Source organism: Colletes latitarsis, chromosome 7 (assembly GCF_051014445.1).
Source record: "Colletes latitarsis isolate SP2378_abdomen chromosome 7, iyColLati1, whole genome shotgun sequence".
Classification (NCBI taxonomy): domain Eukaryota; kingdom Metazoa; phylum Arthropoda; class Insecta; order Hymenoptera; family Colletidae; genus Colletes; species Colletes latitarsis.
Genome location: NC_135140.1, coordinates 14097263 through 14606183, shown reverse-complemented (window position 1 = coordinate 14606183; position 508921 = coordinate 14097263). Strand labels below are relative to the sequence as shown.

The 508921-nt window shown below is 37.3% G+C and overlaps 47 protein-coding genes, 4 long non-coding RNA genes and 1 other non-coding gene across 108 annotated transcripts; 25 read left to right on the top strand and 27 right to left on the bottom strand.

The window, feature by feature from the left end:
- Nucleotides 1-7015: 7015 nt before the first annotated feature.
- Nucleotides 7016-8054, top strand: LOC143343323 (uncharacterized). The gene is made up of 2 exons (XM_076768112.1): nt 7016-7243; nt 7915-8054. The coding sequence occupies exons 1-2, from the start codon at nt 7027-7029 to the stop codon at nt 8007-8009; spliced, it is 312 nt and encodes a 103-aa protein (XP_076624227.1). The 5' UTR covers nt 7016-7026; the 3' UTR covers nt 8010-8054.
- Nucleotides 8035-12758, bottom strand: LOC143343322 (uncharacterized). Of its 2 annotated transcripts, none has more exons than XM_076768110.1 (3): nt 12386-12758; nt 12217-12300; nt 8035-8174 (listed from the first exon to the last, which is right to left on the bottom strand). In XM_076768110.1, the coding sequence occupies exons 1-3, from the start codon at nt 12624-12626 to the stop codon at nt 8080-8082; spliced, it is 420 nt and encodes a 139-aa protein (XP_076624225.1). In that variant the 5' UTR covers nt 12627-12758; the 3' UTR covers nt 8035-8079. The 2 variants fall into 2 exon arrangements, with proteins under 2 accessions (XP_076624225.1, XP_076624226.1); XM_076768111.1 differs by lacking the exon at nt 8035-8174 and adding an exon at nt 10332-11138.
- A 607-nt stretch (nt 12759-13365) lies between these two features.
- Nucleotides 13366-30456, bottom strand: LOC143343184 (segmentation protein paired). 2 transcript variants are annotated; one of them, XR_013079931.1, is made up of 6 exons: nt 30037-30456; nt 22790-22928; nt 22169-22458; nt 16694-17107; nt 15249-16178; nt 13366-15174 (listed from the first exon to the last, which is right to left on the bottom strand). XR_013079931.1 is itself a non-coding variant. In XM_076767797.1 (5 exons), the coding sequence occupies exons 1-5, from the start codon at nt 30095-30097 to the stop codon at nt 15595-15597; spliced, it is 1488 nt and encodes a 495-aa protein (XP_076623912.1). In that variant the 5' UTR covers nt 30098-30456; the 3' UTR covers nt 13366-15594. The 2 variants fall into 2 exon arrangements, 1 of the variants encoding a protein (XP_076623912.1); XM_076767797.1 differs by having other exon boundaries at nt 13366-16178.
- Nucleotides 30457-81657: 51201 nt separating this feature from the next.
- On the bottom strand, nt 81658-82809 carry LOC143343310 (ciliary microtubule-associated protein 2). Its single transcript, XM_076768091.1, has 4 exons — nt 82700-82809; nt 82407-82489; nt 82211-82349; nt 81658-81967 (listed from the first exon to the last, which is right to left on the bottom strand). Exons 1-4 carry the CDS (start codon nt 82807-82809, stop codon nt 81658-81660), a joined length of 642 nt encoding a protein of 213 aa, XP_076624206.1.
- A 212-nt stretch (nt 82810-83021) lies between these two features.
- On the bottom strand, nt 83022-83861 carry LOC143343528 (uncharacterized). The gene is made up of 2 exons (XM_076768505.1): nt 83632-83861; nt 83022-83265 (listed from the first exon to the last, which is right to left on the bottom strand). Exons 1-2 carry the CDS (start codon nt 83859-83861, stop codon nt 83022-83024), a joined length of 474 nt encoding a protein of 157 aa, XP_076624620.1.
- A 17775-nt stretch (nt 83862-101636) lies between these two features.
- Nucleotides 101637-105779, top strand: LOC143343524 (uncharacterized). Its single transcript, XM_076768502.1, has 3 exons — nt 101637-101668; nt 103466-103796; nt 105561-105779. The coding sequence occupies exons 1-3, from the start codon at nt 101637-101639 to the stop codon at nt 105777-105779; spliced, it is 582 nt and encodes a 193-aa protein (XP_076624617.1).
- Nucleotides 105780-106078: 299 nt separating this feature from the next.
- On the bottom strand, nt 106079-164432 carry LOC143343512 (pyroglutamylated RF-amide peptide receptor). Of its 10 annotated transcripts, none has more exons than XR_013079982.1 (11): nt 164273-164432; nt 149475-149885; nt 147301-147431; nt 129414-129535; nt 124839-124962; nt 122858-123063; nt 119853-119976; nt 118437-118597; nt 117440-117601; nt 112781-113295; nt 106079-112195 (listed from the first exon to the last, which is right to left on the bottom strand). XR_013079982.1 is itself a non-coding variant. In XM_076768486.1 (11 exons), the coding sequence occupies exons 2-10, from the start codon at nt 149605-149607 to the stop codon at nt 112825-112827; spliced, it is 1173 nt and encodes a 390-aa protein (XP_076624601.1). In that variant the 5' UTR covers nt 149608-149885; nt 164273-164432; the 3' UTR covers nt 106079-112195; nt 112781-112824. The 10 variants fall into 10 exon arrangements, 8 of the variants coding, with proteins under 8 accessions (XP_076624601.1, XP_076624600.1, XP_076624596.1 ...); XM_076768486.1 differs by having other exon boundaries at nt 112781-112834; XM_076768481.1 differs by lacking the exon at nt 106079-112195 and adding an exon at nt 163719-163800 and having other exon boundaries at nt 112211-113295.
- A 472-nt stretch (nt 164433-164904) lies between these two features.
- On the top strand, nt 164905-167416 carry LOC143343189 (protein LSM12). The gene is made up of 3 exons (XM_076767810.1): nt 164905-165044; nt 165574-165950; nt 166198-167416. The coding sequence occupies exons 1-3, from the start codon at nt 164924-164926 to the stop codon at nt 166294-166296; spliced, it is 597 nt and encodes a 198-aa protein (XP_076623925.1). The 5' UTR covers nt 164905-164923; the 3' UTR covers nt 166297-167416.
- Nucleotides 167417-167470: 54 nt separating this feature from the next.
- LOC143344211 (NACHT and WD repeat domain-containing protein 2) lies at nt 167471-177077 on the bottom strand. The gene is given in 25 exon segments (XM_076770057.1): nt 167471-167617; nt 168702-168891; nt 168952-169110; nt 169382-169551; nt 169637-169836; nt 169900-170324; nt 170400-170618; nt 170693-171046; nt 171103-171226; nt 171294-171495; nt 171563-171775; nt 171835-172054; nt 172200-172372; nt 172429-172534; nt 172623-173225; nt 174210-174349; nt 174404-174601; nt 174664-174906; nt 175026-175224; nt 175327-175552; nt 175619-175763; nt 175830-176033; nt 176287-176403; nt 176728-176816; nt 176975-177077. Coding segments are annotated over 25 exon segments (5169 nt in total).
- Nucleotides 168112-190383, top strand: Nipped-a (Transcription-associated protein Nipped-A). Its single transcript, XM_076770056.1, has 11 exons — nt 168112-168211; nt 177779-177958; nt 178038-178337; nt 178425-178619; nt 178698-186464; nt 186538-187896; nt 188001-188175; nt 188250-188481; nt 188552-189194; nt 189276-189489; nt 189561-190383. Exons 2-11 carry the CDS (start codon nt 177833-177835, stop codon nt 189902-189904), a joined length of 11355 nt encoding a protein of 3784 aa, XP_076626171.1. The 5' UTR covers nt 168112-168211; nt 177779-177832; the 3' UTR covers nt 189905-190383.
- An 85-nt stretch (nt 190384-190468) lies between these two features.
- Nucleotides 190469-195635, bottom strand: Med24 (mediator complex subunit 24). 2 transcript variants are annotated; one of them, XM_076770059.1, is made up of 12 exons: nt 195028-195635; nt 194761-194912; nt 194478-194603; nt 194077-194413; nt 193578-194000; nt 192887-193070; nt 192443-192815; nt 191850-192298; nt 191696-191788; nt 191333-191623; nt 190804-191251; nt 190469-190729 (listed from the first exon to the last, which is right to left on the bottom strand). In XM_076770059.1, exons 2-12 carry the CDS (start codon nt 194887-194889, stop codon nt 190583-190585), a joined length of 3000 nt encoding a protein of 999 aa, XP_076626174.1. In that variant the 5' UTR covers nt 194890-194912; nt 195028-195635; the 3' UTR covers nt 190469-190582. The 2 variants fall into 2 exon arrangements, with proteins under 2 accessions (XP_076626174.1, XP_076626173.1); XM_076770058.1 differs by having other exon boundaries at nt 195129-195635.
- Nucleotides 195260-196102, top strand: LOC143344213 (uncharacterized). The gene is made up of 3 exons (XR_013080082.1): nt 195260-195304; nt 195626-195774; nt 195984-196102. It is a non-coding gene; the product is annotated as an uncharacterized LOC143344213 (long non-coding RNA).
- Nucleotides 196103-196927: 825 nt separating this feature from the next.
- LOC143343337 (uncharacterized) lies at nt 196928-212427 on the top strand. 4 transcript variants are annotated; one of them, XM_076768138.1, is made up of 6 exons: nt 196932-197217; nt 197362-197629; nt 203066-203516; nt 205903-206165; nt 206550-207087; nt 209885-212427. In XM_076768138.1, the coding sequence occupies exons 2-6, from the start codon at nt 197510-197512 to the stop codon at nt 210286-210288; spliced, it is 1776 nt and encodes a 591-aa protein (XP_076624253.1). In that variant the 5' UTR covers nt 196932-197217; nt 197362-197509; the 3' UTR covers nt 210289-212427. The 4 variants fall into 4 exon arrangements, with proteins under 4 accessions (XP_076624254.1, XP_076624253.1, XP_076624252.1 ...); XM_076768137.1 differs by having other exon boundaries at nt 197288-197629; XM_076768139.1 differs by having other exon boundaries at nt 196928-197629; nt 205903-206048.
- LOC143343338 (uncharacterized) lies at nt 200645-203142 on the bottom strand. The gene is made up of 3 exons (XR_013079950.1): nt 203047-203142; nt 200922-201240; nt 200645-200828 (listed from the first exon to the last, which is right to left on the bottom strand). It is a non-coding gene; the product is annotated as an uncharacterized LOC143343338 (long non-coding RNA).
- Nucleotides 212428-212677: 250 nt separating the features above from the next.
- Nucleotides 212678-214482, top strand: Dnapol-alpha50 (DNA primase small subunit). The gene is made up of 7 exons (XM_076768197.1): nt 212678-212870; nt 212968-213118; nt 213187-213362; nt 213426-213624; nt 213704-213914; nt 213992-214385; nt 214451-214482. The coding sequence occupies exons 1-7, from the start codon at nt 212774-212776 to the stop codon at nt 214468-214470; spliced, it is 1248 nt and encodes a 415-aa protein (XP_076624312.1). The 5' UTR covers nt 212678-212773; the 3' UTR covers nt 214471-214482.
- A 20292-nt stretch (nt 214483-234774) lies between these two features.
- On the top strand, nt 234775-252088 carry LOC143343410 (uncharacterized). Its single transcript, XM_076768300.1, has 2 exons — nt 234775-234934; nt 249860-252088. The coding sequence occupies exon 2, from the start codon at nt 249865-249867 to the stop codon at nt 250783-250785; it is 921 nt and encodes a 306-aa protein (XP_076624415.1). The 5' UTR covers nt 234775-234934; nt 249860-249864; the 3' UTR covers nt 250786-252088.
- Nucleotides 252089-253262: 1174 nt separating this feature from the next.
- Nucleotides 253263-291868, bottom strand: LOC143343209 (uncharacterized). Its single transcript, XM_076767855.1, has 2 exons — nt 291732-291868; nt 253263-255814 (listed from the first exon to the last, which is right to left on the bottom strand). Exons 1-2 carry the CDS (start codon nt 291746-291748, stop codon nt 254845-254847), a joined length of 987 nt encoding a protein of 328 aa, XP_076623970.1. The 5' UTR covers nt 291749-291868; the 3' UTR covers nt 253263-254844.
- A 9455-nt stretch (nt 291869-301323) lies between these two features.
- Nucleotides 301324-304782, top strand: LOC143343523 (uncharacterized). The gene is made up of 5 exons (XM_076768501.1): nt 301324-301439; nt 302137-302400; nt 303716-303892; nt 304131-304261; nt 304706-304782. The coding sequence occupies exons 1-5, from the start codon at nt 301324-301326 to the stop codon at nt 304780-304782; spliced, it is 765 nt and encodes a 254-aa protein (XP_076624616.1).
- A 397-nt stretch (nt 304783-305179) lies between these two features.
- LOC143344221 (5S ribosomal RNA) lies at nt 305180-305301 on the top strand. The gene has a single exon (XR_013080083.1). It is a non-coding gene; the product is annotated as a 5S ribosomal RNA (ribosomal RNA).
- A 1978-nt stretch (nt 305302-307279) lies between these two features.
- On the bottom strand, nt 307280-309927 carry Sce (E3 ubiquitin-protein ligase Sce). Its single transcript, XM_076768403.1, has 4 exons — nt 309604-309927; nt 308635-309070; nt 308257-308559; nt 307280-308175 (listed from the first exon to the last, which is right to left on the bottom strand). Exons 1-4 carry the CDS (start codon nt 309907-309909, stop codon nt 307958-307960), a joined length of 1263 nt encoding a protein of 420 aa, XP_076624518.1. The 5' UTR covers nt 309910-309927; the 3' UTR covers nt 307280-307957.
- A 507-nt stretch (nt 309928-310434) lies between these two features.
- On the bottom strand, nt 310435-314019 carry Borcs5 (BLOC-1 related complex subunit 5). 3 transcript variants are annotated; one of them, XM_076768411.1, is made up of 4 exons: nt 313775-314019; nt 313107-313704; nt 312529-313026; nt 310435-310569 (listed from the first exon to the last, which is right to left on the bottom strand). In XM_076768411.1, exons 2-3 carry the CDS (start codon nt 313418-313420, stop codon nt 312531-312533), a joined length of 810 nt encoding a protein of 269 aa, XP_076624526.1. In that variant the 5' UTR covers nt 313421-313704; nt 313775-314019; the 3' UTR covers nt 310435-310569; nt 312529-312530. The 3 variants fall into 3 exon arrangements, with proteins under 3 accessions (XP_076624526.1, XP_076624524.1, XP_076624527.1); XM_076768409.1 differs by lacking the exon at nt 310435-310569 and having other exon boundaries at nt 312143-313026; nt 313775-314018; XM_076768412.1 differs by lacking the exon at nt 310435-310569 and having other exon boundaries at nt 312143-313026; nt 313107-313695; nt 313775-314018.
- LOC143343471 (coiled-coil domain-containing protein 137) lies at nt 310525-312989 on the top strand. Of its 5 annotated transcripts, none has more exons than XM_076768405.1 (5): nt 310525-310769; nt 311019-311139; nt 311208-311847; nt 311925-312135; nt 312858-312989. In XM_076768405.1, exons 2-4 carry the CDS (start codon nt 311063-311065, stop codon nt 312132-312134), a joined length of 927 nt encoding a protein of 308 aa, XP_076624520.1. In that variant the 5' UTR covers nt 310525-310769; nt 311019-311062; the 3' UTR covers nt 312135; nt 312858-312989. The 5 variants fall into 5 exon arrangements, with proteins under 5 accessions (XP_076624520.1, XP_076624521.1, XP_076624522.1 ...); XM_076768406.1 differs by having other exon boundaries at nt 311016-311139; XM_076768407.1 differs by having other exon boundaries at nt 310551-310647; nt 311016-311139.
- A 4665-nt stretch (nt 314020-318684) lies between the features above and the next one.
- Nucleotides 318685-329939, bottom strand: Machr-a (muscarinic Acetylcholine Receptor, A-type). 2 transcript variants are annotated; one of them, XM_076769700.1, is made up of 7 exons: nt 328763-329939; nt 325912-326158; nt 323173-324631; nt 322123-322402; nt 321927-322017; nt 321515-321856; nt 318685-321116 (listed from the first exon to the last, which is right to left on the bottom strand). In XM_076769700.1, exons 3-7 carry the CDS (start codon nt 323639-323641, stop codon nt 320490-320492), a joined length of 1809 nt encoding a protein of 602 aa, XP_076625815.1. In that variant the 5' UTR covers nt 323642-324631; nt 325912-326158; nt 328763-329939; the 3' UTR covers nt 318685-320489. The 2 variants fall into 2 exon arrangements, with proteins under 2 accessions (XP_076625815.1, XP_076625814.1); XM_076769699.1 differs by having other exon boundaries at nt 321927-322044; nt 328763-329938.
- Nucleotides 329940-331706: 1767 nt separating this feature from the next.
- LOC143344080 (rRNA methyltransferase 3, mitochondrial) lies at nt 331707-333783 on the top strand. 2 transcript variants are annotated; one of them, XM_076769706.1, is made up of 5 exons: nt 331911-332085; nt 332145-332252; nt 332567-332805; nt 332874-333026; nt 333209-333783. In XM_076769706.1, exons 1-5 carry the CDS (start codon nt 332054-332056, stop codon nt 333772-333774), a joined length of 1098 nt encoding a protein of 365 aa, XP_076625821.1. In that variant the 5' UTR covers nt 331911-332053; the 3' UTR covers nt 333775-333783. The 2 variants fall into 2 exon arrangements, with proteins under 2 accessions (XP_076625820.1, XP_076625821.1); XM_076769705.1 differs by having other exon boundaries at nt 331707-332252.
- On the bottom strand, nt 333597-337582 carry LOC143344077 (MAM and LDL-receptor class A domain-containing protein 1). The gene is made up of 11 exons (XM_076769698.1): nt 337172-337582; nt 336864-337061; nt 336441-336798; nt 336158-336334; nt 335652-336078; nt 335197-335541; nt 334761-334982; nt 334150-334538; nt 333909-334074; nt 333798-333839; nt 333597-333728 (listed from the first exon to the last, which is right to left on the bottom strand). The coding sequence occupies exons 1-10, from the start codon at nt 337567-337569 to the stop codon at nt 333799-333801; spliced, it is 2721 nt and encodes a 906-aa protein (XP_076625813.1). The 5' UTR covers nt 337570-337582; the 3' UTR covers nt 333597-333728; nt 333798.
- Nucleotides 337583-338261: 679 nt separating this feature from the next.
- On the bottom strand, nt 338262-341836 carry LOC143344081 (serine/threonine-protein kinase Nek5). The gene is made up of 6 exons (XM_076769707.1): nt 341070-341836; nt 340918-341011; nt 339104-339271; nt 338867-339027; nt 338632-338788; nt 338262-338545 (listed from the first exon to the last, which is right to left on the bottom strand). The coding sequence occupies exons 1-6, from the start codon at nt 341165-341167 to the stop codon at nt 338264-338266; spliced, it is 960 nt and encodes a 319-aa protein (XP_076625822.1). The 5' UTR covers nt 341168-341836; the 3' UTR covers nt 338262-338263.
- Nucleotides 341837-341982: 146 nt separating this feature from the next.
- Nucleotides 341983-346788, bottom strand: Duba (Deubiquitinating enzyme A). Of its 3 annotated transcripts, none has more exons than XM_076769702.1 (12): nt 346289-346788; nt 346096-346188; nt 345672-345763; nt 345360-345493; nt 345052-345194; nt 344800-344955; nt 344567-344723; nt 344265-344476; nt 344080-344199; nt 343618-343773; nt 343366-343552; nt 341983-343234 (listed from the first exon to the last, which is right to left on the bottom strand). In XM_076769702.1, exons 1-12 carry the CDS (start codon nt 346424-346426, stop codon nt 343089-343091), a joined length of 1734 nt encoding a protein of 577 aa, XP_076625817.1. In that variant the 5' UTR covers nt 346427-346788; the 3' UTR covers nt 341983-343088. The 3 variants fall into 3 exon arrangements, with proteins under 3 accessions (XP_076625817.1, XP_076625818.1, XP_076625819.1); XM_076769703.1 differs by having other exon boundaries at nt 345052-345188; XM_076769704.1 differs by lacking the exon at nt 343618-343773.
- Nucleotides 346789-347577: 789 nt separating this feature from the next.
- Nucleotides 347578-351536, top strand: D12 (YEATS domain containing 2 homolog D12). The gene is made up of 4 exons (XM_076769539.1): nt 347578-348049; nt 348239-350922; nt 350991-351064; nt 351214-351536. Exons 1-4 carry the CDS (start codon nt 347965-347967, stop codon nt 351329-351331), a joined length of 2961 nt encoding a protein of 986 aa, XP_076625654.1. The 5' UTR covers nt 347578-347964; the 3' UTR covers nt 351332-351536.
- LOC143344014 (uncharacterized) lies at nt 351377-353727 on the bottom strand. 2 transcript variants are annotated; one of them, XM_076769545.1, is made up of 4 exons: nt 352883-353356; nt 352110-352779; nt 351784-352011; nt 351377-351494 (listed from the first exon to the last, which is right to left on the bottom strand). In XM_076769545.1, exons 1-3 carry the CDS (start codon nt 353352-353354, stop codon nt 351801-351803), a joined length of 1353 nt encoding a protein of 450 aa, XP_076625660.1. In that variant the 5' UTR covers nt 353355-353356; the 3' UTR covers nt 351377-351494; nt 351784-351800. The 2 variants fall into 2 exon arrangements, with proteins under 2 accessions (XP_076625660.1, XP_076625659.1); XM_076769544.1 differs by lacking the exon at nt 351377-351494 and adding an exon at nt 353589-353727 and having other exon boundaries at nt 351501-352011; nt 352883-353368.
- Nucleotides 353728-354078: 351 nt separating this feature from the next.
- Nucleotides 354079-365084, bottom strand: Ir76b (Ionotropic receptor 76b). The gene is made up of 13 exons (XM_076769541.1): nt 364958-365084; nt 358732-358918; nt 358562-358637; nt 357931-358226; nt 357732-357845; nt 357056-357129; nt 356783-356959; nt 356392-356618; nt 356206-356315; nt 355830-356023; nt 355642-355747; nt 354920-355109; nt 354079-354696 (listed from the first exon to the last, which is right to left on the bottom strand). Exons 5-13 carry the CDS (start codon nt 357805-357807, stop codon nt 354210-354212), a joined length of 1641 nt encoding a protein of 546 aa, XP_076625656.1. The 5' UTR covers nt 357808-357845; nt 357931-358226; nt 358562-358637; nt 358732-358918; nt 364958-365084; the 3' UTR covers nt 354079-354209.
- On the top strand, nt 358895-362464 carry LOC143344012 (uncharacterized). 2 transcript variants are annotated; one of them, XM_076769542.1, is made up of 6 exons: nt 358895-359014; nt 359122-359280; nt 359442-359542; nt 359705-360688; nt 360809-360934; nt 361068-362464. In XM_076769542.1, exons 2-6 carry the CDS (start codon nt 359179-359181, stop codon nt 361354-361356), a joined length of 1602 nt encoding a protein of 533 aa, XP_076625657.1. In that variant the 5' UTR covers nt 358895-359014; nt 359122-359178; the 3' UTR covers nt 361357-362464. The 2 variants fall into 2 exon arrangements, with proteins under 2 accessions (XP_076625657.1, XP_076625658.1); XM_076769543.1 differs by having other exon boundaries at nt 359079-359280.
- LOC143344008 (uncharacterized) lies at nt 362516-378921 on the bottom strand. Of its 4 annotated transcripts, XM_076769536.1 has the most exons (19): nt 378556-378921; nt 375862-378423; nt 372314-372606; nt 372086-372189; nt 371849-371994; nt 371543-371776; nt 371041-371257; nt 370534-370949; nt 369584-369882; nt 369195-369489; nt 368745-369019; nt 368342-368498; nt 367901-368248; nt 367534-367834; nt 367260-367457; nt 366974-367093; nt 366743-366913; nt 365635-365726; nt 362516-365122 (listed from the first exon to the last, which is right to left on the bottom strand). In XM_076769536.1, the coding sequence occupies exons 1-18, from the start codon at nt 378570-378572 to the stop codon at nt 365679-365681; spliced, it is 6201 nt and encodes a 2066-aa protein (XP_076625651.1). In that variant the 5' UTR covers nt 378573-378921; the 3' UTR covers nt 362516-365122; nt 365635-365678. The 4 variants fall into 4 exon arrangements, with proteins under 4 accessions (XP_076625651.1, XP_076625650.1, XP_076625653.1 ...); XM_076769535.1 differs by lacking the exon at nt 362516-365122 and having other exon boundaries at nt 365384-365726; XM_076769538.1 differs by lacking the exon at nt 362516-365122 and having other exon boundaries at nt 365384-365726; nt 375862-378411.
- Ids (iduronate 2-sulfatase) lies at nt 362963-365307 on the top strand. Its single transcript, XM_076769540.1, has 8 exons — nt 362963-363148; nt 363229-363406; nt 363467-363597; nt 363690-363861; nt 363961-364110; nt 364173-364310; nt 364438-364811; nt 364960-365307. Exons 1-8 carry the CDS (start codon nt 362963-362965, stop codon nt 365302-365304), a joined length of 1674 nt encoding a protein of 557 aa, XP_076625655.1. The 3' UTR covers nt 365305-365307.
- A 553-nt stretch (nt 378922-379474) lies between the features above and the next one.
- On the bottom strand, nt 379475-383390 carry LOC143343318 (uncharacterized). Of its 2 annotated transcripts, none has more exons than XM_076768104.1 (4): nt 383279-383390; nt 382699-383082; nt 381130-382051; nt 379475-381058 (listed from the first exon to the last, which is right to left on the bottom strand). In XM_076768104.1, exons 2-4 carry the CDS (start codon nt 382816-382818, stop codon nt 380013-380015), a joined length of 2088 nt encoding a protein of 695 aa, XP_076624219.1. In that variant the 5' UTR covers nt 382819-383082; nt 383279-383390; the 3' UTR covers nt 379475-380012. The 2 variants fall into 2 exon arrangements, with proteins under 2 accessions (XP_076624219.1, XP_076624221.1); XM_076768106.1 differs by having other exon boundaries at nt 379477-379791; nt 380007-381058; nt 382699-383388.
- A 315-nt stretch (nt 383391-383705) lies between these two features.
- On the bottom strand, nt 383706-386533 carry Ilp-2 (insulin-like peptide 2). Of its 2 annotated transcripts, XM_076768107.1 has the most exons (4): nt 386140-386533; nt 385478-385707; nt 384099-384315; nt 383706-383893 (listed from the first exon to the last, which is right to left on the bottom strand). In XM_076768107.1, the coding sequence occupies exons 3-4, from the start codon at nt 384313-384315 to the stop codon at nt 383727-383729; spliced, it is 384 nt and encodes a 127-aa protein (XP_076624222.1). In that variant the 5' UTR covers nt 385478-385707; nt 386140-386533; the 3' UTR covers nt 383706-383726. The 2 variants fall into 2 exon arrangements, with proteins under 2 accessions (XP_076624222.1, XP_076624223.1); XM_076768108.1 differs by lacking the exon at nt 385478-385707.
- Nucleotides 386534-387604: 1071 nt separating this feature from the next.
- Nucleotides 387605-393159, bottom strand: LOC143343317 (protein O-mannosyl-transferase Tmtc3). The gene is made up of 13 exons (XM_076768103.1): nt 392445-393159; nt 391690-391826; nt 391388-391469; nt 391065-391164; nt 390847-390962; nt 390582-390754; nt 390231-390486; nt 389998-390146; nt 389597-389909; nt 389220-389510; nt 388970-389152; nt 388610-388894; nt 387605-388526 (listed from the first exon to the last, which is right to left on the bottom strand). The coding sequence occupies exons 1-13, from the start codon at nt 392634-392636 to the stop codon at nt 387777-387779; spliced, it is 3027 nt and encodes a 1008-aa protein (XP_076624218.1). The 5' UTR covers nt 392637-393159; the 3' UTR covers nt 387605-387776.
- Nucleotides 389987-391695, top strand: LOC143343320 (uncharacterized). Its single transcript, XR_013079948.1, has 4 exons — nt 389987-390115; nt 390263-390428; nt 390578-390774; nt 391211-391695. It is a non-coding gene; the product is annotated as an uncharacterized LOC143343320 (long non-coding RNA).
- A 607-nt stretch (nt 393160-393766) lies between the features above and the next one.
- Nucleotides 393767-401136, top strand: Nrt (Neurotactin). 3 transcript variants are annotated; one of them, XM_076768985.1, is made up of 7 exons: nt 393767-393984; nt 394466-394564; nt 395722-395943; nt 396968-397162; nt 397614-397827; nt 397912-398407; nt 398517-401136. In XM_076768985.1, the coding sequence occupies exons 3-7, from the start codon at nt 395731-395733 to the stop codon at nt 399571-399573; spliced, it is 2175 nt and encodes a 724-aa protein (XP_076625100.1). In that variant the 5' UTR covers nt 393767-393984; nt 394466-394564; nt 395722-395730; the 3' UTR covers nt 399574-401136. The 3 variants fall into 3 exon arrangements, with proteins under 3 accessions (XP_076625100.1, XP_076625099.1, XP_076625101.1); XM_076768984.1 differs by lacking the exon at nt 394466-394564; XM_076768986.1 differs by lacking the exons at nt 394466-394564; nt 396968-397162.
- Nucleotides 401137-402283: 1147 nt separating this feature from the next.
- On the top strand, nt 402284-408104 carry LOC143343693 (uncharacterized). 3 transcript variants are annotated; one of them, XM_076768849.1, is made up of 10 exons: nt 402284-402420; nt 403561-403853; nt 403932-404135; nt 404239-404796; nt 404863-405038; nt 405120-405198; nt 405302-405628; nt 405720-406225; nt 406544-406776; nt 407338-408104. In XM_076768849.1, the coding sequence occupies exons 2-10, from the start codon at nt 403647-403649 to the stop codon at nt 407622-407624; spliced, it is 2577 nt and encodes an 858-aa protein (XP_076624964.1). In that variant the 5' UTR covers nt 402284-402420; nt 403561-403646; the 3' UTR covers nt 407625-408104. The 3 variants fall into 3 exon arrangements, with proteins under 3 accessions (XP_076624964.1, XP_076624962.1, XP_076624963.1); XM_076768847.1 differs by lacking the exon at nt 402284-402420 and adding an exon at nt 402482-402838; XM_076768848.1 differs by lacking the exon at nt 402284-402420 and adding an exon at nt 403249-403439.
- A 141-nt stretch (nt 408105-408245) lies between these two features.
- Nucleotides 408246-410798, bottom strand: Gmppa (GDP-mannose pyrophosphorylase A). The gene is made up of 5 exons (XM_076768850.1): nt 410400-410798; nt 409681-410257; nt 409336-409612; nt 409002-409266; nt 408246-408928 (listed from the first exon to the last, which is right to left on the bottom strand). The coding sequence occupies exons 1-5, from the start codon at nt 410440-410442 to the stop codon at nt 408828-408830; spliced, it is 1263 nt and encodes a 420-aa protein (XP_076624965.1). The 5' UTR covers nt 410443-410798; the 3' UTR covers nt 408246-408827.
- Nucleotides 410799-411319: 521 nt separating this feature from the next.
- On the bottom strand, nt 411320-417819 carry Colt (carnitine/acylcarnitine carrier protein colt, mitochondrial). 3 transcript variants are annotated; one of them, XM_076769928.1, is made up of 6 exons: nt 416923-417076; nt 416348-416438; nt 415692-415806; nt 415174-415488; nt 412017-412190; nt 411320-411935 (listed from the first exon to the last, which is right to left on the bottom strand). In XM_076769928.1, exons 3-6 carry the CDS (start codon nt 415789-415791, stop codon nt 411748-411750), a joined length of 777 nt encoding a protein of 258 aa, XP_076626043.1. In that variant the 5' UTR covers nt 415792-415806; nt 416348-416438; nt 416923-417076; the 3' UTR covers nt 411320-411747. The 3 variants fall into 3 exon arrangements, with proteins under 3 accessions (XP_076626043.1, XP_076626042.1, XP_076626044.1); XM_076769927.1 differs by lacking the exon at nt 416348-416438 and having other exon boundaries at nt 416923-417819; XM_076769929.1 differs by lacking the exons at nt 416348-416438; nt 416923-417076 and adding an exon at nt 417084-417819.
- On the top strand, nt 412452-415141 carry LOC143344155 (uncharacterized). 2 transcript variants are annotated; one of them, XM_076769917.1, is made up of 6 exons: nt 412452-412550; nt 412769-412900; nt 412957-413094; nt 413176-413987; nt 414051-414600; nt 414691-415141. In XM_076769917.1, exons 1-6 carry the CDS (start codon nt 412512-412514, stop codon nt 414865-414867), a joined length of 1848 nt encoding a protein of 615 aa, XP_076626032.1. In that variant the 5' UTR covers nt 412452-412511; the 3' UTR covers nt 414868-415141. The 2 variants fall into 2 exon arrangements, with proteins under 2 accessions (XP_076626032.1, XP_076626033.1); XM_076769918.1 differs by having other exon boundaries at nt 412456-412550; nt 412676-412900; nt 414691-415140.
- A 92-nt stretch (nt 417820-417911) lies between the features above and the next one.
- On the top strand, nt 417912-421478 carry Ampkalpha (AMP-activated protein kinase alpha subunit). Of its 7 annotated transcripts, none has more exons than XM_076769925.1 (10): nt 417912-417930; nt 418601-418714; nt 418847-418988; nt 419056-419294; nt 419547-419753; nt 419827-419932; nt 420027-420361; nt 420469-420632; nt 420798-420960; nt 421107-421478. In XM_076769925.1, exons 2-10 carry the CDS (start codon nt 418612-418614, stop codon nt 421196-421198), a joined length of 1551 nt encoding a protein of 516 aa, XP_076626040.1. In that variant the 5' UTR covers nt 417912-417930; nt 418601-418611; the 3' UTR covers nt 421199-421478. The 7 variants fall into 7 exon arrangements, with proteins under 7 accessions (XP_076626040.1, XP_076626037.1, XP_076626035.1 ...); XM_076769922.1 differs by lacking the exon at nt 417912-417930 and adding an exon at nt 417967-418102; XM_076769920.1 differs by lacking the exon at nt 417912-417930 and adding an exon at nt 417987-418102 and having other exon boundaries at nt 418584-418714.
- Nucleotides 421479-422102: 624 nt separating this feature from the next.
- Nucleotides 422103-427342, top strand: Crk (Crk proto-oncogene, adaptor protein). Of its 5 annotated transcripts, none has more exons than XM_076769932.1 (4): nt 422103-422216; nt 422586-422858; nt 423227-423582; nt 424504-427342. In XM_076769932.1, exons 2-4 carry the CDS (start codon nt 422824-422826, stop codon nt 424974-424976), a joined length of 864 nt encoding a protein of 287 aa, XP_076626047.1. In that variant the 5' UTR covers nt 422103-422216; nt 422586-422823; the 3' UTR covers nt 424977-427342. The 5 variants fall into 5 exon arrangements, 4 of the variants coding, with proteins under 4 accessions (XP_076626047.1, XP_076626048.1, XP_076626046.1 ...); XM_076769933.1 differs by having other exon boundaries at nt 422104-422228; XR_013080071.1 differs by having other exon boundaries at nt 422116-422858; nt 424504-425352; nt 425402-427342.
- Nucleotides 427343-427582: 240 nt separating this feature from the next.
- Uhrf1 (ubiquitin-like with PHD and ring finger domains 1) lies at nt 427583-431421 on the top strand. Its single transcript, XM_076769915.1, has 8 exons — nt 427583-427865; nt 428117-428787; nt 428926-429280; nt 429352-429531; nt 429602-429758; nt 429820-430018; nt 430384-430794; nt 430860-431421. The coding sequence occupies exons 1-8, from the start codon at nt 427782-427784 to the stop codon at nt 431077-431079; spliced, it is 2277 nt and encodes a 758-aa protein (XP_076626030.1). The 5' UTR covers nt 427583-427781; the 3' UTR covers nt 431080-431421.
- Cuta (cutA divalent cation tolerance homolog) lies at nt 431409-432786 on the bottom strand. Its single transcript, XM_076769934.1, has 6 exons — nt 432533-432786; nt 432404-432463; nt 432169-432214; nt 432042-432091; nt 431863-431905; nt 431409-431796 (listed from the first exon to the last, which is right to left on the bottom strand). Exons 1-6 carry the CDS (start codon nt 432694-432696, stop codon nt 431713-431715), a joined length of 447 nt encoding a protein of 148 aa, XP_076626049.1. The 5' UTR covers nt 432697-432786; the 3' UTR covers nt 431409-431712.
- Nucleotides 432787-432880: 94 nt separating this feature from the next.
- On the bottom strand, nt 432881-437295 carry LOC143343382 (protein Fer3). 3 transcript variants are annotated; one of them, XR_013079955.1, is made up of 5 exons: nt 436742-437295; nt 435936-436090; nt 434348-434507; nt 433714-433963; nt 432881-433518 (listed from the first exon to the last, which is right to left on the bottom strand). XR_013079955.1 is itself a non-coding variant. In XM_076768232.1 (4 exons), the coding sequence occupies exons 1-4, from the start codon at nt 436787-436789 to the stop codon at nt 433811-433813; spliced, it is 516 nt and encodes a 171-aa protein (XP_076624347.1). In that variant the 5' UTR covers nt 436790-437295; the 3' UTR covers nt 432881-433810. The 3 variants fall into 3 exon arrangements, 2 of the variants coding, with proteins under 2 accessions (XP_076624347.1, XP_076624348.1); XM_076768232.1 differs by having other exon boundaries at nt 432881-433963; XM_076768233.1 differs by having other exon boundaries at nt 432881-433963; nt 435936-436080.
- A 7900-nt stretch (nt 437296-445195) lies between these two features.
- Nucleotides 445196-463643, bottom strand: LOC143343510 (uncharacterized). Its single transcript, XM_076768479.1, has 3 exons — nt 463419-463643; nt 445692-445951; nt 445196-445462 (listed from the first exon to the last, which is right to left on the bottom strand). Exons 1-3 carry the CDS (start codon nt 463516-463518, stop codon nt 445409-445411), a joined length of 414 nt encoding a protein of 137 aa, XP_076624594.1. The 5' UTR covers nt 463519-463643; the 3' UTR covers nt 445196-445408.
- Nucleotides 445891-451111, top strand: LOC143343511 (uncharacterized). Its single transcript, XR_013079981.1, has 2 exons — nt 445891-446025; nt 450359-451111. It is a non-coding gene; the product is annotated as an uncharacterized LOC143343511 (long non-coding RNA).
- A 6781-nt stretch (nt 463644-470424) lies between the features above and the next one.
- LOC143343719 (uncharacterized) lies at nt 470425-472313 on the top strand. The gene is made up of 2 exons (XM_076768899.1): nt 470425-471721; nt 471903-472313. Exons 1-2 carry the CDS (start codon nt 470663-470665, stop codon nt 472206-472208), a joined length of 1365 nt encoding a protein of 454 aa, XP_076625014.1. The 5' UTR covers nt 470425-470662; the 3' UTR covers nt 472209-472313.
- Nucleotides 472314-472554: 241 nt separating this feature from the next.
- LOC143343718 (coiled-coil domain-containing protein 22 homolog) lies at nt 472555-475745 on the bottom strand. 3 transcript variants are annotated; one of them, XM_076768896.1, is made up of 8 exons: nt 475595-475745; nt 474859-475030; nt 474473-474773; nt 474126-474370; nt 473529-473942; nt 473003-473443; nt 472787-472902; nt 472555-472670 (listed from the first exon to the last, which is right to left on the bottom strand). In XM_076768896.1, exons 1-8 carry the CDS (start codon nt 475645-475647, stop codon nt 472610-472612), a joined length of 1803 nt encoding a protein of 600 aa, XP_076625011.1. In that variant the 5' UTR covers nt 475648-475745; the 3' UTR covers nt 472555-472609. The 3 variants fall into 3 exon arrangements, with proteins under 3 accessions (XP_076625011.1, XP_076625013.1, XP_076625012.1); XM_076768898.1 differs by lacking the exon at nt 475595-475745 and having other exon boundaries at nt 474473-474766; nt 474859-474986; XM_076768897.1 differs by lacking the exon at nt 472555-472670 and having other exon boundaries at nt 472766-472902.
- Nucleotides 475746-476210: 465 nt separating this feature from the next.
- Nucleotides 476211-507962, top strand: Pns (DENN domain containing pinstripe). Of its 4 annotated transcripts, none has more exons than XM_076768131.1 (20): nt 476211-476495; nt 498274-498383; nt 499024-499244; nt 499873-500067; nt 500291-500762; nt 500871-501007; nt 501083-501270; nt 501352-501527; nt 501608-501819; nt 501909-502115; nt 502813-502987; nt 503078-503342; nt 504046-504153; nt 505180-505441; nt 505722-505989; nt 506176-506488; nt 506570-506746; nt 506814-507024; nt 507093-507310; nt 507391-507962. In XM_076768131.1, exons 1-19 carry the CDS (start codon nt 476378-476380, stop codon nt 507280-507282), a joined length of 4005 nt encoding a protein of 1334 aa, XP_076624246.1. In that variant the 5' UTR covers nt 476211-476377; the 3' UTR covers nt 507283-507310; nt 507391-507962. The 4 variants fall into 4 exon arrangements, with proteins under 4 accessions (XP_076624246.1, XP_076624245.1, XP_076624247.1 ...); XM_076768130.1 differs by having other exon boundaries at nt 501909-502121; XM_076768132.1 differs by lacking the exon at nt 504046-504153 and adding an exon at nt 503446-503481 and having other exon boundaries at nt 501909-502121.
- Nucleotides 507963-508921: the final 959 nt, after the last annotated feature.

The following is a 508921-nucleotide window of genomic DNA, read 5'->3' as shown; positions in this document are numbered from 1 at the left end:
CCTTCACGTGCAAAGGTAAACGTTGAATTTTAGCGGAAGATCAATAGAAGTGCCCGGAAGAAGCTGTGCCCGTTCCAAACTTTCTATTTCTTGCGCGAATTGTGCATTTAATCATCGCGTATTTACGCAACGAAATTATTAAACGATCCCTTTACGGATTTCCCGGCCAATCCCGAACGTTAATCTTCGGATATCCCAGAGAATACAACGAAATTTTTATTATTTCGCTTCCCTTTATATATTAATACGTGTAGAAGTTTGTTGAAAAATCTTAAGAATTCTCGAGACGGGTTTCTCGAGCACAATCGTTACGCAAGAACGCGCTTCGAATCCAGTTTCCCATATTTTCTTCGTACATTTCATACATTTTCTAATGTTTTAATTATTTTTATTTTCCATGTACGTTTTTAATTATTTTTAATACGATGGCGCATAGTTTTCTTTTTGTAAATCGCGTATACCCCCGTTTGCCAAGTAAGAAACTCATCGAGAAGCTACGAAAGCACGTCGCGGTTCGAAGAAGTAATCGTTATTTATCTACAATGGAGGGACACGATTCGAATCAATTGTCCGCTGCAATTTTCAAAGACACGGTAACGTACGGCGCCGTTTCCGCCAAAGTGAATTCTAGAGAGACCCTGTATTTGCAAATGTAAACCAAATTTGTTCCCCAATACGGCAATCAAAATGTAGTCGCAATCAGTGTGCATTCATAAAGCATCCTGTGTTCGGGAAGACTCTGTTTTTCATGTTTTTATGACTTGTGTCGTCCGGTATATTGCGGAAAATAGACGCGTATCAATTTAAATTTCTCGTTCCCCGTGGTAATTACTGTTTCTTTACGTACTTGCGTTTCTCGTTTATGAGGAATTATATTATTCCAATATTAATTTCAAAGTAATAGTTTTTCAAGATGATGATTCTTCTGGACTGCGAATGCATTTGGATAATTCGCGTAACGAACGATAAGTTTCGAGTAATTCATGGTAAATTGCAAATTGCACGAGTTTTAAGTGACCCATGGACGAACTTAGAGTGACCCATCGCGAGCTTCGAATGGCCCACTGTGAGTTTTAAGTGGCCCACCGCGAGCTTTGGGTGACCCACTCTGAGTTTAAAGTGACCCATCGTGAATTTTGAGTGACCCACTCTGAGTTTAAAGTGACCCATCGCGAATTTTGAGTGACCCACCGTGAATTTGAGATGACCAATGTATTTTATTTCTATTTCCCGGATGCACATTTAGAGAGATTGAACATAGAGGAATATTCGGGGCTACGTATGTACCTCAGTTATAAATTGTAACATCCAAACTGACTAAAATATGTGACACAATGCCGTTCGTAATTTTTGTGGTCAAAGCTGATCCCTTTTTTCTCTGTAGTAGCGACAATTCAGTGAATCAAGTATAAAAATTTCTCTGATTGGGATTCGAGAAGCAAGCAATACGGCGAGCCTTTGTTCCCCAAGATTACACATTCGTCTACAGAGGAAATTCGAGCTGTCAGGAAACAGACGTCCTGGCCGGGACGTCTAACGTCATAGGCAAACCCGAGATCGCGTAATTAACAGGATATATCCTTCCCAATCCTCCCGTGTGTCGGTGCCACCGGGTTCCCTCCATCCCTCCGTCAAGCAAAGGGGGATTGAGATCGTGTTACGGTACTGTCGGTTACAGGAACCGCTCGCTAAACCCAGCTAAGACGACTACTAAGACTAATTGGGGATCTCGACTTGCATACGTCTCTTTAGCCACTGAGAGGATTGTTTTTGAACTGTAATCCCTTTGATACGCTGGATACGGCCGCGTGCTCGATCTCGAAACGAGATTTACCAACATTCGATCGACGTGGCGGGGTTAGCGTCTCGAAGGAGAATTGAACATCTTTTTACCCCAAAAATTACCTTCGATTGGAGTCTCCAAGCGACACGTGTTATTGTTACGTTCAATGTATCGTTTACGGTCGAATGTTAACGATAATTCGAAACAGTTTTTAAAATGTAAGACGAGGAATAAATCTTGTCAAGCGTTATTTCGATGGACGATTTTTAAAATGACAAGAAGCAGAGGTAATTAAAACGCGTTGAAACTGTATATTAAACGCGTCCGAAGAAACTGTACGGAATAATTAATGGCGGCACCTTGTTCCGGCGGAAGTTATTATTTGCACGTGTCTATGCGCGACGTCGCGTGTGAAATTATAGCGAAATTGCCGGGGATCAAAGTTCCCGTGATTTTCGAAGGACTAACGAGTACGAGGGACGGAGATTCCGCTCTCGAGTCTTCCTCAATTTTCGAAAAGTTTTCGGTGTAGCATCGCGCGGAAACTTGCGAACTTTCAACCGGGGTGGAGTTATCTCGACCGGAAGTGCTCTTCGAAATTGTTGCTAAAACCCTTCGAACGCGTCGACCAGGTCGAAATAAGTACTTTGCGTTTACGTTGCCAGCGCGAAATTGTACGAGCTTGTACTCTGCTATTGGGCGTCTGATCATTGCTCGACCTTATCTCCTTAACTTTCACACTAATCGCGACGCGCACTAGCATAGGAGTAACCATATTTTACGTTTAAACATTTCTGCTGGAAAATAGCGTGGATATTTATGTCGAAACAATTTGATCGTGGAAATACAGTGATTTACGATTTAATATATTTTACAGGTAAAATAAAAACGCATGCAATTCGTGAATTACAGAGGGTATGCGTATTTGATTAACGAAACAACTGTAAAATTCTAAAAAATCGTTAGGCATTTGACTATTTTACAATATTTTACTATATCGATTCCTCTTTACCAGAACTTTGCAATCTTATTAATGCTCTTTTATCGACATTATAAATTTTTGTCGCTTTGCTTAAAGCTGTCCAACTGTAATTATTTTTACGATTGTCAGAACAGTCGTTTACATTTTCAATTTAAAATTATATAGATGGTTTCATAGGAAGTAGCATTTCATATAAAAATTAAACAGTACAATATACGTACAGTAATTAGTTTCTGTGATTTTAGTAATATCAATTGAATCGAATATTATTGAAAAGGAATATTAATTTTGGACTGTTTCAATATAAAATTTCAGTTCATGAGTTACTCGTGCCAACACTGCAATTAATTGATTGATTTTCATCAAAGTTCGTTACATTCTGTGTAGGAAATTCGATAAAATGGGAACGAAACATAATAATAAAACAGTTATAATGAAAGAAAAAATGAATACACATTTCTCGTTAAAGTGATCGAAATAACAAAGTTGATTTAGGGAAACGGATCAACGTTAATATTTTTCTCAGCGAAAGTAAGCTCATTGCGAAACTGGAACAGTGAAATAATTGCGTGGGACATATTTTGAGGATCTCTGAGAATTTTGATCGTTAACAGAACTTGTTTACCCGTGGAAACTCCAGGGACAGTTCAAACAGATTTGGGAGCTGAAAACTTTCAATCTGACGACACTTTTTCATCTGACTAGGACACCACGCCGTGCACAAACCTTTTCCAATAGTAGCCAGACGATGAAACTGATAAAAGAATTAGTAAATGGAACGGTCGATTGATCGCTTAAAAATTAATATTCGAAAATGAAGAACTTGGTTCAAATAGAACGCGTTATTTTTAGTAATATCCTTACCTTGCTGAAATAATTTAGCGCAGAAATCAAACTAAATGTAGACGAAAACTGAAGTGTGCAGATTTGTAAATTTATTCTATAACGTAATGTTATTATATACTTGATTTTAATTAAAATTGACGTACGAGCATGAAACAGAAATAGTTTTCATCTATATTGTATCTTGCTTACAAAATACTGTTCACACATTTAATATTCTACTTATTTACCAGAATCCTTATTAATCTTTCATTCTACTCCATAGATATACATATCACTTGATCCAAACTATAATTATCTGTCCCAGTTCACCAAGAATTCAAGTTTACATCACTCTTTTTTTATACAGTTGCATACTAATTTCTAACATCATCCCTGGCTTTATTGATGCCACTTTCTTTTGCTTGTTTAACAACTGGGAAAAATTTTAATGGGGGATTCTGGAGACGAATATAAGACGAAAATCAAGAATACCAATTTGTTGATGGAGGCTTCGTTAAAAAGTTATTAACAATTAAATTCAAAAATTTCAAATCGTTCTGGAAAAATTATTTTCGGTTGCGGGAGTCAATTACAATAATTTTTGATGAACACACATACCTCCAAAATCCTATCCACTTTCGAGAAAAAAATTCGAGTAGCAGATATTTTTCGGCGAAAAAAAAATTTTTCAAATCATTCTAAAAAAATTATTTTCGATTGCGGAGGTTAATTACAATCATTTTTGGTCATTACACATACCCCCGAAATCCTACGCACTTTCGAGAAAAAAATTCTTTTCCGAAAATGTAATGTCTGACCATACCATCGATATGTTTCACTGAATTTTCATGCGAATCTTTAAAACGTCGTAACTTCTGAACGGATTGGACGATTTTAATGTTTAAAAAAGCAAACTACGCGTATTTTGACGGAGAATATGTAGAAATCGCAAAAATATTCGAAAAGTTGGTTCTTGACTCCGCAAAATGAGAAAAACCCCATAAAAATGGTCCAATTTTCAAACAGCCACAACTCCTACAATTGTGAATATATTTCAATGAAACTTTTTTCTGAAGCAGAGCTCATGGGTACCTACAATAAAGTATTAGACAACTTTTCTGTAGAGCGTCAAATAAAATTATTATAAATCAAAAACGAATTTTTAAGAAAAATCGACAGGGGGTAGGTACCTAAAATTTTCGGCGAATAAAAAAAATTTCAAATCGTTCTAAAAAAATTATTTCCAGGCTCTGGATAGATGCCCAGTCATCACCTGCTGAGAATGTTCGAGCTGTAAATGTTTGAGCACGTCGCGAATGTTACATGTCAAATAGAACACTTCTGTACAGCTATATTTGCATTTATATAAATTTCTATCTTGTTCGTTAACTGTGTCTAAGTTTATTATTTCGTATCCAGACCTCATCAACACATTTAACACTAGATTTACGGAAGCCGTCAATTTGACGGATGTCAGATTCCACATTTAAAATTGCAGAACACGTAAATATTATTTTTTAACAACTTATGTTGAATTTGATTGATGCAATGACACGAATACGTATTCTAATTAAAAGAAAAATCGTATTTTATGGTAATCGTCAACATGAAAGATATCGATAAATATACGTGATATCAATGCCCGTAAATCTAGCGTTAAATGATTTAAAACAAAGAAGGCTTTCTATTTGCCAAAAAGGGTAAGCTTCTCAACTCCATCTGAACTAGTCTAAAGTGTCAGCGACGATAATGATTTGCAGGAGATCGAGATACTAAAAATCTTATTCCGTGGTCACTTCACCTTCGGGGCTGTTGGCTGTAGGACGTTGAATCGAATTGTTGTTCGTTTTACGAGGGTGAGTTTTCTTCTGGGTGGACAGAAATCTCTATCTCTATCGGTCTAGACACAAAGGGAGACGCACCGCGAGTCGGCGAAAATAGAAGAAAGTGGAAAGTTTCTCGTCCAGTTTGGAATGGCGAGAAGAAAGTCGAGAACGTCGTCGAAGATCACAAAGGGGCGCGCGTTAAGGGTTGATTTATAGCCAGATGCGAAAAACCTGCGGACCAATACGCCTGGACAAATATTGTTTACCCACCTCTTCGATATCTTTTCCCCCCAAGTTTCCCGTGGTTCCTGTTTGACGATTCAATTTCTTAGGACGCCATGGCGAGGATTGACAAATATATTTACATATTTTAAAATTTATTCTTCTTTCTTTATTTTGCACAAATTATAATATTATTACAAAAACTGTAATATCATTATGTAATGAGTCAATTACAACGTACATCTCATTTTGTAGATAATGATAATACTTATTATACTTATAATTACCTTCAGTCATTTGTTCCCGAGTTATGAGGACTTTTGTCAAAAGAATGCTAATTTCGTCACTTTTTATTATTTATAACCGCTGTTATTACTTTATGGAAAATCGATGCCTCATTAGTTTTGAAAACCTTCTTAATGATACTCGATAAATTTTCAGCTATAACTTTTTTTCGACTTTGAGTGCTTGAACATCCAATTAATATAGTTAGGAGAATATCTAGCAGATAACTCTTAAGTGGATGTGAAAACACGGAAATATAACAGATATCTGCCAGTTATAGATATTTCCAATCGATTTAGAGTAATTTTATCATTCGGATTTCCGGTCTTAACGGTAAGCTAAGGTCAAAATTCTGCAAAACTACAATTTAATTATTTCAGGAATTATGATTCAATTGCATTATATTATTTATAATTCAAATACTTGCAGAAAACTGGCGTTGTGTATTAATTTCGAATACCCCGTGCGTGTAAGTTTTCTTCTGCCCACATATGAGCATGACGTGTATTAATCGTACCTCCTCGATTAAAGGTTGCTTTGTATGCATTCGTTGAATTTGATTTTCGTTTCATACGCGATGTCAGAGCGTGCAAACTGTGTATTGATTACGGATACAATATGATGGATGATATTTAACCGAGCTTCTTCTTTCGCCTCAGAAATACGCGATATTACTATCTCATAGTCGTGAATTGTACGTTCGATGCGTTCTATGCACTTTGTAGAATCGTCGACGAAGGTTGGACACAGCTAAGAGCTTTCGAAGTTAGGGGATATTGAATTCTCAATTGCAATAAATCAAATATTCATGGAGACGTATCTTGTGTTAAGCAATAATGCAATCTGTTGTGAAAGTCAGTTCCGAATTTTTGAAAAGATTTCAAACATTATTGCGTTCTACTATTCCTTGATTTACGAATATTTTCTTACCTTGTTTCGAATATTATAATAAGTTCTACTGATTCATTGTTCTGGAAACTTGCTATCCAACCACTGAAAAATTTTTTATTTTATTAAACGTCCTTGTAAGATGAAATTCGATGAAAGTTTATCTTGTAGTTAGAATTGTTATATCTTTTCAATTTTTTTTTTTACAGTTGACAATGATAATCACGATTTCTGTCCCATCAAACTCGACGTCGCAGTTATCGTTGCAGCAACACCGAAAAGCGACGGAAAATAGCAACGGCTTAAATGGCATGGAAAAGGAATCCGACAAGAACATGGATAAACACGCCGTTCCGTGCATGTGCGAGCCTTTTATCCCCCAACGAGGGACGTTAAAGGCATTCTCGATGGAGTGCAGAAAACGCCCTTCAGGTACTCTTATGTGTATATTTGTGCACCACGCTACGTGACCGCGTGTCTTCGTCGACCAGGCCACTCGCGACACTTAGCTTTTCTACCACCTTTCTGATCTTCGTTCTGCTGCTTTTCGAAGAACGACTTTATTCGATTTGTCTTTAAGGAGGTACTCCAGCCTAGAGTTTCATTTTATTAGCTTTCTTAAGGACTTTATCTTTTACAAAAAACATGTAAGTCTGATAATCTTGACATTTTGCACACGTATCTATTTACATATGATCCAGGAATGTTCGCGATTTCAAGTGAAAATAATCGACACTGAATAATATCAATTCTTTCGTTCACGTTTAGCAAACTAAACAAATAATAAGGAAAATTCGTCTTCTTTATAATTTTTATTACAATCACAGTTATACAAACTTTTACAATTTAAATGTTAAATTTTTGGAGATCTTACAAGCTATCGTTTACCTTTTCTGTTCTTAAAGTAACTCTTGATTTCTATTTTGGAAATTGCTCATTTCTTGCCAGTTGTTTGGCAGAACTAAATTAGGAGATCGAAGGAACTTCCCTTTATCTAATGAATTTAGTAATCTAAGAATGTGAAAGGGCGATCGATGGCTTGGCCAGGGTGAAGAGTAGTAGGTACCCTTTTGCTGGTAAACTCCATTATCTTCTTGGTCTAGGTCAGCATCGAAGCTCGGCCAGAATGAGTGGTGGCAGGCACCTTTGCCTACGTAAATGGAACTTCGAATTTTACTGTCAAACGATAGACGCCTAAAAGAACTTGTTGCTCTTCTTCGTCGAACTTCATCGCCATACCGACGAAACCCATCGAAGCACGTATGCAGCTACAGCAGGCAAGTCGCCCCTACATTATCGACCATCGATCTTGAGCAATTCTTATCGACAGCAGATCCGAGACACATGCATTTACCGACCAGACCTAAAACACCGACATATCGACAACTTCCTTAATACAACTACATTACCAACTCCAGAGCAACGCAACAGCGCCATTTCAGACGGTATGCTTGCTTTTTAAATAGAATAATACATATCAGCTTTTACGTATATTTTGATAAAGCTTTCCGTCACATATATAATGACTTATAAATAAATATCATTCCAAAATCACTTGTACATTTAAATTATATGTCTACATTGCTCGTTGGTATCTTGTTGATATCGATCTTTTAATCGTTCAAGCGTATTTACTGAATGTTAACAAACACCGAATCACGCATAGCATTATCTGGACGTACTACTTAATTTCAATTTATCGATTGTTAAAAGTACATGCTTGCGATATGCATTACACGAAAGTGGTAATTCAATATGGTTTTTATCCTTTTGCAGGCCCCTGTTTGCTTCTGTTTGCCTCCACTGGCCTCTGCCGAACGCTACTGACCACTGCAGGTATTTCTGATAATGTATAACGATTAATACTTACTACTGCATGCCCCTACAAGTCTCTGCTTGCCTTTGCAGGTTTCTGCTTGCCTGTGCATGCCTTTGCTGCCCTCTGCTGAACACTGTTGACCACCCCTGATGCTTCTGACATCGTATAACAATTACTACATGCTACTGTTCGCCCCTGCTGATCTCTGCTTGCCATTGCATGCCTCTGCTCGTCTCTGCTGACCACTGCTGACCACCTCTGATGCTTCTGACAACATATAACGCTTACTACTTGCTACTATTCGCCCCTGGTGATCTCTGCTTGCCACTGCTGGCCTCTGCTGACCACCGCTTATATTTCTGGCAACGTACAACGATTACTACGACTCCTGCCTTCCTCTGTTAACCTCTGCCAGCGTCCCCTGGCCTAAGCTGGCCTCTGCTGACCACTCCTGTTACTTCTGACAACGTATAACGATTACGACTGGCTACTGTTAGCCTCTCCCAGCCTCTGCTGGCCTCTGCTGACCACCGCTTATATTTCTGACAACGTATAACGATTACTACTGACTTCTGCCTGCCTCCGCTGGACTCTGCTGACCGCTACTGACCATTTCTGATACTTCTGACAACGTGTAACGATTACAACTTGCTACTGCCTGCCCCTGCTGGACTCTACTTGCCTCTGCATGCCTCTGCTGATCGCTGCTGACCACTGCTGGCCACTGCTTATATTTCTGGCAACGTACAACGATTACTACTGGCTACTGGCAGCCTCTGCTGACCCCTGCCAGCATCTCCCGACCTAAGCTGGCCTCTGCCAACATCTCCCGACGTCAGCTGACCATCGCTGACCACTGCTGACCGTTGCTGACAACTTGTGACATGATGTAATATAATATAATATGTTTATATGTATTAAAGTTTTGTATAATGTAAATCTATGACAATAAATGATATAATTTTAAAGTATTCTATGTGTTCTCATCATTTTTTACCGTCCTTTCCCTCTCCAAATCATTCTCTTACCTATAAGATGCGTACCACCTTCTTCGCAAGTTCACCAGCATTTTAGAAATGTTCCGGGAACTTTGGAAATCCGAATTTGACCTTGACCTTGGCCCAGTTTCGAAAGTGGGTCAAGGCCATTCGAATCTTAGAAAAATTCCGGCCGCTTTGGAAATCCGGATGGCCTTGACCCAATTTCGAAAGTAGGTCAAGGCCATCGAATCTCAGAAAAATTTCGGGCGCTTTGAGAATCCGGATTTGGCCTTGACCCAATTTCGAAAGTAGGTCAAGGCCATTCGAAATTTTAGAAATCCTCGGGCCAACTTGGAAATCCGGATGGCCTTGACCCAATTTCGAAAGTGGGTCAAGGCCATTCGAAATTTCAGAAATCCTCGGGCCGACTTGGAAATCCGGATGGCCTTGACCCAATTTCGAAAGTAGGTCAAGGCCATTCGAATCTTAGAAAAATTCCGGGCGCTTTGGGAATCGGGATTTGGCCTTGACCCAGTTTCGAAAGTGGGTCAAGGTCACCGGCATTTCAGAAAACGCTCCGGACACTTTGGAATTCCAGTTTTAAGTAGAGAAACGGTTTCTTATCACTAAGGGAATAATGGGGAGAAGAAAAGAAAGGTAAAAGTGACGAGAACACATAGAATTCTTTGCAATTATATTATTTATTGCCATAGATTTACATTATACAAAGCTTTGATACATATACATCGTGTCAGGAGTTGTCAACAAAGGTCAGCAGTGGTCAACAGGGGCCAGCAGAGGTGTGCAGAGGAAGGCAGGAGTCGTAGTAATCGTTGTACGTTGTCAGAAATATAAGCGGTGGTCAGCAGAGGCCAGCAGTGGCAAGCAGAGATCACCAGGGGCGAATAGTAGCAAGTAGTAAGCGTTATATGTTGTCGGAAGCATCAGAGGTGGTCAGCAGCGGTCAGCAGAGGCCAGCGGAGGCTGGCAGATGTCAGTAATAATCGTTGTACGTTGTCAGAAATATAAGCGGTGGTCAGCAGAGGCCAGCAGAGGCTAGGAGAGGCCAACAGTAGCCAGTCGTGATCGTTATACGTTGTCAGAAGTAACAGGTGTGGTCAGTAGCGGTCAGCAGAGTCCAGCGGAGGCAGGCCGAGGTCAGTAGTAGTCGTTATACGTTGTCAGAAATATAAGCGGTGGTCAGCAGAGATTGGGAGAAGCTGGCAGTAGCCAGTCGTAATCGTTATACGTTGTCAGAAGTATCGGGAAGGGTCAGTAGTGGTCAGCTGAGGCCAGCAGAGGCATGCAGAGACCAGCAGGGGCAAGCAGTAATACGTAGTAATCGTCATACGTTGTCAGAAGTATTAGGAATGGTAAGCAGTGGTCAGCAGAAGCAAGTAGAGGCCAGCAGAGGCAAGCACAGACCAACACATGCAGGCAGAGATCAGCAGAGGCTTGGCAGCAGTCAGTAGCAATCATTATATATTGTCAAAAGTATCAGGAGCGGTCAGCAATGGTCAGCAGAGGCCTGTACGAAAATTCAGAAGTACATGTTACTTTATTATGGATTATACCGCTGTCAAGGGCCAGAATGCCCAAGCTTGTCGGGAAACACGTGCCAAATATAATGGATTGAAAAATTGTTAATTTAACTTTTTCGTATGATTGATATGTACATTACGAAAAGGCAAATGTGAGCCTTTCTCTCTCGACTCCCACGAGACGGTGCGAAATTACTTTGGGCAGCTTCGGAGAATCGAGAAAAAGGGCATGTGTCAGTTTGCCTTTGTCGACTCTCTGAAACTCTACGAGCTCACGTACGCGTGATCTGACAGAGTGTGAAAAAGTGGAATTAAGGTGTCTCCGGTCCACCCGGGGCTCCGTCTGGCATCTCTGCATATGAATAACGAAGGAAGAAACACGTAATCGGAGCGTGCATGTGACCAATAGAAGCATGACGTCAAGACCGCGAATTTTAAACTCTGTCTAACAACAGTAGACCATCATGTCAATGCAAGACAGCTTGAATGTGAGAGTGATGTTAGTCAATGTAGAATTTCGCGAATACTACAAATTTCAACCCTATCATATATCACTGCATCAAAAGTAACATGGTAATGACTTTGAAAACTCTGCCTAATTCTAAAAATGCAACCAAGGTAAAACTATACATAGAATTCCATATATTAGTAGGAATAACTTTTTGCAAATATCTTGGAAAGTAAAACAGAGTGACAGTTATATGTAAAAATTACTCAAAATATTGAGTTCTACAACATATTAAAAAATCGTGAAAATCAATAAAATATGACTTCTTGTAAATGATTACCAAAAATATGGTGTATTATTACATTACAAGTTATACAATTTAATATTATAAACACTATGGTTCTCATTATTGAGGTTTTTAGGTTTACCGGATACTATTAACAGCATGCTTGTGAAACATTAAAATACTTTCAAACAAACATAGATTAAACATAAAAGCCTCAATATTAAGAAGTGAACAATGCTAGCACACAAATGCCTAAAAAATCATTAAACACTATGAATTTTATTTTATTAACATGTGTATTCTATAGGTATATATTTCCATATTTACTTACCAGTATGTACTTCTGTATTCATAACTACCACTGTCTCTGTTGTTTCAATTGTTCTCTGTTGTAAAATGTTCAAATCTCTGTATTCTGTAAATGTATAATTCATCCACAAGTTATTACAATTTATCTGCCAATGCATAATTTATTACAAGTCTTTTATATGTATACATACCTGGTAAATGAAGAGTAGGTACAGCAGATTTGCTTAAATGGCTTTGTAATTTAAAGCGATTTTCGAAATGCTCGTCACAAATTTTCTTGTCCTTATATACATTCTTGCACAACAATTCTGGATTGCCGCATGCCTCTATCCACTTTAAACATCGTTCCCTTTCTGTTACGATGTTAGGAAATGCTCGAAGCCTCGTGCTCTCCAACGTACATCCTATAACTTCACATTTCTTACGTCCCATGGTGTTTGCAATTTATTTCTTATTTGACGAGAACGATCGTGTAAAATCTCGAATATAAGTAAATTAAAAACAGCGTTCGATGCCACATCAACGTACTAGAGTCGACTGTGCCAACAATGTCAATCCGACTCGTCCTATCCTACGCCAGATGGCGTTAGTCAATGGTTTAGCGTGTGAGCGCCATTTTAAATTCACTAGCCGAAACTCCCTGCACTCAGTTTTACCAAATCAGTGTGGCCAAATTTGGTATAATTGAGCGTATGAACACAATTTACGGGATTAATGGGATTCATATTTAATATTATAGAAGCTAGATTCACTATTAAAGATTAAGGACTATAAAGAAACTTGTCCTATCAATCGCGTGACATCCCTCAAATGTCTTCAGTACCACCACGTTTCGTCGTTTGAAAATCACTTTTATGGGGTTTTTTTCACTTTATAACAGCTTCAAACGAAATTCATCATTGATTGTTAAATAAGAAAAGACTTATTGCGATGTCGCGCGAATTCAATTAATCGGCACTTTGTAATACGATTACATACTTATTTTTTTTCTCAAAACTTTATTCATAGATCGTGCGCATTCCTAAGAATATTTAATACGACATGTATTCGTTGAAATATCATAATAATATACAGTAAAATTTTTTAAAAGTCGAAATTAAAAATTTACAATTGAGCAGACAATGTTTCTCATGATTCATAATTTATTAATTCCCATTGACTCGTATTTAACCCTCGGTAGACGAACCTGTGTCACTTTTTAACCGATACTTAACATTGTTTCTGATGGGCGTTGACCAGTTACGATAAAACAAGCGAGTTTTCTATAGAAAGCAAATTTTCAGAGATATTCGAAATCACCGAATAATTAGAGAACTAAAATCAATCGCAACGTTGAAGATTCACTGAATAATGGGATAACAATGTGCAAAGATATTTTGAAATGCACCGTCTATACGCAAAATAAAAATTCTATGTAATAAATGAGACAATTATAATAAATATTATTAGTTTATAAATTGTAAATATATTTCCTTGTTCTTCCCATCTTACAAAATTTGTATGGGACTTTAGTATGGGTCTGTTACGACCCAGGTTTATCGTCCGAGAATTAAACCAACGATTTACTAATTTCAATTTAATAGCATCTTCGATAACTAAACATTGGCTCGCAATTAATTATATGTTCGAATTATCGATTATCAGTTTATTATTAATCGAGTCGATCAATTGATTATTTTAGTTGCTCTATAAGAAAATTATCGCTAAACGTTCAAAATAAAATTCTTAATCAAAATTGCAAACCTAAGAACTATCTACTATTTACACTTTTAATAAATTTTTGGTCGCACTGTATTACACACCAGAACATAATAGTAGAACATTACGAAGGAGAACCCGAAAACCGAGAATAAAGAAAGTAAATATGTACACTGTACAATTAACTACCTACAGTATTAATTTAAGCTACATAAAGTAAGGAAATGTACAATTTTTACAAGTGACAAATTCTCGCGTTACTTTCGTGACAGTTGCCTGCAAACTGTCTTCAAACATGGACAGTGTTTGCCAATTTTAACTTTAATACTTACATTTTTCGACTGTAAATATAAATACAATCACTGGACCCGTTCGTCCCCAAGACAAGGAAGATTTTTATAAGATAATTATTCTAACTTTTATACAACGATATTACATTATTGACCTACATTCAAAACTTAAATACTAAATGGATTTATTGGCCTAGTTTACACCAGTTCTTCGAAGCAATTGTTTCTCTCAGCTGGAAATAAACTGTCATTTAAATTCTGTTTCTTTTGTATAAAACATTCTTTTCTTTTATGATTCCAATTTTAATACTATCGTATAAGATTCTATACGAAAAGTTGAAGTATATGGCTACTAAAAAAATGTTGTAATTGACAATTTTCTTTACATTTTACCTTTACCAAAATGTAAATATGATTTCTTTTTAATTCTTTCTTCTCAATCTTCTCCATTTGTTTTTTGCTTAATTTTTCTCGTGAAAGATTAAAATAAATATAGTTAAACATACTTCGATTACAACCTATAATAACTTACATTGTTCAGTCCTTTGCTCATACATTCGATACGACACACAGAATATCATTTTCATTCTCAATTGTTGCCTCTCGTAAAATATTTAAATAAATAACTACATCTACAGACTGCCTATTATCTACAACAGAGGGCCATGTTTGCTAAAAACATAGTCGAATACAATTCAAATATTCGTAAATATAGTAGAACACCAATGACAGTGATATTGGTTCTCCGAATTTCCAATACACAGATACGTAATCAGAACTATAATCAAATATTTTACAGATATCACCGATTTATCGAACTACCTTAACTGTTATTCTACTGTAGATCGATTCATTCAAACCTTATATCCACAAATATGTATTTATTATCAATAACTATACGCCTGTGCTTACTTTGGTGGTTCCTTTAACCCCCAATTGGTAGAATAAGATTCTTATTTAACTAAATAGGTAATTATGTTTGTATCAATACTCTTCTCAGGAACATCTGTATATCTGTATACAGTATGTACGATATACATCTGTATATCATAATTCGATTTATTACCTTTTAAATGACTCTCTCTTCTACAATAGCAGATTTGTACTTTGCATGTAAATTAATTATCTGCCTCGATGTTCTGCAGTTTCGTACTTTTATGTATGCCAGTTCATTTTCTAATATTGTCAAAATTTATTGCAGTGGAACTCGTTTCGATTACATTCTATCAATTGAGGGTTTAAATACGAGTGCTCAGAACTCTGAATGCATAAGAAAAAAAAAACGACACTGTTCGAACCGTTTCGAACCAAGTCAGTTGGCAGAGTTGCGTTACAAAATATTCCACCACTATTTCGATTTTGGATGAAGCCGGTTAACCAAGGTTCCACTGTATTCCAACGTACACGTCATCTCAGTACCAACTATAAAAAGGTTGGTGAGGTGCTGGTCTAGGGGGTTGCTGAAAACTCTGAGCGCTATAATGGCTCGCGAATGCCTGATGGGGATGAGTGGGGTGCACGTGGGGTTGTTGCAGGCTCGAGGGTGGACTGGGCAGTCCGATTCTACTACCGCTGGAGATTGGAAGGTTCCATGAGGGCGATGTGTTACCTTGGCTAGTTTGTTGTTGCTGTTGCTGTTGCTGCACCGGCGACACCGAGCTTATCGGAAGATCCGACGAAGTCAACTGATCGGACGATGGGTTCGAGTTGCCTGAATTTGGTCCCATCATAGTAACCAACGAGTTAGGAGTCGGTGGTAGCTGATGGCTGCTGGGTTGCTGATAAGCCGACGAAGATGCAGGTGCCACAGGTGATCCCTGGTGGGTCATATGGCTCATACTGGTCGAGGACGTCGCAGGTAAAAGCGAGCTTGGGTAAGTTACCGATGGTGGCAAGCCATAACTCGGAGTAGAACCGACGGAAGAAGATAAACGAGCCGAATCCGGCGTCAGTTGATGAGACATCGTGCTGTGATGCGAGGAGTATAGCTCTGGAACTGAGAGAAACTTCAATTAATCGGGATATTCTTCGAGCAACAGTAACAAAGCGTCACAACGTTTCGTCAGAAAGTCAGACGTGCAGCCATCTACTAGTTTTGCTGATAATATTTACAAAATAATTCTGAAAGTATCTCTTTTACCTAACGCCAAGAAAAGAGAATCGACACGAGAGCAAGAAAATGTGAAAGTAAACAAAAGAAAGAGAACAAAAAATACAGGAAAACCAGATCATTCAAACTACGAGAATGAAACTTGGAAACCATTTGTGTGGTTTGTTTAGAAAGCAACAAAGAAGACTGGATTCGGCGTTGTAGCTGTGAAAGACACCTAATGATCTGCTCAAATTCTCTACCAAAGTTTAACCAAAGTTTCAGTCAACTGTTATAATAATATTACTTGTCTTGTTGCTTTATATTGATAAATTATTTCCCCCTACTGGTGAAACGTTGTAAACGCTCTTATGGCATAGCTTGCACTTAGAAGTCTCGTTCAACGATAATAATTTTCTCACCTTGACTGGACGAGAACGTAGTGTCTGGCAGAGACTGTCCATGAGGATGAGGGTGCGGATGACTTGGAGGAACCGTAGCTGCAGCGTGAGGATGAGGCGCTCCTGGGGGATGGAGAACGTAGGAAGCCGTGGGATAAGCTACCGAACTAACGTAACCGCCAGACGTGGTCGACGACAATTGTTTCCTGAGTCTCGCTCTTCTATTGCTAAACCAAACTTGGATCCTGGCCTCCGTCAACTTGGTTCTCTGCGCTAGTTCTTCCCTAGTGTATATGTCCGGGTACTGGGTCCTCTCGAAAGCTCTTTCGAGCTCGTCCAGTTGGTGAGCAGTGAAGGTCGTTCTGCTTCTACGCTGCTTCCTTTTTAAAGGGATTCCTGGCTCACTCTCGCAATCGGATCCGGAACTAGTTTTGCCTGGAAGCAGAACGAACCTTCGATGTTTATTTTTAATAATAGCGCAACTAGGATAAACGTTTCATCGGTTTCTTTAGCGGAGGGTCAAATACTTCCCAATCTCTTATTATGTGAGATCTAGTTAACAAGGATTAGGAAGGAGATGCCCCATTTTTCTGAATGAGACAAATTTTAACGATAGAAGTACCATCGAGTGTATTTACTTCTAACAGAGACATTTTTCAATATCGACAGATAGAAGAATTAATTAAGGCTTCCAGAATCGTTTGAACGTATAGAACGTATACTTTGTAATAAAGTTTGGTTGCATTTCGATGTTTCTCTGTTTCATGGCGGTTCAACTTCTCGTAGCAGCGTCTTAATGAGGCAGGAAAGAGCGATTCACAACGCTAAATTTCCTGCCTGTTTTGCGTTAACATCTCGCTGGTTATCGGAGCCGCGGAACGTAGCAACAAAATAACAGAAAGTCGAGAAATAACGGGGTGTCAATACACGGATAAGGCGGACCAAATTACGAGATCGTGTCTAACGACTATTAATTTCCCCATGCTCGTGTCACCTGCCTAACCCCGTCTCACCGGGCGAACGCACGTCCTCGTTTATGGTTTGTTTTGCCGTGCCAGAGTTCAAAAGGAACCGTCTCCGACTCGCGTCGCATTGGTTATTTCACACTCGATTCGTTTGCAAGGCTCTTTTTTCCTGAGTCATTCCCTCTCTGTATTGTTTTCGAAACGCGATGCAATCGTTACTTTGATTAAAAAATGGTTATCGTAGCGTAAATATAACGTTTATGTACAGGGGCGTATCGTGATTTTTACACGTTCAGGCGGCGAATTCAACCGAGTCGATCACTTATCCAGACAAACAGAGACTCCTGTTTCGACGAGACTAAAAAATGAATTCCTGGACACGCGACTGTTTCTATTATTTTCCCTCTCGTGACAGCGTTTCTCCTCGTTCGCGCGAGGAATTCGAAAGAGGGTGAAACGCAAAAAGCCGCAGACCGGTCACATTTTTAGATTATCGTAGATTCATCATCGCGGCCGCAAATGCAGAGACGGACGACACACGCGCGTAAAAAAAAAAAAAGAACGAAGCCTGTTTCTTCCGCCGATGGCCTCGGTGCGTCTTGAAATTGTCGAGTGGCTTTACACGGGCCGCGACTAATCGGCCGACGACGCCTGACGCCGGGACGCCCCGCGTTGATGCCCATTCGACACGGACTCTATTCCCGGACGGACCGTTTCTTCCTTTTCCTTTCTTGCATCGGCTCGTTTCGGTCGTTTCGCGAGCTTCCGCGCTTCCCAACACCTTCTTCCTTTTCTTAATTACTATTATTGTTATCAACGCCCCAACAGCGACCAAACATTTACATGGATATTTCAGAATTGCAAATTCATAGATTTTGTTGACAAAATTTCAATAAATGAATTTGAATCCTCTGTTATAAACTTGGTTCAAGATATTAAAAAAGAATGGAAAATTATAATATAATTGATGCCAATAACGCAGTGAAATTTCCTGTTTTGTTATTGTGGTATTTAAATCTAATTGAGCATGCATGGAATGTGAGTTGCATAAACGTTTAAAGAAACTATTACTAATGAAACTCAACTAGTAGAGACCTCAAAAAGACACTAGAAGGCTAATAATAAATTATTATTTTGTTATTTATTTTGTACCAGTTTAGGGCGTTTAAAATAAACATTGATCATATTTTTATTCTGAATATTATCCTGTGGGAATACTTTTGTCAGTATGTATAGAACAGTAACCCCTTAATTAATTTCTCTAGTTGGGAATTGTGAAATATCGTTCTTTCGGTGAAGTTTTGTTCCGTTTAAATGGTTTGCAGAAGACGAACGCGGTAAATTCATAAAATCACGACAAAAATTATATCTTTCATGGGACTAACCGGCCGCTACCGGCTAGTAATTACCAAACTTTCGAACCCCGACATTACCGCCAGGGGTTGAGAGATTACTAGGTTGCTCGTTCGACGCAACTCTACAACATGTATCGGAAGACATCGATGAAGACACGACACGTGTGGTTTTTTCTTTTAACCCCTTATCGCTCATCGGTGATCAATTATTTTTTTGCGTTATATTTTCATTTTCAGTCGCGTAGAAAGCTCTTAAATTCGATCGATTTCGACAACTGGAAAAACGAGAACAAGCGTCGCTTAAAAATTTCGGTAAAGATTTAATATTCCAAAGGATAAGCATTTGTTTGCAATTTTTAGAAGTTCATTTCTCCCCGCGAATGAAAGGGCAACGTAAGAACTGTATTTTCTCGGTGGTTTGACAACTAAAAGCGTTCAATGGTCGGTGGGCCTTTTTAAGTTTCTCACCCCTCCGTTGTTTTTGCCCTCCTCTTTTTGTTTTGAAAGGGCGGCCGACCATCGGGCTGATCGACTTACAAATCTACAGGGCAGTTTCTTCTCGTTTTGCTCTTTCATCTTCGCCGACGAGAATTTTCGAACGATCCCACAGCAAACCACTGCCATCGGTACAAGTTTCATTTGTCTTGTCGTTAAGGGGGTGGAAACGAAACCGAATCGTGAGAAACTCCACGTTTGTTGCACTTTCGAAACAAACAATTAGATTCATGATAATAAAATGATAATTTTAACAACTAACTATATTTTAAATAGCAGGATTTCGTTTGTGATGGTTTATATCACATATCTTTCGAAACATATTTCCTTCTATTTACCATAATTACTATATATTTTAGTTTAGTTTAATTTGTTCCAAAGAGAAAAACCGTCCCATTTTACACCTTCTTTCTATCTAATTCGACTCGAAGCATTATATCTTTTATAAAAATTATTATCGAATGCATAAATATTGCAATATTGCGACAACATTGACAGAGCATCGGTTTTCGAAAAAAAACAAACAATAATTTGGCATTCGTCAAGTTAATTTTGAATTATAACAACGAATTTTCTAGTGCAGAATTTTCTTTTATTCCGTTTCGTTTCCCCATTAGTTGCGTTACGCGATACAGGATTAAATTAAATTGCAATAAATGGAGCAGGACCGTTCTACCAAAGGATTTCCAGATCCTTTCGTGAATCTCGACACCACCTATCGAACATTCGGTCGTGTGCACGTGGGCATGTACCGGGCGGCGAGAAAATTACAGAGCCGGCGCCGGCTACCGACTGTTCGCCGCGGCGAACGAGAACCGGTAATTTCCAAGATCGAGAAACGCGAGGCTGATTAATGCGCGAGCATTTAATTTATTCATTCATCGTTTTTTCAGATCCTGCTCGAATCCTTGGTGGTCTAACGGCCAGCTGATGGGGCGTGTCATCGTGGCGATCGTGCGCGCGAGCTTGCTCGCTACTAAGTCCGACTTCTCAATTTTCCTATTCCGGATCGGTCGCGGCTATTACGTTGTACATTGAGCTATGCACCAAGGGAGGAGGGCGAATCGACTTGACAAAAAGCAAAAATTCCTACACACGAGTCGAGATACAGTATACGCGACACGTGAATGGAGCAAATCTTTTTAAATCCTTTCGAGCTAGTTTGCTTCGATAATCAATCCGCCATTGAATCACCGTCAATTTATTTCAATTTCCATATTCTGCATTATCGTGTATCACAAAATAATACGCCGAGTTACGAGAAGCCCGTGTTTCGTGACAGTGAACAATTCTCTTTACCAAAGTGGAGACTTTAAACGTGTCCAGAACAGTTCTTGATCGATAGCGAGACGTAACTGTAGCCCCAGGTAAATGATACAAGAGAAATAACATTGTAAGCTTGGAACTTTGTGAACGGCCCTGTTAGCGTTTTATCGCCGCAATTTCGAACGCAAAATCTTTCCCGATCGAATTGCTCCCGGAACTTTATATCGCGAAGTTGAGTTAAAGTTGGAAATAAATTAGGGGGAAGTTGGTATACGGTAACTAAGGAACACTTTTTCGAATCCTCCGCGATGATTAAAGAGCCACGGAGCAAAGTTTCAGCTTCGAGTAGCGAATTAACTGCGAACTACTTCGCTAAGCTCCACTTTTGATCTGCCTCGTAATTCCCAGCGTTATAATTTTCCTTGGGATCGAGTATTACCCGCGCAGGATGCTGTTTTACTCTAATAGTCGCTTTTATCGCGGACATGCTTTTTGTCGATGAATTTTTCGAACGAGTCGTGCAACGCGCGCAACTCGATTTCGAAAATTCGAACACCAACGTCGCTTTGAGGATCCAGAGATCCTCTCGCACGATTTGAAAATTTATTTACGAAACGAAATTATCCCGTGTCTCGATGATACGTCGAATGCACGTACGATGTACAAAGTTTGGACGTTAACAATAGGAACCGTAAATCAAATCACTTGTATAAACACGATGAACAAAACTCTGGTCGAAGAAAATTAGGTGGCGCAAAAAAGATGGCCGATTCAATTTGGAGGGACCTCGCGTAACGAGAGCCTCGAGGACGAAATTACGAGCCGGTGTGTTGTTATAATCTAATTTTGCACGATGGCGCTGCCACGGGAATATTTGCGAGAGGCTGATTCACTGATTCAGGTGGATCATCAATCTTGGTCAGAGCGGCCGAGAAAAGACACGAGCCCAGCGTGCTCTCGATCGAAGAAGTTTTTGTCAAAGCGTTCGCGAAAACATCGCAGCATTTTAATATGCAATTTTGCGACCACAGACTTGAATTTCAAAAGGCGAAAGTCTAAATGGAAATGCGTGGATTTTTGCAAGTCGACCCGGACCGATTAAAATAATTCCAATTTCAATATTAATGAAGGAAGTTTTATTTGGCTGGATCATGTTCGTCTTTTTAAAAATTGTGTTTAGTCCAAGATGTACCAGCGACCATTGCTAGAGATGATTACATCGCAAAAACTGTTCCTCCCGGAGGTCTTACTAAATATAAAAATAATAAAGCGAGCTCGTATTAATATCTATAAATCGTTTGATAATATTTAAATTGAGTTTCTAATGGGGGCATAAAATGAATAAATTAACGTTTCGAATCGGGCACCGAGATTTCGAATGAAAATGAAATGTGATTATTGAAAGTAAAATTTACCATCGCCGAGTTTCGTCTCGTCTTCGGGATCGCGGCCTCTGAGAAGCCTGGAGATCGCAGAAACGCTCGGTGCGCTGGTCCTGTCGCAGATTCCTTCCTTGATCAATCTGTCTCGAATTTCCCAGGAGAAAATACCCGGATTGTCGCGTTTATATTCCTCGATTCTGGCCTCGACTTCCGGCGTGGCTACTCTCGGCTTGCTACCGCCGATCACCCCCGGCCTGATGCTTCCTGTTTCCTGGTATCGATTTAGAATTTTCGAGACGCAACCGTGCGACACCCTCAATTGCCTGTTCAAGTGGAAAATAACAATTAAGTCTAAATTCTTTGCACGAACAACAGAACCGGAAACGAGAAATATACAGTGGTTCGATGCATCGCAGATTTACAGCACTCGTTAGGGTAAATAATAAGCGAAATAACGTATGCAAATAATATACGATATTCGATGATACTAATTATAATAATAGAACAAGCATGAATAAAGGTATATAAAAAAATTGTGTATTGAAATAGAAATGCAAGACGTTCTTATTTATCGAGTACTGCAAGCTTAAAATGTTTCGAGCCACTTTTCAATGATATTTTGATATATTCCACGTTCGAATATTGCTTGTTTACCTTGAAATAACGCAAGGCCTGACACCCGCAGCAGCCATCTCGACGATTTTCAGACGAATGTGATTCGGTAGCGGGCGTCCATTTATAAAGACGCCGCCGAGCTGATTGACGCGCCCCTGACCTGGTATCGATCCCAAATCTGCGTCAGAAATTAGTCGAAATCAGAACAGGATTCATTTACCAGCCGTAAAAACGTTTACCGATTAGAGTTTCGAACTTTGGATTTATCGATCGTTTTTAAAAGAATAACGAACTGAATGTAACGATTAAAACGGTCCAAAGAATTTTCACTGAGGAACTAAAAAATATTAACTCTATGAGAAATTGTGTGCTCGTTTCCAATTGTCAAACCTGCTTCAGAAAATTTAATTTAAAAACGTGGACACGAGTTGAACTACCATTTTCAGACGACAGAAAGCGTCAGGGGTAAAAATAAGGAAGTAGCCATTGAAATTGTAAATAAATATCAAGAACGAAATTTACCAATTGAATTTTTCTTTATTCGAATCGAAGCAATTTATCCTCGAAAAGATTGACTCGTGTTTTAATAGCAGAAATCGATTAAGGAATTTATTCTCCTGTTCCAACCCCTTGCTTCGAACGATTTCGAAAGGATCCGCTGTTTTTCCGAGCGAGCACACGGACTCGTCGATCGAAGGCTACTTACGAAATCGCGGATCCTTTTGTTTCCGCGCGCGAACGAGGCGAGAGAACAGTTACTCGATGGAGAATAAAGAGAAACCTGGATTTATCGTTCCACCTTCACCTCGACGTGTTTCCTGCTTGTCGAGGGGAAACAGGACGAAAGGGGAAAGGAGGAAGAAAGAGAGGCAGCCGAGAAGGAAAGAGTTATTGGCTGGCACATGGTCCCATAAATAACGATAAGACCAATGAATCTAAGGGTTTACGACGTACACAACACTGATAGCGTATAATTTGCCTGGCTGACTGCGATCTGCGTCATGCGATTATGATCGGAACGAACTATTTGCCTTGCAATTTTCTATTCTTCCTTTTTAATTCAAACTTCTGCCCCGGTATTTCCGCTTAAGTACACGCCTTTAGGCAAAAGGGAGCTTACGACGATGTAAACATCGACGAATATTACGACAATTAAGATTTCTTCTTAACCCTTACGGGAATCGACAGATTTTTATATTCGAGTAATCACTGAAATTGTGAAGAAATATTCATAATTAAAGGACAATTTTTACCTTGACTAGCAACGAATGGTTTGTATCGGATATGTTTCCATGTAAATAATTGAATAGTTCTCTGGGGAATACTGCTTAATGTATACGAAAATCGAATTCGAAGCAACTATGCAATACGATTTATTCATCGTGTATTCTATCGCCGGTTGTCTCTGTCCGTGCTACTCGGATAGTTCGATGTCTGACACAGGTCGTAATTTATCAGACTGCGTAACAGTTCGTTTCGTTTCATTTGTTGCGAATTATCAAGTTATGGCACGGTATTCTAATCGAGAGTATGTTGAGTATGTTACTCGCTTTGGAAGTTTGTGGAGGTAACGCTTCTGCTGCAAGTACAGTAGTCCCTCGTTAATGTTCGCTACTTTTCCCTCGATATTGTTCGCGGAGTCATCTCCACCAATTCCTTGAACTGCGTCGACGAGGTGAACGTTCCAAGCCTGGTCATTAAACGTTCATACATAAGACTAGCCATACTTTCTCGAAAACATGGAAAACGAAGTTTAAAAATAAGGAAGGATAAACACGCGAGGACCAGATGTTGCGATGCAATTATAAAATACATTGATGCTTGATGGTGAATTATTAACTAATCAGCCTTCGCTATTTTCAAGTTAAGTTGATTTATAAAGAAGCTAGATATGTACTTTCTTAGTGTTTTTCAACAGCTAGCAATTAGCAACTCGATAACATTCACGATCGATGTATCTGGCTGGCAGTGAAAATTTCATTTTCTTTGGGATAACTATTCTTTAATTCTTCGACTACTATAATTTGTTAATGCCCCAGAATTTAAGTTCTCAGGACCCAACTTTTGAATGGCGAGTTTTTCGTTTTCCTCGAAAGTCTTGAAACGAAATCAGAAACACGAGCGTTAATTCGAACGTAACAGCGCTGTTCTTTCCTCGGTCGCGTGAAACGGCGAACTTCTAACTAAATAGTCGTGACAAATATTACGGTAACTGGATCGATCGCGATCGAACGCGCAAAAACTCTGATACGCGTGTGACTCATTTTTGTAACGCAGTAATGAAAGGAAAAACGGAGTCTCCCAACGACGATCGAGCACAAACTCCGATCGTCGATGCGAAACGTTACGAAAACGAAAAAAAAGAATAAAGAATTATTATTACTAATTGTTCGATACCGTACCGATACCTGTACCAGATCCACTCGCTTCGCAATAATCAATCGCGAGTTACCGGGATTAAAAAAAAATATTCACACGGTCGAGTTGACTTCTAGCAATTGAAATTTTTTCGCGATCTTCGCAACGAAGTTGCGGTTTTCCTTGTTTTTCTACCAGCGACTGATTTTTATCAAATACCGTTTAACGTACGTTTCACAATTTAAGTTTCAAAGAAATCTATATTATATACGACTCTGAATAAATTCGAAAGAAATAGACGCGAATGACGAACAACGAAGGTGTTATGCTTGTCACGAGGAAAACATTCGTTATGAAACGTTGGTTATTGCAAGAAATTAATTGCACCCGCTACAGGCCATTTTCAGAAGGAATAAATTGTAATGATTTATAGAATATATTTGTTTCTTCTTTGGATATTGAAGCGCATGTTGGATACAACGGCGCTATTAGTTTCAACGATGAATTGTATGTATGAAAAATTTCCAAGATTCAACGATAAAAATGAAAACGATATTTTCACGATTAATGTACTAGATCTCCAATTATTCAAGTATATTTTTACATGTGTTGTCTTTGATACCTCATCTTATTGTTAAGACTTTTCCTATTCTTGTTCTTACGCTTTATCGAAGTAAAGAAATTTCTTTTGATAAAAATCTAGAAAAATTGCTAAATACTTGTTGCAATTAAAATGCAATACTATCCGTTGAGGGCAAGTGTTTTTTGGCGCATTCCTCGAAGTCGGAACGATAAATTCAACAGAAAAAACTGTGCAGCATTATTGCAGAACATTCACGGTATTAATTTGGAACAAATCAAATTTTCTCGCTTTTAATAGTAAAAGTTGCTGACAGAAAATTTCAAAATTTCATGGGAAAAAGGATGAGAATTCGGTTTTGTTTTTATAATTCATTGTGCACGATTCCTATTCCTCTAAAAATTGTAATTTTTTTTGCACGATTCAACGTCATTTAGTTGTTCGATAGTTTTGAATGTGTTGATTCGTAGTGTCCAAGTCTGAGTCGGTTTATTATTGTTCGACCTTTTCTTTGATTGTTTGCAGTTTGGTTTTCCAAACGACGGTTCCATTGTTGTTTAACATTGTTGCTGGTTAGAAACTGATCGGTTTCCCACGGTGATCTGCGAGAAATCGTATCACCTTGACGCGGGAAGAAGAACGAACGAAAGAACGAACCGAACAGCGAGTCGTTCACGTAACGAAAATGAAAAGAAAAAAAAGTAGGCGAGAGCGACGGATAAAAATAAATAAGCGAAACGGTGATTTCAATTGCGCAGAATCCGTGCTCGATTGCATAACCAGAGTTATGCACCGGCTCGGGTGCACCCGACGCGACGGCCCGAAAAACCCACAACGGAACGCGATAATGGTCGCGGTTTTTTTTTTCGAAAACCTTTCGTACTCGAAAGAACTGCTGCTAATTGTTTCGCTAATTCGCTCGACTTTTTTCGCGTCACGAGTTTTCTAACTAGGCATGCGTGACATAAGTTACATTTAACGCATGTTCTCAAGACATACATTTTAAAAAAGTAGGCACATTGTAAAATAGATTTCCTACGAGAATATAAATTCAAGTGTAGGTGGAAATATAGTACATGGCTATATAGATGTTATTATCAGTTAGTAATATTATCAACTAAACCTAGCAAATTTAGATATGGTCATTTTTAAGTTACACTATTTTTATATTTGCCAAAAACTATTAACTTATATATATATTCCAGCCACTCTAATATGTATTATTGTACGTCCAATTGCAAGAAATTTTCCTTTCAAATTCACATATCTTTTCGAGTCAATTTTCTTTTGTTATTTTATAGATTATCAAGTCGTTTTGAAAATTACTCAAAATAAGACTGCCAAATTGTGTTCCTAATGCATTAAAAGATACGAGGAACAAGTTCGATTAATTCTGGCTCAGCAAATTCTTTTAGAGTTGTAAAGTTCTAGCTTTTAATGAATAACTATAGGAATATTAATACTAAGCGAGCTTGTAGAATTAACAACGCTAAGAAATAAAGAATTTACAAATACTAAATCCTTGTATTGGAATGCGAAATAATGAAATTCAGATTCGGTTCAAAATGGACGTGGAGTCCGCCATGCATTATTTGATATCTTACGTAGAAATTGTGTCACGACGTCTGTAATTTTCTAATCGTAAAATACTAACTCAATGTTATTCGGTACGGCCAAAGCGTTCGTGCAAATTGCAGAGACGCGTTAGCTGTAATTTTCTTTAATACTACGTTCAGAAGCAGATACGTGGGGGAGGGAGTTACAAGGGCTTAAACCCCCTCTTCACTTAATCAAAAAAATCTATTATCTGAATTTCAATCGAAGCGATATTAAAAATTGGACTTCTCAAATTTTGTTGGGAATTTTTTTTTAGTCTCTGAGTTTTTCTAAATTTACCATTTAATTATTTGATTATTATTATTAGTGAAAAATAGGTGTTTGTTATTCGTGAATAAAATTTGCCCAACTCTACCGCCAGGGTACTGCACACGCTACGGATCAGAGCAGCGCCATTTTCTTTTCTCGCGTTTAACATATACATAAAGGACTTTATCTTGAAGCTTATTGTCTGTTTTATTTATAGTAGAAGATTAATTTCGATCGGGTATATAGTATCGTTAATAGAGAAGTGAAAAGTGTACCCTTTGTTTTGTCTTAAAGAGGCGTACCAGCTCTTTCATTTTTATTAAATATTTAAAAGAAAATATCATTTTGTTATATTTGAAACACTCTCGGTAAGTTTCATTAATTGAAATCAGTACAAATTGAAATTGATACTGACCTATGACATATATCAGTCTTATAAACGACGATGTCATGTTTCACAGCTGGAAAATTTAATTATACACATTTATTCGTAATTTTAGTGATTATTTCCATGCACAATATACGCATAATTACTTAAAAACTAAGCGCACGCGCATCTAAACAGTGTTTCTACAGGAATTAAATAACGAACGTTTGTAATTGCTGCTATAATTCTAAATACGGTGATTATCGTCGTAATTACATTCTTCGGCCGTTCCTGTAACATCGCTTATCGCGTTGCCGCGAAATTTGAAATTTAATTAACGTTAACATCGTAGGAAACTGGTAATCGTCACGCCCGTGGAAGATAATTAAGAAAATGATTCGAAAGCTCGGACTCGAGCCATCTTTGCAATTAACGGTCGATAAAGGAAAGCAACTTCCGAGAAGTTAATCGAGATTTTCCCTCCTGCTTCTCACGTCTTAACGTTTCAACATGTAGTAAAATAATTAACGATACCCGATGCAGAGTGCAACGCGCGTAATTGCGAGAAACGCGCCCGCAACATTATTAATCTTCCAGGAATATTTAATTACACGTTCCCGGAGCGTTAAACGCTTCCATTTTGCATACAAGTCGCACAAACGATTCGTTGACTAATTGTCGGCTGCAATTAAACTCGCGCGCTCGACGCGTAATGCTGGACAGTGACAAATGATGATCCATGAAGCGCATAAGCAACAAATGTAAATGGAAAATTCAGATACGGAGTACCCATTTGCATTAGAATTGCTTCTAACTTCGTTTCCAATCTGTCTAATTATCGTCCCTTATTGCTTGAAATGCAATTCCTCCGGGACTGTTTACTATTATTTACTACGGTAATTATTTAGATTGGCACGAACATTCTCTGGAATTCTTTACGATTTCGATACACTGTTACTTGATTTTCTTTAATTAACGCGACTCGAGAACAATGTAAATGAAACCAATACGAGTAACACGGATATTAGGATATTTTAACCGATAATCTGTCGTTCAAAGTACGGTTCTAATGTGACGTTCAATTAAATAATTTTCAACGGACTCGAGGTCGTCGCGATCAAGCGGGCATGTTGGAAAGTCGACTTCACGGAAGAATATTGAAATTTACGAGGTAATAAACGAGGGTCACGAAGTCTATTCTTGAAACTTTCGTGGAGAGTTGCTCGGTGAAGTCGGCATCGGACATTTGCCGGCCACGGGAACCGACAATACCGAACAAACTCAACGATTACTCGGTCGATTTTCGATTTCCGGATAGTCTGTGAAAAAAAACTCTGCAGGGGGAATCGCGAGAATGCGGGATTTTCTAATTGCCTCGTTTGCCATTAGAATTAAAACTGAAAACGGAGCGGCAGAATCGATAAGAAAATTTCAATGATGCGTAACTATATTTTACTATTGACACTACTAACTGGAAACGATGATTAATGAAGTATTCAAATCGACAGTACAAACATTACACCATGCAAAAGTTCTCTTTGCCTTCAAAGTAATTTTAAAAGTTAAGTCGAGGGGGGGGGGGGGTTTGCAGGCCACAGATTTTTTACCTCGACGAAAAAAACTGTCGAAACGAGCACGCCTTCAAGATTTCCGAAAGCGACGGCAAAACTCGAAAAATTTCATTATTTATGGTGGTCATTAATGGTAATGTTCCGGTCTTCTGGGGTCAGGTAAGGTTATATATCAATGCCCCGTTTAAAATCTTAAGGATATCCTGTCGGTCGAGTCTGAAGGATCTTCCTGCCACCAGGTCGGTTGTAAAATTCTGATCTCTGAATGGTCCTCGACGGAATATTGCACAATGATAAAGCAACCTACTACCCCTCCCAACTTTTTCACGAGATTTCTCCGTTCACAGATTTTTTTTAATCAGAAATTTATTTAACCAAGAACCTTCATTCAGCTCTAACTTCGCTGATTGCTCAAGAAGATCCTCAGATTTAATTCTCTAAACAAAACGTTTACCGTCTGTTTGGAAAATCCTTGTTCCAGAGATGAGATTTTTAACATCTGTAAAACGAGAAGTAGGAACTTTGAGTCCAACGCAATCCTCACCTTGAAAGGGGTATCCAGTGAAGCAGGGTCGCATCATCGAAAAGTTAGTGGTCACCGTCATCTCAGCGCGTCAGCGCTACCAGGTTTCCGCTCACAAAACGCAACAAACGCTGTCACAGCACTGTGTCCCTCCCTTACGAGAATCGCGTTCACCAAAACGAGTAAATCACCAGACCGAGAGACACTGATCGAAACAGTTCTGGAGACCGAACGGACGGAAGGATCGAAGGGAGAACGCGATCTCTGGTCTCAGGATCGCGGCAACGAGAGTAACTGTCACTCGACGCCTCCAGGATTGGTCACTTGTTCGCACCACGCTGTTCAGGATCGATCTGCACGCGATCCAGTTCCGTCGCGAGACTCCTGTCCTTGGATCGCGGCCAGACACCTGTGTCCTCGAAACCCGAAGTCCTTCGACAACTTGGCTGAACCTCGACAGTCGGCTTCCTGATCCTGACTAGCCTCCTCTACCTCTCGGCACCGAGGTAACTAACGCTTGGCCACTCCCATCGCGTGCTTCCTGAGACCAGCCGATGGCGGGGGAAGCTGGTCGAGATGTTAGTCCAAGCTGGCCTGAGTTAGCTGGCGAGGATAACGTGCTCCAGCCGCTTTCGTACCTGTTTCATCGGCTTGGTCAGCCAATCCATGCACCGAAAGGCTCCCCTTGTCGCGCCCCTAAAGGCACGCCCAGCCGCGCATGAGTGGAAGCCTGCGGGGGAGGCCCGCGGAGACCATGCTGTCGTTGGGACGAATGCTCCTTTTTCTGGATACACTTTGGTAGGGGATACCCCGACGATTTTCGCGCGCTATTTTGCCAACCGAGACCAGGGCGGGATCCAGCTTGGACGGGGATGGGCGGAGAGTAAAAATATAATTTTCTATTATGTGGAAATTTTTTTTCACGATTCGTTGGCTGATATTGTAATTAGTTCTTTGTACGAGCAGAGGAGCACCGAGAGCAGGCTGTATAGTTTTCAACTATGTTAATATTTTAATTATTTGTTTATACAAGTAGAGAAGGATTACGAGATAGGGTGGAAATATGAGGCGGTAAGATTTTGTCACGAAAGTGTTCAGACACCCTTAAGTGGACTCACAATCTCAACTGGGTTATTTTACTTAATGTTAATTTTTATTGAAGTGGTAAATGGTAATCAACTTTCCTTTGAAGCATTTAAAATAATAAAACTTGCAGAGGCCCCAATAATCCACTTAAGGGTTGAAGAAAGTAAATAACAATTTTGTATAATATTATGTTTCTCGATCAATATGCGCGATATTATTCAATAACCTACGTAAAAATGTAGGGAATGACGAAAAATGGATCCTGTGTAAAAACTTTGAACCTGTGATTAGTAATTAGACTAATTAGTAAAACCAAACGTTCACGTCAACAATGTTTTCCCGCGTATCCGGTGGAATACGAAAGGTGTGCTCCGTTTCGAGCTCTTAGAACCGGAAGAAACAGTCAATGCTGACCGCTACTGTGAACAATTAAATCGTTTGACCAACGAAATCGAAGAGAAAAAACCCTCTCTCGATCAAGGAAATTGGAAAGCCGTTCTGCTGCACTAATAGCTCAACAAACTATCCGTAACACGTTGATTGCTATACTAATTTTCTATGTCTAATGATTTTCTCGATATTTGTTTAAATTATCACTGCTCGCTGCATTACTAAATTTCATAAATTCCTATATCTCCGTTAAATATGCTATTTTATTTCTTTTCCATATCCGATAATGCTACTTTTTCTTTTTACTCTTATACTTAACGGAATATTTTCGTTTATTTATGTTCAAGATAGAGTATAAATAAGGATTTAGTTGGCTGAGGTTGTAAAACAGTCTCGTTTGTTGAGCCTCGCTAAAAATTATTAAATACTGCTAACATATTCTTCTTGGTGCAGTCATGTCGTTGATTCAGGTTTCTGAACGATTTCTAAACGTATCTCTCGATAATTTATCAAATACTAATTCCCATGTTATTCAAAAGTATTTCAGACATTTCGATTGGTTCGGTGTCTTTTTTATAAGACTCATTCCTGTCAGTAAGTGACATTGCTTTCCAAGCATTCAAATTCAATTAATTTCTATGCTCCATTTTATACACACAGTATTGGTCATAATTTCAAAGTGGTTCATTCGAGGGAAATTTTTATAACGAAAGAATAACGTAATATTTTCCTTTTTTACCAAAACCAAACAGAAACGTTACAACGGTTTGAACTATGTACCCCAGCTCATTTTTCGCGCACAGGCATCCACAATCTAATAATAACTTTTATTAATTCGTAGTCGAGAGATGCAAAACTAAATTCCCGAATCCGTCGTGGGAGTTGATCAACGTAGTGAAGCGGCAACGAGTTAAGCAAGCGACGATCACAAGTAACACAACTCGTTTCGAACCGTCCACCAACTAGTGGGTGTCGGTCATTAATGCATGATCACAGTCCATCGACTTCCAGCTTTCGCTTCTCAGGCCCACCGTACCTTTTTCCTATCGAGGAAATGACAATGCTTAGTTTCAAACAGGACGTGACGCCCGATATTGACGTAAAAAGTCTAATCGAATCAGAAGACCCGACGAGTTACGCTTTTTTCATTTTCTTGCCGTTTGAAATGTCCGAGTTCACGTTAGGATAACTTTCGGGTAAACGGCGGTTAAATATGGAAGTTTCTTATTATCTTCCGCGACAGAGGCGAGAGAATTTTACTCGCGAACAACGAATTAACTTTCTTTCCCATTTTATTTGCAAATTCACTGGTAAATTGGAATTCATTGGTCGATTAGACGTCGCGGTCCCCGTTTAGGGATCCCAAAACAACCGAGACAATTCAAGCGATAAAGTTAGGTGAATCGCTCGTCAAAGATCAGCCATTTTAGATGTTCCATTCGAGCACTGTATTTTATTGTTTCCATCGAGTACCAACGCTTCTGTGACGTACGTGTTTCGTTTGTTAAAAACAATACATCTTCATATAGGCTAATAACATATGAAATGTTTGCTTTCTTCAAAATGTACGAAGATACGTTTCCACACTTTGATCGTGACGTTTATTACATTATACGTTAACAAAGAACGTATCGACAATTATCGATTATTCCCCGTACGAAATTCGTATCTAGATAATAATGTTGGTTATCCCTACCGTCGAAGAGGAAGTAAATCGATTCGAGTCGCAACTAGGCCCGTGCAAGCTCGTCCCCCGCGTCAGCTTATTTCCGAATGATGGTTGCAAGGACCCCCTTCGATTTCCAGGAGCGTAGGTCGTCAGGGCGTTGATTCGTTCCATGAAAAATCAGCGTCGGGGGAAAGCCCGGTAGGGAAAAAAGCTCGAAGAGCCGGGGGTGGACATTGTTCCACCGACGGAGGAACCGCGCGGGGTCGCTGATGCTCCATCAATGTTTATTATCGGTCTGTTTGTGCGCTCCGTAGCGCGAGAATGGCCAAACAGAAGGCTGCTGTAGAGAGGACGCGCATTGACACGCGGAAGGTGGCGGAAAAGCGGAAGGAAACTGGCGATGGACCACCCGCTGGGCCTTCCTGGCGAAGTAATACGGCGTTACTTTTAACGGGGCTGCCCCGGTCGACGGTGTCCCGCGGCGAGGACAAAACAAACTCCCTAATGTCTTCATGCTACTCATCTCGGACCATCTACGAGGGCCAGACAGAGAAAAAGGGAGAGGGAAAGAGATCTTAGCCAGTTGGTAGCTCCCGAGGATTACCGCACAGAGCCACTTCTTCAAGGTCGCGTCGAGATCGTCACGGTATCGTCACAATATCGCTGATTGTCGAGCGTGAAGCGGAGAATTCGGGGGAGGAGAGACGAGGACGTAATTGATTTACGGGAATGCCTCCATTATTGGGAAAGGGACCCGTTTGTATGTTTGTTTTCGGCGTGTCGTTTGCTCGAACGTTACCCTCCGTAGGGGAGGACCGGGGTCAATAGTAACACTTTGACTTTGGAATACGACAACTCAAAAGGCATTGCACTTGGAATAAAAATTTTTATACAAAATTGTTACCTGATTATCTGACGGTATTTGCTCGCAGTTACTTTATTCTAAAGTAATATTTAAGTTATTAGTAAAAAATCGAAGACAGAGAAAATATTACAACCCTCCTTAAAATATCGGAAACATATTAGTTGGTGAAAATTGTATAATGAATACATTTTTAATGTGTAATAATTTTTAATGTATAATATAATATATGTTTTTTAACGTAAGATGAACTTACACTTTGTTTAGTGACAAACAAAAGTTTCGTCATTTCTCGGCAGAGTATAAACTTACGAGTAAATCGATTTTGATAATAAATTTGAAGAATTTGGACTTGCACCACCAACAAAGGGCAATTTTAATGTTCTTCGAAATGCTTAATGTTCTAAAATGACTTCTTGGAATGGAAAGGGTTAGTTTGAGACGCGATCCAAGTAGAATCGAATCGATAATACGGAATTTGAATAATTTCCAGGCGTTGTTTCGACCGACGAAAAAAGCGGTGGACTCTGACACGAGGTAACTGATCCCGATATAATATCGAGGGCAAAAAACAACGGCTCCGGCCAACGTAAGTGTGAAACAGCGGAGGCGATACGTATCTGGTCTCATGGGGAGCCATGAAAGGGGGCGTTCTCAGGCACCCGCAAATAAATGCAAATTGCTTCAGACGTCCGATCCGCCTACCTGACAACGAAGACAACAGCCCCCGGAAGACCGTTACGCCGTAAATAATCCACCCCCTTCGAACATCTAACCCCTTCTTCGTCTCGTTCTCGTGCTGGTTGCGTTCCCCGTTTCTCCATTTGCCGCGGAGGGCTCGATGTGTAAATAAGAGATCGTAAATATCCAAGCGGCCGTATAATGGATCCGCATAAAGATGCGGTCTCAATGCCTAACCGTAAATCATCGGTTTCCGTGGTTTTCAAGAATCAGCTACCGAACGATCTGAGAAACTGCGGTTTCAGGACGCTCAGTGGCTGTGGTCGAGACGCCCATTGTTCCCGGAACTTGATTTTGTTGTCTCTGTTCGACAACGCTGAACTCGTCCGGCGCATACCTCGATCAACGATAAAAACAGTGGCGACATTGACATCAATTTTCTAGATTTCCGTGCTATAAGCAGATTTTCTTTTATCCATGGACTAAACGTTTCGTTCTGTTCGGTTTTTGCAGTATGACAAATAAAGGCAACAGTAGTCTGCCGTAGCAAGAAATTATTGGCCGTGTCGCGTAAGAGTAAGCTGATAATAACGCCAGACTGTACAATACGTTCTACTTTCCTTATATCTTGTTCGGATAATGATCTAACAGAACGAATTTCACAAACAATAAACTTTTCATCTTACCATGAATCGTTGATTTCAGGCCCATAAACTAAATCCTTGGAACTCGTGGCAACCTCTCTAACAGTTTATCCAATCTGCGGGATGTTCTAGTTTCTTTTGTTGCATTGTACGTTCGAAGCTACGCTTTTGATATATGATGATCATCTTCCGTAGACATTCGGATCCGCAGATGTACGCGTAAAACTGCAAACGTACATTGCAATTGCAAATGCTGATCTCTCGTTGTACGTATCTTTTCGAGATATTTTCCGAATTGAATTATTCAAACTCTTATTATTATTTTGGCGGAAGTAATACGTCGCAATAACAATCCTGAATTTAAGTCTTCAACGGTTGATGACCAATTGAAATTAATAATATACAAATAATCTTTAAAACTAAATGTAGAGTTAATATAATTACAACAAACTTTCTTTCAAGTCGATACCGTAGTTAATTCCAGAGAAAACAATTATTTACGAAAAAATGGCATAGTAATTACGCAGACACCCTGTATACAAATTTAAATTCATGTTCAATTAAATAAACAATTTATGATCCAGTATTATCGCGTACCAGTCGTGTGATCAATAGGAAGTGCTGAAACTTCTTTGGGTGCATAGTGTCAAAGTAAATTTAAAAATAAACATAGAAGACAGCATAAATTATAGTAGTTGGTGTAGTCGTTGGATAGGGGATGAAATGCCCTTTAAAATGAGCGTTTGTACGAGTCGATAGCTCAATTAGTTCCGGAGATATGAGGATTTTAATTTCAAGTCGATGCGGTGGCTAGTTTCGGAGATATGAGGATCCGAAGCTTTGTTTACGTTTGAATGAACTCGCGCGCGCGACAATAGTAAACAGTGCGTAGTAAATTCTTGGAAATACTACGCCCCGAAACTAGGTCACGCACGACAGTCACGAGTCACGTACGAAAAAGAGAGGTCCGGCGCGACGCGTCAGACGGAGACAGCGATAGTCAAATTAAGAAAAATACCCTTTTACATAAATTACGATATCTCGAAAACGGAAAGTCCGATCGTCAAAAACCAAAAACCATTTTAAAGGGGAGACCTTACCGCTTCTAACAGTGGCTCAATTTTGGATAAAGTACTAGTAGTTTCAGAATTGCACGAGTCTAAAGTTTTAGTATTTTTAATACGCGTGAATAGGCTATCATACGCGAGCCGGACAGTGGGACAGTCGAATTAAGAAAAATTATCTTTTACATAAATTACGATATCTCGAAAACGAGAAGTCGGATCGTCAAAAACCAAAAACCACTTTAAAGGGGAGACGTTGCCGCTTCCAACAGTGGCTCAATTTTGGATAAAGCACTAGTAGTTTCAGAATTACACGAATCTAAAGTTTTAGTATTTTTAATACGCGTGAATAGGCTATTATACGCGAGCCGGACAGTGGGACAGTCGAATTAAGAAAAATTACCTTTTACATAAATTACGATATCTCGAAAACGGAAAGTCCGATCGTCAAAAACGAAAAACCACTTTAAAGGGGAGACGTTGCCGCTTCCAACAGTGGCTCAATTTTGGATAAAGCACTAGTAGTTTCAGAATTGTACGGGTGTAAAGTTTAACTATTTTTAATATGCGTTGTTAGACTGTTCTAAGGCAGTGGAAACTGGAGATCCTCTCCTTTCGTCTTTGCTATACATATATTTCCTATTTACATCGGAAGCTAACCAGAATTTGGTACCTTTTGTCCAGTTTTTTACAAAAAAATATACATAGAAAACAATAAGAATAGAAGTGAATATTGTAAAATTCATTGCACGTATACTATAAGAAAAGTCGTAAAGTTAAATGGAGTTAAAATAATATTGTGTGTTAGAAATTCTAAACGAAATTTTATAAATGGTCATTTGACCGGTCGCGGTAGGTTTAGTGTTAAGTTACTTCAGTATAAATTTTTAAAAAATCTTTGGATCAATCTTGAAACCTTTGTCTCAAGTTCACGTTAGTTGATTCGTGAGTTTAAACAAGTTTAACAACAATTTTGTATAAAAGCAGTTTATTTTCGTTGTTTAAAAAGACCGTAAAGTCAACCGTGCACCGACTTGAAGTGGAGGACGAAGAAGAGCCAATGAAAAAGCTATAAAAGGCTTGGTACTTTGTTCGACTAACGGAAGAATCGCTGAAAGGGGATTCAAAGGAGCATAATCGAAGGTAAGAAGCTAGACTGGCCAGCAGAGCTACCTCGTTCCTTTGACCAGCCTGCTCTTTGCTATCGAAATTTTTCACGGGACACGATGAGATCGATCTCGACACGGAGGGCAACGAAATGGCTTCCAGAGAGTTGATTTTTTGCCAGCAAACAACCCGGTTGCCGAGGGCTCTTTGTCGGTCCACAAGAAGGGATTTCAATGCGACTTTGACGAGGATGTTGACAGATTCGCAGCAGCAAGACCGTAGGGGGTTACCGAGTATAGTGTCTCGATGTTGTCGGTAGCAGATCTGTGTAGCTTCCGAGAGAAAGAGAATTTTGACGCCGACCTTGCCTTCGCGAGCAAAATATCACATCGAATAAGCAACATGTAAAAAAACGTTGCTGAGCTGAATCTCCGAAGGCGATCGGGCCCCTTTCATCGCGAGATTGCCGATCTTTTTACCACGAGAAATTTGATCGAACAATCACCAAGAACGTTGCACATTTTATATACAACTTCGTAGAACGTTTCCTTTCCTACGTCGAGGAGAATATTTCCGTTTATTTAATATTCTAATTTCGAAACGAGATCCACGAATATCCGAATCGCGTTTCGTTCTATTTATTTTCGAATTATCGTATTTCGTAACGACGATAGAAAAGATTAAAAGATCAAGAATGATTCTTTGCTCCCGACGGCAAGAAACAAGAGTCGTGTCAACATCGCAGCAGCAGCCCTTCTTTTTTTTTCCACCCTTGGCCCCCGCCAGGACAGGTTGAAAGCAACCCCGTCAAGGATGTTGACGGCTGACCAGCAGGACGCCCTGTAAACCAGAAAACTTCCATCCTCGTAAGATGGAAATGCTCCTGGAAGTTTGCAAGTTCGAGGCAGAGGGTAGTCCCGACCGCGTTAAAGCCTAACTTTTGACCACTTCTCGTCACGGACCGCTGTAGTTGTCGCGAAGTAAATTATTCAAGCCTCCTTTCATCCGACAGTGGCGTAACAGAATCACTTGGCGAGCTTTGCAAAACGGCGGAAAATAAATTTCGCTTAGACACAATAGACACTGGAACCTCTGGCTCTCTTTCTATACCGCTGCGACATTATGCGTTCCTCGAATCCAACGAGACGTAAAACAGTCTTTTCTTGCATCTCCTCGCGGAAAATTGATACGTCTTCTTATTGGATTAGGAAATACGTATGTCTATAAGACTGGAGTAAAAAAATATTGGTGAGATCGTCTATTGTTTCGTACGCCTGCAAATGTAAGCAAAAATATACGAAAAATAAACGACTCGAATCGTTTTCTCGGTTTTCAATTGTATCCTCCCGACGCCAATGGACCCCACAGAGGTTCCACGACATCCTAATTGTGAAAGAAGGAAGGAAGGAAGCGCTGGCACTTCATAAACGTTTCTCGGGTCGGTTCCAGGTCCGATCGTAAATCTGACGCAGCTCGAATCGGTTGTCATTGTGCGACAACATTCCGTAAGAGGAAGGACGAAGGAAGGCATGATGGCTATACGAGGATGGCTGTAAACTCATCATTCCTGATATACGACTTCAGGATCGGCCGATCATGCCAGCTCGAGATCCACGACAACTTTTAACGCGTTATTACCACGCTATTACGAGGAGCTCGCCTCGTTTTCGGCCAAAGCGCTAGCGATTTATGGAATTGTACTCGAAACGTTCCCCGATAGTAGAAATTTTTCAGTGGAAGTCGGTGCTAACACGATATTCAATTCTTTCTTATTTTTCAATTCTTCTGGCGCGAAATTGGGTGGAGAATTTTAGGTGACGATGCGTATAAAGAAATTCTAGTGTAGCACCACTCGCTAAGAAACATTTGAAATCCATCGATTTGTCGGATTTGATTCGCGCCGTCGATTCGGTGAAATCTTCTCACCGGAGTTGCCAATTGGCCCGAAAAATCGGCAAGAACGACTCCGGTCTTCCGGTTTCTGCAAACCCCGCAATGTTGGACCTACTTAGTTAATCGCGATTTCCACGACGAACTTTTTTGCCTATCGGTTTTTTGGGGTCGCGGAACGAAGCGAGCAACCGAACTTGCAAATCAAATAACGGCAGACCTAATTAATAAATGACCGTCGCCAAATCGATGAGACGTACATTTTTCACAGATATCGTCGATCGCGCCGGGAGAAACAGGTGTCGAATGTTTTTATCGCGACGATTTCGCTTCGGTGTTAAAAACGACTCGGCGAATTTTCGAGGCAAAAGTACAGTCGAATCCACGTTATCCAAATCGATAAGAGGGATATAAAATAATTCTTGTTACTTTGTCGCAACTGACTTGACTCTGTAGCTTCTGCCAAACGATTTTCTAGGTAAAGGAACTGCTGACAGAGGGGAAAAGATGCTCCGGATGCGACCACGTGACGGGCGTCCGGCCAGGACTTTGTCTCTTCGAAACGGGATGGCGTCCTTCGCGTGTAGGCGGTAAAATCTCGAGTCGTAAACTCATCAGATCGTAAACTCATAAATAATCGTCATCATCGCTCATAATCCGCATTGTTACCGAATGAACTGGGCCCGGTTCAGGGGTGAAAAAAAGGGGCCCAGCCCTTTTCGAGCGGGGCAGAAAAATTCGCTCGTCCGTCCTAAGTGCGACTGGAACGCGAAGAAAAAATCGACGTTACCTGATCTCCCTGTCTCTCGCCCTCTCTCTCTCTTCCACGCCTTTTTGAAATTTACGATTCTGATTTTTTGCTCGCGTGCTCGACTCCCGCCTCGTGAAACGTCGACGACGCTTCGTGCTCTTGCGATTATTTTTCAGCCGCTTTGTGTCTACGAACCCTTTCAGGACTCGTTGGAAAGAAAAATCCTGTTCCAGGACGAAATTTGGCTGTTTCTTGTATAAACAGAATTCCTTTGTAACATTGCAATTTAATTCTAAATTTCAATTTTAAAATTAGTCACAATTATTGGGCAAACTTTTTAAATTAATCACTCAAGTTATAAATAATGTTTTCGAAATATTTCGACTATAACTTTTCGAACAGACACTGTACAAGTTTCGCTGCAACTGTAAGTTTTTCCGGACGCAATAGAGAGACAAACGAAGGGTTTCGCGAAAATTATTCCTTTGTCACGCACGTAACGAGATACCGTGATTGAAAGTCGCCAGTCTCCTCGATAACAAAATGATCGTTCTCACGCTGTTTTGCTAGCCAATTAACCAGAAGGAGGATGATTCTCGACGGTGGATTTCGCGGAAAACCGAGAACGACGGATCGACGCCTACGATCTGACCCGAGGCGAAGCAGCCGATTCATGCAACCTTGATATTCTACTTAACGATCGGCAAAAGACGCGATATTGTCGAAGACAAAAAGCCTCCACTCTCGATCGTGAACAGATTTTCTCGATCGTGGCTGCCGACTTTATCGCCTCGACTTCTACCGATAATCCGGCCTTTGGACGAATATTGCCTCTTCCTTTCACAGTGATCGTCCTATTCTCGATCGCGGTCGATTATCCTCGGGAAGAGCCAGGAATAACAAAAACGTAGAAGTGATTGCTGATTAACGAGCTGCGATAACGAAACGGAGCGACAGGAGTCGTGATAAAAGGAATTAAACAAATCTACGGCCAACGTAACTAAATTGCGTCTCATAGTTGCGTGAAATCGATCGTTAAAAGATAAGTGCGTATGTGTTTAGCGGATGAAACGTTCGATAGCCCCTACAAAGGAAAATACAATAGCGGGATGAGCAAGCAGTCGGTTGTAGACAGAGATAGGAAAAATTCTTATTTAGGAAAAAAATATCGAAATAAAACGACCGTTTGCCCGTTACCTCGGGTCTCGTCGAATGTACACGGTGTTTCGAAACGACAGTACAAGCCGAAACGTACAAATTCGGACAGAGTGGACGTTAATCGAAAATTAATATCACCGGCGCAAAGCAAATTCAGCGACAAAACACACCGTCTACCATCGGGCACCCTTTCGACGATTAAACATTATTATAGCGGATAACGTAGCAATTACCGTTTTTGCCCGAACTCCGGATATTTTCTGACGTGCCCGTCGTAACGCGTGTCCAGATATTGACGCAATAAAGCGTTTCTTGCGTCGGAGAAAACGGCGATCGCTAAAAGTTTAATTAATATATAGATAATTCAGAAATAAATTCTTAACTTTTCCAAAATTTACGTGGAAGATAGTTGTTACACATTTAAAACGACCAGACGTCCCGAATTGAAGTTAATTAAATTTGTAAGAATTTTTATTATACTATTATTATTATTTGTTTGCCTCACTTTGGACTTTTTTTCGTTATAATTAGTACGACACGATGCAATCGTAAAAAAGATCTGTCGAGGACAATTCTACGGGCAGAGTTTGGACGAATCTCGACCGATCCAGAGACGTAGAATCACACTGTGGTGGTCGTGAGATACAAGATTGGGACACCCTGTACACTCAGCAGGTGTAAATATTGTTGGTTAACGGAGGATAAGTTCTCGCGGCTGGCTACGCTTGGGAATGTGGAGCACGGGAAATTAGCGACTGTGGGAATTTTCTTTGCCCAGAGGCGGTAGACTGCTGACGACAAAATGGTGATTGTGTTTTACCTAGAGCTTATTTAAGTGTGTATCCAATGCCATATTTCCTTTTGTTACACCCGTAGACAGACAATATCGTGTCTCCTCCTTCCCTTGTAGCAAAAAGAAATATTGTAAATTGGAAAAAAGTTATTTTAAAGAAATACCACTACGTATATTTATATTACTACAAATTGAAAGAAGTACGTGGTAATTTTCTTGTAGTTTTTGCATTGCTGAATTCAAATTCTTGGTTCTCAGCTAGGACCTACTGCTTTGCTAATATAATTTTGATTAAATTACTAAAATTGACCTAAAATACTAGAACAATTTTGTAACCCAATTTGGATCAGCATAGCAAATCTACAAGGCATGGGTTTCGTTTAGGTTCTTAAAAAGAACTCAATTGTGTTATTAAATTCGTATAATAACAGTAACTATTGTGAATTTCATTAAGTCGAGGATCATTTCGAAACTTACACGATATTTATCTTTCGGACGGACCCATCGCTAGATCCTTTGCTTCCATTCTAATCTTGACACCGTTTAGTCACGCGTCTCCCTTTTTCACCCTCCGAGATCGTCGCGTTTCTATCTACCGCTCTTTCGACGCTGTCAACGCGGCCTGTCCATTTCTTTTTATTTCTATTTCACGAATTCCATCCAGAATATCTCAACCACGCGCGCAGAGAAATTATTTTGAAAAGTCTGATCAAGTGTACCACAGCTGTACATTCTTCCAAATATATTCCTTATTCGATCAGCATTGAAAAATTATTCCTTCCCGAAACCATTCTTACAAAGTAGAAACCCATTTTGTTTTCTTTGTCTTTCGATTAATTTTCTTCTAAACTCATTATAAAATCTCGTTAGTGAAAGCAAAATTTACTTCTTTTCGTATCCTTGACATTTCGTAACACCAATTACGTCACTTTTCAAATGGCAATACTACTTTTTCATTTCTACTTTGCCACAGTCTTCTACAATTTGAAATAACCGTTTTCACGATAGCGTAATTAATAATCCAATATTCATTTGCTTTGAAGATGCAAAGAAGATCTTGCAATCCTAGGAAAAAATCATGATATATCGAAAATGCTTAATAACGCGTGGGAAACTTTTATTGCAACACAAAGCGGATGAGTAAACACAGGCAAAATTAAAGACTCGAAAAAGTGGTATCTAATATGGAACATTTTGAGAATTTATAAAAGAAACTAAAAAAAAATTTTAGTCTTGTTATTAAATTTACTTTATATCGTATAATGTTTCTATGACTTCAGACTACTTATTGCAATTGAGATAAAGATTTTAATAATAATAATTTTTCCTCTACCTTTTGGTTTAAAAATCGGTCACGTTTTCTTTTGTCTTGTCGCATTCTCTGATCTTAATCGGATTTAATTAAGTTTTACCACACTGTTTGAAATATCCTTTCTGTGTGCGACGCCACGTCGCGACGCGACGCGTCTAGGAAGTTCACGGACCATCGTCGAGCGTCGTGACTTTGATCCAGATTCTGCTCGTAAACTTCTCGACTTCGACGTTGAGTAATCGCGTTACGTCACTCGACGCGATCGATCTTGCTGATCGCTGGCAACACCGCGATCATCGGACAGCGGAATATAAAGTCATTAGTCGAGTACGTGTGCGAACGCATGATGAAACACCGAGTCCTTTCCTTCTGATGTAAAAACAGGTGATTAAAGGAAACTTCTATCGACGATTGTACAGAAGTTTCACTCTAACGTGTTTCACATCTTACTTGTCAGATAGTTTCCTTCGATTTTAATCTTCTAACGCTGGAATTTTATTTTACTTTTTCAAAAATAAGAAACAAACAATTATTCCTTGAACGTTCATGGATTGATTTACACTCGAACTAATATGCGGCTGATCCTGTAGAGTTGTTAAATAAATCTATAAGAAAGAGTCTGAAATTTTTATTCGCTATTCGTGAATAAGATTTGCCCAACTCTGATGGGTCACTCACTCCGCTTGATCCCCTCCAAGAATCCCTCGCCTTTAGATTCTTAGCGATCATACTGACTCGATGTTTCTTCTTCGTGACCTTCGTCACGCAATATGCTTGCGGATGTAATCGACTTAGCCAATAATGACAATCCGTGTGACTGAAGGTAGTACAGCTAATTTGATTCGTCGGCAACTTACGATCTCTGCACACTACCAGGGATGTTCCTGGCGGGGGTGCAAAAGGTGCCACCTGGGCGACTGCAAACTGTTTACCGAATTCGATAATATGTAATATTTGTAACACTATTCGTACGTGGGAATAAACTATCTTTATGAACAGCTCAAAATAGCGTATGATATTTAGCTATATTAATGGAATTAAATTCGTACAAGTATATTACAAAAGAAATATATTTAGCCAATTTAGTATTTATCGATAAATGTTTTACTCCTGAATAAAGTTTCGTTGGTGCAAAGTGAAATTACATTTCATTTTGTAAAAACAAGCATGAAAAAATATTTCTTTTCGCGATAAAGGTGCTACGAAAATAATAGACTTTTTCAATGTGACGCAGTTTGGGGATATCATCGTTCGACGTAGAACCTAATATTTCCTATTTTTCTTCGCGAACACGTTAGACAGATTGGTCATACGCGATCAAATCTTCGTTAGAACCATGATAAATAGGTACAACAGAACGCTAAAAAGACCCCGTAATTCGTGTACAGTTACAAGTTGTGTATCTCTGATATCTGAAGTTACTGTGCGTTAAGTATCGGTTTGAAGAAGAAGACGAAGAAGGAGAAATAAAATAGATTTCAAATACCGATATAACTTTGTAGCTCGGGGTGCCACTTTTGCCGTCCCTGATGACTCGAATTACACGTCGCCGCGGAAGCACCTGCCATCTCAAAGGACAGATCATCTCATTTTTACTTCGTTTCTGGTGTTATTACGATACGAACGTTTCGCGAGGAACGCATTTCGCTTCTTTCGCATTGTTTTTCACCGAAACGAAGATTCCCGCGGTATCAGCTAGACGAAGTCCACATTTTGAGACCGCCGGTAGCCGATGACACGATTCATCGGCTATTTCTGTATACTTACGGCTGCTACGGCGTTGCGGAAAAAAGTATTTTGCATATTTTTTCACTTAGGCGACTTCATCAACGACGGTCATTAAGCGGTGCAATTTTACCGCCTGGCGGGAGACGCATGCAACGCGACACACGAGAAGACACGCCACATGGGAAACCACAGTGTTTGAATTAATCAACCACTCGCGCGATAATGCGCCGCTCCATTTTACCCAATATGGAAAATCAATATCGCCTGCGAGGCCAATTTAAGAAGAATCGGCACAAACAACCTGAAACCATGTTCCTTCCAGCGAACTGCATCGACTGTTCGCTTAAATCTTTCCTTGAATAAAATAACGAAGAGTGGTCCCAACAAGGGCTACTTTTTTATCATTAGAATTACGAGTGATTACTGAAAGATAAAATAAATTTAAATGAACTCTCTAACAATAAAACATATTTCTATCCAAGTTGCTTCACCTGTTCTTTCCTAAAAACAATTTTCATCCGCAGTCTAGTTATAATTAATACTCGTTCTCACGATTTACCTAGCCAAATTCTAACACGTTCGTCTTTGAAATAGTTTTCTTTGAAAAGAATCGCGACTGAAACGAACGAATCGGAGGTGTAATTCTGACTGCAAGGAGACAGAATCCTTGGCGAACCATTACCATCGAGAATGTGAAACACTGGGACGCTAATATATGACATCCGGATCACAATGACGCCTCCCATCGCGGAATGCTCTTCATCATGTCGGCTCTCACCGCGGGTTATCACGGTAGCCACGACTTCATTCAGGTACCAGATCGAGGAATTCTTTTCAGCAGGATAGGCCGTGCCGGCAGGATCTATCAGGCCTTAATAAGATCAAGAAAACCTATAGAAAGAGACCGAGAGGCGAGATGTAATTTTGTTCGCGTATTGTCGAGCCGGACGATGCAGGCCTTCGTTCATCTTTTTTTTTTTCTTTTCGCCATCGCATCGGCTAAACGACCTGGCTTCCGTTTTCTGGAATCGTTTCAGGCGATCCTCGCGGGTCTCGATCCACCGGTACGGTTCATCGAAGAACTTAAACAATTCCGAAAAAATAATTTCGTAACGATAACTGGAATATTCGGATCTACTTTCATTATTTTGGAACATATCGTTTCGTTGCCTTTCTGTATCTTATATTGCAGACGTCTAATTTCGATTTTAAGTCGTTTGATAAGATTCAGTTGTCTTCTAATCTTTTGGTGTTCTGGGTTTGTTGATTTTTGTTTAAATTGGATAAAAATGTCGAACGATGAACTGATTGCTTATGAATGATATTAGTGTTTTGAAGTATCTGTTATCATCTGTTTGCGTTATGATACGTGGCGACGATGTTTGTATTGGTGGTGCGAGTGGATGATTGCAACACTGTTGACGACGTTGGCGGTGGTTTTTGTGTGTCTGCGTTCATCTGTGCATCTTGGATTCTTGCTACTTCTCCTTTGATGTTTTATAGTTCTTGTAGCAGGGCTCTATTGTTTGTTATTATGATACGGAGTCATGGACCCGGTGTTGTTCTTGTTAATTCATAGACTTGGCCAGAAAAAAAACGTTCTTACAGGCAATTGTACTTGGAGTCGATGAGTTGTTCGAGTATTCATCCTCGGTGATATGTAAAGTGTCATGGCCTTTGGTGTGGCTTTCTTTGATCCATTAGTTCTGTTCTGTGACGTTTGTCAGGTGTATCCTGTTCAAATAGTTTCCAGTTTGCTTGTTATGAAGTAGCAACGCATGGCATTTCATAATAGAGACTGCTATTATCGCCTACAATCACCATCATCTCGCATGTTGTCATAGATCCTTTTCAGCGATGAGATCCGTTTAGCAACGGTCACGAAAAGGGCTCAATTTGTAAGGCGAAAATCACGAGCGTTAATAGATATTGTATCAGAAACAAAATACGAACGCAAAACAATACCAGGATGCGATAGAAACTCCTGCCCTTTTACGATTCTCTGAGATCAAAATGGAGCACCGTGAAAATGTCTCGTTTATTCAACACCGAATACCAAAATAGTCTAGTTGAAAACAAAAATTACAGATGATACGGTACGATAACGAATAAATAAAGAACATGGTAAACCAATGTACACAAAGTACGTCCCAAAGAATAGCAGCAAAGGGTAAAAGTAGTTGGAAAAACTTATTTATAAGATTTATAAGATTCGACGACAAGTGAGTAGCCTCGTAATTGTGAAACTTGACGTCAAGAGCTTGCGACAAGGGGTTAATCTTACCAAAAGCACGAAGAGTCTTGAAAATTTTGGTCGTAATTCGACGGGCCAGGTATTCAGTGGTGAATCGCCGTTTCTGCTCGAGGAGCCCAGTGAGTTTTCGCGTTCGTACGGAAAGTGATGTCGAGAGAGGCGTAAGACGGTAGCCGCGCGTGCGTTTCACCGTGACGGCCGCCATTGTACGGGTCCCACACGTGAAACCGGCTCGTGTTTTCCTGTGGTGTGTTGCGTGCACGCACGCACCCGCGCACACACGGCGGTCAGGTGAGCACTGACTGTCGTAGCTAGCTGCTGGATGGAAAAAGAGAGCCAATATTTGTCTCTTTCTTTATTTGCGAGCGCGTGTGTGTGCGTCGAGGCAGGCGGCCGCATGATAAATGCATCCGAGGCGGCCAACGTGCAGCAAATGAGGGGCATATTCGTCGTGTCGTACACGCGTGCACCGTTCGTGAGCGCGTTAAAAGATCCGCCGACGGCCACGGAATTATAATGACAGTGCGTGCCTCACGGCCAGGAATCGATCTTTCTTCCATCGACTGTCATCGACTTCTCCCATCGACCGGTGTGAATCTTCGGTTATTCGTACGCCGCCAGTGGATCATTATATTGTGGTGTTGCGCGTTCAGTGTGGGGAATTACCGCCTTAAACGGCTTGTTCTCGATCGACTCCTCCCGGGGCAAAGAAGCCACTTCCTGGTTCGATTGCATTTACAGAGGCAACCGATCGGTAATGAAGTTTCGATCGTATTCCCGTTACCGTTTTCCTCCCTTAGCTCTTAACCATTTAAGGGGGGAAATTACAGTGATGGATTGAAAAAATCGAAAGATTTTTATCTCTTCTCGATGTTTGAGGGTTTAAGAATGACCCCCTAAAATATTAAAGTAAAATTCACAAAAATGACAAAGCTACGGAAGATTTAGTAGATGTAGAAAATGTAAACTAACTGCTCCTTATTTCGGGACATTCATTTGTAACTCTTTTATTATTTCTGCTGTGGTAAAGGTTTCATATGAATCAAGAATATTTAATCTAGAGCTATAAGTGGTGTGAGTGAAATGTACCGATACACGACTAAAAATTGTTCGAATCAAGAATTCATTAAAAACGAGGTCGGTGATTACAGTAAAATGACGTCGTACATATTTGGAAATTCCAAATTACGATAGCGTCAAAAACGGGAGGACAAAGTAACGCAACAATAACTAGCAAAAGTTAGTTTATGTATCAATTTTAAATTGTTATTCCTTTATTCGGTTATTATATTTTCCGATGAAACCTACAACCGAGAAACAATTCAAATTCAGACTTCCATGCTGCTTTCCCTTCTCTTCTAACTCCAATTCCGAGAATTGAAACTTTGAACTACAACTATACACTCGCGTGCTAACAAAGAACCGCCTTCGCTAGATAATTGTGGAGCGTATCCAATTTGAATTATGCATCGCAGGTTGACACTTACGCTGTTCCGTAACTACACCCTCAGACGTCTTCCATTTTCAGAAATTGTAATAACTATATACAGCTTCTAGAAGTTATGTAATTTGAATATAAATACAATTGATACCGACGTTATAAAATACTTTTACGTATGTTTAAAAACGAAAGAAATTATTGAATTTATGTAGAAATATATTGCAATGTTTTTGCTGGGCATATCATCTATAAAAACTGTATTAATGATATAGAATGTAAATTGTTCTGAATGGATCACAATCAGTAATATAAATATTTTACATCATTATTATGTGGTTTAAAAAAATCTTCCCTTCAACGTATCTACTACTTATTATAAATCAATGTATTCTAATACTACTATACTTCTAATATGAAGGTGTAACGATTGATGCTGGTATAACTGAAAAAAGGCCTTATTAATATACGAAATATCGTTGACCGTTGTAAACTGATTCTTCGTTCGTAATCCTAAATAGACTCCTGGCCAAAATGAAATTCCCTGACCTATTTGTCCAATTATTTGATTTAAACGACGTGACACCTGTTGTTTCGAGTAATAGAAAATTGCGGCCGATTGTCGGGCCAAAATCGTTGATCGAGGCGCGAATTTGCGCCAGCAAGAAACGCCGTGAGAGGGGAAGATTCGAGCGAAAGAATCGCGAGAAAGAAAAGTGGAGGGAGAGAACGACACAGAGAGGGGTTGATTTTTCTCATTGGCCGGGGGCGTGGGACGCCGCGGACGCTGTGTACGAGCCAAGACCGAGCCGGCTTCTTCAAGTTTTTACCGACAACCAGAGTGACTCAGCGGCTATTTCTCATTACCAGACCGATATTTTTGTAAAATTGGATTTTCGTGTGAGAAAGCCCGCGACCCTCCTCCTCTGCGCCGACCATCTTTGAACGCCGCGCTTCGAGCCGATGCTCGTTTAACTGTGAACAGGAATTCGTTTGCAGGATTCTCCAACCATACTTTCAATTATATACACTGGCGTGCGAAAGTTTCCAGCCAGATTGTTTTTCCACTCTTGTTCCCCCGAAAGCAAAACTTAACGGAATTTATATTACCGTTGGGTATAAGGGCGCATAGTGTAGAAAACATACTGCAAATAAGACGAATGCTATTTACTTTTCCCATATGTGTCAAAGAACTATTTAACTGACACTTAAAAGTTTTTGGGCATTTTGTTTCACCAAACAAACGATGTTAGTTATTCATAACAATTTTATGATTTATGACAATTATGACAATTTTCTCTATACTACAGTCAAATCTTTCAATTTCATCTCGTTCTTCAAAGAGCTCGAACGTTGCAGATTTTGTTTTACATAAACTATATTTCTTTCTACCCTCTTCGATTCAACACCTATTATTTACTTTCATGTTCCCACATCTAAAGCCGTTAATTCCTGATCATCCTTCCTCTGTTTATCAAGACACTGCGGAGTCAAATCACACCTTACTATGTATTCCACCTATTATACCTTGTCCTTTCTATCCTATTCTACATATTACATTTGCATTTGTGTCTCCTTATTCTTAGTTACTGTTTGACATGTAACATTGTTTCCAGCATCGATTGGAAGTCTGTTCTTGGCAAAAGTTATTATTCAAACGGATGAAAAGCATTTCACGTGCATCGATCCAACTATATATTTACGGTGCTTGGATCGAAGTTCAGTTTAGCGTCTTTTACAAGAATTTTACGGTTTCCAGTTACAGTGTACGTCAGAGAATCCGGATTCGGAATCGAGCGGAACGTCTGTCGCATCCTGACGCAATTCGGTCTTTTCCTTTTCTCTTTATTATTGGCCTCGTCGCAGGGAATCGCTAGCGTGCCGCGAAATTTCGCGATGCAAATGGCTTGTAACTGACCCACCGCAGTGTCAGACCAATTTAAGGGATCATTTCCCGGCCCGGCCATACTTCACATCAGAGCGTTGCGACGAGGAGTGAGCCTCGTGATGAATTGGGGGACCACACACATTTTCTGCGGTGCTTCTGCATCCTGAGGCCTGCGGTTTCGGATCGGTCTCAGGACTCACTTTCGATCACCAGGTTTTCGAAATCGACCCTCCAAAATTATCATATATACACGGGTTCGTTCGTATATATCAACGAAATCATTCAGGAAATATATACGTATACCCAACTATTACCCATAAAAAGAAAAATAATAAAACTTTTCATCGAATTCAACAGATCCAAAACACCTTTCTCGATTTTTATAATTTAATTTCGTTACTTCGTTACACTTCGAGCTAACATTCGAGACATCCAACTACGCGACATCCAGATAACTACTGTTACTACTGTAATCTGGAATGTTCCAGAAGAACGATACCTCGTAGAACCGTAACGACTCGCGTTCGCTTGAAAAGCCACCGGCGCGGCGTGAAGACCAGACGCGTGTATTAAAGTATTAAACTAGTAAAAGTCCACCGTGTACAAAATCCTTTTTCTCCGCTTAAACAACAGAGACCAAGAAGGTAACAAATACCTGTATGTAAATCATTCAAATTCTCGCTCTCTCCTACCTGTTTCTCATTTTAAGTTATACTTACGAGTTTAGATAGTTTTCGTATTTTATTCCGCGATATTGCGTCGCAAAGTCGCCACGACCAACAAATTACACGGTCTATCGGGTTAATGCGTATTCTTTAGGGGTCGTTGCGTAATTGCTGACGTTTCCACTGTGGTCGAACGTGCGTGATTTCGCTGCGAGAACGCGTTCGATCTTTCAGCGAAGAATGCAGAAGGCACGCGCGGACATTCCGATGCAACCTCATCTCGTTTCTTGATGCACGTCGCCACGGCCCATTGAGCTCGCAGCGAGTGCACGCACGCAATGCACGTGCAGGTGCGCGTACTATGCTGCGCAGAGAAATCGTTTGAATTCCCCGGAGAGAAAGAGAAGACTACAATGTTGCGAGTGTCGCGAAGCTCGTCCCGTCGCGGAGCTTCCGCGTTTACAAAACCGCTCGCGTCTCGTCGGGACCGCGAATTAATCGAGCCATTAGCGCTCTGAAACATTGTTGCTCCCGCGGTGCAATTTGTTTAAGACGCCCGCGACGATACATATTCCGCGTCGGCTATTCAGAATTTCCGTCCAACTCGTAGATGAAAAACGCGCAAAAACGCACGGGAGCGACTCCAGCTGGGCGCAAACGAGCCCCGCTGATTAACTCCGCCGAAGACTATTATCCGAGAATAGTCCCGGCGAGCGGCGTAACTCGAAATCACCAGGATCATGATCCGAAAGCTCCGGATTCACGCCGACGGGTGTTCACCGATGGACCAAAGTAAACGAAAACGGAAGTCTACGTTTTACGAATTCTTGAAATAGTGATAAGGGAACGTAGATTTTAACAATATTTCCTATTGAAAGCTTATGGAACGATATACAGGGTGGTTCTCACTCAACATGAGAGATTTGTGAGTCAAAACCACTAGCTGTTCGCAGCTGTTTTGATTCTCGGCTTATTTTGGCCTCTAGAATCTCCATATGAAGTGATAAAAACGAGGAATATAATCACAGATCTCTGGTCACACACTATATTTGCAGTAAAGAATTTTTTTCTCAAAAGTGCGTAGGATTTCAGGGATATATGTATTCACCAAAAATGATTATAATTGACCCCCGCAGCTAAAAATAATTTTTTCAGAACGATTTGAGATTTTATTTTTTCGCATGAATTTTCAGGGGAATCGGAATTTCAGGGTCAGACATTGTATTTCCAGTAAAGAATTTTTTTCTCGAAACTGAGTAGGATTTCGGGGGTATGTCTATTCACCAAAAATGATTGTAATCGACTCCCGCAACTAAAAATAATTTTTTTAAAACGATTTGAAATTTTTTAATTTCGTCGAAAAATTTGTCCGTCTTCCTGAATTTTTTTCTCGAAACTGAGTAGGATTTCGGAGGTATGTCTATTCACCGAAAATGATTGTAATCGATCCCCGCAACCAAAAATAATTTTTTTAAAACGATTTGAAATTTTTTTTTTCCGTCGAAAAATTTAGGCACCTACTCGAATTTTTTTCTCGAAACTGAGTAGGATTTCGGGGGTATATCTATTCACCAAAAATGATTGTAATCGACTCCCGCAACCAAAAATAATTTTTTTAAAACGATTTGAAATTTTTTTTTTTCGTCAAAAAATTTAGGTACCACTCCCCTGTCGATTTTTCTTAAGAATGAGTTTTTCGTTTTTGTTACATTTGGTGGGCGCTGTACAGAAAAGTTGTCCAATACTTTTTTGTAGGTACCTATGGGCTCTACCTCAGAAAAAAGTTTCATTGAAATATATTCACTATTGTAGGAGTTATGGCTGTTTGAAAATTGGACCATTTTTATGAGGTTTTTCTCATTTTAGGGGGTCAAGGAACAACTTTTCGAATATTTTTAGAATTTCTACATATTCTACACTAAAATACGCGGCGTTTGGCTTTTTGAACATTAAAATCGTCCAATCCGTTCAGGAGTTATGACATTTTAAAGATTCGCATAAAATTCCAGGTTAGCATTTCTGGCCTCACATTAGATTTTCGGTAAGAAATTTTTTTCTCGAAAGTGCGTTGAAATTCGGGGGTATGTTTATTCACCAAAAATGATTGTAATCGACCCCTGCAACTAAAAATAATTTTTTTAAAACGATTTGAAATTTTTTAATTTCGTCGAAAAATTTGTCCGCCTTCCTGAATTTTTTTCTCGAAACTGAGTAGGATTTCGGGGGTATGTCTATTCACCGAAAATGATTGTAATGGACCCCTGCAACTAAAAATAATTTTTTTAAAACGATTTGAAATTTTTTAATTTCGTCGAAAAATTTGTCCACCTTCTGTTATAGTCATTCGGATAACCGGATGCCGGATTTTGATTTTATGGAGATCGATAGACGACGTAACGCGTTGGTCGTTGTCCTGTCGACCACAGTCGCGGAAAGTGGACAAAGTGGAACTAGTAACGGATATCTGCTCGATTCCCACGAGTTCTGCCGTCTGGCAAAAAGTCGTCTCGCCGACAGTGTTCGAGGACAATCCCCCTAGTTGGTCTTACGAGACGGGGTACGTGCCCGTCGATTTACAGTTTCTACTTGGCCGAATCATTATCCGGTGTAGACAGCCGACCGGAGGATGGTTACCATGTCAGATCGACGGAATTTCTCGTTGATTTTTCGTCACGGTCGATGTATACCCACCGTGTGCTTCTTTCTATTCCCATTGGGTTCATTTTGCAGTTCCCTGATGATCAGAAACGGCTAATAAATTTTATAAAACTCAGGAAACTATTACTTATAAAAAGTACCGCCTGAGAGCGAAACGAAAAATTAAATTTTAGTTCCAAGCAACGCTGCTTAATTTAAGGGAGTAATCTGGTCTTTCATTCTTTTAACAAGAAAAGTACAAGTTTCTTAATTTCGACATTTTGCATTACGTATTTATGTATGTTCCACGAATGTTCACAATTTTTTTCCTGTGGAAATAATCAAAACTGACTGAATTGTCATCCCTCGAATAACATAATCTTTACTCCAAGTATCGTTGCACGTAAGGACAGTTTGTTTCTTTCTGGTCCGTGTCTATATTATTCCAGCAACTCATCCACAGACTAGACCCGGAATTAGAGCTGATCAGCCGGAATCAGGCGCCCACGTGGCTTCGTCATATTCGTGACAAAGTGAAATTTTCAATTGCAGGATACGCCCAGTTGTACGAACCGCGGCTAATCCCATAAATCGACCGTGGAAGGCCCGGCCTCATGAGGGTGTTGAAGAAGCGGCCGCGGTATAAAAATTAATCATCCTCGCGTTAATTGACGCGCATGATTAAGCTTCCGTAAGTCAGGCCCCTGTAACTTGTATTTCCACCACGACGCGGGACAACAACGTAACAAACTTCGATAATTAATGTAGTTCCCCCTTAATACAATATTACAAGTTCAGGTTTATTTACATATATTTCCTAAATGATTTTGTTGATATACAACAAAATATGTTTCGGTACATATTTTTATAACCTTGTTAAAATTCACGAATCCTATCCTGTATGTCCTACGATGTCTGATTTTTCTAGTTTTATTGTTGTAAATCGTGTCACTGAGTAATTTGCGTCAAGCGTTTGAATCATTTATTGTCGTTAAATATACGTGTTCTGCGGTTGCTTCGAACCACCCTCGTCCGACTCCCTCTTTCCAACTTGCAGTCCTGGAAGCAACAGGGTCCCCTTGTTTGGAGGTTATGTAAACACTAAATCCCATTACTTCGCAATCTCCATTTCATACCGGACGCAGGACTTTCGAGTCGTCCCCAACCACGGGGGGTTGTGACTGGGAGAACGAAGGGAGGGGACGTGTTTCGCAGCTCTCGCGTTACAAACGAAGCCGACACCCACCTGTGTCCGTCATTCGCACCCCTGTTCCCTTCATTTTTTTTTTACCTGTCCCCCTACTTCGTCAGGCTTAGAAACTCTGTTTTTTTCGCTTTTATTTTGATTTCTTTGATCCTTCGCGCGTGCTCCTCGAAGACGGATGCGAAAGAAATTGGAACGAGTGTGGCCACATTCACGTGTTCCTGCTTCGAAGGAAAGTCACTTCAACGTTTATACTAGTTTTCTAATAAACGAATAATAATCAACACTGTGAAAAATCCAATAAATAAGTATTTCGTACACTTTTTTGATTACCGCTTGCCTTTAATGGTTTTCTTGCGTTTACTTATGTACTTAGTTGTTTAGATTAATTATTTTACGAGAATTTAAAGCATTAATCGATGGTTTGTAAACACGCTTCGTTAACGGGGTAAAGGGAATAATAAAACCTGTAGGATCGATCTTCTCTTCCGAATTCCGAAGAATTTCTTAAATTCAGGGAAACCACGCGAAGCCAGAGATTTCGTAGATCCATTCAGCGTGCAGTTAGAGCAATATTGCGCGGTTTTTTGTGAGATGCAATGGCGTTGCATCGGGAGCATTAAGGTGAACGTGTACACGAGTTAGGCTGGGCATTTGAAGGCAAAATTACTGATTTTGTACGCCCCGGGGCATTCATTCCACTCTAATGTCTCGCTTCCTCGTCTGTTTACACTAGGCTTCTGTTGCTCCATCGCGGACGAAAGTGGAATAACGGAAGGAAAAAAGGAAACGCGTATTACACACGCGTTTGCTCGTGCGCCTCCAGAAGAACGCCGTCTTATTTCCTCGCCTCTTGTTTCCTGGGATCGCAAAAAATTATCGCGTGTCATCTGTGGCCTCTGCGTTTCTTTCATTTTCCGTAGCGAAAGTATTGGGTTCGAACGTAGAAAATGCCTGTTTCTTTCCAGTCGAACGGAAACAATTCCATTAAACGTTCGTGATTTGAATCGAACCACTTTTGGATTTATTCGCCATAACGAAATTCGCGATGAAATATTCAACGAGTTACTCTGCCCAATTTTAATTTCAATTATTCGAATACGTCTCCTATGGATCAAACGATAAACATTCGAGATATTTATCGTTCTGTTAGTCTTTTAAAAACAGAATTCTTGCAATACCGCGAGGACCAATCATCTGGAAAATAAAGGTAAGAGTTTGGCATGGCTGCAGTGGATAATGTTCTAGAAAGCGTTCTAAAACGCCTAGGCTAACTTACGATCCAGATTGATTCGGTTCAGGGGGAAAAAATAACGAAAGAAATTGATTTGCTGTCGATAAAGTCAAAAAGAATCTCCTCTGGGTATCCTATTATTGTTTCCCATGCGATACGAGTTGAAAATAATTCTAGACTTCGACGCAACGGAGTGCATTATTTTTCGAAACGATTTTAGCTGAGAATTCGAGGTCTAACTAATCGATATTCGTTTCTCGCGGCGTATTAACACGTGTCGATCATGTTCGTTCGTCGGCGCGGCATTATGCGCGAAAATGAGAGCCGAGTTTCGGCACGCCACGGGCGCGTAGCCTTGTTGCACGGTAAAACTAATCAAGCTCCTGGAATTAGCTCGTCGACGGAGAAGGTGGGAGAGAAAAAAAAAAAAAAGAGAATTGAAAGAATATGAAATTTTCCCCGGGGGCACAGCGGGTTGTCGAAAAAACTGAGGGTCCACAATGCGCCCCAATTTTTATTCGAGCCTCTCTCGTTGCTCGTTTCGCCGGCTCCACCGACTTTGTTCCTTTTTGCCCGAGACGCGAGCACTCCGGAATTCTTCGGGGCATGAATGAACCAGGACTCCGGCATCATTAATTAAACTTTCGGGCTACCGGGCTAGCGGTACTCAACTCGTTTTTTCTGACTCGTGGATCGTATCACCTAAGGTCGCTTCGACGACCTTAAATTCCGATTACAACCTCAATTATCGCGGGTCTTCGAGCTTGGAAATTATTGCGAGAATCTTAGGGTAAGATACAAAACGTGATGTGAACACTAAAATAGTAGCGGAACGTGAAAAGACATAGGATTTTGCTAGATGTTTAAGTGGACCTTAAACTATAAGAAACTGAAATACGGTGTTAGTGATATTCCTCAAATATACTTCTGATCCTGGAGCTATTTTTACGTCTGATTTCAACGATAATTTGGTACTTGGTGGATCAAATAATTGCAAAGTCGGAATTTGTAATGAAACGTGATATCGAACGATGCTGTAATAGCGATAAAATTGTACGGAATGTGTGAAGAAGAAAGAAAGGAGCGACTTCCTTGGGAAACCTGTTGCTCATTGTCAGCGTTCCAGCCAAAAATGGTCCCCACCTCGGGATAGAGACCGTTACCGTTAGAAAGGACACCGTCGAACCTCGATGAAAAAAAAGAGAAGAAGCGAGAGTAGCCCGAGAAAAGGAAGACGTGGAAGAAGACGAAGAAGAAGAACAAGAGGTGGAGAAGTATCCGCGTCGGCTCGATCAAGCGTCGATGACTGGACAACTTTCCGCGGATGGGTATCTCGGTAGGGCCCAGAAATGGCGTCCGAGGCGACAGCCTCTCCCGCCCACCCTCTCCCGTTCCACGGCTGGAAACCGTCGGGCAAATTAGGTAAAAACAAAAACACCTCACCCTCCACCGACGGCGCGGCGGATCGAACGAGGCGAAAAGAGGTGTTGCGGGGCCCGAAGGCCCTCATTGTCAGCGATAATGGGCCTTGCGAGTAATTAACACCGCTTCCCAATAAGCTCGACCTTTCCAGTAGCGATCTAAGCACCAAAACTTTCTTTCTACGTTGCACGGTAGCCAATTTTTATTCATTTATTTGCAAACGGGTAGAAAACTCATTAGGGCGCTACGAAGAAGAGTACAGTGGTCCCTCGCTAACGTTCGCCACCCTTTCCCTCGATATTGTTCGCAGAGTCATCCACACCAATCCCTAGAACGTGTTACAAGACGTAACGTTATTAGCAGACTGCGAATCTTTATGCTAGAATTTGTCCTTCGAAGAATAATGTTTAATACAAGTTCAACAATCTGTGGAAGTTTTTGCCCAGAATCGCCTCGGTGTATTTTAAAAATCTTCCATCATTGGTCTTACTAAATTGGTAGATTCTGTTAGAGGTAAGCTCAGAGACTTCCGGTAACATGTGTTGCATAAAAAATGTCTGCTGTTTGATTTAGGCATTATGCAATAAAGTGGACTAACTTCGCATCGAGAAAATGTTTCTTAAATCATTATGTTGCCATGTCATGTACCATTTATTAAATTGTTGTTCGGATGGATGGCGAATACAACCCTCTCCATCATCCGAAAACAAATTATTGTCCTTTCGTTCGACCAAAGTAGTTCGTTCCGATTTTTGATGCTTCAATCCAGCCGTTCTCGAGCAAAAACAAGTCGCTCGACGACGTTTTGCACCAAAAACGGTGACTTCTTAGCAAAGCTTTTGTCAGAAGAATCGTAGATTTTGTGAAGTTTGCTGCACTCGCTGGGTTTGCTATTTTACACAAATAAAATTATCAACGAACGTTCCTGCTGACGCTGGATCACCCAAGGACGCGTGGATTCGATCTCCTGGATGGATCTTCTTACCTCCAATTTCTGGTTTTCTTCGAGTTTTTAGCTCCTTCTCGTTTCTCTTCGTTCGCGAGAAGTTGCACCCGAAGTCTACAATTTGCGGTGTCTGAAACGACTTCGTCGATTTACTTTCTGCTTCTTTCCATGGTACTGTTCTTGTACAGATGATGGCTCTATCCATGTAGAGTTCACTTTTTATTTTCTTTCCTCGAGATTATACAGGGCTGACAAGTGATACCATATCTCTTCTTAAGGGTAGACATTGGCACATACAGAGATTCGTATTATTTTCAACACATTTTAAAAACTGTAGCATCGTGACAATTTATATTTTTGTGATCGTAAGAAAATATTCAAAGTGCACCAATTTGTGTAGTTCATTTGCACTGCACGATGATGCGTAGTGTACATCGAAATGCCTGCACAAGATTTATATTGAATCAGATACGTAGAAGACACAGATCTTCGCAACGACTGGACCGTGCAATTTGACTTCTTCCCAGTTCAACGCTCTCAATCTTTGTCGAACGAATGGACCGAATCGTTGCCGAATCTGTCTTCCCTGTCTTCCCCTCGCTCGTCCGAGATTTCTTCATATGTTAAATCCGGTAGCTGATTGCGATCCGACACGGCGCGATCGTAACGGCCAGATAACTCTCCGTGCACGATCGCTAAACAAATGATCCCGATCTCTCCGAGCGATCGTTTTAATTAACCACCGGCACGATGACGTGGGCCCATTACCGGTTTACTCGGAGAGACGTCGTCGCGTTTGCTGTTAAATCGTCGCTTCTCTTTTTTTTTTACCAGGAATAAAGCAATTCGTACCGATAAAGGGAAAACAAAATAGAGAATTACACTTTGGAAACGGGAAAACTACACTCTTCGAAAGCTAAAAGGCGATTGATTCCAAGGTAAAGTGATCACGTGTAACTTAAAAATAATCATTCGGCAAAATGACTAATTTCACATTACACTGCCAGGTGTATTAAACTAATTATTAAGTTTAATACACCTGACTTTGGTTCGTGCTTTTAAACGGCAAATAACGACGACGGTTCGAATTAAGATGAGGATACGATAGGCTACCTGAACTGTCACGCGCGCGTATAGTTCCCTCGTGGGGTTCTCGAGTTGATGAACCATCGAGAAAACAATGAACGCCGAACCAGCTCGTTCCCGAGTGGCTTGATTAGTTATTATCTGGATAGGTGGTGCATCATCCTGATCCTCTGCTGCCCGTGTTACCAGCGACGCGGCGAGACCGCGCCGGACGGCCATTGTTGTGCCAGGAAAAACTCGAATCTACCGGCCGGGGATAAAAGAAAAAAACCGGAGAAAGACGGGGAAAAAAGAGGTGGGACGGAGAGAGGAGAAAAAGGAGAGACCGGAGAGCACTCGTTTGAGGTAGCCGCCGGCTCATTCACGTTTCGAAATGAGATCGTCGTCTTTCCTCCTCTTTTGATCCAGCTTCTCACTTCGTTACTCGACGTGGCGTTCTTTTTTCTCTCGAGTCTCCTCGCCGCTGCTCCCGGTATCACTATCCTGCCCTTCTCTTTGCATATTAGAACGGATTCCGGGCTCTTTCGCTCCGAAAAACTGATTTCACGTTACTGTTACGTCACGTTGTTATTAACTCTGGTGCCCTCCTTGATTCAATTGTACGTTCAAGGTCATTGGGACAAAAATGTATCAGTTTTTTTATCATAATGTTTCGTACAAGCAAATTTGGTGCATATACGACATCTTGAGTCCACCTTTACTGCTGTTTTCGAATAAATAACGTTCACCCTTCTTTTCAGGGCTAGAGATTGGATAAAAATGAATTTAAAAAAAAATGGTGCACCAGGAGAAAAATGTCCAAACAACTTACGATCTCGATGGTCGATTCTAGTTACAGGACGCCTACGGTGCTCGAAGAAGCTTGTTTAGATTTGAAAGCGAAGGCACGTAAGTTGTAAGTTGCTGTGCAACTTGATTTTTATTGCTTTTATTGAACGTTTTTATCGCGCGCAGCTAAGGGTACCTACGAATATACATGCGTACCCTACCATCCACGAGCAGGTATCTGGACACCTGGTGAAATATACGCGCGTCGGTCAATAAGTAAGTCACTCGCCTATAGCAACTTCCGTTCTAAAAGAAACATGTACACTCCTGCTCACAAGTCATCGGTTGTAGTTTTTGATAAAAGTCTAGTATTTCGTGCAGATTATGAACCTTCGACTACAATGAATATCCATGTCACTTTTTTCTTAGACTTTCATACTTTTCTACAAGACTGTAATACAATCTTGGATTTTGAATGTTTCTCAAAACCCAATACGCTGTTTTATCAAAATTATAACAGATTATATTGAAAATGATTGCGACAAAGGTAACGTTTTTTGAAAATTTGCATTAATCTGATAGCGAAATTAACCCATTTTTGTACATCGAGCAATCCCACCCACGAAGTACGCGTTAATAAAACTCGAAATATTACGATTGATCGTCGAAGATTGTACATTGTATTGTTTGGCACGATTCCTCGGTATTGTAGAGTCGGAGGCTAGCTCATACGAGAAGAACCAAATCAAACCGAGTTAATGCTACAGGAACAAAGACGGGGAACCCCGTTGGCTCACCCGGTAGCACGTAATGGCGTCATTTCCTTGTCAGGCATTTCCGGTGCAAATTAATTTATCAACAGAGCGAGCCACTCCTGGCCAGGACCATTTCGTCGTCGGGGCTCGTCGTTAGCCTGGACCAGCCTCGAAATTACGTCGCTTTTTTGTTCGACGCCATCCTTAAATTAGGAGCCAATTGGTCCGCGCGATCGGCGCCCCGCTGATCTCGCTATTCGCCGCCGAAGAAAATTGGATTTCGTGCCTGGATGTCCGGCTCGGGGACGAAATCGCGGCAAGATTGATGACCGCCGCCATAGGTACCTCCGAGTAAATTTTTTCAAATCGTTTCACAGGATTAACGCAAACCTCTACGATGCTTTCTCGGAGCATCGCGTGAGTTCTTCGGAAACGAAAACGCATCTTCCTCGTTCGTACGATATCTTTCTTTTGAAATTCGTTAATAAATTATTTTTTCAAATTCAATTTCTGTATTTAAAAATCATACGCAATGTGAAACTTTTTAAAAATTTTGTAAGCAACAAATAAAAAGAATTAAATAGACATTTACCTAATGCAATGAACGCATACTTTGAACCATTCGATTGCAAACAGAATGTGTACGATATTCGCAAGATACATTTTGCCCATCTCTGACAGAGGGGGCTGGGTCTATCGTGATTCGAAAGTTATGGCACAAAGAAAATTGGATTTATTATAATACATTACATTTACGCCATGGGTGGCTAGGGGCTCCGCCCTCAGAGCTCCTAAAAAATCTAACCTAAGCTAATCATACTCTGCCACTATTAAGACCGCGATTCTACACAAATGCATTTGCAACTTCACTTTATATTGGGGCAAATGTAACGCTATATTTAGAATTTTCTTTTCCTAGTAAATATTGAATTAATTCTCAGACTGGTCGTATAGTTTAACTCATCAGAGAATACGACGAAAAGTTGACTTTCTTTTACAAGTGCTGTTATATATAAAAGGCATATTTTATGCGCCAGTTTAGTCGCTTCTTTAATGTAGGTTATTCTTGAAATTAAGAAGAACTGGAAAAATTAATTCTCAAGTTGAGACGTTGAATTTCAGCAAGGTTACAAAAATAAGTACCAAAAGAAACGTTAGACTACGTAGTTTACAATGGTCTAAAATCAAAATTAGCGTTAAATGAGAATGTTTAATTTAGTTAAAAAAATAATTTCACGCTGAGAATATAAAATATACGAATGAAAACGGGAAGAAAGAAACGAAGCGTGCACCGGTGAAGACTAGATCCAACAGAAATGTCTCAATTCGCGGGTTTTCGGGCCTCGACGGATGTTCCGCCATTTACACGGATGCCATCAGGTGTAAAGACAGATCAGTGACTATAAATAAGCAAAACCACGTGTCAGCGACGTCGCGGGGCGCACCTATTATTAGTGGCAATTAATGAGATACGGTTTCCGTGGGGAATGTATCCGTGGTAACGCGCGTTCGCCTCGCCTATCTTGCCGTGGAAACTTCCTACCAGCCTAATTGCAACCGCTTATGCTCGTCAAAGTATTCTCGACCTCGCGTGGCCGTTTGTCGCCTCCGAAGCTTGCACTTTCAACCCTTTTCCATGTTCCGTTGGGAGACTAAGGCAACGCGCAGCGAGCCAGATTTGAAATTTAGAGGATCGAATTAATTTAAAAGAAACCAATCGAAATATTATATAAATGATATTTTATACGTATAAAAGAAATATGTACATTTTATACATCCTACATATAGCGTATAACATAAAAATATACAAATTAAAAGTACTGGTAAACCTCGTGCCACGAGGAATTGAAAAGGGAAATAAAATATTGTATAGCATATAAAAATGTTTATTCTTAAACGATTGAGCTTACGACGTAAAGGGTGGGTGGAAAGTCTATGTAGAATTCTATCTTTTCGAAAAAATCGAGTTGACTCAGCTACGCATTGCGTATTTATTGATGTATAAAATCTAGAATGTATTTCTTTAATACGCACAAGATATATAAGCAATCGAAGCATCTTATATTTTCCTGATGTAGACAGTGGACATCACCGGAAATGGAAGTCCACCAGGAAATATTGCTCAGCATCGTAAGAAGAGATGTTGCACGCCGTAAGCCTAATCCTGTTGTTACCAAAACATTTGCACAGGTCGTCGACGCGATCTCTAAAGTCGAACGACAGCTTTAACCCGATTAACTCGAAAGTTTAGCCAATTCGCAGCGCGAACCGAGTGCCAACAGTCCGCCTAATCCTGTATTAATAAGGGAACGTTTGAAAGCAATGGGCTGTCCCGGTTCTCGTGGTTAATCCCATAATCCCTCTTGTCTGTCATGTGACCGCACACTGTCCATTAACCGGTCCCACGGGGCCAATAGCTCGATGAATGACCGCTAGGGAACGAGTTGGACAGTCGTCCTCAGGAAATTTTCTTTAACTTTCGACTGTTCGCGGTATCGTAAAATGGCGGTCCCAGCGTCGGCCAATACACGCAACGCGCAGCTAATTTAGTATGCTCGTTGTAAATTCGTCAAAATGCCCCCTCGTCGAAAGGACCACCACGCCCATCGAACGATGCTAATTCCTTTTCGACGATTTTCCAAATCCTGCGAATCATTGTCCGTTGTTTTGCGGTCGCCCCTGGCATTCGCTGACTCTACGACCTTCCTACGCCTCCAAAACGGCAATTTAGACGCGAAAAGGCCAATCTTCGACTCCAATCATTTTACTTTAGGTGTCATTAAGTTTGCAAATACTTTTTTAACGATTTAAAAAGTACTAGGGTAAACCTGCCAAAGATCGGTACTGACGTACTCCTTGCGAGAAACAGAAGTTCCAAGATATTTCGAATACCAGTTTAAGATTAATAAAAACTTAGTTTATTTACTTCACTATCCGACTTCGTGTAACCCATCGGTGGTGTAAAAATGTTTACCAATCCCTGTACAACAGCCATCCTATTGTTCCCCAATTTGGACCTAGACTAGTTGGAACAGAGTGCAATGTAATAATTTTCCGAAAGGTACGACGAACCTATTCGATCTCAATTACAGAAAGAGAACATCCTTCGAGAAGGGTTGCCGAGTTATCCTCCGATGCACCAGTCGTAACTGAGCATTAAACGAGGAACTGATACGCACTGTGTTCGACAATTAGTTGTAATTCACGGTAAAATCGGGGGTCCGGGGCGCTAATAATCAGCTCCAGTTTCTGGTTTGCCTGCGACCGGTCGTATAACCATTACTTCTTAAACGATTTTACGGACGCGATCGCCACGGAGGCCTTGGTCGCCGCACGCGGACCAGCCATCGTAAATTTCCGGCCACTTGATTTCCGGAAGACCCTCGGGGAAACTGCCGCCATCACGCGTTTACGACTCCAGTTTATGCATTTATTGGTATATCCCGGGACACGATGAGTTTTACGATCATCCCCGTTAGCGTGCCTGCCAGAGTTTTCACGTTTTTAACACGGCACGCGTGCTCGGCTATCGTAAAACTATTCAAACTGTAATTCCTCCCACGCTTTATTACAGAAACATCGCCAGATAGTATTTACAGCCAGATATTATTTTTTCTCGATGAACTGGTTTCACAATGTACCCGCCGCAAATGCAATTTTCTTACACTTTTCTGCTTCCGTGGAAACGATGTAACGGCGCAGCAGAAGTCACTGGTCCCCGCGGGTAAAACGTTTCTGCGACTACCTACGCGCGAGTGCGACGTTTCTTACGATCGGTCAGCCTGCCCCGGTCCTCCCCTACTTAATTTAATACAGGTGGCGACGATAAATTGTCGACGCGCTCGCAGCGAAGTTCGCCCCGAGCGAACCGTGAAAATTCGGGTCCCGTGATTAAGGAGACGCCAACGAACCGTGAATCGGTTAATTAATTTCGAAATTTATCGAACGCGCGACACGGTACGATTTAAAAACGTCGACAAAATACGCGAGGAGCCGAAACGAAAAGCGAAAGGGCCGCGTATTTGTCTGGATCGATCCCATCGACGCCGATTTCTTGCGGAAACGAGTAAAGGAGGATTCTATTCGCTGACATTTATCCCCCACTTTTTCATCTAAACTCGACACCCCACCACGGACCTGCCGTCTCGATCGCAATGAAGTGTGGGCGGTACGGAGGCCGGCCGACCGATCCCACCACCCGGCCAGCCCTCTACGTGGGTGTTTCGGTTCCTTGGAAATATACCTTTTGTCCCGAAACCCGGCTCTTCCCTGGGAGGCGCTCCGCTCCCTTTCTTTCTTTGAAAATCTGCCGCAAAAATGTTTTAAAAGTCGGCGCACCGGCGATCAAAAGGCCGTGATTCAGAGAATTTTTTCGACCGTCGCCTGTATTCGAAGATCTTCGTTGCTCGACAATTTTTCCCGTCGCTGTTCGACTTTACCTCATCGACCGGATACGGTGGATCGTACAATTCGTCACACGCACAAATATTGACGTTATAATCGGTTATCCCGCGAGCTCGAACAAAATATATTCATCATTTCCCTTGTATTTTTAATTGGACTAAAGTAATGTCACGGTTAGTTCGTTTTACAACAATTTTTTTTTATGATACCACTTTAGGGAAACGCGAAACGTGGAGAGTCTAAAACGAAGGTCAGTTTGAAGTGCCTTTTGATTTATCGATTCGATAAACGTGTCGCGCGCAACGCACGGAAAATCTCACGATTTATCGTTCCACGCAATTACGATCTTTGCCCTGGAAGGCTCGCGTCACCATGAAGGCTTTTTTTCCCTTCTCGTTCCCTTCTCCGCGTCGTCCCGATCGGTCCACGCTCGGTAAAACCGAACCGAATAAGACGAAGAAACGAGGAAGTCGTATTTCGTTCCTTTGAGGGTGCCGCGATCGTACGACGCGTTTGATCTCGGCTCCAATGACGTCTGCGCGACGCGTAGGGGAGGCCAACGCTGAAAGTTTCGATTTTGGGATAAAAAAGCGGCGAGAAAATAATATACTTATCCCCTAAATTACTTGCTTATTCGTTGTTAAATTTATTCTATTTAAAACTCCATTTAGAGGACCTTTGTGAGTCTACCTATTTTTAAAAATGAATTACACGACTTGAAGAATTCCTTAATTTTCAATTAGTGAGCCAATTTAGTTGCTATTTTTATAAACGTACGTTGAATAACGAAACTACAGTGTAAGCCGCGTCAAAGTCGCGTTGAATTTGTACTGTGTTCATTATTTAATAAATTATTGAACACTATCTTATTTACGCGAGTGCAAAATATTGTTCAAAACCTATTTTTAAGGAAAATCGACAGGGGGTAGGTGCTGAAATTTTTCGACGAAATTAAAAAATTTTAAATCGTTCTACAAAAATTATTTTTAGTTGCAGGGGTCAATTACAATTATTTTTGATCATTACACATATCCCCGAAATCCTAACCATTTTCGAGAAAAAAATTCGTTACCGAAAATCTAATTTCTGGCCAGAAATGTCTACCCGAATTTTCATGCGAATCTTTAAAATGTCATAACTTCTGAACGGATTGGACGATTTTAATGTTTAAAAAAGCAAACTACGCGTATTTTGGTGGAGAATATGTGCAAATCGCAAAAATATTCGAAAAGTTGATCCTTCAGTCCGCAAAATGAGAAAACCCCCATAAAAATGGTCCAATTTTCAAACAGTCGTAACTCCTACAATTGTGAATATATTTCAATGAAACTTTTTTCTGAAGCAGAGCTCATGGGTACCTACAAAAAAGTATTAGACAACTTTTCTGTAGGGTGTCAAACAAAATTACTAAAAATGAAAAAGGAGTTTTTAAGAAAAATCGACAGGGGAGTTGCCTAAATTTTTCGATGAAAATAAAAAATTTCAAATCGTTCTAAAAAAATTATTTCTGATTGGAGGGGTCTATAACAATCAGATTTGGTCAATAGACGTACCCTCGAAATCCTACACAGTTTCCAGAAAAAAATTCGAGAAAGTGCCTAAACTTTTCGACGAAAATAAAAAATTTCAAATCATTCTAAAATATTATTTCTGATTGGAGGGGTCTATAACAATCAGTTTTGGTCAATAGATATACCCTCGAAATCCTATGTACTTTCGAGAAAAAAATTCTTTTCCAAAAATATAATGTGGGGCCAGAAATTTTGTTCAATTGGACAATTTTGCATTTTTTAAGAAGGATTTTAGTTCATATGACACTTAGTACTATCATGAACAAAATGTCTTTGATTTTTTGTTTTAAATCAGAGGAAAAAAATGCTCGACTGCACTACACTGCATAACATTTATTATTTCATTCAAAATCCATAAAATATAACGAAAAAAAAATATTTGTATCTTGAAATATTCAAGAATATATGTGGAAAGTGACGAAAAATTTCATCAAACACTTATTAAAAAAAATTATCAAATATTATGTATAATACTTCACACAGTAGTCTCTCGATAGTGTTTGCTACTTTCTCCCTCGATATTGTTCGCGAATTCATCCCCCCTTAATTCCTAGAACTGCATCGACCCCTTTCCATATTCCACCACAATTTGTAAAATTAATTTCTTACGATACGCGTTATAGTTGTGGAATTTTTTAAATGTTACGAAGCAGTTTTCTTTCAATCCTTTGTTCTTGCAGAAAAATTTCCAGTTCTTGCCTGCAACTTGCGAAGCCATTGGCGTTCCAAAGAGCAGTTCTTATGGCATTAACCGTTATAGAACTAGTTCGGCTATGCCCGTTAAGAACACGAGAATTACATACTGTTTTAACTTCTTAAACGTTGACTTCGATCGGCGAAGAAACTTTGAGAACTGTCTTGCAACGCGTCAGCGAATGATTCAGAGGGTTTATTGGTACGAAGATTCGGGTTCTATCGGTTTATGTTAATTGTTCTTATCGAATCGTTATCTGCTATGTCGGATTGGGCTATTAACGTTACTGCGTGCCATCGGGGGCCGGTTTATGTGAGCTGGTTTGTTTCTAATTTTTTGTCTTTGTAGACCGAGCATCCTCTGTAATTTGCCGGATGACTTCCATCACATACGGCACATTTTGCAGGAGTATCTCTTGTTTTTGTCCACCTCGCGGAATTGCGATTGCCGGTACACTTCGTACAAGAGAAGGGTCTATTGCAACGTTTTAGTAAATTCTTCGGCATCTGGTGCATTATGATATTATTTTACTTTTTCCTCGTCATACAATATTAATTTTCACGTTCACTAGGTATTTCAGGTACCTAGATATTCCTTCTTCTGTTGCATCAAAGTATTTGACAGTACATATTATTTCAGGTGTTTTTAATTTCTTGTTCTATTAGATGTTAGGTATGTTAAGAATAATCGATAAGGTAGTACGCGATCTACGTACGAAATAAACAGACGCGTGACATCTATTGTCCAAATATATCTACCATGTATGTATAAAGTAAACCATGAGCCATTGTAACAGTAACAAAGTAATTTGCTTGTCGTAAAAAATAATAAAAACGAAAGATAAACTTAACAAGGTATCCAATCTTTTATTTACCCCAGTGGCCATATTACCTAGCTTTACCTTAAATTTTCTGTACGAAACTTGGATTTTGTTAAAAATTGTAAACTCCGATTGAAGCACAAAAAGAACGAAAATTCCGTTAGAAGAAAAGCGAGCAAGTCGCGCGCGTCCAGGTCGGGAAAAATCGTTCCTGGTTCGACCTTTCGTCGAAGATCTTTGGCTCTTCGCGTGCACATTATTATAGATCGTAATTTACGAGGTCGCCGGTACGGGGATGCAAGCGAAAATCAACTTTTACAAGTTGATGAGTTTATGGGGGTACCCGATGGTGGCCGGCGTGTGGCCGTCGTCCGACCATAGGAAATCGTCGTGGATTCCACGATTTCCTCTCGTCGAAGGGCTTCAGCCTTCGTCTCCCTTCGAGGCCATACGACCTTCAGTTTTCTGATTTATTGTCGAGTCTCCCAGTCTCTTTGCTCGCTGCGATGAATCGAGATTTCGGTGCCTCCTTTGCAACGTCGAGCTGTCTTTTTGCGTTTCAAAAATAATTCGATGAAAGCATATTATCATTTACTAACGCATCATCGATAAGACAGACCTATCTTCTATGTTACTACCCTAATCTGGAATGTTCCTTTTATTATTAAAATTAGTAAAAATCTTTTCAACCTTTTACTGTTTTTTACTGTTTTGCTAAATGTAAAACAAATCATTTTGCTAGGAAACGAAAAAGGGAATGCAGCGAGGCTGGAATTGCGAAAGTGAAGCAGATGCTAAAAGCACCGAGAGAACAAAGGACCAGGCCCCGGAGCCTCGAAGGACGTGTAATGGGACTTTACGATCGTATTTATGACCAATTTTATAGCTAAGTCCCGTGAAATGTCCTTTGTCCGTCCTCGTCTTTTCGCTTTCGAGGACGACGGTTCCGAAAGAAACGCGAGCTTTCCAAAATTCTTTGCGGAACGTACTTGTTGGAAAACCTGCGCCCCCTGAATGCACCCCATTTCGACAATAACCCACTCGTTGACGCTTCTTACCCTTTGCCTTACTTAATATATCACTGTAACCACGATTATTATAAATGAAACTCGCGTAGTTCGGTTTTTACTAAACTTTCCAATCTGAATATTTTGGCGAATGTAGTTCGTCAAAATTGAATGATCGATGTTTCCAAAATCCCCGTTCAAATTCTAATATCAACGATTTCGAATATTTTGGGAGCAATTAGAAAATTATGTTGCATTCGCTTTTTCGTTTTTGTTTTCACATTATATAAACAAGTTTGAATGTAGGAATACAATATGCACGATATTTTTGAGAGAACGAGACAGAAAAGGTGAATGGAAATTGTCAGCGAATAAGAACTGGTCTCTGCTAAAATTAAGAAACAAAACCAGAAGTTTCGTTCCCGCCTGAGAATCTGTTACGCCACTAATGGAAAACACCGTAATCATTCAGAGTATCTGCAAATGCCGATCACGTTTCTAGTCGAAGAATCGAGCAGAATATTACAATCTTTCCCGATGATACTAATTACACAAAAAAGCCTAATAGTCGCTACCGGTGTTTCGGCATCCTCTAATTTCCCCTTCGTCGTTTTCTGAATCATGATACGGCAGGTTTCTAACTACGTAGCTAGAGAACTAATAATCTACTCTGGGTTGTACCATTATTTACAACGATGCACGAACACAACGATATTTCAAAATCACAATAATCTACAATATTTAGAAATAAAACTCGAATAATAGTAACCTAATAGTCTAAACCTGAAACGTGTTCAAAATTTTTTGTAGAGCCGTTTAAACGCCGACGATTCGCTAGAACGACGTGTTTTACACGGAAGCGATCGGGTTAGCCGAATCTCGATTTTCCGTTCGCCTCAGGCGGCAATAAAACGTGAAATTTCGTTGTCTAGGCTGGCCACGAGACGCGGCTACTGTACGGCCGTTTTCACGAAAAAAAAAAACCAAAGGCTTCCGTGTGCCAATAAAATTTACGAGACCTTGCGGTGCCCCCGCTCTGGCCTTTCGGCTGGAAGAAGCCCTTGCTGACCTACTGCGGACCTCATTGTCTCGTACAGCGAGCCACCATTTGCAAAGGCGACTTTTATCCCTGACGGGGTGACCTTCGAAAATTTCTCCTTGGCAATGTGGGTTACCGGGACATCATAATCTTGATACCTAAGGTCGTATATCTACGGGTGGTCTACGAAAAAAAAAATTTCCCTACGCCACTGAGATTTTTACTTTCGGGTTCGGCTGAACGGACCAGGAACGATACATGGACGAACCACGATAGAACGTTAGAAACGAACTTTAAGAACACCTGCTACGCAGAAATCGTAACAATTCGAATCTCGAGGGAGGAGTTACTAAAATCTTCGAGTTAGAGGTTTCGACCAAGAGAGGCTTGTGATAAAAACTGAACTGTATTATACTCTTCTTTTTCACACGTTACATTCCTAGACACATCTGTATTGCACGTCGGAGCAAGAAGGTCGAAGATCACTGCATGTTACAGGATTCACGACTCATTGTTTGCGTATGATTGACAGTATCGAAATGCAGTGATAATAACCATGCATGGGTGACAGGATTCTCCACTATGGAATTGGAAAAATGAATTCTGAAGTTGGGACGACGAGGACGAGCACTCGTGCACTCGTCAATTAATAATTTCGCAGAGAACGCTCGACGCCGCTTTCACCGAGAATAAACAGCCACGATGGTCGGCGAGAAGACAGGGAGGAGTCGAGAGGGGATCTTCCAATTTCGTCCGCAGTTTTCTGGACGGCTCGTATTGAAATTTGTCGCGGCGTTCACGGCTATCATTCTTTCCGTACAGCTGTTTAACCAGCTGTAACGCATCACACCTTCCCTCGTGTCGGCGCTACGCGGACCCGTGCCGTCGTTGCCCACCGTCTACGCGCCGAAATTTTTTCACAAAAGGCACGCGTGCATCGATAATACGCTGGGTGTTGCGTGACCGTCGTTTCCGTCCATTAACGGACGCTGGATTTTTGTTCCGAAGGTTGGAGAAAGTCGAAATACACGACGATGAAAACACTTAGAGCGTACGGGGACATGGATCATCCCCATCGTCCTAATCGCCGAATCGATTATTAAAAAATGTCTAATTTTTAAACAACCTTTTCCTATGTGTTGTATTTTTGGTTTATTATAAAGGAATTTATTTAACACAGTTTAGACTGTACACAAAGACTCGCTGTTGCGTTTACAACTCGACTGACGAGTCACGTGACACATTAGATAGAGTTTACATTCATTACTAAGAGATTAGTGTGATTTACAACAGATAGACATCGAAATATCTAGGAAAATATGCTTTTTATCCCGAATGGGGATGAACCATAAAGCTAGTAGAAATTCTCGTCCAACTCATTGCGCCCCTGTGGCTCTTTCGCCCGTAAGCGAATATTTCGTCCTTGAAATATTCAGGTCACGAAGTTCGACTGTCGAAGAACGAGCATCGGGGAAAATTTATGCGTTTATAACCCGTACGAACACCGGTAGCAATCGCAGCCACGCGGTTCATTCCCAGGCAATTCGTGGCGGGACGCCGCCATTGTCCAGCCGGGGTTAGACAAGCCGTAAAAGTGGAAAGTCTCGAAGAAAGCCTCTCTCGTTGGCACAGTTTTCACAAATTTAGGGCCACTGGGTCTTTGGGCCAGACTCTCGGTTTCGGGAAAGAGCAAGAAAGACTCGCGAAGAAACGAAATCAGCCTACGGAGCCCGAGAACAAAGCTTCCCAGAGAATTTTCACCGAGATCCGTGCTTTTCTCCGAACGAAGAGGTGGCGAACGCGTTCCACCCCCGTTACGGGGCTGATTTACGACCAGCCATCCCGAAAAACAGCCGACCGACTTCTGTTTGGCCACGCGACCCTCCGTGAGAGCTGGAAAGGGAGATCTAGCTCGCCTCCCCCCCCCCCCTTTAAGACGCTTGACAAATAGCCTTTCGAGAGAGCGACTAGCCCACCCGTGGTCCACTCGCGACGAGATTGAGATGTTTTCAAAATGTTTAGAACTGTTTGACAGGGGACGCGTGCCGTGTCGCGCACTAGCCTCTTCTCGAAAGTCCTGAAACACCCTGGGGGATAGCGACGGGACTTCAAACACCTCGAATCGATTCGAATTTATATATTATGGACTCTTAGTTATCAGACTTTAAGGGAGGAAACCACTGTGATTTTCAAGAATTTTTTGGACGCAACTATGAAACTTTCTCTAATAAATGTTTCATGTTTTCGAAAGTACATTTCTTGAACTACCTCTTGTAAAAATTTCGTATGAAAATATTAATTATTATAGCCATGATAGGAACCAGCGTGAGAGGCCTCCAAAAATTTCTTAGAAATCATGCAATTTTCTTCAACTATAAGATTGTAGCTTCAGTTAAACGTACGGATTTTTAATAATAATTGTTTATTATTAAATGATGAACGCGTCTGGCTTTGCAAGTGAACGCGAAGTTTTCATTAAAGTTTTTGCAATGGGTCGCAAAAAACTGGGTCAATTTGGGTCGAGTTTCGAAAACGTTGAGACACGTTAATTTATTGTATTTCTTTTGTTCGCCTATACTGGAACACAGCCGATACAATCGGACGCGATCATTTGTACCTGACGAGTCGTTGAAAACGAGGTGTCGAGAACAGTAAATTTGAAAGTTATTAGCTTCCAATTGGACCTCGATTAATTCGACCTGGCAAATAATGTGCGGGCCTTGCGTGGCAGCCGTGTTACGTGGCCTTCGTCTATGGGAATATCTATACGGGTGTCAGTTGCTCCGTGAAATTCTCCATCAATCTACGAAATTGTCCGACATATGGCCGCTAGAGGAACACCTAAATTTTTTCTACGCATAGCTTCCGGCCTACCATTTGAATATAAAATCGAAAACGGGTCCTAAACACAGCGACTAACGAAAGTATTCGAACGCTTAGATCAATACACAGTTTTTAGTTCCCATTTCCTGGAATATCAATGGTCTTTTTAATAAAAAACAGTAACATTAACTGTTTCTCCTGATTCTAGAAGCTCCTTTCAAGTTTCACTGGCTCCAAAGGGGATCGAAACGCAGAACGTACGAATCACTGATATCGTAATGCAATTTTCTCGAAAACGAAGTCACAGAATCTCTCTGATCCTGTTTATATCGCTGATTTTTGGGTACCCTGTATATCCTACACCTCTCTGGTAATTGATACCTTGGCCACCTTTGCCCGGTAGTGATTTCCATCGTGCGTTCCCGAGATGCAGAAGCGCGAAAGGATCGAGAGCCCTTTGGACGAAGGGATACCCCGTGACAGGCGTACGAGATGTGTGTGGGCACGAACAAAAGGGGTCAGCCGCGTTGGAGATCGTTCTTAAAAAGAAACACGGCAATTACTAATCCCCCTGACGCCGGTTCAAAGTTCGTAGCACACGTATGAATTATGAATTCGGTGCAGCCGGAGTAATCGTTCGAGTCCGGTGCATCATTATCTTTGAGCGTTTCTGTTACGATTCCATCTGGCGCGAGATACCACACGGCTTTCACGGAGCCCCGTTGACGGGGAAAAAGGTGTAATGCGAAGTCTACCGCGCGAGCTAATTGAGAGGATGAATCGTTACGATCTTACCGGGCTCTGGATCGGTCTGATCGTCAGCTGCGCGAATTTCTGCGTTCCTTCGGCGAAAAAAATTATCTCTGTTTGCTCAAGAATCCGACGAAGCACACTTGAAACGGAAAATGTGGAAGAATCACAAAGAGAAATCTCAACAAGTAGTAACAAAGAATGATTAAAGATCCTACTTGAAAATAGCAAAATTTTGAATTTAGAATTGTTCGTATAGAAGTTGAGAATGACATAATCAACGTAAGTATACAAAAATTTTAATAGGGGATTCTAGAGACCAAAATAAGACGAAAATCAAGAAAACCAATTTGTTGATGGAGGCTTCGTTAAGAAGTTATTAACAATTAAATTAAAAAATTTCAAATCGTTTTAAAAAAATTATTTTTAGTTGCAGGGGTCCATTACAATCATTTTCGGTGAATAGACATACCCCCGAAATCCTACTCAGTTTCGAGAAAAAAATTCAGGAAGGCGGACAAATTTTTCGACGAAATTAAAAAATTTCAAATCGTTTTAAAAAAATTATTTTTAGTTGCAGGGGTCGATTACAATCATTTTTGGTGAATAAACATACCCCCGAATTTCAACACACTTTCGAGAAAAAAATTTCTTACCGAAAATCTAATGTGAGGCCAGAAATGCTAACCTGGAATTTTATGCGAATCTTTAAAATGTCATAACTCCTGAACGGATTGGACGATTTTAATGTTCAAAAAGCCAAACGCCGCGTATTTTAGTGTAGAATATGTAGAAATTCTAAAAATATTCGAAAAGTTGTTCCTTGACTCCCTAAAATGAGAAAAACCTCATAAAAATGGTCCAATTTTCAAACAGCCATAACTCCTACAATAGTGAATATATTTCAATGAAACTTTTTTCTGAGGTAGAGCCCATAGGTACCTACAAAAAAGTATTGGACAACTTTTCTGTACAGCGCCCACCAAATGTAGCAAAAACGAAAAACTCATTTTTAAGAAAAATCGACAGGGGGGGGGGGGTAGGTGCCTAAATTTTTCGACGAAAAAAAAAATTTCAAATCGTTCTAAAAAAATTATTTCTAGCTAGGGAGGTCAATTACAATCATTTTTGTTCAAGACGTACCCCTGAAAACCTACCCCTTTTCGAGAAAAAAATTCAGTACGAGCGGAACTTTAAACGTTAATAACTTTTTAACGAAGCCTCCATCAACAAATTGGTATTCTCGATTTTCGTCTTATTTTTGCCTCTAGAATCCCCCATTAAAATTTTTCCCAGGGTTGACCGAACCCCCTGTGTAATTTAAATAGTACACTTGACTCGTAGATACAGGAATTAACTACAAAAGTTAATTTTTGACTTTGAGTTCTACTTTGGATCCTAGGGGCAACTTCAAATCATTTGATATCGAAAAGATATGATTTTGACGGTTCCGAATTTTGATAGGGATATTAGAACAGTGAAAAATGCCCAACTTTATGGAAAAGGTGAATTTAACTTCTGGAAATAGTACACGTATTTATCGAAACATTTTTATTTACAGGCTCGTTGTAACGTTTTCGACGAAAAGACTGCAGCAAGACTCGAAAGGGAGAGGAAACAAACTGCAATAGGTAAAATTTCTACTTTATAAAGACTGAGAAAAATCAATTAACGTTTGTTAACGACACGAGGTCTGTTGGCGTTGAGAGCTCGCGAAATAACTCGCAAGGAAGCTTCAGACTTGCCGCGAGAAGAACAAAATAATGGAGAGGTTAGACATCACCGAAAGTTATGATTTTATTTCATGGAATCTCCATTATTTTATTAATTTAGATACTTTTGGAAATTAACGAAGAAGTGGCAAAGGATATTCAAGCTGCAAAACAAAATGATGAACGTGAGTGTAAAATGCTATATGAATTACTTGATCGTTAATAAATTATCGGAAGATCTCTGTTCGATGTAGGTTATAAATTTACAAAATTGTGGAAATTAAAAACACGTCGCAAGGAGAACGAGAAACAGTGGAGAGAAGCGTGTTTGGACCAATATAAAAGATGGAAGTTTTTCGATACGTTAACTAAACTAAAGGTAAAACAAATCCAAGATAAGGTAATCGATAAATAATTCGATGGTATTTTTAGACTACTTTGTTGAACCAAGAATGGAACCACACCTGCCATTCGAAAGAGAGAGCAATCATACGTGAAAATCGTCGTTTTGAAAATAATACGAGGTATTTTGTAGACCCCTACAATTTTTAATATTGTTGTACGAAAAAAGTTTTGGTTCAAACTGAATAAAAAAAATTTCTAAAAAACCATTCAAGAAGTCTAAACGGAAACACCCCCACCGCGATAAAATTATTCGCTAACAAGAAGTAATTCGTCCCATTCTTTGCAGAATAAGATGGAAATACAAGATCGACGAAAATCTATCACCCGATTCTGTAGTTTTCGATAAAGTTAGTTTCTACTTCAGCAAATAATACTTGGTACATAATTAACGCAATCCTTATCGTGGTTGAAATTTAAAAAATAGATTACGAAGTATAAACGCGAGAGAAGGAAACAGATGAAACTTCGGAAGCAAAGAATGGTAGAAATCGTCCGAAAGATTGCTTGGGAAATGAAACCGAAAAAGCAGGAGTCTTTAAAGAAAGTCGTGCTTGAAGGAATTAAGAAAGGGAGTTTTGTGAAAATGTCCATAGAAGCTCTGAGCTCTGAGCAGGATTCGGAAAATCGATCGAAGATCGTCGATGTGGATTTCACGACTACTTTAAACAAGGTTTCAACAAAACATTGATGGTTAAGTAAAATGATACATAAACGATTTCCAGGATGCATTAAGGGATGAGGAACCTTCTGTAAAACTGGAGATCGAGGAATCGAAAGAGAAATTTGACAAAGTAGTGGACAATGATAGCGATATTGAAAAGGAAGGAAAGGTTTCTTCGGATGGCAATCGTGTCTCTGGCGACGCCATATTTACTGGAGAATCCAAGTCATCGACGACTGAAATTTTTCAGAATGACACCTGCTTTATCGCTAATCCAAGTGTTGTTGCTTTCGATGTACGTCTAGAAACATAAACCAGATAAAAAAAACAATATGATTTAACGCATCCCAGCTTGAAAATTGGCAAATTTTCATTGTTCAATTGGAAAGTTTCCTTATTTAAGTTACACTTGAATTTAATTAGGAATTCATAGTTGGCGATAAATACATCCGGAGAGTGACCATCACGAACAAGACTACAAAATGGGCGTATCTGCGATTCAACAAAATATGCACCGAAATCTGGGAGCCAGTTATCGAGGTTTCTAAATCATTTAACGATTGGTCTTTCGAAAGGAAACGTCAGCCATTGAGCATTTTGAAATCAGATCGACACTATGGATGCTGCGAGAATCAAACCTGGCCTGCACGTAACGATCAACGTGAAATTTTCACCTGTTCACGACGCGAAAGTAACAGCGGACATTTCTTTCTTAACGTTAAATCCTGACAACCCAAAGACTTTCCACGAGCTTCGTGTTCCTGTCCTCTGCACTCCGGCGAGTCCTAAGCCTGTTTTGAATCCTAGAGAAATTAGGTAGGCTAACGAGGCAAGAACGATATAGATAATTAAGAATTGTAAGGGGAATGAAACACTAACGGTCGATAAAAACTTTGCCTCATGTTTTGCAACATGTAAAGATAATAAAACTTACGTTCAAATTAAAAACAATTTTACCTATATTTCTTCCTTCATTTGAAACTCTATTATCATACTCACATACTACGTGCAAGTCTCTGACGCGTTGAAGTGGGGCACGGTCCGGAAAAGGTCGGAAAAAACACTGACCCGGACTAAAATATGCAAGAGTGGAATAAAGATGACGGTGATATTTTGCTAGGTTTCCTACAGCCCCGATATGGAAATTCAACGACGCAAAGTACACGGACAGGACTCTTACTATTTCGAACGAAGGTCGGAAATCATTTTCCGTTCTCATCGGGGAGAGAAACGAACATAGCGATTGTTTCGTTTGGTACTTCGACGACGCGGAAGCGCAGAGCGTAAAGTCGTTCGCGGGTTAGCATTTTTTCTACGTAACGAATAGTTTACAAGAAAATTTATCCATGGAAAATCAATTTACGTTCAAGATGAAAATGAAAATGAAGAAAGTCGTGCGGGAAATAGCTACGAAAATGACGACGAGCCTCGAAAAATGTTCCAAATCGAAGTCCCTCCGAAGTTAAAATGTCGTTTAAGGATCTCGTTTCGTCCACGACGCATCGGTTTGCATCACGAGATCATCAAAATCCGTTTCTCCGATGACGAAAGAATATTTGGCGAACAGGTTCCTTTTAAATAATATTTTCTACAAATTTTTCCTAAAGATCGTTTTCTAAATAGGATGTCCCAATTTGGACCGAAGTTACCGGATCCCAGATTCATTTAGATCCACCCTGCGTCGATCTCGGCGTCGCGATGATCGATTCGGACGTCTGCCAGCGAACTTTTAACGTCGTTAACACCGGTACGGTTCAAAATTTATGTTCACGTCAATTAAAAGTAATGTAAGCGTTTCTAACGCGTGTCGTAGGACGTTCCAGTGTTCAAATTTCCATAAAGACACCGAAATTTTTGGGAAATCAAGTGGAGGTTCATCCAAGATCGACGATCGTCCAACCTGAAACATTTTCTACGGTCAGCGTGAGACTGATACCCGAATCTGCTATTTTGCATCTGTCCAAACGGTAAGAATTATTTTTTTTTGCATTTTAATGGAAGAAACAATAACATCTTGTCATCGATTGAGGGAAAAGCAATTTTCTAGAATTTTTTTAAAGCGAATGCTACGTCTAACTTCGTGACTCTTTTTTGGAATTTTAAAATGTGAACTACAGATACTTCTGGGACCACCCTCGTAACTGATTATTCTTTCGTAAGGATAATAAGGACATATTTTCAGGTTTTACGACCCAACATCGAGCATGCTGGAATTTTCGATTCGCGTGCAAACGGTGACCCAGGATGCAGAAAAGCCACCACCGATAATTTTAAAAGTTCTTGCCAGTTTAACTACTTGTCGCGGCTTGGTATTAGGTCGAACGCAATTTTTCAATAACTGCAACGAAGCACAATTACTTAAACTTGTTTAGTTTATGTTCATTTCACACAGAACCAGCGTTCGTTGATCTCGGTAACGTTCACACGCACGAATCCGTTTACACGGAATTAACGTTGACGAACAATTCTTTGTTGCTACAAGAATACGGTTTTCTAAACTTGTCACCGTTCATGGAGGTGCAACCAAATCATGGTTTCGGTACTATTCTACCCGCGGAAACTGTCAAACTTCGTCTCGTGTACTCTGGATGTTTAACCGATATTCCTGGAAACGCGATTGGATCGAATGGTCTGTCCGGTGAACGCAGGTTATTAAATCTTTATTGACGTCGTAAAAATTTCTACAACAAAGTATAGGAACTCTTCTTTGCATAAGGGCACTTGACCTTACTGTTTCTAATTTAAAAAAATTTTTTTACTCGTTAGATTTAAGGTGCGCGTAGTAACAATGGCAGAGCTCGCTGGAAACAAGAAGCAGATACAAACGAACGAACTAAGAAATCTGTACGAAGCGCGATCGACAATTCAACGAAGAGGTCTGCTTCCAGCTATAAAGATACCAGAAACTATGGTTACGAACGATCGAGACGAGAGAGATTCTAACGACTCTGCCAATAGTGAATTTTTTGAAGATAAGAATAGTCCAGTCACAATGAATTATCTTGAACTGTACAATTAACTTTCTTTCGTATGTCTAGCGTCAAGTATCGAAGAACTTATGAACACGTCGGTGAAAAGAGTTCATCCCAATGAGAAAAGAAAGGAGAAGAACGCGATTGATATTTTCGTACACATCGTGGACACGTTTTGCGAATTTAGCGAACAAATCATCGAGTTCCCCGTGACACCTTGCGGCTCCTTTTCCATAGTAAACGAATTTCGTATTCAAATATTATGATAGCCACAATGTTTCGGAATTGTGGTTTGTAGTAACTTGAAATTGGAATATTAATGTTAATGGAATCGTATTTTACGTAAATAAATTCAGGTCTCCGTTCACCTGAGAGGATTCAACATGGCCTCCTATCCTCACTGCACTTGCGGAATCGTGAAGAATCAAGAGAAAGAGTTCACGGCTCGTTTCAAATTCAAGTGTCTCTCCGATGAAGTCAAGGTTGCCCCACAGCGTGGTCTTTTACATAGCAAACAACTCGTCAAGGCCAACTTCATCTTCGAACCGAGGTTACTGAAAACCGAAGGGACCGTAGAATCAAACCTGAACACCGAGGAACAAGAACGACAGGAGAAGAGCGATAAATCGAAAAGAAAAGGTGTACGAGAGACACTTTGCACCTTCGTTCGACATAAATCACAATTCACGCGACTACGTAACTAGTTCGCGCAATTTTTTCTAACGACGATTACGCGTTCGCCAAAAGGAAGAACGAGAAAAGGAGAGAAGATGAAGCCAGCGGATGAGAAATCAGAAATTTCCAACGAAAAATCGCCCGACGAGATCGGTTTACTGGAAACGTTCGAGCCGCGTGTTTCCATAATTATCGTCGCCTGTGCGATCGACTTGGAAACGAAAAACGGTGACAGACGAAAGGAACTACTGTTCGCGAAATTAATTTGCCCCGTAACGAAACCGGAAATTGCGATACTGAACGAGAACCGCGAAATAGAGTTTGGACCAACGGCGATCGGTACTTCCTCGAGAAAGTTTCTACTGGTCAAAAATATTTCCAACAAGTAAATTTCAGTGAACGATTACGACGATAGGGAATGTAACTTTCTAATAATTTTCATAATTTTAACTAGGAGCGTGAAGATAGATTCGAGTCTGTTGGATCCTTTCGGACCATTCTACATGCCTCCCGGAAAGACCATCGAAACTGGCTCCATTTTGAATATTCCAGTCACTTATCGACCGATTCAAGGCCACGATGAAGAAGTAAGCACTCGTTGAATTTTTAAATTACGATTGCACGGACAATTGTGAACGACTCAAATTTATTAGAGTGGACGTTTCAGTAGGAGCATATTAGAAACTATTGTACGTAGGTATAAATATGAAGTCCGTTCGTGGCGCTTTACTCTTGAAAACAAAGGTCCATCCATGCCCTTTTACGCTACCAGTTTCTTTAATTTTGTATCTTCCTGGACCAGGACGAATTTCTAACGACGGGCCTGGTCTCACGTGTTCAATATTACTGTCAAACGGATACTGCTTCGCGTTCTTTGGTTTTCTGGGTAATTTTGGATTATAGTGTCCGGGTCCTGGATGCTTAGGGTCCTTGTAACACAACGCGAGATCTTGCAACATTAATCTCACGCCTGATATCTTTGGGAATCTGTCAGAAAACAGACCGAATTGCCTTTCGTATTTAAATCGAGTTACGAACTGTTTCGAATGTAAACAGATTAATTTATAAATTTAAATATAGGTTAAACTTTTTGTAGTTTGTTCCTCACGATGTTATGTAATTTTACTTGTTCCCATGTTTTCAGTTAATTTTTTATTCGTCATAAACAAACTGTTACTCCAAATACTTTTTCTAAAAATATCTTAAATGACGTATGTTTAGTTAGAGTACCTTGGACAAGTGGTCCAACGTCCTTTAAAATAGTTCGACTTGCAGAATATCTCGCTCGGTAGCGATTTAGGCCAGTCGCCATAATCAATCAATTTCGCGACTTTCTGGTAACCAATGAGCGTACTATCGTCTCTTGGCCCTGGATGAAATGATAAATATAAGCCGTCGAATATTATTTATTTGTAATTCGGGTAACCTGTAAATAAATCGTAGGGGCCCCTTTTCCCAGTGACTTTCCTCAGAGTTGCTTCGAGACTATCTGGATGCCTCACGTCGTATCTAACCAAATTCAATTTTTACGTACGTAAATATCTTAATATTACATCAATTTCAAAATTTCGTTCGATTGTTTTCAACTTATTTTCATTTTCAAAGATTACAAAATTAAACATTATATTGATTGCTTTCTTGGCAAAAAATTTATATTCATCATTATAATGATCTCTGCAAATGAATCTTTTAAAGTATATAAGATATATAAATAGGTACAAATTGCAAGGCAGACTCCAGGGTTTTGAGATCGTTTGAAACCTAGGTTGCAGGCCATCGTATTCAAAAGTGGGTACACACGAAGAACCAACACGTTTTCTTTCATCCATGTAATAGTAAGGACACTTTCGCGTATATCCTAAAATATACACAGGTATGAGTGACGTTTCTCGTATGTCTGACAATTAGAAATTCGAAATTACTAAATGAGAAACTTCGATCAGTTAGAACGAGTTCCTTCAATCAGAGGCATTCGAATAACTACTAAGATCGTTTGTTTATATTCGTAAATTTATACAAAATTCAAGTAGTTCCACTTTAATTACGATCTACCTGGTCCAGGATTAGTACACACCGGAGCAGGTTTGAAAAGGGGAACAGTTCCAAATCCAACGTCCCTTTGAATAGTTTTGCAAGCCTTGTGCAAAACATTCTCAGGCCACTGCAATATTTCGTGTGTTCCAGGCCCTAATCCCGTCTTCATCAGACTCCTCTCTATGGCGTATTTTTCTAACAGACCTCCCATTGTCGCCGAGAACTCTTTAGTTTCCAACTCCCTTTTCCAACTGATTTTTTTCACAGAAAGTTTTCATTAAACGCGTAACGTCGTGCAAAATTAATTCGTGAATAGTAACATACGAGACTTATTTCAATCAACGTTTTGGTCTTTGATGCATGGTTCTTTCCGGGGGTGCAAAAATATAATATCGATGCAAATTCATGTTCGTAAATAAAGTTATTGGAATACACGTGTCGCGACATAAGTAATTGAAATTATGGAGTTTTATGGGGGATTATGGAGTTCTACTGTATTCTCTGAACACTCGTAGGCGTTTACCGTACGCAGTCAACTGATCGACCGAGCACCAATGGAGGCCAACTCGAAAGGATGAAGTATTTGTAGCTCGTGAACAATTTAGCTTGAAATGTACCTCGCGGTAGTGGATTTTCTCTCGATGGATCGGGGATCGTACAATCCTACAGGCGGGGAATCGACATTGACGGTGTTAAATTTTGGGTGCATTCCGACGATCGCGTCGCGTTTCGATCCACTGCCAAAAGGCGGTCCGGGTTTTTTCTCTCGGGGAATCAAACACCGACATCGCCATTTGCAGACGCATCGACAAATTTTGAACGATTTCGTCTTAGATCCGCAAGGCATCGTGATTCTACTGCCGTTCGGAAATTTTGAGAGCTGAAATATTTATTTCTGTACTGCTCGTTTATTCGGACGTATTTGCAAAATTTTAAAAAGAAGGAGGTTAGCGAATGCGGTAACACGCGTTTTCGAATTCACATCACGATCGTTCGATGTGTACTCGATATAGATTCGATAGATATCGATCGATCTTGTATCGTTAAAATAAAATCGAGATTTACTTCAACGAATATTAACCCCTTACCTTGCCATTTAGCTCGACGAAATCTGGGCCCAAATGATAGACGTCGACACGCTGTAAACAGACCAGACTGACGCTAAACTACTTTGTAACAGAGGTTGTAAGAATCGTGACCGACTCTTGTGACGTACTGATAGGAACTAAAACTCAATCGCGATCGTGATTTGCTGTCCGCGAGCCTGGCTCGCGATGTTTACGTTTGGTTACAAAATCGTCATCACAAGTCAGACTCGTTAAAGTACGGGAAGGGGTTAACGAAATTCTGAAGAGATTCGATTATTTTATCGAAGACGCATAATATGATTTGTTTATTCTAAACGAATTTAGGAATCGTTCGAAGTATCGAGCTACGGAACGAGGACAAAATGGCGTGTGAAAGTCTCAGGACGCGGAGTGGTGCCATCTTACCTTATCAGACCTCGATTTCGAGTTGCTTATTTCGAAGTTATCGACAACAGGCCAGTGGAATTGAAAATAACCGTAAGTTCTCGATCCTTGTAATTAATATTTTTAGAATTCGAGGCAACCAAGGCTGGCTTTCTTTGCGATACTAAAAGAAATATATTATGTACCGACTTGTAACATTACCAACAGGCTGTAGAAAACGATCATAGCGCTTATTATGGTAGGAAATGAAATTACAGGAATACTTTTGTTTTTTAACCGAATAAAAGTTGTACGATCCAAAGTTCGATATCAATCGATTATCGTATATACTTGAAAACTTAGTCATCAAAATTAAATTACGATTAATAATTAGAAACAACCAACCCAGGCTGCGGAGAATCACGGTTGATACTGGACACTACTCTGAAACGTGAACGCGAAAAAATAATCGCAACACTAAAAACAATCGCGATCAAATTCATATTATTATATTTACAACGCGAGTAATATTTATATTGCCCAATGCAGCTACAAACCACGATTAGTATTTACACGCAACTCTACCCTGGAAAAGCAAACGCGAAAAATATTCATCGTTCGCAGCTCTAAAATTAATCATGTTAGTCGCGACACTATCCTAGAAGCAGACGCGGTTATTCTTATTTCGCAACACTAATGCAAACCGCGATTTGTCCAAAAAAGATGATCGTGTGGTACAAGTACCATCTGAAATACTACAACTACAGACGAATATAGCGACACGGTAGAACCAAATAATGATTCTCCATTCTCATCCGAAGATGAAGATGAAGAACCATTCGTTGCAGCCCACTCTTGAGACAGTTTGTCAGGGCCTCTTCGACTCATCGAGTCTCTTCTTTCTTCGGCGGTCCTGCCAAAGCCTGAAACTTAATACTAGGCACAAGCACTCCGTGCAATATGCGAACTTCCAACAATTCTGCGAATTGTTATCGGAACACGTGTGAAGTAACTTGAGCGGGACGAGCGTTTCGAGGGGGCCTAATCGCGACCGCGAACGCGAAGAACGACTTTAAAGTCGCAGCGATTTCAAGAATCGAAAGTAAGACCAAAACAAACGGTAAAAATCGTTTGGAATGGCTAATTTTTCAACTCTGAAAATCGTACCTACAGGTACAGGACTGCCACGCGGAAAAGTGCCTACCCGAATGACTAATGTGGACAGTCCTGCCCTGACCCTACCTACTTAAATCTAACACAAGCACACCCAAAGTTCAGTGACCTACCTACCTAATCCTATATTTAAAAAATAATAAAACACATTCTCGCCAAAACAGACACTCCACGGTTCTCATACATAATGTTCAGGCGCGGCCTAAACTAGGGGGGACGCCCCGGGGTTCCCCCGACACCCGAACATTGCAAACATTCACACTCTAAAGGTACGTACCATTTGCTGAAATCGGCTGACAAAAACTAGCGTTCATTGCGTATGTCTATTATATGTACATTATACAGGGTGTTAGGCCAACCCTAGGAAAAATTTTAATGAAAGATTCTAGAGGCAAAAATAAGACGAAAATCAAGAATACCAATTTATTGGTGGAGGCTTCGTTAAGAAGTTATTAATGTTTAAAATTCCGCCTGTACAGAATTTTTTTTCTAGAAAATGGGTAGGATTTCGGGGGTATGTCTGTTCACCAAAAATGATTGTAACTGACCCCCGTAGATGAAAATAATTTTTACAGAATGATTTGAAATTTTTTAATTTTGTCGAAAAATTTCAATACCTACCCGAATTTTTTTCTAGAAAATGGGTAGGATTTCGGGGGTACGCCTGTTCACCAAAAATGATTGTAACTGACCCCCGTAGATGAAAATAATTTTTACAGAATGATTTGAAATTTTTTAATTTTGTCGAAAAATTTCAATACCTACCCGAATTTTTTTCTAGAAAATGGGTAGGATTTCGGGGGTATGTCTGTTCACCAAAAATGATTGTAACTAACCCCCGTAGATGAAAATAATTTTTACAGAATGATTTGAAATTTTTTAATTTTGTCGAAAAATTTCAATACCTACCCGAATTTTTTTCTAGAAAATGGGTAGGATTTCGGGGGTATGTCTGTTCACCAAAAATGATTGTAACTGACCCCCGTAGATGAAAATAATTTTTACAGAATGATTTGAAATTTTTTAATTTTGTCGAAAAATTTCAATACCTACCCGAATTTTTTTCTAGAAAATGGATAGGATTTCGGGGGTACGCCCGTTCACCAAAAATGATTGTAACTGACCCCCGTAGATGAAAATAATTTTTACAGAATGATTTGAAATTTTTTAATTTTGTCGAAAAATTTCAATACCTACCCGAATTTTTTTCTAGAAAATGGGTAGGATTTCGGGGGTATGTCTGTTCACCAAAAATGATTGTAATTGACCCCCGCAGACGAAAATAATTTTTACAGAATGATTTGAAATTTTTTAATTTTGTCGAAAAATTTCAATACCTACCCGAATTTTTTTCTAGAAAATGGGTAGGATTTCGGGGGTATATCTATTCACCAAAAATGATTGTAATTAACCCCTGCAGACGAAAATAATTTTTACAGAATGATTTGAAATTTTTTAATTTAATTGTTAATAACTTTTTAACGAAGCCTCAGTCAAGAAATTGATATTCTTGATTTTCGTCTTATTTTGGTCTCTAGTATCATCCATTAAAATTTTTCCTAGGTGTGGTTGAACACTCTGTATTATATTTGAATATATGTAATATAGTTTGTAATAAAATATAATATATGTAAAATGAGAAGTTAATCTATTAAACATTGTATGATATTACTATCGTGTATGTAATATCAACTATTGTCAAATAAATGGTGAATAGAAATTTGAAATTATTATTGTAATTAATAAGAATCTAGTGTTACAAAATTTTGAACTACGAAATAATTAACTTTTGAAACGACGCACTTCCACAGCCTAACCACACACACACACACACATGTGGAAATACGTCGCGCACGATACACTAGCATTGTCAGCCGCACACATATTGATTATTATTACAAATCTTACAGTTTAAATCATCGTGCCCATTGCCATTGCTCACCCACGTAGCACCTGGGCACGTGAATGAGTTCAGGCAACAAACACGGAAAATTATGCTGAAAATCCTAAACTAATAGAAAGACTGATTAGTAAATAATAACGAGATCATATAACTTTTTTTCGTATTTTATTCTCAATTGCAATGAATGGACTTTTTATTTGCAATAAATGAAGAGCCAAAATTTGGTATATATTAATATTGAAAAAAATTTCTATAATCAAAATTTAGTTATTTAGAAGAAAAGACTTTAAAACAAAGTAAATTACTTTGGAAATTTAAGATAATTCTTTGAAGTGAATTTATTGAATTATTAATTAAAATATTTAACTACCCTTGGGTAGATTTCGTTGTCAAAGTGATTTATTTAAAAGATGAGAGTAGTAAACAATGCATGTTACTTCAACTTGGAAATCTACCCGCCGCGAAATGCCTTCATGTACATGAAATGCAACATCATATTTTTAAACTACTAACAAAAGACTGTAATGTCTTCCATAGACACTCATCAAATTATATTTTAACATGAAATAAGAAAAATATAAGAAACGATCAGTATTCAATACTTGTATTGATATAATAATATCAATACTATCATCATTCTATAGTAAATGTAATAAAAAGTGAAAACATATAATTTCTTTATAATTACTATTCATATTTTAATATTACTGAATTATATGCACATACTAAAACACGCGGGATACATGAAGGCCCTAACCTGGACTAAGAAATAAAAAAGTACAAGTCACTATATTCGTCAAAGATAACACGTATACAACTGGTCACCCGCGTCGATTCGGACCTTTATATCCTACGACGTGATTGGGGACCAGAGGAATAAAAATTTGCATGCAACTCACCAATTGTAGAATGCAAGCACCCGCACGACGAGGTTGACTAGTAGGAGTCATCACTGCAGTCATCCAAAAGGTTCTCTGGATTCCTAAGCACGTACGTCGACGGGATGTCAGGATCCTGTAAAAAGAAACAGCAAACATAACACCCCATTCGTTAAATTATAGATTTTAATTTTAATACAAAAATATGAAGATACTTTACCTGTAGGCATCGCCAAATACTCCCGTTTAGCGATGCACTGACTCTACTATCGCGATTCATAAAGCAAAGAGAGCCCCGGTGCTCGGAACAAAATTTAAGAGAACGCAATACTCACTGACTCGAACTCCGCGTGCCCCTAAAATCGAAACGATAATCTACTGGAAGCCCTGTGCTTCCAAAAACAAGTCTAAACGACACAATCACTGAATTTACTGACCGCATTGCGCGCGGTCAACAAAATTTCTGAAAGAGAAAAAGGAAAATGGGGTTAGAAATAAAAAATAATTCGGTAAATACATAGATCTGTCTATTTATCGATTTAGTATTAAATTTCATCGATAAAAACATAATAATTGATAAACATATATAGGTACATACTCACTTGTAATAACGAAGTTGAGTGTACCAATATTCAATTTCGTATTCCCTCCATTTGCGTTTCCCAAGCATTAATGGCGTCCATCCATTGCACGCCGGTAGCGTCCCTTTCAGCCGAATTGCAGCAAAGTCTGCAACAGAAATAAAACAAAAATTACGATCCACACCTTAATTAAAGTTCGACTAAACCCGAAATACGATCTATGAATTGACAATTACGTTTACATATGTCATAATTAATGTCGATTAGACACGTAAGAAAACACACGAAACTGACTCGACTTTTTTCGCGATTCCGGCAGAATTTCTAATAGATACGCGTTAATATTACATGAAAACACCAACAAAGAGTAATGGAGAGTATTGAGCGCAATTCGAGACATTCAGATGACAATAATTAAAAATTACGTACCTCATTAGACGCGAAGCATGTCATCGCAGCATTTTTCAAAGAACGAGTGACGACTGACGAGCAGAATAGCCGTTGACCGTTACGAAGGAACGAGTGGGGGGTGGAGTGGGGTGGTCCACCGTCTCGACGTGCGATGTTTCTTTCCGAAAGAAAGATTAAGCTTTATATTTCGAATAACATTCATTATATACATATTTAGGATTTGTGGCTGTAAAATAAATACAAATAGATATCAGAGAAACAATTAATTAGTCAATGATGTATTACCGTTACATTCTTGTGTCGTCATAATGCAAGGTTCTCATTGGCTCTGCTTCCACGTTGCATATCGATCTGTTATTGGATGCAGAAGTAACTAGATCGATTGAAATATATTAATTCTAATCATAGAAACAAATAATGTGCCAATATTAATTTTCAATCTACATTTCAGTTTCTTATAGAAATGTTCCTTTTGTCTATAGCATATCTCCCAAATTTATTTATTTCAATTTTCACTAGATCTACGTAAAAGCCTATCGTGATTCTGTGACGGTACCATTGGGTAATCTGTTGTGCAGACAGATGTCAGCAGCAATAATTTTTTCGTGACACACGGATTAACGACACAGACAATGCATCGTGTGGACGTGTAAAAAACACAGTTTCCCGTGCCACGCGACCAAGGAATTCACGAGCTCAGTTCCAAGGTGAAGTCGGGAGGCCGGCGACCAGAGATATAAAAACGGACAGATCGAGTTTCCAAAGTGTCTCGAATTTCTGACCCTGGCTTACGAATGCTGACAATGGTAAGAATAAAATTACTTTTAAGAAATATTTTAGAATATACAAGAAATGGGTACAGATGAGTAATAGACTAGAACAGTCATTTAGTTAATCATTGCGAATATTAATATATTTGTGTATTCTATACATGAACTACAAAATTCATATGAAAAGCATTGATTAATTTTTCGATCAAACAATATATATACATGTCGATATGTAATTTTTAAGAGACACTATCGAATTTATCGAATGTATCGATGTTCAAGCAGAGCCAATGAGAAGCTTGCATTATGACGTCACAAGAATATAACGATAATACATCATTAAGTAATTAATTGTTTCTCTGACATCTATTTGTATTTATTTTACAGCCACAAATCCTAAATATGTATATCATCAATGTTATTCGAAATATAAGGCTTAATCTTTCCTTTGGAAAGAAATACTGAAAGTCGAGACGGTGGGCCACCCCACCCCACCCTCCACTCGTTCCTTCGTAACGGTCAACGGCTATTCTGCTCGGCAGTCGCCATTGGTTCTTCGAAAAATGATGCGATGACAAGCTTCGCGTCTAATGAGGTACGTAATTTTTAATTATTATCATCTAAATGTCTCGAATTGCTCTCAGTACTCTCCCTTACTCTTTATTGGTGCTTTCATATAATATTAAGGCGTATCTATTAGAAATTCTGCCGGAATCGCGAAAAAAGTCGAGTCAGTTTCGTGCGTTTTCTAACATGTCTAATCGACATTAATTATGACATCTGTAAACGTAATTGTCAATTCATAGATCGTATTTAGGGTTTAGTCGAACTTTAATTACGGCGTGGATCGTAATTTTTGTTTTATTTCTGTTGCAGACTTTGCTGCAATTCGGCTGAAAGGGACGCTACCGGCGTGCAATGGATGGACGCCATTAATGCTTGGGAAACGCAAATGGAGGGAATACTAAATTGAATATCGGTACACTCAACTTCGTTATTACAAGTGAGTATGTACATATATATGTTTACCAATTTTTGTGTTTTTATCGATAAAATTTAATACTAAATCGATAAATATACAGATCTATGTATTTACCGAATTATTTTTTATTTCTAACCCCTATTTTCCTTTTTCTCTTTCAGAAATTTTGTTGACCGCGCGCAATGCGGTCTGTAAATTCAGTGATTGTGTCGTTTAGACTTGTTTTTGGAAGCACAGTGGCTTCTAGTAGATTATCGTTTCGATTTTAGGGGCACGCGGAGTTCGAGTCAGTGTGTATTGCGTTCTCTTAAATTTTGTTCCGAGCACCGGGGCTCTCTTTGCTTTATTAATCGCGACAGTAGAGTCAGTGCATCGCTAAACGGGAGTATTTGGCAATGCCTACAGGTAAAGTATCTTCATATTTTTGTATTAAAATTAAAATCTATAATTTAACGAATGGGGTATTATGTTTGCTGTTTCTTTTTACAGGATCCTGACATTCCATTGACGAACGTGCTTAGGAATCCAGAGAACCTTTTAAATGACTTCAGTGATGACTCCTACTAGTCAACCTCGTCGTGCGGGTGCTTGCATTCTACAGTGGGTGAGTTGCATGCAAATTTTTATTCCTCTGGTCCCCAATCACGTCGTAGGACAAAAAGGTCTCAATCGACGTGGGTGACCAGTTGTATACGTATTATCTTTGACAAATACAGCGACTTGTACTTTTTTATTACTTAGTTCATGGTAGGTAATATTGGTAAACTCAGCTTCGTTATAACAAGTGAGTTTGTACATATATAAAACAAAAGTATTCCTGTAATTTCATTTTCTACTATAATATATACATTGGGTGAAAGATCTACTCATATACTTCGTCTCTGACGATACTTTAAAATCTTTGATGAATCAATGAGAATCAAAACTAACCTAGCGAAGAAGCTCTATATTTATGATGACCTATGCAAAGCGGATCGCAGCCAATTTGCTAATATTATTTAGTTTTTAATTAATAATTGCATTACTCAGCTAAGAGTGATACGATTATTAATTAAACGTTAAATAATATTACCCAGGTCTCACCACGAGGAGGTTGCTGCGAGTGGAGACCCGAAGGGAGATGGATGGAATCCAAGTTCCATCGATCTCCCTTTTACATCCTTAGAAACTAGATTAGTCATGTCAAGTAATTATTTTGTTTAAAAGAGGGACGAAGCTAAATCGTGGGTGACGCGACGCGACACGACGCGATGCACCATGCAATAGTGCAAGGAACGAGAGACGCGAACCGAATAGCGAGGTCAAAAGGGTCAGTTCGTTGCCTCTTGGCAAGTCCGATCGAAGGGGAAGGGAATCGACGCACCCGACACAGGTTCCCCATTTCCCCCAAGCAGCCTGTTGGGAGCCAAATGGACCCAACTCGGGATGTCTGACAGAGAGAGGGATCCTGAGTCGGGGCTACCGTAGACAGGAACAGTCCCTGATCCCCTCTAAGGCCGAAATACCCTTTCCCTTGGATCGTCTCGCTAGAGGACGGCAACTGACCCTTCGGACCAGCTAATCGGCCGATCACTTGCTTTCTACATGGAAGCAGTGGTGATCGGAAGCGACGAGAGACGAGTGAAAGGGAAGCTACTTGTTACATAATTACTTGGCAGGACACGCGGCTACACTAGGGGCTTAAGTCTAAATACCAAGTAATTATTTTGTTTAAAAAGGGATGAAGCTAAATTATGGGAGACGCGACGCGACGCGATGCTGAACCGTGCAGCAGATCTTCGGATCGAATCAACACTACCCTTGGTAGATTGATTTCTATTTCTAGAAATCGATCTATCATTGGCAGGCGACTAGATCTTTCGGACAAACTGGCCGGCCGATCACATGTTTCGTTCGACGAAACAGTGGTGACCGAAGCAAGAAACGAGAGAACGAGTCGAGAGAAGCTACTTGTTAAATAATTACTTGGCATACGCAGATACACTAGAGACTTAAAATTAACGTCGAAGCTCAAGTCTAGTCAAGTTGAAGCTAAAATTCGGACGATAGAAGGAAACAAAGTTCCTTGTACCAAGCAATTATGTGGTTAAAAAGAGGGATGAAGCTAAATCGTGGGATACGCGACGCGACGCGACGCGATGCTGTACCGTGCAGCGGATCCGAGGATCGAACCTACTGCCCTTGCTAACTCGATCTCAACAAGAAAACAGAGAACTGCAACTCCGAATCGAGGTCTCCATTTCTCCAACGCAACCCGCCGGGAGCCCGAAGGACCCGACTTAGGCTGTCTGACAAAGAGAGAGTACCTGAGACAGAGTCGACTTCCGCTGGAAGGTATGCGTTTCCGCAGAATACGGAAACTCCACACCTTCCAGCGAAGTGCCGTTTTCCCTCAATCAAGCTTACCAAGGGAAGGCGATTAGATCTTTCGGACCAGATACACGGCCGATCACATGTTTCAATCGATGAAACAGCGGTGACCGAAGCTAGGAACGAGGGAACGAGCGAGAGAAGCTACTTATTGAATAATTGCTTGGTAGGACGCGGAGATACATATAATAAAGAAATCTTCGACGTTAATTTTAAGATTCGCGACGAAGCTTAAATCTAATCGACTTAGAATTAAAAGTCCCTCGGCGGTTGTGGCGTCTTCGATGTCCCTGCGAATAATCTGAAACTAAAATTGATACCTATATTAGTGACATACGAAAGGAAATTTAATAAACACCATGCAAACTAGACAAAGCGATGGAATAATTTGTCGTACTGATGTATCGAAGAGTGAGAATCTATAAGATTCTCGATGTTAGACCTACCGAAGGAAACATACAAAATTTACACATGACACAAACAAAGCATCCTGCCTATACTTGCGTAACGAGAAATAAAAATTCATGGAATAATGTCGAAGTAAAATAGCAAATGATTACAAAAATTATCTGAAGAACCATACCAATGAAGAGGAACAGAAACAAAGATGAAACAGAATTGAAAATCCAACGATGAAATCAAAGAATGAAAATATCCAAGAATTAAACAAAATGTCTGAGCGAAATAGGACAAGAATAAAAATCCTATTCTAATTAGTGACATTAAAACCCATAAAATAGTATACAAACAAAAATGGTATATGATTCGACACAATCATGCCAATTCAGAAAATAAGGCAGTAGTAGAAATAGAGGAGGAATTAGAGTAGAGGAGGAAACATAATAATTAGCTAGAACCGGACAATCAAAGAACATTGAATTATGACCAAACAAATAAAATAAACTGGTCAATTTTGTGATAATAATATAAATAAGTAAAGTGGGCTTACTACTTGTTGAGCATTAGTTACCATTACCAAGGAAGTACCAAAGGTCCAGCTGTAACATAAGAAACGATTCGTAATTTAGCAAAAGCGATAGATAGTTCCATAACGTTCAATTGGTATCAAACGACAAAATAGAAGTGGGGAGAGCAATTTTAAATAGTTCTTACCAGTGGTCATCACGGTCCGGCACTGGTCAGTAGTGGTCAGTAGTGGTCAGTCGTCGGATCTCCACTGGTCAGTACTGGTCAGTAGTGGTCAGTTCTGGTCAGTCCTGGTCAGTCCTGGTCAGCCCTGGTCAGTCCTGGTCCCCCCAGTGGTCACCGCTCCACGAATGGCCTGACTTCGGCCCGCGAGACCCGATCCCCCTGGATGCTCCAGGGGTACTGAAGAATTTGTCTAGCGGTTGTCTTCGAGTGGGGAAGTCGAAGAGTGGGGAGACAATGTCAACGTGAAGAGTTAAGAACCGCTTGGTCTAAAGAACAACGGTATTTCGATTGGTCCCACCTCTTGACCATTTCTGGATCTTCACTGGACTGCTGACCTTGATGGTGGTCAACCTCACAGTTGACCACCAGTGACCATAAGCTAGTCATTGTTGATCATCGACCCATTAAAACCATTACGAAGATTAAAGCTTTCTTACGAGTATCCCCTTACAAGTTGATGCATGATCTTTTTAACATTTTGTTCCACTTTGGAAGAGTGTATCTCATGTTATAAGACGGTGAAAATGTTAATGCGGATCTAGAGCCTCAGAAAAATGGGCCGAAAAAATACATTGGATGAAAGGTCTACTCGTATACCTCGTCTGTGGTAAAAATGAGAAAGTATCTTTACATGATAAAATGATACCTTTCTAACCCACTGTCGATCGTTCATTTTGAGTGGACCTTACATCCAATGTATTTTTCCGGGCCAATTTTTCTAGGGCTCTAGAGCCCCATTAATATGCACTGTTTGCATTTTGAAACATTAAAATATTTCAATTGGTCCAGAAGTTATGCTTTTAAAACATTTCTAACCACACAGTGGATAGGAATTTGGAGATATGTTTATTCACCAAAAATGATTGTAATTGATCCCTGCGACTAAAAATAATTTGTTTAAAACGTTTTGAAATTTTTTAATTTCATCGAAAAAGTTTCCGGTCGGTATGGCAGTCAGATTGGTCCACGAAAATCGATAGGCTGTAAGGTCTTGTATACCTCGTCTGTGATTTGATTCTTCTAAATAATATTGTGTCTAGAAATGCACCGACAAAAGTAATTCGAATTTTAAATGTGCATACTGTCTATTTAAATACGTAGAATTTAATTAGAAGTGATTGATTACATGCAAATTTTATACAGAAGTAATATCACGTTCACTGTTGGTTTAGTTTAATCGTGAAGATGCAGACGTGATATGGGGTGATTGCAATTAACCATGCAAACATACGAAACCGTTGTCAGAAGATTAATTCGTGGACATTGGAGTAGACATTAATTGCACGCAATAACGTCAGATTGCCACGAATTAATTAATGACAACCTATTATCATTGTATCTCATCTTGTCGATGAATAATCACAGGTGCATGTTATTAGCAATATACAACATGATTATTTTACTTGTGGTTGAGAACAATTTTAAACAAAGATAGCGCTAAATAAAGTATAAAAAATCGCCAATGTAATTCAAGAAGCGTGTGGAAGTTCAAGGAAAAGGTCAGGCGAAACAAAATGAATCATAATTACGCGGACTCTAACGAAACAAGCACGTGGTTAATTGGGTTATAATACTCTGCCGAGTTATATAGTGCGAAAGAGCTGAGAATAAATAAAACGAATATATTTGTAACAATATAATTAATAAGTAATTGTAACTAGAGCATTGCAATCATAGTTTTGCGAGATACAGTTTCCTTTATTTTAAGGTTATTCCATAACGTACAGAATAAACTAAACTTCGCTCTGATATTTGGTAAAATAACTTTCTCAAACAAACGTTCCATCTAAACGACTCGTTCTTATCTTTCAAAATAAAAATGTGAAAATCGTAAAGAAACAGCACAAAGGGGCCGAGTACGATATTAAGTGCATAAATCTTTGCGTGAAAGAGCGTAGATAATATTTTATTTACGGGGCACTGGCCATCGAGAGATATTGTTGTAAATCGAAAAGCTAGTCGCCCAAGGCGACATCCACGTATTCAAAGGAAAATAGAGCGTGAAGTGACGACGGGTACCGATAACTTCGACTGTGTCCCTCGGGGCGACCTAAAGACCAGCACGCAAAACAGGTTGTCCTGCTCGAAGGATGTCGAAGGATCGCCCACGTATTTTAGTATATGAGACAGACGCGACGAGAAACACAATTTCATCTTCGTCGACGATATCGGGAAATTACGCGACGAACTATCACCGAGGGTCTACGACGATGCTTGCGGAATCTCGAGAGCACCAAGATCAATCTCGTTCCTGTTTGACGAATTTCCGTGGCTCGATTCCAAGGCAAACTACTTCTCGACGATCGTCGAACATTCGCCCAAAACAGTGCGATACGATATCACAATTTAAACCAAAAACGATATTGAAATTGCTAAAATCAATCCTGAAATTTTACACGATACACTCCATATATGGAGTGTTCGGCCAACCCTGGGAAAAATTTTAATGGGAGATTCTGGAGGCCAAAATAAGACGAAAATGAAGAATACCAATTTGTTGATCGAGGCTTCGTTAAAAAGTTATTAACGTTTAAAGTTCCCCCTGTAGCACACGCAGCTGTTCGCAGATTGCCGTCCTACAGGCGCATCTATAAACGTTAATAACTTTTTAACGAAGCCTCCATCAACAAATTTGTATTCTTGATTTTCGTCTTATTTTTACCCCTAGAATCTCCCATTAAAATTTTTCCCAGGGGTGGCCGAATACCCTGTATGTGTATGAAAATTAACCGTGCTTTTAAAGCTACGAGACTCTGGTCCCGTGTTTCTCTCAGTTATTCAAGATTTGATACTCGTTAACTTGTATGAAACGAACAGATGCCAAGCAAATCTCGTAAAATGATGTTTATTGAAGCTAACTTAGATTCGTAAGCACATATTGGATTTGATCTCAGCACTAGTTGGCGGGGTCCTCCGTCAGCTTTGAAGAGAACACCCTTCTGAAGACAGTATGGCATACTTTCGCGTGTAAAAGTAACTCGAAAAGGAGAAAAAGCAGCGCGTGTGAGAACGTGAGCAGGAGTGCAATAGAGAATGCAAAGGGAAACAGGGGTGAAAAAGGTTCCACGGGTGTAAACTTGCCCAAGTCTTTTATCTAGCCGACAAAGTTGTCCCTTGCCGACGATGCCCTCTTTCCTGAAACGGATATTTCGAAGCACGTGGCACTCTGCAACGGGAAACATTGTACATAATGACTGTCGGAGAGTGTGAGAGCGAGTGACGGGACGAAACAGGGTGGAAAAATAGGAAGAAAAGAACATAGGATGGAAACAGACGGGCAATATAGGGCAATACCCATGAGTTGGATCGTAACCTCATTCGAACTATGTACTTTTAATTACACAGTGTGTTCGGCCACACTTGGGAAAAATTTTAATGGGAAATTCTAGAGACCAAAATAAGACGAAAATCAAGAATATCAATTTTTTGATTGAGACTTCGTTGAAAAGTTATTAAAAAATAAAATTAAAAAATTTCAAATCATTCTGAAATAATTATTGTTGGTTGCGGGGGTCAATTACAATCATTTTTGGTCATTACACATACCCCCGAAATCCTACGCACTTTCGAGAAAAAAATTCCTTACCGAAAATACAATGTCTGACCCTGACTTTCCGATTCCCCTGAAATTTCGACGACAAAAAAAAATTTCAAATCCTTCTGGAAAAATTATTTTCGGTTGTGGGGGTCAATTACAATCATTTTTGGTCATTACACATACCCCCGAAATCCTACCCACTTTCGAAAAAAAAATTCGAGAAGGTGTGAAATTTGTTGACAAAATTAAAAAATTTGAAATCGTTCTGGAAAAATTATTTTCGGTTGCAGGAGTCAATTGCAATCATTTTTTGGTCAATAGACACACCCCCGAAATCCTACTCAGTTTCGAGAAAAAAATTCTTTACCGAAAATATACTGTGTGGCTAGAAATGTTTCTGCAACTTTTTAACGAAGCCTCGTTCAAGAAATTAATAGTCTTGATTTTTGGCCTCTAGAATCTCGCATTAAAATTTTTCCCAGTAGAAAAAAAATCATAATGTTTTAAAATTCTATTACTTACATTTGCTTACATTGTTCACCAATGGATTATATTTATACTCTCCGGATTTAACTTAGAATTAATGGGATCTGACTAGTGCTAGTACTTCCTCTCGACCCAGGAAAGTTTAATGTAGAAGGAAGTAGATTATACTATAACCAATCAGAGAGGTATAACATTTCACTGCTACACAGTAGGTCAAACGTAATCCATAATGAAATTTACTTGATACTACGTATCGTGGAAGGAAGTTTGATATTGAATTTTACATTTACATTATTACAGTATTAACTGTTTTCTTTTTCTAAATTTATTTTTTCTTGCTTCTTCGAAGCTTCACATTTAATTTTGTAGTACAAAAGGAAAACTTAAAATGAGAATTAATGAAAATGAAAGAATATAATTTCTTCTATATGGATAACTTGAACATCTCTAGGAATATCTGCATTTTTCTAGTGTCATTTCAAAGAAATAGAAATTACATCGCTCAAGGCGAATCAATTCTACTGAGCAAGATCCAGTTAGACAAAGTACGTCAATTTTCTTTCTTCTTGATTTTTAATTTCCGTCTGAAGATTCTGAACTTTCGGTATCAGTATAATTTCATCTACGACTGCAATTTCGCAGATGCACGACTAGATAGAAGACTTGATCTTCGATCGTGTTTTTACGATTCAGAACGACTCGGTGTCCGTCTTTATTAGTTCCACGCTAGTTTCTTCCCGTTCCAAGTTCTGTAAGTGGCAATGTAGCACAGTTTCTTCAAGAGGATCTTCTGTGTTCGAGTTTTAGGGGCGGAGCATTTTCGCGTTTCCAAACGGCGTCATCTGACGCTCGATATCTACGCGACTGCAAGTCGCCAGCTATCTGCGACTCTTGAAGGAGAGCAGTCAGTTTACCTTTGTCGATTTTCCGAAACACTACAAGCTCACGTACATACACGTGGTCTGTCATCTCTGGTATAAACCAGAGATGCCAGACGAAGCGCCGAATGCACCGTGGACACGTCCCATGGGAGTTAAGAGTGGCAGGCTCACATTTGCTTTCTCGTTCTTGAACAACTGAAATCCGACCTCAGGTCAACGGCATACGATTCGGAATCTCGACTGCCCAGGTATTTTTACTTGCCTCTCCTAGAGTTCATTACTGAACTCTGCAAATTACTCCTGGTTTCTATTTGCCTCTGATGACCTCCGATGACCAGTGCTGACAAAAGTACAGAACTCCCGACAACTTTTGACACCATACAGCGACTGTTACTGACTGCTCCTGATTACTGCTTGCCTCTGCTGGACTCTGCTGACCATCGCTTATATTTCTGACAACCTATAACGATTACTACTGACTTCTGCTAATCTCTGTTGGACTTTGCTGATCTCTGTCAGCGTGTGCTTGTCTCTGCTGAACTTTCCTGGACTCTGCCGAACGCTACTGACCACTGCAGGTATTTCTGATAATGTATAACGATTAATACTTACTACTGCATGCCCCTACAAGTCTCTGCTGGCCTTTGCAGGTTTCTACTTGCCTGTGCATGCCTTTGCTGGCCTCTGCTGAACACTGCTGACCACCCCTGATGCTTCTGACATCGTATAACAATTACTACATGCTACTGTTCGCCCCTGCTGATCTCTGCTTGCCACTGCATGCCTCTGCACGTCTCTGCTGACCGCTGCTGACCACCTCTGATGCTTCTGACAACATATAACGCTTACTACTTGCTACTATTCGCCCCTGGTGATCTCTGCTTGCCACTGCTGGCCTCTGCTGACCACCGCTTATATTTCTGGCAACGTACAACGATTACTACGACTCCTGCCTTCCTCTGTTAACCTCTGCTAGCGTCCCCGGGCCTTAGCTGGCCTCTGCTGACCGCTACTGACCATCGCTGACCACTGCTGACCGTTGCTGACAAATTGTGACACGATTTAATATAATATAATATGTTTATATGTATTAAAGTGTTGTATAATGTAAATCTATGGCAATAAATGATATAATTTCAAAGAATTCTATGTGTTCCCATCATTTTTACCCTTCTTTTCCTATCGAAATCATTCCCTTAGTTATAAGACACTCCGAATCTTTTAAAATTTTCTAAATTCCCCGGAAAGATTTCAAATTTCCCGCCGCCAGGAATTTCTGCGAATTCCTGGAAATGACGTCATTTCCAAGAATTCCTGAAATTACGTAATATTACGTAATATTACGTAATATTACGTAATATTACGTAATTTTTGCCGAAAAATTTCGGCCGCGAGAAATTTCGAAGAGCTATTACGTAATATTACGTAATATTACATAATGTTACGTAATATTACGTAATTTTGCCGAAAAATTCCGGCCGCGAGAAATTTCGAAGAGCTATTACGTAATATTACGTAATATTACATAATGTTACGTAATATTACGTAATTTTGCCGAAAAATTCCGTCCGCGCGAAATTTTGAAGAGCTATTACGTAATGTTACGTAATATTATATAATATTACATAATAGCTTTTTAAATTTTTCGCCGAAAAATTCAGGCCGGAGTTTTAGCCGCTGCCTGAAACTTCTTGGAAATTTCAGGGATTCCGAGAAGTTTCAGGGATGCCGGTAAGTTTCAGGGATCCGAGAATTTTCAGAAATTCTTAGAAATGACGTCATTTCCAGGAATTCGCAGAATTTCCTGGCGGCGGGAAATTTTAAAAGATTCGGAGTGTCTTATAACTAAGGGAATGATTTCGATAGGAAAAGAAGGGTAAAAATGATGAGAACACATAGAATTCTTTGAAATTATATCATTTATTGTCATAGATTTACATTATACAACACTTTAATACATATAAACATATTATATTATATTAAATCGTGTCACAATTTGTCAGCAACGGTCAGCAGTGATCAGCGATGGTCAGCTGACGTCGGGAGATGCTGGCAGAGGTCAGCAGAGGCATACAGAGGTAAGTAGAGTCCAGCAGGGGCAAGCAGTAACAAGTAGTAATCGTTATACGTTGTCAGAAGTATCAGGACTGGTCAGTAGCGGTCAGCAGAGTCCAGCGGAGGCAGGCAGAAGTCAGTAGTAATCGTTATACGTTGTCAGAAATATAAGCGGTGGTCAGCAGAGGCCAGCAGAGGCTGGGAGAGGCTAACAGTAGCCAGTCGTAATCGTTATACGTTGTCAGAAGTAACAGGAGTGGTCAGCAGCGGTCAGCAGAGTCCAGCGGAGGCAGGCAGACGTCAGTAGTAATCGTTATACGTTGTCAGAAATTCCAGGAGTGGTCAGCAGCGGTCAGCAGAGGCTGGGAGAGACTAATAGTAGCCAGTCGTAATCGTTATACGTTGTCAGAAATTCCAGGAGTGGTCAGCAGCGGTCAGCAGAGGCCAGTGGAGACCTTTTGACAGGAGGATCGGTTATTAGTTGTTCAAGAGCGAGAAGGGAAGTGTGAGCCTTTCTCTCTCGACTCCTACGAGACGGTCCGAACTTACTTTGGGCATCTTTGGTGAATCGAGAAAAAGGGCATGCGTCAGTTTGCTTTTGGCGACTTTCCGAAACTCTATGAGCTCACGTACGCGTGATCTGACATAGTGTGAGAGAGCACCTTCGGTGGCTTTCTGGCATCTCTGAGCTATCAGTGTCCACTCATGAGGATGCTTGCGTCAAGGATTTATTTATTCCTTTATCCAGTCGTCGATGCTCAAAAATAACATTTTCAAAATTTATTCTCACGAGTATCGTGGACGTTCGTAAATCATGAATAAATATGTACGAAAAATGTCGAAATTAAGAACCTTGTACCTTTTTTGTAGAAAAGATCAAAAGAATGAAACTGTAGACTAGAATATCCCCTTAAGGAAGATGAGAAGCCAGGATCATCCCTTAATCACAATTAATTAATCAGATTCCTCAGCCGTGTCGCGTGATAACGGCTTATTTACCTTAAGGAATCATAGTAATCGAGTAGGGTCGACCTTAATCGTTCTGGGGCGTTCATCCTTGAAATCAAGACCGGTGCATTTCCTGCTGTCTGGGTTGGTTATCATCGTCGTTTTCCAACGTTTAACTCCAGCGCATTCCCGATCCGATCTGTTTAAGCGACATCAACTTCCGGCCGTTTTACAGCCTCAAAGTAAGAGCCACTTTCAGCCGAGAACAATTTCCGGTCGCGGTTACGTGGCGCGTGTTATCTACTTGGAAACGAGCGTACTCTTATAAAGATTACCAGGAAAGGTGTTACAAGGTAAAAACAGCAACGTCAGAGGTGCAGCCATCGGGAAAATCAAATCGCTTCCAATTACCATTCGACAATAGCCGCTATTGTAATTGCAAATTGCAACTGCGAATTTTCCACGGGTTACCAAGGGAACAGGGATTTTGATGAGCTCGGGTCTCGCCTCTCCGATGAAAAATCTAGCGAAATCGGTGAATAAATTTTCCACGTGAAACGTTCTAACGGGGTCAGTGGAACGTACCACGCAATCATATGGGGTGTCCAAGTATTGCTGCTGAAATCTAGAAGAAGATGATTCTACGCGGGAAAAAATCGGAAGGGTGGAATAAATTTCGTTCTGCTCGAGTTCACGGGAATCCATTTCACCCCGGTTTGCTGGTTTTTTCACTCTGAAAACGTTTCATTAGCGACAACCTAGAGTCGTCTCGAGACTGCGTCTCGATTAAATTTCATTTTAAACTCCTCGCGAGTCGGCGACGCGTCGCTCGAGCGATTTGCCAATCTCGTTGCACGTTCACCGTTTCACAGCTTCCTCGACGGGGACATTTTCCAGGTACAAAACACTGGAATCTGCCCGTTGACTTTTCGACTTCGCGTAATCGACGCGTTCCGAGGCAATATTCCGCAAATAAGCGCGCCAGAGAAATCTCCGGAGGGACCGGGCAAAAGGAAAACGAGGGGGAAGATCAACGACGAAAAAAGAAGGAATACACCGAGAATGCCGGAACTCAGGAACGTTCTGGGACGAAACGAGGAACAAGCGATATTTGGCGGGGAATTGGAACGATCGGCGGATCGATGTTTTTCATTTTCGAATCTCGACGAGAATATGCAGCTATCGGTGCCGGAAAAAAAAAAGGTATTTTCGTTTCGGGGGAAAATCACCTTAAACGATATATTTCCTCCGCGTGAAAATGAAATCTCTGACTATGGAACATTGCAAGCATTTGTAAATTTATTATATATCGCAAATATAATATATTTTATATTTTGTTGAACCAAGGCAACTGTAAGTACGTAGTAACGATGTTCGAGTAACGTTTTGTAATAATATTGCAAATTATAATTTGAATGTCACTTTAATTTAAACTGAAGTGGTTTTGATATTAAATCAAAAAGTTTGATTTATGTGACAAAGACAAAGCGAAACTCTACTGGTATCGCTATATCGGTAGAAGGTCTTTTATAAAAGCTTTTATATTGCATTGGAGTATATTGCATTTTTTTTTTCTATAAAAATGTATCATATTGCGTCGAAGCGATAGAAACAGAAGCAATCGAGGCAGACAAGAAATCGTGTTGTCAATGAATACTATACTAAAAAAGTATGGGAACTCGAAAGGAATTAAGATTTAATAAACAAATTTATTAATGTCAACTAGAACACTTTCATAAACTACGAAAGTTTTTACTATGGAATTTTTTGAACTCACTGTAGAGTCAATTGCAAAAATGATACAAGCTTTAATTTCTTATGTTGCGCACAAAAAATTTGATTGCATTAATCAATACACAGCAGAGTTTGGCAAATTTTTTCCACTGGTTTTTACGGTTTTTATGGTTTTCTTTTTTCGTGACTGCCATGATTGATTGATTAAACAGTTGTGTATGCATCGTTAAAAATGCTTACACGAAAGGCTGCGATCCTCGACTGATTTAGCAACGGAAAAAAATATTTTCGACGCCATTTATTATTTTTGCGCTGTTTAAATAAATTGTTCGTACTAAAATCTTCGTAAAGTAGCTCAATTTCAGATTCGACGTTTTCGTACTAAAGATTCTTGTGTTTTCGTATTGACTCAGACTTCCGTCTGCTTTTTCTCTTTGCATACGCCTTGCAAATGAATTTGGTTGCCCGAAGTCATCAAAAGCTGATCGCGTGGGTCGATAGTTCCAGTTTTATGACACGTTCCAGCTGTTCGATGCGAGGATCGTGACTTTCTAGCTAATTGCGCTGCTCAAGGAAAGTTCAGAGAGTTTAGAAAATGAATTATTTAGACGTCAATCGTGACAAATGTCTCTTTTTATTTCTATCTTTATGTTAAAATCATAAATGTGTATGTTAGACAAATGATACGTGAATGAAACGTTAGTTCACGAATGATTTTGAAGTTTCTATTTGTTAGTGGTGAATGAAATTTGCTAAACTCTGCTCTATTATCTAATAGTAGTTTATAAATCTGACAAAACGTTCGTAAAACACGTCTATCATTAAAATTAACACAGAAATGGTCAGTAAAACTGTTTCAAAGATAGGAATAGTATCATTGAAGCTGCTATGAATTTAGTATGCTTGCGTGAATATAACAAGATCAATCGAGCATGTGGGTACCTGAAACAGATCCCACTGTGGCTGTTAATCTTTCGATGCTTTAACTAAAATTTGGAACGTTATAGCTCCGATGAGATCTACTTGACCCCAAAAGTAACTTTAGCTGTACCCAAACGATGCAGATCCATTTGTTTACGTAATACAATTTTGGGATTAATGCATGTTCTTATTTCCTGTAAAAATATCGAATTCAAAGATACGAAATGTCATCTGATATCTTGATAAACCCTACGAGAACAAATCAATATTGAAAAAATAGTTTTTAATAAGAATAGACTCCCGTATTTACAGATGGAATTCGGTATACATTTCCATCGACCGAGCATGGACGGTGATTCCACGAAAGAAAAAGTCGCAGAAACGACTACGAAAGGGAAAAAGAAGAGAAAGGAACCGTCGAAAAGGGATGATTCTGAGAAATTGAACTACTGTTACGTGCTGGTGTTGGAATTAACTTTGGGGAGCTCGGTGTTCGTGCAGGACTTTGTAATAATATGTTCGTTGAAATAGAGAATTGCGGTTTGATTCCAATTTCCATTCTAATCTTGATAAGATTTATTCGCCGGATAATTATATTTTCGCTACTTTTTTCTTCTGTGGGGACTCGTGAGAATCGTAAGAGGGCAGAAAAAAGGACAAGAGGGGGCTCGTTTCGACTGGGTCTCAAAGGATTGGAATATTGGGGGTCGTTTGAGCGCTTGTGAGAGCGCGACCCCTCTGGTGGCGAGCATAGGAAGCAACGCCACACTTCGAAAGTAGTAAAATTCGTCAAGCGTCAAATTACTTATTACGCAATTAAAATTTTTTCTCGATTTATTTTACTATTTACACGCAACGTTCGCGTAAAAAATTGATACACTGCCATTGTAAAAATAAATACACAGTTGAGAATCATATCACATCGTCGCGGATACGAGCGACGCGATGCCAAACAAAAGAATACGGAACAATATTAATTCGTTACAGCTGTGAAAACGAAACGACTAGTCTGACAATATTTCTCCACGCAGATAAACCAGTATCTCCGTATAGGTATTGTGCACGCACGCATACACGCAGACACACAGTTTTCGTAATCACACACAAATTATATACAGATATACCACGAATTTATAATTAACGCGAACGGAAGCTTGCCCGTCATTTGTTTCTTTAATTAGACAAGTAATTGAGCCATCACGTTGGAGACGAATATTTTACAAATGTTCGATCGATTCCTCTGTCCAAGAATTCGAGGAATGGAGATCGACGTATCTAAAATATACCAAATCTCTAAAGTTTGACTGCTCCGTGTCAGTGTATCAACAATGTCAACTTTAAAAAGTAATCAGGTCTACCGGAAAATAGGAGGAAGCGATAAGTTTGCTGCATTTTTCAAAAACTAAGAAAGAAGAAAGAATGTATGCTTACATTTAAAAAGAAACTTTGCTCGAGTAATACTGTTGCAATGAATGATGGAACGTGCAGGACGTTCGAAGTAGCAGTCGCTACGAGACGAGCGTAAATTGCCTGCGGCGGCTTTAGTCTCGACAAAGTTTGTAAATGGTATAAAAAAACAAAAGCAACTGTTTCGAAACGCAAGATGAAATCAGTGTCGAAACTAAAAACTTTTCACGACGAAAGAAACTTGATCTGTGTACAGAAACACACGGACCATAACAATTATTTTAGGTCATCTTTATGAAAGGAAATGTTATAAATTTCAATGGTGGGAATACAAAATCAAATTTTAATAGCCTTGGAATTCGAAAAAATTAAACATTAAGAGAGTTGGTATATTTATGACACGCTTTATATTTTGACACTGATCGACCGAACGTGTTTCGTTTGTCTTGTCTAACAAGTACAAGCACAATAAATTTAAAAAATACATCTACGCTCGAGGTCCTTAAAAAATTAGTTCAGGGCCAAGAAATTTCTGCGTACGCCTTTATAGTGACGATACTTGAAAAAGGGTTGGGACTATTTGAATATTTCATCGACACTCGAATGCTACAAATAAAGAACTATTTATATTTGAATAGAGTAACGTCTGAGTATAGAACAGCAAAAATGAAAATACGTCGTGTTATGTATAACGTATCGTTTTCCCATTAGTTTAGCATCGTATTAGAATTCTTGGCAAAAGAATATGTAACGTGGATATTGGTGATACGTTTCAATATTACGTCTTTGTATTGATCGATCATCGAGTCGCGTGTACGAATGAGCCGATGTCGTAACTAAAATCAACGATACTTTCAAGATGATCAATAATCTGCATGTACGTAAACACGTACGAACACAGTTGTACATAGACGTGCACAAATACAAGCAGCTCGTAACGGTAGCATATCTTACGATACTGTACGATAGCGTATAATATCGCGTTTGATAGCTTGTCACGATCTATCCACTGCACTATCCATAATTTAATACCAAATGTGATAGCAGTAGGGTAAGGCTGCCTCACGATAGAGATTATCGAACCCGGAAATTCCAAAACTCTTGGTGCCTGGTCTGAGCTTGGAATTATTTAACACTAATAAAAAAAACCAATTTTCTTGCCGCTGAGAAATATTTTAAGAGGGTGAGATACCACCGCTCGAAGAAACTAAACTTACCCCCTTTCACGGAATAACTTTAGAACGATAAGAAATGTAAAAAAAAAAGTTGCACAAATTTATTTTGATTCGTTTTATACAGAATAAAAACGATATTTTTGATTCTTCGAATAAAGTTTCTAATAACATATTTGAAACGTATAAAAGATTTCAGTAAAATTAAAGAAATAATACATCGATGCTAGAAATTAATAAATACAAAGGTTCGTTTAAATATTATTTAAATACATACTGTTTACGGAAGCGTTAAATTATTCGACAACTAGTCCCAATCCTATTTTCACGATGAAAGCTATTTGTACAAATGTCTTGGGGCGTTCTAGTTTAATCGAATAAGTTGATTAGTTCAAACACGATTAACGAGATACGTAAACGTCTTACGTATTTCTTTTCTTTTATCGGTTAGCGATTCGTTTCCCCATTTTATTTCGATAATCAACGAAGATTCCTGTTACACAAATATTATATACTTAATTCGAATAGACGATTATAGACTTAAGGACGCGACTAGGCGTCCCTGAAGCATAGCGATTGCTTCGAATGATATGAAGAGAAAAATCTTTTTCGTTTCTCCCTGTATTTTTGATTTCGTAGAACTTTACCAGAATTTCTCTATCCTACGTGTGATCGATAGGATTTCAAGCACGTCAACGCTCCTCGCGAATTAATTTCTATGCCCTTACGCGTACAAATAAATAAGCGAGTACGCTACGTTATAGTGTTTTATTACATCGAGTAAGCGCGGAGAGAATAATGTCGCAATGAAAAATGGACGCATGGTCTGTGGGCGAATTCGTTTCGATCGCCGCGAGAAACAGTTCTTGGTAGTCCATCCTGCAGTCTCCAACAGTCGTACTCCGTTTTTAATAAATATAGCGTTAGAAATGTGTCAAGGACAATTGAAAATAGGAATGGGTACCCGAACGTATCACGAGAACTATTTAGGATCAAGTTAAATTATTTCTAAAACGATGTTTCGCTCATAATGTTTGTATCCTTTGCGATATTTTATAATATTATTTTTTAAATACTTCGAGTGGTTCGGATAAGTGAATTTTTCAATTTGGAAACAATTTTTGTCTTGACATTGTGTGTAACTTTATTCTAAATAGTTTTCCCTGACATCCACGCGCAACAGACACATTCGGTTTAAATTGGGCCACTTTGTACACGCACCGTTCCGAAAGTTTACTCGTTAAAAACCAACGAACGACCTGCATTGTCCCATGAGTAATTTAAAATGTTGTTCCACTTCCAGATCGATGTACAGCCGTTCGTCAAACGTTGCAACCGCGTTCGTTGCATTTTTTTTCACCCGCGAGACGTTCAATCCTCGTCGATTCTAAATCGCTTCCGTCGAGTTACCGGATGGATGGTCCGCTTTGGTCCAGAGTTGTCGGGTACCCGCGCATAGTTAATACTTACTGGTAAAAATAATACAAGTGTCTCCGTACTACAGTATCTCCCGTTTATGAAAAACCAAATCGGGACTGTTCGTTTTCACGTGCCCGGGGAAGGTAGCCATTACAGGTATAAAGATTTTTACATCCAGTCGAGGTCAAATCACGTACTGTTTGTCGAGAATTCCGGCTCAATTGTTTACTCTCAATTATACGTTCACCGCTGAACAAATTTTTGTGCTTTTCATATTTTCGTGCGAGTATTGCCAATGGATCGCCGCCATCTGCAAGATGGAAATGAATCCCAACACGACTTCGTCTGGATTATGTTCAATTATGCGAGTTTATGTATTTTATTTAGTAGAAAATATTGACTCTTGCGAGTATTTCATTTCTTAAAGGATTTTCATATTTTAACATTTGAATTAGATTCTCCTTATAATTTGTAAATCACGAGTTCATAATTGTTGGCCTACTATCACAATTTTTATAGAAAAAGTACGATCTCTAAACGTAAATAACTATACAGGGTGTTCGGGCACTGGAATAAATTTTAATGGGGGATTCTAGAGGCCAAAATAAGACGAAAATCAAGAATATCAATTTCTTGATTGAGACTTCGTTGAAAAGTTATTAAAAAATAAAATTAAAAAATTTCAAATCATTCTGAAATAATTATTGTTGGTTGCGGGGGTCAATTACAATCATTTTTGGTCATTAGACATACCCCCGAAATCCTACGCACTTTCGAGAAAAAAATTCCTTACCGAAAATGTAATATCTGGCCAGAAATGTCTGCCCGAATTTTCATGTGAACCTTTAAAACGTCATAACTCCTGAACGGATTGGACGATTTTAATGTTTAAAAAAGCAAACTACGCGTATTCTGATGGAGAATATGTACACATCGCAAAAATATTGGAAAAATTGGTCCCTTGACCCTGCAAAATGAGAAAAACACCATAAAAATGGTCCAATTTTCAAACAGCCATAACTCCTACAATAGTGAATATATTTCAATGAAACTTTTTTCTGAAGTAGAGCTCATGAGTACCTACAAAAAAGTATTAGATAACTTTTCTGTAGAGCATCAAACAAAATTACTAAAAATGAAAAAGGAATTTTTAAGAAAAATCGACTGGGGGTAGGTGCCTAAATTTTTCGGCGAAAAAAAAAATTTCAAATCGTTCTGAAAAAATTATTTCTAGATTCTGGGGTCAAGTACAACCATTTTTGGTGAATAGACATACCCCCGAAATCCTGCCCATTTTCGAGGAAAAAATTCGAGTAGATACTGAAATTTTTAGACGAAAAAAAAAAATTTCAAATCGTTCTAAAAAAATTATTTCTAGATTCTGGGGTCAAGTACAACCATTTCTGGTTAATAAACATACCCTGAAAATCTTAACCAGTTTCGAGAAAAAAATTCGAGAAGATGTGAAATTTTTCGACGAAAAAAAAAATTTCAAATCGTTTTGGAAAAATTATTTTCGGTTGTGGGGGTCAATTACAATCATTTTTGATGAATAGATATACCTTCTAAATCTTGCGCATTTTCGAGAAAAAAATTCAGTACGCGCGGAACTTTAAACGTTAATAACTTTTTAACGAAGCCTCCATCAACAAATTGGTACTCTTTATTTTCGTCTTATTTTGGTCTCTAGAATCCCCCATTATAATGGGGCCGAACACCCTGTATACTTTTTATTTCTATATATTAATTTCAGTCCATGTTGTAAATTGTCAAGCTAAATGAAATAAAAAATTCTGTAAAGTAAAAGTCAACATTAGAAATCGAAAATCTATGACCATCCTGATCATAAAACTGATATTGATATATGCACAGTGAGTTATTTCAAAGTTATGCTTGTGCATCAGATGTCATTTACTGATATAAAGCAATATTTATCGACAGTAGTTTGTCATGCTCCATCAAACTACTCTCTAGGGTTTAGTATCAAGTCATTTAGGCTACGTAATAAACAGAACTGTTGGGCATTTCGTACAAAGTAGGGGTCCTCTGGAAAAACTGCTGAGTTACCAAGGGTATCGTAAAAAAGTTGCTGAGCCACCAAGTACATCGTAAAAAAAAAGTTCCAGAATCTCCACCATGCATGAATTTCTTCTTTATCGAGATGTTAAAAAAGTTTTGCAACAATTATTTCCTTTACTTACAACTGCCTGAATATTTAATTCCAGTTGTAATTCAATGAAGAATAAAAGTTCCAAAAGTATTGTTACAAGTGTTGCAAGACCAATTCAAACTTGCACTCGTGTGTGATTAAAAATCGTTCGATCGAGGTCGTGTTGGGACTCATTTTCTCTGAGAAGCTCCAGTTAATCTATTGGCAATAATAATAAAATGTAAAACTGTACTTTCTGATTGGGAGTTACTGCATTCATAAAATACAATTTGTAAATATTTCAGAAAGTCTTAGGAGGAGGGGAGCTTGTTGAGTTGATTCAAATCTTAAAAACAATTCTCACAATATTTCCAAATAAATTTTTGGTTGTCGTCTATGTATCTAAGATTGACGTTTAGTAATCAATTTTGGTTTATTCAAGATATTATTAAACAAAACAAAAATAAATCAATATATTCACGTATAAACTTCTCAGAACCCTTGAAATTTTGAATTATGTACATCTTATTCAAACAGAAACAATATAATAATATATTACGTTTATTTGTTTGATTTTTACGGACTTAACTGATAATGTGGGTTATTTCGAACGACCAAAATTACTTTGTTTCTAATTAATATTGTGATTAGATTGTTTTGTAACATATTGTGCTGTTATATTAAAAAAAAAAGGAAATAACAAGTGGTTACTTAAACATTTTTATTTTGTTTAAAATAAAAATATTTTACCATCTGCTTCGTCCTCTGCAAACTTCCCTCAATGGACAAAACTTCGATTCCTGAAAGCAGAAATTCCGTTAAACAGCACTCGATTAAATTTTTACTAAAAAGACGGAAATAGGTTATAAGCTCGAGCGGAAACTTCATTATCGAAGATATTTCCCGCCATGAAAGAATTACTTTCCGTTTGCATATTACAACTTAATATATTACCACTCGAGCAGAGTTAGGCAAACTTTATTCGCGAATAACGAATACAAATTTTAAATCGATACGTAAAAGAAACTTTTATATACGTTTCATTCATAAATCTGTTTATGAAGAATCTATTAATGAACTTTTTAAACCAATATTCGGACGAGCAAAGGGGTAGAAGCTGATTTACGATCGAATCAAACGTTTTTACTCGTTATTCGAGAATCAAAGCCCAACTTCGAATAAATAAAATCCTCCTGGTACTCAAAGTGCTAGGTGTAGCACGTGTTTTAGTTTTTTCTCGGTAATTCGCGGAGATGTCCTGGAGACAATGGACTCGAAGTCCTGGGTACAGCCGTGTCCTCTCGTCGAGCATCGGAAAACAGTCTTCTCAGCGAGCTTTCCTCGTTCTCGCGCTCCCTCTTTTATGTATTCTTTATTTTATTTACCTGTGAACGGGCTGCCTCGACGTGGGCCGGGCACGACGAAAGAATCAAGTCCATCTGAAAGCAGACGCGATGGAAACGGACGAATGTAGAACGAAAAGCGGTTCGATGCTCGCGAAATTTCAAATTTCGACCGACCACCGACGCAACGAGCCAACGTCGAGACCAAAATCGATCGAACAAAGACGACGGATAAGCTATTACTCTTCGTGAACCAGCTCAGTACATTGCATTCTATTCAAATCGTCGATAAAAATTATACAACCTTTATTAATACGGAGGAGTACAAAGAGTTTCTATTTTCTTTCTTCCTCGAAGGAATCGATTTTATAAATATTTCATTCGGATACGCTGAGCCTTCGATGATCTTAATTTAGCATGACTAATGGATTAATGGAACGTTACTACGCGTTTCCCGCTGTTCCGAATGGTACGAGGAAAGGTTAATTTTGCGATAATAAACTAGGAACAAAAATGGTATCCAATCTCCGGGGTGTGCACCTGAAAACAAACACAAGCTGCAACAAAAATTCAAAAGGAACATTAAAAAAAAAAAAAGAAGCAAAAGAAACGGACAGTCGTTGCACTTCGACGCGTGCATATTGTAAAAACGCGTTGCAATTTATTCAACGAAAACGTCGACGAGTTCAAGCAAACGAATCTACGCCAATTTTAACTCGAACTTTATTGGATTTCGCGACCACAAATATTCGGATATCTGTTCGAAATAACAGGCGATTTTCCATTTTCTAGTTCACGAGCGCGAAAACATTACAGCCAAAGGCTTGCAGTTGTATTACTCGGAATAGAACGACCAGCACTGTTATTCAAAGAGTAATTCAGTCCTTTGAGACTGAAATAAAATGGGAAAAGGTAGAAACTCCTTGAATGTTTTCATCGAGTTCCACGATGAAGAGAAAGATCAGAATTTGTACGTTACGGAAATCCCTTAGCGCCATTCGACCCTCTTATAAAGAGACTTCTCTGGATGAAAGTTTGATCTTTTATAAGAAAAGACCGTGAACTTGGAGCCTTCGATTTTATCGAAACTTTTGGAACATGTAGTGGACGTCTTCCTTTTACAGGGTGCTCAGCCAGCCCAGTGAAAAATTTTAATGGTGGATTCTAGAGGCCAAAATAAGACGAAAATTAAGAATATCAATTTATTGATTGAGGCTTCGTTAAAAAGTTATTAATTTTTTTCTCGAAAATGCACAAGATTTCGGGGGTATGTCTATTCACCAAAAATTATTGTAATTGATCCCCACAAACGAAAATAATTTTTTTAGAACGATTTGAAAAATTTTTTTTTCGTCGTAGAATTTCACATCTTCTCGAATTTTTTTCTAGAAAGTGGGTAGGATTTCGGGGGTATGTCTATTCACCAAAAATTATTGTAATTGATCCCCGCAAACGAAAATAATTTTTTTAGAACGATTTGAAATTTTTTATTTTCGTCGAAATTCCAGGGGAATCGGAATGTCAGGGTCAGACATTGTATTTTCGATAAGGAATTTTTTTCTCGAAAGTGCTTAGGATTTTGGGGGTATGTGTAATGACCAAAAATGATTGTTATTAACCTCCCCAACTGAAAATAATTTTTCTAGAAGGATTTGAAATTGTTTAATTTAATTGTTAATAACTTTTTAACGAGGCGTCAGTCAAGAAATTGATATTCTTGATTTTCGTCTTATTTTGGCCTCTAGAATCTCTTAAAATTTTTCCTAGGGGTGGCCGAACAACCTGTATAAATCGTCCACCCTTATGGGGACAGGAACTCGAAACTTTTAGAGTTATTTGTTTTTGAAGTCTTTCATAAGCCGTTAAATGCTGGTTATACGGTTATGCAATGCGTAAACATCGTAGAATATCAGTCGAGAGTCACAGACACTCCCAAACGTTGTCATTCTTCCCCCTTCCATATTCGATATCAACGAACAAGAATCCTAAGAAGAACTATAAAAATTATAGCGAGGAAGCTATTATAAAAGCATTAGATCAAAAAATTTGAAGTACTCTAGAGAAGAAAATTCTTTTTGTAGTCACGTTTGAAACGCGGGGAGAATATTATTAACTAAAACTCGGGGAAAACACTTACGGACAAAAATTAAGAAATTCTGAATTCATACGTTAGCGTCAATGCACTTTGACGATATTTTGATGTTAAATAGTTTGACACTATTAAGTCCGACCGCTGAACGATGGCTGGAAATTTGTCGAATAGTTGGTTGTTAGATGATATTGTTTGTGAAATGTAAGGGTTTAGAAGGATGACCGCCATCGTTCTACTAAAGAATGCGATCTTGCTCCCAAAGGATCTGACCACAGCGTGGGGAAGGCTGGAATGTTTTCTGGTAAAAGGACTATGAGAAACCACGTAGGGCACGTAGACAACAATTTTTTAAATCGAGACGCGTACTCTACCAAATGATAAAAATTTTAACAATTTTATTTCTATGCAGGTTATTTCCTTTATTCTGCACATCTTAATATCCTCGTTATTTTTGCTGATAAAAAAAATATCTCGGAACAAATCAGCAAAAATAACGAAAATATTAGGACGTGCAAGATAAAAGAAACAATCTGTACATATGCGATAGTTCAGATTGTTCTTAAAATTTCGTTAGTCCGAAAAAAGTTGGATCAGGGGAACACAAAGAAAACCTCTTCAGGAATATATGTATTTGCTAACAGATGATACAAATAAAATAGTAAAGTACAAAAGAGTAAAATTGTCGTAAATGTACAAAATAACTTAGGAGTATATAACCAAATAAAAAGGTTAAAAGGACTTACATGCAAATCTTAAATGGCAGAGACATAGCGTGGTCACATGATACCGGTACAAAAAGTTAATTATGTAAAAGAAGAAAGCCATAATCGAAACAAATCCGTGACCGTCCATAACCTAAAAATAGAAAAGTAAATTAATGAAATTGTGTTCGAAGAAAATTAAAATAATACCTAAGAGACCTGATAGTGTGTTTTCAAAAAACAAAGTTAGTTTCTTAACTTTTGTCCGTAAGTGTAATTATTACGAGATCAGTTATTGCACAGTTGCGATTGCATCCTTTTTTTCAACGGAAAACTTGGTCTACATACGAAATAAATATTTCTTTTATCGCCGGAACTAAGGAAAATGCGATATCTCAAAACTACGTCAAAATTTCTACAAATTTCTACAGATTACTTCAAAATGCTGTCGTTTCGTCTATTTTTAATATTTGCAATTTCTTCTAGTTCCGGCTATAATCACACTCCTATAATTTAATAACTTCTTTTGTTTCTTCGAATTCGGTGCACTAAAAACAAGTCTTCTATATCTTTAAAATATTATAGTCTGTAGTTTAATTAAGTTAAAAACTGATATCATAAACAGATATTCTTTTATAAAATTTAAAAACTGTCGTCATTTTTCCGTGTTTAGATTAGACTGCCCCTTTAATCGTCCGACGAGTGGGACAGTTATCCAACCTGTTTTTTGTTGAATGAACAGAGGATGCAAATGTAACCCCTACTCTTTCGTATCGACCACTGCATAATAATTCTCAATTTGACACCGCGGATCGAAAGTTTCTCGCGTAACCAAATTTCTCGACGTTCCGTTTTCACGACCAAGTTCCTTAAAACCAATACGTTTAAGACCCCCGTTCTCATTTCCTCAATTCGTAAAACATACTCGTAAATGCCGGCGGCGCGCGTAAAATCATTTTACGGTTTGCACACGCGTTGATACTGTCGCGATACAATTTACGGACGACAGATTTATCCTCTTGTATCGGGCTGTTTCGATACCCGTAACAGTAAACACAGAATATATATCGGGTTACTGTTTACTGTTAATGTATTTCAAATAGCCGGATGTTGAAAGAAGGTACAAATCGCGAGCATGAAAAAAAACGAACGATCATGTCGAATGTCGTACGCGAAATTTGGTCGATCTAGGGATTGCAAAATCAACTTTCACGTGTAATCTGATCGAACGTTCAATCAACATACCGGTAGTTCATCGCTATTATTTTCCACAGATCTATCAATAACAAACAGTCGATATTAGCGAGAGATATTTTGTTTCATGCAATCGTGCAATTTTATTCTAGATACAAATATAAAAAAAAAGTAAACAATATATGGTTCATCGGTTCTTTCTAAAAAAAAATACATATCCAACGAACGTCAAATTATGTTTGGCTTCCGAGAAATATTGTACGACGAATTGTCTGGTTAAAACATTTCGAGAAATCGTTCGGTATTTACCGGCGAATAAATCTTATATCCGCCGTTTGCCGATAAACCGGTTTACTGGTATTGCAATCCCCCGCTTAAGACGTTAAACCCGATCGTGAAGAAAATTACAGACCATTCACGCTGCGCGTCCACGCGAGCCAACGTGGCGACCAGAGAAACGTCTTTCGAGTTGTAAATATCATAATTAAACACGGGGCGCACGTATTACTCTAAGGGTTGCACGATTCGACTGCGTGCAGTGTCTACCGCCTCAGGGTATCATACATATTTATCCATACCAATCTGAAATTCAAAACAGTGATATCTTCGACTGAGCCTGTGTTGTGTGTTCTCGTTATTTTAAAGAGGATAGGTACGAAAGGCAGAAAGAGACCGCGATAGTGAAACGTGTGCGCGTTTATGGTAGCTGCGTACCTGACGCTGGTGGTCCTGGTCTGGCTGAGGCTGGGATGCCTCTTCACCGGCGCTCTGTAGCCTCTTCTGGGACAGCAGATCCACCAGCCGCCGCATGCCGCGGACAGGAAGCTCTCCCTGAAGTGCTTCGACATGAATCCGTAAACGATCGGATTTATGCAGCTGGAAGTATAACGAATTCGAAAAATATACCGGACGGGCGCCTTTAGTATCGCGCCAGACTTCGACACCGTTTTAAACGAGAATCTACAGTCACGGTAAAAATGTCTCGTTGAAAAGTTCGGGGATAATTTGGAAACGGGGATTCAAAGTGTTCCACGTAACATAAATATATTCCAACGACTTCTTCTAGCGACGACGAAGAACGTGAAACGAATGGCGGCACCGTGAGGCGTATACCGTAAACGTTAACTATTATTAGTTCGATTGAGCGCAATTAGTCCATAGTATTGATTCTTCCATAGGCGTATCATTAAGTTAAAAAGGGGTCATTACGTCGATGAGAGCAATCGCACCTCAACGACGATTATTAACGTCGTCAGACTACATCACGAATGGAAATAAATGAAACGGGAATCGATAGCGCCTCGAAGGGGGTGTTCAAGAATGGCACGAGGAAATGCAACGTTTCGTCGAGCATTAATTGAATGTCTTTGCACCTGCGACGATCCTATGGAAAACAACCCACGTACAATTCTGTCGCTATTTGCGTCGACTGTTCTCCCTTTCTCTATAAAATTGCACCCACGGCGAGGAAAGCGTCAGTTTTCTTGCAACAACTTCGTTAGAAAATAAAAGAGAGTAAAAATGAAGAAATGTGCAATTCGTTTGCAAGGTTTCGTTCTATCAAAATAAGAAGTCCCGATAGAACGTGATTCCTCGCAACCCGAGTACCTGTTCAGGGGAATAAGAATAAGAATAACGCCAATGGATGCAATAGCTTCCCGTTCAATGTCGCGCCAGGATATCGTCTCGAAATGATTGTAGTCGTGCGTACCTGTTGAAATAAGCCATCAGCTGAAAGATCGTATTAACGTGTTTGATTGTTCCTGTTTTGGTGCGTGGCAAGAAACCGTAGGCGGTGAGCACGTTGTTCACGAGGATCGGACCCCAACAGATGGCGAACAATACCACGACAGCCACCAGCATTTTCACCACCTACGACAAAAAACAATTCCAGACTGTTAACCCATTAAAACTTTCCTATACGATGATTTTAATGACATAGAATTCCTTCCTCGTGCCGAGTGAGAACCACTGTCGCGCGCACGCAGCTGTACGCAGGTTGCCTATCTACAGGCGCAACTCTAAATAACTTTTTAACGAATTTAAATAACAAATTGGTATTCTTGATTTTCGTCTTATTTTGGCCCCTACAATCTCCCATTACAATTTTTCTCAGGGATGGTCAAACACCCAGTATATGGATAATAGAATTTTTTTCTTGTGTTGGAGAAATTACTAAAAAAACATACATTTGTCGTAAAACGAGAATACTCGTTTCCCGTTGGTAATGTGTTAAGCTACGAGTCCCCCTCCCAATGTTACATTTCGAATAAACTTTCGCAGTTTTGTCTCTTATGTTATTTTCTTGGCTACGTTAATCCGGAACGGAGTTTGCCTTCGAGGAAGATCTGTCTCTGTTTGGGTATGAAAGTTTGCCCTATATTCAAGCTCCTCCCGTCGCTTTTTTACGACAGTTGATACTGTAAAACTTTATCGGTTGATACAGCTTGTTACTTATTTCAACCGCCGTGCTCGCCTCGTTCCTTTATCGGAAAAGTAATAAATGTTTTCTAAAAGCCTTCTCGCGGAGGGAAACAAAGCTAATAGTAATACCATTAGCACGCACGAAAGCCTTGCATCTTATTTACCCTAAAGTGCTGCTTGAAATGCACAATAATTACCATTCAAATGAAGGTGCCAGGCGGTTTGCTTAGGCGAACGGTATCAGACTTTTATGGATTTCAACGACGCCCGAGACTTTCCAACGTCTCTGTTCAAACACTTTTAACCGAGTGACGTTGACGAAACCACAATTAACGTTTAACACACTGGCGACTGGTAACGATCATTTACGCCGTTAATAAAAATCGACTTTCATATATAAAATATCGTTGAACTTTCGTATTTTATGCGCTCAAGTCAAAGTCAAGAACAGTCAATGTTCTTTTTAATAACTTTCAGGTTAATGACAGATTTATGTATCTTTGGGACCTAAAAAAACGATCGTCAATATTTTAACGTACTCCTTTTATCTACTTGTCTCTCGAGTTGTCGCACGATCGTCACCGAGCTGTAAGAACTTGAGAGACGATATCGCGTTAGTTCGCGACGACTGAAACTGAAGATCAGGTATCTGTTGAAAGTTGAAAAGTTTCTATCAACTGCCTGCAACTATTTCAAATCTAACCTGTTTCATGGTTCGAGATTCCTCCTCTGTTTGCCCGTCCTCCCGATAGGAACGACGTCCGTTCCGCGCATTCTGCCTTTGTGTCATGGGTATCGATTCAGTGTCGGTATTAGTCGGATTCAATCTGCAATACATCGAAGCATTTGATTAAACGTCGATCGCGTAGAGAAACAAAACGGATTTAACTTTTAAATTAACTCAGAGGGAAACTGCATGCCAGATCCCTGAAAAGGCGACGATAACGTACTAGCAGACTGGAGTGTTATTACAGTGAAGCTATTTTTAAATAGCTATTCGAAAAATAAACTGTCCTATCCGATCAGAAATTATTCATAAATAATTAGATCCTCCAAGTTATTTGATGAACCAAACGTTTGATAAATTTCCTTATATACGAGATCTACTGTGTCAGGTTCTATAGTTCGCGTTTCATACTGTCAGTTGTAGAGACTCTGTATCAGTTAACAGTGACAGAGCAAAGAAATATCTTTCATGATACAGCAGTGTTTGGACAACAGTGAGTCACTTTCGATCGGATAAGTGAAGGGTAGTCATCCCTACTACTGAGAGGAGACACCCCTTGACACACTAAGAAAGCTCAACGTCAAGCGATAACCTGATCTGGGCTCGAATTTCAGTGAAACATTCATATACTAATGCAAAGATGAAATATTTTTGTTTTTGTCTTTTTTTTTAAGGAAACTTTTATCAGTGTATTTGTGAGCGTTTTCTGATTAAAATAAGACCAAACACGATATACTTTGTTTTTAATCTCCTTCCGATAGAGTACAAAATAGTGTTAAATACGATTAAATACGCACTCGTTAAATACTCAAATATGCTCAAATACTCAAATATGCTAGAAAAATCTCAAAAATATACTAGTAAAGGTAAGATTGTTCGATCTGTATGCACCTTTACACAGATGTCCAAGACTAGAAAACTACAATGGTTTCCGCGGTTTTATCGCGAAATTACATAAAATAAACGTAACTCCCTCGTAGATAGAATGATATTGCAGTATTTTAAGAGAAATTTCATCGCTAAAAGTTGCAACGAAAACTGGACCGCGGCGAATTCGTTGTGTACGGTCAGCCTGTAGATCTCGTTCTTCCAAACTTTTTAACAAGCACGATAAACAACGACGCATCCGTGTAAAGATGCTGGTCCCTAGTCCGCGATCGATAAGGAGATATCGGTGCCAAGCTCGGTATCAAAAGTTTTCGTTCGGCTCGAAAACCAAACTCCCCCCCAATACGTCCGAGGAGTTTATCGAGTTTGCGGTCTCGTGGATCGACGAAACAACGAGGTCATACAGTACAGAAAACCGCGTGACATTTACGAAACAACTGCTATTCGATTATCGACACGTTTTTTAAAACATCCCCCTTTAAAGCCGGACACGTTCCCTCGAAATTCACCCGAGTCGTTCGTAAAACTGTTTCAAATTCCCTTCCAATCTAACTTTAATTTTTGTGCGATTCTCTTAAGACTTTTCCTCGAGGGTTTGGAGGTCCCTTTTACTGTCGTCTCCACAGCCCTCGAGTTTCGTGGAAACGGCTGCCACTCGGAACTTTCAGCGATTCTTTTCCCTGTAACGCGATAATTCCGTTCGTTGAAGCGCCACGGTAAAATACGCGTCGTAGTCTAAAATTTATTACCACCGTTCAGAATAATTTTGTACGCGTTTTGGTAATAATGCTGAAATAAATTTTACTAGGTATTTAAAATGTAAAGTAATTGCAGTCGCGTGGGTCGGAATTCATGATTGAGCGCGTACAAAATGGCCACGGTAATTAAACTGCAAATGGAAAGAATGAACTAAGAGTACTGTATTTTCTCTGACATGTTTCGCCATTTTACGCGTGGTCTTATTATTTTAAATGCATAATGCGTGTACGAGCGAAAACATTGCATCGAAGAACTTAACGGCACGAGGGAACTAAACAGTTTTTAGGTACTAAAAGTTCAATGGTTTAAGAAACGCTCGAAGGGACGAATATTATATACGAGAGGGTTCGAGGGTTACTTCAAGTGTACATTAGCAGATAAGGGATGAAATATTAGATCTTACCGGTACATTAGTTCGGCCAACCCTGGAAAAAATTTTAATGGGAGATTCTAGAGGCGAAAATAAGACGAAAATCAAGAATATCGATTCGTTGATTGAGGCTTCGTTAAAAAGTTATTAAAAAATTAAATTGAAAAATTTCAAATCGTTCTAAAAAAATTATTATTGGTTACAGGGGTCAATTACAATCATTTTTGGTCAATAGACATACCCTCGAAATCCTACGCAGTTTCGAGAAAAAAATTCATTACCGAAAATTTCACGTCTGACCATACCGTTGATATGTTCCACTGAAATTTCATGCGTATGTTTGAAACATCATAACTTCTGAACGGACTGGAGGATTTTAATGTTTAAACAGGCAAATAACGCGTATTTTAGTGGAGAATATGTAGGAATTCCAAAAATATTCGAAAAGTTGTTCCTTGACCCCGTAAAATGAGAAAAACCCCCTAAAAATGGTCCAATTTTCAGACGGCCATAGCTCCTACAATAGTGAATACATTTCAATGAAACTTTTTTCTAAAGTAGAGCTAATAGATATCTACAAAACAGTATTAGACAAAATTATTAAAAATGAAAAACGGATTTTTAAGAAAAATCGACAGGGGGTAGGTGCCTATATTTTTCGACGAAAATAAAAAATTTCAAATCGTCCTAAAAAAATTATTTTTGATTGGAGGGGTCTATAACAATCAAATTTGGTCAATAGGCATACCCTCGAAATCCTACACACTTTCGAGAAAAAAATTCTTTACCGAAAATATACTGTGTGGCTAGAAATGTTTCTGTAACTTTTTAACGAAGCCTCAATCAACAAATTAGTATCCTTGATTTTCGTCTTATTTTGGCCTCTAGAATCTATTAAAATGTTTCCTAGGGGTGGTCGAACACCCTGTATATAGTTTGTAGGAAAGAAATTTCACAGACTTACGCGTGTCGAGACGTCATATGGTATCGACGTTTCATGACGCGCCAAATCTCCCAACAAATGGCCGTGTAGCAAAATGCCATAACTATCAGGGGTAACACGAGAACCAGCACGAGCATGTAGACCTCGTGTGCACGCCAAAGAAGCCCAGCTTCCGAATCACGGACGCACCAGTAGGCAATCACTCTCAGTCCCACCACTTTGTGTGTCTGAAACAAAGAAACTATCAATGTCAGAAGTTTTTTCATCCAACAATCCCAATTGCAGTAATCGACGAGAAAGACTTAGCTTTTGTTAAATTCTCAGACTCCTAAAGCGAATCAGTTTTATTCTGTGTTATCATTATTTCCAAAACTATTACATCAGTTTTATTTTCCCTCGAATGATTTTGACAAGTTAATTTTCAATTTCGAAATCGAATTGTTTATCGAAAGCTTTCAAAGCCTCTAAATTGAAACAACGCAGCCCTTAGCGACATTCGATAAAACATTGTTGGAAAATAATTGAAAACGCTATTACAAAAAAAGCTCACTACAAAACTGAATGAAAGAAAAATATTTGTATTAATTCAATTATTGAAATTTAATACACAGTTTATGCTTATGGAAAAACAATTGGAGTAGCAATTAACTTAAGAGTTTTATAATCGTTGAAAATGTGACACGAAGTAGATTCGTGGAATAAATGGAAAAATAAATTTCAATTTAAAAATTAAGAGAATACAGTTTACCCTGATTATTTTTTTATTCATTTTTAAATTAGTTGTGATAGGAGATGATTTTGTAAATCTTTATTAGAAGAATTTTATTTTATTATTAACAGCAAGAAACTTAATAATGACTAGAATCTTCTCGTAGAAAGAAATAGTAATGAAACTCGGCCAACGCGACTAATAAATGAAGGTGATTAAAAACGAAACTCGATACAGCTTTCCACTCCCACGCTTTCTTATGATTTGAAGTACTTCACGAAAATTAACTCGTACCGAAGAGAACGATTTCAATAGATCGTAGAAGCAATCTTAATTGAAAGTAATCACGATATTTCAGAAGCACTTTTTCAACAACCACAAGTTTTACGATTCCATATAAAAGTGTTTATTAAAATGTTCGGAGTACGTGTGTGTACACACAAAGTTTCTCTACGACCATATAAGGGAGTTTTATCGTCATATTCACGCCATTTACTTTACGAGATACATAAAACCACGGTTCCCTACATGTTTCATTAATTCTTTCATCCTCCTACCCCACAAGAATGTCCTCGTTTTTTCGTGGAAAGAACAAAGGGAAGTATTTCTCGCGTTGCAACGCAATTCACAGACTCCTGATTTTGATTAAAAGTCGTGCAAAGCAATTGACAAGAAAGAACCAGAAAATAATCACATACTTTATTCTCGCGATCGGTACACAGTGAAAACAGTGACGTTAGTAGGATCGATCTCTTCCTAAAAACGCGACGAAATTCTGGGTTAACGAGGATCGTGTTCTCATCGTATCGTAGAAATAAAATGCCTAGAAACTCGGCATAATCCTGACGACTTGCACGAGAAACTATCCGAACGTGAAAACCGTTGGAAAATACCTGGAAAATATTTGGCGAGGGAAGGAAATCGAGATGAAAGCTAATGTAAAGGACGATTTCGTCTCGATTTTCCGCCTGCAGAAAAACAGACGTTCTCTGCCGTCGTGAAACGAACAGATGGACGTCAATTTTTCGTGCATTGCACATTTTTCTGTGAATATTTTCAACGGCCATTTAAAAGGAGTAGCGGAAATCGAAATCGTAAGATTACACATGTCGAATCACGCTGTGACATTTACTTTCACGAAAAACGGGACGTTAACTTTGAAAATAAACTTTCTACGCAAAAAATAAAGGTATTTAACGCGTTGCAATATTAGCTATAATGAAGCTTAATGGTAAATACGAATGGTAAACATTTAAAATTAATTTAAAATAAAACACAAAGTTGGTTGTTCACCTGTGTGAAGATCATTGGGATGCCAAGCAGGAAGGACGCAACCCAAGTTATAATCACGATCTTGCGAGCCTGGCTTATCGTGCACGTGTACTGCGCCCTCATTGGATGAACGATCGCATAATACCTGAAACACAAACGAAGTTTCCAGTTAGTTCGATATCGATAACTAGGAACTGACACGTTTCTAACGAGACATCTTGTATAGTTTATATCATGTCGCTTAATCGATACGACTTTATACGAGCGAATCGCTGGATCACGGTGTAGCATAACAAGTGAAATTCTCGACGTTGTTTGACAAGGATTAAAAGTTTTCCAACAATTCTTAAATTTAAAACAGTCAGTTCCGGAACGAGAGAGATAAAAGAAAAAAGAGATAAAGGAAAATATATTATGCAAAATGAACTAGGGTAATGACGCGAGAAATCTCCGTGAATGCTTTTCGCATAAATCATAAATAATGCTACTGGGGTCAATAGTAACACTTTGAATTTAGAGTATCGTGATTCTAAAATCATTACAATTAGAACAAAACTCTTTTAACGTGTACACATGCGCGAGAGACTTTCAAAAAACAATCTACGGTCACCTTACGGTTACAGACAACGTCCGCGAATGGAACAAAGGAACGAGTTAGCTTTTTCACGGAACGAATAACGGAGAAACGACTTTTATACAGGATTAATAATGTTTCCATTTTCCGTGACACTGGCAGCTGTTTACGAACGCGGTCGGTTATTTAACAATCAGACGCAGCGTTCGTATTCTCCGAAACAAATTTCAAACAGAAACAGACTCGAACGTCGCCGGTAATATTAAAACGAAAAAACGTTCTCTCCGTACCATACATTCAAGATACGTATGTTGAATAATCTGAACTTTATTTAAACTATTCTACCCTTTTCTATCGCCAAAAATAGACGAGACATTTAAGATGCACGAGTCGAGTGGAACACTCTGTATTTGATGGATCGATTGCATCGTTCTCTTCGATGCACGCCCCCACCTTACGGCTACCCAGATAGAATTTTTCAACCCAACTTCCCACGCGAGCAACAACAAAAAAACAGGACAATCTGTAAGATTTATCAGTTTCATTTCGCGCAGACATCTCGCTATGAACGATAGATGGTGGTGTCGATTCAACGAGCTTGAAAAGGGTGGTTCGATTCCTCCCTGAAATAAAATAAATTTTAAGTATGATCGGGTCGGGGGGAAAAAAGCTGTCTGATCACGCGTTTGAGGCTTCGTGGGGCCATCTTTTATCGGTTCTCTATTAAAGCGAAACGTGAGCGGCAAGCTGGAATCACGAGCTCTCGAGAAAAAAATCATAAATCCATCGACCTAATGCCATCCCAGGTTTTCTAATTATTACAGACGATTTCGTCGGAATGACTCTAACCAGTTAACTTCGTTCGACCTGTATACACGTCAATCCAAAGCTCTATTGCGGTGTGGTAAAATAAAAATTTACTTTCTAAAATGGCTACGTACGTACTTTAATTTTTTTACTATTTCACTCTCAGTGATTCTTATTTTTGTCCGACAATACAACAGTACATAGTAATAGATAACTGTACTTTGTAAACTCACAATTCCCTTCGAATGCTAAAGGTCCACGAATTCGCTGGAATTGCGTCTGAGGGCGTAAACTTCGAGATGAATTTACCGCGTCTCTCTTTAAGGCTGAGTGCTATTCTTCGAGGGAAATTGAAACGGAGATGCTTGAATGCGATGAGAAGAATCTTGGAATGATTTTTATGTTGATTCGAAAGGGAGCGTACGCTGATTTAAGTTAGATTTTCTCCGTTGATTTCGCGGAATAAAATTAATCGAACACAAACAGGACATTTGTAATTATCTCGAGTATTGTGAATCTTTTTACCGAAATCACTGTATAATGAAAGTATATTTCTACAGAAATGTGCTTTCGTCGCTGCACGTGTCACTTAAAATAGTGTAATCGCGTTTCAGGAAGCTCTTTCGTAGGATCATAAATAATATTTAGGTGTTCTGTGCACTACACGGTACGACTCTGTAGCCGAAGGAATCGATATACGAAAATGAAAGCTTCGTCTGATATAGCATTTGAGCACATGCATTATGCAGTGGGGCATAGTTCGCCGAAGAATGCACGCGTGAAAGATGCAACACTCGAGATTGACTTTTCACTTTAAAATTTACTGAATTTTGTACCTTACTTTTCTTCGTAAAATACCGTGGAAAATAACAATGTTAAATTCTGTACATTGAAAAGATGAACTCCTTTGGTCCGTTTAGCTACAAAAAAGAAAATTACGTCCTCGTAGGTTTTTGGGAAAATAATTTCGCATGATAGATTCGCGAGGAACAGCAAAGTTTTGAAGTCCAGCTTTCTACGTATTCCAAGTTTATTTCGCAAAAAAACTCGACAACTTTCCACTACTTTCGCGCAGTGTTTCCTCGTTCATCAAAGTTTGTCACGACGTTCGCGGCGTTATTGTAACGGGACGTTCGATCATGGTCAATACTGAATCGTTCTGGTGTCGCGATGGACGCGCGTTATCGGATGGGTCGCGTAACACGCGCGAAATTTATAATCCTACGGGTCCATTAATCTCGAAAAAAAAAATTGAGAACCCTAAGACATCCAGGCGATAAAATTGTTCAGCGATCTAACAAATTGTTGGGATTGATCGCAGCGTTTCAACGTTGAGCGAGCTCTTTCGAGCGGGGGCGCTGAGTATGTCCAACGAGAGTTGCAGCCGTAAATAACCTAAATTTCAAGGAATTCGTTGAGTGCATCAATTAAGCGACATTGTGCACTTCGAACGTCCAGCGACCATAGGTCAAACGGTTTTCTTCGTCTTCCATTCGTCGGATACACTGTGTACAGTCCGGGACAGACTCGTTCGATATTTCTAAAGTCTGTTCTTCAGTTTTCACGTAAAATTTGCGCAAAAGTGACGGGGATACGACGAATCTTGTAAAGTGAGGCATCAGAACGCGTGGAACGAAGTCATTACGAGCAGTTGAGGCACGGTGAAATGTGACTAACTCTAAATAGCGAAGCGAGAGTTGCCCAAATTGTCGCTTATATTGCAACGTGCATGAGTATTTCAACGGTTTATAATTGCCATCCGTATTTTTTCAAGAAAAGCGACTCGTAGCCAGGACCGAGTTTCGAGTGCAAGAAGCATTCGAACAAGCTGTATCAGAGACTAAATACCGGATTTCAGAAAATCTACACCGAAATTCGACACCAGCAAATGCTTGTGCACAGCGATATCGTTCAGTCTCGAAGTCTCCTTTATCTTTTGTCGACAGCCATGGTCGACAACCGGGGAAAAGAATAGCGAGCGAATGAAAAAGAACGAACGATGCTCGAAGAAAAGGACTCTGTACGATTTTTCGTCTGTTCTGTTCATTTAAAATCATCGATCATATCAGACGTTTCTGCCATTCTTCGACAAATGAATCACAACAGAATCACGATACGTTCTTAAGAGGATTAATACAATATTTATTTCGTATTTTTCGTGTACTATTGTGTTATTAAATTATTAAATAATTCAACGGTGTGAATAGCATATTTCGAAGAATATCTTTCTACAGTTAATAAGCTGTGGTCTTTAAATGCCAGTTGGCGAGATCTGACGAAGAAGACGAGCTTGCCCGGCGGCTTTTCACAAAGCATTGTATTCCACGCTTCACTGGGCTCTAAAGGAGATCTACCAAGTTAGTTCAGTTTATGAATCACGTCTGGGGCTCGTTTTAAGAATCATCGTACACGCTCTTGTTAGACAGACTGTATGATCGGTAACAGACTAGAATTCCACTAATAAGAATCTTGAAGTTAATGTAAAACAGGCGAAAATTCCAGAAAAATATTGCTAAATATTAGTAAGTAATAGGTCAAGAGGAATGGAAATTGAATAGTAAATAATTGAACTGAAATAATTGTTCTACGTATAGAGGCCAAAATAAAATAATCAAGAATATCAATTTGTCGATTGAAGCTTCGCTAAAAAGTTATTAAAAAATTTCAAATCATACTAAAAAAATTATATTTAGTTACAAGGGTCAATTACAAGCATTTTTGGTCATTATACATACCCCCGAAATCCTACGCATTTTCGAGAAAAAAATTCATTACTGAAAATATAATGTCTGACCATAACCGTCTGCTACCCTGAAAATTGAAAAGTTTCAAATCATTCTGAAAAAATTATTTTCAGTTGCGGGGGTAAATTTCAATCATTTTTGGTGAATACACATACCCACAAAATCCTACGTACTTTCGAGAAAAAAATTCTTTACCGAAAATATACTGTGTGGAAATATTTGTATAACTTTTTAACGAAGCCTCAATCGACAAATTAGTATCCTTGATTTTCGCCTTATTTTGGCCTCTAGAACCTCCCATTAAAATTTTTCACAGGGATGGCCGAACACCCTGTATGTTCTCTTCTTTGATAAAATGTAACACTTCTTAAAAATAACGTTATTTACTCTAATTCTGTATTCCAAGGATGTAAAGAACATGTGACGAATTTGTGAGTTACATTTCGTATGAAATAATATCGTTAGATTTACCTTTCAATCGACATTGCAGTTAACGTGACGACCGAACAGATGGCCGACACACTTTGCATATAATGCACCGACTTGCATAGGAACAGACCCATGGTCCACGTGTATGAGAACAGTTTGGCGACCTGGAAAACAAGATCGAAATTTCGTTAGGTTGTGCACAATTTCATTAGAAAATTTCTATCGAAAGAAATTAAATAACAACGGTAATATAATTACGTATGTTTTAAATGCAATCTTGTTTTCTTATCATTTCTATCGTTCGAAAATAATGGAAGTAACATCAAAGTACACAAGAAATTTCTCGACTTAGACAATCGTTATTTTGACGATAAATTGTTTTCGTCTCTCGATTATTGCCACGCGCTGTAACTCGAAGATTATTTCATAACCGCCGTGATTTCTTGACCAGAGATTGAAATAATATCTTCGCTGACCCGAGCGAAATTCGAAACAATACGGGAGAGAACAAAAATCGCACGGCACAATGAACTGCGCATTGAAGTAAAAGAAAGGGGGGCCATCGGAACAAAGAAAGTACAGAAAAACGTTCGCCAAGCTTGAGAGTGTTTCATCAACCCTTTTCAACAAAACGGGGGGGAAAAAACACGTAATCGGAATATGCTCTTTGAAGCTGTTAATGAGCATAAAATACAGTTTGGAGTCTCCGCGTAGTTCAGCGTGTCTACGAGCGGAGTAACGAGTACGAGTTGCGTACAATTAAATTAAACTACTCCGAGTAATTCCATCTGTAATGCAAATTTCTATATACGGCTTTCATGCCGTAATTTATACGCATAAAATTATAATGCACGCTATTACGCGTTTCAGAGCGACGAGAAACTGCTTTTATCGTTTTCTGCGGCTCGCGAACGCGAACTTATGTTATTTTTTCTATGTTAGATTCTGAAATAAGTTTTTAGATTTGGGTTGAACCGACGTGGTTGGTAGATCGACAAACGTGGAATCGATTTAACGCGATCGTCTGCCGATGACGAGCTATCGGACAAATAATACCTCAAGACGAATCTCTTATCGAAGGGAATAAATCTCGAGTCGTCGATAACGAGAGATTCAGGGACGATGGATCGAGGATTCAATGAAAGCAATCAACTCCAGCAAATAGCGAGAAGTATTTTCGGCGTTGAATACGATTTTGATGAAGCGTGTCTGAAATCGCGATAACTCGGATATGAAAAATTTCTGAATTGCTTCTGAAGTGCTACAGATTACGATCGTAGTTTGTAATCGACAAATGTTTGATTCTGTTTTCAAGTTACATCACCAATAAGAGGATTCTTCATTTCCACTCGTGGAAAATAGCAAAGACACGTTATTGTTTACTCAAAAATTATGCTCCGAGTTACCATACAATTATTACAACGCAAATCTATCAATAAAATGCTTTGTATGTGTACCTTTTATTATACACAATTTTTACCAGTAGTACGAGTCAACGATAGATCAGCCCAATCTCTGACAGAAGGCTCTCCATACTCTCAAAAAGATGATATTTGTATTTAATAAAATTCTTAACAGTAAAGGTCAGAGATAAAATACAATTATGGCAGAATCCTGCTTCTGACACCGACTGGTTGAAAGTACAGAATGTCAAGCGGTCGACCATAGAATCTCAAATACCTACTGGATCCAATTGAAACTTCTCGGACTCCAGATTTGTGCAAGCATCCACTTTGAAGTATCTTTTATGCGATGAAATCTTCAAACGACAAATCTTCTCGCTACAGAGGAGCAAGCTGAACCCGATCGCTAGTCAAAGATTCGCGTTTAATTATGTTCGAGAGGCCTCGAGCTGTTTAATCGGTTTATTGGCGCACTTGAGTCGAAAGCGGCTATTTAAATGTCGCGTGAATTAATTCGAACGCGTACGGAGAATTTCGTTAATTGACACGCGCGTGAAACGCCCGCTATTCCAACGATTTCCGTCGCGTTATGCGCTTCCGTGGCGCGAAAGGCGAGCGAAATTTCAATGGGGCTGGTTCGATACGAGCCACGATGTAATCAAGAGACTCTATTCCAGAGATGGAGAACTTCCGACCTTTCGAGGTGTTTTGGGGAGGCCTGTAATGTACATTGGACGAAATTTCTATAGAAACAGATATCTTTCAAATTGATAGCATGTAACACAGTTAATAAGCAAGAATCTCCAAACGCGAATGAAACATTGTTTACTTGATACTTGTAACCACAATCGCCACAATCTAGCGAGGTAAATGGAATTTCAACACGAAGATTTAGTTACTCGATAGAATTATAAGAATGTATAGTTTCACGTAGAAATGAAATGCACGTTTCTATTGCACTAAACAAATTATTTTGGTCTCGAGCGAGGTATTCGACCCTATAAATTCTCTATATCCTTCCTTAGAGAATACCTGTGGCTTGACTCGGTTACTAGAATCTACCTGTGTGCCGCCAAATTATTAACAGCATGAGAAGCGTTTCTCTACCGTCCAAGAATGTTAATTGAAATTAATGCAATCAGCGTGCAGTTTAGTCGATTACGGTAATTGAATGCAGGCAAGCTGCAGTGTAACATGATTACCACTGGCTAGAAAATTGCTGTTTGACGATCGCCCTCGGCACAGATTAGTTTCGCGCTTCTAAAAAAGAAACCTTAATGGGTCCGCCTTAATCGAGCACCGACGTTTCGCGACGAAATCCCATCAATTACGATCAAACAGTTCTATCGCGATCAGAGTTAGGCGAAACTTTATTCGATCAACACTACTCCGCGTAAAACACTTTTTCAACATTTATCACACTAGCTTTTGCAATTAACTTTCGCTCGAACGTTCAATCAAATAGTTTTCACTCGCAACTATACGCTAATGTTTCAAAGATTACTTGAACCAGTATTCTCCGGCTTATTGCAACTTTCTTTCCCCGAGTTATTGTAACGCTGTCACCCCACTCTGATTCCTCGGATAAATGCTTGTAAAAATATCGTTCTACTTAAATAATTATCATCTTCGACGTGAATAATGCGTCGGATTCAACTTTGTTTTCATTTTATATTTTATGCAAATTATAAATTTGTACGACACTGAAATTTTGAAACGAAACCGCTAACAAATTGAGATTTATTCAATCTAAACAGACACTGTTTGCGTAGATTGTGTTTTCAGCTGTGAAAACAATATTTCCACGGAGCATCGGACGTCCGAAATACTTAGAAAGCATTTACGTGTTTTTGTTGCGAGAAGAAATTTATTTTCGGTTAATTTTTAATGCTACGGACTATTCTTTAAATAACTGAATAGTTAAAATAGTTAATAGATAGCCTGGAAACCCCGATGGGAAATAAAAATGGAAAATTATTCCAATGTACGGATACTTCCATAATAAATTATACGAATAATCTCGGCCAAGACTCTGACTTATTTATTGATTGCGCAGAAAGACGCAGCACAGTTGGCATTTCTGCCAAAATCTTCGTTGTAACGTTGATACTGACCTTTAGAACTACGCACGTACATCATTTAATTTTCTATTTAACCGTGCTCCAAGTTTTTCTATTTCTAAGGTCAATCTTTCGCCCCATTAACTCGAATTGTCGCTTAATCCAAAAGATCCCTCCTATCATTGATCCGAATTAACTGGGTTATATTGCACCTATATATCTGAGCAAACTAAATTACGCCAGATATACAGTAGAAAATTAAACACGTGCATGGAATTTAAACGTAAATATTGCTTTATTAAATGTTTGAGTATGAAGCATAAGAAAATGAAATATTAAGTATCACTATTAACTGCATTCTCAATTACATTATTTAATAATATTTAGAGTACATTTAGTGTAAATTGTGTTTTGTAATGTTTTGTTTTAAACAAAAGTAAGCTTGAGGCGTCGCGTCGGTCACCATGTGTTTTTCATTTCGAAATTTCTCTCAACTACAATTCTTTCTTTCCTTAAAAATCTACTTCTCGATTCGTAAACGTTACTGACAATTAAGGGATAGTGACAAACTAATTAAAATGGCACACCGCACGAAATTAGCAAACAAGTGAACTGCCAATGATGAAACTATTGGTCATCTAGCACGATCAATTCATTAATATTAACGTAATTGCTTAATTATCACGTTGCTGTGGCCAGCAATGATTACGAGCCGAAGACCACAAGAGGAAATGGGTTATTTCGATTAATTTATTTTACACACAAGGATAATACCGTGCTTAATTTAATCCTTTTCAATTTTACGATAACGTGCACGTGCTCGATATTCTTAAATCAGTAATTTAAAAAATATAATATCCATTAAAATTTGTTGTTCGACCGGTTGAATATTTTGTCAATCGATCAGAAAATTATAGTTTGGTTCTTCCTCTATGTATTTTGTTTGATTCGTTCGATTCGGTGGTTAAGTAAATAAAACAAAATATACGTACGAGAATACGGTTCGATCGATCAGTAAAATGTTGATGTCGGATCTATGTATAGATCTCGACGAATGATCGTCGATAGGAAACGGGGAAGTGGGGTTAACAGATAACAGGAGAAGACAGGAAAAGCGAACGTAAATAATATTAACTCGTCATTCGCTGTAATTAAGTTAGTCCACCGTGTATTATCGTACGTTGTTATCATCCGCGTTGTTACTGTCGCATCATCGTATTACGCGATAACAGCTTTCCTGAACCGCGAGATCGATATTCCTCGCGGTGGTATTGCCTTTTCAGCCATGTAATGCGAATAGGGTGGGTGTCATTGTTATTCAACTCCCTACCTGGCTCGTGTAACGAAGTTTCAATAAAGAATCGACGAACGATATGAGTCTAGCAGGCGAAGGAATTACTGTCACGCGAAACCATCCCGCGGAATTCGAGATTCTCGTCACGGAATGAACATTTGTCTCGTGTTATTACCACCTGAAAGATACTAAGAAACTTGTTGATCCTAGATCTTTGGATTACTGATATCTCTGCCCTCCAAGTGGCAATCTGTACAATTTTCTCTACAGAGATCGAGAATTTATTACAATAAAATATCTTTTTCTTTGTTCAATTATTGCTCCTTTAGTAAAGAAAATCGAAAGTAAACGATTAATAGAAACAATATCATTCATCAAAAATAAATTGCTCTGGAAGCATAATTGTGTTTCCGATAAATTTTAATAATTACGAGTTTCCAGTTTGGAACTCCGACCAAGATTTACTGAAGCCTTACTAACGAGTCTACTAGTAAAACCTGGAGGAAACAGCATTTAATTTTGTAACAATTTGTTTCGAAGTTCCAAACTCAGTGTTATTAAAATTATTCAAAGTCATTCAAAGACAACTGCATAGGGAAAAGGAATAACGAAGTAAAAAAGACTTACTTCTTTCAGAAAGTTCTACGTGAAAATCCTGAAAGGAAAATTTCAAGAGAATTCGGACTTGATCAGTTCCATAGAAACAGGACGAAGTTTTAATACGAAATTCAAAGGTCTACCTCTACATTCGTTCAACGTTTTAATATCGTTACTTGAATCAACGAATGCAAGTAAAGAAGCAATAGTTTGTTAAAATCGGCGACAAAGTTTATCGATGTTCGCGATATTGTTTCCTATCATGAGAAAATCTATCGAACAACCAAGATAACGAGACAATTAAAGGACATCATTCTGATAATAGACCATTAAACTCCCCCGACGTTGGGATACCTTAATCGTAAAAGGGAAACCTTATTACGCTCTATGTCCGATAACTGGTTTACTGATTACGCTCGGGAAACTAAATCGCGTTAATAGTAAATAATTATATGAACACATTAGCGGTGCGTTGTTTAAAAGAGAAATAATTGCATCGGAAAAGTAGGTTAAACCGAAGAGGGGAAATTGCACATCGCGAACAGGATAAAGCAAAATTGAATGCAATGCGTTCCAAACATAAACACAGGAAGTTAAAGTTGACAGCGAACTTCAGCGCATAACTGTTCCAAAAGTAGCACAACCGAGTTCGAGTTACGTAGATAGCCGGTAACAGACATTGCTACGAAATTTAGGATGCTCGCAAAGGGTCAACTTTACGACGCTTTAAGTACCTGTAATTTCAATAAAGCATCGTTCAGAAAGTCTTAACATTTCACGAAACTACTTAGAGCAAATATGGAAATACGGTGTTTCGATGGAGGATCTCCAAAATTGTTATTTTCTTAAAAATAAACTTTTTGCAATACCTCAGCTTCATAAATAAAGAACAGGTTCCCGATTCCATTCGTCATTTTCCATAATAGATCTCCTAAAAAGAATGAACAAAAAAGCTTGGACCACAGTTTGCGACTCCCCCTTGTAAGAGCAATGGCGAAAATGGCCCTGTCCAGCTGTTGCACCCTGTCATTCGTCACAGATCGTTTTCGATCTTTGTGATTTATTACCTATACATATTAAAGTCGCTAGGAGTATCCTCGGCAATTCCAAAATATTATTCGAATACACGAATCCCAATTTTGCGTAGCTCGTCCCTTGTCGAAACTCCAATCATGTAGGATCGTTTAGGGAGGTTTCTTTTTGCAAAATGGGCTAATTCGTACTAGTATAGGGTTTCTCTCACGAGGGAACGTGGCTCGAGTGTACTCGCGATTATCCGTTCACGGAACGTTTCGAGTTTCGATCCCCGTGCAACGACCCACTCGTCGCGATTGCAACAATATGCACAGATGCACTTAGGCACGCGCGCTGGTTCGTTATACCTACGGTGCCCTCGCCGCCAAGAAGATTCAAGAATAATCGGCCAAGTGGCGGAGGAAACTTGAAAATTCGTCGTGGAAGCTACCGGCAGTCGAGCTACGAACGCTGCAGCAATTGGATTTGACTCCTCGTGCCTCGAAATTTACTTTACACGAGGAATTCTGTTAGAAACTGCTCCGACTGTTCGTAATTTATCTTCGACGCGAGATACGCGGGATATCCGTGAACGACTAGCGGACTATAGAAACTGAACCTAATTATTCGCGGGAATTCCCCATGCCTTTGATGGCGGAAATTCGTAAGATCGTAAAGGGAATGGCGAAAAAATGAATCAAGGAAAGCTCATTTGCAGAGAAGATTACGTGTTTTGTTATCACGTTACAAAGCAGTGTGTACTGGCACCGTGTGCACAGCGGGTGTAATTTTTGCTAGCAGCCATATCAAAGCGTTTGGAAATTTCCTACAATAGAGATTGCCTGATACGAGGTCGTCAAAGTGTCCGAAAAGGCGAATTTTTTCGGATAATGGATCGACGAAATTGTCGTCGGTGGACTTTGCACTTTTAATATACGAAAATAAACGCAGTCGACGCTCGTGTGAAAATTCATAGACAACCCGTGTCCTCTGCAATGGAGGCTTTATACTGTTTATTTCGTAGTAAACATGCGAGAAATTTGACAAATGTGACAAGTTTCAAGACATTCGCGTATATCACTTTGTACGCGAACAAGGGAGAATGGACGATGCGTGAACCGCTATGAATAATGGAACGCGGAATAATAATATGCAATTTCTCCTCGAAGAACCCTAAATTCGAGAATTTCTTTGTCAAGGAAACGTCACATCAGGATTCTTCTTACTGATATTAGATTTGACTTTCGGAACATCGACTCTTATTACTCGGTTTCGAGTACCATATTTTTTTTTTACGTTTTTGTCGTAAAAACAAATCTCCGTACAAGCATCGTTGCTTCACGTCGGGCTACTTTAATTTTAAGATTTGCTTTAAGAAAAACCTCCTTATCGAGACGACAGAAATTTAATAAAAATTCCGCGCGACTACAGTTCCATTTTTTCTCTAGCATTTTCATTTTGCCGTAGCCACGCACAAAGAGCTGGATACGGAAATTGTTTTTCTTTAGTTACGTAGATATTTTCCTGGTCGTGATGTTATTATAAAGAAAATCTAATAGAACGACGCTAAATTGAATGTTTCTAAGGGGAACGGTAATACGTAGCGTCCCGACCAACAAGCACTGTCCTAACCAAGTACTCATCCACTATCGATCCACTGCTGCTAATCGATTGGTTGCAGTTCGAGTGCAAACACGTTTCGATTATGCCTTCATAAACAAGTAACAACCAAATTTCTGCGCCTACGTACCGTAGAGTTCGACAAATTTCCTATTCTCGAGCAACGAATAATATTTAACCCTTTATTGGCAAAAACGTTTCAAAATATGACGATACTCGAGATTTTTTTATTTCCTACAATTTTTCGAATGGGGACAGAGAGATCATTTTCGTTGTCGCGGGTTCACGAGACAATTGTTAGAGGCTGAAGAAAAAATCATCCACGGGAGACGGTCTCCGTGCAATTTCACCATTTACTCCGTTTCCCAGCGGCCTATTTTTCCTACCAACCGCCATCTTCTCTTTCTCCTTCCTCGGAATACGAATGGCTGCTCGTCAAAGCGTCTACGGACTTTTTACCGAAACTCTCATGGGTCTGACCCTCGAAGAAATTAGGTGAAATCACATATGAGCAACAAACCGGCTCTCCGGAAGTCCGAACGTTGCAGAAAAGACACGAAGATGCAACGTTTCGATAAACTGAATGCAGCGAAAAATATGAACTCGTAAAAGATAGAAATTTCAAATCGAGTCACGTGTCCAACGAAATTCAGATTTTCATTTAGTGTTATGTCGTATCAATTATATTTATTCGTTATGTCCTTTTTACGAAAAAAATTCTGCGACTAGTATTGGGTCGGACGTTATACTTTCAATAAAGAAAAACCACATTCCCCTCGACTTGGGAAAATTCTTTCGTTCTTCCTTCAATATGTGTAAGATAAAATGTACGTCGTTCACATGTCAATCCGCCCTTTATTCATTTTTAACCCTCGAAAGCCCGATGGTGTGAAATGAATGCGGAAGAGGAACGCAGAGCTATTTTGATGCACAGTGGAATTTTCAGAAAGAAATTTTCCATCAAATTTTCACATTTAATACATACAGAGTGGCTTTACATTATTCTGCTGTTAGAGAGCAAATCAAATAATTTGCTGTTTAATATAACGTTGCCAAATAGAGGGTGTTCGGCCAACCCTGGGAAAAATTGTAATGGGAGATTCTAGAGGCCAAAATAGGACAAAAATCAAGAATACCAATTTGTTGATTGAGGCTTCCTTAAAAAGTTGGAGAAACATTTCTAGCCACACAGTATATTTTCGGTAAAGAATTTTTTTCTCGAAACTGGGTAGGATTTTGGTGGTATGTCTATTCACCAAAAATGATTGTATTTGACCCCAAAACCTAGAAATAATTTTTTTAGAATGATTTGAAATTTTTTTTTTTCGTCGAAAGATTTAGGCACCTACCCCCTGTCGATTTTTCTTAAAACTTCATTTTTAATTTTTAGCAATTTTATTTGACGTTCTATAGAAAAGTTGCCTAATACTTTTTTGTAGGTACCCATGAGCTCTATTTCAGAAAAAAGTTTCATTGAAATATATTCACTATTATAGGAGTTATGGCCGTTTGAAAATTGGACCATTTTTATGGGGTTTTTCGCATTTTACGGGGTCAAGGAGCAACTTTTCCAATATTTTTAGAGTTTCTACATATTCTTTACTAAAATACGCGTTGATTGCTTTTTTAAACATTAAAATCGTCCAATCCGTTTAGAAGTTATGACGTTTTGAAGATTCGCATGAAAATTCGGGCAGACATTTCTGGCCAGAAATTACATTTTCGGTAAGGAATTTTTTTCTCGAAAGTGCTTAGGATTTCGGGGGTATGTCTGTTGACCAAAAATGATTGAAATCGATCCCTACAACTGAAAATAATTTTTTTAGAACGATTTAAAATTTTTTAATTTTGTCGAAAAATTTCACATCTACTTGAATTTTTTTCTCGATACTGGGTAGGAATTCGGGGATATGTATAATGACCAAAAATGCTTATAATTGACCCTTGTAACTAAATATAATTTTTTTAGTATGATTTGAAATTTTTTAATAACTTCCTAATGAAGTCTCAGTCAACAAATTGGTATTCTTGATTTTCGTCTTATTTTTGCCTCTAGAATCTCCCATTAATATTTTTCCAAGGGGTGGTCGAATACCCTGTATATTAACTTGTTACCAAAAGGAAGGAAAACAAAAAAATATAGAAGTTTAAACGAAAATATTATTTCCATTATTATTATTTTTGGAACGTATTCGTCTCCGTTAATTCAGTCTCGCCAAATTGCATTTATAAACGAAGAATCGAATTCGCGAGAATTTTTTACGAGCTTTATACGACGCATTATTCTGTCAACAACTTTCAACATGTCCGTCATTCCGTATAATATACGAGATTATTATCATTTTTATTCGCAACTATGTCTATCGTTAGACCGCGATTCCCCCAAGAGTCCCTTCGAGAACGGTCATTTCCTTTGCAATCAAAATTTATGATATCGTCCTGGAATCCAAAATAGCGGACGAAATGATGAACCAGGTCTCGCGGTTAAGTCCAGCCGAAGATACCAACGAATCCTCTGTACGAAACAGGAACTCTGAATATTCCACTAAATGCACGACTAGATTCACTCTTACGAACTTTTTACTTCGTATTTACTACTAGTTTTTACGTGAACGATGGACAAAGTACATTTGCAAGAATATCCTGTTCAGAGATACAAGCAAAGTAACGAAAGAAACGTAATTATCGTTTCGAAAAGTGATCGAAACGTTTATGAACGTTCTCTGTTTAGTTGCCATTGGCTGTTTGTTTCGCGATCGAGGAAGAGGTTCAAAGGGAACTGCAATGTTTCACGTTTATCCAATACAAATCGAACAAATGAAATCACGCAGTAAAGGGGCACGCGGACCATCGTTCAACACGTTCCTCTCCATAAATTCTACAGCTGCACGGCAAACAATGCCGCGAATAGGATGCATCTAACAACCGTATAATTCATGGTTCACGTAGCACGATAAGACTGACACTGGCCGACCATTGGCTTCGAGTTATAGACGTACTGATACAGCGTCGATATTCATCGCCAAACACTATACCTGTATCAGTAGAGATCCCAAACAGTGTTAGTAAGGCAATGATATCGACACAGCATGAAGCTACATCTACATCGAACATTTGATATTGTTGTTGCAAGTTCCAAAACATTTTATCCACACTGGAGCTGTGTAATTCGAGGAACATTTTAAGTTTCGTTTCAATATCGCGGCAGTGTTTGCAATCGTTGCTTTAAAATGAACTTTCGCATTCTACGATATAAATTTAATAACTTATCAGCAAGAACAACAATCATTGGTAACGTTCCAACTCGTAATGGCAGTCGAAGTCTGCACATGCTTTCTTATTTTCTTTTCTGCGCGTTCGTTACACTTATAAAAGAAAACTTTTGTTTCGCCACAAAATCACTTGCATTATAACGACAGACAGTAAGTATTACAATAAACGAGACACGTAATCTCCTTACTTTTTAAGTACGTATACACAGTACGCTCTAACGGTTAAAAGTTAGTTAATTTAAAGGAATTTTTAAACGAATGCTCGAATCATAAAGCCGCCAGTGAAATCGAATAATTCTGCACTGCTAAACCTGTATTTTTGAAAGGTCCTCGATCCAGTACATTTTGATAAATTCAGTAGGATTATACGAATGAAAATTACTGAATTATCGATAGAATTTGTTTACGTTTTTATGGGTTTTGTGTTTCAATTTCACGTTAATAAAAATCTGATGATTCTAAATTGGTAAACCGTGAACCGTGTATGTATCTCTATATAATATTTACTAATTTAATACAATTTTTTCTATCGCTAAAACTAGAAAAATAATTTAAGGACCATTTTAGGCGTCACTTTTCGTATATGTATATGAATCACGTCGGGCAATAAAGTCGTAAGATGAAAGAAACGACAGACTACGCCACGAATTCGCAAGAGGAAGTTAAACGACAATTTTATCGCTAACATTCGCGTGTTAATATGACAGTTTGTCTACAAAGCTGCCTCAGAATGCGCATAACAATCTCCCGACTACAGAAGCTTTCGGTTAATAAATCATCGTGCCAACTTCGCGGAAACAATCTTGCTTCCCATAACACGGCGCATGAAAATTCCTGCCAAATATGAACGTCGCTCTAGTAGCGAATTCCAGTACGTACAGTGCAACCAAAAGCATTCGCGGAACGCGGTAAAACCATAATTCGCTGGTTTAATCGCTTTCAGCCAGAAAATTAATTTTTATCGGGGAATTCACACGTTTTATTACCTGGGATAATTTGAAACTCTTTTAGTTTACGTTTCGTTGGGACCGTCAAAGTATTGGATCGTGTAACGAGTCCTTAGACTTGATATTAAGTATTTATAAATATTCGTTTAAATGATATTATATGTCATAGTATCACATTGTCAGTTTGGGAAGATATATAGTGCGATTTATGGATTATAAAAATGCGATTTCGCGAGAGGCTCTTCCGAATAACTACTCAATTTCATGAGCTGCGCAACGTCGTAAAAAATTCTAATATATATCCCAAGTTATCTTCGAAAAAGGCTACTATAATAAATCCTATGGTAAATTATACAGTAACCTCCATACTAGGGCGAGAAAGAAAAGCCACTTGACAGATATATGTCCCTGACGTATAGAATTGCGATGTGTATTCCACCCATCGAGGGTCTCAAAGCAAACGAAGTCCGTATTTGACGCTTTCGGTGGCATCGATCGTATCAGTTTATTACCTACTTACGTAGTCCCGATATTGCCATTGTGTCACACCCGTTTCACCTTTAACAAGAACTCCATTATTTAACATCTCTGATCCGAATCCACTGTTCATGCAGTCGAGCATTAGATAAGTCGATTACCGAAAGATTCAAAGCATATTCAAAGCTGACAGCCATTGCCACTTTACACGCGATCTTGTAAATGATATTGATATTAATAAACGATTAATCTGACATACAATTCGTAATCAACGACTCAAAACTGCCGTCATATTTTGCCCCCAATTTTGATATTTTTGCACGCTGTGCAACGTAGATTTTCGAATAAGTAGAAATAGTGATTAATGGGCAGACGTGTCAAACAAATCGTATTTAATCACACGTGTGCCCAATAAATTCAATTTAATTATTTCAAATAAATCCTCAAAGGGGCAAAATATAATTCTCTTTTATCGACTTATTTATACACGTGGAACCGTCACGTCCAGCTTTATCACTCGTCTAGATTCACCCTGCAATAAAATTAAATGAAATAAATTTCATTACACCCGACATTTAGAATTTTTGTTTCTATATATTTTCCTTTAATTTAACAGAGAGGTATCACGATTAAAAGAAAATATTTCTCGTACCTTCCTGACACGTTTACGACGACGATACTTTCCTCTCTTATGGATTTGGAAAGTTGAAAGAAATAATATCCAACTACATCTGCGCGAATGAACGCGAGCACGACGAAGATTAAATTCGTTCGAAAAAGATGTCGCCTTTCGGAGAGCTTTTGTAAAACTTTCGCACAATATTGTGTTCCCAGCGTAAATATTCAACGGAAATCGCTCGCCCGTCGCTTTAACCAAAAGGACGATGGTGTCCGCTAGTTGATTCTAAAACGTAACGATTTTATTTCTGACGAAAGGGGCAATGGATGCGAATCTCGCGCGACAGAATAAAAACTTTCGCGAGATGCGTGTTTTCCAAATGTTTGTCACGGTGCCAAGGACGTTTGCCAAGAGTGACGTCAGACCATTCCATGAGCAACATTTGCCGTTTTATTTCAACGAGGATTCGTTACGGCCAAAAAACCGCCGTTGCACGATTTACCAAAGCAAGGGACAAAACGGTACCAAGGTAGAAACGGCGCGAACGTCAATGGCAATTCTCGTAAATCGCGAAGTTAAGGGCTTCTCGTCCGGAAAATCTGCCATCCACAACACGATTCGGAAGATACGATTCGTTTGAACGATTTACAAGTCATGGGAATGGGAAATACTTGCACCATTGAACAGCACCGATAGCATTCTAACGCGTTCCGGCACACTAAATTTACTTAAATTCCATAAGATCGACGCTCCCTTGAAACCTATATTTATCTCTGTTTTTCGACTCGCGACATTTAAAAATATTACAGCCATGGAAATTTAAATTGGTGTTCTCTCCGCCAAATTAATGGATCTCCACTTCTATTATAAAACTCCTTTAAATAATGTTCTCTCCGGCGTTATAACTTCTGGACTATTTTTTTCTAATATTATCTTCCGAAGCAGCCCATATCCATAATTCGTCCGTATCATCTAAATCTGGTGTTCGTTCAGCGTGTTTGTTATTTCTATTTTTATTATATTTAGTTTCTCCGGCGAAAGAAAAATCATTCTTTAAAGTCTACTACTATTAAATATTCCTAATTTCATACGGTGTATGATTTGTATCGATGTTAATAAATAAATTGCCTCCCGATTTCACAGCGATTAGACCGAAATCGTAGAATTTCACATTATTTTTTTAGCTCCATCTTGAACTTCAGTGCTCGTAAACTTTTCATACTTTACAAAAATAGGGAAGCGGAAGCAATTCGAGATGCCGCGTCCAGCGCGCGACTAGGAAACAGGAAACATAACTCCATTCCCGGAATTACATAAAACTTAACGCGAAACAAGGATTTAACTGCAGGAAATTTGCGTGCAATTCTTCCTTGGGTAGATGAATCGTGGTAACTCTGACTCCACTTATCCTGGAAATTTCTCAATTGTAGTTAACGTTCGAGAAACTATTTCGAAACGATGTTTATAACGTCGCTGCTCGATTCACGGGTGCGGATTGGTTTAACCTTTGAGAGGTTCATTAACGTTGAAAACAATTTCGCGCGTGGGACGTGACACGCGCAAGTAGTGAAGACAAGTATGTGATCAGCCGCGCATTCAGTAGATGCGCACGCACTATTCATAATTATTCAACGGATAACGCACAATGAGCTTCGTTCCGGATTTAGCTACCCTGTAACCATTATCAAAATTCATCTACGACGGACAATAATAATAACAAAATATGGACAGAGAAGAAAAATACACTCTGTGACACTGATACAGGAAATAAAAAGAATATCAAGAAGAGCAAGTATCACATATACAGAAATCAATCAATTACGTTTGCATCAATTTAAAAAAAGTTTTGCAAGGTCCACAATATTTCATGCAGCTAGTTTAATCCTAACTATTCTGAGAGTCTCTAGATTAAAAAATAAATAAATTTCACATTTCTACCACTTCTTTCGTGTAATTGCATAATGATCTACGAACAACTACGTTTATCTTCAAGGAACTCAAGTCCAAGCACCGACAGAAACGTGACAGATAATGTGTTCGACAGAAACAACATATCTTCCCGGTTTCTTCGGAAGGGTCGAGAGGGTTTCAAGCTCTTAAGACCTTCGCCAGTTCCTCTCAGATTTTCGGTTGTTTCGGCAGGGGTTACGGTTAAAACGTCTCAGATTTTCTCTCAACTCATCGTTTCTCTCGTTTCGCACTACGGTCACAAATTCCTGACTGATACATTTCGGTTACCTCTCAGATCTTCGTTCAATTTCGGTCAGAAATTCTCTCGTCTCTCGTTTCTGTCAGTGGTGATTGAAAGATATGGAACAGCTCGAGAATTATGGTCACTGTTGACTTCCTGGTCGAAATACCTCTCGATACCAGTTAAGGGTTAAAAATAATCAACGCACTTTTGATTTTAAAACGCATGACAATTTTACAATAAAAGATTAAACGATTGAAAACACGATAAATGTTCGAAGAGAAAATTGAACTTAATTAGTAAAAAGTTGTGCTCAATTTCCTAATCCCAGTCCCTCGAGTTAATGAAAAATATTACTCCTTTGTCACGTAAAAGAGAATAACAATTTATGAGTTGCGTGGAAAACGATTAATGATCGAATATAATATACCGAAAATTTTCCCCAGTTTTCTGTACAGATTGCAAGAATAAACTTATTCGGCTTTCATGGATACCAGCAAAGTTCTTCGAGCGGTAATTTTAGTAAGAATTGAGAGACACCAGAGGTTTCTTCTCGAGAACTTTTTATAGCTAGAGGAAATGAATTTACGGCAAAAATTGCTCTGAATTTGAAATAAAATAAAGCTTTAAAGAGACGAAAAATACGTTTTGTTTAATTTGATAACGACTAATAAAATAATATGATGACGTAATCCAAAAATTATTAAAATATTCACGAATTATCGACTCTGTTTTTAAAGACTTTCCGTTAAATTGCAACAATTCTCGACGATCGCATTCGAGTCATTCTATATTTATGTCGTCCCGAAATACAGAGCGACGAAGTATTAATTGCATCCGAGGCGAAAGCTTCTGTATTTCTTAATACTTTCTCATTTCTTTTTAACGGGATCAGTCGCTTTCAAGCAGCTAATAACCGCCCACAGATCGAAAACAGTTGTAATATCGGTCTTGGTTTTTGGAACAGTTACGAAGAACTTTTGTTTCAAACAACTGCTGTTATTTATTGAATTTACTTTCTTCCAATCTTCGTACGTCCATTTTGCGAATTGCAAACCCTTGTTTCGATTAAATATCCATCGGGCACATTACGCTCGAATAAATTCTCGGATTTCACCATAAATTCGAATTACATTTCTCGAGGAAATTTTAATCTTGCTACTGGAGACTGCTCCACTTTCGTTGAAAACATGCAATAATTCAACCGCTGGCGGGCCAGACGATTGTACGAGATAAAAGCAGATAAATTAGATGTGCATTAAATCCGGGTAACCGAGTGCAATTTAACAGGCCTGAAGGAAAATATCAAAGTCGTTACGAACAAAATGCAATTGACCCTCGATGGCTGTAAAACAGACCTAAAATTCGCGCGTATGCACGGAGGGCATCGAGCCGATTCTTGGATACGTAATTTTAGAACTTGGCACGTTTCGATTTTATTTCCATTCAGGCCAGAACGGCGCGACGTCCATTATAGAGGAGCGACGAGGACAGAGACGAATAGAGAGTAAAGCCGCGAGGTTTGCAGAAAAACATTTTCCTTTCCACCTACACCGTTATTCACGACACCGCCTCCCACCAAAACTACAAAACACTTCCATTACATTACATTTCTATAATTTTCTCGCAAAAAATATAGCATATACAGTCACTCTAGTAACTAGAATCCTAAACGTAACTAATAAAAATCAAATTAAAAAAGTAATGACACATAGTGTCAAGGAAACCAGACCAAATTTATATAGAAATAAGGTTTTCTTGTACGCGATGGCAGAACCAAAACGTGTTTTGATATCGTGGATACGTTTACGTTTGAAATTGATACTCGTGCATGAAACCATTGGTAGTTGATGAGAGATACGACTGTCGTATCGACACCTATCGATTACATCAAGCTTAACAACAGTTCAATTACAATCACAATTTACCACGAACAAAAGATGCAACGGTGGCTCTTAACAGTCAGTCGGAACGACAAATATGAGTTGAAATTAGAGTTGGAACTATTCGAATAATTTATTACACGAATGTTCCACGGCTACTCAAATGCTACGGTTACGATATTAGAACCATGCTCGTGCATTTTTATGTCCCAGCAGTTTCTATCGCCTCGCTAAATTTCCTGACTTCCGCGTTTCTCATGCTTTTACGATTTCCAGACTATGACCAACGCATTTAAGTATGTTATTCTTCCTCCAGTCTGGGGTAAAGAACCATCTATTGTCAACCTAAACTGTTTTACTTAAACTGTCGAATAAACAAAGTGGTATAAAAAATATCTCACGTGTAATTATAAGTGTAATAGTCCCGCAATCGTTTAGAAAGATATCAAATTGGTAAGCAATTGAAATTGAAATAAAAATCGTGTGTTTTTTTTGGATGTTTGCTCGTTAGAAATGAAGGCCAGAGATTTCTAAATTTTCTGATAAGCTTACCTTCACGGGAATGCAGAAGATTATGAGCAAAAGATCGGCCGTCGCTAAACCACCTAAAAAGACGTTTGTCGGTGTTGCTGGCAAAGGTCTTAATTTCGGACACAGCGTGGAAGCGATGATGACGACGTTCCCTGAAATAAAACTGTAAATTAGTACGCCGCTGCAGCCATTTCTCATTAAAACTTGATAATTAACACGCCCCCGCTGTGCAACTTCTGCACTAAATTGTCCGCAAAGGTATCGATTAGTGTCGACGAGACGAGTACAATATCGAGTTAAAGTGATCGATGGATTATTAATGATCCCGACAAATCGACATTCGCGAATTTCTATAATTCTGTCTAAATACAGTGGGTGTGGAAACGTTCGTATAAATTACGAGGGATATTTTTGATCTTTAGAGATTGTAAGGTCGATAGATTTGTAATATAATAAACAAGAATTAGCAGTATTCATATTCCATTCGTCGAACTTTGTACATACATAGCTCGACTACTTGAATATTCTTCTAAATATAGTAAATCCAGCTTTACAGAGTATACCTCTCATTCCCTAACAATATTAACAGCAAACTTTATGTTTGTAGAGCACTTAAACTTAGATTGCATCTGGTAGTTTGCATGCTCCACGGGTATCTTGATTCCGAAAGACAATTTGCACCAACTATGCTTGAGAATTGACGATTTACCGCGAACATGATTGATAACTCGATTTAGTATAATCCTCACGGATGATCGTAATTGATTTTTGCAATTGAAAATGTTATATTAGAGAGAAAAATATTTAAAAAATTCCGGAGTACTCCCAGGTGTTTGCCAATTCCGTCCCTAAAAGATATTGTTAGAGAATGTTGGGTCCCAACTCCGTCTTAGTAAAGTATTTCTGTCAACAGTTGAAAGTTTACAAACATGTCAGCCTCCACCCTTCTCTACTGAATCAGCAGCTTAACTAAGAAAGCTTTATAATTCCTCCGTACTAAAGCATAATCGCGAGTTCGGGACGTTTAACCGAAAGATTTATTTTATTCGAAAAGATATCCTAATGTTGAAACATTGAAAAAATAATGTTGATATTTTTTAATATTTGAGAATACAGATTTAATGTTTCTATGTACAAGCTCTGTAAACCTCCAAATTAAGAACCATTGATCTAATACAATGCAAAAATTTGTAACTTTCTTCAGTTTTTATAGAAAACAATTAATTTAATTAAAATGAACAGCGAATAAAATAAAAATTGTAGTAGTTTCCAATCTGATGAATATTATACGAGTGGCAATGACAGAATCCAGGAAGTCGGTGATAAAAGCAATTATCGCGGCGGTGCTCTTTAAATAAAAAATTGTTTAGCATGGTGATACAACTTGATGAGCGACATGGAACGATAAGAGGAAATCCATCGCAAAAACGACGCTCAACAACTCTCGCTGTGAAACTGATGTACTTATTCTCGAACCCGAGGCAACAAGATCAGACAACCGGAATTAGAACGAAATATAAAAAAATAATTGCATTTGCACAATTACCGTGAATGAAAACGTAATTTTCCAGTCTTTTATGTTAGTAAATGCAACGGTAGAATCTAATTTTACGGAGTTCGATGTAATACGAAGAGAACGCAGCTGGCAGGTTTACGACCCAAAGGGTAATATGCATTATTATTTAATAAACTTATGACATAATTTGACAATTTTATAACGCTACGACGAATAAATCTCTGGACGTAATAAAGAGGTCACGTGTATATGCGGCGAAGACAACTTGACGTACGAGTTGCTTAAATTGAACTTAGTTGTTCGAATTGAACCGGCTCAATTTAAGTATTACTTTCGTTTTCGATTTTATTCGCGCCATCTTTCAATCAATTGCCGTGCATTTGGACACTTAGTGTCTTTACGAGCAACGTGCGTGGTTTTTTGTGTCAAAAACGAAGGAAAGATTCGTCAAGAGGAAGAGAAAATAAAAAAATAAAAACGATTAGGGTAGTAGTCACGGTTAACGTTCCACGAAATAAATTTTTCTACAGATTAACCAATTATATTTTATATTAATTTCTAAGGTTCTCCTTTTCATCAAGGTATATTTTTAGAATAAAAAATTTAATTTTGCCGCAGTCGGTGTGCTATTTTTTGTTATATTAGTGGACAGCAGTTAGTGGTAGGAATCTGCACTCACCGACTAATCCAAGGATAAACGTGAGGGAGTAGACGGCGAGAACGGGTCCCAATTCCACCCAGTCGAAGTGGCTGAACGACTCGTTGATGTCGTAGTCGAGAAAATCGTCCGTCGTATTAGTCTCGTTCGACATGACGGCGATTAGCTTCTTGGCGACGACACTTCAGAGGCTGCGCCCACTTGTCGAGCGTTCGCGCGGACGTTTTCCATCATGCACTTTTACTTACTCCACGTGACTGCACCGCAATTTGCAAATGCGATCTCGCTCTCTCTCTCTCGCTAGCCAACTGTTTGTGTCGAGGATCCTCCAAGCTCGCTCGTCGCGGCGACAAACGTTGCTTTGCTCCGCGATCGTCACTTTTCTTCTTAGCATGCTTTCCAGCACAGGGTCTCTGCGCCGTTTCCCTAATCCTTGGACAAGAAAAGAGGAACGATACAGTGCTGGACAAAAACATAAGACACTTTGTGTATTCCATATTTGGAGAATAAAAATTGTGCACCACACATACGTCACGCAACGTAATGTATAGTTCGAGCCACGATATAGCGAGGTCGTAAACTAAACTCTTGAGGGTTGGGACCGTACATATCTTGCTTGAGGGTGCCTTTCTGAATGTCTCTGCGTCCGTAACTGCACTATCTATTTGCATTTTCTACATGCATATATTATAAGCAGGTAAATTAAGATACTAAAGACTTGAGTAAGACCTTTACCTGTTACCTCTAAAAATGGCGACACTATTTACTTGTTTCGGGAGCTGAAACGTGTAAACTTTGACACCTACTGGAGTTTATGACCTCGCTATATCGTGGCCCGTACTATACATTCTCCTTTTCTTCAAATATATGAGATACAGAAGTATACGTAGTACAATATTTTTGTCCAACACTGTATATGATAGATGAGACTGGGACAATTTTTCCAAATTTTTATTTCAATCGTCGATCTGGTAAAAAGTACTTCCAAATATATCTTCACCCTCCATCTTTAAACACCACGAGTAAAAGTTGAAGAAAATGCATTGAAAAATAAATTCGATGAAGTTACAACGTATCAATTTGTCCCAACATGACGAAACATTTTTCTTTGAACTTGAATGGAAACCTAAACCCAAATAATAAAAAACTGAATCTATCTAAATTTGAATTGATAACGCATATATAATTTGGAGTATCTCGACCTCTTTTTAACTGAACCCGTTTCTTACACGCACTGAACCCATTCTTCGCCATGATCAGATTTTAAAAAGGGTCGGAAGCACATTACGCGAAATTTTGTTTTTAAAGGGGGAATGTGCCCTTTAAGAAGTTGGAAAACCAGCAAACTCACCGGCAAGAAACTTGCCCGAATCGATCCCAGGGGAGGGTTAACATTTTAATTTTATGCGCTTCCTCTACGCGGCTCAACTCGAGTAGCCGCTGTTTAATTTAATGACCCGACAAAGTACACGAGGCTTTTAATGAACTACAGGCATCGTCCTACAATACGTGAAATTTAATTTATGCTTTGCATCCGATACGAAGGCCATATGTCGCTGGCAGAATACGCAATTCGCCTACTATCCAGCCCTTTACCGGGTCGCTTAGGTCGACAAACACATTAAGAACCACAGATCCCAGAGGTCGTGTAATTTTCGAAAATAACGGAAACTGCAATGGAATTCGAACTGTACGCGGAATATCCTACAATCCAGCGCAATTACAGCGGCAAATTGTCAAAGTACCAACGAGCTGTATGCAAGCTGTACGTCATAACCGTAAAACCACCCTGAAATTTTCAATCTTCACGCGTTCTCGATCAAATTTGAAGAAACATGCCATATTTCAGATCATATTGAAAATCAACGTACGTTTTTCTAGAAATAGTCGAACTACATTTACCTTTAAACAAATAGAAGTTAGAAGTTATTTAAGCGAGCAAGAGAAAGCAACAATTTTAGTTTTCAAGTTGCCAACGTTCGACTGTATTTTATTTGAGACGAACGATTGTTAAATTTTCGAAAAAGTACAGTTTTATGAATATTCCAGGGCGCAGAAAACTGCAGGAGAATAGAGATGCTACTGTGCTTGCTAGTTACCGAGGTCTGCAAAGTGCGCATAAAAGGAAACGAATCTTCCAGCGGCGCGAGCTTCCTTTTTATTTCGCCAACATCAAACTTCGATTCCGTTTGAAAAGGTTGCCAGAGCAACGCTTACGAAACCCCGTTTTCAAGAATTTCTCACGGTATTAAAACGCGTCGAGCTTTCGTTTAATGAATCTAAGCAATAAAATCATCGCATCGCAAAACGTGTTATAATCGTAGCCGTGACCTAGCTCCCGCAAGCTTCGTTAAATCTGATTACAAATTTGGATTCGGTTCAATCATCGCTGGGGAAATAATAACAGATAATAACTTAATTTAATAAAATATAAAATGATTATTCTCGTGCAATAAAATAATTTTATTTAGCAATGTTTCAGACAGCTAAAATGTTCGTATCAGTTGGTGATGGTAATAGACGTGACACCGCGTCTAAAATATTCATACTAATTGATAATGGAAATGGACGTGACATTACACGTCGCTGAATATTGCAGAAAATTAGACAGACGTGGACGATTACTAATTTCATTTGAATCTGTCGATATCGAGAACGAAGGAAATAATTTATACGCAGATCGAGCAATAGTAATTTTTACTTTTTCGGCGATTAGAGACTGTAACAAAGGGAAAGTATTGCTGTGTGTTTGAGTGAAAGAAACCGTTCGCTAATTTTCAAAGTCAGAATAAAACGTCTGTATTTTAGCAAAACTTCTAAACAGCGTAATCGTGATACTAGGAAAGTTTTGCAACAACGAAGATTTTTGTAACTATAGTATGAAATATATCATTGGATTCTATTGAAAAGCGTTAAAAACAAGACACGATAAAACTGCTACGGACACGATTAGGTATCGCAAAATAATATAGTTACGTTCTTATCGCTATTATTATTCATCACCATGGACTCGCGTGTTCATAAAATATTCTACACATTTAAAACTCGAACAATTACGGTTGACACGACGATACAATATCGTTCCGCTGTCGATAGAGAAAAACCGCAAATTGCTGTGTTTGTAATACGTAACAATGCATCCACGGACCCCTGTTTTAAACAACTTTGATTTGTCAGATGGGACGCACTGGACTTGCCTCGTAAGCTTCCAATATATTATACATCAAATCACAGGACACGCGTAGTTAGTATGCATCGAGCTGAGTATAACACCGTGATAATACCAATGATGCTTGCACGGACAGAATATATAGCCTTAATATCTTCAATTATAGTGTTGGTCAAAATGATAGACTGCTCGATATATTTCAATATTGTACATGCAGAAATTTTTCGACGAAAAAAAAATTTCAAATCGTTCTAAAAAAATTATTTTTAGTTGCAGGGATCAATTACAAGCATTTTTGGTGAATAGATATACCCCCGAAATCCTACGCACTTTCGAGAAAAAAATTCGAATAGGTGGAGAAATTTGTCTGCAAAATTAAAAAATTTCAAATCATTCTAGAAAAATTATTTTTAGTTGCAGGGGTCAATTACAAGCATTTTTGGTGAATAGACATACCCCCGAAATCTTACGCACTTTCGAGAAAAAAATTCTTTACCGAAAATATAATGTCTGACCCTGAAATTCCGATTCCCCTGAAATTGCATGCGAAAAAAAAATTTCGAATCGTTCTGAAAAAATTATATTCGGTTGCGGGGGTCAATTACAATCATTTTTGGTGAATAGACATATCCTCGAAATCCCCTCCACTTTCGAGAAAAAAATTCATGTAGTTGCTACAATTTTTCGGTGATAAAAAAAATTTTCAAATCATTCTATAAAAATTATTTTCAGTTGCAGGGATCAATTACAAGCATTTTTGGTGAATAGACATACCGTCGAAATCCTACGCACTTTCGAGAAAAAAATTCTTTACCGAAAATATAATGTCTGACCCTGAAATTCCGATTCCCCCGAAATTGCATGCGAAAAAAAAATTTCGAATCATTCTGAAAAAATTATATTCGGTTGCGGGGGTCAATTACAATCATTTTTGGTGAATAGACATATCCTCGAAATCCCCCCCACTTTCGAGAAAAAAATTCGTGTAGTTGCTACAATTTTTCGGTGATAAAAAAAATTTTCAAATCATTCTAGAAAAATTATTTTCGGTTGCAGGGGTCAATTACAAGCATTTTTGGTGAATAGACATACCGTCGAAATCCTACACACTTTCGAGAAAAAAATTCGAATAGGTGGAGAAATTTGTCTGCGAAATTAAAAAATTTCAAATCATTTTAGAAAAATTATTTTTAGTTGCAGGGATCAATTACAAGCATTTTTGGTGAATAGACATACCCCCGAAATCTTACGCACTTTCGAGGAAAAAATTCTTTACCGAAAATATAATGTCTGACCCTGAAATTCCGATTCCCCTGAAATTGCATGCGAAAAAAAAATTTCGAATCGTTCTGAAAAAATTATATTCGGTTGCGGGGGTCAATTACAATCATTTTTGGTGAACAGACATATCCTCGAAATCCCCCCCACTTTCGAGAAAAAAATTCGTGTAGTTGCTACAATTTTTCGGTGATAAAAAAAATTTTCAAATCATTCTAGAAAAATTATTTTCGGTTGCAGGGGTCAATTACAAGCATTTTTGGTGAATGGACATACCGTCGAAATCCTACGCACTTTCGAGAAAAAAATTCGAATAGGTGGAGAAATTTGTCTGCGAAATTAAAAAATTTCAAATCATTTTAGAAAAATTATTTTTAGTTGCAGGGATCAATTACAAGCATTTTTGGTGAATAGACATACCGTCGAAATCCTACGCACTTTCGAGAAAAAAATTCTTTACCGAAAATATAATGTCTGACCCTGAAATTCCGATTCCCCTGAAATTGCATGCGAAAAAAAAATTTCGAATCGTTCTGAAAAAATTATATTCGGTTGCGGGGGTCAATTACAAGCATTCTTGGTGAACAGACATATCCTCGAAATCCCCCCCACTTTCGAGAAAAAAATTCGTGTATTGTTACAATTTTTCGGTGATAAAAAAAATTTTCAAATCATTCTATAAAAATTATTTTCGGTTGCAGGGGTCAATTACAAGCATTTTTGGTGAATAGACATACCGTCGAAATCCTACACACTTTCGAGAAAAAAATTCGAATAGGTGGAGAAATTTGTCTGCGAAATTAAAAAATTTCAAATCATTTTAGAAAAATTATTTTTAGTTGCAGGGATCAATTACAAGCATTTTTGGTGAATAGACATACCCCCGAAATCCTACGCACTTTCGAGAAAAAAATTCATTACCGAAAATATAATGTATGGCCAGGATTGGAGGATTTTAATGTTTCAAAATGCAAACAACGCGAATTTTGGTCAAGAATATGTAGAAATTCCGAGATTATTGGAAACATTTCCCCTTTTGTTTGGTTTCCTTCCATCCTGTTATCACATACAAGAAATAATATTGCAATTTCCTGCAGTTAATAAATGTCATGCATAACTGGTTTTATTCATGGTTTAAATAGAATATCAAAAGAAATACGATTGCAATTTCCGGGAACGAATAAAGTAATATTAACTGTACAGAAAGTATTTTCAAGAGCTCCGTTTTACGCGTGGGAATTTATAAAAATAAATTATAAAACGTCCCATTGCCGTCGGAATCAATTTTAATAAAGCGAGGAACGTAGGTTGGATGCGGCGTTCTTTTTTATACATTGCACGTGAACGAGATCAAACAAATTATCGAATCCTTTGACGAAGAAGAGGCGTTGCAATGCGAATATTTGAAAGAAAATTTACTGTTTATTAAAAGTTATGAAAAAAGTTAGAAACAGTAGGATTACTTATTAGTTAACGATGTTATTCCTATGTTTTTCACAAGACAAATTTTACAATTCACCCCAGGGAAATCTCGGCTCGTAAATGATGCATTTCAATGCACTAATTTTCTAACTTAATTGCTTCGCGTGAACTCGGTGGGAAGTAGTTATGTAATTGCACACCCTTGTCGAATCGATAATTATTATGTGCCAGCGTGTCCGCGGATATATCATGGCGGTATGAAACCACTTTTTAATCTAATGTACTTTTCGTGTTCCGTGTCAAGTACTTCGAGCGCGATCTTAAAACGAATAAAACTTCGTTGTTGAATACGTATAAATTTCCAGGACGAAACGTTCTCGACGAATGCAAATAACTCTTAGAAATTGTTCCGTTCGTATTGAAACAAAGTTTGAAACTAACCGAATATTTTGTTTTTTTACTGCTGCTTTTTTTATCGTGTGTACCACCTCTGGAGCTCCTAGCCTGGAGGAATCGGTTGGTTTTTCGTCGATTCAGAGAGCTCCAGGAAGCGGATAGACGCTATCAAGTCTACAGATGGTTCTAATTTAAAAATCATAATATTAGTTTAGGAGATATTTCAATGTAAATATCGCGAAACTAGACAAAAGTGGTTTAGTATCTTTTTGTTAGGAATGGGAAGCTGTATATACAATATATGTACATATGTATATACACGCTTGTTCTCTAATTCACTGCGGCAACAATTCGTTTCATTCCGGTGAAACCAAATCCAGTGCTCTCGGTAGAATTCAGGCCGCTGGATTGTCATCTGAACTGAAATACAACACCCTGACGCTCATTACCATACCATTGGGCGTGGGTGAATTTGTTGCAGTCTGTATTCCGCCCCGATCTCGACAATACAAACCATCGTTTAACCAAACACGTGAAAGACAAGAGTTCACATGCGAGTTAAGGTCGTGTGTTGTTCACCGGGTACCATAACTAACAATTTATGTGGTTTTAATATTCTCCATTTACTGCAATTCATTATTCTACAATAGTCTTCCAAATAATTCAACCGACTATTGTGCCAGAAATAAAGTAAGTCTAACATAATACAGAATTTTATAAAACAGCAATTAACAAATTTCCAATTTGTTTCGTATAGTGTTTCCTGTTTTTCATCATAGTTTGCTCTACATAAAATTTTAAAAACATTAATGGACATAATTTTATGGAAAAAGTTCCCTTTAACCATATTAATCAGAGAACGAGAGAACAATTTTCTTTATTAAATACGCGCATTAAATTTTCGATACATCGTCAGAGAGGTTTTTAGTCACATTCTGTTTGGAGAATGTGGGAGTAGAGTCGCTGGAGAACGTTCTGTGCGAAAAAGATAGAATTTCAGACTTAAAAATAGACTACAAATCAAATTGCTTCTAATTCCTACGTACTGCTCTATATTATTCCTTATACGATGTTATCTATTCCGTACCGACTGATAATATTGCTTTACTAGTGTCTTATTTTTAGAAAATAATTACCAACAAGGTTACCATATTTGTCAACACTACCTTATCAATACTACTACAAGACAAGCAAGTCTTATCAAACGGTTTTCGAAGGATTTTTTACCGTTCTCGCCTCGAGTACGCGAACATAATTTAACCTTATCAAACGAAATGCATAACTGCGCCCCAAAAAATTTTAAATATTAGATCGTCCCATAACTTCGTGCCATTCGTCCTCCTTAGACCGATAAGGACGAAATTTGTAACTTACAAGGGATAACGTTGAAGTCGAAAACTTTTAAGGACACTTAAAATAAGGAAAAAATGTGCCGTACAATTTTTTCACTCCATTTTCTCAAAAATTCGCCACGAATCTATGCAATGCTCTGATACGAATAGAACTGATTCGTTTTTTTTGTCCAATGTTATTAAACAGTAATTGCATCTTCGGTTTCATTATCGAACTTTTGAAACTAACCTAATTATCTTTTACGATGTACCCGTTTGTTCTTTTAAACGCTCTGCAATCTCAGCATTCCGTTTATTCTAAAACTTTATACGATAAATAAAAGCATTCGTGCAATTGAAATATAAATTCGAAATTAAAAATTCGAGAATTTAAAAAGTCAGAATAAAAATGGGGTAATATAAAAACGGTAAATCTTCGTCGCTATTCCGAACCGAGCAGAACTTTATACAGTGCGAGCAATCAGCCCCTCGTTTAGCCTGAGCCCGTGTTTATTCAGGCGGTATCGTCAGTTTCAAAAGAATGATTCGAAAGTTCGCAGTTTCGTTCGATCCTTGATTCTAAACGGACGGGACCAATCGAAAAAAAAACCACGCGTATCCAGTTCGATTAAATTTTTTCAAATTCGCTTTCCCCTTATTCTCGTTCGTTCTCGCTATTTGTCGCGTATTGTTCGTTCGTTTTTTCTTCCCCGAATTTCCGAAACCAGACGAAATTATTTCGCGTAGCTCGATGACAGACGAGCGCGAGCTTGCGTCAACCTTCCTGATGTTACGATCTCTTTACAACGTTCGCGGCTAATTTTAGACTTTGTCATCATTAATAGTTGACGTAGAAAAAGCGCTAAACGCCCGGAACAGCATAAGTCTGCGCTACGCTACGCCGTCCTTGACTTCCGCCATTTCTCCCTTCGAAATCAGATTACCTCCAACTAACTTTTCTAATTATTAACTGGGAAATAAACTAGGTCAAATAAACACGTCATCAAATTAATACGGAATCGTCCTAGTTCTGCTACAAATTCTGTTACAAGCATACTGTGTAATAAATAAGAAACATTGTCCGATACTAATTAAAATTTACTTCTCCGACTAATCATACGAAAAAGTTACACGATGCTTTTCGACATATCAAGTACTGTTTCACTCGAAGATTAAAGTAATATTTTTATGATACGCAACTTACACACTGGACGAATCCAACGACTTGTTACATAGAATGTAATTAAGTTCCAGTAAATGCCAAGAATCTTCCTGAAACGTTTTTCAACGTAAGAATTCGAAGACACGGGCGATAATACAAATTCACGAACGCGAGAGGAACGTTTTATATCGATGTTAACTTTAACTACGAACAGGTATTCGTAGGATATAGGACCATCATTACAGAATTCCTTCTCTCCATACCTTTAGAATTGCTTGTGCTTCGCTCCTTAGTACTCTGTTATTACGAGATGATCGCAGTTATGAACGATGGGAGATTGCACATCCAGCGATATTGATATTAAGGGAATATAGGCAAAATAATCGCTCGATAGGACGATTCTATTATGAAAGATACTTAAATTAGAGGAGTTATACAAATTCACGATGGACAGCGATATTTATTTCGCGTGTAGTGTCACCGAATGTAATCAAAACAAAATAATCTTTTATAGTTTAGTGTACAGTTCGATTGGGAGAAGAGAATCGCCCTCGACGTTAACGCCTCCGTTTTCACAGCTGAGTGTGCAACCGTCAATAATGCTGTAGACCTAGCTAACATGAACAAGCACGCGTTATATGCCATATACTCAGACTCCCTCAGCGCCATTCAAGCGATTAATGAGAAAATCTTCCCGCGTTGCATCGGTAAATATTTAAGAGACGTTAAACGTGGCTTAAAGCAATTCAAACACTACCTTCATTCCAGATAGTACAATAGACTTTACTTAGATTCCATTAAACCGGAGAATAGCAAACGAAATGGCAGATCGTACTACGAAAGTACAATGGCGAAACAAATCTTTTGAAAAAGTCAGAAATGATTTACGAATTGATTTACAGAAGAGAAAATTACTTAACGATTCTAAAATTTGTACTTGTTATTCTCTGGTCTTATGATCAACAATGTAAGTCACAAATGAATTTAAATCTCTGTGATGTTACGCAATTTGAAATGTTCCAATTCCTTGTTTTAAACAAACTGGTATTTGGTATATTAGATCAGGTTTGAGGCGTGCAACAAACGACAAAGACTTACGGAACAACCCGATACGAGGACACATAGACAAGAGTTGTCTAAATTTATTTCAGGGTTGACTGTCACGCGTCGTCGATGCTTTTATTTTGCCAAACGCTTAGGCGAGTTCGCTTACCCAGTTAATGTGTTTTTGGTTCAGCGTCTCTCTACGTTTCTTCATCGTTCGACCCGTCACCTTTGTTTCGTTTTCTCGTTCTGTGAGTAAACGTTAAGTCCCTGCTACGCGAGCTGAATAAATTTTATTCGAAACGATAATAAAGGGTAACTATTTTGCATACTGTAAAATAGAGATTTATTCGAAATAACTGAAACTGCCAGTAATGAAAACATTCCAACTGGAATGTAAAATTTTACAAACATCGTTTTATGTTTCATTATTACTATTATTGATATCCATGGAAATTAACCATTTAAATATAAAAGTTAGATATAATATAAGGTATAGTATAGGCACTAGTACATGCCGCAGTAGTTGAATTTAATTTAGTTGATTTAGTACTTCGGAGATTAATATTCTATGTAATTTAAATAGAATGATGATAATGATCGTAAAAAAAATTTAATTAAAAACGTGCACGGTTGCTCGAGTAATTCATTATTCTAAATTAGAATAAAGTAAGATCAGCTACTGATCTATGTTCCGCGAGTCTTCTTTTTTATTACTCTTTTATCAGAATAAAACATCTCGAATGGTTTGATCTTGTAACAATTTATGTGCATCGTGTAATAATTCAAACGTATAATTTTACGAGGAACTGTTTCTTTTTTTCTGTCTCTGGCGTTCGGTAAATTTGTGTCGAAATAAAACGATCGTCGATCGCAAAAGCGAAACGCGTGGGCGAGCTCTTTGGCAATGGTCCGAGCTTCTGGTCGAGAAATGAATTTCCGAAGATGAGAATCGGCTGGAATAATGACGAATTCTCGTCCACTGACGCGTCGACCGACAAATCGATATCGATAAATTTCCAATCGGTTTATATTACAACTAAAGATCGCGTTTCATTTCCAGTAAAATAATTCATCTTGTTGCATTGTCTGGTTCCCGAGCACGCAATTATTATGGAAATTTCATTCCGAACTATTTGTTCGCGTCGTTGATAAGAAAATCATATTGCGTAACGTACCATATCTAAATTGTTTCTGACTTTTCTTCTTTTCTTCCCTTCCGGGGGTCTAACGCTAAATTTACTACGCGGTAAAACTGTCCAAAGGAAACCCTATTAATCTTGCAATATTAACATCGCTGTTTTAAAATAGATTTTACGTACTGGACCACGCTATCATAGTTCTCGAACATTAACATTCCACGTTCTCGGCAAATTTTTTCCTACCCCCGATATAAGAAAAAAAATATCACACTTTTTAGAGAAAACTGCGTTACAATAAAATGGGGTTTGAAATTAAACTTTGAGGTTTGTGTATATGAAGTGCTATTCTACTGGAAATAGTTTAACTAGTTTGCGTATTAAAGGCATTATGATAATAATTGGTCAGTGAAGTATTAATGGTAATTGTAATTGAAGCTTCGATGGTTGGGAAAACTAAAGTGCATTGAACTTCAAACTATGCGCGTGGAAATTGAAAGCATTAGTGCATAAACAGTTCTGTGATAAACTTAATTTGCCTGGCCCTATTGTGGCTAGAGCACAAGGCGCAAGGAACGATATCGCGTCGGAAGTTATGCACTTAAACAAGCGCCACGTGTTCGCAATAAACTAGTATTTATAGGCAATAGTCGGATTGAACCTTACGCTATTCCGAATATACGCGAATTTTCGACAGTTGTTTCTGCGACTGTTTGTCGAACTGCCAGATCTTTATTATATTGATTGCTAAACATGCATTCAACACCGTATGATTAGGATGGTCTATCACAAACTTTCGATGACTTAAAATTAATCTTGGAATTTGGAACTCGGAACATATATAGAATTATATTTAAAATAATCAAATCCGCCTGTAAGACGGCAATCTGCGAACAGCTGCGTACACGCGGTAGGTCCTAGTGGTTCTCATTCAACATGAGAAACTTTACTTACCGAACTACCAACAGCTTTACATTTTATTGCAACTCGCGTTGAATGAGATTCAACCTATCTTATGAAAATCCAGAAGGGCATATCAAAACTCGCCCAACGAGATTTTCACAGAGAGAGGGCGAAAGCCTCTTCCAATACACAATGTTGTGCACAAAAATCACCCACGCTCCAAAAAGAATTGAGAACGAATTGGAACTAAACAAATTATTAGATAGCTGCATGGAAATTGCTAGCAGTGTATAAACATTAATAGAGATTCTTTTGATACTAAAAATCTTTAACGTTACCAAAATAGACCGAAAATTAATTTGTAAATCTGATATAAACGAATATGGATATTTGCAAAACTAAAAGTTTGTATGGAAGTTTTACATTGTGAAAGCGAGTTTTAATGTGCTAGAAAATTTAGTTCGAAATAGTAATTCGGTATAATTGCTAGCTTCGTAGATAAAAATTTATTTGTACAGCCGGTTTTCTCTTAGATTCCGTATTTGAAATTATAGAACTCGCAAATATTACTCGTTAGCAACGTATATTGAATTTGATTGATGTAATGTATTTCTTAAACAGATTCGAAACCAGTAAAATGATTATTCGAACTAATTACACTATATTGTATTTAAATTTCAACAAAATCGATTTGTCGTGGAATGTCCCTGCAGAAAGAATTATTCTATTTCACTGTATAATGTACTATATAATGAGTTTTCGTAAGAAACTTTCAGACATCGATATTTCTAATTTCTTTAATCATTTCTTACTCTTGAACGTCAGGGATCCCAGACGATTACTTATTATGACTCTGCTACATAGTTTTCCACTAAATACATCGCTTTCAGAATGATTAATAACAGGCTTTCTGGCGCGTTTAACCTCGCGTATTCGAAATTCTGACATACTTGCGCAATTCGGCGGCCATATTTGGATGTAGCATAAAAAAAATCTACAGAATGCGATAAATTTCATTAAAATCCGTGGAAAGAACTCAATTTTTTTTCTGTTATATAACTAAACGAGCATGAATTCCTGCGCAAACTGAATACCATATATATCGATGATGACAATATATGGAAATTGAATGAAAAATATTGAAATTTCTACGCGATACACAGAGTTACGTTCTCTGATGAAAACGGTCCGCTGACGACTTACATCCCCTGCAGCGAAACTTTGTTGCCCCCTAGTGTACAGGGTGAAGCATTTCTTTTCAAAATTCATTTTCTCAAAAATCTCTCACCCTCGATGATAATACTAAAAATTACTCTAAGCGGCAAATATTATAAAAGATCATTCTTTTCGCGAGTGTTTCTTCATTTTTTAAATGGAATTGAGTGATTCGTCTAACCGTGATATTTATCCCTTTAAACGGAACAATATTTTCATGGATCGTATTTATTTATCGACGAAAGAAATTGAGATTTCTGGGATGATACGTTGGACGTCTCACCCTGTACGTTATTTTCCCTTTTATCGATTATTCACATGGTCGAACGCTTTGGAATGTATCCTGTTCACGTTTACGTATCGAACCTTCGCAATTCTCAAAGGCCGGAGTTTAATCGAATAGGAGAATCGAATAGGAGAATCGAAATGAATAGATGCGGGTGACAAATGTTAAAATTACGTATTCTATCGTGCGATTGTTATAGACCAACGACAACTGCGGGATTCATCGTGAAATTCAAACTGAAAAAGGCAGCTATTATAGTATGACTCTATCCTATAAAGATTCTCAGCACAACCATAAACAATGAAGATATTTAGTTCGTATGTTTTGGAATCATTTCTTTAAGTCCATATGCAAAAGTAAATTGTATACTTCATTTAGTTTTATCAAATGCATTTTTAAAATTTGATTTATTGAATGGCCAGAGTAAATCATCGTTCTTATTTATTTCTTTTTATTTGTGGCTAGCTAATATTTTTCAATTTGAAATTGTTCGTGTCTTTCAACAATAACACAGTATTGTACCTGCGTTTAAAATAATAAATGCGACGAACGACAAAACGAAATAGGAAGTAAAAAGCTCAACAAACAAAACTGTTTACCAAGCGGAAAAAGCATGTCACGGGAAAATATTTCGCGTCACGTTTTTCACTTGCATCCGAATGTACAAAATCTGATTACTCAATTCATGTGTGATACTAGAATTACAGTTTTTTTTTTTAAACCAACACAAAACATGATATTCCAAGATTTACCCCTGCGCAGTTAAAAGACAATTTTCAATCTTTGCTTTTGTTAAACAGTACCAATGAAAAAACTCCTTAAGCTCTATAATAAATAAATCACGTAAAAGTTTGTAATTAGCATTTTCGAAGTTTCTGTATTGAATTCATACAGATTACTTTTGCAGGCCTTTTATTTACGATGAGAAAAAAATCTTTTCTCAATGACCTCCATCAGCTTCCGACAACTTTTGACACCTCACACGTTTCATAACACTCGTGTCTCGGGACAAGATAAAAATAAAGTTAAGCCCTAATGTAAACGTATAAATTAACTGGTCAATTTAACCGGCGACTAAACAATTAACGTACCCCTCATCTGCAAGAAGAAAGACTTTACTACATACTTTAAAATTCTTTTTATCCCATATGCTAAGATTAAAACCCTATCATTGCATACCAAGAACATTTGTCGTGTCAAGAAGCAATGTCTCATATCGAATTTCACGCACTATCTTTCGTATCCATTAAGCCTCGTGTGTTCTGCCAATAAATGTCAACCCATTGATAGCACATTACATACGAAAGTAAGATCTATAATAAGTCGCCCTAACTCCACGAAGAAAGATTTCAATTTGATAAAAAGAATCAATGAAACTCCAAATTACTGTGCGTTTAATATTGTATTATATCTACGAGCTTTTTTGCAAATGAAACATCGTATGGACGTATTAAAATACACTTACAAAACTTACCATGAAAAAATTAGTGGAGCAGTTGAAGCAGAGGCACTGTGCTTCACTAAACACACACACTGAGTTTGATTGTCAATGCAACGTTCATTCACTTGTCACTTACTCCATGACAGACGCGAGGTTTACAGATTCGGGAAACACGATACCACGATGTTCATCGGCGGAGTGGTATCTATAAACTGAAGGACCGACGAAGCCACGCGACTACGGAACTACCCGCCAACCCGAGTTGCCCCGATTCACCCCGAACTCGAACGAGCTATCTCGAACGATAAACGAAGACAAACGATGCCTCGTGCAACCTGCAAAAGAAATCATAATTAGACCAACGGTGTACAGATTGCATGGTCGTGAAGGTTTTCTCTAGAAAAGAGAGCTCTGTTTTGTTTATGTTAAAACATTTAAATTAAAAGTCTGACCAAAAACAATCATGCATTCATATTGCAATGGCGCTTCTAAGTTTAACCTCTTGCTAATAGAAACAGCAGATTATTGTTTCAACGTTTCAATCGTTTATTAAACAAAGTACATCCTCTAAATATTTCAAGTCATAACGTAGAGCGGGAATTACGGAAATCGGGTTTTCGAGGGACATTTGAAATCAGAACAGATGGCGATAGGGAGCCCGCGGTTCTCAGTTCATAGTGAAAAATGGCCGGCGCCAACGATTGTTTCAGCATTGGAAGTACGGTGGCCTGTAAAACCTGTTACAAGGAGGAGATCGAAGGCGAAGTGTTAGCGTTCGATCCACAAACTAAAATGCTGATCCTAAGTATCCTTTTCTTATAAATTCCCTGAAAATATCGCCCTTCTCAACGAACACTTTGATTCAGCGCTCATACATCGTTCGTTTAACATTGCTACAGTGTAAATAACTTTAGAGATAACTGCGACAGGTTTTGTAATTTTTAATTAGCGACAATTACGTTCCGTTTCGCGATTTTTCACGGGCAATGTATAATACCGCTTGTCAATTATTTGGTGATTTTCTAAACAGCCACACGAAGTCAGGTTAGTTTCGTCACTCAATCAACCATGCTGGATTTTCCATTCGTTTTATTTCTTTGCCGATCCATTCTCGAACGTATTTCCACGCTCTATGGAGATACTTTCACCTTCGTTTCCCGCAAAAATTGCTAACAGAAATGTTTCTGGTATAATAAGAAAAATTCGAATATCTTACTTATAACCTTAGAATATATTTAAGCATAAGACACTGTGACAGGAATCTTTATGAAACGAAAGTGCATTTAACTTTCAAATTCAACGATAACAGTGATTCCTTAACTGACATCAATCAGAATGTCCTTCTTCGAGTGGTGCACCCACGTTAAATGACGTACATATAGTAAATTTATCCTTGGTGTCCGAGGTCCAAGTAAAGCGGGAAGTTAGTCCCACAACTAGTGAACCACCACAAAGCCTTAATTTGCAAAAATTGAACAGAAGAGTACGTAAGCAAATCGAAGAGAAAAAGAAACTGGTAATGGCTCTGCAGGCCGGAGTATCTCCAGAGGGACAAAAACTCTTCAGTACTATATCAAAGACAATTCCGGAAATTACGTGGAATGGAGCAAATATCGTTGTATTTGATAATGTTACAATTAGACCACCGTACAAAGTCGATAATGTTCATGGTAATATAGAATCTGGAGCATACAAACATGTAAAAAAAGTGGTAAATATTTTAAAGAAGCGATATATGATGCGAGAACCCGAAATATCGGGTCTGGTCAGGAACACGAAATTTTTTCGGGATCGGGACGGGTATCCGAAAGTTTCGAGAGTCTCGAAATATTCGAGAACTCGATCCGACCCGACTCGACTCGACCTCTTCTCGATTCGTCCCGATCGTCGGGTTCTCGCACACCCCTAATGATAACACATAGTATATTTATATCACTGTAACCTGTATGATTGTATAGGTTGAAAAACATATTAAAGATACAGAGGCATCGGCACAAGCACAACAACAACAACAACGGGAACAACAGCAAAAGCAAAAAGGAGGTGCAATGCAATAAAAGTTTAAAAAGGCACTATACCATGAACGAAGCTACCATCCTGTCACAGAAGTTCCAGTGTTTGATGGAAAGTAGGAAACAATGATAACAGGATACTAAAAGAAAACCATTGCAAAACTACTACATAAGCCTATCATGAAAATCAGCATCATAGATAAAATTCAACGTGTTTCGATGAAAGAGCGCTTTATGAAAACAAAGTGCAAATCAAATATTAGAATTCTAAATAAGTTTCAAATACATTGATCCCATCGTATGAGCAGCATTTTGTAAAGCAATGGAACGCGTCATACTCGATTTTTAACACGAAGCATACTCTTCAATGAAGGGTCTTGTTTATTTTGTCTAACAAGCTGCCATACAACTTACGTTCTGCTGGAACTATTGTTCATACATGTGCTCTGATGCAGGTGTGTTTTAGTTTAGTTTTACATTGTTACAAGTACGTTTAGTAGTTGTTTACAGATCATTGATATACATGGTGGTAACATGATTCGATTATTATACAAGTACCAATTTTTTAAAACAAATCGATCACCGCGGTATGATTTAAGTCCGTATGAAACGGTTCATCATTTTTAACTTAGTATCATAATTTAATAACAAACGATCAACGAAAACTTTCATATGCAACTATTTCTACTTCGATGCTGATTGAAATCTTACGTTCATTCGTAAATTATGATACATTTATTTCAAATCTCTCATATGGTACTATCGATCTCGAAATTTGTAAACAAGAAAACGCAAACGTTACAATATATCACGCCTGCGTCGGCACGAGACGTCTTCGGTAGCAATATGACATTGTAAAATAAAAAGACATCCCTTGCATAGAACGAGCTAAACAATTGTTATTTAAGAAAACATCGACTTGATCTGTGCAAGGATGCAAGTGCCACCTAACTTACAATTAGGGATAGCATCATTTGCAATGATAACGGAATTCGTCTCGTGCTCTTTACTTTTTGAACGCGAAGAAAAGTCGGGCAGAAAGAAAAGAAAGATTATAAAATTAATTACATGAAAAGACACAAATAAATGTAATATAAATTCTATGGCTCTTGTTTTACGTTTATTATTCCTTTATTGATGCTTTTATCGAAATTTTACATTACGACACTACATTATGTTTTCTGGAATAAAAATATTTCCTATAAAAACGATGCAATCTTTATTCAGTATTTTCATCTAATTCCTCAATCGTTTCCGAAACGTTCGAACTTCGTATAATCGCACTTAAGTCGTGCGTTACTCGAGCAATTCGAGCCGCAGCTTTAAACTTAATAGCCACACGTTGCTTTTCAGTTTTCTTTTTCCACTAAAACAGTGATAAAATACGTATTGAAGTCTTATTTTTAAAAAATGAATTATATCCCACTTTCTCTTTCGCGTGAAATGCAAGTAATGGATTTTTATATTTCCTATTTCTTACTATCTTATGATAAATAAAATATGTAAAAACTGCTTCGATAGTCTGAAAGGATAACTACACCAATATTAGCGCCAACCGTTACACAATAATTCCCTATACTTTACGTTGAAAGTAAATTAATATATTCATTTACTGGATATAATTGCAAATAAAGAAATTCATACTTAAATTGTTTTTTATAGAAATATAAACTATAAAACCTATAATAGAGATACGTGTAAAAAATATTACTATCAATTAACCTATCAAGTAAACGGAATTCTGGTGAAAAAAAATCGATTAAAGGTTTTCCGTGGGTATTTTCTAAATGTAGTTGGCACAAGAAATAACTAAATTTGATACTTCCCTTTCCACCAAAGTAAGATAGAGTAGGAGAGGAAGAATATCATGGTCGAGTGTTTTGAGAGAACGTTTTAAGTTTGTATCTTATATCCGTGTTACATGTGTGGTTTTATATTTTTGGAAAACAAATGAAGTAAGGTAATTTTCGTCAACTTTGCCAAAAATTATATATACCTTTAATTTCGTTATTCGATGTACCGCTTTGTATACAGCAATAACGATTTATATTACTCTCAAATAGAATGTTGTGATAACTAAAATTTTGACAAAAACGATTGTAAAAAGGTGTTTCAAAGTGTTCTAAATTCTGTTAAACGAAATACTTATAACCAGTTTGCTTTATAAAGCTTGGTAACCATTTTAAAACGCTTTTACTCAACAACGCGGCAAGTGTTTATCCTAACCTATTTCGATAGTTGACAAATCTGTGACTGCATTAGGAACTAAAAATATTTGATTTCAATTACAATATTATCCATAAAAATTTGCCAAAGGGTTATCAGAAAAAAAAACCAATGAGAAATAGAAATTATTTTGTTAAGTGTGCAGTTTCAATGATGTCTTTGAAAATATGTATTGTTAGGTCAAGAATGTGATAAGTTGATGGTGTTAGGAATTGTTTACTTACATCTTCATCGCGAGATGGTAAGCCTGCAACATATTCTTTCATTCTTTCTTTCTTGGGATCCACTATAGCTAAAACAGATACACAACCATCGACTGTACCCAGAACTATGCTTTTACCGTCATAAGTGCTATCAATTGCACTTAATTCTGCTTGAACTCTGTAATTTGCTATCATTTCACAATCCGCGGATCTGCAAATTGAATATGTGGCTGAGTTTTGTTCGTTTCACAAATTTAATATACATTTTTACCTAAATACACGTATAGTTTTTCGTCCACTGTGATAATAAAGAACATATTCATCCGTACGGTTGAACATAGATATTACGGTGAAAACTCCCTCCGCTACTTTTGGAATATAAGTCATTACACTGGTGCCTTTCTTTAACTCTAGAAGCTCCAAACCTCCTCTGTAACAATAATAATATTAAATTTTTATCTTATACAGGTATCCCTCGAGTTACGCGGAAAAAAAATGGCGGCAATGCTCGAGTTACGCGGTTTCGGAGCAATTTTATTTAAAAAGAAAATATATATGTAATTATAGATGGATGTTTTTAAATAAAAAAGATAGTTCGTATATATTTCAGAATATTTCAGAGACTAATTCCGTGTCTCGACTTACAGGGAACCAATTAACTCGAGGGATACCAGTAATAAATTTTAAGTTACAAAATCTACCTGCTGGGTGCATATAACGTATATTTTCCATCTTTGCTAACATTTCCACTCCATTTTGGAATTGTACGGACAATTTTCTTTTTGTTTATATCTAAAATAATACCTTTGTCCAATCCGATTATTCCTACCCATTGTGGTTTATTTGGCATGGGAGTGATGCACACAATATCCTATTAAAATGTGAGCAGCATACAAAAATATTTCCATACAGTAAATAAAAAAAAAAACAGACTGTTCTAATAATATTCTTCTTACTTTGAATCCTGGCAACTTTATGGGAACCTTACTTATCAATGCACCCGTTTTTGCATTATAAATTATAACACAATCTCTGTTACCCTTATCTGCTGCCGGAGCAATCAAGAAAGAATTGTCAGATGTGACTACAACATTTCTGAATGGTGTACCTGTTTGACTTCTGACTGGATACTCCAACGAAAATATTGTTTTTCCATCTAACAATCGAAACAAAAAAATTAGCAACGATTTCTAATGTTTTTATTAATTACGAACCATACCCGGAATCGCTCTTATGACAAGTGTAGCAACCGTTTTCATGTTTTCTACACCAACGGGGTTCTTAGGTCTCGAAACAGCTATAAACTTAGACGAGTTATCAATTAATGTTAACTGTCTTATGTTCTGTTGTTCCTCTTTGAACAATACTTGCTCTGTAATTCTGTTCCATATCAGTACATTGCCTGATTCTGTCGAAACGATATATCTAAAACGAAAATATCCTAATGTAGCATTTACTCCAAACATAATTACACTTAGTTACTGTGGAATCACTGACTTCCCATCGTGCGTCATGCAAGCATGAGTAACAATTGCTCCCAGAGGGCTGTCTGCCAATTTTGAAATCAATTTTCCCGTATGCAAATCCCAAATTCCCACACAGTCTCTAGTGACTATAGCTGCCAAGTTACATTCCTCCGCGAGACTGTTAATACAAACAAGTGGTTCAAATCGTAAAGTTTATATCGCATTTCCTTGCACTACTAACACAGCGAAATACCTTATCATGTCTATCTGTAATTCGTGTCTATCTATTACGTGAACTTGTTCGAAAATGTTATTTATGTTCCATACTTTGACGCTTCTGTCGATACTCGAAGTAACCACGCTGTTCCAGTTCCCGATGGTCAATGCTTCCAACTGAATAATTCTCGCAAAGTGCGCGTCTAATATTTTTACCAACTCTGTCGTCTCTAAATTCCAAACGTACAAGTTCTTCCTATGAAAGGAACGCGATTCGATTATCGCCTTGTCTCATTCCACATTGTTTCTTTCAACGTATCGTAAGCGTACCTTACGCCAGCGACTGCATAATTCTTCGTACTGCTGACCATTATCGAATTGGAGCACATCATTCTCGTGCTGATGTTTCGGACTCCGTTCGGTAACATTAAGATGTACGCGTCGCTTTTACTCTCCAAGAACCAAACGATGAAACCGTTTGCGCTCGTGGCCAGAAGCATCTCCTCTTCTCTGTCCAGTTTCAACTGCAACAAGTACTCGACGTCGTCGTTGAAAGCTCTGGGCATGTCGTGAACCCTTTCCCATTCCGAGGACGTCTCGTCGCAGGTGTACTTCGTGACACGGTTGTCGGTTTTGGTCGTACAAGCGTACAAAACCGTTTTGTTCTTCGTCATCGTCAGAACGCTACAAGATATTCCTCGATAAACGTTTCAAATACTAACTCCAACCTGGTAATTCACCTGTGCAAATGCAGAGGATCCAGTGATCCCTTCTTCCTGTACGTATGAAGAAGCATTCTAGTATCTTCTATATTCCCAGACCAAAATACGACTCTGTAATCGTCTAAACTCGAATGTTCCACGTCTGTAAGAGGTGTAAATATCTCTGTATGGATTCTACTTCGATAACGAATGAGTTTATTCGTACTCACGCAAAATTGGCCACTTGTTCGAGTCCTCCGGGTTCGTGTGAGTCTCCAGCAAGTTCCCTCGTAAATCGAATCTACACCATCCTAGCTTGCCACAGACGAAGAAAAATTGATTCATCAGATGGACCCCGCACACTGGATCATCGTTCGGTAGGGGATTATCGATAATAACGAATTCGCTCGTCAATGTGTTCAACACGACGCTCTGTTTAAACGATTACGTTTAATTATGCTGAAAAAACGTATTCTCTAAATTTGTTGTCGATAAGGACCTGGTTGTTGGTCGTAAACGCGGCGGCGTATCTGTTGTCGGGACTCAGGACTAGGTGTTGCATAATTCCCTGTACGCCAGGATTAACGTCCCTGGTCATGTCGCTGGTGCTCAGATCCCAAGTGATGAACCGATTGGATATAGAGACCACGTACCGATAGTCCGACGTTAGACAAAACCCGAACACAGCGAATTGATGACCCTCCAGCGAATACTGAAAGACAACACGCGAGTTAGAAACGTTTCATTGTGCAGAGTTTGTCGTCGAATTACTTTCAAGGGTCCCCCGGGAGTGTGTAGACAGTGATAAACCGGGAGTAAAGCGCAATCCTTGGCGCCGTCGTTGTCGCACGCTCGAAGCAACATTTTCACGTTCACGTTGCCCCCTATTTCTGGCAATAATCGCCCGATTAGCTGTGGTGCAAGCATGTCCGGATGAGAACCTAGAATCGCGCCACCCAACCTGAGAGCGTCAGCGACCAGCATCAATTCTCTGGAAAATAACCCATTCGATCTTCAGAATCAGCGATATTAACCCTTTGTTACGAATTTCAACTTCTAAGAGAATTCTAGGATACGAATGTGCAAAATTTGAACGGAACCTATAAGAAGGGAAGTTAAAGAAGTAAGCTTGCTACCTGACGATGCTTTGGTTGTCGATGAAAGTGCACGCGTCCTCGAAATCGGCGAGCACCGCTTGCAACGGACAAGAACGGAGCTTGGCGTGCAGCCATTGATAGTTGAACAGGACGTTCTCGAAAAGATCGTTGAAACGTCGCGATCTGACCAGGTGGAACGGTAGCTCGCCGAACTGAAAAGTCATGAGCGAACCAACGAGCGTAGTATACTTTGGACATCATTATTTACCTTTCTTAAATTGTATCTCGTGATAGTGGAATCTTTCGAGTAGAATGCCAGGGGTTGTTCGGGTACTTTCCTGTCCGCCACACCTTCCTTGTCTGCTAAGTTGAATCTGCGAAATTTGGTCTTATTACCTTATACTTCGAAGCTCTAGACTAGAGTACCCCGTTAAGCCGCCTGTAACAATTTTTATCGTTTACCTGTGCCTTTGGATTTCAGTGTACTTGAACGGTTTGGGACGTCCGCCTCCCCAAATGCCCAGGTAGTAATCGGCAATCATCGAATGAAAATACATGGCCATGTTCATGTTTTTAAAGTATCTTTCCTTGGCGGCGTCTCTGAATTGTCTGTGGTACCAGTTGAGGACACTGACCCCGTCTGCTTCCCTTTCGCTCAAATAATTGGGCAAATCGTTTCGTATCCTCGTCCACAACAAAGGTGGAATCCGCCTCACCGGTGGCAAATGATATTGATACACGTCGTCCAACACTTTGTCGTCCAACGAGATCAAATCCTCGAGCTCCGACTCTGACAAGCCCGACTTGGCAGCAGTGATGTATGCCAATGCGTGAAACACCAAAATCTTACCGTGTTGCTTCTCGATTCGTTCGAACAGCATCATGATACTGTCCATCACGGTGCTCGTTAAATGAGTGTTCGCTGGTTTCGTGTAGCTTCTCCATCTGCAGATCTCCGCGAACACCAGCTTGACGAAAATCGGTAGAGAGCACTTGGATATAGCGTTAGCCACCAGACGCCATTGATAATTGTTCAGATCTCTGTGAGCTGTTTTCATCCACATCCTACGAAAATTATTTACTACTTTGTTTAACACTAAACCTACCACGACCGGCCATCTGACCGGTTTGTAAAAGAGCGGGAAAAATTTGGTATCAAATTCTGGTTAGCTTCCGATGTAAATAGGAAATATATGGATGAAAGTAGAGAATCTTCAGTCTCCACTATCTTAGAACAGTCTAACAATGCGTGTTAAAAATAGTTAAACTTTAGATGCTTGTAGTTTCGAAACTACTAGTGCTTTATCCATAATTGAGCCACTGTTAGAAGCGGTGAGGTCTCCCCTTTAAAGTGGTTTTTGGTTTTTGACGATCCGACTTCTCGTTTTCGAGATATCGTAATTTATGTAAAAGGTAATTTTTCTTAATTCGACTGTCCCACTGTCCGGCTCGCGTATAATAGCCTATTCACGCGTATTAAAAATACTAAAACTTTAGACCCGTGCAATTCTGAAACTACTAGTGTTTTATCTAAAATTGAGCCACTGTTAGAAGCGGTGAGGTCTCCCCTTTAAAGTGGTTTTTGGTTTTTGACGATCCGACTTCTCGTTTTCGAGATATCGTAATTTATGTAAAAGGTAATTTTTCTAATTCGACTGTCTCTGTCTCCGTCTGGCGCATCGCGTCGGGCCTCTCTCTCGCGCGTGAATCGTGACCTAGTTACTACGATCACGTGCGGTTAACGACCTTGCCTAGGCCGTAGTAAGAGTTCATTGATCTCGCGACGTAAACAAACGCCTCATATCTTCGAAACTATCCACCGCATCGACTCGAAACTAAAATCGCTATATCTCCGGAACTAATTGAGCTATCGACTCGTACAAACGCTCATTTTAAAGGGCATTTCATCCCCTATCAAATGCATATAACAACTATTATAATTTATGTCGTCTTCTATGTTTATTTTCACATTTACTTTGACGCTATATACCTAAAGAAGTTTCAGGTTTAATGTTAAAAAGTTACCGGTGAATTTACTATTATTTTTACCTTATTACGTCCATGGCTAGATCCTCGCCGAGAGCAACCACCTCGATGAAGTTCTCCTCCGTGTCTATCATCCTGCGTAGCAACTGATAATCGCGAGAGATCACAGGATTCGATTTCTCCGCCGCGCACGACAACATCATCTAAAATTACCCAATGGTTTTCGCGCGTGTTTAGAATACTTTTTCGTGGAATACCTTGCAGTTCGACGGAAGTCTGGTGGGCAACCACGATAATTTGTTTCCCTGCACCCCCGTCAATTGGTCGACGCTGTCCAAAAATAACAGAATCGGTTGCTCGACCGTGGCCAAAGTCAGCAAATATTTAAAGTAAGCTGTCAGTGGCACCAGATCGTCGGGGATTTCTTCAAAGGGCAACATGAAGTTGTAGGAAATCTACACGCAGGGTAACGGCTTCTGTCATGTCGTTCGACATCGTCATCCATTCGCGTACTTACTTGCTGGCAAATGGATATCAGTGTAGGTGTCAGGGCACTGCTGTCTGGAGTGGTGCCAAGAAATCGGATTATGTTGATTGGTCTCTTCCCAGTGAGCCACGTACCGCTCGTAAGACCTGCACTTTTCGCTAATAAAGACGTCTTCCCGCATCCTCCTTCTCCGTATAAAACCAAAGGCTTGTCGCTGTTGCCCAGCATGTACTCCTTGATCGTCACCAGAGTGTCTTCTCGACCATAAAACACCTGAACATTGTTTTACGCATCGATAACAAGACCGTAGATTTTATAGATCCTCATTTCACGCGAATTAATACATGTTTATCTCGTCCAGAGTATCTGATAAGAATTTCGAGTACGTCTACCTTGACGGAATTGTTGCAGGCGTGCAGATGCTGTAACATCTCCGTTATGATTTGACCCTGTGCAGAGCTGTCTTCTTTCCTCATAGCTCGGTCTACCAACTTCACTATGTTTCGATAAAAGTGCGTTATGAAGTGTTGAAGATACTCGCTGTGCGTTTCTGGGTCTAAACCTTCCCGGCCAACCCATTCCACGGTGTATCTGAATGAAATTAAAGAGAGAGCTCGCTGCATAAAATCATAATTATCAAATAACTGATACCTTAATACGAATTCTTTTCGATCTTATGTTAATTTTCAATACCTCTCCAAATTGGTACTTTCGATCTTGTTCGGTAGCCTTTCGTCCCTTAAATTCGCCAGCAACTTGGAGGCCTCGTTGTCCAAGCTTCGATTCAGTATATCCAAGAACAGGCTAGCCTTTCTCAAATTCTGAAGATTGATATTGTTTATGTATCGCACGTACGCCAAACAGTGATTTTTCGTGTTTTTAACGTTCAAAACGCCATTGATTACTTCTCTTTCGGTAACTGTACACAAAAATAAGAATTAACGAGCACGACCAGGCGTTTTTTTTTTAGTTTGATGTATCGTACCGGACATGAAATAATTATGCATCGTGTCTTTGTCGAATTTCCCCGAGTTGTACAATGACTGTGCTCCCTTTCTGAATAGTTTCTGCATTTTCACCATGGTGTCCCACCAAATGGCCTGATCCTCCTGCTGCAGCTTTGGTATTCTCTATATAACATACAAATTTCGTACGTTTATTGCAGTGGTTCTCAATCTGTATTTCAATTTTCTTACTTTATTGTTGAAATTCTTCAGAATCGACGATATCGGTTGTAAAATACTCGTCGGTGGCACCGCGTTGCTATCCTTTTTGTACCATTTATCCAGAAGACTCACGTCCATTCCCTGAGCTTCTAAGTCGCTGTGCAGCATCTCCAACTCGGAACTAAGCACGTATGTTGGAATAGGACGATAGCCGTATTTCTGTCCCAGGAACACCTAAGAAATTAAGATTAAATCTACCTTATTCTGCCGTAAGCTCTGTTACAAGTACATTTAGTTATTTAAAAAAGATAAAAAACATTGCTTTTAGGGAATCAGAAAATATTTCGTAATATTGATCTAACTCGTTGACTGTTTGATCTCTTTGTGCTCAAACTTCAATATTATTTACGATAAGTGTTTCGATACTCTCAAAATTTAATATTAATTCGAGTTCCACGTTATTCAAATAAATCTGCATGTTCTTTACCACAAAATTCGGTCCCATCGAGAGTCTCTGACAATTTTCTATCTCCCTCATACAGAGTTCCGTGGTCATGTGATCGTCGGTGGCCTCGTCCCTCACGCCCCATCTCATATCAACCACCTGAAATTCCATCGTTCGTTAATTAATTCGTCAACGTTCGTAGAGTTAAAATTAGAATTAAATTTGGAACGTGGAATCTAACTGATCGCAACGTGGGTGTTCGAACTTTCGAAAGTTTTATGCTCGTGTGCGCGGATCGGTACCTGGCACGATGAAAATCAATTGTTCCTTCAAGGACAGCTGGCTATGTTTACACAATACAGATTTTGGCAACCTTTACTAGCTATATCCACTCTTACACGTTTTTTAAATATATATATGCTGTAAATCAATATCCTTGAACGACGCATTTTCAATCTGCTCAGAATTATTTAGACTAATCACCTGAAATTCTAATCCGTGTTTCTCTCTGCAGTAATCCTTCAGTTTAGGGTAACACTGGGCCATTAATGTGTTTCGTTCCATCGTCGTGTCTAGATCAAAGTGTCTCTTATTTTTTATTTACAAACTCAAAGCTCAGAGTTTAGTAAATTCTATTCTCGAATAACAAGTAAAAATGTTAAATTCACTCGTAAATTAGCTTCTGCCCACAGATTTAGAAAATTCCTCGATAGAAGTTAAGTTTGCTTACCGGTGAAAGTCGAACTGGTGAATATTCTCACGATTTTTGAGCTGACGGCTGGCAGGGACTTCAAAGATCCCGCGAATATCGAATCGATAATTGCTTCGTCCATATTTTCACCTTTTCAACGCGTATTATGTCTTGAATTTTCTACCAATTCAACCGTCGAGTTACAATTGCATCAGGTTACTCGTAACATTGCAAGGATACTGAGATCGTCTTCAGAACTTCGTGAGCATTTATAGGGTGTGGATATATATTTGTGTGTCGCTAACATTTCCATGTATATTTCCAATTCCGTCGACGCTGAATCAAACGAGCAAGTTCCACCGCGCGTTTTCGACCACGAATTTAAAGAAATCGCTTCGCGTTTAAGTGCAACGTTATCGCCGAGAAAACGTTTAACGAATAATTAGAACTTAACTCGAGGTGGACGCCGGTGGCGGTTGCCAGGGGTTGTTTACGTAGCGTTAAGTGTACCTCATTGATTTTAAGAAAATCAGTATATCGTACAAGGTGCGTTTAAAAAATTCCCAGACTTTTTATAAATTCCAAAATTTAATATCATTTACAACTCTTTCGAACACGTTGGTCGAATCGTTTTTTCCAACTTGAGAATTATATCCTCTCTCTACTTTAATAAATACTAATAAAAAAGAATTTAATTCTCAAGTATGACGTATGCTTTCGAGGGGCCATTTTTACCTAAAGTCCCGGAAGTGTTTCAATGGCACCTTGTATACAATTTTTCCAACAGAAATAAACAATGATTTCCAACAGAGGAAGGAATGAATTTCGCGAAATTCTGCGCAGATTTACTAATGGACCGGACGTAGCAGGAATCGAAATTTTGATTAAACGATCAAAATGGCACCACCGGATCCAGTGACGCAAATGAACACGTACCGGTCGTACGTGACTATGCTGGCCGATCCGGTCTCTAAAGACGAATTGAAACTGAAGGCCGCCCAAGAATTGTCAGAAAACTTTGAGGTACCGAAATTGAACAATCGTTTCGTTTCTTTTCTCTCGAGAGACGGGAGAGACCGATCCCCAGTTTTCCTGTTCGCAGGTCATCATGTGCTCCTCGCAATACCCGGCGTTTCTCGATCACATGATGAAAATATTTTTAAAGATCCTCCAAGAAGGCGAGCCTCACTTCATATCGGAGTACAACATCCAACAAGTTCGGAAATTAATATTAGAAATGATACACAGATTGCCAAGCAACGATTACCTACGACCGTACGTAAAACAGATATTGAGTCTAATGTCGAAGTTATTGGAAACCGACAACGAAGAGAACGTGTTGGTCTGCTTGAGGATCATCATCGAGCTGCACAAACAGTACAAACCGACCTTCAATCCGGAGGTAAGTGACCAATCGTCGAGAACGTTCTCGCAACGTCTCTGTACGGAAGTAGCGTAAAAACTATTCTGTTGTTGCTTTCGCTCGTAGATACAATATTTTCTGCAATTTGTGAAATCCGTGTACAGCGAGCTACCAAAGAATTTGCCAAAAATATTCGAGCCTCGTCCGCCGTTAAGGGTGAAAGACTTGTCGGAGATAAACATAGAAGCACTCTTGAAAGAGACATTCACGATCACAGCCATACAGAGCGAGAAGAAAGCAGCTGACGGTACTGTCGTAACAGTAAGCATCGAACCTGTTTCATTGTCTGCTAGAGCAAAGTACTTAGAGACTAATGACAGAAAACGTGTTCTATTTCAGTACAATCTCATTCCTAAAGCAGTAATGTCCCTTAAAGTACTCCAGGAACTACCGATCATCGTTGTACTCATGAACCAATTATACAAGCAGAACGTTCATCAAGACGTGTCGGACTTTATTCCTCTCGTGATAACTACGATAACGCTGCAACCGAGTCCACAGCACAGAGCGTCGCCCGGATTCAACAAGGAAGTGTTCGTGGATTTTATGGGGGCGCAGATCAAGACTCTGTCGTTCTTGGCGTACGTGATTAGAGTCTATCAGGACGTGGTGTCCCAGCACAGCTCCATATTGGTGAAAGGTATCCTGGGTCTGTTCACCCTGTGCCCCATGGAAGTGGCGCATCTACGCAAGGAGCTGGTGATCGCGTCGAGGCACATCCTGGCCACGGATCTAAGGAACAAGTTTATCCCGCACATGGAATGTTTCTTCGACGAGGACATATTCATAGGACGAGGCTGGACGACGCACGAGTCTCTCAGACCGTTGGCGTACTCGACCCTGGCCGACTTGGTCCACCACGTTCGACTGCTGTTACCGTTGAGCGACGTTTCCAGGGCGGTGCATCTGTACAGCAAGAACTTGCTGGACCAGAGCCTTCCAACAGCCGTTCAAATGGTCTCCTGCAAGCTGCTGATGAACCTGGTGGACACCGTCAGGCAAAGATCCGACGCGGAGAACAGCACCCAAGGCAGGGAGCTGCTGATGCGTATCTTGTTGGTGTTCGTGTTGAAGTTTAAGACGATCGCGAAGATCTACATACCGATCTTGCGCAACAAGGCCAAGCAGCTGATGCCCCCCGGGTTGGACATCAAAACGGAGGACGCGAAGACCGTGATACCGGACCTGAACGACGACAAAGAGATCGGGAAGTCGAAATTCGGTTTCCCGTCCTCTCAGGCGATGAGCTACAACGTGGCCGATTACAGAAACTTGGTGAAGAGTTTGGTGCACGGCGCGAAAGCCATCACGTCGAACTGCATAAACAGCAAGACCGGCGAGGCGACGCAGTCGAACCAGTTCCAATCGAAGGAGACGTTGGTGTACATCAAGCTTGTGAAATGGGCGCTGCCGGCGTTGGATATTTACACGATAGGTCCTCCTACGATCGGTGCTGTCGCGCAGCCTGGCAGACCGGCTCAATCTCAGACGATACGCACGCGAGAAGAAAAAGAGGTTCTAGAGTTGTTCGGGAACGTGTTCACACAGATGAACCCGCAGACGTTCCAAGAGATATTCTCCACCTCGATCGACTACATGGTCGAGAGGATCTTCAAGAACTGCGCGTTGCAGATCATCGGTAGCGCGTTTCTGTCGAGCCACACGATATCGTCCACGTTCGCGACGATACTGGTGGAGTATCTGCTGGAAAGAATGGGCGACATGGGCTCCAACGTGGAGAGAAGCAACTTGTACTTGAGGCTGTTCAAACTCGTCTTTGGCAGCGTGTCCCTTTTCCCAGCCGAGAACGAGCACATGCTGAGGCCACACTTGAACCAGATCGTGAATCGAGCCATAGAACTGGCCATGTCCGCGAAGGAACCGTATAATTATTTTCTGCTGTTGCGCGCCTTGTTCAGATCCATCGGTGGCGGTTCCCACGATCTCCTGTATCAGGAGTTTTTACCGCTTCTCCCAAACATGTTGGAGGGTCTGAACAGGTTGCAATCCGGCCTGCACAGACAGCACATGAAGGATCTGTTCGTGGAATTGTGCCTGACGGTTCCAGTGAGGCTCAGCTCCCTTCTGCCTTATCTACCGATGCTGATGGACCCGCTGGTCTCCGCTCTGAACGGAAGCTACTGTTTGGTCAGCCAAGGATTGCGAACCCTCGAGTTGTGCGTGGACAATCTTCAACCCGATTTCCTCTATGAGCACATACAACCGGTCAGAGCCGACCTGATGCAAGCGCTTTGGCGGACCCTGCACAATCCTACCGATCAGGCTCACGTGGCGTTCAGGGTTCTGGGGAAGTTCGGCGGCGGGAACAGGAAGATGATGATAGAACCGCAAAAGTTGGAGTACAACGATCGCGAAACCAACTCGCCAGCCATCGTTGTCTACTTCCAGGAGCCCACCAAACCGATAGATTTCACGGTGGATAAGGTCATAGAGACCGCGTTCAACGCCCTCAAGTCGAACAACACCGACTCGTTCTATCGCAGACAGTGCTGGGAGGTGGTAAGTTGCTACCTGGCAGCCTCGCTCCGACTGGACGACAACAACGCCGTTCTCTACAAGCTGTTCATGCATCCCAGCTTCAAGGAGGGCAAAATTCCTCATCAGCAGGGACCTCATTACAAGTGTCCCGACGCTGTCGCGAGAAACGTTCAGCAGACAGCTCTGACCGGCCTCTTCGTTGCCGCGGAGATCAAAGAACTGAGGCACTCGGTGCTGGGCACCGTGGTGTCGATCGTCAGGCATTACACGATGGTCGCGATAGCTCAGCAAGCTGGTCCTTTCTGTCTGACCGGGAGACAAGTTCGCATGCAGGGTCAGGATCCCCTCGTTCTGATCGACGCTCTGGCCGTCATTATGGGCCACGAGGAGAAGGAACTGTACAAATCCGGCCACCTGGCTCTGGTTTTGATCCTCGAAACTGCCACCAATATTCTGGGCTCGAAGGAACGGGCCTGCCAGTTGCCACTGATGGAGTACCTGGCTGAAAAGATGTGCTCCCTTTGCTACGAGCGCGCTTGGTACGCGAAGTTGGGTGGCTGCATAGCTATCAAGTTTCTGTTCGAGAGAATGGCCACGAAGTGGGTGCTGAATCACTTGTTCGTCTTTTTGAAAGCGCTGATGTTCGTGATGATGGACCTGACCGAGGAGGTGTCCAATGGCGCCATAGACATGGCTAAGGCCAATTTGGAGAAGATGCTGCGAGTATGCGTGAATCCTGGTATACAGGATGGGAACACGGAACTGATAGAGGCACAGAACAAGAGCTTGTACGAGGTAACACATGAATTGGTGCGACAGGTGACGTCGCCGCACACGATGGTAAGGGAACAAGCTATGGCGTCGTTGCGACTGCTCGCTGAGATCCAAAACAAAACCGTGACAGAGGTGATGGAGCCACACAAGGAGGTTCTGGCGGATATGATTCCACCCAAGAAGCACCTGCTCCGACATCAACCGGCAAACGCTCAGATCGGTCTTATGGATGGAAACACGTTCTGCACCACGTTGAATCCGCGTCTTTTCACCATCGATTTAACAGTTATGGAACACAAAGTATTCTTCCAGGAGCTTCTGGCGCTCAGCGAGGCGGAGGACGCGAATCTGAACAAGCTGCCTTGCTACAAGTCCGTCTCCAATCTGATTCCTCTGAGGAAGTCGGCGTTAAAGGCGCTCGCTGCTTGCCACTACATAATCGCTTGCCGCGAAAAGATCTTCGGCGTTCTTTACAAAGCGCTGGAGAAACCGAACGCGGAGCTGCAGGAAGCTGCCTTCGAATGCATGCAGAAGTTCATCGCCGGTTTCCAGATCGACATGGAGTCCGTTCACGCGATAATGCGACCGATGCTTTTGACTTTGGGCGATCACAGGAACCTGAGCCTCAATTGCGTCAAACGGTTATCGTATTTGACGCAGCTGTTCCCCAGCACCTTCAGCATCACGCTCTGCGAACAGCTGCTGCAACACTTGAAGAAACTGTTGGAGAATTTGATACAGGCGCACAAAGGTATATCCAAGTCGGGGGAGAACGAACAGAAGATAGCAACCATCATAGGAATCTTTCATGAAATCCCTGCTGCCACTCCCAAATTCATCGATGTTCTGTGCAGGCTTGTTTTGCAAACGGAGAAATCGTTGATGGTCGAAGTGTCCAGCCCGTTTCGTATCCCCCTGATGAAGTTCCTCTTACGATACCCGACCGAGACCCTGAATTTGTTCCTGCACGACAACAACATCAAAGATCAGCAATGGAGCAGGTACTTGGAGTTCCTTGTTAAGCAAAAGGACGGGAAACCGTTCCGCGATGTGCTGCACAACAGTACGGCGAGGCTGATCACGATGCTGCTCGCCCATTCGCAAACGAACTCGAATTTAACTCACGCCGACAAGAGCGAGCTACAGCATCAGGCCATTAAAATTATTGCCATATTGATCAAGTACGACGATCAATGGTTGTCGACGCAGAGCCAATTGGTGGGCGCGCTGAAACAGATCTGGTGCAACGACGAGTACCAGGCGTTGCATAAGAAAGTCGAGAGCGTGGATTATTGTCACTGGAAAGAGTCGAAGTTGATCGTTAAGATTCTGTTGCATTATTTCCGCCATCATCCGAACGACATCGATTTGCTTTTCCAGTTGCTCAGGGCGACCTGCGACAGATTCATTCCCGATTTTCAGTTCCTGCGAGACTTCTTGGAGCACACTGTGGCGCAGGAGTACACGGTCGAATGGAAACGTAGCGCCTTCTTCAGGTTCGTCGACCACTTCCCTACGAACAACCTGTCCCAAGAGCTGAAAGCCAACGTGTTGCAACTAATCGTCATTCCCTGTTTCGCTGTGAGCTTCGAGAGAGGCGAGGGCATGAAATTAGTCGGAGGCGCGCCTATGCCATATCAGGATAACCCAGAGAACGTCGTGTCGGTGTTCATCAGCAAGATCATCGATCCGGATAATCCATTCGGTTCCGCCGATTGTGTTCGTATCTCTTTGCTCCAGTTCTCGTGTCTGTTGGTGGAGCAAGCCTCTCAGCACATCCACGACGTCACCAACAAAAGACAAGGCAACAAGTTACGCAGACTGATGACGTTCGCGTGGCCCTGTCTGTTGGGCAAGAATTGCGTCGATCCCACGACGAGGTATCACGGTCACTTGCTCCTCAGTCACATAATCGCCAAGTTCGCCATTCACAAGAGGATAGTCCTCCAAGTGTTCCACAGCCTGTTGAAGGCCCACGCGTTAGACGCGAGAAACGTGGTGAGGCAAGCGTTGGAGATTCTAACGCCTGCCATGCCTGTAAGAATGGAGGACGGCAACACGATGCTGACGCATTGGACCAAGAAAATCATCGTGGAGGAAGGACATTCCATGCAACAATTGTTTCACATTCTCCAATTGGTGGTCAGACACTACAAAGTGTACTATCCGGTGAGACACCATTTGGTCCAGCATATAGTGAACTCGATTCAGAGATTGGGATTCAGTCCAACGGCTACGATCGAGCACAGAAGATTGGCCGTCGAATTGGCGGAGGTAATCATTAAGTGGGAATTGCACAGGATCAAAGACGAGGCCGAGAGCTCGGATTCCAGTGGAAACAGAACGTTGGGATCCATGAAACGGCCCATAAACGACGATCCCACGGGTACCAAACGCATGACGACCCAAGCAGCCACAGGCAGCGCCACGATACCTGTGATCTTGCCCAGGATAGAGCCAGGGTCCACGAAGCCCATCGAGAGGGCGCACGCCGATGCTATCTTAAACTTCTTGCTTCGTCTGGCTTGTCAGGTGAACGATGTCACGACGATTCACGGGAATCCGGGCGAACAGCTGTCCAGACGTTGCGTGGCTTTGCTAAAAATGGCTCTGAAGCCTGACGTCTGGCCCCAGTCGTGCGACCTCAAGCTAGCTTGGCTGGACAAGGTGCTCGCCAGCGTGGACAGCGCTCAGCCGAATTACGGCAACATCTGTACAGCTTTGGAAGTGCTGACGTTCCTCTTGGGCGTGATGAAGAGGGAACAGATACTGGCGAGCTTCAAACCTTTGCAGCGCGGCATAGGCGCCTGCATCGCGAGCAGCAACACCAAAGTCATTCGACTGGTTCACGGGCTATTGTCGCGATTGATGACCATCTTTCCAGCCGAGCCGACCTCCTCCACCGTTGCCTCCAAATACGAGGAACTGGACACACTGTACACCACCGTTGGCAAATTCGTGGTCGACGGTTTGGCAACGTACGAGAAGGACACCGCGGCTACTCCCAGCACGTTGTTCGGCACGTTGATGATGTTGAAGGCTGCCTGCACGAACAATCAAAGTTACATCGATCGACTCATAACACCGTTCATGAGAGTTTTGCACAGAATGGCCAAGGATCACCTGCAGTCGACTCAAACGGAAGCCAATCCGGTCGGCAGCGAGTTGCTGATCTTGAGTTTGGACCTCGTGAAGAATCGGGTGGTAGTGATGGGCGTGGAGATGCGAAAGTCGTTCATCGGTTCGATTCTGGTCGGTCTGATCGAGAAAACGCAGGACATAAAGGTGATGAAGGCGATCACGAAGATGCTCGAAGAATGGATGAAGAACAAGAACCCTATCGCGATGAACCAGGCGCCCAGCCTGCGGGAAAAGTCGATTCTGTTGGTCAAAATGATGCAATACGTGGAGAAACGTTTCCCGGATGATCTAGAGTTGAACAGGCAATTCTTGGAGCTCGTTAATTTCATTTACAGGGACGAGACGCTGAAATCGTCCGAGCTGACGTCCAAGTTGGAGCCAGCGTTCTTGTCGGGTCTACGATGCGTCCAGCCTCAGATCCGAGCGAAATTCTTCGAGGTGTTCGACGGATCCATGAGGAGGCGGCTTCACGACAGACTCTTGTATATTATCTGCAGCCAAAGCTGGGACGCGATCGGTCCACATTACTGGATCAAGCAGTGCATCGAATTGCTCCTGGTCACGGCGAACTCGTCCACCCAGATCCAGATGTCCAACCAGGACACGTTGTTGCCCAGCGTAACGTCCGTGATCAACATGGCGGACAGCGAGGAGCACAAGAACTTTATGATATACAGTTCCATCAAGGAGGAACCTCAAGATATCTCGGACGCGGTGGACGTAAAGGACGAGCTTCTAGATATGGACCTGTCCAACGTGGACTCGACGACCGTCCCGGAGGAGATCGCCAACGCCGGGAAGGCGACGTTGACGCAGCTGATCGCGAAGCAAGGCGAATTCATCGATTACGCGAAAAAGATCAGGACGGAGCAATTGCTGCTAGCTGCGGCGCAACTTTGTCACATGGACACGAACTTGGCGGAACGCGTTTGGCTGGACACGTTCCCCAGGATATGGAGCATCCTGGACGAGCATCAGCACAACACTCTGATCGCCGAGGTGGTACCGTTCATTTGCAGCGGCACCCACGTCATACAGAAAGACTGTCACCCAAGCGCCATTGCTACATTCGTCGAGGCGATATCCCACTGCAATCCCCCGGTGCCCATGCGACCAGCTCTGATGAAGTATTTGGGCAGATCGCACAACCTCTGGCACAGAATGACCCTGAGTCTCGAACAGATGGCGTTTGATAATGGGAACAACCAATACAAGATCAAGAGGGAGTCAGACTGCTACGACTTTGAGCCCGACAACAGTCCTCACGCTGAAATTTTGGACTCGTTGTCGGACATGTACTCGCTGTTGTGCGAGGAGGACATGTGGTCCGGCCTTTGGCAGAAACACGCGCATTACAAGGAAACCCTTCAGGCGACCGCCCTCGAGCAGCAGGGATTTTTCGAACAAGCTCAAGGTGCCTACGACGTGGCGATGACTAAATTCAAACAGGACTACGTATCCACCCCGGCTCCTTTCAAGATACAACGGGAAGCAATGCTCTGGGAACAACATTGGATAAGATGCGCGAAAGAATTGAATCAATGGGACCTGTTATTGGATTATGGTAGCAAGAAGGCGGAGAAGAATCCATTTTTAATTTTAGAAAGCTCTTGGCGCATCCCCAATTGGACGATGATGAAGGAGGCTCTCGCCCAGGTGGAGCACAATTGCCCGAAGGAAATGGCTTGGAAGGTACGATAAACAGTTGATTTTAGTTACTTCTTAAATTGTTTACATGTGTTTCTAATTAATTGTATCTTCGTAGGTAAATTTGTATCGTGGTTTCCTGGCGATATGCAACAGCGAAGACCAACACTTGAGCACGGTGGAACGATACGTGGAGCTCGCCTCCGGTCTCTGCATGCGCGAGTGGCGTAGGTTGCCACATATCGTGAGTCACGTCCACTTGCCGCTGCTTCAAGCCGCTCAACAGATAATGGAGCTGCAGGAAGCGATGCAGATCCATCAGGGATTGTTGCACGGTAGAAGCACGTCGTTGCACGATATGAAAGCGATCGTAAAAACCTGGAGGAATCGGCTGCCCGTGATAGCCGACGACCTGAGCCACTGGTCGGACATATTTACCTGGCGACAGCACCATTACACGTTCATCTCGAGCCATTACGATTCGCAGCAAGACCAAACGACCAACCATTCGATGCTCGGTGTACACGCGTCTGTCCAGGCGATCATTCACTTTGGTAAAATAGCCAGAAAGCACAATCTTTGCGGCGTATGTTTGGATTCTTTGTCGAGGATCTATACGATACCTAGCGTTCCTATCGTCGACTGCTTCCAAAAGATCCGGCAGCAGGTAAAATGTTACCTCCAAATGGCTTCCGTTAGCGGGAAGAACGAGCTGCAAGAAGGCTTGGAAGTGATCGAGTCGACGAACCTTCGATACTTCACGAAGGAGATGACCGCCGAATTCTACGCGTTGAAAGGAATGCTGTTGTCGCAAATCGGTCGATCCGACGACGCGAATAAAGCCTTCTCCGCTGCCGTTCAGTTGCACGACACTCTGGTGAAAGCCTGGGCCTTGTGGGGCGATTATTTGGAGCATATATTCACGCGGGACGCGCGTCAGATATCCATCGGGATCTCGGCGATCACTTGCTTTCTTCACGCATGCAGGCATCAGAACGAGTCCAAGTCCAGAAAGTACTTGGCGAAAGTCTTGTGGTTGCTCACATACGACGACGACAAGTTCTCTCTTATGGAGGCTGTGGACAAATACGCGGTAGGAGTTCCTCCGATTCAGTGGCTACCCTGGATACCTCAGCTATTGATGTGTTTGGTTCGACACGAGGGCAACGTTATCTTGAACTTACTGAGCCAAGTCGGAAGAGTGTTCCCCCAGGCTGTTTACTTTTCTATTAGAACTCTGTACCTTACCCTAAAGATCGAGCAACGGGAGAGATATAAAAGCGCGGAATTAGCCGCCGGGAAAAACCAGGAGGGCGTCGAAGGGCGTGGAACTGCGGGGAATGTACAGCAACAAGGAGTACCTGAAACGGGGCCAATTCGAGCCACGCCGCCGATGTGGAGATGCTCGAAGATCATGCACATGCAAAGGGACATTCATCCTACGATTCTGTCTAGCTTGGAGGGCATTGTAGATCAGGTCAGGTCGAATTACGCGGTATTACAACGACAAACTCGATATGTAAATCGGATTAATTGTAGACGCGTTATTTATTACTTAAATTAAATTAATAAATTCTGTAGATGGTATGGTTCCGCGAAACGTGGTACGAGGAGGTTCTGAGGCAGCTCAGGCAAGGTCTGGCCAAGTGTTACGCGATAGCGTTCGAGAACCGTGGTGCCGTAAGCGAAGCTACCATAACTCCCCACACGCTGAACTTCGTCAAGAAGCTGGTCTCGACTTTCGGAATAGGAATTGGTAAGGCAGGCGTCCGGATTTCTAAAATTTTCCGAACGAAATAAATAGTCAAGAACGATTTCTATAAATCGTAGAAAACATATCCTCATCTCAAAACGTGAACAACACATTTGGCTCAGCGGCTTCAGAATCCTTGGCGCGCAGGGCACAAGCTACCGTCCAAGATCCCGTTTTCCAGAAGATGAAAGGTCAATTCACTAGCGACTTCGATTTTACCGTCCCCGGGGCAAGGTTGCTTCACAATTTGATCAGCAAGCTTAAGAAGTGGATTAAAATCCTCGAGGGGAAGACGAAACAGTTACCGAAGTAAGTATCGTTCGATAAGAACCAACGTTTGCTTCTGAACAATCGTCGGTCAACGAATTATTCTCAACAGGTCGTTTCTGATCGAGGAGAAGTGCCGGTTCCTCAGTAACTTCAGCCTGAAAACTGCCGAGGTCGAGCTTCCTGGTGAATTTTTGCTGCCCAAGCATTCTCACTACTACGTGAGGATAGCCAGGTTCATGCCAAGGGTCGAAGTCGTTCAACGACACAATACCGCGGCTAGAAGATTACGTATTCGCGGTCACAACGGTCGCCTGTATCCTTATTTGGTGGTGAACGACGCAGGGCTGGGGGATGCGAGACGCGAAGAACGCGTCCTCCAGTTGCTGCGTATGTTGAATCACTACCTGGCCAAACAAAAAGAAACTTCCAGGAGATTCTTACACTTCACCGTGCCTCGCGTTGTCGCGGTCTCGCCGCAAATGCGACTCGTCGAAGACAATCCCGCGTCGGTTTCTTTGCTGGACATTTACAAACAAGGCTGTGCGAAATTAGGAATAGAACACGACGCGCCAATAGCTAGGTACTACGACAGATTAGCGACGGTGCAAGCTAGGGGCGCGCAAGCGAGTCATCAAGTGTTAAGGGACATTCTGAAAGAAGTGCAAACGACCATGGTCGCCAGGACTATGCTCAAGGATTGGGCGATAAAAACATTCCCGGGTGCCACTGATTATTGGACTTTCAGGAAAATGGTAATATTATACGATGAATTAAAGTATAATGTTACCCTGATACCGGCTACCTAAATATTCGAACGTGTTTCCTTGTTACAGTTTACTTTGCAATTATCTTTGGCTTGTTTCGCGGAGTACGTACTTCACCTGACAAGATTGAACCCGGATATGATGTACGTGCATCAGGACTCGGGTCTCATCAACATTGCTTATTTCAAGTTTGACGTTGACGACACGTCGGGCGAGCTGGATGCCAACAGGCCAGTTCCATTCCGTCTGACTCCGAATATTCTTGAGTTCCTCACAAGTACAGGTTCGTAAAATGTACAATGGCAAAAGGCGATCTCGTTCGATACGATACTGAAATAAACTCACCTTGTGCAGGTGTCTCCGGGCCGTTGACTGCCAGTGCCATTGCCACTGCGCGTTGTTTGGTGCAACCGTCGTTCAAAGTGCATACGATATTACGCGCGATCTTACGTGACGAAGTTATCGCGGATCATAACAAGAAGCAAGAGGACGCGGAGAATGCATCTCAGGCCCCGACGGACATGAAGGGTGAACTTTTAATAACGATGGTAAGTCGTGCGGTCACAGCTATCGTCGCAAGGCTGAACTCTTTGGCAAATTTCGACGGAACTGACAGCAAGGTCAGTACACTGGTTGCTGCGGCCAACAGCCACGACAATCTGTGCAGAATGGATCCATCTTGGCATCCGTGGTTGTAAATGCGTTCTGTAACGGGCCTAATTGTGCTTCCAGTCTTAACAAATACAGACGAATATCGGCGAGCGTAGATGTTTTTCACAGTATCTGTGCAAAATCTGTATTATTTCTATTAATTTGGATTTCATGCGAGAAACATCTACGCCCATTGGTATTCATCATCCTTCGGATCTCTTGATTTGTACGGTTTTCTTTTGAAATTCATTGCTTTTTTTTTGTAATTTCAGTCGCAAAAATACTATATTTCATGTAAATATTACGTAGGAGCGATAAGGAATCACTTACAAGACACATTTTTAGTTGTGGCGGACAAACAGTGACTTATGTCAGTCATTTATCCGCGCACAACGTGTTTATATAATGTAAAAATTTTTGTCTTGGGAATACTCCATGTATCATTTACTGTACATAATTTTAAATGTAAGAGTTATTTATAGATCTGTTTATAAATTTAAAAAAAAAAAAAAAACAAGAAATAAAACCTCTGAAACAATTACCCCTTCTCCCGATCCTGCTGCAAGCTTAAAAAAAAAAAAATGAAAGGTATTCAAAACGAAAAAATTAAATTGTATTAAATTCGTATATTTTAAAATAATTATATAATCGATGTCTATTATTTATAATTGTCCGTTTCTATGAATCGTCCGAAAGAGCAGTCTGCTTTAAAAATATTATCAGCGCTACTTCGTAGGTTTCAGAGTGATATTTCGCAGCATGCACAAATCACGTGCTGTCGCTTTCCGTCCAACTGCTGTCTGAATATCGTAAAATCTTAACAAAATATCAGTCGTGAACAATTCAGGCAGTGCTTTTAGAAGGCAAGGAACCTAAAATTCAGCCACAAATGTGAAAACTTGATTCTTCATCCATTGCGAACGTAGTAACTGAAATTACAACCCACCAATGTTTGTGGCATCCCTTGCAATACAATACGAGTTCTGTCTTTTCCACATTGTACCATAAGACGCAAAAATTGAAGTATAAAATGTGTTTGTTGAGACACTTCGCCATCTCTGCCGGCCAGGAACGTAAATATCGTGAACAATCCGTTTAACGCTGACAACAGGGGATCCCTCAACACGATCGATTTTTGTCCGTTAGTCGGCCCCTGAGCTTGTGGACTTTGCGAACCAAAAATGGGGTTGGAATCACCCGACTCGTTTAATCTAAGAATCTTATTCGCTGGCACCCCAAGAGCATCGAGTTCGTCAGCGTCTAAATCACGACGACCGCGTTTCCTACTACTTCCGCGGTACGGGTTCGAGTTGTTATATTCTAACGTAGAAAATATACAGTACACGCACAGTTTCGCTAAAACCGAGGACTGTGGCTCAACGAGTTCTTCGCTTCTACAAGACATACGAAAAAGATATATTAAGATATACGATTCGACGGTAAATTATTACCAATTCGAAGCGAATAGAACTTACTGTAAGGAGTTATATAAATATTGTGGAATGATATGATTTATGAGATCTAAGGTACAGTTCTCGATATCAAGATGAAAAATGGCGAATGCCAAGTCTACGGCTTGGTCTAGCTCCTGCTGGTAACGATATTTTAACACTTCTTTCACAATGTTTGAAACAAACCACAGCGAACCACCGGTATTTAATAAAGATTCTAAAGACTGTGTCGCTTGGATATTTATCCATCCCCGTTGATTAACGTTCTTCCATACGGCCTCCAATTGCTCCAATATAGGTTGCCTCGATATAATGCTAAGGAAAATAAAAACTGTCCACGGAACCGACGCGAATCCAGTATCGTGCGAATAAAAGCAAATTACATACCTATGGGACATCGAAAGCACCTTCGTTTTCGATTGAGTGGGAGGATGAACATCGTACTGCATTTTGCGAATGATTTGAGACATTAAGCTAGACCTAACAGTGAAACGCTCTGTTTTAATTTAACAGACTTAGAACTATTTGTCGGTGTACTAACCGTTCTTTGAGATTGTCCTGCATTTCGTCCCCGGGCAATGGCGTTAGAAAATGTTGCACCATGTTCATAGGCTTCAAGAGGGCATCCTGATGCGTGATGCTCATGTACGCGCAAAGCCAGGCTGCCGCGCAAACTGGTAAACAGCACGCGGTCGCGCGCAAACCATCTAAAGCTCTCTTAACATCGCCAGCTCCGAGTACGTCGCTTTCCCACGCGCAAAGAAGCTCTTTCACGACCCCCATAGCCGACTGACAGGCAATGTGCCATTTTATATTACTCGATTTAAAATCGGGATCCGGGGAATTGATCTGCGCGAGTAACGCGTCCACCCTGGCAGGATCAATGTTCTGCAACATCTTTTGGGGCGACTTTGGTTGGTTTCGTTCCGGCATACATTCGCGTACCCACTGCTCGAAAAAGGAATCTCCTCCGCCTTCCTCTAAAACAGCCTATAAAATAGTATCCATTCGATCACACTGTTAACCAGTTTATCGGTCAATATTCGTAGCATCCATCCGGAAGTCCTGAATATTAAACATCAACCGCAGCCACAGAAATCTGAAATTTATTGTGTCATGGTATTTTTAACTTACATCGGATCCATACGTTTGCACTATGGAGCACAGCATGAGGAATGACACGTCGAATAGCATTGCCCTGGTCGCGGCAGTCTTTGGTGGGACAGGTTCATTATTCTGCTTGCTGCACTCGTTGAATTTGATTAGTTTGGTAACGAAGGTTTTCAGTTTACCTTCCACGGTCGCTACGGCTAACATCAACTCAAAACTGTTTCCGGTTAACACCTGATGCAACATGCTCAACAGCGCCTCGTGAATCTTCGTGTAATCAGCGTTGAGCGTTTTTAAAATTCCGGATAATGTAGGCTCTGCGCGCACGATTACCTTTGGAATAGAGGGTGTGGACGTAGAAGACTCCAACTTTTGTAGAGTTGCCGTGACACCCTCTCTAAAATAAAACAGAAATTAAAATGAAACCGATACATTTTAATACTTTTACTACTTCTACAGTTTAATTACCTTCTACTACTCAATTGTTTGGCCTGTTTTTCCGTGACCAAGTTCACTTTTTGCAACGCGTTCAGTAAACACTCGACACTGTTACAAGAACACGCGGTGTCCATTATATCAAGAAGCGGTGTAAATTGGAGCAGAAGTTCAAACGCATCTAAAATATCTTGAGAATACTCCGATTTATCATCGCCTATCGAGACACATATCGATAGACATTAATTTTTATATCGCATACTCGTATTATTAACCCTTTGATGAATACGTCCGGGTTAAATCATGCTAGACAATACATGGACGTACATGTACGGTTAATGTTAAATTATTGCAGTGATTATTATCATAAAAATATCATTAAATTCTTTTCTGCTTGTTCTTTACGTCTAGAAAATCGCGCGAAGCGTCGCCTGTGGAATGTATCTATCTCACGTTGTTAAGCAAGTTTTAGACTAATATTTTATAAAATTTATCGATTCAATTTTCATCGAGGTGTAAAACGACAACTTACAGTATAAATAACATAATTATTATTACAACAATGCTTGGATAACTGAGAGTCATTTTCAATTGGATAAGTGAACTGTAATCATTCCCACTACTTAATTCAAAAATGAAACACATTGCCTATTGTCCCGTCAAAGAAAATTTACTCGTCAAAGGATTAATATAAACAAAAATAATATTATAATTTGTCACCTACCGTTCGAATGTGCAACATGTAGTTCCTTTAAAATAAGAGGTACCTTCAAAAAAGTGAAAGCACCCCACTGTGACTCTTTGAATGTGCCTGTAACGTTGTGTAGGCACATTAAACACGCGCGAATTATTTCACAATACAACCTCGCGTTCGTGTAATTTTTAAGTCTTTGGACCATTAACAACTGGTTAACAAATACGGCCGTCTCTGTGCTAGGATTTAATAACACTTGGACCGCGAACAATGGCTGCAGGCAGTGAGTTATGGACTCCATTTGCGTCATTTCAAAAGAAAGAGCTAAACATTCGATCTCTAAATTGCACAGTTTTTTAAGAGACTCTTCGATTGGTACGGAAGATTTTAAACTGCTAGTTTTCAGTAAAGCCTCGATTTCTTGACACTTCTTCACAACATCTATGTACAAATCTAAAAACGCAATTTCAATATTAACCATACTAACAGGAGAATTACGGCGTATGTAAAATATTTCATTAGTAATTACCTTTGTCGTCGTATTTGGCTAAGTACATCATAGCGCAAAGAAAATCTGAACTAAGCATCTGTTTCAATATACTGGCAGGTTTGTCCATTAGTTCGGTCGGTTGTGGAGTTAGCGGGCTGTTTTGAGGCATTTTTGTCAAAGTATGCAGATAACACTGCAACAGCCAATGTACAATAGATAACACTGCAGCTGCCAAGAGATCCTCTTCTGGTTTACCACGACAGGTTATACCTATTTGAATAGATTCTAGAAATTCTAGTAGACTTAAAATACAATGGGGCTTATGAAAGGCATCGTATTTGCTTATCCGTTGCAATACAGCAGCATAGGAGACCAACTGAAAGTAGATTTAGAATTGTAGATACAGCATTAATAGTAAACAATTATAAATTAATACATACCTGTGAACTTAAAGAATGTTTCAAGTAAGAGAGTACTAACTGATTTGGGCCAAGTCCAACTAATGCTTGTTGTAATATACAGTCTGCTAAATTATATACATCTCCGCTAACACCTCTTGGTAAAATCTAAAATGGTGAATGATAGCATGTAAATAATTATTTCCAAGTATAGATATACAGTGAATCCTCCTTATTCATGGATAGGATAATAACAAACTCTAACAAACTACAGATACAAAGGTTTAGCTGCAATACAATTATTTGCACCACAAATATTGCTTACTGTTTTAATATTAATACCCCATTGTAAATCACTCCAGCGTTCTCTCCATGCTCGTAGCAAAAGAGCTTTTAAACTGCTGGTTTTACTAGTTACTTTAGTCTCCATAGCTGATGTTAGAAGATTACACATAATTTCTCCTACATAAGTAACGTCTGTAACATCGTAAATTATCGTAAAGAAGAATATAACGAACTAGATCGATCACTGAATTACTTCTAAATAATTAAACTAATTATACGCGAAAAATTTAATATTAGAATATATAACCTTACAAGTATAGACAAAACGCGACAGTCTCTATTCGATTAGAAGTAAAAGTTAAAAACTAATTTCTTTAATTTTCCTGTCGGTGCTGCTATTCTGCCTACCTCATTTCATAAAATTTAATTATTTAATAAATTACTACAACTGGCATATTTTAAATTGGTTTTCCGGTCGTAACCTTCTCACAACCGCCATGATCAACGCCATGGTGTGACTGTAGTGACTATTTGAGCGGCGACGCGATTCGGCATCGTAAAACGCATGATCGATACAAGTTTAGGTATAGTTTCTCATAATTTTATAAACGTCAAATTACAAAATGTTTGTCAAGATTCGATCAGGTTCATTTCACCAAAATTTTTCGTAAACCTCAACGAAGACATTCACGAATTGTCGTATATCCCGTAACACGAATGTCTTTCCTTTTCGAATAACTGAAAATTTACAAAGCTCGATGAATTATAACATTATATGACAATTTGAATCTCTGAAAGGTTAAGTAAAACCCTTCCACCCGCAATTTTCTTTGTTTTAGCGTTTACGTTCGAATTAAAAAGTTGTTTGCTATCTAATTAAAGTTCGTATCATATTATAACCGTAGCACCATTTTTGGTAAACAAAATGGGAGTGTGCTCGAGAAGAACAGCCGTACTCCGTGGTTCCTCTATTTTCGCATGGCAAGGATGGAATTTCTTAGTCTTTATTGGAATCCTTACGGCAATCGGATTATTCTATTATAATTATATACATGTAGGTATTTGAAAGAAATAAATCTGTATGTTTTTGTTCGTGTAACGCCACAGCTCCTTTAGAAGCAGTTCAGTGACCTACAACAGTATCGATTTAAGATCCGTAAGATGAATTTATTTTCTTTTACTTTCGGGCCAATATCTTTTTTTTTAAATTGAACAAATGATGGTCGAAACTGAAAATTTCTTACGTTGACCGATATGTTATAGAAATCCGAAACCCAATGACGACATAAATTCCAGTATACCTGACCCTTCTTGAAGTCAAAAGGAAAGGAAAAAAGGGCTACGACCTAATGTATATTATGATGGGATTTCCGAGGTACCAGAATAATTTTATTGGACTCCAGAATTATTCAGGATTATTTCAAAAAATGAGCTAAACTTTGTAACAAGATATGATTTATAGTATTGCAAACATTAAAAATGACAACTTTTTTCGAAAGTGGCTAAATTTTGGAAAGTCGTTAAAAAGCGAAACGTTTTCCTTTGTTGACAATTAGTAGGGATACTTTAAGTAAATAAACTGTGACTCATCGATGTGGACAGAATATATTGTGCAGTTCCAACCAGCCGATATCGATCAGTCTGATGCAATATCAAGAACTACAAACATAATTTCGTTTTTAACATTCTTCGTGGATCTGCGCACTTATTTTAACTCCCGTATAAAATTCGCGTTTACAACAATCAGCTTTTACATCGATCATTGAATTCGAAAGTGCGAACAATCATCAGCCTCTGACGCAATCTCGAAATCAAATAAGAGTATCAGTCCAACAGTTCGTAAATATTTCATCATTCCCAAAATAATTAAAGAACCGATGTCCACGTACTCCAGTCTTAACTGAATTATTTACTAAGTGAAAGATAACGAGTCTTTATCATTTGCTAAACAAGTAAATACGATACAAATCATGTCACGTTTGATCTGTTTTTAATTAGTAAGGCTCAGTTCCTATTTCTTATTAAGTTCGCTTAAGGTAAAAAATTTTGTAACATCATCGCTTTTTTCTACTCTTCGTTTAATAAAGTCAATCGGTTTAACGTCCAAGTGGCTCAAATGTAAAAAATCAATCCCGAGGTGTTCGAGTTCGAGTTTGAATTATTTAAATGTGCGACTTTAGTATAGCTCTTTAACGCAAATACGATTTACTGAGAGAGTACCCAGTAACGGACGACTCGAATCTCGTCGAATCGACCTATCGCTGCACGTAGACTGCGCTGAGCCAATCGTTCTGCTCGCAGACTCATGCGCCGAAATGACGCGTTCAGTGCCACGCTGGCAGTCCAATTGACGATAGTTGCGTGTACCTCGGTAAAAAACAATTCGTTTGTCTACGGTGCACCGCGAGTTTTGTGGCGCAGCATTCGTGTATCTCGGTACAAGCGTTGCCCCACGACGCTTGAAAAGTGAACCCTCGAAAAATGCTCGAGTGAACAGGTAGGAATTCGAAAACCGGTCTCTCTCTCTCTCTCTTTCCCTCCCTTTCTCTATCCTTGTTTCCGCGTAGTGCAAGAAGCATAGGGTGGGGCGAGGAGGCTAAACGTCCGTCTGTCCGTGACGAGTTCTTTTCGTGTGCATTAGTCGACTGGCGTACCGTATCGTGTCGAGGTGCAACGTCGGTGCAGTGGGCAGTGTTTCTTTAATGGAAGCGTAGTGGTCGACGGTGTGCGCGTAGTGTCCACGCCTGTCACGGTGATTAACCTGATCGCTGATTTTACCAAGCATCGGGATGTCGACGTCGGATATGAACTTGATGGACTTGCTCTTCCCGCGTGAAGACTCGTTCCTGAAAGGCGACATTAAGGACGAGCCTTTCATAGACCAAAGCTACAACGACGACGCCATCACGGTGAGTTTCTAATACGCGTTCGCTGGACATTCCTCTTTAATTCTATCCCTTTATCCACGCGATACGTTCCTTCGCGGGGACGCGCGATAAAGATACATACCTCGACACGACCTTCGTGAACTATGAACCTGGCGCCTCTTGCGCCAAAACATCGAGACAAGGATTCCGTATCGAGGCGAACGATCGAGCAAAACGCGCTTACTAATACGGTTTTCAAAGTTCCGGTAACTTTGTTCAGAACTTTCCTTCGTGTAACGAGAAAGAACGGAGGACGCAGTTATCCGTATCTGCCTTGCGTTTGATTCCCACAAAAGATACATAGACTAAGAAAGTTGACCTCTGTCGCAGTTATCTTCGAATGCTAATACTGGGAATGATTCTTAAAGCTGACGAAACCCTGTCGAACGAAAAGGAATATTGCGAACCGTAGAAAGATCGACGCCCACGCGAGAGCTGAACCCCCAAGTATTCGCTGTTTAGTTGTTCGCGGTTCACTATTCTGCAAATTGAAGTCGACGAACGATTTTTTTGTATTTCTATTTTATTTCCATCGGTGGTTGCAGGTTTGAAACATATGCGCGCGATTCCGTGCAGCGACGGGTGAATGTTTGTAGCTTAATACGCGAAAAGTAATGGTACATCTTGCCGTGGCCTGTGCTACTTTCATCGTATCTTCTCCGTTCGACTAAGGAGACGAGGGCGTCTGTTGCTTTCATTGCGAACGATTGTATTTAATTGAACTGAACGCGTTCCATATTCAAAGTTTGGACGAGGCACAGAGGGTATTTCGTCCAGTGTACCTTCTGTGCAACGGATGTTTACGCTGATGTATCCAAACAATGCAAATCAACTGAAAATTTCCGTTATCCGTGCAATTGCCGTTAATTCGCGTTAACATATGGTATGTACGATCCACGTGCACGTACGCCACGTGCAATAGCTGCTCGAGGAGCCATTAGATAGCCACCTATTATGCATTGTATAAGTACTTCGTTTTAAGAGATGAATCGTCGGGTGCCTGGTACATTATTATCGTGGTACGATATTGATATGTACTCGAGTAGCACGCGATTCATTTATAAGGAGATATAATAATTACATAACCTCGCCGTTCTACCGGTTAGATGTAAAAATTAAATTTTTGTGTCTGTCAAGTCATTTAAGGTAGTCGACCTGTCAATTATCTATTTTCTGCGCTCGCTGTCAACCGTTACAAAAGAATTCATACGAATATTACGTAATCGTGCCGGACTTCTTGTAACATATGGAATGGTATAATGCACGTGCTTATGCAGCGAGCGCCGCCATATTGGAATCTTCATTACCTGGGTGGGAATGTACATACCTACCTCCATTTGACCCATTAACCATTTGTTAGTGGCAACAGGCCTAACAGACCCATACTTTACGTTTTGATCGATGTCATATCAACAGGTGGGGCTATGAAACTGTTTAGAATCCCCAACCCCATTGTTAATCCCAAAGTATTAGCATACTCGGTGCAAAGAAAACTGCGTATGTGATAATTTCGTAATTAATGGCACTAAACAAACCTTGTATATCAATTTTTATGGAAATAACTCTAACAAATAAAGCCATTTTGAATTTGCATGAAAATCTAACCCCACGCGAGAAACAAGAGCTTGCTAATACTATGAAGTAACATTAACGGTGGTATAATTGAAAATCCCCTAAATTTGTAGTGTCGTAGCCCCACCTGTTGGAATGATGTAAATCAAAACGTAAACTACGGGTGTCTGCCAAGTCTATTGTGACTTGTGACTAATACTGCTCTATGTATAAACCATCACGCCTAACGAAAGTTAAGGACCAACGTACTGTTTTCTCAAACATTGATATAATTGACTGTTCAGAAGCGCGCATAAACAGATTACAGTTTGTCTGGTTAATTTGTTCGCGGGTAAATGGCTTTAAATATGAAATCAGAACGAGAGTGGGAACTTGCTCATTATGGCGAGTGACCTTCGAATGTGAGATACCGTTACATTGCGGGACTTCCTGCGAACAGTCTCAAAAATTGACTCATTTTTGCGTAGAACGATGAAACGCAATCGCTCTGCGTCTCTGTTACGACCAAGACATTACAGATAAATATATTTCTTTGTTTTCATAGCGATCAAGAAGCTTCTTCACGCAGCTTTGACGACTAAAAAAGTATATCAGCGAAAATTCTCAGTTTCTGTGCATTATCGTGTAGATATTTTCTCCTTATTTATCGTTCGTTTAATAAAATAAACGTTTGTCGATTATTTTAGAAACCAGGAGAGTCGAGAACCGATACGTTTTGGTTACAGTCACGGGCACGGTCGTTGAAACGACCCAAATGGGATATGCGATCGTCTCAACAGGGTTCCACGAAAGAAATTCTCTCAAACTCTCTCGGTCTTAATAGGAGCAACGACCTGAGTCATTCTTACTCGCCGTAACAGTATTTTGAATACTTCTCTTTTACATCTGCAATTAGTAAAAGTAACATTACTTCATACATATTAATTATAAACAATTATATATCTAAATTACTTTTAGTGCTTGTTCGCTCGTTAAAGAAGAATCGAGATATTTCCAACGAACGAGATGATCAATTAGCCGCTTAAAGTCCTTGCTTGGACGTTGAGAAAGTGCAACGAACAAGGAGCGAGCAAGCACTGTACTTTTGATAAAATAATACATAACTTAAACTTTGAAAAACGAAATTGTTTCTTTATATCGACGCAGTACGGGACTAGCGTAGCAGCCTTAAAGTATCGAGTAACAAAAAGCGTTTGTCTTCAAGAAATTCAAGCCTAAGCCCTGATACGAGAGCGATGGACAATGTGGCCAGAAATAGCATATCTTCTTGGTTTCTTTGAAACGGTCGGACTCGAGGGTTTCAAGCTTCAAAGACCCCCGACTGTTCCTCTTAGATTTTCAGTTATTTTGGTAAGGGTTACAGTTAAAGCTCAGATTTTATCTCGTCCCGCGCTATGGTTACAGACCTCTCTAATGCCTCTTGGATCTTCGCACAGTTTCAGGGATTTCTCTCGTTTCTCATTTTGATCAGTGGTTGTTGAGAGACTTCACGGACTCCCCGTTAGAAACGCACTTAGCAATGAACAAAGTGCAGACCAGACGTCACATGATGACCTTACCATTTTTCTCGTTCATCACCTTTTTTTGTAGAACCTCTGTAATCGATTCACTGAAGAGATGGTTACAACTTAATAAGGAAACATCAACGTGATCTTCTAATCTGATTCCACTAATTTACACGTACATTGTTCCGACTACTTACATTTGATAAAACAAGTGCTTGCCAATTATTTTATGAAAAGAAATAGACCAGACGGACCGTGCTGGAACTTAAACCATGGAAAGCAGACCAGACCTGTAAACACACGAGTATCTTGCGTTAGCTCAGATTTATTTTTAGTACTTTTAAAGCGTATTGAAAAACTATACTTCCCTTTTTGATAATAATCACGGTTAATAAGTAGAGCGTATGTTTCATCATGTAAATCGCATTTCTGCGTTATACGATATGGATGAAATAAATTATTTCATATTTTTAATGTATCGCTGACCACCCTAAAGAGGAATCTCTGCAATAAGTCCTGTGAATGGAGGAATAATGTATGTCGATTAGTTTTTTATTTACGTGACTGTAAAAAATAATGTTAATATAAAATAATTTTGATAATTCTGCGTGTTATAATTGTAATTAATGTTAAGCTCGTTGTCTACAGTTCAAGGAATAAATACAAAATTCGAACGATCCTATCTCCTACAACCACTTGACTATATTTACAATTCCTCGAAAACTGGGTTACCCGAACATTGGCCAAACGTTTGGTTCGCTCGGCCCGAGCAACAAAACGTCGTACGAACAGCCATTTCTCAAGCTTTGCTAAGTTGATTAGCCTGATTTTCAGCCAGATACATAAGTAGAACGCGCAACCATTAAAGTATATTTTTACGAATGTTCAACGACACGATTATTCTCGACTTACTAATATTTTTCCAGTTAATTAAACGTTTTAGCATTTTGCGATAATTTTAATATGTAATAAACTGAACCTTGTAAAATAAATATGTTTTTAATTAAACGTGAAACGGCCTTATATCTTAGTTAAATGTAAAAGGGTCATTAAAAAATGGAGTTTTCTTAATAAAACTTAAAATATCGAAAGAATTTGTTGGAATCGTCATTGTCATAGACATTTTGAGAGATGGTGCTTTCTCTTGTAAAAATATCTGACAATCTTGACGTCCTCCATTTTCTTTAACTTGGAACTTAAAATATCGAAAGAATTTGTTGGAATCGTCATTGTCAGACATTTTGAGTGATGGTGCTTTCTCTTGTAAAAATATCTGACAATCTTGACATCCTCCATTTTCTTTAACTTGGAACTTAAAATATCGAAAGAATTTGTTGGAATCGTCATTGTCATAGACATTTTGAGAGATGGTGCTTTCTCTTGTAAAAATATCTGACAATCTTGACGTCCTCCATTTTCTTTAACTTGGAGCTTCGATAATCTTGATCGACTCCGTGCAATGTAGGTTTAAAAGTCATGTTAGCCATTTATCGAGTCCAAGCGAGCTAAGCGCGTATGCATCAGGTCAATAATCCGATCTAAATAAGAAACCATGCGCGAAACGTGCAACAAAGAAATCGGTCCATTGCAATATCAACGAATCCTAGTGTAAAAGTCGATGCATCGAATTCCCGCCATTTTTTATTATCATATCGGTATATCGATATCAAAACGCATCGATATTTCGGACATATCGAATACGCATTTCGATCTATCGGATTTTAATAGTTTCCTACTTTTCTTTAACATGTAAAATTACGTATAAACAAGCAGTTTATTATTAATATTAGAAATCTCATTTTTGGTTAATAAATTCGTTCTTTTAACCCCACATTCGTAGCCACCAACTCGAGAAATCACCACCTATATATCCAAAAGAAAAATTCGTAGAACAAACAGTTAACGAAAAATAGAACACAAAACTCGAATCGTCGTTAACGCCACTCGATGCGAGAAATTCTAACCTCTCCCTCTCGAGCCTCGTTCGAGATGAGCAGTTCCAAGAAGCGACGGGAATAACTTGCGGTCAAAACGAGAGGTCATACTGTACTTTGTTACAATAAAATGATTCCACATCTGCCCATTGATACTCGAGTCAAAATAAAATTGACACGTTCGCGATCTAAAGCGAACAATTAACCTTCAACTGGTATCACGGAGTACTTTGGTATCCCAGCGTCTACGTTTATTTTATTCACGATCAACATCGAGCCCTATCATTCTGTGCGATTGCATAAAATGAAAACAATTATTACATAAGTTACTATATAAGATACCAGTTGAGGTTATGTTCAAATAAAGCAGGAATAATTTTAAACGCACCACGTTTGCATTGTTCAAGGCGGAGGAATGGCCGACGAACCCCGACGACTTTCTCGACTCCATTTTTAAGCTGGAGGATCATCAGTTCAACCTGATCGAGAATGATTTGGAGACGATACCGTCCTCCTCCTCGGACAGCGGACTCTCGAGCGCTCTCAGCCTCTCCTGCGAGCAACAACTGAGCCCGTTGTTACCGATCGAGGAGGATCAGGTGGAGATCAGCAACTCCGAAATGAGCAGTCCGCAGAATTTCATGGATTTCGAATCCTTGGACAGCCCGAACCAATCGGTGGGCAGCGTGGACAGTCCGGAAAGGTCGGTGGTCAGCTCCAACATCGGTTCACCGGTTGGTACAGACATTACCGAGGAAATGGATGTGGAGCAGACACTCGTGGCGGTGGTGAACCCTAATAACACCCTGGCGGATGCCAACGCCACTGTTCTGGCAGACCAACCGGTTCTGAATTTAGGTAAACTCCAATTATTCACTGCCTCGATCGTAAGATTACTTTTGTCGAATATTCTAGCCAAAGGGTTGGGTTATAATACTACTGTTGTAAAACAGTGAAATATTGAAAGTAATACATATGTATTTTTCTCTAGCTGTAGTAACTTAAGGCGAAACCACCCTGCAAAGTTTGACCCCGAAAGTTCGACTAATTTATTATTGAATTCTTAATAATATTGTCGTAATCTTGAAAGTTAAAGTATCAATCAGTTTCCACGGAATGAAAATGAGTGATATTACTTTGTCGAATAGAAAATATTCGGTAAAATATTTCTAGTTAATGGTATCTTATACTTTGTTGTTTACTATTTAGTTTAGTGACGCTCGAAAGGTCTGAGCGAATGAATCTTTATTACGATTAGGAATAGTATAATAGATACTCCCGAAGGAATGTGGTCTACCGCCATAAAACGCGTCATAGTTATTATTCGCGCTGGCGTGATGAAACAAACTATGTTACTTCTCTGCTTCGAGAGGATGCACAATGCTTAGCAATTCGTCGAACGAATACAATTTGAACAGTTGTTTGTCTGAACGACTATCGAAGTTAAATACGACGGTAATACGCAGTTTGTCGAAGTTACCATTTACCAAAGAATATTTAAAATGATAGATGGAACGTGTATTCCTGCAATTATTTAATATTGATAAATCTGTTAATATAGAAAAAGATATTAAAATCATCCACATTCTTCTTCGTCAAAGAAAATGAAAAACACTGATATAAATTATACAGGGTGTTGGGCCACCATTTTCTCTCGAATGTCGACCTCTGTATCGCTTTATATACCAGGAATGGTTTATCGGGAAATCGAGAAAATTGGTGCAATAGTGTTTCGATTATCCGGCACCTAATTATCCGAATAACTATAATAGAAGGTGGACAGATTTTTCGGCGAAATTAAAAAATTTCAAATCATTCTGAAAAAATTATTTTTGGTTGCAAGGGACAATTATAATCATTTTTGGTCAATAGACATACCCTGGAATTCCTACCCACTTTTGAGAAAAAAATTCGAGAAAGTGTGAAATTTTTCGACAAAATTAAAAAATTTTCAATCGTTCTAAAAAAATTATTTTCAGTTGCAGGGGTCAAATATAATCATTTTTGGTGATTAGACATACCCCCGAAATCCTACTCAGTTTCGAGAAAAAAATTACTTACCGAAAATATAATTTCTGGCCAAAAATGTCTGCCCGAATTTTCATGCGAATCTTTAAAACATCATAACTCCTGAACGGATTGGACGATTTTGATGTTTAAAAAAACAAACTACGCGTATTTTGATGGAGAATATGTACAAATCGCAAAAATATTCGAAAAGTTGGTCCTTGACCTCGCAAAATGAGAAAACCCCCATAAAAATGGTCCAATTTTCAAACAGTCATAACTCCTACAATTGTGAATATATTTCAATGAAACTTTTTTCTGAAGCAGAGCTCATGGGTACCTACAAAAAAGTATTAGACAACTTTTCTGTAGGGTGTCAAACAAAATTACTAAAAATGAAAAAGGAGTTTTTAAGAAAAATCGACAGGGGGGTTGCCTAAATTTTTCGATGAAAAAAAAAAATTTCAAATCGTTCTAAAAAAATTATTTTTAACTAGGGGAGTAAATTACAATAATTTTTGGTTATTAGACATACGCTCGAATTCTTACGCATTTTCGAGAAAAAAATTCGAGAAGGTGTGAAATTTTTTGTGAGAATTAAAAAATTTCAAATCGTTCTAAAAAAATTATTTTTAGTTGCGTGGGTCAATTACAATCATTTTCGGTGAATAGACATACCCCGGAAAACCTACCCCTTTTCGAGAAAAAAATTCATTACTGGCGGAACTTTAAACGTTAATGACTTTTTAACGAAGCCTCCATCAACAAATTGGTATTCTTGATTTTCGTCCTATTTTGACTTCTAGAATCTCCCATTACTATATTGTTCAGTTCAAACATTAAAAATAAATTATATTTAAACTTACGTCTCGAAAAAGAAGATAGTCGACACGTATGTTTAATTACAATTTAATTTTTAATATCTGAACTGATCAATAATAGTAATAATAATAATGTAAACGAACTTCTGTTTTGCATTTCTTTTATAATTTGTGTAGAATTATATTGTAAATTGCAATGTGATTTACTGAAGAGTAATATTCAAAATCTGTGTGTTTGTGATTTCCCTATAATTTCTATTCTTGATTTGGTTCTTCATAAAATTGCATCTATATTTATAAATAAATTAAAGTGCAAAAATATTATTTATTTAACGTCGACTGAATTTTTCTCAAGCAGCAATTATAATTTTTTAACGTGTCGTATGAATGAGAATTGTTTCTTATTCTTGTTATAGACAAATTACCGAAGGTACGCGTCGCGTCTCAAGAGAACAACACAATAAATGTCCGTAACATCACATGCAACGGTAAACGCAATATCAGACAATTGATACGCGTTACGCCGATGGGTTCCGGAAACCCGAGATCAATTCTACTGCCAGTAAGTCTCAAAGACATGAAGGAGGTGCGGACCATAAAAATCATCAACGCGTCGCAAGCGAGGAATTTGAAAGGATTCAAGATCAACCAAGCAAATATCATCAACAAACCCGTCCAAGTACGCGAGCCATGAAAATTAACGATAAAAGTGTATCATTATCATTCATTTTTTTTTATCAAATACAGTATTTTCAATTATCTAAACATTTCAAGCTCCAGATAATCTTATCTTTTTTGTCTCAAGTATATAAACTCACCATTGAGAGTCTTAAAATAACCTTTGAAAGCACAAAAATTAGAACATCTCTTCCATTCCGTCATCTCCTACATAAAAGATGTCCGCTGAACTCATTATCTCATAAAATTAGTAGGTCAGCCGTTGATTCAAACGCCAGTCACCTCGAGACCAGCTCTGTATTCTTATAATTTCCCTGTTGTATCTTTAAATCATGCCACTTGCCTTATATCATATAATTAATTTTCTCTTTCATTTGTCGAGCAGGTGACCATCAAGCAAGAGGACTCAGGGAGCGAGAAGAGTCGCAATTCGAGCGACGAGATATCAGAGACGGATTCCCCGTACCCGAGGCTAAAGCTGAACGCGGAGGAAAAACGTCTGCTTCAGAAGGAAGGAATAACGTTACCGACTCATTATCCGTTGACGAAGCACGAGGAACGCGAGCTGAAGAGGATCAGGCGCAAGATTCGCAACAAAATATCCGCGCAGGACTCGCGGAAAAGGAAAAAGGAGTACGTGGACGGGCTGGAGGATCGCGTGAAGCAGTGCACGGAGGAGAACATGACGCTATTGAAGCGCATCAAGGCGCTCCAGTCGCAGAATCAGAGCCTGGCCGGGCAACTAAAGAGGCTGCAAACGTTGCTGCAAAAGGGCAACAAGAGCGCCCAACCGGCCACTTGTTTGATGGTATTGCTGCTCTCGTTGGCTCTCGTTGCTGTCCCGAATTTGCGGCCTCACTCCAATTCCAACAACGAACTCACGCAGGAACAGGAACAGCCAGAGAAAATGCCACCGCTAGCAGGTGAGTACAACGGTTCCTCCATCTCCAACGATCGCATACAATCTTCCTCCAAATTCCATCTAACTCTAGAATGCCTGGGGACTAATATAAAATGAAACTTTGGGTTCGTACTCTCGTCAGGAACAATATCTAAAATTATCATTCTCGCTGTACCAGTCCGCTATCCTCATTTGCGTTATTATTTTTACAGAAAATAGAGACGTTATGCTCCGTCGAAATTGTCGTGAAGTATTTGGAAGTGTCCCTCGTGCATGTACTTTCAATTCTATGACCGAAAAGTAGCGCACTTTCCACGATTCGAAGATCGACGCTATTGATCTACTTAAGAAGATAATTTGCAAGAGCTGCATGTCGATGCAATCCAATCAAAGATGAAAACTGCTTCATTTTATGTCACTTATCCTCAAACAAATATTGTATCCAGGATTGATGCCTAAGAATCGGTTTTGATTTACTTTGAACGGTAATAAATAAAAAAAATTCAAGACGATAGAGTACAATGGTTACGTGTACATATAAATTGACTTTCCATAACTTTCGAACTTTCCGAGGCATAACAAATATTTTACAAAACAAAATAATGACACAGAGAATTTAACTTTCTAAGTATACAATACTATCATGTTTTATAAGTTAGAAAGGTTTCTTAACACGTGACACTGCCATGGTAGTCACTGGTGACTGGTGTTTCACAAACTTTTTTTAATTTTTCTTTTATTTCTCGAGAATAATCGAGTATAGTTACTATTTCTTATAGTTTTATCAATACAAAAAATGTCCACGATTGTATAAAATGTGGATTGATAACCAAGCGAACTTTGATTAACGCGACACATTGAAGGTAAATATCGCTATTAATAGACACTTCATTTATGACCTTCGATTATTCCTAGTAAAAAAAATACACGTATCGAAGACGTAACTTCGACGAAGTGGACGGACATACATTGACATATATTCATTATCTTCAGACACGATTAGGTAACCCCAGATAATTGTGTGGCGTTAGGTGTATATTTTACGCAACCATCGATTCGTAATCCTGATAACCATCCTCATAGTTATAATGCAAACGATTATAGGTGTTCAGAGTCGATTCAGTTTTGAAGAATCCATCCCTTTTCATTTACTAATAATTATCGTATTATCGACCAAATGATTTTCCATAAAAAGTTATCAGATAAAATTATCTTGAGGATAACAACCTACTATCTTTGGGGAGATCACGTTTATAAAGTTAATAATCTCGATTTTTAATTGAGACACATTTTAAATACGAATAGGAATTCTTAAATCATTTGTAAACTAACAGCCGTTTACACTTCACTCATAAATTAGAAACATTTTAATCCAACGTTCAGGCGATGGAAAATTTAAAAATAAACTAAACGTTCGTTGCTCGCGAATAAAATGTGCGTCCAATTATGATTTGTTGTATACCGGATATTCGACGTCGATTTTTCTGCATTCGTATTATATCGCAGAAAAATGATTCATCGGCTAATTTGCATATAACCGTCGCATATTTATTGCCCGCAATGTCGATTGCTCAGACAGCAAATTCCGTGAGTTGGAAACGTTTGAATTGCGCCATAAAAAATAGCGAGACGCGCGATACGATATCAGTTATATTTCAGATTACGAAACAAAATTTACTCTACGCACAATCGTTCGTGCAACATAGTATATAAAAGCAACAATTTATGACCGCGTACAAGAACAATGTTTAAATATTTAATCCTAGAACGCAAACGCAAAAAATATTTAGCAAACTCCAAGATGGCTGATATGCACTTTACGTTTTTTTCCAATCGCCGTAGCTTTCTTAGAACATCGTGAATCAGAATCATTTTAACTCCAATTCACGTGGCGAGAAAATATTTATTGTCGCGGATGTTTCATTAAATATTCCTGATCGATACAATGATAAATATATTTCGAAACTGATAGCTATGGGATTGATATATTTACACCGGTATGGTGAAATCGGAGCAGGCTATGAGATCGAGCCTGAAGTTGCTCGGCTACTTTCAAAACGAGGGCAAGAAAGCTCCGGATCCTTTCTCAACGTCTGAATTGGACGATCCTTTCCACCGATATTCCGATCCAACCACTTTCATGATGAATACCAACAGCACCGTTAATTCGAACGCATTTCATTCCAAATAATGCATTGTACAGTGGCCAACAATAGTATTCGAATGCTTTGATTTATGATATTTAGTTTAAAACTTCTTTACAATCGTCTTTACAAATGAAATATAAATGGAAGTTAGTTTACGAATCAAAAATCAATATTCCTTGATCGTAAATAAAATTTGCCCAACCGATTCGATTTTTAGGTTAGGCTGTTTGTCGTGTAAAATCTAAACGAATCTACATATAGCAGAAGCGACTGAAACCCATCGCCACATTTTTCGTCGACAATCGGTCTTCGAGTAGCCTCTCGATTTTAGAAGGTGTGTCGTGAACCTCGAGAGGTCATTGAACTCGATTGAAATTCAAACGCCAGCACTTTAGATCCGTTAGCGTGTAACCTGTTTCCCGTTGTCGGTTACGAAACAGATGGGCCCAAACCGTGCCTACCAAATACTGTAGTAGTAACAATTAACCACACTATAAATGGTATCTGAGATAATTGCTTTCGACAAACGATATAACAGCTAGAGACTTCGTCCTTGAAACGATCTCATATGGAATCTTACAACCTTACCTAACCCTAATTTCCCTATCAAATATTTTATATTACCAACGCTATTTAACCTCAAAACACACGGCCTATGCTTTTACGTTGCAGGTCGCTCTCGAACATTACTCTATACGAAGCAGCTGATGGACGAAGAGCTGCAGCAATACAGCGAGGAATTGCTGCAGGAAGTGGAAGGTCTCCTGGATCACGATTACAGCCCGGTGATCCAGCCGCCCCTCTACAAACGTCCTCGCATAGAGATAGAATCGACACCGAAATGTGTCTCGTCTTCCAGCCATGTCGGTGGGACGCTCTGTGGAAGACAGAACTACATATCGAAGTCCACCAGGCAGTACATCGAGCCACCGTTGGACGACATTTGGCCACCGCCTAAGCCAGGCGGGCAGAAGAAGGTCGACAAGCTCGAGGCGCTAACGAACGAGCTGAAAATCAACATTTCTGATTCTGACGGCACCAGGACCGTGCTTCTCGAGGTGCCCCAGGAGCAATAGATTAACCCTTTCGATGCTGCACGAGCTCGCAATTGCTCTATCCGATCGGTGCAGTCCGTGATGTACACCATTTCCATACACTGTGCGTGCCAAGAAAACCAATCGTAGCACCGAAAGGGTTAAACGTGCACCCGCCATCGTGAGATGTCGCTGTTGCACGATCGTATTATTCTATCGACACTTTACGTATCGTCCATCCACGAGAAGAAAGCACAGCGCGTTTTCATCCCCACTCTTGCTGCAGTCCGTTGATTGGCTGCCGTCGATCTTCGTCACCGTTTTCGACCAATACCTGTGAGTCAGCTGACTGCAACAGGAGTGGGGATGTAAACACGCTGTGCCTTCTTCTCGCGTACGAACGGTACGTACGTTGCGTTCCGCGACTATGAACTACGGTAATCGTTTCACGATGTTTTCTACGAAGTTTCTTTGAGAAAGGAATCACAGATCACGAGAGATGAATCACCGAAAATCCTTTAAATATATTCCTCGTTTGTTAAGTAATTGTAACAATCTCTTCTAGATGAGAAATTGCAAAGGGTTTGAACGTTGATGAAAGTATGTCTCTTTGAACGAGAGACGTGTAGATGATGCAGTCTGACTGGCACGTCGCATAGGATTTTTAATACACTTTTTCTGCGTGCTTTATAGAATTGCGGAAAAACTTGTTTGACTAATAATTTGCTTCGACAGTCGCTCGATACTTTCGTTTCGATGTTGGACATTTTTTTTATTCGCAAAACCGCAAGTGTTAAGGACAGCTTAGTTTTCAATGAATTTTTAGTACACACGAGTTTCTGTACTACGTCGCTCCTATCATTACGTATCTACATTTAGGACATCGAAGCTATCTCATATTCATACGTCATTGATCGTCTTTTGTGTAAAAAAAAATTAATACGTATTAACCGTACTTATCACGAGACTTTGATTTGTATCGATTGTATTTCGCCTGTTAGTCAAAGACCATCGCATACCTACGTAGATCGGATCGTTTTTAGGTCATTTTTTCCAAGAGTTTTTATCCATTTAACGACATGTAAGATTTACCTATTTATAAGGAGAATTTATTACGGGAGTTTTACAATTATTATTGCTGTTGCCGATGATAAAAAAGAATATTTGTATATAATTACTATATAGAAACATAAAACTGACATAAATACATATACGTATATTAGAATTATACCTATCGTAGCTTTAACTTTAACGAAATAGAATTTACTACTCTATTTATGCTACTGTACACGAAAGAAGCTATTTACAGAGGTACAGTAGACTACGAGTAATTCATTGATGAAATTTGTTTATATATACACATGTAAAAAATGTGTAGCGTGTACGTTTCCATCCTCTACTGTGCGATAGATTATTCGAAGGATGAGTTTCGTTGTATAATTTCACGGAGCTGGGATATCACATTTAATGTCATATCACACGAAAGGTTTGCGCCACGTTTTATCGTGAAACGTATTTAAAACGAAAACTGTGTGTTATCAACACCAGGCTTAAAGACTGTATCATACATGTTAGTCGCATTCTGACATTTCCTTCAAACACGAGACATATTCCTCTCCTCATCTTTAATTCCTTACGTTTAGATAAGTTTAGGCGATCGTCGAATTTATTTTTACTTTATTATATGGTTAACGTGATGTGCATATAGGAACACAGCTATATTCACCGAATTGTAAATAAACACACCGTGAAGAAAATATTTAGTCGTTTAAATAGTTCGTACTTATGTTAATCTTTCTTTCAATGAAATTCGAGGAAGAAGGCAAGAAGGGCGCACAGCGAATAAATAAACGAACACGTCGCGAGAAAAGGACTTTGGTTTCTTTTCTTTTCTTTTCTTTTTATTGAATTCGCAAGTTCTTGCACGTTAAGGGATTCTGACGTTCTTCCAAAGAATTGTTATTGGACACGTATATGCGAGTGTCGTCGACGTTAAGTGTAGCGTCGACACTGTTTTTATTTAGATAAGTTCAACGATACATTCCTACCAGTAACGTTTATTCAAAAATAGAATGGTTCTATTTTTGCACTATGTAAAAGGGTTGAAGGTACTACACTCTAAATTTGATTCAGTATACGTGTAACGACATTAAAAAAAATAAAAGTTACAGTCAAATTTCATGCAATTTATTTCGTTCCCGAAGTACCCAAAAACTTGAGAATTATAAGTCCGACCGGATATCCGGAATTCGTGGCACATCTAGTTTGGTAATTGTGATATCAAAATTTTCTCTATAAGAATATACAACAAGTAATATATGGTTTTCATTTAAGGAATTTTTTAAACATATTAACGATTGTTATTTAATCTCTAGCATGATCCTAGCAGCCAGCGCCTCTTATGGACGTTTCTCTAACAGTGTTATTACTTTCCCGCCAGAACCTGTCTTCGATAAAACGTTTAAACTGTGGCATTTTTAATAAAATATTATCCGCTTTTGTGTTAAATTCTCAGTCCACCATCGACATGGAAGATCTATCAAACGTGGCTGATTTACTGCCAACTTACTACGCGAGGTTATTTCCTTTCCACGATTATTACCGTTGGCTCAGTTACGGAAACGGTACGTTAATCGTAATTGCGCAAAACAAATAATAATTAATATTTCTGTAATCCAACAACCTATATTTTGTCTACATTTTCCACTAAATTTCTTTCAGTAAGCGTATTCACCCGCAGAGAGTTTTCGTTTACCCTACAAGACGATGTTTACATCCGCTATCAATCATTTAAAAGCGCAAAAGACTTGGAGCACGAAATAAAACGGCTTATCCCCTTTAAAATCGATATCGGGGCAGTGTACAATTACTGGTAAGCGTTCGCGTAATTACGAGCAATCCGTTTAACGATGTATCAATTTTTTATTTTGTTGCACACAGCCCAAAGGAAATGCGGGGGACCCCGAATTTTCAGCCTGTCGAGAGAGAACTAGTATTCGATATCGATATGACCGATTACGATGAAGTTAGAACATGTTGCAGCGGTGCAGATATCTGTTCCAAGTGTTGGAAGTTTATGTCTGTCGCCTGCAAAATTTTAGACAATGCTTTAAGACGTAAGAAGAAATACTAAAAAGATTCTATTGTCTATATGGATGAGAGCATCAACTTGGTTTCAGAGGATTTTGGATACAAGCATATCTTGTGGATATTCTCTGGTAGGAGAGGCATACATTGTTGGGTATGCGATCCTGGTGCACGTAATCTATCCAGTTACGAGCGTGGTGCAGTGGCAGAGTATTTACAGATCATAGAAGGTGGAGAATACATGAAGAAAAAAGTGAAATTAAATCGCGATGAAATACACCCTTCTATTAAGCGAGTATAATCGTTGTTGAGCGAATTTGATTTTAATTTATTAATTTTTATCGAAAAATATGAAACTTCATGATTTCAGACGTGCTCTTGAAACGGTAGAAGCTGTTTTCGTTCCATTTTGTGTGGAAGAGCAAGATATACTAGGAACCGATGAAAGAGTAGAGAAGTTTCTGCAGATATTGTCAGAAGAAGAAGACAGACATGAATTGAAAGCACTGTTTAATCAATGCAACTCCAGCAAAGATAGATGGCACCAGTTTGTTAAATACGTTAAAAGCAAAAAGACAATGGTGCTACATCTTAATTTTGATAAAATCTTCCAAACTATTGAGAAACTCTTCTTTTTAATATCAGATATTTGATTTAGGGTGACCAAAAGAGGCGGTTGTATCGTCATTTAATAGAGGAAATAATGTTACAATACGCGTATCCAAGATTGGACATAAACGTCAGTAAAGGCATGAATCATCTTTTGAAATCCCCTTTTTGTATCCATCCGAAAACAGGCAAGGTTTGCATACCATTCACCGCGAACACGGTAGATAAATTTCAACCAGATAAAGTACCGACAATCACAACGTTGATCGAAGAAATCAACGAGTACGATCTGAAGGATAAAGCCGAACAGAAGACGTACGATTTGAACGCGAAGAGAATAAAAGACTACAAAAAGACAAGCCTAAACAAATCGCTCCGACTTTTCCAGGAATTTTTATGGAATTTAGAGAATGACCGTAAAGGTCAAAAAATCATTGAAAGCGGTATGCATTTTCTTACAACCGTGTAAAAAGTATAATTGTTCCTATATGATTTTTTCTTTTTTCAGACGCGAAGATGGAGTTCTAATTTAGATAGTCACGTTGTATAATAATTTAAGTATGTGATTATTTAGTTATATGTTTTGTATGCATTTATAAATAAAGTTCGTGAAAACAGAAATTACTTCGTTAGACAATATCGACGATAATACACGCTTAACGAGAACTTCGGTTACTCGAATGAGAAGACAGAGTAATGGGGGATAATTAGCATACTATTATATAAATCCTCGTTATCGGAAAATCTACTATTATGACAGGCGGGTGCCTACTTCAAACGCATAACGTGAAAGTTTACGTAAACGTTACGAAGAGCCAACGCGTGTCAACCGCGAAAAAATATTTATCGAAGCAATATTTGCCTCCGTTCCAAGGTTTCGAAGTGGAGGCTAGATCGGTGATCTCTACCCAAAGCCCATGGCGGCGAGTTTAAAAGGACATCTAACCACGGCGACGCGGTCGTAATGAAAGTACGTTTCTCGATCCGCTTCTAACTGGCCTTAGCCATATTTGACTATTTACGTATTCAGTCGTTTACCGCAACAAGATAAACTGTCTTACGGGCAGACGATCGGGCTTGACATCGTGCCATCGGTGAGATCGATTGGCAAGATTTCTAAAAAAAAAAAACACTTTCACCACACGTACACGTTTCTGGCTAAGCCTGTCCTCGCGTTACTTTTTCCTGTTTTTACGTAAAATACTGCACCAACGTGAGATGGTTTTTTCATCGGGCACTCGCGTCGTCCATTGTTTAATTCAATTTTACGGGGAAAGAACGAAACATAAAGGCAAAAGATTCTCGGTGAAATTTGCTAATTTTTAACGTATCACCTTGTTACTTTCATGGAAACTGCTACTTGAAAAGGCGAGGGAAACTTTAGATGCTGCACAATCGATGGATTTGTCAATTTTAACATTAGAATATACAAAGAAGCTGACTATTGGTACATCTTAGATTCAAGGTAAGTTACGAAGAGAGCAGAGGAATTTCATGTTGAGAGAAGACAGGTTACCAGAAGAGGGTTTAACGAGAGTGTTTTGATATTGTCTTTTCGTAGACTATAGGACCCTAGTATTAAATCTTACAGCGTGAATAGTCGAAAATTGTCTCGTTTCAAGAGTCCTTGGCGTTAGTATGCTAATATGACCACGCAGGACAGTATCTTCTTCGGCGTAAGTAAATACGTGGTTCTCGTTATGGAAATATCTACGAGCACGTTCGTCGTGTTCGCGGAACAAATTAGTAACTACCGGCGTGAACCTCTCGGATACAGAAGGACGTTAAATATCATTTGCATTCATGAATTCCGAGCACGCGTTTTGTAAAAGTGACGAACAATGATACCTAAATAGATAATTAACGCCGTGTTCTTTCGCTCTGAATTCCGCGAAAGAGATGAACTTTCTCGTTACGATTTCTGACTGGATGGCAATTAAGTTACGACACGTTCTCTTTCGCGAAACGTTTCGGATCGTCCGCTAGAAAGAGATCAGACGAGAAATAGGTTAATTGTCTTCTAAAAGACGCATCGTTTCTCTGACGCGAACAGTTATTACGTTCTCGTGGATAAGTAAATAAATTGGCTACTCCACGACGCGTTTGTGGTTTTCATTATCGTTTCTTGATTATCGTTTGAGATTCCTCTACATTTCCGGCGAAAGTACCGTATTGTACCCGAATATGAATTTCGATACACATAAATTGCTTTGTATAAGAGATTTTAATGTTATTGGTACAAAAACGAAATGATACCGTAATACGTGAAACATTGCCAGCGAATATAAAGTCACGAGTAACAATAACGATATTTGGTCACTGTTGGGGGGCGTTTCGCACATATCGTACGAAAGTAGGTGTCGTTCTTATCGCATAGTTTCTATTACACCTGTCGCAAACTAGGTGGAGCACAGGTGGAAAGCGAATCGAATGGTTGGTCGTTTCTTGTCCAATATATCCCCATGTTAAGTGAAGTTTACATGCCTCAGGTCTCGAATGAAAAAAAGGAATTCCTCCGAGAACTGTGGTAATTGCGATACTTCTTGACCGTGACCAAGTGGCTACTATTTTATAGGTCGTTCCGTTAGACGTAAATCGCTATTTAGATATTTCTAATGATACATTGCGTGTGGTAATTACAGAACCACTCTAAAGTTGTCAATTTCTATATATTCTTGTTAAAATAACATGAAATCTTACTTTTTTCTCGAGCTCAGCCACGCCAAACGCACCCTCCTCGTCGCCAGTCATCGCGAGCGCACTCTCTCGAGTAGTGCCTGAACTAATTTCGAACGATGGCGCGAACGGGTGATTTTTCGTCATTATTGATATATGTCTCACTATAGAGTTGTCAGTTTCTTTGTTCATTTGACTGTTTGGAATATACTGTTCTCAAAATTCATTAAGTAATTAATCAAGTAATTAATTTTCCATTTTAATAAGAAATATATTATTGTTATTATTGACCGCTGCGTCTTCCTACTTTTTTTAATCATACAAACAAAGCTCTTTGATATAGTGCAGTAAGAAAGTAGAGAATACAAGTCTATGCAACAAGGTTTTTATCGATACATCCTGTAGAACTTGAAAGTAGATTAAACTTCTTTGTCCGTTCATTATTGTCGATGTTCTCTAAGTACTTTGGTTCTCATTTATTAGAAAACTTAGCGCTCATCCAAGCTTCGCCGTCCGCGCGATCTTAAAACACGATTCCCAAGTTCTTCGTCGAGCGACCAATTCAGGGAAGGATCGTTTCTTGCAACGCAGCTAGATCGCAATCGATCCGCCGCTGAGTCACTTCCCGATCACTGGAATCGTCGATGGAACTTCTTTCTTTGCTCGCGATCAGCGGATCCCAATACCATAAACGATAAATCCATACGCGTTTTACGTCTTAGTAACATTCGTTTGAAACGCCGATACGCGAATGTGGGTCATCCATTGGCACGGAATCGCCATGTACGGCGTTGACAACATAATCGTTTCTTCTTTCGCGACAAATGCAAATACAAGAAACAAGCGAACTGTAATTTAGTATAATAATAAAACTGGCAAGAAGAATATTATTTAAACGATCGCCATTGCGACAAAAAAATACAATCAGTAGAAAGAAAGAGCGTCGAGAAAAATGCGATCGGTTGAAACGGGACCGGATAATCGGTAGACTACTGTACAATTTTTTTGTACCAAACGAAGATTCTACGTTTTTGTTCTGTATTCCGTTTTTGTCCACAAAATGGTCTTCCATATTTTTAACGTATCACGTTTCAAGATGGCAATTTGCCTCCATCCGCTCCGGTAATTAAAACTCTATTATGTTTTTTTCAAGTTTTAGGATTCCGGGAACAAAAAGAGGACCAAATCCGCTTACAAATATCCATCTGATCGATATCGATCCGTGAAAGTACAGGGTAGGGGGGGAGTATTGGTAAACGACGATCGAACGAAATTAATCATCCCGATATCTCGTTAACGCCGTCGCGCGTGGAACTGGTTTCGGCTCATCAAAGAAGAAACGCTCTGCTCGATCGTCGACGAGGGGGGAGAAGCGGCTCGGAAACGCGTAATCATAATCGACGAGGATCCGTTCGTTAAATTTCACGGATAAGCGACGATTGTCTCGTACGGTCGCGTAACAAAGACGCGTGCACCTGAGTGCAGCCATCGTTTTACAGTTATCCGTTGCGAGCGGACGAGCTAGGCTTTTCTTCGTCGGCTTCTCGACCGTCCCGCAGATTACGGAGAGATTAAAGCCGTGGTGAACGTGACGCGTGTTCGGAATGCTCTCGATTTTATCTGATTGCAACCGTAACAGAAACTTTATTCCCGCAGACGGCCAGCAAAAGAAACAAGATGTAGATAAACAATGAAAAGTCGCGGACTGAAGGAACGAGGGGGACGGTGGGACTCGTGAAATCTGGGTCCGCGCGCGAAGATTCACGGAATCGAGCTCGAATCTGGCGCGTCTTTTACCCTGAATAACCGTTTAACGATGTCTCTACCAAGGGGGTAAAAATGTTTGTTCATTTGTTGTAATCAGAGTTCGAAAATCTTCACTTTTAACGCTGGATTATTAACTAGTAAATTACTGTTATCTCACGATCATTTAACTCTTTAGCAGGACCCATTGTTAATAATTTCAGCTGACAAGGGGGCCTTGCAGTAGTAGAAATTGCTTTTGAAACAATAGCAAGTGCAAGTTATAGTAGATATGTACCTACAATTAAAGAACCCAAATAGGTTCATAATAAATAAAATATATCTTTCCATTTCAAAATAATAAAAATAAAAGGTTTTTAGGATATTCAGTTTCAATTTCGCGCCTTTTTTTGTTATTAAGTGCTGCTATGTGTGTTTGGTTCTTTTCCTGAATAAAGTTCAATTATCAAACAAAAGTAACTTGGCGGGGATTCGAACCCAGTACCAAAAGACTCATATAGCTAATCTCTTCTTCCTTAAAATGAGAAGTAATTTTTTGTACATATGTACCAAACTTTAAATAAAAATATCTCGAAAACGAACATACTATGACTTGCACCTGCCATCTTTACAAAAGCAATTTCCACGATTATAAGGCCCCCTTATAATTGTACAGTACTCGCGATGATGTTTGTGGGGATTTTTTAACTACCCTCATAAACGAGGGGTAGTCACGAACACTAATTTAAACCAATGCAGCTCGACTTTCAAGTTTGTCACAATAGTTATTTAGAATAGGATGCCTACGCGTCCCGATAAGTCCCTGATCGTACTTAATTGTATAATTGAAGAGAAACGCGTCGCTTTCGAGAGAAAAGCACACGATCGTTTATATGCGAGGATTGTCTATCACGGGCTGCTCATTCGCGCCATAATTACTGGTCAGCGGAGAGATCATTAGATCTGAGGCCAGCCTCTCGGCTACTATTACACGAACGAGTCAAGGTGTTATTTCGATTAGTGGATACGATCTATGAATGATAACGATACGCCTGATTATACACAAATTAATGCCTGCACGCGCTTCGACGCGCTATATCTGGTTCATTTACATAATACGTACGCGATCGTTGTATAAATGTACCACCAATTATCGCTCCTAACGAGGATAAAACGTTTTCGCGCGTTTCTAAACCACTTCGGTGATATACTCTACTTTTACTTTTCTTGGTCGCTACTTTCCAAACTGTTGCCTCGGTGAAACGTAATGTTTTTTTTTTTTTTTTTTTTACGTTTAAATTTAAATTTCACACCTCGACGAGCGAACGTCGTACGGACGCGCGTCTTTCTTCTGTAAAAATCGAGCGAAAACGAAGAGACCGAGCCGAACGTGGAATTAAATTGACCGCTGAGAAGGCCTGCGGGTCGAACAGCAATTTTCCACGTTGCGCGCGTACGTTTATTGTCGTCGTACGTTGTATTAATGAGGCTCGGTGCACAGAAACAGAAACGGCACTTAACGTTTTCAAAGAGGATTCATAAATTCATTTCTTTCTTCACCGTTGGTTTCTTGTTCCCGTTAAGTCGGATGCACGGCTTACGTTAATGTTCGACTACGTTAATTGCTACGAGTCGTTCGGTTCTCACGGGAGATCGGGGAGTCGTACGAAATTTCCCTTATCTCGCGTACCGATTTTTAAATAGGGTCAGACGCGACAAGAATCCGCGTGTCTCCGCGTAAAAGGGAAACGCGACCAAACAAATTTAAATGGCATCGTTCAAGTATCAACTGCAAATGAGTGAGAAACTCTACTTACTGACCTATCGACAACCTTACAAATTTTTTAGTCAAAACCACTAACAGCTGATCGCATTAAACGTTAATAATTTTTTAACAAAACCTCAATCAACAAATTGGTATTCTTGATATAAGCCTTACTTTGGCCTCTAGAATCTCCCATTAAAATTTTATATGCTGAATAATTCGACTATATCTACATATGAAGTGATAAAAACGAGGAATATGATCACAGATTTCTGGTCACACATTATATTTGCAGTAAAGAATTTTTTTCTTGAAAGGGGGTAGGATTTCGGGGTTATATCTACTCACCAAAAATGATTGTAATTGACCCCTACAGCTAAAAATAATTTTTTCAAAACGATTTGAAATTTCTTTTTCGCACGAAATTTCGGAGGAATCTGAATTTCAGGATCAGGCATTGTATTTTCGGTAAAGAATTTTTTTCTCGAAAGTGCGTAGGATTTCAGAGGTATACCTATTCACCAAAAATGATTCTAATTGATCCCTGCAACTAAAAATAATTTTTTTATAACGATTTGTAATTTTTTAATTTCACCGAAAAATTTCACACCTTCCTGAATTTTTTTCTCGTAAATGCGTGGGATTTCGGGTATATGTCTATTCACCAAATATGATTGTAATTAACCCTCCTAATTATAAATATTTTTTTCAGAACGATTTGAAATGTTTTAATTTTGTGGAAAAATTTCACTACTCGAATTTTTTTCTCGAAAGGGGGGAGGATTTCGGGGTTATACCTATTCACCAAAAATGATTATAATTGACCCCTACAGCTAAAAATAATTTTTTCAAAACGATTTGAAATTTCTTTTTCGCACGAAATTTCAGGGGAATCTGAATTTCAGTCAGACATTGTATTTTCGGTAAAGAATTTTTTTCTCAAAAATTCGTAGGATTTCAGGGTTATACCTATTCACCAAAAATGATTCTAATTGACCCCTGCAACTAAAAATAATTTTTTTATAACGATTTGTAATTTTTTAATTTCACCGAAAAATTTCACACCTACTCGAATTTTTTTCTCGTAAATGCGTGGGATTTCGGGTGTATATCTATTCACCAAATATGATTGTAATTGACCCCTGCAGCTAAAAATAATTTTTTCAGAACGATTTGAAATTTCTTTTTCGCACGAAATTTCAGGGGAATCTGAATTTCAGGATCAGACATTGTATTTTCGGTAAAGAATTTTTTTCTCAAAAGTGCGTAGGAATTCAGGGGTATGTCTATTCACTAAAAATGATTCTAATTGACCCCTGCAACTAAAAATAATTTTTTTTATATCGATTTGAAATTTTTTAATTTCGCCGAAAAACTTGTTCATCTTCTCTTATAATTCGTATAATCGGAACACTACTGTATCAGTTTTCTTGATTTCCCGATAAACTGTATTCCAAGAATATTCAGAAACTGCACCACCATAAATTTCACGAGTTACTATATCCGCCATTCAAGCCTCGAATCGAATACTCGAGCGGCGCCGTGGCGATGAAAGTAAACAATGATTTACAGGTGAAACGGGAGTACCGTTTCTTTTCGGGACAAGGCAACTTAGACGCCGGGTATTCTCACGAAAGCAAAATCGTTCCAAAGACATATTACCCAACCGTCCAATTAACGGCTCGTTACGAAGGGGAATCGTTACTTTTGAGTAATTGGTGTTCCGCGGAAACTTTCTCACCGGCGATGCTTGGAAGTACGCCGCGCGCCAACAGCCATCTGCAATTCTACGCGTCAGGGCTCTCTGTGAGGTAGGTAAAAAGAAGCCCTCGGTGACATCGAAGTCAAACATTCTTCTCCTCAAATATTTTAACTCGCGTCGGCTGGTTATATCTACAAGAAAATTCCTACGACCGCACGGAAAACGGTTGGTTCCGCGGACACGCACGAAAGCTTCCGATTAACATTTACCAGCTCCGTTCCCCGTGGCTATTTTGTCCCGCGAAATTGCTCGGAAATCTATTCGAGGCTGATATTATCTCCTCAATGGGCAGAATTTCTTTACGTAACCGGACTTACGTATGGATACCTCAAGTTTTAGCGTATTCGTGGCCGAGCCAACTCACGGCCGACGAACTCATCGATAGTCCTCTGCTACTGTGCCCGGGGGGAGTTGGGATCTTTTCAGACCAGGCCATATTCACACATTTTTTCCTGTTTCGTATGATGCATGCGTAGCGTGTGAACAAATACTGGACACATGCCACGCCCACACTGCACAAATAATAGAGGTATAGCATGGTCAACCGCGGGTGGGCGAAATACATTTTAGGGGACGACATTTTATCCGACAAAAATTGTTTCGAACCTTTGTATAGAAGCTCTGATCGAAACTGTCGCGATGAACTTCTTATTTTAAATAACTATTATGACGAACTTAAAAGTCGAGCTATATTTGTTTAACTTAGTGGTCGTGACTACCCCTTGTTTGCGAGGGTGGTTGAGAAACCCCCACAAACATCGTCGCGGGTACTGTAAATTGCTTTTGAATAGTAAAAAACTCTAATAGGTTTCTTCACAATGGGCCCTCGTTTTCGAGATATTTTTATTTAAAGTTTGGCGCGTATGTGATAAGAGAATTACTTAAATTTATTTTGCAAAATATGATTTGGTTAAGTCGGTAGAGTGGTCAACTACGAATCTTTTGGTAGTGGGTTTGAATCCCCACCAAGTTACTTTATTTTTTTTATTATTTTGAAATGCAAAAATATATTTTATTTATTATGTATATAATGGGATTTGTGTCGAATGATTGTGGGGGAGTAACTATCATATAAAGTGTGTCTTATATACCGTGTGTTTGAGATTCTGATCTTGTTGGAAATAAAATGGGAGTTATTAATTCTGTAGCAGGTGAGAAGTTACTACTACTAACTTACTACTAACACGTAGAGTGTGTTATGTAATAATTATTGACAAATAGTATGTACCGTGTGTTTGAGATTCTGGTCTTGTTGGAAATAAAATGGGAATTATTAATTCTGTAGCAACTAATTTACAACTAACATGTAGAGTGTGTTGTGTAATAATTATTGACAAACGTAGTCCAGGTCTTGTTGGAAATAAAATGGAAGTTATTAGTTCTGTAGCAGGTGAGAGGCTCGAATGTTTTTGAATAAACCCTACAGTAGATGCAGTAAAAGTTGGATATATGCCCGAAAATTGGGACCCCAAGTCAGGCGCTTATGGACAAGATGGATGGATTCTGATTATAGAAGCAGCCCGAGTCGACTGTCGAACGTGGAAAAGGACAACGAGCAGAAGAAGGAGGTCCTTCTTGGGAATGAGGAGCTTCGTGGTATGTCAATGGGAGTCTCCTTTCCAGTGGTGGGGATGAACACCGGGCATTTATGCTGCAGATCAGTTCGGGCATATATCCAACTTTTACTGTATACGCAATTATTATTATAATTTTGTTACGTGAACGTTCAAGGAGGATACGACTGATCTTACAGGATTTAAAAAAGAATATCATGAGATACTTAAGTATCTTCCTTAAAATTAAGTAGTTGATTATTCAAGCAAACTTGATTATGTATCCTTACTTAATTATAGTATTACATTTGAACAATAAAGTTCGCTTGGGTAAGATTTGGATAGGCTTACATAAAGTCAAGATTATTTATATACTTGAGGGTGGTTTGATATTTGAATAGTTTTCTATAGTCTGCATAAAGGAAAGAAAAGGTAAACCCTTAATGCTTCAGAATATCAGAAATATCATGAGATTAAATTTGCAAAAACAATTCCTGAAACGTGACATATTCATTAAACTGTTTTGTAAACAGTTGAAAAATTTTAATGGGAAATTCTAGAGGCCAAAATAAGATAAAAATCAAGAATACTAATTTGTTGATGGAAGCTTCGTTAAAAAGTTATTAACGTTTAAAGTTCCGCCCGTACTGAATTTTTTTCTAGAAAGTGGGTAGGAATTCGGGGGTAGGTCTATTCATAAAAAATTATTCTAATTAACCCCCGCAACCGAAAATAATTTTTCCAGAACGATTTGAAATTTTTTAATTTTCTCGAAAAATTTCACACCTTCTCGAATTTTTTTCTATGAAATGAGTAGGATTTCGAGAATATGACTCTTCGCCAAAAATGATTGTAATTGACCCCTATAGCCAAAAATATTTTTTTTAGAACGATTTGAAATTTTTTAATTTCGTCGAAAAATTTCACACCTTCTCGAATTTTTTTCTAGGAAATGAGTAGGATTTCGAGGATATGACTCTTCAACAAAAATGATTGTAATTGACCCCTACAGCCAAAAATATTTTTTTTAGAACGATTTGAAATTTTTTGATTTCGTCGAAAAATTTCACACATTCTCGAATTTTTTTCTCGAAACTGGGTAGGATTTCGAGGGTATGTATATTGACCAAAAATGATTGTAATTGACCCCTGCAACTGAAAATAATTTTTCTAGAACGATTTGAAATTTTTTTTTTCATCGCAAAATTTAGGCACCTACCCGCTGTCGATTTTTCTTAAAAATTCCTTTTTCATTTTTGGTAATTTTGTTTGACATCCTACAGAAAAGTTGTCTAATACTTTTTTGTAGGTACCCATGAGCTCTACTTCAGAAAAAAGTTTCACTGAAATATATTCGCTATTGTAGGAGTTATGGCTGTTTGAAAATTGGACCATTTTTATGAGGTTTTTCTCATTTTGCTGGGTCAAGGACCAACTTTTTGAATATTTTTGCGATTTGTACGTATTCTTCATCAAAATAAGCGTAGTTTGCTTTTTTAAACATTAAAATCGTCCAATCCGTTCAGAAGTTACGACGTTTTAAAGATTTGCATGAAAATTCGGGAAACGATGGCCTGAAATCAGATTTTCGGTAAGGAATTTTTTTCTCGAAAATGCGTAGGATTTCGGGGGTATGTGTAATGACCAAAAGTGATTGCGATCGACTCTTGCAACCGAAAATAATTTTTTTTAAACGATTTGAAATTTTTTATTTTCGTCGAAATTTCAGGGGAATCGGAATGTCAGGGTCAGACATTGTGTTTTCTTTAAGGAATTTTTTCCTCGTAGATGCGTAGGAATTCAGGGATATGTTTATTCACCAAAAATGCTTATAATTGACCCCTGCAACCAAAAATAATTTTTCCAGAACGATTTGAAATTTTTTAATTTTATTCTTAATAACTTTTTAATGAAGCCTCAGTCTAGAAATTGCTATTCTTGATTTTTGTCTTATTTTGGCCTCTAGAATCCCCTAAAAGTATAGGAATAAATCGAGTGCTTGTGAGAGAGGTAGAGACTTTGCGTCCCTCTGCTGGCAATTGCAGGTATCGCCACGCTTTGGTATCACGGTTGCAAAAACAAGAAGCACTGTTGTTTCGTTAGTTTAGATGATAGATTTAAATAAACAATTGGTAACCTCTCTAATACCAGGTTGTAACCGAAAACCTTGCGTTTCTAAAGGGTGCAAAGCACCCACACTACAATATTGCAACTAATATGGTAACAATTTTGAAACCCTGTTTTTCGATCCCAGGTTCGTTCAAAAAGACTGTTTACTTTCGATTCAGCGTTGGATCGTAGGGTTTTACTTTGGACAACTGGTCCCGGTGAGCATGATCGAGCGAGACAACGAACACACAGTAGGAAGGAGGGAGATATCGTGCAGCGGGACTCGCACAGGTGGCATACAGAGGATCTGGCCGGTGTACAGCGCTCGGCAGCGGCTACCTGTCGGCGAGAAGGAACGTGATTAACAAACGTGATCGATCCTCGCGATGCCCGAGATAATTCGAACGGGCAGACCTGGCACGCACGATCAATATTTATAACGCGTGGCGGCCGGTGCTCCTGTTTCTCCGACGAATGGAATCTACTGTGGCTTGCGCGTGCACGAGCACCACGTTTCCCGTGCGAATAGTAAAATCATTTTTCCCCTTGTTCTTCGATTCCGAGTCGTACACAGTCGGTCAAACAGAACCCTACGATTTGTACACGTAGATCCATCGCTAGCGTCGCTGCTTAAACCCATCGCTGCGTATCGAAATCGCGACAAATATGTATCAGCGCCTGTGGGTCGCTTTGCTTGGCGCTGGAACGTGTTCTTGTGGGAATTTATATTTAAACGAAAAACCGTGCTCTTCCTGCTCCGGCAGAATCGGGGGATTAAATAAGCGTGTGAACTGGAAACACGGGCGATTAGTAAAAGTTTCGAGCGAAGAATGCGGTCGTACGAATGATACGTCGATTCCTCGATCTTCTTGTCTATGATAAAATGTTTCCGAACGAGAAAACCGTTTGGCTGAAAATGAGACTGCGGTTTGGACGGAATCGACGTGTAATTTAAGTTTAATTACTCGCGAGAGAAAGGCAAAAGTATGCTTGCTACATTGAAATAACAATGTCTTCCGATTTATTAGATATATTTGGGTAAATAATGATCAACAGATGCATAGGGAGAAAATTTAATTGTATTACTGTGTAACTATAATTTAGATATATGTATCTAATAAATTTTTAAATATTTTTTATTTCGGTATAGATTCGAATACTTTTCTTCCCCATTGTACGTAAACGTAAACGTACACTTTGGAAAATTGTTATGATTCGTAAAAGCGAAACTGCCGTGCAACGTGCGTGCGCGCAAACTGTATCAGCATCAGTAAATCTGCATTGATTTAGCAGAAGCGTAAGTACTTACTGTGGTTACGCGATGGACAGTCCCACACGTACCTGGAACTATAATTTACTCCCCTATTGCGAACTAACGACCATCCAAGTTTTTCTTGTTACGTAAATCAGTGAAAATTGTGTTCTCGATAGGAAACAAGAAATCGTTTGCGTCGAGAGTGCACAACGATGCTCAGATATATGGCCAAGAATCGGGACTCTGGTCGTGTATCCGAAAAGGTAGATTTTTCGAGAATTGTATGTGTAATCGATAGTGTAATAAATGATGTGCCTTGAGAAATAGAATTTGAAGGGCTTAATAGATATATGCAAATAGATTTAATCCTCTCTATAATCCAAATTATGTTTCTCTTTGGGATTCTCTAGAATTCTCATGTCTAATGTGCGTGTCAATATTTCTTGAACCACTCGTAAAAATTTCGTATAAAAATATTAGAGGCCTCCAAAAATTGGTTAGAAATTTTTCACTGCAAGTTGTGAAACAAGAAATCATGCAATTCTCTTAAACTATAAGACAGTAGCTTCGGTTGCACGTACGGATTTAAAAAAATAATTATTCATTATAGAATGGTGGAACTTTGAAGGAGAAATCTCGAAAAACAGTGACACGATCAATATTTCTTTTAACGCCACCATATTTTAAGTAAAACACTTCCCATATATATGAATCCTTTACCACAGCAAAAATAAAAGAGTTTCAAGTGAATGTCCCTAAGTGAAGAGCTAGTTTCAAACCTTACTCATGTCATATTTTCTACATTTAATAAATCTTCCGTAACTTTGTTATTTTTGCAAATTTTACTTTAATATATCAGGATGACATTCTTGAAACCCCAAGCGTTGAGAAGAAATTTATATTTTTTCGATGGTTTCCCTCCTTAAGTTTTATAGCTCGCATGACATTGGAAAGTGACTGTTCAATGTTGAATTAGTTATTCGCCTCGATCCATCGTTAGCCACTACATGGTATGCTGATAGGTTAAACCCATTACTTGTATCGAAACAAGTATCAGCGTCAGTAGGCCGCTTAAAACACCACCGCGACTGGTCTAATTAACATCCTACTGGTCGTCGTAATCCTACTGCTGTCCGTGTTCGCGATGCCATTATCCTCGGGAATATTTTCAGGGCCTTCTGTCCGTAAAAGAGCAATTTATCGATTCTATCCGTGCGTTTACCCCGATCCCTCTAGAATTTCGAACAAAAACCATTACGAGTCGTATTTTCACCCTAAAACTTTGAACGCTTCCCTTCGACGTCTTTATTCCCTCGCAGATCCTGATGGACGCATTAATTTCCACGAAGCTCGATCGTAAACAGAGACAGAACGAGCAATTTCTATACTTAAATTACGAGTTTCCAGTATACGCGTATTCATGGGTGCAACGAACTCGATGATTTACGACCGCGTAAACTAATCGAGAAATTTTTTGTAAATCGATTGCTTGTCTTTTCGTTCGCTCCCTTACTGTTTTGCTATTTTCATTCGATTCGTACCAAAGGCCAGATCACAATTACGCGTTTGGACAAATTTATCCTCGGCGATGCTCGTGAATCCACCCTGGAGGATAAATGGCCGATATATTTGTCGTCGACTCGCACGCACACGCGATATTATTAATTAGCTTTCGGATTATCAGTAAAATAAAATTCACGATTGTTTATCGACGACGATTTAAACTTGTTTCTACGGGCTCGTTTGCCGCGATTATACACGGAGACTCGCGAAATTGAGTATTTTTTTTTTTAATTGAAATTTAAGCAAAGTAGATTTTATCAAATACTTTGAATCTATTTAGTTAATTAGCATCGAAGTTTAAGCGTTCAGATTTCGTGGGAGACTTTATACTCGCTAATCGATTAACAACCGTGTCGATTACGTTTGAAATATATAATCGAGGACTTTCGTTCTCGGCCTTTCGTGTTCTGTTAATTTAAAGACGCGATGTAAACACGGCAGCGCGAATAAAACGATGGCACTCGCGAAAGGAAACACGTGCTCGAACACAGTCAGTCACACGTTAAATGCATTCCGCGCGGCCTTGCTATCGTCTAAAGTGCAGGGAACAAGGAACAAATACAACTTCGTCGGAATGTTTGCGTGAAACGAAAAAATAACATCGAAGGAAAAAAGAATTCTCGATGCTTTTGTTCTCGGGTATTCCCCTTCTCGAGGAGGTAAATGTACCAATGGCCAGCTCAATACGACAGATTTTCATTAAATTCTTGCATGAAAAGTTAAATGAAATCTCATTCGTTGCATATTTGAACCATACGATTAACAAACACGATAAATATTGTAATTAATATATTTACGAAGGTCTGAGTTGAGTCTGGGTTAAATTTTTAAAAAGTTATATAAAGAGTTAAATCTCATACCTAAACTATACGATCAACAAACACGATAAATATTGTAATTAATATATTTACGAAGGTCTGAGTTAAATTTTAAAAAATTTAAATAGAGGTAAATCAAATAAAATCTGATACCTAGACCATACGATTAACAAACACGATGCACGTTGTAATTAATATATTTACAAAGATTTAGCTTCTTTTAAATAATTACTATCTTGAATGAAATTAACTATTGTAGCTGGTTCGTGTCTGTTAATTTGTAAAGAACCTAATTGACAGACTTATCGATGGACGTTTCCGTGGCGGAAATGCAAGATTTACAAACAGCCCTGCTTGATATTAACGATCACAGTCCGCGGATGCGGTTCGAATAATCGATAAGGAGCGTGATCGATTCAAAAATCAAATCCCGAGAAGATCGCAGATATGGATCGGAATGTTGTCGCGGTATTACGATCGGTATTTGTCGTTCGACGTTCAGCGGGATTGTAGCGCTGGTGCATTCCTCTCTAAGTGCAGGGTTAAAGAAGTAAAGCTAAGATCACGCCGCAGAAGTTTCGCACGCGAAAGAAAATCAGAGTCGATCGGCTTTTCCTGAAACTCCGACGAACACTATTAGACCCTTTCTGCAGCGTTGGAATCGAGAAACGTTTAAAACCGTCGATAGATTCGCGTTTTACGCGTTACGTATGTTCCCGATGATCAATTAAAATTTACTCTTTCGTGTAGTTGCGTTAATTTGCTTGTATTTCTGCGCTGATAAATGGCTGAGAGTAGAACGCATCAGGATGACGGTAATCGGTACTAATGGCAGCGACACACGCTTCGATATCGTTGATACGTACGCGATTGAAATTAATAATCAAGTAAAGCGTCCGTTCGAGTAATTTTATATTCGAATACTTGGATGTTCGAATGTTATTTACTCTTTAGAAAATATTATTATTGAAATATTCTAAATGAAACTGAGAAAGAATACTCGAATGTCTATATTCTTAATTGGTGGTTCGTCAAAAAATCGAAACACATTTATCCATAAATTGCAATAATGATAACTAGAGTGCAAGTATTTATGTGCGCGTATATACCGAATGTATGCAAATATGCATATAATATATGCAAATATATGCGAAATAAACGAACAGATATGCAAAATATATACGCGTGCATATGTAAAATGAGAGTAAATACTCTCTTCACACTTTACTTGTTCGCGAAACCACAGAAATAATCTCGTGCGTACCGCTAATGCGTGTCGTGTCTATTCCGATGTACCTATTTGTTTATACGTTATTCAAATGACATATTCAATATGCAATTTCATAGACGCTAGAAACTAATCGTAAACGCATCTCTACATTTTTTAATAGCGAAATCTTAATCGAAATAAAAACGTCTAATGGCGGCGACGATTAGAACAAAAGGTTTCTTATTCCACCGAATAATGAGACTGAATAACCAGCGAGAAGGCATTACGCGCTTCGTTTTAGACGAAAGTCGGGCATTTTTAATAGCATTTTTACACCGTCGGAATTCCTAGATAAAGATCTTGCGATCATGGGAAAATGAATTATATTTCATAGTATTTTCAAACAAGTCTAAATATAGTTAAGTTATCGCCAGTGGTGAATGATTCGACGGAAATAGTCGTTAAACTTGCGTAAGATTATAATCAAGTTTTAACATATAATGAGAAGGGGATACAGTTAATATCACTAACTGTATCAGATTATCGTCTAACAATATTCCGACGTTGGGTGAGTCTATTTTAGTAAAAACTATATGGGGTGTCTCAGAGATACACGACCGTATCTTGGAGAACACATTGAAACGAGTAAAAAAATGTCACGCACGATTTACATAGCAGATACGTTGCACAATTGTTATCTAATATTGATGAAGTTTAGATAAATGGAGTTCTAGAATAGTGAAAATAATGAATTTTTACTTAGTATCGAATATACTTTCGAATCGGTCTCATTTTCTCTCCGAGATCTTAATTGTCTTAAAATCTGTTCCAAAAAAATTTCACAATCCAATGTCTCGAGCCAGAAGATCTGCGTAAATAAAAAGGAAAGTCACGAGATATTAATAACTCTATTTCCATAGTTGGAAACACGTCAGTGTGAACAATCTTTTCGCGGGAGTTTCCATTTTCTAGCGTTAATATTCAGAGCGAAGAAATCGCATCTGGATACACGATGCAACCGATTTACAACCAATTCTTCATCATCATCATCATTAGTGCTCTGTGTTCGAACGCATACACCTCTGCTTTTGCCACCCTCATGAAAGTTTAACGAACCATTAGTAACAATCCTCATTTTGCAAATATGTTGGATCCCGGATGAACGTTGGAATCTCGAAAGTTATCGTCTTCGCGTGTTTTTCGTTGAACTCGTTCATCGATCTCGTTGTCGAATTCGCTAATAGAAACTATCTTTTTGACTAGGAAGCGCGTAAGTAATTACAAGTCTACGTTATTCAATTTCCTAGTAGCTTTACGGTGGTTCTACTACAGGTTTGGTTTGTCTGTCCATGACATCCAAATCTCCTTCAATGGCTGCCTATAGTTTTGCTATGGACATGTCAATCATCTATAAATTCTTTCTTATTCTACAAAGAAGTATACTATGACCTAGACATTCAACATTCTAGTGATTCTTGGTGACAATTAAGCAGATAATCGTCATAAGTGCTCTACTGTGGTTCCACTACAGATTCGTCTCCGACAGTTTTGCTATGGTTATGTAGACATTATCCATACAACTACTTATAAACTGTGATTCTATAATAGATACATACTACCAGACATTCAATATTCTTGGTGACCATCAGGTACACTACAGGAGCGTATATGCATCAATGGAATATCGATCGAGCGCTTGCGAGAGAGACAAGAGCGTGGCCCTCTAGTGGCGAGTACGGGAGGTACACATCCAATCCTCTAACCTATATGTCAACCACTTATACCTCTCTATTACTCTACAATAGGTACACTACACTCCAGACATTCAACATACAAATAATCATAAATCTAAACCTCTACGTAGACCTCTGATCTTTCACTTCCAGACAACCTCAACCCTTCACACCGTGTTTCCTCCCTATCCATCGCGATCGATCATCGAGCTCGATCCTCAGAAAGCCACTTTACGTCCGATCGGTTCTTAGTAACGCGGTTATTCGAGTCAACTCTCGTTTTACTGGACCCGTCCGCGTCGCAACCGCCTCGTTTTCCACGTGTCGGTCGCGTTCGCGTTCGCTTTCGATTCAACGTCGATTAGATGCAACGATAAACGCACCTCCTTGGTTTTTGCCTATTTTTCGGCGACGATCGATCGCGTTACGCACGATCCATCGATACCGCGAGTCGCTATACTTTCTCCGCGGGATTCGTACACTATCTAGAACGCTTACGCACCATATAATCTGGCGGCGGTTTCCAACAACAAGAAACATGTATGTCACGTCAGATTGGATATCGACTCGCGTGAAACGGCTATTTGCAGCGAGCAGCCGTATCGCTGCAAAACGATGAGCCGAGTTTCAGCGAGACGGAACAATGTCGAGCTGCAACGCTTTCTAAATACATGTATGCTTATTCTTTCTTTCGGGAATAATCGTCGGATGACTTTGGCTTTCGTTAATTAATAAGAATTATTGGAGAAAACGTTGGATTTTGGAAGACTTTAAACGAAATTAATCGCGATTTAAATCTAATAAAGCACACGAGCTTTGGTTTACAGTTGAAAGTCTGGACTCTGACGGTGGCAGGGACCTCGTCTACGATCGTTTCCAGTTATTCACGGGGATCAAAGTATCGTGGAAGGAGAAATCTCCGTACGTAACAACGGAGAAACCAGCCACCGGGACGCGCGAGCCTCTGCCCGCGAACACGATGGATTTATATGTGCGTTTATATTACGAGAATGATCTACGAGGAATAACAACGATCCGACATTAACAGAATACCGAAGCATTTCACGCGGCGCGGATTCAACGATCTAATTGTTCTCCGTGTTAACGGTTAACCGTTTAAGATGAACGGAATTCTTTCACAGTCACCGAGTGTTTTTGTTTGTTTGTCGCCTGAACGACTGAAAACAAGAAAAGATGCACGATCCCGTTCAATCGAACACAGCATCAGTCATGATTCGACAACAATAACCGTACCATCGCGTATGGAATATTTATTTGTGCGAATAACCATAATTTCCGTTTTCTCTTCTGCTGTTTTTCGTGGGTTAAGTAACAACTTTTCCACCGTGGTTATTCATACTTATTCTTATACGATTATTTTACTGTTAATGCAATGTATACAATGCAATAAAATAAAATATCGTGAGAGTAAATGAGAATTCAAGTATTTCTAACGATAAGAATGCACGAGGGAAAAAACGTTGCTTCTTAGACTTGCGTGATTTTCGGTGTGACTGACGCTTAATTTTATGTGCAACGGTTGTTGATTGTTCGATGTCTGGATCATGTTAAAAAGAAGCAACACGATCTGCTTCTCACCCTCTCGGCGTCTGTATTTCAAATCTTACATCGTGAAAATTTCATTTTTATAAAACTGTTCTACATTATTATCTGATCTTTTAATATTCAGTGGTGTGATTTGGTTATCTACTTTACCCCTAAATTTTCTGTTATCAGCCAGACGATATCCTCTCGTTTTAATAACTAATTAGGGAATAAATCCAATGGTAACATCTTACCGTTTAGATTATTGCAAACTTTATCAAACAAATCAAGTTTGCTTCAATCAATTTTCATACGAATTACTTAAAATTTTATACGGTGATTCCCAATACTCTCTCTTTTTTCTTCAATTGCTCCTACGAAATTTTTGCCACAGGTTCTTGAGATCCTTTCTTCAATAAATTATTTTTAAAAAATTACACGTCCGCCACTTCGCTTCGATTCCTATTACGTCCATAATAATTAATATTTTCATCCAAAATTTTTACAAGAACTACTCGAAGGAATGTTCTTCCGAATACATTAAACATTCATTAGAAAAAGTTTCGAAGCTACCCCTCAAAAAATTCTCGAAAATTGCTTTTATTCTCAGTGATCACAGTGGTCTTGAGAAATTATTTCTTCCAGGTCAGTTACTGATCAATTTTGCATCTAGTACTCGTCTGCAAGCTTCCACGCGAAGTAGGATCGAAGATCGACAGGGTAGATCGTCCTCGGGAGCAAAAGTGTCGCGTAGGCAAGAGTGAACCCGTCGAAAGAGTGGCGGGAATCGTCGAAAGAACGAACGAAAGTGTGTCGTCTGTCCTGGCACTCCTGGCACGTATTTCCTTTTCTATCTTCTTTCGAGGGAGAGGGGGAGGGGCCCGTGGTTCGGGGCCCGAACGCTCAAGAACTTGAGGAGAGTTCGCGGCGTGCGTTGGGGCCCCATAGTGGGGGCAGCGACATAAGTACGAGACGGCCTTAAGAAAAGCCTTCATTCTGATACCGCGATTCACAGAGTCGGTGAACTCGTGAAACGCGTCCGCGTGTCCATCCAGAAACGGAAAATCGATTCGCTGGTTAAATTCGTGAACGAGAAATCGAACCGGGCCGCGTTTCGTCGGACAATAACGAAAGAAACGCGCTGTCGTCGCGTTTGGTGACTCGCTGGTGTCCTGCGGGTGGGATCCTCGATCTAATTCGATCGATCGCTGGTGACGTCCAGGCTCCGTGGATCCCTGAGCTTTCGAGACTACAGACGAGGTGGGTACCGCGAAATTTACGCAATTCTAATTTGTCTTTCAAGATCATGCGCCTTTTTTTTACTGTAGAGACAGAGTGAAATTTAATTTAATTTTAAATTTCCTTTTAATTGTACTTCTCGTCAAGATAGTTGACAGAGTCTATCGAGTGTTTAATCGTTGGTATTTTATTAGAATTTTTACGGCAGGGAGGCTCGTCTTGTAAAAGTGAGTTTAATGTGTCGTTTGAAAGTATATTTTCTCTCATAATCACTGTTCGTTTCATTTTTGTAAAATTTTTTTAGATCTTGTTGTCATAGGATGCATTGTTTTCTTTCCTAATGGATGTATGAATCAATATTATTATTATTATTCGTTCTATGTTTCGAATTTACCTCCAGGTGGTCTTCGAGAAAGAGATAAATATGTAATTTACATACTTAATTTATAACAACGAGAATTAAATTTGATCCCATAATAGTAGTTCCGTTGTCGACTTTGTCTCTTCGCTTTCGTTTGCTTAGACACGATACGTAGTCTTTCGTTGCATGCATTTTAACCGAGAATCATTTTGGAAAAATTTAATTTAGATAGATCATGCGAATTTTAACTTGAACGTGAACTAATACAGTTATTGCGTTGTGATTCCAGTCGAAAGTGTTCAAAGTACCGTTCGGTTCACGGATCGAAAATGGTTAAAAATTCAGCGTCTCGCTCTTAATACAAAGTATCGCGATTATTGACCGACTGTTTTATGCGGAAGCTAACGTCTGTCGCCTGTTATTTATCATGCAAGACAACATTCGCTTCACGTACGAGTAAACATCAACTTTATTTGCACATAATTTACTTACACGATTCTAGGTGGATGTCTAAGCAAATTATTCTAACACTCTGTTAGAGTACGATAATGCAATCATCCAAAATATGCAACAAATTTTACAAATATCCCTGTTTCCCTACACTTTCACTTCACAAATCGATTACTACATTTACTGGTGGGATTTCCTTTAACTCCCGCGAGAGAACAAGCAACAATAAACATAATTAGAACTTCTCTACTGGAAAAATGCAAAGACTGCAATTACTTCATATTTGTTCGAACCCTACGTTTATCAGAATACGCACGAATCACTTAGGAATGGACAACGACGAATACTTCATTAATTTATAGTTTGTTTACAGTCGAATGCTTAAAAGTGTTCGCACGTTGCTTTCGGTAGCCGTGTACAACAACGGAATACTTTTATTCGGTTTCACCGTCGAATACGAAACACGTGCACAATCGTTTTGCAATTAACGCTAAATCAGAATTTACAAGTTGATCCCAAAAGTGTTCGACCATCATCAATTGATTTGACGTCAAAAGAACTTGTGTATGATAAATTATATCAATTTTGTTAAATCCTAATTAAATAATCTTGATACAGAGATAATTTTGCCTCCCTTTCTTTGTAACGAACGTTTACTGTGCCAAAAACAAATATAAATATCTAAACGAGGGGGTACAACAAGTCTAAATACACAAACGGCAATCTCACGACGAGAAATACAAGTTAGATTAATGACTCGACACAGAGTTCGCGTGATCTTAACATTAAGGAAACGCCTGTCACCCTTAATGCTGCTTACAAAGTAGATTCAAGAGTGATTTCTTACACTACGGTCAAGATGTAATCTTTTGTAGAAAAAATAGCAAAGAAAAATAAAACCACACAAAGAAAAGTACTCCGCTTTTGTCTCCATATTAGTTCGAGAGTCTCTACGGTAGCCGGAAGCGATCGAGAAAAAATATGGAACGAGCACGTAGCCATTGTAAAATTGTACGATGCCTCCGCCAACTAGTTTTCAATTATCAAGAAATTCTGCGTAGAGTTGTAAACGGCGTAATTTCGGCTCGTAAACAATGAAAACGACGGGCAAGATGGCGGCTCCCTGTTCGCTTGTTGGTCTATTAATCGAATTCAGAGTTCGAATTACGCCGGCCATGCCGGCTTTTACCACGATCGTTATCCGTTCCGTTAAGGTTTCCGCGATTATCGGAAGTTAATGCCCCGTTCGCACAACTCAATCTACATTCCACGCTCGGCGAACGACTCCGCGTTCGTCCATCGAATGGACCTTATCTGAAAACGGTAATTCCCAGAGACTAACAACGGCGACTTCCTTGTTGCCGCGATGTTACGCAGTTATCCGAGTAGCCGCGACGCGTCCCCGAACAAGAAGAGGCGGAAGCAAACGTAGAAGAAGAAGACCAAGAAGGAGGGTGCATCTTTCGAGTGGTTGGCGCGGGGCCCGGAGCTTTTGCTTCCTTACAACGGGCGCTCCTTCAGGAAATGCCCTTTTGTTTGTTTTTCGAAAAAGTACTCGACGAGATTGTCGCATTAAGCATCCAAGCTGGATTACCATAATCGGACCCCGATCATCTCAAACGAACAACATTCCATAGGGAAAACTATGGAATTATACTATTTGAATGGTTACTTTGGTCAGAATTTGGCGCGATGCAATTTTTGTTTTTGATGTTTTTAACATCGTCAGTGAGATTGAAAAATTTCAAATCGTTCTGGAAAAATTATTTTTGACTGCGGGGGTCGATTGCAAGCATTTTTGGTGAATAGACATACCCCCGAATTCCTACGCATTTTCGAGAAAAAAATTCCTTACTGAAAATACAATGTCTGACCCTGACTTTTCGATTCCCCTGAAATTTCGACGGAAATAAAAAATTTCAAATCGTTCTGGAAAAATTATATTTAGTTACAGGGGTTAATTACAATCATTTTTGGTCATTATACATACCCCCGAAATCCTACGCAATTTTGAGAAAAAAATTCATTACTGAAAATATAATTTCTGGCCAGAAATGCTTCCCTGAAATTTCATGCGTATCTTTAAAACGTTATAACTCTTGAACGGATTGAACGATTTTAATGTTTAAAAAAACAAACTACGCGCATTTTGATGGAGAATAAGTACAAATCGCAAAAATATTCGAAAAGTTGGTCCTTGACCCCGCAAAATGAGAAAAACCCCATAAAAATGGTCCAATTTTCAAACAGCCATAATTCGTACAATAGCGAATATATTTCAATGAAACTTTTTTCTGAAGTAGAGCTCATGAGTATCTACAAAAAAGTATTAGACAACTGTTCTGTAGGACGTCAAACAAAATTACTAAAAATGAAAAACGAATTTATAAGAAAAATCGACAGAGCCTAAATTTTTCGGTGGAAAAAAAAATTTCAAATCGTTTTAAAAAAATTATTTTTAACTAGGGGAGTAAATTACAATAATTTTTGGTGAATAGACATACCCCCGAATTCCTACTCATCTTCGAGAAAAAAAATTCATTACTGAAAGTATAATGCGTATCTTTAAAACATCATTTGTTTGGAGGATTTTAATGTTTAAAAATGCAAAACAAACAATTCTTTTTTATGTTTTTCATTTTTGCCTCTAATTTCTCAATCAACAAGTACCTCCCGTGGATCCCAAGCGAACATTAACGAGAGAAGACTGTTTTTTTCCCCTATTGAAAAATAGTCCGTTTCAACTAAATAAAGCTGGATTTCACGAGAGTGCAGGTTCACAACACAACATATGTAATATGTAAAATTTAATCCACGAGCAGAAATGATTTTCACGGTAACTGTTCCCAGCAGGAACCTTCGAAGGTTCAGTTTCTACCGTGGGCAATAACATTTTTGCCCCGGAAACCCAGTGATCTCTATTCCCGTAAATTAAATCTCGCGCTCGTTTCGGAATGTGGAATTTCGTGAACGATACAAAGCTGAAGATAAGGCTCGAGTAACAGTTCTAAAATGTATACGATCCGGTAATACGAGCCACTTTATGTCTCTGTCCCGTACTTTCGGTGGAAAACCGTTCTGGAGTACCTTCGTGTCGCAATGGCGTAAAATTCTAGTCAAATTTTGTCGATCGAAGTGAGATACGTTGTCCCCATTTTAGAGAAGTCGAAAGTACAGTATCGTAAATATACCAACCCTTGAATATTTAAAAAATTTGATCTTTCAGGAATAAATTATGCCACAATAGTACTTATATAGTACTCGAAGACGCGAGTCTAACAGATAAACAAAACACGTGGTATCAGCATTTCGAAAAGATGTTTCCCCAAATATCTTCGAAAATATCAAAACTTACAGAAAAATGTTTCCAACAAAACTTGTGCATTCTTCTATGCAGAATACGATTCCCAAATGAAAAATGTAAGTTTGCTACAAAATAAACAAGATGACCTTGAAGTAACCTTGAAAACGCCCACGCATTCGTTCCATTCTTCAAGTTTGTAACCCACGATATACTTTTGTACGTGTAAATTTTGAAACACCGGGACATTTGATCAAAAAAGGGGCTGCTACCCCTACGGTGGGGGGTTGCAAAGCATAGTTTAAACAGCTCCGTTTTCGTTATACTCTTTGCTTAACTCGTCGAGGCTGTCGCGGCAAGGACGCTCGCACAGCAGAGCGAGTCACGCTCGTTTTGCACTATTTGCGCGTCACAGAAAGTGCTCTCTAGTCTAACATTAATGACGTAGTTGTCTAACTTATCCGCGTGTTAGCGAAACCAGTTCGATACGCCTCGAGACGGATCGAATCGAACGTGCAACGATGATGGAGCCTCACGGACCGCCATTAAGCGATTCAAGGATGTTTTCTATAGTTAAGATCGCGAAACAGCAGTATACTTTGTACGCGTCGTATGATTGCACCCTAACTTTTATTAAAATCGATGGAGATGCGCGTCGATTGGACTCTCCAGAGTCAGACTTCATAAACAAACCGACGAAAGCGTCTAAGCATGTAATTTTCACAAATACATGGGTATCAGGATCTCGAGGATCGCGCTAATATCGAACTTCCTCGTCCCTTCCGACACGCTTTTAACGAAGTGGTGGCTGCCCGAACCATCCGTATGCAAATGCTGCTCGAAGCGCGGAAACATTAAAGCTAACAATTTTTCTGAACCGCCTAGCACGATTAACATTCCTCGTTAAGTACATTATGAGTCTCTGAATCGACTAACGTTCGACGTTTCCTTAAATTTTGACACCTTTAGCGATTTTCATTCTGTATTTGTCAAGTACAGGACACGTGAAAAACGTCAGTTTATTATTAACAAAATAGAAAACGAAATTCTGCAAAAATTGAAAGACCTTGTATAATTAGAGCAGTCATCTTCAATTGCACACATTTCTCAACTTTAATTTCATCGAGCATAAGATTCAGTTTGAAACCAGATGTCCAATTAAAATTTTAGATATTTTCATCGAACATTCGTTACCAAGTGCAAGGAAAATCTTCACAATCGTTCTATTATATATATTTTTCTAAATTTACAGTCTAAACTGACATAAACTCATGTTACTATTTTCCCCGTACCGTTAAGCATGAAAATCTAATACCGAGTATAAATGAACGGTGCCGTTAAGTATAAATGACTATGTAAAAAGTTCCCGTAATAAATGTATTAAATAAAAGGTGTATATCATTTATGTATCTGCAATTTTAGTTTCCGTAGCATTAACTTGTTATTTACTGTACTCGATGCATACAATGTGATATGCGTTCAGACGACGAAAGCGCCGATAGCTATTCATGCATTCTAAAATACGAGAATCTTTAGAAAAAAAAGAAAAAATTAAGCATACAAAAAATCAGGTTCTATTCATACGGACGTGTAGATTATATCATGCAACAGTGGCGCTTATAATTTATCCGATTGAAATGTAGATAATCGTTTGATTACCGTTCTCTTGGCCAAGCGCTAATTTTTGCATTTCCTATCATCTCTCTGCGACGCGTAAACAAACTCTAATGCACTTTTATTTACTGTGGCGTCACCTCCCGTACTTGCCACCAGAGGGCTACTCGACTCTCTCGCAAGCGCTCGATCCACTATTCAATATCTAAGGATATTGGGCCTACTAGGCTTGTCTTATTTATTTAATGAGTCCACTAGCAGGTCCAGGACGATCTATCTCACTTTCTCCACTAACAAAGCAACACCACACTACTAAATAGAAAACCAATCCCTTTGTATCGAGTTCCTCAACCTCCATAAATCATCTAATCCTGTTCAGTCCAAAGTTTATCGTAACAAATGTAAAATTGAATCCACGGATTAGGGATATCATCGAGACCAACGAAACACCGTCGATATGGGAACGTTAAAACCACTATGAGCGTAAATTAATAACAGAATGAAACGACAAAGAGTATCGATCGTTGAATGCAAGCTTTTCTAGCCTGTGCAATTTATCTATTTCGCAAGAAGCGACTTCGTCCGTTGGCGTTCGAGACGACAGTATAACGGTCCCATTTACATCGGGCCGCACGTAGATTAATGACTAATTGAAAACCCGTGTATACCAGTACTAGTTATGGGCTTTTGTGGTTCGCGACGGAGAACGTCCGCGATTTTTGGAATCTCCCATGAAAACTACAAAACGCCAAACATGGGCATCTCGAAGCTTCGCAAAGTTCGATTCCATTCAACGTTGCACGCGGACGGACGCTTCTATCGTCGATTTATAATACTGATCGTGAATAAACTAAACGCATCCTTCCTCCAAGAATAACTTCTTCGGTCGAAACTTCTAATAACCGACAGTTTCAATCAGAGGATCTATATAAAGTTCGAAATCGCTGATTCATTGAGCCAAGATTTCTCAAACCGGAGTCGACGAACACTCGAATGCAAAAATGCATATTGTGAAACAATAAAAATGTTTCCTCATCAAGAGGGATATTTAATTGCACTAAAAAATCCATGTTTCTTACATCGAAATTAAAATTTGCATACTCCTGTACAGGCTCTTTAATTCACTAGGAAAAGAAATCTTTGGCGACTTGAAATATAATTAAAAAATTTGTAACAAAACGTACGTACGTTTTAAAAATTTATATTCGATTTAAATAGTACCCTGCCTTTTAATTAAAATAATGTAGGCAAATAAATATGAGAGATGTATTATTACGATACAAATTTTTAAATATATAAATACATCTTGCTCTGAATAGTGATTAATAATACAGAAAAAAATCTGTAAAGAATTTTGGATAATTCTGCATTAGAGGCGTTAATGGATCGCAGTACCGGAAGATGAGACGATAGATTGGATCGTACGATGTTGCAATTTTAGTCACGTCGAAGAAACTGGCGTCGAAGAAAAAGCAAAAACGGGAAAATGGCCGTCGAGCAAAAATCGACACCGAGTTAATTAGATTTAACGTAAAATGAAGACGATACGCAACGGTGCAGAAAGTTGCATAGAAAAACGAAGACACACGATTACATAAGATTACGATCCAAACAGTTCCTGCGCGACGATCACGATCTTTATCACCGCTACTAATTGGTATTCCGATACTGGCAGAGACCGCGAACGTTATTCGAGCAGCGAGTGTGGCATGGGAAAATCGCGAAGAATTTGTCTGGTTCACTAGGCAATCGACACCTTCGTCGCATACCATATTTCTAAGCAGCTAGGGAACTGTTATTTTTACTGGACGTCGCCTGGTATATAATACGAAGCGCCAAAACATTTTATTAGACAGTCTAAACGGTACTGAAAAATCCTCAGTGTCGATTTATTTTAATAAAATTGTCACATTACGTAGAAAATATATATTTGCTAACTTCGATGAATCTATTGCAATTTTATTCGAACAATAAACGATAAATCGACAACCCAAAATTATAATTTATTCGACGCGAAATACAGCCTGTCCTGTAAATTAAATTCTAACTTTTAGTCGTGATCTCGATATTCTTATCAGAATAAAAAATACTGGTCCAACAACGTATTAAAAAATAATGTATAAAACTAACAAATCGTGTTTCCTGTAAATTATTGCTCTCGTTATGACGTTCTGAAACGTGAAAAACTTCAGACTGATAATGCTGTACTAAACATGTACCGATTAGAGGAACGTTTAATTAACCGAGCAATGGCATCTAACCAAAGAGAAACACGCGGAATATTTTCATTTTGCTCGTGCTGTATCTCTTAGAGAACCAGCATCCTACATCATACACGATATCTTCGGATTATTACTTAACACATTTCATTTTAAACGAAAACAAGTCGCGTTATTATTAGAAATAGTAAACGATCGGCACGAATATGAAAACGTCAAACGATCTATATTATAAAAAATACAGAAACGTGAAATTTAAGTATCGAAAGTTCATCGTGTATAAAAATTCAGAAACTTATGAAACGTGCTGGTAATAAAACGATTATTCGTGAAAAATATTATACGGTGTAACGAGAATTATCCGAGCAGATTCGAAAAAATTCCGAAAGCTTCCGTTTCGATATTATTCGACAAAGAAGTAACAAAGGGAGGGGGAACAAAAGCTCATTTCTATTTGCGGAGTCGATCGTCCGTGAGACGGTTAAATAATAGGCGACCGCGTGGCGGACAATTTTCGCACGCCTGTGGCCTGACAACGTATCTGACCGGTTTAAGATTTCACTTCCTAATGATTCTGAATACAAATCGGAACACCCTCCGTGCAAATGGACGATCTCTCTCGTTAGGGAGGAAGAACGAGGAGACGCGGAAACGTTTCGCGATTTTGTAAATTATCCGAGTCAATAGCCGGAAAACGAGAACCCGCTGCTGACTCACCCGAACGAACCAGCGATCGTTAAGCCGCTGAAAATGTCTACGCTAAAGCTGTATCGAGGAACATTTTGTCCATGTTCTACATTTATTGAAAAAGTCAATTATAGTCGGTAAAGATCAAAGAAAAACACTTGGTTTAAATAAAAATGTGCCTTGATTATCATTGTTCGAGTGATATTTGCATCCCAAGGTTTCGTCTTTAAATTAAATTGCAAGTTGTTCAACCATAGCCTGTTACCATACTCAATATTTATATTTTTATTCTCTATTTATATACAAGTCGAAGAATTTTTAGTTTACTACGGTGCAATAAAACGATCGATAATGATCAAAGAAAAATACTTGGTTTAAATAAAAATAGAGGGTGTATAAAAACGTTGTGCCTTCATTATCATTGTTCAGGTCATATTTGCATTCCAAGGTTTCGTCTTTAAATTAAATTGCAAGTTGTTCAACCATAGCCTGTTACCATACTCAATATTTATATTTTTCTTCTCTATTTATATACAAGTCGATGAATTTTTAGTTTACTACAATGCGATAAAACGATCGAATAAATAAAACTGGATGCACCCACGGATCGATCGAAGATAAATGACGAATTTAGAAAAAACGTATTTTCCATTGAAAGAAATTACACGCTTAACGAAGCTTTTAGAATAAACATACGAAACCGAGACTGGGTTAATCACTGCGCGTAATACAATTCGTAAATGTACCGTTGCTTGTTGGTCGCAGTGCAAGTTTTTAAAGAAATACGTCCATCTTTCTGCGGACGCTAACGGTACGCGTTCGAGCGTTTATTTCGTGCACGAAGAAAAGAAAAAGAAAAGAAAGTCATTCATAACGATTCGAATTAGGAACTAATCGAGCCTAAAATACTGTTTTTTGGCGGAACGGCTTATTTCCGTGAAATCCGTTTAATCGGTTCGTTAGATGCTAAATTCTTTCTTTCACGATTCGCTACGAGCTTCTTTCCACGGGATCGATTCATCTAAAATTTCTTTCTAATTCGAAACGTTATTAGAAATCGACCCTGTTCGCTAATCCGTCGAGCGTAGGCAGCCACGACCGCATAATTTCTGCGACAATTGAAACGTATCCGATCGCGAGGATGACGTAAACTGACGCGTGCATTTACTTCGAGCTCCTCGAAGCTCGATCGTTGATCCAGGATGTCTTTTATTTTATTGTACACGCATGGTTTAACTTTATCGATCGTTAAACGTTCCAATCCTAGTATTGGAACTTCGATAACAATTTGTAACGTTGATCAACTCGAATAATTTTTAACGGAGACGAATATAATAAATACATTATTCTCCTTCTAATACAGAAGGGTTAATTGTACTTTAAAACAATTTATAGCACAAATAGTGTCCACGTAAGAAGCTAACCGCCCCCACAATCGAACCACAACGTCTAGAGTATCTTTTTCTCACATAGAAATCCTTCTCTGGAATCCGGTAAGGTCTCGAAAGAGGTTAATTCGATTTTCGTAACGCGTGATCAGGCCCGAACTCTCGCCGCGTTTTGAGATTGCTGTATTATTATATCGACGAAATCGACGATCTTGTTACAGTTAGATACCGTGATTTTTCGAATGGGGATTCCTTACGGTACTTAAATTCGATACAAACAGTAATGCTTTACATTTCTTTAATAACATACTGCTCCCCGTAAATCGATCAGCTATTCGAATGATCGATACTTCGAAATCTTAGAATCGGACAAATTTTATTTAAAGCTTGCTTCTTTCAACTGACTTTTATCTAAAACTTGAAGACGAGAAAGACAATCAAAGAATCGAATCATTTCTAACAAAGAATTTAGATTTCGTTAAATTGACTATTATAGAAATCACGGTATTTACGATAATATAATTTAAATAACAATGGCTCAGTGTTATTTTTAAGAATGTGTTATCGTTGTATGTGTATAAGAGAACGCCAGGAACAAATTTAGTAGTAGGTTACTAACGTTGCTGAAGCACCGATTTAAGTATCGTTAATTTAAACGCCATCGAAGGTCGAGTGAGTCTTCTAGACTTTCTCATAATTGCACCGGCAGTCACGAAGGTCGGAACGACTACAGGTGGTTCTCGCGAGATCCCAATCATGTGAGTCAAGGTATTCCAACTCCACACAATGGCCTCTTCCTGCCATTATTACAGCCAGAGTCAGGATTCAGCGTTTCAAATATTCCGTCTAATTCTTTAACTGTAATACGATTGTTCCATTCGGTGTTCGATCGGTTCTCTGACGAAAGGATTCTACCTAAAAACTATATCCGGTAGATCGATGCAACTCTTTCTAAAGAATTTAATTCTATATAGATCATTGTCTCGTTTTTGGGTAAATTAATAATCAATACCTCTCTAATGTTCGCTGGATTACTACCGAATTGTCGATCGTTGTGGGGTCACCTCCCGAATTCACCACCAGAGGGCCACGCTCTGGTCTTTCTCGCAAGCGCACGATCGACTACCGAATATTCCCTTTCCTTTTCTACCTTCTTACGATCTTTCTCGCTTCCTCCACTGGCAAGAAGCAGCGTCACAAACTCATCGCTATGTATGGAGGTTCAGGAAACGCCAAGAGCCGAACAGCGTCTTCGAGCACACAACGCAACGGAAGGGAAGAGAATGACACGTGACGAAGGCGAGCTTTCAAACGCCTCATTGAAGAATCCTTATCCCACAAATGTTCCCTCCGTGCCGCGACTCGCGATTCTTGTCTCGTCTCTGGCGTCGCGAGACGGTGCCATTGTGGAGTCCCTGACAAGGCTGTCCCATAGAAACTGGCAAGCACATACACGCACACGGCATTTCATTTCGGCAAAATAACGGTGCACCGCGCCGCGCCGTGTTACGCCGGTGACGGGTTAAAAAAACGACCAGGAAAACGAGAGCGGATATACTGCAAAGAGAGACTGAAAAGTCTTTGGTCGTAAGAGGACGTCGAGCACCCGGATGCAAACATGGGAAACACGAAATCCTGACGGTGGGTCCGTGGACCACGCGACGCGTGTTACATTTTTCAATTCTGACTCGTCACTCGCGTTGATTAACGTCAATTATTCGAGAGATTTATAAGGATTTGTCCTTAATCGGAGATCACTTTTAAAATACCAACTGGCCCAAAGTTTTTAAGACTACGATTATAACCATACCGAACGGGGGTACTCGAGAGTTTTTAATCTTCGAATTATATTCGTTCGTACCGATTCCAAGAGCATCGATTTCCACCGTAAAACAGAGTTAAATTTAATTACGATAAAATACGGAGCAGGATCAAGTCGTTAGCAAGATACCGCTCCTTTACGAGTTCAAAAAAAAAAAGATTGTTTCCTTTTCCAGTTGCTTTATAACTTATTTAATTATGCAGGCATATCTGGATATGAGACGTTTTTCTTCCGAGTGCTTTGTTAATAGGGCGCTTTTCAATTATATTCACATTTGTTATTTACGACTCTCGATTACCTCTCAACGTTTTCGATGCTGAAACCGTAATAATACGTTCGGCAAAAAATTCCTATTCCACGGTTTTTATGAACCGCAATACTACTAAATGGAAATGAAATATTGCACGTAGTAAAATAAAACCAATGGCTGACAATGCAGGCACCTGTACGTGATCTGCTTTATCTTCGGGCGAAAAGGTAGTCAGTTTACTGACAATAGTCCGACCGTGGTAAAAAGGAATTCCACGTCGATAATAACGGAGTACCGTATCATAACCACCGGGTGTTTAATTATAACGATGGTGGACGAGTATGCAATCACGTCACTATTAATACAGACGAGATACACGAGTAGACCTTGCACCTTATGGATTTTCACAGCCCAATCTGACTGCTATACCGACGTGAAAATTCGGAGGTGATTTTAACGTCCTCTTCGCATATATGGCGGTCAGTGGAGAAACTATTCACTGAATCAGTATGGGCAAACAACTGTAGGTGTGCATAAATCCATGTGAGTTGACTATGGGAGGGATTGAAAAAAGGCAATCCAGTATTATCAGACGGCAGACCGGAGTACGAAGGAAACTGCCCCTCTACTTACGCACATTAATGCATAGTCACCTTGTATATGAGTTCTGAAGCTTCGTATAGCTTTGCGTATAGCATAGTTGATTCTAATGGTCCTCTAGAATAGTGAATGTATTTCATTCAATTTCTGTAGTAGAGCTCATGGATACCTACAAAAAAGTACTAAACAATATTTCCCTAGAGCGCCAAACGAATTTATTAAAAATCAAGAACGAATTTTTAAGAAAAATCGACAGGGAGTAGGTGTAGAAATTCGACGAAAATAAAAAATTTCAAATCGTTCTGAAAAAATTATTTTTGACTGCAGGGGTTGATTACAATCATTTTCGGTCGTTAGACATACCCCCGAATTCCTATGCACTTTCGAGAAAAAAATTCCTAATCGAAAATGTAATTTATGGTCAGAAATGGTTCCTCGAAATTTCGTGCGTATCTTTAAAACGTCATAACATCTGAACGAATTGACGGATTTTAATGTTTAAAAAAGCAAACTACGCGTATTTTGATGGAGAATATGTACAAATCGCAAAAATATTCGAAAAGTTGATCCTTGACCCCGTAAACCGAGCGAAACCCAATAAAAATGGTCCAATTTTCAAACAGCCATAACTCCTACAATTGTGAATATATTTCAATGAAACCTTTTTCTGAAGTAGGGTTCATGGGTACCTACAAAAAAGTATTAGACAACTTTCCTGTAGGGCGTCAAACAAAATTATGAAAGTTGAAAATCGAATTTTTAAGAAAAATCGACAAGGGGGTCGTGCCTAAATTTTTCGATGGAAAAAAAAAATTTCAAATCGTTCTGGAAAAATTATTTTCGTTTACAGGGATCGATTACAATAATTTTTGGTGAATAGACTTACCCTCCAAATCCTAACCACTTACGAGAACAAAATTCGAGTAGATGTAAGAATTTTCGACGAAATTAAAAAATTTCAAATCGTTCTAAAAAAATTATTTTTGACTGCAGGGGTCGATCACAATAATTTTTGGTGAACAGACATACTCCCGAATTCCTACGCATTTTCGAGAAAAAAATTCCTTACCGAAAATACAATGTCTGATTCTCCTTTTCATGCGTATGTTTAAAAAAACATAACTTCCGAATGGATTGGACGATTTTACTGTTTCGAAATGCAAACAACGCGTATTTTAGTAAATATCTAAAAATCCTAAGGATGTTCGAAAAGTTGTCCCTCAAACCTCAACCTATTTTCTTAATTATCGACTGTTTTATTTTCCGTTCTAGTACCATCTATAACCAAACTCATACTAATTAAGAATCCTCCACGTGTAAATAAATCTTGTAAAATTTGATTGCAAAATGCTTGATTCACAAATGATTGCTCAAAAAACTTTAAAAAGACGCACTTTAAAGGACGAACCGTTTGACAGCTGAGATCCGAACAACCCCTCGCTATCAGCTATTTCCCCCCTAGACCTCTAACTAGCTCGCGACTCATTTTCCTTTTCATCCTACGCGCGACCTTCTGCAAGGTCCCCGCACAGAAGTTCGCGGGTAGGAATGCACGACTGCATGACTGGACGATTTTATAACCCGGTTTCAATTACCATTCCTGGTGCGCTGCGGTTGCGCCAACAGAAGAAAACTTGACGCGCGGAATGTACGCGAACCGTCTAGGTAAATGCCGGCCGTAGTTTGTCCCCAGTCCCATCCCTGCCTCCCCTTCTCGAACCACCCACCCGTCTCACGCGTGATCCTCATTTTCTCCTTTTTGTTTATGCTGCCACACCGGGGCCGTGATTTATTCGACGTCGCTGGACGGGGAATGGCCCCCGCTGGTGACGCGGGCTGAGGCGGGGAGGGTTTGATAGTGGCATCGAGGGTTCCCGAGAAAACGAGTTATCTTTAAGGAGGTTCTCCGGAGCCCGATGAGCCCGCAATTTGTTTCGGCCCGTTTCCCGACGATACACTGCCCGAAATAACGATACGTTCATCTTATCAACATCAGATTCACCGTACAATTATAATATAAATTATTTTTCATTTTATTTATTATAATTTGTAAGCATTAATTTGTATTTTGCACGCCTATTACATCGCTCTCTCTTCTCTCTTTCAGCCCCTTTCGGTATTCGCTCGACAAGAAATTGCAGCTAAATTTAAAAACAAATGCCACTCTTTTTGCCAGCACTGTACGGCCTACCTGTTAGGTGGAATCGCGTTTTGCGGACAAAAACGTAAACGCGGTTTTGTTTTTATTTTCCAGCCGCCATGAGGACGTCGCTGGCGTTGCTGATTTCCGTGGTGGCGACCGCGACGGCGATGCCACCACGAGACACCCCGAACGCTCGATTGTTCCCGCGGAACAGGGACGCGATCGCAGTTTCCACGGAAACCGACGATGTCACTGCCAAGGACGCGACGAATCGCCCGACAAAAAGGCAATACGAGAAGAACGACGGCGGAACGAAAGATCGTAGAGCCACGATCCCGCCGGTGACCTCGATTCCGAGCCAGGATAATCGACCGGGGAGCAAAGAGGACGAGAGCAAGGACAAATCGGCGAAGAAGAGTCGAAAGCACAAAGCCATCTTCGTCAACTATCCGATCGTGCCTCAGCTGACGTACCCAAACGTGCCGTACGACGTCGATTACAACGGTTTCGACGCCGACGATAGGAGCAGGTACCAGGAGAGCAACATCATCTACATTCGGTTGCCACCCACGCAGTACATGTTCGTACCGGGCTTGGACTACGTTTCGCGACCCTCCACCTACTCCACCTCGAAGATCCATCAACAGATACCGTTCACCAGGCCCAAGCCAGTCTATCAGCAACCCGTTAATCCTTTCATCAAGCTGCCCATTGATTTCGTGAGCAACGGTAAACCGACGTCGGTCTATCAATGGCAGAAGAAACCGAGCAAGAAACCCACCGACAGCCCCATCACCAATCTGGACAGTCTGTCGGCGGAGTTCGTGAGCAACGGCAAACCGACGTCGATCTATCAGTGGCAGAGCAATCTGAAGCCGATCAAACGACCCGACGATCTGGTCCACAAGCTGGACAAGGGGCCGTACAGTTTCAACGGGAAACCGACCAACTTCTTCCTCCTGAAACCCGACGGAACGTCCTCGAAGCATCAACCTTTCCGCTACCCGGACTACCAGCAGGATAATTCCTACTATTGAAGACTTCATCGAGATCCTAGAAATTGATGGTTCGATCGCGAGAGAGTGGTTCGAGTGTAAAAGGACGCTCAAGGAATCGAGTTTGTAGATATTGTGGGGTCTGCGAATGAGATGGAAATGGTGAGGACTTGTTAACGAATAAATCTCAGGCGCCATGACATTGAATAGTCGAGCGCTTGCGAGAGGGACAAGAGCGTGGCCCTCTGGCGGCGAGTACCGGAGGCGATGGACCCCACAATATCGTAGTTCGTACGTTGAAACTTATTTACGATAGAGAAGCTACGTCGATTTGTAATCGGGACGATTGTTTCGAAAGTCGATTATGGTAATCGATGTTTTATCTAGCAATTTTTTAATGGCGATTACGATCGCCCAACCGAACGGATCTGCCATAGAATCGATACGTTTCGTTGCAGAAATATTTACGGAGGGATTCGTTGAAACGATTTTGAATTTATGTCGTGAAACCTACAGAAACCAAAGCAACCGACCATGAAATTTATAGTTATCGAAGTTTGAATTTTTCCCCCCCCGTTGGCATGAATTTATCGCGTTTAGAGCATATCGTTACACCCAATTCGAGTGCTCGACCGTCGGGCAGATGTGGTAATTAGTTTTTTAATTGTGGAGCTACTTTATACAGGGTGGTCCACGCGATATGTACAACTTTATAAATTTCCAAAATATTCATGAAAAAATGTTGCGTACTAAGGTTGCTTAGTTTCAAGGTGTACGCTATGTAGTAGATTAATTTTTTTTTAATGGAATACTATATTTTTTATACCAAAATATAGAAGAATGCTGAGTAAAAAATACTACATAGTGTACGCATTGAAACATATTTTGGAAGTTACAGAGGTGCACATGTTGCGTGGACAGCCCAGTACATAGTATCGATATTTATATGCCTATTTATACGTCAATTAATTAGGCGTTGCCTAATATAATCGTATACTTATAAATCTAACCGTTAATTTACGTACGAGTACGAATTATAACGAGTAATACGATAATTAGAATGCAAATTTTACTCGTATGCGCTAATGAGAAAAATAGCATACGCAAACTGTAATACGGCTACATAATAATATATAATAATATTAATATTTTACTCTTTTACATTCGCATACGAACGCGTACAATTTGCAGTCTAACGACTATTTGCTCAAGGAGTTAGCGTAACGCGATATTTAATATTTTTTTACAATGGCTGGAGAACCACGATTGCGAAACGGGTAGTATTATTACAACGTCTTGTACGTAATCATATATTTATTTACAAATCGAAGTCATACGTTTGTATATTGTTTCCTTGTCAACGCGACAACCGTTGAGAATTTACTGCTTTATATCTTGTAAATATGTGATAGATACAGAAAAAAAAAAGAAAAAAATATCGAATCGACCCTTACCTTCTTTCTTTCCACCCCCGCGAGAGCAAAACCTTCGTACATTTCTCGAATCCTTACCGTTCCTAGCCTGGCTACGTCGATAAGAAGACGTGTTTCATATGTTTCCCCCTCTCACGTAACACAAATATTGACTTGGGACGCGAGTCTGCTCGGGATTATATCCTGTCTGGTCGCGGGCACACTCCGGCGATCTATGCTACTTACTCAAAGAGATTCAATTCAAAGATCATGATAATACCGTCCCCGTCGTCTCCAGGAAACCGACTTAAAGTGAAATTTCGATTCAAGCTCGCGTATTCGCTTGCAGGACCTTCTCGAATAAATGTTTGATCCTCCGCCGCGAGGATCAAATTGAATACGCAAACAAATCTCTCGGTGACCGTAGCAGAGAAAACTCGACAGATGGACGAAATTATTTTTACGAGGAAACTAGTCTCTTCGAATTCAGTTTAAAACGAAAAAGGCTATTTCAGATTCTTGGAAATTCTTTTTGCTTGGAATTTGACTCAATGTTTGTTATATTAAATTTAATTCAAACGAACGTTTCAAAAAGATAGGAAAACAGCAAACACATAAACCAAACTATCTGCTTCAAAGGGAGTACTCTAGTCTAGAGTTTGGTCCTTTTAAGGATTTTTTTACAAGAAAAGTATAAGTCTCTTAATTTCGAAATTTTGCATACTTATTTATATATGCTTTACGAATGTTCGCAATTTTTTTCAAGCGAAAATAATCAAAACTGACTAAATTGTCATTGAACAAGGTTCCTTTAAAAAAAAGTGTCCTACTGGCTGACACGATTCCGATCATTCTGCTCATCTGTAATGAAAAAATCAAAAGGATTCTCGATTAGTATGATTGTGGTTATAGTGTGCACAAAAAATTATAAAAAAAAAGGAATATTCCTTGTTTTTTTTTGCCAAATATGAAAGAAAGGCCGGTTTCTTAAACGTTTCATTATGTATTCTCGGTATTAGAATCGAAGGAACAAAACGATCTCGTTAATTTCTTTGGCGACACGTAGCAGGTAATATATACATATACAAAGTACTATAAATACTTTTATTCGCTACACTGAATGCCATGGTTCGATACAATTGAGCTTCTTCCTATAACATGTATATATATATGTATATATATATATTTATTTATATATAAGAATATAAAAAATGTTTGTTCCTTTCGCGCTCTGCAATTTAGTCATAAAAAACCCAGTAAAAATCCTTGCGCGGCAATACGTAGAAAAGGCATGTACATCCTGTCGTGAAGTATACAAAGTGTCCTACTGGAAACAGATCATTTTAATGTTTTCGCCATTTTAAATAGTCGAAAGAATACGCAGGTATCCCTCGTTAGTTTTTTTGACAAATTTTCTGCCCAAATTACGAATAAATAAATGTTAGATTCATTCCGTAAAGTAGCTTTTACCGAAAAGTTCATTCTTAAAATTCTGCTATTTGAAAACTGATTGTTTCATTTAATATAATATTCAGAAGTCAATTATTTTGTGAATTTACGGTATTTTAGATCCTCGTGATTGTATAATTTGTCCACAGAAGACACTGAGCAGCGTCTAGCGTTTATTTATACAAGTAAAAACTAAATTGAAAGCGTATATAATGGCTCACAGCGATGTTAGTAAGTGTTTTATTCATTTCGAGCGCTACTTTAATCTTCCAACATAATTTGTGTAAGTGTAGCTTTTATTCTAATAAAAACAGTTATTAGAATCAGAAGCGAATCAGTTAGTCTGACCATTAAAAGTATAAATCTCTTTCCAATAGCCACGCCTTCCTGAATTTGCAGGAAGGAGATTACACCGTAACTGATCAGATCAAGTAACTAAGCATTCGAAGCAAGTAGCTCCGTCTTTAAGCACCGAAAGCAAAGTATCGAATATTTTCGTTTGTTTAAAATAACAATCCAGGAAAGGGAATAAGAATTCCTTCAATTATTTAAAACAGCGAAGGCATTGAGACGGTCTGTTTCCAAGACACCGTGCGTTGTCCAGTCTTTCTTAAGAATTGGCTCGCGAACGATCGCTTCCAGAGGACACAGAGAGCATTACTCCTCCACTGTCGACCGGCGCCAACTCACGTCTCTCAGCAAGCACACGGCGAAACGACGCTGACGCCGTGTCGATAGAAAAAGTATCTGTTGAACTTATAAAAATATATTGTACAAGTTAAATTGTGGCAACGGGAAACGACGATCGGGTCGTGACGTTAACAACGCCGCCGATAAATCGTTTCCATTCGCGGATCTAACCGAGTATCGCGCGAGAACTCGGGGGCCCCAGGCGTCGCGGAATACCCTTAAACTATCCTAATTTAAGTTCGCCCTTTCCGTGGAAAGTTCCGACAACCTAAACTAACCTCCTAACAACTGTAACGAAAGTGGAACGGCTTTGCAGGATACACGTAACTTCGAGTAAGGACGATTTTTATCGAAAGATCATAGTCTCTGTCTTTCTCTCTCCCTCTCTCTATCTCTCTTTCCGTGGTTCTCGAAAATTCCATTGTCGTCTTACGAAACGACGGCCCCTGTTCTTGTCTAACCGTGGTGATTGCGCGACTACTTAGGCTAACAAGCTCACGGGCCGTTAACACGTAACGTGATTACACACATGCGAGCACGGGCACGAGGATTAAGGTAATAAAGGGTGATAGTAGACAGGTTTGCGACTCTTCTCCATTACGTAGAACGCCTTGGGCTTGCCGTTTCCGGGGAAGTTCTTGTGGATGCTCGTGGAACCGGACTTGCTGGCGATCGGCGCGTAGTACGACATAGCTGCCTTCTTCCGGTGTTTCTTCACCTTTGCCGCGTTCCTCGAGCCGTGAAGCTCGTTCGTCAGGTGGATCCTGTGCATACCGGAATCGTTCAGCCTGTACGTTTTGTTCCCGTTGCTATTGTTCTTCTTCGATTCGGTCTTCTTGTCCTCGTGATCGGGATAGCTCAGCCTCTTGTCGTTGTTCCTCACGTGTTTACCGGTACTAGTCTTCTGACGTAGGAGAATCTTGTTATTCTTTGCGCTGTAATATTTCTTCTCTTGAGGCTCGTGGGCGATCTTCAAATTCTCCGGGCGATCCTCCTCGAAGTCCTTCAACAGCGTGCCTTGGTACTTCTTCGCGTCCTCGAGCTTCTTCTTGGCCAGGTCCAGCTTCATCTGCGTCTGCAGCCTCTTCTTCTCGGTGATCTTCTTCACCACTGGCAAGTTCCAATGATAGATCTTCGCCGGTTTACCGTTCCCCTGAAATCCCATGGGAAAGTTCGACTCGCTCTTGGTCAGTTTTTCGTCCTTCACGGACTTGTGCGGTTTCGTGATCGTGTAATACGGCGGACTCGCCGGAAGCTTCACTATGTAAACGTGACTGTCCCGGTGCCCGTGGCGACGGCTGTAGGGCTGATGGATCCGCGTCTGAGAATTCAAACCCGGCGGCTCCGGGCCGGCCAAACGTTTCTTGTGATGACCGTCCGGTATCTGAAGCGGCGATAAACCGAGGCGATTCAAGATGGCCGCGTTGCTCGTATGAACCGTTTCGTAGTTGGACATCGCGTCCTCCTTTGCGATCGTAACGACAGCGCCGAACAGCAACACCAACGCGCTGTTCAGTAACCTGAAACGAAAAGAATTACGCTAATTTTACGTCCAGAAAACTGCAAACTTACGGAAGGGTAGAATTTTTCGCGAAATAATACGTTTTCACGAAAGGGTTTCAAAGTTTTAAGTATTCTAATTTCGAACTCTTGCTACTTTCCGTACTGGCCACCAGAGGGCCACGCTTTCGTCTCTCTCGCAAGCGCTCGACCAACTACCCAAGACAGGCCCTGCTAAGAAACCTTTTCTGCTTTTCTACGATCTTTCTCGCTTCCTCCACCACCAGAGAGGCAACGCTACACTCTCCTCTGGACAAATAGAATGTGTTTGCAGACTCTCTGGCGTCAGCTTAGGAAACGATCCATCACGTCTGGCAAGCCACACACGCGATCCAAAAAAAGAAACAATCTAACTATGACCTCGTCAGCTTGCGCTTCTTTGAGTGGATAGGAGAGGACAGAAACTAGTCTCTGGAGCCACCCTGACTGATCGTAAACCAGAACGTTCGAAGGAAATGGGAAGAAAAAGAAATATCATTGACTCGTAAAAGCGATGAGTACGCTCAACGAGACGTAGTTTAAATTTTACGAGCGTAAAATGGACAAACATCGCGAATAGAGTGGACACCAACCACCAAGGGTGGCGCGATGTTTCGAACTGTTCCGAAACCACCTCCGCTTATCGCTTAAATGGCAAGACGAACGATAAATCACCTTTTCCTCTTAATTACTCAGTACACAGAGGAGGCAGTCTTCGCTAATTATTCCCTCGTCGTTCTACTCTTTTTCCTATGGCGACGCCTCGTGCATAATGCCGCGAAACGTGCGTTCCATTCCATTAACAGCGTCGGCATGTTTCACTGGCACGTTAATTTCCAAGTTCGACGAAGAAAATAAAGAAACGAGAGATTCGCCGAGGCGAACGATTCACTTGACGCCCGTGAAACTGGAATACAGGTAGACACAAATCTAAGTATCGCCATTACGTCGACGGGACTAAATGGGACATGATATTTACACTTCGAACGCGCGACGAACAACCTGCAATTTTCTTGTTATTGCTTCACCCGTCCCCGCGACGAGCCACCGTATATTATTTAATATAACATCGACGCGTCTTTTAACGAATCGAGAGACGAGTTTCGATAAACTTGCTCCCCGCTATCGATGATGGACGAGGGAACATAACAGAAGCTCCTTCTTGGATTAGATTACGACATTATTACGAAACCGTGCACGAGTACCGTCGATGCATCGCGTACGAAATATGGCGGGAACGAATAATTAAATGTTCTTCTTTGCGCGTAGCCGTGTTCGAAAGACAGACGAGTTAGTCGATGACCAGCGGTTCTGGGATATCCGTCACGCAATGCACATAAATTAATGCGCCGACCGGGCGTCTCCCTCGTTGCAAAATTATTCCTCCATCCATCCATCCAGTCTCTTCGCGTGGTCGTGCGGGACCGACGTGCGTGTCTGACGTTAAAATAAGAAGAAAAATTACGGGGTTCGAGACGGGGACTGAAAACGACTGTCAAGAGTAAGAGTAATATTACTTTGACGAGTATTCATCCTATACGGTTCAAGTGTTTAATATAAATACAGTAGAAATACCATTATTCAAATTAACTGGTAGACACGTTATTCTATCTTTCGGATAAAATAAGGGAAATTAATAAATAACGTTACCAAACTCGTTAATTGGCTCTAATTAAAGAGAAATGTTTATCTCGGGCCTAATCGTGTTCCCTCGAGTTTCAAGACGATAAAGCCACGAACAGAAAGAAAAGAAAAAAGAAAATGATGTCATTGTTCCAAAAATTCTCCGACGTCTATGGTCCGGAGAGTTCAGTAACCGGAATCGTGAGACTCAACGAACAACCTCTGTAAGCCTGCTTTAAATGTCAACGACGGCGAACGCTGCACGCCATAAACAGAAGAACAACATCCTTCTATGCGAGCAGATAACTAACAGTAACTGGACATAAACGTCCGACGACTACCTATCGACAACCATACTCGACGCGCATCGACGCCCGTAACCTCTCGCAAAAAAGAGGTTCTAGGATTACAATTCCGGTTGGCCGAAGGAAGAATAAGATGGCCGTGAGCCGATCGGTAGTCCATTACGGCTGGATGTATTCGTCGAAGGCGCACGATTGGCAGGTTGGAGGAACGCGGAAGAAGGCTCGTACGCCGTGGAGAAGAGAGCGAGAACCGACCAGGAGAAGGAAGATGAAAACGAGGGGACGAGAGAAAAGAAGAGGAGGAACCGTAGTAGGTGGAAAGACGGAGTAACAGGCGAGAGTACCGAAGCACGTGCGTGTGCGTACGAGTATGCGTGAGAAAAGACTGACGCTTGAAAAGGCATCAGCAACAGCACTGTCCGGAGGGACACCGGGGCTACGTAGCGTCGTCGCACCGATGGAATGAAAGATGAAAAGGAATACCAACGCTGGCGTCTTGCGGTGAACCGAAATTAATCTACATGATCATCGGATGCATCAACGTTTGCACGCTACCCCGCTTTAGGTCCTTGGTTTAACACTAAACCTACCCGCGACAGGTCAAACGATCGTTTTTTTAAATTTCGTTTAGAATTTCTGACATACGACTTTTCTTATAACAGTATAGGTGAAATGAATTTTTCAATATTCGCTTCTATTCTTATTGTTCGTTTACTGAGAAAAATATGTAGTCGTAGATGTTGTTCTTCTTCAGTTTCCACTGACTTAGAGAGTCTAACTATACTAGTGTTATATCTAAAATTAAGCCACTGTAAAACTTCCATCTTGAAATGGTTTTTGGTTTTTTACGACTCTCTCGCACACGACTGACGTAGCATTTAATATTTATTACGAGCACGTACGGTCAACGATCTTGACAAGGCCGTAGTGAGAGTTCATTGACCTCGCGACGTAAACAAACGCTTTGAACCCTTATATCTCCGGAACTAGCCACCGCGTCGACTCGAAACTGAAATCTCTATATCTCCGGAACTAATTGAGCTATCGACTTGTTCGACCACTCCTCTTAAAGGGCATTTCATCCCCTAACCAATACATGTAACGACTATTATAATTTATACTGTCTTCTATGTTTATTTTTAAATTTACTTTGACACTGTGCACCCAAATAAGTCTCAGCGATTCCTATTGATTATGAATATATTCTTATTGATCCCCGTTTTCAAGACTTCCAACAGGTTCGAGGCATGCGGAGGCTTCGGAATCAGATCCCGAAGGGGTTCGAATTTTCCGTCATTTTACAGATTCGAATCGATTCGTAGCGTTCCGAGTCCCCCATCGCGAGTAGTTAACGGGATCACGCGACACATCGAGTTTCCTTATCGTTCCAGGGATATCGGTCTAGGTTGGGATACAAGCAGAAAATGATCGCGTCAAGCTGTTAAATTGCCTCGAATGAGTCACGCCGAGATCCTTAACCGCGAGGCCTGGGTGGCGAGTTGCCCTCCTCTGGCAGTCGAATGTTAACTCGACCAAGACAGAAATTACAGGCTTTGCGGGTCATTACAACCCCGCGGCAACCACCGGACGTCTGGTCGAACCTGCCTCCGTTCCTCTTTCCCCTCGGGTTTGCAAGGCGTTTTCGCCTCGCGGTGAAACGAACCACTGAACTGACGTGTTATTCTCTCGTTTAAGCGTTCACGTGATCGTGACCAATTTGTTCGAAAATATGGTCCGAAGAACCGCGACGCCCAGCGTACATACGTACGATGGGTTGCAGTCTGGACAGAGCAGGCGCGTTATTGAATCAATCAGCGTTTCTAGATCGACGCGTTAAATTTCTATTCGGTAATAACCGGTGTATAATCCGTTGGGGGTCACGACGGAGATACTTAACGGAGCAGGTAGTTCGCGGAACGAGTCGATGCGCCGGTAATTACGTAGTAAATTACCACGGTGCGTAACAAGTACACCGAAACAATCTGCGTTAGTGCTACTAATGACTCGAGCTTTCATCCTCCTTGATGCATATGTTATGGTTGAGGGTAGCGTTGGTTGACCAAACTTCTATTAGCCCCAAGTCGCTAGAAGACTCGACAGATATCGTACCAATGGTGTACCAATTATTCCCATACGCCATTCGTCTCTATTCTTATTAATATAATAAACAATTTTTTGAACGTATTAGAATAACAAACTTGAATAGCTTTGCAGGAATAACATTTGAATTTTGTACAAAATTTAGTAAAATCAATGTACAGACGACTGAAATATGTCGAAAATGTATTTGACTTGCTGTATGTAATATCAATAGAAACAATTTATGTAAAGTATCCTCTTTAAAAAAAATAAAATGTGGTAGACTGTTTGCTGTACATTTTAACTAGTTTAGTCATATCCGCCGATCTTCGCAACGCTGGGTCAGGGCAATCTCTAACTTGGGGTCAATAAATACTCCCACCGCGCACGTCGTTTGTAATATTAGCTTATGACGTTCGTTAAAAATGCATACAGCAAGGAATATAGCAATTTGAACCACTTTTAAGCCGGAACGTGGGCGTTTCGATACGTCCAAATCTGTTTTTTATTTTAAAATTTATGTCATACATACTCAATAAATAAAATATACTTTTCCATTTCAAACTAATAAACAAAAAAAGTAACTTGACAGGGATTCGAACTCACAACCAAAAGCTTCATAGTCAATCGTTCTACTCGACCATATACCCCTACCTAAACTGAACTTAAATAATTCTTTTATTTTACGCATACCAAACTTGAAAAAAATGTCGAAAACGAAGGCTCGTTAGGAAGAAACCTATCAGGGGTTTTTTGGTACTATATACTATAATTTGCACCTACTATCGTTTCGAAAGCAACGTTCACGACTGTCCCCTTGTGTGAGCGTTGGGGTACGTTAATCCTGAGGTGGTCGTCATTCCGTGGACCCGACGTAGGATTAAACCGTGGCAGGACACGAGAGCAACCGTGAGTTTGTTCACCCTAGTGATCCAAGGAAGCAGGGGGCTATAGTCGGCGCGAAGACTGTAGCTCCGTGTCCGCGCTAGAATCGAGCGTGCAACTTTTGTGTCGTCGGAGCTCGTGCGAACGCCACACGTGCCCCGTGCGTGTCGTGGCGTGTACGATTACGCGTGTCAGAGAGGCCGGGGAGCCCGTTGCGTGTGCACCACGTCCCAACAGGAAACGCAGAAAACCACTCGTTCGCCTAACAGGAGCTTGGGCCCGCAATCCCAACCAGAATCCGAAACGATTTTAAACGCAGCCTGTCCCGTGTAATTGTATCAACTGTCCGGGGAACATTTCCAACTTGAACGTTCTGATTTCAATCGGACTTTGTCGGAATCTATCCTCCTTTTTCCCCCTTTACCTCCTATCTATTAACTTCTCCTAGACATGTTTTTTTCCTATTTCTATATACGTTTAAGTATTCGTTGTTAAATTATTGTATCTGTTTGTATACAGGGTGTTCGGCCACCCCTGGGAAAAATTTTAATAGAGGATTCTAGAGGCCAAAATAAGACGAAAATCAAGAATATTAATTTGTTGATAGAGGCTTCGTTAAAAAGTTATTAACAATTAAATTAAAAAATTTCACATCGTTCTGGAAAAATTATTTTTGGTTGCAGGTGTCGATTATAAGCATTTTTGGTGAATAGACATATCCCTGAAATTCTACCCACTTTCGAGAAAAAAATTCGAGTAGATACAGAAATTTTTAGACGAAATTAAAAAATTTCAAATCATACTAAAAAAATTATATTTAGTTACAGGGGTTAATTACAATCATTTTTGGTCATTGCACATACCCTCGAAATTCTACCCACTTTCGAGAAAAAAATTCGAGTAAGTGCTGAAAGTTTTGGGTGAAAAAAAAGACTTTCGAATCGTCTTGGAAAAATTATTTTTAGTTGCAGGGATCAGTTGCAAGCATTTTTGGTCAACATACATACCCCCGAAATCCTACTCAGTTTCGAGAAAAAAATTCCTTACCGAAAATATAATTTCTGGCCAGAAATGCATCCTCGAAATTTCGTGCGTATTTTTAAAACGTCATAACTTCTGAACGCATTGACGGATTTTAATGTTTAAAAAAGTAAACTACGCATATTTTGGTAGAGAATATGTAGAAATCGCAAAAATGTTCGAAAAGTTGGTCCTTGACCCCGCAAAATGAGAAAAACCCCATAAAAATGGTCCAATTTTCAAACAGCCATAATTCCTACAATTGTGAATATATCTCAATGAAACTTTTTTTCTGAAGTAGAGCTCATGGGTACCTACAAAAAAGTATTAGACAACTTTTCTGTAGGGCGTCAAACAAAATTATGAAAGTTGAAAATCGAATTTTTAAGAAAAATCGACAAGGTACGTGCCTAAATTTTTCGACGGAAATGAAAAATTTCAAATCATACTAAAAAAATTATATTTAGTTACAGGGGTTAATTACAATCATTTTTGGTCATTGCACATACCCTCGAAATTCTACCCATTTTCGAGAAAAAAATTCGAGTAAGTGCTGAAAGTTTTGGGTGAAAAAAAAGACTTTCGAATCGTCTTGGAAAAATTATTTTTAGTTGCAGGGATCAGTTGCAAGCATTTTTGGTCAACATACATACCCCCGAAATCCTACTCAGTTTCGAGAAAAAAATTCCTTACCGAAAATATAATTTCTGGCCAGAAATGCATCCTCGAAATTTCGTGCGTATTTTTAAAACGTCATAACTTCTGAACGCATTGACGGATTTTAATGTTTAAAAAAGCAAACTACGTATATTTTGGTGGAGAATATGTACAAATCGCAAAAATGTTCGAAAAGTTGGTCCTTGACCCCGCAAAATGAGAAAAACCCCATAAAAATGGTCCAATTTTCAAACAGCCATAATTCCTACAATTGTGAATATATTTCAATGAAACTTTTTTCTGAAGTAGAGCTCATGGGTACCTACAAAAAAATATTAGACAATTTTTCTGTAGGGCGTCAAACAAAATTATTATAAATCAAAAACGAATTTTTAAGAAAAATCGACAGGGGGTAGGGGGTAGGTGCCTAAATTTTTGGACGAAAATGAAAAATTTCAAATCATTCTGGAAAAATTATTTTTAGCTTCAGGGGTTAATTACAAGCATTTTTGGTGAATAAACATACCTCCGAAATCCTACTCAGTTTCGAGAAAAAAATTCAGTACGGTCGGAACTTTAAACGTTAATAACTGTTTAACGAAGCCTTCATCGACAAATTGGTATTCTTGATTTTCGTCTTATTTTGGTCTCTAGAATCCCCCATTAAAATTTTTTCCCAGGTATGGCCGAACATCCTGTGTATTTCATGAGGCTTTAATAATCGTATGGTAAAACAACAAAAAGATTGCCTGATTGGTAAGTTATGGGTTCGATTCCCGGTTCAGCGATACAAACTTTTAAAATTAATTGTTATATATGCAATAAAAACATAAATAATGTAACGATTTACAAAACATTAATTGTTTGTATTCTTAAAATCGTTGAGTACCTACTCTCCGGATTACGGGCTCCAAAATGAATAATTTAACGATCGGTTTCGCGGATCGATTAAATCGATCGTCGATTCCTAAATGATAAATTCTTTCGTAACCATAAATCGGACGTTAACGACCGCGCTAAGCGTTACGCTTTCAAAGAAGCAATCGGAAAGGACGTTCGATTCTGACATAAAGTATCGAAACTGCCAGTATCCTGACGTTGGAAATGCCTCCGCTGTCTATCGGGAAGAGTATTTCCCGCGGCTCACGCGATCCGCGGACAACCTGCTATCACCGCGAGCCCGTAATTACGGATCACTGCCTAAAAAATTAATTGCAATCACCACTGATAGATGTCCGTGGCCAGGAGGAGCTTAGCCACGGCGGAATGACAGTGATCATTTGCAAATGCACGCCGAAGAATTCAGCCCGCGACGTGACTGAAATAATTTATTGATTTCCGTCGTGGATGCCTCTCCGGAACGTGCACGACGTCATAACGTAAACGTCGGATCGCGTTCGACGTCGCGGCAGCTGGAGAAACGGGCGGACGTGCTGTCCATAAATCTCAATACCGGGCCGAATTCGTTTGGTCCGCGCCAGACTAACATTCATTGCAATCAAGGCCTTCCTTCCTATCGGTGGATACCTCGTGGCTGTCTCTTCAACTATTTAGGAAATTTAGCGGACGAATCACGACGGGTATCCGCCGGGACTTCAGAGATCGACTCCGGAATTCCGTTACGACCTCCGTCGGATTTTCCGTGCAAACCCACGCGAACATTCTCCTCTCAAAGGGCAAGACATCATAAAATGGTAAAACGAGAAGTGATATTTGAGAATTTTTTTACAACGTAAGAGTTTGACGAATGTTTCTATCACTTTCCATATACGGAATGTGACAGAATTTATCACACAGTATTTGTTTAAATAAGTAATATATTTAATACAACAGGAAATAAATAAATAAATAAGTATGAATGAGCACATGTCGAATGAACGAAACGTCGCGAGAAGGCGTCTCCAAGACGAAAGAAACAAAACCGTCAACGATGTGAATGACACGCATCTCAACGACCTATTTAAATCGAACACATATAGATCGTTTTCTCACAGAATGTTTGGCTACGCCTGGGAAAAATTTCAATGGGAGATTCCAGGGGCCAAAATAAGACGAAAATGAAGAATACCAATTTCTTGATCGAGGCTTTGTTAAAAAGTTATTAACGTTTAAATCTGCGAACAGCTGTGTACGCGCGATAGTGGTTCTCACTTAGAAAACTGTAAGGCTGTCGATACGTCAGTAAGTAGAGTTTCTCATGCTGAATGAGAACCACTGTCACGCGCACGCAGCTGTTCGCAGATTTAAACGTTAATAACTTTTTAACAAAGCCTCGATCAAGAAATTGGTATTCTTGATTTTCGTCTTATTTTGGTCCCTAGAATCTACTATTAAAATTTTTCCCAGGGGTGGCTGAACACCCCGTATATTCTTTAGCGTTTCAAGATACAAATGGTTTTTTTCCCGTTACCTTTTATCGACTAGCATTTTTTTATCTAGAATAAAAAATTGAATATTTTGTTCATGATAGTACATTGTATGAATTGAAATCCTTAAAGAATGCAAAATTGTCGAAGATACACGGTGATGAACACGAAGAAATGATTCCTGCAATAAATTTCTAATGTAATTATGCAGTAAACGAAGTTTAAATAATTATTATTATGAAAGGTGTTAGTTCATACGTCAATTATCGTTATCAATCGTTAGTTCATATTCTAGATCAAAGGAAAAAGATACTAGTCGATGAATGGTAACGGAAAAAAAATATTTGTATCTTGAAATGCTAAAGATTACATGTGAAAAATGGCGGAATGTTTCATCGAATCGTTATGCTGTATAAAAATTGTCAAATATCGCTTCTCGTTTTACTATTTCACATGAGTCTCCCCCCTTAACAGATCGGCTGCCCATATATGGCTGACAGGTCTTTCCAGCGAGGGCTTAAAATAATTAACCCTTTGCTGGCGGGAAGCATTTTCACTTCCCAATGGGGTCGAAAGAATTTCTTTTTTACTGAGCGAAATTACGTATTAACCTCTTCAAGACCAAACTATTTTGTTTCTAATAAACAAAAGTGCAAATGCGAGGACTGTAACTGAAGCAGTAACTGGATTTATGAGAAATGGACCAATTGTCGTAATCATAGTCGATAATTTTTGTGTTTAAAATGAAGCTAATATACCATAGAATAAGGGAAAAATAAAAATACTACGTGTTTTGCATTGTTATCACAAGTAAATTTTGATCTGTAACATCTAGAGTATTAACCAGAGTAAATGAAACCGTTTTCACAAACGTATGCAGAGCTTCTGCTCGAATTACATGAACGAGTAAAGTGTTAAAATAGTTAATTCAATTTTAAAAAATTTTAAAGCATACTTTAATGGTGCTCGAAGATGCCCTGCCTAGAATTCCACCAGAACGTGGGCAATAAATTTCGTTTTCATTTAAATACAATTATTTACGATTAATTCAGACGTTTTTTTCAGTTACACCGTGTTAAAACATAAAATACTGGCACTCGTGAAAATAACGACACGCGCCGGCTGACGTTAAAGTATTAGGCACGCCCGTGGTAAGGTTAAACGGCGCTCGTAAATCAGAAGAGAGTGAAAAAGAGCGAGAGAGAGAGAGAGAGAATTATCATGGATTTCTTGGTCGATAAATAATTGTAATGATATCGTCGATTCCCCCGAGTCGTTTACGTCAAATCGATCACGCCTGTTTCAAGGCCACAGATTTTCATATCAATTAAACATCGGATATTAAATCTCTACCAGGCCATACAAATTTTTATTCCCAAAAAACCAACAGACGTTAATACCTTCTCAAAAACGACTCTGTAAGCGTAACGAAAGAAAATACATTTGTAAAATGTGATAAAATTGTACGATAATATTAGGATAACGTTTGAACTATTTACTTATTCAATTGAGTGCTCAAAGTGACTCTGACACGATCGATCATGGAATCGCGATGCAATTGACAAACATATTATTCGGTTCATAATACAAACTAATATCTCGAAAAACTGTGACTGTGTTAATAAGAGTGTCTTATCTTCTTGTCCCTGGCTGTACGAACACCTACTGGAATTTCTCTCGATGTTCCCGCGTTAAACACGGTCCATTCCTGCCGAACAACTCATCTTCGAGCCCCGTCGTGGCCGGTTTCGCGCGCTTCTGAATATAATAAATGCCCACGCGTGGTGTCTGTGACCGAAGTATGTCACGAGTTCACTGTACGTTCCCGTCATCTGCCAAACGCGCGGACGATCGTACGTTCATAGAGCAAGGAGCGATTTTAAGCGGCAAACCGGTCGGCAACCGGTTCGTTCTAGCGAGAATTCAAGGGGATTTCCACGTAAAGCGTCGAACACGTCGGTGGCCAAGAAAGGCTCTCCCTCTTAGGTTATCGATAGAGGCGAGGGTGTCCCTTTTCAAGAAAATGCATTAACGAGACCCCTAGTAAAACTACCGATCGCTAATGTCGCGACAATTGATGGTCCCGTGCCGGCGTGCAACGGCGCGGATAATTGGAATTGTTCGAGGCACAATCGCGGCTGTTGCTCGTTCGCGAAATAACAATCGACGATCAGGACGCGGACACATAAATTCAAATCCCCGACCGTTCGTTCGGTCGCAAAACCAAAACGAGTCCTCGTTTTTCTGTCCATCCGACAGAAGCGTACCGTATATCACGAAAGGATCGTCCGAGAAAGGCATCCAGCCGGCGATTATCGTCGACAGAAAGCTACCAGCGTGCTCGGAAAACCCATTAGAGCACTTTCTTCAACCGTTGCTACATACTCGCGCGTATCCCTAATCAGGTGACGATCCGCTGATCGATCGTGCTCGTTACTATCAACAAGGTCGCCGATTAGAGGAGAGCAATTTTACGGGAACGTTGATTAATGGAATTGGGCGCCGGCGAAACCGAAAGCGGAGGAGTAAAAAAAGAAAGGTGGAGAGAGAGAGAATCGTCGATTCTGCGTAGCGCAGACGTCGCCTTGTAGAGAATCGACCCTCCCTTACGGCCTATTAAATCCACACGCGCTGCCAAGAAATCGTAGAAAGATTGAGACAAAAAACGAAGGGGGAATAGGCGGAGACGCAAAAGTCGATCGTGCTTCTGGAGAACCGGAGTATTCTGAAGATTCACTTTTTTTTTTTGGTCTCTTTAACGATGGAACTACAGACATTTACGGTGTACTTATTTGCACCAAAGAAATTACAGCTCTTTCGCCTTAATTTTTCTTACTCTAACAAAACTTGTAAAAAATTCGCTCAACTGGATTTTTGGAACGAATAAATTCTTATATTTATATTCCGTTTATTGGTTACCCGTTATTCGAAAAAAAATTTATGCTAGTCTCTGTAGATAATATCGATAATCTCTCTCTCGTTTTTATTGGATAAAACTCGACGAAAATGTACTGTTGAATTCGTGCTTGTGATTTAGAAGCAGCGGGCTCGTTCGATATGTAAAATTGTTCGCTACGTGGAAAACCGTCTGAAAGCATCCGGCGGTCACGGGTTGTGGTTCCCAGTACGTGCTACGAATCCTGAAACGAGCATTCGATTCTACAGAAAACTGTTCGTCGAATAGGACGGCCAAAAATATTTTCCATGCCACTACGCTTTGTCGCGACGATTTTCATTGTGTTCGACTCGATTAACAGAAATAGGAGTTCCTTTATACAGAGCGGGCACGAGAAGACCAGCCATTTTAAAACGAAATAATTTTCGAATGTTCTATTGGAAATCGAACGTACTTTAACCCTGAAACTATCGACAATTATAACGTATTTATTTGTATCGAAGAAATTGAAACGATGTATACGTCGAGAAATGTATGATGCGATGGAAATAAGTGTTTATACATTGTCCTATAGAAAGTTAGGGTAAATTCTTAAAAATTCTTCCAAGCTTCATTAGAAATTACGAGTGGGTCATTTTGACTTTTGGTAAGGAAAGAAATTAATTTATTAAATTCTCGAAATGATTTCAAAGACTTTGATGTAATCAATATATGGATTGTTCGAAATGCTTTGGAAATGTCATCCCCTAACGCTGACACTTGAAGGGTGATTCTTGTGCATTGTCTTTGGTACAACCCCAAAATATGATATCCCACAGATTGAAATCAGAGGAGCAAGAACGCTATTTCAGTGTTGGGGGCGACTTGATTATCTCAGCACAATCACATTATTGCTAAATAGCTAATTAATTTCTCACAGAGGAGACGAGTGCTTTTCCATATCATAAATCATCCTATTTCAGAAGTCATAAGAATTTAACTAAAGCCATATTTCTAGATATAATATACAGTGACGAGTGCCCATAAATCTAAACTATTCTCAAAAGTGTTGATATTGTTAGATAATTCACAAATTACCAAGATCGCTGTTGATAAATCCTAATCGGGAATACTTAGTAATATTAATTATCGCTTTTACAGGATTATAAATTCCTTGGTCACGCGTATCGAGGGGATCTCACTCGCGGGTATCCTACGGTTAAGTTTATTAATGCAGCCGGAATATAACGTCGGATACGTCGAACGATAATAACGACGACGGTATCTAAGTTGGATCTCGGGCGATAAAGGAGCTTCAGCCCCCCTCTGCCATGAAAGTGACGTGCGGCGAATTGCAAACAACGAGCCTGCGGAAGAAGGAACTCGAGAGCGACAGGGGCCTCCCTTCGCATTTACATCGATCGTAAATTCACCAGCCATAAACGTACATCTCGCCATTAGATTCCGCGCCACCCGCGTCGCATGCTCCTCGCGGTACGTCGCATGTGCGCGAGTATGGAAGGGTTTTCGTTGACATCAATTACTGGCGTTTGACGCTAGGCGAAACCGTGCAACGCTTTGCCTCGAAGATTTGTGGGCACCTGGTACGAATTTATCACCCCGTTACGATCGAATTCTAAAGATTTACTCGTTCGCGTTCGTCCGCGGCGAATCGCTGCACGCGATTCCCTGTCGCGACGTACTTTTCAAAATTTAAACGACGTTCTATCGTTTAAATAAAAGCAATTCTAAATAGACCACACTGTACATTGATAAAGTAAAATATTTGAGATTAATTTTCCTTAAAAATCTTGAACTATTAGTACATAAATTTTATTTTTCATCTCTGTTTGGGTCCCAAAAATTTAAAGAAATATACAAAATTCGATAATCGAACTTAGAACTAGCTATAGTAAAGCTTATATTGAGAATCTTTCGTGTTTTTACGTTTCGAACGAAGAAAATGGCCGGAATCATGGACAGTGAGATACCTTTTTTAAATTGTGTTTGACTATGTTTGAGAGTGAATAGTGCCCCTAATTTTAACTCGTTTTCGCCCAAAAAATTTGAAAACGTAACTCGAATATGTACAAATGAACCCTGTGAATTTAACCGAGAAAGGTGTTATAGTTTATTTGCAAAAAATTCTCGAAGAAAGTTTAAAAAAGAATATCCCCTTAAGCAGTGTTATCTTTGACGTTTCCTCCCTCCGTGCGAGAGTCACTGACGTGGAAAGCAAATTCTCTTGCATCCCTGTACAACTTCAAAACGCTGAGAACATCATTAGCGAAATTGCTGACCGGGGAACTCGCTCTCGAAACATCATCGTTGCCAGCGTCGAGGAAGCGATCGTACTTAACGCTAATAAGACGTCGGATTATTCTACTTAAAAAATTGCTGGAACCGGTAAAAATGAAAGATCGAACGAAACGCGCGAGCAGGAATATTTTGTAATATAATATACAACGCGATACACTTCCCCCTTCGAAATAGAAAAAAAAAGGCGCGCCACGAACGGAACAGAGCAGAATTAAGCTATCATTAAGAAACACGAGTTCCTCGAAGAGAAACCCCTAAAGGTAATTAACCCTGCGCGCGTGCACCCCAAACGGACGCAACAGAGCCGTTCAAGGGTCTCGAAATGTCGTCGTATCGAGAATTCGGACGCGAGTCTACGGCTTCCGAGACTCCACAAAAGGGTGGAAACCGAGGGCAAACGACCGTTTAAAGGAAAATACAAACCTCCAATATCGGTTCTATCGAATACAGCGGAACTCCATTATGGGAATATGTCGGTGAGAAGTGGTAAAATATTCCTACGAGAAATGTTTTAAATTCTGTAAATTTACTAACCAAGTTTACGAAATATTCACAATACGTTTACGGGGGTTGGGTATTTTAAATCTACTGGCACGATTATCGAACAAAGGCGACGTTATTACCAGATATAAAAAATAATATTAAAATTTTAGATTGGCAAACTTTAATCTTGTTTCCCTATCGTTTCACTGGAGGGGTTGCAGCCCTTCTATTATGCGAAACTTCCACAACATTCCAACACTCTAAGAGTAAAATAAAAATAACCTGCACGATGCAACAGTAAAAGTGCCATTGATGGACGTATCTCGTCGTCTAATTTACATACTGTAATTATAGTTTGCAAACAGTATTTTTAATCTATAAAAGGAAAACGTTTTAACCCTCTATGGGCCGAATTTTTTTCTTAAATATAAACTTTCATTTACTTTGATATTTCAGAAACATTATACATAGTGGTTCACGCATCTTGTGCACCTATTTAATAAAATACGTGATCTGAAAGTTACACAGTCCTATAGAAAGCTACCAAAGCGAGAGATCATTTTGAATTAAATTTCGTTCAAACGAACAAAGTTCTGCCGCAGTCTCCGCAGAGCTAGCGCGAGAAAAAGACCGAAGAGAGAAGAGGAAGAAGGAGAAAGAGAGAAAACGATACGCTCGGAAGAAAGAAAAGGCGAAGAATGTTAAAAGAAGTGGGGAAACAAGGGAGGGTCACACCGAACGTTAAACAATGCCGGCTGTATACCAGGAGAGGAGCCGGGCTAAGCCACAAGGGCATTGTTTTGATCACGTAGCCCTCCTCCATTTTGCCCTATAATAGACTCGAGTATCTTCTGGCCTTATATCTCACGCGTTCATCCGGCAACACCCTGAATATTCCGAACGTTCCAAGGAACCTGTTACTTAGCCAGATACGAGATACACCAGGCCTTTTTTTCATCCGGTATTCGGCCTCTCTGCACCGACGGGCACGTTAATTGGCGCGGTTACGTATTTATAGGACCACGAACTGCTAATTAACTAATTGGATTAGCGCCGTGACGATGATAAACGAAAGTCTTGGATTCTGACAATTAACAGAGGATAACGATAGCGGAGCGTAACGCGAGACGACCATTAATTTACGAACGTTCGTCGACCAAGTATGATCAATCCTCGTTCGCGGACAAGATAATACCGACCAGAGGGAATTTGTCAAAGCGTATACCGATTGGCAACCGAGCGCCAACGATCGAGACTCTTGGCGCGAGCCTTGTAATTGGCTCCGGCTTCGGTCCTCCGACTGCCAAGGAAGTGTCTTCTCGTACGAGTAACGGGGGTGACAGTGGCTCTCAAAGTCGTCGTTTAACACCTCCGAAGGCCGACATTCCTTCGAACACGTAACACTCGGAAATCGTTCAATGGGTTGATCTTTCTAATCAAAGTCTAGCGTTTCGTGTACAGTATTGGACGAAAATATAAGACACCACGTATATTTCTACATTTTCTATATGTGAGAGAAGAAAATTTACATTTTATATGCTCCACGCGATACATGCCATCTATGGAACGAGATCAACGAACGTATCTACTTTTTCATGACGTACCAGCGAAAGAAACGAAGCATAAACACATTTTCCAAAATATCTTCCGAATTATTTTTCGATAACGTTACTGCAACAGATTTTTAGACATTGTCTTTAAGAAAACCATTCAGGTTTCCTTCGTAACAAAACTAAAACTCGTTACAGTTACGTAGACGGCGAATCTTTTTGCCTGACGAAATAAAAATCGCGATCCAGAACGCGACGAGGCTCGAGGATTCTTTTAACGAAACCTCCCCGTGGCTGGGTAGGTCGATGAAACGAGGAAGCGTGAACGATTTTAGGAATCTCGTACTCGCTTCTGTTCCTCGTTCTTGCATAGGAACTTACGTTTTCTTAGTCGACTGATCAAGCTCATCGGACCGTAGAAGCCAAGGCATCGACCATTATTCAGACACTGATAATTCCTTATTGACGAGCGACACGACGAACCCCGATACGGAATGTTGAAAGCGAAGAATCGAGGGAATGCACTTTCGTTCTGCAAACCGGAGAATTTCAATGGTCTAACAGGCCTATACGATCACTTTCTCGCTCGCTGAATGAATGAAATACATACTTAGAATTTACGAGAGCCAACCGTAGCGATCAATACAGGCACCATCAACGCCAGAACTACCGCCAATTATAGTGTATTTATTCGTACCAAAGAAGAAATATATAATGCAATGGAAATAAATGAATTCGGTCGAGTATGTTTTTTACAATTTTTATTAGAAATTACGAATGGTTGACTGCTTTGTGTTGAACGCTAGAACTACCAACAACTATACTTATTTACACCAAAGGAATCAAAACGATAAATTCTTGAAGAAATGTATAATTCAACGGAAGTAAATATTCCTTCGTTCTCTTACAGAAAAAGGTCTGCAAAAATTCAGTCGAGTATATATTTTACAATTTTTATCGGAAACTGCAAATCATTTTGACCACTTCCGGTGGTTCTGCTGTTAAATAATAATCAATAACATGTTTCCCCCAAGTAAAATTGCAGTCTCTGGTACCGAAATTCACTTGGATCCGCACGGAACTTAATCCCATTTCAGTTTCGTAACTCGAAAGATCGCAAGCGTAATCCTCTTCCGAGTATCGACTCGCGACGAGAGTACGTTTCGCGTAGCTCGGTCCAACTTTGGCGGTTTAATCGAAAGAAATCGAGGCGCGTCGAGGCCGATATCCTTTCCGGGAGATCGAGGAAAAGCAATCTATGAGAAAGGAAGAGCAGGAAGCGGAGCAAGTTGCACCTGAGAGACCTATCTCGGTGCGTGTAGCCACCCATAAGAGTCCCAGGAGCGCTCGATGTTCTGGGAGAAACCGACGAGCGAAAAAGGGTATGAAACGCCAGACCAGGTGGAGAAAAACCGTCCTCGAGGACGAAGCCGGGATGGATATCTAACGAAGTTTCGAACCTACGTCGAGAGAACCATCCCGACGACTGATGTAACGCCGTTTTTACGAGTCGCGTCTACCGCGTTTCTTTCGTAACAATTTCCTTTTTACGACGCTCGAGAAAATTCAACGCGCGCGTTACGATTATCGCGATTCGATCTGCGCCCCAGATGTTTCGCAGTCGATTAAATCGCAGAAGCCGTTTGGCACGAAACGAGCGCAATGTACCATCCGAGAAACGTTACCGATAGAGGCCACGCATCGTTTGCATAATCCTTAACAAACGATCTCCAACGTGTTCCCAAACTTGTTTCCAGTTCTCCAGAAATAGACGTCGCGATCAACGGAGGTATTACACATGTGCGATTCATTCTTTAACATGACGGAAATATTAAGACAAGAATTCTCAAATTTTTAATACAAAAGACAGTAGTAAGCACAGTAGTAAAATAGCATTACATTTATTATCAAGTAAATTCTGTATTTGAATTTATTGAATTTACTCGTACTACTGTTTTTTTGTGCTAAAAATTGAAGGATTTTTTATTTTAACATTAACGTCATATACGTATGCATAAAGTATATTTTCCCATCTAAAAATAATAAAGAAAAGTAACTTGACTAGACCACATCCTGTTCCCTAAACTAAATTTAAATAATTCTTTTACTTTGCACGTACCAAACTTTAAATAAAAATATCTCGAAAAGGAAGGCCCATTATGAAGAACACTATTACGATTTTTCTTTATATTATACTATACACCTGCTCTCGTTTTTAAAAGCAATGTCTACGACTGGTGTCGTTGCGAGTGATATATCAATTGAGAGTTGGTCTCGGTTCGACGTTAAACTCAGAAAATTACACCTTTCGTTATTACGGGTCTCGAATAGCACGCGTCGCTACCTGACCCTCTTAACGGCACGAGATTTAGCTGTAAACTATTGTTACCTAGGCAACAGTCGAGAAAGGGGATCTCAGAGTTCCTCGACAATAGACGCACCTGTTAACCGAGGGATGCTGGTAGATTACGCTCGAAAATTCGATTCACCTGCCTATAGTGATCCTGTTTCGTTACGTCGATACTTCCGCGTCCGAACATTAGACACGTGCGACGCCATTCTTCTCGAGGATCTTTTCAGATCGTTCACGGATGGCTAGAATTTATCGCCCGTACCGACACTCGATATGCGCAGACTAGAAAGAATGTCGCGGAAACCGAACCCTCGTGCTGGGACGATTCGATCTCGAGACACGGAGACGGTCACGGCGAATCGATCGCGGATGAGACACGGAAACAATAGAAAGAAGAATACCAGGGAGACGTAGGTCGACGCGAAAGTAAGCGAGGAGAGGAAAGGTGCAGCCTGAACATAGAGCAGCAAAGCCGCGTCCGAAACATCCGCTGGCTGTTTTTCTTTTTTCTCTTTCTTCCCTTCCCCGCCAACCGCCATTTGTCTCAAGGATCCCTTTTGCTTTCTTTCCTTTTCTCTCGGCCTTCCTGCCGCAGGACCTAACGCGAACCCCCATTCAAGCAACCGCGTCGAGAAAAAGGAGCCAAAAGAATCCGACGGGGAGCCAGAGCCGGCCAACCAGCTCCATTCTGACCGATCACGATTAACAAAAGCCATTATCCGGCCGGATCGTCGGATGTACCGGACCACGAACGCTTCCTGTCGATTCTTCAATAGGATTATTACGCCCGTCAACGGAAATTTGCGATCCGTTAACATTTCACCGTGGTATTACGCAACGTCGCGAACATCGGTGACGAAACACTGGTAAAAATTGTTATGCAGATTCACATTTCGTTTATTAAATCATAATATTGAGCTACTACGAGTACGAGTAATTAATGCAATCTTAAAAAGGAGAGAAACTTCAGTTTCCACTTGGAACAGTCTAACGACGCGTATTAAAAATAGTTAAACTTTAGACCCGTGCAATTCTGAAACTACTAGTGCTTTATCCAAAATTGAGCCACTGTTAGAAGCGCCAAGGTCTCCCCTTTAAAGTGGTTTTTGGTTTTTGTCGATCGAATTTTCCGTTTTCGAGATATCGTAATTTATGTAAAAGGTAATTTTTCTTAATTCGACTGTCCCACTGTCCGGCTCGCGTATAATAGCCTATTCACGCGTATTAAAAATACTAAAACTTTAGACCCGTGCAATTCTGAAACTACTAGTGCTTTATCCAAAATTGAGCCACTGTTAGAAGCGGCAAGGCCTCCCCTTTAAAGTGGTTTTTGGTTTTTGACGATCCGACTTCTCGTTTTCGAGATATCGTAATTTATGTAAAAGGTAATTTTTCTTAATTCAACTGTCCCACTGTCCGGCTCGCGTATAATAGCCTATTCACGCGTATTAAAAATACTAAAACTTTAGACCCGTGCAATTCTGAAACTACTAGTGTTTTATCCAAAATTGAGCCACTGTTAGAAGCGGTGAGGTCTCCCCTTTAAAATGGTTTTTGGTTTTTGTCGATCGGACTTTCCGTTTTCGAGATATCGTAATTTATGTAAAAGGTAATTTTTCTTAATTTAACTATCTCTGTCTTCGTCTGACGCGTCGCGCCGGACCTCTCTTTTTCGTACGTGACTCGTGACTGTCGTACGTGACCTAGTTTCGGGGCGTAGTATTTCCAAGAATTTACTACGCACTGTTTACTATTGTCGCGCGCGCGAGTTCATTCAAACGTAAACAAAGCTTCGGATCCTTATATCTCCGAAACTAGCCACCGCATCGACTTGAAACTAAAATTCTCATATCTCCGGAACTAATTGAGCTATCGACTCGTACAAACGCTCATTTTAAAGGGCATTTCATCCTCTATCCAATGACTATACCAACTATTATAATTTATGCTGTCTTTTATACTTATTTTTAAATTTACTTTGACACTATGCACCCAAAGAAGTTTCAGCATTTCCTATTGATCATACGACTGGTGCGCGATAACACTGGATCATAAATTGTTTATTTAATCGAAAATTAATTTAAATTTGTATGCCATGAATTCGTATACACAAAGGGCATTTCATCTTGTATTCAATGCATGTAACAACTATTATAATTTATGCTCTCTTCTATATCTAAATTAGAACTACATTACTTTGTAAAAGAGAAAAAGAAAGACTGATCATTTGACCGGTTATTTGATCCTCTGTATGCCTTCTCAAACATCATTCTAATCCCGCACAGCAATAAATTCCACTTGTCAGTGCCGGTGGAACAAGTTCTGGATCAGTTCCACGATATTTAACGCGTCGAACCTCTACGTTGGTTCGATCTCATAAATTATGCTATCGGGTTCGTAATTCGTGTAAGTTCCCGTGTCCATTACAAGATAAAGATTGATAGCAGCGATTACGAAATAAGAGACGAGAGTAAAAGCTCGCGAATTACTTGCGTCGGTCCGTTTTATCGCGGAAGGGTGTATGAAACGTAATTGCAAGGCCGCGAAACACGGTGTGCCCAAAGCTCCATTCCCAGATCGTTAATTCCGCGCTAGACCTGACCCTGTCATTACGTATCTTCGGCAGTAAACTTTGATTACACGTTTCGAGCGAATGCCGAGAGGAGAAATTCGTAGGAGGGGGAAAAAGCTGGGAGGGGCGAGGGGAGGAAGCCGAAACAGCGTTATCACCGATAATTGGCCGCGCACCACCGGTATATAGTCCGTAAACGACCTTTTTTCCACGTACCGCGCGGCTTAAAGGATTACACGGAGAAAGTAATATGGTCACGGTTCGGTTCGTTTTTCCAGAATAAAAGAGATTAACGACAGTATCAAATTTAAACAAGGTAGCAAAAGATAAGGGGCGTTCAAGAATTAACTTTAAAATTATACGTTAAACTACTGTCTGTATTAATTTTATGAGAACAAGTAACATATTCTCCTGTCAAATTAGGAATTTTTTATAATCTGTGTACGTAATTACTAGGGGCCGTGAATTCCCTACGGACACGCAGCATTTAAAGGCATAGCATTGAACGTATTAACACTAGAACTATCAGCAATTATGGTGTATTTATATGTATCAAAGAAATTAAAACGACATATATGTACTCGAAGAAACGAATAATGCAATGGAAATAAATGTTTGCTCGTTTTCTTACAAAAGAAACTACGGTATTCAGGAATCCAGTGAAGTAACTTTTTTACAATTTTAATTAGAAACTACTAATGTGTCGTTTTGACCACTTCGGTAACTTCTAGTGTTAATACCTGCTCACTGGAAGAAAATCACATGAGTCGATGGAAACGTAATAAAATATATGCAATAAAAACGACATTACAGTTACGCAAACCGTTATTTCCTGCCTATGAGTTAACACACTGAGGTAACTACAAATTTTCTTGTCATCTATGCATTTGAAGACGCGTCAATAGCACTTATATCCGAATAGTCATCGTTAGTATCGCCGCGACAAATGGCCATTTCTTTTCGATTAAACGCTTCGTCACGCTGATCGCAAGGTACCGTAAGTTTTCGAAACTCTACCAAAGTGTAAAGAACGCTGACCCAAAGTACTCTTTCACGGATCGAACGCAACGAATTACGCAGAAACCCGTGGATAAGCTTTGAAAAAAAAGAAAAAAGAATTCGTATGAAGTCGACTCCGCATGCGTGAATATTTTCACATCGATACTCCGCGATCCTCCTTTACGAGTAACGTAAAACGGTTTTTGTTCATCTGACTGTGTCGCGTAAAATTCTCTCTCCGATAATTTTATCAGATCGATCGACGCGATAACCGCTCGCCAATTCCACGAACACAATTCGTCCATCGATAACAAACGACAGCGATAAATTACTTTTAAACTGGCTAGCAAATTGAATAGGGCATTCAATGTTTCGACAATGAAATTTAACCATCCGTGTAATTCCAGTTGTACGAATCTAATTCGGGTCAGAGTTGTTGAGCCAAGTTCGAGCAAACACGCGTCACGGTAGAAAGACGCGATTGCAACGATCATCCCGACTCGTTTAACTACGCAAAGGAAACGATCATTCTTTCTTTCTTATTGCGTAATTGCACCCCTAGAGATACGCAGGGTAGAGCAGGAAGGGCGTCGAACAGGCCTGGTTAATTTTCATGTTGAGTAATGCAACGCCGGCTGTTTCTTTTTGTGTCGGTTTCCAACGTCAAACCGTTCCCGTTAAGCCACGCTCGTCAATCTCGCTTAATAGCTTCAACGCCATTAATCTGACCACGTTCGCGTGTGTACCATTCAACACGCACGGGATAAGCGAGCCAAGACTTTCCGAGAGACAATCAGCGCCTACAAGTAATCACTTTCGTTGATTAATTAACGGTGCCCGCAGCTGGAGCCCCGAGGAAACTTAAACGCGCGACTAAAACCGTTAGCTCTATTCAATATCACGAATCGAGTAACGTATCCCATATACCGTAACTCGATATTATTCGCGTTCTGTCTCCTAATTCCAATTTCACGCCAATCTACCCTCGAATATGATCCCCCAAACGACCTTACGACTTTAACTTAACCCTTCTGCGATTCAACCTTTTACCAACGACCCATACGACGGAAATCGTGTCACTGGGCCTGGCGTTTAACAGATATATTCCTGATTAAAATTATTTTGATATTTTAATTAAAAAAAAAAAACAAATGCATTGATTCTCATTTTTTGGGATATGGAAAATGTTCACGTTAGGATTGCATCTGCATTTTTCTACAGACGTGTACAGGGTGTTTTATTTAAGTTGAGTACGTGATGGACATCTTTTTTCAAGGTACCACAAATTCCTTCAATGTTTCCATAAAGAAGAGTCGTTTTTTCTGCAACTGTTAAATATTCCATTGCACTCGCTATCTAAACGATACAGAATCTCTATGGCTAGGAATTCAGTGGCAAACTTATCCTGTTTTGACAGCACATTGTCAGATACATTTGTAGATACAATCGTAGTAGCTATGCTTGTCTCTATTACATTTGACGGAGAGAAATATCGAAACATTCTGGATCTCAATCTATTAATACTACTCGAAGATGCAAGCCTACCAGATGTGGTATCATAACACGTTCACTGCCAGATGAAAACTGTATAATATTCTGCAAGATTAAAATTTTTATTTTACACCATTGTAAGCTACACAACCTAACATTTGATTCAGTACATATTTTCGTAACCTTGTTAAAATTCACAAATTCCATCCAAATTTATTTCCCTCGACGTCTTAATTTGAGAATGAATTTTTCTAGTACCATGACGTGACGTGACAGTCAAAGTGTTAAAGAATACTAAATTTATGAAAAAATGTTTCATACGAAGTGCATCTTTTTACGTGCAATATGATTCCGAAATAAATCTGTTAAATCGCACGTATTCGAGATTTTTTGCAATCTCTTAAAAGGAACGCCCAGTATAGCTTTAAAATTGATTTGTAACTTCGAGTACACGCCACTCTATATCCTGTATCATTACGAATATATGCCAGAGAGTCGCTGCAAGGGACGCGTTCGTTCCAGTAACCCCAAATATTTCAAGAGGCTACTCCTCCGGGTCAATCAATTATTTTGAGAAGTGCTCGTTCCGTGTGGCTCCCTTTATTCCTCCCTCCATTGTCCTTGCAAGCTTTTTTTTTTACCCTCCTCTCGCATGAAACGTCCCGATCGCAAGTGGCACTTACGCGGGAAAAAGCAGAGACGCGACTCGGCCGGTTGACAAGAAACCGAGGACCACCGGGTAGAAAATCAGCTTGTCCCTGGTCGTGCGCGAGCTCGTAAATCCACGACGAAACTATACCCCGCAGGAAGATTAATACCAGGCACGCAACATGTCGGAATAATTACTGGATAAATTTAGCGAACGAAAACAATACGCATTAAATTTTACGACCGACCGGGAAAAGTGGAACGAATTTCTCGCGTGGACGTTACCGGCGACGGTCTTGGGGCGCGTTAAGCACGGTAACGTCGTCGCGTTTCTTCCTTTTTAGGTATTTACGATGCCTCTACGGAATAATGAAAAGGATGCCGACCGGCTGATTATGCGCAAAACTAACCACATAGCGGTAAGTTAAAAAGGAAAAAGCCGGATTGTCCATTATCGACGCGAGTCGAATTTGTAATTTCTCATCCCTTAACCGACTTCTGATAGCGAGACGAAATATTGCTCTGGTTAATATACTTTGTTTCTGACTATATCGTTGATACTGTTCTGAGAGACTGTCGAAATATTATTGATAATTTTATACAAGGTGTTCGGCCACACCTGGGAAAAATTTTAATAGGGGATTCTAGAGGCCAAAATAAGACGAAAATCAAGAATACCAATTTGTTGATGGAAGCTTCGTTAAAAAGTTAATAACAATTAAATTCTACAATTTCAAATCGTCCTGGAAAAATTATTTTTGGTTGCGGGGATCAATTACAATCATTTTTAGTGAATACACATATCTTCGAAATTCTATCCACTTTCGAGAAAAAAAATCGGATAGGCGCTGAAATATTTCGGCGAAAAAAAAATTTTTCAAATCGTTCTAAAAAAATTATTTTTGGTTGCGGGGATCAATTACAATCATTTTTGGTGAATACACATACCCTCGAAATCCTGCGCATTTTCGAGAAAAAAATTCCTTACCGAAAATATAATTTCTGGCCAGAAATGTCTGCCCGAATTTTCATGCGAATGTTTAAAACGTCATAACTCCTGAACGGATTGGACGATTTTAATGTTTAAAAAAGCAAACTACGCGTATTTTGATGGAGAATATGTAGAAATAGCAAAAATATTCGAAAAGTTGATCCTTGACACCGGAAAATGAGAAAAACCCCATAAAAATGGTCCAATTTTTAAACAGCTATAATTCCTACAATTGTGAATATATTTCAATGAAACTTTTTTCTGAAGTAGAGCTCATGGGTACCTACAAAAAAGTATTAGACAACTTTTCTGTAGGGCGTCAAACAAAATTACTAAACATGAAAAAGGAATTTTTAAGAAAAATGAACAGGAGGGTGGTGCCTAAATTTTTCGGCGAATAAAAAAAATTTCAAATCGTTCTAAAAAAATTATTTCTAGATTCTGGGGTTAAGTACAATCATTTTTGGTGAATAGACATACCCCTGAAATCCTACGCACTTTCGAGAAAAAAATTCAGGAAGGTGTGAAATTTTTCGAGGGAAAAAAAAAAATTTCAAATCGTTTTGGAAAAATTATTTTCGGTTGCGGGGGTCAATTACAATAATTTTTGGTGAATAGACATACCCCCGAAATCTTGCGCATTTTGGAGAAAAAAATTCAGTACGGTCGGAACTTTAAACGTTAATAACTGTTTAACGAAGCCTTCATCAACAAATTGGTATTCTTGATTTTCGTTATATTTTGGCCTCTATTATTACAATTGGATATTAACCCTTTGCGCTCCAAGAATCTTTATTAATCTGAATAACTAACAATACCGATTGCAATTTTGTGATGTGACTTTTGAAAGTGAAAAATGTTAATCACATATTTTCTAAACTCAATTTGTGTTATCATAAATAAAACTCGAATCGCCAGTAGAGTGCAAAGGGTTACCATATTAATGTAATGAATATTAGCGTTGGTAATACTAAAATTTGTCAATTGAAAAATAAATTTTATTTCCTCCAATAAACAGTAGTTCAATATACTATTAATCGATCGAATAAAAAATGTAAAATACATCGTTTCAAATAAATTTCGGGTCTGACTCGTATAAAGCAGATTGGACGACGCAAACGAGCACAGCATAACGCACACATCTAATCTACGCTATATGCCGCGAGAATCTGTAGAATGCAAATAACAGGGAACGCGTAGGAGAGACGCGATAAAGCGAAAGCTGGCGTTTTATCGGGCATTCGAACACGTGTTCGCGACAGACATTTATCGATCAACCGTTAACAATCCGCAGATATATCCCCGGGGGAGATTTATTATTGAACGCCCCTAAACGATTGCCGTCGACGAGCTGCGTGCAACAGGAATGCGATTTAAATGCGCGTATACGAGCACAACGCCCCAATGGAGACGCGTGCTGCGGTGAATGGACGTTCAGGAACAATTCATTTAACCCTTATTAGGTCAGTGTCAATGGCCACGATTGAAACACCAGCGAGGACAAGTTTCTCCCGCGATAAGCGGTATTAGAAAACCGCCAACTCTAATTGCATAAGACGACGCTCGATGGAATACGAACGAGTGCAACGACCGTAAACACCGTCTCTCGATAAATTACCAACCGAGCACGAACAATCCTTGTTAATTGATTTGTTGTTAAGGAAAATTAAGAAAACGGCAGCCGATTCGATTAAGGCCGTGAACGCATGCGCGTAACATCGATCTCGAAAACTAATCTTGAAATACAAGTCCAATTAAACGAGTTCGCAGCCGGTCGGATTAAAATAATGTTTCGAAATCGAGAACACGAACGTTCTCGTGGATTCGTTCGCGGCGCTAAACTCCGCCGTGGAACGTTATTTTTTGTGTATCTGGTGGATCTCACGACTCTTAAAATATTCATGAGCGAACCGGCCGAACGAGCATATCCGATGCACTTCGAACGCATCCCAGACTCCGCTTCTTCTCTCCCATCCGTGCCGGCTCTTTGACCTCAGCACCATTCTGCATAACGGTGCATCGGCCTGGACGTTTGCCTATTATGTCACTATATTCGCGAAAGGATGCTGTGTACCGTAACTATAGCCTGGAATCAAGAGCCACGATGGATTTTCCGAATCCGTGCACGATCGTCCGGTTTACGGTACCAGATGAGCATGGGAAAAACAAATTGCAACCGACGAGCATCCAACAATCGCGTACGCGACCGACCAACTACCAAGGGAAACGTATTTATGATCGACAAACACACGCTGCGTGTCATAACTATAAAACCACTCTTTCGATCATTATATTTTGCTGTTGAAACAACGAAAAGCAAAGTGTACCATATCTGAAACGACTATAAAACCGTAATAACGGGGTATTCTTATTAAACAAATTCTACAAAAGATCGAATAAGTTCTAACAATAATTTAGTAACGCGTGTGACCTCCCTTACTTTCAAGAATTTCGATCAGTCGATTTTTCATGCTTATTAGATTTTTTCGTGTTGTATTTTGTACCTCGTCCCGCGCTGTTGTAATTGTTTATTACCAGATTCTTCGAACAACAATGCTCCAAACGAAAATTGAAAATTTTAGAGTGATTTTATAGTTACGAGTCGCAGTGTATCAGCCACGTAAAAATCACATTTTTAACGACAAATCACACTCGATACGAGTGCAAAACATTCAACCAGCAAAAACGAGGACATCAAATCGGACACTACATCAAAGAATCGCAATAAAAAATACTGTGAAATTCCTCGGATCTACCGATTTACATATATCAGAATAATAACACCGTATTTCAAGATGCGATGTTAAACTTAGAAGAAGAAGAGGATCTCACACGACCAGTTTTTCCCCGACAAATAAATTAGACGCCTTTTACGCCAAATTGCAGAAATACTCGTTTCGCGTTTACCGGCGAACCCTCCGAGATGAATCGATGTAACGGTGCACGTCTGAAAAAAATAGAGAATAGCACCCGATACAAACAGTTAGAATAACTTCTCGAAGCCTTAATTGCAATGGATGGCTGCAGTAATTATTCCACCTTGTTTGCATACCTCGCGTCCCCGATTGATCACGGGTCTGTAATAATTCCTGCAACACGTACGCGTAAACTCGTATTTTTCTTAATTGTTCTCAGACCGAACGGAATCCGGTACTGGCCTGTTATTTACGATTCGTTTCGTACCGAGAGGTTTCCTTTCTTTGCATCGTCATGCTGTCTCGGAGCTCGCGGTCGGTGGTTTATTTTACCGTGGACTAATTGCCACTAATTACGACTCCACGCGCGATTCCACGGGAGCCACGGAAAGAAACCCGAAGGGATGCGGATTCCTGCGAGAAGAAACACGATACTCGACGTTAGCTTCGTGGAAAACGTGTACCGATTATAATACTCGAAACGACGAGATCTTCGAGTTCGAGGGTCCTGCGTCTGGTATTACGTATACGCGAAAACGATCGCAAGCTCTTACGTCACATCGTAAGAGAGGGACGCGAGTTTCTTCGCGTTGATCGACCTCGAGGAGAGGAGCTCCTCGTTCAGTCAGCGACTCTCGTCAAAGAATTGGCAAACGGGAGAGGTTTCGAGGAAGAAAGGGTACGATCACTCGCCACTAAAGGCCGTTTATAGCCTCTCGAGCGGGAACGCGTCGTTCTTTTGACTCGTTCGAACCAGGAAGGCGAGGCAGAAGAAAAGGAAGAATTAGAAACGTCAGAAATCGTTAAAACGCGCGTGCTCGCGTTACTCACGTGCCAATATCTGCACACGCTTTCGTTCTGTCTTTAAGCACTGCTATTTATGCACGTGTCTACTTATATACAAAGCAGTCAGCACGTACATACGTACAGAGCACGTAATACAGGGTGTCCCGTTGGAAACCGTCTTCGTACCTTTGGATGTTTTAAATACTAAGAATATGCTTTCGAAGATTATCGCGATAGTCTTGGTTCGATCTAAATTGGATTATGACTCTCAGATTTGTTCTGTTGATGAGAGATGGGAAAAGGAAAGCCTATTCAGCGTAGGTTCCTATGGCAATATTCAAGCATGACTATGACAACCTGAAGGGCAACGTATGTAACACCACGAAGATAGGTATTCCTTTCTTTAATGATACAATTTGAGCAAAAGCGTTAAAATAACGAAGGTACTAAAGTGGTATGTTTTTACCGGAACACCCTGTATATAGCGAGTCCCAATCGAACAGCCACCCTTCGTTCTCTTCTCGATTCTCCTTTCCTACGTGAGGGTCTCTCAACAAATAGACCTGCCGCCTGGAAATGGTTGTAGCCTGCGCGAGCAAACACGTACAGGCGTTTCGAAGATTGTGTTATTTTTACGCGCAGTGAATCGCTTCGTTTCCCTGTCTTTAGACAAATAAATCCTTCGACCGTGGTCAAGCAGCATTCAAACGAACGCCGCTGACCGTTAATTTATTATATTAGCGTTCTAATAGGAATTTCTGACCAACTATTCTGGAGAAAACTCTATTTACAATTTGATCTACGCTAAATAGATGTGCAAATAAACAGTCAAATTTGCAAGAATATTTTCGAAAATTTGCGAATGGCACAACGCAGTTCTGTCCATTAGCAAATGCTAGGAGGTGGACAAACTATTCGACGAAATTAAAAAATTGCAAATTGTTCTAAAAAAATTATTTTTAGTTGCAGAGGTTAATTACAAACATTTTTGGTCGATAGACATACCCCTGAATTCCTAAGCACTTTCGAGAAAAAAATTCAAATAGGTGCTAAAATTTTTCGACGAAATTAAAAAATTGCAAATTGTTCTAAAAAAATTATATTTAGTTACAGGGGTTAATTACAATCATTTTTGGTCGATAGACATACCCCTGAATTCCTAAGCACTTTCGAGAAAAAAATTCAAATAGGTGCTAAAATTTTTCGACGAAATTAAAAAATTTCAAATTATTCTAAAAAAATTATATTTAGTTACAGGGGTTAATTACAATCATTTTTCGTCATTAGACATACCCCCGAAATCCTACTCAGTTTCGAGAAAAAAATTCCTCACCGAAAATCTAATGTGAGGCCGGAAGTGTTTGCCCGAAATTTCATGCGTACCTTTAAAATGCCATAACTTCTGAACGGATTGGACGATTTTAATGTTTGAAAAAGCAAATAACGCGTATTTTGATGAAGAATATGTAGAAATCGCAAAAATATTCGAAAAGTTGCTCCTTGACACCGCAAAATGAGAAAAACCCCATAAAAATGGTCCAATTTTCAAACAGCCATAACTCTTACAAAAACGAATATATTTCAATGAAACTTTTTTCTGAAGTAGAGATCATGGGTACCTACAAAAAAGTATTAGACAACTTTTCTCTAGGGCATCAAACAAAATTAGTAAAAATGAAAAAGGAATTTTTAAGAAAAATCGACAGGGCTAGGTAGGTGCCTCGGAAAAAAAAAATTTCAAATCGTCCTGGAAAAATTATTTTCGTTTGCAGGGGTTAATTCCAATCATTTTTGGTGAATAAACATACCCCCGAAATGCTACCCACTTTCGAGAAAAAAATTCATTACTGAAAATATAATGTATGGCCAGAAATGTAAAAATGCGTATCTTTGAAACGTCATAACTTCTGAACGGATTGGAGGATTTTAATGTTTAAAAAAGCAAACGACGCGTATTTTAACCAAGAATATATAGAAATTCCAAAAATATTCAAAAAGCTACTCTTTAACCCCGTAAAGTGAGAAAACCCTCATAAAGATGGTCCAATTCCTCGTTTTTATCGCCTCATATGTAGGTATAGTCTAATTATCCGGCATGTTTTACTCTCTGGCATTGCCCCAGCCCCAAGTATGCCGGATAATCGTAATTTTACTGTACCTCGATGCCGGTAAAAGCATCAGTAAGAGTAAACCGCGCGCGTGCTGACAAGAAGATAAATTTCCATAAGAGTATTCGTAATTCGACGCACGCCTTGGAAGCTTAAAGTGCACTGTGCACTTTTCCGTTGGTCCCAAGGCACTCGATATCCCATTCGATGGGGTCGCCCACGCAGCAGCCACGTACACGTTGCGAGAACATGAACACGATCGCGCGCAGTGGCTCCTCATTTTTTTTTTTTTCCCCCCGCCGTGCGTTGGCGATTTATGGTAAGGGCACCGTCTGCTTTGTGTGTTAGTCACCGACCGTGAGGGGTGAAAAGGGACTGGCAGGACTGTTCGAGCGGGGGTGGGAGGGGGAGAGGGGGGGGAAAAAAAAATTGAAGGAAAGAAAAGGTGGAACGCACACACGATCGAACCGCGCGCGTGTGCTCTCGTGTTCAACAGGCCCGACGTGTTTACTTTTGCATACACGATGCTGCGTGTTAAGAGCATAACCATTCCTGTCGCGGATTATTACACCGGCAATAGAGAGTCCCCGTCGTCGACTCGCACGTGTTTTCTCTCTTTTTCCATCGCGCGAGCGTTTCTCTTCTTCCCATTCGATCCGCGGCGGTTCGCTTTCGAGCAACGATTTCCTTAATTGCGTTTAACCAACCCCCTCCCCCACCCCCCCGGGCCGATCGAATCGATTTTGAAGATATATCATCGCGGGAAAGAATAGCCGATACTTTCGTAATTGATCGAGAAAAGAAGCGAAAAAGGTCTCATCTCCGTTTAGTATTTTGTTAAACGAGTGTTTTGTCATTAATTGGAAATACAGTGAACTGTATCGAGGGAGGTTACTGTTCCAAGAATTATCGACTCTCATGTCTGTTTATTGCGGACGAAAGTGAGAAGCACTGAGAGTATACCTGATATTAAATAAAAATACTGTCATAGGAAGTATGTAACTCGTTGATACCGAACATTATCTTGAGATGAAAATTCGTAAAAAACAAATATGTCGTGTAATAAAGCATACAGTTATCGTAAATACCAGTTTCACAGTGTGCATTACCTATCTAAGAAACAAGAATACGGTAAATATAAGCATAGAAATAATAACCGCTGATAATTCTTAGTGTAAACGGAAAGAAGATAGGGCAATAAGACGCATGAAATATAGGGAAATCAGGTATGCGGCTTGCTTGCTCTACCTACATTATAAATGAGGGAAAGAGTCCCTTGCTCTATACAGAGTGTTCGGCCAACCCTGGGAAAAAATTTAATGGGTGATTCTAGAGGCCAAAATATAACGAAAATCAAGAATACCAATTTGTTGATGGAAGCTTCGTTAAAAAGTTATTAACGTTTAAAGTTCCGACCGTTCTGAATTTTTTTCTCCAAAATGCGCAAGATTTCGGGGGTATGACTATTCACCAAAAATGATTATAATTGACCCCCGTAACCAAAAATAATTTTTCCAAAACGATTTGAAATTTTTTTTCCCCCGTCGAAAAATTTCACACCTTGAATTTTTTTCTAGAAAGTGGGTAGGATTTCGGGGGTATGTGTATTCACCAAAAATGGTTGTACTTAACCCCAGAACCTAGAAATAATTTATTTAGAACAATTTGAAATTTTTTTTATTCGCCGAAAAATTTAGGCACCTACCCTCTCGATTTTTCTTAAAAATTCCTTTTTCATTTTTAGAAATTTTGTTTGACGCCCTACAGAAAAGTTGTCTAATACTTTTTTGTAGGTACCCATGAGCTCTACTCCAGAAAAAAGTTTCATTGAAATATATTCGTTATTGTAAGAGTTATGGCTGTTTGAAAATTGGATCATTTTTATGGGGTTTTTCTCATTTTACGGACTGAAGAATCAATTTTTCGAGTATTTTTGCGATTTGTACATATTCTCCATCAAAATACGCGTAGTTTGCTTTTTTAAACATTAAAATCGTCCAAACCGTTCAGAAGTTATGACGTTTTAAAGATTCGCATGAAAATTCGGGCAGACATTTTTGGCCAGAAATTATATTTTCGGTAAGGAATTTTTTTCTCGAAACTGAGTAGGATTTCAGGGGTATGTATAATGACCAAAAATGATTGTAATTAACCCCTGTAATTAAATATAATTTTTTTAGTATGATTTGAAATTTTTTAATTTCGTCTAAAAATTTCTGTATCTACTCGAATTTTTTTCTCGAAAGTGGCTAGGATTTCGACGGTATGTCTATTGACCAAAAATGCTTGCAATTGACCCCTGCAACCGAAAATAATTTTTCCAGAACGATTTGAAATTTTGTAATTTAGTTGTTAATAACTTTTTAACGAAGCCTCAGTCAAGAAGTTGATAGTCTTGATTTTCGTCTTATTTTGGCTCCTACAATCCCCCATTAAAATTTTTCCCAGGGGTGGCCGAACACCCTGTATACAGTAAAGGTGGAATACATGCCCGAAAATGGGACCCTTAGCCGGGCGTTTATGGAGTAGATGGATCGATACTAATTACGGAAACAGCTCGAGTCGACTGTCGAATGTAGAAAAGGACAGCGAGTAGAAGAGAAGGAGGACCTTTGTGACGTGTCAAGAGGAACCTCCCCTAACAAGGGAAAAACGCAAACTGTCCGACTTCGATTTTAATGTGCTTTTGTAGAATGATAACACAGTGATCCCTTTTTCGTGTATGTAAAATATTAAGCGTAGATAATCGACACTTTTTAAAGGACAATTATTCACATTATGTCTCGTAAAATTTAGTTCCTAAGCTTTTGTGTATAGAACGTGTCTGTAGGAGTTACGTTTTCGAACATCTGTTTCGAATTTTTATAAAACGTTATAAGCAACCGAAGTGTTAATGTTGGCAACTTAAATGTGTACACGAGGGCAGTGAACGCGTAAGAGGCTTAAGAAACAATTACCCTTGCAGATAAGGAGCTACACCGACGTTGGGTGCTTTAATGAGAAATCATGAGAATTTCTATCAGAAACTCTGAAACTGTAGAACGATTCGTGTTTAGACGATAAACTGACATTCATAAAGTGTTCGAAACGAAAGTTAAGTCCATAATAGAAAATGGAAAACGTCGTAATCTCCTTTTCATTAAGCATTTTATTTCATTAGCCTTTAAAATGTTTCGTGGCGATATAATATTATCGTGCTCTGCTCTAAAATAACATGAAATGCTTAATTTTGTGTTTTACAGTTAGCCTGATAATTATTGAAAGATATATACAAACAGAAAGGAAAAGATATAATATCTACTCCTCGACTGACCATTCCGACGTTTAAAAGAACGATTTTTAAACACGAATGGAAAAGTTTCAAGAGAAGAATGGTAAAAAATAACAAATATGTTGAAAATGTACGTGGATACCCTACAAAATATTAACACAAGCTGTACCTACTAAATATAAATTTGTATGTATTCTATGTCTGTATTTTAGACATTTACTGGACAAAAATTTTTTGTTCACCCGTTGTATAGTCTGACGATCGCAGCTCAGAAACAGTAGCCGTGTAACTACCCACAAACACGTATAGACAAATCCCAATGTAATTGTAGTACTTCTTTTATGCAAATATCTCCGAAGGTAAGGGTGATCGCGATCTTCAAAAGAGAAACGAAAAAATCGTTCTGATCCATCTTTATCTCAAATATTTTCTGTTAAAAACTATTAAAAGCACATTACTCTTCTAAGCTCCCCCATCTAAATTTCTATATAATTTACGTTTAGGGCAAAGTGACTAAACCGTAAAACTGCCTGTAAAATAAATAATACAGCGGAATACTCCCGGGTAGGTCGAACGAAACAATCCTATACATTTTTCTGCTGTCGTTGGGGGCTTTCGCGATAAAATAGGAGAGAAACGCGCCTGGTAGAATCTATTCTTTCCCTGTCACATATCTGCCACTAACATTTCCGACGGTTCGACGTACGTACGCGACGGTAATCCCATCACGAACGTGATTTATGTTGCACATAATTTCCGAGCCTTATGGCAAATAGTACGGGAGGATGCGCCCGTACGGTTAATGCAGATCACTGCAGGACTTTCATGCTCTCGTCTGGTTCCATGAAGTCAATAATTTATTACGATGGGCTTTGGCCCGAGCGAGAGTCAATATTGACCGTGCTGGGATAGAGGATACGGCGCCGTTCGCCGCGGAGTACAACAAATTCAATTGCCCACTATTCCGTCCGCAAACGTTTGCGACTGCTTTCCTCAAGATCCGGCTTTTGCACGGTCGAAATTAAAAAAAAAAGAAAAACGAACGAAAAGAGAAACGTGCCCACTCGTACATCGCGACCGAATGGAACGTGATCGACCATTACCGTCGTACGAAAATTTATTGGGAGGCGTGCTGCGTCCCGGGGATTTATTGTGTGGTCGTGCGTTATGGATTTTCGATATTTGCCGGTCGACACGATAAAACTACCACCTCGACCAATGGACGAAACGCAAACTAAATGCCCGTCAACGTGTCGCCGAGATCGCGACGATATTTCGTCGAACAGCGGCGCAGAGAACCGTCGAGAAACGGGAAACGTGGAACGTATCTTATCTGGAGAGAACCAGCCAAGGAAACGTATTCGAAGGATGCGCAGGAAGCGGTCGGATTCACTGTTTTCTTAACCACTTCCTGCCCGGAGAAAATTGTTTAACGTACGCGAATGCCAGAGAACGTTCCACGCCATTCTGGCACGGATAAGTCGTCTACGGAATTGATAACGGATCGAGGGTTTGAGAAAGAATCTTTTTAAAAAGAAACGTATGGTAAAAATTCTCGTGGTTGGAGATATTAATCTTCGTCGAGGTATGATTGTTTCCTACCTGGCGTTCGCACGCATGCTGAGGTGATGTTCTGCGTAACAAAGTATAGGCACAACCTCTCTTTATATCAGAGCTGGACAACGAGTATTTCTTACGGGATTCGAAACACCATTAATACCCGATGCAATCCAAACGAGCGCGCGTCAACGACTGACTGGAGCCTCGAGGCAGCACGAGCACGAGTTAAGAGTGGCACGAAGAGTGTCGGTAACCACCGAAGACGCCCGAAGTCGCGTTTCAAGAGTTGATTTTTCACGACCCGCGACCCTACCGTTCCTCAACCCTTTCGTTTTGTACCTAATTAAGATTGGTAAATACAGGTCGACCAACGATACTTTAGGGTATTTACACGCAACTATTCCAACACGAAAACGACACTTTTCTATCGTAACGTTTAGCCCTTAAAAACCTGTTAGATTTTCATATTTGTATCACAGTACGATAAAACACCATGGAGTGACTTTATCGCTTTGAACCTTAAACCACAGACGAGGTATACGAGTAAACCTTTCACCCAATGTACTTTTTCGGCCCATTACCATTTTCGCGTCACTCGCAACGTTACCAACAGATTTAGAAATAAACATAAGAGGAAGTGAGACAGAAAATGAAATTACAGAAATTTTATTATTTTTTAACGGAATGAAAGGATTGGAGTAATCAATCGATCAAAATTATTAAAATACCTAAGGATGTATCTCATTGATACGTACACCGCAAATCCTCTATTTTTTTATTTTAAATTGTAATGCATCATTTATTTAAAAAATAACTTAAATAACAGGAACTCGTCATTCCACAATCCAGGTGTATTCGTATACCTCGTCTGTGACGAGAGTTACTTATTTGAAAGTGATCGAAACCTGAATAGAACTGTATTCGACGAATGTGTCTGAATTTTTGTGGGAATTTAGTAGACAGTGAAATACTTTTGCGATTGTTACGACAAATGGAATAGTTTCTGAAGAACGTATGTGAAACTATAAGAAGAACGCAGCCATTAGCTCATATTATTTGCTATGTAATTAATAATTATATTAATTACATAGTAAATAATAATCCCCAGGTCTCACCGCGCGGAGGTTGCTGCGTAAGGAGACCCACCCTAGCCTCGCCCCAACCACCCTACCTTTGGCGAGGAATTCGAAAACCTATCTAAGAGAGAAGCTACGGGAAAGTTAGAAATGAGTAAGTTCTTAAAAGAACTACCCAATCAAGAGATGAAAAACCTAACAAAATGTCAATACATGTGAGATAGTCCACCACATGTTTTCTGGAAACGAAATTGGAATGTGCAACTGCACGTACGAACTCTGATGAAGAGATCGAAAACCTAACAAAATGTTGATACATGTGAGCTAGTCCACCACATGTTTTTTAGAAACAAAATTGGAATGTGCAACTGCACGTATGGACCTTGCATATTAGAATACTAATATGTACCTTAATAGTAATCATTCATACTTAAATGTGCACACACATTTCGGTAATATTTAATAGAACGCCGGGGCACACTTCTTTATCTTACAATCTATATACATTTGTACTTATATTCTAACGCAATTTGTAGAAACGAAGAAATACGAGGAAATATTTTCTTCTTGGTGTCTTCGTCAATCCCACGATGTTTTTCTAAAACAGAAACTCATATACAAGAAATATAACCGACATAAAACGAAGAAATATGAGGAAATATTTTCTTCTTGGTGTCTTCGTCAATCCCACGATGTTTTTCTAAAACATACACTCATATCTAATAAATACAACTCACACAAAACAAACAAATATGAAAAGATATTTTCTTCTTGGTGTCTTGGTTAATCCCACGCTGTTTCCCTGAAACATAAACTCAGAAAATAAATAAAATTGTATGAAATATTTCCCTAAGAACGATCAAGTTAGAATCCATTTACTATTTCCAATTTTATGTACCCTGTAACAAGAACTTGTCCAAAAGATTAGTAGCTGAAATAAAAGTGTATTAATGGGCACAGAAAAAAAAGAAGCTTCCACGAGTAAAAATTGATATTAAGAAATTCAAAAACATAAATATTACGTAATTGAAATTGAATGAAAAGTTAAACTCGTCTCAGTGTTAAGATAAATACGAAATAGATTGAAAATTTTATTCATTTATTACCGTAATTTTATTTTTCGTTTCGTTTATCAAATAAAAAATTTTTCAAAACGTATACATTGCAATAATTATATTTTACTGTATCGAAAACTAAATTACTTTCGTACAAACAAAGCAATAACGAACAAAAACTTTCGATTCCACGCGGAAATTAATTCTCAATATGAAATACCGAATTGCAATTTGCATACCCTTTTGATGCAAGCATTCTATTTTCCATGAATTAAAACAATGATCGCGAACAAACTTTGATTTATGCAAAGAATACAGAATATTTATAAAAAAATTCGCTATTTATAAATAACAATTGGGTTGCAAAGGTTATTATATCCCGTAAAAATTACCAACTCTAATAATGAATAATTAGTGATATAGATATATATAAATCTGTGATAAAAATATATTCACATAAATTACAGATTTTAACGCGTTATAAAGAATAAAACAATTGATCTATTTACAACAATACTTTCAAGCAGTATTTCCTTTGGCAAACATATATAGAAAAGATATATTTCAGATAGAATAATCGTCCACTCGTCTTAAATTCAAACAATCCGTGAGTGGACCATTCTTACTTTCGCAACACTAATTTATAATATAAAAAAATATACGCGAGTGGTGCTTGTTATTCGTAAAATGAACCACACAGGGTTCTTTTATTAATTAAATCGCGTGCACCCATATTCAATCATGCGCAACACTAATTTTAATAATGACGTTGAGCCATTCGAGGCTTTGCAGAATCCCAGCTTGCTTCTTGATGATCCTGGGTGCAGTGGCTAGCGTTTTGACCAGCTTTTGGGCATTGGATCGCAACTCTAATTAATAAAAAACGCGACAAATCAAGATCGCAACGCTAATTTATAATATAAAAATTCCAAACGCGATTTATAACGATAAAAGCAACCGCGAATGGTGATTATTCGCAACGCTACCCTGAAAAGTAAACGCGAAAAATAGTAATTCGCAACGCTAAGAGCAAACCGATCAGTTCATTCGCAACGCTATTCTTAAATAACAATAAAAGCAATCGCGTATGGGATTCGCAACGCTAACCTGAAAAGGAAACGCGAAAAATAGGAATTCGCAACTCTACAAGCAAACACGATTATTGTATATTCGCAACTCTATCTTTAATGGAAATATATTTATGTTTCGCAACGCTAATTCAAATCGCGTTGCCCAAAAATGCTGGGTCAGGTGCTGGCGTCTTCAGTTGTAGCTGCAACATACATGCATAAAACAAACTAACTACTTCAAGCTACTTCAAACTACAATAGAGTGGCACATATGGGGATGAAGTTAGACATTTTAAATATCGCAACACTACGGGGCAACTACGCGATAAACCAACAATCGCAACGCTAATTTATAATAGAAAAATTCCAAACGCGATTTGCAAGAATAAAAGTAACCGCAAATGGTATTTATTCGCAATACTACCCTGAAAAGCAAACGCGAAAAATAATAATTCGCAACTCTAATAGCAATCGCGTTTACTAAAAATTCGCAACGCTATTTTTAATGCAAACGTCCGGTTCCTAGGTTTGCATAAAAAGCAATCGCGAATTGTGTTTATAAGCAACACTAACATATCAACGCGATAAATATTTGTTCGTCACTCTACGAGCAAACGCGAACATTGTATATTATTCGCAACTCTAACTTTAATCAGGGGTTAATGGTACATGTGAATGCACATGTACTGGCCACAAAATAAACTAACTACTACTAGTACTACAATTGGGGTAGAATTTGGGCATTGAAAATATCGCAACGCTAAATAAAATATCGCACGATTAATCGAGATCGCAACGCTAATTTATAATATGAAAATTGCAAACGCGGTTGATATCCATTATGTGTATAAAAGAGTAAAAATACAACGCGAATCGTAATTGTTCGCAACACTACCCTGAAAAGCAAACGCGAAAAATAGTATTTCGCAACTCTACAAGCAATCGCGTTTATCAATAATTCGCAACGCTATTTTTAAGCAAACGTTCAGTACCTAAGTTTGCATAAAATACAATCGCGAATCGTTTCTAGTCACAACACTACCCTGAAAAGGAAACGCGAAAAATAAGAATTCGCAACTCTAAATGCAAACGCGATTATTGCATATTCGCAACTCTATGTATATCATAACCGCGAGTTGCCCTGATGGCTGGCATGTATGGTGCAATCATGTACCAGGTACATGCATACGTGAGCCAGCCAACAGAACACAGGGGAAGGATGGCTGGCATGTATGGTGCAATCATGTACCAAGTACATGCATACGTGAGCCAGCCAGAAAAATAAACTAACTACAACTATAGACGAGTTAAGCGACAAAGTAGTAACAGGAATGATTTTCCATCCTCATCCAAAGATGAAGATGAAAAGCCATTTGTTGTAGCCCATTCTTGAGACAGTTTGTCAGGGCCTCTTCAGCTCATTGAGAGCCTTTTCTTTCTTCGGCGGTCCTGCCGATACCTGAAACTTACTTAAGACTTGGCTCGAGATTTTGTGCAATACGTAGTCTTCCAACAATGTACGAATTGTTGGTCGAGCATACGTGGTGAATCTCGAGGGGGACGAGCGTTTCGTGAGGGACCTAATCACGACCGCGAGCGCGAGAGAACGACTTTAAGAGTCGCGCGATTCGAGGAGTCGAAATTAAAGCCGAAACAAACGGCATACACCGTTTCAATCAGCAAGATTTCTACCCTCGAAATCGTAACTACAGGAACAGAACTGCCACGCGAAAACGCGCCTACCCGAATTACTAATGTGGACAGTCCTGCCCTGACCCTACCTACTTAAATCTAGCACACATACGAGAAAGTTACCTACCTACCTAACCCTATATTTAAAAAATTGCAAAACTCAGTCAAACAAACAATCACTCCACGGTTCTCATTCTGAATGTCCGGGCGCGACCTAAACTAGAGAGGACTCCCCGGGGTTCCTCCGACACCCGAACATTGCAAACATTCACACTCTAAGGTACGTACCAATTTCTGAAATCGACTGACAAGGGCTAGTGATCTTTGCGTACTTGTATTATATAGATAAACATTTGTATAGAACCTTTTAATATATGGAATCTAGTCTTTAATAAAATGTATGTACCATTATAGAGAATTGAAAAATATTAAGATTGAAATCCATTAGGATCAACAATTTTCAAATAAATGGTGAATTGAAATTTGATATTATTACTGATAAAAATGTAATGTTATAAAATTCTGTATATAAATGACAATTATGAAAATATCTGAAACGACGCACTTCCACAACCTAACCACAACACACACATGTGGACAGTACGTCGCGCACGATTCACTAACCAATGTCAGTCGTCGATATATTGTTGAATTGTTATAAATAAAGTCATCGTGCCCCGTTGCCTTCGCTCATGCAAGTAGCACCTGGGCGTGTGCATGAACTTAGGCAACGAACACGGAAAAATTAGTCTGAAAATCCTGACTAAAACAACTGGTTAATAGCTAAACGGTATTTCGTATTTAATTTTTAGTTAAAATGACTCGACTTTTTATATGTAATATATCAATAATAAAATACGTTAATATTGAAAAATACTATTATTCAAAAAAACCATTATAATTGAAATTTAATTATTTAAAATGAAAGACTTTAATTAAGATTTCATGATAAAATAATTTACTTTAAAAATTGAAATGAATTCAATAAATTGTTATTCAAAATATTCTATTATCCTTGGTCGATTCTGTCGTCAAAGTAAATTTTTTAAAATATGATACTAGTATAAAATGCATGTTACTTTGACTAAAAAATCGACCTGTCGCGAAATGCCTTCTTGCACGTTAAATATATCATATGTATTGTACAATATCATATTATCATTCATATTCTACTAGATCATATGATAAATATAATGTTTTCATATTATATTAATTCATTTTCTATTCGATCATATAATTCATACAAAGTTAATAAAAATATTTCATATATTTTATAAAAATTGTGTCATATATATTTGTAAAAATTTTATAATAATCATAATGTGTGATATTTATTTGTAGCATTAAGAAACGCGAGTGCAAGAAGACCCTAAAACCTGATCTAAAAAATGTAATAGTTGATGTTACTACTCACGGGTATTGAAAATACCCGCGGTCGCTTAACTTGTCAAAAATAGCAAGTATACAACTGGTCACCCGTGTTGATTTGGATCTTTCATCCTACAACATGGTTGGGGACCAGAGGAACACAAACAACATGCGACTCACTAATGATGACTAGAAGTTCTCGAAGTCATCCCATCAGTCAGCATGGTCCTGCTGGTTAGGTTCAGGTTCAGGTCCAGGATCAGGTCCAGGTACTGTAAGAAAAATGCAAGAAAACAATTAAAATTTATTGTTAAAATTATAAAGATTTTTAGTTAACAAATTTGAAAGTATAAATTTATACTTACGTTGTTCGCTCATGGGCCACCGCCCGATACCCCCCCGGGTACTGCTGCTGGTTTCCAGAATGAGGCCCCAGAGACTGTAAGAAAACTGTAAAAAAAACAATTAGAATCTATTCTTAAAACTGAAGAGATTTTTAATTAAACATTTGAAAGTATAAATTTATACTTACATTGTTTGCTCGTGGAGCATCGCCCAATAGTCCTCTTCAGTGATGCACTGACTCTAATTCCGGTAACGAGGAGTTTAAATTTCAAATTGAAAGAATAATTAATTTGATTAGGAAGTATTAAATTAGAGTACCGCGACCGAAGATTGAAATTGGCGAACAAATGATTCTATTTTCGCGATTCAGAAAACAAGGAGAGCCACGATGCTCTGGAAGTAATTTAAAACTGCTTAAGAAACACTGATTCTATTATCGCGTTTGCCTAACACCGTAAACGACAACGTACTTGGGGTCACTTTGCCCCGAGAAACAAACTTGTTGCTACGCACAAACACTGAATCTACCGGCCGCATTGCGCGCGGCCAACAAATTTCCTGGAAAGAAAAACCTGAAAAGAAAGGGACAGGAGACAAGAAATACAACAAGCACACGTGTGCTTTTCCTATCAGTTTTCTCTTTTCTTTTTCTTACTAGAGTTCGACAACAGAAACACTGCTTTACATAGTACTGCTGTTTACAGAGTTTGTCGCGTAAAAGGTTAATGCCACGAAGGCGAAATATTCTCAATCATAAGAATTTCAACGATAAAATATTATCTACAATTTATACATATTATATCACCAAATTTCATAGTTAGAGTTGTAAGCATGATTATGTCTACTTTATCGAATGTTAGAATATCCCGTAATTTTTATAAATATTCCGAAATTTGCAAGAATTAAAATTTGTTAGTTATCTATGCTCGAATAGCATATTCCAACTACGCAGTTATTACGTTTACTGAAACTTGTATCGAAATATATATGGAAATTGCAATTACAACAATTCATAAAGGAATATAAACAATCAATTAAATAAATAATGCTCGGAAATATTCAATCGCGATCAGAATACAGTTAAATATAAATTATTCCAATTTATCGTTGATATCTACCGACGCCATTTCTGTATACTTCGATATATATCGAAGTGGATAAAAAGTTTGTTAAGGATTTTCATATTTTATCTTAACAATGACCGATTAGAAAATTATAATCATGCTTGCAACGAATGATTTAATAAAGAAATAAAAATATATAAATATTAATATGCCCATTGATTTTTGTTATAGTTGTTTAAACGTTACCAATATTCCCTCCAAAATTTGTCGAGTTGCCTGCCATCTGTTATGGTGTCGTTTACGCGCCAATAAAAGCTCCCATGGCGTCGAATTTCAATCGGAGACTGCAACAGAAATAAAATACAAATCAAATCATAATTAAACAATAATTGATAATAATGAGGAAATATCAAAAGGTTAGAAATACGTACTTCGTTGGTCGCGATACGCCGACACGTCTTGTATTTCGAAAAGGAATTTGTTGATTTCGAATTCCAGTAAGAGACTGTAACAGAAACGAAATAAAGATCCATTAAAGTACATAAACGATTATTGTAATTAAGTAATGATTAAATGGAAACCGTATGACAAGAGATCGTAATTAAAACGCGAGTTGTAATAATGACGAAATATGAATAGGTTAGAATTACGCACCTCGGTCGCGAAACGCCGATACGTCTTGACGCGTCTTACTACGTTAATCGTCAGAGTACAAATGGCGACACCTCGGCAATGCTCGCGAATTAGGTGGCGGGGTGGGGGAAGGGCCGATGTCTCGCGAAGCTTGTATTACGAATCCGAGGAATGCCTCGGATAGAAACCGCGGATACAAAACAAATGAACGAAGGACAAGGATAGAATTCACAACTTGGTAGGAAAAAGGACAAAATTTCTCGGTTATTTACCAGAACAACGTATAATACCTTGACTTTAGAATCGTATCGATGGATGGCGATACATATAATGTACAAATATAACTCACACTTTTGTCGATTTATAATAGCAGATGACACGATTCTTGAATTTGTTAACATTATTCACTTCGACGATTACATGCAAATTATTTACAACTTTAACTAGTCAAAGAATCGCGAATAATTCGTACTTCTCAACTCATTCTTTTTAACTATCACACTAATTCAGTGAGTTTCTCAACTGACCACCATCCATGAGAAGAGGACGCTAAAATCACCTCTCAATTTTTCGGTCGGTATGACAGTAAATTCGGCCCGCGAAAGTTCATAAGGCGTAAGGTCGGCCACTGTACGTAATCTTGAAACAGAAAATTTAGGCGCTGTTTCGTAACGTTTCTTAGAGTGCACTGAGAGAGCATCAGAGTAATATTTGTGGAAAAACTATGTCGAATACTATTTTAAATAATAGATTCTTTAAAATTAATATGAAATAAAATAACAGTATTCGACTGCTAACTTTTCTGTTCTATGAGAGTAGTTATAAAAGGTGTATTTGTTAAATCTTTTATTCTACTCATTTTGAAAGAAAAATTAACTTGTATTTTTTATATTGAATTAAAGAAGTTTATACGAAGAATTTCGATAGTTAATACGCGAAAGTGCTCTGACACTTCTGCTGGGCTCGTAATCTCCGAGAGACACGAGCACGGTTGTTGCGGTTAATTATGGTCAGGGATAAGTACACGTTACTGTGACACAGAAAGAATAACTATCCCCTGCCGATGCAGTTTCATTAAAACGATTACGCCCAGCACCACCTACCAATCTAATTCCGTTAAAACGTTTGCGGGACGCGTTCCCTGAGAGTTAATCCCTGCCCGTATCGTTCGAGCCACCGGAAATCTTTCCCAAACGAGAAACCCTGTTCGCGAGATGAATCGATGACGTGTCGAAACGCATCCGGTATCGAGAAAATTTCCTAGTAACCACCGTAATTTGATTAACGAGATAATATTTATCGATGACGAGGAGTTTGAATCGACGACGAAAATGTTCAAAGATTCGAAGGGGAAATCGACGACTAAGATCGTCGGGGATCGTCGAAAAAAATCCATGGCGTCGAATAACCTGTACGCGTCACCTTCTGTCGTCGAAAAATTTCGCAAGTGAGTTGTATTATACGAGTAAGTATTTTATGGGTAGATTATTCGATATAAATGTACGAGAGAAGGTCCAAGAAAATTATTAATATACTAATAACTGAGGCCTAACCTACATCGATTAAAGATAATATAGAAGTCACCGGAAGTAGAGGGAATTCAAGATGGAGGAGTACGGTTAGCGAATGTTGAATTATCCCCATCCCATTATGATGATTCGTAATTTTTTATAAGAGAACAAATAAACATTTATTTCCATCGCATTATACGTTTCTTCGAGTATCGTTTTAATTTCTTTGGTACAGAAATAAATACACCACAATCGTCGGCAGTTCCAGCGTTAAAACCATTTTACTTTCGAAACATTTTTAATACCATCGACGGTTTAAAAAATATTCGACTAGATTTAAATCGGTAGAGATTAAAATTCGATCGAATCTAAGATTTCGAGATCGTCGAATTCCCGTGCGGCAGAGTCGGTGTTTATTTGAATCCCAGAGAACGGAACTGCGGACGCGAGTGAATTGAAGGCATCGTATAAACGATTCAACCGGAGGGGTATTCAATGAACACGACGGAGTACAAACGAGCCTGCAGACAGAATATCGAGCAATAGCTGTACACGTACACTCGCTTCTGGTTTAACGATAACTCGTATATTCAGCCATCGTTACTTTTAATATACGGTTATCGTCGTTCCAAGGTCCGCGGCGAGGAAACAGAAGTCTCACTTTTCGAGAAGCACGCTGAACGCGACGGAGAACGATACCGGATCGTACAAACTTCCCAGAGGCTTTGGACTGGCCTCGAACGTTCCGAAAGACGCAGCCGTGCACTTTGGAAATTTCTACGGCGTCCAAAAGGACTCGAAACCGCAAACCGGTAAAACGAAAAATTCGTTCGACTCTGCATTTTCGTCGCTGAGAACCGCGCCGAGGCTGGAATTCACCAGACAGATGGTTCACAAGTAAATACAATAGTACCCCCCTAAATTGCCGCGTACTGTACCCCAGGATGTCACAGAGTTTTTCCATTGCTATATTAACTGAATCTCATGGTAATTGCATTGCTTCGAATTTTATTTAAAACACAAAAAACGTTTAACTTTAGTATCGACGCTGCTAATATTATAGGATCTATTTCGTTCGAAAAGAGTTCCATGAGTATCTATCATAATCAGTTGGAAATTAAGTGGACAGGTAGGGAAAATAGGTAAGAGTTAAATTTGATCGAAGTAGTACAGCTATTATGCACTTAAGTTTTATGTATTATGTATAGCACAATTGCTTTAAATATTTTTGATATTTGAAAATATTGATAAAAATTACTTTGGAAAGTCTGAATAGCGTTCCACGATGTTATATATTTTATTATCTGTACGCTTATTGTTGTTCCTTGGTAATTAACCAACATTTTCGTCAAGTATACTTTACTTCAAGTGTAAATATTAATTTCAATTATACATAATCTATATTGAGTGTTCGGCCACCCATGGGAAAAATTTTAATGGGAGATTCTAGAGGCCAAAATAAGACGAAAATAAAGAATATTAATTTGTTGATGGAAGCTTCGTTAAAAAGTTATTAACGTTTCAAATTTCACCCATTCTCGAATTTTTTTCTCGAAAGTGGGTAGGAATTCGAGGGTATGTGTAACGACCAAAAATGATTGAAATTGACCCCCGCAACTGAAAATAATTTTTCCAAAACGATTAGAAATTTATTAATTTTGTCGAAAATTTTCACCCATTCTCGAATTTTTTTCTCGAAAGTGGGTAGGATTTCGAGGGTATGTCTAATGACCAAAAATTATTGTAATTGACCTCTGCAATTAAAAATAATTTTTTTAAAACGATTTGAAATTTTTTAATTTCGTCGAAAATTTCTACATCTACTCGAATTTTTTTCTCGTAAGTGGTTAGGATTTAGAGAGTAGGTCTATTCACCAAAAATTATTGTAACTGACCCACGCAACCAAAAATAATTTTTTCAGAATGATTTGAAATCTTTTTTTAATTTTTTAACAACTCTTTAATAAAGCCTCAGTCAAGAAATTAATATTCTTGATTTTCGTCTTATTTTGGCCCCTAGAATCTCCCATTAAAATTTCTCTCAAAGTTGATAAAGCTTGAGTGCATTTGTACTACTTCGGTTAAATTTCATTTATACTTATTCCCTTTACCTTTGCCTGCAGTTTTGTTCGTAACTGTGTGCGTGTAACGGACAGTGCTGGAAATAAGCTGGTCGAACGAGACGTTTGAACGCCGTTCTCCAATGTTTCAGATTAGAACGAACAGCCGGCACCGCGGAATACGCGCGACAAGTGTCGGCTTTATTGGAGGAGACGGTGGAACCGCCGCATTTCAAGCTGCATTCGGTACCGGCCGAGAATTCAATTCCCGATGGGAGACAGAACCCATCGGGGTATCCGTTGTGGTACAAGGAGCCTTTTAAGACGCCGTTAGTATTCCCCGGTTAGTTGCGTAATTCGATTCGTCGCCGATGGGATTGCTCGCGTTACCAGAAAATGAGATAGACCGGACCCGGACCCGGTGTAATGGGTCCCTCCCCTACCGTTCGCGGAGAATAACTCAGGGACACCCCTGTCGACGGCGTGTAACGAATAACAGGATTTAAAAGGAGGTCCCCTGCAGGGATCGACTACTTCCGGTGTTCTGACGGCACGACGAACTTTCAGGTACGCGTCCGACGAGATTTACAAACTTCTGAAGGAGTACGATAATGCTTCGGGAAACGAGAAAGACATTTTCGGGGAGGAATCTTCGGGGAAAGAATCTTGCGAGGAATTCAGCGACGACGAGGAAATTAGTAAGAAAGTTCACGGAATCTGCGCCCCATAAGTCACCCTGGACACTCAACGAACGTAGAGTAAAAAAAACGAATCGATGCGATGTAAATTATAAAATGAAACTAACATTTGTTCGCTATATTGGAAAGGATTTTTACCAAAATAACAGCGAAAAATTCTAAATTTTCTAGCGAGAGAACTCTTTTTTTTTTTCATCGATATCATTCCAACTTTTCTGTAATATTTCCCACGCAGCCCTGCTTCGACTTTAAACGCACTTCTTCATTTGCTTCCTCGTATAATTTTACGAGGGTTATAAAATTTATAGTAAAACAGCAACTCGAAGTGACCAAATGTAAGAAATTGTGGTGAATTATGGAAGGGTAGTGTAAATGCTAATGGTACAACCAAGAAAGAAGAATCTACGTTGAACGCATTGATCAGTGGATAAACTTTTGTTACAGAGGCAGACGATAGGGATTCGAAGGAAAACGACGATATTTCGAACGAAAGTGTAAAGACTACGTCTCCTGTACAATAAATAATTCTGTCAAACAAGCTTTCTCTGTTTAGAGATATCCTCGATATTTTTTCAAATTATAGCATAACAAATAGAAATATTTAATAGTTGCATGTTAATAGTTTTAAACATTAAGGCTCATTTATTATAAGTATTTTAAAGATACGTTTATACGTCGAAAATTTAATGGGCGATTCTAGAAGCCAAAATAAAACGAAAATCAAGTGTTAATCGAGGTTTCGTTTAAAAATTAATAAGATTTAAAGATACGCCTGTAAGAATGCAACCTGCGAACAGCTGCGTCCGACAGGTCGGTCGTAACGTTTCTCATTTTAGCATGAGAAACTCTACTTACCGACGTATCGACGTTTACACGTATCTACTAACAATCAAAAGTGCACTCGCTAGTATTTATAATGTCAACGATCATACTACGCTGAAAACACCGGTTCTCGTCCGATCACCGAAGTTAAGAAGCAGCGTTGGGCGCGGTTAGTACTTGGATGGGTGACCGCTTGGGAACACCGCGTACTGTTGACATTCATTTTTTCCTTTTTACAGTTTTTTTTATTTGGCAATAAAGAATAAAATTTGTTATACCAAAAGATTGCTTTTTACGCCAAAGAAAAGTCAAGATGTATACAGTGAAAACTCGATAAATGTCCTCCCTTGTTCTCCCTTGAACTAGCAAGACGAAGTGTAACCGGAAACGTAGCGGTTTTCTTTCAGTGTGACAATACTACTGTACAGAAGAAAGTTTCCTATCATGTAGGGGAGATTTTTCTGATTAAAATGAGACTAAACACGACATAGATCGGTCAATATTTGGTACCATAATACTGAATTAAATATTGTACTTGCGAATCTTTCTCTCTTTGTTTATCCCTCTTGTAGTGTCCTTTTCTACCTTCGGAAACATCAAAGAACGACGGATCGAGGTGCTGCGTACATTTATCGAATAGGAGGTAGTTATTTTCTAACGTAACGCTTCCACTGTTCCGTAAGTGATCAGAAACTGCAACACTTATGAGATAGGAGGTTTCGTTAGCTACCTCTGTTCTATAAATGTACTATCCACTGATCTTGCGAAGATACGAGTACGTACATGTATTGGAGGTGCCATTAAATACTTTTCCCTAACTCCACTGAGACATTTCACTCGAAATTGAACACGTTTTGGCACACAATTTCAGATTTTATGCAGACTGAAATATTTTCAGAAATGTAATGTGTAACGGATATTTAAATTGGGGCGATAAATCCTCTTTCTTCTTTAGCTACTGACTCTTTCTATGTTCTATGTTCATAAGTGTTCCTGACCGGACCCGGATTAGTGACATTTATCGAGTTTTCACTGTATATTATATAGCATCTCCAAAACAATTTAAAGAACGAAAACAGTTCTTTCCGATAAAACTGCTATCTTTAAAGTTACAACTTTAAAAAAGCAACATGTCAACGATAGAAAATCTGTGGCCTGGAACGTAAATTAAATTAATATGAATGTTCTGGGTATTAATGATCGTAATTACGAAACATAAAGTGAGATTCCTAGTTCAGTGGAGAATCGCAAGGTCTCTCCTTGGGAATGTAGCAATTAGCATCGTGCTACTAATGGATCGGCCATTATCAGAAGGTCTGTACCACGATGCAAAATTCAACGCAAGACTCTTTTCCAGCGTTAATTAACAGCGTTGGTGATTACTTCGTTGCGTACCCTTGTAATTAAGCGCTGAGATTGCTTCGAATCTAATATTGCATCTGAATTCATTAATTAATGTTGGAGTGCTTGCGAAAAGACGAGAAAACCAAGGTCCGTCTAGATGACGGATAACCGGAAACTACAATGTACCGTACTTCCGGCACAGTTTTACTCTATCGATCTCAACATTTGCGTATCGTGAAAATACTGGCTCCAAATTTTCGCGTGTTCGTTTCTTAACTAGATTTTTATATAAATTCGTCACACTATATAATAAACAAAGATACGTCAAAAGAAATCTACAAAATTACGAAAAACTACCGAGTTTATCTTTTTTGACTATTTTACAAAACTCAGAGGTACCTAGCAGAAGTAATAAAAAATTAATTGTTAAATTAATTTCAAACGACTTCGAACGACTTTCGTTCGAAACAATTTTTTATACGATATGTAGTGTAGAAAAGAAATTTTAATGAGAAAGTTAAATAACTCACCCAGTATGTGTTGCACGACGCGCCAAAGATTTAATGCGGTTTTCCGTTTGCTGAAAGAGGGTAGCATCATCCAAACTGGAGTGTTCGCATTGTTTTCGGTTCAGTGGAAATGCAAGAGGGCGCAGGATGGGGTCGGCTCTTATCGATTACTCCGTCTACCACGCCAAAGACGCTTTTCGTGTATCTTCGACGTAATCGAAAATTAGATTCTTGTATCAAAGAGCACTTTGAGGTGGACGGAGGTAGGGAGCAAGCTAATAAATTGAATCGAATATGTTAAAAGGAAAAAAGCGTACCGAACTTTTCGGGAAGAAGCCGACGATAGCAGGAACTCTTTCGCGAATGATTTCTATGGTTTTCGTGGCGAATAATTATATACATTGATTTATTTCTTCGTGAAACTATACAGAATGGTCCACAGCGAATCGGAGCTTATTCAAATAAGTTAGTTCAACCATCGAGGCCATCGGTTCGTGAAAATATATACGTGCATATATATTTCACGAACGCACCGGATTAAATTACGCCTGTCAAATGAGGGCATAGTTTGATATACATGCGAGTGAGTCACAGTCCGTCGATACATTCTCCCGAATGGATCCCATCGATCCATTCATAATGCAATGTCTGGTGAATGGCAGTTTAACTTGTATTCGAGACTAAACTCTGTTCCTTTGGAATCAATTGCTCTACGAAGCTTTAATTAAAAATCTATCCGCTTCTATTGTTTCCCGAGCGAGGAAATTCCAGCAACCTGTCGCGAAGATAAAAAAAAAAAAGAAATTGCACCACTGTCGATAAATACGAGGAATTCCTTCCACGTACGTCTCCCCGACCTTGAAACTAACATCAAGGCTATTGAAGTACAATAAAATATATCGATCGTTTCTGATATAAAGAGTGCAATCGTTGCTCTGTACTCCACGTAGTACGAATTGTTTATAAATTTCGGAGCTCCGTGCGACTAGCTCCCATCGGATTGATACTTCCGAGGCCTTCCCTAGGTCTTCTTCCATGAATAATACATTTCCAATGGTCGATTGACGCGCCAGAATTTATCGTTGACCTGTCTCAACGTTTGAGATCCACTGAGCACCACCAACTGACCCGGTGAAGGTGCTATATAGATACAGAAATTTAATAGCCTATCCGATTCCGACAACTCTGTATCCAGATCCAACGTTAACCTCATAGCCAAGTATTTACTTAAATGGTCCACTAGAAAAATAATCACGAACATTGTTATTTACGAACTTTTTTTTTTTTACCTAAATTCACGAAATCTGATCGAACGACTACCTGTTGCGTTTGCCGTGGTCTTAATATATCTAATGCTATTTTCTTTCAACGCCTTTATCAACGAATTGTCACCGGCCATTTCCGTGGGATGTGGTTTGAAAACAAGTTCGATTTCGTTAAGCATTAGCGGCTCGCTAGGACCCTCGCCTTCCGTATCTACCATGGAATCACCACCGCCGGTCTCGGCCTCTGCACTGGACGAGTCATTCTCTGAATTCTGTAAACTTTTCTGCCGTTTAGGTGGTTTAGGGATCTGATTTGCTGGATTTGGCGATGGCGTAGTAGAGTTTCTGGATGTTGTGCCTGAAGCATACAAACGATCAATTTCACTCACGTCGGATATAGTTGTCGAACTACTCTCTTGTTTAATGATGTTACCAGAAATGGCTGGGCTACTGGAAGGTTGGGAGACATTATTGGAATTTTGGGAATTACCCCCATTACTATTGTTTAGAGGTCCGGTTGCACTCTGAGAAGAGTCACTTTGATTCGCTGAATTAGCAGCATTTGGTGTGGCTGGTGCACTAGCGTTCTGAGAATTGGTGTAAGGTGTCGCGTTGCTTGCATTTTCAGACTCATTAGCGGTTTTCCTAGACCGTTGAGGACGATTCTGGCTTTGTAACTTAATTCCCTCTGTAATAGAATTTACTAGCGCAGCCTGCGAGTGCGATTTATTCAATTTTGCCAGAACCCTCTCTTGATGTGCCTCGTACTCATCACGACTTGGATATATCTTAGATATCAATAAGTCAAAATTAGGATCCGGTCTGAGGGATCTCTTAGATACCAATTTCTTTCTACACGTTGGGCATTCCTACAAACAGCATTAAAATTTTTTCGGTACCATTCTAACCTATAACGATACTAAAAACTTATCGAATACAATCGTTTATCGTCGATAAACTTTACTGCATTATCAGGACAGGCTTACAAGGAATACAAATTGAAACATCTGAACGACTAGACTAACTAAACGCAACAATGGAAACGCAAAAAACAATATATCGTACTACGTATAATTCGGTTTAAAAAGGGCGCTAAAATCGCAGTCTGACAGAGACTTGTATCCAGTACGGTTTCGTTTTTACATACTCGTTCGCAAAATCTAAATTTCCCATTTCAATAATTGTTGATTCGTCCCACAAACGTGTATATCCGTATTTTTGAGACAGCGCGATATATGTACATTTCAAATACGAAAAAAAGAACCAGTGGGTCAAAGTACTCGACACGTACACTGTTTACTTCTGGCGAAACAGAAAGGCTTTCAAAAAGTATCACACGACAAACACCAGCACGTAATTAGAAATCACTGTGCCATACGACAGTTTCGTTATAGTCACGTACCTTATTACCGCTTCGAAGTGCCGTAATGATACAATCGGAACAGAAGCGATGCAGACACTCCTTCGTAGTCATGGTCTTTTTGAGCATGTCTAAGCAAATGGGACACATTAGCTCACTGTGCAAACTCCGTGGACTAACCGCGATTTCGGTATTGTCGGTAATTGCATCTTGAGGAGTCCGATGAAGCTCGTATAACGATAATTCCCAGGATTTGTTCAGACCGACCTGTTCCGCGGAAGCCATCTTGACTACATACAAGCCGTCAGCTGAACACTGTACACAACCTTCGAGCACAGCTAGAGTCATCTCGCGACAAATGCAACAATTCCTAAACATACCGCGGCCAATAACAATAAACAAGATGAGTCAAAAAATAGACTATAATTTTAAAACATTTTAAAACCGTGGGACACATGTAAGAAACATTGTGCAATCGTAAGAATAACAGAGAAACAGCATTCTTAAATTGCGTATTTTGCATACGATACCGAACTTTCAACTTATACTTTAAGAATGAGAACTCGATTACGTCTGCACATATATTATATTATTTACATGGTCATTATTTACATTGTCATAAAATCCTTTATCACTTAATGATATTTCTACATCTGAGCTCCATCGACAGAAACGCTCTCATGTTGGGATCTTGTATTTTTTCTATAATCAGTTTTTGCAGGTCCACGTCGCTTTTTTCGAGGGTGGAGCTTAATTTCTCCGCGTATTGAATCCACACACAATTCGCGCAACCGGACATGCAACAATTCGTGGGTTCTGTCATATCGTCTATCGAAAGCAAATCCTCCGTTTCTTTTTTTTCAATGTTGTTTTCCTCGGACGACATTTGTTGCGTGCCATGAACACATTGTCTATACGTGGAATATATGTGTCGACAATTACACGGTTGTTTTTTTGTAATTAAGGACAATCGCACTAGATTCATCACAGTTCCCTCGGTAGATACACCTAATTGTAAATAAACGATGATTAACCTGTGGTCACGTTGCTGAGTTATTTGTACGATTAGTATTCGCGATATACAAGGTATTTCAAAACAATGAATAATCGAACGAATGCACAGCTTATTGACACAAATGTTTCACAAAATGAATGACATTGTCCTCTAACCTCTTTGGCCACTGCAAATCTATTGCAAATATGCCTCGGTACGTCATAAACAAAACAAATTTTAGATGCATCTACATTGAAACGATGTATATAATATGTATAGCAATCTTTATTTTGAGATTCGCGTATGCATTTCGGTTAGAGCGGGTCAGAAATGGACAAAATTTTTATCTAAATAAAATCGTTGAAACCTGATGAAAAATAAATTGTTTATAATATTCTTTGACCGATTTTATTTGATTCTTATTTTGTTTTGACCATGTGACACCTAATATCCATTTCAGCAGATAACATTATCGACCACGTGTATGTCACTGTTTATTGAAGTAAAATGGGTCGGAAAATTCCTGGAAAAAAGCATCGGGGTGTGAAAGATCCTTTTAAACAGCAAGCGAAACGACAAATAGAGTGAGTCCGATGTTAAATAAGTTTTAACCTCGAGTTATTTACATAAATTAGAAACCTGCGTTTTATAGGTTAGAAACAAAAATAAATGCACCGCCGAAAGACGCGGACGAACAAACAATACCGAAGAGTTTGGAACGTTTAATAAAACTAAAAGAGGCAGTGAAGTTGGGAAAAATAAAGAAGATAAAGAAACGAAAAAAGAAAAAGGATAAACTAATATCCGTCGGCGGTCAGTATTCGAAATCTTTGCATCCAAACGCGAAACCAGACAAGGTTGTTCCGTTGTTTCAACAGAGGCCCGGAGAAACCACGCAACGATTTTTGCATCGAGTCCAGAAAGAGACGCATGCTTTTCTTAAGGAAACTGAGTTCGAGAAAAAGTACGACGTTCAGGTGACTCGAAATCCGGAAACAGGAAAGATAGAGGGACTCACAAAATGCAATTTGACCGAATTGGATATAATCGATAGATTAAGAGCAAAACATAAAAATATTAAAAAGAAGAAGAAAAAAGATAACGATGAGATCAAGTTGACAAAAAGCCAGAAGAAAAAAGAGAAGTTACAGTTAAAGAAAGAGAAAAAAAAGGCGGAAGGTACAGATGAGTTTGAAAATTTCAAAGATCAAGTAAAATTCGGCGAAGTTAATCATGAACCGCCTCGATTAAAAATTAGACCAAAGGCAGTTGGCTCTACAAGTGGCTTGAAGGTGTATATCCATAAATATATGTATTTTCTTGTCCTTTAGTGTGTATAAATAAATAAAAATTCTTTTTTTTGCTATAGTCTGGCAAGAAGGATCTTCTGCTACATTCGTTGTTAAGGAAAAACGCGACACCGAAAACAGATTTTAAAAAGGCAGTTTCCGTAAATAGATCGGGCAAACGTAAAAATTTGCCAGTTGGAGAAAGAAGGCAGCTGGAAAAAGATCAAAATGATGTTGTAGTAGCATACAGGAAAATGAAAGTACAGCGTTCTACCGGCTCTAACAATTAGGGTATGTACATACCTTGTCCCTTCAACACTGATGTTAAAAATTATTTTCTTGTAATTGTGAAGTTGAATATTTTTATTTAATAAAATGTACAAGATTTTCATCATAGGAAATTGTATGTATTTTTGAAACTAAACGTCAGGTTTTTTTACCGTATAATTATAGAGTTAACGCAAAAATAAATATATAGTACAGAATTTTATAGAATTTTCTGTGCAATATAAATATGTACCACTAGATGTCTTTGGATAAAGATTAATAGTAGAAACTCGGTACGAATAATAAAAAGAAAATAAAAAAATTTTAACAGTTTTTGTATCAGGTTCATTCAAATTGTTAGCACAAGTGCAATATACTTTAGACATAATTTAGTTTTTAAAGCTATTCGTTTAATACCTTTATCCTGTAGTCCACACAAATGGTTCCAACCTTTCTTCTATAGGTAAAAGATTATTTAGTGTTTCTAGACTCTCCAAAGTTTTATTTAGAAGAGAATGACATTTAGTCAGTTGTTTGCTAAGCTCGTGTACTTTGTTCAGTTGTTCTGCAAATTTGGCAAACTTCTTTTGCCTTTCCAATGCCAAATTAAGGATCTTTGTGACTTCTGGTTCAATATTGATACACAGTGCAGCTTGTTCCCCAGCAATCATTTGAGCATTAGTATTGAGGTGATGCTGATAGCGCGCGCATAAATTGAACAAACCGATTGGATCTAATCTTTCCAGGACTTCCGGATCCCTCACCCCTGGAGGTAAATTGAGAGTACCACGCATGATAGGTAAAAACATTGGAATGCTTTGGAGTTTAACCAAATCAGGATCTTTATCGGTTGTGGGATCTGCAGCAGCCGGTTTTACTACCACTATGTTGTGAATTTTATCAGAGGTAGTTTTTCTGTGATTAATAATTGCATATTGATTATATAAAGAAAATAAATTATTGGTAAAGATAAAAAGACAACATGTGTGTATTACCTATGACTGCTAGTATTTAAGCTATTTTTACGTCTAGATATATCTTGTGCACCCAAACTTTTGCCTCTATACAATTGTGATTGTTTGTTAGTCATTTTCGGTGAATCGCCGATTGGTCTATTTACCGTATACGATATATAAGGTAGATCAGAGTCCGAACAAATGCTAGCACCAGGACTCGTGCATCTTGGTGGCGTGTCCTCTGGTACTCTTTCGCGATTTGGTACACTTTTGCCACGCCGTAATGGCATTGTTCTTATCCTACTGGCATTTGCATTTTGCGTACCGCCCTGTGAACTTTGTTCCGATCCCATTTTGTTAATTTTTTTTTTTCGAAAATTCTGATACCTTTTCCGCAAGATTTACATAAAATATATACACAAGTTTAACTCCGTTGGAAGTACAGATAAACCAATTTGTGTTACAACGAGAAATATTAACACCATTGAAAAATTTCGTACAATTCTATGGTTAATTTTACGACTGTTTTACAATAAATATAGTCGTGACAATAACCGTCATGTTAGATTCAAGGCAAACTGACGTTGCCTCTTTGTGCAGAACGTCTTAACTGACGGTTCCTTCATTTCTATTCATTCTGCAATTAAAGGAATTTAGGATAATCGATAACATCAAAGCAAGCTGTTTTTATGTGTTATGGTACTTGCTTTCTTCCTCGATCACGTCACAACAATGTAGCTCAAATCCTAATTACATCAGCGTGCCAATCATCCAATAATGGGGCTTTTTACGAAATCGGTGTCTCGTTTCTGTTGTCAAGAATTCATCTTTTTCTTTTCGTCTTTGATTGTTCACGGTGGTAGATCGTATTCATGTGTCGCAGCTGTTCCCACGATGGAGACACCATCTATTGAAGCCAATTTCGAACTTTGACGTACACGTTTTCGCTCGATAACGTGAAAAATATAAGGTATATTGTACACGTCCCCAAAGGGGAGTTCCCTGATTGAGTGTTTTCCTCGATCTGATCCACGGAAGACCCCCACCTTTGACAAAATCGAAACGCTGGTACAGAAATCTTGCACCGCGCAACAGTTCCTTTTTTGAAAAATCAATCGAGATATGTTTAAATATCACTAAAGACTATAATATATAAAAAATTAAAAAGTAATACAATACGATATGATTAATAAAAGAAACAATGAACAAATATTTTACGCTTCACGAGATTCGAACATGGGACAAAGTATTATTAATTTTTTACGTTTATCACATTATCATACTTGTGTGAAATATAAGTATAGGGTCATCGGTATTATAATGATCTCAAAAAATATAAAGAAACAAACTATAATTTATCGAAAATTAAACACGTATGCGTTATAGATAATATGGTATATTTTTCCAAGTTTTATTGGTATCATTACATACAGATTTCCTATACGTTTTGTCCAATTATGTAACTTTCATCGCCTTATATACTCTTCGTTAATATAAAACACGTATATAAACATAGATTGAGTGTATTGGTGTTTACAATAATGTATAGTTAAAAAAAGTCACACACCATGTCGTTATTTTAATATACCTACGCTTATGCGAAGACATCGTTTCTTAAAATGAGTGATACACAATTCTTTTATTTAGTGTGCTCTACTACGTACAAGTTTTGCAGTGTTATATACTTTTGTATTTAAACGTTTGTAAATCATACCTTAGTATTTAACAATAACTCGAAGTAAAGTACAATATTGTTATTAGACAAACTGAAAACTCGATTCAAATTCGATCGAATCGAACAAGTAAAAATTGGTAATCGAAGTTAATAGTTTTACACTTGTTGATTAATTATACCAATTGTTCGTATCAATAGCAAGGGTGGGCGGATATCCGAAATCTCGGGTTCGAATGGACCCAGAGTTGGTTAAATTTTATACATATGAATTATGAATTCATAGCAAATCGCAAAATTATTTCAACTTACGCATTTTGATATTTTCACAATCTTCATACACGTTTGTTATAAACTTACAAAAACTTATAAATTTACACATTTTCAAAACTTCCTCGTCATACGTTTGTTAAATATTTATAAAATTTGTGAATTTATAAACTCTTATAACATGTTCGTACATTTGTTATAAAAGTATAAAGTTTCTCGATTCGAAAACTAAATTTATGTAAATTTATGAGTTGTATATATTTACGAGGAACATGTATACTTCTGTGAATTTTTAAATTTCATAATTTAAAATTAATTCGTAGTTTGCTATGAATCTAAAGTTTTCACATAAAATATGTAATACAAAGGTACGGGCACGGATATAAATGGTGTTTATAAATGTAGATGAGCAGTGTTTCGAATCAGAACAAGATAAAGAAGCTTTAAATAAAGTTTCTTCTTAAAGTTTTGGGTTGTTCAAATACGTTCGATTTCTTCCGAATCCGTGATTTCGATTAATCGCATGCCCTTAATTATCAGTAATTGAAATTAAATGCCATGGCGGTAACAAGTTGGTGCAGACTAATAATCGTTCATAAAAAAATTGATTTCAATTTACAGAAACTGTGATTCGATGAATCGTTGCGAAATTACGAAGGCTATGCGTTACTTGTAAGTAAAGTAAATGTAATTAGAATAATTTTATGAAATCATAAGGTCACTGTAAAATTTCACGTATATTTAATAGCGAAAATTGAAAAACCTTTGTACAAAAGTTAAGTAGACATTTAATATAAATAAGAGAACACCTATATGCAGAAAATAGAAAAGTTAGACACTGCAGTTTTATAGGGAATGTACAAACGTTCTATTAAAGTTGAACCGATATAAACTGAAGAAATTGGCACACCTTACGGTACATATTCATTCTATGTATCGTATGTGCAAGTACACGTGCGAATATGTACGCGTAATATATTAAATTATCCATCATGTTTATGTGCGTAACTTTTCTTTTCTTGGAAAATTCATTTCCGCCTTTAGAAGAAGACTGTATAAATCCGCTACGCGAAACGAGAATGTACGATTTTTCATCATTATACAATTATTCCGTTTGCGTGCAAAACATTTTCGCGAAATTTTTTGTACGATGAGATTATAAAATTTATGGCTTTTTTCGACACAAGAAAAAATTCTTAATCAGTTTTTTTTTTTTTAATTATAAAGAGGAATATCTTTGTTTTCAAAGAAACTGTACGCCTCGATAATCAATAAATGTAATCAATTTGTATGAAATTTTAATACACGATTCTATTTACAGAGAAAAATTTTAAAGAACATCGTACGATCAGACTTTTCTGTACATAAAATTGTACGCAATTCGTTTGCGCGATCATTTTTCTCTGCAAGAATCCTGTGTTTCGACAGGCAACAATTGCCCCCATTTACATACATGTACAAGTGTCTTATATAGGACAACTCTTCAGCAGTCGTGACAATTAACATATCACGATTAGTATGTCACATATGTATTTATAAATATATATTGAGCATGTTACATAAGTATTTATAAATATACACATTAGAAATAATAGTTGAAAGTAAAGAAAGTGAACTTAAAAGTTCTACGAAATAGTTAAATTTATTATGGCTTTAGAATAACGTTATTCTTTTTCCAAAATCTACAGAATTAATACGTTCTTTTCAACAATGCGACTGCTGGGAAGTTGATCGTATGTTTTAATAATAAGTGTGTACTTTCAAAAGTTTTGTCACTTAAATGATCATGTTCATATACGTCGACATAGTAACTTAAAAATTGAGTAAACTGTACTTCAGTATTACTCTTGTAAAAAAGGATTTACGTAGAATCGACACCGAGTGTATTATTTATAAATGAAGCACAAAGGTATATCGAACGAACGAGAGATTTTTTTGTTGCCAATTTTTCTGTAATTCGAGAGCGTTTTTATTAACTTTGGTAATAGATGGCGTATAAGTATGTAAGATGGTATTGTTTAATGACATTTTTTTTAGCACATTTTATGCAATTTAATAATAAACAGTTTCCAATATTTGAAAATATTGGATAATTTCATTTCCATTCAATTCCTTCTGACGAAACATCCACCGTACGATTTTGTGCTTAACAGTTTGTGGAATTATTGTCAGCTAGAAAATAAGTACAGTTACCAATATTGTAAAAAAAATTATGTAATAAAAATTAAAGTATCTTCCAGTACATTAAGAATGGTTTGTATCTGTTGCAAATTTGCAATCGCATTATATTTAATTGTTGCTCAGCAAAGCACGATGCTGGTGAAATCGAAATTTGAATATAAGTTAAATTATTTCATTGAAATATTTGATAATATCTTGGAATCAGTTTCAAGTATTTAGCGGTAAAACTATCTAAAATCTTATTAAAATTATGCTGTTAATAAACATGATCGTGCAAACATACTATTTGCAAAGTACGCGTTTGTTGGCTACTAACTTTTACTTATCAAAATTTCATGTAGCCGTTTGATCGTGTACAAAATAATTACCTAAATGATTTAGGTAAATATATATTTAATATTAATCACTTTGTTAATTATTGAGCAATTAATTATAATGTACTATTCTCTAGATACGTACAAACGTATGTAGTGTTTCCTGATGGAAATGATAATAAATTAAACGTATTAGTAACATTATTACTATTTATATGTTTCGTAATCAATAACTTATTGTTCCCTTGATGCGACGATGGCAGGGTTAAAACTGTTTCGATAAAAGTAATGATAAATGCAACACTAGTCGTAGATGACTATACATTTTTGTAGAATATGAAATCAATGGTTGAGAATTTCATTTTACATGCAGAGTGTTTCGTAATTCATGATACAAATTAGGTCATCGTTATTCTCGATTTTTGTTTTATTTCTATATCTGACTCAATTTACACTATGAATTATGGAACAATTTGTTGCATCAGCGATTCCTAATTTGTGATAAATATCTGGGGGTTCGCGAAATTGCACATAAAAATTTGAAATATTTCAGTGAAGAATAGAAAATAAAATAGAAAAATCTAAAACGAGTGTTTTAATGATAATTGAACATAATTTCAGAAACATTCAGGTTTAAATAGAGTATGTGTGTATTACGTAGCCGCAATTTTTTATTAATGGATTTGATAATGTTTCTAAAAATTTTGATTTCCTTTGATTTTTAGAACTTTTCTGACATTCGAAATACAAATTATCGTCTCTTTGTATTAAATTCAATGTAAAACAGTCGAATATAAATCTGCGTATATTCAAAGATTCTATAATACGCTTTTGTAATTTAAAAAGGAAACCTACTAAATTCCGAGTTATTTTCAAACCCTGCTTATATATTGGCAGGCACTTTAATCGATTTAATGTAATGCAGTAAGTAAACGTTTGAAAGGACACATTTATTAAATTAACTCCTTAATTCATCGATACCTTAAAGCTTCATTTGGCACATGTGATTACAATGTTACTTAATACGAAAAAATTGATGTGGCGCTTGTCACTCAGTTTGTTGCCTTTATACTGCGACATCTTCTATTTGTAATAGCGCTTGTTTGGTTCGCCATGTCTAATAACACTTAAAACACTCATTTACAATCTGGGCTACTATTTAAAATGTACATCGAGTGCGTTATTTTTTTTTTGTTAATAAAACGCACAAAAAATGCTTGTCATTACTTTTCTTTAGACTTCGAATAGATTTCTTTTTGTGCGGTGTAGCTTTATAGACTGTTCACGGGACCGAGTCAGTTTGTTATTCTCTATAGACAATAAGGAATTGTTATCATTTTATTCACGAAAGAAACGATAACGATATCAAACTCCTGAAGAAATCGAATTATTCTACTTCTAATTTATACTTGACAAATAAGTAATATTTTTATCAGAAGGTTTCATGTCGACGATTCTATGATCGAATAGATTCACACAGTATTGCAGTAGCAAATAATTTGAAAATGGTAAATTTATATTTGTTATTTCAACATCTTGCAATTTGCTTAATTCATCTGAAATTTGATTATGAGTAAATTGTTTATCCAATTGATTCGTGAATTGTTCCACGTTTTAGTTAGTTATTAGCCCTTCGATGATTTCAGCTGACTTTATCCCGCGAACTGGGGAAAGACGTTCATTTCACGGTAAAACAACGCGATCTCATACTGTCGCACAATTACCGTCGCAGTCGAACCATGATAATTCAGTACGGTTCAGAACGTTTTGAATATCTTTCCCTTTTTTTTTTTAAATCTTTCCTTTGTACGGTTCAGAAGTATATTTATAAAGGTTATTTTCATGGCAGTATTCGTGTTGCATTGCCTCAAATATGAAAATCCGAGCTGTCGTAATTGCAAATTTTTTTTTTCTTTTTTTTTTCAGAACTTCTATCGATCCCTCCGGCGATTTAGAATAAAAATTCCTTTTGCTTTTAAGTTGCTCTCGTCAGTCATCATTAAGTTTCATCTCAGCGACGTAAAAATAAATATCTATTATTATTCGTCGAACACAATCATATACGTATTCGTGTAGTCGCGTTCATTTAAAAAAAAAAAAAAAATAAAATTAATTTCAAATCGAAAGAATGATGTTGATAATTTAATAATATATAGTATGTAACACGATATATGGGATTCGATTCGTAGATTTAATTTGTTACGTTAAAATAGTAAAATCGCTTCGTATAAACGTGTGTCCGATTTCGTCTTGTGTCCAATGTGTATAGCGAGCTTTGTGCTCTGTTAATACTTCTGTACAGATGAAATCATTATACTTAGTAATACTTTTTGATGTAGTAACAACTTCACAGGTTTTGCACATCAAATTCACACATTTGCAAATTAAATTCATTCTTTTGTTTTGGAGTACGTGGTCTTGTTGATCAGATAATGGATAGTTTATTTTTTCTATCACCATATGGTTTTTTGAGGTTTCTCAAAAATCAAATTCTGCAGTGATTACGATAAAATCTGCTCTCTTGTTTGGTCCAAAATGGAGGCAGCTCCAGTATCATAATAAAATAAACGGGATATAGATTTCAAACTCAGTGTAAAAATTTCTTCAAGGAGTTTCTTAAAGAGGTATTCGATTAAATCAAATTAAACAGTGATTTTACATGATCCCCTCTTCGTTGTTTTACTGGAACAAATTCGCATCTCCTTATTACAGCAGACCCTTCAATTTAAATTTCGAGCTGACAGAAACGGTAGAGCTGGAATATCTAGAACTATTATATTCCTGAAACACGAAGTTATAACTTGAAAACAGCGCGAAACCAGGCACTCGTTCATAGGAACTTGTTGTGTATCGTTTCGATCAGATGCCCATGCCTGAATTAGTTCCCACATATTATGTTACACCCTGTACAAAGTGCACGTATCATGCGTAAAATGTGTTTTATCAAGTTTTTCTTTTTTTCTTTTCCTTTTTTTTTCTTTTTTTTTAAATTGAATTGTTTTTTAAATTGTGTTGTTTAAACACTCCAGTCCTGTTTCTGCTATGCCACTTACACTTCAGGATTCTCACGTAGGTTCTTCGGAAAGCCGCGTTACAGAGAGCATAACACATCGGATTCACAGTACTGTTAATATAACAAAGGTAATAGAAAAAGTCCCAGAGTTCCTGTGGAATGTACCACGAGCATTGCGTGATCGATTTTATCAGGACAAGAATGTTGTACGGCGTCCAAGTGATGATGAACGCCAACAAGATGGCTGACAAAGTCTTTGCGGCTTTTCGTTCACTTTTCTTGTCCTGGATCTTATTTTTTTTCTTGTCCGCGGTCTTGCTCGCCGTTTCCTTACTTGCTAGTGGTTTCGGTATGTACTTCGTGTTCAATGGTATTCTTATGTCAGGCATTTGCGACGGCCTCCTGATTATCGAGGGCGGGCTCGACAGCGTGCTCTCGAGCCGAAATATTTTACCGTTCTTCTCGTCAACGTCCTCGATCATGCTGTGAAGCTGGCAGGGCACAGTGTCGTCGTGATACATTTTTATGCTTAGCCCCTCTGTGTATTTCCCTATACCGCTGCTGTCTCTTTTCGGTAGCTGAATTAGAATTGTGTAGACCTACGACGAAATTTTAATTACACCAACAAACTACGAAACAAACGCAACGGTTATATTTAAATTCTCTCGAACAACTTCGAGAGAAGTTCCTGAACGCGCAGGAAAAACATCACTGGGTAGAGGCGTCACTGTCGTCCGAAGGTTAATTTTATTTTATCGAACGAGAATAAAAATGCTAAGGTACGTTTGGTATACGAATGAAACGTGATGGCCAAGCATGGGCTACCGGGCCGCCATTTGTAAAGTTCTGATGCAGATGATTCAGGCTCAACGGAAGTAAACGAACGATTCTCAAAAAGCATAGAATAATAACAAAAAATATTTTCACAATAATAAAACACACAACAGATTCAATAGCATGCAAACAGCCTCAGAAATTTTTTAAAATACGAACGTACAGAATCGCTGGAGATACTTGTTGTTGACAATTCACCGATTTTCTCAGACTTTCTGTATTCGTGGTTGTCGGCGATACTGATGCTTTTGTCAGTAGTTAGTGTTGTAGATTGAATTCCGCTTATGGAAGCAGATCGTGACACCGTACCAGTAAGAGGAGTTTCTGCTGATAATGGCGTTATAGCTTCGTCATAGCCTTGTCCTGTACGACTGCTCTCTGCGCCTTCAATATCGTCTTCGTCGTCGTCGTCATCGTCGTCGTCGTCGTCGTCGTCGTCACGACCACTCAGCCACCATGCAATGCACCACATTTTAAGCCACATCCATGAGAAGGGTCTGTATTTCTGTGAACAATTTTAAAGAGAAATTTGTTCATCAAGACGTGTATCCATAAATATCGTTCCGAATACTTACTGTTTTATATTGAGGATAATGTTTCTCAAGATACGAGGCTGCGATATGTGTCGTATTCATGTCATCGGCTGTGCTGGACTCGCTTCTGGGCCTTTTGCAGTCGTCCATATTTAATGCGCTATTAGGAAAGGAACAAACGTACAAATCGATAACAATTTAAATTCTCATTTTACGTTAAAAATATTTGAAAAACCACCTAGATGCGTCTCGTCTGCTGGCCTCTGGCTTTCCTGCCTGTAAATACGGTAAAATCTTCTGGCGATTCGTGGTCTTTTTCCATATCCTCCAGTATAGAATACACATCACAGAAACAGGGACATAAAATGCGGCAATTGCAGTAACAAATGTGATGTAATGATTTGTCTCGATGAATTGTATGTAGCAAGCATTATCGGGTACTGTTCTTTGTCCCTCGATATATGGCCAAGCATAAATCCATGGTGGCCACAGTAGTAACGATATTCCCCATGCAGAAGCTAGAATAAAAATTATCCATTCATTCTTCGCTCCGTTTCAACGTTTTTCTATATTTGGTACAGTAGAGTTCCGATTATCCGGAATGTCCGACTGTTCTTCGATAAATGTTACGGATTTTATTTTTTATTAACAAATTGTATTACTACACTACCCATGGTTGTGTTTATTAAAAATGAAAAACGAATTTTTAAAAAAAATCGACAGTAAGTAGGTGCAGACATTTTTCGACGAAATTAAACAATTTCAAATCGTTCTGAAAAAATTATTTTCGGTTGCAGGGGTCAATTACAATCATTTTTGGTCAACATACATACCTCCGAAATCCTACTCAGTTTCGAGAAAAAAATTCGAGTAGGTGTGAAATTTTTTGACAAAATTAAAAAATTTCAAATCGTTCTAAAAAAATTATTTTTCGTTGCAGGGGTCAATTACAAGCATTTTTGGTGAGTAGACATACCCCCAAATTCCTACGCACTTTCGAGAGAAAAATTCGTTACCGAAAATATAATGGCTAGAAATGGTTCCCCGCATGCGTATGTTTAAAAAATCATAACTCCTGGACGTATTGGAGGATTTTAATGTTTCAAAATGCAAATAACGCGTATTTTGACGAAGAATATTTAGAAATTCTAAGAATGTTCGAGAAGTTGTTCTTTGACACCGTATAGAGAGAAAGTGTCTATAAAAATGGTGCGATTCCTCAACCTCCTCGACCCATTCCCGAGTATGCCGGATAATCGGAATTTTACTGTATAAAGAACCAGTTTACCGATCATAATAGCTGCCTTGGAAGTTGTTCTCTTGACACGATAGGAAAGAGGCCGCATTATGGAGAAATATCTGTCGAAACTGATGATAAGTAGATTTAAAACCGATGCGTTGCTTGCCAAATAATCTAACGCTAACCATGTGTCGCAGACATGCGATCCCAATGGCCAATAACCAAGCACAGTGTATACTGTGAAAAGGGGCATTGAAATTAGACCGATTGCAAAATCTGCAACTGCTAAACTGAACAAGAAGTAATTGGAGGTAGTTTGCAACTGTTTGTCGATTTTGAACGAAATCATCACCATGACGTTTCCAACGACTGTCGTCACGCTGAGAATAACTGCAACAATCACAATAAGCACGCACTCCCATAGTCCGTAAGAATGTGGTTCTCCACCACAGTCAAGACCATTGGTCGCATTGTAACTCTCGTTTCCGGAAAAATCCACAATTGAAGTTACATTCATGTCTGAAGAGTTCACCTTCTCGAAACAATGTTTTTATTCGTCCTGAATTTTGTTCCCTTCCAAAAACTCAAATGAACCTTCCCGTTTCTTCGCTTCTGTTCTCCTTTAATACTCTCGATTAAAAACTTCGCCTTTAGTTTTCAATGGTCTTGTTTTAACCCATTTTCATTTTAACTATCGATTCTTCTATTACGTCGGCATTTACCATTCTTATTTTTCTTCGAACCACGTTCGCGTTTTAGTAAAATGCGTCCGTTTGTTGAGATCGTATAATTCTCCTGTTACTTAAAACAATCTGTTTTACATACAAAAGTTTCTTATTTATCTTTCATTTTTTATTTTTTTTTTTATCGTTTAGAATTCATTTGCTTCGCATTTAGACGTAACACTTCTAACTAATTTCCGTAAAAATTTTTCTTCCCATTTCTCGCTATTTAAAACGTTTCGCATTCGTCGTTGTAATAGAAATATTTTGCAACTATATCCACGTTTTTATTTCATTATTCGGGTATGTCTATATTTTGCTCGAAAGTATTTACTTGCGATTCGATGAGAATACTCTTAATGAAAGTTCTCCCCTTTATGATTCCCCTCTTCTGTCGCATTCGTTCTCTCTCTCCCTCCCTCTTCACTCTCCCCCTCTCTCTCTCCCTCTCTCTCTCTCTCTCTCACCCTTTCTCTCCAACTACTATTTCTTTTTCGCATATATTTAGAAATATTGTTATTCTTGTATGTATTTTTTTTTTTATGTGTCACGTATCGAGCCAAAGCATCCTCCTCTAAGTTTCAATCTCTTCGTGAACTGTTCTTCTTGTCCTTCATATGCAACCAACGTGGATACATGCGTACGAACGTACGCACACGCGATTATAAACTTGCTTTCTTGCGCACAAACTGCTACGGAAATTTATGTACGAACTTCTCATTTACGGAATTAAGGGATGCGTCAACTGTATAGCTTCCTCGATGTTTGTGTCGATGTTGCGCAATCTGTAAAAAAAAAAACATTTAATCCTTAATCTTAGTTCCAAACGTTAGCGTCTTGAATTATGGTACACGGTGGTATTAAAAAAATACTAGTATCCAGGTTAACGTTGCCACCATCAATGCGAATATGTCCTGGAATGTGCAAGCTACCGTTCTCAAATACGCCGGAATGTACTGGTGGATGGAGGGAAATCATTTTGTACATTTATGGTGACCCTGTAAATTGATGTTCGAAAATAAATAATAAATGTTTTGCAACCCCGGCGCCGGTATATAAACGTAATAAACATCGCGTAACTGTTCTTTCACGTTCGTATGCATCAGGTAGCCACAAATTGCAGATTTTATAAATTGGTAAACGCGAAAAACCTCGTCGTTTTGCCAACGAAATATTGCGAATAATATTTTTGAATGAAGAACGTGTATCGAATGGTAAATAGAGGCAATTACAAAATGGGGGAAGGCAAAATGTCCCTCCATCGACGCGACCAATAGGTGTCGATGTCTACGTTTTAGAAATAAAGTCAAGGAAGCCAAACATTCGTGTGGACATTACTCGTTGCTTTTGTGCGCCGAATTCATTCTTGATGTTACGTTCACGTGCTTTGATGCCTCGTATAACGCGGTTTATTATTAAGTGGCACGGTTGTACGTCAATAGCTTTGCATTAGTTCTCCTTATTCAAGCTATAAATAATTTTCCAATATTGTTTCATCCTCGCACGCATAAGCACCCGTAAACCGTGTCAAGCGATAGTTCTATTAAAATACATCTTTGCATATATTAAAAATATCATCCTAGGAAAGGATTAGTCTGCGGAAAACTGCCGCATAAAAGTTAGTGCCTTCGTCGAAATCGATTCTAATACAAACGAATATTAAAACGTAACATGTGAACACGTTTCGCGTTCTACTTGCAATGTTTGTAAGCTAATTACATATTACTTTATCAAAGGTATCGTTGGAAGAATTATCGTGTGGTCGAAAATAAACTTTACAAGCCGTTTTCTCAAAAAGGAAGACCAAGAGACTGCCGCCTTTGGCAAAATCGAAACGCAGGTAATGGCACAGAAATGTTTTCAATAACTGGTGCCATCGACAAAGGTTGAGTCCTCGGCATCTATTGCATTAACCGTATTGAAGCAGCGATCGCACACTCTCTAGAACAATGGCAGATATAGACGCCTCGTCGCCTGTATCGCGCGACGGAAGCCCTTTTTTTTTTTTTTTTTAAAAACGATGCTGCACTCAACGTTACACAGGTTTCAATTCAATTTTACTTACTTCTTGCAGATGTGCACTCTCTGCCATTTATAGTTGTTTACTGATAACATGTCGCTTTCTCTTTTATATCCGTGAACTTTGTTTCAGGATCGCGTAGTGTCGAGGCTTAATGAGCGCGACGCCATTTGCCACTGGCATGTTGAAATTAGTGATCACAGCAGCGATTCCAGTTCCATTATTCACCATTTCACACAACACGGTATTACGATATCTTTTCCATCGAATCTCAGACTGGCAGATATAATTACTGCGCATTAAAAACACGTGTAAAGTGTATAAATAACAATACATGGTATACGGATGTACATATATATATACATAGGATCCTGCATAAGATTGTTAAGTTTACATTTTTTAAAAATTAATAACAAAATGTAGAATCAAATTTATTCGCGTAAAGCTTCGTCGTCGAAACGATTGAATTGAAAGGTTTGTTGTGTCTGTCCAATACGCACTATTTCTACTAGCATCATACTTGTGTCGTATATTAGAAATAGACAAATTTCTAATAGTTAAAATTGTTAAACTATCACGATCACAGCCTGATAAATTAAAGATGAGACGCGAGTGCTATCTTTTTATTTAGGAAAGTAGCATAAGAGCGTTTATGGTCGACCAGTTGTAGTGGCCGAGCGCGTGGGTCGTTTACCTGAAACGGACCGCACTGTGGCTTTTAACAGTTCATTATGATCCAATTATAAAACGACCATCCTAGAAGTGACCTTATTTTATAACGGATGCTTTAAATAATGTGCTAATATTCTTCTTGTTTTATTTTTAATTACTTAATTCGACCCGAGATTTGTAAAACAACACGCTTATAATTTTCATATTTCAAACACGAGTTTTCAGGCGAAAAGAAAATATTTACAAAGCCTTAATAAATGAAGGAAAAGCAACTTTATGCAGTTGATAGTTTCAGAGATAAAAATTGATTTGCACAACATGTTTTCTCTCGGCCTCTTAACGAGCACACTCGAATTAACTCGAGCGAACGATACTGGCAGAAACGTGCACCCTTAAGTTAACTCGAGCAGCGTTGTATTTTATGTTACTATAATGTGCATGCTCGAATAAATACGGGCTATGAAAAATAATCTCAAGAAAGTCGTAATTGTTTTTAATTTTCCTATAATACCTCGTGTTTGTCAAATATCGTACATTTTTTAACAAAATTATGTCTTATCCTTGAGACCAAAAACGTGGACGTCGAAAACTAGAAAAAACGTTTTCATTTTTTGGACAACGGTATCGTAAGTGAGTGAAAATACTGTAAATGCAATTAAGAATCAGCACACTGTATGCACAATTAAAATTTAGTCGATTAATTATCGTCCACTAATTATATAATTTATTAAATAATACTGAAGGTTAATCAAAATGAATTGCAATTAAGGTTTTATCTATTACGGAAATGAAGGGTTCACGACGATTGACAGTTAAATTAATCGTTAATCACTCTGAACAAGTAGATAACGGTTAAATTAATCGTTATTCACTTGCAATCGTTGATTAATTAAATTACTGATCGACTCACGGTGAAGTCATGGCGAAAATATTGAACATTTTTTTTTACATATTTAACCGCTTAATAATCACTTTTTTGTGACAATAACAATGTAGTGTATAATAGTAAGTAGTTGATAATTTGTCGAATACACATGCGATTGAATATGATTTGGCTGGTGCGTCTGACCATTAATTACTTCTTCCACTTGCACTTAAATCTAACAATAAGTACTACTCTATTTAACGTATATCTGTAGGAAAACTGTTGTTAAATAAAATTGAAGGCACAAATAATAGAAAAAAAAGTTGAAATTATCACCATATTACATAGAATACCAGGATGTAGTGGCTGTGCTGACAATGATATCATAAAGTAGTTTCATACAGTAAAGATAATGATAGTGTCGTCAAATTAATATGCATAAAATAAAATTGTTCCACATTCCTTAAAACAGTATAACTGTAAAAAATATATGCAAACGTTTTCGTTAAATTTTATGCAAGTGTGCAAATAAATTATCATTTTCCAGAAAAGTACTATTATTGGTTTAATGTTGAATATGAAAATTATGATTGGGGAGTACATATAAATATCATACACAACATTTGATTAATAAGCTATAAAATATTTAAAAGTAATTAATTACATTACCGTAACAATAATTAAAATTTACTTACTTCGGGGTAAAATATGTTTACAATGTCTAGAATAAAATTAAGATTAGAGAATAAAGGCATGCAAATAACTCGTGCGTATAATGAATTCATAATGCAGAGTAAATTAAAAGTGTTCTTTATACGAATCAGGGCACATAAAATCTCAACGTATTAAAATGTTTGAAAGAACACAACATGCAGAATGAAACGTCTAAAAGGACAAATTAGAACATTAATCGCAAAATTAAATAATATTAAGTGCAATGTTATCACTGCAAACGATTTTGTAAGTTTGCAATGTCGGTCACCCGTGACCACCATAGCAGTCAACGTGCTATAATCGAACTCGCTAATCCGTTTTATTGACACAACATGGATTTCTCTTTGATGTATAAAACAGTCCATAATAATGAAAGTTATTATAATTAAAGCGTGGAAACAGAAACACAAATGACGAGAGATTTATATTGTACATTTCTATTAATACTAACAGTGATAATAATTGTTGTTATCACTGCTAGTATTATAATTATATCAATTATATTACACAACTCTCCTGTAAATCGATCGATTGTTCTAACTTATTTGTTTTTAAACAAATTATACCACGAACAAGGTATTAACTACAATGTATAAATTTAATAATAACGATCGCTATAAAGTGCAATCTTTTGAAACTATTTACCTTTTTCCATGTGTTCACGCATACCACATAACCACTTGGATAAAATTCATCGATTCCTTAATCGTACAATACATATTACATCTTGTTCCTTTTTCATGTTTTTCCTGCATCGAGGCATTTACTATAAAACGCAGGAAACAAAAACACTGAATTAAAGACACTAAAATACAACGTAGAATGTTTACTTATTTTAATATTAGAACTAGAACGGCGAACTATTAGGCGTGGTAGGAAACTAACTTATGGTAGGAAACTAATGATTAGGGTTGGGGTGAAACGCTAAAATAATTTCAATATTTTCGAATAAGAAACAGGGATTAACGAACGTTCTCATAGTACTTAACGAGCTTGGATTATACCAAAGTCTCGGGCGTTTAAAGGCGAAATATAAAATCTTCGAAATTGTCATCGAGCAATTTGGACGAAAACACAGCGTACCGATCGAACGATAATATTTACGATAAACCGGGTCAAAGTGGACAATGAAAATCCATAGAAAAATCGTCCGTGGCTTCTACGATGTTGTTAATATTAAAAATATCACTGGCAATCGACTAAAAGACGTAACTCGGTGTACACAAAGAATAAAAATCCGTATAAAGTTTTCAGTTGTTTCACCAAATTCAAGTCACTCGAAGACCAACGTTAAAAGCCGTAGGGATACGTAGAATAAACTGGATTCCAAATATCGCGTGCATCGGGTTACACAAAAATATTCTGAACCAATTATTGACCACTAAAGATTCCGAAGTTGAATAAGTACCGCCCTTTTCTCATCAATCATCAACGACACATTCTCGTCATTTTGATTCACTCGAATCCGAATCTAAACCCAAGGGGGACAACACAACAAGTAGACACACGGACCAAGGGAGGACGAACCGCGTGTATGTTATATAATGTACCCCGCGTACGTGTAGATGTGTGACAGAGTAAGTGAGCGAATAAGTGAGAAATAGAGAAATCGAGAGAAACACAAAATGAGAGAGAAAGAGAGAGAGTGTGTGTGTTATGTGTATATGAGAGAGAAATAGAGAGAGAAATAGAGAGAGAGAGAGAGAGAGAGAGAGAGAGAGAGAGAAAAGCAGAGTGAGGGAGAGAGGAGAACGCAAAGCAACGATGATTGCACGAAGGATGCGTTCGCGACGGAAGTACGAGGCACACTAAGGGCGTGGGCAACCAGAGCAAGGCCGGTGTGGAGTTCTGAGGGGAGGACCACATTGATTTTGATTTTCGAAGCGCGCGCATGAGTCTTCGCGTTCAGCTCTGCCCATTCATACGTATGGGACGTTGGTCCTTGGCTAGTAGATACTACATATTCTCTTGATCATTCACACTTAACATCAGAATTTGTTTGCAGACTGATTTACGCCCGATTCTCTTGAGAAAAATATATTGCACGCACAACGTCAGAACCGTCCCAACCGCAAAGAGAACAAGATTAACGCAGCACAGTTGCTTATTGTTTTTCACAATCGATACCGTGGTATCGGGGTACAATTTCCATCCTAAATCATAATAACATATAACAAGAAATGGATCCTAAGACTACATATGCGAAATTAGAAAATAATTTAACAACACGTACCGTTGTTACGATAGATTTATCGTAAATATCGGAAGTGACTTACGAAACATTTGATAGTTATTCAAATTAAATAATTGTAAATTTTAATAGAGAATGGGTCCGTCGTTTGCTTTTACAACGGCCCTGAGTCTGAGTTTGTGATTACTTGGTAAATTCAATTCTGATACACTGTCTTTTACGTTTTTAAGTATAATATTGGACTTACAAACTTTTGGGGGAAAACTGTTAAGCTTTCAGCGAGTTGAAACTCTCGTGAAAATTACCGGTGGTAGACACAGAAGTCCTTACGTGAAACATGCGGCCATCAAAGTCGCTGCAAAAATATACCGAAACAGAATCACAAAAGTATTCAAGCGCCCATTTTATTAAAAATAAAAATAATGTTTTTTGGAAAAATATACTTTGATCGGACGGATATCGCTGTATCTCTGAACGCCTAATTCAGAAACGAATACTAGACGTCCTACTGTAAAGTATGGCGGTGGTTTCGTGATATTATGGAGTTGTACAATTGTGAACAATAAAGGAAGTTTCCATAATTTTTATTTAGAAAATGAATTATTTAGTTTCTAAAAAATCCTTTACCATTTTGCAATCTGGAGCTTTGTTTTCAAGATGTCACCAGTCAAAATTCACAAATCCGACTTTCGGGCGCACTGTTTATATTTCAATCGGCTGAGCACGTGGTCACACATCACACACGTTCACACACGTATACTATTAATACTAATGCTCTGAATGCACCTCTGTGGAATTTAACATACTGCTATACAGGTTTAATGTTAAAACCTGATGCTATAATAATAACAGTTTCTGCTGCATCTAAAAAAATGAAGATTTGCACACTTTTATTTTTATCACGTCATTACTCTATTGTTATAACACGGAACATAATATATATACCAGCGATTACTTTCTAAAGAAAATAATAAAAATTATGGGTTATTGAATTAAATAGCAATAGTATTGTCATTAAAGAATTAATACCAGCCTTATGTTGCTACCACAAAAGTAACCATTAAATTCTTATTTATACCGCCATGTGTTTATTACCTATCCTTTTCTGTACTCCTTTAATACTGTATTTAATAGTAAGATACTACTATTTAATTGCTACGTCGTATTTCGTTATTTAACATTCTATGAACATTACTGCCATGTGTTAATTTATACATTTCACAGATGTAATTGAATGTAATGATTAGATTTCGGCAGTGGTTTTAATAGAATGTTAAATGATGAATAAAAGTATGAAAAGAAAACCTTCCACCCATCGTTCCAACAGCCTATTTAGTTCTGAGGTTTCTCGCCTGTGGCGCTGTAATGAGACCAATAAAACCTTGAAAGTTGCTTATCTTTAGCTTGGACCCCCTGGTTTCAAGCATTTCAAGTAAAGAAGCATGTGTTTATTGTTTGATTAATACATGTTATTGTTAACGTAATGATAGTCGTTTAAATTACAATTTTACAAGAGATATTTTATATAGAACACGATGTAACTATTAATTGAATCAATAGAGTCGTAAAAACATACATATTGTTATATTAAAACGTAACAAAAATGATCTTTATTAATATCGTGCAAAGTACTCTTCGTCCGCTTCGAAGTTTAAGAAATCTTCAAACAATTAACACACAGTCAAATGTAACGCGGACATATGCAAAGTGGATGAGTCGAAGACCAGCTAAAATTGTTAACGAAGATGAACTTTTTGAACCTCAGGATACTACCGAGGTTAGTACCACAGAAAAATTCGTTCAAAATAGAGCGATTTCTAATCGAAAATCGAACAGAAGGAAGAGAACAGAAAAAACACCGGTAAAGTCTACAGAAATTTCTACAACCAAAGAAACAAAAAGCTCATCACTTACAGTTCTTAAATTAAACGAGAAAGTTGTATCGTAAGTCCTTTCATTGTATTACCAATGTCTTCTTTCAAAATGCAGTAACCCACGAAAGTGTTCACATACGAGAATAAAATTTGTTCAACTTGATTTTATTAATATTTACATGACATTCTTTCAAAATGTGATTACACATAGTGAACTCTTATGTTGACAAATTTTTTTATATTGATTTATGTTTTAAAAATGAAATTGGGTAGACAGAATTTTAATTGAACAAACTTCATTCTTGTGTATAAATAATTTTGTGGGGCATTGCAAATGAAATCATCCATAAATTTCACAGGTGTACATTTATAATTTTGGTTTAGATCTTTAATGACTAAAATTAAGTCTCGAAAGAAAAGGGAAAAGAATAATGAGATAGTTTTAGAAGGACGTAGATTAATTGAAGAGGGACTCGAAGCTGGTGGAAAACCAATTGCAATATTATATAATAAATCATCCGATATAGATTCATTAAAATTTCCTGAAGATGTAAAATTGTATAAAGTTCCATATAACACGATTCAACTGTGGTCTAGTTTAACTTCTTCCCCTGGATTAATAGGTATTACTGTACTATTATAATGTATAACATGATTTTTTTTTATATCATTATTTGTATTTTTGGTACAGGAATTTTTCAAACTCCTGATACAAATAAGGATCCTGCAAACAATGCATTACCACTTACTATTATATGTGACAATGTGAGAGAACCAGGAAATTTAGGATCAATTATGAGAGCTGCAGCAGGTGTAGGTTGTGAGAGATTAATATTAATGAAAGGTACAGTATTACAGAATCCAGATTATAAATTGTATTGACTAGGGATGCGCGGGATCTCGTCTCGAACATCGAGATTTCGATATTTTCGAGATCTCGCACACCCCTAATAATTACCTTAACAAATTGCTTGTATAAATGATTAATTGCATATTACACATTAGTTTTATTATCTTTCTACCTAGGTTGTGTAGATCTGTGGCATCCGAAAGTTCTTAGAAGCGCAGCTGGAGCTCATTTTCGATTGCCTATTAATGCGTTTCCAATGTGGGACGAGATTCCATCGTTGATCAGCGAAGGCGCGAATATTGTTTTGGCAGATAGTAACTTTGGCGACGAATTTATATCAAAATATAGCGAGGATGTACTTGAAATGAGTCTAGGAGTATTCGGGACTGACCCAGAAGAACTCAAAACAAATATTATCGTCGACGATAATATCACGGATAAAAGCACAAACTCATCACCAATAATTCCAACTAACAAGCAAATGATGAAAAATTTTTTGTTGAAACTACCTATTGTGCCGTACTATAGTCTGGATTATACAAGAAATGAAACTGTACTTGTCTTAAGCGGAGAAACCGAGGGTTTGAGTTTCGATTCGTATAAATTATTAAAGGAACGAAAGGGCATTCGTATTAACATACCTTTAGTAAATGGAATCGATAGTTTAAATACAGGAGTGGCTCTTGGTATCGTCACCTTCGAAATAAAAAGACAATTTATAAAAAAAAGAAATGAACCTTAATAAAGCATTATGTAATACAATACCTTAACTTTCATTATTGACGGGTTGTGCCGCAACTGGTCGAACTATAAAATTTAAGAAAAAGAGTATTTATAATTCATGTTTACGTAATACATTTACTAAGAGAATCTTACTTGCGCAACTTTGGGGCTGAAATTTTATATCGTCGATTGCGAAACCTCCATTACTAGCGCTTCCTCTTAAAATAAGATGATAGGGTACACGAGCATCTATGGTCACTTGTGCAGCTGTCCATACAGGTCTTGGATTATTAAATCCTTTCGCTGTTAGCGACCATAACTAAAATAAAGAAGTTCTAGACTACAATTCCATATTCAATGGCTTAAGTTTCTAGAATGTTTGTACAAATCTTACGGGTTGTTCCTGTTTCCCAGCACCTTCGTCATCATTCTGGTCGTCTTCGGTATTCACCTTAATGACTTGTAAAGTCGTGGATTCCTCGACTCCAAAAGCAGCAAACCAAAACGTAAAACACACGGATTCTTCGTCGGGTGACGTTTGTATAACCGGTGATCGTAAACGCACGTCGGTAGATTTTTTATTCGTTGTAAAAATGTCGAAAAAAACAAAGTCGCCTGTCGCACCGAAGGTTTTGTCCAACAATTGTGCTGGACGGTGAGCAAGAAATGCACGCTGCCAGGTGACTGCACGCTCGTTATCCGAGGAAGTGATATTTTCCCAGCCGCACAATCCTTTCTCAAAGCTACAATCCTCTGCTCTTACCGATGCACTTATCGGTTTCACTGATACGATATTGAGAAATTTATTAATTAGCGTTAGAGATTGAAAACGGTTCTGATATCGATTTCGATTACTAAACAATTATAAGAACCGAAATGATAGCGCAACAATTCTAAAAAAGATCTTGGTGTACGGTAGTAGCCATTTTATTCGGTTGTGTAATAAGTCCGTTAATATTTTAAGTAGATAAGAAGAAGAAAAGATGTTAATATTTTACAACTTACCGGTACAATTGCCAGTATAAAAAGAAATATCGTCGATACCGATGCTGCCGCTAGCACGATTAGGACCCCAAGTACCTTCGAACACTACGCTAAAGTCTTTCCTCTCATTTATATTAATCTGTGCATAATTCCAGGTCGGTCCTTGGTTATTGTACAACTGCCAGATTGGTCTAGATTCCGATGAAGATTCCCCACTTGTTTGAATAGACACGCGAAGCACTCCTTTAAAGATAACGCGTCGTTAAAGAACTTAAAACGTTTAAAAGTAATTATATGTATAAAGTGAGTCACGCAACATGACAACTCAAAATAAACTTGTTTCGAACAAAAATTACAAGGTTTTAAAGGAGACATTTGTCAAGCAGCTCAGTAAATAATTTTAGACCTTGGTTTCTAGAATATTTCTATATATAAAATTTGATGATGATGTACGAACCTAAACTTGGTCCAGTTGAATCGATGAAAGATTCGAACATGAAGTACCAAAAAGTGGCACAAAGAGGCTCGTCGGTGCCTTTCATCTCTCGGCTGACAAGTTGTGCTGTCCCACCGCCGGATGATCGTGGTCCTCCTCTTGGACGACCCAGACCAAGGAAATGCTCGTTTCTTCGGTTGATCGTATATCCATTACTGTACGGTTTTCGTTGATTCCTCGGGCTCAATGCTTGAATAGACACTCTCTCCCATTCAACTCGATCCGGATCGCGAGAATTGATCCAGTCACATTCGTCCACTTCGAAAGTACAGTCACGCGGTGTTGGCGCGGCAACTTGAGGTGAGACTGTTAATAAACGTATTTTTTAAAGGCAGGATAGCAGTGTTTCTTGTGATACTTATATCCAATACTAAATTGTATCAAAGAGAATTAAAAGAGCGAGAAGCAATTTTCACCAGGACAGGAGCCTTGCGTGAAAGAGATGTCGTCGATAGCAATGTCGCCTATTCCTGTGTTTCCCACTGAAGCTTCGAAGACAAGTTGAAAGTCATCAAGAGAGCTGATCGTAATTTGAGCGACAAACCACGTGTTTCCAGCGTTCCCGTTTAAGCTCCAAATCTCTCGTAGCGGCGCATCCATGCTACGGAAGTAACGTAAAAAGAGCTTCAGGGTACCAATTCCAGCGCCAAACATATGGAACCAGAAGTGCATACACATGGGTGTATTAGCATTCGGCGCAGGGAAACTCGAACTAAGGAGCCTGGCTCTATCTCCTGGTCTACGTGGAAACGAAGAGTCTATGTAGGCGTATCCTCCAGCCGCTGAACGATCGCTGGAACTGTCGGTGGCTGGTCCAGTCGTTGGATTTCCACTACCCCGACTCTGCAACATTTAATATTATCGAAGTCTATAGATGTTTATTAGGATGGTTTAAATGACACTCAAGGCACGCGTAACTTACAATTGTCCAGTCAAAGTCATCCTCTGCATCGTTGCTCCAGTCGCAGAATCCGCTAGCAAAATTACAGAAGCCAACGCACGAAGTACCCGGCTGCAAATCTATATCGTCCACAGCTAGGTAGCCTCTGTACAGGCGCGCTGGATCAGTAGGATCTACAGGAATCCCCTCGATGATCACCTAATGACAAATACTCGACGTAATACTGTTCCGTTCATAATCAAATAGACCCGAACAGAACAGATGAATTAAATCAATTATCGGGGAAAGAAAGTTACCCAATTACCGAATGCAACACAGGATAAGTATAGAGCAATTGCGCTTGTTGCCAAACGCCTAAGCTGTAATACTGTGCGTTCCAAATAACACGTTCGTTAGAAACTTCCACTGGCTTACAGGTTGATATCGTCGCGTTCTCCGGCGTGATTTCCTCGGTTTGTTCTTTCTTGATGGAATATTCGTCTGTACCCACGTGAAGCAAAATCCTTAGGCCAGCGATGCTCAGGCCATCCATGGTATATTTGAACATGACGCAAGTCCCGGTTACCCCTGTACTACCTAACTGAGGACTGTGCAACAATCCTCCTAAGGTTTTTACTTTGCCATCTTTCAATGGTAATTGCGACGTTTCTAGAAAGGCGTACCTAGCTCCAAGGAGCAACAAAAATATATTTATTCGATGCAGCATAGAAAGTCTTCAATGACATACCCTCCCTCCATGGTACCAGTGGTATAGTCACTTGGAGGACCACCCATCCAGTTTGTACCCATGCCGGTACCGGCTGTCCATTCCAATGCGTCGTCGCCATTTTGCCATTCGCAAAGTGTCTGCGCCGGAAATGATCCAAAGTCACAGAAGACTTCATCAACGGATGCTGTGGGTGGTGGTGCTGTCACGGAGGGGTATCTAGATTTTTATATAAAACAAATGAAAAAGTGGAATTTAGATGAAAGTTTGCAGCAACGAGTTAAGCGATAAGGGTAAAGAATTGTATTGAAAAGCTGAAAACTTTTTACCTTTGCGTCGACGGGTCTCTTTGAGCAAGCGTGGGAGGATTAAGCGGATTCCGCGGTAACGAGATCTCCGTGGTGGATGGAACAGCTCTTTGCGTGTACAATATATCTGGTCTAACTGGCCAATGTCTGGGCTCGATGCGTTCCACCTCGTCCAAGGGTTCACGATCACGATCGATCGAATTGAAGGGGATTTGCGTCGAATTGAATGCATCGTTCGAGTCGGGACTATCGATTGTACCTCTGGTCTCGTCGTTTTCGATGTTCCAATTAGGAACGAAACTCTGGTTTATCGGTCCAACGAGGTCTATTTGCTCACCGAGCATTGGGTTGAAAGGACGCCATGGGGTAGCGTACGATAGATAGTACAAACAATAACATATCCATAAAACTAACCACATCTTTGGAGTCCTTTTATAGACATCAAATTTTTAAATTCAGTACAACTTGAACACATTCGTAAAATACATAATATATTCTCGAAGATCTAAGTAAGAGACTTCACCGATCGATTCAACCGTGTGTAGGATGAGCCAATAAAATGTATTATTTAAAATAACTCTTACCGATAAGTGTTTTAAAATATAATAAAATTCATTAAAAATGTATTCGATACAATAAATAGGTAATGAATTGTTTTAAATAATGATTCTTACTGACTCACTCCGTATATTCTAAATAATTAGTGCGCTTCGCTCCACGTTCGATGAATCTCTGTAACGTTCCAGAAGTTCGCAACACGATTATTGTTGGCTTCGTCACGCGCGGAAGGGCGATATTCTTCTGACTAAAATACAGACTGAACGGTTTTCGAGAGGTATGCACGTGATGAAATAAAACGAGTATTCCGCAGTTCCGGTCTTTACTTCCTGTCGTTACGCTTTTGATCCTGACACAGAGGCCGAGTTCGATAACCGTTCGTTCGACAATTCCATCGATATACGGAGAACAGTAATAATTGCATCGTTGCGTCGTTTTCTTTATACTACATATATATATTCTTTTACAAGTGATTAGTTCTGCGTCGAACCGAGCACCAGTAATAAATTAAATATCCAAGGAACGCAAAGTTCACCGCAACTAATTACATTAAAATTATTTAGATCTTTCGCGAGGTATGAGGAACTTTAAAAACATTTTCGGACCGAAATTACTAGTATTTTGTTTCGCTGTACAATGAACTCTGCCCAAATTTAAATGCATCAGAGTAATGAGAGGCACGAGATAAGGACAAAGGACCAATTGATCTGTCTTTGGTCGAAAGGACGGTTGTTTCCTCAGCATTTTTGATATTAAATTGATGGTAGCCTCCGATGTATGTTTACGAAGAGGCCGTGGTTGTTCGTTGCACGTCATTTCCATGATTTCTGGCAACGTCTGAAAATGATGTAACGCGTATGACTTTGCTTTAGGAACACGTTAATTTTCATTGCATTGTTACAAGAAGATAAAAATATCTTTACCGTGCCAGGAAACGGGAGCCTTTTTGTAACCATTTCGTAAAGAATAACTCCCATGCTCCACACGTCGCATTTAAAATCATAGGACTGCCCCTTCAACATTTCAGGGGCCATGTAATAAAATGATCCGGCCCGACACGTGATCGATGGATCTTTTGAGCTACAATAATTGTCATCCCATTAAAAATTACATATAAACGGTATCTAAAAAATATTATTTGCTTATACTGAACCGTACTCTTGAAAATTCTTCGAAACGCCGAAATCGCCAATTTTAACGATGTTACCGTAATTTCCGGTTAGCATAATGTTCTCTGGCTTTAAATCCCGATGAAGGATCTTCTTAAAATGTATGTGACGAACACCGAGTACGACTTGCGAGAACAAGTACAGCGCATCCTGTAGAATAAATTCAACTTGACTTTGATGTTCGAATGTATTTCGTTCTGGTGAACATGTACATATTTAAACCTACATCTTCCTTGAGCGGTTCTTGCCGTTTCTCTAACAAATCTTTCAAAGTGCACCGCGTGGCAAATTCCATTAGAATATAACTGCGATTGTTTTCCATCCAGGCTCCATAATAAGCCACTATATTAGGATGTCTCAGCGTATGCAAACATTCTATTTCTTCTAATATATTCTATACACCAATATACGTATATTTTGTCGTGTAAACAAATCACAAAAATTTTAAATAACTGTTGATTCGAACGATTTCAATGCAGCGCAAGAAACTAATCAATCGTGAAAATCCAATTTATTGTCAATAACAAGGACATCGTTTGTTTTTTTTTTACGTTCTATTCTCAAACGATGAATAAAATATTATTCATGTTAAAGATCCATGCGTGCATTCAGTTTTGTTCCTCAGTATACAGGGTGTTTGGCCAACCTTGGGAAAAATTTTAATGGTGGATTCCGGAGGCCAAAATAAGACGAAAATCAAGAATGCCAATTTGTTGATTAAGCCTTCGTTAAAAAGTTATTAACGTTTAAAGTTCCGTCTGTGGAACGGCAATTTGGGAACAGCTGTCAGTGGTTCCCATTCACTCATGCTGAATGAGAACCACTAGTCGTTCTACAGGCGGAACTTTAAACGTTAATAACTTTTTAACGAAACCTCTATCAACAAATTGGTATTCTTGATTTTCGTCTTATTTTGGTCCCTAGAATCTCCCATTAAAATTTTTCCCAAGGTTGACTAAACACCCTGTATAGATTCGTAATGAAAAAATGTTTTAAATAAATCAAATATACTAGGGTAGAAGATATTACTGTTAAACAACAAATATATTAAATTGCTACGCACTTAACGATGCTCGCTATTTTATTAAAAAAAATATACTGTTTTCGTATGCAAAATCGTAACAATAATCTCAAACTTCTTCAAGCCGCATATATGTACATTTATAAATAAAAACTGATTATTTTATGTAAAGAATTACTATTTAATAACAAACTGACTAACAATAACTTGTGTCGATTTCTCACAAGGTGTTGCAAGTTGTTTCCTTTGAATAATAATGATCGCGATAAAATTCTTTCCGTATTTTCTAGTTCAATCGAATCTTTTATATGACAAAATCTGTAAACATGGAAAGCCAAGTATTTCAAATAATCACCATATATAATAATGCAAACATTCGTATGTGTACAATACCAGTAAAATTTAGATAAACGCTACCATTCCGCCATCTTCTTCGACCCTTAAGCACCGTAATGATATCGTATTTATCACACAAAAGACCCCATAGAACTCTAAAATCCAAGTCACTATTAACAGAATTTTTTACGGAACACTCTGTACAACTAATATCCATAATCATTCAAAACCTGCTAAACTGTTAATAGAAATAATAATATAAGAACGGTAATAAAATAACGCCTTATCGTTAACCGACAACGAGAATATCATATGGTAAAAAATTCACGTGTAAACAAAGGAAACGAACACAAAAATGGTATCCCGTAATGGAATATAAAGCGTTTGACCCTTTCAGTACCCAAAACTCGAAATATCGGTTCCACGGAATTTAGCAAAAATGCCCAAAGTTGGGCCATTTTTCACAAGGTTCAATTTACTGGAAATAAATGTTTTGTTTACAATGAACTTTACTAAAGAGTGCAAAGTTATATTTATTTCTAGGAGAAATGGATTAATTTGATAAATATCTTAAAAAATGTATATTTTCTAAGGTATTTCTAGACAGTACACGCAAAGATTGTAAGGTACTAAAAGGGTTAAACTAATAACACAAATTGCACGGTTTTATTATATTTTCTCACCTTGAAGGGCAAAGCATTTATAGTATTATTAAGAACCTGTTCTTTCACGACAAACGGCTTAGAGTCTCTTTTTCTTCGTACTATATAAACGGATCTAGAAACAACGAATAATAAAAAAAAACGAAAACATAAAACTTAATCTAAATACGCACCCGAAAGTGCCACGTCCTAACAATGCTTCGAATACATAATCATTTATATGCATTGATATTTTCCACAAAAATTCCTGCACATAATAGACACACAACATAAACTCGCGAACGAAAACAATGATCGGACACCAACGGACGTTATGATACAACGATACAAATATCCTGATCTATGACATTGTAATCTTCAATACTTTTAATACACCAAAAATATATATTTACTCGTTAATTGTATTACTAAAATTTAGCAATCCAATTAAACAAAAACGATCGATCGATCCTCCTTCAATTTTCGCAAACAACAACATAAAAATAATCAAATACTAATTTGACCAATTTTGCCAAATGGCGCGCTATTACAAATAAGCAATTAACAAAATACAAATGGTTGTAAAAATTTTATAAATGTTTCCATCAGTAATTACAAACAGTTCTCTCCATTCATAATTTCATTATATTGAATTTGATAGTTACTATACTAAACAAATAAAAATGTAGAAAAATCATCTGGGATTACTATCAAAGATCAAACAATATATTAAGACTGGGCACTTTTTTTAAAAAATTAGTGAACAATCACTACCTATTCTTATATTTTCATGACATTAACGTCACTTTAAGTTATTTAGCAATTGAAACTCACAAATTCAATCTGAGCACATTTTGGGAATGTGTTGTGCACGAATTGTGGATTTATTACTCATAAAAGGTGTTTACAAAACACATCATTCTAGTTTATAATTTATAAAGTATTACTTTAATACTACTTAATGCTCGTAAATTTTATATCTTATTAAACACCCTATACATATCGTTGAGTTCGCATTTTAAGGGATCTTGTAACATTGCATAATAACGTATAACCTAAATTTTGACCTAACAAAGGACTAATGCAAAAGGGGAGGGAAAATTCGGGTTTTAACTTACGGCGTAGTAGTTTTATTTGTATTTTTTTACAAATAACGCAATAAAGATTTTCCCTAAAGCGTTTAGACGAATCATATCGTATGACGAAAAAATGTTACAATTACGCAGTTAACCCAACTGGATTGTATAGTTCGCGATGGTAAACATTGCATCCGAGAACACTCAGAGGATTTAGTATAGATGAATAATAATATCCATGACAATGAGGAAAAGGGAGACTGCTTCTCGTTAAGTCACAATCGATTGCACAAAACATTTCGGTCGTGATGAAGTGAAACACTACGGACAAAAAAAAAAATATAGCTACTCTGGTGTTCGAAAGGTGCGACGGGAGCGATGTATGTACTATTTTAGAGTACCAGTGCACACATCGGTAATCCCGAAATGGAATCGAACGATGATTATGCTCGTTGCATAACATCTACTCCAATGGAAAAAGCAAACCACCTTATACCCTAGTGCAATGCAGAATTAGATGATACTGCAATATATACAGAGTGTCCCATAAGATGCACTTTATGTATTTGTCCAACGACAAACGTTTTTAACTAAAAATAAAACAATTCTCGATGCTTTTACGTGATCATCGTCGTCAATGATATTTCGACTTGTTAAAACTATAACAAATGCACCCTTAATATACTTTCGTATCTGGTTTTGGAAACGAAAATCTTGATCCTCTCTATCTCACACTTTTATAAAACAGTTAGATTTCTTAACGTCTTTATTAAACAGGATTCTAAACATTGCAACTGTTCCGTAACAACATTTTATGGAGTTACGATCGAACCATCCTTTTGGGCACTCGGTACATAGTCTAAATTCAAATCTAACTTGATGTATACAATGGTAGTAGAAATCGGTGTAGTATGATCTGTCGACGATAAATAAGTCTATTAGGCATACATTCGATATAATCATCAATGACTTTTAGTAATTAACGATCATGCGTTGACACTAAGAATTGCTTCATTTTTTACTTCGAACTATCCTATTTTCCGGATATATCACATCCTATGAAAAACACTGCATATAAATGCATATATACTTTTGCTTCAGTATTTCTTTGAACATTATCAATAACGATTTTAAGAATTAACTGTTACTGGAATCTAATATATTCTTAGTATCATTTCCGGATGATGCGGAACTTCGTGATTGTTTTAAGCTGTCCAGATATTCCTGTTGCGATGTTGCCAACACTTTTGAGAGTATATCACTGTCCTCCCAATCGGTTAAACCTAATTACAAACAAATGTACTTGTTACAAATATGATTTTCATTTAATAGGTACGATTTTTAGATTTCACTATCTCTACTCCAAAAATTATTGTATTTCTTGGTTCAATAAAAGTGTTCATTAAATAATTACCGAATACTTCCGGGGGAAGACGATTGAACAACGAAATATCTGGCGAAGCGTGAACTTCCTTACTACTGCCTGGCATTGGCTCCTGAGGAATTTTAGATTCGAAGTCTGAGGTTAGGTGAGATATATTAGAACCTTGGGTTGACTGATGCTGAGGCGACCTTTTATTATACCTTACCGCATCATTTACCTGAAATTATTCATACAATACAAAATTCTTAAGATTTATTGATAAAGCATCAGTACAAAACGGACCTTCGGAGAATTACGTAAAGTGTCTTGGCTAGTTTGGGTCGTGGTCGGAGAAGAAGTGTGACTACGTTGTTGTCCACGACCTCCATGAGGATGAAAATGAGTGTGACTGTGCTGCGCACTTGTCACCGTACTTGTACTGCTACTACTGGCTGATCGCTTTATTCGAAAGGCACGAATCAGTGTTTTAGTATTACTAACGAGGGAAACCTCGGCACTGGCCTAATTTTTTAATTATATTTTTGTTGATCTTCATCAGATGGTCTTTAATTTGGTTTGCGCAGGCACATATATGGGGTGATCGTCCGTAAAAGGTTAAAAAAAATTCGCGCGGAATTGCTTTATAACTCGATCAAAGATCATCTTACAAACATCCGAATAAAATTTAATCAAAAAATTCGAAAAACAGTATCGAGATTGCCCTCGTAAGTCTAGCAGAGCAGAATAAAATTATTCAAAACTTACCGCTTTTCGCATTTCATTGTCCCTTAACCATTGCAGGTAACTTTCTCTGGCAACTTGTTCCTCTATGGCTTCGTTTGTTGCTTCCCAATCTGTTGCTTTTATTTTATCTTCCAGCATCGTCTGTACAGAAAAAGTTTCCCCGTTTATAAAATATATTAAATTTATTTAAATCTTGATTTGTATACCTGTTCAATGTGTAACTCTTCGCTCTGACGAACTGCGTCGGATATAAGTTGTCGATCTGCGGCACCAGGATTGTATGATGGTAAACCAAGTCCAACGCCGACGGTAGCTTTATATGGATCTACTATGCTATTATAATGACTGCCACGTTGATAAGATAATCGTATTGGTTCATTATCACTTTTAACCATTGTATGGAAGATATTGATAGGTTCTGTGTAAAATTACAAAAGCGGATATTATTGAACGGCCGAAAAGATTGATTTCATGTGTGGAAACGAAGTAATAGTAGAGTAACACGTACCATTACTATAGCAATACAATTGAATGCTACGATTATACATTTCAGACATTGCTTGCATTTCTATATGATTTCCGTGGACATACTCCTGCCGTTTCCTATCTACATACGTGCTGAAATCTTCTGCTACGAAGTGAGAAAAAAACTCTTGATTGGAAGCCTAGAAAGTTAATCCATACAAGTAATGGATTTGTTTCGAAGCGCCGACTCGAATCACACTTATATTAAATACTTACAATATAATCCATGCAATGCTTCCGCACAACGCCATGCATTTCTTGATCACCGTAAACTTGATCTGCAACAGCTCTGAACAGACATGCTCCATCTTCACCCATTTTTTTGACAATAAATCCCATCTTGCGCATTCGCTTTTCGAACCACCTATCCCGCTAAATGAAAAAGAACCGTATATATTTAGATCATTAAATTTTTGTACAATCAAATACCTGATTCTGAATCTTCCAACAATGTAATTTTAAACCAACCTCTTGCCACTCGGCTAATGTAAGGTTGTTACCAGTTCTACCGGTATATTCATCGCCGCTATTGTAACCATTAGCTAATTCGTGTTCTAAATTTGCAGCAGCAATAGCCATCCGATTGTTGGTTATTACACCAGCATCTGTAGCTAAATAAGTTATTGTATATTGTTTATTTCGAAAAATATTTTTAATTTTGTATTAAAACACACCTCTTCCAGCAAAAATTCAGACCATAGAAATTTCAATTTTTATACTATACAATTATATATTACAAGATACAATTTTGTATGCAAAGCATTAAAAATGTTAACCTTGTAAACCACTGCCAGATGCAGTCGGAGGAGTAGCTTGTCTTTCACGTTCTCTTTCCCTCTCTCTGTCTCTATCACGACCCCTGTCTCGTTCTCTTTCGCGTTTAGAACGCGAATTTCTTCCAATGCATCCACTGGAAAGCAATAATCTTACTTGCAATATACAAAACATAACTTTATCAATGTTAGTTAACGATCTTTTATCGACAGAAACAATATGCATACATAATTTAAATTTATACATTTCTATAAAGTACTATATATTTGCTATATAACTAAGCAATAACTTGGCATTTTACATAAACTATGTACCTATGTGGGCTTGCTCGTTGTCTATGACGCTTGCCATGACTTGGACCGCTTCCTTCTTCAAAGTGTTTATCTTCCCTTCGATCAACACTAGCCTATAAGTACATACGAATCAAGCTATATAAATACTACAATGCATACTTATGAGTCATAATAACCTACAATTATTTAATTTAAATTTATTTCTACCACTGTAACAAATTTTGTTGGTAACAAGGAATAGTAACCTTCTGTGGGAAACAAGATATATCTAAAATTTCAGTACTATTTTATTATATTTATAAAAACAAAAACACAAAACTATTTTTTACAAAACTATTTTTTAATCGTACAACGCGAGAAACGGAGCATAGTTAACATGAAACTCTTAGGGTGGGGGGGAAAACAACCAAACGTGAGGAAAAACAATATTTTTCAAATTTCTTACCTCGTACGAGCTACCCGTAAGAACGATAGAACCAGATCCATGATCGGTCTGAACCCCGTGGAGATCGACCGCGAAACCGTTCGCTGCACGTACCTGTCACGGTTCGCAAAAGGTCGTTTAAGGTTCACTCTTGCAAGTACTATGCAAATATCGTGCGAGTACCATAGTTGCAAAGAGGAGATTATTCATTCACCTGATATGGGCTATTGGGTAGTGCGATGGATCCAGAGCCATGCTCGTTTTGCACTCCGTGAACATCGACTTCGGAAGTGCTGCCTCCTTCTCGTCTATCTTTCGAGGCGTTCGTCTTCTTCTTCGACAGAATGGTCATCTTGCGTAATCGATCGTCGGTGGTCGTTAGACGCGACGCTCGTTCGACAAGATTTCAGAAGAGAACTTCACAGGCTCTCACTCACCGCACCTTGAACCCCGTACTTCCTTCCTCGCTGCAATCGCTATCTGCTTATTTATTATTATTCTCTACTACGTCCACGAAGTGCGTTGATGTACATGAACTTGAATGAAATTTCAGGATCACTATGTTGCCAATAAACTCTTCGAAATTTGAATCAAGACAACGTTGCACTTTGTAAGAAATACGACATGATACTTCCGATAACCAACTACTACATTAATTCTTGTTATTTCGAATGTTTTGTCAGACAGCCATGACTACACTTGCACACACTACCAGGCTGCTCATGGTACCAAACTATCGCATGATATTGTCCCTATTCGTATCGATAAAGTCCCTACGCCATAAGATATACTAAAGTAACCAAACTGTATCAAACTACAGCCGAGTCATGCTGAAGGAATAGCAAAATAGTCAGTTTTCGGTGTAAACATAACACTCCATTTACATGCTACGGTTTTTTCACTTATTTGATTATTCTAACGAATACATTATAAAGTTTAACTTTAACGCGTATGGTACAGTCAGTCACAAAAGTCTACATACACCTATCGAATTAATCGACAGTTTAGATAAAGATAGACTGAATGTAAATATTTATTAAAAATAAATCGTATTTATTTTTAAAACCGTCAAACATTATGTGCGTAATTTTCGTTAATATTATTAGTAAGTCGTTGAACTTCGAAATGCCTTAATTATGAATGCGACGTTAATTAATCCAGAAAAATTGCTAAAAATATCGTAACACTTTTGATAACTTCAGATAGTAAATGCATACTTACTAGCTTAGATAGAGATAAACTAAATGTAAATATTATTGGTATATTCTCATGTAGTATTGCAGTTTTGCTACTTCACATTTGTATCATAATTTTTTAATAAAACTCCAAACAACATACATATTTTTTTAGTAACTTTTTTCATTTAGACCCAAAAAATACGCTAAAAAAATTTGGACATTAAAATCTGATACACCCTATATAAAGTGTGTCCATAAAGTATGCTGCATATACATATACTTTCTGAAAAACCATTTCGTAAAATTTTATACGAGACACCCTGTATTTATTTACCATTCATAACTGCAGTACTATATGTGTAGTAAATCCGTATATGACAGGACATTCTTAATATTTAACGAGTTTTGTGCTTTTGATGGAATATCCTGTTGCTGAAATATTTTTTAGCGAGAAATATAACTTCTAATATTCTTTTATAAGGAATCATATGAAAATACAGAACTACAACCCTCTGCTTGAAGCGTGTTCTAAAACAAAGTATGGAGCACATGTTCGTTATTTAAACGGTGACAAGTATTTAATGCAAAAATTTTGATATTTTTAACAATGAAAATATACTTTTCAAATATACACACGACGTGGTCTCTTAACACCGAGATACTTTTATAACATTATTTCATTGAATTATACGTTCGAAACTAAGTATGGTAAATGAGTGCCTTAAAAGATCAAGATCCCGACTACGGGCCGTCCGTTGCAAATAATGAAAAGCATCAACGAATTTACGAAGAAAACGGTAATATTAACATTGTAACAAATGTTTATACAATGTTTCATTTAAAACTACTACATCTAACCTATTACTATACCATTAACCAAAGTCAATAAATATAAAATTTTTTTGTTTGCGTTATTAGTGAAATATTGTATAATCAAGGATTGAAAACAGTTATAATATCGATTTCACATTAATTTATATTTTTAGCACGAAGCAATACTGCAAAGAAGATAACGACTATCATAGAAAGGGAATTTTCTCAAGAAATAAACACAAAGGAGAAAGAAGTTTTAGAAATTCAGGAAAGATTGCACAGAGCTTCAAAAGCTCTACATCTCTTACGTTATGTCATAGTTGCAGACTTTTATAATCGCAAACAATGTCAGAATTTACAAAACGCAGAGGCAAAGCAAACCCAAATTCATCCTGCGATAAAACAGTTAATTGGCAAATCGCCGAAAGTATGCAATAGTTCGTTAATTTCCACGTCAGCGCCAACATCGAGCAACGAAAATTATTTCATGGTGTCGCAAACATTTTCAACATCTCCTTCGAATGCAATCAACTATGCTACATTAAAATCGGAAAAGTTAGAGGAAGATGCCTCCGAACATTGTTATTCGGGGAAACGTAGCAATGAAACGGACGATGAGTCGCGTCCAAAAAAGATACCTCGATATATTCCTCCAAAAAGTGGAGTCCCGGAATCTCCGTGTCCGTCAAGAGGCATCAGGCATAAAGCCAGAAAACGTGTAATCATTGGTAATATATCAAAATGGATACCTCCGGAATGGAGAGAGGATGCAGCTAGTCACAAGTGGACAATGTACGTTCGAGGAAATAAAGAGAATCCTGGTATCGATGACTTCGTTAGTAAAGTCAGATTTTTTTTGCATCCTAGCTACAGACCTAACGATGTTGTGGAAGTTACGACACCTCCATTTTGCCTTTCAAGACGCGGTTGGGGTGAATTCCCTCTAAGAGTACAATTACACTTTAAGAGCGCACTTAATAAACCAATGGATATAATTCATCATTTGAAGTTAGATCGCACTTATACTGGTCTACAGACCTTAGGATCCGAGACACTCGTTGATATATGGATCTATGCGGATCCACGAAATTTGAAACGAAATATTGAGAATAGCGTCGTTCAGTCTTTTAACGAGAACGGATCGCAAATAGACACACATTTTGACGATAGCTGCAAGATAAAAGTAGAAAACAATGAACATTTTAATTCCACGTTTGATTTCACGAACGCTGAGAACGAATCAACGGACTCGACAAATAAAAATTTCGACGTGAGTATCAAACCAGAACTTCCACAGGATAGTGAGATCAATGAAAATTCAATAAGTACCGAGCAAATACGGTTTTATGTCGACCATGATCATGATTATTGTTCTTCAAAATACTCGAACAATTTCAAAGGAAATTTAACTATTAATCACTCGTCGATCCCAACGAGATTAACAGATTCATCGATAAATAAGGTTTTTAAAGAAATTGAACAGGAAAAAAATGTAGAGACACCTGTTGAAAATAGTATTTTAGCAATGACTGAATCTTCCATAAATGGAGATTCGAGTAACATGAAAATTAAAGAAGAAATTAGTCCAATCGCACTGTCGTTAAACGAACTTAATACGAGTAAACCAAAAGCGCTTCCGTTATCAGGTTCCAAAATGCAATCGAATCTCCGTCCTCTAGAAATTACCATTCCACCATTGTTCGAATCGTCGAGCAAACATGTTTTGGTTCTCCAAAATAGGAAAACTATCTCTGTAGATATCGCGATGCAACGCACCGACGAGCATAAATCTAATAATAATTCAACAAAATCGAAAATAAATTTGTCTGCTTGTCGCGGTATTAGTTTGTTAAAAAAGCCTCCAAATTCGAACCATCACGGAACAGAAACGCAACTTTGTAGAAGCATCCTTCTAAACGTAAATTCCAATATACCGGCGTTGAAGATAGCTGAAAGGAGAACTTTACAAAATAATCACCCCCTTGACGCGCTAGACGAGGTAGGATCCGAAGAATGCGCGCCGAAAGCTAACAATCTGGAAGAATTAAAAGAATCGAGGCTGCAATCGCGTCAGAAAATCACATTAGGCAAGGACAAACACAAGCTTCAAAGTAAAAAAGAATTTTGCGACGATGTCTTCCGAGCAATTAAGACTGCGAAAATTACAAATATTCAAGGCTTAATGCGATTTATTATTAGAAGAATGCCTATGGTGACTCGAGACGCCACTGATTCGGATTACAGACAACTCCATCCTTATGCCTGTGCAAGCGAAGAAGAGTTTTTTGAGTATAGCGTTGCAAAACGTACCGCTTGCGAATGGGGTCGTGCAAAGATGGTACGATGCCTTTTGAAAAAAAAATTGTTCCCGGAGGAGGAATTATGGACTATTAAAGAAATAATGATTTGGGCGCGGTTACACGGTTACGCGCCTTTGTGTTCCGACATCGCCGTTCAGTCAATAAAACAACAAAAGAATTTATTTGACTCCGCGATTACTAAAAGTGTTTCTACGTGCACCGAACCCGACAATTTCTGTAAATGGCTTCAAATCTGTCCAGATCGGCCGAATGATCAATTATTTGATTTTAATTTGCAACAATCTAACATGTTGGACGAGGAGGTCGATATTGTCAATGATGAAATTCCACTGAAAAATCAGAACATAGACACAAAGAAAGACACAAATAATAAAGGATTTCCAAATACAAAGCTCGCGGTACTAGAAATAGAGGAAAAATTGGCGCCGCTTCACGACTTTGTTTGCGAAACTGCACGTGAGATCGGCGTTAAACTGACTTCCGAAGAGATTCTGCCCAATGTGATAGATTGTGCATCTGGTCGAATGATAATGCGGGTAAAGCATGTTACGAGTTTAGTATCAATTTCCCTGGTAAATTTCTTAAACGTATGTGTACTTTTCAGGCTGTCGAATGTCTTGTCGACGATCTGATTAGAATGTCTTTAGCAAAAGCTTGGGAAAGATGTAGTGACAATGGGTAAATATTTCCTTCTTATCCGAAATACTTATATGTGTATATATATTTTGTATAAAATTCACAATTATTTATCATGCTGCAAATGTTAATATAAATATTATATCACGGAACGAATCGTGACAGTCTTTTTTTTTTCATTTAATTTGTAGATATCCGAAGATAATCGTTTTGGACGATGTACGTGGAGCTCTCTTAAATCGCGAAGAATTCGATATCTTTACGAATCAAGGATTAGGATCGAAGTATCGACTAACAACAATGGATTAATTAAAAAATATATACAAAAAAAATAGGAACTTTAGTGACAAGTAAGAAAATATTTTAATTAAAAAGAAATTGCTGCCATATTTAAAGCTCGAGCAATATACTTCTTTTTTACTAATATGCTCCAGTACCATTCCGAAAACGCAAGCCTCGCACATGTACAAATCTGTAAGTTTGAATAAAGTATATAAAATTTTGTACGCATAAACATTAAGCATTTTTTAATACTGAACTATCAACCTCTTTTCTGTCATCTCCACGCGTAGTTAAATTAATTTCAATTATATTTCGTCTTTTTCTTTTTCGCATATTTAAATTTTAAAATGAAAAATGTTATTCTTTTTGAATACGTACGCGTGTATTAAACAAAATAATATGAATGAGAAAAGAGGTCAAACATTAGATACTAAATGTCAGTTAATTTTTTCTTTTTTTTTTCAGAAAAACATGCTCACTGCTTTTGTTGAACCGCTCATCGCATGATAACATAGTCATTTTCTTGCAGAGATGCCTGTGTCTGTAGTTGATGTAGAGTGATATCTTTTAGTCGAGGCGACATTGGAACATAATTACAAGTGTCCATTATTTTTTCTATTGCAAAAGCGTTTCCTTCGCCTAGCACGGAGTTTCGAGTAGACGTTACAGACATAATGTTGCGTTCACAAATTAAAATATCTTGCGACCTTTAAAACATTAAACAAATACATCGTACATATTTGGCGTTAATATATGTAAAGTAAAATTGTAAAAATATTAATCATTAATAGTTGCAAGTACGAACCTAGTACCCTTCATGGATTCTGAGGCACATCTTTGTCGTGGAGGTAAAGGCGGCGGTTCTTCTGATTGATGATTATGAAATAATCGATCCATATAGAAATGCGAAGTAGTTGCTTTACTACTGTCCATCTCATCGGCAATTTCCTCATAAATTCCAGACGCTATTGAAATATCTGAAATCCTTCTATTATATGGAAAGTTGGGCACATCTAAATTGTCACTAATATTTGGAACACTAGCTGGTTCTGGTTGATAGACGTTTTCTGTCATTTTGCTATGTGTCTTAGAACTTATATCTTCGTTTGCTACATTACTGTCTCTATTTTTGCTTATCTTTCGCGGCATTTCCTCGCGTATCGAAATTCTAAGATCACCTTCGCTTAGGCTCAGTGGTCTTCGATTGATTTTATTTTTCGGACCACGACCCTGAGTCACTAAATCTTGCAATAATCTACTAGCTTCTAAACAAAATATATGAAGCTCGCCAACACCACCACAGAATTCTTTAGTCGTATGAATTACACAAATACATTTAACATCCTCTGGTCGACCTACCGTAATTAGATGAAAATGATTAACTTCTTTCCACTGAAGATTTTGTATTATTTCACCCGTATAAACATCTTTTACAAAGATTCCTATTGTACTAGCTATCAAATCACCATATAGCCCTGCATGATTATAACAATAATTAGAAATATAGTTAAAACATACGTCAAGTACTAACAAATAGACTTAAATATATGGTGTTTGAATAATCAGAAATTCAAATACCAGTCAATCCTGATGCTTTTGAATGCACATTATCTATTACAGATATACTATAAGATCCTGGCACAAACAGATGCCTTCTGGGTCTTAATAGCTGTCTAATATTTGCTATCCAACGTTGTGACTCTGTCTCTGAATTACCAGCCAGGTACAACAATGGCTTTCTTTCTTTGACAGGGAATATACCAAAGGCAAACTGTTTGGATCTAGATTGTGTACGACAAATAATAGCATCCGACGGTATTATCACTGAATTGTCTCTGCCATTTGGTGATGTAGTACCACCATTGCTAATGCCATAATCAAGTTGTACTTTGACACCCAAACCAGGGCCTAGTTTTTTTATAGAACACCAATGTCTTTCCCAAACCTTCCAAGGAGCTAATGTCCTCTTTCTCACCTTATGAACTTTATATTTACCACCAAGATATTTAACGTCTAAGAATCCAGAGATTTCAGCGTTCTCTTCAGCCATTATAATATATTTTTCTGAAAGATATTATAGAGTTAATGCTTATAAAACAACAACGATCGGTACTTTCTTTCAAGAACAAAAGTTGTATGATATAAACACCACTCACTCCGCTATTTAAATAATAAAAGAAGACGCAGACTATTTTTGCGAACGAATTACTTTCGATTTATCAATACATATAATTACGAATTTTCTCACGAAACAAAATTCAATTTAACAAAAATCGTGGTTTACCTTTCAGAAGGCGAACGGGTTAAGCAAGCAGCTACATTTCTATTCAAATACTAACAGCGAAACTTCTTAATACGAATATTCACACGTTTTTATAAAATTGCCCGGTCGTTTGACTTACAGTTCGATGTTTGTATTATTGTTTACTAACTGGTCAACTCCTTAATCTTAAACTCAATACTGCCAACAAAATAAAACTTTGATCGTTGACAGCTAGTGGCAAACTACAATTCCCTAAGAAAGTCCATTCAGTATAATTTGAGATTACGATCGGTAATGCACTTAAATATAAATAGTAAACATTAACGCTGTGCATAAGGCAACGCAAATGTATTGTTACTTTAATTTCATCGTTTTCAAAGTAGTTATTTTATTGTTTACATTATTTTATGTTATTAATATTATTTTTGAAATAGGTAATAGCGTTACACGATAAGAAATATTAAGTTCGATTAACACACTGACTATCACATCAGTATTCCATATTTAAGAACGTCCTAATTCTTTATTCCACTTATTGAACGAAAGTTGGAAATATTTAATAGTTCAATGATTCGTTTTTTATTTTGTAACAATGTAAGTTTGAAACCACTGCCACCAATGACAACCATGGCAATCAATGTGTTAAGCCGTATACTGAAACAAAAAGGCAGAAGGTGTCCTAATTGGAATTAATCTTCGATCGCCATCTCTGTCAGTGACTACATAGTAACTTCTTCCATTAATAAATTGTTGCTTTCTTTGCATCAAGATATTTCCAGCATCGTGACAAATGTTCGGCGGGTTTCCCTTTATGAAGTTTATCCGTTTTTCAAGCGGAAAATTTTTAATTGGATGATTCTGCGACGTTACTCTCGGGAAAAGAGAATTACGTGTTTTCTTTCGTTTACTGTTTTTCACTCGACTCAATATGAACGCGTAAATTATTTCAAATAGAAAGATAAACGCAGCGATCGCGTATCCTGCCACGATGACTTTGTACGTTAGAAGAAGATCGGCGTTTCGCAGTTGTCTTTCGGTCGAACGAAGATCAACTGGACAAATTTCCGCTAATGGAAGATCCTCTTCTTGCCTATGCTGTATAATACCTGTCTCTACTAGTCTCAGCAACCTGCGATTAGACAAGAAACTTTTTAAACGATCCAGTTCTCTCGTTGTTTTTAAAATTCGGGGTGCTCGTGCTTGGTAACCTTCTGACGCTATTATTATAAACGTACAATACAGGGTGTCTCGCCTGAACCAGATCACCTAAATATCTGCATCATTTGTGACGATACAACAAACATTTGATGTGCAATTTAAATGTTATTTAATGGTATATAATAGTTACTTACATCTTATCAACGTGCTTCTTAATGATGGAATCATGAGGAAAACCGAACGCACGACTTGTTACCAAAATGCTTTCAGGCATAATAACGTACGTACATCGCAGACTATGGTCCAAACGATTGCGAGTTTTATTCATGTAATCTTCAAATATTAAAGTTTGCAGATAATGGGCTTCCGCTAGAAATAGCTTTCCTAGACATAGGTAAAAGAGACAAAGGAAAGTGTTAGTCCATTCATAAACGTAACTTATACAAGGTATTCGGTCAAACCTGGGAAAAATTTTAATGGAAGATTCTAGAGGCCAAAATAAGACGAAAATCAAGAATACCAATTTGTTGATCGTGACTTTGTTAAAAAGTTATTAACGTTTAAATCTGCGAACAGCTGCGTGCGCGTGGCAGTGGTTCTCATTTAGCACGAGAAACTCTACTTACCGACGTATCGATAGCCTTATAGTATTGTGAATGAGAACCATTAGCAGTTGTTCGCAGATTGCCGTTCTACAGGCGGAATTTCTACAGGCGAAAGGTTAATAACTTTTTAACGAAGCCTCGATCAACAAATTGGTATTCTTGATTTTCGTCTTATTTTGGCCTCTAGAATCTCCCATTAAAATTTTCCCCATATGAACTATTTTTTGTCGCTTTAAATAAATAACCCTTGTATTTCTATTCATTAACATTTAAGTTTCATTCCATTTTAACGATCAGTATTTAGTACGTACTCGTGCTCACAGATTCTAGAATGGCTTTCGACGGCTCGTAATATTTAAAAACTCCTTTCCCTTGTCGTTTGCTCACTTTTAACAAGCTCAAATCGTTGTAACTATTCTGAAAATTATTTTTTTCGATTTAAAATATATTTCCGCTAATACGCGTATAGAACAGAGATAGACATTGTCTGAAATCCTACTTGGGAAAGAAGGAAATCAACTGTACGCCCCTTGTAGGTGACCCAACTGTAGCCTTTGTGGACAATGTCCTGTAGAGAACTAATGGACAGAGTAAATTGAGGCTTTGTGAGGAACGCTGTGAGGTTCGCCGTATAGAAGGACGTCAGTATCAATATAAAAATCCACCAAGTAGCAAAAAGCATTCGCGTCGAATCTAGAGTTTCAGTTAAAAAATCTTACAATGTTTATTACCTGCTTATGACCAATGTCGAACAAATTTTATTCGTGACCGACGAATAAACATATAAAACGATATAAAAAAAATCCGTTAATTGATTCTCGTTAGTCGCGAATAAAATTTGACCAACTCCGGTTTACGATCAAATTGTATTTTACCTGCTGTAGCGACAATATTCGTTCCCTGTTTCAAAAGTGAACTATAAACGAACCAGAAACAAGAGGTCAAACTAAATCTCTCAGAGTCTAAGTCGTGCCATAATTTCGCTCTACAACGAGAAATCAAACACAATTGTCAGTAATTATTTAATTACACAAGAAGACAATTCTGTTTGTTTCAAACACCTGATACTGGCGAATAGGTAAATGACCGGTCCTACGAAGATCAAAGATGCTAGAACTAAAATCCAGACGGTCCTTTCGAACGGCGCTAAGAGACCAGAGCCAGTAGCTGATTCGTGAGGTCTTTTCATCACGGCTGTTAATCTCATTTCATCCAGGGAAATGCTGAACGTACAGAATTGTCGCATTTCTGGTAACGTCGGAAGAAACGCGACCGCCATGTCTACTTTCTGTTTCGATGTAATAAATTTTTTACCAGACTGCTTCTACGGCCTCTTCGTATCCCGAATTGTAAATCATTGTTTTCTGTGCTCCAAACTTGCTTATATCAATAAGAACTTAATATGTTTATTAATGATTTACACTTCGAGATGTTTCTTTGCAAGTTTGTTACCTTTCCGTAAAGTAAACCAAGAACACCCTTATTCCTATTGCCAAGGATATGCTCCTCTGGCGGAATAATAGTGTACGAGAAGTTCAACTTCGAGCTGATCAAATTGAAAATATAAAATGCGTATCCTTTACCGACCCATGTCCCATTCTCCTGCACTATTCCAGAAAACGGCATATCCTGCAAAACAAAATGTTACAAGGGAACATATTGAACCTTTAAGGGGGTTATTGTAAAAGGAAAATGATATTTTTAATTGCGTACAATGAAACTTACATTCCAGGATGTAACTGTAATATGCAACGGTATCGAAGTCTCTTCCTCGCTATTCGTCTTGTTTTCAAAATTATCTAAAAATGTGAAAACATATGTTAAGATAAAAAAAAAAGAAACGACCGTATTGTTATCTTCGATCGTTTCAGAAAATGGATTCCGCAAGATCTATCGGCGGTGTTGTATTCAGTAAATGAAATGTTTTTCGATTAAGTTAGTACTGGAGATGAAAAATAGACTTGTTAAAAATCCAAAATGTAAAGAATACGTTATTCTACGGCGATAACGCTAGACGACATATAGCGAAAACAAAATTAGAATAAATTAAAAGCTACAATTGTAAAGTTACATCTCTGCAACGTGTTTATAACAAATGTATTGTAAAAATGGTATAGATCGCTGTATTATTTTCTAATTTCTCTTGTATAGTCTTAGAACCTATTTGTTGTTAAATGTGCCATATTGTATAAAATGCTTTAGTTTAACATACATATATATTTTAATAGTTAAATGTTATAAATTTAAGCGTTTGAATACTTTCACGTACGAGTGTATATTTTGTAAGTTAAAAACAGTGCATCCCGCAGAAAAAATAAAAACGTTATTTACTTTAAAAGTTAGACGTTATTCGTTGGTCAATCTAATTTTATTCGAGGATTGAATTTAAGGAACCGCATACCTTGACTATCAACGTAACGGGTGCAATGTTGCGACCAGATGACCGTTGCAACAAGCAAAGCGCGGGAGATGTGCATCCTTCGACAAGAATTGAAGTTACATACGTATCTCTTCACTGTAATTCGATAGAAACTATTTTAAATAGATAGATAGAATCTAACAACACAACAGACCTTGTACTAGGGTAAATCGATACTGACGTGGTCACATCCTTGCTGACAGCAACCCGGCTGACATCCACGCAGTGACAGTTGACGCATTAGCACTTTATACAGAGTGTCCCGTAATTTGTAATCCTTCCGCGTATAAAGCCATTTAAAAAATAAACTATCAAAATTTGAAAGTCGAGTTCGCAAAAATAACGAAGTTACAAGGAATTGTTTTAAACGCGTCAAAGCGTGAAATGGAATGCGATAGGTATATCTTGAAATTTTGTTAAAAACTTTAAACACGTTTTTCCTCGAAACCACATACTTCGAATTGGTGTCCAGGATAACTGAAAAAGTAATTGACTAGTCAATATCAAATGCAGCTGAATCTGAAATTTAAATTTTAGTTTTCATTTGTAATATCTTACTCCATCGGTGTAAAGTTAACATTATTTTTCTTTTAAATACCGCGCACTTTTTAATTTTCAACAATTGTGACGGCTACTACAAAAAACACAAACAGGACAAGAGCGCGACGACTTGTTAGACTAACAATTTCCACAATCGAAATATCGAAATAATATTTATTTTAATTTTCGATGATATATCGGATTCGATATTATAATAATAGCAAATTAACAATGGTTAAAAAGCAATGTATAAATATGAAATACGTACATACTTTTAGAGTTGTTACACGATAGTCCCTTTTTAAAACGAGGATTTACTGTGTTCCTGTATTTACGCACGCGCCTAATCTAGGGAAAACATATTTTCGTTGCATTTTCGAAATGATCAAAATTTAGAAGCACATTATACACAGCAAATTTAGAAGCATGATAAAGGTCTTACGGTATTTAACAATATTTTAAACGATAGATGCATCGTGAACGTTGATAATCGGCACATCAATCAAAATAGATGCGATCGTTGTGATACATTCAATTCCAAGGGCGCATCCTCTAACAGTGGTTCCCAACCATTGGTTGAGATGCAACCAGCGTCAATGGTGGATAGAAAAGCGACGGTAGCTCGTACACTGAAATGACAACAAGTGATTGATATTATTGACGACGGTAGAATGTGAGTTACGAGAGGGAAGATATTTCGGCGCGAACGGGAGCGCACTTTGTTGGTAAGTAACCCGACAAAGCATCCCGTTCGTGGAAATGATCGTGCATTCGGGACTTTCATTCAAGGTGTATGAAAAATTCCCTACCAAATTACCGTCTGTGAGTGCAGGTTATGTGAGCTACGAAACGCGTCGTCATTAGCCGTTTCTCTCAAATACTGGCCAGGATGGGCCAGGGTACGGACACCTGCACTGACAGGCCTACCGAAGTCAGCGTCATTAGATTTGTATCGAGGAATCGCACCATTGAGGAAATCGCCCCAAAAAAGGTAAAACCGCCGGAGCCATTTAACAGGTTCAATGACCCCTTACTCAAAACAAATCGCACGACGTTTAACCACTTTTTTCGAGTTATTCCAGTCCTTTTGTTACTTATTTGTACATACTGGCAATTAACGAATGCCTTTAAATAACGAACTATATTTTTCAGGAAATATATACATGCAAACAACGAGGTTGTGGCAAAATATTCACCAATCAAGATGAATACAAAACACACGAAGCTCTTGAAGCTTTAAAAATTAGGTTTATGTAAGTCAACTTTTTATTTTTCGGATGTAACATTAAAAAACATTTTTCATATAATTTTATTCGATATCCTAGTATTCTTAAAAATATTAACCCTTTGCACTCGAGAGGTGACTCTTATATTGTGATTTTGAGAATAATTATAACTCTTTCTTGTTTATACAGCTGTCGGGAACCCGGATGCGGAGAAGAATTGTCCGATCCTGGAAGCATGTGGCGTCATTATCAAGAATGGCATAATAACGAAACAAATGTATTTATATGTCCCTATACAAATTGCGGGTCTTTACATACAACCAGTAGTAATTTAGAAGAACATATCGAAAGCTGTCACAGACAACCACCAACACTGCCAACCGAACCAGAAGTAATATGTTTCGAAGACCTTGAAAGTGCAATGGATGAAGAAATTGTACAAAGCACCGACGATTGCTACGAAAAAAGGACGAATGAAATTTTTGCAATAAAAGGGCATCAGTACGATGATAATAATGAGCAAAATATTCTTAGAAATGACATTATGCAACAACAAGAGAAAGAGGTTTCACACGATCGGAATACTCCAAATGATAACTCAAATAAGGAAGATTATTCTTCTACCAGCGAATCCTTAAAAGAAACTGGTGGATTTCCTATAACTGAAAATCTAATCCTAAGTACAGAGAATTTTCTATCCAAGTATGAAGGCAATACGAACAAATGTTCAGAACTGCAAATAGAACATTCCCAAGAAAAAAGTAACGTAGTTTATGTAAACGGTGATATTACCATTACAAAGAATTCAAAGAATGAGATGTGTAATATGAATTCAAGAAATCAAGAACATAGAATAGAATTGGATAATTTTGAGAGAATCTTCAGAAGCGATCATGATCGTGATACTTCAAAAAGCGAAGAGAATACTGTGGAAACAAACAGTAACTGTTCAGACGACGAAGAATATACTCCAAAGAAGCAACGTATGTCTAGATACAAGCAAGAAATCTACAAGTGTGCCACTAATGGCTGCGGGAGAAAATATAAATACATATCCCATTATCGTCATCATCAAGACAGTCACAAATTAGTAGCCAATACAATTAGTTCAAATTCTAATAAATCAATAGTAAAACTAAAACAAGGGAAAGCTACGACGGTCAGTTTTTTCTTGTAAGTGTACAATATATTTTCAGTTTTAACATCCTTCGAATTTGAAGTAATTATTGTTGCTTTAAATTTTATTACAAAATTGTAAATTGTGTTATTGTTAATTTATTGTTCGTCAATTAGGTGTAAAATTCCTGGCTGTGGAGCACAAGTGAGCAATGTAACTGGTCTATGGAAACATTACCAGGACAATCATGCTAATTCAAAACTGCCAGTAGTACAAGGAACTAAGAATAATGAAGTATTTCGGTAAGATCATAATTAATATTAAAGCGATAATAACTGCTATTCTGTGTTATGTCACCGATTGTAAACATGCTTAATCTCGTTAGTGTAAAACTTGTTTCTTTTTTCTACATCTTTAAAAGAGAACATATTCCAGATGCAAAATTCCAGGATGCGAAACAGAGTTCAATACAACAGTAATGCTATATAAACACTTCAGTGAAGTGCACTCAAACGGTTCTGGCAATAATGCTAGCACAAATACAAAGACTGGAAATGGGAGTAGTTTTCATTATACTGAAATATTCAAAGATGATACTACCAGCCCGCAAACAAACTTCAAGACTGACTTTAAGGCAAAACATAATATTAATGTAAATGATTGTACGAAAAATACCGACGAACAAAGATTATCGTCAATAGTTAAAAAGGAAACTCGAGATTGATTCGAGATAAACTAGTGTCTTTAATCGCGATAAATAATTGTAGCAGTATAGAGTATTTCACCAGGGCCATATGTATTTGACTTACGAAACGAATTATTGTTCCTTCCTCTTTACGAGCTACTCTATTCCTCTTTATTATACTTTATCTCTTTGACTAGTCACTCTTTATTACGCTTGTATTATTATTTTGAATACAACGGCCCTTGTTAAATACTCGCATTTTTATGATTCTAACTCTGAATAATAGAAGCATGAGACTGGAGATCAAACTTGAGAACTATCTAAGTTGTTTTTCTATGACTTCTAATTATCCAAAGAAATAATAACATTATATAATAAAAGTTTCTTAATTTAACGTGGTGACGATGCTTGAAAAAGCATTAAATATCTTTCTGTATGCATTTAAAGATTTTGATTGTCTGTACTTCGATGCTTACTTATATTTTGAATAATAGTAAAAGAAATACTAGATTGTTAAGAAAACAATTTATGTAAGTTTCCATGTTTTTAAAAATACTTCAATTTAAAAAATGACTCCCAGTTACCTTAAAAATGTAAGAAGTAATTCGAACAGTTTCGCGAAATAAGGTCTTGTTTAAACACTCAGTGATTGCAATCATAAATGCAAAGTAAAAATACAGTTTCATAGATTGATGGGCCTGGTTTGGCAAACTTAAGAATAAAGTGCAAAGAAAAGAAACGACTTGCTGCAGTAATTTGTGCGCATGTTATATAAAACTCTTGACTTTCCATACTGATTTTTACTATTTTATATTATTGTATCATTTTGATGTAATTTATATTACACATGTAATTGTAGTTACTATACTAGATATTGTAGAATTGTAAGTATTACACAGCATTTTTATTTGTATGTCTGTACGTTGAGAAATAAAGTGCAATAGTGAGTTAAAAATAATTCGTGTAAATCTTTAGATTAAGCTGTTTGTATACAAAACGATCCCCCAAATTTCACAACTAATTATTTCCTCTTCTGTTGAAGATATAACAAGATTTTTGAAAGAAAAATTAAACGATTTTATAAGACAAATGTAATACAAAGATAATATTCTCATAAATCATTTCCATTTTTTTTTTTTTCGAAATAATCAAGGTTATCAAGGTCAATACTTTTTCAAGTACATAGAACTAAAATAAAATATAACACATTGCATTTTTATTTATCAAATATCTTTAAGATGTAGCATGCATATTCAAAAGATTCTTTTTAATTAAACTTAACACTTAGCCAACCCGCGTAATTTACTTTATAGCGAGAAGATGGAAAGATCTTCCCATTCAGTTGGTTAAGTGTTAATTAGCCAAGGTGTACCGTTTGATCTAAGTTCTTCATTAAATTCGAATGAAAATATCTTTCATATAATCACAATTACTGATATGCAGGTAGTTTAAAGCTTGCGTCCGGTTCGTCATGAAATGGCAGAATTCGGGTGGAATTCAATATGTCTGTGGCCGAATGTCCCGAAGCAATTTCTCCGAAATGTAATCGGTTTTTGCCCTAATTTGTCGATTTCTCAATAGCCCGTACTCTGAAATAAAGCATCGAAGCCACCCACGCATCTCTAATTGTAATCATATTGAAAAGATGTTTTTCGCATTATACTTGATGGCTTCGATTGCATGGTGCACTGCACAGAAACAAAATTTTCTTTTGATAATCGTTGACGATTTAAGAACAACTTTAGGATGTTACGGTGACGCAAAAGCTTATACACCGAACATAGACCGATTAGCAAGCCAATCTGCCATTTTTTCACAAGCATTTGCTCAGGTTAGTTATAAATTAAATATTTTTGGAACGCACTTGCATCGCTCAAATCCGAAAAGCGATATAACGATAAATTGTTTCAGCAAGCTTTATGCGCGCCAAGTAGAAATTCGTTTTTAACGAGTAGAAGACCAGATACACTTCAACTTTATGACTTTTATAGTTATTGGCGGGAAAATGTCGGCAATTTTACGACGTTACCTCAACATCTTAAAAATAATGGATATATTACCAAATCTATAGGAAAAGTTTTCCATCCAGGTCTCTAATTCACGTTTTATATTACGATTATTGCACTAAATTTGTCTTAATCTTTTACAGGAATTAGTTCAAACAATTCTGATGATAGCCCTTACTCGTGGACGGAAATACCTTTTCATCCTTACACAGAAATATACAAAAATGCGCCAGTTTGCCAAGCAAATTTGCGATTATTACCTGCACAAAATCTTGTAATTCTTAACAATTATTTTATAAAACAATAAAATGCAATAGGATGTTAATTTTGATATCACTTAAAAAAAAATTTGAAACTTACTTTTAGATATGCCCTGTAAAAATTTCATCAATGCCGAATAAAACATTGCCAGACATAGAAATATTGAAAGAAGCTAAACGTTTTCTACAAGATCAAACAAGCAATATCAATCCTTTCTTTTTGGCAGTTGGTTTTCAAAAACCACATATACCCTTTAAATATCCTGAAAAATATCTAAGTAAATTTAATTTTTATTATGATTTGTGATAATTATGATGGTGCAGTATAAAATTAATAAAGAAATATGTAGGTCATGCTCATAAAAAAGATTTTACAGAATATCATCCACTGCACAAATTTGAGGTACCCAATCCATATAAATGGCCAGAGAATGTTAGTAGCATTGCTTATAATCCATGGATAGATTTGAGGAGAAGAAAGGACATTGAAGCTTTGAATCTTAAATTTCCATGGGAAAAAATACCAAGTACAATCAAAATCTACACAACAATTAAAGGTGTTACACTTCTATCCTTTTTCAATTTCTAGGATCTTTTGGAAAATTAATTATACAATCCTACTATGCAGCTGTAACTTACATAGATAATCTAATTGGTAAATTAATAAATCAACTGGAAATGTTGTCCTTTCGAAAAAATACTACTATAATATTAATGTCTGATCATGGTAAGTCAAGAGATGTTAAAACTAAAAAATAACAGTTTATTTTGAATATTTAAAAATTGTTAAATTATTAATCGATATGTTATTATATTATTATTATCCAATACCTATCGGATTAACATTCTAATAGGATGGTCATTAGGAGAACATGCAGTGTGGGCAAAATACAGTAATTTCGACGTTGCTCTAAGAGTACCCTTAATAGTATCGATTCCAAGACTTACATTGGATTTCAAAAAAAATAATTTTTTGAAACAACAATATTTCATGTACCTTAGGAGAAAATTAAAATTGCATCAAAAAGATGACACTTTTAATTTACTTAAAAACCGAGTAATTATAGATTCAATAGTGGAATTGGTTGATATTTTTCCGACTATCGCAGATTTAGCAAACATTTCGATACCTATCTGTTCGAATGAGAAGAATTTTCCTCGCACGGAAATCACATGTAGTGAAGGAATTTCTCTTATGCCACTAGTGAAAGCAGCTTTAAAAGAACAGGTAACTGTAATTAAGACTCAATGTTCAGTCACGTTAATCTTCCGTAGTGATGTGTATTTAAGTAATTCGAGTAATATATCGATAATTATAAATATCGAAAACTCGTATTTAAAAATTCGAATAATATATTTATAATTATCACTTACAGAACCTATCATGGAAAAAAGCGGCCTTTGGACAGTATCCAAGACCAAGTGTTGAACCTTCGATAAATCCAAATAGCGACGAACCACGATTAAAACAGATAAAAGCTATGGGATATACTGTCAAATCAAATAGATACCGTTATACTGCTTGGCTACCGTTTAAACCTGAAACGAAAGCATCAGATTGGAATAACATTATTGCAGAGGAATTGTACGACCACGAGAATGACGAAACTGAAATTCGAAATTTGGTAAATTTGCAGAAATATGCAGATATAAAAGAGAAACTGAAAATTTTATTACAACGTGGCTGGAGAAATGATTTACCTGAAAAGTTCAACATTTAAATAATTTTTCAATTTATATCGACTATTTCCACACTTATGATTATGTACTTTTAAATATAAAATTGTTAAACTACATATACTCATTAGAAACAGACAGTTTTATTAAGCAAAGACTATTCATATATCAGTAATAATATTGCAATAATAATATTACATTACATTAATACTGATACTACTTAATATATATTAAAAATTACTACTATCCTTAGTAATCATTAAGTTTATTAATACTTATAATATGCATATAAAAAAGAAAATTATAATAGTAATTCTCTTAATTCGAGTAACAAAAATTCTGTTTTCAATGAATATAAAACAATGCAGAATTACCATTGCAATTATCTAATCTACTAACATTCATTTGTTCACGCTGTTCACTCTTCTTGGGTCTTGTTTTTCTTACTAACTGTAGGTGAAGTAATCTGAAATCGTAGAGCAATTGTAATTGTTATAAACCTAGAGATATCGTAAATCTAACAACCAGCTCGAATGCCCCTTTTAAGGAGATACAAGAAGATCATTGATAATTATACAGGACAAAATTACGTAAGCGAAAAATTAATAAAAATTCCTTGAAATTCTATACTCGAGTCAACGAGATGAGTCAGTGAAGAAAAACAAAGTATTCGATGTGGTCGATGCTGCGGCTACAATCAATGGCTGCCAAAGGACACTCACGAGTCACATTCAGAGACGTTTGTTTTCGTTTGCTGACTCGTCTCGTTGACGAAATAAAGAAACGAACAATATATTCAAGTAAACGTAACAGAATATCAGCCGGCGATGTCGTTACCAGGGAGACCAACTAAACACTCGCACTTTTCTTCACCCCTCAATATTCCTCGTTCTGTATCGGCAAGGTTACCTCTTTGTTTACAACACTCACAACGACTCTACTCCGACTGATGCGCGATGTTACCCGAAACCTAACCCCTACCAGCACAACACGGGGAATATTGAGAAGTGGGGGAAGCTGTCAATCTCTACCTGATCTTTCTAGCCGGCAGTTCTTTGTAACAGGAGATAACGGTAAAGAGTACTCTTACATGAAGGGTAGTTAACTTTTAAAATTGGACATACCATTTGTACATTTGTATCATACGATATAGCATGATACTTGTGTGGTCAAATAGAAAAACGACAAATTACTATTGCGTTACTAGATATAACAAACGTTATCACACGTTAGAAAAATATAAGATGTGAAAGTTTCATTTTCTTTTTCTCACACGGCAAATATCAATCTAGTAAAATGATTGGTTCTAACGCTGTATCATTTAGTTTTAAACGATTCCTTTTCTACCATGTCGTAAGAAAATTTGTTTGAGCTGGTGGTAGATGATCAGATGAAAGTCTCCAAGTGCAAAGGGTTAAAAGCATGACCAAGTATTGAAATTTCACAATTTGAAAGAAATGATAATTAATGCATAAATGTTACCTCTACAATGTCGTCGTCGTCACCTGTAGATTTTGCATCGTTATTTTTATTATTAAGTGGGATCTCATCTCTGTTTTCGCTGTTACTGTTCATATTAAGATTCCGCACATATGACATTTGAGCCAAATTTGGTACTTGTGTTCTCAGCAATGTTTGCAGTGCACCCGTGTTCTGTCATTTATAAAATTTTAATTAAATTTTAATCAAAAGATGATTTGATCATTCAAGTACCTGATTAGTAAATTGATGTGCAGATGCACTGTGGTAAGTCTGTTGCTCCCAATAAGTATACATGTCTTTTAATACTCGAGTTGTCATCATTTGTTGACACTCGGGTGTCACATTGGGATACTGCAATGTAAATTGTAATAGGATTATTTCACGAAAAATCAGACTCTTTTTAGAGCAAGAAGTGTTCATCGTAACAGTTCTCACGATTTTTCAGGCATTTACACTAACTTGATTGTTTCGAATATAAGTTATTCAACACTTTGATAAACAATAATAATATACTTACATCTTTCCGAATTAGTTCTTGGAATTTTTCATAATCTGTACCAAAGTGTAGTGGCGTTGGTAAGTTATAATGATTTAAGAATTCACTATTTGAAATAGATGCCATTGTTGGATACATCGGCATGAATTTGCCTTCCTTCTCTTCCTCGTACTCTAACCAGGCTTGCTTTCTCTCTTCTTCGTCCAATTCTTCCTCAGCCTGCGTAAAATTAATTTATATTAAAAATTTTAATAGTTTCATTCGATTCCTGTTCTTAAATGTCTTCCAATTTTACTTTGTTTTCCAACAGAGAATCATGCTCGTGATAGTTTTCCACAAAATGTTTATATTTCAAAAATATTTCCGCTAGTAATCTATCTTTTGGTAAATTCAAAGTTGGCTTTTCTCCGGTTGTATTTGGTTCAAACTTGTACAACTCGCTTAAAACATGATTGCTGTAATGACGTTCTATTTGTTGTTCGTCAACAACTCGGCAGGAAAGCGATAACTTTGTCACTTGTCGATTATATATTTTTTCTTCCATTGTTCCAGCTGCCAAAAACCGATAAACATAGCACGGTTTTTTCTGACCAAATCTATAAATCATATGGATTTTAGAAAATGATTATAGAACATTGTCTCAATAAGTCAATGAACCGTACCTATATACACGAAATATACTTTGAACATCATGGGAAGGATTCCAACTTGCATCAAATATAATGACGCGATTGGCAGCAGTTAAATTGATTCCTAATCCACCTGCTCGTGTCGATATTAAGAATAATCTTGCTCTCGTGTTCGATGGTTTATTGAATATTTTGCACCATCTATTTCTGTTGTCGGCAGAGGTTTGACCATCCAGTCGAAAATAATCCAAACCTAATGACCAAGAGCCACTGTGTCCATCAATGGATTCCGTTGACGTACCGTTTTGTGTCGCGTCATCGATTATTTCAAGAAATTGCTCAATTAAAGTTAATGAGTACAAAGACTGTGAAAATACCAATCTAAAAGATATTTTTTAAATTAAATGTAGTCACTAAAAGCTTCAAAAACCAAAAATTGTTAAAGACTGTTAATGCGACACATGAAAGACATACATTTTATCGCCTATTTGCCCGCACTCCTTTAAAATACCAAATAGGAGCGTCAATTTAGCGGAAATCCTCATGTCGTTGTAATGTTCGGGTTGAATGAACTGTGACCACCACTCTTCTTCTTTTTCACATTCTTCCGGTTCCGAAATTAAATCTACCTCTGAATATAATAATAGTCCATTCGTTATGCAATTTAAAACTGAGATTATTTTAATAACAAATTGATATTGTTGGTTATTAAATGATGAGTCCGTAACAGAGTGACAAACAATTACATTAAGCACGTAAAAAAGAACAAAAATGAACAAAAATGTAAAGTAACGGGAATAAGAGCATCAATATATGGCTGCATGCGTGAAACAACAAAATTATGGCAGGACACATAAATCTTCAATAAATGTCATACCTTCATTATTACTTCTTGTATTTTTTATATTCTTTGACGTATCATTATCATCATCATCATCTTCAGTAGAACTCTCTATAGTAGTTTCAGACTGACAATCAGAGTTGTCAACAATGAAATCTTTTAAAGAACCTTCAGAGTCAGATGAAGAATATTTCCTTTCAAGCGTCTTTCCCGTCTTTTCTGAATGTAAACGTAAAATTACGGGATGTGTCCATATTCTCTGGAGTACTTGAAAATCTGCAAACAGAGATCCACCCGCAGCACGATGTTGCCTAAAAAAAAAAATAATACATATATTAAAAATAAAATATAATTACTATAAAATCTATACCCTGTATATTATCAATTTGTAACAAAAGAAACAGTTATACACTTCATAACTTTATTTTGCTTAAGAAGTTTCATAAAGATCGAAATACTAAGCATACAAAAATTTATCTCTTATACCTTGCAAAGTTATCCAAATAATGTCGATATAGTTTAATTTGTACATCTGTTAGGCTCACAAATATTACATATTCCTGTTTTGGTGGTAAAAAAGGCATTAACACAGAGTAATCAAATCTCTGTACACTCCCTTTTAACATTTTGTGCAGCACATAAGCGCGTTTTTTCATTAGTTTAACATCATTTTCAGTAGAATCATCAAACTGGCCATTGGTTATTGGATTTGCAAATCTATTTAAAAATTCCTTCTTTGTTCCTAGAAGGTTTGGTTTTATAAATTGTACCATGCAATGATCTGTAAAATCAGAGTTTAAAATATTTAAATACCTAAATATCGGACATCCTCTTATTTTACAGGTTCTCATTATTCAATATTATTGGATATTTACATTCTATTAAATTATTTTGCAGTGGCGTTCCTGTAAGGATAACTCTTCGTAACGTTTTAATACGTTTTATAGATTTGCTAATAGCACTATCTTCGTTTTTCAATAAATGACCCTCATCGCAAACTATCATATCTGGACCAGGATCGATCAAGCACTGTAGGATTTCTTCTTTCATAGTTTTTCGCATTTTATTATTAGTACTGCTGAGATTTCTGAACATCTCGTAACCGATAAGAAGTACGCCACCAGTCCTTTGCCAACATTGAAGCTGAGTTTTTCGCTCAATGTTTTTCTTATATCTTTAACAAATTTATGAATAAAAATTGTAAAACTGAAAATGTCGTCTGAATGTTTATGAATTGGTGCGGTTAAGGAATGTTTTGAATGAAACGATTGCAAAGTTGTTTCATTAACCTCTTGTGTGAGTGTGACTCGTAATCGATATTTCAACAAAACATGAATATCACGAGTCGAACTCGTAAATATCGATATTCTATCGATTGACATATCGTGTTTCAAGTTCCGATATTAGGACTCGTTCTGATCAATCGGGCGTATGGGTTAGGCACGGTTTCTTCCGAATTTCAGCGTAGTGCAAGGGGTTAAAAGTGGCTGAGGTGTAAAAGAAGAGTGTTTGGGATATAGTGCTTGAAAGTATCGTGTGAATGAGAATGCGTGACCATCTAAAAATCTGGGCGAATGTGACACGGGACCAGCCACGGACACTTAAGTGGGCATGGTCACTTCTCGGAATTCAACTAAGATGAGGAACGAGGATAAGTGTGAATGAGATACAATAGCTAGTACCCGAAACCATATACCTACATATACATATACAATATCACTAATGACTGGCGTTAACTTCCAAGAATTGGTGGAGATAACCGCGGACGTTTAAGTGAGCATTACTGTACATTATATATACAAGTAAATTAAAAAAAATTACTTACTTAGTCAATTCATAAATATCAATGTCGCTATTATCGATGTCCTTCAACCATAAATTAAATTCGTTGTACCAGTTAAGTACCGTACTTAAAGGACAAACGATCATAATGGTTCTGATGTTAGTTTCTTCTTCATGTGCCAAAAGTGTATGTGTTAGAGCAATTACTTGAAGAGATTTTCCAAGTCCCATACAATGCGCAATTATACATCCAGATCCAGAAGAAGATTTTATCCTTTCAAGGGACTCAAAACAAGCATCCCACATGAATTTTATTCCTTTAGCTTGATGTGGTTTCAGACGCTTCACCAAATTCTTGTCAACACTTAATAGTTCTTCTTTTGTTTCAGGATTGAAATCTAATACCAAATTTTCTACTTTTTCTTCGCCAGCCAATCTTGCTTCATACATTTCATTATACTATAACATAAAAAATATTGAAAAATGATAATCATCTTTATAAATTTTTATGGAACATTTAATTAATTCTTTATCTATTATAAATACATACTAATTTTTGTCGCTCAGCAATGCGTCTAAGTCTTTCTTCTTCTTGCTTTGCAGCTTGCTTAGTATCATCTGCAATATGTTTGTCCTTTAGTACTTTCCGAATATTTTTGCGACCTTTTGTGCCAGGTACTTTTGGAGAATTCTTAGTTCCATCACTATTAGAACTATCATCGCTATCGGAGTCCATCATTTTAATTCGTTTTCGTTTTACCTTTGATCTAAATATGTAAAGGTGTAATATCAATACAAATTTTTGCATAAAAAAAGTTTCCCAAAAAATCTTAATGTCTTGTTTCTTCGAGGGAGTCTTTTGGTTTTCAGGGTAAAAAGAAGAATCTACTTCTGTACATATAACTCCTAAATGTTCTCAAAACATATATTAATGCGTGACAAAATTACTGCATTAAAAAGTTCCATGGATTTCTTCGGAAAAAATGATCAAAAAAGTTCTTTTTTTCGACCTTAAAACCAAAAGATTCTTTAAGTAACAGTAAAAAACATACCTCTTTTCAGAAAGCGAGGAACTCGAATCAGAAGATTTATTTGTCTTACGTTTACGTGTTTTCTTTTTTTTCATTCCTATGCTAGAATCAGTATTTGAAGATGTATCTTCCAATCCTAAAGACTTACTGGAGTCTGATTCAGAATCATTTAATTGTATCTCTGAATCGGAATCAGTAATTTTACGATTTCTTCTTTTACGTTTAATAATTTTTTTTTGGTATTCTGAAGAATCTCTGTTTAAAAAAAAATGTATAATTTATTTGATACATTATTGATTTTACACAGAATTATGTTAAGTAACCCACGTGTGACTATCTTCTGCTTCTTCGCGTAATTTTTGTCGGTGTTTTTCCAATTTTTCCCTTGCAATGTCCGAATCTGAATCTGAGAACTTTAATGTCAATATTTTATTTTGTCTCCATTTACTTTTATTTCGTTCATCTTCGTTATCCTGATTGTAGAGAAACGAAAATTAATATTTTTTTTTATAAATCATGAATGACTATTTCAGATCACAAATTTTTTTGCATTCTAATCTTTACCATTTCGCTGGACAAACTCTTTCTCTCAGTATTTTTCAATGATTTTGTTTTAATTTTTTTTTCCTCCTGGTCACTATTATTATTTTCCGACTCGTTCTTATATTCTTTTAAATTAAAATAAACCATGTATAAATTTTACACAACTTTACACAAAGTATAATACAGCTGAATATGTAGTGTTTTTGAATCTAATACAAATTAACATTAAAGAGTAATTAATTTAAATACCCTTATCCGAATCAGAAGAATTTAAAAGCATCTTCTTTGTGGCCATATCTGCTTCCATTATTAACTCTTCAGTAGTTGGAAAATTAGATTGTACTTCTGTGATTGGATTCATGCTTTCTGAATCAGAATGTTCTTCAGAATTGCCAATGAATTCTCCATTTGCCACTTTCATTAAATGATCCAAAAGAGTGTCTTCTGTTTCTTTTTCTTTTTGAATTTTTATCGCGGATGAGGAATTACGCGTCGAATTTGTCTTTTTACAGTCTCTTTCAAGTCTGTCCAAATTAGTGAGACTGCAAAAGGAATTAATGACTCATTAGAAAATAATAATAAAAAAAGAATATATACAGGGTATTCGGCCACCCCTGGGAAAAATTTTAATGGGGGATTCTAGAGGCCAAAATAAGCCGAAAATCAAGAATACCAATTTGTTGATGGAGGCTTCGTTAAAAAGTTATTAAGAATTAAATTCAAAAATTTCAAATCGTTCTGGAAAAATTATTTTCGGTTGCGGGGGTCAATTATAATCATTTTTGGTCAATAGACATACCCCCGAAATCTTGCGCATTTTCGAGAAAAAAATTCAGTACGACCGGAACTTTAAACGTTAACAACTATTGAACGAAGCCTTCATCAACAAATTAGTATTCTTGATTTTCGTCTTATTTTGGCCTCTAGAATAATACATTAAAATTTTTCCCAGGGGTGGCCGAACACCCCGTATATATAGAGTATTTATTTTATGTGAATTTTCTGAAATACCTCAGAAGAAACTGAGAATATTAAAAAAATATTTTTACAAAAATTGTTTGGTATAATGAGGGGCATAATATGGTCTAAACATTTTTTTCTTGTGCGTAAAACCATATAGGAGATTTCAAGGTCAAGTTAATTTTTTAAGGAATGCTATACTTTTATATTTACAGTGTGATAGTGCTTGTTAAAACAAATCCAACGAGGTGCTATCATAGACATTTCCTGTTATGTGAATTTGGTAAAATCATGAAAAACCTTGGTATCTGATCAACATATGTTGCATACCTTCGAACCAGCTGAATCTTACTTAACTGTGCTACTAATACGAACTAGATGCCTCAATTCTCCTCAATGAAGAAGTAACTAACAAATGAAAAAGTGTCAAGTAGTTCTAAGACAGTTAAAATTCAGAAAAACTATAAATTAATTATGTTTATTCCCATTTACCAATCTTTAAGTGAGAGTTAATCATTATTTTCTTTTGGATCTCCCATTAATGTATATCCTGTCATTATAAATATAGTTTTCTAGCTGTGTTCAAGATTTTTGTTGAACATTTTGCAATATTCCTTCCATTATTTGAACACATGCATTTGTAATAGTTATTTTAGTCATTAGTATCTTGAACAGATATTTGGAAGATAATGTTTTTTTAAATAGTCCCAAAAGAAGAAATCACATGTTGACAAATCAGGTGATCGTGGAGGCTATGGAATAGGTCCACCATGTCCAATCCACTTATCGATAAATTTTCTATTTAACCAAACACGTACTGGTAGAGTGTATCAAAGAGGAGCACCATCTTGCTGAAATCATAAATACTGCCTTAAATGTAGTGACATATCATTAACACTGGACAAATATACTTGCAAAAATTGTAGGTAAATTTAGCCATTAATAGTTTCTTAAGGACATGTAAAAGAAATATGGTTCAATTATTCTTTGGTCATGCATATCATACCAAGCCATAACAAATTAACAATACTGATTACTATTTTTATGAATCCATTCAGGATTTTTTACAGTCCATAATCTGAAATTTTTAAGACAAACTAGTTCATGTGTATAAATATATTAAGCTATTATCACTAAGTTTTAAACAAAATTTGAGTTATCCATAATTTTCTCAGACACCTACAAAGTAAATTCAACACAGAGTTAAAAATCTCATGGAAAAGGTTTATTTATAGTAACCCATTTAAAGGCTTCATATCCATTCTTTTTTAATACTTTATATACAATCCATGTAAAGATATTAAAGTTAGCTGTCAATGTCCAGACAGATATCTTAGCATTATATACAATTGTTGCCAATACATTTATTTCATGTGCATCCAATGTAATAAAAGACTGTTTCTCTTTTTTAATAACACTTCCAATAGTCTAAAATAATATACCTATTTTTCTTAACACTGACAGTAAGGGTTTAGATCTATTCAGATGTCTTTTATGAAATTCATCACTAACTTCAAGGTACATTAAACAGTCATCACCGTGTAGAACTAATTTCATTTTTTCTTGAGTAGTCCAAAACTTTTTTTTCACAAAATATTATTACAACACCAAAATCTTGTTATAGTAACAAACTTATAAACTTCACTGAACTAATACTCGACACTCTGAACACTTGTGCTAAACTGACACTTTGTAAAAATTTCATAAACTACAGTATTGTTGCAATAAACATAAAAACATGGACTCGACACGCGATATTCAACATCTTCGTCAGCACTTCGCCGTTAGCGACAATTGTAGATTAAAGATTGAAAAACAAAAAAGAATCGAGCGTCGAGGCATTCTTTGAAGTTTAAAAATCACCTTACCGCTTTCCAATGGAACACAATGTTTGATAAGTGACACCAAAGGACTAGGGTGGCCAGATAAAGACTCGCACCTTCCCCCACTCCTTAATATTCTTCGTGCTGTGCCGGCAGGGGTACCCCTTCGCTTACGTCATTCAGACCGACTCTGCTCTGACGACTTCTACCGATGTTGCCCGAAACTGAATGGCGGAACCCATGGAATACTGAGAAATAGGGGAAGGTGCAAACCATCTGGCCTTCCTAGAAAGGAATCATATACTAACAAAATTTGTTTATGACACTTATCCATTCAATTTCATTTCACTTTTAGAATTACTTAACAATCTTTCACTTGTTAATAACTTCTTCATAGAGGAGAACTCTAAGGCGACTCAATCGTATTAGTAGCATGGTCAAGTAAGATTTAGCTAGTCAAAAGCATACGATGTGTGTTGACCAGATATGTATCATGGTCTTTAATGATTTTACAAAATTCCCACAATACGAAATGCCTATGATAGTACCTCGTTGGATTCGTCTTTACAAGCACTATCAAACTATAAATAAGAAAGTAGAGCATTCCATTAAAAAAAATTAACTTGACCTTGAAATCTCCTATATGGTTCTACAGACAAGAAAAAAATGTTTATACCATATTATGCCCCTCTTTGTACCAAACAATTTTTGTAAAAACATTTTTTTAATATTCTGTTTCTTCTGAGGTATTTCAGAAAATCCAGATAAATCGAACATCCTGTATATTTATTAAAAATAATTTGATTCATTAATCATTCAATCATTTCTTTTGAAATCACACAAAGATAATGGTACTTATGAATTTTAAAAAACTCGGTTACTAAAACAGAGCCATACTACATTTTCTTAATTCTGCATACTTGACAAAAATAATCCTATGTTTTAAAGTTAACTTTTGATTTTTTTTTAACAGAAAAAATAACAAATTTTTAAGTATTTACATGTACTTTATACCTTTTAATATTTTTAGCATCCAAATAATGTCGCGATTTGTTCAATGCATCCGCATGCTTTTTTAGAATTTCTTCGGATAATTTTTCAATGGCGACATAACAATTCATCATTAGTTTTTTATCAGATTCTAACTCACTGTTTTTCTTAACACCAGTTCGTCTTCTCTTTACCCTTTCACTAATGCTAGAATCAAACTCTGACAACTTTACATCTAAAGAATTCTCTTTGCTCTCTTCCTTTTGTTTGTTCAATGAGGGGTTTACTTTTGTAACTTGCAAATTACACTCACTATCAGAATTTGAACTTTCACTGTTCGACGACGCTAATAGTGTAGCTTTTGCGTGTATGTTCTCGCTATTAACACCAGATTTGTGTGTTTTACACAATGGTTTATTCGAATAAGAAGGAATCATAGAATCGTCCGAATTTGAATCAAGAAGAGCACGTTTAGCACAGATCTCATCAATAATTGTATCAATAATTGTATCCTTCTCATCTGATGAACTGTCTTCGTCAAAGGGATTAGTTTCTGGATTATTTATCTTTTTCTTGCTATTGGATTTTACTTTTTCAAATTCTACTGTGTCATTTTTTTTTGAACTATTATCCATAAAATTTTTATTTGAGTTTTTAGATAAACACTCTTCATTAGGAAACATTTCTGAATCAGATTCCAGCATTGCTTTTTTAGCTTGTTCTTCTGCATTAAGTTCATTTAAAATATTATGTATCTCTTTTTCAATTATAACTGTTGCAATTGATTCATTATCATCTATCTTTGATGTTAATGTTTCTTCAGAAGAAAAGGACTTAAACATAGTATTTCTCATTTCGTTTGTATTCGTGTATTTATTATCAGGTTTCCCACTTGTTTCTCTGGATTTTGTCAACATATTACCTTTATCAAAACCAGCTTTTATAGGTAGCATTTTATCCTTATTTGTTTTTGATACTAAACTAGCCTCTTCCTTAAGTTTATTTTTCTTTTGTTTCAAAATATCAACAGCTTCAACATTCTCAATTGACTCTTCAAATATATCTTGCATAGAATTATTCATATTGTCATTTTCCTGTTCATGGCATTCTTCGCAAGTTTTGTTACCTGTATCAATCGCTTTTGATGTATCTTTTACATATAATTCATCAGATATTGCTTTTTTCTTGTCACTGCCTAAAATAGGAGAAACAGGCTGATTATCTTCTGAGTGTACCATGTTTTCACTATTATCAACCACAGACTTTTCTGATATTTGAATGGATGCTGATTTTTCTCCTGTTTCCTCATTTTTGTCAGAAAAAAATATTTCTTCGCTGTCGCATTCTGAAACTAAGTTTTCTTCCTGTGAAGAGGATTTATTCTTTGACAGACTAGAGTTCTTTTTAGAATCTGCTGTTTGCAATACTTCGTTTTTATTTAAGGGACTATCTTCGTAATTTCTATTTTGTAAATTGTAGTTTTTACTCCACTCTTCATAAAAACTTGTTAAATCTTTTTCTTGCGTGTCAAGTTCCACTTTAAATTTATTAATTACATTTTTCACTTTATTTATTAAATTGTTTGCAGATTCTATATATGTTAATTCTTTTTTAAAATGTTTCCATTTTACACGCTCTATACATAATTCATATTCAGAGCAACTTTCTCTAAATTTATTTAAAATCTTAATAACATTAGATTTCAAATACAAACTGTTTTCTTTGTCAATCACTGTTTTGTCTTTTGTCTGTTTTGAGGACACTGAATGTGACTTACAAGATTGACCACAATCTGTTTTGACCCCAGGTAACTTTCTTATCTTCTTATAACTAGTGCTAGCATGAGCAAATTTTGATTTCTGAAATTCTTCACCAGAACTAGAGACAATATCATTGGTATGTAAATTAATAAAATTTTGTTTATTTGATTTCAAAGCAACACATTGTTTTCCCTTTTTCTCAGTGTATTTTTCATGTAACTCAACATTCGAATCACTCGAATCTGATTCTTCATTCCTGTTTTTTTGTTTCCTCATATTATTGTCAACTATTTTACTTCTTCTAGATTTTCTACTTTCGTTGAATTTTAAATGTTTTCTGTCTGATGTCTTCTGCTTGTAATTGTCACTATCACTATCTTCACTAACTACCGGTAACAAAGGTTTTGTCCTATTTTGTGATTTTTTGATCACATTGTTGTCAGACAACATAAAAGAGTTTTGTATTTCTTTTACATTGTCATCAGATGACTTAGATGTTTTTCTTTTCTTTGATTTTGAGTTACCATCTGAAAGTAATTTAGGAGAATATTCTGTTGAACTATTACAACACTCACTATTGTGTTTTGATCTTGTTTCATTATGCTTGGTGTTTTCTGTCACAATTTTGCCCAAATGTTTTATATGATTCTCAGAATTAAGCCCAACGGTCGGCTCTGTATCTTCTGCAGAACTAGAATCATCACATAACGTACGTATTGATTTCAGAATATTATTAATTTTTTCATGTTTATTCTTCCCATAATTCTTATTAAAATTAAGAGTTGATTCTAAATATTTCTTTTTATTATTCCTTCTGAAATGAAATCTATTAAACATAATACATGGCAGTTGAATAAATTATACATATATTTGATCGAGTGCATTAAAATTAATATTTTCTTTTTGAATATCTTTTAAAACTCTAATAAAGAACATAGTTTTTAGAATAATCACTTACTTGGAAGAAGAAGACATGGCGACTGCGCAAATGTTTTCGAAGTTGAAAACAGATTTTATATTAAATATAAAACATTTTTACGCTTTGACTTAGAAGCCAAAGGTAACAGAATTACATTATTCATTGTATACTGTTAGAAACAAAGTCGTATTCTAAGAATATTTACATACCTTCTACGTTACAGTGTAACGGTTACACTACAGAGAACTTGTACTCAGTGTGGCCAGATCTGGCATAATTCAGTGCATCGACGTCGACATTAGTAACGACGAATTTCTTTAGCGTTCAACGAAGTGGTGGGGAAAGCCGACATATCCTATTAAATGAGCCACATGTTACGCCCGGTTAGTACTTCATGCAACTTCGGGAATTCGATAAAGAACATGAATGGGAGCCTTTCCTTCTTGCTCTTGAACAGCTGAAGTCCGTCTTCGCGTCAACGGTATGCAATTTTGAATCTCCACTGCCAGGCATTTTTACGTTTCGAACTATACGTACATACATATAAACAAGTCCATAATATTTAATTAAATTTGTGTCAATTATATTTTTATATAGGATTGCAAATATAGGATGTTCAGTTTTATTCCAGAGTTATTCCGTAACAGAGATGTTCAGTCTCTGAGTTGTTCAGTTTAATTGCTCAGCTTAGGTGTTGTTCCCAAAGATGGGATTTTCGCATCCGCCGACTTTTAATTCTAAATCGATTAGACATAAACATTATCACGAATTTTAAGATTAAAATTCTTTTTATTTTATAATTTAAAAATTTGTCCACCTACCGATTTCGTAAAGAATTTTTTTCTCGAAAGTGCGTAGGATTTCGGGGGTATATGTATTCACCAAAAATGATTGCAATTGAACTCCGTAACCGAAAATAATTTTTTTAGAATGATTTGAAATTTTTTAATTCAACAAAATACAAAATTCAACATATAAATAAATACAGAACAGACTTATCGTTTACTAAGACTTCGTAACCGTATACGGTTTGATACATCGGAAACATTTATGGTAATTTGACGTATATTATATACGGTACATATTTCGAACATAGTTTGTAGAACAGTAAAATTTTTTTATAAAATATGAAAGGCGCGAACTGTAAATCAGTATCTTTTTATATTTACATGATTTAAATTACATATTATGGCCAAGTATGTATGGGATAATTATTAGCTTGTACAATTTTCTATTGGTTTAAAATTACATTAAATTGTACATCAAAAAATTTACCTGCCAAGAAAATATCATTGTAAAATGGATTATTTTATCAAACTTTTGTATATTCAGCAAGTAAAATGAAAGTAATGAAAATATAGGATCTTCTTAATCTAGGACTAGTTAATACTAAGTGTATTCTATCTTAAAAAATATCAGTTTCAAATGTTTGAATTCATATCTTAAATTGTACTTCAAGTACATGTATTTCAAGATTCACTGGTTATTACCTTTACTTATTGATCTTCTACTGGTTCTGAAGTATAATTTTGTTGTCTAGATAAACTTTTCTCTATAGAGATGTAAGATTTTGAGTTTAATACTCTATTTTCCTGGATCGCAGGTACATCACAAAAAAGACACCTTGTTTCTTGAAACACATGATCCAAACATGGATGAAAAATTAAACCACATATTTGGCACATCCTGTAGTGCACAGTAGTTATTTGTAAAAGAGTAATAGCGCATCTAGGCAGTATATGACCCTGTGTACATTTAGTCACTTTCCAAGAAAGATCATGTATCATTTCTCCACACAAATTGCAAGACTCAACAATATTTGAACTGAATTTTAATATTTTCTGTAAAATATCTTTAACGCGTTTGGAAAGCGGAGTTACTTCTTCATTTTCTTCTCCTGCAAGATATACTTCCAAATACATTCGTAATAAGTTTATAGAGAGCTTGTGTTCTTCAAGCAAAGGAACTTTATTTTCAAGGTGCTCGAGATAATTACAAGCAGAATGAACGAAAATTAAAGGCTGCACTTCCGATATCTCTCCAGCTATACTTCCTATCCCTTGAATTATTTTTTTTTTCTCACAAATTTCCATTATCACTGATATCCACATTGCTATTCGTAATTCATGTAAAGACAAATATTCCAAGTTGGATGATACTTTTGGCAATACAGATGCGGGTTCCGCTGCTTTAGTCGCTTTCATCCTAATTATTTCTAAACAGTCCCATAGCTGTTCAAATCTTACTTTTTTATTTTTATGCAATACAAACAATGGATCCCAATCTTCGCTTTTCAAGCAAAACATATGTATTTTGCTTGGTTCTTTTATTACTAAATGATCATATAGAGTATTTGGAGAAGTTATATTTACAAATATCACATAACTTGAAGAATGAGCAAGACCCAGATATCGTACATGAGCTTGTTGCAATCCATTCTTTACTTCAATTTTTAAGAAATGATTCTCTCGTGTATCAATTGCAAACATAGAACTATTCTCTGTTGTAACTAGTGCATAATCTGCACTGACACAAATTACTCCTAAAAGTTATCAATGTACTTATATTTGTAACATGTCTTTATTGTGTATAAAAGAATTGTATTTCATTTACCTGAAACCATGAATCCTTCTAATTGTAAGTGTTGTATACTCTTTAGTATTCCTTTTATTGTAAAAGTCAATAAAAAAAGAAAAGTTCCTTTTGAAACAAGAACTTTTGTAATCGAATCAACTTGTGGAAACATTCTTATAGCACTAATAGGAATACGATCTGTATAATCATAATATTTAATAAGAGATTCAAGTTCAATTGCCTGGTCATGATCTTTAATTTTAAGACCGTAAATACGTCCGTCAAAATATCCAACCATAATTATATGTTCTTTCATATCAATTGTAATCCAATGTAGAACATTTATTTTAACATTTTCATTTAATCGTATTGTACCTGCAATCTTAAGATCAGATATTTGATCATAATCTGACATCTTTGGAAATTTATAAATAACTATGTCTCCATTGTAATAAGCAACAGCAAGATATGCATAATCTACAAGAAGTGTGCTCCAAGTCATACAAGAAGCTTGTAGTGCTTTAATGCAATTTTTTAACATTAGAAATGAAATATTGTTGCTCCTAATATCTTCTAACTTTGTATTAACTTCGTCCTTTATAGCGCTATAGCGTATAGAGCACAAGTCATATGCAGGGTACCAATCTGTAGAAATTTTGTGGACAATTGTAATAGCACCTGTTGTTGTTAAAATTGCAAGAAAGCATTTGCTTGGATGTATTAGATTTTGTGGTGACCACTCTAAATCAGATATTTTTGGAATCATCTCCCTAACATTAGATATTTTCGGAGTCAGACTTTCTTCCATTAAAAGTGAATAAACTGCTTCATGGTGCATGTTGTACATTCTAGATTCTATTTTATTCATTACAATCTCTGTTGGAAAACTCGACGGCACGTAAATAAAAGATCGAGAAAATTTTATAGTTGAGTGAGGAGATATTGGAGTAGGTATTAATTCCTATATAAAAAATAATATTATAATTATTATTGGTAGTCTTATTACTAATAACATTTATAATTAAGATTTAAAAATAATCTGGTATATTATACAGGATGTTCTACCTCCCCTAGGAAAAATTAAGGATACTAATTTGTTGATTGAGGCTTCGTTAAAAAGTTATAGAAACATTTCGAGCTACACGGTATATTTTCGATAAAGAATTTTTTTCTCGAAAGTACGTAAGATTTTGGGGGTATGTGTAATGACCAAAAATGATTGTAATTGACTCCCGCAACCGAAAATAATTTTTCCAGAACGATTTGAAATTTTTTAATTTTGTCGAAAAATTTGTCTACCTTCCTGAATTTTTTTCTCGAAAGTGCGTAGAAATTTGGGGGTATGTTTATTGACCAAAAATTATTGTAATTGACCCCCGCAACCGAAAATAATTTTTTCGTGAATAATTTGAAATTTTTAAATTTAATTTTTTAATAACTTTTTAACGAAGCCTCAATCAACAAATTGATATTCTTGATTTTCGTCTTATTTTGGCCTCTAAAATCTCTCATTAAAATTTTTCCCAGGGGTGGCTGAACATCTTGTATATTTTGTACTCATATTGTATATACGTAGAATAAATAAAACATAATTTACATTAAACTTACAAATATATGAATTCCCTTCTCACTAATGATTGATATATGATTGTCTTGAGACCATTGAACTGCAAATCTTGATACAATGGGTGGAGTAATTGTGAAACTATAAATTTCTTCTGTTTCCATTATTCATGAAATATTTGTGTAATACAGTATAATTATTCACAATATTTTTCTAGCATTCAACTATAAAAGCTTTATATTTTTAAACCAGAATTCTGCTGAACAATATCTTTGATTGTATAAACCTTTATATATTCTTGCTTTACTTGTATTTAAATGTAAGTTTATAAAACTTATCAGATTATATAAAAGCTTTATAAATGTTGTCCTCTTGTTATTCTTGATATTTTTATAACTTATGTACATACTTAAATATGTGTAATTCACCTGGTAACAACAATCTATATAAAACAATGTATACGTAATCTTATAACAAAAATGATAACGAAAACTTATTTTATGAAAATATATTTAAAATTTACAGGTAATATCTTATTAAAACAGACTATATTTTCACATATGAGCACTGAAAATAATTTATTTGCTTCTATCGTATACGAAATGAAATTTTAAGAAACCTAACCTATAAACTTCAACTACACACTTCTTGACTGTTTTCATGCTCATCGAAAAAGTAACAACGCTAAGGCAATACATGTATAATTGACAACATAGAATCTGTTCTTATGCAATATACATCGGTTAAGTACAAATGAGATCAAATTTTATAGAGAACTTTAGTACATATAATAGACTAAAATCGATCACTATTACAGTTAATTCTGTTCACAAAATAAAATCTTTGTTTAATAAAATTTTAGAAAAACGAGATTCGATTTTATCACATGAAATCGAGTGAAATATATTACATTATCAATCAAAGTAACAATTTTAAACAAATTCCAAATTGTATGGAATAACAATATTCCATATCGTGAACTATCACGACAAGTATGTATTTAGAAGGTTTTCTTAAACAATAAGCTAATTCTTTTTTTTTTTCATGTTTAAAAGGTTAACAAAATAATTCGTCAACGACTACCGCAGTAGGAGCGCAGCTCTTGTGTCGAACACGTTTTTAGGCAGCACTCTTGGTAGATACCCAATGAATTTCTCCGAAATCTTAACATTTTTTTAGCGCTCTCGATGGATTTATAAGGATGCATATCTTTATTAAATCCATAATCCATTTCCATTTCTGAAAAAAATATCTCTTACATATACAGTGCTGGATAAAGTGTACCAGAATCATACAAAATTTGAGAAAAGAGTTATTGTGTTTACACCATTAAACGAAATGTAGTGGCCATTCAAATGATAATGTGTGTCACTTTCCGTAACATTGTTATTAGCTACTTATAATATACGCTGGATTAAAATGCCCGCGACGAATGTCAATTTACCTGGAATATTTTTTTTGAACCGGGAATTGTAAACACTACCACAGATCATTCGCAGAGTGCTTGCAAGATTACTGCCGCAATATTTGCGCCCTTCGTTTTCAGCCTGTCGCTTTAGTCTATACTGAAATACAACCGATTGCGCGTGTTCTGTTTCTGGCATTAGAATCGCTATTACGAGTATCAAACTCACGATCACGTGTAATTGGTACGCGAACATCTAGAAACAAAACAATACTTTTAAAATGTCAATTGTTGTTAAATGAAACTTGCAATACATTTATCGATAAAACGAAACAGGACCTGAACCTAAAAAAATTCAACGAAAATCATTAAAAAGGTAATTATTTATTGAATTATACCTAAAAAGAGGAAAACACTTAATAATGCTCGTAGGATTGAAATGATTTTACTCTGGATAAATAAAACGGAACGTTTGATAATAAAAATGAGTGTATATAGCCTGTAGAGAATCCTTTTACTAAAAAACATACAGTCAAATAAAATTTAGTGCCAATGTGTAGTGTGGAATCCTCGATACATGTATTTTCGATGCACATTTTTTCACCGATAATATCTGAAATGCCTTGTCTGATCCTCGAGTGTGTCTATTTAAATTAATTTCGTTAAACTTTATCAGACTTATCAATAATGATGCCCCATGCTGTTGCTGTCGTATACCAGACAACCTATTTTTAGATATCGTTCATGCAAATATAAATCTCGAGCTGTAAATCTTCCCTCGGTGCAAACGATTTACAAATATTTTACGAATTTCATGCGATTTCTATTCTTGTTAGTAGTGGTAAATTCGAAAAGATTTTCAGAGAAAATTATTTAATAAGATGTATTAATACCGTAAATCGTTATCTTTTTTTCTTTCTTCTTTTTTTTTTCTTTAATTAAATTGACTTTTATTTTATTCATCACAGAATTTTATCTACCGTACATTGATAAGCATCGACAAAGAAGAAAACATTTTAGTTTACCCCGTTTGAAAGATAAGGGGCGTTAGTTGTCAGTACTTTTAGTACGAGTTTATAAATAGAGATCTAGGTGGAAAAACTCATACGTGATATGAATGATACGTTCTGCTTTTATAATGTTAACAGAATTATCATTCCGTTGAGTGATTCATAGCGATTGATAACGAATTGCCTCGATATAAATTTCCTTTGCCAATACGGATATTGTTTAACCAGCATTTTCCGAGGATAAGCTGTTGTTTCACTCTTCCCAAAACATCGGTTAGTCGAATTATGTCTCAATTAATCACATAATTTTTAAGGTCAATTTGCATAAAGTGCTTATAATATAATACAAAATAGATAAATAATAAAATAACTATTGTAATAAAAAATATATGTAAAAAAATCACTTACTTATTATACATCGATAAAACAGAGATCAGCAAACTATATATTCATATACATATGCATATATTTTGTGTGTCGCGCGTGTGTGTATGTGTGTATTATGCTGACTATCACAGTTTGGTACTTTCCTTTCTTGTTTTATGTATTGATCTTTACATTAACCGAAGAATAACTTCCAACCAATCTAATTTTCGTTGTTGACTTTGACATATCCGGTAAAGAAAAGAACGATAATACTTAAACAAATGGAAATATATATTTTCAATGTGTGTAGTATATTTCGAAGAGTTATATAAAACGAACGAGAATCTGTTTGATAAGTACAGTATGTAAAAGAGCACGTTATTACAAATATTAATTTTGTTGTTTTTTCTATTTTGATAAATTTTTAAATTATATTTCAACACTGAAAACAAATGCAATAAGAATGATAAGAAAGCTGTAAAAACACTGATAAAATGAAGTTAATATTGTAAACGGCAGAAAAAGCATACTTAACAGTTAAAAATCCGTTTCTACTTTACGCGAATTTACAAAACCAAACAATTTAACGTTCAAGTCTCGATATATCGAACTGTTTATTGAATAAATCGTTGGTAAAGTTTCTTTTACGGACTATAATATCTGTAAAGAAAAGAAAAATAATTTGCCTAGTTTTGGAAAGTTACCCCTCAATTAATGTTAACGATGATTGAAAAACTCCTCGGTATATTCTGACATTTGCATTCTCTCGAGTACATCAGTATTTTCTTCGTAGTTTTTTCCTTTATCCTTGAATGTTTTCTTACAAATTGCAACGTTTCACAGCATGAAGAATTAACCGTTCGTATCTATAATCGTCCACATTGCTTATCGATTCCTTTGATTCGAGAACGACAATCGATTAATAACACCTTCCATTCAGTTATTCGATATATGATCCACAGTAACAAGTTATTCCTCGTTAACATCAGGCATAAAAAGATCTTCCTGTATCGGTAATTATCTTCAAATTGTGGACGTTCCTCGGACGAGTTCTGTTTTCTGTTTTCGTGCAAAAACATTTATGTAAGAAACGAAAAAGTGTTTGCAACAATTAATCGTTCTTTTTTCCTTTTATTCGTCTTCATTTCATTCGCTCTACCGACTCGATTGGAAACGTTCGTACAGTCATGATTCGTAAATCGCGAGAAGGTAAAACACAGTAAAAAAACGTTATCGTATCGTTATAATTTAAATATATAAAACATATCACGTATTACGTTCCGTTATTGTAATTAAATATCCTGAATATAATTTATGGGAGCATTTTTCATTCACCGTATAAGCACTTGTAACACTCGTTTCGATTATACTTGGTTAATTTTTCGCGGTAGAAAGATAGAGAGAACGATGTATAAGAGGCACGGAGAAAATGAAATGGCAAAATATAGGAAGGAAAATAAAAGACAGAACATGCGTTCGACACTTAATTCTTTGACAACTAAAGTTATTCTGTTCTGTTTAAAATCGTTAACTCGCATAATACCCGTTTGCTCAATCCCTACTTAACACGAATCAGTCGCAGAAAGTAAACGCACGAACAGTTCGCGCACATCAGCTTTACTCATTTTTCTTTTCCTCTCTTACTGAGCTACAGTCGTATTTCTGACATTATCGCACTACTTTAATATCTAATATTACTGCTTCTTACTATTATCGGTATACATGCTATTAGCAAGGATTCCACTTTTAGTTATAAAAACGTAAGTTAATCTTAACACTAAACGATGAATCGTATCGACTACATTTTTGTATTTTGTAATTTACTTTTTGTGTTTTTATTACTTAATAATTAATTCATCTTAAATTTTTTTTTTACGTTTATTAATTTAATAGAGAACAATACAAAATTTAATCCTCCAAGGAATATGATTAGGAAAAATAAAAAGAATAAAATATTTGAAATGATAAATTATTTCTTAAAAAGACTATAATAACATTAAAGACTATTTTGTGATATATCATTTTTGTTAACTAGCATATTCTACGCCTTTCGTATAACATACAAAACAATTAAATTTAAAATATGGATCTCCATTAAATCATTATTTATAAATAGGGATGGATGATTATTTCACATAGGGAAACCTTAAAGAACAAGAAGGAGGGAGATACACATTTTTTAAATATATTTTACAAAACGTTCTATTCGTACAGCATATAAAACAATACTCTGTATTTATTTTATATTCACATATTAGCTCTATACGGCTGTACCACCATTCTCTTTCGTTATACGTAGAATATAACTTTATACAATATTCGGCGGATTTTAACGTCATCATTAAGAGAGAGCAGTGTCTTTTCTTTGACGTGTGGTGCCAGCATGATTTCCGCCAGTTGAAATAATTGGCGCGACTTGATCAAATTTCTCGGAATTAATTGTTTTGGTTGCACGTTCCGGATCGATTGTCAATTCCGTCGCGTCCGTGTTTATGTCCTTGTTAAAATCTCTTCCAGAGGAAAATTCTTGCATGTCTTTCGAATTTGAACTCGGGCTCAAATACCTTTCGTTATCATCGAACACTTCCTTCACTTCCGCGCTTACTTCATTTAGTGGTATTCTTCCAGGCTTTGACGGACTCTTCAAATGTATTACATTATTATTCAATGAGTCCGTATTGCTTTTCTTATTTCCTATGTGATTGTGGTGATTAGAAAAAACAGAGTCCGTTTGTCCTAAATACTGGTTACCACTATTAACCATGTTTCCAGGACCACCTGTGGCAGCAGTGCTGCCAGCACCGTTACTACCGGAAATGTCTTCCATGTTAAAATTTCTTTCCTTTGGGCTAGCTTGCCAGAAAGAATCATCGAAGACTTCTGTGTCGCGTTGTTCCGGAGGTAATCGATTGATACGAGCCTTCACAATGGCAAGATGCCTATGCACGTAATCTTGATGGGGCGCTAATGCCGCTACACGTTCTAAACATTGAGCAGCAAGACCTAACTTACCACGTTCCACCATTACAACACAGAGATTATGTAGACCTTGAATATCTGTTGGATCCAATTGCAATATTCTACGGAAACACTAGAAAGATTTCCGAGTTCTCATTAATAGTTGTACCATCTACCAAATATATGAAACAATTTCGTTAATTAATTTTTACTTACATTTTCAGCAGCATCCAAGTCTTTTATATTGTTAATATAGATATCGCCTAAAAGGATTAAACCTTTAACGTGGTCCGGGTGAAATCTAACTAACTGATTTAAAAAAGGCGCTGCTTCGAGAGGACGTTGTTCGTCTGCCAATAAAAGAGCCAAATTGAATAGCGCAGATCGAAAATCTTCCTTTAAAGCGACTGCGTTACGGAACCAACGTTCCGCACTTGCGCTATCGTGGTCATCCATTGCTAGCATTCCAAGATTAAAATGAACTCGTTCATTATTGGAATCCTGAAAATGAAATCACTTCGTGGTGTCATTCCATTTTTGGATTAACTGCGAATGATAAGTACAGGAAAAATGTACTTTTCTCAAAAGTTTTAGAAGCCTTTCTCTGGCTACTTTCCGCAATTCTGCGCGTCCCAATTCCTGAAGCAACATGGCTGAATTTAATAATGCTTGCTCATGCTCTGGGTCGAATTCTAATGCTTTATCCAAATATGCCAGAGCTTGTGATGCTTTTCCTTGTTCCAAAAATACGACTCCCAGCTTAAGAAATAAGATCATTATAAAATTAACAAATAAAATTTTAGCGCAATCTATTTCTAATACCCACGTTGTAGTAGATATCTGGATTGTTGCTATCGTAAAAAAGAGCTCGCTCATAAACTTCCTGAGCTTCTTTAGTACGATTAAGTTTAACTAAGACATCGCCCCGATTAATATATGCTTGCGTGTAATCAGCACGCATACTAATGGCTTGTCTATAAAGCAAATCAGCTTCCTCTAACCTAGTTGCGTTCTTTGCTATTAAATTTGCTAAATTTACGAAAACATTTAAGTGATTCGGTGCTATTCGCGCCTGGTAAGATTCTCCGGGTTTTGCTTTAGGCAGCAAAGATTTTGCCTAAATAAAAAGGATTCTTATTAACGTCAGTATTATTTTATGATTTACTAATTCGATAAATACGTATTTCTAATTATGGTACTTGCTTTTAGGTATGCATCTTCGGCTTCCTTAAACATTTTAAGATGATTGTATGTTCTGCCAACGTTGATGTGTGCCCCAATATCGTCGCCTTGAACTTGTACAGCCATATTAAAGAAATTCAATGCTTCCTTAAATCGACCTTGACTTTCCAAAGCATGTCCTACGTTATTAAACAATTTGGCATTGCGATTGTTTACTTTTAATCCTGACATAAATATAGAATATTCATCCAACCAATCATAGTTCCTCATAAAAGTCTTTGTTGTGTGGGCAGCCAGAAGTGTTACTAATAAAAATAGTGTAAGTTTCTTGAACCTATAAATTAAGATATTTCGATGATTATAAAAATTATTGAAATATATCTAGATAAGATTTCAGAAATTTAAGTATATGGAAAATTTACTTTTTGTCACACAAAATGCTCCATCCATAACCAACAAGCATACAAAATCCCATAGACGGAGCATATAATACTCTTTCGGCAATGACGAATCCAACCGGGAAGAAGAGGTTCGAGGCAGGTAAGAATGGGAGTATCATCATAGCCAAACTCTATAAATTTTTACAGAATATAAATATTCAAATACAATGCTGTACAAAAAAAAAACAAGTTACTAATACATGTTTAATTCTAACCATTATGAGAATGATGGAGGTTTGTCTATTAGGTGTTAAAATTGCTGTTGCCAGTAATCCTAATACCGTCATATGAGTCGCCACAGTAACGAGATTGCGGGGGTCTGTAAAACTGTCCAGCAACGGTATAGTTCCCATAGTCCAATCACAACATAAATCGCTTGGAAGAAATAGTAGCCTTAAATTAACTGCTGCGAGGTAATTATATGTAAGCTGCCTTACAGGCGTTGGTGCCACAGATGCGGGATTGTCGAATCTGAAATGCATTTATAGTATTATTATTTATTATCTTGAAGATTATAAACATTGTATGCGTATAGTATTGTTATATATGTAATCTTTCGTAGGTACCTGGTGAATACAGGTAACTTTGAGCCCATTACATGTAACCGAAGAATGAGTAAACTAAATGTAACAAGTGTAAGAGCAGTCAATCGTTTTGTACCTTCGCTGGTCCAGGCAAGGGATATTTTCTTCCCACCAAAAACTGCCTTTAATGTCAGGAAAATATCCATCGCTCTTACCTAACCAAGTGATATAACATGTAAGTTTAAACAAATATTTAATAGTAAACAATTAATATGTTACTTAAGCACAGTTTTACATCTTCATTTACCTTTTGTATGACAAAAATTTCATACAGTACGCAAACTGCCGTAGCCGTTATTCCTTGTTCTTTGCACAACATAGCAGTAAAAACAAAAAACATAGATAATATCAAGGATCTCCATCCTGAAAAAAATTGTAATGACTTAATATCTGTTTGTATAGAAGGTAAAAGTAATGCTATATCAAGTAGAAAGTACATTAGATATAATACAAGAAGTATCTTACCTGTTGACCGTCTACTTCTGCAACATTTAGTATACGTGATTAAAGCTGCTAGGTAAAATAAAGAAGACAATGTTTCTGCTCTTCCAACCACTCCTGTAACCTTAATACACGATTATCCACTGATAATGTATCTAAACTCGAACTAGGAACTACGACGCGATCGATCGCTCGACGTCGACCCTTTGAACCTGGATACAGTTTTGAGACATTGTCGCCGAAGGGAAGAACAATGACTAGAAATAATTACGAAATAGTATTCTCGTACAATTTCAAGGTAACGTCGATCGATTCGATCGATGAGAATACCAATTTGTACAACTTACTGCTTCTGTATGTATAGGATGAACTGCAAACAGGAGAGAAGATATAAAAGTTGCAGAATCAGATAGAAACATTAAACAAATCCTGCAACAAACATTAAAGTATATTTCATACTTAAACATTGTCATTTTATAGAACATAGAAAGAAATATTTTACAAAATACATGGTATACCTTCCCAATAACTCAATTCTTAACTTTTCTAATCCAATTTTCATTTTTTATAGAAAACAACAAAATGTGAATTTTATTACTAATACCACAAAAGAGGAAAAAGTCACTCTATTAAAAATAAAGAGACATACCTGAAATATAATAAGCATACTCCAACATGTAGAATAACATTTAGCAGATGATATCCCATAGGATCCAATTGATGAATCAGATAATTCCATCGAAATGTGAGAACGCACAATGGCCTATATGATTTGTGTGATTGCTCCTGTACAAGAGTATGATATTTGTATTGCTTCAAATATGATTACAAATATTACAATTTATCTATAACATATAATTGCAGATTGCTCAAGAACTTTGCAAAGAACAACCAAAGATGTCTAAAAAAATTTTCATTCTGCATGTAATTATTAAATGAAAATTGTAGGAAACTCAATGTTTGAACTGATACAAGTAACAACTGAAAAAAATTATTTATTCAAGTAACATTAATGTGCATCATTATCTAATATAATAGTCTTTTTATTAATTTTTAAGGACAGTTACATTACAATATAACAAAAAGAAATATTAAAACGGGTTTAAAATAAAGAAGTCATCAATCAAGGAAATTACTACCGCTTGATGCACTTTACCAATAAAGTACAGCAGATATAATCAATTAGCGGCAAAATGAAATTAAAGAAATACTGATGGGCGCATAAATAAAATTAAATAAATACAATTCGGATGAGATTAACTTAAATTTGATAAGATTGAATTGGATCGAACCAAATCGAAAGGGAGGGAAAGGAGGAGAAGAGTTCAACGGATCAATACACAAGAAGGTAGACAAGAGTGAAAGGGAAGGGGAAACCAAAAGCGCCTCTATCGTATTACCCACCTTGTGCATAGGAGTACCCCAAAAATCATTGTAAAAGACATTTTTCAGAGGTGTATGAGGCCTCAAATCCCGATTATCCTTAATCGCTGAAATATCATCGAAAACGAAGCCACAGTTAAGGCTGTTTAGATAGACGGCGAAAGCGCTTATGGCGACGATCGCCGCGAGTGCTCCCCTCGCAGGCACTCCCATCACAAATAAGACATCGATCGACTGTTTTTTTTTCGCGATTTTCGATTTAGAAAGTCTGTCGAAAGCTCTCTTTTATCTTCTTCCTCGCCGTCTCTTTCGCCCTCTTGATTTTCTTTTTGCGCTACCTACTTATCTACCGTATCTGTTTAACTATTCGTCCGTTGAGTCGAGTTTAACCCCGCGATGTCCAGAATCTCTAAGCACGTAGACGCGAATTCGTTATTATCGAAGCACATTGTGGCACCTACGTGCCCAACGCTTCCAGATACAAGCGCGCATTTCCACAGACCGATCCCCGGAATTCGATTAAATACATATTAACGGAGGGCAAGGTTTTGTTTTCGAAAAACCTTTTCACTCCGAGCAGACGCCCGGCAAACAAATTAAGCGATCACCTTATTGCGTCCGTAGGATCAAACTCAAACGATGGATGTGTATATAAAATCTAACAGCAGTACACGCTACGTATCGTGATTCGAGGCACAACGCAAATATGACACTACGACGGCGACGACGCGGATTCACTTTAGGCCGAATCCGCATGCGCAATGTTAGACTGAGCGCGAAGTACACGCTACATATGTACTTCTTATACCGGTGTGCACTTTGAAAATTCGTTTTATTCCGTTGAATTTCAAGTTTCGCACGATATTTGCTACCTCCTGTTTGTAACAAGGATACTATTTAAAGAATATTAAATTCTTTTGCAAGTACTTTGTTTAATTTTTTATTTTCGGGAATGAATAATCTTGGTGTACATTTAATTAACGTAACGTTCCTTGAATAAAAACACAAGTGACATATTTATTTGAAATAAAACCATATTTCTACTTTTATCGATGATCCAAACAAGTTACTATTTCCGAATATGTATTATTTAAGAAACTTTAGGTACATTAAATGTCTTTTGTTTCGTATCAGGCTAAACAATCAAACTAATTCATTTATTATTTATTATTTAAAAAGTGTATTTTATCGTATTTGTTATGTCGTATGTGCAACGTTCAAAATGAAGCGATTGCGCATGGTAGGGGGGAGGAATAACCAATAGGAGCTTCGCATCGTGTTTAAACTGTGGTGGGAGAAGGCTCGTAGTGGAATCGTAGAACGACAGTCGAGGTAAGCACGCGCTTGGCGTCGTCTTCGTTGACATTTGCGCTGTTTCAAACTGTTTTTTTCTAAAGTCTAGAATTGCATTTGTGTATCACGATCGATGAAGTAATCGTTGCCGACAACGTGAACACACTTGGCCCCAACGCCGGTTAACCTTTCGAGGAGTTCTTAGTACGCGAAAGAAGAAATTTCTCCAGAAAATTCAATAGCGTCCTTCCTCGACACACCGAAAAGCGTGAGTGTTTACAAATTCTTATTTATGTGTTATTTATTACTACACGATTCATACGATTCGTATAACAATGAAACAAATTGTACCGAATTGTTAGTAAACAGTCGACTTAACAGGGAAGCGAAACAAATGACTAGAAATTTGTAAGGGAATGTTTAAGGTAGCGGTTACTGGTCGTAACCGACAGAAATTGTGCAGTACAATTGTAGCGATGGAACAGTGCATGAAATCTCATCAAATACAAATGATATATTCCTCGAATTCTATAAACATTATACGTAGAAGGAAGTAACTTTTTAAACAATTTTATAATTTAGATATCTTCTGACAATGAAATTATGGAATATTTTATGCAATGAAATTTAAGATGGTTAAATTAGATTAAGGAGTATATTAAGTTAAGAAAGTAACAAAAAGAACGTATCACGCCGTGGACGAACTCTCTGTGCCTCTCAAAAGAGAAAGTTGAACACATTTGTTTCAGAACTGCACCGTAGTACCGATGCGTGAGACATAATTATAAAGGGATTGAAAGCTAGGGGAGGAGAGATAAACAAAAACGGATCGTTTTACGTTTTGAGCGGTAAAATTTGGTCGATTAAATTTGTACGCGTGAGCTTACTGTTGCCATCCGATGCGTTTGACTATAACATTTCTTTTTCATACATTTTTAAATAAAAAAAATCATTAATGCATGTACGTTATTGTAGTTGAGTCACAGACGAACAATACTTCGAAAAAAAAGTAGAAATAATTAATTATCTAATATACCTAAAAAAATCATTTATAAAATGAAATCATATTATAAATTATATTATATTATACATCCGTATAGTTTGCATCCCGTGATAAACAAAATATTTAAGTACAAATTAATAATAAAACAATTCAAAGTTACTTTAATATATTATAATGTATAGAATATCTTTATTTTGACGATATGTAACAGTCTTCAAGATCTGAAGATCGATTACATTTTTAAGTATTGTATATTTATGCATTTATTATTTTATTTACCATATGTTTGTTATGCTCGTATACGTTGTTTGTAAATACACATATTTTGATTCTATTCAGTGTTGAAATTTATATGCATCGATAATGCGTAACAATTTGGCAAAGGAGGGAATATTTCTGCTATTGGGGAAATGTAAGCCAGGTAGCTATGTACGACTAGACTTCTGAAGGCAATAGGCTCAGAGAGCAATGCCATCCGATCGATCGGTTTACGTCTGGGCGTCCCGACGCCAGCTGCACCGCTTATATGTACAGGACGATCCACATTGCGGTTTCCGCGCGTTTTCTCTACGATGCGATTGTTTGAGCTATCTTTAATATATCTATGTTCCATTACAATGTTTTCTTTAAAAAAAAATCAAAACTCAAAATGTACATCACTACGATAAAATCAGTATTATATAATACTTCCTATTGTAATGTTCTCACTCCCATGGAAAAATGATTTGTTCTGTACATTTTACACAGAGTTAAGCAAATTTTATTTCCTAATAGCGATTAAAAATGTTTAACTCGTTAAGGGTGTAAACTAATAGTACAAAGAATTTTCTTCTACCGCTGTAAGTTATTTATAGTAATGATTGTATTTATCCATCAACAATTTTGTAAATATTTTTATCGAATTGTTCTGACGCCGTTTTTGTTTCGTATATAATCGACGAATGATGCAGAATTCGACAGAACGAATTTAATTTAACTTAAATCGGATTGGTCGATTTTTAGCAATAAATCATGAGCCAGGGGGATCAAGAGAAGAGCATGGATAAGAAGGAAATTGCTGAGGAGGAAAGGGAGAAGATGCTGAACGCTGAAAATACGAAGCATACGGTGGCATCGCCCGCGCCAGACTCGGAATCCGAAGAACAGAAGCCCAAGAAGAAAATCCCAATTGGCGGTATTAAAATGCCTGGCTTTTGCCGTACGAAGAGCAAGGAACCCTGCAAAGTAATTGTTAACAATTTTATAGTCGCGTCCATTACTTAACGATGCTTAATTTGAAAATAATTGCGAAGCCAGGTGATCCTTAATTTAAAAACATCCTGTACATGATTAAAATTCACGTGGAACATGTTTTCTACGCGAGACTTTGTTTCTTTTGGATAATCAGTTTTCTCTGTTGAAAGTCAGTTATGCGCACACGCGTCGAAACCCCGAATTCGATTTTCACGCAAAAATTGTATTCGTTATCGATTTATTTTCCTAAACTCCGTTTACAATTGTACTGTAAGAACTACAGGGCAGCCTGTATATGAGTATTAATGCAAGGTGTGTATTAATAATTTATCTAATGTGTGCAAAAATGTTAACAGAAAGATATTTAATGGGTAAATATCATTCGTTGCATTTTGACGAATAATAGCATGTCTATACGAAGCTTGGTACAACCTCTGCATATTACGGATACGTATAATACATGAAATAATACAAGTTCGTAAAAATATCGTTCGATGCACGTGTTATTGGTCACGCGATCTTTCCCAGGGACAATGCACCGAGTTAATCCGAATGGAACACGGTGCAATACATTTAATTATTTCGGCTACGTTTAAACTGCTTAATCTGAACGGATGCGAATAAACAAGGGCGGTTTAGTTACGCAGTTTCATTTTGGTTGATTAACATCTGTTTACGACAAGGCGACTTCGCTCAAAGAGCACAAGTTCCTGGAGCACCATAGCGTGTTCACGAGGGGTGACCATAGCCCCGTAACGATTTTTTTTTCCAACATTAAACCAATGGATGACGTCAGCGGAACAGTACACCTGGCATTATTGATTACGCGCTTTTAAATAATAATAAGCATCGATATAGTAATGATGAGGGTGATGCTTTCGATATCAATGACAATATTCGTTAGAAATAGGTGTCCATTATATTTTTGATGTATATTTTTTCCCTAACACGTACGCATAGATGTGTAATGTAGGTATTTTATTTTTTCTTTTTTTTTTATTATTATTATTTTTAGGACGATGAAAGTAAACCCGTTGAATCGAGTGATGGTGAAGCGACCGAGAAAAATGCTAAAGAAAATGAGCAAAATGTTTCGTCAGAAAAAACGAACACGCCTAGCAAAGACGCAAAGGAGAAAGAAGGACGAAAGGGAATCCTTGATGCCATAAAGTTACCCTTGGTCTCTGTTTTCCCTCGAAAAAAGAACAAGGTGACGCAATGTTTATCAATATTGCTTTCATTACACGTTTCTCTAACGATTTAAGAATTCCATCGATGTTAAATTCGACGGTTTTTAGTCGAGTATTGAAAAGATTACTCGACGGTAAAGTTACGGTCTTTACCGAGCGAAACCCTATAGAAACTCTCAAGACGGAATTTACAGACACTTGAACACGTACAATCTTTCGTTGAAGTATTCTCCTATCGTCGATTGGCGTTTTTCTCTTTTTTACGTCTCCGCTAGTCACTTTTTAACACGTGAAAGCGTAATATGAATTTATACTCAACAGTCTAACGCGTGAAACAGTAATTCTTGAAGTTCGCATAGGCACTTTTTTTACATTACATGTTATATCGTACCTTTACATGTATTTCTAAAACATATACATATTAAAGTGTAACAAAACAAATTGCTTGAATCAAGGAAATAATTCTTTTAGGAGGGTGAAGTTGAGCTAGGTACAACTGGAACCGCCGGATTAGCCAGTGTCGAAACGCTCAACGATGGAGCGGGTGAGAAAAATCCCATTGGCAATGAAGATGGTATGGAAACTGTTCGGCTCGATGGAGATGCACCAGATGGTATCGAATCTCCGAAGCAACACTTTCTTGTTGCTTGCATATCCGCTGCAAGGAGGAATTTGTTCGCGCTAGGTATATAGTATTTAAAATTGTCAAAATACAACTTAAAAACTGTTGTATAAAATAATTAAATACGAATAATATATCTTTCAACAGTGGCAACGCTATGTATTTTAATATCTGTCATCATCATCATCTGCGTTGCTTCTGTCGGCCCAAGAAAGAGTTCTACGCAATTAGTGAAAGATGGAAATTACGTCGAAGCCGTTACTTCTTGCGGTCCTGTGCAAGGGATATCAGAAGACGGTGCATTTGCATTCCGTGGCATTCCTTTCGCAATTTCGCCGCTAGAAAATCGTCGTTGGCAACCTGCAGAACCCTTACGAAGAATCGAGCACTGCTGGACGGGTACTTACTTGGCGCACAATTCTTCGGATGTCTGTTTGCAACGAGACTCTTCCGGCGGTATGATTGGAACCGAAAATTGCTTGCACCTCGACGTTTTCACGCCTGACGTTAGATACGATTCACCTTTGCCGGTAGTCGTTATGATCGGCGCAGAGACGCTTAGCGGCGGCTCTCCAGGTGTAATGCAACCTTCTGCAAAGCTAGCGCGTGTTCGTGACATGGTCTTTGTTAGACCAAACTTCCGGTAAGCCTAAATTCTGCAGAACAAAATTTGTGTTGGACAATGTACTTGAATGTACTCGAGATACTGCTCAAAGTGATCAAGACATCATCGTTATCTTTTCATATTTTAGATTAGGAATCTTTGGTTTCTTGGCTGCTGAACCACTCTCGAGAGCAACGCATCCTCCCACGTCCGGAAATTATGGACTATCTGACCTTATAGCAGCACTTCAGTGGGTTCAACTCAATATTGAAAATTTCGGTGGTAACAAGAAATCTGTAACTGTGTGGGGTCACCGAGCTGGAGGAACCCTTGTCACGACATTAGTCGGCACTCGGCGGGCAAGAGATCTATTTTCTAAAGTTTGGATATCTAGCGGAAGCGCGATATTTCCCGGAAGAGAGTTAGAGGTTTCAGAGAAACTTAGCGAACAATTTCTGAATTCTATAAGGTGCAGCGACGCCGCCTGTTTAAGAGGTAAGAGCGCCGAAGAATTAATGGACTCTATTCCAGAGACTTGGCATTTAGGAAATGTCGGGCTTCCTGAGACCAGAGAAGCAACATCGAAAGATAGGAGACACGAGTGGCTTGTCCTTGACCGTGCCATTCTTCAAGAACCTGTTGGTCAAATTTGGGCAGGGGATGATTTTTCAGTGAAAATCGTGATGGGCACTACAGCTCATGCTGGAGCTCCGCTAAAGTACCTAAATTCAAACACCACTCTCAATTCCACGCAAGTCGAAAAAATTGTACGAGAGTCCCTGCTGGGAACCACGGGTTTAGCTGATGAAGCTCTCAAACGTTACAATGCAACATTAAAGGGTTTGCTGAGCATGATTTCGGACATTCGTGTAGTATGCCCATTGCTGACAGTCGCTCGAATGAAAACTAACATTCCATTCTACGTGGCAATACAACCGCGAGGCCAAATTGCTGACCCTGACAGCGATGCTGCAGCGATACTTGGATCATTTGCTGCACGTACACCCGCAGAAAAAAGGCATGTCTCTGCGATGCAGCAACTTTTCAATCGCTATGTCTGGCATGGCGAAGTAGCTCACTCAGATTCTAACGGTGTAAAACGAGTTCTCATCGTTGGACAAGATATGCTTCCCGAGCGTGACTATCCAAATTGCGACGTTTGGATAGAAAGAGATATCGTACCGTCTTACGGCCGAGTGGATTGAATTGTTTTTCGCGTTACATGTCTAATGGAGATTTCAAGATTTCGACCAAACTCGAGATATCACTCCACGAAGACAATTTTGCTTTCGAGCTTTTCAAATCTGAGTTGTTGCCGAGACACTCAAGACACAAGAAATGAAATGAAGATGATTTCAAAGATCGCACTGATTGTTGAATTGAACCGACAAAAAGGGGAGGGAAGTTTTTTTTTTATACGTATTGTTTATTCTTAAAACAGATTGATTCGATTTTAATCTTCTGTTTGAACTGATTTTCTCGTTCTTTAGACTGTAAAAATTATATTTTAATTACTTTCTTTCGAGTAATCAAGGAAAAGCGTAACGATGTTTTAATGCAATTAACTGCTCGTTTATATCATAAAAATTTTGTAAAATAACGGTAAAATCACTGCAAGGTACATATTACTCATTCACCTCATTAAATATTAATACAAAACGAGCAGTAGTTAATCAAAGAAAAAATAATTTCAAAATTCTTAGCAGTTATACGACGGATAATTGAAACAATTTCCTTTTTTCCAACAGTGTTCTATTTTGTACCTTTGTAATTTCGTACCGTTTTCAAAGAAATTGATATTATTTATTCTATAAAATATTAATTATACTCTATACGTATATAATGGCTAAATGCAGGATAATTTTTTACACTATAAGGTAGCAAAGCTCTGTGCTTGATACGGGCGATTAACATTTTGACGAAAAAAGTATTTATTAACAGAATTTTGAAAAATTATAGCTTAGATTACGTGGTAAGATTTGCCCTCCCCTGAGTGTGTCTTTCCATAAAACTCGAACTCAGGCATGAGTTATTCAAGTTTATCGAACATCAGGAAACGAAAGCACGTTTAATTATTTCGCTTTGATGTGTTGTTTTGTGCACACAGACGAAATAAGTATCGTCATTTTTAACAAACTGCCAGATATTCACGTAATAAGTATTCAGATGTCTGTATTGACGGTACTTATTAATTTTGCCTCTGTACATTGCCGTTCCACTCTGTTGTTTTTTTTCTTTCTTTTATATATATATATATATGTACTTAAATGTATTCCTGCTCCCATAATGTTACGAGCACGGATGAAAGATCTGATTTCTAAACTGTAAGACTGATTTTACAGATTGGCATTTCATTTGCGTAGGAATGTCTTTTATATTAGTTTTAATCGAATAGCTTTACGGTATACGAAACCTGTTCTATAAGCAGAATTTGTTGTACTGTAAATTAAGATATGTGCAAAGAATACTTTAATCTCATTATTTCGACATTGATGTACACTCATAAAATTTGTGATCACGATCACATTTTTATAACAGAAAATTGCACCGTAGCACGTACGCATCTACTCTATCTTAAAATTTTGCTAGATTTGGAAAAAACCATTTATATATTTGTACAATTACTATTAAGGAATTAAGAAGGAATACATTTCTGATTAATTTTAGTAGAAATTGCAGTTCTAGAAGTCAATTATTTATTGATGAAAGGGTGACATTTACGACCATTTTAAATCTGGTAAAATTTTAAGAGTTGAAATCGTTTTTTATTCACTGCATTCGGATGATTGTATACAGTATTTGAAAAAAAAAAAAATAATAAAATGTCATTCATTTTTTTAAATTAACAAGCAAAAGATTGTCATCTATCACAATGAAGTATGTGATAAGTATTATTTATTAATATAATTGTAACAATCAATGGTCTCTAATAATTTAATTACACTATCTTATTTTTTGGTACTATAGGGTAAATTTAAATATTGATATATTTAATGTTCTTAAACATATCTGATCGTACATACGTATTTATTTATAAAAAGTTAGAATTAAACTAACAAATTTAAAAGAATTCATTTTTTGTATTAAATTTATTATCAACAAAAACATTGCATAATAATATAATTGTGCAATTTGATTTAAAAAGGCAAAACATTTCATATAAATTACATAAAATATAACATTTTTTATTAATCCGTTATTTGTACAAACGGATTTGACCAAATTAAAAACTTCAAGGTATTAGGATATTTGTAAAAATATACTAATGTTTATATTAAACAAATACTATCAGCTGTAATCGTGTAGAACCAATAATATTCGTAGAATCTTTTGACATTAATACAATTTTTAATTGGCCTCACAATTACATTAAGCACGTATTTAAATTAATTAGCAAAAATATTCAATTAAATGTAGACGTTGCTTCGCGTAAAGTACAACGAATTCATGACAATAAATTGTTATTAACATTTGTATTAATATTTTTGAATACGCGTACTTATGCTTGAGCTTACTACGTGATTAAGCATTAATAAGAATTTCTGTATCGATAATCCTATAATTTACATTTTTTTTTTCCTGAAATAAGACAAATAATATTGATTCGCTATATGCATCATTATTTTTTTAAATTTTACTTTTAAATGTAACTTGGTAAACTTTTATTTTTTACGTTTAACTACAACTTGCTTTTTGAGCACCACTGACGAAGAATGCGAGAGATTGATTAATCGTTTTTATACATAGACACAGAGTATATACAGAGACGACACTTCTCAGTTTTTGCGAAACTAAATTTGAGGACGCATGCGCGTAAATTGACCAATAGGAGTCATAAGTGAGCACGTGTTCGCTCTAATGCGCAAGTCTAGCAACGTTGCCACATTTATACAATAAAAATGTATATACGTGAACGTAGCGCGGGCTCGATTATATTTGGTGTTTGATTTATTAACGACGCTATTTATATGTAAAGAGACACATCGATTGAAAAGTTTTGCCTACCCTGTATGTATAAGGGGTACTAACATCGGCAACATTGCCTTTAAGAGGTACGTCAAGGTCCCCGAAATTGGGGTATCGAACATCAAAGGTTCCGACAGAAGTGTCGTCTCTGTATGTTATTCTGTGACATAGATATAACTGAGAACCACTGTTCGGAATTCCTTGGCTACTTGGTCGACAATCTTACGTTTTAGAGTTAGTGGAGTAACGATAAGTAGAATGTTATATAGTGTTGTATAGTTATCCCCTGAATCAACAAGTATCTTGTACAATATTTCTTTAAAATTAAATAAACCGTTTTCTTTGAACGTGTACTTGTGACAAATATACCAACACGATTTGAGAGAAATCCAAAGTACGATTAACCGGTGAAAAAAAGTTCTATTTTCGAAAGCGTTCGCGAAGTATACGGATAAATTCCTTACATTCCAACAGTGGTCCAGACTCTCGCAGAGCAGCATCTAGGTGAGAATGTACTTTTATGATTACTTATTTAGTGACATCCCAGGAATGTGGTAAGCAAATTCGTTTCCACCTACGCTTCACAATATCTTTTTTTTTCACGTTACGATTCTACAATGTATAATCCTCTTTTCGGTTTCGGCTATTACGATTTTTATTTGCCTACTTCTGATTAAAATATCGACAGATTTTAAGTGACAATCTATTTTCACCACGTAGAAAAATAATTTTTTATTTTAAAATACGTGGACATTATTTCTAACTTATCGTAAAAACGTTATTATATTCTGTTTATCTTAATATCTCGCCTTTATATTTTTCAACGTTGTCATCTATTGAATATTAAAATAAAAATAATCAATGACATGCGGAGACGCGGATTAGAATCGGTATATTTGAATTCATATCTATCGATTGCGACCACCTGTTAATTAAATGATAACTTCACGAGAAACTTAAAAATGATTGTTATAGAAAAAATGAAAAGCAGTGTTCACTTTTTTCGAAATAAATTTGATAACTTTAAGTTATATTCGTTTGACAGAATGCCGTTATTACAGCTTCACCTTCTTTTATTAAATGCAATTATGATTTTTTCATGAAAGTAATATATTTTTATTTTCTGGTATTCTCAAGTAATAAAAATTATTTAAACGCCAATTTAAATAATGTAAAATAAAGTGGATGAAAACAGATTAATATATTATGTGTTTATAATTTTACAGAAAACCTTTCATATTGTGGAATGGGTGGCATAGGTTGACAGAAAGAAAAGGTGCTGGATAATCCAAATGGATAACAAAAGCCCATTATGGCCCAGCATCTACAGACACAACATCAGCACGAATTCTTGCCATTGTGTGATGTATTGTTTAACATAATTTCTTTAGCATCATACTTCTGTGACGTTGTCTTTGATTTTGCAATGGTATATGCCCTTGCACATCATTCTGTAGCTCCCCCAATTCTTTTTCCTTTGAGCATTGTTCTTATAGGAACGTCGTTAATTATTTCTCAGGTTAGCATTTAAATTATGACAAGAAATCTTGATTAATTTCTATATAATTCATTTATGTTTATTCTTTTTTAATTTCAGATTATTAGCGTACGATGGTATTTATGGGGTGCCAGAGGCAGACTAACTGGTAAAAATATTACAGACTGTAATATAAATGAGAAGAAGGAAAATGGGAATTGGGCAATATGGTGTGTTTTATTATTGCATTCAACTCAAGTCGGTGTATTGTGGAGATACTTTAAACTATTTATTCCAGTTAATTTAACTTATGTTAAACACGAGGTAAGTTAGATTTTCCAAATTCACAAAATCTATAATTATTTTTTTCTATGTTTTGTTACTTTGATGTTTTATTAATAAAACGCACAACATTATATGTTATTAGGTGAGAGAACTTTGCGTATTACGCCTTATTCATGCATTCTGTGAAGCTGCTCCAATGTTACTTTTGCAATTGTATTTATTGTCAATTGGAGTTAACAATGAGTCAAATGCAGATGTGGGAAAAGGAAAAGAAAATGAAAACAGAGACAGTGACAAGTTAGCAAAGCTAACTGCAGTATCTGCTGGACTTTCTCTGTGGAGTGTGTGTTGGGCAGTGGCTAGTTTTAGCAAAGGTGCAGCGCGTTTGCGTAACTTAGAACGTTTGGTGTTGACATGGCTAGGTGTGCTGGCACAACTAGCATGGCGGCTAGGGACTGTAAGTGCTAGGGTAGGAGTATTGGTGGCTTATGCTTCACTCTATGGTGGGCAATGGCTGTTAATTGTAATGGCTCTCCACTGGTTATCGATGTTGATGTGGTTACTACTCACACCTGATGGTCTTTTTCATGGTGGTGAACATTTGCCTGTATTAAGAAAAACATCTTTAGCTTCGCTTCTTGCATTTGTTTACATATTTGCATATGTAAATTTACATGAAACAAATCATCGTCAAAAAATGGTAAGTATAAGTGTATGCATCTTAAGTAATGCCATTTGTATGAATAATCTCATTCTGTCTGCATAGGTAATTTTTTATACAGTAATGTTTTTGGAAAACAGTCTGCTTATCGGTGTGTGGATAGTAGGAGTTAATAGAAGCGACCTTCTTCCGCATCAACATCATCCAAACCCTGTAACTTTAGTATTGACACTTTTAGCTTTATTTTTCGGCGGTATGTTTTTCATGGGCCTTTATTACAGGTAATTATAAAAACATACAATTTCGTCCATTCATTTTATAAAAAATTTTCTTGAACTGCAGTTTTTTATGTTTATCTTTAGGTTTTTCCATGTAAGAAGATTGAGGTATGAAGCAGGTGGCAGAATGACAGCTTCGAATCTCACAACGTTACCAAATCAGGTATATATTTAGAAATCAAGAAACATAATAAATAAAATTAATGTAACGATTCTCATAGAAAAATGAGAAATTGGTTTTTAAAATAAGAAAATAATATTTGTAGGACAATTTGGAGGAGAAGCAAATAGAGTACATGGAAGACAAAAAAGTAAACATAAGTGTAGGGATGAGAAGAGTTAAATTGAGCAATGGAGGAATACCGGGGGTGTTTAATTGTCGTTTTGCCAATCCAACTGTAGTGAATCCAAATCGAAAAAAGAAAAAGCCAACTACGTTTGTACCACCTCCGCCACCGCAATCTCAAACAGGAACAGTATCAGCTTCTATGAACACGGTAGGAGATGCGAAACAGTGGCTTGGCATGAACAGTAGCTCGCGTCAGTTAATACCATTCTGGAAAAAATCCATAATATCTTCTAACGTAATACAGGTAGCGAATTATTATATCAATTGTTATTAAAAAACTTTAAATTCATACACCTTCGTTTAACTCATACTAAATAATTTATTATTTGAGGTAGAATGATCATGACAATGAGCAAAAAATCGGAGCAGACGCTGGAACAGGTGGTGGTTCTCTGAGCGTTAATCTGATAAGAGAGAAACTTCAAGAGAAAAAACAACAGCAGCTACGAGAATTACGGGCTATACAAGAAGAAATAAAAGAAGGAAAGCTGTTCCCTCCGCCTTCGGCATCGGCATCGTCATTCTCGTCATCGCCTGCGTCGAATCAGCAACCGCCGCCTAACACAAAATTACACACTTCTCCTAGTTCTCCTTTATTTACATCTGCGCCATCTGTGCTTGATCAAAATGGAGGAGTAACGTTATCTTCGTGGCCACCCGTAAAAATGCATTGTCTTTTACCGCCACCACCATCCTCTTCTTATTATCCGAACGTTCATCCTTCAAATTCGTGGAGGACGACACAAAGGGAAAGAGCGGATACGCCGGAAATTTTACTTGCACCGCGATGTCTTCCTCATCATTATTCTTATTGGACACCATCCACCCACGTTAATCACAGGTAATGAAAAATCAAAACATAATATAATGGTGACCGGCACTACACTTTCCGTTCAGGCGGCGTCGGTCCCTGGAGACCAACAGTATCAAATTAAAACATTATATTTTTACAATTCATATAATATTGAAAATATGTTTACAGAGATTTTCTGTTCGTTGTCTTTTTTATTTAAGACAGACGCATTTTTTGTATTTACACGCCGCCTAAGTGGAAAGTGAAACAAAATTAGCTCGGTGTTTAACGTGTTAATACCTGAATTTTATTACATTTACAAGATTGTTGACGACAAATATACATTTGAATAAAAATAAATCGCAGATTACGTTCAAGTCAAAATGGGGGAGAAGACAGTTCTAAAGGCGAAGGAGAAGTAGAAGGAGAAATTAGCGATATGGAAGGTAGTCAAGTATCGTTGCCTCGAAGTTACACGCTTCCTCGTGAATTTAAGTATAATCATCCAAATAATACTGCGAGAGAACGGGAACGGCGCGTAGGAAGCAGTAAGGTCACAGCCTCGCGTTTCTACTTACCTTCTACCAATAGCTCTGACGGTAGGCATATTTAAAAATTTTTATTATTATTAGAACTTGGATAAATTATTCTTTAAAATTATTCTCTGTTAACACGTTAAACGCTATGTCGGTTCCTGAGAACCGACACTAAACTAAAAGTTTAGGTAGCGTCGCACAATAGACCATTTGCTCCGAAAATGCAGTAAAAAGGTTTAAGCTACGTGCACTTTAACCTTCTTTTTCCTTCTCAAATCTTGTGGTTGATTTCTTAAGCACTTTTAGTCCACTTGGAACTGTGAAATTTTGTAGAAACAAGTATTCTCAATGACAATACAGTTTTATAGAAAAATTATTTGTTATTTTACCTTTTGTAAATATTTTATAAATGATTATACGGTACAGTATTATTACATTTCCGCGTGCGCACGCGTGTTACAGTGTGTTCACATCTGTAACATCTCCATAGCAACCACTTGTTTTCTCGAATAAAGTTAGGACCTTACTCTTGCTAATGAAAGTGAAAGGATTAAAATCTACAACTTTTAACGATTTAATATTCAGTTTTGCAAATTGTGTATGTATACGTTAATATTTGCCCAGGAGATGTAGATAGTGCAGATAACGAAGATGAGACGGATTCTGAAGTACAGTTTCGTATGAAAAACAATTACGGATACAATAATCATTGTGGAATACAACAGCAACAACAGCAACAGCAGCAAAGATATGCGTTTGAAGACAATGATAAAAATGAGTTTTTACATTCTAATCCGGATTCTACAGCAGCTGCTATAATTTCCGGTAATTCGTATTTAAATAATTCGCAAGGGCTGCTACGACCAAGTCAATTCTTCAGAAACAGGGTTAAACACGAAACAAAGCTGTAAAGGTTTTGTTTTTTAATAATATGCCTTGAGAGATTGTATAATAGTTAATTGAAGACTTGAGATAAAAAAGACTGTACATGTTCTATTTTTATAAAATAATTCCTTTTTTATATGTGTGAGATGTCTTGTAATATACTATATTCAGATAGATTTCTGAGACATAAAGCAGAAACGAACATGGATTTTAGAATTGACAAATAATGTGTCATTACTTTTCAAATTTAATAAGAACGTTTCACTTGTTCCTCGTAAAGAACGAATGATGATAATACTCTATTTTATGTACAAACTTAATGCACGTCGGATAACCAAGAACGTGTTTATTTAAATAATTTTTAGAATTTTAGAAAGTAAGTACTTAGGATTTTATACAAATTTAATATTCTACACCTACAAATTTTTCAATAAATTATTGATTTTCTTAATTGTACTTTATTATAAAATATACAATTTATAAATCAAAAAAGGTATTGTTGTTTTTACACGATATAAAGTATTTGGATCAATCAATTTATTTCATATTGAAAAAATAAATATTAAATTACCTCTTCTTACAATGGTTAAAAGTATTCAAAATCTTTCAGTCTCTTTATCGTATCTAGTGTGCGTATGTACATTTTTGTTAATGTATACATCTTTTTTCATATTACAATTTAATACATGTATTATATACATATATATATTTTTATATAATTATTGTGTAAATTTTCTTATCTTCGATTAATGATAAGTATTTCAATCAATATTAGAATAATTCTTCTTGGTTACAATACAAATATTTATCATAAATGTTTTAACTTATTGATCATACAATTAAATCTGTATTTAATTTACAAATGCAAGTTGTATAGATATCAATATAGAAAAATACATAATACAAACTTCAAAAAACTTTACACATGTATACTTCTTTTAATATACAAAGTATATTTTTGTATATATTAATAATTTACAAACGAATAGTTGAATGTACAATAAAACCATTAGAAAACATCTATATCCATATAAATATTTTATGGATTCATATATTGTGCGTTAATACTAATTTTTGTACGAAGCTATCTGTTCCATAAATTGACAGTTTTAAACACAAATGATAAAAGTTAACAAGAAATGAACGGTATATAAAAAATTATTAAACAGAAGTACACTGTTTCAGATATTTCAACAAATTTCAATTTGAACGCCTCAGATCCAAATATTTTAAAGAATAATTTCATTCTTAAAGTTTTTTGTAAGTTCTTTGTGCGGTAAGACAATGGAATTCAATACAATTTTTTCAGCCGCCAAACGTACACTTGTGCCTGTAACATAAGTGGTGAAAATGCATAATTGTTTCTTTTTTTGTTTTAAATCATCAGATAATAAGTTATTTACCGAGAATCGTTATAGAGGGATTTAGCTTCCCATTGGTATTAAATAAGGGCAAGTTTTCCATTTTTGCAAATGGTTTGTCAGGATTGGGATCGCACGGTGTCCCCTCTATACGCGCCCATTCTCCTATATAACTACTTCTTCCTACTATACTATGTAAAACAATGGAATGTGCTTGAATGTGAACATTAGCTAATATAATTGACTCTCTAATCCTAACTCCAGGTGCAATAACAGCATTAGGACCTATGCTCACATTCGGACCCAACTACAAATAAAGTAGTATTACATAACTGAATTTGTGTTTTAAAAAAAAACAATACAAAAATTTCTTTACCACTGCTGTTGGATGTACAGTAGCTGAAGGATGAATATAAACATCACCAATGATATGATAAAATTCATTAGTTGTAGGAGAGAGACGATTAGAGTGATTTTTCTTGTAAAGAGTTAAATAATGACGGTTAGCATATATAGCAGAACTGGCTGTTTTAACTTGTGACCACCATCTCAAAACAGGCAATGCAAATAAACGTCCAGTTCCTGCTAATCGTGTTAATATATCTTGCTCAAAAGATATGTGAGCTGGATCTCTACCATTATCATTAAACTGTCTGTAAAGTAATTGTTAAACTAATTCATGAGATACTAAGGTAAATAATAATTTTTAAAAATATCTTACATAAAATTCTCCTGTTGCTGTTTAGCATAAAAAGCATCTGCCATAGTTTGGAAAATTTCTGGAGAAGCAAGATAGATACCACAGTTGATCAATGTTGACACAAATGTTGATGGTTTCTCTACATAATGAGCAACTTCTCCTTCTTTACCAAGGACCATACAACCGTAATTCAAGGACTGTTGTCTGGTTGCTTCTGTAGCCATAATAGTGAGCAATGCCTGTTTCTTTGTATGAAATTCAACTATCTCTTGCAAAGGAAAATCAGCACATACATCGCCATTCATCACAAAGAAATATGTAGGGCTACCAGATCTTATTTGATCACGGAAATGATACATGCCCCCTGCAGTTCCCAGCTGTGTAAATTCTTGAAGATACCTAATGATTATACCATACATATTCGTCATTTCTTGAATAAATTGAGACATGTCACTCGCAAGATATGATCCAATTATCAATATTTCGCTAAGATTTTCCACCTTTGAACATGCTTCTATGTGATGCTGTATTACGGGCAATCCAGCGACTGGAAACAATGGCTTCGGTATATCTAAAGAAAGGGGTCTAAATCTGGTTCCTGAAAAACGTAAATCAATTTCATCGTATAATTATTACTCAAAATTCAATGCCTATAAAAAGAATTTCGAATTATAGCCAAGGTTATATTTCGTATAGTATAAAATGCATATTAGGAATAAATATATTATAAGGAAACAAACCTTTTAAAGGACCTCCGATTAGTATAATAGACTTTAATATCATTTTTATGATCTATATAAAAGTTCCTTCAAACTCCAACAATTGTTTTGCCACGACGATAGAAATACCGATCCCCATATACTGGATCAGTGCTGGATGCGGTACTGTAGGGGCCCACTACCAGTGTGGCCAGATCTGGCATAATTGAGTGCATCGACAGCGACACTAGTAACGATGAACTTCCTTAGCATTCAACAGAGGCATGATCTATCGCACGATGTTACGTGGCTCGGCATTTCGCACAACTTCGGGAAATCGAGAAAGAAGGCGAGTGTGAGCCTTTCTTTCTTGATACGATGAAATACACGTTTTAAAACCCCTTGACCATGTTTTAACTATTGAAAAAAAAGAAATTTTTATTCTTCTTCAACTGTTCAAGAGCAAGAAGGAAAGGCTCCCATTCACGATCTTTATCGATTTCTCGAAGTTGCGTGAAGTGCTGACCTGGCCTAACATTGTGGCTTGTGCGGTAGGATATGTCGGCTTTCTTCACCACTCCGTTAAACGCTAAGGAAATTCGTCGTTACTAGTATCGATGTCGATGCACTCAATTATGCCAAATTTGACCACACTGGGCCACATTACCCCCCGAATTCCTAAACACTTTCCAGAAAAAAATTCCTTATCGAAAATATAATGTGTGGCCAGAATATTTTCCCCGAAATTTCATGCGAATGTTTAAAACATCGTAATTTCTGAACAGATTAGAAGATTTTAATGTTTCAAAATTCATCTAACACACTAATTTGCAAATAATTTATATATTAGGTGGGATGAAAACTAAAATTTTCTAGCAAAGTTAGAATGGTGAATTTGTGTGGATTGGGAATAAATTTTTCAAGATTATTGAACAATTATAAACAGTTATAAAAATATATATTTATTTATGAAGAATCTAGACCAAAACAAAACATGCACAATTGAAAATAAAGTTCGAAATTTAATTTTTATTTGCAGTTATAAAAAATTTATATAAAATATTAACAAAATAGCGAGATTACGGCAGGAACAAAATACATTAAACAGCTCCATTCCAAATAGACCAAAAGTAAAAATTAATTAATATAATAGTACTAGTTGTTACGATAAAGTAAGGTGTGTACATTCATTGAATTTTTGTTAATAATAGTGCTATTATATAAACTTTTGAGTCGTATTTTATATTTGTGAATATTACTGTTTATAGTATCTTTGATTAAACAATGTAAAATACTTTACAAATATACTGTCAATATGAAATTTAAAATAATGTCGGTATATGCTAATAGTATTTCTGATATAAAAAATTACTATACACAAAAGTTTGTATTACAAATTAGGTGCCACCAAATTCAAGAAATTCATAGCAATTTCGAATCCAAGGAAACATGCTGCATTTGCTGGGAATGCACGAAGCATCACAGGTGTACATCCTTTGTATAAAGCTTTTGGTCCCTCTTCTCTCATTAAAGCTACAAATACGTCTCGAATTCCACGTTTGTAGGTACCGTCTGGAGCTGAAAGAAATAGACTAACAATTTACACTATAATGTATGATATTAGTAAATATTAAATAAAGAATTTCAAACAATGCATACCACTTTGTAAACGGCTTTTTAGCACATCGGGTGGCATTCCAACAACCCAATTTGCAATACCAGCTAAACCACCAGCTAAAATTGTAGGAACTATACCGAGTGTTTCTCCATCTGAAGTCATCCATTTTTTCAAACATTCATATGTCATAAAATACATTCCACTGGCAGGAATATCTGAAAAAAATTTATAATAAACAGAAATTTTTATGTTTTGTATAAACAAATAATGTATTCTAGCGTAGATTTAACATAATAACTTCAAAAGAAGATTAAATTCTATGTGGATCTGCATAATCCAGGCATTTTGTGAAAACGTTATTTATAATTATAAAGCAGGAATAGTGTATGTGGGTTGCTAGATAGGAAGCATCCTGTTTGATAGGGAACATCAAGGCAGATAGATAATGGTTAACAAAATTCAGTTTCCTTCGAACCAGCGTACCATCACTGGTTTTAAGATCAATTTTTCTTCGTTGCTCGAGTTTCAAACGGATAATGATGACGGTTACACTATTTTTTCTTGTCACTTTAATGGTATATAACTCTTTCTCCTACTTGAAACAAGTTTTACACATTTGAGCATAATACTATTGTACTTCATATAGATCTGAGACTACTTCTTCTGTAGTTGTTTTTAAACTCGCTTCTTTACAATACAGATTTTCCTACAAGCGATATCACGTTTAATCAACATGAGAACACGCGCGTAGAGTTAATTGAACAATGAATTAATGAATAAATATGTCATTTAGAACGAGTGCTTTGGGCAAATAATCGATATCGGCAGTGTTTGGGAAGTAAAATGTCCACAAGGATGTTCTTGTGAGGTTCAGAGATTTGCCGATTTGCCTTTACATCGATGGATTCGAACGAGTCAAGATCAGGTATGAAGATTACCTGTTCACCGCTCTTCAAGATTTAATCAATTTGCTCCTCACAGAGCTTATCCAATGATGCCGATTTTGAACTTGGTTTAAACATGGATCATACTATGATTACGGAATTTTTGAAAGTAGCAATCTGCGTTGTTGCTGAAGATTATGAAGAACTTTTAGATAAACTTCCCTCAGACATACAGGTCAATATTATGAAATAAAACATTATAATTATAATTCAGTATCAGAAGTACTCAAAATTAATGTATACTTTTGTATTTCAGATTTTTACAATACTTGAGTCTGGCATTGGAGATTTTGAGATTCTTTTACAGTCAACAACATTTCAGCGTTTTACAGATCTAATATCCTTAGACATACAAGGCATTGATTACAATGAACCAGGGCGAAAGAATCTAAGTAATGAGCAAAGAAAACAAGGTGGAATTATATTATCCGTCGATTCTTTGTATTCATTAGGTTTAAATCTCCTTTACTTGAATTTGGAACGAGTGAAATTAACCAGTCTGAGTCCAACAAAAAAAAACAAAGCCAACCTCGTAATTAAACCAATGAATACAATGACTGATGATGAGAATACGAATGAACAGTTATTAAATACAGGACACAGATTAATATTTTTAAGTCAACAAAATAATGGAGAAAATGATGACAAGGAAATACTTCCTTATGACATTTATAAACAAGAAATGGAGGGTTACAAAGAAACTGTTGGGCTTTTTACTGGTTTAGGAGCTTTAACCCATTTAAGAGTTTATGATTGTGCTTTGAAAGATATATCCTGGCACATGTTTGATGGTTTGGACAGTCTTGTCCATCTGTCATTACAAAAAAATAGTCTAAAATTTATACCAGAATTTTGCTTTTATGGTACACCTAATTTGAAAGTGCTTTCACTTGCAAGCAATCAGTTGTTAACGCTTAAAAGTATCGACTTAGCTGGTTTACTAATGCTCAACGATCTTGATTTAAGAGGAAATAATTTAACATTCTTGTCAGAATTATCTTTCCCACCCTTTCCAATGCTGAAGTCTGCAGATTTTCGAGAAAATCCTCTGGATTCCGTATTTCCAAGGTATTTTATAAACTATAATATATCAAATAAATAAAACATTGAACAAATACTTTTTGATTTTAGTACTTTTGAAATTATGAACACAACACTGAGGCTATATCTGGGTGGTGAGGATTCAAAACTGTATTTGCAGAAGAATTCTTTTCTTGGATTACGTCAACTTCAAATCCTACATTTATACAATGTAGAAATACCCGTTTTGGAGCGTTTTGTGTTTCAAGGAATGCCAGAGTTGCTAGAATTAAAAGCATGCGGAAATATTTCAAGTATAGAATTTGATGCATTTGTAGATTTAATCAAGTTGCTAGATCTTGATCTGAGTTATTGTCATATTCGTAAGATATCTATGGATGCTTTTTATGGATTAGAAAATATTAAGCGCATAGATTTATCTAATAATGAACTAGAATTTATTCCACCTGGTTTATTTGGGGTGCAACAGCAAAAGGAGCTTAAAGAGATCATCCTTTCAAAAAATAAATTGACTTCGTTACCTTTGGATTTTTTCAAAATGTTACGCGTTCCAAATAAACAATCGCAATTAACAATTGTAAGACTAGATGGAAATCCATGGGATTGCACTTGTTCTATGACTACATGGAATCCTCAATTGGTAAGTCCAATGAAATATTTTTATTTCGGTTCACGTACAGTTTTCAAAACATAACTAAAATCAAAGCAATTGTAATCTGTCTAAAAATAGGTAAATAGATTGCGAGAAATAGCACCACGATGTTCAACACCAAAAAGGTTGAAAAATTGGGGAGTTTTTCACGCATTGCGCAAAGGTGGTTTACAATGCAGAACTTTAAAAAGAAAACATTTAAAAAAATCTTTAATGGGAAGAAATTATTACGAAGATAACAATATCATCAGTTAGCTAATTCACAAGTAATTAATGTATAAAAAGAAAATTAAAGAGTAAAGAAGTCTATTACTGTTTTGCTTTTATGCAGTGATTTTATTTTCTTGGTCATGTAAGTTTTAATAATTATATACTGTAAGGAAATTTTATTAATTCTGTATTATAAATTCGTACATAGATAGATATATAATATACAAATATAAACAAATACAAAATGAAAGTGGACAAATTTAATAAATGTTAATAAAAATATAAATGTACTAAATTTCATTCAAAACAAAAATAAATTAGAAAAATATGTGATAAGTTGATTCTACATACCTCTTAAAAGGGTAGCACAGGTACCTTTATAAATACTCCTTATTCCTCCCTCTTTATAAAGTTGTTTTACACAATCAGTGGGCCCTTTGTACTTTGGTTTTGCATCACCTTGCTGTATTTGAAGAAGACATTTTATTCTTTCACCAGGAGCCATTATAAAGGTCGTAAAGATGCCACTGAATGCACCAGCATAAAATAATTGTAAAGGTGTCAATTGTTCATCATCAGTCTTCCTTATCAGTTGTTTACCCAGACCATATCCATAAAAACTTATAGCAAATATTGGAGCCACGCCACACAATGGTGCAGCCATACCTAAAGAAAGAAATATTCTACATGACCTGGTAAATATAATTTTATGTAAGAATCTTTTCTATACATTAAATCTATTTTATACTTTATATTTACAATTGTGGTAAAGAGTTTTGACTTATTTTATGTTCTATTAAAACAGTGTAATTGCAGACTGGAATATTTCATACATTACGGATTATATAATATTAAAGTATTATATAAACCTTTATATAAACCACGTAATCCTTCTCTTGCTATTGTTTTCTTAGCACAGTCCAATGTTCCACTATATAAAGCTGCCCCATTTGGACCTGGTAAAGGCATAGTTTGAAGACGTACCTGTTAAAATAATTTCTCTTTTTCATACATTTATATAATACAAAAAGTTTTTAATTTTACCATAATAACATTTTTCAAAGAAAAGTATATTTCAATATAAAATATAATGAAAAAATTTTGGAAAAATTAAAAAGGAAAAAGGAAATTTAAAAATTGTAATTCATTCTTATCTCAGTTTCATTTGAATAAAATATGTTAAAATACATAAAATCAAAATAAATTCATTTTTGTAGTTTATTGTAATATAAAAATATATAAGTTATAAAGATTCGTGTAATTTAAATATAAGACTCCAATTAATATACCTCATTGTAAAAAGGAAGCTTTATTTATCTACAAAACAAAATGTTTGGTATTTTTGCATAATGATAGTTAAATCTAATTCTATATTTATAGATAATACAAATTAATTACATATTTAATAATTAAAAGTACAATACTTTTGAGATAAATTTATTACAATAATATGAAATAAAACATTTTCAACTATAGATTTATGTACAAAATTTAATATTGTCAGCATACACAATGCTTCCTTTACCTAACATTTCCATTATGAGAGCCAGTCCTCTTCAAGGAAAAGGAGCTCAATCCTAAGTAAGATTTAATAATCTTACTTGGATTAGGTACAGCTGAAAAATGGGGGATGATCTTTTACATTGAACCTTACAGAAACTTTCATTCTATCCTACATATATCTGTTTATTCTTTAGAACAGGGCTGGCAAACTTTTCTGTGTTACCATAATGTAAATTTTATTATGTTTACAATGTTCAATATATATTGTTTATAGTGTACAGTGGGAGAATCAAATGGATATGATAGGAACAAACAAAGTGGAGAAGGAATTGCATGAGGCTCAGGTTGCAAGTTTGTCAACCCTGCTTTTTAAATTAAAAAAATGTTTTTCTCTTCTAATGATTTACTAGAAATGATTTTCTTTTGATTCTCTATCTATTAAGTATTTAGTAAGTAATAATGGATAACTAAATTCCTTATAGATGAGACGAATAAAACAAATTTTTAGTTTCATCTACCGATGTTACGTGTGGTTTAAAAGTCACTTTTTTATTAATCCATTATTAATTCATTTACTCAATTACAATAATACCTTACTTTTATCGTGTCTAAAGGATGTCCTGCGATTACGGTACAAATTCCACCGAATCCTCCGCTCAAGAAATATTTTATTGGGCTTTCTTTATCCGACATTTTAGTAACAATTTATATAGAACAAGGTTCAAAAAGAACTCATAAAACAAACAATCGATGCTTACTAATTGTCAGAAGTAACAAGTCACAACCCCAGCTTGGGATCTTCGAGCCTTGTTAAAGGTACGTTTCCACATGGCAATAGTAATGGGATTTAAAATTCAATGTATTATATAAAATGGCGAAAAAATCAAATTACTTTGAAATCTTACAAGTCTTGAATATATACGTCAGATATTAAACATTCATTAATTGAATACTCGAAACTTACGCTAATGTTCTCATTTTGCCGGCGAACTTGGTGTAATGCCAAATTCAATATTTTTGGATATTTATTCAATTTATTAGTTGAAGTCAGTAATATAGGCACAATAAATTAAAATAGAATAAAAATTAAATAAAGTAGAAATGAAGTTTGTGAAAAAATAAATGTACTAATGTCACATATTATTTATCATTATTATTAATTTAATATATTATATCTATAATGTGTAATATAGTAATATATATTGTAACTGCATAGTATAATATTCATACTTGTATTATTTATTTAATAACACAATTTTATTCAATGTAATATCTTTTAATCTGCTTCTTTTATTACTGATAATGGATTCTATTATACAACACGTGTTACCGAAACTCTTAATACTTCTACATCTATGAAGGCCTTCAAGACTTAAGATATTCAAGACTTTCAAGGATTTTCAAGTTTATCAAGTTTTTTAAGAGTTCTAAGCTTCGAATCGTATTCAAATTGATTCGAATTAGCTATAATTTTTCGAATCGCTTCAAAGTACTTCAAATCCCATCTCTATCTTTACACATTTAGTACTAATGAAAGAATATATACGGAACTTGCGAGAAAGCAAAGTAGAAATCGCCCTCTACCGATATATACAGAAACAAGAGGTACCCTATACTTTTATACGAATCAGAAATATCAACATAAAATTTGCCAGTAGTTTCTTGTTCTTTTATCTGCATGATAAATGATCAAAATACTTGTGAGCGACTGTGAGTAGTGTGAGTGGCTATGCAATAGTATCAGTTATGATCATTTGGTATCAGTATATTTGAAGTAGTAAGTGTCAGAACATGTAAATAGTGTCAGGTGATTGAAATCATTAGTGATTTGCTTTTCAGTTTCATGATGTATTTTTTGTTGTTTGTGCTTTCGTTCTGATATTCTTCTGATACAGTAATGTTACTTTTGTACAAGTTATATGATTAACGATAGTAATTCATTTTTACACCCTGTTTGACCTTGGTCTATATTTTTTACAAATGCGTTACGTTTGGATAATGTAAATAATTACATACATTGAGCAGTGTTAACAATGGTCAATAATTGACATTTAATATTCCAGTTTTCGCTTAAACTTATACACTTTCGAATTATAAATTACTGTGAGTTTCATTTGTTTCAAGCTCTTGTCTATTTAAAAATTCGTTTTCGAAATGAATTAAAAAATATTTTATTCTTATTTTTCGTTTATAATATGATTGTATCACGATTTACGAAATAGGTTATTGTAATTAATAGATTATAGTAATTCTCTTAGTTTATTACAAATGACAGGAATATCAACAATGTCAGAAAGAATTCCATCTAATCAACCGCAGCCTATTGTTAAGATAGGTCATTACACACTTGGGCAAACTTTGGGTGTGGGAACATTTGGTAAAGTGAAAAGTGAGTTATTATTATTTTTTACATAAATTTTTGTTAGTCTTTATATCACGCAAATTGCATTATTTAAGGTATAAGTATTGTAAAATATAATTGTCCAATTAAAAGACTACTAATGTTTATTTATTTTTGTAGTTGGAGAACATGTTCTAACAAAACATAAAGTTGCTGTAAAAATTCTGAATCGTCAGAAAATTAAAAGTTTAGATGTGGTTGGAAAAATTCGAAGAGAAATACAAAATCTTAAACTTTTTAGACACCCTCATATTATTAAGTTGTAAGTAAATGATACTATATACCATGATTTTAAACAATTGCCATGTAAATTATACTTTTTAAATCAGGTATCAAGTCATAAGTACACCCACAGACATATTTATGATAATGGAGTATGTATCTGGTGGAGAGTTGTTTGATTATATTGTGAAACATGGAAAACTTAAAGAATACGAGGCACGAAGATTTTTCCAACAGATTATTTCTGGTGTTGATTATTGCCACAGGCACATGATAGTTCATCGTGACTTGAAACCAGAGAATCTTCTGTTAGATCATAATCTACATGTAAAAATAGCAGATTTCGGTATTTGGATATAGTTGGGATTTTATTGCATATAAAATGAAAGCTTTAATCAAAATGCAAGACATTTGTAAATTTTACTGAAGTGTATTTTTTTATAGTTCATTTATATGTTTGTATTTAACGTTTTATAAAAATTATACTGAAACAGTTTTAAAAATAAGTTATGTTTCATGCAGAATTACATGAATGTCTTGCATGTTAGATACAGTAAATTAGTTCCGTATATTTATATGGAATTTAATATAACTCCAGGTTTATCAAACATGATGATGGATGGAGAGTTTTTACGTACTTCTTGTGGTTCTCCTAATTATGCGGCACCAGAAGTAATTTCGGGTAAACTTTATGCTGGTCCTGAAGTAGATATTTGGTCTTGTGGTATAATACTGTATGCTCTGCTTTGTGGTACTTTACCATTTGACGATGAACATGTACCAACACTTTTTCGTAAAATCAAATGTTAGTAATATTTATGTAATTCTTACTTCTAATATTTTATGTAAAATTCGATATGAAAGGATTTTTGTTTCAGCTGGAATTTTCCCCATTCCAGAATACCTAAATAAAACTGTTGTCAGCCTTTTATGTCATATGTTGCAAGTAGATCCTATGAAAAGGGCCACCATCGAAGATATCAAGTATATCAAATTTTAAACATTTAATTTATATACCTTTTACGCAAATATAATATGTTGATATTTAAAATAATTACAAGTATTGACTTTGCTTTAGAAAACATGAATGGTTCCAAAAGGATTTACCTTCATACTTGTTCCCGTCGCCCGTTGAACAAGATTCTTCTGTAATCGATATAGATGCTATAAACGAAGTTTGTGAGAAATTTAATGTAAAGGAAGCAGAAGTTCATTCTGCATTACTGGGGGGAGATCCCCATGACCAATTGGCAATTGCCTATCATCTGATAATAGACAATAAAAGAATTGCGGATGAGGCCGCTAAAGCGGAATTAAAAGATTTCTATGTGGCATCTAGTCCACCTCCTGTTGCGTTTAGTCCCAATGATTCTAATAATAGCCCTCTAAGACCACATCCAGAGAGAATAGCACGTACGTTTTTGCTGATCATTTATTTTGGCCATGAGTTTTGTAAAGTCTATAGAATTCTTAATACCATATAATTGTAAAATCTCGATGTATCATTCATGCAATTTCAGCATTTCGAGAACGGCAGAGTTCTCAAGGGAGCACATCATCCCAGACACAAGGTAATCGTGGTACTCCCGTAAAACGGGCTAAATGGCACTTAGGAATCCGTTCACAATCTAAACCTAATGACATCATGAATGAAGTCTATCGTGCTATGAAAGCCCTCAATTTTGTAAGTCATTTTCTTTTGTTAATTTTTATGCAAACTGGCACAATTTATTGAATTAACTGTAATATTATAGTTTTACGTATGTTGAAAATTTTTATAAAATTGTTGTTTAAATTAATGAATTTAGGCATGTTTATTTAACGTTAATAAAAAATGTCATTGTTTTAGGAATGGAAAATCATAAATGCTTACAGTGTTAGAGTACGCCAAAGAAATAAATTAGCTGACAAGCATAGCAAAATGTCATTGCAACTTTACCAAGTTGATTATAAAAGTTATTTGCTGGATTTCAAGTCTTTATCCAGTGAAGAAGGAGAGGATATAGGACGAGGTAAAGAATTGCATTGATATATGTTATTTGCTTTTTTTTTCAAATTACATATAAAAATAATTGAGGAGCTTAGTTGACAGCAGGTACATGTTTTTGTGGCGTGTATTTGTTTTCCGCCAAATCCTCAATTGTATTCATTATTTCAGACCCTACGCTTCCACCGCCTCAAGCAACAGGTCACCATACAATGGAATTCTTTGAAATGTGCGCGGCATTAATCACACAATTGGCTCGATAAATTTGTTACACAATACGAGGCATTGTTTTCCCAGCATTGTGTTAACCAAAACTGCTCTCAAGTTTTATTTTAATTACAACACATACCATACAATACCTAGGATAATGGGTTCTTTTAAAGAAAATACAAATGAATATCAGTTTCTCGAAGAAGTTAAGTACAGGCAAAAGAGAAAACAATAAATTTATGAAAAGTGAAATAATATTTTTCTTTTCAGCCTTACCATTTTATTGTCTTGTAAATAAATTTTAGAAATATTATAGGACGTTTCCATTAAAAAGTGTTATTAATTATGTACACACAAGTCAACAGTACATGTTGCAAAAAAAAAATTTGTATTCGTATTTAAATATGAATCATAACGTTCTGAGGATAAATTCCACTACGTATAATCTAGGCACGACTGTCTACAAAATTAAATCTGTCAACGGCTCCACGATATTTTTAACTTTCTAATAGGTTATCTATGTAATTAATAAATTCTTATAAAATTCGTTTCACATTATCTCGAGAATAAATTCTAATATATTATTTTGCACGTTTCACTTTAGTGACATGTACATAAATGTGTTAAAATGCAACGATATGTATTTAATAAATAATAATCTGGTCATTAAATTGATAACCTATTTACAGCTTAAATAACTAAAGTTTCATCTATACGACACTATTTAGAAGCTTGTTAAAAAGAAGAAGGTAATGCTTTTGATGTGCCATATTCCCTTTGTACGGCAAATCGTTGAATGCATGCGTGTACATGAAATAAAATGTATTATTTATTTAAAAATGTGTGCTGAATTAATGGAAGATTCTAGTTCTTCTATTAAGACGTTAGGTAGCGCTAAAAATATATTTTTCCCAGGTCCTTGCAAGAGTTTCCACTCTCTTCATTCTATATCTAGTTTGCAAAACTTCAACAAACCATTGGCCTCTGTTTTTATGTCATAGGCTTAAGTAGAATATGCTGGCGACCATTTTCGTGAGAGTGCAAGTTCAGAGAGTTTTTCGAGGACTATTTGTACGTAAATAGGTATATTATATCTTTGTGTAACTTCTAAAGAACGGGAAAGTGCAACATATTTGACGTGAGGTGAAACTTATTAAAAAAAAAAAAAATAGAGGAAGTAAGGGGGCTTGCTTCGAACACATCTGCAATCGTTCAAACAGATACGAAATTTCGTACGAGACTCTGATGAAACTCTATTTTCAAAGGCGATTAATGACTATTGGCGAAAGGTTTTTGAACGTATTATTTACGGAGATAGCACGTTCTTCAATTTGAAGACGGTTTTAAACGCTGCATTGAACTACACAGCTTTGAATGCTGTTTATTTTTACTATGCAGACGTTTAAACCACTTCGAGAACGGTGCTCTTTGATATTGCAGGATCCGCGGAAAAAGAGAGGGACTTGGGGACTTGTTCGGGATTTGAACCCGGGCCTCCTCCGTCCCATACAAGAGCGCTATTCGCCGCGTCACCGAGGCCCTGTTGCGCTTTTTACTTTTTCCGGGTCCTTCTCTCGCACACATAGAAGAGGCGCTCCCGATTTCACGATATATTGATCAACAAGTATAATCAACTTTACTGATTTTGACGGATTTATTCTCGATTACTTGTAAAACAATGGCTGCTACTTTCGATCAATATGATAAGTCCAGGTAAATAAAGATGCATTTTTATTCGTATAATATCGATCTTTAATTTGAATTCCTCGTGTGCTTTGAAATAATACACATCGCACGATCGATTATTAACCTTTAAAGTTACAATACGACGACTATAATTTATTAGGTTGATACAAGTGAAATTGTCTTTAAATCTTTAAAGGATGTTTTTCCAAAGTAAATGTTTAGTGTGTATATATGTATATATATACATATTTGGTAATTTAAATTTTGAAGAAGTAACATTTCATGTACATCAACCTAATACTTAATTTTTATGTATTTGTTAATTTTGTCAGTAGTAAAAGGAACAATCATTTTATTGAAGATTATGAAAATATACATTGTTACTATATTTTTAGTTGGTACTTTGGTGCAATGTCACGTCAAGATGCCTCGGATTTACTAATGGGTGAAAAAGAAGGCGGTGTATTTTTAGTACGTGACAGCACATCGATACTTGGAGATTTTGTTCTGTGTGTACGAGAAGACAGCAAGGTTAGCCATTACATAATAAATAAAATTCAGCAGGGCGATCAAATACGTTATCGGATTGGAGATCAAATGTTTCCTGATATTCCCAATCTTTTGGCTTTTTACAAATTACATTACTTGGACACAACGCCATTGATTAGGCCTGCTCCTAAAAAGACACAGAGGGTAATAGCTAAATATGATTTTGAAGGGAATGATCCTGATGATTTACCTTTTAGGAAAGGTTTGTGGACCTTATTTTATGTCTAATTTAAGCAAACTTTATTGTAGTGCTGATTCTATGAGCGTGTATGCATATGTTCTAAGCTACTTTGCTTGATGTTTAGTTGCATGAAATAAATTCATAAATTTTCAATCTAAGCTTAAAATTTAATTTACATATGTGGTTGTACCATATGAAATTCGTTTTCATTTGTCAAAATATACACTATTAGCATCTGTAGTTTCCTTTAAATAAGATATTAAATGTTGTATAAATATCTATAAAATTTGGCATTTTTGAGTAATTAAATATAAGAGCTCCAAATGCTAAAAAAGGTGATTGTTCATTGGAGAAAAATTTATTAAGTTTGCTGGGTGTGGCATCCTAATGTAGTTTGACAACATTGTGACTTTTCTATTATGATGTGTGATTTTTAATCAACTTTTTAAGCATACCTTAAATTTGTTGAGGATTGAGTGTTGTTATTTTTTGGCACAAGTTTAGGAAAAAGTAATGAATTATGCTCTTTTAACATACTGTCACCAGAATCTTTTTTGATTCTTATACTGTAACCATTTTTTATTACACTAGCCATTTCAGTTGAATATTTGTCAATTGGTGTGATATCTACATGTTCAATTTTGTTATCTTCGTTATTGTAGCCAGGTATTGGGAGACTGATAGTGACAACTCTTAAATCAACTGCAGAGTCTTGAATTTTTGTTTATATGTTAACTTTTGTCATGATTCTTAATTGATCTTTGTTTTCCTAACAGAACTCTTAGAAAGTATTGATACATTTACTTTATTAATTGAGATTAATTTTCAACTATTCAAATATCGATAATTTCGTATAGTACAACCTAATATTGTACTTTTGATTTTTCAGTTAGTAATGATCAGTAACTTAGGTAAACCGTGAAATCGTTTAATCTGTTACAGGTGAAATTCTCACAATAATATCAAAAGATGAAGAACAATGGTGGACTGCTAGAAACAGCCTCGGCCAAACGGGTTCAGTTCCAGTTCCATATGTTCAGAAGTATGAAGAGGACAATCATTCGGTTATGGAGAACAATTCACGCCCAGAAAGTGGGGGAAGTTCAACTTTGAATTCCAACTCTGTACAGGTTTCTGCTTCGCAAATGCCTTATCTAGAAAGTGGACAAGGGACCACTCGCAGATCAAACATTCAGCGAACGTTGCCTGCCTTTGCAAAAGTAAAACAAGCAAGGGTACCAAATGCATATGATAAAACTGCCCTAAAACTTGAAGTGGGAGACGTGATAAAAGTAACAAAGACTAACATAAATGGCCAGTGGGAAGGTGAATTACATGGCAAGGTCGGCCACTTTCCGTTTACACACGTTGAGTTTGTAGATAATGAGACTGGAGAAGACAATCAGGAGATTTAACAAAGGTCTTCCAAGTGTGATGAGCAATGAAGTTGACTTGGAGAATTCTACATTGACGATTTAGGTTTATATTAGCAGCTATCCAATGTACCGGTACATAGAATCGGTCTTGTTAAAAATCCTACATAGAATTAATAACCTGTAGTAGAACATAATTTTAACTGGAATTATTTTTATTATTTTTTTAGTACTTTATTCATGCTTTAAACATTTTTCTCCAGTAAATTTCATAAATCATAAACTCATATGGTCAATAATTGTCGATATGTACATCTAGTTAAATTCTTCTACTTGAGTTTACGTTGAAATTTTAATTTCACGAGGATATATTTTGCACAATGTGTGAAAAGGACGACAGTTTCTATAAATGTGTTTTGTGTTATTAAATTTTTTTACGATGGGTATAGTATTCATCGGAAAGAAAGGTAAACATATAGAATTTAAAATATAAGAATATTTTTCTTATTTAATTCCGTACTAGGTACAAAATGTGTTAAATATCAAATATTGGATATCAAAATGCTCCTATTATTTCGATAAGTAAATATATTACTTTTTCTGAAGAAGTGTTCTTTCAGTAAGCATGTAAAAATATAGTATTGTTATAAACAATGTTTATGTTAGTATGTTGAAAGTGCGAATAATTTAAATTCAAAAATATTTAAAATAAAATAATTTCATTCCTTGTCGTCAATATTTTTCTGGTAATTATTATCATTTATTAATGTAACTAAAGTACGTGTAATGTTTACATATAGTTTGTTTTTTTCAAGTTAATAGTAATTTTATTTTAATGTCTCTAGTCATAAAGTGACATTAAAAGAATGGTACGATCATATCATTTATTGATTAATACTGTATTCTTTAAAAATTACAAATCATTCCATTCTTTTTATGGAAATTTTGTACCGGTACATATTGTGCTGCTTAGCCATAGGTTGTGCCACAGGTGGAGCGACATTTTCTACTAGAACATATTGTATTTAACAAAGGAACTGTTAACCGCATTACAATTGTAATTATACACGAAACACATTAACTATATATTAATATGTAATTATATAAGTTGCGATTACCATATATGTTAAAGGAGCAGAAACTGTGAATTTACGTTTACAAACAAACTGTATTATTATTATGATTGTAAGTTACGCGAATTACTTGTTAATATGTAATTATACCGTTCGTATTAGCATTTTAGTTTTGTAAAAATAGTAGCAATTTTAAAGTTTTGCTTTATACTATATACATTAATTTTACTGTAGTTATAGTCATATTTGAGTTAATTAATGTAAATTATATACCATTAATATATAATTATGTAAGTCGACTATAAGTGATTTTTGTAAGAATAATAACTTCAAAAATTTCTTTAAAATTCTGTTTAATGATACAATAAATATAAATACAGTTATGTATGTATAAATACATTTTAATATATATTTACATATTAGTATATATTTGTATAAATTGTAATTTTATCTTACAGTTCAATCGATCATTTCTCCGATATTTTTATACAGAAACTAATAACTTTAGAGTTCTGCTCGTGATGTTATGTATTAATCGCATTTAAGTATAATTATATGTAAATTGCGTATCGTTATGTATAACCATGTGACAAAAAAAAAAAAAATGTAATTTTCTGCTTTGCTAGAAGTGTATGTAAATCGAATTGGTTTTCTTTTTTTTTTTTGGAAGATCTGGTCAAGATATTTCTATCTTGAAATTTGCTTTAGCAATGAGCGGTATAATTATGGTAGTATACAAATTGTACTATTACGTATAATTATCTGAATTATGGTTTATAGAAAATTCTTATAACATAATTAATTTGATTTTTATTACTGAAATTTAGTTATACAAGTTTAGAACTTGAAAGAAATTTTTATTATATGATTTTTTATAGTATATTAGGAAAATTGGATATTTCTAAAGAATTCCATAAAGACCATTAATTTTAACAAATTGTTTTTACGAATTCTTCTAAGTGAATTGGTAATGGTACAATGTAGGTTATCCTCCGTTGTAGAAGAAGGAAATTTTACGTAAGACAAGAATATAAATTTCACACACTTTCGTTTATTGTTCCGAGGATTATCCAAAATTTTGATATGAAAATCAAGAAAATGTAGCAAATTGTCATTATTCGTGTACACAATTAAATGCATGCAAACAAGTACTATAACAATTGCGCAAATGTTTACATAAAATTTGTAGCATTTTCGTATAATTTATACTTTAATTTAAAAAAATGTAGTAATTGAGTTTGTAATAAACGAAAATCTAAAATAGCTAATATAATTCTGAACATATCCTAATGAAAATCTGAGGCAATGTAATTGTATTAGCTCTTTTCATTCTATGACAATTTTCTATTTAATAAAAGAAAGCAAATGAGAACATGTGTAATGAAATAAATAAGTTGACCTTAAATTGTGCAATAAGCTTCTGCGAAAGAGAATTTCGTGAATGGTTAGTTTCCTTAACTAAAAATAATTCACCAATGAGAAGAATGAAACACGCGCATGTCAGGTAATTCTTGTTTTTTCCGTTATGTGCCTCAGGATTACTTCCCGCCAATTTCCATTGTTATAGATGGCAAGGCACCAACAAGTGGTGAGGTCAGTTGTGAGTTGTGACAGCAACTATTGACGGCGAAACTTATAACAATTCAGCTGCTCCTTTATTGATATTAATAAATGGAATAAAATCTTTATTTCTCTATTTCGTTTGAATTGATGCGTTAAACGAACACGAATTTTTGAGTTAATTGAAAGCATTTGATTAAACAAACGCATCAAAATGTACGTTAAAGTGAGAACAATGGATGGTAAACAGGAGGCAATATTGACTATTTCCAAATTAACGGAGGTGGAAGATTTTAAGGTATTCCTATTGTCCATGTTTAAAAAGTATGAGCAATATTTTTTAAGATAGAAAGGAAATCTTAGTCTATATATGTAGTCTTCACTCTTACCTCCGATACTTATTGTAGATAATATTAGTCTTCGTTAATAAGAGAGTAAAAGTTACTATATTTATTTACTTAGAACTTATTTTTACTTGAAAAAAGCATTTTATTATGCATCTAGAATGATGGTAATTGTATATTTAGTAAACTTTATATTATATTTCAGCGTGAAATTGAGCAAGAATTTAATGTGAAAGTCAATTTGCAAAGATTGTTTTTTCGAGGAAAGCAATTAGAAAATGGTTATAAGCTTCACGATTATAATATTAATTTGAATGATGTAATTCAATTAATGATGAGAGTAACTGATGAAACAGAAACAGAAGCTACCTCCAGCAGTAGTAGCAGTAGCAGCAGCAGTAGTAGTAGTAGTAATAGTAATAATAATGGTAGTACTAATAGTAGTACTAATAGTACTACTACTAGTTCCAATTCCAAAATAGAAATTATAGATAATTCTAATGCAGATGAAACGCTTGTTGAAACTGAAAGTTTGTATTATAACATTGGAGATGCTGTAGATTGTCTTGACCAAACTTATGGAGCATGGTTCGAGGCAATAATATTAAAAATATTTAAAAAGGAAGACAAACTTATTTATAATGTACGGTGGGAGTTTGATGACAGTGCTCCAAATTTTAATGTACCTGAATCATCTGTAAGACCACGTGCAAGACGTCTTATACAGTTTGATGCCTTAAAAATAGGTCAAAAAGTAATGATCAATCATAATGTTGATGATCCAAAAGAAACTGGACTCTGGTATGATTTCACAATATTGAAAATAGATAAAAAAAGAAGAGCTCAGGAACTCATAGGAACATTGCATATTGGAAGGTAATTTTTATTATTAATTAATTACAAAATTACTTTTCAATAAGTCAATGTAAAAAATGCTATGAAAATAGATAATTTCAAAATATTGTCATAAATATTGTTGGTAGTATGAAAGTATTTATTTTTATTTCGACACAGGGATCAACAACTCGAAAATCGTAAAGTGAATCCAAAAAGCGAGATTTTTGTAATAGAGGAGCCAAAACTTCTTGGAGAGAGAACACCTGAAGATGAACAGCATATGATTAGTAATGGTACGCGAAGACGTGTACAAGCTAACTGTAATGCATGTTCGGATAATCCCCGCGCAAAGTGTAGGGAATGCGGTTGCAGAGTCTGTGCTGGAAAAGAAGATGAACATAATCTTCTATTATGCGACGAATGTAACTCTGCTTATCACTTACGATGTTTAAATCCCCCCTTAACATCTATACCAGAAGAAGATTATTGGTATTGTGCAGAATGTAAAAATGATGAAAACGAGATTGTAAAGGTTAATTATCATGCAGTAAAATTTACTTTCATAGAAATTTTCCAAATTATATAAATGATGATTTTTTAAAGGCAGGCGACAAATTAAAACAGACGAAAAAAAAGACTACCGAGAATAGTAACAGTAAGCGAGACTGGGGTAAAGGAATGGCGTGCGTGGGAAGGACAAAAGAGTGCAGTATTGTCCCACCAAATCATCGTGGACCCATTCCAGGAGTAGAAGTTGGAATGTGTTGGATATACAGAGTACAGGTAATTAAGAAATTGGAGCAATTGTTAATTTTAACAATTTTTACATATATAAACGAAAGATAAATTATAGGTTTCCGAAGTTGGTGTACATAGACCGCATATAGCTGGAATTCACGGACGAGAAACTGACTGCGCATATTCTATTGTGTTATCCGGTGGTTACGAGGATGATATTGACAATGGCGATGAATTTATGTATACTGGGTCAGGTGGAAGAGATTTGTCAGGTAAGATACTCATTTATAAATTGATATATCGTATTTTAATCGATACGTTATATTTACAAAGGAAACAAAAGGACGGCCGAGCAAAGTTGTGATCAGACATTGACTAGAATGAATAAAGCATTAGCTGTAAATTGCAATGCCAAACTCAATGCAACTAATGGTGCTACGGCTGAAGATTGGAGAGGCGGTATACCCGTAAGAGTAGTAAGGAACTTTAAGCTTGCTAAACATAGTAAATACGCACCTGAGGAAGGTAATAGGTAAATCAATTATTTTTACTTTAATAAATAATGAGGGTGTGCGGGCATCTGATAGTACTGATTCGCGCTAGCTAGGGTAAGAATATTTTAAATATAAATATAAATACGTAATTGTGAGTTATTAAATAACCACGAAATGATTTCATTGATATCGTTAGATAATACGCGAATTCAGATAATACATTACTGATCTCTGCTTCTTTCTCTTCTAAATTGTGAACGTATCAGGTTACCCGAAACGATCGGACTGCCGAATGTTCAAATGTCTCGAGTACTTCGAGAAATATCGAAGTATCGAAGTATCCACGTATTCGTAAAACATAACGATATTTGACTTTCACGCGTAATATAAAATTTTATTGCAGGTACGATGGCATATATAAGGTAGTAAAATATTATCCAGACACCGGAAAAAGTGGCTTTCGTGTATGGAGATACTTATTAAGAAGAGACGATCCTGCACCCGCGCCATGGACCAAAGAAGGTAAAGCACGAATAATCGAATTAGGTTTCAAGCCAATGTACCCAGATGGATATTTAGAAGCGATGGCAAAGAATAAAACAAATAAAAAACGAAACGAGCTCACGGAAGAAAACTCGGTTACTTCGATAAAATCGGAGCCACCTAAGAAGAAACGAAAACGCGAAATTTATAAATTAGAAAGCAAAATAGAGAAATGTATCGACGAGGATGAAGGAAATGCTAAATTATGGGACGAATGTCGTACAGCTTTATCAAATGGGAAAGCTGGATTTTTGCAACATGTTTCAGAAAGGTATCGTGGTATTTTGTACATATAATAAGTTGCATGTTTCGATTTTTAATGCCTTTATATTACAGATTTACATGTCCTTGCTGCTTGGAAGTGGTTTATAATCCAGTTACAACTCCGTGTGCGCACAATATTTGTCTCGGTTGTTTGAAGCGTAGTTTTTCGTCTGGTGTTCATTGCTGTCCATCGTGTCGTCATTTGTTAGACAAAAATTACAAAATGGAAGTAAATCAGTCTTTATCATCTTCACTGTTATTGCTTTATCCAGGTTACGGAGGTGGTAGATAACATTAACTTTTTGTAAAACAATGATTATTTTTCAAAAATGAATTGATGAATTTGTGCCTTGATCGTATTAAATCATGTTTTTGTAATTGACGGCACTAAATTATGAGAAATTTGTTATAATATTTATATATACGTAAACATAAAAGTGTGACGCAGATACGCTCATACTGTAGCAAATTTGCCTTTGTAATCCAATGAAGCAACAACTTTATTATCATCATATATTTACATTGATAAAATGACTGATAATATTAATAACACCAATATAAGTGTAACAGTTTCATTACAGGGAAATAGGAATTTTTAGGAAATTAAAAAAAATACACATGATCAATAATTATAGTTCTTATTTTCGTATTGACCTTTGATTTATATTATTTTTACTCGTAGTATAAGTCTTATAAATACATAAGTAAATCCATGTTGGTTAGTTCATACTTATGTATGTATAATGTGTTCAAATTTAAATCAATTATAATACTTTTAATTTTATATTTTAATAAATGAATTTGTTTCTTGGTAAATGTTATAACACAATTTTTTATAAAAATAAGTAGTCCGTAAAGGTACTTTAAAAGTAAATGGCTCTACTATGACCTAAGATTTGTTTAAACGTTTACAGAAAAGGAAAATTTAATCTGCTTTTTCTTGTCTCTGATCAATGGGTGGGACTATTTCACTGATCCACTGAAGGTACTTTTCATTCCCATTTTGAATCTGCAATAAGAATATTATATTTAATTGTTTAAAATCTAAATATGTTAAAGTACAAGCAATACTTACAGGCAAAGAAATTACTTCACATACTTCGTATGGATGGTTTTCCCTATTCAGAAAGAATATAGAATTAATGAAGTTTAAGAATATAATTTTAACCCATTAATTGGGAATAATGAATTTTAACTTGTCATTGGAAAACAAACTCTCTGATTTATGGATTTAACTATAGAGTTTATACTTACTTTACATATTTAGTCAAAGAATCCACAGTATCTGTTCTAGTTTTTATCATCTGAAATAAAAATAAAATATTAGAAATATATATTATAATTTTAGTATAATTTTTTTTTATATCATATACACTCGTACCATTAGAAGTTCACTGTCTTCATTAATTTTATCCTTCCATTCGTATCTGAAAATGAGTGATTATTCCTTTTAAATTGCACCAATTTATTCCGTTTGTATAATATTTTCAAGATGTTATGTACTAAATTACTTAGTGTCCTACAAGAGTGTTTGTACACGAGAATGAAATTTGTTTAATTTTTATTAGTAATTCGTGTATGAAACTTTTATTGGTCGTTGTACGCGTAGTACTTACACTGATGTGATTGATGGTATGATATTGACGCACGCAGCCAACTTATTTTTCACTAAGCCGCTGTAAAATTATACAAAGTTTGTACTTGGGAAAAAATTTATTTGGTTCGCGGGTTAAATTAATACGTACTGTGCTATTGTTTTAGCATCTTCCTGCGTTGGAACGGTAACGTACACTACAGAGTGAAGTTCCGCAAGACTACTCATATTTCTATAAATCTGAGTACTAACGCTTCTAGATAAACAAAAGAACGTAAGTACGCCAAAAATTGATTTGCACGGTAAACGTAACATTTATCCCAATTATGTAGGTATTTGAAATTGTTTAGAGCCGGCAGTGCCGTCCAGTAAATTCCACAATATGGAGACCAGTGGCGCTGTTGCTTGATCACTAGGGGCGCTGCAGTCACTCTCAAGTTAACCGTTACCAGTCGATAATTATATTTCAAAGAAGAAGGCCGTATACTCCTGGCAGAGAGTGAAAATGTTGAAAGAGTCGTAGTTATTTCACATTCTCTGGAACCATTTTTAACAGGAAAAGAAACATTGAAGATGACGACGACTTTACAAAGTACAGTTGCCAAAAAAAGTATCTATTCAGCGCGATACGTTTAGTTTAAACAGTACTAATTTTAGTCATAGAAGGTTAGTTGGCTATGGCGAGAACATAGGCAGTCAGGAAATTAACGCAGTTTTCAGATAGTATGAATTTTATTATGACTTAAATAAAAGTACAACAGATAAATCTAAAATCTTGAACGAAGTAACGAAATCGGTATTAAAAAAAGTACTGATTCGTGTGCCAATCAATAAAAGTTGAATTTGTCGTATTCACTCTATCGAATGCAATCGTGGTGATCATTCGACGATATTGTATTTCACGTGTAAAAGTTGGAAAGTTCTTTTGGAGAAATATATACACACACAGGCGACAATGTTTGTACGTCTTATATTTAAATATAATGACAATATATAATACGCAAATTTTTCATAAATTACGGAAGACACGGATTTTTACCTTACCTCGTAAAATCACATAAACATTAAATGTTAATTAATGTTTTTTTTTTCGGGACATTTCTTAACTATAGCTCGTTTAACACTCGATCACAAAACCTACGTGCGGGCATACGTTAAACACAATCAAATTTACCATTTTTGACGCGCGTTACATTTATATAACACGTTTATTTCGCTTAATTTGAATACGCGCGAAATTAGATTCTCATTACATCGTACATATACATTCTTAATATTATAATACCTTTGCGTTCATTCTTATCAATCGCTTGCTTCGAAAAATTTACTTACCGATGAACTTAAATTATTTGTTCGTAGTTACATTTCGAGCGTCTTGAGGAGCATTCAAATTCCCGCCGTATTAGTCCAATTACTCGGGATTCTTGATTTAATTTGGCAAATAATATTCTCTCGGTATGTATTCTGGCTTTGGACTGCTTGGCTCGATCCCAAGCAGTTCTCCCATAAACGCGATGTAGGTGATCGCTAAACGTAAAGTCTCGATTCTCGAGAGCCGTTTTTCGTACGCGAAAGTTGGTACCTGGAGACGCAAAAACCATAAAATTATTTTGAAAATCTTTTGCCGTCCAAGATTTCAATTATAGAATTTTATAATAAGAAATTATAGAGTTTTCACTTTATCACGAAGTAATTTTGTACACGATAAAAAATATCGTCCTTCCACGAGAAGAAGACACAGCGTGTTTACATCCCCACTCTTGCTGCAGTTTGCTGATTGGCTGTTACCGATTTCGTCATCGTTTTCGACCAATACCTGTGCCTTCTTCTCGTGGAAGAACGATACAACGAACAATCCACAAAGCAAGGAATTTCGTTTGGAAATTACTATTATATGAGCAATAATAAGGAATTTCAAGTTTTTTTAACGGTAGTGATCATTCCAGAAGGTTTTGTATACACTCACTTTTCTGCGTAACTTGTCGAAAGCTTCGTTCAGATTAAACATTCTACGCCTCTCGCGAATGTTCGCTGCTCTTCTTTGCGAAACGGTCGCTACGCGGCGTCTTGGCTTCTTCGTTGTGGACGATGGAAGGTTTGGCGATCGACCGTTAGGCGTATATCGGCTGAAATCCAAGTTTCTAATAGTGATTGCTTAGCAAATACCATTATAAACGCGAGTACAACGTGTTTGTTCTTAGAAATGTTAATCTTTCTTCTTCGATGTGTCATTTATCGAGATAAATATTGTACAGAATATACAGTTACAAGATTGATCGTACGTTGACAAGAAAACATGGCGGAAAAATTTCGACACTCGTATTTAAGAGTGAAATAGTTTAACTTCGATTAGACTGAGGTTTGGCGATCTGAAAAGGCATAACAAATCCGAGAATTTTCAATTTTTTTGCACATTTTCTCAAGTTTCAAAGACTGATAATTCAGTAATGAACATCAACGTATATTTCTTTAAACGAAACTAGATAGGACAATGAGATATAGGTACATTAGAAACAAAATTAAACTTATAACGTTTAAGGGAGGAGTCTCATGTGAATGATAGAAAATTGAACCATTCTTCTTAATTTTTTTCAAGGAAATGTTATATCTGACGTTATGGTTCATTTTTGCAGTTTACTTAGCTATCCTTTGGGAATCCCCTTGTCGATTTTCCTTAAAAATTACTTTTTCATTTTTAATAAATTTGTTTGACGTCCTACAGAAAAGTTGTCTAATACTTTTTTGTAGGTACTCATGGGCTCTGCTCTAGAAAAAAGTTTCATTGAAATATATTCACTATTCTAGGAGTTATGGTCGTTTGAAAATTAGACCATTTTTACGGGGTTTTTCTCATTTTACGGGGACAAGGATCAACTTTTCGAATATTTTTGGAATTTCTATATATTCTTCACTAAAATACGCGCTGTTTGCCGTTTGAAACATGAAAATCCTCCAATCCGTTCAGGAGTTATGACATTTTAAAGATTCGCATTTTCAGGGAAGCATTTCTGGGCCTAACATTAGATTTTCGGTAAAGAATTTTTTTCTCGAAAGTGCGTAGGATTTCGGGGGTACGTCTATTCACCAAAAATGTTAGTAATTGATCCCTGTAACTAAATATAATTTTTTTAGGTATGATTTAAAATTTTTTAATTTCGTCTAAAAATTTCATCACTCGAATTTTTTTCTCGAAAGTGGGTAGTATTTCAGAGGTATGGGTATTCACCAAAAATGATTATAATTGAGCCTCGCAACCAAAAATAATTTTTCCAGAATGATTCGAAATTTTTTAATAACTTTTTAATGAAGCCTCAATCAACAAATTGATATTCTTGATTTTCGTCTTATTTTGGCTTCTGGAGTCTCCCATTAAAATTTTTCCCAGGGTTGGTCGAACACCCTGTATACTTTCAAAAAATGAAATAAAAAAATGATTTATTTGAGGTCTTACATGAGACTCCCCCCTTAAGGAAGAAAAGTTAGATAAATTTTGATGTATGCTATCTTTTTATCCCACAGTGTAACACAACGTATCGTTCGTGGTTCGCAATTACCTTTGATGGAGCAGTGCACAGGGTTGCCTGTATAATCCGTGATCGTTGACGTGAGAATGCGAGGGCGGCGGTGCTTGATACAAAACTGAACTGTCCCACACAGGATAGCTTCCGAGTTCGCCGCTGACGTATTGCGACATATCCGCTGTAATCACCTGTTTCATTTACTCGCGTTTATTTTTATTTGCGTTGCGCTTGTCAACACATTTGCATTGTATCGCCAAATTCTTTTCTATCCAATTTAAGTACAAATACATTAAAAACTATTATAAACTTAATTTTTCAGTAATTTGTCCTATCTATTCAGTATATTCTTTGGTGATAATGGCCATGTATGGTCAAATTATACACATATGTACATGTATATACGCCAATGCAAATGGGTTAATACATAATCAATTGTAACTTCTATCGAAGCTGTTAACACTCCCAAATCTATCAAAATCTTCAAGACATTTCGTGTCTTTCAAGAATTACAAATCTCGCACAGAACTATTAGGCTTAGGGCATAAGTAATACCTTTTGTAGAGATTAAAATACTGCATCAAACGGTAGAATCGAAATTATAGAGTTCCATTTCAAAGAAGTTGCAAACACACAAACTTGTGGAAGTATTTGTAAGAAAGTATTTACTCAAATATGATATTAAGAAGATCGACGAAACACTATATTATCACCGCGTGTATACCTTGTTCGACACAGAGTAGCTTTAATAATCTCGTTTTAATACACGATCCCCGAATTGTCTCGACAACCGTGTAACAGCGATTTAAACAAATAATTCACTTTAAATGGTTTATACCCACTGGTGCTTGATTTCCATTGATCTCCCACAACGGTTCGGTGTAGCTCATATCCCGCGTTCTGTCCAGCGGCGAACGAGCTCAGGACACTTTTATGTTAAATGAGAAACAAAAAAAAACGAAAGAAAGCTGTTCGTCGCGTCAGATCTACGAAGTGAAATCTCGTCGCTGATACTAATGTCGCCTTCGATCTGAGGACGCCGAGGAGATCCACGTCCAGAGATTCTCGGTATCCAGTGACTTTGAACCTGCCCCTTTCAAAATCAACCCTTCGCGACCACATTTATTCGTCGCTCTTGGACGCCTGCGTTCTGGTCCCGCGTTCCGATTGGCGAACCTCGTCCTGAAAAGAGCTTCCACGAGGCACCCTCGTTGGACGAGACCACGAAAGGGGCGGAGCTTCGCGAACAACCCCCATGGCTCCTCTTGTTTCGCGGGGGTCGAACGGCGATATCAGGACTATCGACCGTGCTATTTCAAAGATAGACATACTATTTGTTCGAAATTTTTGCGGCTGATATCTCTCCAACGGCTTTCTTTTTAACCCCTCTGTTACGTAATCGATCTGGAACACGATGGAAAAATGTACGTAAAATTCACTGGCGGAAGGACAATGATAGAAATTGGCCAATTTTGTATCCGTCGGGCAAAGAATCTTCTTTACAGTCGCGGCTTTTAATCTTTTCTTTCCACTGAGCCATTTTGGCAGGACCCTCTCCCAATCAATTTTAAATATGGCGATTTGAGGTTCAATTTTAGAGACGAGAACAATTTTTAAAAGCTTCCTTTCGTTAGAGATATGATATTATATCTGTATTATGGATTATACCTGTACAATGTATCAACTTACATTAATTTTGGAATTTTAAATAGGGCGACTTAAGATTCAATTTTAGAGTCAAAAACAATTTTAAAAGCTTCCTTTCGTTAGAGATATAATATTATACCTGTATTATGGATTATACCTGTACAATGTATCAACTTACATTAATTTTGGAATTTTAAATATGGCGATTTAAGATTCAATTTTAGAGATGAGAACAATTTTTAAAAGCTTCCTTTCGTTAGAGACATGATATTATACCTGTATTATGGATTATACCTGTACAATGTATCAACTTACATTAATTTTGGAATTTTAAATATGGCGATTTGAGATTCAATTTTAGAGATGAGAACAATTTTCAAAAGCTTCCTTTCGTTAGAGACATGATACTACACCTGTACAATGTATCAACTTACATTAATTTTGGAATTCTCTTTTATAAATTCTTCCAAAGAAATTGCTCGTAACATTTACTTCGTTTTCTGTTCGGAAATGTTTAATTAATTTTGTTCTCGTGTTTTAGGATAGCAAATTTCTGTAATAATGGAAAAGAATTTATCAGCGACTTGAAATCTGCACAGACGTCCACTTGTACGAACAACGATAATTTTAAGAAGGATCAACGGACTCTTTTCGTCCCTCATCTGGAGATGACACGTGTATTCAATGGAGCGTAATCGCCCGGTAAATTTATCCTATTAATGTTACAAGGGTGAAAACTAGTACAAATTAAATATAGTATTAAACAATACAGAAGTCTACGTAAGCTTTATTTATCGTATACTTTTGTTTCAGATAACGCAGTGATGCTGTACTATGAGACAAATCGCGAGACAACAAAAGTGAAATTTCCATTCTCTATCAAAGATTCTTAATCGCACCCAGAGACAAAACAAGTAGGTAGAATTATTGTTTAGTGATGATCAATTGCAAATTTAATAGCTACGTTAATCATGGATTTAGAACGAAATGAACGTTAAGGTTTCTTTCGCGTAAGGTGAATTAATGTTTCATGAAAAAGATCGCGGAGATTCGTATTCTGTGTATGTCACAATTTTACTGTGCTCGTTTCGAGACAAATTGCTCCATAACAGGATCGCTGAAAAGACTTCAACGGGAAGGGTAACATATTGTCAAACGTGGGGTGAGCTACCCCAAATTAATTAAATAGATATTAGCCGATTCACTTGACGCGAAATTTCTCCCTCCTAATGCGTATAAACATCGCGCGTTCTATCTGCGTGTCAAATCGCATTGTGTTTGCTTCGAGAGGCGGGGAATGCATAAACTTATTAATATTCGGCCGCTAGCCGATATTGAGATCATCCCTTTTCCCTGTCATTCTCCACTGCCACTGTATTATTGTTACAGTCAAATACTTAGGATAGCTTCGCTTTGCATGTTCCTTGCGGAGGTATTCCAGTCTAGAATCGGGAAGAAATTATTTTAAATTTCATTTTCTTCAAACATGGCTGCAATGCAATTTACTTTGATTCGTAAAAACAACGAAATTATAGAGATACGAATACATTTGCTACCCACAGTCACGTTGCAACATACTTAACTTTCAAATGCCGTCATTTTTTATTTATCAAGAGTTTAACTTCTCCCTAATTCAAACCATAACTACGTACTCTCCAACGAAAATATTTTTTCCTCCGTTTTTTGCAGATTAGCAGAACAGCTAAATGCAACGTTCGTCTTTAAACCAATATAAAAAATAATAATAAAAAGAAATCCGTACGCTTAATACGAACTATACAATTTCTCTATCGTTTAATCTAGATGGTTTATCGTGATTTAATCAGTCATAGCTTTTGATCAAATCAGAATTATTATTAAATAGATTTGTGGATAAAATTACATAGCTATCGTCAAACGAAATTATTCTATTTGTAATGGTGATACAATTCATTATAACGCGTTCGGAAATATTTATTAGCAATTACGATAGAGGCTCGGTGTTTTTTTTTTTTTGTAGAAAATGTATTATTGCACGTAATATGGAATATACATCTTGCTGGTTTGTACCCACTAACGGTGTCGGTGGATCTTTAATTCGAGTCTGGTAATATACGCTATATCCATAACTGCAAGCTGACGCTTTGGATCGATGCTCTAAGCGTCGGCGCCGAAATGCTTCATGGCTGAATTTCAAAGCTTTCCCAGAATGAAGGATATTCGACGCAATATGAAATCCAAAGTAACATTTTGGTCCACGATTTTCCGTAAAACATCTCGCGAAGGAACAGCCCCGATTTCTGAAATAGAATTCTACACGAGTATACGGTACTATTATCATTGCAATTTTGGAAAACGAAAATAAACAGAATATATCTGCGATGACGTAAAAGGTGACGGAAGTCAAACTAACGCGATCATCCCCTCGTGCACGTGTTCGTTTGATCTAATTCTGATGCGTTTCTAACAATGGACGAACCCTACGCATCGCGGCTTCCTCAACAGGGTCACGCCACTGACAGAAATTATGCAATTTCGTCACAGGGGTTTCTACTTTTATCAATGGCTCGTTGCTTATTACAAGGATTTGTCACGGGGCATTTCCCCAAAATAGGGCATATTTGCTTGCAAACCTGTTCCTTCCAAGCAACTCTGACAAAAGCGTAGATGGCCAGAGGTTAATTGTAGATTTTTCAAAATTCTCTTCGTTTAATCAGCTTCTTCAAATTTATCCATATCATCATTGCTATTACTTGCAGCAATTACTAATATACATTACAAGAAAATTAAAGATCTTAATTTGAGCCTAAAGATTCAGTGACAGAATATACGATAGTAATAATGACTCCATTGATAAATAGAAATATAGATGCTGGGCTCACAGTCCGAACCTCCTTAGACCATCTTATAATAGATTTTTAAAATATTAAGATACATTAATTCAAAATCTCTCGTTCTAATTTAAAAGTAGCGCTACTTACTCTATTGCGTCGTCATCTAGGATAGAACGTCCAAGTTTGTCGAGAAATAGTACGTTTTTTTCGACACTAGATAACACCTTGAATAAAGGTAGGAATCGGTATTTCCACCATATATTGAGGCGTCATCTAACATTGTTTCTCTGGGGCTCTAGAGCCCCATTACCATTTCCGTGTCATTTGCAATGTTACTAACAGATTTAGAAATGAACACAAGAGGAAGTGAGACAGAAAATGAAATTACAACCCAGGTAAAGAATAGACCTATTGTTAGTGGGATGAATGCTATCGCTGTACCAGGAGTGTCTTATAACATGAGATACACTTTTCCAAAGTGGAACAAAATGTTAAAAAGATCATGTATCAAATTGTAAGGGGATCCTCGTAAGAAGGCTTTAATCTTCGTAATGGTTTTAATGGGCCGATGATCAACAATGACTAGCTTATGGTCACTCGTGGTCAACAGTGAGGTTGACCACCATCAAGGTCAGCAGTCCAGTGAAGATCCAGAAATGGTCAAGAGGTGGGACCAATCGAAATACCGTTGTTCTTTAGACCAAGCGGTTCTTAACTCTTCACGTTGACACTGTCTCCCCACTCTTCGACTTCCCCACTTGAAGACTACCGCTGGACAAATTCTTCAGTACCCCTGGAGCATCCAGGGGGATCGGGTCTCGCGGGCCGAAGTCAGGCCATTCGTGGAGCGGTGACCACTGGGGGGACCAGGAGTGACCAGGACTGACCAGGGCTGACCAGGACTGACCAGAACTGACCACTACTGACCAGTGCTGACCAGTGGAGATCCGACGACTGACCACTACTGACCACTACTGACCAGTGCCGGACCGTGATGACCACTGGTAAGAACTATTTAAAATTGCTCTCCCCACTTCTATTTTGTCGTTTGATACCAATTGAACGTTATGGAACTATCTATCGCTTTTACTAAATTACGAATCGTTTCTTATGTTACAGCTGGACCTTTGGTGCTTCCTTGGTAATGGTAACTAATGCTCAACAAGTAGTAAGCCCACTTTACTTATTTATATTATTATCACAAAATTGACCAGTTTATTTTATTTGTTTGATCATAATTCAATGTTCTTTGACTGTCCGGTTCTAGCTGATTATTATGTTTTCCTCCTCTACTCTAATTCCTCCTCTATTTTTACTTCTGTCTTATTTTTTGAATTGGCATGATTGTATCGAATCGTATACCATTTTTGTTTGTATACTATTTTATGGGTTTTAATGTCACTAATTAGAATAGGATTTTTACTCTTGTACTATTTCGCTCAGACATTTTGTTTAATTTTTGGATATTTTCACTCTTTGATTTCATCGTTGGATTTTCAATTCTGCTCCATCTTTGTTTCTGTTCCTCTTCGTTGGTATGGTTCTTCAGATAATTTTCGTAATTGTTTGCTATTTTACTTCGACATTATCTCTCCTTCTCTTTATCTCTCGTTACGCAAGTATAGGTAGAATACTTTGTTCGTATCATGTGTAAATTTTTTACATTTCCTTAGGTAGGTTTAACATCGAGAATCTTATAGATTCTCACTTTTAGGTACATTAGCACGACATATTATTCCATCGCTTCGTCTAGTTTGCATGGTGTTTATTAAATTTCCTTTCGTATGTCACTAATATGGGTATCAATTTTAGTTTCAGATTATTCACAGGGACATCAACCGCCGAGGGACATTTAATTCTAAGTCGATTAGATTTAAGCTTCGTCGCGAATCTTAAAATTAACGTCGAAGATTTCTTTATTATATGTATCTCCGCGTCCTACCAAGCAATTATTCAATAAGTAGCTTCTCGTTTTCTCGTTCCCTCGTTCCTAGCTTCGGTTACCGCTGTTTCATCGATTGAAACATGTGATCGGCCGTGCATCTGGTCCGAAAGATCTAATCGCCTTCCCTTGGTAAGCTTGATTGAGGGAAAACGGCACTTCGCTGGAAGGTGTGGAGTTTCCGTATTCTGCGGAAACGCATACCTTCCAGCGGAAGTCGACTCTGTCTCAGGTACTCTCTCTTTGTCAGACAGCCTAAGTCGGGTCCTTCGGGCTCCCGGCGGGTTGCGTTGGAGAAATGGAGACCTCGACTCGGGGTTGCAGTTCTCTGTTTTCTTGTTGAGATCGAGTTAGCAAGGGCAGTAGGTTCGATCCTCGGATCCGCTGCACGGTACAGCATCGGGTCGCGTCGCGTCGCGTATCCCACGATTTAGCTTCATCCCTCTTTTTAACCACATAATTGCTTGGTACAAGGAACTTTGTTTCCTTCTATCGTCCGAATTTTAGCTTCAACTTGACTAGACTCGAGCTTCGACGTTAATTTTAAGTCTCTAGTGTATCTGCGTATACCAAGTAATTATTTAACAAGTAGCTTCTCTCGACTCGTTCTCTCGTTTCTTGCTTCGGTCACCACTGTTTCGTCGAACGAAACATGTGATCGACCGTCCAGTTTGTCCGAAAGATCTGGTCGCCTGCCAATGATAGATCGATTTCTAGAAATAGAAATCAATCTACCAAGGGTAGTGTTGATTCGATCCGAAGATCTGCTGCACGGTTCAGCATCGCGTCGCGTCGCGTTTCCCATAATTTAGCTTCATCCCTTTTTAAACGAAATAATTACTTGGTACAACTAAACTAGAAGATCGAAGGAATATTGGCTTCCTTCTATCTCTCTAGTTTAGTAATTTAGTTTCTAAGGATGTAAAAGGGAGATCGATGGAACTTGGATTCCATCTATCTCCTTTCGGGTCTCCACTCGCAGCAACCTCCTCGTGGTGAGACCTGGGTAATATTATTTAACGTTTAATTAATAATCGTATCACTCTTAGCTGGGTAATGCAATTATTAATTAAAAACTAAATAATATTAGCAAATTGGCTGCGATCCGCCTTGCATAGGTCATCATGAATATAGAGTTTCTTCGCTGGGTTAGTTTTGATTCTTATTGATTCATCAAAGATTCTAGAATATTGTCACAGACGAGGTATACGAGTAGGTCTTTCACCCTTTTTTTTTCGGTCCATTTTTATGGGGTCTCGAAACCCCATTACCATTTTCGTGTCATTCGTAACGTTACCAATAGATTCAGAAATGAATTTTAATCCCTTCCATAGTCAACTCATATGTATTTACGTAACACTACAGCTGTTTACCTATCAATATTAATTCAGTGAATAGTTTCTCAACTGACCGCCATTCATGAGAAGAGGACGCTAAAATCACCTCCGAATTTTCAGGTCGGTATGGCAGTCAGATTGGGCCACGAAAATCCATAAGGTGAAAAGCCTACTCGTATACCTCGTCTATGGTATCGTTTCATTCACTAGATCACTTTTGATTCGCCTAATTGGTAGCGCTATAGTTTTATTCCATTCTGAATCGTTAACGCTAGATTCGACACCGAAATGATATAAAGATTTTAGAATATTGCCACAGACCAGGTATAGATTAGACCATGTCTTAATTATAATAGTCGTAATTCCAAAGAGTGCTAAATTCGCATTCCAGTGTGAGCTAATAAAAAAAAAACAATGTATGCAACCACAGACGAGGTATACTCGCAGTAGGTATGTAGCGGATTATCGTTTGTAGAAGGGAAGCTGGTTTGCTCATTCGGTAAATCAATAATACACTGAACGTTGAATAGAACGGATCTTTGCTGCATTAAAGTGTAAAGTGAGCACACTGGATTGAACAGCCGATAAAGTGGTGTTAGATTGTGTTGCTTTGTACCGCGTGTTGCAATAAAGTAACATATTTTTATTTTTGTCTTGTATGCTAGATCCAGTTCTAGACTTATTTTTTAACAAAAAAATTTGTCCGTAATAAGGCAGTAGTGTCATCTACCGTTCAACATTCTGATAACCAATGTTAAAGAATACCTCCACTCTCGTTCTGCGACCTCGTTAAGAGATTGTACGCCGGTCCCGCATTTCTGCGAAATTATCCACTTTTCTTCGGTTGTCGATTACGGACGTCGGTAAAAGATAAAAGCGACTTCGAGGCTCAACGATGTCGCTGTATATAATAGTATTTCGCCACAGGTTGATGTGACTTAAAAATTAGTTAAATTGTTGCTGTCTAAGGTGATATCTATGTCTACAATTTGGTGGTCAGATCTTGGGTCTATTAATGATTCGGCAACTTTGATATTTTGTATTGCTTCTGTTTTGGTGATAATTATATCCAGATTTAAGTCGATTTTCCGTAGTAAATACCTATTTATTTGTTACTATGTATCTATCTTACTGACTATCCGAACTAAAACGTAGCCTATTTTCTGATCACGTTGACTTACACAAAGTTAATTCTTTTCGCGCTTTCTTTTCCACCGGATGGATTAGCTCGACTCGCCCGTCCACTGGTGGAAAGACATGCTGCGGCAAAACACGTGGCCTTAGCACCAGGAGTTCAGAGAATCGAGTAGTATATGTATAACTGGTAGCCTAATTGCGTCACGTGCTCTTCTCCAATGTGACCTTTCGTGATTCAGATTCAAATATACTTTATTTCGGGCGTGTAGGAGGAATAATAAACGGGGTGTACAAACAAATATTTAAGGAATAACATTTTATTAGGTCTACGCTATGCTTACAATAATTCCAGTAAAGTATTTAATAATCGTACTTCATTTGTTGGAGAAGAAACCGTAAGTGCATGCAAAAATAGCAAAATACAGTAGTTTCTGTTTATTTTTTTAACCGACTGTAAACGATATATACACGTTACCAACAGTTATTTAATGATTTATTTTACCTACACGTCGAAAGAATATATGAAAACATTACAACACAGCAACAAACGAATTTCGTTACAATATTGCATTTATCGATTTTACACGTCTTGTCTAAATTTAAATTCAAAATGCAACAGAAACGTTGATCCGCTTATTTGTTATTAAGATCCGGGTCCTGCTGATGAAGTCGGCGATGCGACGTTAACTGCAATCATTAATTTAGTCGTAAATTATTTAAAGTAATTCAATTCGATTAAATATATTTCGAAAGTTACAACGTTTTTAAAAATATCTCGAGCTTAGTCTGAAACAAACGCAACTTTGGCTCGTAATATTTCTTTTTTATAGTGTTTAAAGTCACATCTATCTATCGATTGGTAGATCTATTTTATAGTTCAAACGATAAACGTAAATAATATCGAGAATTTCTCTACCCATTGTCCAACGATGAACGATAACGTGTAAGGGTCGAATCTCGATGAATCTTTTCGACGCGATTGGGGGAAAAATATCTCCCCTTGACCTTCGAATTTTCGCATGGGTACAGCGAACTCGTTTAAACGCATCGTGTCTAGTTCTTGGTTCTTGTCGCTAGTGGTTGCATCGTTCTCTTGAAACGCGTCATTCCGTAAATGTGGATCGAACCTCTTGCCATGGCCACCGAAACAGGAGTGTCCAAATGCCGAACAACCACCTACGCAGAACAAAATTATTAATTTCCTTTATTAGTAGCAGATGGAAAAAACATGAATATTAGAACATATTCAGGTATGTTGATAGAAAAGTACAGAGGGTCTTAAATTCTTCAGGGACGATTTAACCTATAACGTGTATCGAACATTACCCAATATGGTTATCCATTATATAGGAAAATTTAGTTACGAATATTTATTCACGATTTTAGACATCCCTGTTGAGACACTTAAAATAAGTTGCAAAGTAAACATACACATATGTGCCAATATCGCGGAAGAGGTTAAAATGTTTGACCACGCTTTATCAGTGTGTTTATCTATGTATATTAATTATTATATCAATTAGTAGGGCGCGTACGAAAATTTCCAAGCGTTTAGTTTAGGTTTTCTTTTCTCAAATGCGATATAATCTCAATAATCGATGGAAAAAGGTTAATAGAAATTATCGAATAGAAGGATAGAAGTAATTTTGGTCGAGAAACGTGGCAATCGACGTATTAAGCAACCCATGCACCTAATTATCGAGCACTGCAAATATGAATGTAAAATACGAACGAAAAAGCGCCGTCATTTAAAGCAAAACCATGAATCAATTATGGAATGGGGAAATATATCATTAACGCAAATATAAAAATGCGCGATACGGATCAGTCTGATATTTCGCGGTTAAATAATAAATCGAATGCCGGGGAATAGTACGAACAGAAACGCGAACGAATAAATTGGAACCTAACCTAAAATAGTCGACGGTGTACGCGATTCGTTGCACGTGACCAGCAGGAAAAATGGGAAAAAAAACGAAGGAATCGATGGAAGAGCCGAGCGCGAACTTATTCACTCAATTATTATCTTAAACGAAGCCAGGATTAATCGATCGTTGGTTTCAAGTTTCTTTCATTGGTCGTTCGGACGCGTCTGTTCGTGCGTTTTAAAAGCTTTAAAAGACCTCTAAAAGGACCCAATCGTAAGGAAAGTTTTCGCGAAAAGTGATTTTTCCATGGTACAAAGGCTGTCGTCGACGTAAATACTGAAATTGCAAGAATGAATTCGCTTTTTGTTACTCTCGATCTTTTTTGGAACCGCGGAACGCGACTGAAGGAAATATCAAAAGGCAAGAGGTTAAGTCGATCTGAAACTTAATATTTTTCTTTTCACGTAAGAATCGACGAAGGAAAAGAGTAAGAAAATCGTTGAACGAGAAGTTGGAACGAAACTTTCATTAACTGTTCGCAAATTACGTTTCGAAAATGATTTTTCGACTTTGTAGGAAATTTATTTTAAACGCTGAAAAGGAAAGGGGGAACGAAAGTCATTGGCAATGCTGTTTCAAGTTTTACGCAAATAGCTGGCGCCACGAGCGCTGTAATTTTCTGCTTTGCAAAGCTTTTGTAGTTCCACTTTCACTGTAAATCGATTTTTATTAAAATATTTGGATTTTCGATAAACGTTTCGTGGCAGTTTGTGTGTTTGCGATTACTCTACCAGCGAACTGTTCCAATAGTAATTGTTGCAGAGTGTAAATGGTTTTGTTATTTCTGATCGTAAATAGAATTGGCAGGTTCCATAATTCCATCGTTCGATGCGTCCCGTTTCGTCAGTTTGTTTTCATTCATTGTAGCAATTCGTAACCATGATTCTGTTTAACGTTGTTTAACGTTTTTTTAGGCATTTTTCGTGTCCAATTTTAATCAACGAATTTAAATTTTGCAAATCCAGGACCTACTGGAGCTACTAATTCTCAAGGAATTGTTAACAGAGTAACCAAAATGCACGATATAAATTTTTGACTAAATACTTCGATATTTCCACGGACTGTTTTGTTGGGAATGTTTCCTCGCGCAAATCTTTATCTATGCAATTTTTACTATCTCGTATTGATTCTATAGCTTTCAAAATTGACAGTCGCGATACAGTTTTATATTTTGAACATATTTCTCTATTCGAGTTTTCGTAACTTACAATATCGACGGTCGTTCGCGTTTTTTACGTTTTCCCGCCAATATCTTCTCCCGCCATTGCCTTTGGTATATTCGTGTACTTTGTTAGGTTAAAGATTACTCGAAGCAAAATTCAAACGTTTCGACTGAAATTAAAATTAAAAATTGAATTTCTTTTCGATTTTACATAAGCGTTTTTGTTTATACAGGGTGTTCGGCCACCCTTGGGAAAAATTTTAATAGAGAATTCTAGAGGGCAAAATAAGACGAAAATCAAGAATACCAATTTCTTGATGGAGGCTTCGTTAAAAAGTTATTAACAATTAAATTCAAAAATTTCAAATCGTTTTGGAAAAATTATTTTCAGTTGCGGGGGTCAATTACAATCATTTTTGGTGAATACACATACCCTCGAAATCCTACTCACTTTCTAGCAAAAAATTTGAGAAGGTGTAAAATTTTTCGGCAAAAAAAAAATTTTTCAAATCATTCTAAAAAATTATTTTTAGCTAAGGAGGTTAATTACAATCATTTTTGGTCATTACACATACCTCCGAAATCCTACGCATTTTCGAGAAAAAAATTCCTTACCGAAAATATACTTTCTGGCCAGAAATGCCTGCCTGAATTTTCATGCGAATCTTTAAAATGCCATAACTCCTGAACGGATTGGACGATTTTAATGTTTAAAAAAGCAAACTACGCGTATTTTGATGGAGAATATGTACAAATCACAAAAATATTCGAAAAGTTGGTTCTTGACCCCGCAAAATGAGAAAAATCCCATAAAAATGGTCCAATTTTCAAACAGCCATAACTCCTACAATTGTGAATATATTTCAATGAAACTTTTTTCTAAAGCAGAGCTCATAGGTACCTACAAAAAAGTATTAGACAATTTTTCTGTAGGGCGTCAAACAAAAATACTAAAAATGAAAAAGTAATTTTTAAGGAAAATCGACAGGGGTCAGTGCCTTTTTTCGACGAAAAAAAATTTTTTTAATTAATTCTGAAAAAATTATTTTCGGTTGCGGGGCTCAATTACAATCATTTTTCGTGAATAGACATACCCCCGAAATCTTGCGCATTTTCGAGAAAAAAATTCAGTACGGTCGGAACTTTAAACCTTAATAACTGTTTAACGAAGCCTGCATCAACAAATTGGTATTCTTGATTTTCGTCTTATTTTGGCCTCTAGAATCCCCCATTAAAATTTTTCCCAGGGGTGGCCGAACACCCTGTATAGCATAAAGCAAAACAATATGACGTTGCACATTTTCAGAAAATCGATATTATACGTTTCCTGCAAGCGTTGCAACGGTCGCGAGCAATGATAAATTCCGTCGTTAAATCAGTCACCTATTTGACAAACAAGTGAAGTCTGCGAGAGAAATGATGCCACTTTATAAGAATTTGCATTCCTCGAGAACGTTGTTTTATTGCTTCCGTATTGTGTTCGTAGCAAACGCGAAGTCGAATCTCCGTTATGAGATTCATAAATTGTTACCGAGAAACGTTAAATCCACGTTCGATGGAAAACGGTTACATCGACCGTAAAAATTTTGCAGTGCAATATACCATACAATTGTTGAAATTGCAATTACTGTAAATGCCAGCAACAATATAGTGCATCGAAGAGTACCGGGACCTTTACACAAAAAATACATTTTTTTTAATCGTTTAACTCGAACAAATGCAATTATTACGTTGCCATAGAGGGCAAAAAAAAAAAGTAATTTGCTACAGTTGTTAAAAAATATTTTTAATTTATCTAGACCTTGATATTCATAATTTCAATATCATTGATGTCCAACTGATTTAATAGTAAAAAAATTTAGACAATTTATTATTTTAATTGTTAGTTTATAGTTTTGAGCAGTCCATCACAGGTGTCGTGTAACTATACAGGGTGTTTGGTCACCCCTTCTAGATTCTTGAGGGCAAAATAAGACGAAAATCAAGAATATCAATTTCATAAAGGAGGCTTTGTTAAAAAGTTATTAAAAAATTAAATTACAAAATTTACATTAAAAATCGTTCTTGAAAAAATTACTTTCGGTTGCAGGGGTCAATTATAAGCATTTTTGGTCAATAGACATACCCCCGAAATCCTACCCACTTTTTAGAAAAAAATTCGAGGTGTGAAATTTTTCGACAGAATTAAAGAATTTCAAATCGTTCTAAAAAAATTATTTTCTGTTCCAGGGGTCAATTACAATCATTTTTGGTGAATAGACATACCCCCGAAAACCTACCCCTTTTCTCGAAAAAAATTCAATATGGGCAGAACTTTAAGCGTTAATAACTTTATAACGAAGCCTCCATTAACTAATTGGTATTCTTGATTTTCGTCTTACTTTGGCCTCTAGAATCTTCCATTAAAATTAATAGGTGGCTGAACACCCTGTATATTTCCCTTTTAATATTTTTATATCTGTTGTTTTAATTTAATTTCATTTTGCTCCGTAGGAGGAAATTCGATGTTTCTACGTAAACGGTTGCACAGTCGTGGGTCTAATGGGGGTCGAAATTACGATTCGCAGTATGTATTTCCAAGACGCGTATTCAATTCTCCAGGCTGTGCACGTCTGAAAGCCGCAAAATCAGACCACGGATCAAAACGGATAGAACGTCGTTCTTCAGGAGCAAAAGCAAAAGTAAAGGAACAGCAACTTGGCCGACCTGGTTGTAGATAGAAATGACGTTATTCCTGGGATCGAGTGATTTAATAAAAGCCGTTCGTCTCGGTACGAACCTACGAATGCTATTTGAATTTAAAGCACGACGTTACTATGAACTTTTTATCCAACTTCTTCTTCGATTACTCGAATTAGGAACAAAACGAGATTCAGATTCTTTTGCGATTTTCTAAGTATCAACCCTTTGATGGAATAGCAAGTACCATGGAATTCTCATTAGATTAACGTCGAGGATTCTTTTACTGCAAAATAGCATCAGATGCTACGGGAAGAAACTTACCTTTACAAATTTTCAATTTAGCTTTTGTATTGATTTTTCGACGTGCATCGTCTAATTTTTAAATTGCAATATTTCCTTTATTTCTTTAGCAGTATTTTGTTAGGTTTACAAAATCCTATTGAACTGATAAGATATGCAGGAAAATATAGAATTTACAAGAAAAGTCCATTAATCCATTGTCATGTTTCTCTATGAAAAAAGACTGAAGAAATTCTATGCACAATGCAATCAATAACTAGTAATTAGATAATTACGTAATAATGGCGTCGATATGCAATTCAGAGTACTTTGTACGGGGCTGCAAAGTACGATCCATTCAACGTGCAACAATGAATATAAAATTGGATCCAGTCTATTACATAAGCTGTAAATACAGCTACATAAATTATTAATTTCTTAAATATTGTTGACACGCTCGGCTATAATTTTTAGACCGTGTAAACGCAACTGATTTTCAAATTTGAACCACGAAAGATTGGTTGTTAGCAATGTCCAAACAGATAACAAAACATTTTACTATGGGAGATGTCAAACTTTTAATGAACTTGACGTAACAATATATTAATTTGGAAATTCAGAATGACGAGTGCAGCAAAGTTGATTACGTGCACAATTAATGGTTCACAAATGCATTATATCATAACAACGTTAACAAATAACTTTTCAACTCCATTTACTGTAAACGCATCGATTCATCCAATTTCAATTAATACATTCAAAATAAACTGATAATAGACCGATAAAAATTGTTTGAAATTCAATTTAATGGAACATCGAGAGCAACGCGTAATTAATTTCACGTGCTTTCATCTCAAAGAAAATTTTTAAACACGCGTCGTTTTATTTCAGCGAAGTCTGCTGAACTTTATACAGTTTGCACGAACGAAAATGACGATAAACTAATTATGAAGTACGTCACCGTTGTTTAGATATATTAAGACAATTTAATTCTTTCTCTTTTCATCGGAACCTTCGTAGTATAAAATGCTAACGAAAGTTGACATTCAAAAGATCAAGTTAACGTTACAAATATAATTTTGAATGGAAAGTTTTCGAATGCAGAAAATTGATTATAAAATGCATTGCAGATTTTTTAATGTATATTTTATGATCAATATTCAATATGTGACTTAAATTTGAGGCAAAGTTATTTAAAGAACACTTAAATCCTCGATACCAATTAAATCTTTTTGTAATAAAAGTTTCTGTAAGCTTGAAAATAATATGTAATTAATTAAATTCGTTAAGGTAAAAGAATTGGAGAAAATTTCAATCGATTATGCCAACCTGCATTCTATTATTTTTCATTATATTCAGAATATTCATTAAATTTTCATTGTTCGATACAAAGAAAAATGTTATATTTAAACAATATATCATGATATTGTAACGTATGTTGCATCGTAATTTGAAAGATTCCACAGAGCTTTCGAACCTATAGAATTAATTTAATATTACATTCTGTATTTACATTTGAATATAAACGAAAAATCTATAAATTCTGACAGTAATCTATGTGCATATTTATAAAATTGTATGCTTTAAACTTGAGCAAGTTCTGTTGCTCCAAAATACTAAGATACAAATTATACTCTGCTAATTATTTTTAAATCGTTATAAGAGAAAAAGACGAATCTAAATTAAAGAAAGGGGAAATTATCTAGGAGCTTGTGTGAAGAGTTATGCAACTGTGTCGTTCAAAAAACGGGACGCGGTGTTTATTAATCCGTCGATCGAACGAATCCACTCTGTAATGAATGCAATAACAGTGCGTTACAAAATAACGACCATAACGAACTGGAAGGATAGAAAGTATCCATCGGTCAATGGATGCTGTCTAATGACCATTTTCATTTATTACGTAACGAGAGTGCTCTTCGTTGTTCTCTGTTTTTTGACTGCCCTCTTGCAACTTTCCAAGAGTGATTTCCACCCTATTGCTGAACTTCCAGACTAACTCAGATTGCTTAGGTTCCTCTAATAGCTTCTTCGATTGTACAGAGTTTCATAACTCCTACTGGATGCAACGAAATCGATAATTTCGTACTATATATAAAACTATATAAAAAAAATTGAGTTTTTATTCAGTTTGAAAGATCAGAAAGATTAGTCCTGGGCTATTGAACTTTTTCAAAAAAATATAGTTCCCCACTAGGTTGCAAATTTCGACTTTACATTTTAACCAGTGTTCATCGTAATAATTACGAACATTATCAGTCTCTATCTAAGCGTTTTATAGTTGAGATAACGTTTATCGGTATGGCAATTTATTCCAACATCGAGTGGACAGATAACCCATACACGTATGGACCAGCTAATGCATTCTCACGGAAACATTATCTTGCCAAAAACGCAGAAATAGAGGCCACTGACGTGTCGATCTCACTATGAGATGCAACAATGGTTATTGAACAAAGTACAGTTCGTATTAAGTGATAAAGGTGAAATATTAGATCGTAAGCCGATGAGTGGAATGCTTTATAACGCCATGAACTTCATTACATACGTATTACTATGCTTTAACAAGGTGTAAACGACGTTGTAAGATATTACAATCCGCCTGTAAACACATTATTCCGAAATAATATGCTTACCTTCTCGTACACAGTGAGTATAGAGAATCCAACCTCGATAACCAAACTATATATTAAATTAACAAAATCTTTGACCTTTCTATCAATTATTTATTCTCACATTTGCGATTAAAAATAATTTACAAAATTTTTTTTAAAAATAGAAGGAAGATAAACTAATATTTTATCGAACAAAAAATTATTCAAATTGATTAAAGGGAAATTACAGTAAAATTTTAATTTCCATATTGGATGTTCGATTAAAACAAATTAGACCAGAAGAAAAATTGTTCAGCTGTTTAATTTGTTTCTTAACTGTTGTTCGAAAGTTTTAGTACTGTTTAAATTTGTTAATAATCGTGTTAGAGGACTCCTTACTTGAAAAATTGAATTGAACGTCACCTTTGATGCTCGCCTAATCAGTCTAACGATAGGGGTAATATTTACTCGACCAAAAGCGAAGTATGTCAATGTCAGCTTGAAACGCGCCTAATTGGACCAGTGGTTTAGCGATAGTTTCTCGAGAATCATGATTGTTAACGAAGTAGCCGATTGTTTAGAGGATAACAAGCTGCCAGGAGTACTCAGAAAGACATTTAATCCCTCTGTTAAGGGTCAAACGTGACTGTCTTGAAAAGAAACAACATTTTCCTTTGGTTGGTTTCGAAATTCTGCACATTGTATTTAGGATCGTGTTCTCTAATGGGATCGGAGTGTGGGCTTAGAACAGGATTTTAAAACGAGAGAAAACATGATGGTAACTAAAAGAGAACGTTACTTTAAAATATTATAAACAAAATAAAATGCAAGTCGTATTGAAAAAACACGAAAAAAGAAATACCCAATCACATAACTAACTTAATTAAGAAACTTTGTCTCGAGTAACTTGGAATAAAGGTGAACTATTTTTTCGACGTATCCAGAGATTATTAAAACATTGGAGCAAGCTTTTAAATTAGAAGATTACCTAATTATCTTAAAATCCGTGTTATAATTAAGTCGTTAAAATGTACTGGCTTACTGTACGCGTAAGTCATTATCGTTACAACGTGAAGCTGTTTTACTGGAACCATTCGAAACTTTCTGGGGAGGAAATAACGTTTTACATCTTAAACATTACAATTTTTATTAATAGAAGATATCCAGGGATTATCTAATTTGGGAAACTTTCGAACAAAAGATGATTACTATAAATAACAGAGTATTTTTGACAGATGTCGATCGAAATGTCTAATTAGAAGTCGAAATGAAAACAAATCATTAATTGGCGTACACAGTATCATCGATTGTCGTTTACGGAAACAATTTTGCAGACTAGATTATTTCGATTCAATAAATGCTTCTCCGTTCAGCCATAAAAATGAAAGCCTTAATTGCTACATTCGATGCTTTCGATAAATGATTTATTGTAAACGTTATTATAATTTCTTTAAATATTATCAGTAATCTTTTGTGTTGTTCTTCTGTGCTTTTTGATACCAAAATTTTCTTTCTAAACAGTAATAGATTTGTTTAAAATTTTCCAAAAACTGTAACATGCAATTAATAATTGCTACTGTGTCACTAATAACATATTTGAGTCGTCGATCGGTGATTTAATTTAAAAAATAGTGAGAAACGTGTGTGGACATTCAAACGTATTATTTGATAGCACGGAAAGGAAGTAAATTGCGATCGAAGATGGTCTTACTGCTTTTCTTATTTAAACCAATTCATACTATATCAGGTATCGATTCCTGTCTATATTTTGAAACGCACGAGTGCGGTGAAGGGCTAGACATATTATAAGTCGATATAGCATCGGCCATGATGGTGTTACAGGCCAGATATAAAGTGCTTTTGAACCCTCGATAAGTAAAACCGGTTCCCATTATATTTTCCATTCATCAAATTATCGCGAGTAATAAGATTTAGAATGGAATTATAGCCAGTAAGATAACTAAAAGAATTTGGGAAACTTTTCGACGGAAAGCAATTTTTATAGAATATTTAACTCGCCAGTTCTTAGAGTTCACAGAGTAACTAATCTGAAAAGGAATATATATAATGGTTTAAAAATCAGTTCTTTTTGGAAAAAATGTTGCTTTAGCGAATGATCAAATTTTATTTTTGTTATTATTTCGTTCAACGTAATTCTGCTTTTTTAGAATTTTCGGATCAAGCAAGATCTTTGAACGGAAGTTCTGAAAGACGATTCATCTTATATGACAGTCTTAACACCGTAATGATTAATCTCGTGTCTGGAACCTAAACTATATCTGTATTATAGATTTTTGTACTAAGTTTGCGGGGAAATGTTATTGCTTTCATAAGTGGAACGTCTGCTGGACAAATTTTACTTCTCAATCGCGTATATTAATATTCTCCACAATGGTGTATCGTAACTTTCATAGGAAGCCATTGGTAAATTGCAAGAAACTTTTAAAAAGAGCTAGAAGTTCAGAATTTCTTACGTATTTTTTATAAGAGAGGCCAAAGTTTATTTTAAGGTTCACGTTTAAAATAATGCTAGTAATATCTTTTGTTGGAACAACTTTCCATTAAAACCTCATTTGCAACCATGCTGACTCTGGTTCAGCGCTGCTTTTTACCTAACGTTTTTAACGGTCGTCGAGAAGGCACGACGGGGCAAAGAGCTTGACATTAAACGTCATGTAAAATTGAAAGAAACATTCGAGAAGGCATTTAAATTGTTGCGAGACGCTTACAAGAAAAATGTGGCCCTTGACGCGTACCAGCGCGACGTTATGAAACGAAAAAATTGCCATAGCTGGTCTCTGTTTCACGAGAACGCTTCTTCTCTCAAAGCCATCGGTACACTTTGACCTCAAAAAGTGGCATAGCGTTTGGCCATCCACTGTATTCGCACGATTTGCTTCCCCGCGACTGTTTTCTCTGCCACGAATCGAAAAGAAAGCTGAAAGGAAAGCAGCTCGATATGATTTCGAGAATTCAAACAGCTTCGATATCTGCTATTTCCACCATCTTGAAAGGGGAGTGAAACAATTCCAAAGCTTACATGTATTTTCCGGGAAAGAAAAGATATACAGGTGGTTCGACCACCCCTGGGAAAAATTTTAATGGTGGATTCTAGAGGCCAAAATAAGACAAAAATTGCGGCTTCGTTAAAAAGTTATTAACAATTAAATTCAAAAATTTCAAATTGTTCTGAAAAAATTATTTTCGGTTGCAGGGGTCAATTACAACCATTTTTGATGAATACACATACCTTCGAAATTCTATCTATTTTCGAGAAAAAAAATCGGGTAGGTGGTGAAATTTTTCGACGAAAAAAACAATCTCAAATCGTTTTGGAAAAATTATTTTCGGTTGTGGGGGTAAATTACAATCATTTTTGGTCATTACACATACCTCCGAATTCCTACGCACTTTTGAGAAAAAAATTCAGGAAGGTAGACAAATTTTTCTTCAAAATTAAAAAATTTCAAATCGTTCTGGAAAAATTATTTTTGGTTGCAGGGGTCAATTACAGTAATTTTTGGTGAATAGACATACCCCCGAAATCCTGCGCATTTTCGAGAAAAAAATTCAGTACTGGCGAAACTTTAAACGTTAATAACTTTTTAACGAAGCCTCAATCAACAAATTGATATTCTTGATTTTCGCCTTATTTTGGCTTCTAGAATCCCCCATTAAAATTTTTCCCAGGGGTGGCCGTACACTGTATATTTTATGAAAAATTCTAATTCAAGTTTGGAAACAAATTATAATGAACTTTCACTTATTGTTATTACGGTAGAGAATATAAAATAGTTGGAACGTATTCTTCTATTCTTTTATTCTACACTATTTACATAACACTTGAGATTCATGAACATGATCCATATAACTTGATTAATATTCCACTTCGAACTATCGATCGTCCTTGTCGATATACAATTAACATCGTTGAAAAATTGAATTCGTCGCTATTAGAATTGTTGCGTCACAGGAAATGCAATATTAATCAATTTCATCAGCAGTTAATTCTATATATTCTATAGATTCTGTTTGCAATATTTTTTGCAATTACAAATTATCATCCAGTCAGTTATAGTTGTGTGTATAATTTAATATTTAATATTCAAATCCTGTGCACCAAATATGCCTCTTAATATAATCGATGAAGAAATATCGAGGTTGTTCTGCTTCTACTATTAAAAGGAAATGAAGATTTAATTGTGTCGTGAAAGTATAAATAAAAGTCGAAGAAACGTATCTTATTCTCGCGAATTAAAGTATTTCGCGTATTAATGGAAAATCGATCGCGCGATTCTATACTTCTTGACCAACGAACAATTCACTGTATACTCATAGAATCTATCTGACAATTAGATGTAACAATAACGAGTTAAGACTTTTCAATGCTCCCTTACATTTCTTCGGTCATTTTTCTTTTCTTAACGCCTGGAGAGCAATTACGGATAACTCGTATTACACGAAACTGTCTGTTGAGTTAAACTTCAAGTTTCCTCAAAATAATATTTCGTTAAAACGTTAGCAACGAGCACATTCTTTGTTCCTTAATTTTTTTGCAATACTTTCGAACAACACTCAATACGATACAATTAAAAATCTTCTCCGGAACGAAACCACATGTTTTTAATATATTTTTCTATAAACTTTCGTTGCTCGAATAAAGCTGAAAGATTACTTTAATATCATTAAAAGTTGTTATGATCCGTACTTCGTATGAACGAAGAATCCAGTTGGTCAAAGGTAATCCGTGATTAATTAATGATATCAAATGTTAACGATTCGAATCACGTACAAACATCGAGACATACTTTCTCGTTACATGATTGAAACAACCTTGTTCACGTAAAATTTTACGTAAGTACGATCTGTTAGGCTGATTTTAAATGGAAATAACAGTTTTACAACTTCACGTACCGTTGGTGTTATTTTCCGTTCTTTTTTCAATTATCTCTGTTTGCATTTGTGCATGTTTCACACAAAATCGATACACGAATCATCATTATGATTCGTATTGTAAATTAAACTTGCGTGACAATTCGAATAAAGGTGTTTCGTTAAATAATACCGTGGTATTTTGATGAACGATCTTGCAACAATTGATCAGCAGAAATGTTAGTTAATGCTGTTGTAATTTCGTCGTAACTGCCCCTTTGGAATACAAAATATTCACGCTTGTTTTGTTAGTTAATTGGTTTTCGTGGAGGCGTGAACCATGGAGGGATAAAGTGGATGAAATTTTGCTTTTATTCTGTCGAAAGTGTTGTTTCTTTAATATAAACAGATAGATTATAGAGTAAAAAATTTCGATTCAATATTTCGATATTCCCTTATTAAAATATTTACTGAAGTTTCCATAGTAGTTTCGAAAGGTTGAGTGCCAATTTTATACTTGAAAATGGCACAGTTTTAAAAAGGAAAGTTTCGAAAACATAAAACTCGAAGACTGGCCTGTGCTTTTCTTGTCGATGGAAAAAATAACGCGGAATATTACTGTAAATTTTAGCTGCAACTTTTCGCTCCACGTATACAAGATGGGCGAAGTTTTAGTATTTATTTTAGGTGGTTCTAAAGTAAAATTGATTGCCAACACAGTTGTTATTCCTACGGATATAAACTCATAATTGTATTAATAAAATTTAGATCGAATATATTGTCTCTTTTATATATTATTTATTATGTAATAAACTAAACATTTTCTTTTCATTTTCTGACGTCAGTTTCAAATTTATTAAATTTATTTATTACTAAAATACAATACGTGAAACTATTATAGTTACTCGTATTGTTACTTGTATTATTCTGACTATTTCCAGTGTGTCAAATCCAAAAGAATTTCATTATCAAAGTGTCATATTCAATTTAAAAATATATTAGTTTGGTTCGATGTTACCGAGTATTGATGACAGCGGAGTAAGTGTTCTGGAAAAATATTAGAAATATGAAAGTTTATGAGAGCATTGGCATTTTTGAGACAGAAAGAACACCGGAAAAGTCCATTTCAAATCGAAAATGTATTTTGAAATTAGTGAAACGAAGCGTGGAAAAGTTACGAGAGAGGGTGGTTTGTTGTCAGAACCAATCTGATGATCCATCTTCTTTTACGCTTGTATAGCTTGGGTGGAAATGGTCGGATCTTTGTTCACAACTCGTATCACTTGCCCATCTAATAAACGAAGACACATCTGTTGATGTAACACATATGATAAAGTAATTGGAAATTAATAAAAATCATTCCACCATTATAATCTATCAGAGAGGTTGTTTAGTTGTATTCCTCGGTAATAATAATACGTTTCATAATGAATTTTGCTAATGCAAGATATAATAAAAGTATTAAAACACTCTTTCCGAACAATTATTCACTTATTAACAATATTTATTATACATACGATAAAAGTTATGATTTGATTTTATTTATTCAAAAATAAAATTCATGATAAAATCAGGCAAATAACAAATACAAAAGAAAGGATCTTATGGGTCGAATACTATAAAAGAGTTATGCTACTGTCCAGTACGGTATAAATAAATGTACGATACAGCAGAGTTTGATACTTGGGCATCGTTCTAGCAAACCATTAAAGTTCACTACGCGAGATGAAATGTTTATTTCGCGAAAAATAAAGCCCATGCCTTTTAAAACTGTCCCTATTGTTGTACACGAATTAATAAACATTGATTGGGAATTATGGTAACTGCAACGGTAATCAATAAATTTAAGAAACACAGGCATTTGACCATAAAACGAGTGGAGAGAAATAATGTACAATAATAGGGGAGAAGAAGAAAAATGTATTTTAAATGTTAAAAAATAGTCAAAATTTAACAGCTATCAAGGTTAATTTCTTTTGTCTATTATTCTATTAAAAATAATAAACAATCGTTATTAATGACCACCCAAGTGGAAAACATATGAAAAATAAAAACTACAAAACGTCATTATATTCTGGTCTGGTAAAGAGGAAAAGTGGTCTTGGTAATTAATTAAAGCTATTACAATAACTAGGTAGACTATACAAAATATTTGTAATGGTATGACATGCATTTTATAGCTCATAAAAGATTTTAATATTACCACTAAATTGAATTATATTTTCATGATATACTGTCGGCATTTCAATGTTTTGTGCACAGTCTTTTGTCTAATTATGTAGTTTAATTTGATCAGGTTACACGATTGCCAGTTCATGTTTCGTTCCATGAACCGGGCCAGAAAGTAAAATTTTATTTATGGTGAATTTACGTGTGTATATATTTCAAAGCAAACTTTTATATATTTGCCGCAAAATCTTCAATTTTGTTTTTCATTAATTTATGAAAACTTACACGAACGAGCCTACAGCGTTTTCAAAGTCAATAAAGGTAAAATGCACGTTGAAGCGATGAGCAAAATCAACGTAACGAAGAAAAGGGAGGGAATCGAGTAAAGAGAATATTCAACTATCCTTGAAGCACAGTGGATATAACGTTTTTGCGCGAAGATAGAGTGGAAAATTTGCAAATAATAGATGGCTCAGTGGATGAAAGCGCGTACCTAAATATTTTATATGGAAACATAAGTAAAGTACCGAGGGTATTATGGTCAGTTAGGTCAGTACGAGGGTATTATTGAGATAGTAATCCTAAATACAAATCTCATTTAGTTCGGGAATTATTATTATATGATATTCTATGTTTATTACGGGTGGTTTGCTACACAGGAAACGTGTATTTAATAGAGCATTTAGTAATCCCCGGATAACTGATCGAATATTATTTTGAATGAGCGAACAGAAGTATATTATCGATAATCGGGCTTGCTTGGAATATTTTATAATTAAAAATCGCGACAATGAGCTTCGATTTTATTTACGAGGACTCGAGAATTTTCCTTGTTCGATCCAATCGATCGAAACGTATCGAAATGTGAAACAGTTTCGCTGGACGACGAAGGACAATTCCTACGCTACTTAAATTTGGATTAACGCGTAACACCCGGTGGATAATTTGTGTTTGCCCCGGCGATAGAATCAATTTAAGTTCGTGGAGCACCGAGAATTATTCGTTCGATTGTTCTTATGTACTCTTGCGCGTCCGTGTCGCGCGTTTCCGCTCTTCGAAATGAAGTTCCTCTTAAACTTCAGCTTCCGGCTCTACAAAAGCGAGTGTCAAAGATTCTCGGTTCATAACAGCGACACCTATCTGGTTTTCATACTTCTCTCGTTTACATCTTCGTCGCGGAGGAAAGCAATATTTGTCGCAATTTCTGTCGGCGATTCACTAAACGTACGCTGTTTCCTCAAAGACTATGAAACAACGTATTGTTCCCTCGAAATATTTGTTAAGCTTTCGCGAAAACAAATCGACGAAAGGATAATTATGATACGTGTAATACATGAGCCGATTATTATCGAAAACTTAACTCACGAAACCAAAAAAATCCAAATTTTTTATTTTTATTTTTTATTTACGTATGTGATAATAATACTTGTTATAAGAAATAACATTGCCCACGTTTTCAATATATTTTTCAGCATATTTGTTTATAAATATACAGAAAATTTTATAATGGATTATTACGGAAAACTTAACTCACAAAACCAAAAAAATCCAAATTTTTTATTTTTATTTTTTATTTACGTATGTGATAACAATGCTTGATATAAGAAATAACATTGTCCACGTTTTCAATATGTTTTTCAGCATATTTGTTTGTAAATGTTTAATACAGAAAATTTTATAATGAATTATTACAGAAAACTTAACTCACAAAACCAAAAAAATCCAAATTTTTTATTTTTATTTTTTATTTACGTATGTGATAACAATGCTTGATATAAGAAATAACATTGCCCATGTTTTCAATGTATTTTTTAGCATATTTGTTTATAAATATACAGAAAATTTTATAATGGATTGCTCATGGTTTAATTGTTATGTTTTTTTGTAAAAGGGGAGATGTGTTATTTGTTCGATGTATCTTCAAATGAAATAAAATAATAAATCTCTTTGTAGTTTGTAACGGAAAAATAATACTAAAAATTCATGTCGGTATTTTATGTATTAATAATTAAAACGTGTAAAAACTTCAGATACTTAGCTCCAGTAACGTAACATTAATTAATAAAATCAAACGAGGGTCTAATGTACGTCAATTTTCGATAACTTCAGGACTTGTAATTAAAGAGAAACAATATTTCCATGAATGTAATAATTATTAACGAAATTTACAAATGCAGAAAGCAAGGACTGCTGATGCTTCGAACTTTTAATAATTCTCCAGCCCCTTCATGCCCACCTTGATATTTTTATTTTTTGTAATGCTCATTATTTGGTTGCAAATATAATGAGATTGTAATGAAATAATATATAATACAGATTATTTATACCTCTGTTGCGTCATTATGTCGAAAATCACGCTGAACATAATATTGTAAATAATGTATTAATTTTAACCAATAATCCATGAAAGAAAAACACACGGTTGATAATGCAACAACAATATAAATTATCTGAAACTGACTGCCGTGCATAGGAAGGTTGGACGTAAATAAATTAAAACGCTTACAACGAATAAAATTCAATACTCGTAAACTTTCAAATAATATTAAATCAAATATCGAATACTTCCTTTAACATAGAAAACTGCCGGTTAATAAATCGTTTCCACGTTCAACTCTTAAATATTCATACAGATAAAATTTAAAACAATATTCCCCTGTATTTAATTTTCTTTAAAATTATCAAATCAACACGTTGATTTTCTCACAAAATACTAATCGAATCGTCGCGAAGTATATTTGCAAAACGATAAACCATTTTATAGAAAGGATTTTTCGTTGGTCCGTATTTAAAAATTTGCGAAACTCGTTTATTGATTCGATTTGGAGAACAGCGAAAGTTTAAATAGCCGGTCACCGGTGACCACCAGCGGCAGTGAAAGTTTCAAAGAAACGGAGAATGAAAAGTTGGGGATAAAGTGGAGTATTGGCGATTAATTGTAAAAAATAATTACTCACGTTTAGCGTAGGCGGTGCTACTGGCGAAGAGCAGGACCATCAACGCGCAGACGGAAATGCAGACCGTCAGAGGGATACCGGAAGTTAGGTTGCTCCTCATCCTGTTGCTCGTACGGAGACTGGTTCCTTTCAACCTGATGGCTCGAGTGACGAGAGCTAGATGAACCGGAGGGCCGATGCTTCCTCGGCGAGCAGGTGGTTTTGAATGAACAAGGGGGACGTTGCGCGTTCCTTCTTTTACGGGTGCGGTGGCCAGAGTGGGGTAACCGAACGTCGCCGTGGAGCATGCTGAGTACGCAGATACTGCGGGTGGTGTTCCGTACACGCACGGGATCATATACAGGGTGCCAACAAATTGGACACAACACCTGACAAAAGTCATTCGAACGAAGGATAAACTTGAACGAGCGATAAGATTGGACGCCAGTGCGATTACAGTATGTTTCGCCAGAACACGACTGGATATCTAAGAAAGTAACAAGTATTTTTGAAAAAATCACTAATAGATTTAAAATACACATATACTAGTACCATGCAATTACCCGTGGTGGAATCTTTATTCTGGAATATGGCTTGCTCCGGTGTACTTTAAACCTATTTTTGAATTTTACAAAAAGTCAGTTGGTAGGCCTAAATTGTGGCTCGGGCCAAATTGTACCGAATGATCCATCTTTTCTGTTCTTTTTTTTTCAGCTCCATTGTTACGAGGACTGCCAGATACCGTTACAGACATTCGCGGTTTTGTTTTCAAAATTGGAGGAGCAGATATTTCAGGTATCCCAAAGAGGCGTGTTTCAAGCTCTAAAACGTGACTATCTTTTTATCAATTTTACATTTTAACGTAGGTTTTGATATATCATATTTCCTATTACATTTAAACCCGCAACGCCATATTTCGTGGACCGTTCTTTGTCCATTCTCCGTCTCATTTTCCACATTTTTCGCATTGTGACGTTTTTGTTCCAAGAGAGAAACCATAATTTCGACCGATCCAACTTGAGAACCATAAGGTAATTCAATTTAAGAAACTAAATTCTCGAATTAAGCCATTTTGATCCTCTGGAACTGGTGGTAACGAGGTTGAATGGAAAGTAATGCCTCCGATTTTTTAACTTCTGCAAACGTCGAGGTATTTTAATGAACGTAAATAGAAATAATGCTCGGGAGCTTACTGTTCTATTTGCATATTTAGTCTTCGCAAAAGAATCGATTATCGCCTTCAACCACTTCCTTTTCAAATCTTTATGGACCCTAGGAAAACCATGATCGCTGGATGTAAATTTGCAAGTGTGTATACCTAATTCGAACACTCGAACTCTGGGGCAGCACCATTTCTATAGCTACATTCAAACTTTAGAAGAGTACCAGCTGATTTTCTCAAACTTTAGGAGAATGCCAAGTTCATTTCTAGCGATTGTGTCGAAAAAACCGCCTCGAGAATTCTCGAGATTTTTTAATAAATTATCCCGAGCATTAAAATAAATATTAATTTTTCATATGCTTATACAAATTGATACGTACGCCTATAAAAAAAAAAAAAAAAACTATAGATTGTCATTAGAATTCAGTAATATTAATTTTCTGTTGGTTTTGGTTTATGTCTGAGTAGGACGTAACTTGACACCAAAGTGCCAAACTAGATCAGCTATTCATAGTAAAACAATTGCTGTTAAAAGACAAAAACTGTGCCAATGTCAACGTTAAAGTTGACATTAGATAGCAGTACACGTGAACTTATGAACTGGACTTGATGTTTTCCAACTTATTGGATAATTTAAAAAAGGGAGTATATTATTTAACGTTGTTCGACTTGTTCTCGTGTCTGGGGGGGAAAAAATCAAAGGTACATGGGATGATCGCATTAAAAGGCAACACCCTGTGTAAAAGGTAGAGTTTAATGTTGTCCGAACGAGAAAGGAGTACGTCGCCCGCCTGATAAAATGTGACGTTAAATGTATTTTTTATAATCGATCCGTTATCGCGTTGAAACCACTAACCCTGTTTATCATCGGCGAGAAAACATATAAAGTGCGCAGCTGATTACTAATTCCGGTGTTCATGTTACGTAATATTAGATCCTTAGTCGGAGAAAGAAAAAAAATGTTCAAAGAAAGAAGGAGACTACGAAAAAGAAATTTTGTTATCCAAGATAATACACAGTCCGTTTTGCGTCCACTAAAATTTTTAAACGCCTGCGCAATGAAAATTGATAACGTTCATAAATAAATATTTTCTCAAGGGAAAAGTAAAGTTTATATTTAACAAGTTACATAGTTCAAACTTATATTTTTTTTAAGATTAGAAAATCATTCGAAATACCCAAATTATTTTTCTTTCAAAATCGATGTTTGTTGCGTATAAAAATCGTGCGATATTTATTAATAATTTTTACTCTTAGTGTCTTAGAAATAGAATATCAATGTACAGGGTATCTGTTCGATTCTAAGTGACAGTCAGTGTATTCTTATACAAGAAGAATTCTAGAGGCCAAAATAAGACGAAAATCAAGAATACCAATTTGTTGATGGAGGCTTCGTTAAGAAGTTATTAACGTTTAAAGTTCCGTTCGTATTGAATTTTTTTCTCGAAAATGCGTAGAAATTTGGGGGTATGTCTATTGACCAAAAATGATTGTAATTGACCCCCACAGCTAACAATATTTTTTTCAGAACGATTTGAAATTTTTTAATTTTGTCGAAAAAGTTGTCTACCTTCCTGAATTTTTTTCTCGAAAGTGCGTAGAAATTTGGGGTTATGTCTATTGACCAAAAATGGTTGTAATTGACCCCCGCAATCGAAAATAATTTTTCCAGAACGATTTGAAATTTTTTAATTTTGTCGAAAAATTTGTCTACCTTCCTGAATTTTTTTCTCGAAAGTGCGTAGAAATTTGGGAGTATGTCTATTAACCAAAAATGGTTGTAATTGACCCTCACAATTGAAAATAATTTTTCCAGAACGATTTGAAATTTTTTAATTTTGTCGAAAAATTTGTCTACCTTCCTGAATTTTTTTCTCGAAAGTGCGTAGAAATTTGGGGTTATGTCTATTGACCAAAAATGGTTGTAATTGACTCCCGCAATCGAAAATAATTTTTCCAAAACGATTTGAAATTGTTTTTTTTTGTCGAAAAAATTAGGCACCTAATTAGATTTTTGGTAAGGAATTTTTTTCTCGAAAGTGTGTAGGATTTCGAGGGTATGTGAATTCACCAAAAATGATCGTAATTGACCCCCACAACACCCTGTATAACCGATCATAAAAATTGAAATAAACGTGATGTAATCTCCATCTTGGCTGACAGATAGAACAATACGTATGAAACTTACTATAGCGTGGGCGACAAATCCTAGCTGTCTACAGAGTAGTCAATCGAGAGAAGTTTAAATAACTGTTCGATAGGATTGAGCTAAGTTTGGCTACCCATTTTCACCGCAAGTTGCGTGGAAAATTTATCGACGAAGACACTTGGAAGTTTCATAGTAGAGAAGTTACTCGTTAAGCTGCTTCGTTAAATCGACGTTCCAAACATATATCCCAGGGAAAATGATCCTCATTGTTTCTACTGTACGTTATTTGGAACGAAACGCTTTATGTGCATACAGGGTGTACGATGAATCTTGATCCAGTGAAAGAGTTACACGGGAGAAAATATTAACTTTTTTATTTTACATCGTAGATTATCCGTAAGGAAAAGATTGTTTTGAAATTTCATAAAAAATGACGTTTCGTCGTACTATAATTTATTCGGTATAAAGATTAATAATAGATTTATGCATAGAATCGCCGTTTCTTAACTTCACCCTTTCACACTTCATTTTTTCCACTTTATGATTCGTACTGCATCGATTTTTTTGTTGGAATACTTCGTTAGGACATTCAACTTGATTGAAGGTTTTAACTATGTTTTCATTTCGAATAATCAACTTTTGTGTCTCCTTTCCAATATGTGTTTTTCGTTCAGCGTCCGCCAATTTCAGGGAAACTGTTTCCCAGAAATTGCACTCAGCTGAACGAGGCCACTTAAAAATATTGTTAAAGATAACAATATTACGTTTCCAACGCGAACGGTTGAAGCAAATGTTTCAAATTCGTATAGCAAGTATTTTAGTAATTGAATAACAAACAACTTTAATCCTATCCCTGTACCATCTCCTTTAAAAATGAACGAATGCACCTGTTGCAATGAATGACTACATGTCTAGGACTCCTATCGATCCTTTTATACAGTCATAACAGACGTATCTATATTTGATTTTCACAATAGGAAAATAAAAAAGTAACATCTTCGATTTCAAAAATAAAAATTTGATCTTAATTTGACTTTCATTGATTAAAGACTGCATATACAGGTCACCCCTGGGAACAATTTTGGGAGATTCTAGAGGTCAAAATAAGACGAAAATCAAGAATATCAATTTGTTGATTGAGGCTTCGTTAAAAAGTTATTAAAAGATTAAATTAAAAAATTTCAAATCGTTCACGAAAAAATTATTTTCGTTTGCGGAGATCAATTACAATCATTTTTGGTGAATACACATATCCCCGAAATCCTACGCACTAACGAGAAAAAAATTCGAGTAGGTGTTGAAATTTACGGCGAAAACAAACAATTTCAAATCGTTCTAAAAAAATTATTTTTAGTTGCGGGAGTCAATTACAAGCATTTTCGGTGAATAGACATACTCCCGAAATCCTACGCACTTTCGAGAAAAAAATTCAGGAAGGTAGACAAATTTTTCGAGAAAATTAAAAAATTTCAAATCGTTTTAGAAAAATTATTTTCGGTTGCGGGGGTCAATTACAACCATTTTTGGTCAATAGACATACCCCCGAAATCCTACGTACTTTCGAGAAAAAAATTCTTTACCGAAAATATACTGTGTGGCCGGAAATGTTTCTATAACTTTTTAACGAAACCTCAATCAACAAATTTGGTACCCTTGATTTTCGTCTTATTTTGGTCTCTAGAATCTCCTATTAAAATTTTCCCCAGGGGTGGCTGAACACACTGTATAATACTTATGGAATATTAAAAACCCTTAAGCAATTCTTTCAAATCTTTGGCTTCAAACACGGATATTGTGCAGTTTCTATTATCTTCCTGTCAATTATGTTCGATAACGAGCATCATTAACGGAAACGATTTCTATTTATGACAGCATTGGTGATAAAAAGTAATCTTTGAATCGGAAGCTCGGTAAAAATATAACATAGAAATATAAAAAAATACAAATTATTCTTGCAATGGTCTTTTAAAAAGAGAAAAATTCCAAGAATATACAAATAAACTGTTACATGGTGTAATATCCATAAATGTAACCTTGTCTAATACATAGTCCATGTTCACATGAATGGAAGCATTATTATTGCGTCACATGGTTCATTCTCACGGTTTATTGGATAGTTCATCGGTTAATATATTTTATCGAATTCTAATTAAGAACCAAAGTCGATTAAAAAATGTGAAATCTTCTGAATTATGTTAAAAGTTAAACTTAAACACATTTCTTTAAGAGACAATTTCATAACATAGTAAAAAAAAGTAATAGAATAAATGATCAAATAGATCACAATCATAATTTTTTTTAATGATCATTCAGTTTTACTCTAGAAGGGTCACTGAAAGGGGAAGTTTGAGAAATATTGATCCACTGCATTACACCGCCTTATATACATATTTATATTATCATCACAGAAGAAGAGCTCCAGTTTCTATGCATAATGTTCGAATTTTATTTTTGTTTAAAGATTTAGTTCCCATTAAGTAACTTTCTAGACTGCGAAACAGGTGGTAATCACTTGGGACAACGTCTAGAGTCTCGAGAATATGAAGGATAAACCATAACTTTCCAGTCGAACTCTTTAACTTTCTGGAGTGTTGCTTGTGTACTGCGCGTTCGTGCATTATCGCGATGAAATGAAACTTTTTTTCCCCTCCACTAATGTTATGCACATTTTTTTGTAGATTGATAAAGCTGTTCGTCAGTTATTATTTTGAAAAATGCATTTAACATATTATAATGTTATTTTTCAAAACAATATAATAATTTTCATGTAAATTGTTTATAAATATTTCGTAAACAAATTAATTATTTATTAGATGTAATTTCTAATAATATACATTGTTTATAAATGTACAAGTGTTATTAAAATTATCGACGATCGGTAAATTCAATTATAATTCCTACCGTACCGTTAACGCTGCGGTTTTATTCTTTCCTAGAATGGTAACGTCACATATGACACAAAAATGTTTCAACACAGACGAGGCATACCTTACGGACTTTCGTGGCCCAATCTGACTGCCATACCGACCTGAAAATTCAGGGGTGATTTTAGCGCCCTCTTTTCATGGATGGTGGTCAGTTGAGAAACTATTCACTGAATTAGTATTGATGGGCTGATAGCTGTAGTGTGTGCATAAATACATGTGAGTTGCCTATGCAGGGATTGAAATTTATTTCTAAATCTGTTGGTAATGTTACAAATAGCACGATAATGATAATGGGGGTTCGAGACCCCATAAAAATGGGTCGAAAAAATATATTGGGTGAAATGTCTACTCGTATACCTTGTCTATGGTTTCAGACCCGACTCGTTCTTCAAAGGATGAAACTGGGAAAACCTGGCCGAAACTTTGAAATATAAAATCATTAAATATGACCATTAGACTCCATCACAGTTTTCGTTAATTATCATTCTTGGAGTAGTACTGCTTTGATGAATTTCTTGGTGGTCTTTACGATTATAAAAAGATACTTAATAATATTAGAATGAGCATGGTTCTCAGTATTCAATATTAACATTTATTCTTTTATTTCCAAGCTTCGATCGAAATACAGTAGTGCCCATATAAGTGACCGCGGCCGGTCCTGAGCATGGTCACTTAAGTGAGCACTGCTGTGCATATTCAACTTCTATACCATGCGTGTCTTATAACATAAGATTCACTCCTTTAAAGTGGAATAAAACGTTAAGAAATGTTTTTTAACTAAACTGTTTATTAACGTTACTGATTTCGGTAGTTTAATCGACCACTGGTTTTTTTTAACGGGTCGTACGTAAGTGGAAGGGCACTTTCCTCATGGTAGTCCGTCTACCATGATGGAATCAGTCTGCCGTCTGGTTAGGTTGGTGTGAGCAGTAAGACATTGTTAACCCGTCGGGAGTGAAGTATATCTTTTGCTTGAGTAAGAAGTCTCTGTAAAGTTATGAATCACTGATAGAGAATACGACTGAAAATGTTGAAAACATTGAAGTGTGGGAAGGGAACCTACTGTGCAATTCAAACAGCGTTGATACAAAAACGATCGTTTCTGTCCGAAGCGTACCGGTGCGAAAAAGCATGGCAATCTCGGCTTGAAACTCCGTTATTGAAAAAAATTAAACCACAGAACTTATTCTTAGACATAGAATATAAGCAGGTCACTGCTGGGAAAGTAAACGCAGTGGATATCGACATTTTGGCGAACACAGTATTGGAAAAATATCAAGTTGAAGAACTGTTGACTTCAGTTCATAATTTGAGGTTAACTGCTGAAACGTCGAACACTTTAGAGTCGACGCATCATGCTGTCATTAGGTATTTGTTGGATAATGATTTTACCGAAGATATTGTAAACATATTGCACGACAGACTCAATTATGGTATTTTTCCCGACCATTTGTGTTATAATATACTTATGGACACGTACATAAAAAAGAAGGACTATGTTAACGCAGCAAAAATTGCTGTTTTACCTATGTTACAAGAAGATTCTGAGAATCCAATAACTAACGCATTGTCCGTATACTCCTGCTACAAATATTTGGAAAAACCCGATGATTGGCCAAAGCCATCGGTTCCTGTAGATGATTCTAAAGAAGAAATTAAAATACGCGTCGGTTATCTTAGGAATCCTTTCTTTGATGATCATTTCGATCTTACAGATCCACGCGATTTGGTAGGAAAAACATTAGCTTTCTATGGAAAAATTATGAATAATACATTAGGCAGGACTTGTCAGTTAAGAGGGTTAATATTATATAAAAAGTATCAGGATACATTGGGATTAATAGAAAAGTGGTTGAAACAAGAGAATGATAATATTATATACGAAGAAATTTTTGAGTTGATAAAAAAAGATAATGAAAACCTACCTGTAGAGGAAATGACAGATGAATTTAAGAATGTAATGTCCCAAGTTGAGAAATTAAAAACTGTAAGTCTGTGTAAAGATAATTTAATCCAAGCATTGGAGAATGAAATTAAATGTGCAGTTGATAAACAATCTGAGACAGATATAAGTGAACAAACAAAGGTAATCAATATTTTTAGGAACTTATTAACGCAAACATAACTTGTGTGATTTTTATAAGAGTTATTTAAGACTTTAGCATTTACAATTTAAACCATGACACAAGCTTTGAGAGCTGAAGACTCAAAATTCATTTCGATCGCACTATATTAGATAATTAATAAAAAAATTTTTAATATTTTAGAAATATATTTTCTGGGGAGAACAAAGACAAATTCTATTAGATGAACAATTAGAACAGATAAATCGAGAAAAGAGAATACAAAATATAAAACAAATAAAGAAAGAATTACAAGAACAAGAACAACTTTTGACATTCTTTGACAAAGAAGAAGAAATAGAATTAGAAATAGAACACTTAGAAAAACAAGAGAAAAGAGAAACAGAACGCGTTCTTAAAATGCATCATGCTGTAAGGAAACTCAAACAATTGGAGACACAAGCAGAATATATACCACCAACTATTACAAAACAAACGTCAAATAACTAGTATAGTCATAATCGATGTGTTATTACTTTGTAGTTAAAAATTGTTTAATAAAATCGTATTTCAACAGAAGTTATTCTTGAAAGGATGATAATGGTAAGAGACAATAAAAATATATTACATGTTATTTATCTTTCGTATTTTGTACATAATCGCTTAAAAGTGGTTTTTAAATATGTAGTACGTATGTTCGTAGTAGATTTCTCCAAAGCCGTTTATTTCTTAGAAATATTAAAGTTAATTATACAATTAAATTTTATACTAAAAAATTATTAGGCTCTGTAACAAATAACGTTCCGTTTAAGCGTTGGTATTAAATAAATTTATGTCACATGCTTGGCCCAATTTTAAGCACATTTAGTATTACATAACTTCGGACCAAGACACACATTTAGCAATTAGTCTTAACAGGTTTGGTCTTCGTATTCGTTTGCAAGGAATGTTCTGTAAATGTAACGATATAATCTCATGAATCTTGTGCAAAATCTTCTAATCAATTTTGATATATAACACAATATTAATTCAACGTTTACCTGGTCGTTGTTATTACAACTTATATCGTAGAACCATATATCAATTACGAAGATTTATTTTGTAGTTGCGCAGTTAATGCTGCCGTTTCTTGTTTCATTTGTTTCAAATCAGCAGTTATTCTTTCCAAATTTGCTCCAACATTTTTCACGGATTCAGAATCGATCTAAAAGGGAATGTATAATACAACAATGAAATTAAATATCGTATTTTGATATTACAACAGAATTAAAAATTATTCTTATTACATCACGAGCCAATATTACCTGTTCTTCTAAGTCCCTAATTTCTCGTATAGTGGCACCTGTTTCTTCGACCAAACTTACAAGTTCACTGCAATCGGAGTGAAACGTAGCTAGCAATTTGTACGCTTTTCTCGATGTTTCGTTTGTCCTTGCATCTCGAAATATTAACTCGTCAACAACTGTAAATGATCTCTCCACTCTGCCTGTAAGCGTGTTGATTTCTTTTTGGATTTCCCGCGTATCAACTAAAACTTTATTGATTCCGTCCCTTTGTTTCTTAACATTATTAATTATTTCGAAAATTTCTTCAGTACATCTAGATCTCTTTATTGTTTCTTTAAGGTTGTTAAATTCTGTTATTAATTGCGAACATTGTTGATTTTTGTTATGACATTCCTCTTGAAGTTCTTTTTCCGTTTCTTTCAGTAACTTAATTTCATCGAGCATCTTTTGACTTGCGCTCTATATATACGTACGTGATATTTTTATTTCAGGAATATACTTGAAATTTCACTATTTCCTAATATGTATGCATAGTAATACTTACAGCTTTCGTTGAATGCCTTTCCCGTTCTTGTCTATACCTTTGAATTAATGGTACCCTATATTCATCCCACTGATTACCTAAATTAATTAATTTATTTGTAGTAGCTTCAATTGCTGCCTCTAGTTTCTTAATATTCTCTTCGCCGTCTTGACATAGATCGTAAATTCGTGCTTTAATTTTCTTTTGTTCCTCGTTAATTGTTAACTCTTTTTCTTCGGTTTGATAATTTGTTATTTGTGTTATATTAGTACTTAATTTTCTAATCTCATCTTGTAGTTCTTTCATATTATTTTTAAGAGTTTCACATTCTTCTTTTATCTTTTCTACTTCTAATTCCTGCTTTTCCGTTTTATTTAATATTTCTTGCTTTGGAAGCATAGGTTTTTCAATACTCTCATCTTTTACCTGAGGTTTCTATACATAAAATAAAAATCTTAACGATGAAGTAAGATACAATACTTACGTATGATATACAGTAGTGCCCACTTAAGTGTCCGTACTTTGGCCCACTTAAGCGTCCGCGGCCGGTCCCGAGCGCGGATGCTTAAGCGGGCACTACTATAAGTACAAACATTGTGCTAATTTTAAAAACCTTACTTTGGAAGTCAACATTGTATCTTTCATTGATACCCTATTAAGAACATCAATGTCACTTGTTGCATTAACACTAGTAATTTTATTGCAATGTTCTTTATTTAACCAATTTATTCGATCGAGTATATCCATAGGGTGCGAATGAAGAGCCTTCGCGTTATAGGATATCAAAGAAGGTAAAAATGATTGTTGATTTTGCACTTGTTTAGGCACAGTTTGCAGATAATTTACACAATAATCTTGATACTCTACAATAAAAAAAATTTTCAGTTTCGTAAATTAAGTATGCTGATCTAAGTTACTGCTTAATCAGGGTTTTACTGTAATATTAAATGAACAATCAATATTACCTTCTCCACCTTCTGATGTCGGTATTTCTAAATTCACAGATACATAAAGGATACTTGCTCTGCCTTTATTTCTAACTCCTTTTGTATGACAATAATGTGGTAACCATGGGATTGTCAATCTTTTCCATATCTCTGATGCTATAGACTTTTCTAATGATGCAATATTACTAAGAGGTTCATCTAAGGTCTTATCGTATTCTTTTGGTAGTTTTTCAATGAGAAACATAAAAACTTTTCGTAGGTCAGCTTCTGATTTATATAAAAATGTTTGGTAACCAATATCACCTTTGTATCCTAATTCCTAAATTTAGGAAGTATGTATTAACAAAAATAAAATTATGTAGTTGGGTAAGTGAGAAAGACTATTTCTTTTTTTAATATCTTACTACACATGCTTGAGCAAGCGTGGCACCTAATCGAAAACGGGCTGCCATGTTTACAGGTAAAACTGTAGACAATCCAAGATCTGGTTTTATTATATTTAGACATTTCACTGTTGCTTCTACCACTAGTTCTGTAGTAAAATCCCTGAGACTCGATACGTCGAATCCTAAATCACTAAAATACATTTAAGATTTATCTAAAGTACAAAGATGTTAAATTAAATAAGCATTATTGAAAAATTATCGACTAATTGCAAAGCGAGTTATACAATTTTATTTAATTTTTTCAATAAATATTAATATTAGGACATACTTATCATTTTGCATATCTTTTTTTAAAATTACATTTACGAGTTTATTTATCATGACACATATCTCGTTATACTGTTTTCTGCTACAACAGTTTTTATTTATTAGTTATTTAATACTCATATTGATAATTAATTTATAATAAAAACCGTTATAGCGAAAAGCTATGGAACGAGGTATGAGTGTGTATTCATTCGGAAACTTTGTCAAGATTAGCCGGTAAAATTTATTTCGTGTTCAGCAATTTCGTAACATTCTCGTTCGTGGTTTTATTTACAAAGTATTGTAGTGCCTTAGTTTTTACAGAAAAGAACGCAATATTATTTGAAGATACAACGTGCGAACACAAATAAACATTACCGCCCACTTAATCGACATTGAATGTCAAAGGAGGCAAGTATACACTGAAACAATGCAAAATGCAACTCACCAGCCTACTTGAGACAACGAGAGTATAATTATATTGTCAATCCCTTGCATCATTCGTAAAAATGTGAAAATTCTAAAATCCCCTACAGTGTTATCGTATTTTAACAAATGCAAGTTGAATTGCACGAATCTAACCTCTCCACGAGTGAAGATACATTTGTGTACTGTGCAATTATGCAGATGGCGCGACAAATTTTCAGTTTCACCAACGTGAAGTATGTTTGTTCTACACTGATCGGTTTTGATTTTACATAATAATCTCCGTAAAGAGAGTCTGGAGTATTTCTTGTCTATATTTTTTACTCAACAGCTCTGTGTGTTTTCCTCGTTGAATACCCAAATTAATCAATCAATTAATTTTTAGTAGCTTCGATGATTCTGTCTAGTTTCTTAATATTCTCTTCGCCATTTCGAGCCACATCGTACATTCTTGCTTCTCGTTAATTAACTTACTCTTTTCGTATCGTGATAATGTAATTTACGTTACGTTCTCGTTACGAGCCCGCCTCGAGATTCGAATTTGCGCGCCATTTGTTGGCGCCCAGATTTGCGCGCCACATTCGCGGTTAACTTCACCGCGCCAAGTAAAGATCAATTATTCGCGGTGAGAGGTCCGCACTCCGCAGAGCTGTGCGTTGCGTTCGGTACGCGTCAACATCAGCTGTTGTTTCGCTCTCCCGTGAAATGACAGTTTCGTGGAAGTTCACAATGTGGAAATCGTTTTCGTGAGGGTGCTTCGTGTACCGCGGAGGTGAGCCCGATTCACGATCTTCCCCTGGAAAAGATGAACGGGAGTCTGGGGATAATGCGGGGTCCCGAGCAACATCCACAGAGGTTCGCCGATTATTTTGTCATTTGCGGACTGGACAAAGATTCGGGCTTGGAGCCAGACAAGTATTTCGGTGAGTCTTACAGTTTTTTTTGAACGCATCCGCGAATCACGCCGTCTTGCCAGGACTGGTCGTCTGTTTCCCAAGTATTCAACCTCGAACGAGTTCAATCTCGGTCACGAACGTACGTTCGACGGATTTTTTATGGCCTGACAAGAAAGGTTGCACTGCTGTTGCAATTTTCGAAATCGCTAGTTTGCACAACGATAGACGATATGTCTCGGGGCAACGATATTTTCCAGTATCGGATGTTGCTAGTGTTTACATCGATACGGTATTGTTGTGCCGTGAATTTTACGAACCGAGACAGTTACGGAATTAATCGTTAAAGATCGTGGGATTAAATTTGTTAGCGGAGTCCGGTTAGCAATTGTGCACAGTATTATACGCGTATCTTCTTGTTTTATTTACACGTGATAGACACGTGAATTTCAATCGATGCCAGTGCTACCCACAAGAAAATGCATTTCTGTCGACGAACCGAATTGACAGTTTGTTTGAACGCGTTATCGTAAGTTCCTTTTTGGTACGCGAATGTACATTGCACTAAATATCGAACGTCTGCACGTCGAGGATTGTAATACATGTGACATTGTACGATGATTTATCTGGGAACAAACGCTTCGTTCCTGATGCGTTTACAAACGTAAATATATAGTTGCTAGTATCAAATTGTTTTCGTAATACTTTCACATAATTAGCGGAATGGAAGGAAGCAGTATTTGGTTGAAAATCAAATGCTCGATTAGCGTGTGCCTTGTATATTTTTTTAATGTCACTTAAATCGATATTTTCATTCGCTTATTTTTAATCCTCTTTCGCGAAGTATCTTCGTAGCAAAACACGATGCAGAAACGATTATCATTAAATATTATACAAAAAGATGTTCTGTTACGAATAATTGGTATTTGATTGATGGATTATAATTATTGTATCAGCACACGATGTTTAATAAATTTTTTTTTTCAGCATTATTCTTGTTTTACGGTATTATCATTAATAGCGATGGAATTATTATATCATTATTATTAATAGACAGTATTTATTATACTTGCTAATTTACAGACTTAATCATTACGAATGTTGTGTGTTCATCGATTTTTTATCTTATCAGTTTAGGCAGATACAAACATGTTACGTGGATCAAATACGAGAAGTTATTTATTTTTTATTTTTAATTAATTGTAACGTTAAAAAATAAGTATGTACAGGTAATGTGGATGTGGATTTGTAAATTAATGCGTGAACCAATATAAGAAAACTATTTATTTAAAAATGAAAAGTTATAGTAGGCTACAAATAAGTTAATTATGAGGGTGTTCAGCCACCCCTGGGAAAAAATTTAATGGGGGATTCTAGAGGTCAAAATAAGACGGAAATCAAGAATACCAATTTGTTGATGGAGGCTTTGTTAAAAAGTTATTAACGTTTAAAGTTCCGCCTTTACTGAATTTTTTTTCTCGAAAATGCACAGGATTTCGGGGGTACGTCTATTCACCAAAAATGATTGTAATTTACCCCCACAGCTAACAATATTTTTTTCAGAACGATTTGAAGTATTTTAATTTCGTCGAAAAATCTCACACTTATTCGATTTTTTTTTTCGAAAGAGCGTAGAATTTCGAGGGTATGTGTAATGACCAAAAATGATTGTAATTGACCCCCACAGCTAACAATATTTTTTTTAGAACGATTTGAAATATTTTAATTTCGTCGAAAAATCTCACACCTTCTCGAATTTTTTTCTAGAAAGTGGGTAGGATTTCAGGGGTATGTCTATTCACCAAAAATGATTGTAATTGACCCCTGCAACTAAAAAGAATTTTTCCAGAACAATTTGAAATATTTTAATTTCGTCGAAAAATCTCACACTTATTCGATTTTTTTTTTCGAAAGAGCGTAGGATTTCGAGGGTATGTGTAATGACCAAAAATGATTGTAATTGACCCCCACAGCTAACAATATTTTTTTCAGAACCATTTGAAATATTTTAATTTTGTCGAAAAATCTCACACCTTCTCGAATTTTTTTCTGGAAAGTGGGTAGGATTTCGGGGGTATGTCTATTCACCAAAAATGATTGTAATTGACCCCTGCAACTAAAAAGAATTTTTCCAGAACAATTTGAAATATTTTAATTTAATTTTTTAATAACTGTTTAACGAAGCCTCAGTCAAGAAATATTCTTGATTTTCGTCTTATTTTGGCCTCTAGAATCCCCAATTAAAATTGTTCCCAGGCGTGGCCGAACACCCTGTATAATTTAGGTCAATTTCGTAATATTTAACTAGCATATAATGCAATACATTTTGGTGGTTGATGGTTAGCGACGCTTGCCGTGCAAAAGCTATTCGGGACGCGAACAATGGGGGCACAGGAAGCAACGGATCTTCCTAAGAAGCACTGTTTCTCTCGTGCGGTCCATTTTTCCCAGAACAGCTTCGAAGGGATCGTTTTACAGACTGCTGGTGCCACTCCTGGGAAAATTCCGCGTTAAAAGATGCACGCGTTGAGTGCTGACCACTTGTTTCGTTAAGCGGACGGTTTACTACTTCCTTGGTTTGTGTATGTAACTTTTTTTTTGCATAAAATTTGTTTGCGTATCCTCTTTGCGCACGGCTATGCTTGGTTTCCATCGTGAGCAATTTGTCCAGGAATTAACTGTTTACGAGCAATTGACAGACAATTTGTAAAAATAATTCATCTATTTATCTAACGTCTCTATTCCACAGAATTAACACGTTATGCATATAAAATTAACATTCATTCGTTGCAGAAAATGAGATGCGAGACAATAATGTAAAGAGAAGATGTGCAGCTGAGGTGCTGAACCTAATCTCAATAATAGAAATGAAAATATACAGAGCAAGAATAGGGGAAACGTAATCAAAGAACGTAGTTAAGGTCATAAGAGTCACTTTTATTTCAAATAAAGGTACAAAAGAGACAAAATTACACATAAGAAGGTTGGAGAGCAAAATATAATTGGTATTCACTCATTTTGTTGTACGAAACAAATTCTTATAATAACGTAATAAATATCTGATAATCCTTTTGCTACATACAAAATAGGCATAGAGTTACTTTGTAACATTAACTCCTTACCGCATGGCGTGCGATATATGCTTCGCGCCAGTTTATTTATTTTATTTTTCAACCTTCAGCATTAACTGCACCAATTGATCGCCTCAATTATTTCCGGTACTTGTAGACCAATTAAAATCATTTTTTTTCCATACTTTGTTTTAAAGGGTCCCGTGAAATAACAACAGTACATTTTTCGTAAATTTATTTTTCCAGCAAGTTCGATATCCAGATCGAAAACTCGGTGTGACACCAGAAATCTTCCAGAATGACTTATTGCGCGGTTGCAGTCGCGCACACGTGCGTCGGACTTAATGGCCGTAGAATTCGTAGCGAAACAAGTGTGCCGTAATTCAACACCAGTACTTTCGTCGTACGCGATCGCCAGTTTTCAGGATTGAATTACTCCGGGCACGCAGTATAGTCGCTGAAAACGATATACACTGTCACTTAAAATCGTACACCTAGCGGTTCAGCAGATATTTTTTCAATGAAACATGAACATTGTACTAAATTATTGAAACTCGTATAGAGGCATATAGTGTAACGTTTCTTTATTTGATACATGACAACAATATAAAAGAACCTTTAGTAGTATTCGGTAAATTTAGCTGCCAGTAAGTACACTGTTGGTAACATTGGAAATCCGGTGAATCCCCGGATGAGAAAACCAAATACTATAGATATTAAAAGTCTCTGAGCAACTATTAAATTTGGGCGGTGGGTTTCAAACGGTCTGGGACTGCATATCAGCATCTGGCATTGGAAATCTGGTATTTATTGATTATATAATGGATAAGTATCGAAAAAATGGGAATTTTAAGCCCTAAATTTCTTCAAGCATCCCCACAATCTCCTGATATCAATGTCATAGAACATATTTGGAACGAATTGGACTAAAAAGTAAGATTACACAATATTACAAACAAGGAGAGCCTTAGAAAAGCTTTGCGAGAAGAATGGTCGAAAATAACACCTGAATTTTGTGAGAATTTAGTAAAATCAATTCTTCGACGACTGCAGTGTGTCCAGAATGCATTTGGTTACCCAACTAAATATTAATATAAACAATTTTTATTATATTCTAAATTCTATCTTCTATATTCTAAAACTGTATCTTATTTCCTCTGTATGATTTTTACTGGTAGCTAAGTTTCACACGCAACCTCAAATTTTATTTAATTTACTGAATACTTCTAAAGGTTCTTTTGATGAAACATTCCACTATATACCTCAATACGAGTTTCAATAATTTAGTACAATTTTAAGTACGATTTTAAGTGACGGTCACTGTAGTTTCCTCGATAACGAAACTACGTGCAAGAACAGCCGCATTGTTTATCCACGTGGAATTATCTCCGTTCCGGTCGTACCGTCTATCGCGGGACACCCTGTATACTCTTACGCGTCGAACAAAGGGTAATTGTGAACAATAGCAACAAGGAGGAGATAATTCCCAGCTTTCGTTGAATTGTGACCTTCGACCCCGTTCGTCTGACGTGTTTTAGCCGTGTCACGGTAAAATGGACACTCTTGCAATAGGATCTTGCGTCAGGTTTGAGCTTTACAAATAATTTTTTATTTATTTCCTTTTCGATCAAATATTTATTCATATATTCTTCCAGTTTTAAGTGCATTTAGATAAAAGAAAAAAATTGATTTTCAATCTTATTCACAGCTATTGTCCAGCTATTCGATTCCAAACGTTTCCACAGTAATTTCTGCATCTTTCGATATCTTGCAATAGGATCTTGTATCAGGTTTGAGCTTTACAAATAATTATTTATTTATTTCTTATTCGATTGAATATTTATTTATGTATTCCTCCAGTTTTAAGTGCATTTAGATAAAAGAAAAAAATTGATTTTCAATCTTATTCACAGCTATTATCCAGTTATTTGATTCCAAACGTTTTCACAGTAATTCTTGCATCTTTCGATATCTTGCAATAGGATCTTGTATCAGGTTTGAGCTTTACAAATAATTATTTATTTATTTCTTATTCGATTGAATATTTATTTATGTATTCCTCCAGTTTTAAGTGTATTTAGATAAAAGAAAAAAATTGATTTTCAATCTTATTCATAGCTATTGTTCAGCTATTCGATTCCAAACGTTTTCACAGTAATTCTTGCATCTTTCGATATCTTGCAATAGGATCTTGTGTCAGGTTTGAGCTTTACAAATAATTATTTATTTATTTCTTATTCGATTGAATATTTATTTATGTATTCCTCCAGTTTTAAGTGTATTTAGATAAAAGAAAAAAATTGATTTTCAATCTTATTCACAGCTATTGTCCAGCTATTCGATTCCAAACGTTTTCACAGTAATTTCTACATCTTTCGATATCTTGCAATAGGATCTGGTGCCAGGTTTGAGTTTTACAAATAATTTTTTATTTATTTATATATTCTTCCAGTTTTAAGTGCATTTAGATAAAAGAAAAAAATTGATTTTCAATCTTATTCACAGCTATTGTCAAGCTATTCGATTCCAAACGTTTTCACAGTAATTTCTGCATCTTTCGATATCTTGCAATAGGATCTTGTATCAGGTTTGAGTTTTACAAATAATTTTTTATTTATTTATATATTCTTCCAGTTTTAAGTGCATTTAGATAAAAGGAAAAAATTGATTTTCAATATTATTCACAGCTATTATCCAGCTATTCGATTCCAAACGTTTTCACCGTAATTCTTGCATCTTTCGATATCTTGCAATAGGATCTTGTATCAGGTTTGAGTTTTATAAATAATTTTTTATTTATTTATATATTCTTCCAGTTTTAAGTGCATTTAGATAAAAGAAAAAAATTGATTTTCAATCTTATTCACAGCTATTGTCCAGCTATTCGATTCCAAACGTTTTCACAGTAATTTCTGCCTCTTTCGTATAACATTTTCTAATCTGTTTAAAGCGAAGTTCGCGGACTGAAATGATTTTTCATTTGGAAAAACGAGGTGGATGAAGAACCGGTTCTCTATGGTAGTAACGCGGGCAAACAAAAAATAGGGAGAACGAAGAATGAAAAATAGGTTTCGCACTGTGGTTCCCGTAGCGGCAGTTTTCTCGAGTATTTCTGAAAAAGGCCGTTCTTGAATGAAGCCCGGTGCGACAAAGAGACCGGGGAGAATTCTAAAGATACTGCACGCTGAGAGCAGCTGCAACAGATGCAACGCGATGTACCGCGAGCACCCTCCAGAGTGACAAAATTAATCGGAACACGTAAAGCATTCGAAAACGAAATTCGCTTATTTATTGACTCTGATACGAACGAACGAGTTCGAATCGAGTATCGAAATCACTGTATATCGAACATTGGAAGGGTACATAAATATTCAAAGACTTCGACTATAGAATTACTCGACTATACGAATAATTGGCTATTCGATTATCTAACTATTCATATAGTTGTCTATGTAAACAGTACTTGAATATTTCATCATTAAAATTCTATTTGAATATTTTATGCATCGATCAAGTATCTGCATATTTATAGTGGGTCGGATTACAAACAAAGTTCTTTAAGTTCGCCGTTCATTTTAAACATTTTGCAATTTATTATATGCTCGAGTAAAACTTTAAACCATCAAAGTAATGGTTATTCAAGCACGAGAGTCTTTAATGTCACCAAAGACGTACGAATACTTTAAACGTTATCGACCGTATAATTGATCATCTTAAGAAAAAAAACCATGAATTTAGACTTAGAAAAGACATACAAAAGTTATGTTACATTGTATACATTACGTTATAAAGTTATAGCAATTACTGATGAAACGTGATCTCAAAATCTGTAAATTGTTATCAGATTTCTAAAATGTAGTTTAAACGTTGAATTATTATTTTGAGAAGCAAATTCTATTAACGATTAAATAGGATCGTCCAATTTGGCCAATTACAGATGAAATGTTTAATTTGCAAAGAAGCCACGGTCAACCGCCTGTAAAGATACTATTAATCCTGATAATTAATTAATTCATCGGTTTATGTTAAATTTAAGCCTTCCTCGTTTGATAAATTTATTTAATTTGGGATGAAATTTTCCAAACAATTATTATCTTCAAAGTATGTATGTTATATCGTTACAATAATTTAATTCCCTTTTATAGGAGTATTATCTGTTGCTTGAAACTATTTTCAATGCGTTACATACACGATTACGTAAAGGGTGGCGCCCAGTCTCTTAGATAAATTGAATAACATTGTCACTGTTCGCGAGTTCGTAACTCTTTGGATTTAGATGCCTTTCGACGCAACAGTCACTTGGACTTTCCGTACAGAAGCTCTGCTATAGCGTGTTCAGACTCGCCTATTCGTCAATTTAATGTTGGTATAGTGAGACGACTCGATCGATCCGGTCGCGCGCAAAGGCATTAAACTTGTCTGGCTCTCCATAATAAACGATACTTGCCACGCGAAGACAGTGTGCAAGTAAAGCAGCCTTTCGTTAATTGCACTTCAACCGATAAATATTCTTGTAAATTGTTCTCGATTGTACGCGTAAATTTTTGGCATTAGTTTTACGAACGGTCGAAAGTAAACAAGTTCGTTGACTTACGAGACCATGATTGGCTCAGAGGTCAGTAAAGTTCAATAAGTTAGTTCGCAAAGATCAGAAGTTCGGTCATGCAAGGTCATATGTAACACGTGCTTGTTAGGCAAGATTAGTATACAAGACATTCTTTTTTACAATTGTGGTTACCTTTCAAGTTAAGAAATCGGATTACATGGTGAAACGCAGAAGGTAATATAAAACGTATCGATAGTATCGATAAATCAAAATGTATTTACCAATGACAATACAGGGTGTTCGGCCACACTTGGGAAAAATTTTAATAGGGGATTCTAGAGGCCAAAATAAGACGAAAATCAAGAATATCAATTTGTTGATGGAGGCTTCGTTAAAAAATTATTAACGTTTAAAGTTCCGCCCGTACTGAATTTTTTTTCTCGAAAATGAGTAGGATTTTGGGGGTATGTCTATTCACCAAAAATTATTGTAATTGACCCCCACAGCTAACAATATTTTTTTCAGAACGATTTAAAATTTTTTTTTTCCTTCGAGAAATTTCACATCTACTCGAATTTTTTTCTCGTAAGTGGTTAAGATTTAAAGGGTAGGTCTATTTACCAAAAATTATTGTAATCGACCCCTGCAAACGAAAATAATTTTTCCAGAACGATTTGAAATTTTTTTTTCCGCCGAAAAATTTAGGCAGCACCCCCCTGTCGATTTTTCTTAAAAATTCCTTTTTCATTTTTAGTAATTTTGTTTGATGCCCTACAGAAAAGTTGTCTAATACTTTTTTGTAGGTATCCATGAGCTCTACTTCAGAAAAAAGTTTCATTGAAATATATTCACTATTGTAGGAATTATGGCTGTTTGAAAATTGGACCATTTTTATGGTGTTTTTCTCATTTTACGGACTGAAGAATCAACTTTTTGAATATTTTTGGAATTTCTACATATCCTCTAGCAAAATACGCGTCGTTTGCTTTTTTAAACATTAAAATCCGTCAATCCGTTCAGAAGTTATGACGTTTTAAAGATACGCACGAAATTTCGAGGAAGCATTTCTGGCCAGAAATTATATTTTCGGTAAGGAATTTTTTTCTCGAAAATGGTTAAGATTTCGGAGGTATGTCTGTTGACCAAAAATGATTGTAATTGTCACCTGCAACTAAAAATAATTTTTTTAGAACGATTTGAAATTTTTTTTTTTTCACCGAAAAATTAGCACCTACTCGAATTTTTTTCTCGATAGTGGGTAGGATTTCGAGGGTATGTGTAATAACCAAAAATGGTTGTAATTGACCCCTGCAACCGAAAATAATTTTTCCAGAACGATTTGAAATTATTTGTTTTCGCCGAAAATTTCAACACCTACTCGAATTTTTTTCTCGATAGTGCGTAGGATTTCGGGGGTATGTGTATTCACCAAAAATGATTGTAATCGACCCCTGCAATCGAAAATAATTTTTCCAGAACGATTTGAAATTATTTGTTTTCGCCGAAAATTTCAACACCTACTCGAATTTTTTTCTCGATAGTGCATAGGATTTCGGGGGTATGTGTATTCACCAAAAATGATTGTAATCGACCCCTGCAATCGAAAATAATTTTTCCAGAACGATTTGAAATTATTTGTTTTCGCCGAAAATTTCAACACCTACTCGAATTTTTTTCTCGATAGTGCGTAGGATTTCGGGGGTATGTGTATTCACCAAAAATGATTGTAATTGATCTCCGCAAACGAAAATAATTTTTTCGTGAATGATTTGAAATTTTTTAATTTAATCTTTAGCCTCCATCAACAAATTAGTATTCTTGATTTTCGTCTTATTTTGGCCTCTAGAATCCCTCATTAAAATTTTTCCCAGGGATGGCCGAACACCCTGTATATTGAAAGGAATCGATATACTTGATACATCGAAACCAGTCGTTGATGCCAATATAGTATCATCGATAATCGTATTGACATTTCGACGGTAAACCAGGGTACGTTTCAGTTTGCGAAATCTTCGGAAGTTGTGCTTCTTCGATAGAAAAGTTCCTTGTTCGTTGAATGCGCTTTCCTTCCTTTGACGTGTTTCTTCTTTTTGTTCTCACATTTCAATGGTATTTCCTCATGCGTTCTAATTATTAAATGAATCGTTAGATCATGTTGTTTTAAGTAAAACGTCTTTCTTTTAGCTATTATTACAGTTGGAAAGTTTAATTACATGCTCGATGGTAATTATTTCGGACTGTTTATTACGAGGATAACGTTTCAAATGTAAGATATAATAAAGTCGAGAGAAAGTACAGCACCGTCAATATTGTATTAATCGTAAGTTATGTAGCTGCACTTGTTTAATTTGCTTCTCCGTTTTCTCATTAAGGAAATACATAAAATAATTGAAACATCTTCCTTTTGATATGCTTACAGAGTACTGAGGTATTATTGTGTGTACGAGAAGTGTTTATCGCCTGTTGAAGATAATTAGTTATCAATATGCTTGATCGTATCATTATGCCCGGAAGAAGAAATTTTTAAGTAACCTGAAAACATATATTAACCTAAATAATACGATTAATATATCGACGATGATTGTAAAGAAAGTCTCGGGTAGCATTAGCACTGTTTAATTGCCATTAATTTCTAGGCAAAATACGGATCGGAATTCGCGCGGGCAAACACGCGTATCGTAGGCCGAGCAGAATTCGATCAAGACAGGGAACAAAATGGTGAAAAATTCAGCATTAAAATGCAACAGACCCCGATGCACTTTAATTCGACTCTAATCAGTTGGATTCGAGTGGAAGGACTCGATCCGGTTACAATGTGAACTTTCCAACGATTATCGCTGCTGAAATCATGCGATGTCGCCGGGTCGATCAACGGATCCGTTTGTTTTTTTATCCACCTAAAAAAAAGAAAAAAAGAAAATGGCGCTCGATGCTCGTGCATATACTTCTTCCGCGAAACAGCCTAGATCGCGTGACACGGTCCGCGTAACGTGCACGTTTTTATTGCTGTTTGTCTGGTCTCGAATTCTTCAGGACATTTTCGAGAAAAAAAATTCAGCACGGACCGAACTTTAAACGTTAATAACTTCTTAACGAAGCCTTCATCAACAAATTGGTATTCTTGATTTTCGTCTTATATTGGCCTCTAGAATTCTTCTTTTATAAGAATACAGTAACTTAGAATAGAACACCTAACGGTTCGGCCGATACTTTTTCAATAAACTACGAAAATTGTACTAAATTACTGAAACTCGTATAGAAGTATATAGTGTAATGTTTCTTTATTTGATACGTAAATATAAAAAAACCTTTCACCGCCAAATTTAATAGTCGCCCAGAGATTTTTAATATCCATAGTATTTGGTTTTTTCATCCGGGGCTCCACCGGATTTCCAATGTTACCAACAGTGTACGGTTTTTATTAACAGCTAAATTTCATACGCAACCTCAAATTTTATTTAATTTACTGACTACTACTGTCAAATAAAGAAACATTACACTATATGCCTCTATACGAGTTTCAATAATTTAGTAGAATGTTAAAAAATATCTGCTGAACTGCTAGGTGTACGATTTTAAGTGACAGTCACTGTATATTATACAGTAGTGATATAAGAATAAGATAGAAGGGAATGATTAGGGATATCTTAGGCTCAAGTTTGTCGAGCACTTTTTACGTCGCGTAAAAAAGCTGTTGGGAATAATCGAACGAGGAAAACGGCGTAGAAGAACGCTCGCCTGACCTCTGGGACTCGATCCATTATCATACCACCAGTTTCTGACACGTTGAACGTCACGGAAAAATATATAATTCGCGCTTTGCCGAATGTTTCCTTCTGCCTTCTTGCGAGCGTGGATGACGTCATCGTGCACGGGGTCATTTGTGCGCGAAGGGGTCCCCGCCACTTAAATACGCGCTTAAAGGGCGGAAGTATGGTTACAAAACGAAGTCGTATATACTACGCGTATGAGATACGCGAACAATGATTACCGTGTATTATATGAAATGTTTCTATTTTTAGACTATCGAGATACAGTGTTGTTACGTTATGTTATTATCGTTTTATATTCTGGAACGTGTCAATACGTTAAAACAAAGTACTACTGTCTTTTGCGTATCACGAACGCTCTGTGTTCTTGCACGCATCTGTGTTTAAAACACTGAGCTGTGGTGTTAGCGTCTTAGCTACTGTAGAGTGAGTCATCGGATAGTAAAACTGGGAGGAAATGTCTTGGGGCATACGAGGGTCGTTCGATAAGTCCTTAGAAGAAGATAGAAAAACAAATTATCTTAGGCAGATTTTTTTTTTATTTTTCGACATAATCTTCATTTAGCTCTATACACTTTTCTAATCGTTTCTAAGCGAAATAAGCATCTGTTTGGGCGGTGACCTCCTCGTCGACGTGCCATTTTTTAAAATTTGGAAATAAAAAAAGTCACTGGGGGGGGGGGACAAAATCCGGTGAATACGGTGGATCTTGTAATAATTCGAACTTTAATTGTCTCGATGCAAGAGGAGGTTCCTTGCATCGATCGACAATAAAAATGAAACCATGTGGTGGATAGAACTGAAACTTTGAGAGTTATCTAGCGAGTCACGATGCTTATTAAAATCAAACCATTTTCGATGCTACCAGCGCCAGGTCTTGGATATTCTAAGGACTTATTGAACGACCCTCGTAATTCGATCCACAGACTTTTAATTTTAATTTAAAATTAATCGTTAATCTTTAAATTAAAAAAATTGAGAGAGACTTGAAAAGTGTTATTTGATTAAATATTTAAGGAACGGGGTAAACTTGCCAAACGTGAAATTTAGAGAAGGGTGACCCTGAAATTGGGACGTAAAATATTTCTCGACCGGTGTTAAATGTTTGCTGCGCGCTCGATGCGCGGCTTTTGCGTTTAAAAATAACGTTTTACACTCGCCTGGAAACGCAACCCTTCTGCGCGGCGTATTTTGACAATAAAACGTGGGTATGGAACCGAGGCTGGTCGTGTTTGCACGTAGAAAAATATTTTTAGTGCGTCTGAAGTTTGAAAAAAAAAAGCATCGGTGACAAAACGATTACATTTATTGGTTTATCGATCGTCAGGGAGGTATTCGTGCATTCGTCGCCAGTATGTTGAGTATACGGGAAAGGATGGAAAGCAATTTGAAGCAACGAGCCAACAAAAATGAATTCGACCGGAACGCGATTGACTTTCTTGCAATTCTAAATTGAGGAAATACATATGGATTTCTTTTTGTAAAGGCAATTATTCGCCTTATAAAGGAAGACGTTTATTTCAGACGACAATGACGTTGGAAGGATATGTATATATAAAATTCAAGGTTACCGAGATTTATAAATGGAGCTTAAAAAGAGTGTGCTCTGGAAAATCGTAGTTCTTTTTATTATTCTAAACTAATCTAGATACTTATTTTTAGAGTTAAATAAATATTATATATTAATCCAAATTCCATATAATACAAATCATGTAAATCATGTCAATTAGAATAATAACAATCAATTATCAATAACACTTTGGTTACTAATGTTACTTGATACAATTACGCGGCACGGATTATAAATTCGTTTCTTGACACTTATCATGGATTATTATTCACGAAGAATATCTACCTTTGCAACTTAAAGATTGTAAATCATCGAAAAATTGTTCTAACCATCGTTTAACATTGTTTTTCTTTTTTATTTAAAAGAAATAAAATATTTAAATGATGCTACTTGGTATTTTAGTGAAGATAATTATACGTAACGGTTAATATACTGAAGACATTTAAACAGTCGGTGGGCCCCCTGCGTTCGTGAAAAATACTCGTTACACGGTGTCTCATGCGTGTAACATGCTCTCGAATCAATACTGTCCGTACTATAGGGGCATATCTAACGTTTAATACTCGTTTTTTCGTTACCCTCTTCGAGTGTAATCTTCTTCTGGCCATTTATCCCCATTGATCTATCGTGCACACGGTCCTAACAGAAACTTTTCGTTTTTCAGTTTGTATTTACGTTTATCAGCGACACACTGTACACTATAAGTCGAGCGTCAGCGTCGCATTATCACGAGTAATCGTGATATACGTCTTTCCGGTCGTGACCTGAAGATTCTCGCGAGGTTTGCAATTGTAATTTCAAGAACAAACAATTTCGTGATAATAATTTAGACTTAGAGACAGAGACAATAAGTTATAATCCGTGTTGCAATCTTAATTTTTAGCAAAAGGGTCGATTGTAAAAAAAATGCAGAAAAAATATGTTCTTCGAAACAAAACTTTCGTTCCTTTCAATTATGTACTTGCTATAAATTAGATATCCGGTTTATAATATGATTAATTACGATACCCCTATTGTGCTATAATTAATGAAACGTTATATAATATTAGAAATCAGTTGCGTATGAGGTAGACCGTTGTTCTAATTTATTACTATACGTGATTATGTATTGGATCATTTTTGTGAAATTGCAACTGTTCCTATCTGAATAATAAAAAACAGTAGAGTTTCTGTAGTAATCTCAATATTAGGTAGATTAATTACTCGAGAGTGTAATTACTCGAAAAAGAGTTCATTTCGACATTCTTATCTTTTCATTCGTAGATGTCGCGAATGTAGGACAGGGGGCAAAATGAAATTGCAGATTTTCGCGCAAAATTCATTAAAATGGATTTAACGGAACTGTGTTACGCTGATTGGGGTTAAATTCGAAGGTGAGAGCACGAGCATTATTTCGAGTAATCTTTTTTTTTCCCCAACATTAATTAAGTTATACGACTTCATCCGTGACTGGCGTGCTAGAAACTCGAGAGAAATCCCTTTACCTGTCGTTACTACATTGCAAATATTTTTATGCAACTAATAATCACTTTTTTCAAAAAAAAAAGGGACGAAACGGTTGACATATTATTTCATCATTACTTGCTGGTATTAAATTTTATTTGTGATTACTTCTCTAAATTCCGTTCGAATCATTTAAATTTGTACGCACATGTAATTTATATTAAAATTAAAATTCTGAAATGTTCAGCAATATTGGTATTGTGATAATTGAAAATTCTTGTTGCGAAAAATAGACAGTTTTGTAATAATTTTACTTATGCAACTCGGGATTGGATAACACCTCGTTAAGTGTTACATTTCTGCACGTTTAAGGGCACCGGTAGCACCCATCGTTTAACTAAGAAATCACCATACAATTTGTTCCGGCCACTTAAGCCCGTTGACGACAGAAGCGCGCATAATGTGCAGCGTGCACAGTATAGAAGGCGTGTGTAGGTGCTTTCTCCTCCAGCTGGAACTTTATTAACTGCAATCTAAGCGATAGTGCAATAATGTAACACGTCCTCGGTAGGAACGTCCACATTTACACGGACGCGAGACTTAAAACATCAGATTTATAAATAAAACATACTCGATCACTGCTAAAACACTTTACAGTCAATTATTACAAAATGTGTCACAATAAATTATTATAATACGTGTTATATTCAATTATTATGAAATATATCAGTCAGTTATCATAATATATGATAAGCCACATACAGGGTGTTCAGCCAACCCGGGGAAAAATTTTAATGGGAGATTCTAGAGGCCGAAATAAGACGAAAATCAAGGATACCAATTTGTTGATTGAGGCTTCGTTAAAAAGTTATAGAAACATTTCCGGTCACACAGTATATTTTCGGTAAAGAATTTTTTTCTCGAAAGTGCGTAGGAATTCGGAGGTATGTCTAACCACCAGAAATGATTGTACTTGACCCCTGCAACTAAAAATAATTTTTTTAGAACGATTTGAAATTTTTTAAATTTGTCGAAAAATTTCACACCTTCCCGAATTTTTTTCTCGAAACTGGGTAGGCTTTCGAGGGTATATCTAATGACCAAAAATGACTGTAATTGACCCCTGCAACTGAAAATAATTTTTTTAGAACGATTCGAAATTTTTGTTTTTCGTCGAAAAATTTAGGCACCCATCCACTGTCGATTTTTCTTAAAAATTAAATGAACATAGTCTAACAGGACTATGTTTATGTATATCAGTAATTCTCAACCCATGGATTTTTTGGACACGTACAATTTTTCGGAACGTAAATCTATTAAACGTATGAATGTTGAAATGTAATTTTTCTTTTTCATAACAAACAAGAACACGACCGTAAAGAACTGTCTACTATGGAATTTGGGTCGCACTTTGAGGGGGTTGAGGAGCACTGATATGCATAGCAAAGTACCTTAAGACTTGCGAAATGACCTGACATCTTTGCACAATATCTATTTTTGTATTTAGTTTAAGATCGAGTACACTGGTAACATATTTCATTATTAAGCTTTGGACAATCTTCAATTTTTCTTAGTCCACATTTCATCGTAAACATTGACCTTATACGAAGCTGATCTTGATTTATTCATTCATTCAAGAATTTAGCGTCGTTTGCACCATCTTGATTATTTTTTAATTTTTAATTCTGAATGTTAACGCTCGGATATTACGTTGGAGAACAGTGTTTCGAGAGTTCACACTTTCTTTTTGTCTTTTTGTCTTTTTTCTAAGAGACTTTTCGTGCTAAGTCGGTGGTCCCCTTATTACAAGTCTCGTATTTCGTGCTCGAGAGCAAACCGTCGGTGGGACAGTAAATTTTCGAACAGCCAAACGGTAGGACATCGACTTGGGCCATGGCCTTGACCACTTCCTCGAAACTCCACCAATAAAACAACATCTCCTTAATTCTGAGGGTGGACAAGTATCGTCGATAGCTGAACAAACATAGGCGAGTTTTCCGAGGGTCAGACTTACAAAGTTCGACTCCGGGATTAAAAGGTTATTTTATCCCTTGGAGCTACTATGTTGAATAAATTTATTCAACGATAGTACAAGAATTCATTTCTTTTTAGGGAATCCCCTTTGTAAAAGCTATACACCACAAGATATTAACCGAGTTGCGTTTTTACATTTAGAAAAATTCAATTCTTTAGATGTTAATATAAAATTAAAAATCCCAATCTAGATGAAAACAGGCTACTTAATTTGAAGAAGTATTAATTCTAATTTAATGTAAAATTAAACATCTAAGAAACTGTCTTAATCTAAATGTACTAGATACATTTACAATATGTATTCATGATATTCTTCTATAATATCTTTAAATCATTTTATCAGGCGAGTCGTATGTACGATTTGGGATGTCATTCGCTATACGTAGGCGAGAAAGAAATTGAAGGACTAATTGAAACCATTTGGTAGCTCTCAGCGACTGCCAAATTGCACGGTCCATTGAATTATCGTCGTTATTTCGTTCATGAAATTCCCAAGCGGAGATTAGTCCGTGGAGCAGTTGATAGTGGTAATTAGAGTCACCGAGCGAGCTTAATCTTCGAGCAGGCTCCTTGAATTCGAAACAGTAAATACGATCGACTGATTACTTCGAATGGGGCAGACTGTGCTTACGCCGCCATCTTGAAAATTTAATGGCTCGCATTACCGTTCCAATCAAAGATAAATTTCAATTAAACAAACCCGTCATTGTTATTATAATTTTCTGTTATTGGATCACGTTATGTTCCATGGTTATTACGAAGATGGAGAAACCGATAATAATATAATACAACGTGTGCGTTCCATCCGTGTAAACACAACCGTTCGAATGTATTTGATTCTGTAATCGACTTTAGTAACACGAATCTAAGTTTACCGTTCCTATTGAAACAACAAGAAAAAAAATTGGTCCAGTGGCCTAAGTATAATTTTCTCTCGAAACCATCTTTCCTACGTTCGTTCTATATTAAAATTCAAATTTATTCAGCGAGTTTACCATTCATAATAACGACGAGTTTAGTTCAGCAAATATTGGTCGCTCTTAAAGTAATCTTTCGATTTGTTTGCTTCGCGCTGAAGTGCAAATTTACAATTCGTATTGAAACAACGAAGAAAAAGATTTGCAATTAAAGGATTGACGGGGGAGGTCTTAACAACGCGTACCTCTCGCAGAAACGGCTCAGTCGTTGCTATTCAAGTTTAAACAATGACTCGAAAAAGGAAACTCTTCAACAAAGTGTAACGTCCACTCTTCGCTGAACAGTTAAACAAAACATATCTCGAGCAAACACATTCCGGCGAGTGCAAATCTCGACATACAATTTAACTGGCGCACTTCTGTAATTTCACCAGCGTGTCGAGTGCACACGCCTTTTCCTACACTTGCAATTCTCTTTCCCGTTTCACAGAGTAACCGTTGGACGTGGAAAAATATTCATTACGCCTTATTATCGCTTTATGTCCCTTACGTTGGCATACCGTGAGTTTGAATCCCTTTAAATTTGACGATATCGATTATAGCATTTGTTGCAAGTGTAATTAAAAGCGGTGTTAGTGATTTCACTAGCACAATGTGGAAAGAAATGTTCCCGCAGTTGGTAGGAAAATTGAACACCTAGTTTATCTTGACTCTGCACGGGAGGAAGTAGAGCTGAAAATATGAATGGAGATTGATCTGAAAACTCAAGAATAAAACATTAAGGTCAATAGAGACGAATAGTATAGAGAACAGGAAAAAGCGTTGAATACTTGACATAGAAATATCAGATCAAATCGAATGACTCTTCAGCAATTTAGAGTCTGTTGTGAAACAAGGATTCGATTAGAAAAGCGTGAAAAGAATTAAACTTTCTAAAATGTATATGCTGTTTCACTAAAAAAAAAAAAATAATGGTCGTTTATATGTTATGAAAATTACTTTAATGACCTCTACAGTACCAGACAAGAATTTCTTTATAATTCAAAGTCAAAGACTATTCCTAATAATACTATACACAAATAAAAGTCACTGACCTTTCGAGAACTATATTTGTTACTAGTTGTACGTCTTATCAGTTTGTTTTTGAGGGGTAGTCATATAATTTTATTCCGGCTATACTATTATCTCGTAACAGAGATTGGTCCATCGCATTACAGCAGAGTCTATCCTATATTCGAGTTAGCGTGGCGTATCATTTACGTCAAACTATTATCTCGCATTCCATGTTCACGACAACCTCCTACGTGTCCTGGGCCTCTTCGCCCCTCGACCTTTCTCGGAATTGCAAATTATAGCAAAGCATGCTATTTCTGTGAACATAGAGTAATCGTAACATGTGGGCATTAATTCACAGGTACAATTGTGGCAGAGTATTAATAATGAAAACAGTTTGTTCAAACATGTACGTGCCCTACAAAAGTTTCATTTACAAAAGTACACATTTAAATAGGTATTTGCTTACAGAATCAGACAGTTCAGAGTCTCGTGTTACGCTTGCTCGATGTATCGATTATTAATGGAAAATAATATTTGTTATATTTTTATATTTCTTTGTGGAAGTGTCATAAACGAATTGGCAAGTTTCTCCCGATGAAAACGAGTCCAAACACGAACCCATTCGGATCATTTTCAATTATACGCTATACCCGCCATTTTTGAAAAATTTTTTATTACGTATAATTCAAAGTGATCCAAATAGGGTCGTGTTTGTACTCATTCTCATCGGGGGAACCTCGCTGATTCACTTATGATACTTTCATGGAGTTACAATGCATAATAAATTTCTGATAGAAAATTGATCCGGGTAGAAGAAGTTCGTCAAGATAAAACGTTATGCGTTATTTAGATGAAATTGTGCCTGACTATGGTAGATAACAGGGACGCGAAGAATTCCCTAGACGAAGAGAAATTATCGGGAAGAAAAGGAGCAACGAAACCCATGTCACGTAACTTCCCTTCGGTCGATTCGGCCTAAAGGAAATAAAGGTTTTTACGGCGTTGCATCCGCGGTGATAACTGTCACGGATGGCGCAGGCTGCCCTCGGTAATTTCGGCAGGGAAAGATGCCAAAAGTGTTCAGACGAACGTGCAATATTTCAACGTGTAGCGCAAGATGCCACGATAAGACGTATCCTCACGGAAAAATCTCGTCTGGACCCGAATTATGCGAATACTACGCGTTACGCTCCGCAGACTCTCGTGTTACGGTTGTAACAAATTTTCAGGCTTGTTTGTTAACCCCTGTTTCTCGAGTTTTCTCTACTTTCGGTAGACTTTAATGCCCGAAACGATGGCGCAAGTTTATTCGTACACGGAGCACATTCTCTGAAAGTTAAAAACCACGAATGTTTCAAAATACGTGGGAATTTTAAATTAACACCCTGTTTCGAAATTTTGTTTTCGCGCTCCGAGTTAAATAAATGTAATTGAATTAAAAAAAATGACAAAACAAGAAGAGTCAACACGATCATTTAGATCAGTGAATCGTATGAAACTAAATTGTACATTATAAAATAGAAAGGAGAAAGCAGTAACCACTTAAAATCCGGGTGACTGCTTTCAGCGATCACTTGATGTCGCTCGAGATGCAGAAGCACTCGTACTTCAGTCCTGCTTTTTTCCTTTTCAGCTTAACCCCGATTACTTCTCAAAACTGCCATCACGGATTTCACTGTTTTTCAATATTCATATTATTTCCTACTTTAGTTCAACAAATATTGACTAACAACTTATTGAAGTTAACGATTCACAAGTTATTAGAAGTGATCGAGTTAGGTGACTCATCCTTTATTACAATCTTTGTAAGATACCAAGATAACGAGAGGAAGAGTCACAGTGATTGATTACAGTAATCGACGCTGTTCTTGATACCGTATATCTTTGATTGAAACATTATATTGTACAATAGACAGTATCATTTTGAAGTGGTCAAGTTCATAATTTAATTTAGACAGTTGTTATTTTGATAGACAGTAACAATAACAACGAGAATAGATCTCGACGGTAGATCTCCCGCGCGAGTATACAAGTTGGTTTATTGTTTCACCGTTCGTGGCGCTACTAATAAAGGGACAAATGATTTCCTGCGCCTACTCGATCGTATACTTATTGCCACGAAAACCACATCGTTCCTCTGGACATTTCCATTCATGATTCCATTTACAGGCGATGAACGTGTTAATATCGATACGTATACCCAAGCATCGACGTAATCCACTGTAATTGAACGTGAACTTAAACGACACGTCCTCTGTCCCAAACAGCACACGTTTCTTTCATCCGCTAATTATTTTTCCGCGCAATTGAACCGACGCTCGACGAACCCGCATCGTGTACATTTCGCCGTCTCCTTGGGTGGCTGTTCGATCATGAACGATTAACCCTGTACAAGGGTGCTCTTGTGTTCATCGTGCGCGAAGCAGCTGGAACGTCGCCAAGACTTCAACAGTCTCATTCAGGTCGAGTTGCTCCGGGATATGTACCACGTTCAATAACAAGTTGCCGACGTTGCCGTGGAGAGATTCTAATTTTTCCCAGGGAAGGCAGGCAGGGTACCCGCGTAGGAGAGTTGAAGGTTCCAAGATGCACTTGGACCGCGCCGAGAACAATGTACAAACTGTTGTGGATACGTACACGGGCCAGCTTTGGAGCACGTACTCTTTGAAACTTGGGAATCTTTTTTTTTTTGTCGCTCAAAAGTCGCGTGCATTTCTTCTTGTCCCTCGGAACGTTGACCCACTTAAATTTCTCGTAGCTTATAATTTGTTTATTAAAAAGGATCGTCCTCGAAGAAGGTAATTTCTAGCAATTTAGAGTCTGTCTTTTGGTGCTATCTTCCGTGGAACCCCCTAATCGGTATCGTGGGGTACTTCTGCATCTCTGTTTTTCGTAGTCGTCTCCGCCAGTATTTTATTTTGAAGGTATCCTGTAATTGGGAGTATATTTAAGATATTATAAAGTACAATATTGATTATGTATAAATTGTACACTTGAGTATAATTAAAAACATTTGTAGGTGTTATCTTATTGTCGATCCTCGGATAAGACACGAGACCGTGTTCAAAAGGCAGTATTTTAAGTAACACGAAACGTGTGTCTAAGTATTTGGCCAAAAGGTCACGGTCGTCACTTATCGTTAACAAGCATTACGGCTCATCTTTGCGAAGCGTGTTGTTTGCGATTATAATTGTCACGCTACCGAGCCTCGGTTTCAGAGATCGTCGAGCGACGCGTGGGCGCGAACAGAAATATATTCCTCGGTTTTCTATAGATTCTCGTATAAATACGAATATCGTTACAGGAACAAGTTTCAGGATTGCCTGATAATAATGATAAAAAATTTATTGAGCGCATTCAGTCTTGTTAGATTTGGAAGAGAATTTTATTTTCTGTTTCAGGAGACTCTTTGCAATGCACGCCTCTGGATCGTGCATACAAGAGCAAAGTATTGGGACACTATCCAGACTCTGTACCATGGAACCCTTTCGACGATCATGCTGTCTGCATGGTATGTCGCGTAGAAAGCACGTATTCATTGTTCAAAAATTTAATTTAAAAGATACAACGCGCTATCGTTCTAATAGTTCTAATAAGGTTCTTGCATGAGTATTTTGCTATTCTAGAGGCCAAAATAAGACGAAAATCAAGAATATCAATTTGTTGATCGAGACTTCGTTAAAAAGTTATTAGCGTTTCAAGTTCCCCCCATAAAACGCTATCGCGCGTACGCAGCTGTGTGCAGATTGCCGTTCTACAGGCGCAACTTTAAATGTCGATAACTTTTTAACGAAGCCTCGATCGACAAATTGCTATTCTTGATTTTCGTCTTATTTTGGCGTCTAGAATCTCCCATTGAAATTTTTCCCCGAGAACACCTGCCCCCTCGAGCGTTAATTTACCCTGTTGTGCGCCGTGCTATCGACAAAGAACGTCGAAATCCGTATCACGGTTACAATACAACTGGGTCTTCGCATCTCTTGCCCGAGTTCCAACAACCGCGGAGGACGTGACGCAGAGCAAACTGTTAGCGGATCAACGGTACACCCAGCGCCCGTTTACACCGCGTTCTAGTTGCGGATGAAAAAGACGAGGCTGGGAATGAAAAGGCCGTTTGTTCAACGTCTCTCATTAGATATTCAATCTTTCAGCTTTGCCTGCCGAGCGGCCTGAGATTCCGAACCCAGAAGCACTCGGTGGAGCCGACGTTCCACTCGTTCGTGCTCACCAAAGAAGACGGGCACAGAACGTACGGTTTCAGTCTTGTTTTCTACGAGGAGTGCAGGAATCGAAAGATATGCGCGGCTATGCAAACCCTGCAGGCGATGCATATCACGGAACTGAGCAGCGGCCAAAACGGTACACCGCCAACGTGAGTCTCCTTTGCGCCGTTTGCTCGCTGCATCCTCCAATGATACAGTTAATTACGCCTCCGGTCGCTCGGAGAACGGACGACGAATCGAGAAATTAAGGGAATTGGACACCGTGTATTAATCGTTTTAAAGCTTCAAATTATCTCGTCAATTCCTACAAGCGTTACGCCTCAAGAGGGCTGGTCATTTTCCTTTTCTTTCTCTTCGCTGTGTTAAAGATTCATGGTTTCATTGTAAACGTATTCGACATACTTAATAAGAAATTGTACAACGTCTTGTGTAGTGAGAGAACTCTTAATCATCCAAATATTAAACCACGTTCAGAAATAGATAAATAAATAAAGGATATGTACTTTTGTAGTGCAATAGTCTTACTAAGACATTGATTGCTAAGAAAATGTCCTGTATTTTACCTCCAAATGTCTACCTTGAAATCAGAAGAAAATATTCATCAGGTTGCCCCTTCAGTATCATACGAAGCATAGTCTAGATATTTTTATTAATACTAAGGCTAAGAATGATATTCAGGTGTTCTGTTTCTCATGATTCATCCTGGACGAAAACTCTATTAGTAGGAAACGAGCAAGACAGAATTCGTGAAAGGTTTGACGGAAATGCGTTTTGCAGGGTAAGGAAAGGCCAGGATGGACATAACACGCGATCGTTGCCACGGCATTTCAAGCTATCAGCACACTCACCAGGTGCTGCGTTGGGCTACTATGACTCTACCAAAGACAAGTTGCTAGTGACCAAATCGATATCCTTGCTATGCCAGCAGCCTTACCTCCATGCCGCGAAAACGTTCCTCACTAATCTCTACAAGTAAGGGCTCTGAATTGTCACGTCCTGCGAACAGAACAAAAATAAATTTAACGTTACAAAACTATCAACAATACTGCATATTACAGATCAAACTTATCTGCCATGAAACATTATAATTTGTACGTTTGTAGAATCATGTTAACTAGATGCTTTGTACCCTTACCTATCAACGTTGTAACTCTTTGAATTATTAAAACGGAATAAAACATATTTCCGTTTTTAGATGTGTTCCTAGACACCCAGGACCTGGTCTTAGCTTAGAGTCCTACGTGTACAATATTCTTTACAACGTACCGGTACCATTACCTGGGAAGTCGTTGAAATTCTTCGTTCCCAGCGACGAGCCAGCGAAATCACCATTAGAACTGGTTATACATCAGCCGACACCGTTGCAGGAACTACCGATGCTCGATTATCCTCTGAAAGACATGTTCACATGGCTCGGCGCTGACTGCGTGATTCAGTTATTCACATGCGTCTTATTGGAGAACCAAGTGTTGCTCAGAAGCTCGGATTTTCACAAGTTGATGGTGGTATCCGAGTGCATAACGGCGCTTCTATTCCCATTTTCCTGGCAACACGTATACGTGCCGATATTGCCCGCCAGTCTGCATCATTTCTTAGACGCGCCTGTACCGTTCATAATGGGGTTGCATGCCCAGAACGAGGGTGGTGTGCTGAAAATTGCTAGCGAAGTAAGTGGTTTAGATCCTTCAAAAGTACACATTATCACGTATAGCATGTAGACACGTTTTTTTCACTCCAGGTAAGATACTATTTCATATTCTGTTCCTTGATTGCAGGCAAATCTTTGTTATGTAGATATAGATAAGCAAAGTAGCCAATTTCCAGAAGAATTACCCGTGTTTCCTCATAGAATGCAATTTATTGCTGAGATTAAAGCTCTCCTAAACAAGTACAAAGTACCATATTCAGGAAAGTAAGTGAAATAATCGTTGTTCCCTTCGTTTTGCATCCACTTTACGCGGTGGTGTAAAATTATAATGTTTTACAGGACTGACAACATGGTCATAAATCATTACAATGGCGATATCATGACTAGTAGTTTGACGCTTCCTGGTTCTGGTTTTCATCTCCCTCGCAGAAAACACTCGTTACACGATGTCCTGGATTGGGATCGGCCGGAACCAACACCTCAATCAGACACTTTACAAAGAATAGTAGATATCGTTAAAAGAACGGGTAAATGTTATAGTATAGTAATAATATTCGATCATATTTTTTCTATTCGCGTACTTAAACACGTATATTTGTTTAACGCAGGAGTGAACGTAGATGATATTGATTCAATAGACGATAACGTGAAGGAAAGAATACTCACGTCGCAAGAGGAGTATCAGGAGACGCTTATGTTTAATAATGCCATTAGGGAGATTTTTTTGAACCGTTTTGTACAGATATTTTCTAGTTACGAACACTTCGTGATTCAACCAAGCCAGGTGCGGATACGAGATTCATGCACGATTCGCTGCTGTAATTAAATCACAATTGTAACATCGATATTAATTGTATATTATAGGACAAAGACGAATGGTTGAATAACAGAGATAGTATGCACGTTTTTGATAAGGCTACGTTTTTATCTGACCAACCCACGCAACATTTGCCATTTCTATCAAGATTCCTAGAGACACAGATGTTTGCTTCGCTAGTCGACAATAAAGTTATGTCTACATGGAGCGAGCTCGACTTTAACATGCGAGTTTTCGATCAAAGAATTTCTTTCCTGAGGTGAGGTTTCTTCTTTTTAACTATTTACCATTTTACGGTTTTACTAGTTTCTCTATTTACGTTGGAACGATTAATTATTTCGTTTATAGAAAGAAAGTTGGCGAGGGCATCGTACGATCAACTCGTTACGAACCCTGTACAAGTATAGAGGAGTCGCAAAAAGTGTTGGAACAGAGAATGATGAACGTGGATTTCGAAACGAACCCACCCAATGAGATTCTTCCTCACAGGGCGGCGTATTTTCGAAGTTTTCCCTTGTTAGACACTGTTGCATTGAACAAGGAGCCGGCTCAGAGGTACATGTTACGTGCAAATACAATTTTTCTCTTATATTAAATCGAACTATACTAATATTTACTATCTTCTTTCCTGCCTCACATGTAGCATACTTCGGTAAGGACTAGTTCTGAAGTCGTTCATTGTGCATGCGTATTTTGCATTACTAACGCAGTGTTATAAATCAGAATTTAATTAATTAAAGAAAACTGTACGTAAACATATATTTACATTTATTTGTTTTTATGTGTTCAGTCCAACGTGAATACGAACTCTGTTGAAGTTTAATTTCATTAATTAGTCATATTTATTTAGCTGGGAGAAACTAAATTTTCAAGTACTTAAAAAAATTTTATAGATATACAAATACATTAATTCCCCGAATTACATGCTCCACTTAGATCGTACGTATTAAATAAAGTTTTCTTGTTTTTTTTCCCCCTTCAACTTTTTTAATATAAAAAAGTACATTTGACTTTATTTAATTTCAATAATATTTTATACCAAAAGTAAAACTAGCGCGGAAAATTTCAAAACGAATTAACCGTGTATGTGGAGGACTCCATTGTATTTCAGCCTGCTTGTATCATATTTATTTCGAATTTTACATAATTGAATATTTTTTAATTTTAATAGCCGTCATTTGTAATTGTGTTTATCTCGTCTAATTTTAATCGAAACGAGGTGTGATTCTAATTGATCATTTATTTACAATAGCAGTCGGAGAGGACAGACTCAGTGGAAATACAAAATGAAATCCATGGAATCGAACGGTAAACCAACTGCTCCTCAAGAAACCCAGTCACCCAGGCCACAAACTAAGCTCTCTGCAGACATGAGTCCAGCGTTGATAGCACAAGCCAATTGGACTTTTGTTGAAAAATTGCTCAAGGTACCGTCTTCGAAAAATGCAAGAATTCGGTTTAGATAGTTCTCTAAAATAACGAAGTCGGGTACTAAATGTAAATCTTTTTTTGTCAAGGATTGCAAGTCAAAGACAAAGAGGATGTTAGTCGAGAAAATGGGTTCTGAAGCGGTGGCATTGGGCCATGGGGGCGAGTCGTTGTCCGACGTCGAAGAAAATACGCTGGTCGCCAGTCTCTGTGATCTGTTGGAACGAGTTTGGAGCCACGGATTGCAAAATAAACAAGGGAAAAGCGCCCTTTGGTCGCACCTCACCATGTACCAAGAGTTAGAAGAGTGTAACGAAACAACTAAAACCATAGATCCAAACTTTCTCTCTCCTGGTAAGTTCAGATTTATTATTACGCGGGGATACCTGTTATTATAATTGTGCTTTATCTTCGTGGCCACGATACTTAATAAATTTTATCACATTTGAAAATTCAGCGCTAGCGTGGTGCGTGCTGCGGAAACGACTCGATTGTACGTGCCTTATTTTATTTAAGATAAAGTGTTAAAAAGTAGAGATTAGTTTCTCATACGTAGATACTCTGCACTGTATTAGTTGTAAGTGACCCATTATTGATAAACAATTATTTATCACTCTCTATGTGTTCTCCGCTAAGAATGCACAACGTATATTAGTGAGTACGTTTACCTGTTACTTTCGAGTAAAATCAAATATTTTAAGCGTAATATTTTGCTTTATTAAATATTATTTACAGGCATATTTTCTATAAAAATGTTTTTATTGGGAAGATCACTCGTTTATCTCCGCTTGAGTTGATTATTATAATTTACACATTTACTTTCTATCGTTTCTTTTATGTTATATTGTTCTTTGTTTGCAACAATGAAGCAACTCGTAAAAGTATACCTTTTATGAAGGAAAATAATTGTTTTTAAAACCTATTAAATTGCAAGCAATGTAAACATTTAACGTTTGGTCGTCGAACGTTCTTTTGGGTTGCCCCACTGTTTTAAACACGGAGCAACGTTTCCGTTTTAGTTAATTTTTATTTGTGTTTTATTTCCTGTTATAAATAGGCAAGAAATCGCCAAATAAGTTTTTTGGATTACCGGACCGTTTAATTTCATCGTTTAAGGGCAGAAATATTTTTGAAATTGCTTCTTATATCAAGGAGAATTTTAATGGTAAGCCTTGGCGTTGGCTTGCCACAGGAAACATTCGATTCGCCTGTACTTTAACAATAATTTTGTATTGTTGCATTTTATTTTTCTGGTTGTCTTACGATTGTCTTATAGATAAACAGCATGTTTATATGGTTACCGTGATGCTGCAGAACATACTTATAAATTTGTTTAAGTCGTAAATAATGTACATAGATATTTTAGAAGATTATTTTTACCTGACATTGTTATTTACGATTTACATGCTATGAAAGAATTGTTTTTGTTACTTGTTCTGGCCAAATTTTATTTGAAATGAAAAGTAAGAAACAAAAAACTAATATTTCAGTTCTCTATTTTCTGAAACGTTATTTGGAAATAACCGAAATATCGATTTATTTGAAGTAATAGGTATTTCAAAGATGTTTTGAGATAACAGTGTTGTCGTTTACCCAACAAATAATTGTTTATTCGTTTAAATAATCTATTTAACTAAGTGCATAACATTTTCGTCTTATTTTTAGCCATGAAACATGGTAGCAAAATTTGTATGGGAACCTGTTGGACATCCTGTACAATGATGTGTATAAATCATTGCCACATCGTGTATATAAAATTATAAATACATACGATGAACGATGGGTTTGTAAAATATCAATGAAGTAACAATTTCTTATGCTAATTTCTTCTCTTCTTTTGATCATTATCATTTCATCATTTTATTAAAATATATCGAAACACGTCGGTTATTTCCAAGAATATTTCGTTATTTCATTATTCTCGATGTTATTTCATCAAATAAGATAACAATTTAGCATTTCAAATAACGTTAGTTAAAACATGTCCCGGTCTGTTTTGTACTTGGAAAGCCTGAGTTGGTTTGCCTATGGAATGCATCCACATACTTTGTTTTTATCGATGCATGACTATCGTTTGCATGGATTCTTAGAAACGTTTTTTTTTTTATAGCAGTGTGAAAATAAATAATTATTTTATACGTTTGCCTGCCTTCTCGTGTAGTTTAATTCGTGTATCTTTAAACCTTAACAGACTTGTCGAATTTGGCATTGGAGACCGACGTTTCGCCTACTCGTGGTACGGACAAACATAAGTCCCCCGGGGACAGAAAGATTGGTCCGGAACATCTGAGACCTTTGCCCGATTCTTTGCTCTTTGACATTAGAAATGTGCAAGCAATGACTGATATTAAGACGCACATCGGATATGCCAGAGCTTGGGTTCGATTGGCATTGGAGAAGAAACTTCTGTCTCGTCATTTGAAAACGCTATTGTCGGACACGACATTGTTAAGGTAGAAATAACATAAAACATAGAAATAGAGCAATTTATATAGTTACAGTAGTGTGTAAAAGTTTTCAGGCAGAGCTGTTAAACTCTACTTTGAAAGGTAGCGTGTTTACATCTCCACTTTTCTGCAGTTTTCTGCAGTTTGCTGCAGTTTTCGACCAATACCTGTGAGTCAGAGGACTGCAACAGGAGCGGGGATGTAAACAAGCTGTGCCTTCTTCTCTTGGAAGAATGGTACTGCTTTCTACTTGTTTGTTTTCACGTTGTATTTTATAATTCTTCAGGAGTCAGTACAAACGCTCGGCGTTTCTGCGCTGCGAAGAGGAGAAGGAGCAATTCTTGTACCACCTCTTGACACTGAATGCCGTCGATTATTTCTGTTTCACTAACAATTACCCGACCACGAAATTGCCATATAGGGTTGTTATATTTCCTAGTCGAAAAGCAAGCGCAGCTACTACTTCAGCAAATAGCTGGATCGCTATTTCAGGCACTCTGTGTGAAACGAATCCAGTTCCCATTCCTAAAGGAGCGTTGGAATTTGTATTTCACGTAGGTTCCTATTCACGTACCATTTCTTTTCGGTATATTAATACTTTCTAATGTCTAGAGTCAATATACTTATCCGATACACTTAGAAATAATTAAATAATTGGGTCGACCGCTGTCTTAGCTAATTATTAACGTTTTATGGTTTAATGTTCTGTGTTTAACGTAGAATTGTAATTCCCATTTTAGCACAAGAATTTGGGCGTGCTCTCTACATTACGCATAGGTCATGACAATACAGGTCTTTCCCCTAAATGGATGGTGGAACACGTAGTAGTTAGGAACGAGGTTACAGGGCATACGTTCAAATTTCCCTGTGGTAGGTGGCTTGGCAGAGGTATCGACGACGGTTCTACCGAGAGATTATTAGTGGGTGCCTTAGTGCCTCGCAGTATCGATAGTGAGGAGTTGGTCGAGTCGTGTTCAACTCCACCGAGGTGTAGATCCCCTAGTATACCTAGACGTCCCATATTGTCTCAAGTTGAACTACAACACATGTTAGGTAAACGCTAGTGAGATGTTTTGTTCTAACGTAACGTGAAAACTGTAGGAATATAATCGTGGAATATTTGTGGTTTCGTAGGAGAAGCTGTAAACGCAATTGTAAAATTCCACTACAGAAGGGAATGTCAAGACGGTTCCTTGACAGCTTTACTTTGCGGAGAAGGTGGCCTCGTGCCATCGTTGGAACAAATATTTTTATTCGGCTTCAAAAATCAGAGGATATTTGGAAGAAACTTTTATGTTTGGGACTACCTTTGTAAGTAACTGCTTGTGGGTCTTCAATTGTGTTTGGTATTTTGCTTACTCCACCGTGTTCTTTTCAGTGCGCATAAAGGAGAATTTTGAAATTTCTTTGTTGGAGGAGATGGACGAATATTCGCAAAGGTTAAACAGAGGCAGACGAGCTCACATGGAGAGTAATCAAAGGTTTACGACATTAAGATGCTACTGTCACCTTATCGATCAGATTAATATGTTCAGTCAAACCCTTGGCAAAGATGGAAAGTTCCAGTTGTTCATTTGCTTGGCAGCGAGGTAAAGTGTAATGTTACGCCTCGTTTAGTTGGTTGCGTGTTTGTCTGACTAGTTAATTTACGATTTAGGGAGCAGCTTCTTCATTCGATGCTACGGCCAATGAGCGATGCCCGCTCGACCGCCGACATGTACGAAGAAACGTCATTTCTAAGGAATCCTACGTTATTAAATTTTCTCGTCCATATTCTTGAACCACTGTGCGAGTTCCACATCGTCCTTGAAAAGAGTTTGACTCATGGAATTTCTAGTATATGTTAATTTATTGAAAGACATTCCGCTTAATTAGGTAAGAACGATTGCTAGTTACTGTTGCTTCTTTAAAATTGCAATTTTCAAATGTTCTTTTATATGGTTTTGTTTTGTCAGGATATGTTACGAAATTCTAAATAATACGAAGAGAAGAAAGACATGTGTTATAATGGAGGTATGAGGAACTTTCTAAAACCTATTATTAAGAAACTAAGAGGAATTTAATAATGCAAATGAAGACTGTTACGGAACTGTAAAATAGTCGTTCTTAGGTGACAAATTATTTGACGAGAAATTAATACGTGAGTGATAATGAGAACATAGATCTTGCCCCGTTTAAAAAGCTTATGATATTAATGACGATGACAGAAGTCAAATACAAAGATAAATCTAATTTGGCCCATCTTGCCATAGATATTAGTAGAGAGCAAACGAAGTTTGTTGAAACCGAGGAATCGTGTACCAAAGATGTGATCCTATTAGTTATTACTATTAGTGTTATTAATATTATCAGTACTAAGGGTTTAGTTTTTTTACGGTCTTTGTCGTAAGCAGAACATTTCAGAACCATGCAAACAACGTATATCACGGTAATTGATAAGTTAGGCGGAACAAATGTGGTTTGTATATGTTTTATTATTAATTATTTTAATCGAAAGTAAGAACGGAGAATAAGATATCGGCAACAAGGATGGGAAAGATTTACATGTTATTATTCTCGAATCTTAAGCAACTTTATGCAAATTTTAATTATCAATAATCTCTCTCGATTTCAATACGTTGTTTATTTACATTTGTGAACAAATGCTTACAGCGATGCGTAATACTCCTTTTTACAAAATTGTGCGTAATAATACGAAGTGTTTTTTTTATTTTCATTGGTTAATCGATCAAAATTATAGCCAATTCCGCGTAAACTGTTCCCATGAGTGCATTTGTGATTTTTTTTTTTTTATTGAATTTGAAAGTCCAATCGGTGTATTATAGTATTGAAAAAAAAAAAAAAAATGGACCAAATAACTTAATCATTTACTACGACTCTCGAAGCATGGCAGTTTGTTTCTAATCTGCAAGGTACATAACGTTGGTACCGATTGTCTTTCGAAGTTTTAATGTACTTGATGATAATCGGTGTAGCCTGATAACATTACCGACGTTGTTGAAGAAATAGCTATCAAAGTACAATTTCTAGCATTTCACAAATATACAATAACGGCATCCCGTAGATAGGAATCATTGTGTCGTATTATTAACCCGTGTATCATTGCTCGCCCTTAGCGCGGTACGCGTGAATAATTTGATAAAATTTTCGTCTTTAAATACGTAGTAAAACCTGTAGAATTTTCGATTAAAACGAGTTAGCTGTAAAATCCTGGAAAATGTTTCGACCAAAAAGGAAACACTTTAATTGGAAGTCCCTCGTTACTTCGACGAAGTGTCGATCGAAATTATGTTCGAGTAAAGATTCAAGAATGGAAATTATTTTAATTTATGGGAATACTTCACGCACGCCCAACCGTGTATATTCATTGTATTCGTACCAGCCAACAAAGGCTTCATCGCGAGTCGTGTACCTACGCATTCGAGAATGTAAAACTTTGGTACTGGTTTCTGTTAACACATTGCTTGCCAGGGATATCGCTCGGTT

Coding starts and splice junctions, on each gene's coding strand:
- LOC143344014 (XM_076769544.1), bottom strand. CDS start 353,354: ATGGCTGAAGAGAACGCTGAAATCTCTGGATTCTTAGACGTTAAATAT. Junction 352,780..352,882: donor AAAAGCATCAGGATTGACTG/GTATTTGAATTT, acceptor ATAATCATGCAG/GGCTATATGGTGATTTGATA. Junction 352,012..352,109: donor GAATCCATGAAGGGTACTAG/GTTCGTACTTGC, acceptor AATGTTTTAAAG/GTCGCAAGATATTTTAATTT.
- LOC143343322 (XM_076768110.1), bottom strand. CDS start 12,626: ATGGGACGTAAGAAATGTGAAGTTATAGGATGTACGTTGGAGAGCACG. Junction 12,301..12,385: donor ACCTACTCTTCATTTACCAG/GTATGTATACAT, acceptor ATACATTTACAG/AATACAGAGATTTGAACATT. Junction 8,175..12,216: donor GAATACAGAAGTACATACTG/GTAAGTAAATAT, acceptor TCGGTGTTTTAG/GTCTGGTCGGTAAATGCATG.
- LOC143344155 (XM_076769917.1), top strand. CDS start 412,512: ATGATGACGGTTACACTATTTTTTCTTGTCACTTTAATG. Junction 413,988..414,050: donor CTGGATTCCGTATTTCCAAG/GTATTTTATAAA, acceptor TTTTGATTTTAG/TACTTTTGAAATTATGAACA. Junction 414,601..414,690: donor CTACATGGAATCCTCAATTG/GTAAGTCCAATG, acceptor GTCTAAAAATAG/GTAAATAGATTGCGAGAAAT.
- LOC143343510 (XM_076768479.1), bottom strand. CDS start 463,518: ATGAGGAGCAACCTAACTTCCGGTATCCCTCTGACGGTCTGCATTTCC. Junction 445,952..463,418: donor TAGCACCGCCTACGCTAAAC/GTGAGTAATTAT, acceptor TGTTCTGCGTAG/GTGGTTGTTCGGCATTTGGA. Junction 445,463..445,691: donor CGTTCATCGTTGGACAATGG/GTAGAGAAATTC, acceptor TAATGATTGCAG/TTAACGTCGCATCGCCGACT.
- Machr-a (XM_076769699.1), bottom strand. CDS start 323,641: ATGAATGTAACTTCAATTGTGGATTTTTCCGGAAACGAGAGTTACAAT. Junction 322,403..323,172: donor CAAGGCAGCTATTATGATCG/GTAAACTGGTTC, acceptor TTTTTATTCTAG/CTTCTGCATGGGGAATATCG. Junction 322,045..322,122: donor AGCAGACGAGACGCATCTAG/GTGGTTTTTCAA, acceptor CTTTCCTAATAG/CGCATTAAATATGGACGACT.
- Sce (XM_076768403.1), bottom strand. CDS start 309,909: ATGACTCTAGCTGTGCTCGAAGGTTGTGTACAGTGTTCAGCTGACGGC. Junction 309,071..309,603: donor CACTTCGAAGCGGTAATAAG/GTACGTGACTAT, acceptor TGCTGTTTGTAG/GAATGCCCAACGTGTAGAAA. Junction 308,560..308,634: donor CAGTAGCCCAGCCATTTCTG/GTAACATCATTA, acceptor TGTATGCTTCAG/GCACAACATCCAGAAACTCT.
- LOC143343337 (XM_076768138.1), top strand. CDS start 197,510: ATGTCGACGTCGGATATGAACTTGATGGACTTGCTCTTCCCGCGTGAA. Junction 197,630..203,065: donor ACAACGACGACGCCATCACG/GTGAGTTTCTAA, acceptor GCATTGTTCAAG/GCGGAGGAATGGCCGACGAA. Junction 207,088..209,884: donor GAAAATGCCACCGCTAGCAG/GTGAGTACAACG, acceptor TTTACGTTGCAG/GTCGCTCTCGAACATTACTC.
- Uhrf1 (XM_076769915.1), top strand. CDS start 427,782: ATGTACGTTAAAGTGAGAACAATGGATGGTAAACAGGAGGCAATATTG. Junction 427,866..428,116: donor CGGAGGTGGAAGATTTTAAG/GTATTCCTATTG, acceptor ATTATATTTCAG/CGTGAAATTGAGCAAGAATT. Junction 429,532..429,601: donor GTTGGATATACAGAGTACAG/GTAATTAAGAAA, acceptor GATAAATTATAG/GTTTCCGAAGTTGGTGTACA.
- Colt (XM_076769927.1), bottom strand. CDS start 417,018: ATGTCGGATAAAGAAAGCCCAATAAAATATTTCTTGAGCGGAGGATTC. Junction 412,191..415,173: donor CTGTGCTACCCTTTTAAGAG/GTATGTAGAATC, acceptor AATTTTTTTCAG/ATATTCCTGCCAGTGGAATG. Junction 411,936..412,016: donor AAAAAGCCGTTTACAAAGTG/GTATGCATTGTT, acceptor TATTTCTTTCAG/CTCCAGACGGTACCTACAAA.
- LOC143343693 (XM_076768849.1), top strand. CDS start 403,647: ATGGCCCAGCATCTACAGACACAACATCAGCACGAATTCTTGCCATTG. Junction 404,797..404,862: donor CAAATCATCGTCAAAAAATG/GTAAGTATAAGT, acceptor CTGTCTGCATAG/GTAATTTTTTATACAGTAAT. Junction 405,039..405,119: donor TTCATGGGCCTTTATTACAG/GTAATTATAAAA, acceptor GTTTATCTTTAG/GTTTTTCCATGTAAGAAGAT.
- Nipped-a (XM_076770056.1), top strand. CDS start 177,833: ATGGCACCACCGGATCCAGTGACGCAAATGAACACGTACCGGTCGTAC. Junction 178,620..178,697: donor CTGACGGTACTGTCGTAACA/GTAAGCATCGAA, acceptor GTTCTATTTCAG/TACAATCTCATTCCTAAAGC. Junction 186,465..186,537: donor CGAAGGAAATGGCTTGGAAG/GTACGATAAACA, acceptor GTATCTTCGTAG/GTAAATTTGTATCGTGGTTT.
- LOC143343310 (XM_076768091.1), bottom strand. CDS start 82,809: ATGGATGAAAGAAAACGTGTTGGTTCTTCGTGTGTACCCACTTTTGAA. Junction 82,350..82,406: donor CCCCTACGATTTATTTACAG/GTTACCCGAATT, acceptor CATTTCATCCAG/GGCCAAGAGACGATAGTACG. Junction 81,968..82,210: donor CGTTGGACCACTTGTCCAAG/GTACTCTAACTA, acceptor GTTTTCTGACAG/ATTCCCAAAGATATCAGGCG.
- LOC143343184 (XM_076767797.1), bottom strand. CDS start 30,097: ATGACGGTGACCACTAACTTTTCGATGATGCGACCCTGCTTCACTGGA. Junction 22,929..30,036: donor CACTGGATACCCCTTTCAAG/GTGAGGATTGCG, acceptor TTTCTGACGCAG/ATTTGGGATCGATACCAGGT. Junction 22,459..22,789: donor AGGCCTTGCGTTATTTCAAG/GTAAACAAGCAA, acceptor CCACTTGAACAG/GCAATTGAGGGTGTCGCACG.
- Nrt (XM_076768984.1), top strand. CDS start 395,731: ATGAGCCAGGGGGATCAAGAGAAGAGCATGGATAAGAAGGAAATTGCT. Junction 395,944..396,967: donor AGAGCAAGGAACCCTGCAAA/GTAATTGTTAAC, acceptor TATTATTTTTAG/GACGATGAAAGTAAACCCGT. Junction 397,163..397,613: donor TCCCTCGAAAAAAGAACAAG/GTGACGCAATGT, acceptor TAATTCTTTTAG/GAGGGTGAAGTTGAGCTAGG.
- Ids (XM_076769540.1), top strand. CDS start 362,963: ATGTTTTTCGCATTATACTTGATGGCTTCGATTGCATGGTGCACTGCA. Junction 363,407..363,466: donor AGGAAAAGTTTTCCATCCAG/GTCTCTAATTCA, acceptor AATCTTTTACAG/GAATTAGTTCAAACAATTCT. Junction 364,311..364,437: donor AATATTAATGTCTGATCATG/GTAAGTCAAGAG, acceptor ACATTCTAATAG/GATGGTCATTAGGAGAACAT.
- Borcs5 (XM_076768411.1), bottom strand. CDS start 313,420: ATGGGATCGGAACAAAGTTCACAGGGCGGTACGCAAAATGCAAATGCC. Junction 313,027..313,106: donor TTAAATACTAGCAGTCATAG/GTAATACACACA, acceptor TATTAATCACAG/AAAAACTACCTCTGATAAAA.
- Ilp-2 (XM_076768107.1), bottom strand. CDS start 384,315: ATGTTCGCGTACCAATTACACGTGATCGTGAGTTTGATACTCGTAATA. Junction 383,894..384,098: donor GTTCAAAAAAAATATTCCAG/GTAAATTGACAT, acceptor TATTTTTTTCAG/AAATGGAAATGGATTATGGA.
- Gmppa (XM_076768850.1), bottom strand. CDS start 410,442: ATGATATTAAAGTCTATTATACTAATCGGAGGTCCTTTAAAAG. Junction 409,613..409,680: donor CAGCAACAGGAGAATTTTAT/GTAAGATATTTT, acceptor ATTACTTTACAG/ACAGTTTAATGATAATGGTA. Junction 409,267..409,335: donor CTGTACATCCAACAGCAGTG/GTAAAGAAATTT, acceptor CTTTATTTGTAG/TTGGGTCCGAATGTGAGCAT.
- LOC143343410 (XM_076768300.1), top strand. CDS start 249,865: ATGAGGACGTCGCTGGCGTTGCTGATTTCCGTGGTGGCGACCGCGACG.
- LOC143343317 (XM_076768103.1), bottom strand. CDS start 392,636: ATGGGAGTGCCTGCGAGGGGAGCACTCGCGGCGATCGTCGCCATAAGC. Junction 391,165..391,387: donor ATCCTATACATACAGAAGCA/GTAAGTTGTACA, acceptor TCGTGTATTAAG/GTTACAGGAGTGGTTGGAAG. Junction 390,147..390,230: donor CCTCCATCATTCTCATAATG/GTTAGAATTAAA, acceptor AAAAATTTATAG/AGTTTGGCTATGATGATACT.
- LOC143344008 (XM_076769536.1), bottom strand. Junction 369,020..369,194: donor TATTTGGATAACTTTGCAAG/GTATAAGAGATA, acceptor TTTTTTTTTTAG/GCAACATCGTGCTGCGGGTG. Junction 368,499..368,744: donor TACAAGAAGTAATAATGAAG/GTATGACATTTA, acceptor TATTATATTCAG/AGGTAGATTTAATTTCGGAA.
- LOC143344080 (XM_076769705.1), top strand. CDS start 331,912: ATGATCTTTATTAATATCGTGCAAAGTACTCTTCGTCCGCTTCGAAGT. Junction 332,253..332,566: donor TTAAACGAGAAAGTTGTATC/GTAAGTCCTTTC, acceptor ATTTTGGTTTAG/ATCTTTAATGACTAAAATTA. Junction 332,806..332,873: donor TTCTTCCCCTGGATTAATAG/GTATTACTGTAC, acceptor TTTTTGGTACAG/GAATTTTTCAAACTCCTGAT.
- LOC143343323 (XM_076768112.1), top strand. CDS start 7,027: ATGATAATCACGATTTCTGTCCCATCAAACTCGACGTCGCAGTTATCG. Junction 7,244..7,914: donor GTGCAGAAAACGCCCTTCAG/GTACTCTTATGT, acceptor TTCTTGGTCTAG/GTCAGCATCGAAGCTCGGCC.
- Ir76b (XM_076769541.1), bottom strand. CDS start 357,807: ATGCACATCTCCCGCGCTTTGCTTGTTGCAACGGTCATCTGGTCGCAA. Junction 357,130..357,731: donor CCGTTACGTTGATAGTCAAG/GTATGCGGTTCC, acceptor TCACATTTTTAG/ATAATTTTGAAAACAAGACG. Junction 354,697..354,919: donor AAGAAGCACGTTGATAAGAT/GTAAGTAACTAT, acceptor GTCTAATCGCAG/GTTGCTGAGACTAGTAGAGA.
- Ampkalpha (XM_076769919.1), top strand. CDS start 418,306: ATGCGTTACGTTTGGATAAT. Junction 418,326..418,583: donor ATGCGTTACGTTTGGATAAT/GTAAATAATTAC, acceptor TAATTCTCTTAG/TTTATTACAAATGACAGGAA. Junction 418,715..418,846: donor AACATTTGGTAAAGTGAAAA/GTGAGTTATTAT, acceptor TTATTTTTGTAG/TTGGAGAACATGTTCTAACA.
- LOC143344012 (XM_076769542.1), top strand. CDS start 359,179: ATGGGCCAGGGTACGGACACCTGCACTGACAGGCCTACCGAAGTCAGC. Junction 359,543..359,704: donor GCTTTAAAAATTAGGTTTAT/GTAAGTCAACTT, acceptor TTGTTTATACAG/CTGTCGGGAACCCGGATGCG. Junction 360,935..361,067: donor AAGAATAATGAAGTATTTCG/GTAAGATCATAA, acceptor AACATATTCCAG/ATGCAAAATTCCAGGATGCG.
- LOC143343719 (XM_076768899.1), top strand. CDS start 470,663: ATGTTGAAAACATTGAAGTGTGGGAAGGGAACCTACTGTGCAATTCAA. Junction 471,722..471,902: donor ATATAAGTGAACAAACAAAG/GTAATCAATATT, acceptor TTAATATTTTAG/AAATATATTTTCTGGGGAGA.
- Dnapol-alpha50 (XM_076768197.1), top strand. CDS start 212,774: ATGGAAGATCTATCAAACGTGGCTGATTTACTGCCAACTTACTACGCG. Junction 212,871..212,967: donor TTGGCTCAGTTACGGAAACG/GTACGTTAATCG, acceptor AATTTCTTTCAG/TAAGCGTATTCACCCGCAGA. Junction 213,625..213,703: donor GAAATACACCCTTCTATTAA/GCGAGTATAATC, acceptor TCATGATTTCAG/ACGTGCTCTTGAAACGGTAG.
- LOC143344077 (XM_076769698.1), bottom strand. CDS start 337,569: ATGTGGTTAGTTTTATGGATATGTTATTGTTTGTACTATCTATCGTAC. Junction 336,335..336,440: donor CTTATCCTGTGTTGCATTCG/GTAATTGGGTAA, acceptor ATTTGTCATTAG/GTGATCATCGAGGGGATTCC. Junction 336,079..336,157: donor ATGACTTTGACTGGACAATT/GTAAGTTACGCG, acceptor TAAATGTTGCAG/AGTCGGGGTAGTGGAAATCC.
- LOC143344081 (XM_076769707.1), bottom strand. CDS start 341,167: ATGTTGTGTGTCTATTATGTGCAGGAATTTTTGTGGAAAATATCAATG. Junction 339,272..340,917: donor TAAATGCTTTGCCCTTCAAG/GTGAGAAAATAT, acceptor ATTGGTGTATAG/AATATATTAGAAGAAATAGA. Junction 338,789..338,866: donor GTTTCGAAGAATTTTCAAGA/GTACGGTTCAGT, acceptor CAATTATTGTAG/CTCAAAAGATCCATCGATCA.
- LOC143343524 (XM_076768502.1), top strand. CDS start 101,637: ATGCTGGCAGAGGTCAGCAGAGGCATACAGAG. Junction 101,669..103,465: donor GTCAGCAGAGGCATACAGAG/GTAAGTAGAGTC, acceptor ACCGTTTCACAG/CTTCCTCGACGGGGACATTT. Junction 103,797..105,560: donor CGGTGCCGGAAAAAAAAAAG/GTATTTTCGTTT, acceptor CCGTATTTACAG/ATGGAATTCGGTATACATTT.
- LOC143343318 (XM_076768104.1), bottom strand. CDS start 382,818: ATGGAAACAGAAGAAATTTATAGTTTCACAATTACTCCACCCATTGTA. Junction 382,052..382,698: donor AGAAGGGAATTCATATATTT/GTAAGTTTAATG, acceptor TTTTTTATATAG/GAATTAATACCTACTCCAAT. Junction 381,059..381,129: donor AGAAGGATTCATGGTTTCAG/GTAAATGAAATA, acceptor GATAACTTTTAG/GAGTAATTTGTGTCAGTGCA.
- Duba (XM_076769702.1), bottom strand. CDS start 346,426: ATGACCATTCTGTCGAAGAAGAAGACGAACGCCTCGAAAGATAGACGA. Junction 345,195..345,359: donor ATCTGGCAGTGGTTTACAAG/GTTAACATTTTT, acceptor TAACTTATTTAG/CTACAGATGCTGGTGTAATA. Junction 344,956..345,051: donor CATTAGCCGAGTGGCAAGAG/GTTGGTTTAAAA, acceptor TTTTTCATTTAG/CGGGATAGGTGGTTCGAAAA.
- LOC143343718 (XM_076768896.1), bottom strand. CDS start 475,647: ATGATGCAAGGGATTGACAATATAATTATACTCTCGTTGTCTCAAGTA. Junction 473,444..473,528: donor AAAGGCATTCAACGAAAGCT/GTAAGTATTACT, acceptor ACGTATATATAG/AGCGCAAGTCAAAAGATGCT. Junction 472,671..472,786: donor CAACTACAAAATAAATCTTC/GTAATTGATATA, acceptor AAGATTCATGAG/ATTATATCGTTACATTTACA.
- Pns (XM_076768130.1), top strand. CDS start 476,378: ATGAACGGGAGTCTGGGGATAATGCGGGGTCCCGAGCAACATCCACAG. Junction 476,496..498,273: donor GGAGCCAGACAAGTATTTCG/GTGAGTCTTACA, acceptor TTTCTGTTTCAG/GAGACTCTTTGCAATGCACG. Junction 502,988..503,077: donor TTGTTGAAAAATTGCTCAAG/GTACCGTCTTCG, acceptor TTTTTTGTCAAG/GATTGCAAGTCAAAGACAAA.
- D12 (XM_076769539.1), top strand. CDS start 347,965: ATGAGTGCCTTAAAAGATCAAGATCCCGACTACGGGCCGTCCGTTGCA. Junction 348,050..348,238: donor ACGAATTTACGAAGAAAACG/GTAATATTAACA, acceptor TTATATTTTTAG/CACGAAGCAATACTGCAAAG. Junction 350,923..350,990: donor CTGGTCGAATGATAATGCGG/GTAAAGCATGTT, acceptor TGTACTTTTCAG/GCTGTCGAATGTCTTGTCGA.
- Cuta (XM_076769934.1), bottom strand. CDS start 432,696: ATGTTACGTTTACCGTGCAAATCAATTTTTGGCGTACTTACGTTCTTT. Junction 432,464..432,532: donor GATGCTAAAACAATAGCACA/GTACGTATTAAT, acceptor ATAATTTTACAG/CGGCTTAGTGAAAAATAAGT. Junction 431,906..432,041: donor TCTTTGACTAAATATGTAAA/GTAAGTATAAAC, acceptor CTTTCTGAATAG/GGAAAACCATCCATACGAAG.
- LOC143343189 (XM_076767810.1), top strand. CDS start 164,924: ATGGCCGGCGCCAACGATTGTTTCAGCATTGGAAGTACGGTGGCCTGT. Junction 165,045..165,573: donor AACTAAAATGCTGATCCTAA/GTATCCTTTTCT, acceptor GACATCAATCAG/AATGTCCTTCTTCGAGTGGT. Junction 165,951..166,197: donor ACAAACATGTAAAAAAAGTG/GTAAATATTTTA, acceptor ATGATTGTATAG/GTTGAAAAACATATTAAAGA.
- LOC143343512 (XM_076768481.1), bottom strand. CDS start 149,607: ATGTCGAACGAGACTAATACGACGGACGATTTTCTCGACTACGACATC. Junction 147,432..149,474: donor GTTTATCCTTGGATTAGTCG/GTGAGTGCAGAT, acceptor GTTTTATTTCAG/GGAACGTCGTCATCATCGCT. Junction 123,064..124,838: donor TCCCAATGATCTTCACACAG/GTGAACAACCAA, acceptor TCTTTGTTTCAG/ACACACAAAGTGGTGGGACT.
- Med24 (XM_076770059.1), bottom strand. CDS start 194,889: ATGTGTAATCTTCTAACATCAGCTATGGAGACTAAAGTAACTAGTAAA. Junction 191,252..191,332: donor TATTTATATAACTCCTTACA/GTAAGTTCTATT, acceptor TATGTCTTGTAG/AAGCGAAGAACTCGTTGAGC. Junction 190,730..190,803: donor AAGGGATGCCACAAACATTG/GTGGGTTGTAAT, acceptor GCTGAATTTTAG/GTTCCTTGCCTTCTAAAAGC.
- LOC143343528 (XM_076768505.1), bottom strand. CDS start 83,861: ATGCCTTGCGGATCTAAGACGAAATCGTTCAAAATTTGTCGATGCGTC. Junction 83,266..83,631: donor AGAAAATCCACTACCGCGAG/GTACATTTCAAG, acceptor GAAAAAAATCAG/TTGGAAAAGGGAGTTGGAAA.
- Crk (XM_076769932.1), top strand. CDS start 422,824: ATGGCTGCTACTTTCGATCAATATGATAAGTCCAG. Junction 422,859..423,226: donor GATCAATATGATAAGTCCAG/GTAAATAAAGAT, acceptor CTATATTTTTAG/TTGGTACTTTGGTGCAATGT. Junction 423,583..424,503: donor TGATTTACCTTTTAGGAAAG/GTTTGTGGACCT, acceptor AATCTGTTACAG/GTGAAATTCTCACAATAATA.
- LOC143343523 (XM_076768501.1), top strand. CDS start 301,324: ATGTTCAAAGATTCGAAGGGGAAATCGACGACTAAGATCGTCGGGGAT. Junction 303,893..304,130: donor AAGGAGCCTTTTAAGACGCC/GTTAGTATTCCC, acceptor ACGAACTTTCAG/GTACGCGTCCGACGAGATTT. Junction 304,262..304,705: donor CAGCGACGACGAGGAAATTA/GTAAGAAAGTTC, acceptor CTTTTGTTACAG/AGGCAGACGATAGGGATTCG.
- LOC143343471 (XM_076768405.1), top strand. CDS start 311,063: ATGGGTCGGAAAATTCCTGGAAAAAAGCATCGGGGTGTGAAAGATCCT. Junction 311,140..311,207: donor CAAGCGAAACGACAAATAGA/GTGAGTCCGATG, acceptor TGCGTTTTATAG/GTTAGAAACAAAAATAAATG. Junction 311,848..311,924: donor GCTCTACAAGTGGCTTGAAG/GTGTATATCCAT, acceptor TTTTTGCTATAG/TCTGGCAAGAAGGATCTTCT.
- LOC143343382 (XM_076768232.1), bottom strand. CDS start 436,789: ATGAGCTACACCGAACCGTTGTGGGAGATCAATGGAAATCAAGCACCA. Junction 436,091..436,741: donor TCAATGGAAATCAAGCACCA/GTGGGTATAAAC, acceptor TAAATGAAACAG/GTGATTACAGCGGATATGTC. Junction 433,964..434,347: donor TCGACAAGTTACGCAGAAAA/GTGAGTGTATAC, acceptor TTGCGTCTCCAG/GTACCAACTTTCGCGTACGA.